At 35.3% G+C, this 470,932-nt stretch overlaps 2 protein-coding genes and 3 pseudogenes across 4 annotated transcripts; 2 read left to right on the forward strand and 3 right to left on the reverse strand.

The window, feature by feature from the left end:
* Nucleotides 1–5,867: 5,867 nt before the first annotated feature.
* Nucleotides 5,868–352,576, reverse strand: CNTN1 (contactin 1). Of its 3 annotated transcripts, XM_032877021.1 has the most exons (26): nt 352,413–352,575; nt 267,085–267,132; nt 233,275–233,373; nt 166,854–166,989; nt 165,306–165,338; nt 155,414–155,546; nt 151,524–151,696; nt 149,278–149,373; nt 146,565–146,771; nt 143,315–143,414; nt 142,979–143,160; nt 138,177–138,301; nt 137,405–137,522; nt 131,128–131,278; nt 126,627–126,754; nt 126,134–126,309; nt 110,633–110,753; nt 84,002–84,160; nt 71,494–71,643; nt 62,428–62,498; nt 57,492–57,726; nt 54,533–54,636; nt 47,885–48,071; nt 45,336–45,448; nt 44,377–44,533; nt 5,868–8,348 (listed from the first exon to the last, which is right to left on the reverse strand). In XM_032877021.1, the coding sequence occupies exons 4-26, from the start codon at nt 166,912–166,914 to the stop codon at nt 8,272–8,274; spliced, it is 3,057 nt and encodes a 1,018-aa protein (XP_032732912.1). In that variant the 5' UTR covers nt 166,915–166,989; nt 233,275–233,373; nt 267,085–267,132; nt 352,413–352,575; the 3' UTR covers nt 5,868–8,271. The 3 variants fall into 3 exon arrangements, with proteins under 3 accessions (XP_032732912.1, XP_032732911.1, XP_032732913.1); XM_032877020.1 differs by lacking the exon at nt 233,275–233,373; XM_032877022.1 differs by lacking the exons at nt 5,868–8,348; nt 44,377–44,533; nt 45,336–45,448; ... (5 more) ...; nt 84,002–84,160; nt 233,275–233,373 and adding an exon at nt 92,005–92,416 and having other exon boundaries at nt 352,413–352,576.
* Nucleotides 184,919–185,183, forward strand: LOC116879075 (annotated as a pseudogene).
* On the forward strand, nt 296,828–298,207 carry LOC116879074 (annotated as a pseudogene).
* A 10,702-nt stretch (nt 352,577–363,278) lies between the features above and the next one.
* On the reverse strand, nt 363,279–363,482 carry LOC116879077 (annotated as a pseudogene).
* An 83,712-nt stretch (nt 363,483–447,194) lies between these two features.
* LOC116878779 (submaxillary mucin-like protein) lies at nt 447,195–470,604 on the reverse strand. The gene is made up of 13 exons (XM_032876522.1): nt 470,476–470,604; nt 470,124–470,295; nt 469,864–469,962; nt 455,824–455,877; nt 455,659–455,712; nt 454,763–454,792; nt 452,088–452,119; nt 451,839–452,001; nt 451,461–451,498; nt 449,996–450,106; nt 448,992–449,031; nt 448,234–448,342; nt 447,195–447,557 (listed from the first exon to the last, which is right to left on the reverse strand). Exons 1-13 carry the CDS (start codon nt 470,602–470,604, stop codon nt 447,374–447,376), a joined length of 1,215 nt encoding a protein of 404 aa, XP_032732413.1. The 3' UTR covers nt 447,195–447,373.
* Between the last annotated feature and the right edge of the window lie 328 nt (nt 470,605–470,932).

The following is a 470,932-nucleotide window of genomic DNA, read 5'->3' on the forward strand; positions in this document are numbered from 1 at the left end:
GAAGATTTCCATGCCCACGGGCATTTTCTCCTATTTTTTTACACTTGGCTACGACACTCAGTTCCGCTAAATCAGCTCCACTTGATCAGGGAGGAAGTAACTTTGAGCGGACCGTGCTTGTGAAACTCTGTGCTCACTATAAGGAGAGCTATGCAGTTCCCCGATCTAGGAGTTTTAGAAGCCTTCTTTCTAAACTGCATGTACCCACTGAAAAGTAATGGTGGTCCTAGTCTCAGCAATCAGACAACAAAAAGAAATTAAAGGCATCCAAATCAGCAAAGAAGATGTCAAACTATCACTCTTTGCAGATGATATGATACTATATGTGGAAAACCCAAAAGATTCCACTCCAGATCTGCTAGAACTTGTACAGGAATTCAGTAAAGTGTCAGGATATAAAATCAATGCACAGAAATCAGTTGCATTTCTTTACACCAACAACAAGACAGAAGAAAGAGAAATTAAAGAGTCAATCCCATTTACAATTGCACCCCAAACCGTAAGATACCTAGGAATAAACCTAACCAAAGACGCAAGGAATCTATACTCAGAAAACTATAAAGTACTCATGAAGGAAATTGAGGAAGACACAAAGAAATGGAAAAATGTTCCATGCTCCTGGATTGGAAGAACAAATATCGTGAAAATGTCTATGCTACCTAAAGCAATCTATACATTTAATGCAATCCCTCTCAAAATCCCATCCATTTTTTTTCAAAGAAATGGAACAAATAATCCTAAAATTTATATGGAACCAAAAAGACATCAAATAGCCAGAGGAATATTAAAAAAGAAAGCCAAAGTTGGTGGCATCACAACTCCGGACTTCAAGCTCATTACAAAGCTGTCATCATCAAGACAGTATGGTACTGACACAAAAACAGACACATAGATCAATGGAATAGAATAGAGAGTCCAGAAATAGACCCTCAACTCTATGGTCAACCAATCTTCAACAAAGCAGGAAAGAATGTCCAATGGAAAAAAGACAGCCTCTTCAACAAATGGTGTTGGGAAAATTGGACAGCCACATGCAGAAAAATGAAATTGGACCATTTCCTTACACCACACATGAAAATAGGCTCAAAATGGATGAAGATCCTCAATGTGAGAAAGGAATCCATCCAAATCCTTGAGGAGAACACAGGCAGCAACCTCTTCGACCTCAGCCGCAGCAACATCTTCCTAGGAGCATCGCCAAAGGCAAGGGAAGCAAGGGCAAAAATGAACTATGGGGACTTCATCAAGATCAAAAGCTTTTGCACAGCAAAGGAAACAGTCAACAAAACCCAAAGACAACAGACAGAATGGGAGAAAATATTTGCAAATGACATATCCGATAAAGGGCTAGTATCCAAAATCTATAAAGAACTTATCAAACTCAACCCCCAAAGAACAAATAATCCAATCAAGAAATGGGCAGAAGACATGAACAGACATTTCTGCAAAGAAGACATCCAGGTGGCCAACAGACACATGAAAAAGTGCTCCATATCACTGGCATCAGGGAAATACAAATCAAAACCACAATGAGATACCACCTCACACCAGTCAGAATGGCTAAAATTAACAAGGCAGGAAATGACAGATGCTGGCGAGGATGTGGAGAAGGGGGAACCCTCCTACACTGTTGATGGGAATGCAAGCTGATGCAACCACTCTGGAAAACAGCATCGAGTTTCCTCAAAAAGTTGACAATAGAGCTACCCTATGACCCAGCAATTGCACTACTGAGTACTTACCCTAAAGATTAAAATGTAGTGATCTGAAGGGGCACATGCACCCGAATATTTATAGCAGCAATGTCCACAATAGCCAAACTATGGAAAGAACCTAGATGTCCATCAACAGATGAATGGATAAAGAAGAGGTGGTATATATACACAATGGAATACTATGCAGCCATCAAAAGATATGAAATCTTGCCATTTGTGATGACGTGGATGTAACTAGAGGGTATTATGCTTAGCGAAATAAGTCAATCGAAGAAAAACAACTGTCATATGATCTCCCTGATATAAGGAAGTGGGGATGCAATGTGGGGAGTTTGGTGGGTAGGAAATGAATAAATGAAACAAGATGGGATTAGGAGGAGACAAACCATAAGAGACTCTTAATCTCACAAAACAAACTGAGGGTTGCCGGGGGAAGGGGATAGGGAGAGGGTGTTGGGGTTATGGACATTGGGGAGGGTATGTGCTATGGTGAGTGCTGTGAAGTGTGTAAACCTGGCAATTCACAGACCTGTACCCCTGGGGCTAATAATACATTATATGTTAATTTAAAAAATTAAAAAAAAAAGAAAAGTAATGGTGGGAAGAGAGACTTATGATTCATTGGGTGTTTATTATATGTTGGGTATTTTAAGTCTATTATCTTTTTTTTTTTTAAGATTTTATTTATTTATTTGACAGAGATCACAGGTAAGCAGAGAGAGAGGAGGAAGCAGGCTCCCTGCTAAGCAGAGAGCAAGATGCGGGGCTCAATCCCAGGACCCTGGGATCATGACCGGAACCAAAGGCAGAGGCTTTAACCCACTGAGCCACGCAGACACCCCCCTATTATCTTTTTAAATTTGTATAAATTGACTAGAACTTTAAGAGGAGGAAGTGGAATAGAAAACATTTTTACTATCCAACACTCTTCTGGTGGTGGCACCTGCTGACCTTTCTTCACCACACATGGTCCTGGTCCCCCTCCTTGTGTCACCATGTATTTGCCAACTTCCAGTGATCCAGAAGGGTAGTCAGGAGGCCCAAGATGGCTAAATAAAATACACCGAACTCCCAGGGAGAGTCCGAGTCTTTAATGAGATTTGGAAATGTCAGAAAGAGTTGCTATTCCTTTTGGACCACTGACATGGAGGGTGTAAATGGTCAGCACCCTGGATTCCTGCCCCGAGATTAGAAGCATATGCAGAGAGGCAGAATCAAGAGATGGAGATTGTTCCCTGGGAACATTATTTAAGTCCTTATAGCAAGTCCATCTTGTAGGTCCCACTATTTGAGCCAATAAATTCCTTTTGCCCCCTTCTGTTTATTTGAGTTGAGTGTCTATCAGTTGAATTGAAAGAATTACGAATGTCTGAGGAGTGTTATCCTCATTTTATGGAAGAGGAAACTTTGCCTCCAAATACAACATTACTTGTCCAAAGTCTCACAAGTAATAACAGATAGAGTTAGAATTTGATCACAAGTCTATCCAATGGCCACAATCCTTTCATAACTGCATTTTTGAAAGTTTTAAAAAAAATGTCCATACGGTAAAACTTACATGCTGTAGAGTTCTACGAGTTTTGACAAATGCATAGATTTGGGTCCCTCCCACTCTTTCCATCACCTTGAAGAGTTCCCTGACGCTATTCCTAAGTAGTCAGATTCTCTCCCTACTCTTGCTGCCTGGCAACTACGGACCTGTTCTCTGTCTCTGGAGTTTAACTTTTCCCAGTCTGTTCCTGTTTCCCCTGTTCTCTGTCTCTGGAGTTTAACTTTTCATATAGATGGAATCACACACACCTTTTGAAGGCGACTTCTTTCACTTAATTCACTTAATGCATTTGAGATTAACTTACTTTGTTGTATGTTGTCAACACGAATGTTTTCTGGAAGTATGCTTACGGCAGTATTTCAGTCATATCCTCATTAGTGTGAGTGGGGCATATACAGGTTTTAAAAGGGGGGAAGGAGAAGAATACAGGGTTGCATAACACACTCCTAAGATTTATATCCACCTGGAATCTGTGGCTGTGGTCTTACTTGGGAATAGGGACTTGCAGATGTCATCGAGTTCAGATGAGGCCATGCTGGATTAGGGTGGCCTCATCTGACTAACATCCTTATTTATTTATGGCTAACATCCTTAGAAGAAGAAAGAAATCCCATGGCTAACATCCTTAGAAGAAGAAAGAAATCTGGACGCAAAGTCACTCAAGAAGTCCAGTTGACAATGAATGGAAGCAGAGATGGCGAGATGCAGCTGTAAGCCAAGGAATGCCAAGGATTGCCTGCAACCGTGAGAAACCAGGAGAGAGGCACAGAGCAGATTCTCCCTCAGAGCCAACCATGCCAGCACCTTGATTTCAGACTTCTAGCTTCCAGAAGTGTGACAGCATAGATTTCTGTTGTTTGAAGCCACGTAATCATGGTCATTTGTTATGACAGCCCTAGGGAACTATTATAACTAAACTAATGAGGTATTCAGCACTATTTTCAAGGCAGCTTCTATCAAAACAAAGGGGCCTTACTGAGGAGAGAGGATAAGTGAAGGCCCAGTTCTTCATCTCACAATTTTGCCTTAGGATGAGCTTGACTCAATTCTACAACCAAATTCGTAATAGCATCATAGGCACTGTTATATGCTACCCCACGTATCAAATTTGTTATTAGTAACTAAAAAGTGAAACCTGTTTTTAAGATATTATAAAAATGTAGAAAAGTAATCTTGGCCTCCCATCAACTAATTTTAAAGTCATCTCATCCAAAACCACTTTGTTTCTATTCTAAAAAAAAAAAAAAAAAGTTCAAGTTGTGGAGGGGACACCTTTCATCAATCTTTTTATTAACAACCTTCAGAAGATTATAGACTCAGGAAATTAAGTATTAAAATTTAATTAAGTCACCAAGTGACATGAAAAAAAGAAAGAGCAAAGGAAATCCACATTCCTTTGGAGAAGAAATCTAAAGTACATTTCAGTCTGCTGCTTAGATTTCAGATATAAATAAATTGGGATATTTTTATTAGACTAAAAGTGTATATAGCATTTTGATACTTAAGATATGTAACTAAAGGATAAGTCATCGGTAAATTAGCATTTCAGAGAGGCCAAGAAAATGTATTTTTTTTCCTTAAGAGATCCTTAAAGTATGTACACATGATGTTGCTCTTGTTGACTCGGTTAAAAATATCAGTTAATATAGCTTGTAGTAATCATAAAAGTCTTTGATTCTCAAATCTGGCTCCCTACCAGACACTCCTGAACAACCTAAAATGATACAGATTCCTGTTCCTCACTTTCCAAATTCTGATTTGCTAAGTCTGGACTGGGACCTTGAGACTCTATTTTATTTTTTCAAATTCTCCAGGTGATCCTGATGGGAAACCAGGTTTGAGAACCACTAACATGGAAAACACTCTCACAGAAAGAAGCTTTGATCTCTCAAAGCCTGTGGAATTAGAGCTAGGGTCAATCCAAGGTCAAATACCAAAAGCAAAATATTAGAATGGAAGTAATCTAATACTTAGGGTCAAGATACAGAGTTAGGGTCCAAAAGGGAAACCAGGATCCGGGGTGGAAGCAAGTTTCATGAAAGAGGAAGGGAGGTTGGAATGCCAAAGATAAATCATAATCAGATCATGGAAGATTGTTAAGGCAGAACACAGGGAGCCCTGGGATTCAGAAGTTTGGGCTTAGTCTGAATCAGGATTCGGAGAAGGCTTTACCTGTACCAGACCTGTCTGTAGAGTCATGCTTTTATGTGAATTCTTCTATTAGAAAACCAGCTCCTTCAAGGTTGAACTAGCTGCTGCTGCTTCTGCTTCCTCCTTCTCTTTCTTTTTCTGCTTCTTGAGCATTTAGCAGTTTGTTCTAGTGTCTAGCATTAGATTGAATGATATTTAATGAGATCTTCAAAATTGAAGTTTTCCACCAGGTAATCATTTCAATGAAATAATGCCAGTGTGTGTTCACATATGCACACAGGCAAGCTCATGTGTGTGTCTCTTTACATCTGTGTGTATATTTTTTGCAGAATCTTTCAAACAATTAACTGTTGCTTAAGAAGTAATATTTATTCTCTGCTATTGAACTTATAAAGAAACCTTCTAAAAATGAATTTTCAACTTTAGGTAAATTGAAAGGACAGTTATTATTTCTTGGGTAACAGTAAGACATTTATTTCTTTATAATTTGTTTTCATTCATAAAAAGGACAAAGCACAGTCCTATACTACTCCATTGAAAAAATGATAAAAAATAACTAAAAAAATCAATTCAATATTTATCAGTATCAAATAAAATTACTACCACCTTTCCTGAATTACAAAGAAACAACAGATATGTCTATATCTATATAAAGTTTAATCAAGAATCTTGCGTCTTAAGCAGATGATACATTAGTTAGTTTGACAACAGTTGAAAACTGATGGTCCCAGTCAAATTTGTACAATTGTATGAGGAAATGAAAAGCTTGAGTTATCAGTGTATGAGAGATTTTAATCTACCTTATCTCCGTCATGAATTTAAAATTAAACAACCAACCTCCAAAGTCTGTTTTCTTCTTACCTTTCAGAACCATTTCATGCAAAATCTAGCCAGGTTTGCTCTTTATTGCACTACATTAGAAAATAAAAGCCGAGCATGCATTTGGCAAAAGATTTAGTTGTTGTCGATTATATAAAAATGCCCAACATGGGTCACATTGCAAAAGGAAAACCCCAAAGTGTAACAATGAAAACACAAACATTTGTACAGAAGGCTTACAGCTTATTCGTTTCCCTAAAGTATGAAGAGATTTTGTTTCCTTTTCAAATAATTAGGTATTTTATGAAATCTGGTAATGATCTTAAGACTGTTGACATACTTCCACTGGGAAATCATCCATTTCACTTATTTTTAAAAAGTTTCATTTTATAACAAAGAGTTGAATGTAAACTAATGAAATATTTATTGATATTTTCATAATGAAAACTCTAAACATTTACACATAGATATATAGTACAAAAATTATACAAATTAAAGAAAGGGGGGGTAAAGTAGTAATAGATTTATTTTGCTTCCTGTAAATATTTTTTTATGAACCTATAAGGTATCCTTTCTAAAAAGATAAACTCTATCTCTAATTAGCTAGCAAGGTTGTGCTAATAAAATAGGATTACACCTCCTGAATCATCAGACATTGCACTATTTCATGAGCCAGCTAATCCTTTATTACTCCATTTCTTTCACATCCACACTCAAATACATTTGCTTGCATACCATGGAGAATGAAGAAATGTGCGTCTTCCTTTTTACAACTTATAAAAACCTGAAGCACCAACGCTTGGGAGACACCGTTGGACAGACACATTACTTGTCTCCTCCTGGCCTTCCAGTATACATACTTTCAAGGTATCATTAGCAATATATTGATTTGGTATTTTTAGCCAGTTTTCAGTATTGCATTGAAGTGGGAAATGAGCTTAAAACTAAATTTAAAAAAATAAGGTATATTGTGTTTTTTTTCCGACCTCCAGGTGATTTCTTGAGATCTTTAATAATGCAAGGTTTTACTTAGAAATGAAGCACAAAAACAAAGATACTAGAATGTTATTAGATCACACGGATATTCACTTAACTGTCGTTTATTCCTAGCTGTGTAAAGACTGTCACATCTCAATTAAAAAATGGAAGCACTCTACTTTTCAAAATTCATCATCCCACGTATGAATAAATACAGCAATAGGATGATTCTCTAGATAAGAGCTGTGATTTTTGAGGTTTGAAATTGACAAGAAAAGCATAAAATAACTTCAGAACATAATATCAAAGTAAAGAAAAATCTTCATATGGTATGTTAACTTTACAACTAAACAACTAACTTAAAAGTATTACTGATTCTGAAAGACAAATATTTAGAAAATTACTTTCTTCCAAAATAAGAATACTGATAACAAGTTCTAGAATTGGTTTTCAATATTCAGAATCTTTTAACTCATCCAGTAAAATGATTTGGTCATGGAATTTATGTCAAAATGTTTCAGTTATACTCTATCTTTTGTTAAGACAACTCAGAATGTCATGAATGATAGGGGCCATTCAAAAATATGCAGGACCCGAAACAGAGAATAGTACAAGAGACTGTATTACTCTTAACATTTACCACATACGATCAACATTTCAACCTCTATTATATTTCACAACTTGTTATTAAGTTTAAAGCACCTGTGTACGGTGATTTTTACTTTCACTCTACAGCCTATAGTATTGAATTGAACACTGTAACTTGTCCCATTGAATTAAATCATGCAACTGTCACAGAATCAGGTTAAGTGGTTTATAAGGCATATTGGAACGAGTTAAAAATTATTTTATATCCATTTAAAAGTTTATTCTTTTGGATGAAAGGGTTCCTGAATGCCTCAGTCATGACGTGTGTTGTAAATCAGTTGGATAGTTTGTTAAAGTGTAATTTATTTGGCTTTGGGCGGAGCCACAGGAATTGGAAGGAACTGTAGTCATCATAGAGATGGAGATGTCCTCTGAGCTGGGCTGGGAACAGCAGCTGTCACACCACATTCAGATTGCCAAGTACACAATGATGCCAAGGGCAGGTAGCAGGAAGCCGAGAAGACTTGGTGATAGGGCAGACACGCCTGCAGAGTAAACCAAAAACGTGTATATTATTTCATTGAGAATGGCGCTATTTCTCATTTACCCTGCTTGGAGAAAGCCAGAGTATGCAGGCCTGAAAAACAAATGGTTCCTTAAAAAAAAAAAAAAAAAAAAAAATCTCTGTACATCAGTGATTTAAGAAAACTAAAACATTTGATCAAGAATTTCATGCATGAAAACAAGTGGCTGTTTCTATAACACGCTCCTATAAATCATTTCTGATAAAATCACAAGTATTTATGTTTTCCTGCCAAAAGGTGTTGTCAAGAAACATATGTAAATAAACAAACAAACAAATGGAAAAAAACCCCACATATGTAAGGTGTTAAAAAATAAGATAAAAAGATATGCTAAAGATATTAATAATGTTACCTGGGATAAAAATATCATGGGTATACTGGATAGATTTTGCAAAATTTAATATCCAATGGTTTTAAGACATTTAGGTGCTTACACACAATGATTTGAGGAATATATTCTTGATAATAGTAAATAATCTATTCAAATTTTTATCTAAGGAAAAATTGCCCTGAGATATTGTGTTATGAATTGAAATTAAAATATGATGTAATGTACTATGGACTTATATTACATCTTGGGCTAATTACAGCTAGAAGGGCTCCTCCTGTGGTAAAGTTTATGGGTGCAGGCCTTGCCCACACTGGAATTCTTGAGAAAAGGCTAAAAAATGGGATCAAGAAGGCACACTCTTCCTTTCCACTCCGCACATCTCTTAGACTTCCTTTAATGAACACACTGCTGAAATGAATGCTGAGCTAAAAAATACAATCAACAGCTCGTGAATATAGTAGATCTGTGTCAAGTTGTAGAAGTTAATTTGAAACCTTAAAACCTTATTATCTACCATGTTAACAGTGGCCCCCAAGAGCCCTTTGGAATGTTCCTCTTATACTGGGAAGAGTCAGGGCATTTCTCTTGCATCTCAAGTTATTAAAAGCACATTCGTTTTCCCCACGGGGGAAAGACGATCCTATCTATTCGCACGCCGGTATCTCACTAGTGCCCTGTCAGCAGCTCTGAGTGCTGCATGGAAACATAAGAGAAGTATGATCAGAACCAGATAAAGAAATAAGCAGCACAGTGAGGGTGGAAAAGTGAAAGCAGAGCAACAAGGGCAATATAAATGGCCCTTAAGTAGCTGCTGATAGAGCACAAATACCACTGCTGCCTAAGAAAGTGAGGAAGAGCAATGATAACACCTGTAGCGACTATGGAAGCTACTACTTACCCTTCTATAGGCATGAGACAGACACTCTGCTGGACTTTCATATACATTATGACACCAACCCAACAACCAATGATGGTGGGTCTTACTATTCTGATTTTATAGATTACATAACTCCGATTCGGGTAAGATGACTCGCTTAAAGCCAATGGCCAGTAGAGGGCAGAGCCAGGATTCCATTGCCTATCCACCAGGCTCCAAACGCCAGACTCTTATCTTTTTGGCACTTTGTGTAGACCGCTTTGGAAAAGGACCAGTTCTGGAAATGCATAAGGACACACCACTCCACACTTACAAAGGCACAGAAAGAAAATTAATGACCTACGAGAAAGCACAGCACCTAAATTGTTTCAAAAAGAGTCCTTTGTATTCACATAGCATTTTTGCATTCTCTTTTTCTACATAGATATTTTTAAAATATGCCACAGCCCACATGTTATTTTATTCTGATAAGGTGACCAATAATAAACCTCAATAGCACAGAAAAAAAATAGTTTTCAATGTTTGACCTAAGTTAAATGATCTGTCCTGATGACTTCTGTCTGAGAATGACTGCAAGGGTCTATGCGTTGCTCTGTCCTCTGACCACAAATTACATCAGGGGCGGATACATATTCATGTACTTGCCTGAATGTGTGGGTTGGCTCATACAAACTGTGGCTGCAGAAAGAAATTTAGTCAATTGTGGATGCCATTTTGAAGTTTTGGTGTTAGTATGAAAACCAAACCCAATTTCATAATTTGTGGCTTCAACATCAGGATATTTGATTTATTTTAAATAAACTCTTCATGTTTATGTGTGTTATATTTAATTTCTCTAATGGCTCAAGCTTATGTAATTGTGGTCTTCATCTTCAATTCTCTTTCACATTCCAAGCCCAAATTAGAGACCTGACTGAATTACTATTTAAAGTCATTTTAAATGTGGGATCCCTATAGTCTTGAAGCATTTTCAATATATATTGGTTTTATATCTAACAAAATGTATATCATAATACTGCTATCAAGTATAATGTCAGTAATTATGTTGTATGCAATAAACATATTTTGCTCTCACATATTTATTGCATGTCAAACATGAACAAGTCATCAATCTTGAATCATTTTTCTCAATCAGAACAAAGGTAATGCCTATTTAGAGTACTATAGCTTTTGCATTGAATTTTCTTGATTTTTTTTAACCTCAACTACCCTGATTTATTATTTCCTTCAGGAAGGATTCCTGCTGGAGAGAGTTATATATTGAGAAGAGAAATCCTAATTAAAAGTTAGAGTGCTTAACAATCTTTGCAAGTTTTATGATAAGTAGAGAACCATTCTAATCACTTTTTAATACAAATTTCTCTCTCTTTTTAAAAAAGATTTTATTTATTTATTTATTTGACAGAGAGAGAGATCACAAGTAGACAGAGAGGCAGGCAGAGAGAGAGGAAGGGAAGCAGGCTCCCCGCTGAGCAGAGAGACTGATGCAGGGCTCGATCCCAGGACCCTGGGGCCATGACTTGAGCCGAAGGCTGAAGCTTAACCCACTGAGCCACCCAGGTGCCCCACAAATCTCTTTCCTGTTGCTTAAATTTGGACACCATGGTCCAATCCAAATTGCTACTGCTGATCACGCTATAAGACAGAGAAATTCCTTCTTGTGGTGTCACTTTTTGTTTTCACAGTTGTTAGTATCTCTAGGTTCTGAACAACTTCACGACAAGGAATATATCCAAATTGTATTTTCAGCTGTGTTGATAAATACCAAGTGCAGTATATAGTGAGTACTTGACCCATAATGTTGTAAATAATTCTTTCAGCTTTAAGCCCTGAGCCTTTTCTGATGAAGAGCAGAAGATGGGAGAGATAGTAAAAGGGCAGTATAAGGGTTAAGTTTTAAGGAAGAAAGCAAAGGAGAACACATGACCTGTAGTGGAACCCTTGGTATTTCTTTACATTTTATGTCCTCTCTGTTGCATAATCTCTCTAACTTTTAGGCACCTGGGGAAAGGAAGGCGGTTGCCCATTCCCATTAATGCTTTTCCTCAGGAAATCACTTTTTTCCCCCATTGGAGAGATGATATTAAAATCACGTATCAGGGGCTCCTGGATGGCTCAGTCAGTTAAGCATCTGCCTTCAGCTCAAATCGTGATCTTCAGGTCCTGGGATGGAGCCCCGCATCAGGCTTCCTGCTCAGCGGGGGGTCTGCTTCTCTCTCTCACTCTCTCTCAAAAAAAATAAAGAAAATCTTAAAAAAAAAAAAAAACAAACCCCACATATCAAAAAGGCATTTATTGGGGTGCCTGGCTGGCTCAGTCAGTAGAGCATGTGACTCTTGATCTCAGGGTTGTGAGTTCGAGCCTCACATTAGGTGTAGAGATGATGTAAAAGTAAAAAAAAATATATATATATATTCTTAAAAGGCACTTATTTTACTGTTCTGTCCAGAGATCCTCCAATTTGTCTTTCATTCTTATAATTTGCCCTGGGCTTTGGGAAGGCAAGATGGTTGATTCCCCACTACCTAGAGGCATGCTTAATATACACTCAGTGTATTAGGTACGTGTCAGTAGATGTTTGCTGTTGAAATGTGTTGAATTCAACAGAACTGCTGGGATAGCAGCAAGCTTAGAGAAGTGAAAGAGTTTAAGGCTATCTGGGACTGAGAGTGAAAAGTCAGCTTGGATGGAAGAACAAAACCACACGTCTTTATTCAGGTTGGTGTGACAAATACAGATAATGCCAGCTGTAAGCTTAACTGGAGATAAGGTTACGCCACAGCTATAAAACGCTGTAACGACCCCCTCATTGAGTGGCTCGTGCTGCGTCACCAGAGATGCCATCTATTACTGGGAATACTCAGTTGCTCAGTCACCCTCCCTTCATGACAGCCCCCAATTTTAGTTAATCCCTGCTTCTCCTCCCTCTGTCAGCCTCGGAAAGAGCAGATACATAACTGATCACTATTTCCCTTAAAAGCCCTTCTGAAGTCTGAGCAGAAACTTAAACCTTATATCAAGAAGGTTCTCTTTCCCACTTGAGTGGTGTTCCACAACTGCTCTGGCCTGTTTCTGGCTGTATCCAGTCAGTTACAGGGAGTCTGACTACCTATCGGACTGCAGGTTTGTGCTTGGTCTTCAGCTGTTCTGGTTTCCACAGCATGAAGAGGCAAACTTGAGGATCAGTGAGCAGGTCACTGTCCTGGTAGGAGCCGTGAGTGTACTGGGAACAGTAGTGTGTGGCAGATAACAGTAAGGCCTCTGGGACCAAGCAAAGTCCGAATCCTGCCTCTGCCTTTCATTGCTAGGCAATCTTGAGCATGTTATTTAATCTTTTAAAGCCTTAGTTCCTTCAGCTATAACATGAGGATAATAATATGTCTCATGGCTGTATTCTGAGAACTGAGAAGATGCCTACCAATAGTTATTAAGTATTTTTTAGCAGCATAACCTTTCTTTAGAAACAATCATACATAGGGCGCCTGGGTGGCTCAGTTGTTAAGCGTCTGCCTTCATCTCAGGTCATGATCCTAGGGTCCTGAGCTCGAACCCCGCATTGGACTCTCTGCTCAGTGGGAATCCTGCTTCTCCCTCTCCCACTCCCCCTGCTTGCGTTCCCTCTGTTGCTGTCTCTCTCTCTCTGCGTGTGTCAAATAAATTTTAAAAATCTTAAAAAAAGAAGAAAGAAAAAAAATAAACAATCGTATGTAGAAGTTCATTACTGAAGTAGAAAGGAAAGGGATGCCTTTTTCAAAGATGTGGAATTTCAGCAGCAGTGATAATTACATAAAGGATGAGCTAAGAAATTTAATAAACCACTATGGCTGGATCTATGGAAGATTAGCATTTCTGACCTTATTTATTTGTACCCTCTGGAGCAGACTACCAGCTTTCCCTCCTCCACGTTCATGCTGGTAACTTTACTTCCTCAAGCCCATCACTCCATACAACATGTGGGGGTCTACTTATCACAGTTTGAAAACAGCTGCCTTATGTAAAGCAGAAAATGCATGGCTAATAGAAAACTCCTATTTATTATTATTATATATATGATATATATGACATATATTATAAATATTACATCATTCTATATTATTATATATAATTATATTATATATGATTATTATATATAATTATTATATTATATTATTTATTCCTATTTTAGTAATTCATACTAAATTTGATGTTTATTTCTTGGTATTGATATCTTGCATTGTATTTTTTGAAAAGCAAATCAGTGGAAGGCAAAGCAAAACAATACAAAAAGGTGTCCTCTGCATATAACTTACATTTGAGATACATGTCCACTTGCTATTCCCTAATCACACACATGTCCTTTTAGAGCACAAATATCCTAGAATGTCCTTCCACCTATCAAGACTGGGCATATTGAACTTTCTTGCAGTGGTCTAGCTCAAGTTTTATCCCCTCTGTGGCACTGTAGTTTGGATCTTTGGTTTCAAGTAACAGGAACCCAACTAAAAAGCCAGTGTCATACTGCTTTGGAACAACTACAACCACAGATGTGAACCCCTGTGTCTTCCATGTTTCTGACTTTCATCTCTTCTTCCTTTGCATATTGTCTCAAATTCTGAGACAGATTTCTCCTCAAGCTAGACAAGAGCTCCAAGCTCACAGCCTTATATTCTCAAGAGCAAAAAAGATGACACCTTTTTACCCAAACTGCAGTGAGAAAACTTTCAAAGAACAATTCTTTTTTTTTTTTTTTTTATGGTTTGATGTGCTGTTTGTCCTAGTTAAAATATTTACATTTCATTTTTTTGGTTTGTTTGTTTTTAATTAATTAATTTTTTTTTCTCACCGTAGCACATACCCTCTCCAATGCTGACCCAGCAATTGCACTACTGGGTATTTACCCTAAAGATACAAATGTAGTGATCCGAAGGGCCATGTGCACCCCGATGTTTATAGCAGCAATGTCCACATAATCAAACTATGGAAAGAGCCTGGATGTCCTTCAACAGATGAATGGATAAAGAAGATGTGGCATATATATATATACATATCCATATCTATCTCCATCAAAAAACCCAAAATCTTGCCATTTGCAATGATGTGGATGGAACTAGAAGGTATTGTGCTAAGCGAAAAAAGTCAATCAGAGAAAGACAATTATCACATGATCTCACTGGTATGAGGAATTTAAGAATCAAAGAAAGATTCAGATTTGCATAGCCTGGGTCACATACCCTCCCCTAGACCAATTACTGTGGCTGAATTAGTGCATTTCTGTGATAGAACTAGCCAGGGAAACAAGGAGACTTAAATGTCAATGTTCCTTCTGATCTCAGGAGGTTTACTACTTACCCCAGTACTGTGGGGATCAAGAAGTAAAGCAGAGCCATAGAAAGCGCTATGGGGATCAAGAAGTAAAGCAAGAGTTCTGACAAAAACAATACACCTCAACTAAAAACTTCAAACGCACACCGAGTCACCAAAAGCAAAATAGAATAATCCTTATCTCCTCCATTTGTTGACTACATAATCTTTTTGTCAAGAAACATGCCACAAGAGTAATATTCTGTACATAATTTTAGAAAACGTGTTTTGTGGTAACGGGAAAAATATGTTTCAGCCAATTGCTCCCCTCTCTAAATTGCCTTCCTCAACTTTCACATATTTTTCTAATTGTTTGAGGCCAATCAAGATAAGAAAAGCAAGTGATCTATTTAGCTACTGAAGACTTAAGGATCATTTATTTCTGTAAACTAGTGACAGTACAGGAGCCATTTTTATGAGTAATCATTGAAAGTCACTCAGGATAGGTGCAGCATTAGACACTGTAAGCCTAGAAGCTTTTTTTTTTTTTTTTTTGTGGGTTGGAGTACACAAATACATATGGTTATATTTACTTTAAGATCTGGAATTTCAGCAGCAGTGAGAATTACATGAAGAATGATCTAAGAAATTTAATAAACCACTATGGCTGGGTCTATGTAAGAGCACCACTTCTGACCTTAATTTATTTGTACAGGAAGACCTAGAAGGAGTTTGTCATTTTACAAATTCAATCAATCATAAGGATTTAGTCTGGTTAAGTAGCGGTGAAGCGTTTTGTTTTTGGTTAGCCTAACCAACTGGGAATTCTTCATCTATCTTTCACTAACTATATACCCTTTAGTTAACTATTTAATAGTATCTGTCTCTCCACTGGATTGTCATATAAGGTTGGAAAGTGATGCTTATTGCTTTTAAATTTGTGGCAGAAATGGGTGAAAACAAAGGTTAAAGGAGGAAGAGCTGTTTCTGACTTTGAGATATGGAAATATAACTTAAAGTCTACATGAGTTTTCTTAAAAAGATAATTTTTTTTAAAAGATTTTTTTTTTTATTTATTTATTTGACAGACAGAGATCACAAGTAGGCAGAGAGACAGGCAGAGAGAGAGAGGTGGAGGCAGGCTCCCTGCGGAGCAGAGAGCCCGATGCGGGGCTTGATCCCCGGACCCTGGGATCATGACCTGAGCTGAAGGCAGAGGCTTAACCCACTGAGCCACCCAGGTGCCCCTCTTACAAAGATAATTAACACAAAATTTAAGCAATCTAATTTTCTTGTAGGACTGAACACCTGAGCAATATGAAGCCACTGAGGCAAAAGCAAATCATTTCAAAATTTGTCTTGAACATTGATTGGGATTTTATGAAAATTTTGGTTTTGGTTGATTTATTTCTTGAAATTCCCCCCTATTTTTCCTTCTTCTTTCTTTTCCTGATTCTCTTATCCCACCACCCCCAGGCTCCCACCCTATTCTTCATCTTGTTTAAACACTATCAATAATGAAAATGTAGAATAGAGCTGAGCTATACCACTGAAATACTTATAGAGTAGGAAAGGTTTACTTGCCTGGAAACTGGCATAAAATTTGCAATAAAATTCCTGCAATTTAGTGAGGCTAATGTTAAAATTTCCTTAAGGCCGTCTACCAAAATCATTTTAATAAATTGTCTAGTGCTTATTAAAATTAGAGGAGGTGGCTTTTTAGAAAGGTACTTAGTTGTGTTTGCTTCAAATAGGTCTCTGGAGGAAAATGTCAAGACATGTCTCAATTTAAATCAATTATTTAAGCATTAACTACCTGCCTTTGACAAAATGAAGTAATGGATATTTACCCTAGTTGGTTTTAAGAGTTTCTGGGAAAGAAAATGAAAGAGAAATCAGAAAATAAAACAAAACAGAATTTTTCCACATTTTTTTCATCATTTTCTTTCCTTTAGATATCTATTTTTTTATGGTATCTGTGTATATTGGCTTACTTATTTTGCTTTAGATAATTTTATTTATGTCCCTTTGGACTGGTAAATACTAAGTTATGTGGAGAAGGAGAAAGACAGCCCAAGGCTTACTTCTGTCAATAGCTAGTTGCATAATTTTAGGCAAAATAATATTTGGACTCAAGATGTGGCTCTGAGGTTGGTGTGATCTTTGGCTATTTTACTTGTCAAGGATGTGGATTTTCCTTCTGGAAAATGATAGGGTTCAATGTTATAAGTCCTAAGGTTCCTACTATGGTCATGAGCCTATGATTCTAAGCAAACCATAATATATTTAAGAATATCAAGCAATGAGCCATAAAATTTGCAAACATATCTGACATATTTCCCCTCATTTATAGTAATCAAAGTTGATATTAGTTTATAAAGACACATTAAAAGTTTGATCATGCAAGTGATAGTGGCTTTGATGGGTTTTTTCAAACTCATGCAACCTACTAATCTTGCTGCTCCTACTTGTTTGGCAATTTTAAACCCAGATGCCAAGCAAAATAAGATTTTTTTTTTTTTTTTTTTTTTTTTTTTGACACGGGTACATGGTTTGCTGGCAGCTTATCCTGCCAGTGTATTCTTTCCTTACTGTTGACTCTGGCCCTTTCTAGGTCAGAATGTTAGATTGCCAGGATGCATTTCCTCTTTGAGAGAGAAACACACATATCCAATACAGCAATGACCAATTCTTTGCTGGGAACTGTAAGAGTAACTTCTAACTGCCTATTGATCAACAAAGATATGTTCAAATAACAAAATAATTTTGGGGCAAGATGAGACTATGAAGATCTTTTAAATTAGCTTACCTACTTCTTTAGAAATGCAAGGTGATGTTTTCACTAGAGCATGAGACTCTGCATTAGAAAGAATTCTATTGGAGTATATTTGCCTTCAATGCCCCATTTGAATATATTTGAATATATTTGAATTTATTTGCCTGCACAAAGTACTTAAGTGCTCAGAGTCTCCAGTTCCTTATTTGCAAAATAGGAAGTGTAATACATAGCAGGGTATTTGTGCTAATTAAGTGAAAAAAAATGCTAAAAATGCATAGTAAAAGTCATCTGATAATTGTAAATTTGAAATATGAAATTATAATTTGTTCATTAAAACAATTCTTTTTTCATGAATTTTTTAATTAATTAATTAATTTAGAGAGTGGGGGAAGAGCAGAGGAAGAGAGAGAGAATGTCAAGCAGACTCTGTGCTGAGTGTGGAGCCAGATGTGGGTTAGATCTCATGACCTTGAGATCATGACCTGAGCTGAAATCAAGAGTCTGACGCTTAACCTACTGAGCCACCCAGGTTCCCCTCATTTTTCATGAGAATATACCGAGCCTGGGATGAGACAGAGGAGACCAAGACCTCAGTATTTCGGTCCCATTCTGCCAAATGTGCAACATGTGTATAATGGATTTCATGGGTTTATTTTTTTTTCAATTTGTATAAAACCTTTAACAAATAGCATTTCAAGTCTTTATTTGTGATTAATTCACAACCAGAGTCAGCTTGTTAGATGATCTTTATGTTTGTCTTTGGAAATAGCTAATAGAACATTCTTGCATAGGTAGCCCTGGCGTTGTGGAATGTGTTAAACTATTATAAGAATCAGTTTTTCTCAAACTTGATTAAAGTTAGAGAGACTGGGGACTTTATTTTTTTTTTAAAGATTATTTATTTGAGAGATAAAGAGAGAGTGTGAGCAGGGGGAGGGCAAAAGGAGACAGAGAGTAGAGAATCTTAAGTTGACTCCCCCGTGAGCACAGAGCAATGACCCCGAGGTCATGACCTGAGTAGAAATCAAGAGTTGGCTGCTTAACCGACTAAGTCACCCAGGTGCCCCGAGACTGGGGACTTTAAATGGCTATTTTATTTTGCCATACTCATCAAAACAAATACTAAGTTATCTCCTCCTCTGCCCTGACCTTTCCTCAATCAGTTTTTGAGATAAAAGGACAGAAAGTAGAGTCAGAAAGTATAAGAATTTGTGTGTGCCCCTTGCCAAGGCTGATGGTTCCTCTTCAATGGTAGGCTTGGGGAACCCCTTGAGCACATCTGTGGCTAAAACTTTCCAGACATTTTCAGGAGCTACAGAAACATGCCTATTGGTTTACTTACAGGGAAAGGAAGGCCCCACAGAAACAGTTGCTTATTCTATAGCTCTGCTCTTTATGCTTTTGGAAGACCAGCTAGCATTTTGGCTTATTGACAATAAAGAGTAAGAGTAAAACCTACTGGTCCATGACAGTCAATTTTCCTTAAACTTATAATTGTATCCAGTCAAAATCCAAACTAAGGGAAGCAGGCAGATATGTCTTTCCATAAAGCCCCCAGAGTTCTTCTCAGTTCCTCTTTTACATAAATTTGAGTAAGTGATCTGCTGATTTTAGTACTCATGTTCAAGGTCAGGGTGAGACACAGTATTTTTTTTCAGATGTGACAATGGAACCCAAAAGTCTTACTCTTATCATGTGGCAGGATGTCATGACTATTCATGTACAATGTCACTTTGTATAGGCATCCCTAAAATTATGGAAAATATGACATATTTCTAGGAGAAACACATTTGTATGCCTATTTCAGCACTGGTATTTGTGCAACAAATCATTCCCCAGTTGTAGGAAAGGCTAGGTATACAGTCTTTTAAATTTGCTTATGATAGCAGGTCCTTCAAAAAGATGAGCACTATGAGGATAACACAGAACACACTCTGTCAGTTGGGACTATGAGCCCCCAAATGGGAGCTGTGTTCAGTCTCATGTAACTCCTTTGTGGGTCCCTAATTAGTAGCAGTCAGTCAAGTGGTTGGCCTGCCTGGGGATAATTTCCATTTTACCTGGCTAGTTTTATTGAAGGATAGGTGCAGATTAATTTCTATTTAAATTTTAGCTCTGCTTTTCTTTTCAATGAAATCATCTAACAATGAGGAAAACTCCAAAATTTAAATATACAGATAGTGATGATATGAGAATAAAAAGGAGATTTATTCAAAATTATTTCACTGATACCTACATTTTCTGGATAGTCTAGCCTATAACATATCATCAACAAATAGCCATTCAAAGGATTGTTTTTATTTTTTATAGTTTATTATGAGCCAACTTGGTTTGGGGAAGTTTGTAACAGGTTAGTTTGCTTAATTCATAGAATACACAGTTGAAGTATGCAATCACCATCCACATCTACAGATAATAGACCTAAGACTCAGGATTGCCCACTTAGTAAAATTGGATAGTGAACTGACACCTGATTCTAACTCCATTGCTGTTTTCCCCATCCCCTGGATGCTTCATGACTATCTCTTACTGTGGCTAGAGAGTACAGTGATCCAGCCTCCCTAATGTAATATAATGAACTGAGAGTTGGCAATCACCACCAATACCTAAACAGCTCTACAGCAAAAATGGTCAAGGATCCTAGTTCTCCACTGGTTTCACGTGGTGATTCAGAGATACAACTACCCTGGAAGCTTTCCCAGGGTAAAACTGTGACCAACGTCTGTTTGATCTTTATTGATTGTTCTTTGCTTTGGGGCTATGACAAATAAGCAACTCACCTATTTGAGTTAGTACTTTGGTATTTAAGATTTTCTGCCCTAATATGAACCTGAACTCACTTGTTGGTCCAACCTTGGGGCCTCACTGCAGGATTCAATGTCATCCATCTATCAGCAAGGACTAATTGGTGCCTCTCTGTTTTCCACATGCACATTAAGCTCTTCTAAGAAACTGTCCAAATTCATTGACTCTCTTCAACTATTACAAGGATTACAACTAAGAGAAGCACTTCCACAGGAGAAGCAATTCTCAGCTGTTTTAACAGTCTGAAACCTACAAGGAGTTATTGGCTGAAACTCACCACTGATGATAAGATTTCTGTTTGTGCTTACTTAGCTTCTCATCCAGAATATATAAAATAATCCAGTCACTTTGGATGGTATCTGCATGGAATTTTCATTTTGTTAATACATTTTTCAGAATCCTCTTTCTGGAAAGCTCATTCTCAGTCTTACTTTCAAATGCTAAACTCTGAAATTTTAAGTTCTTTTCAAATTCTTTAAGTTCAAAAAAGTGGGAGGAAAAAAGATAGGCTTTCATCACTTCCTCAGGGAGTTTATTTTAAAAATCAGCAGAGTAGTTACTCCTTGCTAACCACCAGGAATTCTGGGAAATTCTTTAAGAAACCATTTTGTTTCTATTGAACAAGCCAAATTCCCACACAGTGAGTGGAAATTGAAATTCTTTCAACATCTGTCTGTATTCCTACCAGTAGTGTCAATTTTCTTCTAGTCATTTCATTATAAAATTTTTGGAATTATTACTGTCTTTCTTCCCTTAAGACTTGTGCCTTGAGTCTTTAAGCCTCTTGACAGCATATTTTACACAGAGGGACTTTGAGACATTGGTTGATAATATACTAATATGTTTGGAGTAACACATAATTAATTTTCTAGGTATTGAGATGAATATTATAAAATCTAGAAATAAGTATGAGACTTATGATTTGCTTTGAAGTAGTATCTCTTACTTTTTTACCTGACCTGGTTTTTCCATGTTAGAGTTCTTCAGAGTTTGTCACAGAACCACTTCTCTCTATATATATTCTCACTGTTCCATCATTGTCATTATTCTTATAAAATGTGCTCATCCTTCTGAATTTCTGAATTACTTAGCTCAGTCAATGATGTTGCTATGCATTTATTACTTATAATAGAAAACACAGAGTCATTTGTAAAATGCTTTTGCCCTCAATTTGCAATATATCAACCTGGTGACCAAGTATAATTAATTCTATCTCCAGTACAACTCTAGAAACTCTCTGCTCTGCTCTTTCTACTACCTCTGCCTTAGGAATTCAGGACCTCATCACCTTTTATTTAAACACAAGAAAAAATAAAACATGAAAAAAATAAACCCCACATATTCAATCTGCCCCTTTTTCTTAGTCTGAATATAACCTATACTCCAATATTTCTACCTTACCATCCTTTTTGAATGTCACATCCCAGAATGCACTGAAGAGGATAACATTTTTATGTGTTCTCAGGGCCAACATTTGTTTCCTTGGACTGGAACCCCCTTTTAAGCCTGGAAAATTCTCACTGATATAATAAGATTCATCAAAGGCACATTCTGCTGGTCTATATTTCAAAGATAGTTGCTCAAATGTCAGAGAAGTTATTAACTTGGGAAAATAGCCACAACAGAAACATTTGCTACATGAAATAATGCCTAATATTTGGTTTTAAAACTTGTAATGTTGCATGTATTTAATAAAAATGGCTGAAGACAAGCCATAAAAGACATACTGTTCACTGACTATACAACATATCTGTATAGAAAATTTAATAAACAATAGAGACCAAGTATTTTTAAATTAACACACATAAATGCGAATTTATCAAATTTACGAAAAGTATCCCATGGTTTGACACACTCTAAATTGTATAAATATATTTAAGTACATCTGGAAACTAAAAAATGAGTTTTTAAAATATAACATGGTAATTGATAATAACATAATGTGAAGACATTATACTGTGTGAAGCAAATTATTCATGTACTAGCTTGTAGCATTCATTGGTAGCTGCTGCTGATTAAATAAAATAATTGAGTAACTGCTATGTGCTATTATTAAGTACTATTGCATATATATCAATAGGTTGATTATAAAGACAGAAAGTTTGTTCAAATAAAGTAAGGAGAGAATAACTATTTCTTTCCTTGCCAAAACAGAGACTGTCTCTGATCATAGCCTCACTGTGATTTTTCCATCTTTTGTCTAGCTTTGTCTCATGTTCTAAAAGTATATATAATCTAAAATACTAGACATTAACAGCAATTCTTAATTTATAGAAAAATGCTTACAATCAAATATGCCTTAAGAAATACTTATAATTCTGAGTTTAATATTGTCTGTAATATATATATTTTATTTTTCTTTTAATATCAATGCTGTAACTCCTGGCATTTATTACTTATAAATTATAATTTATAACTCACTTTCTTAATCTTCAATTTTAGTAAAATAAATCTTGCAGGAAGAACAGTAAAGAGATTTTAAAATAGTAAATAACTTAAAATAACCACACTATAATAAAAAAGCATCCTAATTTGCATTTTATTTTCTTTGAAAACACAATGTAACTTTTCCCCACTCTCAGGAAAGGGAATTAATATATAAAACTGAAATATAGAATTATTTCTTTTTTTATTTCCTTTATTTGGTCATAATATATTGATTTTTTAAAATCTTGAATATGTTTAATGGTTGGTAAAGAAAACATACCTTAAAGAATTAGAGAGTAATAAGACAATAGAGTTATTGGGGCTCTTACCTTAGTGATAAATTATGTTCATTTGAAAATTGAGCAAAAAATGATAAAAATCTGAATAAGAAAATTCTAAGTTAAATTATTACCTTATTTCTTTACCTGAATGTAAAATTCTATGAAAGTGGTAACTCAACAGATATGAGATACTATCTTTTTTGTAATGATTTTTAAGAAAGACATAAAAAATAGTATATGGCAAAAAAGATTCTGCATTTTTTGAAAAAAAAAAAAAGATTTCAATCATTAAAATCATCCTCACAAAGGGCAAATTAATTAACAAAATCACAAAATAACCAGTGTTCCCAGAAATAAGCAATCTTCTAAAAGACCAACTCTGTGTTATTGGCAGAAAAATATATTGAGTGAAAACAAGAGACAGAAGCTAAATAAATTTTATCTGTGTAGGACTTTATTCTCTATATCAAATCCATGTTGGGTATCAGTATACCCATGGTACCCATGACATTATATTTATATGTTTGGGGGTTTAGGCAGCCACTTATAATGACTATATAAAAAGACAGAATGTCCTTTCATTTATAAAAACCAAAGCTCTCTCCAAAACCTCAGAATATATAAAGTTACTACATTACTTGAGGTATTTGAAAGAATATATATAAGAATTATGATGGCTATATATTTCATATATGGTGGCAGCATTTTTCCTATTTCCAGTCTTTCTCTATTAAATTGGTTTGCCTTATGTTTTAGGTTCCTCCTTGGATCATAATTGCTTGGTAATCTTAGAATCATATTGCCAGTTCTCCAATTACCATGAAAATTATCATACTAAATATATAAGCACTTTTTAATTGTATCAATTTTTCATTTTTAACATTTTCTCTAGATTTTATTTGTTATCACATTTTAGAATATTTTTATTTTATTATTTTTGATTTTTATTTATTACTTTATTTATATATTTATTACTTTATTTATTTTTATTACTTTCTAAATAGTAAGAAAATAATAAAAATTATCATTTTTATTATTTTATTATAAATAATAAAAACATAATAATTTTTATTATTTTATTACTTTTTACATTTAAAGAATTCTTTTTACTTTTATTTTAATCATAATGTATATGTTAGAAATTTGATACCTGTGTTTTATAGTTCTTGAAGGTCAATACATGCTCTTAAATCATTTATGATCTGAGTTTTTGAGACATTTTAACACATCATTATTTATTTAGATAACTTGTTTTTGCTAGTTTAGCTGAGAACATAAATATTGAGTCAAATTCCTTTGTCAGGTTTTTTGGAGAATAAAATAAAAATATTTACTTAAAAGTTATAAGCTACCTCATTCTAAAAAGGTTTAACATAGTTTATGAAGATACATAAATTATGATGAAGGAAAAATAAGGCAATTGAGAAGAAGGAAAATAAGTTAAGGAAAAATTAGACTAAGCTAAGAGGTAATGATACCAAAATAGCAACAACATGCACTAATGCTACTACTAATATTATGAATATTTAGAAGGAGCTATCTAAAAAGCACTTAATTATAAGCTATATTAAGGTAAGATATAGTTATATATCTCTAACTAAAATATACAATGGTCTATATACTTTACTAGAAGTTATGTCAGAAATATGGTTCTAAGCTTTGGCCAGGCAACAGAGAACTAGATCTGTCATTAAGTTTGTTATCCAAAGATTAAAAAACAGGCAATGTGCTCAAGAAAAGCTTTTCTACTTCTGGTCCTGAAACCAGAGGATGAACACAGGTTAAAGGACAGTCCAGCTAGGCAGGTACCTGGGATAGCACTCCATCATGGATGCTAACACAGTACTGGAAATGCAACAAATTAGGAAATTATATTTACCAGAATGGTTGGTTTTCTTCTCCCCTCCCCCACTCCAAGACCTTTTCATGGATTGTACTGAAGGAAGATATTGATATTTAGAGTGTGTAGGGATAGAACATAAAATTTCTAATAAATATGCTCTAATAAGTAATATCTAAGTTGCCTACAGAAGAGAATGGATTATTTACCAGTATGTATTTTTCTTTTTTGAGTGTGTGTTGTGTATGTCAGGGAGGGGGAGTGATGTTGAAGAGATGAATTTTTCTAGAATTTAGACAACAGTACTCCTCTTTCACATCCTTCCTTTAATTAGATCTCATCTTCTCCATTAAATACTATATAAAGTTTTCAAGATTACTAATTTAATGTTAAATATTAAATTATCTTATTTAAATATTTATTTATTAGCCTGGCCCGGGTACTCACTTCTCTAGGTTCAGCCCTACCTGAGAACATTTTTAATCACGTTTCCCTAAAAGGAGGACACACTCTTTAGCACAGCAAAACATATCCTCTACAATACCATAGTAGATTTTGTGTAATTGCACAGTACAATTCAATAAAAATTAATCCTACAAAGGTGCAAAACAATGTCTTCAAAAAAACACAATTTACTAAAATTTTGGATTGATGAATTCCAAAAATGACTGCATCTCTTGGGAATGGATGGAAGGAGGCATCTTCATAGAGCATGCATTATCCACAGGGACAATATGGTCCCTATGGAGATGAAAACAATCTTGTGGGGTGAAAAGACCTGAGATATTACAATGGTTTTTGCATCTCCAAGGGACTCCTCTACATAAACAGGTATGCAGGATATCTGTGGTATTAAAATATCATGAGTGGCAACAGTTTCTAGGAAAAAAGGGGCTTATTAGAGAGGCAATAATAGGAAAAGGTTGAGGGGCGCCCAGGTGGTTCAGTCGTTAAGTGTCTGCCCTTAGCTCAGGTCATGAAACCAGGGTCCTGGGATCGAGCCCCTTATTGGGCTCCCTGCTAAGCAGGAAGCCTGCTTTTCTCTCTCCCACTCTCCCAGGTTTTGCTATATTCATTTTGCTGTATTTGTATACATTTATTTGTATTTATTTGTATTTGTATACATTTACTCATTTTCCTGTATTTGTATACATTTTGCTGTATTCATTTATTACTCACAGCAATAGTAAGAACCTATTTATCATTTACTATCCACAGTAATAGGTGGTAACAGTTTATTCATTACTTATTACTCACATAAAGGGTAGATATTAAATCCCATTCTACAGATAAAGAATAGACTATACCTTTGTTAAATAATCAATGCTTATAAGTAATACAAATATATACAAATATATTGGGATATTATTGGCATCTTGATTAGAGGAGTCAATTTTTGCAGGGTATTAGAAAACCAATTAAGAATCTCACAGAAATAGATTTATGTTTCATGAGCTAGGAGTTAATGGTAATGGCCAAGTTTCACACAGGTCAGATAAATTACAAATATGAACATGACCTAGTTCCATTCTAAGATGTAAAGTCACTGTTTTTACATAGGTAAGAGCTGGCATATGTGAAAATGATCGCTATGGTCATTCTATTGGGAATAAATTATAGGTTGCTAGCTAAGCACAAAGCAGAGAACAGACATGTCTAGTACAATAATCCTGGAGAGAAAGCATGATCACTGAACCATGATGGTGGCAGCAGACCTGGAGGTTTCTAGATCTATTTTAGTGGTAAAACCAATAGGATTTCTTGATGAAATGAATTTGGTATGTAAGAGAAAAAAAGTCAAAGATGAATTCAATGATGACTGGAGATATTTTGTCGAGATGGGTAAAAATATAGGAAAAGGCAATACAGTGGGGCAGAGAGAGGTTTACTTTAGATATCTACCTGGAGATAGTGGCTAGTGATTAGGCAGTTGAGTAAATTAGAGACTTCTTTTTGAGAGCTTTCAGCATTTAAAGCCTTGAAACTGTATAGATTACTAAGGGACTAAGAGAGACACAGCTACTGAAGTACTGAATCCTGGGACATTTTAAGTTCAAAAGTTTGAAAGATGATCAGGAACCAGTAAGGAAACTGAGGACAGCAGCTTGTGAGGAAGGAGGAAAATCAAGAGAAACTGGTGCCCAGCAAGCCAAGGAGGAGAAAGTGATCAACCGTATTGATGCTGCTGAGATTACATAAGGACTTACTCCTGGAATGAAAACAAGAAAGACATCGGTGACCTTGACAAGACCTTTTTGATAGAGTGTTGGGATGAAAACCTGATTGAAGCAAATTCAAGACAGAATTTGAAATGGTGAAGATGAACAAATTATTACATTTTGCATTAAGAAAATCATAGAAACACACAATAGCTACAAGGAGAGATATTCCTTTTTTTGTTTGTTTTTTGTTTTTGTTTTGTTTTGTTTTGTTTTCCCTTAAAGATGGGCACTATTGCTGAATACTTGTATAGTGAGGCAAATTAAAAAAAAAAGTCAAATAGAAAAAAGGAAAATGATGATGAAACAGAAAAAAGAAAGAATGGTTGAGGCAAAACTCTTGAATTAACTATAAGTGTTGGAATCTGGGTCACATGTGGAGAGTGGCTCTTAGATAAGAACATGGAGTTCAGGGGCGCCTGGGTATCTCAGTGGGTTAAGCCTCTGCCTTCAGCTCAGGTGATGGTCTCAGGGTCCTGGGATCAAACCCTGCATCAGGTTCTCTGCTCAGCAGGGAGCCTGCTTCCACCTCTCTCTCTGCCTGCCTCTCTGCCTACTTGTGATCTCTGTCAGTCGAATAAATAAATAAAATCTTTAAAAAAAAAAAGAACATGGAGTTCATCCAGGTTATTAGGAGGTATATATTTAGGTGTTGGCTGCATCTGATTTCTTTAATTTTCTCAGAAAACAGAAGCAAGTTAGTGACGAAAGAAGGACGATAGGAACGACACGTTGGAAATTTAAGGAAGGAGAAGAGCAAAATAGCTGTCAGAAGAGAAAAGTGAAAAGGTGTTAGGAAAACCTAGTGGAATGGTCCAGTAGCACTGCAGTCCTCCTGGAAGTGAGTGGCCATGAATTCAAGGTGGTAGAACCAATCTTAATGCTGGGTATTTTTCTCTACCCACCTTTAGCTTTGAGAGTGTAGGCACAGATGTACGTGGACAGTTGGGCTTAATCCATGGTATATCCAAATGAGTGTAATGAAGTAAGAGAAGCAAAGAAAATGGGGGGGTTCTATGTACAGGAGTAATAATATGTGGCTGTGAGATTTAAGTTAGATATGAAGAAATCAAGAAAAATAGAAATAGTGGTAACATCAATGGTTTCTCGTGGGTCAAAAAAGTTTTAGGAATTGGAGTACTAAAAAAATAATGAGAGAAAAGAAAGGTGGTTGTCAGAGACTAGAGTCTTTGATATTATAGAAAGAGCAATAATGGGGCACCTGGGTTGCTCAGTGGGTTAAAGTCTCTGCCTTCGGCTCAGGTCATGATCCCAGGGTCCTGTGATTGAGCCCCGCATCAGACTCTCTGCTCAGTGGGGAGCCTGCTTCCTTCTCTCTCTCTCTGCCTGCCTCTCTGCCTACTTGTGATCTCTGTTTGTCAAATAAATAAATAAAATCTTAAAAAAAACAGCAATAATAAGGTTAAAATAGAACCATAGGAAGGACAACATAAATGAACAGTGTTTCAAGGAACTGAGAGGACAGGGTGATTAATGTAAGGGTCATCTATATGTGTATTGATGTCAACAAAATATAGACAGAAGTAGTTGTGGAGACACCGATAGTCACCTGGGCTCTTAACTCCTCAAGGAATGAGTAGAAATGATCTAGAAGATTGGTAGAGAACTTTAAAAAGGGAAATGAATGAGAGAGGCCGATGATAGGAGATTCTAAGCAGGGCTTTTGGGGGCAAGAAAGAAGCAGAATACTATGGAGGCAATAAGAAGCTAGAAGGACAACTACCCTACCACCATGTCCAGTGTCCAGGGGCTCTGAACAAACTGCAGGAGAAGCAATAGAGCAAGGTTTCAGATGAATTAAGAATGGGACGGAGGGGTGTCTCGGTGGCTCAGTCAGTTAAGTGTTTACCTTCATCTTAGGTCATGATCCCAGGGTTTTGGGATTGAGCCCTACGTCATGCTCCCTGCTCAGCATGGAATCTGTTTCTCCCTCTGCCCTTCCACCCCACTTGTGCTGTCTCTCTCTATCTCTCTCAAATAAGTAATAAAATATTTAAAAAAAAGAAAGGGAAGGAAACATTCAGTGAAGAGATGGACATTATTGTAGATTTTGCTGATGTCTGGCAATGAATTCAGAGGGCAGAGTGGGAAGGTTTTTGAGTTAAGTATTGATAGAAATGGAGTTAGAAAATGGAGCACCCAGAACTGTATTAATCAGGGATTCCTGGACTTCTTTTGGTTAGTGCCATAAATGAGACTTCTGGGCATGATTGCACCTGAGGGTCTCTAGGCAAATAGTGTTGGGGAATGGGTAAATATTAGGGATGGAGATGGGGATGCATAGAGAAATCTTGGCAGGAGCACATAGAATTCTGCTTGTATTCATGCACATAGTAAAACAGAAATCTGTACTTAATTAGAGTTTGGACCTGGCCATGTGAGGAGCATAAAGGGAGAATGAGGCTAAGTATAGATAAGGAAGTGGTTTTAATTATGGTCTGTGGACCTAAGCTATTTAAGGAGAAAACTGAGGACAGGAGTGGAATGAAGGATAACAAGCAATAAGGGGAATGGAAGGTCTGGGTGGGAGAGGGTAGAAGAAATGGTAGAGCTGGGAGGAGATCTGAAGCAATAAACTAGAAAAATAAGAGTTAGTGGTCAGAAAATAAATGTTTAAAATTAAAATTTTATTTTTTTGCAGTTATTAGTCATATCAAGAATTGTAAGGATGCTAAGACTCTTTGTTTATTAAAAATTTGTTCATCTACCTGTTCATAAACACTTTGGCAGACTGTAAATCTCTGAGAAAGTTGCAAATAATGCTTTCACATACATAAAATGTAATATATAGAATTATAATATATAGAATTAAAGGAAAACCAAATATATTGAAATACACTTATAAAAAATATCAAGGAGGTAAATATATGTTTATTAACACATTAAAGTAGTGTGCTTATTAGCACATTAAAAACAAGAACTAAGATCAGGCCTAATGCCATATTTTTGAAGAAGTGCTATCGTAACAGCTGAGATATTATGAGAATATCTGTGGATGTTATTGGTGATAGTGATTTATTGCTTAAATTCAAATTTGAAGGAATAATGAATTTGATTTAGAAATTAGTGAAAATTACCATGTTTTTTTTTTTTTTCTTCTCATTCAAACTTCAGGGACCACTCAGGTTCTAATTCACATTCAAGTCTGTGAACCCCTCTCTGGGCTGTGATCATCAACAGGTGACAAGATCATCAAGACAGAGGAGCTAAGAGGCCAGGGCATTGGAAGGATCCTCTATCTACTCCAATGTTGATATCCAAAGAATTCACAACTTTCGGGCACATCTGGACTTTGAAGCATCACGTATGGGCTAAGGGTCTCCAAGATCTAGTCCTCTGTAACAGTCTTCCTGCTTCTTATGGCCAGGTGACTAAGGCTGGTGATTTGCTTTAGAGCTGAGAGTCAACTATACAGGCCTGAACTGGTAGGTTACTGAAGAAAGAACTTGGTGGAGAAGTTCCTACTTTTGGAACATGTTCTAAATGATTTAATTCTTCTTGGTCTGGCTCATTTTGCAGAAGGTGACTGTAAAAAGTGCCTCTGGAAAGTCTTTTGCTTCATTGCATTGCTCTCATACTGTGACTAATTTATCAAGGGGCCTGGCTTCTAGCTTTACCTAACTTTGGGAAGTACTTTGAGACCTAAACATACCTTTCAAAAATCACTAAAGCGGGTCCCTAAGGTAGTATCAATGGACCATTTTAATATGTTGATATATCACTTTCCAGGTTAAGTATTTTATATTCCTTCTTATTATAGCATTAAAGGTTTCCAGTTCAATTTGTGAGAGATTTCAAGGGATTTAGTTTTAACAATGACATACTCACTTTTTCTAAATAGTTTTAAAATTTGTGTTACTGTGGGCAAATATCAAACCTGCAGAGCAAAAATTTAAAACTCAACTCTCTTTCTCAGCATAATTATCTTTATATTTACCCGAGAGGTTTTCAAATTTCAATATAGCCTATAATGTTCCAAAGGAAAATTAAATTTGAAATTACGTTTTGATGGTTGATGTGTATATCATTAAAGATAATTATTTTAATTCATTTATTTGTTCTTTTATTTAAGGAGAAAATGTAAAACAATATCCCATGATTTGAGGGGACGTACATCTGTCCTAATATTCCTTCCTTAGGATTATAGAATATTTCTTTCCATTTGTGTGTAGAGAATAGATATCTTAATGTAATTTTTATGCCACTAATGTATCAACATTCAAATGTGCAAAACTGAGCTTACTAATGGTTAAAGGTATACATATAAGATATGCCATTACATAAGATTATTCATTTTCTCATTATCAAGTTATTGATGCACAATATTATGACCCATCATAAAATTTGTTGAAACTTTATGACTTTATTTCACAAAGCTTGGAATTCTGTCAACAAGATGAAAAAATAGATTACTATTTAGTAAAACCAGAATTTTGTTCATATCCAAAATTCAGAAAAATAGAGCTTCTCTTTGAATGAAGGTATCTCTCTTAGAACCATCAGTTCATTTTCTGAAACTTCTTCCATGTAATTACATCCTTCAAAAATGATAAATTCTTTTCTCCATGAACCCTCAGTTTGTTCTCTATCACTGAGTCTGGGTGGGGGATGGGCTAGATGAGTGATGGTATTAGGAAGCCACTTGTTAAGATGAGCATTGGGTGTTGTAAGTGATGAATCACTGAATTCTACTCCTGAAGCCAATATTGAACTGTACATTAACTAATTAAAATTTAAATAAAAATTTGAAGAAAAAAATGATAGATGAATTCCTTTAATTTTCAACTCTTCTTTTCTAGAGCACTTACTTTATATAGGAGTCCCTTTTCATGCTAGGTTCCATTAACAATACTCTTTCCAGATTCTACCCTCTTAATTTAGAAAACACCATCAAATGCAGCCTTTGAGGGAAAGATTTGGATATTATGGAGCATCTAACCGAAAATACAAAACAAAGCAAAAACATTTACAATTCTCCCATGATAGTAATTACTTAAACTGTTCCTTAAACATTTCTCTTTATCCATTTAAATATTCTTTAACAGTGGTACTGTTAACTATATATGTTTGTTTTTTGTTTTTGTTTTTGGATCAGCGTTCTCTCAACTTGATATAATCCTTGGTAATTGGTTCAACATTATTAATCCTGTTTTAATCTCAAAATCCACATTGATTACCATTCCTTATTCAATTAAAAAAACCCTGCTTCAATTGTCTGCTCTTGAAGGTAACTCTGTATCTTTCCTGTAACTTTTCATCCCTCTTCTGTACTTTTATGAAGCTGTTCTTTGACTTAGTTTCCCCTTCTTCATTTTCCCATTTATTTATTTATTTATTTACCTTATTATTCACCTTGTTACATAACTTTTGATATGAAGTAGAAATCGTTTTCTCTTTCCTTGCCAATACACTCTCCAGTTTTTGCTCAGGTGTTCACTCCCCAAAGAAAGTTTTACCAACGCCAGACCTAAAATAAATCTTAATCACTTTGACCAACTATAGAAATGACATTTTACTAGTTTAGTAAACCCAATTCTAAACAACACAGAAAAGATTTTCTGAGAGTCTCTAGTAAAGGTCCTTCATTTTAGGATGGAACTTGAACAGAGACAGACCCTTTCTTCCTTGGACATTATAAGGTCTGCATGCAATAACTCCTAGCTCTGCTGTAGCCATATTAGAACCACAGAGAGGATAAGCCTTAAATGAACTTGATTCTGAGACATCTCAGGTGGAGATGCAGGGGCTTGGGAGGAAGTTTTTGAGATGTTGACTTCACTAAGGCCTAAAGGCCACCTATTTCTTAAGCAATTTTGAGTTGAGGGTTACTGACAGCTGAAAACATTTTATTAGATACAAACTCTCCACTCAGCTATTTTAATTATTCTTTAACTGGAAGTAAAGAATCCTTGTTTTCCTTGATCTCCTATATTAACCACATAAGCTGCCAACCTGGGGCAACATCAACAACCATCTGCTATCTCTATATCCAGGCTGGTATGAATTGCAGATAGTTACATAATTATGCTACTTGGTTTTCTGACAAATTTGTTATCTGACCTCAGCTGGTTTCAGTTTCGCTAGCTGATGATTCTTTTTTTAAATCTATCTCCACCTGGATGACTAATGGACGTAGCATGAACTAGCATGTCAACATTTGAACTCCTTCTTATTTTCTCCAATCATCTATTTTTAGTAGGTGATTCTGTTAAAATAGATGATTCTGTTGGCCATTTCAGTAAGATGATTCTGTTGGTTAATCTAAATTCTTTGAATTATGCCAAGTCCTCTTTCACTATCAAATTATCAGAAAATATTGTTGGGTCTTGTTCTGAACAAATCCTGAGTATAATTCTCCCTTCTACTATGACCATACTAGTCAAAGCTGACTTCATCTCCTGCTTGGACTGTCACCTTTGGCTTCTAACCACGCTCCCTGTTTCTAGAAATTTATAGAGGTTTTTCTTCCCCCACCATTCATGAGATTTCTACTTCTTTCTGATGAACAGATAAAGTAAGACTTATAAAATATAAATCTGATCATGCCATTTCCCATCTTAAAATGCTTCAATGGCTTCTCATCACATTTAGACTAAAATCCAAAGTCTTTAGCCATGATCTACAAACCTTGTGATGATTCAGGTTCCATCTATTTCTCTACCCTAATTGTCTCTACTATCCCCCTGCCTTGCTCAACCCCAGTAACACTGGTCTCCTTGCTGTTCCTTGAACATCCAAACATACTCCTAGAATAGGGCTTTGTATTGTTCTAGTAGGAGCACTTGTCCTAATAAGAGCACTTGCATGGACCAATCACTCACTTCATTTGATTCTCTTTTCCAGTGTCATCCCATCAGAGCAAGCCATTCCTCCCACTTATATTGAAAACATAGCCCTTGTTCTCTTCCATCACTACTTACTTACCTCCCTTTGCTTTACTTTCTTCTTCAGATATTATCACTATCTGTTGTTATATATTGAGTAATTGATCTTGCCTCCTCTCTTTAGGATGTAAACTCTATGAGGTTGGCTTAGAAAAATAGGACTTCTACCCACACTCTTTGATGAAGCTTTTCTCTTGAAATTACCAATAACTTTGTTACGGGCTGCATTTAGTCCCTTCAAAATTCTCATGTGGAAGCCCAAACCCCAGTACCTTAGAATGTGACTGTATTTAGAGATAGTCATTAAAGAGGTAATTAAATTAAAATAAGGTCATTAGGGTCAGCTCTAATCCAATGTGACTGTTGTACTTACAGGAAGAAAAAATCTGGACACAAACACACACAGAGTGAGGACAGGGAGAAGATGGCCATCTATAATCCAAGGAAAAAGGCCTCAGAAGAAGCCAACCTTACGGACATCTTGATCTCAGACTTCTAACCTCCAGAAATGTGAGAAAGTAAATTGTATTGTTTGACCACCCAATCTGTGGTACTTCATTATGGTAGCCCTAGCACGCTAATACACAGCTGTAAAGTACCAAATTCTGTAAACTTTCTTACTCCTCAGCTTCTTCAACCCCCTTTTAACTTTTACAACCTTGAAATAAGTTATATAAATTAGTACCTTAAAAACTATTATATAAATCAACAACCACTACTACAGAACACCAGCCTACTTAGCAGTCAAATAAAGGAATAACATTGTCACCACCTTATGAGCCTTTTTCTGATTGCCCTTTGCCCTCCTCTCAAGGGAATACTGTATGTAATTTTGTGTTAATTACTCTCCTTTTTGAAAAGAATATGTCTTTCATGTCAGAGAACAGAAAACATGCCATATATATACCCCTTGAAACATTGCCTCATTATTTTCTGCTTTGGGACTTCATATAAGTGGACTTAAATTATATCTATTATCCTATGACTTGTTTATGTGCAATAAATATAAGAAGTGTTTTGTAATGAGAATTCATTATTTTGCATAAAAATGAACTATGTTGATCTAGCATCAATAACATTGAAATGAAAACTTGAAAAAAATTTGCTGCAAATATGGCATGGCAATGTTAATAGCCTTGCTTTATAAATTGATCATAAAATGTTAAGGAAAATTACCAATATTAAACAGAGAAAAGACCATAAGCAGAACTTCAAGACATGAACATATTAGTAGTTATTAAATATATTAATATACTCATCTCAGTAGTAATTAAAATAATAAAAATTATGAGAGAGTATATTTGCCTAATTAACAAAGACTTTTTGAATACCACAATGTTAAAAATTCTTTAATGATAAAATATGGGCATTGCTGTTTGGATACCAATTTGGCAATTATCAAATATGTGCCAAGTCTTTGAAAGGTTCTGCCTTGTAATCCAGTAATTTTACTTCTAGGAAACTTTTCTAAAAAAGTTGGAAATTCTGAGTAAAAGATTTTATACACTGTTGTCCTTCATGATGTTGTCATAACCCTGAAAAAGAAAATGTGGAGAGTAACTAAATATAGCAGTCACATTGTTATCTGTGATTATTGGTGATCGAGAGTATTAATCATTATTTTCTGTATCTTGGGTAAATCTCCCTTTCAGATATTTTTGTGATATAGCTTCAAGCGTTACAGGTTTTCTTGTCCTGTAACTTTAATGGTGTTTCTAATGATCTGAATTTCTGTATCATGAAATCAATTTGAAAGTGAAGAGCCATTTTACTAATTTTCTTTAACTTCTTTTAACATTTCTAAAAATCCAGGTTTGGCTGGGTTTTCTTGTTAGTTTTGAAACCTTCTTGTAAACATACTTATTTTTGGAGAAAGTATGCTACATTTCTTCTGGGAATTTCAGCAGCATTTCTTGAGCTTTCACTGTCCTTTTTTCTGTCTCTGAGGTAAAAGGGTGAAAACTATTTCCTAGATGCTCTTGCCATTGAGAGTCAGGGTAGGGAGCTAGAAAGGCTTGGAAACGCAGTGGCTGCTCTTGAAGTGGGGAGCAGGGCTCTGAGCCTATGGGCGTCCCAGGTACTGGGGATGCCAGTGCCCTCAGGGCTTCTCCTGTGGTCCCTCCACGTGGGAGCTGCAGGTAGATGGACCACGAGGAGGGTTTCTTTTCCACTGCAATTTCTAGTTTTTGTCAAAGCCAGCAGACATTCACTCTAGCAACGCTTAAAAAAGGTTTTGTTTTCTCTTTTAAGAATCTAATTCAACACTTGACTAAACTATCTAGATATGTTTCATCCTTCCTGAATGAATCATCTTTCACTGAAAGAGGAGAGAAAAGGAAGAACTTTAGGGAAAGCTATCGGTTGATCCTATGAGCTAGATTTTATCAAAAACTAGTTCAGTCACTCCAGAATTGGTCTGTGATCCATAATATATTGACTTTTGATAAACCTAAGGGCTACTAGTAAAATGGTGAATTCACTCCCCATCACAGACAGTGTTTAAACTGAGGTTGAGAGAACATATGCCATGAATGTCCTGCAGGGAAGTCCAACCTTGGAAAGGAGTCAAACAAAAGGATCTAGACATTTTTCCCCAGGAACTTTATTAGTTTGCTTTCCCAATCATGTTATTACTAAATCTTACATATTTTCACAATTTGTATAAGAAACATTCCACAATGTGTATTTTTCTCTCAGAAGTGTATAAAATGTCTCCCTATCCATTCTTAGTCTTTTGTCCTTGAAAAGGTCTGGTAATTTACTTTGCACCTCAGAGCAGTAAAAAAACTTAAATTATTCCATAAATGGATCCTTTCTGGAAAGGAACCTGCTCACTCTGATAGGTTCTCCGACTTGCTCTCTTCTTAAACTCCCCTTTTCCCCACACCAGTGTATTGTCTACACTACACCAAAAATGATTTTCAAGTAGGTTGCATCACTCATCCCTGAAAGAATGCTGATGCTTTCCCACAGATTGAAGTCCAGAGTTCCAATGGAATTCTTCAAGGATGGGGTTAGGGAGAAAGTCGAAGGAGAGGAGAATAGAATGAAATTAGTCTGAGATGCAATCAGGGCCAGGCCTTTCACGGTTTTCCCCCCTCTCTGCTATCTCCAATGCATCCTGTACCACTATATACTAGTCGCCCTGGCCTCCTTTCAGATTCTTGAACATGATGGACTCTTTCCTGCACTCCCTGTTCCTATGACTATCATCGCTGCTACTTTTGTGGTAAGGCAGGTTCCTTTCCTTTACATTTCAGCCCAGACATTGCCTACTTAGAGGTTTGACCTGATCATTCTAGTCAAATTAGCCTACTTCTTTTATTCTCTATATTAGCCACTTATTTTTTTTCTTTAAGCCTTAAACCTAGGCATAAAGAGATTTTATTATTTGATGTTAGTTCTTTATTTTCCTGATATTCCCTAGAATGCAAGCTTCAGGAGAGCTTGCCGATTTTCCCAATTATTATTTGTAATTAATTATTTGTACATTCTAATACTAAGGTACAGCTTCATAGACTAAGATTGCATTTCATAAACTAAAATTATTTTGGTAGTAAGGAAATCTTGGAGGATTATTTTTATTTTTCTTTCTATTCTTATAATGTATTCCACTGAGAAATTTCCCAATCTAATTGTTTCCAAGTCTAAATAGATGAAGACAATAATATGTTGGGACTGTTGTGTTAATTTACTAGTAACTAAAAGAAACCTCAGAAAAGATCTAGGAAAACCCAAGTTAGTTTAGATGCAGAGGTGCTATCTTTAAGTCAAACTCAGAGATGCACAAAATATTATTTTGTTCATATAATTTCTCCTCTGTTTCCATGCTTGTTATAAAACTGGAAGTGTTACGTGCAGCATTAATGTTGGAAAAGGTTTTAAGTGGATAGTCATACTTCAAAGTTAATGAAAGGAATATATATATATATATATATATATATATATTAGAGGTAATTTTATTTTATTATCTTTATTATTTTAGAAAGGGAGACAGGGAGGGTGGAGAGGGGCAGAGAAGAGAGAATCTTCAGCAGGCTCTATGCCCAAAGGAGAGCCCACTGTGAAGCTCAATCTTACAACCCTGAGATTATGACCTGAGCAGAAATCAAGAGCTGGATACTTAACTGACTGAGCCACCCAAGTGCCCCTAGAGATAATTTTAAATGTAAGCTGTTTGTCAGCCTAGAAATACCAGGCTGAATTCATCCACTTGAACTCTCCCACATAGAACATAGCAAAAGAAAACAAACTGATTACTTCAAAATAGTTGGAGAGGTAACATTTCCTAAATAATAATATTTGATTGTGCCATAATCACAAATATATGTTTTTTTAAATTATGATGATGGACTTAAAAGAATGAGTTAGTATATAAGATTAGATGCTCAAAATAATTTCAGTTTTTGAAATGCTTACAGAAGAAGTATCTGCAAATGTGATGATGTCAATATAGCATCTTGATGTTATAATGTATGAATTAAATCCAAGCATCCCAACTATCCTCTTGGTCCTTTTATACTGTATTACTAACTTAGGTACTAGAGAAGGGAGCCTGTGAGTAATGGAGTAAACATCTAAGCTTGCACCTAGCAAATCGCTTCCTAGCCCTTTCTCTCTTGCTACTGGGAAGAAGAGGACAGAGTGAAAACATAAAATGTGTTTTTCATCAGTGTTTAAGTCAGTGGCTTTGGTTATATAGTCTAACTTAATAACCTGGAGTTACCAAAAGTAGTAGGTTAAATGATGAAATTACATCATGTATGGTAACATCAGAATAAATTACAGATTTATTAGAAGCTACAAAATTGACACAACGAATATATAGCAACTTTAAATCAAATGGAAAAGATGTATTCTTCTTTTAGGACCCACCCGAGACTTCACCACTGCCCTCTTTCCAGTCCAGACCATCGCTATCTTTTAATCATCTGATAATAATAACCTTGTAATTCATCTCCTTACATCTTTTTCCATGCTATATATATTTTCCACAATCACCAAAGTGATTTTTCAACTGCAAACATCTGATCATGTTATTCCTACCACCTTTAAGTTTTCAAATGATTATGACTTGCCCTAAGAAAAAAGTTTGACCTCTAAAATGCCCTTAAAAGTCTTCCTTGATTTGACCAAGATATCGGTTGTCTGTTTAAAACTAGAAAGAAAAATAAAAACTTAAAATATGCACATGCATACAAAAAATGAACTGCCTGCTTCTTTGTGGATATTTAGTTATGAACAGAGATCCTTGATAGTCTAAATTCTAAAATTTGTAGTGAATATGTAATAAGGTAAACTAGCTTATTAAAATTGATATTCAAAATATTTTGTAGTTATTTGTACTTTCTTAATTTAGCTCATATTAATGAATAAAAACAAAAGATTCTTAGAAGACAATACAGAATTTCTTAGATAGTATATTTCTGATGAAACATTTGTGGTGTTACATTTGCCTAGATGTGAACTGTAAACATCTGATACCGAATGCTATACTAAGACAGCAGTAATAGTGTTCAGGTCAGAGAGGGATGGAGAGGCAAGTTACCACGTCTAATAATTTTCTAGACTATCTCTCATATGAAGTTTCAAGCTTTGTAAGAATCAAATTGTGGATTAGCACGTGGCATAACACAAACCATGTGCTTAATGGGGAAGTATATCAACATTCTAGACATATAAACTGTAATTTAAGTTACCCAAACTTTTCTTATAACTAAATTTTATTCCATGCAGAAATCATAAATTCATTTAACAATTATTTGTTTAAATACTATTGTGTGCCAAATATGTCCACTAGGTACTAGAGATTCAAAGGTTAAAGAAGTCAGACAAGAGCTTGTTCCATGGAGCTTCTGTTCAAGTTCAAGTAAGGGTGGAGATAGACAATAAGCAGTATAAATTAATAAATAAGATAATTTTGAATAGTTAGAAATATTATGAATAAAATAAAAGAGTGACATAGAATAGGGGGCTTTTTAAAATTGGTGTTCATAAATATCTTCTCTGAGGAGGTGACTTCAGAGCAGAATCAAAAATGACAAGAAGGAATCTGCTATGCCAAGATTCAGAAAATTCTAGGCAGCAGCAAGAACAAGTACAAATAGTTAAAGGTAAGGATAACATTGGTGTATGTTCAAGAAGAGAAGGAAGGTCAATGGAACAAAGATGAAATGACTTAATTGAGATAAGAGAGTTAGGCTAAATTACTATAGAGCACTCTAGGCCATGTTAAGGAAATTAGATTTTATCTTATGGGATGTCTTTCTAAGAGGAGAATTGCATGCTTTGATTGATGTATAACAAGATCCCTTTGGCTGCTGCACAGTGAATAGATTGTAGGAGGCCAAAACTAGAAGCCAAGAGAATCATTAGAATCACAGTAGGGCCAGCAAAGGGTAATAGCAATGTGGAGTAGGAGGGATATGGAAATTTAGGCATTTAATGTACATTTATTGAATAAATAAATGAGCAAATAAATGAACAGCATGATGCTTATTAACATTAAAATTTAGCAATGTACTCTCTTCCTGACTACATATTTAGTTATGAAAATGGAAACAAAGGGAAGTATTAACTCTTTTAAATTTATGAGAACCTAAAATTTGTTTGCATTTACAGGTCTCTCTCATTAAAAATAATTTAAACAATTTGCAAATAAACCTAAGTTAAGAAAATTTTAGAATGGTACTATCCCCCTAACATGTGACCTTTCCTAATGTTAATTGTATAGTTTCTTTGCACAGTCATGGTTAGAATAAGAAATAAGTAATAGAAATTCTGTCTTTGAACAGACATTTCTGCAAAGAAGACATCCAGATGGCCAACAGACACATGAAAAAGTGCTCCACATCACTCAGCATCAGGGAAATACAAATCAAAACCACAATGAGATACCACCTCACACCAGTCAGAATGGCTAAAATTAACAACTCAGGAAACGACAGATGTTGGAGAGGTTGCAGAGAAAGGGGAACCCTTCCTACACTGTTGGTGGGAATGCAAGCTAGTGCAGCCACTCTGGGAAACAGCATGGAGGTTCCTCAAAAAGTTGAAAATTGAATTATCCTATGACCCAGCAATCGCATTTTGGGTCTTTATCCTAAAGATACAAATGTAGTGATCCAAAGGGGCATGTGTACCCAAATGTTTATAGCAGCAATGTCCACAATAGCCAAACCATGGAAAGAACCTAGATGTCCATCAACAGATGAATGGATAGAGAAGATGTGGTATATATACACAATGGAATACTATGCAGCCACCAAAAGAAATGAAATCTTGCCATTTGCAATGACATGGATAGAACTAGAGGGTATTATCCTTAGTGAAATAAGTCAATCAGAGAAAGACAATTATCATATGATCTCCCGGATATGAGGAAGTTGAGAGGCAACATGGGGGTTTTGAGGGGTAGGAAAAGAATAAATGAAACAAGATGGGATTGGGAGGGAGACAAACCATAAGAGACTCTGAATCTCACAAAACAAACTGAGTGTTGCCAGGGGGAAGGGGATAGGGAGAGGGTGTTGGGGTTATGGACATTGGGGAGGGTATGTGCTATGGTAAGTGCTGTGAAGTGTGTAAGCCTGATGATTCACAGATCTGTACCCCTGGGGCTAATAATACATTATATGTTAATAAAAAATTAAAAAAAAATTCTGTCTTAATAAGAATGTTGTCCATTAGTTGGCAAAAAAGGGAACTATTTTGAGTATATTTGAGGTTTCTAAAACAAGCATACTCTGTGCCTTCTGTACGTGGGCTATTTCCACTGGGATGTCAGAGGATAACTGTGGTGCTGCAGGTGGTCCCTTCTACCTCCCAACACCCAATTGCTAATTTTTTAAAGGAAATTTATGAACAAGTTGTTAAAAACCACTGTTACTGAAATTGAAATTATATAAAATTATTAATTAATGAGGAAGTTTAAAACAAAGGTAGGAAATTCTGAAAACTCATCACTTCCTAACTATTTTACTGCGTTTTAATGTTATCAATGCTCTTAAGGTTATGCCTACAACACACCATTACTGCATTAATGTTGTGTTACCCAGCATCTGTTCTTAGCTCCACATTGAGAGACGTCATGTGGGAAGTTTGAAATCAGATATGATGGAAATTGTTACACCACAGAAACTGGCAAAGGAAACCAGGGCTCACTCTACCCCAGGAGAGTCTATTGTTCCACATTAACTGGCATGTCATTAGTTATACTGATGCTGATGCTCCTGTCACAGATTTGGCATCTCTAGCTACAAACTTCTGAGTCTAAATCCTAGAAACTGGGTTCTGCTCCATAGTAGGGATGATAAATGAAGAGCAAGGAAATCAAGAGAGCAACCGTGGTCAATGACAGACTTCTTGACAGGAAAGGTTTGTTTTCAAAAGCAATTTACTGGGTTATTTTGCACCTCACTGCCCTTGAATTAATGTCCACATTTCCCTCTGATTTCCTTTAGTGGAAGAGCCTGAGTAAGTGTGAAACTACTGAAAGTGTGTGTTATCAAAGTTCAGAATGTAGAAATTGTTTTAAAAACATAAATATGCCATTTTCTCCTACCAAATTAGTAATGCCTAAAAAGAATGAGACTAACATCTGAGTGGTGCAAATGGAAGATTAATTTATAAAAAAGGGTATTCAAAATAATGTTTTATTATAGTGAAAACTGAAATGGGTAGGTAAATTTTGTACATTTGTTTGAGAGAATAGTCTGTATAATTTTAAATGAAATATACAAAATTTTGAATGACATGGGGACATTCATGTAACATGATTCATGAAAGTGGGATATAACATGATATATTCAATAGAAAAAAAATCAAATTATACATGTATATAAGAGAATGAGAAGTAAATTCCACTGACCATTAATTGTAGCTTATTTATAATATTTAGAATATGACTGATTTATTTCTTTTCAAATTTTGGTAATTTCCAAATTTTCTAACAAGACATAATAATAATGTCTAAATAAAAAAAAGTATGATAAATTTATGAAAAAACCTATTTAAACAATTTACAAATAAATCCAAACTTAAATTAAAAAATTCTAGAATGGTGCTATTCATCAAATATTTGACATTTCCTAATGTTAATTCTATAGTTTCTTTGTGCAGTTGTGGTCAGACTAAAAATTTTAGCATTAAAGAATTAATTATTAGTTAAATATATAATATATTCATCTATTTGGCTATAAATTAGCATTGTTTTCTAAATCTGTTATTTTTGTCTTTAATTCAGCATCTCGAGTATTTCAGTCTCATAAAACTCTCAAATTAACATCAATTTTAATTCATTATAGTTAAACTATATCATGTAGGATGAAAAAAAGTATCAAATTTAAATAATAGAGTTCTACAAATCCCAAAAAGAGAGGAAGTCACTGCCTCAAGTATTTATTTTGGATTTAACCAATGCTGTGAAAAATAAAGTTTGCAGAAAAAGAACACATATGCTGAGACACAGAGAGAGATGGTAAAGGAGGGAGCTACCATCTAGTGTCTTTCTATTTTATTACTATATTAATATGTGTAGGACAAAGAAAAGAAGTTAGATGAGTATTAATAGTAGTCCATGAATTTTTTTTGTTATAAGAGAAGTTTGGGTATTATTACCTAATGGTCTAGTATTATGTAAAACTATAATGCATTATGATATTTTTTAAAAAAATTATTTATTTGAGAGAGAGAGAAATGGAGAGCAGGAGCATGGGGAGAGAGGCAGAGGGAGAGGGAGAAGCAGACTCCCCGCTGAGCAGGAAAGCCGATGTGGGGCTTGATCCCAGGACCCTGAGATCATGACCCGAGCCAAAGGTAGATGCCTAACCAACTGAGTCACCCAGGCGCACCATTATGGTATTTTTTAAATTGAAGTATAGTTGACATACAATGTTACGAGTATACTACATGGTGATTCAATAAGCGTATGGGTTATGCTATGCTCACCATAAATGTAGCTACCATCTGTTACCATGCACTGCTATTACCATACCTGCATCATGGTATTTTAATAATGCTTTGTCATCCAGATAATAATCAAAAAGCATAAGGTATGTTGCAAAGTTACTTTTGTGTCTCATAAGGGAAGAAATACCAAGTTTCAGGACATTTTTAATGTTTCAAGTTTACCTAGGAAAACACTGACATTGGTGTGCATATCGATCCTACCTTACTCTCAAGAGTCTACGTTGCCTAAAAACTTACAAGTACTTAATGGAAATGTGTCTCAAATGACTGGCTTACCTGAAATTTTGACTTGAGACACTACTCCATCTCCTCCGTCACTGTGTGCACGGACCTCTACAACATACTCTCCATCCCTGGGGATGGGGACTTCTATGGAGTGTTTATGAGTGGAATACAGCTTGCCATCGTGCTGGCCATCAGGTCTATAGAGTACCTGAAAAAGTGCCAAAATATGTATGTTTAATAAAGTTGACTAATGAGCCAATGCCAAAACACTAAAACCATAACAAAAATTCTTTAGACTTTTATTAATAATAAAAAAAATTCTAGGAAGCTATGTGTAACACTAGCTGGAAAATTCATGTTATTTTTAATTCACAAAAGTTGATTTCACCTATTTTTTACGGTGATCCAAGGGAAAGTTCCTTAAGCCTTAGACTTTTTTTTAAATGTCCTAAAATAAAGAGAGGGAAAAATGTTTGTTTTTTCTTATGGAATAGGTGTAAAATGAGGGCTCTTTCAACATATTGAAGTCATCTTAAAACATTGTCTCACAATTTAATTTTTTCACATTATTCCTAAAAGTTGGCATCCAATAAAAGGTGTATGATATAGAGAACATATGGAAATAATCTTTTTTTCCTTTTTATGTTCATTTATGAAACATAACTTAATATTACCAGTTTGCTGTGCATTAGGCAACACTATCTTAATCATTTTCAAACAAAAATGGATTCTTCCTCCTCTTTATGCACTGATCAATTTAACAACTCTATTCCTTAAAGCAATTATTCTACCTATCTAGTGCACTTGACATAGCATTTTTGCAAGATTCACTCAAGATCTTTTGCATTTCAAGATTTAACATGGTACTATGTCATTTGATTCTACTGTACAGCTAGAATAAGAAAGCTTAATGGATTTTGGTGCAACAAACGTCAATCAAGTCTAAATATCAATCACTCTTTGTAAGAATAAAGCCCATGTGGGGAAAAATCCAGTAATCTTTTACATACCTTATATCCTGTCACTGTCGATTCATTTGATAGTGCGACCACGTGATCCCAGGTGATTATGTAGCGGGAACCAGACCTTACGGAACTGATGATCCTTGGCGGCTGACTTGGAGCTGTGGAAAGTAATAATATGCAAGTGACAGCCGCCATATCTGACTTCAGTTCTGCAAACTGCTTCAAGTCAGTGAAAATGATGAGACAACAAGAGCTAATTTTGCCATGCAAAACTAAGCACTTTATATCCTTGGGCTCATTAATGTACCCATGGCCCTCTGTGAGACATAACTATCTTTTATTCTCTTGTCATTATTCCTTATTTGGGTTATTTTTTCATCAGCTTTTTGTAACTGCTATTTCAAGGTCATCAATCACCTCCAGTTGGCTAAATCTAATGTTACATTTTATTCTTTTCAGATTCCATAAAGTTGACCTTCTAATCACTTTCTGAATCTTGTTCTTTTCTTAAATTCATGTTCTTTTAATATCTGGGTTTCCTCCTGCCTCTCTGGCTGCTCCTTCTCATTAACCCTGTGGTGCTGGCTCCATGTCCTTTGTCTAATTTCTAGATGTTGACATGACCTAGGACTCGATCCTAGGTATCTTTCTCTCCCCTATTTATGAATTTTCTCTAAATCTTGCATCTGGTCCCATGGCTTTAAGAACTTACAATTTTATCTTGGGTCTAATCTTTCTCTTGATTTCTAGATGAATGTGTCCAAGTGTCTCTCTCTACTTGAATGTCTAAATGGCTCCTCAAATGTAATCAAGATGGAACATTTGCCATGTACTCCCAAATCTTCCTCTCGATGGTTCTTTCCCATCTTCGGCAAATGATACAGTTGAATTCCCAGTTTCTGAATAAAAATTCTGATATTTAGCCTTCATTCCACCCATTCCAACATCTAAACCAGCACCTCGATGTCAACTCTTTCTGCAGATAATTTTCTCTCTCTATCCATTATCCCTTAATTCCAACCACCATCTAAAATCATCCCCAGTTGGCTCTTTTATTTTTACTCTTACTCCATCACCACCCATTGTCCATCCAGAACCCAGAATTATTTAAAAAATAAATATGAATTAGATGTCACTCTTTGCCTTAAAATCTTCCAATAGCTCTTATGAGACTTAGAAAAAACTCTAACTCCTAACATGACTGACAACTATGAGACTCTTAATATCTCAGTATCAGCACACTTCCTCCATCTCACCTGCAGTCTATCCCCTGGCCCCAGTGCCCTTCTACACTTAAGGCATACCAAACTACTCTCACCTTAATGTTTTACACTACTTATTTTCTCTACCTGAAATAGTCCTCTTCCTGCCAATCGTCACACAAAGTGGGTCCTTCTTATGACTCATATACTCATATATATGACTCAGATAGTATCTTCTCAAAGAGGCTTTTGCTGACCACTCAATTGGGGTTGAGCTCCCATCCAAGTCACTTTCAATTTTATTATCTATTTATTTATTTTGTTGCCCTATCATCTGATATTATCATACACACTTATTTGTCAGGTTTTTTTCCCCTGTCTTTCCATTAGATTGTAAATCCTATGAGAAGAGGCTCTGGGTCTTGCTTGATCTCTTCTGTATCCTCAACCACTAGAACAGTGATGGGGACATAGTATACTTCTGATGAATGAATAAATAGAAAAAGAACATAGGAATGAATGCCCCAGGAATGAATGCTCCTTTTACAAATTAGAAAAAAAGTTTAAAGCTGTGAGGTAATTTGTCTATCGTCACACACTTAGTAAGTGGCAAAAACAGATCTGAAATCCATGACCGACATCAGACTCTGGAATCTTACCGCCGTGTTTAGTCACCTTTCCCCCAAGTGGTTTCATAAATTGTCAAACCTAATAGTACTCATGTCTTTAAATTCTTCCAAAACTCCCTAGAGCCTCAAATATAAATCTCTTCTTCTGTACATTCAGTGTGGTTTCAAGAAGGAGATATCAAAGTGAAGCTAGAGAGGCAAGAATGCCTGGAAATTCTAAGCAGGATAGACAGTCTTGTTATATACTGTTTATATATGTTACATATTTATATATTGTGTATATATGTTACATAAACAATGAGAATATATGGTAATAAGAGAGCAAACAGAATGCTACAACATTTAACTTGCACTTGCTCTGTGCAATGACAAAGGCTTACAAAAAAAGAAAATAAGCAGAATTTCAATTTTCTCATGCTATTAATCTAGTCCTATAAAAACTGTTAAAAATAATAACAGAGAGGACAAATTAATTATCTAATGATACAAAGTTTGGGGGTAGTCTTTATGAAGAGAGGTTCTGTAACTGTATTTCTATAGTAGAACATTAAATGCATGAAGGCATTCTCCACATCTTTTCATCATATACAGTAACTAACAATGTTTGTTTGTTTGTTTTTATCTCAGGTGATTGTAAAGGATAAAATTGAAAACTGAATGTGCTAGGATTGCCAGGTAGTAAGTTTCTCTCAGATATATCTGCACCATGATTGAATCAATTGGTATTTTTTGACAAGTCTAAAATACAAATGTTGAAACTCACGTGCTTTCTTGGTGAAGGTCTCAATCATGTCACTGGGTGGTCCACACCCTGCACTATTGCAGGCTCTGACTTCCACAAAGTATTGGGTGTCAGGCAGAAGGTTCTCTAGCCTGGCTGAGTACTCTTGGCTGGTGACTTGAACTCTGTGTGCCGCTGCTTCTTTGTCATGGGCAGCCCAGTACCGAATCTGCAAACATTTAAACTGAGTGAGATTCTTTCATGATTCAGTTATTTCAATTGTGAAAACCCTTTTCATTTGGTTCTGACACCAGTGATGCTGGCTGAGTGTCATATACTCGTCTTACTTATTGCTACTTGTACTTCTATTAGTCAAAATACAGCAAGGCGCAGAATGTAGATCTATTAAAGATGTCAAAGACAAATCAAAGGCTCACCTCATGGCCTGAAATAGTCTTACACTAATAATATAAGAAAAAAAATGCATACGATTTACCTTCAAAATATAACACTGGTCTCTGTTTGGAAGTATTTCCACAATAATTTTTATCATTTATTTCCTGTTTTATTTCTGTTTATATGATACCAAATTTGTTATGAGTCATTGTTAAACAGTTTGACAGGAATAAACCTTGTTTGACAAAAACAGTCATTACGTGGCCTGGAACAGGCCAGTGTAATAACTTTCTGCTAGGTCATTTTAGAAGTATATATGCAAAATTATTTCCTTTGAACCTATATTGAGGACAGATATCAAAGAAAAATTATGCTTAATAATTAGTTGAGGAACTTATTTATCCTGAAAATAAATTTATTTTTAAAAATGTTATCCATGTTGTGATTAGAACTGATCACTTTTACCAATATATCAATGATAGCCTTCCTTGTCTCTTAAAGTTTAAGTGAAGGTTGTAAATTATGATTTTCATCCTTCTAATAAGGCTGTTTTATTGGTCAGAAATCTGTATCTCTAAGGTGTAGATGAAAAGGAGAGGATTGCTTATAAATATACTGGTATTTAATATATTTTAGATTCCCTGTTTATAAAGTAATGGAAATTTAATTTCATAATTAAACAAAATGCTTAGATAATAATATCTAATATTTATATAAAATCTTGAATGATTCATTTACATAAAGCAAATTAAACCATTATAAAATGGAACTAGATGGCTTGAATTCACTTGTTAAAAAAGTAAGGTTTATATGTAGAATTAGCACATTTCAGAACAAAGGCTAATTACTAAATTGCTAATTGGTTTTTTTCACAATGTTTTTATTTTGTTTACTGGTATTCATTTTTCTCATGTCAAGAATACTCTTCATAATGGTCTTGATAGGATTTCCTTGGCATTCCTGTCATCTGACCAGAAGGATGGCCTCAGAACCAAGGAAGTGGAATCGCACCAAGTGTCTCTAGAGGCAGATCACAGTTGCAGACAAAAGACTTTCTAAGGACCAGAGCCTCTTCGAAAAGGAATTTTTCTGGCTTCTAAAAGTATTCAGGCAGTGAGTACAGTCATCTGAGAAGGAGGGTGGCCTATATTTTAGTGGGCATTTGAAATAGATAATACATAGGTCTCTTCTATTGCTTGAATAAAATGAACATTTATATTCTAATGAAATGCCATGCACTAAAGTAGTATTACCCACGTACATTATCTTCACAATGAATCTAGAATGTATTATAGCAATCAAAACCGAACTCCTTGAAGTTCATGCACTTTTATATGTATGCTTGTTGACTGAGCTATATACATTTTAAAATCTTTATTCCAAAAAATAAAATAAAATCTTTATTCCACTCTAACAACTTTTCTATCCAGTTTAAAGAAGTTTTAAACAAGATTAATATAATAAAGACTATTTCTAGAAGATGCTTTGTACTAAAACGAGGAATTAAAGTGAGAAAACTTTTCTACCTTCTCACTCAAATTTCCATGAGGCATTTTTTGGCAATATGAAAAAAAAGAACAAAGCTTTCCTTAATTTACTATTTGCAGCTATATTTGAAATGAGAAATGACTTTATTCATCTAATTTTAGCAAGGATGGTATGGTCAGTCTCAAATAAAATTCACAACAAATTAAAGCAGTGACTTAGCCTTGCCTTTGTGACTAGGGAGCAAAAAAGCATGATTATGTGTGCCAAACAGATTTCCTTATTTTAGAATATGAGAGTTTGAAAAATTTCACAGTATAGTTACTCTTTACAAATGAAAGCATCTGAGACAAAATGATTTAATAATCTGTCCCTCTTTAAAGTATATGTTTACATATAGCTTACAATGTTTTCAAAGTATACTAAAATAAAGAGTAGATACATATACGTAATATATGGCATCATCTTTTTTTCCCTGAAATAGCCACTGGTCATGAACTTCATTTCCAAATAGATAATAAATGTGGGCTGTTGCATCTTGATCATCTCACTGAGTTTCTCAACGTATTGAAAGGCTGACAATAATCTGTGAGAAAATTGCTCAGAGTGAAGGGTACAACCTGTAGTCATGGAGCAGAACACACGTGTTTCTTTTGACTAATCACTAAGGAGACCAAAAGAGAGCCTGGATGAATGAGTAGAAATGGATTATCATGACTAGAAAAGATATACATCCATACAGCAAGTCCTGCTTTATGGATAGTAAACCACTAATTCCTCTTCATTTGTTACAGTAACATATAGTATATTTATTTCCATTTAATGTTGTGGCATTCTATAATTTTCACTCTTTCTCTACATGTTTCTAAAATTCCCACAGCATCCTTTGTCTATTGTAAACCTGTCATAGTGCTTATTAAACAATTATGAAACTACCTCATGCCTTGGCTTTCTCTCTTCCTACTAATTTAGAAACTCTTTGAAGACAGGCATTTATCATTTATTTTCAACACTGCGAGCATAGACTACATTTGATGTATGCTACTCATTCACTCGTTGAACAAATAATTATCAGGTACCCACTTTGTACCAGTTATTGGGCTAGGTGCTGGAAATGCAAGGACGACCCAAGCTGACTAATGAGATGCTGACATTAAAAAAAAAAAAAAAATCTCAATGTCTGAAAATATATTGTATAAAAACTATATTATCCAAATCCCAGACTATTTTGATTATTAGCAGATTCCATGGGAAAGGAATCTCAATAATATAAATCATTCAAATAGGTATCCTTACAGCTTTTGGGAACTATTCAAAAGTCTTTTATTTTCACCACCGGGGCTGGGACCAACCAATTCTATGTAGGCTTCAATTAGCTTCTTGTAAGGGTTTGCCAAAAAGATAAATCATCTTTGTATCTGAGCTTCCTCTTTTCTTATTCACTCTGCTTTTTCTTCATACTTGTTCCCTGGGATCATATTAAAACAAACAAACAAATAACAACAACAAAACATCACCTTTTCCCACACCCGTGTGTCAGACACTGCTTTGGGGAGATCCAGATGAAGACAGACACCTTCATCAGAATAAGAAAATGAAGCATTTCCTAAGTATCAGTTTATGCTCACCAAAATGAATTAACCTTTAAAATCATCTGAGTAGATTACTCAGGATTGATAATCTTTTAAGACAATGTGAAACCAATCATGAGCATTAATCTCTAATTCAGCTGCTAAGAGTTTTCCCATTCACTATTCCTGATAGCTTATTTCGCTTATTTTCATAAAGTTAAGTGAATGTTACCTGCTGGGTGAGCACTTCTTACACTCTTCTAGTTCCTCTACACTGCAGGGAAACTTAGTAGTATTAAGGTTAGAAGTGGGGAGCTCTTTAACCAGGCGAGAGGAAAAAATGAGTAAAACTTAAACACTCTACTGAGATATATTTTAAAACCACAAGGGAAGAGATTATTTTTAAACTCAATTGCCTACAGTTCTCACTTGAAAGATCAGGAAATTAACCTTGAGATGGGGTCAGTCACATAGGAGCTGGGCTTCTCCAGCTTTTTATTTTATTTTCTTAATGTGTTACTTTTCCCTCCCTCTGCTTCTTTGTAACTTAGACCCTGAGTACATTTTTATAGGAAGTGCACTGGGATATTAGTTTTCTCAATAATCTATCTTGTTAAACTGCCAGCTTCTCCCATCATATTTTAAAATAGAAACAATAACCACATTATACTCAGTCAAGGAACACCCCTCTCCCTTACGGGGGCATTTTCTTAAAGGAGAATAAATGTTACGGATATTTTCTTTTAAGCTTTCATGCTTGTCTCGTCGATATTCAAGGTTCTGTTTCAAAGACTCAAAAGGTTTTTAAGAAAGAACAAATTGAAACAATAATTTTGTGATTTACTTCCAATATTTTTAATTTCTTTGGAGAGCCAAGACCTAGGTTTGAATCTAATTATGCCAATTATTACCCACACAAATGTTTCTAAACTTCAAATTCTTCATCTTTAAAACAGGGATAATAGTAGTGTTGATTCCCTAGGACCATGTAGATTCAATACAATAAGCTTAACTGTTTAGCATAGTAAGGGCTCAACAAATGTTATTATTCTTATCATTAATATTATCATCATCTTCATTACTGTCATAATCACCACTGTCTTCAAATATCCAATGATATAGAATAAGGAAAAGTAGTAAATGCTTTCATTTCATTCTGCACAACAGTTCTATGAGGCATGATTACTCTCTTTCCAGCTTTCCAGGTAAGAAAACCAAAGCTCAGAAATTTCAAATAAGTTTTGCACCAAATTCCTCAGTGATAGAGCTAAGATATCAACCTGTATCTGCTTGGTGAAAGAGCTCACAAATTTCTACTTACTGTGGAGTTGCAAAATGTCAGCTAACTGTGGAACTAAATTCCTCAATGGCATACATTTTTTCCTTGAAAATTACCATTTGAGAAAATATTATCTGCTAAAGATTTTTTGCTATTTAATTGAAAATCCTTACTTGATGCTTACTTCCAATAAAAAAAGCTATATTTTGGTTATTATCATTGCTTCCCACCTCATATTTCCTTTGTCCTCCGCTTGTAGGAAGTTATAAAATGGCCAATACACAATTCTTAGACAAAGACAAGGTTTTTTAAAAAAGCGAAATATACATTTATTGTTTTGATTAATGAGTGAGTTATATATCAAATAATCCTTTTTTCTCTTTTTTATTACTTAAAAATGAATAATATGAAATAAGAAAAAAATGCTATGGTCTAAAAGATGACTTTCAAGCTCCAAAATCTGGTGTCTTCTCCCAAGAAACCTGGAACTTATTTATTATAGGGGCTTGTAACAGCTAGTGAATTTCTAAATTTCTCTATTTTTCCCATTCTTTTACTACTAGCTGTCAATGTAATTATCAATTAATAACTTATGAATATTGGGTCTTTCCAGTTCATTCTTACCATTCCACTCTTTTCATAATAACTTCACCTTGCAAAGATTATCTGAAGACACTTTGAAATGTACCCAAATCATAACCTACAGTACAAAAAAAGAGAGCTTCCTGATATTTTACATGTTTAAAACTGAAAACCTTGGGTTAGTTTTGTGGTCATATCTCAGAAACATGGCTTGGAGAAGGCCAGATTGTAACACTAGATTTGATCATATTTGAGTATCACTATCAGCCCCCAGTGAGTATCTGTTCAGTGTTTACTCTGGGCCCAGCGCTGTTCTTGGCACTGAGAGGAAAGCAGACAAAATCCTGCCCTAGAGGAGCTAATATTTCATGGACAGATGAAGAAGGGAGAGCACCAGAATTGAGAGGGCTATCTGATTGGGCCAGCAGCTCACTGCCTGTGGCTTCAGAAGGGCCCTCACTGTCCATTCACTGCCTGAAACAGAGAGGACTCTGTGGTTTGGCATAAAGCCCTGAACTGTGAATCAGAAAAGCTGAGTTTTAGATACTGCTTTGACACTCAATTTGTGGTGAGGCAAGTCATTGATTCTCTGGTATCCATTTGCTCATCTACAAAGATAGGATGTTGCCAATTTCTCTTAATATTCACTCTTTGTGCTTAAAAATATGAGATGATTTCACTTTCTCTGCATAATCACATCTAAATTTTGCTAGCATCATATTAAAGACCCCAACAATGATCGCAGCTTCAGTTTTCTAGGCCTTTTTCCCTTTACTTAACACAAATCTTCCCCCTTCTATCTGGCTATTCCTACTGGTCTTTAAAGACTCAAATCAAGGGAAGTTTTCTTTGGGATATTTTGAATGTTCCCAATTTTCTACCTATAGATCACATATTTGTGATCTTATGAAAGATCCCTTATAAAAATATGTGTCTGTTTTATGAGACACATGTTTGGCCTATTTTATAGTTATTTCTTTTATAGGGACTTTTAGAAATGGAACTATTGAGATAAACAGAATAAACATTGTAAGGATGCTTTTCTAAATTACCAAACTGATTTCAAAAAAACTTAAAATTCACTGGCATTTTATGAGAATGTCTGAAAAGATCTTGTTTAACCATGAGTGTTATTACCCTAGTTTTTATTTCAGCTGTTTGTGAATGCATGGGACTCTACAGCTCTCCTAGATAAGCCAGTTAGGAACCTCTGCCTTATTCTTAACAATTAGTTCATAAATGCCTCACATATTAAACACAAGAATTGGATTATAGTATTAGTTGCCACATAAATCAATGGCCACAGAACACTATTTAAAAACCTTTACCAATATACTTATGAATAAATGTATGTAGTTTGATAAAAATTGAACTCACCTGATAGCTTTCCACTATTTTTTCTACAACATGCTCCCAATGAACAGATATCTCAGAAGATGATAAGACTTTTACACCTACTTCTGTCGGGGCTTCACTGGGAGCTGAAATTTGATGAGAACATTATATTTTTATGTAAGATGCTTATATAACAAAATTCACATAGCACCATTTGCTGAATGAATGGATTAAAACTGTATTTTGATATTTTCAAGTAATTTTCATATTGGTAAAATAAAATAAGTCCAATAATTTTATTATCCTTCTCTTTGGTTTTACTAATATTACTTTTTTCATGATTATCAATGATACATGAACACACACAGTCATCTACACATGAATGTTAACATAGACTTATACACATATATATATATATACACATAATTTAAAAAAATATGGAAGGCTTCGTGGATTTCTCCAATTATCTGTGAGTAAGAACTGTATTCTTTTCTGCCTTTCTCCCAACTAATCTGCTTAAGAAAGCCCATGGATGCAGATTAAATTATTATATTTAGCTTATCAACGTTAAATCATCAAAAATAGGAAATTTGGTATTTATTATGAAACATTGTTCATCACAATCAATTTTCAATTTTCCTTTACTTTGTATTTACACGAACTAAAGATACTAGTTAGAGATACTTTCTTCTTTCTCTTTTATGTGTAAGTTTCTTTTTGTTTTTTTTTTTTTTTAAGATCCTTTGAAACAAGTTGTGACATCCACTGCTTCCTGGGCTCAGGAAAGCTTTTATAAGTCTAATCTTCCAACTGGGCATCAAGTCAAGTATGTATCAAAAAGGCCTCTGTTCGGTGAAAAAAAAGTAATTCACATCCCTTTTGAAAATTATATAAAGAAACTAAGGAAATCTTTAAGCAAGAATGACCAATTTTTATTGTCTTTTATTAACAAGCCATAATCCTCTTTTATGTTAAAAATGTCCTGCACTGTTGTCTTTCTGAATCATGGTAAACGTGTAGCACTATGATTGATTTCTTAGCAGTAAAATAAAAGATGACCACTTATACAAGTTTCAGCACATGCAGGTTTTATGAGACCCATGAAACATTTAGGAAGAAATATAATTAAATGCAGATGGCCATGACTAAAGAGATGACAATCATGGCCTTTTGCCTGACTACTTTAGCATCAAATAAAGCAATAAAATATTGATATTGGGTCAGAAGATAACTTGTAAAATGCTGTTTTACTTTCATTTCCTCTGCGAGATGTACTCATATTGTTCAAACTGGTAACACTGTGTCAAGTTATCATATTTCTGCTGAATCAGAACAAGCACAGAGAATCTAAGATTTATTACTGGGTACTAAAAAGTCCTGAACTGATTATAAACCTAAATAATTTCTATTTTTTATTCTTTCTATATATTTAGTTAACCAACTTAAAAAGGGTGTGTATGTACTTACACACATATATATTCATATATATATCTATGGTCCCTTTCATGTTTGCATTGTCAGTAAAGATCATGGAATGACTTGAATTCATACTAAATATTTTTTTAATTTTTTAAATTTTTTTATAAACATATAATGTATTATTAGCCCCAGGGGTACAGGTCTGTGAATCGCCAGGTTTACACACTTCACAGCACTCCCCAATGTCTATAATCCCACCACCCTCTCCCTAACACCCTCCCCCAGGCCACCCTCAGTTTGTTTTGTGACATTAAGAGTCTCTTATGGTTTGTCTCCCTCCCAATCCCATCTTGTTTCATTTATTTTTTTCCTATCCCCCAACCCACACCACGTTCCATCTCCACTTCCTCATATCAGGGAGATCATATGATAGTTGTCTTTCTCTAACTGACTTATTTCACTAAGCATAATACCTTCTAGTTCCATCCACATCATTGCAAATGGCAAGATTTCATTTCTTTTGATGGCTGCATTGTGCATACTAAATTTTTAACAAATATGAAAACTAGTAACTCTATGACATTAATGAGTTCTATGGGGCAGCTAATTGTTTATTTTGAAGTAAAAATAGTACAAACTAGGTAAACAAATAGAGTGTTTTTCCTCTAAGAGATCAGAGGGGTATCTTATAGTTTTAAGTATTCACCCTCTTCCATTTGTGCTTCTGTATATGTGAAAAGAGAACATGGTCAAGGACAAATGTGTTAGGTTAGAAGCCAATAAAATCCGTATTTGCTTTTCTAGCCAATAATAATTACATAGTGCCTATGATTAGGGAGTTATAACAAAGAGATCTTAAAAAAATAATAAGGCCTAATCTTTCTTCAATTACGAAAATCATAATAAAAGTATAGTAGCTTAAATAGGAAATCAGAAATCAATGTCATTATGTATAATATAAAACTATATATTTAGCATAGACCTATAGAGTCCCTTACGAGCATACTCAGATGAGTTAATGTTTCTAGAAAAACAAAGAAAGCCAGTATCTATATATTTATCCCCTAAGTAGTCTTCCAGACAAATTTTTCCTTTCCCAAGAAAGAAGTTCAACTACTTTTCTGACTGCTTTGTCATAGAATCATGCTTCGATTTCCTTTAAAAAAATTTAATAAAATTTTAGCACTCTATCATAATGACAGGAAAGTTACACGAATGCTATAATTACACAATTTTGGGGTTAAAAGGGGGCAATTTTACTCCCCCCAAAATATGTTCTGTAATTTATAAGCAGTAAATGTTGTGAATGCCGACTTACCAAGGTTCCAATCAAGTATAGAGAATTTCTGACTTCAAAATTAGAAGCAAGAGGCCAGGAACAGCCATCTAACTCTAGTGGAGATTTCCTAACTATCATGGACATGATCTAAAGGATGAAATGATTTTGGAAGCATTCTTGTATTTAAGTGGATAGAATGACATTTTAATCCGGATCGAAGTAATACTCGTTTACTAAATGCCTAGTACTATGAAAAAAATCTCCCCTCCTTCATCATATTAGTAAGGTCTTTCTTTTACTTACCGTCTTGTGCTGAATTAATGACTGCGGTGAGGCTGTATGGTCCATCTCCTTTGTTGTTAAAGGCCTTAACTTTAACTTGAAATGCAGTGGATGGGCGCATGGTCTCATCTTTATGGACATAGCGGCCAGTATCTGGATTAGTAACTGTAACTTTTTTCCATTCTTCCCCATCAAAGGGCTTAAATGCCACTATGTAACCAAAATTGTTGCCATAGTGGTATTCTCTTGATAAAGGCTACATAGAAATTGAAATATTAAATAGGTTTAAACAATACAGTTAATGGGGGGAAATTCAATGCAAATAATAATAACAATACACAGGGAAGAATGTTCTTTGTAATAATGTACTTAAGAAGACATGTTCATAAGTTAGTGTTGCCTGAAAATGCCAGGGCAAAAACATGTTCAAACAAGCAATGACTTCACTTACCAAGGTTGCTTTTCTTGGAATATCTCGGCGGGGGGGGGGGGCTCCCACTCTGAGCCTTTTTACATTCAATTCCTTCAGCCTGGGATGTTCTTTCACACAACAGAAGGCCCCTTCCCTCACTTATTGAGGTAAAGATCCCTTACTTGTGGTCTTCCCTGGCCACAGAATCTGCCATTTCAGGACTCTTTCCATAATACCTCTAGCCCACCTCCCTGATTTATTTTCTCCTCTTTAACACTACCATGATCGACACTGTACCCTTGACTTATTTATCCACATCATTTTCTCTATCTATTATTAGAATGTAAGTTTCATGAGGGCAGAGTTTCTGTGAATTTCATTTATCTTTATCCCTAGAACCTAAGAAAAAAGCCTCAAGAAATATTTAAAGAATGAGTAAATTAATTTCTTTAGAGTTGAAAGGCAATGGTAAGAGAGTACAAGACTCCAGAATATCTGTCTTATAATCAAACAGTGGAAACTGGACAGAAGGAAAAAGAGATGGTGAAGGAAGAGATGCTACTGCCCTCATCTGTAGGAGGCTGACTATGGGCCCGTCTGACAAAATATTGAAGAAAGTGCTCTGTCTGGCATTATTTTCTGGCTTTCTTATTATTATACATGCCAACTGCCCAATAAAGAAGTTCATGTCAGCTTTAACAATTCATTATTTTTAGATAATGGCAAAGCTAATTCTAATAAATACTCATCATTTGATCTTTTTTAGTCAAAAAGGTAAATATGCAAGTTGTGTATTTACTTTTTCACTGAAAAAATCAAAGTTAAGTTGTTTTGAGGAAAAACCTTGAAGTAAATATACCACAGCTGCTTGAATATACTTATGTTAAACATGATGGCTAGAACTGTAAATCCTAAAGCATGATCTCAAGGATGTACAAACTTACTGTTTTTACATTATTTGAAAATATAATATTTCTACACTCATTTAAACATTTTTCTTATTGGATAGTTATCTTCCTAGTTTTTGCAATTTACAATATACCAGAATCAGCTACAGAGTTTTCACATCCTAACAAAAGTGGAAAACATTTATCAAATTAAAAAACAAAAAGCTCAGTAAAACTGGGGGGGGAATAATGATTCTCAGGCTATATCCCCAGAAACTTGATTTAAAAATTTTTAGAATAAACTTTCTATCATGAATTTTTGATAAGCTTCCCATCTTATTCTGAAAGATACCCACTGTGTTAAAAAAAAATCAAGCTACATATAAAAGAGTAAAATATTCTAATTTTTCCTAAGAGCTGTACTTATATATGTTATACTGACACTAAAGCTTATAAATCAAATAACTTGAGATTCAACATCTTATTCTTAAATCCTACTTAAGAATGTAACTTAAATGCCAAAAATAAAATATGACTACAGTGCACTGAATGGAGTCAATTTTTGCTGAATATCCACTTACAGAAACCAATTTATTGTTTGCTGAGATTAAAACCTGCTATTTTCTCTGCACTTCTCAAAATCCTTTGGAGCCTAGGTTCTGCTCTTTGACTGTGCAGTAATTAAACACTAAAAATATTTAATGGGTACGTGGATATATATAAACATGTAACCTAAGTAAATTCAGACAACTTTGTACTATCACAGCTTTCTCCACCACCAATATCTCTCACTTCAAATATCCTGTTGAAATGCAGTGTTTTTCAGACATTAGTCTCTGATATAGAACTCCTTTACGGGTCATAAAAAATTAACAAAATATTTTGAATGTTTCAATAACAAGTCCCTTGAATGATTTCTGAGACATATTTATCATAACCCATTACACTAGTAATCAAAGTAAGTTTCAAGAGCAAAAGCAAACTCCAATTAAAAAAAAATACAGGTACTAAGGGTTTGGGTGGCTCAGATGGTCTGCTGAACCAGCAACTCTTGATTTCAGTTCAGGTCATGATCTCAGGGTCATGAGATGGAACTGGCAATAGGCTCTGTGCTGGGTGTGGAGTCTCTCTCTCCCTCTACCCCTCCCCACCCCCACCTCTACTCTGCTCTTGCACACTCAGGCATGTGTGTACTCTCTCTCTTTTTTTCTCTAAAAAAATAAAAAATAAAAATAAAAAATAAAATCAGGTGCTCATACAAAAGTTTTTTTGTTTTAACTAAGTGTTTGGGGTTTGAATGTCCAGAGAAAATGTTATAAATTAAAATTGGGTTACCATACCACAGTGAGTTCAAAATATTTCTGGAATTAGATAGTTGAATATTTGTTTAATCTTTTAGACCAATGGATCCCTTAACATCCAGGATCTATTTTTGCATAGGAACTGCTTACTAAGCTATAGTAGGCCAGGTAAAATCTGACAGTCATTTAAGAAAGAAAATAATTTTGGTAATTTATTATTGCTTGTGCTTTGGGCACTGATTTTATTCTTCTTTTTTTTTTTTTTGCCTTAGGTAATGTTACATTTTGGATAGAGGATTGTGAAATGAACAATTTCCATAGAAGAAGTCATTATAAGCTTGGCATATACTCCAGAAATAGATGTCTATTAGAAGTGCAAGTTGGATAAAGCTTGCAGTTAAAATTTGTCTTTTGAAAATCAATTACAGATGTCATGAAAATATGTTGAAATGAAAATTAATATTGTCATATTCCATGCATACAAAAAATAATGATAAAATATATTATAATATGTAAAATATAACTTAAAAATAAAATCTCAAGGAGTCTTGCAAAATTATATATAAAATAATATTAAATTTTAAAATGTATTATACAAATTTTATGACTTTACATAGAAGACTAGAAAGACTGCCCCAAAATGTCAAATTGGGTGATTTCTGGGTTGTTTTGTTTACTTTATATTTTAACATTGGAGCTACCAATAAAAATCTGTTGTTTTCTGACTTAAAAAATTATTTTTACGAAACAAAAAAATAATACTTCTGTGGTAGAGATATTACCACAATAGTGGTAATAGTATTTTGACTCACTGATAATACGCTACTAATGTTAAATAGAAAAGGACTAACTCATCATTTCGGTGTATTAGACAAAAGCAATGCTGAAGAACATTCAGATTCCTTTTGGATAAACCTTGCCCAGTTGAATATCCAATTATCTAGTACGTTCCACTGAAAAATTTTTCTTTTCTCCCATTGTATTGCTTGGTGCCTTTTTGCAAATTAGTTGTTTGAGTGTGATTCTATTTCTGAACTCATTATTTCATTGATATTTATCAGTCCTTATGCCAGTATCGCATTGTCTTAATTGCTGTAGGTTTAGAAAGTTTTTAATTCATGTAGTGTAATTCTTGCAACTTTGGTTTTTTGTTTTGGTTTTAAGTTTTATTAGCAGCAAACCAGTAAATATAAAAGAACAACTGGCTTTAGAATATTGACCAGGTATCCTGCAACATTTTAAAATGTGCTTATTCGCTCTAATAGTTGCTTATAGATTCCCTAGAATTTTGTGTACAAACACACATTGTGCTCTTTATTTCATTTTCTTGACCTATTTCACTGGCTAGGGCCTCCATTACAACATTAAGAGGGGATATCTTTGCCCTATGCCCAAATAATGAGTTAGAAGGAAAACATTAAGCCTGTCACCACTGAGCATTATTATTAACTGTAAGATTTCCATAAATATCCTTTATCAGGTATAAGAAATTCCCTTCTATTTCTATATACTTAGACTTTTAAAATCATGAATATGTTTTAATTATGAATGTTGATCTATTGAGATGATCCTATGGTTTCATTCCTTTATTCTTCCATTGATTTGTTAAAGTGAAACCAACTCTGCATTTCTGGGATAAACTCTACTTCATCACAGTGTATCATTCTTTTAGTATTTTGCTGGATTTAATTTGCCAACATTTTTTTAAGTTTTGCATCTATGGTTATAAAGGGTATTCCTTTGTAATTTTCTTTTGAAAAATAAAGTTCACATTTCACTTAGATTAAAATACATTGCAAAAAATTTGTTTCACCAAAAAATAACAATTTTATATTATTTCAATATAAGCCACAAAATTCCTACTTTTCTCCAGGTAGTTCTTATAAAATCAAGAAAAGGTGGTAGATATGGTAATCCAAAGAAAACAAACAACCAATATCTTTGGCCTCTGATTCTATCTTGACCATGAATAAAAGTGGTCAATGTACACTCATTCGCTAGAAAGCTTTTGACTCAGTTAAGATATAAATCAATAAATGAATGTAAATAACAACCATATGTTTAATAAGAGTGGATTACTTTCCAGTTAAACTTCAGTTTCTCTTTACAGTCACTTAAGGAAGAAAAAAAATGTACAATTGAAATCTTTAGTGAACTCACAGTTCCTTCTGCTTGTTGATAATTTCCCTAATGGTCCATTAGAATTTTTCTTATTATATTTAAACAAAACAAAATAAAACAAAAACAGTTCATCCTGGGCCATGTCTTTTGTTTCGATTTATTTTGGGAAACAAAATCAATTTGAGATTAAGGGTAGGTAAAGCAGCCTCTGATATATACAACTTATTAATACTTACTACCCATGTTATGGTCAGCTCCCTGTTGCTTCCACCCCCACCTCCGACATCTGAAGGAGCCACGTTAGGTGCTGAAACAAACAAACAAACGAAACAATGAAAAGTGAGGTTATGTAATTTTTTTCTGACACTAGAGTTCTTATTCACTCCAAAAACCATGAATTTTGTCTTTCACTAGGAAAGACAAGTCGTACACGTGATCCACTCACTTATAATAACAATGCCTCATAGTAACTGTAATACGTATCTAATCTATTTTACTGCCAAGACAAACATTGATTTAGTGCCATAGGAAAGTAGGGGTTTTCTTCAGCAAGAGGTAACAAAGCAAATTTGCCTCCCCCCCCCCCACAGTTGTTTTTCTTTTTTTCTTCCTCTGTCCTTTTATTTAATATGAATTTGAAAGATTACATCCACTTTGTTGGGAAAATATTTCATAACTCTTATTTTAAACCCTATGACCGAATAATTTACTGTTGTGGTGTTAGTTTTATGCTTTAATCTACAAAGAGCTGTTAAAGAGTGCCTATCCACTAATATTGGATAATGTTACCCCAAAATATCTGGAAATATTAGAAATTTAAAACTGTTTCTGGTACTCTCACTACCCAGTCTCTAAATCTCTTCTAGAATCTTGCCCCCTCAGGGACTCCAACTCTCCCACACACTTATCTTCTTACATCATCCTTCAGTTTTCAATTACTCTATTGGATTCGACTCTGCAGTCTCTCCATCTTTAAAAATTATCTGTAATATTGCCTTCCACTTACCCTCCATGCCATCAAACACTTGTCACTGAACAGCAAAGAAGAACTGATACATGGCTTTTTTTGTACTTCACTCTATAACGTCTTTTTAACAACCCATAACCTGTTTTCTTTATATTACTGAAATCACTCTCTCAAAAATCACAAAATTGCTTCTAACTGCCAAGTCCAATGGCCTCTTCTTTGTTTTTCTCCCAGTTATTCTCTCTCCCTGAAAGTCCTTTAGGATAAGTCACTCTATCATACCAGATTTGCATCCTGTATCTTTTACAATTTTTTTATTTTTATTTTATTTATTTATTTGACAGAGAGAGCGGGATCACAATCAGGCAAAGAGGCGGGGGGGGGGGGGAAGCAGGTTCCCCACCGAGCAGAGAGCCTAATTCAGGGCTCAATCCCAAGACCCTGAGATCATGACCTGAGCCGAAGGCAAAGGCTCAACCGCTGAGCCACCCAGGTGCTCCTGCATCCTGAATCTTATTGTATGGTGTGTCTTCTTGGATTTGCATGTAACTGGAGTTAAACAGGTACACAAAGCCTAGTTTGTCATGCACTGGAGGCACTTAGAGATCAGCTGCTCAGCTACACGGACGGTCTGTTTTTACATAGAACCGCTGTGGCTCAGTCTGAGGTACCATTCCCAGATCTGTCAACATTTTAAAGAACATATGAAAGATGAGTTATTCCTTGAGTCCCCAGATCTTTCCTGGTGGGAAATAGTCACACCTTCCTTAGAGGGCTCAAAGCAATGCATCCGTTTACTAAGCTGCAGATCCCAACAAATAATTGTGATTCAAAGATAAATACTTCACAACTTCCCCTATGTTAACCATGTAAATTCTTTGTTGAATAATGCACATTAATTGCACAGAAACAAACAACATGTATGGTTTTCTTTATGTCTATAGACCATATGATGATTTCCATTTCTGATTAGGAATTAATATATTTGAGAGATTTTATTCTACTATTCAACTGTCATCATATAAGTATTAGAAATAAAAACTGAGTGCACAGAAGTGTTAAAAGATAATTGTAGCACTTTAGATAAAATACATATTGAAGGCGGGATATTAAAATAACTCTTGGAAACCTTTTAAGCCCCATAATTCATATTCTGAAGTTAAAACTCTACATGCTACAAGGAACAAGAAACAAAGAACATGCTGTTTTAAAATCAATGAATAAATCAAATTTTGTGTGTTTAACTCTAAGTACAAGTATTGTGGTCACAGGCAAATAATTTCAAAAATAACCTTAGAATAATTTATTATACTGTAATTTGTTGAATCAAATATTGCTTTCATCAGGTCAAGTACTATTTGCCAATACATTTCACTGTGATCCTTTTTATTATAATCAATGTTAGCCTCTTTGTTTAGAATAGAGCTAAAAATGGAATATGTTTACGTTAGATTGAATATTTTTTCCATTTCATAAGGTTTATTTTAAGCTCTTTTAACATGCTTCAATAAGTAAGTCGAGATTGACTTGCTTTTCTAAGATTACTCACTGAGCTCATGGTACTAAGATAAAAGACAGTAATAAAGCTACTGTACCTTCTAATAGAATGTTTTGTATCTTGGGTTGATTATTGACTTAATGTCCTCCATTTAGCTTTGAATGTTCAGTTGTAGCTTTAGCAGCTATGGGACATTTTTTCACAGGTGGCGTTGAAATATAACACACCTATCTGACAAGAATATGAACACCTAGGTACCCTTCTTCTGCCTTCAGCCTTGTGTGAACAGGAATGCTTGTGCAAATCATGATTTCTTTCAGGGAAGTAAATCACTCTAAGCACAAGGCAGCTTATTCAACTTTTGGATCCAAAGTAATTTAAGAGTGAACAAACAAAACTTTCATTTAAAAGATTTTAATAAACTATTTAGGAAAAAATAGAAAATTATTGAATTAATCATGAATAAACAATATATTCTTTTACTGTGAAAGGTTAAGAATAGTGAGTTTTTACATTTGTCCTTCTGCCATGAGTTCAGTCTAAGTGATTCCTTGAAGAGGTTTAGAAGAGTGCTTCTGTGTTTCAGTCACAGGACTAAAAATTATTTAAAAAGAAAATTAAGCTGATGTCATAATTATCTTTCAGTTTATTAAAAACAAACTAATGTTGCCAATTTTACTTTTAGATTTTGGAAGCTTAGATAATTTGCATGTAAGTACCTATTTGAGCTTTGGTGTTTTATTTAACACCAAAATTGGTTTATACAAATCCTAAACTGTGAAAACCATGGAGTATATGAAGACAGGCCCCTGATTCAAAATAGATTGTTGACTACTTAGTTCTTCTTAATTACTGCTTAACTTGTAGAGCCATTTTTACGGAAATAATGTTACCATGAGTGTAACTTTCCACTTCAATTTGCATCAAAATTTCATTGTGATTTAAAACTAAGTTTTTTAGGAAGAGATTCAAATGGTTATAAATGTAATGTTCTAGAATCTAGAACACCAAAGGAATTAAAGTACAGATTAACATTTTACATCTGCTTTTGTTCTACTTCTAAATATATATTCTTTCTGATTAGCTGTTAACAAAATCAAATGAACTGTACAATATTTGGATATTCAAACGAGAGTGGTTACTTGTAACTCTTATGATTGATCTCCTGTTGTGCTGGTGGAGCAGATTGCTAACTCCTAATGCATCTACCCTGTTAAACTGATGTCCTTTCCATAGTCGGTAAAAACAATACTGGGTCTGAGATAGTTCATAAAAATATGAATGCTTTAGGGTCTTATCAAGCTGAAATTGCAGGCTGTTTATTAATCTAGGCTTTGATCTTAAACAGGAATTTTACACGGGTGGTACAGAGTAAATTTGTTAACTGCTCAACAGAATGATAATCTAAAAATAAGTCATTGGAGAAAATGCTGGATGGGCAGAAAAGAATGCTACAAACTGAAGTCATCACAATGCACAGCAAGATTACTATGAAAAACTCAAACCAAATATGCACTATTTAAGTTAAGCAAAAGAATTAAAACTTCCTAGTTTCTCTCTGTGTATTAAGAACAAAAGCATCTAATGGACATGTGAACTTTGTTTTCAAACAAAACAAATTACAATCGATAATGGGTTCTTCTGAATCGCAGTGTGCAGATATCACCGTGGCTTTGATTGCTGCTTTTTTTTCTTGTCTTCCTCTATCAACTTGCAACTGCCAGAACTAGTGTTACGGTTTTTGTTCCTCCCTTTTTCTTCTACAAATACTTTTGTGGCACTAATGATAACAACATAAATACAACCTGATTCTAGCCTGAAGATGCATTTTCTTTACTATAGTAACAAGTATATATGTACAACCAGTTTCAATCCAATGTGTTAAGTATCCACAATTTGGGACAGTTTCCTGAATGAATGAAGGAGCTCTGCTTAATAAAAGACTCATCTAGAACACAGAAATAATTTTTACATAGTGCACCTAACTGGATACTCGGATCAGCACTGAGAAATATGTATACAGAGAAGTAGCATTATCCTCTTTTTTTTTTTTTTAAAGATTTTATTTATTTATTTGACAGAGAGAGATCACAGGCAGGCAGAGAGGCAGGGGGAAGCAGGCTCCCTGCTTGGCAGAGACCCCAATCAGGGACTTGATCCCGGGGCCCTGAGATCGTGAACTGAGCTGAAGGCAAAAGGTTAACCCACTGAGCCACCCAGGCACCCTGAGTTATCCTCTTTTGACAGGAAAGGCAAATGAATCCCAAAGAAGTTACTGAGCTAGCCAGGTCACACTGCTTACAAGTACAGAAGCTATAGCTTTAACACAGGCCTCCTCGTGGCTAAAAAATCTATACATTTTGCTACTTTTAAAAAAAGATTTATTCTTTTATTACAGATGATAGCAACTAAATTTAACAGTACCTTGCTAGCTACAAAATATGTTCTTAGCACCATTTCTCACTTTATCAAATAAAGCTAAAAATTAAAAATAAAACTAAATAAAAGAGCAGAGTAGTGTCATTAGTCATGAAATTAAAGCTCTATACAAAGGATGAAAGTGCTGTTTCTTGTATTATTTTTTTTTCTCTTTTCCTTCTTAGGTTGATCTGGCATCAGTGAATGACAAAGCTGTCAAAACAAACCCAAATGCACCATTTTAGGATATCAACTCACCCACTGCACCTGCAGATCCATTAGCTATGGGGGTATGTCTTAGAATGACACATTACTTTGAAGGATGCTTTTGTTATCTCTTTCTTACAGTCGAAATTAAATGGGTTCCAATGAATTACAAACACATCTTCTAATTCTTCATTTGGGACCATCCATTTTATAATGCACTTGTCTGAATGCAAAGAATATGGGCAACTGTGCAATGCAAACTTAACATTAAGTAATTGGACAGATAAGGGCATGTGCTGCATTAGATAATGTTGTGTCTTTCAATCAGCATAATGAGGTGCAGGGGTAACCTTTCCATCAAACGGGAACCAGCCTTTATTCCACATAACATATGCTGGCATCTCTTACAGAGTTGTTATAATGGTACATGACAAGACAAACATCCCCCTGTTTTAAAAAGTATTTTTATTCTTTTGTAAGAATGAACAATGTAAATGTCCAATTTTATGCATATTAAATTTTTAAAAAGCAGGATGAAAAGAAAAGCAGCATTTGAGGAGATATTCTGTTGAATTATATTATATTAAATATATAAAATTCTTCCTCTAAGATGATGAGAAATTACATGAAATGATGGTTCTCTAGGCTTATAAAAAATGGAAAATATATTGCCAAATGATCAACTGCAGAGTAGACAATCTTTTCTTACAAGCATATTAAAGTTTAAAATGAGAATTACTAGCATGATAATTTTATTCAGGAAATATAATGTACAGGATAGAATTAAATGCTTTCCTTACATGTTTTTAAATCATAAAAAATAATCATAGAATAAATGATTTCCATTTAGAAATGAGAAAACCTGGGCTCAGAGAGGTTAAATAATCTGTCTCTAATCAAAGGTACCAAAATTTTACTGAAAGAGTTTTCAACTTTAGTACTGTACACTGTCCTTTTAAGAAGTGGCTTAGGAGCAGAGCTTTCAGAGTTAGAAAGTCCTGGATGTGAACCCCAGTTCTGCTTCACATTAGCTAGGTTGTAACGTTAACTTCCTTTTCTGTAAAATCAGGAATAATAATACCAGTTTCATGAAGTTACTGGAGAAATTAAGTGGAGCAACGCAAATAGAAAGCTTAGCACCCTGTTTGAAAATACACAGCAAGTGTTAAAAGACTGATAACCATAAAAGTTGATTAATACAAGACCCTACAGTTTTTCTTATGAAAGATTAATGAATGTGTTCGAGGTTGTAGGAGTTATTTTTTCACAATAGAAAGGACTGAATCCTCTCATTATATCACTAGAAGGCTGTACCTGGTGGCATTGGGACCAAGACTGTTATCACTTTGTAAGTCTGTTTGTTTGTTTTGGCTCTGAAGGCTTTCAAAGGAAGTTATTTTCTAAACTCACCAGAGAATTAATTCATTTACAAAATGTCATTTGAGCAAATACAACATAAAAGGCAACATTTACAAAAGGTGATGCCAAAAATGTGTTAGTTGAAATGAACAATCCTTCCAAAATTTTAGGTTTGATACCTAAAGCAAGTTCTTCCCAGCATTTCTAAGGGTAAGAAGACCCTGAGGTCGAAAAGTCTTCAGAGTTACAGGCAAACTTTTGGTGATAATTATATCAAAAGGATCCTGATCTTCTAAATATGATATTAAATATAAATTATTTCATAGACTGAGATTCAAAAATCAGACTGAAATCTTTCTCTTAGACAGTTTTTTTGTTATTCCTAAAAGCATATTTAATCATTTCTACTTTGAGATTTAAAAAAGAAAAAAAGATCTTGAAATAATTCTTTTCAGATGATCAAACTATATATCCTAAATCAGTCACTTTCTGAGACTAAAAAAATTAAGATATGTTTGTATCAGAATTCCTGAGGAGGAGAGGTGAAGTTCTACATCTACCACCAAGGCCAGAGCGAGCATTCTCCCTCCCCTATGAAGAGTTTTGTACTTCAAAAAATGTGTTCAGATGAAGTCTTAGTTCTATATCGTGTTAGTTGAGAGATCATGGAAAGCTAATCAAACTCAATGAGATTTTAAAAAGGCCTATAGGGCACTTGGGTGACTCAGTCTGTTAAGCGTCTGCCTTCTGCTCAGGACGTAATCCCAGGGTCCTGAGATGGAGTCCCACATGGAGCTTCCTGCGTCGTGGGAAGCCTGCTTCTCCCTCTGCCTCTCGTTCTCTCTCTCATGAATAAATGAATAAAATCTTTTAAAAAATACATAAAAAAGGCCTGAAAGAATATTATGATTTTTTAACTGAAATAAGTTTACTTAGGCATAGACTTAATCATTAATTTTTTTACAATTTTATTTTGAAAATGAATACTTGTTAAATCAAATCAAGTGCAAGATCTCTCAGCATGAAATTTTGTAGTTAAAACCACCAGTCAGATCATGCCCGTGTTCCTTTCTATTTTTGTCTTTCAAAAAAGGGCAACTGTGTTCAGTCCATCATACCGAAGTTTCTATTAAAAACATAAGTGGCTCTAGGGACTAATAATAAAAACCAAACACAAGAATCCTGGCTATCTGGTATGTGTGTTCTATAAAGCTTCAACTTATATTACCTCCTTATCCTAATGATATTCCTTTGAGGTAGAGAAAAAGGCACAGTTGTATTCATTTGGTGGATGGATATACCAAAGCAAAACAAAACAAAAATTTGTATTTAGTCATATCTGGTTTCATAGTTAAGGATGAAATCTAAACTTTTACTAGAACATATATATAAAGTTTTATATAACTATACATAGTTATATAAAGTTATATATATATCTATATATAATAACTATATATAAAAATATATATCTATATATATAATAACTATATGTAACTATATATAGCTATATAAAGTTTTATATAAATAGACATTTTAGAGTCCTGCTTGAGACACCACCTGTACGAGAGAAAGCTCAATATATGACAAGTATCAAACAGATGTGGATTTGAACTAAGTCTCATGAGTAGTTACATTCATTCAACACTATTTACTATCTCTGAGTCTACTTCCCATTAATGAGCACTGACTCGTATTACCTACATTAAAATATTATTATAAGAATTAACTGAAATATGTGTGAAAATACTCAGTGAGGATCAATACTTCAGCATTTATTTTCTTCCTTTATTATAGAATCATCATTTATACCTGGTAAATAATGTAGTAAACCACACGGAACTTTAAGAGAGCTTATTAATGGCGGTCCTGTGAATAACTTGGCTTTAAAAATGAAGACATTAGAGTTCATCATTCTATTCAGATGTTAGGTCAAGAAATTGAAGACGCCAGAAATGTGGATTAGTGATATTAAGATATCATAGTAGAACTTTAACAGCAGTCTGTCATTCTTTTAAAATCTTTTCTCCCAAATAAAGCACTGAACTTTGGCAAGGCATAATAAAAACAAACTCAGAGAGCCTACAAAACATTTTCTTTTTCACAGACAAGGAATAATAAAAAAAAGAGCTATTGTTAGAATCAGAACAATATTTTTGCCTGTTAATGCAGGGGAAAATGAAAATAGAGCTGAGTACTTCTCCTACTAAAGACTATTTAAATGGACTTGGTATTTAGCGTAAAAATGTGGATTTAAATTGGAAGACCACCCCTGGCTGAGCTGTGATCAAAGAGCATGTTTAGAGTAGTACCTCATATTAAAAGAACACATTACAGCTATTTCTTAGAGATGCTATGATTCCCCCAGTGGCAGAGATCTGAGAAGTTCTCATCCCATTCTCTCAACTCCCTACTCACTGTACCTTCTCTGGCCATATTCCATGGCCACTCAGTTATAAATGTTTTTGAGTGACATGCAAAATTGTGAACCTTCTAGATCACAGGACCTGCTTCATTAAGAGTCTGCCTGGTTAACATTCAGAATTTACATGAGAGTTTATATTCTAAATACCAACTTCATTTTAGGGGTCCCTAGTGGAATACGTAGTGAATTCTATTTACCACTCTCCTTACATTAATTATGTAAAAATATTCTCAAACTTCCTATTTCCTTTTTTTTATTTTTGACTATCTTGACACAGAGTATGCACACTTGTGTGAAATATATATATATACACATTTTTAGATGAATCACTTACCTCAGAGCATTTTTTATTTCAAAATACATTCGACTATATATTAAACTGTCACTGTATTTATAAACCTCTTAAATTTTAAAAAGTTTCTTCAACATACCAGCACCATCTGTTTTAATTTTGTTTGACGGTATACTGGGCTCTCCTATACCCAATGTATTGGTTGCTACCACACGGAATTCATACTCCATCCACGGGATTAAATCCACTGCTCTTGCTGCCTCCATATTTCCTTCAATGATTGGGGGATCTAAACAAAATAAATATTAAACAGAGAATATTAGTTGGACAACATTGCTTTTATAATCCCCCATTTTTATTTTACTATTCTGAGAAAATGGCACCTATTCCATTGAGTTGAAACAAAAATACAAACTAGAAATGATGAAATGTTAAACTCAAGGGAGTAAGCAGAAAGCTCATAAATAAATAATAAACTAGAAAAAGTGATATGCATATGAATCATCTATTTCATAAGCCTAGGGTCAGAAGAGTGAAATTCTGCACTTCTTTCAAGCTCCTATGTCATGCGTTTGCTGATAACCCCTGGCTCCACCTTGAATAGCTAGAAGCTGTATTCTAAAAGTAGAATCTAGAAAGATTTCCTGAGGCAAGAGTACAATTGGGGCAGCTGAAAATTTTGTGGACTGCCACTGATGTTGCATATGGGTAGTGAATGATTTACTACTAATGTACCTATATGCTTATACCCTTTTTTAGTTGGTTTTGTACATTTTCACCCAAATTGTTTGGGGCAATGATAATATATGTTATGATAGTTTATTGAGATTTATTAAGTACTTCTCAGAATTCATGCTGCTAAGTAATAAAAAGATTATAAATTATAGGTAGGATATGATCCAAGATTGCTTATTGCATTGAAAGATGATAAAACATACAAGGAAGGCAGAACTATCCAGTATTTTAAGCTCTCTTAAAATAACTCTACATGTGTTTTTAATAACTAACCTACACATACATATGCATGTAAATACTTGCACATCACTTATTTGGAAAATTTGTTCCTTCAGGCTTGCCTATGACTCATCACCTTATTATTTAGGGAATTTTTATCTGTCAATGCAGACCATGAATATATAGCTTTTCAAGATGCTGTACCCCATCTCCACAATAATTGCTAAGCGTCTCAGTGTCTAGTTCCTGTCTCTGGACAAATTCCTGTGTGGCTCAGACCATGCCATACCTCACCCTACCATAATTTTAACTCTCCTGGACACTAATCTTGCCATCTATTCTCTTACTTTGTTATGAACTTGTTCTCTATATTTGACAAATATTTTTGAGTTTCTGATTAAAAGTTAGGCTTTGCCTTCTCATGTTTTGATTCTGCCTCTTTATTTCTTACTTCTTCCACCCCACCAAATGAGAATTTGCCTTACTTCATATACCAAGGCACTTCTTTTAAGTAGTTGTAGGAACAAAAGTAAAGTTTTAGTTTGTAAAGGGCTCTTTGTAAAGAAAAGGGAAAAACGTAGCTGGATGTTGTGACACTGGGTAAGGTGGCCCCTCTTCCCTTCTAGACACCTTCAAATAGTTTTGAGCCTCTTATGAGAAGAGAAACTTTTATAGTAGTGGGTTGAATTGTGTCTACCAAAAAGTTTTATATATGCCCACACTACTAGAACCTGAAAATGTAACCTATTGGAAAAACAGTCTTTGTATCATCTTTCAAGTTTAAGACTGAAATTGTATTAAGGATCTTGGGTTAAAATCATGCTGGATTATCTAGGTGGGTCCCAAATCCAGTGACAAGTGTCCTAAAAGAAAAACACAGAAAAGAAATATACATAGTACAGGAGGCTGCAATGTGACCACAGAGGCAGAAGTTGAAGTGTTGTGGTTGCAAGCCTAGGTACATCTGGAGCCACTGTAAGCTGGGAGAGGTAAGGAATGAAATGTTCACTAGAGCCTTTGGAGAGGGTAGAGACTTGCCAACATCTTGATTCTGGATTCTGGCCTCCAGAACTATGAAAGACTAAATTTCTGTTGTTTTAAGAAAACAATTTGTTACAGCAGCCCTAGGAAACTAATATAGTGTTTTAAAATCAGAAGCTGACAGAACTATTTATGAGCTTGTGATATGAGGTTGGAGGGCCTAAGTAAAAACATACGGTAGAAGGCTCAAGGAGGCAGTCCAATCTCTCTGTCTTTCCTATGCTGCAAAATCCCAGCCCTGTTTAAATGCCTGAAGAATGGAAAGGCTGGAAGCACTCTAAACGGTCTCTCTTGACAAGGGTATAGTATTTTCATGATGGTCAAGGCTAGCTCAGGCTTTTCCAAGTAGCTTGGCAGTCAACAGGTATGGGCAAGTGTAGGCTGGGTCAAAGCAAGAAGAGCCAAATGGATGTACAGTGGAAGCTGCAGCTGATAGACTGATGTGGAGCCCAAGTAAGGATCCAGTATGAAAATACCCCCAAATAAATGGAAGACCAGGGGTATGTTCAAAGACTAGAAAGTCGTAACTGACCACAGAAAATATTTGGAGGAATTGTGAAAGGTAAAGAAGGAGAAGTCAAAGGGGATCTTTAGTGGTGGGCTTTGGATTGCAGGTGATGTTGTCAGTCTCTTGATTTTAATGACTGAGATGAAGAAAGGAAGAATAAGCAAAAACCTTGGAGTCACTACCATTAGGTAAATACCAGTGAGAAACCGTTGGCTCAGGGATGCAAACAACTCTCTCAGAAGGGGAAGCAAGAAGTGGATGTGGAGTGATGGACTTCTAGAATATACCTTCTGAATGGTTAGGGAAGAATTTGAAACTGGTAAGTTTAGGATAGAATTCTCTACCAGGATTGCTAAAGGCATGGAAAGTGCTCTTTTTAGAACAAAACCAATTATAATCATTCCTGTTAATATACATTTACATCAGAACTTGTGAGAAAATAAATTTCCAAAACAAATATGTTTAGGTATATATTTATAATACCTTCTAAAGAAAACTACCTATGTAAGAAGTAGGACAGACTTAGCAAAAAAAAAAAAAATTAACATTTTCATTTTAGAAAACTGTATCTAGAATCAAAAGTGGCTCTTCTATCTGGCTTGTTTCACCACATAAAGAGAATGGGATTTAAAAGCTTGCTTTCTCTTTAACTTTTTTCCCAGCTCCAATCTCGATGTAGTCAGCCCACACAAAAAATATTTCTTCTGCCTCCCACTTGCTTGTTCATCTGTGGACATACACATGTTTCTTCTACTTCTTACACATGTTTTGGACTTCTCTGGGTATAGTATACCTAGCATAGTATTTTGAAAATAATACTACTTATTAAATATTTGTAACAAACATAAATACAAAGTTATGCTTATTTAGAGTAGCCAACATCTCAATGCAAGAAGCACAGTCTTGTGTATCACAATCACTTTATAGTCTTCTTCATCTCTGAATCATGTAGGCTACTGGTGAAAGATAAGGAGGGCCTTCCTTTACCTTGCCCCACCACAAAATACCCAATACTCTACGGCTCTCATGCTTATATTCAGCCCATAAATTATCTTGTCAGAAAATACACCTTGTCTCAATCCACTTAATCCCTTCCCCACTCTGTGAGTTGATCCTTTCTTCTCCACTGCTACAGTTTTATCTCAATTATACATTTTTATCTGCTTTATTTGGGCACTAAATATCCTTATAAATGGATTTTTACTCCATGCCATCTTCCCCCCTGGTAGGAAGTACTGGATATATTTTATTTTTCTAAAACCACCCACAAAGAGAATTTGGGAGCAGAGCTCAGCTTTGCTTTGGAAGCAGATTCATGCCCAAGCCAAATGGAGTACAGTCAGGAGCAGAGGGACTTTGTGTCCTCTCTCTTTGGCCAAGTTCTCTGCAACCCATTTATTATTCTTAGAGTCAGAAAGAGAGGAGTGTACTTTCACCACAGAGGCAGTGCTAGGAATCAGGACTGGGGTCTCAAGTTCCTGAGTTTTAAGTGGGTCAGTTTGGCATCAGGACATTTTTTCTAAAGATAATTTCAATATGGAAAATCAGATCTTAACTGTAGAAAGCCTGTCAGAGGCTACTCTCTGTCAAACAAACAAACAAAAAATATACTGAGGCTCAACCTGATGGTTATTTAAATCTTGGCTTTACTGATGAGTATAAATCTCAATCAAAGGAATATAGAGCAGGAGACATGCTCCTTACTTTAAATACTCAGATCAAAAGACCCTCTTGAGATGGTCTTATTTTAACAACCAGCCATAAACAGTAATTCACATAGATTTATTTGCAAATACTTTGAGTTCATAAGCCTCAGAATAAAACAATTCTGACTATTCTTTGGAGGAAAAGAGAAGCAAGCCTCATGTGTATCCTAAGGCCAATAATTCATACTGTTTAGTTGCCTGGCAACCATGCTGATGGCATTTTGCCTTCAGACCACAGGGACTAGCTGTTTGAAAAGCTTCAGAAATAGCCAGAACGACCTGAGGACTAAAACAAAACAAAACAAAACAAAACAAAACAAAACACCACAAACTGTTTCAAGAAAACCTGTAGGCAGTGTAATCCCACCTGTTCTAGATTGTTTGAAGTTGCCTAGTGAATCCTGGTATTTCCTTAGAATTAAAATATAATCAGAACCTTTAGCTTTTTCCCTCTCAATCCAAAACCCAAGTACTTAACATTATCCAGAACCCACTCAGAGGTTCTAACTGATAAAGCAGCTCTGTGTTTGAGAATAGAAAAGGGCACTTAAAGACTTCTCACTGGTTGTGTGTTACCTTAGCATCTCTAGACCCAACCCACAGGTCTTCTGGCAGAACTTTGCAAGATGCCATAGATTTGGCAAAGTTCTCTGCAGCAAAAGAATCTGGGATCTCTTCTGGCATCCCAGAAGATATGACTCATTGATTCTTCTCTAAGGAAAATTTGAATGTAGCCTCATGAAAACCCAGAAATTCATATTTGAAATAAAAACAACAAAAACTGGGCGCCTGGGTGGCTCAGTGGGTTAAGCCGCTGCCTTTGGCTCGGGTCATGATCTCGGGGTCCTGGGATCGAGTCCCGCATCGGGCTCTTTGCTCAGCAGGGAGCCTGCTTCCCTCTCTCTCTCTCTGCCTGCCTCTCTGTCTACTTGTGATCTCTGTCTGTCAAATAAATAAATAAAATCTTAAAAAAAAAAAACAACAAAAACTGAAGCTATAGAAAGGCAAAAAAGAAAATAGGTAATTCTAAAAAGTAAGTACTCTACAATGAGCCTAGTGGGGGTTTTTCCCCATTTTCTTAAACCTATCAATGTGGAAAATAATTTTAAAAATACTAAATAATAAGTAAAGATATGATAGAAGAGATATTCATATACTAGTGGCAGGATTAAAAACTCTTTCTACCTTTCCACAGGGTAATTTTTTAGTATAGCTCATGGGTTTAAGCATATTTACACTAAGTAATTATTTTAAAATGTCTATTCTAAGGAAATAATCTGAAGTCCAGAGAAATACTTATGTGCTAAGATGTTAATTTGTAATTCTAGGCTTCCACACAACAGAATTTTAAATAAAAACATTTTCTTCTTCGGTTTAGAGACCATATCACAGGTTGGGTCTCCCGATTGATTTCATAGCATGGTTTGTAGCTCTATTTTTGTTCGGTCCCCTTCCATACACATAACCTGCCACCAACAAATATTCTATAATTTTCCTTCTCTATGTAGCAGCATAGAATCAAACACAACATTCTAAATGTTATCTGTGTATCTTGTAGAACCCTGAGAATGGCATCAAATTTCTGCTGCCTATCCCCTAGAAATTCCAAGAGAAGTAATATTTAGAGTAGATTGTTTTAAAGCTATACAGTCTATTCTTTCATCTCATTATTCTAACTGTAATCCTTGTACTGCTGAAACTTTATATCTTTGAAAAATATTGAACATCTTAAGTAATTACCTTCATAAAATGGAGTTTAGTTCCACACTTTCCATTTATAGTGGACACCAGTAGAAATAAAGAACTATATGATTGCATTTATTGCAAAAATATTTTTCACTTCCACTTAGGATACTGACACAAGAGAACTTTACTTACATAACTAATAAAAAGAACAGGTAAGACAATCTACAAAATAATCATTTTTCACAGCCTGTCAGACAGCTGAGTTTGTGAAGAGATCTAATGAACTAAATTCATCATAGGTAGAGCAATGGGGAGAGGAGGTAATAATCATTCATGTTTATAAGAAGAAAACACTTAAACTTCTCACAGATATTTAAAGACAAAGTATAGGTTGTCATGGCTGTATTGAATCCCTGGGAGCCCCCAAATCAAGGAGCATCTGTACGCATGAGCCAGTTCTTTCTGGTAGGACTTCACCAAGTGTATTCAAAAAAGTTGGGGGCAAGACAAGAGAGCCAAGAGAGACCTCCCTCTGAGGCACAGACATCTCAGATCTGCTCAAGTCTCAGAGCAAAGCAGGAAAATGGAGATCCTGCTTCATGCACTCCAGACCTTCTACTGAATAAGCATGTGAGCATGTCTGGCTAGATGAGTGGAAGGACAGCAAAGACAGATCGGCTTCCCCTGAGACAGATTAGTGCTTTGGGTCTGCTGAAGTCTGACTGAACACAGGAGAACTGAGAACATCTCCCACCCCCAAGAACTCTGGGTTTTAGAGTAGTTATCAGACAGCAGCTGTCTGGGGCAAAAGAAGGGAAGCTGAAAAAACAAATCCTCCCTGAGAGCCAGGCTAGAAGAGCAAGTTGAAGTCTGATGGTGAGGCTGGAAAACTTTCAGATGTAAGAGGGTTTTGATCTTACACTCAAATTTACTCAGCCTCTACTGAACTGAATCTAACCGCAAAGCTCAGATCGCTTCAACTACAGATTATATTGACAAAATGACATGCATTTTCCTGGGCATAAGTAATATCCAATTTAGGCTCTACTATTCTTCTTTACACAATGTATATAAAAACATTATCAGGACATGAGAAAACAAAGAAATGTGAATTGTTTTTAACAAAGGAAAAAAAAATCAATAGAGCCAGACTTAAAGATGGCCCAGGTGTTAAATGATCAGACAGGGATTATAGAATAACTACTATAAATATGTAGAAGTATCAAGTGGGAAAGATGCACAACTTGTATAAATAAATAAGAAATTTTTATGGAATACCATGTAAACAATATTAAAAGGAACCTAATGTTAGAAACAAAAAAAATCCTGGAAAGAGAAAGAAACACAAAATCAAAATCATTTAATGAGATTTTCAGCAAACTGAATGTAGTGGAGAAAAGAATCTATGAAAGTGAAAACAGGTCATTAGACACTACCCAAACAGAAATACACATACACATACAGCCATGATCCGTGGAACACATCAATCTAACATGCATGGCAATAGAGACCAAGAAGAGAAAGAGAATGAGACAGAAGAAATATCGGAAGATATAATGGCAGAGAATTTCCAAAGTTGAGGAAGATATCAATTCAAAGGTCCAACTTGCCAGGAAACCCCCATCAGGATAAATATATTTTCATCAAGCTGAGAAGCAAAAATGAAAAGAAATCTTGAAAGCAGCTAGAGAAATGGACACATTAAATAAATGTAGGAATAGAAGGTAAAAATGATAGTTGACTTCATATCAGAAACAACGAAAGCAAAAGATGAAGAAATAATATTTTTTAAAATGCTCAAAAACAACTTAGAACTTATATTAAAAAATTATCACAAATATGAAATGAAAGAAATCTTCTAATATACAAGGGCTGATGGTTTTCGACTCCAGAAACCTGAACACTCAGAAACATTTAAAAAGTTTTCTTAGGAAAATTATACTAGATGGAAATTCAGTTGAAATAAAAAAATGGAGAACCCATTCCAAACTGGAACTAAGTCCTCACTTGCACTTAATTTCTCTTCTTTCTCCAGTAAGTGCTTCTATATTCTACCCAGATGTTAGAGCCAAAAATCCGATGAATCATCCTCAATTCTGCCCTTTCCCTCAATCTCCATACCTGATTTGTTATAAAGTTCTGTTTTCCCTTCAAAAATACATCTCAAATTCACCCACTCCTCTCCATTCCCACTGCTATCCTAGCCAGTAGTCCCAGCCAGTGACATCTCCCACCTGGACATCTTTCACCTGCCATATGCCCCAACTGTTCTCCATGTTTCTAATTTTGGCCCTCCAGAAATCCATTCTCCATACATTAGTGAGTGATTTTTTTCCCATTCAAATTAGAAGTCAGATTACTGTTCCTTTGTTTAAAAACTCCTTGTAGGACCTACAAGCCCCTGCACATCTTATCATCCACTATTGCTATTTGCATAATGAACTACCAAATTTGGTGGCTGATATCAACTATCATTTTACTCTGCCTCATGATTTTAAAAATAAAAACTTTTTTTGGGCCTACAGCATATAGAAATGTAGAGTATTTGAATATTTGATAATATCTAAGGGGACAGATGGGAGCAAAGCTATATTAGAATAAAGATGATAACTCAAATTCACAGGAACAAATAAGGAGGACCAAAAATGGCAAAGAAAAAGGTTAATATGACAACCTCTATAAATATGTACTTGCTTTCCTTTCTTCTTGTAGTTTCTTCAGAAGACATTAACAGAAGAGTAATAGGTTTATAATATATATATGTAATATGTATAAAAATGACACATACCACAAAAAAAGAAATAAGATGCAAAAGAGCTATCTAGGAGTAACATTTCTATATCTCACTGAAATTACATTACTAAAATATGAATTATATTCTAAGAAGTTCAGACGTATCTGGCAAGCACTAGAGTAACCATCAAATAAATAAATATAAATTTAAAATTCATTTATTTATATACAATTTTATGTATAATATATATAGTAGCCATTAACTATATATATATATATATTTTAAAAATTAAAATTTTACACTAGAAAATATTCACTGAATCCAAAAGAAAACAATTAAGGAGGAATAAAGGAACAAAAACAAGTAAAACATTTAGTAAGCAAAAATACAATGGATGGTTACCACAGGGGAGGTAGGTGGGGGGATGGGTGAAATAGGTGATAGGGATTAAGGAGTGCCTTCGTCATGATGAGCACAGGTGATGTATGGAAGTGCTGAATCACTATATTGTACACCTGAAACTAATATTATACTGTACGTCAACTAACTGGAATTTACATAAAAATTTTTAAAAATTAAAAATTGAAAAAATATAAGGGCAGATATAAATTCAACTACAAAAATAATAATTCTAAATGTTAATGGATTAAAGAATCCAATCTAAAGGCAGTGTTTGTAAGACTGGATTAAAAAATAAGGTGCAACTATACATTTCAACAGAAAACATACTTTAGATTCAAAGATACAAATAGGCTGAAAAAGATACAATATGTGAACAGGAGCCATGACAAAGTTGGGATGATTATACTAATATCAGAAGCAACTTTTCTTTTTCTTTTTTTTTTTTTTTAAGATTTTATTTATTTATTTGACAGAGATCACAAGTAGGCGGAGAGGCAGTCAGAAAGAGAGGGCGAAGCAGGCTCCCTGCTGAGCAGAGAGCCAGACGCGGGGCTCCATCCCAGGACCCTGAGATCATGACCTTAGCCGAAGGCAGAGGCCTTAACCCACTGAGCCACCCAGATGCCCCAGAAGCACCCTTTCTAAAATGCAATTCCTGCAGCCTGATTCTACTTCTCTAATGTTTCTCTTCAGCACTAATCACCAAAAGACTTACTACACATTTTATTTATTTTTCTTCTTTTCTTTTTTTAAATTTTATCTTATTTAAATTCAATTAACATATAGTGTATTATTAGTTTCAGAGGTAGAGTTCAGTGATTCATTATTTGTTCATCACCATCTTTATACTACAATGTAAATGCTTTGAGGGCAGGATTGGTGTGTGTGTGTGTGTGTTTCCTCTCTCTGTTTTGTTTATGGATGGTCAGGTGTATATCCAGCATCCAGGACTGGTTCTGGCATACAATGGAGGCTCAGTGAATATATGTTTAATAAATGAGCATTAATGGCCCTGATCTAGGAGCTAGGGATAGAGTAGTGAATAAAACAAAATCTCCATCCTCGGGGCACCTGGGTGGCTCAGTCATTAAGCGTCTGCCTTTGGCTTGGGTCCTGATCCCAGGGTCCTGGGGTCAAGCCCTGCAGCCATTGGGATCCCTGCTCAGCAGGAGGCCTGTTTCTTCCTCTCCCATTCCCCCTGCTTGTGTTCCCTCTCTTGATGTGTCTCTCTCTGTCAAATAAATAAATAAAATCTTAAAAAAATCTTCATCCTCATGGAACTTACTTTCCAGTGGAATATATATATATATATATATATGATTTTTAAAATTTATTCATTTTAGAAAGAAAGAGAGAGAGAAAGAGCATGAGAAGTGGTAGTATTAGAAGGAGAAGCAGGTTCTCTGCTGAGCATGGAGCCTGATGTAGGACTTGATCTTGGGATCCCAGGATCACGACCTGAGCCGAAGGCAGTTACTTAACCAACTGAGCCACCCAGGTGCCATATAAAGTATATTTTAATGAGAAGTATATTTTAATTGAGCTACCAGTAAGCATATATTACATAATTAATGGAAATGATTACAATTATTATTCCTTTATCAAAGCAAAGAAAAATTTTAAATGTGTTTATCACATTTTATTCTCTAGTATCTATGATCAGTGTCAATTTGTTTAGATATCCAATGTTATTTATAGATTTATCATTATCATTCATTTTCATTGTCTTCAGAGAAATAGAAACTGTCCAACCTTTAGGTTTGTCAAATGTCTAAATGGCTTTTTTTTTTTTTTTAAGATTTTATTTATTTATTTGACAAACAGAGGTCACAAGTAGGCAGAGAGGCAGGCAGAGAGAGAGAGAGGAGGAAGCAGGCTCCCTGCTGAGCAGAGAGCCCAATGTGGGGCTCGATACCAGGACCCTGGGACCATGACCTGAGCCGAAGGCAGAGTCTTTAACCCACTGAGCCACCCAGGCGCCCCTCTAAATGGCTTTTTTAGGTAAATTTTCAAGTGGTCTGTTTTGCCAAGCATATTTATAGATAACTCTTACACTCACCAGCATAATATAATAGAAATATTTTACCTGTTTCTTTTTTTTTTTTTTTAAGATTTTATTTATTTATTTGACAGACAGATATCACAAGTAGGCAGAGAGGCAGGCAGAGAGAGAGGAGGAAGCAGGCTCCCCGCTGAGCAGAGAGCCCGACGCGGGGCTCGATCCCAGGACCGTGGGATCATGACCTGAGCTGAAGACAGAGGCTTTAACCCACTGAGCCACCCAGGTGCCCCTATTTTACCTGTTTCTAACTCATGTGTATTTTATACACTTATGTAGAGAGTCAATTAATACTGGAATATATGTAAACCCTCATAACAGGCTTCAAGTTTATATTTGGTTCATTTTCCATGAAAACGAAATCTAAATTAAAACCTTTCAGTAATCAATACAAATAAACCCCATTACCTTAAAACATGGCAAAAATGAGAGCAGTTTTGGGATATGCTGGGATTAATCCCTTTTCATTCTTTAAAAAGCATAAACAGGGGCACCTGGGTGGCTCAGTCAGTTATAAGCTGCTGCCTTTGGCTAAGGTCTTGATTCCAGGATCCTGGGATCAAATCCCACATCTGGCTCCCTGCTCAGCGGGGAGCCTGCTTCTCCCTCTCCCTCTGTCTACCACTCTGCCTAATTGTACTCTCTCTCTCTCAAATAAATAAATAAAATCTTTTAAAAAATAAAAATCATAAACATTTTATTCACTTCTGTCTTTTTTTCTCCCCTCTGGTGATAACTGAGCACATATTTATATGTCTTCATTATATATCTAAAAGAAACTCAAGGAACTATAAGTTTGTTTAAAAATAATCTCAAAATGACAAACAGAAGCAGGTTATTTTATCAAAAGGATCACCTATCTTCTTTGATGTCATAAAAGATAAACTCCTGTGTGATGTTATAGGCTAGTTATGACAAAGGAAAATAGTAATAATTACAGACACAGGAAGGCCCTCACTTACTCATTTGTTTTTTTTTTCCTGATCAAATTTTAGAATATCTTAATATAAAAAAAATTAAAATCCAAAACTTCCTTGAAGATATATTTTGAGGAGATTTAAAGCAGGTAAGATCAGCTTTCGAAAGTAAAGGTTATGGTAATAAGAACTGGGTGCTTAAATTAATATTTATAATCAAAGTGGCTTTTTAAAAATGCAGAATTATAATACTTATATAATTGTAAAAAAAAAAAGGAGGGGGTAATAAATAATAAGCTATAGATGTCATTTGCCAAAAAGAGAAGATTTCCTGAAGTGTTTTTTTTCCCCCTAATAAATCTTAGAATTGTACAGAGCTCAAATTAGAAAGCCAGGAGGCCTCTTTTGCTTTTCCATTATAGATACAGACCCGCTGCTTCTTCCCCTGAAGTTTTAAAACGTCTAAATTCCTTGTGGTTTCCTTCAGTACTAATACACTGGAATACTTAAAAAAAAAAGTTTAAAAATAGAAAAGCACTTCAAGGTAGAGGATGAAATCCTTAAGAGGTCCAGATACTCATTTTTGATAAAAGAATTCATTTAAAAATCTGTGCAGAGTAATCAGACAAATGAAACTCACCCGTCTTCGCATCTTTCCAGTCATCTGAAAGAATAGTCTTGGTCTGAATCGTGTATTTAGATATAGGACTATGATTGTCTGAACCACGGCTCCACGTAAGAGCCACAGAAGTGGCCCGGATATCTTCTATTCGTAGACCGCCTGGAGGGCCTGGAGGGCCTGGAATGAGAATTTTGGTAATGAATCAGTGAATTGCAATTAGTGAATTAAGTGCACATTAGAATACAAAAGCATCCTCTTTGAAATTAATCTAAAGAACATTTATACAACATGATCACTGTTACCACGTTCCTTTTAAATATAAGCTATAAGAGGTGATAATAAGAGTATTTACGGTCTTCACTAAATGATTTCATGGTATCTCTTTTTAAGTAAAGAGATGAATACTATCATTTAAAAATGGCATTATTATTCAAGATACATATGACAACTTTGGCTCGTAAAATGGATACACATGAAAATCTTTGACTTATAAAATGTAATTGGCATTAACAGGACCTAATAGATTGTGGCACAGTGTGGTTTAATAAATGCTTGCCGAATGCATAAATCAGATATGGTAGCACAATTCAGTCCAGATACGAGAATAGTTAGTCAAATACTTCACTGTGCCTCCCACAAATGGAACAAATGCTTTTTTATATCCCTCGATGGTTATAGGTAATTTATTTTACTTGGAGTAGAAAATACATATAATCTGGGAATGATTGTATATATCATTTTGAATGATATATTTCATGTCAGTTATAGTAACAGGGATAAATGATATTAAAAGAAACATTTCTACTTCTATAAAATATAGAAAACAATTGTCAACTCAGAGGTATACCAGAAATGTTCTGAACCATCAACTAATATATTGAAGAGACTTAGCACAGAAAACAACGTCTTGCAGAACATAAAACAATGTTAAAAATATGTTTTCATAGACGTTTCCTAACTCAGCATCAATATTACTCAATGAGAGAGCACTGTACCTGATGGTAGAAATAAAAAGAAAAATGAGACATAACTTTCGGGTTTTGAAGAGCTCTTTGTTTTGAAAAGGGTGAAATGGACCAGAAAATAAATAACTATAATTGGAAGCAATAAATGCCATGATAAAGGCATACGAGATATTTATACTTGGCATCACAGTTTCTTGTTTGCAAAGAAGAAAAAAATGTGCTTTAAGTGGTACAGTGGCATCCACTGCTTACAATGCTAAAGAAGTTTCCCAGTTAATAGAGACATCCTTTAAGAGACATGTCAGAAAATACTATCACTTGTTTTCTTTGCACCAGAAAGGGTCCATCCCCAACTTAACTAGGCATATTAAATATAATTACAACTTTGTTAAAATGATATCTTTAGTTTTTCATATTGAATATGTAGTACTAAATAAGACATTTTTTTTTTCTCTTAGCTAAAAATAAATGCCTTATTATCTAACGATCAAATCAGATGTTCAGCCTACATGGCATCATGGCTTTTTTTTCCCTCCAACTGGTTTTGGTCTTTGCAAAGGTATAGACAGTTGCCTTATGGTTGGTCCCGAGGGGGAAAAGGTGTAGATAGAGTCACACAAATTTATTACTGCTAATACTAAAATAACACAAGACACATCCTATTGATGGTAGTAAATTTTATTATTTGGAGGTATATAACATATAAATAGAAAGGTAAATAAATTTTAAAAAATGTATAATTTGTAATAGTGTACTTATACTTCTTGATGCTAATTAAAAGTAAAAAATACATCATCCAGAATAAATGAAAATAGACACATAAGTAATATAGCACACATGCAATCTTCAGGGAGAAAAAAACTGCATTTTTCATTACTTCATTACTTCACATAAAGCATCATCCCAAGTTAATGACTAAATTGAATATTTCAGAGTATTAAAATTTAAAAATAGAGGTGAAAAATAGAGGAAATTATTTTTAAAAGGAAGAGACAGTCATGCATTCAGATACTTTTTCTGAGCACAAAGTTATGAAGAAAATGTTAAAGGGAGTTTAGGACAAAAGTGCCATAGGTTAGGTTTTAACCATGCAAGTGTAAATTATTTGCCTGCTGTTATTCTGTGAAGTTCTTGGAGTGGCAAATGAGTACTATTTTAAAAGGTCAGACTAGAGTTTAATGTTATGAACATATTGGTTGGAATGCTATATGCATAATAATTTCACTCAGTCATCCATTCAGGGAAGACTCACACTGTTGAGCAAAACACCGTAATTTCGTTTGTCCATTTTTTCCCTCTGATATACGCCTGGCCTCTAATGGGTTCTTAATAAATATTTTGGTGAGTACATAAATGAATTTATCACAATTGAACTTCAGATAGTTCTATAAACATACACGCTCCCTCCTTCCACAATACAAGCTCCCTTCTCCATTTGCCTTGACTAACAGGATAAAGAGATAAGAGAACAAATGGAAAAGTGTTTGCTGATATCCTCAAAACCCTGGTGTGGCAATGTTACTTAGTAATGTGGAGTAGGCCTATCCATCTAGTAATCGACTCCAAACAGCTCCTGGAAAATACCTGAGAGAAAAATACTATAGAAGGCAGAGATATTAGAGCTGAAAATAGGCTTGACTTAAAATTCTGAGGCCTGATTCATCTTGGGCATGTTATTCAAGTGTATTAAGTTTCCATTTTCTTATCTGTAAAATGGGAGTAATAAAAATTGATCATATAGCGGTGCCTGGGTGGCTCAGTGGGTTAAAGCCTCTGCCTTCGGCGATCCCAGAGTCCTGGGATCAAGCCCCGCATGGGGCTCTCTGCTCAGCGGGGAGCCTGCTTCCTCCTCTCTCTCTCTGCCTACTTGTGATCTCTTCAAAATCTTCAAAAAAATCTTCAAAAAAATAAAATGTTTAAAAAAATTGATCATATAGAATTGTTTTTTAGGATTGAAACAGTATTTCTAAAGAATGTAGTGGTAGAAAGCTCTCAGTAAACTTTAGCTACTGTAAGTATTATTGTTGTTATTCCTGCAAGAGATTTCTGGGCATCTGAGCTATTAGCAGGAGTAATTACTAGTATTTGCTAATGATTGGGAGAGATCTGTTTATCTGATTGTTCATTTACCACTTGTTCTCACTAAAAAATAAAGTGTTTTCTGATCAATTTGTTGAAGATGAGGAAAAATTGGGAATGTGAAGTCACTTCATTTGCACTAAGAAATCAGGATGTAGCAAAAACAGAGAAGTGGTACTAAACAGACAAACTTGCACAGCCTGGTAGTTCAACTCAGGGCCAGTCCTGTACTGTCTCTAGGAAGATTTTCAAAGCAGTGTAGCTCATAATGCTTGTTCAGTTTTTCTGTTCAAAATGGAGAAAAAAGTGTTATGGTAGAAAATAAAATAATGCAACTACTTGTTCCTCAGCGCACACACAAAAAGGCATTAGGAACTGGTCACCCTTGGTTATTCTTCATCAATGGGGGGAAAAAAAGCAATATGCATTCTGACTCTAAGAGTTTCTTCTTCTTCTTTCCTCCCTCCCTTTCTGCCTTTCTCTCTTTGTCTTCTTTCTTTCTTGCTCTTTCTTTTTCTCTGCTTCCTCTTTCCCTCTCTTTCTCTTTTTTTCTGCCTCCTCTCTCCCTCTCTTTAAACTCCTACTGTGGTACAAACACTCCCAAGAAACCTATAAGAATTGAAGCCAGGAAAAATGTAAGCAAATAGACTGTTTCATATAGCTAATTTCATTATTACTCTATTAATATGTGTTTCCTTTTTCTTAGGTGGTCCTCAGACAGATAGCTAATGGTTATAGCTAAGAATGTTATTCATGCCAAATTTTAATTATAATGAAACAGAGACATTGGGTAGATAAAAAGGAACTTTGGAATTTGACATGAATTTTAAATGTCTGGATTCATTCGATTAGAAGTTATTTTAGCCTTCCATTTTCTTTCATTCTTTTGTTTTTAATCACTAAAAATTGCAGGTGGGGGTGTGGAGAAACAGAGGGATATTCCTCTGACTAGTGCTGACAAAAGTTTTCTTTTGATTTTTCTCACTACCATTGACATTGGCAAGGGTATGGGCTATGGTGAATGCCATGAAATGGGTAAGCCTGATGATTCACAGACCTGTACCCCTGGGGCAAATAATACATCCTATGTTAATAAAAATAATTTTTAAAAATATAGGAAGCTGGAAAGAGAAGGAAATGAGGGAAAAATGAGAAAGATTTAGGGGAGGAGAAACAAAGCTATTTAAAGCATACTTTCTGCTTTTGTTTTTTGTAAAGATAGTCTGACCAAATTCTCCTTTTCTAGAATTAACAGTGCAAACTTCAGTGTTGATACTCTGCACCTCCTTTTCCTATCACAATCGTAGTGCTCTATCACTATCTTTCCAAGAGCTATGTTTCTATACCTCTCCCCAAAGAGGCTGCCATGATACTCTTCCTTTGCTAGTTACATTACCCTCTCTCTTACTGTTCTTGTTACTCACTTACTGTGTTTTTTCCCTCTGGCTTAAAATATCCTTCTCAGAGATTGCTGATTGAGAATGCTCCATAAAATCTCACCTACAGGGTATAATTAGCGGTCTACCAAGGTCCTTGTTAGTGTTCTGTTTCTACATTGTAGGTTCTTCAAAGTCAGGCAGGAGTCTGTAATTACTGAAATTTGTTTTTATCTTTTTTTCTTTTTAGCCTACTGAAGGACTGTAGATATAGCCAGAACGGTCCCCTATCATCTATGGTGCAATGCACTGTCAGTTTGTAACATCTACTCTTTCCCTAAATTTCTTTAGGTTCTCAACGGTTTAACTATGAAATTATTGATTGCAGGCAAATAACACAAACACTTCAATATGTAATATAGATCACATACATTTTAGAGCTCACCTAAGCCACTATCTACACATTTACCAAAGGATGCTGAAATCTAGAAGGGCCATGACCAGAATCACACAACTAGTCTATAACAGAGTGCAGAATGAATCAGGACAAGAGACTGGGTTTCCCAGCATAACCCACATGAAATGAGAAAAAGCCCATTTGAAAGTTAGATCTGGCTGCCTAGTTGTGCCTATCTACAAAAGACCTCCAAAGAACTACCTGAACACTGACAAGTTTACCCTGTTGTTTTCTTGGACTTGTCTGTAATTTTAAAACAAGTGTGAACTCATAACAACACAAAATTTACATGACATAAAATGTTAGTGAATAAATTTTTAAAAAGTATTTTATTTATTTATTTGTCAGAGAGAGAGAGAGAGGGAGAGAGAAGCAGGCAGAGGGAAAAGGAGAAGCAGGCTCCCTGCGGAGCAGAGAGCCTAATGTAGGGCTTGATACTAGGACGTTGGGATCATGGCATGAGCTAAAGTCAGATTCTTAACTGACTGAACCACCCAGGTGCTCCAGTGAATAAGAGCTTTATATTGTATATTTTAATAAAAATATTTTGCTTAGTCCTTATCATATTGAAGTAATTGCCAGATCTTTCATAATTCTTACCAATTAACCTAATAATTCTTACCAATACCTAATGATTATAGCTAGGATGTAAACCCAACCAATTTTCTATGAGACCAATTTTTCAATAACTTCAGTACAATTATTTAAAACAGCATTATCAGAGTCAAATTAAAACGTGGTACTGAGCTTTCCTTTGGAGACCTTTCTTATTGGGAATCATATGAATTCTTAGGCACAGTTGTATACTGTAGAAGAATGACAAAAATGGTAATACATTGGCCATAACTTTTTAAATCTTTGCTTGATCTCTTAACCCAAATAAGTGAAGATAAACACATCACCCAGCTATAAATTCATACTTAGTACATCCCCAATTTTTCTTGATCACCCTAAAGGCATTTGTTACTCTTTTCTGAATTTTACCAGTGTCTTTAGGAAAAAATACCTACATATGAACAAAATACAGATGTGATTTCCACTCAGCTCTTACTCATATGTAAAGTAATCAGAGGAAAAAATGAGCAAGAACACAATTATTTACCATTTCTGTCATTTCTTCTTTAGGAATGTAGTAACATTCAATGAAAAAGAGGAAAAATAGCAAAAAAAAATACCTTCAAAATGATTATTCACACGCTATAGTCTGACCATCTTTTCTCGGTCAGTAATTGGCATTCTGATAAGTCAAATGGGATAGGAGATTTGAAAGCCTCCAGAATTAAACAGGAGGCATAGCAGGCATGACAACAGCCCAGACATCACTTGAGTTTATGCTAATGCTTAGGCAGTACTAAATACAAATGTACTTTCTTCCTCTTAAACCCTGATTTCTAAACAACTGGACCCAAAAGCTCCTGGTCTTTTTGGGACTCCCTTCCACATGGCACATACATTTAATAGAAACCTTCATGTTCCAGAGCAGCCGCAAGCATGAAAGATATCTAGTATCATTCTCTTTCCAGTAATTAAAGCAAACACCACATGCAAATATTCTGTGGTTCATTGTTTATTTTTAATAAAATAGCAAATTTTAATGAAGAGTTTGAATGTTAAGGAAACAAAAATTTTTCAGAATAAATTATCTCCTATTTTAAAACAAAATAATCTTAAAATGGCATTACTGAAAGAACATCAGTTATATTAGGACAGGCAACTTCTTCTCTACTAGAATGTGTCAGCTGAAGTCCCTTTATTGTTATAGACCTATTTCTATTCTCAAAATTAGTTAAGACAATGGCTCTACCATAAGGTTATGAAATACAGTTCAGTGTCACGTGGTTTTGTCAATGTTTAAAGCTTTTCCAGGATGACGCTGAAAAGTAAATATCCCTACCATTTAATAGTATGGTAATTTTTTAACCTCTAACATTTATAAAAATGAACTTAGATCCATTAGTAATGAGAATAAGGTAAAAGGGAGAGCAATGAATTTGTAGACTCTCTACTTGTCATCAATGCAGTTTATTTAAAGAAGAATATTCTCCCTTTCCTGGCTTCAGGAAAGGCATACTTGTCATGTGATTTCCTTCTTAATTTTTAAATTCTTTTCAAAACTATATTCTCGTCTGGTCTTGGTGGTATACTTTCAGTTATGAACTATGGAAGAAGATGCCCACAATAATGATTCATGCACATATTTCCAAGATGATATTTATAGGTCCATGAGAATCTAAAATTAATTTTAAATATCTTGGGAACATGGCAATTGATCTGGATCTCTAGTCTAAACTCTAAGACAGTTCCATCTGTGACAATGACTGAGATGAGAAAATTTTAAAAAATTAAAAAGATGGAAATTAAGCAACATCTTGAGCCAGAGACAATTATTCCTTTATGATGACTAATGAATTATTTTAAAAAGAACACTACATATGTATTTAAGAGTCATATCCATATCCCTCAAAGCTTTCCTGAGAGTTCTTCCAACAACAGATGGAGTTGCTTGAGTTACTAAATGAGAAGTTCATATAATACCCTATACCTAAATAGAAACCTGTTTAAGAGCAAAACTATTTTTGGTGAAACAACAAGAATTTTAAGCATATCTCTTTGCCCAAAGGGGGAAAATGAAAGTATTTTCAAACAATGAAATTTAAGCAGCTCTAGAAATAATTATATACACTTCCTTTTTATCCTTCACTTCTGCTCAAGTCCTTCCAGTAAGAGTCTCCAACTTCCTGCCCAAATTAAAGATCCAAGAAGGCTGACAGTAGGAGTTAATAAAATTAAATATGCATGCATGTTGTTAATGGATTGTTATCTTCACTTAAACCTTGCTACAGAGATGACAATTTTCTCCACATGCTGTCCATTTTCACTTCCCAATCCTAGGAATTCTTCCAAAAACCCTACAGAGACATGGACAGTCTTGAGTTGTTTATTGCTGCTTTTCATCCATTCTAATCAAAGAATATATATATGGCACCTAGGTACAAAAGACTACTGGAGTAATGCCCCTTAGCATGTATCCTAATTAAGATGACTCCTTAGTGAATTTGACAATACTGTTCATTACCTGCTTTGCTAAATCAAATAGTCCATTCAATGGCAATATTCCTGTATTATAATTTACCAGTTCTTCATAATTTTTTTCAGATAATGAGCTAATTTCTGAGATACATAATTTCAAAGAAAAATAGGACATGAAAACACAGAAATTTCACTTGGCCATTATAAGATGTACTAGGTTAGTTCACTAGCCATTTTTCATATTAGAGAAGCTATATAATTATATTTTTAAATATCTTTCTGCTCAGAAGTATGTTTAGAAGTTTCAAAGGGAAAAATCCTCTAAGAACTAGATTGGAAGGGAAAGCTGCAGAGGCTACAAGATTGAGTTAATTAGTAAAAATCTAGTATAATATGTTAAAAAAAGAAAAAAAAAAGGCTTTCACACAAATGGTGAGTGTCAACGATCACCAGGTTGGAGGCAGGCTTGCACAGACGGGGAGAAAATGATCCACCATGTTTTTCTCTCCATCTTTTCTGTTTTTACCTGCAAGAGGAAAGATCAGGCTGAAGGGACAGTGTGGATGCCCAATTAGGGGCAGGAGGCCATGTATTTTGGGGATTTGCCATGAGTCCTTGATGGGTAAGTTGAAATAAGAGCAAAGAAAAACATCTTCTCCTAGACACTGGAGATGGGAGTACAAAAGAAAAAGGCTAAAGTGACAAGCTCTGGCCCAATCAAACCTCCCTTCCCCAGTAAGTGACTGCCTTTCTAAACAGCAGGAGCTCTACCTGGATCCCTCCACCCCACCCACCTTAAACAAACAAACACTAGACCACTTCTAATTTCACACCATATAGTGTACATCTACTTACTAAAACATATGTTTAAAGGCTTCTAACTAAGAAAAAAATACAGAGGGTAAATTTAGCAATGATTCCAAAAAAACTAATCAGTGTTTAGGAAAGGGATCACAGGAACTTGTGTCATGAGTAATATGGTATTTATTTTTTTTTGCATATATATACAATAATAGCACAGGAGGAGGAAGTAAAGGAAGATACTTATAAAAAAGTCTCCATGGTCATTGTGTGGATTCTAGCTATCATTATTCTCTTTCACAAATATGGAATCTGAAGCTTATGGTGATGAACGGACTAGGTTAAGACCACAGCTTAATCAGTAGGTGAAGCAGCTTTTTTTTTTTTTTTAAGATTTTGTTTATTTATTTGACAGAGAGAGACAGTGAGAGAAGGAACACAAGCAGGGGGCAGAGGGAGAGGGAGAAGTAAGCTCTCTGCTGAGCAGGGAGCCTGATTTGAAACTTGATCTCAGGACCCTGGGATCATAAGAACTGAAAGCAGACGCTTAACCAACTGAGCCACCCAGGTGTCCCTGAAGTGACTTTCCAAGGTATGTTTGCCTAATCCAAAAGTCATACCTTTTCTATTGCACCATATAGATCTTTTAATGACTGTCTGTGTATATTAACTATATTATTAGAGAAAATCATGGATGATATAATAACTACATTATTAGAGAAATCATAGGATGATCATCTGCCTCTTTCCCCTAATAATTTGATTATTAGAGTTAAACCACTTTATAACCACTATTGTCTCCCTGGTGACAGCTATGTAAATATGAAAAACAATATCTATGAAAACTTGCTTCTGCTGACTACTTATCGCAAATTTTGTCATTAGGTCACCAAACTCACATGTCACTTTAAACACATGAGATTTCTAAGTTTTCAATGAGAAGTGAAATTAATAATTTTGGATGTATTCCATCCATGCCTACCCCCTCCACTTTTAAGTAGTTTCAGTAGTTTCTACTATATTACCAGAGTTCGCTTCTCTGAAACCTGATGTTTTAAGTCTGGCAAGAGGGTACAATGCACAGTTACACAGTGAGTCTCCCTAAACTGCTGCATAATAGAGTCTCATTTCCTTGATGTAGGCACCTTATCCATCAGCCCACACAAGAACATATCAGACCGTGGTCTTCCAAGTTGTTTAAAACCAACATCAGACAGATCTGACATACTCCTGTCAGTAATGGTCCCTTGCTCCTGGAGAAATTCTCAGGAATGTGTGGAGCTGCTCAAGCTCTGGTTGTTGACAGCCAGTCAGACCGTCGGGAGCTGAAGCTCGGACGTGTGGTCTTCAGTATAACAGACCCTCGATGACTGAGTGACCCTCACACAAGGGATCACTACATGTTGCCGTATCACCAGTTGCTTGCTACAGATAAATCTGTCCATGACTTCTGTTCTAAAATGAAGTGGATTCGAGGTTGTCCCTGTAATATGTTAACTCTCGCCCACTTGCACTTTCCAACAAAGGACTTGGCACTCCCCCGCTACCCTGGGAAACACACATAAACCCCAGCCAACTTCCTCACCTCCTCTTGTGTCCACAGAGTAACCATTACTAACTATGACTATTGGGTAATGAGAAATTAAAAGAGTGTTTTGCTTTTTAGGGGAAAAAAACCCTTGGGATTTATGCCAGAATGTGTATTGACTTGTGAGTGTATTGTGCAGTCAAACGTGATAATGGAAAGGTGCTGTAGCAGAGGAAAGACAGAACTCACGGCTGTGCTTGTGTAGTGATATGTCCTAAGTCACATTTAGATAACACAAGAACTGGGTTCTGTCACACAAGAACAGGGATCCCTTAGTCACCTTCAAGAGAAAGTGGGGAGGGTGCGAGCTACAGTATGGCTGGGTTTTATAGGATACCGAGAGAGTCTATAGAGTCAGAGAACACTCTTCACATTTCTTCCTTTCTCTTTGAATATGTCTTAATGAATCCCAGGGATGATGGTAGTGTAAGGAGCTCTGTGACAGGAATTCAAAAGCACTAAAATCTCCTCCCTGCAACTTCTTAAACTGATCATAGGTTTAGAGAGTAAAGCCTTTTTTTTGGGGGGGGGGGGAGTTTCTTTTATTCTCATTTGTTTAAGTGTGAAAAAAAGCCTGTGACCCAATCAAACTCTCAAGGACAGGCCTGGTAAGGTTGGCTGGTGGCAGACAGATGTTGGTAACAGAAAGCCAGTCTGCAAAAGTACCGTCAAGAAAGAAGTGGATGTTCCAGAACCTTGAAATGGCAGATTCCACAAAAATTATATGTAAGAATATTGTTCTGCTTAAATGGGATTTTACACCATTAAGTCTTTCCTTGGTCATGTTTTCAGCAATGAAGCTAAGGTGGTTTTACCTTCTTTTGTTTGATAAAATGAACCCCAATGGGAAGATTTCAAATTCTAGTTTCAAATACTTAAAAATTTTACTCTACTCTCTAACTTAGAATTATCATCAATGTATCACAGTGATTTGGGTGGGGAATTCAATTAATTTGATAAAATAAACCATATGCCATGAGTGAAACAGATGTAAAATAAAAATTGTATGATCTGGTTTTTATATTTTGGGAAGTCAAACATGAAGGAGTAGTGAAGAAAAATAAGTAATATAATATATTTGGAGCACTAGTATCTGGCCGCATTCTGGCTTTATAAGATAAGAGCTAAAGACAATTTCTCTTGCCCTTTTAAATTTACTTTTGAAATGGTATTACCAGTTCTTACACTGGTAATTACCTCACAGCAATTTTGTTAAGATGACATGATAAAATTTATATGAAAGTCTTATAGGCATATACATTATAATGTAAAACATTAAAACATTTGAATGAAATCATTTTAAAGCTAAAGAGCACATTTTAAAATTAAGCTTTAAAACCATGTATTATATTTATTGTTTTTGCTATTAAAATTATACAATGTTGAGTAGCTAAAATACACACATTTTAAATTACTATAATTTCCCCTGTTATTAGGCCAGCTGGGCAAAAATATAAGAGCAAAATGTGCATTTGTGACTTTCTACAGAATAAATATTTTTTTCCAATGAAGAAAGAGGCCTACTATTTAATTTTTCCACATTGATTACTTTATCTCATTAAATATATCTAAATTAGTGTTAGGTTATATTGTGCTCTGTTAATGAGCTTGGATGTTACATTTGGAGTCAGACTGCTTGGATCAAGTCTTGGTCTTCTACTTAGTAGCTTTATGACCTTGGGCTAGTAACTTAGCCTCACTTGGACTTAATTTTCTTATGCATAAACTGGGGGTAATAATTATATCCATCTCTTAAAATGGTACTTGGTAAGTAATAAGCCTTTAATAAATATTATCTATCTTTATATGGTATAAAATATACAATATATGTTATGTAATATGCATTTTTATAATATATATCTTTGTAATACTTTATTATGTCCTCTATTATATATTGAATTATATAATTGTGTATCTTCATTTTTTATTTTATATTCATAATACATGTCTTTTCACAGCAGAGATTGGAGTTGCAAACGTGTAATATTTTGCCAATATAAATTGAAATTACTTTTAAAATATGAACTAATTGCCATTTACTTATGCTCATAGAGACTTTTAGATATGACTATCTGTACTGCTATTGTAATCAGATATAACAGGCATAACTGTTAGATGAATTTGGCATTACTGGTAAATATACCAGATGTATAAAACCTATAATATAGCACTGCAGTGGAGTGTCTAAAAGCCTACCATGGCTATTAAGTTCTGAAAAGACTCCTCCTTTCTCTCCAGGAATCAGAGTGAGGAGCAGCAAATTTGCTGCTTATTTTTTAAGGGAGCCATGGATACAGACAGACTGCATAGAAAAGGTAAAGTTCCAGTTTACCCAAAGCTGACCAGTTTGATTATGAGACAAGGAGAGGCATGAGCAATTAATTGAAGAAGAAGAGAAGAAATATTCCAAGGAAACTTCTCTCCCTGTACTCCAGTGAGGAAAGAGAAAAAAATAATCTAAATTTACATTAATGTATGATTTATCATGTTTATCATCTACCAGTTTATTATCCTCACAGTTGTAAGTTTTGAATTTATAAAACAAACTGTTAAACAGATCATTTTCAGGACCCATCTCAAAGCTTAAGATAGGCAACTTATTCTGAATGAATTACGTACTTTGTTGATATATTTGAAAATTGCCTTGAATTTACATCCATTTACATTGAACTTACATTGAGAAATACAATTTCAAATCATTGGTATACTTTATAACTTCACTAGCAATTGGGAAAGTTGTTATTTTTACTAAAGCTTTAAAAAATAGAAGTACTAATGAGTTCTAACTTTGAAATAATCAAGCTAGTTTTTAAATTCTGTATTTGTTAAAAACAGATACACATTCCAGCTGATTATTTCAGCATTAGCATGCCTGTAACAGTTACGGAGAACTGCTCCCAGCAGCTTTTTTAATGTGTTGATCTCAATGAAAAGGAGAAGGCTCAATTTCTGGGTAGGATTCACTATTAATAGCTGTATCCTTGTGGGTTGGTGCCAAGTGGGGTTGGGATGCCCCAGGATGGCGCCCAGTCAGTCATTGTTCCAGCCAGTGTGGGCAGCAAGGGCCATTTTCCTGTCTCAGTCCTGCGAGGGCTGATGAGATGGAATCTTTAGTCTGTCTCTGTGGCAAAATTTCTTGGACCACGCTAGCGGAAAGTAGAGGCAATTATCCAAGTATCTGAGGTAAATGTGTGTTTTTCTGACCCAAATACTTGAAAAACTACCTCAACTCTTCTTTTTGGTTTGACTATGATGATCTGGACACATCTTTCTGCCTATATAAATGTATCTCTTTTCTGGATCTCTTCACATAAGTCCATGAAATTTGGGGGGGTGGTAAGGTGTGTGTGTATTGGTATGCCTGTCTAACTTGGTACATATACTACAGGAAGTTTTTCTTGTCTGTTCTTCCTAATTTTATGACTAAATTGATTAATTTCAAAGTTTTCTTGAATTCATTCCGACATATCATGTCTTAATAATTTTGAATATAAATCCACAATTGTGTATTTAATAACAATTTGAATTTTGGAATTTTTAAACACAATGGGAATATCTATGCCAGATACCATGGAAATCTAAATTGTGATTTAACATTAGAAGTTCCACACATTTTAACACGATGGCAGACTTTCTTTCCTTTTGCTTTCACTAATATTCAAGTTCTCTGAGTTAGCCATACAAGTCAAACTCTAAATTATCCAGGAATTAGTAATTTAATCTCTTTTTAGTAACTGTCTATGGCTTTATCTTTTTCCACAATGTTTTAAAACTGTAACTACTTTCCTGGTTCCATACAAATTTTAGGATTGTTTGTTCCAGCACTTTGAAAAACACCAAGAATTGGGGTAAATTCGAGGGGGAGATGAATCACGAGAGACTGTGGACTCTGAGAAAGAAACTGAGGGTTTTGGAGGGGACAGAGGTGGGGGGATGGGTGATCCTGGTGCTGGGTATTAAGGAGGACACATAATTGCCTGTAATACTGGGTCTGGTGCATAAACAATGACTCTTGGAACATGGAAAAATAAAATAAAATTAAAAAAAAAATAAAACTGTAACTACTATTAGCATGTGCCAGACAGTGGAAAGGGAAAGAGAGACGAGCAGAAGCTACAAGCAGTAAGTTTTACTACTTAGTTCTAGCAATTCTAGAATGGACTTAATAATCTTTCTGGTACTATATACGAAATTAACTACAGAAAATTTAAGTGTATTAAAGTGTTAGCTATAGAAGTGTTAGAAATTAACTATCAACTTTATTTATTCATATTTTCTGGGAGAAGCCTAATACAGTGAGAAAACTGGACAGAGTTTCCAAGATGATTATCACTAAGTACATGGGTAATACAGAGCAAGTCACTCTGACTCCAACTTTACAAAACGAAGAGATAGGAATTGTCTAGATAACTTCTTGGGATTAATTCTATATTTAAAGTTGTATATTCAAATTTGAACATAAATGCAGAGATTTCGTAAAGCTATTGTGAAGAATTTAGGAGGACACAAGACACAATTAATGCATGACTTGAAAATAATAGGACCAATGAAACCTTTTTATCTTAAAATGTTGATCAATTCCATATTTTTAAAAGAAAGAGTACTAATTAACCTGGAACAACGATCTCTGAATGGATGCATCAGAACCAATTTTGTCTGGACAGCAGAGAGACGTATGCTCTGGATATGAACTCTGCTAATATACAACAGGTGGGAGTAATAAATACATTTCCTGTAGAAAAGACCACTGGCCAACCATCGATGATTTAAAATATAGCAATATTTTCAGACTAAAAAGTATATTGACAGCTTGCATCAGATTATTTATTTGACTGTGTTAAGTTACTCAACACAGGTTTTAAAACTGGGTTAGTCATCAACCAAAATGATCTCTTTAAGAAATAGAGTCTGGTAGCCATGTCATTAGGCCAACTAAGAAAAACTTCAGTGGATTATATCAAATAAAGATGGCATCTAACTGACATCCATTTCCATTCTGCAGCTATATTTTGGCTTTAGGAATAAAGTGCAAAGCTTCACACACACACACACACACACACACACACACACACCTCATCTAAATAAGAATCTACATAAAACAATATGAATATAAGCTTCTGATAGAAACAATTCGAACTTGATTTGTGATACAATGATTTGTACAGCTTTTGTGTTACCTGTTCTAATTTCAGCTACTCTCTTTTCAAAATGTTTCCAAATTTTATGTAGCATTTGTTAGGGTTTGAAAATCAGACCAAAAACAATTTTCAGATAGTGAAAATCCTTTTTCTTTTTTTTTAAATTTCAGATTTATATAAAGAAATTTTGTTTAATAGGACATATAAGATAAAAAAAAGGGGGAGGAAGCATCTGAAATGTCTAGTCTTGATTGCATTTTCTATTTTGGCAATTTTAGTGGCAAACATTCTGTTCAGCTGGGTGTTAGGAAGGTCTTCCCAACGGCTGGTAGCAATGCCAAGAATATTTATAATGCAGCAGAAATACCACAGAAAGTGGTAAAACACGGATGTCAAAGCCTAATTTCTTGCTTTTGTGACCTAATTTTATGGTCCATTTTTGAATGTTGTCCAAAAGTGTACTCATGAAAGAGAATTTAGGTTTGGCAAGCTGCAGAAATATTCCCACAAGTGCTGCTGAATAAATCCTGGAAAACCTTTCCCTCTCAAGGACACTCTTCTAAGAGCTTAAGTTCTCCAGAAATGTCTTTTGTTAAAGAACATTCATACAAGGCTCTTCATGTGTGCCAAGGCTTGCTTGATGAAGCAACATGAAATATGTTTTTATGGGACCTAAGATGTAAAACATTTATTATAACAGTAACAAAAAGGACATTTATATCAATTCTCTTAGTTCGGATTTTTTTTAAGAAGCCTAAAAACAGGGCGCCTGGGTGGCTCAGTGGGTTAAGCCTCTGCTTTCGGCTCAGGTCATGATCTCAGGGTCCTGGGATCGAGCCCTTCCTGGGGCCCTCTGCTCAGAAGGGAGCCTGCTTCCTTTCTTCTCTCTCGGCCTACTTGTGATCTGTCTTTCTGTCAAATGAATAAATAATTTTTTTTTCTAAGATTAGTTATTTATTTATTAGACAGATCACAAGTAGGCAGAGAGGCAGGCAGAGAGACAGGAGGAAGCAGGCTCCCTGCTGGGCAGAGAGCCTGATGTGGGGCTCGATCCCAGGATCCTGGGATCATGACCTGAGCTGAAGGCAGAGGCTTTAACCCACTGAGCCACCCAGGTGCCCCTAAATAAAATCTTTTATTAAGAAAAAAAAGAAGCTTAAAAACATTTGAAGTTTAATAACTGGTTCTTTTTTTGTAATTAGAATAGTTTTAAATTATAAAGGTTTTTTTAGATACGAGGCAATTTACCGTTGTTTGAGTTCTAAATCCTTTTGGCCATATTATACACACATCTATTTTAAAAGGTTAATTCTGAAGTTACCTCCTTTACTAATAAACAATATTATTTTTAGTTGAGTTTATATATATGCTCTCTTGGTAGGAAAAAAAAATAATCTTTCCCTAAAACCTTCTGTAAGCAACTTTAAATATCCTAATACCAAGAATGGCATTATAATCTCTTGTAAGGTTATCTTAATTTTTATATTAGTGCTCTAGTTGGGGAATGTTTCATTGTATTATGGTTTTGTTTTTTCTTACTGTTGCTACATAGTCAGATTGAGTCGTTCTGTGACAAACTGTAGAGGTTTTGAAGCTTAATTATCTTACTTTGTGGGACTCAAGCTTTAAGTCCAGCTGTGCTAAAATGATGATGAAAGGGAAGGAAAAACTCATGGACTTAGCTCTTCTCCCCAACTGGGCTGTTTCCCATTCCCATAAGACTCATGGGCTTTATATCAGAGCTCCTTTCTGTGGCTTCTGGCAAAACATTAATATCAATTTTTTCATTGTCTGCTGATTGACTTCTATTTGTTTCATGTAGGACATTGGAGGAAAAGCGCATCTTACTATCTTATGAAACACATTTCTAAAGTTACTTATCTCCAAAATACATTTTAATAAACAAAAAAATATCACTTGCAAACTATTTTCCATGGATTCCCTAGAACGATAATTCTAAACAACAGAGACCACTTTATTGCAGTCATCTTGGGCCTTATTAAAAATAAAGATTGGCCAAACCAAACCAGGCTTGAACATTTGGTTATTTTGGAATGTTATATTAATTTGATGTCCTCCATAATCATACTAGAAAAATATATTTAGTATTTATTTAAAGGAAAGATAGAAATGCATAGGAAAAAAGAGTGAACATGGGTTCTGGGGAAAAAAGCAGGACACACACACTGCCCTCGGCTGCCTTCAGTAATTCAGCTCTGGTCCCAAAGTTACAAGCTCCACTTGGTTTTTTCCAGGTCTGGATATTAACTGAACCCACTGTCTTAGAAGCTAGTTTGTGGCCATCACTTGCTCAAACATTATCTCTGGCTGTGCCGTACTCCGCTTCTTTAATTATACTATTCTCGAAAAAAAGAGCCTGTAAGTACTTTTTAAAAATATTTTTAGTGTATTATATGTTCAGTGATTTTTTAAAAACTTTCTGTTTTGAGATAACTGTAGATTCACATGCAATTGTGAAAAATAATACAGGGAGATCGTGTATCTCCTTGGCTCATCCCTCACCATAATGTTTTGTATCACTAAAGTACAACAGCACAACCAGAAAATTTACTTGCTATAATCCATCAACCTTTTTCAGATTTCACTAGTTTTACATGCCTTCGTTTGTGTCTGAATATTTGTTTGGTCTGTGCAACTTTTAGTTTTATCCATCACAGTCAGAGAATAATTTCATCATAAGGAGCCCCTGTGGTATCCTTTCATGGTCACCTTTTCTTCCCTTCCTCTGCCCTCTCTAACCCACGACAACTATTAATCTATTTCCCTTCTCTATAATTTTGTCATTTCAAGACTGCTATGCAAACGGAATCATACAGTATCTAACCTTTCAGATTGGCTTTTTTTTTTTCACTCAGCCTAATTTCCTAGAGATACATCTAAGTTGTATCAACAGATCATTTATCCTTTATTGCACAGTTGTATTCCATGGTACTGATGTACGACTATTGAACCATTCACCTATTGAAGGGCATGTGGTTTTTTCCAGGTTTTGGTTATTATGAATATAGCTGCTATGAACATTTGGATACATATTTTTATGTGAACAGATATTCTTACATCTCTGAGATAAATGCCCAGGGTTTTTATCATACCACTGGGTTGTATGATAAGCACAGGATTAAAAACTGCCACACTCATTTCCGGAGTGGCTGTCTCCTTTTACATCTTCATCAGTAGTGTGTGAGTGACTCACTTTCTCCACATCACTATTTTTTTTTTTAATTTTAGTCATTCTGAGAGGTGTATAATGCTATATCATTGTGGTTTTAAATGGTACTTTGCCCTAATGCCTAGTGATGTTGAACATCATTTATATGTTTATTTCCCGTTTGTATATCTTCTTCGTTGAAATTTCTGCTCATGTCTTCTGTCATTTGTCATATTGGATTGTTTTAGAGTTTTGGGAATTCTTTATGTATTCTATACATAAATCTCTTGTTGAATGTGAGGTTTGCAAATACTTCCTTCCAGTCTGTACCTTGTCTCTTCATCATCTTTGCAGAGACTCACAAAGCAAAGTTTTAATTTTGATGAGGTCCAGTTTATCATTTTTTCATCTTATACATTATGCTTATGGTATCAAGTTTATAAATTCTTATCCTTCTGCCAGCTGCTGAAAATTTTCACCTTTATTATTTTTCCTAAAAGTTCCATAGTTTTACATTTTACGTTTAAGTCCATGATTCACTTGGACTTGATTTTGTATAATGTTCAAGGTTTAGGTCGAGGCTCTCTCTCTCTCTTTTTTTTTTTTTGGCCTATGAATGCTCAATTGTTCCAGCACTATTTATTGGAAAGACCATCTTTTCTCCACTGAATTATTTTTGCATCCTTATTAAAAATCATTTCAGCATATTTGAATGAGTTATTTTCTGTGTCCAGTGCTGATGCACCACGGTTCATCAAGCCAATCTTTATTTTTTTTTTAAATTTTATTAAAGATCTTGTTTATTTGGGGCGCCTAGGTGGCTAGTGGGTTAAAGCCTCTGCCTTCAGCTCAGGTCATGATCCCAAGGTCCTAGGATCGAGCCCCACATTGGGCTCTTTGCCCAGCAGGGAGCCTGCTTCCTCCTCCTCTCTCTCTACTCTGCCTGCCTGTCTGCCTACTTGTGATCTCTGTCTGTCAAATAAATAAATAAAACCTTTAAAAAAAAGATTTGATGGTGCCCCCATCAAGCCAATTCTAAATCCAAATTTGCTAACCTCATCCCAGCGCTGCTAATTGAAAAACTTCCAAGAGGGCTTAGATTGTGTGTCTTTAATCGTAGTGGTAAATCTGATGCACAGCCATGTGTGGGAACCCTGCTCAGAGGCTACACAAGGACTTTTCACGAATCTTTGCTGAGGTTGGTGGTGAGGAAGTAGAGGATAGCAGATGACTCTGTGACTCTCATTTATTAAATTAATTAAGACATTGAAAAGTTATAAAAAGGGGGTGCCTGGGTAGCTCAGTGGGTTAAGCCTCTGCCTTCGGCTCAGGTCATGATCCCAGGGTCCTGGGATGGAGCCCTGCATCCGGCTCTCTGCTCCACAGGGAGCCTGCTTCCCCCTCCCCCTCTGCTTGCCTCTCTGCCTACTTGTGATCTCTGTCTGTCAAATAAATAAATAAAAAAAAACTTAAAAAAAAAAAAGAAAAGTTATAAAAAGTAAGAATTGGCCACCTATGTTCTTATCACTTGGCTTAAGAAATGAAATATTACTTATAAAGATGTAGCTTCTTGTGGGTCCCCTCCTTCCTCAATCACATTCCCCTCCCCCCTTCCATCTCCAACCCCAGAGGTAACCACTCTTCTATATTTTCTGATTATCGTTTTCACACATTACATTTAACCATATAAAATACGCACACATGCATATACAAACATATACAGAGACATATGTCTAACTTGTTATTTTACTAGAAGTCTGAAGTAAAAGTAACTACCAACTTGATCAGAAGGCAAATTATAATTCTCATCAGCCTTCAAATTCAGACCACAGCATATCCTGAAGTTTGGTTTGGCTCAGTTTAGCTTAGGTTTACCCACACGTTTACTAGTTTCTTTGTTCACCATGCTTTCTGACATCTCAGAACTTAATTCTGGGATTATTTTCTCTCTTCCTGAATTTTACCCACTAAACATTCCTTTATACATAACAGTTTCTTGAGGGACAAACCTTGTTACCGTTTGTCCAAATATAACTTTATTTTTCCCCATTATGGATGATAATTTGCCTGGATAAACACTTTCGGATGGACAGGTAACTTTCCTTTAGCATACTGAAGACATTATTCCATGGCTGTAGTAGTATCTACAGCTATATAACAAATTAGGCCAAAACCCAGTGGCTTAAAACAATAAAAATTATCTCACAGTTTGTGTGGAGTAAGAATTCTTGAGTGCCTTAGCTGGAGAGTTCTTGATTTTGGCCAAGGCTACAGTCACATGAAATCTGCTCTCTAGGTGGCTTACTTGAATGACTGGGAAACTGATGCTGGTTATCAGTACGTTGTCTTACCTCCTCATGTAGGCTTCTCTACAAAACTCTGAAATGGCCTCATGACATGACAGCTAGCTTCCTCCAGACTGAGAGTTCCAAGAACCAAGGGAGCAGAAGTGATATGACTTATAACAGTATTCAGCAGTGTTACTTCTGTTGGCATATACAGCAACTCCCAGTGTAAAAAGGGATTATTCAAGGATTGGTATACCAGAAAGTAAGATGAGAGGGGGCCATTGTGAAGTCTGGCTCTCCCAGTTACTTTTAGACTTTTTTTTTTTTTTAACTTTGTGACTCTTTATTGCTAATGATGAGTAGTCTGTGGACAGTGTATTGCTGTACCTTTGCAAAAAAATATTTTTCCCTTTGCTCTCTAAATAGCAAGACTTCAAATCAGTCCCTTCAGGATTCCAACAAATTTAGATAAACTTCTATTGGTTTTTAATGTTCTACAGTTTTATTTTCATTAATTGTTGTGTTTCATTGTGATTTTTAAAAATGAGATGCCAGGGCACCTGGGTGGCTCAGTGGGTTAAGGCCTCTGCCTTCGGCTCGGGTCGTGGTCCCGGCGTCCTGGGATTGAGCCCCGCATCGGGCTCTCTGCTCAGCGGGGAGCCTGCTTCCTTCTCTCTCTCTGCCTAACTCTCTGCCTACTTGTGATCCCTGTCTGTCAACTAAATAAATAAAATCTTTAAAAAAAAATGAGATGCCATATTTTCACTAATTTTCCAAAATTTATAGTCATTATCTTTTTGAAAACTTTTCCCTCTCCTACTTTATCTAATATTTATTCTGGTAACCTGAGTTGACAAATACTGTTTTTTCTCATTAGATCCTTAATATGATACTCTCATTTTCATAATTTGTCTTTGTTTCTCTGTGATGAAGTGTGTTTACTTCTTCATATACTATCTCCTAGATCCCTTATCCTTTTCTAATCTGTCTCTAATTGTTGTTTAACCTATTTATTGATTTTTTTATTTTCAATTATTGTGTTTATCATTTATAGGTATTACTCTTGGTTTTTTTTCTTCCAAACACTCATTTTTATAATATCTTATTTCCAATTCATTTTTACTACTTCCTCTTTTATTTATTTAAAGATTTGGGCAAGACTATTCTCATTCTTACTCCAATGATTAAAATATACATAGTACCCTAAACTCAAACACTGCTGTTGTCTATCAATCTAACTCCTGGTTCTCTTTCATTTCGGCTTGTCATTTTGGCATAATTTCATATTTGACTTATTTAAATTTGCTGGAATCCTGAAGGCGCTGATTTGAAGTCTTGCTATTTAGAGAGGGTAGGGTTTTTTTGCCTATGAGGAAGAACGTATATTGATTTATCCAAAAATTGTGGTGATTTTAGCTAAAGAGTTTTAGAACAGTGAATGGGCCTATGGCCAGTAAAGTAAATAGTTTTGATTTCTTCCAATCAGTGCAACCTGAATCTTATGTATAGGGCTTCCAGGACAATACTGCTTGAATAAAAATTAATTTTGCAAAAATAATCTCTATACTGTACAAAGATTAGGAGAAATATATAAAAAATAAAGGGATAGAAATAACATTAAAGGAAGCTTTGGAAATCAAAAGTGATAATTACATGGCCAATATGACTCCAGGATTTGAAATTGTTTACATTATTTTTTTTAATTTTTCTTTTTTAATATTTTATTTATTTGACAGAGAGAGAGAGAGAGAGATCACAAGTAGGCAGAGAGGCAGGCAGAGAGAGAGCGGGGAAGCAGGCTCCCTGCTGAGCAGAGAGCCCGATGTGGGGCTCGATCCCAGGAACCTGAGATCATGCCCTGAGCTGAAGGCAGAGGCTTAACCCACTGAGCCACCCAGGCGCCCCGAAATTGTTTACATTATTGTTTACATTATTGGAGGAATGGATAATATGTACCACTTCTGTGGTCTACTCCTTGAGCACCTGTGGACTGAATTAGTGGGTAAAAAAATTGAAGTGCTATAGATTTTTAAACATAAACATTTATGGCTGCTACAAATGCAATGACTTATAAATGATTATTGGACAATTTTTTGTAAACTGTTTTTAGTTGACAACATGTGCTATTCTGTTCCTTATTTCTCAATTCTATCACAAATTAAACAGATAAAAGGTGGGAGTTGAGTTTTCTCTGGGTAAGAAGCTCCATGAAATCAGATCCAATATTACATTTTCCTTTGGGTATATTTTTCCTATATTTAATTTCAGTTTTATGTTTAGAAGCGACCCAGCTTTAACTAATTCCCTGCCTCTATTCTAAACTCAATTTAAAATGATGATGAAAGATATAAGCCTAAAATACATTTTTTCTCTCATACAAATCACTTTTATCAAACTTTACACACATACTCACACTACCAATCTATGATTATTAATACACACACACACGCACACACACACACACACAAATGGATAGCAGCAATAATTTTCATTATGTATTCATTCCCTTCAAGATAACATAGGCTAAAAGAAACCACATTGTCTAAGTTGTATCTGAATATTTCTACTTTCATTTCATAGGGCGTAATAGTTTATGCACTAAATTAGTTTTATTGCCCAAAACGTTTCTCAGTGATCATCAGGAAATTACTTTCCTCTCTAATCTGTTCACTGTCCCACTCATAGCTCTAATTTCAGAATCTGCAGTTTAGGTCACTGACATCTGAATATAAACTAGAATTATTTCATTTCAAATCTGGGAAGTTCTTATAGATATCTAATGTTTAATATGTAACATATTAAATATGTTTTAAGTCAGATATATTCTTGAAAGGTTGAGTGAAAATTGAATTTTTCACAAGCAATTCATAATCTAAATGAGTTATTAGACCTCACTATAAAGAACTTATTAGGTTTTTTTTATTATTACTAGCATGAAATGAATAATAATCTTCTAGCTTCTCTCTCTAGAGAGTCTTGATCTAGATGAGGGAAAGAAAAACAAAAGATTAAGTTTCTTGGACTTTGGGCCAATTTCTGGCTTTGCGAATCTCATGAAAATTATAAAACCTCTTCTCAGGGCAATGCCCCATGCACACAAAATTTTGCATACAATTTTAGGAAGTCCATGAACTCCCAGACTGTCCAAGGAACAGATTATGATTTCCTGGACTAGATGAAAAAACATAATTAAGTAGATAAATGGACCAATAATAATATTACTTGAGATATGCTATATTTTCTTATGTACTACTCATAATTACTATAATAAATACAGAAAATTATTTTTAAAATTACATCCTATGACTTAAGTATATATAGCATATTTGAAGGTCTAATTTATGTACATTTTTTGACATAAGCTATGCACATATGTATTTGACTATTTTAATTGCAAATTTCTCTTGACATAAAAGAAATACCTTTTAGATTATTAGAAATAAAGTTTGGAGAATGATTACAACTTGTAGGCTTTTAACAGGGCTTACTAATACTTTTCATCTACCTGTAGAGTTTTTTTTTTTTTAATATCCTGGTATAGTGTAAGGACTTAAAATGTTATACTATATTTCTACTGAGTACATTTGCCAGGTGACATTGCTTTAAAATATTTTTCCTGGAAGTAAAAAGCTTAAAGAAAACACTTAATATTTCCATACAACTCCTCCAATAGTTTCTTTTATTGGTTTTACTTCTGTAAAAAAAAAATATGCATTATGATGACTAGTAATTACCTACGTATGTGTGGGTAATACCATTTATGTTCTTTGACTGTATTTGTCTAACTTCCTCTTCCCTCTGAATACTGGGAATTTAGCACATTGTAATTACATGAAAACACTGCTGTACAAGCCTTGTAACATAACCCCTATTGCCTGTTTTTGTTTTGCTTTGTTTTTAGAGAGGGAGAGAGAGAAGGAGAGGTGGGGGGTGCGGGGAAGGAGAGAAAGAATCTTAAGCAGACTCCACACCCAGTGCAGAGTCCAACAAGAGGGATTCTATTTCACAACCTCAAGATCACGACCCCAGCTGAAATCAAGGGTTGGGCACTTAACCGACTGAGCCACCCAGGCACCCTAAACATAACCCCTATTGTAACATTAATGTTAATTTTTAAAATATGCAAATAATTTTAATTTAATATATGCATAGGCTATTTCAGAAAATGGCTTAACAGCTAGTAGTCTAATTAGCCAGAAACAGTGAACTAATCCCTCTCATTCAAGATGACTTTTGAATATAAGAGATGTCCCAGATCATAAAATACTTTTAATGAAAATATAGAACTTAAATTAACTTTCTTCAGTTTAGCATAAGGGATGTATGGAATGAATGTCTAGTTCACTTGGATAAAGAAACTTCAGCTGGACCTTTATTATCCTGTTGAAGAATATGTTCAGCTAGAAAAAGGGATTTTTAGCATTTCCCCAGATGGACACTTGAGGACTCCATATTACCACTGCTCTAGAGGTAACTGCAGGAGATATATGAGGTTGGATGAAATTATATTGATTGAGAGGGTTATGAAGATGAACCACAGATATCATCTCATTTACTAATTATTTAACTGTGCAAAAACTGGCTGAAAAACTGTGCAATAAATAAAAGCCAATAAATATTTCTAGTAGATGAAATGTGAAAAAACAAAAATTTTTACATTAAAAAAAGAACAAAATAAAAATTTTAACAGGACACAAAGTGATAGAGCTCTGAAACTACAGAATAGAATTCTTCAGCTCACTTAGGGATTCTTAAAAAATGCATATGTGAATTTCACAAATCTAGTAGAGAAGGTAACTCATAAGCACAGATTGCTATAAACACATTAAAGAAAGTATGAACTGTTAATAACGTTTCGAAGAAAGGGACACCTATTTGGGACCTCAGGAAAGCACTCATGAATTTGGCATTACTTGAGCCTAGCCTTGAAGGATGGCTAAAGATCTGGGCGACAAACAATGATGAAAGGACATGGAAGTAATGCTGTGATTCAAGGAATAGAGGTAGAAACCTCAGGATGTCTTTGTGGACTGGCTGGACAGTGGAGTTGGTTACATGGAATGGTAAAAGATTAAAGCTAGACGGGATGAAGTCGATACATGGAGCTTTTCGCTACTTAACTATAAAAGGAGTGCTCTTTACTCTGAAGGCAGTGAGTGAAGAGCCAATGAATGATGTTTAGACCTGGCCACACAGCTACAGAACACAGGTCAGTATCAAGGGGGCTGTACTTCCAATAAGGGGGTATTACAGCTTGACCTCAATTATATGTAAGAAAAAAAGCCGGAGCCTAAAAACCAGCAACAAATAGAAACACGATACATATATACATTTTTTTATTCTAAAATGATAGCGATAAATATGTAACACTTCAAGTTACAGTAAATAGCATCAGTATGTTTTTTCCATGCCAAAAAAAAAAAAAGTACAAAAAGAAACAACACTATCCTCAGCACATGAAAAGTATTAGCAGACACTGAGAACTTCTGGTAAATACTAAGTTTAAAAGCACAAACATTTAGTAGGAGGTATGCGGTATAAGTTTCTAGAAGATATGTAGTTAGTAAAACAAACAAAATCAGTGTTGTTTACTACTTGTCTGTCATAAAATCATTCTTGGGCAGGGAGGAGGAGCTGTTCTCAAGGACCAAGACACTAAATATATAAGAATTCATACCAGAGTTACCAGAAGATTATACAATAGTTAGGCAAGTCAAATACCTCTGGTTTCATAATTTTAAAATGTTGAAACTCTTACCTCGAACAACAAGGTCAGCTGAAGCTGAAGAATTGTCCACAATTGTCTGAGCGGTACACGTGTATCTACCAGCATGCTTCAGCTGGGCGTTTCGGATAAGCAGTTCCCCATTGGAATCCAGCTGTTAGCAAAAATAGCAGTCATTCACATCACTACAATCTTCATCAATTATATGGCATTTAGGATACAAGAGGTACATTTTTTTCCCCTAACAAAATGAGCACCATTAAAAGGCATCTCATTTAGACATGTTAATTCTGTCCTGACTTAAGTTACTTCAAGTCTGCCTTCAGTATCTCAAGCAAAAAATAAAGTGAGTGACTTAATTAAGAACCTTTTCAGCCCAAATATCTTTAACGTTCTATAATTTCTATTGTCAGAGGGTCATACAGAGACATACTAAAGGATAAAACTATCTCATCGATAGCTCTTAAAGATAAATGGCAAGGTCTAAAACTCTTCATGCTAAATGTCAAAGAGGATAAATAAATGGTATATGGCTAGGAAGAATTTGGTTTTGCAAAGCCAATCTAATTGATAAATTTCAAGACATACTACAGTTAATTAAACAAAGATACTAAAAGTGTGAGAAACTGTCAAAATGGACAATTCTAACATTTTCTGTTTTGGTCAAAACGTAAACTCTATGTAAGCAGGGATTTTTGTTTTGTTCCCTGCTCTATTCCTAGTGTTTGTTCAATACATGTATTTTTGAAGAAGGCTTGAGGGACTCTTGTTTGTGAGAGATAAGGTACCATCTCAATGCAATTTCTAAAAATAACTAACATTTATTGAATGCCTACTCTGAACCAGGCTCTGGGCTATGCAAGTGCGTGTGAGTGTTTGTATGTGTGTGTGTGTGTGTATGTGTATAATCTCATTCTCTTCTGACAACAGTCCTATAAGATAGGTCCTATTCTGTCCATTTTATTAAAGATAAAAGTGAGACTTAGAATAGCCAAATAATTGAACTAAGCTCATTGAGCTTGTTCGTGAGAGCATCCAAAGTCCATGCTCATTACCTCCAAACTATTCATCTAGAGAAAAATTTGGAAAATTTATTTATTTATTTATTTATTTAAGAACCTGAGAATGAGTGGCAGGGGAAAAGGAGAGAGGGAGAGAATCTCTAGCAGACTCCCCACTGATCATGGAGCCTGACACAAAGCTCAATCCAGTGACCCTCAAGATCACAACCTGAGCCAAAACCAAGAGTCAGATGCTTAACACAACCACTCAGGCATCCCTGGAAAACTCAATTTTTAAGTAGACATTTGGTTTTCTTGACAACTAAATATACTGATTTACTATTTTAATCACATATATCCAGCTATATTAAAAGATGAAAAATTAATGGTTAGGTTAATATTTTACATAATAGATGAAGATATTGTTTATGTAATATAATAGACTTATACATTTTTAAATTTTGATTTTTTTAACAACTGCATGTGGAATGAATGCTCTGCTTTACCATAGGTTTTGCCAGTGACCCCTTCATATATTAAATTTCCTGCTGGTTTTGCAAAGTGTTCGGGTTTGCCATATTTTTTTAATTAATGTGGTTAAGAATATAGGCATACCTTGAAGAAACTGTGGGTTCAGTTACTGATCACCACAATAGAGCAAGTCAAATCAATTTGTTTTAACTTCCCAGTGCATATAAAAGTTATGTTTGCACCGTTATTATAGTCTGCAATGACATTACACTATATTAAAGTGTTCAATGGCATTATGCCTAAAAAAGCAATGTACAGGGCCTCCTGGGTAGTGCAGTCAGTTGAGCATCTGACTCTTGGTTTTGGCTGAGGTCATGATCTCAGGGTCATGAGATTGAGTCCTGCATGGGCCTCCCCCTCAGCTTGGAGTCTGCTTTGGATTCTCTCTCCCTCTGCCTCTCCCACTTATGTGCTCACTCTCTCTCTTTCAAATAAAAAAATAAAGCTTTTTTTTAAAAAAAAGCAATGTACATACCTCAATTTAAAAATACTTTATTGCTAAAATATGTTAACTATCATATGAGCTTTCAGCAAGTCATAATCGTTTGCTGGTGGAGGGCCTTGCTTTGACGTTGATGGCTATTGGCTGATGAATATGGTGGTTTTTGAAGGCTGAGGTATCTGTGGCAATTTCTTAAAATAAGACAACAATGAAGCTTGCCCCACTCATTGACTCTTCTTTTCATGAAAGACTTCTCTGTAGCTTGTGAGGCTGTTTGACAGCATTTTACCCACAACTGAACTTTCAAAATTGGAGTCAATCCTCACAAACCCTGCTGCTGCTTTATCTACTGAGTGGATGTAATATTCTAAATCTTTTGTTGTCACTTCAACAGTCTTCACAGCATCTTCGCCAAGAGCAGATTCCATCTTCAGAAACTACTTTCTTTGCTCATCCATAGGAAACAACTCTTGATGTGTTCATGTTTCATCATGAGATAGCAGCAATCCAAACACATCTTCAGACTCCACTTTCAATTCTATTTCTCCTATTATTTTCACTACATTTGCAGTTACTTCCTCTGCTGAAATCTAAACCTATTCTCTATTTGATCACAACCTCCACCCCTGTTCTACTCTATTCTTTTCTCTACTTAGCATCCAGGGTGACCTTTTAAAAATGCCAATATGACCAAATCACCCCACTTTGTAAAAACAAAACTTACTGAAAGCCTTAAAATTTTTCCTCTTCCTGGAACATGGCCAATCTGGCTCCATTTTCTAGATTCTGTTCAATATTCCAACTCAGCTAGTGCCATATCGTTTACTCGGCTCTTCAGGAAAACACTCCTGTTATAGGATCTTAAATGTATCTGTTCTCTCCCATCTCTAGTTAACCATGGTATTCCCTCTTCTGGAATGTGATCCCCTTGTATTCTCACACTCTTATCACATTCACCTAAGTAAACACTCTTCCCTTATCCATACCAACTCATTTTCTCAAGCAAAACTTTCCATTTTCTCTTGTTATATTTTGTCACTGCACCTTTTACCTTATGTCATATAATATATCTCAGCTGCAATAAAATATTTGACTGCTTATAGGATTAAAGTTGGTCTTCCTAGAGGACTCTAAGTTTTATGTGAGGAGGAAACATGCCTGCTTTGTTTATCATTGTATCCCTTTTTTATATGTGTATATAATGTCTTCTACTAGACTAATTTTTTGAGGGGGGACCTAGGTTTTATTATTACATACAAATTACTTATTATAATATTGGACATACAGGAGGAATTCAGCAAATAAACATTACACAAGTGAATTAATAAATACCTATTATCTAAAATGTCTTTATTAATTTCTTTTAGTAATTTTGTATGATTTTTTCAGGTAAGATAATGACAATGTTATAAGATAAAATAACTGAACTGTGAACAACTATTGGCACCTATATACATGAGATAAACTGCCAATAATAATAAATTTTAAACTATTTATGAACTAATTTTATGAGGAAATAAAAGTTTCAACAATAATGTGTAAATTTCTAGAAAAAAATACAGTGTACATATAAAAGAATGAAAACCTCTAAGTTTTCCAGCCACCTGTAATATGTGTTGTAAAGAATTTGACCTTGCCCAAGAGAGGTCTGTTATTTCCTCAGCTTCTGGAAGGTAATCTAAAGTGTCTTTCTTTGCCTGGGTATCATGGGTCATACTGGATAGTCTAACAACATGATTTAAAGACACTTACACAGTTTTAGACTTAGGGTCTGAAACCATATAGTGACTTAGGGTAGGGGCTTTGGGTCATGTGGTATCAGTCACTCTAGAGACTGACATTAACCATTTGGGTAATCAATTAATCATGCCTACATGATTAAGCTCCAATAAACTCTTTGAACAACAAAGCTCAGGTTTGAGCTTTCCTAGTTGCCAATACTCTGCACACATTGCCACACACCTAAGCTGATAAAGTAATGCATCTTGACTCTACAGAGACCAAATAATGAAAGCTCTGTATTTGGTACTTCTCCTGGATTCTGCCCTATACACTTCTTCTGCTGGCTGATTTTAATCTGTATGTTTTTCCTGTAGTAAACTGTAACCATAAATATAATAGCTTCCAGGGAGTTCTGAAGCCCCTTCCAGCAAATCAAAACTGAGGGTGGTTTTGGCAACCCCTGACACTTGTAGTTCATTTCAGAATTGAAGATGGTCTTGGGGATGGTGCCCCTTTGTAGTTGGCCTAACTCCTCATACTGCCTTACTTAATAGAATTCACCCAAGAGAGGTGGTAAAGAAATATTATTTTATTATTTATAACTATTTTTTAAAAATATTTGAGGCAAGGAGAGAAAAAATGTGTGTGTGTGGTGAAGGTAATAATACATTTTTCTTGAGCTGTCATAAAGGCTAATTAGCACATATTTCTGAGTAATTTTCTAGTGAGAAAAAAATAAAATAATTTAAACACTTTATATTTTTAAAACACACTGCTTTAATGTGTTTTCACCTTCTTAATTAGCACTGCATTGTGACACTAAATATTCAGTAATGGAAAGATACTAAGTAAAATCTTTTTAAGTTATTATGACAAAGATAATAAGTTATATTTGGGGAAAATAATGTTTGCATAGAAGTAAAAAGCAGTTAGTTCTATTATATGCTTTCATTATGTGAACTCACTTTTTTGGTTGCTTCCTATGGCTAAGTGAAAGATAATCCTGTTGCTAAATTCACACTATTTTAAGGAGTCATGTGATTAGACAGAAATTAAAAAAATAAAACACCTCAGAAATTTAAAATGTTTTTTTAATTCAACTCCTCACAATAAAAAAAAAATTGAGGGCAGAAAAAGAATATAAAAATAAGCAAGTTGTGAGACTATAATTGCCTTTTATAAAATATCTGTATTCTATACACCTAATATTCTTTTTTTCTTAATAAAATTGGTATCTTTCCCCCCCCAGACTCTCAGTTTGAAACACATTGCTGTTTACATATTCACTTATTTTATTCTCAGAGAAATAATGTGGTCATAATTTTTATACTTTTCACATGTAATGAAAAACACAAATTATTTTGTCTTAAAATATTATATTAAATTTATACTTTTTGAATCTTCCAAATAAACTCTGTAAACTTTTAATTAAACTAGTCTAAAAGTTCACTGCTAAAGTACTTTTAAATGTCAGTTCTGCTTTAAACATTAGGACTTAGGTAGGTAGGTAATGATGGACTACTTGTGTAAAGTAATAATAAGCAACTTTAACCCTTATTTTCATTTGCTCTATATTTAGTAAAGGTGGCACTGAAATATCTCAAGAAGGAAAGCAAAGGAAAAACATACTATATTATTTCCAATATAGTTGTGTACATATAAAAGCTTTCCTGAAATTTTTATAAATGGTAATAGCTCCTTCCATACCTCAGGAGAAGCTGAGGTTCTTAGTGGTTGACAGAACGCTTACACAGCAAGTAAAGATCATGGACCTCAGCACATTCTAGCCACAAATTAGATACGAATGCTCTCTATATTTTCACTAAAAAACCACAGTTTGGCTGAATTACAAAACGCTTCCCTTCTTGTGAGGAGAGTTGAATCACATACTGGAAATTGTGATAGCACAACTCAGGGATGTTCCAAAGTATAGATGTGGTTTACCACTTAGAAATTTCCCAAATTTAAATCAAAAGACTTCCAAAATCCAAATGCCTCTTCCTTTCTTCCCCCTCCCCCATGAACTAACTCTACAAATCATCCCTGCAGTATCAATGAATCTAACTTACCAAGTTCTATTAACAAACTGAATGAATCATAATGAGCAAAGAAATATGTCAGATGCTACATACAAGGTCAAGCTAAAGCTTATGGCTCATAATAGCTGTCTATCAACAAAAACATCTCCTTTGTTCCACTGCAGCTCAGAAGCAAGGGCCAGATATAGAAGGTTGAAGGAAAGAATATCTTATAAAAAAATATTCTAGAAACTTATAAGCAAACGCTATTAAATATGATTGATACATGTTCTATCTATGAAAAACATTTTTTTTTTTACTTTTGGTTTGTTGGATTAAAGAAGGAATAACCACAAACTTCACCACCAGCATCACCAACACGATTTACAGCAAATACTTAGCGAGGGTTTCAGAGGTACCAGGGACTATTATAAATAAATATTCTATGTGTGCAGACTCACTTGCTCTTGACTGCAGCTCTGCGAGCTAGCTCTGAATCCTATTTTAAGGAGGAGGATGCATTACTACTATTAACAGTAGCCACCCCTGCTGCTAATACTGTTGCTGTTGACAGACTACTTCTGCTGCTACTAATACTACTATGAAAACTGCTTCTGCTACTTGCATTACTGCTGCTGCCTCTGTGGCACTACTCCCAAACTCCTGGGAATACCTGATCTAATTGATTAGGTGTCTTTTAGATGTCTGGCAATGTGCTAGCTACTTCACCTACATTTTCTTATTCAACTTTTATAATGCTCAGGGAGATACTACTTATGTTTCCCTTTTATTGAATTTTTTATAGATTTATTTATTTATTTGAGAGTAAAGAGAATGCTTGCATGCGAGAGGTGGGAGGGGCAGAACAAGAGGGAGAGAATCTCAAGCAGACTCCTCCCTGGTGTGGAGCACTCCATATCCCATGACCCTGACCATGACTACATGACCCTGAGATCATGCCCTGACCTTAAATCAAGAATGGGAAGCTCAGCTGACAGAGCCACCTAGGCATCACTGTGTTTCCATTTGAAAGACAAAGAATTAGAGATTTTCAGTGAAGTGGCTGCTGGAAGGCTCCACAGTCAACACATATTACTGGTTTAACCAGGTTGAATTGTTTCCAAGATGCTGTTTCATGAAACAGACAATGGGATTTAAGTTCACAGTTTGGTAGGTAAAAATGGGTAGCTTCTCATAGCAGAAAGAATACAATGTTATCATTTTACATATCTAATTATTAAATTTGTGATCTATTTAAAGGTTTAAATGTAAGAAAATAGGAAAAATAGTAGAATAGTATGGTCACCTGAATAACAGGCATTAGATTAAAAATTTGTAAATTTACCTAGTTTGCTTTATCTAATTAGTTAGCTAGTTAGCTCTATCCTTCCTTGTCTCTATATACAATATGTCCATCTATTATTGAATCCTAGAAAAACAAATTATTGATATTATCATACTTCATTCCTCAAATATTAGAATCTCCCAAAAAGTCCATTCTCTTACATAATCACAAAACCATTTCCACATGTAATATAATTAACACTAATTTCCTAATATTACCTAATATTCAAGTTAGTGTTATTTTAAGTAATGTTTCAGCATTAAGATTGCCTGAATGTGAAAAATATTTTTAAAGGTACAACTTAAAAATATTATGAAAATGAAGTAATATCATTATAAATATAAAAACTTAGGTAAATTAAGAAAGTGGTCTAGAATTATTATTAAGAGATCACCAAGTATTTGTAGAATTAATGGAAAAGTTGAATATTCTTAAATTTGGCTATTTTGATGGCTGAGGAGTCCAATTTTGATCACTTGGACAACTTTAAATTAAACTTCCAAAAGAAGAACATTTCCTGTAATCATTCTGACTGATGGACAAAAACATCAAAGCCTTGGATTTAGAACCAGTATTTTAGAATTGAAAGTAAACTTGGATATTAACTCAAATGGTTTTTACACGGGTTCCCATTAGCCTTGGGGTTTTGAAGATCTTCAGGGATCACTTGTAAAAGGAAGGGATCAGATGGGAAGTTTTGTGGAATAGAAAGAAACGAGAGTCCTCATGACAGAACACTGTAGTCTCCTACCCATATACCCACACACACACACAATTTCTTTACTCGGAGCAACCTCGCCTTCACCTTTTTTACTTATTGGTTTCTGATTTAAATTCTCTTTGCAGAATGGATTCTGCTGCTAAAAAATTGTTCTTTTTATTTTAAAACTTCTGATGTGGCCCAACTTCCTCATACGGTATATGAGAAGCCTAAGGCTCAGAATGACTGTCCTGATCAAGGTCATATAATCTATTAAAGGCCAAACCAGAACAAAACTCCGGATGTTTAGCTAATGTTCTACTCTTAAAAGCAAAGTGAAAAAATTAGATAGATTTTTTGGGGTATGCCAGCTCATGATGAAATCGTGTATTTCTAGTGTGCTATCATAAATAAAACATCCAAGTCCACATGTAAAATTATAAAATTCTTAAGATACTAAAAGATTACATGTTTATTTTTCCCACTTTTTATTTTAAATATGTCCTATATTTTGCCACAATAATTATTGCAGTGATGTTGGAGTATGTAAGGAGTTCTATGTACAACAAAGGGGACTTTAACTTTGAATGAATTTTTGGAGATTCTTCCAAATCAATTCATTTCTGAAGAACAAAGATTTGCTGTTCTATGTCCTAATCCATTTACTAGCACTGACATCAACAGATGCTTACTAAGGACCAGACTATTGGGTATTATGCTAGAGAAGAGCCCTTGCTGACATGGTCTGCACATAGGAAGTATGATGATCTAAAAGAAGTCAACACATGTATATAGACACAACTAGTGAGCATAGATACCTATCTTCGTGTTTCGTGGTAGAAAATAGCAAATAAAAGACAAACAGCTAAGTGTAAGTAAAGGTTTGTTAGTGAAAGGAGGGTCAGTAAAGGTACATGTTTTGACAGACTGAAGTATAATAGAATGTATTACCTGCTTATCAGAATGTTCTAATGCTTATCAATCAATCACTCATAAGAGCAGAGAAAGGATTTGGCAACTGGTAGAATGCCTTTGTGAGTTTTGTGGCAGTCACAGAACTATGTCAGGGGACTATATATGTTTTACATGTTTCTTTCTCTCTTCCACTGCCCACCACAATTTGAGTCTTAAATTTACAAAACACATGAAATCTATCATCCTCTGCTACTCACACTATTTTGGAAAATGTTTTAGTCAGCCTCCTATAATTTTTTGTTGTTCTAAGCACTCTCATCTGCTCAAAACAATATAATTTCTCTTTGTTTCTAACACATCATGCTTAAAACCTTTCAGTGGCCAGTCTCTTTATTCCCGAGTCTCTCTTTTTTCACCTTCCTTGAGAGTAGCCTTTCTCAACCTTGGTACCATTGACAATGTGGACCAGGTAATCCTTTGTTGTGGAAAATTGTCCTCAACTTCACAGGATGTTTAGCTGCACTTGTGCTAAACAGATGTCCATAATGCACAGCCCTCCCCCCACCTCCCCATAGTGGGGGCAATCAAACTTGTCTCCACATATGGCCCAAGTCCCCTGGGGAGAAAAGTTGCTCCCAATTTAGAACCACTATTTTAGGGCTCACATCATCTCACTGTGCTACTGGTCTTCTGTTCTACTTCCTTAAGCTCCAATTTGATCCTTTCCTTTGCTTGGATTATGGCCTGACCTTCCTTTTCTTTTCCAACCTCTACTCTACAATTCCAGGCAATCTTCACCTTCTTACTCAGCAGTAACAGAGATCCAATAACATTTTTAGTATTATTGTTCCCTCTCCACTCTATCTCTCATCCTGTCCCTCTACTCTCTCCCTTTGGATGTGCAGAAGCAAAGTTTCTGTTCAAATTCCTAATATATTCTAATATGAAATATGTATGTCTTAAATTTAAGCACAATTTTGTGATACATTCCATATAATTACTATTTTATTTTAAAAAGAAAACCTTAGGGTAAGAGATCTGTCTTCCTTTGTTTTGAATGGTGTTTTCTCTATAGGCAGAACAAAGCATTTCCATGTACCTGCAAACACACACATACGCCTACCCACCTAAAAGAGATCATAAAGAATTTCCTAGAACTAAACACCACCTGAAACTATGCAGACTTGATTTATAATGTATTGCAAAACTTGCTAATAGTATAAGGAGAATGAAGTAATTTGGACAACCTTGAGTGAATGTAAAAAGTACATTAAACAAAATTATAGAATAAATTAGGAGTTGAACAGTAGGGTCTTAGAGTGCTTCAAACAATGGGAGGGGGATTATTTAAGCAGCACAGACAGGAGTGCTAACCAGTGGACTAGAAATTAGAGTGGCGAGGCCTCAGCGTCTGCACTTGGACCACCTTGGTTTCAAATCTTCCCTGTCACCAACAAGTGGTACTATTACTTTTGGCAAATTACTTAACCTTTCTAACCTTTATTTTTTCATTTTGAAAATTGAGAAAAATCACTATAACTGTGTTCTTTAGAGGACTGCTGTGAAGATCAATTGAGAAACACAGGAAAAACACTTAGTCTAATGTTGGCCAAACAGAAAGCACTTAATAAATGTTGACTATCATTACCTCTCCCATTGCCCCTGGCAAGGGAAGACTGGAAATTTTTGTTTCAGATTAGGTACCCAGTGTAGCAGCAGTGCAAAAATTAAAGAAAATTGAGATCTGTAAGCAGAAAAAAACACAAAAAGACAAAAAAAAAAAACCACAAAAAAACAAAAAAACCCTGTATGCAATAGCCTCTGGAAACTTCAATTGGGAATGATTGCTCTATTATATACCATATTAATAATAACTGCCTTCAATCTGCCAGAACTTGTGCCAAGCACTTTATAAGCATTCTCTATTGAATCCTCACCCAAATACTATGAAGCAAGCAGTTTTGCAAACCCAGTGAAGCAACCTGAATGAAGTAAGTGAATTATTAATAAAATATTAGAGAGGGAAATCTGAAGTTTAGAAAGGCGTAATCACTGGCTCAGTCTCACAGAAGAAGTGACAAAATGCAGCCCAGAACCCAGGACTGGTTGTGGCAGAGCCTCTGAACAATTCAGATGTTATTTATGAATTCAAAACAGACACATAAGAACTTCTTGCTCAATTACAATGTTAACATTTGTGTGTCAAGATAAAAGGATAAAAGATATTATAGTGGCAATAATCAGAATTGGAAAGTTTAACTCTTGGTTAACTAAGATAATGGCTCTGACAGGGAGATTGTTATTAAATAGTTGGAAGAAAATAACTCAAAGGAGATGTGAAAAGTTAGACGGCCATTGAAAAAAAGTAATTTCCACAGATCAGGCATCACCATGGGAGAGGCATAAAATGGTATATTACAAATCTGTAATTTTTGGTGGATATTCCTAAATCCTTTCCAGAATAAAAGGAGTTATAAATTAAACTGATAATTTAAATGATTCTGTCTTTAGTATTGACTCTAAGAAAGTAAAAACCTATTGAGCTGGAAAATCAAAATATAAGCTATTTTGTAGTTGGACTTTAAACCTACCTACTTGAGGTAGGAAGAGTTACTCCTTTTTAGTATTTGCCCCATAACTTTGATAGACTAAAAGAATGCCAGATAAACTGCTTATAAGCTTATTGTATCAAAGCTTCAAATTTTAAAATTTATGATGTATATTTATTTATATATATTCTTAATATCCTCCTATGCATAAGTTCAAGTTCAAATGAAACAATTCCTGAAACTGTTTACATAATAATATATCATTAAGTGAATGGTTTTTGACAAAATGGAAGAATAAATTACATAACAGGTAAATTAGATAATTAACTTACTTTTTTCTATAATTAATATTAAGTGTTTACACATAGCTTTAAAATTAGTATCCGTATATTTTTTAAGTGATTCATTCAGAAGAGTTTTTCATGAAGCAGGATCATTAAATATAATGACAATTTACTTTGGGGGAGCTAACTATAAATTCTTAAAAGAAATGTACCTCTTCAAAAAATATAGTTTTTTCATGATAATTATATGAATAAAATTGAAAAAGTATAAAGTAGAAATTTTTAAGTCACCTATAATCATATATCTTAGACCTAACTATGGGAAAATCTATTTATTTAATTTCATAAAGCTTCCAGTCCCAATAAGTCCACACTGTGAAATTTGAAGCCTTATGCAAGGTTGCCACCTGGTGGTCAAAGTCAGAGTAGCAAGCTAAAATCAAAGTATACCTGACACTGAATAGAATTCATCATTGAAACTAAACTGGAAAACACAGACTTACTTTGTTGAAATGAAAGGCCTAAAAGCTTGATTTATATACTCTATCTTCATTAATTAGAGCTTCTGATATTAACTTTTAGCAACTAAACTTATTAAAACCAATGATGATAACAATATCAGTTTTAATAGCTATCAAATTATTTACATTTGAATTTTAAAGTCACACAGGACCTCTACTGTATTCTGGATTAGTGCCTGTGTTTATCTTATTCAGTGTCTTATTTACCCTACTGCCCGTCACTGTTCCTGCTTGTACTATATGCTCAGTACAATATTTTTAAAGATTTTATTTATTTATTTGACAGAGAGAGATCACAAGTAGGCAGTGAGGCAGGCAGAGAGAAAGGAGGAAGCAGGCTCCCTGCTGAGCAGAAAGCCCGATGCAGGGCTCTATCCCAAGACCCCAAGATCATGACCTGAGCCGAAGGCAGAGGCTTAACCCTCTGAGCCACCCAGGTGCCTCTCAGTACAATATTTTTAAATGAACAAATGATAATCACTAATTGAAATGTTGTCAGGATCAAGTAAAATATCAAAACATTATTTAAGAAGTTCCCCAAAATTATGTACTGACACATTTGTCCATGCAGTCTGAATAATAGAGAAATGAAGTCAGTAATATTCCTTCCTTTGCATTTGCTGTCCTCGGTGCCTGACATTCTCATTGTTTGGATTCATGAAGCTTGAGGTAGGAAGATTTGCTCCTTCTGAGAGTGATCTGTTAATGATCCCAACATCAATTATTACTCATTAGGATGATCTACCAAAAGATGGATCAAACACATCCAGTGTTTTTACTCGAACTTCATGTGGTGCATTTAGCAGTGAAGTCTGACTTTGAAGTTTGCTTTGAAAGAGAAGGAAGATATAAGAGAAGGCTTTCGAGGTCTGAGGTTCAAAAGACAGAATTAAGTTTAATAACATATTTTAAAATAAATTTTTTTCTAGGTTTCTTTTTAACTATTTAGAGAACTGAATCGACTTGCCCATCTAATGTGCTACAAATGTGCATTTGATATTTTTAGTCAATTAAGTTACATATCTAGCCAGTGAACATGTTTTCTACTGCTGATCTTACTTGGTGGACCGAAGTTGAAATGTGAGTTCAGGAGGTCAGAGCATGGGCCCGCAGTTAGGTTCTGCACTGGATTAGCTGAGGGTCAAGTACATGAACCTCTGGATCTACCAACAGCAAAAGGAGTCCAGTAAGTAATCACCAAAGTCTTTTATGTTTTTTATGATCCAGTTCAGAAGGGAGGGGCTGGGGTTGGGTGAGCCTGGTGATGCGTATTAAGGAGGCACGGATTGCATGGAGCACTGGGTGTTACAGGCCAACAAAGAGTCATGGAACACTAGATCAAAAACTAATGATGTACTGTATGGTGACTAACATAACATAATTAAAAAAGATCCAATTTATTATTTACTTCTTAATTATTATTCCAGTATTTCTTTATTTTCCTCTCTTTTTAAACCATGGGGCTCTTCTTCCTTCTTTTTTTTCCCCCTCCTTCCCTCCTTTCCTTTTTCTCTCTTCCTTTCTTAATTTCTTTCTTTTTTTTTTTTTTTTGGAAATGTTTATTTACATCAACAAATATAACGTAATGATTATTTTGAAGAACATAAGCTCCACATACGAAGTTTCAGCTTAATTTAGGACAATGTATACCCCTAAATCTATTTACATAGACTTCGTTGCAGCTGTTAAGTAGCTATTGTATGAACTATGGTTGTGATAGTGTTGAAATTACTCAATATATAACACCAAGAAACTAAGCAAATTCAAAAGTCTATTTTTTAAGTAAGATCTTTGTTTAGCTCAGCTTTCCTTAAAATGAGTAAAAACTAAGTAGTATTTGCTTTACTTGTAAAACAAAACACAATTTGAAGAAATTATTAAAGATACCAGTGCCAATTTTACTAATGTGGGGAACACTTATGATTAAGCATATCAAAATATTTTCAGACATATAAGGAAAAATGTCACAGGGTATAATGTTAAAATAGTTCCCTGCCAATTCCCAGTTGTTATTTTTTTAAAGTGTAAGTTTGGTTTAGAAACTGAAAGATGGGGGTGCCTGGGTGGCTCAGTTGTTAAGCATCTGCCTTCAGCTCAGATCATGATCCCGGGGTCCTGGGGTCAAGTCCTGCATCAGGTTCCTTGCTCAGCAGGGAGCCTACTTCTCCCTCTCCCTCTGTCTCCTGCTCATGCTTGCTCTCTCACTCTCTCTCTATCTCAAATAAATAAATAAAATCTTTAAAAAAAAAACTGAAAGACAATCAGCAGATTTGCTGTAAATTTATAGCTATAGCTATATCTGTTAGATTAAAATGAAAGGAACTGAATTTATAGTTAACATGTAGAAGGATAAACATTCATTACTGCATGGGTAGTTGTTTTATTAAACTAATAAAAATGTAACAAGAAATGTTTCTATCTAGTTAAAATCAGTCTCACTCAACCTGACTGAAAGCCTGTTTTGCCTTTTAAAGCGTTTAATTCTAGAAAAAAAAAATTAAAGAGCTAGACAATTTGAAAGGATATGATTATTATAGGTATATATCAATCTTCAGATTTCATAGGACTTTAAATATCCTAAATATTCTACTATATTACTATTTTACTGAGTTAATTCAAACTCTTATTTCTATACTAATAATTGACTTCTAAAGTTAAAATTAGTTTTCTTCAGTAAGCATATGCTCTCAGGTTCCTAACCAATGGCCTTTCTAGAGAACAGGCAGGTAGGAACAGTGGTCAATTTGCCTTTTAAATACAACTGACCCTTGAACAATACAGAGTTTAGGATATTTACAATATTTACAGTATTGTACTTATTGAAAAAAAACCACACAGAAGAGCATCTAGCATGTTGTTCAACTGTCAACTATTCATGGCAACCTAGGCCATTCTTACCTTATACCACTGATGTTATCGGTCAATATTCCTGCACTACTTCCCAGTCTTTTCCCTCTATTTTCTTTATTTCTATAAAGGACAGCACTATGCTTACTTATAGGACTTGTGTCATGTACGCTTTCCGATTCTTAAAATAAAATAAAATATAGCCATTTAAGCATTCTAAAAATCACATGGACTAGTTCTCCAAACCCTCCCATATAGGTATTTTGTCTATTTCTGAACCTCAAAGAAAAGAGAAATGCCTTAAAGTCATCATTATAATAAAGAATAAGTCCTATGCTCTTACCTTATTTAAAATGAATAAGAAGGCACTAGCACCTAGAGTACAGATACAATGAGGGATAGTACACATCAACATAAAAATTATAATTAAGGGAAAAATAGACCTAAAGCTCAATAAATATTTATTGATTTATATCTCTACCAGAATCCTTATAGCTTGCCATTTTTAAAAAGGTTTAGGAGTGTTATGATTGATATAAGGAAATCCATGAAAAGCTTTTTTTTGCCCTTTTTTCAGTATCATAAATGGTTATAGTAATAGGAGATGCAGTCACATAGGGTCACTGGAATGTCAATAAGATGAAACTTAAAACACATACCATAAAATTCCGCTGGTAATGAATGTTTTCTTTGTTAAAATCGATCACATATCCATTGAAGGACCAAATAAAGGTGAGATCCAGGGCGGGATCAAAGGAAGCAGCACACTGCATGGTGGCATTTTCTCCAACAGTAATATCAGCATTAATTGGGGCCAATATAATTCTTGTGGGATCTATACAATTAGGAAAAAAAAAAAGGAAGAAAGCACAATTGAAGAATATATTAGATACCATATTTTCTAGCATGTTAAAAGAATAAAAATCAATATATATTTTTATTTCTCTGAGCAAAGGGAAAAAGATGTTTTCAGATTCAAATTCCAGGAACAATTTCATGAAGCAAGAGATTTGCCCCACAGGCTTTTGAAATGGAAACTTATCAGTACATGAAGTGTCTTAGAAGCTTAGTGGTGAATCATGTCCTATAGTATTTTAGAAACTCAGCACTATTAAACTAGAAAATAACAATATTGATCAAGGGGTTTCTTACCTGTAATAACAAGAGTGCCAGTGTTATTAGCCCTCCCTCTGTTATTTTCTGCAAAGCACGTGTAGATACCACCATCATTCCTTGTGATGTTATTTATTTCCAAGCTGCCATCTTCCCAAATGAGTATTCTATTCAAGTGAAAGGAATACATTCCTCACAAAATTTAATGAAACATTTTAGTGTTCTTAAGAGTTCAAACACTGTCTTTTGATTGTTAAGTTTTACACAAATTACTTGACCATAAGATTTTTTTTAAGATGAAACATCCTAAAAAAAAAAAAGAAAAAAGAAAAAAAAAAAAGAAAGAAAGAAACATCCTAGCCTTTGTTTATAATATTTTTTTTTCCCAGCATTGACAAATTGTTTTAGAAAGCCACCTTTACCTTTTTCTTGGTCTACTGCAGTATTTTTTTAGAGAGAATCTTTTTTTTTTTTTAAGATTTTATTTATCTATTTGACAGACAGAGATCACAAGTAGGCAGAGAGGCAGGCAGAGAGAGAGAGGGGGAAGCAGGCTCCCCGCTAAGCAGAGATCCTGATGTGGGGCTCGATCCCAGGACCCTGAGATCATGACCTGAGTCGAAGGCAGAGGAGGCTTAACCCACTGAGCCATCCAGGCGCCCTACTGCAGTAGTTTTTAACTAGCCTCCTGCTTCACCTTTTCCTGTCTATAGTCTCTTTTCCACATAGCAGCCAAACATGAAGACCTAAGTGACATAAGTTACACCATGTCACTCTTCTGCTCAGTGACAGCACTCTCCAGCTCAACTCCCTCCAGGAACTTTCCATTTCACTCAGAGTGAGAGCCACAGTCCTTTGATTCCCGTGGAGGCTGGACAATCTCACAGGGTTTTGCACCTTCAGCAAAGAATTGCTAGATAATTCTGGTTAGTATTGTATGCATCCATGCACACATGTGCACACACAAGGCACTGTTGCTGTCTTGTCACCCTCCATCCCATCCAGCTTCCAAGATTTCCTCACCTAATATGCATTCCATCAGACATACTTTGGTTTTACCGACTTACCTATCCTTCCATCTTATTTGTTAACTGTGAAAGCATACTAACTCCAGAGAAGAAAAGAATTTTGGAGATACTCTCATATAAATGGCTCAGATAAAGATCACTTCAAAACTGATAATAGACCATAGAATATCAAATGAACAACTACAAAGACATTCTGTTGTAGAAAGTGTATCATTTAGCCCAAAGTAAAATCATACGATTGAGAACCATTCAAGGTTTATGTTTCCTCTCTACTGATTGGAAACATGGCAAAACCATTTTACAAGGCAATCAAGTGCTTGTAGTAACTTTGTAATGCAGAACCATTTTTTGTAATTACATTAATCAGAATGAGATTGCAGTCAGGCTTAAAAAGACAGTTATTCAAGTTATTCCTTGGATATTAGTTTTAAACAGAAATATTTTATTTCTCTAAAAATAATTTATTTGTTGAACTTTTCTTTATGCATGCTATTTTACAACATTTAACTTTATTTTTACATGAAATACCATATCTATTATAAAGTGGTGCTTATAGGAGCGCCTGGGTGGTTCAGTGGGTTAAGCCTCTGCCTTCAACTCAGATCGTGATCTCAGGATCCTGGGATCGAGCCCCACATCGGGCTCTCTGCACAGCAAGGAGCCTGCTTCCCCCTCTCTCTCTGCCTGCCTCTCTGACTACTTGTGATATCTCTCTGTCAAATAAATAAATAAAAATCTTTAAAAAAATAAATAAAGTGGTTCTTATAACCTGAATATTAATGGATTAAAGTAGGGAACAAAAACTGGATTTATAGACTCTTTTGTCAAGAAATAATACAATTTGATTCAAAGACTAAAAATATTCTGACAGGATTAAAATAGTAAGATTTTAGGAACTAGACTTTTCTTTTCCTTTTTTGAATACATGTTGATATTTAGGAAAAACAAGTCCATGAAACATGGTTCTGAGAAAACCCTTGGTTGGAGAGGCTCCTAGCATTCATTAGTCCTTATCAGAGTCAGAGAAGGATTTTTTTTATTTTTTCATTTAGGGGAGAGAGTTAATGGTGGGTCTAAGGGGAATGCTGTGCCACAATTTTGTTGCAGGAGTAAGTACCTAGAAATGGGACTACCTTTTGATCATATCTTTGCATTGCTTATTGTCTGATTATTAATGTCTCATCAGAAAATCAAACAAATTAATTCTCCCTTTAACACTGATTCTTCTAGCATCATGTTGCTGATGTCTTAAAAACTTAGTCAAGCATATTCCCTTTTAAAGTTAATCTGTTCAGGGAAATAACTGCTGTTCCTGTGTACTCCCTCTCCCCAACCCAACCTGTCTTTGTCCAATACACAGCCATACTTGGGATCCTCCTAATAAGAGAACCGTGTTGGGTCGGGTTCATTCCACAAGTTCAGGGCTCAGTTTGGAGATTATCAATATACTGTCAGAAGGCTACTTTAACCTTTCCAGCTTTTAGATACATCCAAATAGAGATGATAATACCTATCTTACCTACTTTTTTAGATTGTTGTGAAGAATGTCTCTTACACGCTTGAGCTAGAATATTCCTTTAATAGGCAAAATCTACATTTTCCTCTTTTATTTACACCTTTAGACCAATGCCATTACTCAAAGATGAGGTTAAAGCCCCCTAGCAAAAAACATTATTAATGATCTGGATTATTATGTCTCATCCCTTAAAACTCTTCTCCATTCTCCTCTAAGGACAAACCATACTGATTTTAGGTCTTACATTCTTCACCATATTCACTTATATTCTCTGCACCAGGCCCTTTGTACATGATTCTATCACTGCCTGGAATATTTCCTTCTCCCTCACTTTCACATCCCATTTCCTATCCTGACTTTCTTTTCTCCATACTTTAGCACTTTAGTACTATTACCGTATCTTCTAGGAAATTTAAAGAAACCATTTGGTGTGGCTTTTAAATAAATACTATACAAGTCACATGTTTTATGTTTTATGTTTTATTTTAAAACTACCAACAGGCTACTTGTTAGGAAGTAGTTTAATATTTTATCTTGTTAGGGACTTCAGTTTTATGTTTTATCTTAAAGCAGGTAATGGTGTACTTATTAGGAAGATGAGAAATTCCTGTTAATTTAAAAAGATGGGAAGGAATGATTTATTCTTGAAGTCACCTTTATTAAAATTTTTCCCATTGAAATACTTAATAGGCTAACTGCATAAAATTAAAACAAATATAAATGGATACAGAAGGCTGTTGGGATTAATGTAGAGCATGAAATCAACCATAATACCTGGCTTGCTAAATGTAACACAGAGGCTGTGGGGGTGAAGGAAGGTTCCAGAGAAGGGCACCAGCCTTTGGAATGCCAGACCTGTGTGATCACTCTGCCCTTGGAATGCCTCAGGGAGTTGCCTTTCTTTAGGCTTTCTTAGCCCAAACAGTGGCCCTGTGATCTAAGAGATGTATACATTGTTTCTTAGGCTATGTTTAGCAGAACACGCAGATTAATATATCTTATCTTTCCTGTAAACAGATCCTCCTAGTTTCAGTAAAACCCCTAGTCGCACATCAAGTGCTTCAGAAACAATGATAAGGATTTGTGATTATCCAGAAGGATCAGTAAAAGCAGAAGCAAAGAAGAGCGAGGGGTCTTTCTGAGCTTTGACCCCTGTGCCTTCTCCTCTCATTCACAGCAAAGTTCAGAGTCATCTTTCAAACATCGGTAGGGGATTGCTGGCCATTCCCGGCAGAAGGCTTTGCTATGAGGGGAGAAGTCAGAGATCATTTTTTTTTTTTTAATTTTATTTTTTATAAACATATATTTTTTTTCCCCAGGGGTACAGGTCTGTGAATCTCCAGGTTTACACACTTCACAGCACTCACCATAGCACATACCCTACCCAATGTCCATAACCCCACCCCCCCAACCCCCCTCCCCCCAGCAACCCTCAGTTTGTTTTGTGAGATTAAGAGTCACTTATGGTTTGTCTCCCTCATTTTTTTTTTCTTAAGATTTTATTATTTATTTATTTATTTGACAGACAGAAATCACAAGTAGGCAGAGAAACAGCCAGAGAGAGAGAGAGAAAGAGGGAAGCAGGCTCCCCGCTGAGCAGAGAGCCTGATATGGGGCTCGATCCCCAGGACCCTGAGATCATGACCTGAGTGGAAGGCAGAGGCTTTAACCTACTGAGCCACCCAGGCACCCCCAGAGATCATATTTTATTTCCTATTGTTCATCTTTTTCCTGAGGCCTTTGGCAATTTACCAAAACTTTCTGAGTCTCAATTTTCTAAATTCCTTATAAATTACAGAAACCTAGAAACTGAACACTGATGATAACAGATAGTAAGAGTGAAGGGTAAGCACCTCTGTTTATCTTAGAATTATGATAGTTTCTGTGGAGAAAAGTTAGAACAACCAACATTTACATTAGTCCTCTTTAAAGTCCTCTTTAAAATGAACTTTGCCGAACAGTAAATTGCAATCAGATTTCTGTTTTTTGAACTGACCTGCTGCTATTGACAAGCCACTCTGTCCCTTTACTCCACGAAAATTTGGGTTTAGGTGCTGCTTTAGGTTTGCATTCAATTATGACCCTTCCTCCTTTAGCAGCCAAGATCTTCTTCTTCATAGGATTCATTTCAAAAGTTGGAGCCAAAGCTAAAAGGAAATAAATTATTATTATTATCTTTTACTAAAAAGGAAAAAAAAATTCTTCTATAGCACCTTTTATTCTTTTGATTAATAATCAACAGAAAAGATTAATCTCACCAAATAGTATCAGATATACCGATAGACATTCCATACCTAGTATTAATATATTTTCCTTTTATTTAATAACATTATTGATGTATATTTTACTTATAAAATTCACATTTTTAATGTACAAATCTTAGTGATAACGGATTATAAATTTTATTTAAAATCAAATGCTATGTATATATTTACCTTGAGGGTAACATCTAATTTAATTGTTTTGACTCAATTGCGCAAGGGAAGTTAAGGGAAATACTAGAAGAATTTGAGCACCATTATTAATACTGACATAATTCATAATCATAATCAGTACTCTCAACCACACTTTCAGCGAACTGTCCCCAGTATACAAATGCGAGAACTGATATCTATTATGATTATATAATTTGCCAAAGTTACCACAGCAGTAACAGGTAGGATTCACAATTGAATCAATTTTCTTCTGATTTGTAAGCATGCTCTCTTCATTAAACAATGATTCCTCCTTCACCATCCAATATTTATTGAGCACCAACTGTGTACAGACACTGAGATACCAAAATAAAAAATATTTCTGCCTTCAGACCTACCTGCAAACAGCTAGGGCTGTGATGGATGCAAATCACTGAGGGAAACAAGCTACCGCTAGAGCTTCCCCTTACATCAAAGCACAGAGCAATAGTTATGAGAATAGGATACAGAGTCTCATAAAAGATTACTTCATTGGTGACACGCTCTATCTTTCTTAAGGTCTCCTACGCCTGCCTCATTTCGCAACCTCCTTGTATTTTAGCAGGCTTCCGGGGGAATCCCGTCCATTTATGTTGCATGTCCAAACGTTGGTATGTAACCGTGTCCTTTGGGGAGGCTTTTCTAGGCTCAAGTGTATCTTCATCCAGATGTTGACTCTTCATCCTCTAGTCTGTGATTCTCAAATTCTGTTTGTGCATAAAAATAATCTGATGATCTTGATAAAATGTTGACTAAGTAGGCCTGGGATGAACCTGAGATTCAGCACTTCTAACAAGCTCCCAGGTGTTGCTTTTGCTGCTGCTACTCTGTGGGAGACACTTTTTAATGGCAAGGATTTAATTTATCCCATTGTTCCTTTAGTCTGAGTTTTGCTGACAATAAATCAATACATAACCAACCAACTTGTGTTGTACACCTAACACAGTGTGTGGTATTTTGTACAATCTCAAAAGATACTTTGGGTGACATACTCCCTGTCAAATATGAGAGAAAATCTAATGGGATTATTTTTTTTAATCTAAATTCATCTAGAAATGAGAATTTTTCTTGAGCCAGTTAAGTTTTAATGAAATACCTGATCTGGTACAGTTGTTTAAATAACTTCATACTTGACTAATATTTGAATTTATAGTGACAGAATCTAGACCATGCTCTTACATATTTTAGAAGTGGTAAAAAATAAGGGAATATTTTCCTCCCAACTAAGAAGAGGACATGAATTTTTTTATTCCTTTCATCCTTTACTGCGCCTATTCAAATAATAATATCTGGTGTAGAAAGTTCCCAAAAAATACTTGGTGGATGAATAAATGAATTATCTAGATAACGAAAGAAAAGATGGTAGTAAACAAAAATAGATGGAAACAAATATAAAGATGCCCAGAAACATTGCTCTCAGGCTAAAAATGCTGTTTGTTTGATTACTACAGTAATAGTCATTAACTTACTACAAGATTTTGTGCTTGAATATGGAGAGAACTTTCAGCCTAAGCAGTTGAATTTTCATGGAATTTTGTAATGTATGATGATAAATTGTTATAAAAAACAGAATGTTAATATTGGGGGAAGCATTTAAAGTCACTTCCTATCTTGTATGAGTCAAAATGATTTTATTGCACCTCATACCAAAGTAATACGGCATGAAGCCTAAACCTGAATGTTTGCTTGATACCCAAATAAACTAGGCTAAATATATTAGCAAGGAATTTTTACTTTGCGGGGAAGAAATGGAATATGATTGTCAACATTATAATAAGAGGCAGGGAAAATTAAAATTAAGAAGGCCTCAGCTTTCTTTTTATTTTTATTTATTTACTTTGAGAGAGAGAGAGAGAGAGAGTGCGAGAGAAAGCCAGCACTAGCAGGGAGGGGCAGAGGGAGTAGGAAAGAGAATCTCAAGCAGACTCCACATTCAGTGCAGAGCCTGACATGGGGTATGATCTCAGGACCCTGAGATCATGATCTGGGCAGAAATGAAAAGTCTGACGCCTAACCCAATGATCCACCCAGGGGCCCCAGACTCAGCTTTTTTTCTAAAGGTAATTTTTTAAATATTTTCTTGCAATTATCTCATTTCCTTTCATACTCTTTCAGCATCACTCAGTTTGTAGTGGTAACAATGTTCTAAAGAATTCCCCTTTGGTGTAGCAATAATAAAACAGGCCATACTGAGTCACTGCTTTATCTTTTTGGTAATATTTTTGGTTGTAAAAGAGAAAGCCTGGCTACCTAGATTCATAGGACTAAAGCTGATGACAGCTACTTTAAATAAAATGAAAGCGACGTAATACAGTAAGACCTTAATTAAAGTAGGTGTAATGAAAGTAAGGAGAATGTGAGATTTATGGAGTAACACTGAGAAATTTAGTAGATGTAATAGGAAGAAAGGATGCAGTGTATTCTGTCATTCTATAGAACAGAATTTTTCAGGAGGACATGTGAATGGGGACAAAAAAGAATGAATTTAGCTTCAGGCTCACTAAACATGGGTTACCTATGAGGTTACCCAATGAAGATTTCTATTAGGAAGCTTTATGTTGAGCTTAAAGCTGAGGATAAAAACCTAGGCCAGTGATATAAATTAAGGAATCACTGATAGTTAATGGGAGAAGAAATTATCCCATATAGAATACATGAAAAAGGGAGGAAGAGGATAGAATGGAACCAGAGCAGGAACTCTGCAAGAGAGCAAGATTTCTAACTGAGCAGAGGAAGGGATAAAGAGGAGAAAATGACAGTGGTTGAGAATAAATCATCTGGGAAGTGTGAAAGCATGGAGTCACCAAAGACAAAGGTGCAGAGAATTCAAGAATAAAACATGAAGAAGAAGAAGCATGAGGAATACGAATGCATGTATGCCCATGGAGAAGAGATACATGTTCGCATCAAGTCAGCGTAAGGGAGAAGAGATGAAGATGGGGCAGAGATAAAGGGATTACAGGCATCCCTCAAGATATTGCAGGTTAGGTTCCAGACCACCCCCATAAATGAATATCACAATAAATGAGTAAAATGAGGTTTTTGTTTTTTGTTTTTTTGTTGTTTACCAGTACCTGTAAAAGTTACGTTTACACTATACTATATAGCCTATTAAGTGTGCAGTGGCATTATGTCTAAAAAAATCCAACGTACCTACCTTAATTTAAAAATGCTTTATTGCTAAAAAATGTTAACCATCATACGAGCTTTCAGCGAGTCATCACCTTTTCGCTGGTAGACGATCTTGCCTCCATGCTGGTGGCTGCTGACTGATCAGGGTGGTGGTTGCTGAAGGCTGCGGTGTCTGTGGCCATTTCTTAAACTAAGACGACTTTGAAGTTTTCCCCATTGATTGATTATTCCTTTCATGAAAGATTTCTCTGCAGCATTTTACCCACAATTGAACTTCTTTCAAAATTGGAGTCGATCCTCCCAAACCCTACTGCTATTTTATAACCGAACTTGATGTAATATTTTAATTCCTTTGTTGTCATTTCAATAATCTTCACAAAATCTTCAACAAGAATTATGCTACATTTAATCTTCCCATGCTCTGAATGTTTTGTTGCCATCCAGCAAAGCCTGGACGACAGCACATCTGTTGACAACATAGTTTACTGAGTATTTTAAGCCCTCTGTTGAGAAAAACTGCTCGGGAAAAAAATGCTTTCTTTCAAAATATTCCTGCTCCTTGACACGGCTCCTGGTCACCCAAGAACTCTGACAGAGCCGTGCATGAGATTAATGTTCTTTTCATGGCTGCTAACACAACATTCATTCTGAAACCCATGGATCAAGGAGCAATTTTGACTTTCAAGTTTTATTATTTAAGAACTACATTTCATAAGGCTCTAGGTGTCGCAGATGTTGAATTTTGTAATGCATCCCAGCAAAGTAAATTGAAAAACTTCTGAAAATGATTCACTCTTCTGAATACCATTAAGAACATTCATGATTCATGGGAAGATGTCAAAATATGAACATAGGCAGGAATTTGAAAGTTGATTCCAACCCTCATGGATGACTTTGAGGAAGTAACTATAGATTTGGTAGAAATAGCAAGAGAACTTGAATTAGAAGTGGAACTTGAGGATGTGACTGACTTTCTATAAAATTAAAATTAAGAAGGACTCAGCTCTCTTTTTATTTTTATTTATTTACTTTGAGAGAGAGAGAGAGAGAGAACTAGCACTAGCAGGGAGAGACAGAGGGAATAGGAAAGAAAATCTTAAGCAGAGTCCCCATTCAGAAGGCTTAAAATACTCAGTAAACTGTTGTCAACAGGTGTGCTGTCATCCAGGCTTTGCTGGATGGCAGCAAAACATTCAGAGCACAGGCAGATTAAATGTAGCATAATTCTTAATGGCCCTAGGATTTTCAGAATGGCGAATGAGCACTGGCTTCAACTTAAAGTCACCAGCTGCATTAGCCCCCAACAAGAGCGTTAGCCTTTTCTCCTACAGCTTTCTTATCCCTCTCAGCCTTCATGGAATTAAAGAGTTAGAGCCTTGCTTTGGATTAAGCTCTGGTTTAAGGGAATGCTGTGGCTGGTCTGATCTCCTCAGACCACTAAATTTTCTCCATATCAGCAATAAGACTGTTCTGCTTTCTTATCATTCATGTGTTCCCTGAAGTAACACTTTTAATCCCAAGAACTGTACCTTTGCATTCACAACTTGGCTAACTGGCTAGTACCAGGGGCCTAGCTTTCAGCCTCTCTAAGCTTTTGATATTCCTTCCTCACTAGCTTAATCTTTTCTAGCTTTTGTGTGAGAGTGAGAGATGTCTCTTTCACTTGAACACTTAGAGGACATTGACCTAAAGTCAATTAGGCACTGTTGTGACTCAGAGAACAGGGAGGACCAAGGTGAGGGAGAGAGATGGGGGGAAAGGCCAGTTGGTGAGGCAATCAGAACACACACATTTTTTGATTAAGTTCACTATCTTATACAAGTGTGGTTCATGGTGACTGAAAACAATTACAATAGTAATAACAAAGACCAGCTATCATATCAACATACCAAATATGATAATGAAAAGGTTTGAAATCTTGTGATACAGAGACACAAAGTAAGCAAATGCTGTTGGATATACAGCCTCAATAGGCTAGCTTGATGCGGGGTTGGCACAAACCTTTAATTTGTAAAAATGCAGTACTTTAAAATGCCATCATAGGAGGTACACCCATTTTTGGAAAGGAAATGCTTATTCCTCTGGATGGAGAATATGTAAGGACAAGTGTAGTAAAGATTTAGATACTTTTCAATGAGGGGTGGGAAATTCAAATATTTTATTTCAAAGGTTTCAATTTTCATGGAGGAATAAGAAAGCAATACCAAAGTGGGAATTGGGGTGGAGTAGAGAGCTTGAGGAAAACTAAATTAAAATTAAAGAATTTAAATAGCAATTTCAGGCCATGAGATCCAAAGAATACAAAAACTAGCAAGTGTTCAAGATCCATCTGAGCCTGGGTCATAAGCATTGTGGAAGCATCAATCATTGCAACGTGATTTTCAAGCAAATTTAAGAGCCCAGACATAGGAGAAACAAGACTTGTAAAAACTGGCATGTGTAAAGTTTGCTTAAAAATTTTTTGAGACTATTGCACTCCATGTTGCCTCTAATTTGTTTGCTGTTCTCTAATGAAAGAAAAAAATATATATAAAACAGTAATATCATCCTGTCCCAAACCCTATTTCGAAAGTTTTTAACTTTAGCAATTCAAGAAATAATCAAATATGATCTACAGGAACCCTACGATCATGGTTGAAGGCGTTGCTTTCTTTGTGGAAGTTAACAGAAACTAGGAAGGATACTAACCCAAGATCTTCAGCTCCGCGTTTGCATAAATGGCTCCATGTGTGTTTTCAGCTATGCACTGGTACATGCCAGCATTTTCAAAAGTCACATCATACAGTCTCAATTCCCCTTTATGATACTGAAAAGAACACAAAGTAGAATACATTTCCTTGATAAACTTTAATATAAACGTTTTATTTAGGTTTGGCCTCGTTTGACTTTTCATTTAGATACATTATTTTGCCCCCACTGTTAACTAAGTCGAAGATGGTAGGCTTTTCACGGCATGGGAAAGTAAAACCCACTTACCATGCCCAGTGGCTCTTGTTCTAGTCATCCTACTGAGTTGAGAGTCCACTGTTTCCCTCCTGGCCCAGCTGGGAGATTACAGAGGGAAGGTAGAGAAAGGCCCCACTGCTGCTACTTGTCCCCAGGGCTAAAGGTAGAACCTTCCCTCTTACCTCTGTTTCTGTGGGGTCAGGGAAACAGTGGCCAAAAAAAGAGGACAATATCAGGTAGTAGAGATGGATGAGTAGGAAGAAGGGTAAAATGTGGAACAAAGGGGAAAATAAGGAGAGAGAAAGAGAGAGAGAAGGTAGACATAAGATTGCAGAAAGTTGATTAAGCTGAAGATAGTTTAAAGCTCACTTTCTTGTTTGCCTTCTTCAGAGACTTTTTTTTTTTTTAAATTTCAGGGCCTGGGTATCCTTACTCTGTTGAATTTATCCCAGGACCCCTGGAAATGTTGCCTGAACACGGATTTAAGAACTGCACAACAGCTGAACATACATACCGCATATCCATTTTTCAGCCATCGGATCGTAGGGATGGGCTTCCCTGTGGCCACACAAGGCCAGTAGAGATCACTGCCTATATCCACCTCTGTGTCATTGATATGTTCTACCCACTCAGGAAATGCTGAAAAGTAAAGAATATTGTAAATGTCAAATGAAAATCTCAACACTTAAAATAATCTCAAGAATACAAATATTACATTTAGCTGACCTTCTGGAGAATACATCAGATATCACATATGCCATAAAATCAGTGTTAGAGCCTAGGTCTGCAGGTAAAGTTTATCCTACACTGTTATAACATGAAGTAACTATAATTCAATTCATAATTTTTTTCTTTGTGAACCATGTTTGTTAGAAAGTTAATTCATGAATAACAATAAAATAATTGATCTTTTTCTTATAACTTAAATCTTTCAAAATGACAATTAAGGTTTTGAAGAATTATGTCTTCATTGACTATGACACTATGTCTTCCCCTTCGAATAAAGAATCACATTTTATTTCCATTCCCTCAGGTATCCTCCTTTTGATGTAACTTTCATCTAGTAGCCACTGTCACATCTTACTGTAGGATTAGAAAAATGACTTGATCACTTAAGTATTCTTTCAATATTAGAAACTACATACAGTAGTATAATTGCTGAAATCTATGCTTGAGTGCAATCGATGATCTGATTTTCTGGTACCTAAAGAAAAAATGCTAGGTATTTCCCAAAAGAAAATACATTTCTGGAGAACAAGCAAATGAACAATGTGATAATTTTTTTGAGCATTGAAGTTATTTAAGTTAAATTCTTTAAATAAATGCAGGCGAACAAATTAACATAAAATAAAGAAGGAGGTAGGAGGAGAGAATCCTGAGTAGAGGGAGTATTTTATTTTCTTTGAAAAAGAAAACTTTGATATATACATTTTATGACAAAATAACATATATAACTTATAGAAAGTAGTGCATATAAATAAAAAGAACATAAAACATTTCTATGATCTCACTGAACCCAATCAACATTATATGTATATATATACTTATAGTACTATAATCTGATTTAGTATATTTTCACTTATCATTACATTTTTGTAACATGTAGATAGTTATAAAAATTAAATATTGATATGAATACTATGTTAATTGATAGAGGTTTTATTATGTACACAATCTTGGCAATAAAACAGGAATATGAGCACCTTTCCTGCCTTGGCCTCAAACAGGTGACACAAAATATCACATTGAAAAATACAATGAGAAGACTAAATAATTGAATCCACTTGATACATTCTATCTACGATTTAATTATGTAAACTTCTGGGTGTTTGATTAGACCAAAAGAGAAAAAGTGATTGCCCTTGATTAGTAAAGGAGAAATAATAGCTCCCTTAATAATATTCCCTTATAAATATCTGCTCTGTCACCTTGCTTCTTCTAAGGAATTAGATATTAGATAGTTTGGAACTCTGTTAAGAACCTGGAATGCAGTTTTCTTAAGATGTATGAATAAAAACAGATTTGTAAGCTCTAGAAACCTGGTAGAGTGACAGCTTTATCTAACAAATGTAAGAGTCTAACCAGAATTTTCCTCACTTAAGGAGGCCATCCATACATATTTTATATGTACCAAGTGAATTCTATTGGTGTACTTAATGCACAAGTCTGGAGTTCAGAGGAGGTGCCTGGGTCAGAATTTTTGGGGTATAGAGCCTAATTAAAGCCTGGATGATGAATGAAATAATAAAAGTTGTGAATTAAATCAAGAAGACTTTCAGAGACAAACCCTGATTGCTCCCATGTTTGGAGGGCATGAAGTGAGGAGGAAAATGCAAGCAGTATACAAGGACATTAGCAAAGTGTAGGTTCCAGATACCAAGCACAGAAGGTGAATGATGGAGGAGTGCATGGTCCACAGTGGTGACTGCCGCTGTTGGATCAAGTAAGATAGAACTGAGAAGTGCCATCCACTTCAGCAACATGATGTTATTGGGGGTCATGGGAAGAAAGATTCCAGCAGAGAAGTAGGGATGAAAATTAAATAAGAGTGCTTTTAAAAAAGAAGAAAAATGGAAAACAACACTTCTAGAAAGTATAGATTGAATCTGTCAATATTTCTATTACCTTTTGGGGAGATAAAAAGAAGGGAAACAGAGCAGCAGGCAGAGTTAAGAAGGAAGAACAAGAGCCACTATACACGGATGGAAATGATCCAGTGAAGAAAAAAGATTGCTTTTGCTGTCAGGAGAGGGAATCGCTGGAAGAACAGTAAGTGGGAGGGTATAATCAAGCAGAGTGGAGGTGTTGACCCCAGACAGCAGCTGAATCCATAGCAATAAGAGACAGGGTTAAAGATGCCAGTATTGGGTAGATGTGGGGTGGGAGCTTGTGGAAATTCTAATTTGAACTTTCATTTTCTCTGTGAAAGAAGAAGCCAAGTTATCAGCTGAGCATAAGGTTGGAGGAGGAGGTATTAAGGGTTGAAAGGAAATTGTGAAAGCGTGAGAAGATTATCCAAAAGAGTGGGATAAGTGGACCTAAGTGGACCTTGGGAACTGTACTATAATTCCTGGGCAACACTAAAGACCCACTTGAAGCTAATGATCATTAATTTAAAATGAACTAATCAGTGTACTAGTGTTTATCTCAAGTCATACTCAAGTTCCTGGGTTCAGGCCTGGCTAGGTGGAGAGCTAGATTTTTCCAGGGTTAGCCTTTTATTAAGGTAGTAAGACGAAGTAGAGAGTGGTGAGTGCACTGGGATGGTGTGCAGGGGAATGGTAATGATTGATCAGATTTAGAGTAGAGATGAGTAGGGGTCAGGGAACGTGAAGGAAAGTTAAACCATTGGTAGATTAATTGATCGTAGTTCCTGGTATCGCAGGGTATTAGAGAAACTGAACTAGAAAGATAAGAGGTTGAGGTTAGTGAAGAAATATGTGAGATTGAGATTCTAAAGGGATTGTACTCCTTGGTAACAATGAGGTCTAAAGTGTGGTGGTGGGAGTGGGCTGCTGAGGTAGATTGAGGGACAAGATCATTAGAGAAGAGGAGTTCAATGAAACTGAGAGGCAAAGCTACTAAAAAAAAAAAAAATCATAGTCTAAGTTGATTCTGATGTCACGAAGAATGTCAAGAGTAATGTTGTAGTTTATAAGACCTGCCAAGAATAAAAACTTTAAAGAAACAAGGGACGTGGTCCAGATAGATTTTTCACCAGATATTTCAAGGAAAGAAGGTAGATAGCCTAGAAATGGCATGAGGAACAAGAAACACAGTTATATTATAAGTCAAAGGGGATGAGAGCTGTGGAAGAAAAATTAGCGACTATTTGAGAGGAAGCAGTGTCTTTAAGGGAGAACCATGTTTTAGTTAGAGTGAGAAGTTCAGAGTAGAAGTTATGTAGAAGTGAAGAATATAGGGGATTGTGACAATGCAGACTGTGTGTTGGAGAAAGCATGGTGCAAAGGTTTCAGAAATTGGGGATGGGGAAGAGATGGAGACAGAGCAGGACACATGCAGAGCTGTGTGGGTATTAAAGTCCAGGTGATGAGGGAGGCCCAGAGGCCATGGCTTTCTATGCCAAAAGAAACAAACAGGGAAAAGGCAAGATGAGCCTAATCCTGCTGGATACTATGAAATGATGGTGGTGAGGTTGCATCTTGTAGGCCACTGGAGGCACTTATTTCCTCCCTGTGTAGACAGAGGTTTGGGCGGCGGCCATAAGCTGTCTCCTCATTCTGGTATTCCAGTTTGGCTAGGCATCATCTCCCATTTTTCCTATCATCCATCTTTTCAGTGTGGCTAAGGTACCCCTCACCACTTATCGATATCCTGTGTAAATTTCTATAGTGCACTCCCAATTTTCTTTATTACTATGTATGTTTGTGTGTGTGCATATGCATGTGTGTGAAAGTATATCTTATTTCCTGTGTATGCTTGTATAAATTTGGAGGTTTTGTATAGAGTATGAATACAGTATGAATACCTCAAGGACAGAAAGAATGTTTCTCCTATCTACTTCTCCTTGTTCCAGTCATAGCATGTGCCTCTAAGTTGACACTCAATGTATGCTTAGCCTTTAAATGAATGGTCTTATTGAAACCTTGGACATTTACTCAATTGTGATCTATAAGTTTTATATTGTGGAACATTATAGAAATTATTTCAGTCTGAACGGTTTCAAGTGTTCCCTGAAAAACAACATTCCATTCTCCTAAATATAAGTTTATTTCAACATGTCTGAGCCAAATACTTGTGTCAAGAAAATTGTGTCCAAAAAAAAAAAAAGTTTCCTTAGAGTGGTGGTTCTCAGACTGTGGATCCTGGTCTGGTAGCATTAGTATCTCCTAGGACCTTGTTAGGAATAAAAATCTTGGACCCCAAATAGAACTTGTAACTCAGAAACTATGGGAACCATCCATCCGTCTTTTAGCAAGTCCTCCAGGTGATTTTGAAACATATACAAGTTTGCAAGCCAGTGGCTTAGACCAACTCATAATGCATAGTTTCTTCTACAGATAAAAAGGTATTGGAAAAAAAAGAAGAATGAAGGGAATATGCAAGTTACATTAATTGTATTTTCTGAAAATTATTAAGGACACCACTACCAATCCATTGATGTTAGTATGATGGTAATAGTATAAGCCATATTTGAGACTTAATTAGACGTAAGATAGATATTTTCTTTTTGCATAATGCACTATAAATCATTGTTTTTAAACGACTATCGATTATATACTCACCTTTCAAGTATGGAAATGGCTATAAGTAAGATATTGATGCAATGTATAAAAATGGAAACAACATGTCTACCTTGAACATAAATTCTTGCCTGGTGTTTATCCTTTCCTCTGTTGTTCTCAGCCTCACATTCATATGTGCCTTCATCTTCCAGCTGAATATTGAAGATCTTGAGGACAGCCCCAGAGGTGCTGATCTCAGCAGTACTTGGCATTGGTTCTAGGACCTTCCGCCAACGGATATCAGGAACAGGACTTTAAATAGGAAATAACAAAAGCTAAGTGTCCACATTTCAAAGTCAATGACTTTGTTAGTATATGCCTAAACAATTACATCATTTATTTCCTAAAATGGTACAAAAATTAATATATTTCTACATATATTAATAAAAAGTATAAGTATACTTACTTGCCAAGTGCAAAACACTCTAAAGTCACATTTTGGCCCATCAGTGCATATATGTCCTTGAACTGAACTACAATATCAGCAGGATATGGTTTTGTTGTTCCTAATATTAAGAAAAATACAACCAGCCATTAATGATTAGGCAGAATAAATAGAGGTTTTTTTTTTTAAATACTGTGACTTTTATAGAATTACTTCAATATGCAAAGCATTTCTCTGTATAAGTACTGGAAAATACCTGATCATAACACAATTCACAGATTTGTTTATGCACAGTATGTATATAGCATAAATTTCATCAAGCATTTCCAATCATATTGGCTCATTCTGACAGTTCTGTAACTAATCTGACTCAATACACCAAAAAAATCCAAGATGTCTCTAGACAGCATCAAACATGTGTAAACATTGTGCCAGGTGCTACATGGGACTCAGGATGGAAGAGAAACAAGAAAGCAAATGAGAGAGAAGAAACAAACGAAGAGAGAAGAGTGGAAAAGAAAGAGTACAGGCAAGAAAAGAAGGAGAATAGAAGATGTGCATGTGGAGGCACATGCAAAAAGGAAATGAGTTGAAGAGAGGGAAGGAGAAAGGGAAAGAAGAGTGCTTATTCAGACATTACTAGGCTCATCAATATAGTTCCTTTATTGAGTTCATTGAGCACATCTCTACTGCAAGGTCTATTATTCCCTTAATCTTATAGGGGAAAGATATAAGATATATATAAGATTACAGTGTGAATATGTACTTTATACTGTATGATACCTGAGAGACAAATGTCCTAAATGTCCTAAATGTCCTAAAATACAAGCCAAAATGAAAATAAATAGTCTTAAAGAGTGGCAGCTAAGAAAGACGGCTGAATATTCAGGGGCTATGGGAATTTCAGGCAAGAAGGGCATGTGACTTCACCAGACCAGCTCAGGCTGAGGAAACAGTATATTATGACAAAGCTCCAGGAGTATGAAGGGGATTTTTTTTTAAAGTCTAGGAATTCAAGTGATGTCAAAGTATATGTAGATGAAGATGACTTGAACCTATTATCTAGAAGGCTTGAAACTGTGACATCAAACATTTTGAGGCTGATTTTCTCAATGAGTAACCACTGATGGGTTTTGGTAAGAGAAGTAATATGAATATCACCTTTGGTTTAAGTAGAAAGACTTGTCAGAAGTTTCAGAGAATGGGGCTTGGAGAAGAGAAATACAGAAGAAAGTCCAAGGGAAGCTAGGTCATTACTTCTTGCAAAACAGGTGAGGGCTTTGAGCAGTGGGAACAAAAAGGAAAGAACTGATCCAAGTTGACTTTGAGAGGCAGAATCAGCAAGACTACCCTTTGGGTCAATGTTTTCTTGAAGAGTAGATCAAAGATCCAATTCATTAGAATCACCTGGGATGCTTGCAGAACCTACAAATTCCTGGGTCACATTACAGACCAGCTGAATCAGTGTTTCTGGGTTCCAAATTTCTGCAAATTTCCCAAGTGCTTAAATACTACCTGGGGACCACTGGATTAGCTGTCTGGATGATGAGGGGAAGAGAGTATATGATTAAAAATGCTATCCTGAGTTAGAAACATGACGGTATCACCAAATGAGACAAAGCACACCAGAAGTTTTAGAGATGACAGATGTGTCTGGAACATTTTGAGTTTAACATTCCTGAGAACCTTCTGTATGACAAGTCCCAGAGGTAGATAGAATTAAGTCTTTTGGAGATAAGAATGTGGAGTCATCTCCACAGGGATACTGTTGAAAAGGTTTAAGTTGGTGAGAATATCTGGAAAAAGATTAGAGAGAAGTATAAGAAGGAGGAAGATGTGGGGAAGGATCCTGAGGTAGGTGGGAGATAAGGGAATGGTAGGAGTTGGAAAAATTAGGAAAAGAAAGAAGAGTTCAAGAGAGGTATAGGAGATCAACAGTGTCAAAGTTTATAGAGAATCAGAACTGAAAATCGTTCTTTGGATTTAGCAAATAAGAAGTCATCAAGACTGTACTGAATACAAAGGAATACACAGAGGGAAAGGTATGGAGGAGAGTTTAAAGATTCAGAAAAAAAGCAGAAAATAAGTGATATAGGGAAGTCCCTAAATCAATTAAATGTTAAATGAACCAGTGAAACTAGAGAAATTAGCTAGAACACGAGGAGAAACTCTTCCTCCACAGAGACAATAGTAAGAAATAAATAGACAAATTTCTTGGGTAGAGTAGGAGAGAAACTTGAGGAAGTTTTTACATGATGACTCCTTATAATTCTATAACGTAGTGGATGAGAGCATCTCCCAAGGTTGTGGAGAGACAAAAGAGCCAGAAGTCAAAAAATATTTATTGAATTCCAACCACATGACCACAATCAAGAAGAGTGGTAAAAATGGAATCATGGTGGTATGATGACATTTTCCCCACTGTAATACCCTACTTAGAGTGGAGGCAGGAACCAAACCTGACTCTGTGAACAACAAAATCCAGTATTTCTTCAGAAGCCTGAACCCACTGACATGAGTGGTAACAGCAGGACTGTGATAAAAACAATGTGAAGTAAGCAAATATATTAAAATCTGATTCTCTTAGGAAGAGAATGCATTTAAAAAGGAATGTAGTTCAACTGGAATCTTAGAAGCCATTCAGGTCCACCAGTGGCCATCAGATATGATGTACTATATGTTAGCTAACAACATAATAAAAAAAGATAATAATAAAAAATAAATAAAATGAAATTAAACATCTACATAAATGTATAAATAAAAGAATATTATGAAATAAAAAACAAATATGGTACCTATGCTACTTACTCATAGTAGAAAGGCAATTTATATACTTATTTGCTTCATATAAATAGTTCCTTAAAAATATTGAAAGAATACAACTGCATTTTTTCCCCAATTCTGTAATCACTGTAGTTTCTGTTGATCTCATCATTTGTTCTCTTTCATGAAGTTACTTTGGATATGAAAAAAAGCAAGGCCAGTGATTCCCCCTGTAACTAATATATGGATATTTGGCTAATAAATCAGAACCCTATGCATTCTCTGAACTAGAGAAAACCAGTCCAAACTCAACCATCTTGGCGGTTTTTGTCATGTAAATCTCTATCAGAAAAAGTAAGGAATGACCAAGACTTTCAAAGTGGGTGTCTTCTGTTTGCCCTGACTGAATAGCTAGCTAGTCTTTCCACTGGATATTTCTTTTCATCACTATAAGTGCTCCATGAGCAGACAACCTGCAAAAACACTATGTAACAAACAAGATACTTACGTTCAGGTAGTGGAATGAGTGGGATAAATTTGCTGAACACGCTCTTTGTAATAGAAGGACTGGATACAAAGCAGGAATAATTGCCTTTGTCTGATGCCTCAACATTTGCAATGTAGAGATTTCCATTTGTCTGAGACACAAATCTTCGTTTATCCATTGTGATAAATACAGGAAATTCATTTAGAAGCCAGCGGTAGCTAAGATCATCTGGGAGGAAACATTGTCTTCTAAATATTAAATTCTTCTCCAAAAGCAAAAATTTTGTTTTCTAGGAACAAGCCAGGGCATAATCTAATCTAGGCTATTGTAGAATAAATGTTGGAAGTAGACCAAGACAAATAGTGCAAATGTTCCAAAAGCTACCATATTTTGAGTGAATATAATCATGGTGCTAAGCAATTATATTTATCTTTCTCTCTCAATTATTTTATGGCCTATTAATATTCTAACTTCTATTTCATTGATAAAACTCAGAGCAGTTAAATGTTTTGCTTAGAATTTCATAATTGGTAAGCAGAATTGGGATTTTTAATCTAGGTCTGATAATTCTCAAACTCATGACCCGTTTTCCTTACTGCATTTAAAAAAAAAAAAAAGTTTGCTAGCCACAGTGTCTTTATATCTTTTTTCCTTTTATACTCCTATTTTGAATTACAGATTTAGAATTTCCCCAAAGTCTTTTATTAAAACAGTAGCCAGACCCATCTCTCCATAACTTAAGCAATGTCATTTGACTCCTCTTGTCAAAGCCCTCCAAAGTAAATCTCACTGAAGTTAAAGCCAGTGTAATTACTACGAAATATAAAGTCCTATGTGATATAGCTCTTGTAACTCTCCAGTTTCATTTCCTATTACCTTCTGTCTTACGCACTCTATTCCAGCCCCTCTGGCTTCCTTGGTCTTCCTTGGTAGTTGCATTTCATGCCTTTGTTGCATCTGCCTGCTACGTCCTTCCCTCACACATCTGCGCTGTTAACATCTTCATTTCCTTCAGGCCTTTATTCAAAGTTACCTTCACAGCATTGTCCTTGATAAAAGTTCAACCAGCCCTTTAACACTTACTCTTCCCCCTTCCCCCGCACAAGTTTTTCTTCCTAGTGCTTACCTACCAATATCTAGGCATAATATACCTGTTACCTATGTATCTTGTATATTGGCTGTCTCTGCCGGTAGCAAATCTCTGAGGGCAGGTGGATCTTGTGTGTCACTCACTGGGGTATTCTTGTGGCACAGACAGTGCTTAGCACACATAACTGTGTAACAAGTACTCCCAAGAAATTTGTTGAATGAATGAGCAATGAAATGAAGCCCATCGAGTGCTGAATGTAGTCAAATGTGGTCATCGGCTATTTATGATCATTTATTTCATTTGTGGGAAATGCTGTGGAGATGAGGTGATCTTTCCCCCATAGTTTTAGCAGTTCTTCAAAGAAAAAGACTATTCTCTCACTGAAATGTTGTTACATCATTTTGAATTCTATGCTTCTCCTATACTTACCATTGAATAGTCCTTCTGTTTTACCAGAGAGAAAATTGCTGACATTTGACATATAAACAACCAGAATTTATATACATATAATTTGGAATAGAATACATATAGATGTGTATATATAATTATATACATAAGCATATATTTTATGAGATGCATTATACATTTACATATGTTCACCTCTCTCTATATATATCATCAATATATTCCATACAAAATGATTTGTAACATCCTGTTCTTTATGGGGGGGGTCTTTAAAGTCAAATTTATGACATAATATTTGAACTCTAATAATATAAAACATTATTTTTTCATTGTGAAAAGTAGTATTTACATATTATTTCATATTGATAAAATAAGTGATATTTGATAAATAACTGGTATTTGATAAATAAGTGATATTTGATAAAACAAGTGAAAATTAATGAACATATATAAGGCGCTTATCTTTTTTTTTTTTTTTAAAGATTTCACCCATTTATCTGACAGACAGAGATCACAAGTAGGCAGAGAGGAAGGCAGAGAGAGAGGAGGAAGCAGGTTCCCCACTGAGTAGAGAGCCTGATGCAGGGCTCGATCCCAGAACCCCAGGACCATGACCTGAGCTGAAGTCAGAGGCTTTAACGCGCTGAGCCACCCAGGCGCCCCAGGTGCTTATCTTTTAATTAGCACTTCAGTGGCTTTTATTTTAGCCATATCAAATTACAGGAAACATATTCAAAGGTCCAACCTTGCTACAGATGACACTTAATTTAACCCCTTTCTAAACTGGATTATTCTTGTAGCTAGGTGCTCCTAAATAGATTAATAATATATTATATCTTTATCTTTTTCTAGCATTTTTATAATTCACAGAATATTGTAGGTGTAATATTTTTAATGAAATGATGGACTAATTATATATCACTCCTTGGCACTGTTCTGTTCTAAAAATAACTTGTAAAAAATCTATCATATTTTCTCCTGTATAAGAGGAATGTTAATGAGGACACAATCTAACATATATGTTGTTTATAAACCAAAATGATTACAGATCTTTGGAATTAGGGCCAAGTGACTAAAAAGAGCCTGGAAGTGTCTCTAACCATTTGTAAGCAGTGCATGACAAGGTTTAGGCAAATCTTGAGTCTTATTTCATCATAAATGTACCATTATTGTTAAGAAAATTAAAATGTAGCCATTCATTGAATAAATGCATATAGTCACAGAGGAATTTAAATTTACCTGGAAAATGGTACGGAGGATCGCAGAGAAGCACCATTCCCTTCCCTTCCTTCACCCTGACCTCAGGACGCTCCTCAGGTGGGAAAGGGTCAAGATCTAATATGAAGGCCAAAAAGAAAATATTCACTTTCTAGTCAATAGAAAAAGATTTTCATTAAATTTTATCTTTCATCTACTAACTTCCTTTTGGATGTGATACTTCTCAGCTGGTTTGGTGGAACCTATGAAAGTCAATTTCCTATTTTCACATGGTGGCATTTGTATGTACTCTAAGACTTCTGTGGTAAACGCCCCCGATGGATATTGGTAGCAGCCTGCATAAGTATTCTGACAACCCTAAAAATTACAATATCCTCAACTTTTTCTTTGGGTTCAGGAGGAATCTCAGTAAGGGTATCTGGAAATACAATGGGGTTAGGCAAACCCAGGAATCTACCAAAGAAGAAAGTAAAGAGGAGTGATGTTCATTTGAAAAGTATATTTCTCTTCCTGAGGAATGACTCAGATGTGGTGAAAGAATAAGGAAAAGTAGGATCTGACTTTTTTTGGGTGAATGTCACCATTTTTTTTCTCCTTTTCAAATTCTGAGTTTTCCTTAGTCTCATTTCCTTTATTCTTGTCTGTTTATTTAGAATTCACTTTTTGCTTGGTTTCATGATACTCTACTATTTGATTGTTCCTTTGCTTTACTGGTGCTCACTCTGCTCAACCCTGCTTCACTTCCTATCTCTTCTCTATGATCAGTACTCGAATTATAGAATCAGATTTTTACTTCTCTCAATATATTTATGTCTCTGAAACATCATCATTCTAATTGTTACCTTTTTGCGGAGAGCTCTTCAGATCTCCATCTCTAATTCTGATGCTTCGCTTGAACACCACCCCATACCCAAATACTTGGCTGACATTTCAACAACAATAACTTAATGTCATCATAACCTCTGCATGTGAAGACATCATTTCAGTGCTTCCTCCCAACCTTGAAATTGGTTTTACTTGCTCCCATGTTTCTGCTCTTTCATTCAACTTTCCTTTAAAAAATACTTAGGCCTTTTTTTTTTTTTTCCTTCAGTGCAATGTAATCTATTATTTCTTCAAGGATTGTGTATATTTATTTACATTCACATTGTCACCACATTAATTGATTCTGACTGCTCACTCCTTGCTGGTAATCACTGCCACAGAGGTTCTCTTAAAACATCGATTTCATCCTGTAATTCATTTTGCAAAAGATTTAAGTGCTGACTTATAAAATTGCATACAGGAGATCGTCTAGTCCAACTCCTCTTTCAATGCACAATGTTCTTCTAGAATAGCTTCTAACTTTAAGTTTAGCACAAGATTTCTGAAAAAAAAATTTTTTTTAAGATTTTTATTTATTTATTTATTTGTCAGAGAGAGAGCGAGCGAGCACAAGCACACAAGCAGGCAGAAGCAGAGAGAGAAACAGGCTCCCACTGAGCAGAGAGCCCAATGTGGGACTCGATCCCAGGACACTGGGTTCATGACCTGAGCCAAAGTTAGTGGCTTAACAAACTGAGCCACCCAGGCGTCCCTGAAAATATATATATATATTTTAAAGATTTTATTTATTTATTTGACAGACGGAAATCACAAGGAGGCAGAGAGGCAGGCAGAGAGAGAGGGGGGGAAGCAGGCTCCCGCTGAGCAGAGAGCCTGATGTGGGGCTCGATTCCAGAACCCTGGAATCATGACCCGAGCCGAAGGCAGAGGCTTTAACCCACTGAGCCACCCAGGTGCCCCGAAAATATTTTTTTTTTTTTATGATGGCCTTCATAAGGAGAAATTTTAACTTAATTTAAACTTAAAGTAATTTGATTAATTTAATTTATTCCCAGTAAGGTAAATTACATACTACAGGATAAGATTCTGTCAGGTAGAGTCAAGCTCTGGAGATCACAACTGTAATGTTATAATAAAAGAGAAAAAGAAAGAGAGAGAGAGAGAATGCATGGCTTAGCACTTCCACTGATGCTAGTTATTCAAGACCCTTCAGAACATGGCCTTAGTTTATTTCCCAATACCCCTCAGGATGCTTTGCTCTCTTGACATTTTTTTCTCCACACAGTTAAGGCCCACTGATCATATAGGACCCACTCCATCTGTGGACCTTTTCTCTCGTTTTCTTTTCATCTTGCTTTTTCTTCTTGTTGAACTCTTATGATAACATTTAATTTTTACTTCACTTAGAAACACTGGACCTCGTTAAAGTTACAGTTACTTACATCCAAAGCTCAGGGTTGCTTCCGTGCTTCTGACCATCCCATAGTTATTTGATGCTAAGCAGTAATATATTCCAGCATCTTTCTGTTTGTCAGGATTGTTGATCACAAGGTTTCCACCCACCATGCTGTACCGATCACTGGTCAGATCAATATCCCCATTATTCATTCTCCATCTATGAAAAAGAAAAACAAATGTCATATCAAAGGTCATAGGCCTGAAAGCAGCAATACTGGCCTAATATTATTCTAAAATAATATGGGTACAGCTCCATGTGAAATCAGATGATTAAATTGATGACTCAGTGTGGTATTTCTTCACACCCTATAATTCTGAGTCTCTGGGCTCATGATTTATAATTTAGTTCATGCACAGAAAGGTAAATGTTCAAGTGCATGAAATGTGTTCTCTTTATTCATGAGGCATCGAAGGGACAAATATTTTGTTGAATTTTGCTACATTGTTTTCTTAGCAGATATACATAGATTATAAATGATAACCTATGTAAGTATTACCTAGATTCATGCATATCTAGATGTGTTGCATAATATATTAAAAGCACTACTCTAGCAAAAGTAAAATATAAAATATCAGTACCTGATTCCAAATATCAGAATAAATTTCCAATAAAACTAATTGAAATGAGGATTCTACTCAGTAAATGTCATACTCTGACCACTAGAGGTCGATCACACAATTTGAAAATTGTAAAAATAAATTGGATCTTTTGTTTCCATGCCTGAAATATAATGTTGCAGGTATATTTAGAGGAACTGTGTTACAAATAAACTGACTAAAAACAGGACTCGAACTTTCTTGGTGAGATAATAAGAAGGATAAATGTAGAAAATAGTTTTCAATTAAGCTGACCATGTATGTATTATACTCATTCTCTTATCAGGATTCATGTCTTCAGCAATGTTATAGGCAGGAGCCATGATAAAATAGTGGGCTGTGGCCTCATGGCTCTTGCACACTTATGATCAGGGTCAGAATCTTACCAAAAGAAGCCTAATGATTTTAGAATATCTTTTATTAAATCAAATTACTGGAACATTTTAGTTTTAATTTTTATAATGTAGGAGGAAATTGCAGAAAACTATGCTTTTGCATTTTGAAAACCTACCAAATTCCAACCCAAGGAGTATATCTTCCCCCTCCCCACATTGATGGCAATATTGGCTCTGCTCAAACAATCCAATGTCAAGTTGCTTAGCATTTGCCAAGGCAATTTGTTTCCCTATTGAGCAATACCAATTGTTATTGACTCCAAATTTTTATTTATTATTGACTCCAAATTTTTATTTATTGCATTATCTCCTCTCTAGTGGATTTGAGTATGCCTTTGATGTCATATAATGATTGAAATTTTGCTGTGTTGGGGTAAGTTCACTGGTTTACTTTGTTTTCAGGAATGTATACTGTTGTTGTTACTCCTTTCAGATAGTTTTAAAGGCAAATTTAGTGGTGCCTGGGTGGCTCCATTGGTTAAGCCACTGCCTTCAGCTCAGGTCATGATCCCAGAGTCCTGGGATCAGGTCCTGTGTTGGCCTCCCAGCTCCGTGGGGAGTCTGCTTCTCCCTCTGTCCTTCTCCTCTCTCATGCTTTCTCTCTCACTCTCTCTCAAATAAATAAATAAAATCTTAAAAAAATAAATGCAATTTTATTAGCATTCTCATTATTTTGAGGGTCAACACAAGATAATAAAAGCTTCAAGGCTGATAAGTATAAGGTAAAGTTCCCTGTTGTAACTTTCAGGGTGTTGCCATGAATAAGAAATTATCACTGAACATGCCATAAATATAAAACTACTGTGTGAATGACACATTGCATGATTACCAAGGTTAGTATGACTTGCTCTGAATATTAAGTAAAGTTTTAAAACTTCAAATGTTTTTTTCCATCAGACAAGCTGCATCATGAGCTGAATTTTTTCCCTTTTTATTTTTTCCTCTGTCAAATGCAGACTGCCTTCATAACAGAATTAAGCATCTACTTTTCCTTTCCAGCTGTCTACATTAATGTGTAGATAGGCCACCATCCTAGGGACTTCAGTGCCGGTTCAACCTATGGGAGGGAGTTAGTGAATGTATTTGTTGGTCAAAGTTTTGCCTTCTTATTTTACATTTTAAATTTTGGTAAGAACACTTAATATGAGAGCACTTATATGAGGTATCTAAAAGAGTCAAACTGTAGAAGCAAAGAATGCAATGATGGTTGCCAGGGACTGGAGAAAAGAGGAAAAAGGGAGCTGCTAATTAATGTGTATAAAGTTATAGTCATGCAAAACTTTGCTTCTTAATGATTCTGTGGGGTAGATGTCGGGTAGGCACAGCAAGAAGCACACATTTCTAAAACACTATCTGAGAACAGTCTCTTCTGTTTTGTTGCCTCCATTCTGATCTGCTGTTTCCATGTATGAATGTCAAGGGCAAGGTGTAACAAAATAAGTGAGATCACTGAAATAGCTTTTGAGATGTTATCTCTCAAAAGCTATATAGATAGATACAACCTGAAAAAAATTACATGTTTCTTTGAAAGCCATAAAACCTGTGCTGTGTTTCAGTCCTGGATCTATGATTTACTAACTCTGGAGCAAGTCAATTTCCTTATTCATTATTCAGCTTCCTCTCCTATAAAATTATGTGCTTAGATTAGATCTCCTCTACAGACCCTATTAGTTATACTATCCCATATCCATAACTATGTATATAAATGCCCATACTGTGTGGCTTCAGGGTAGAAATAAGTCTAGCCTAAGAAATATTTTCAAAATAAATGTGTTACTTATAATTAATAAAATATCTTATTTTGCATTCCCATGCATGAAACTGAAACAATAAAAATAACTTCAAAGGGACAGTGTTTTTATATCTAAATTCATATTTTATTTTAAGAGTAATTTTGTAATTTAGACTCTCTCCTGAGAGTCTCTTGAACTCAAGAGAAAATTAGTTCAATTAGGATTAAATTTATATATATTATTATAACTTCTTATAACAATAGAAAGTTGTTTTTCTATTGAGAAAAAAACACTATGAAAATCAATCTTGTTGAATGACAACCTTCAATTAAGTTAGCTGACATTGACACACTAGAGCTCCAATTTCCCTATCAATCACTTGCGTTGTCTTCATGGAACCATTTCACAGGTGAAATTCAAATCCGTTGGTGTTTGGTTAATTTTTAAATCTTATTCTTTGTATCAGACTAGAAATAGTTAGTATACTTTTCTGAACCATCTGAAGCAGAAAAACCCATTGTTACCTTAAAAGTTATATTTTATAACATAAATTTCCCAAACATAACATAACATTTAAAAAACCCCATAAATCCCACAAAAAAACTAGAAAGAGATATATTGACATAGATTACCTAATTTTAAGAAATTTGCTATATTACCTGGAATATAGATTTGAGACCACTGGAAAAAAGTGGTGCTTTCTAGAATTATGTATGTAAGCTCTCTAAATGTAGTTGATAGAGAAATATTATCTATAATATGTGAGTTATCCAGATTGCTGCATATAAGAACATTTTATCCTCAAATGTATATATTTAAATCGTGTATGATTTTCATATAGCCTTATACATGTTTAATAGCATGATCACCGTTGGACAATTTTTAAGTGGATAATATGAAATGGCATTGGCATTATCTATGCAGGAAAGAGGGAATGGATTATTTGCACATATTTAAGAAAACTTACTATCACTGTGGACATTAAACAACTCTATTTTAATAACTTACATGCCAATATTTCTGTTAATATTCCTGCATTTTGTTAACAACCTTATATTAGAGCTTTCTCTATCAGTACAGGGTCACAGATGCTCATCTATAATCTAGTTTGATACTCCATTGTAATAAAAGAGCAGTGAAGTACATTACTTGTAAACTGGGAAAGGGCTGGCTCGTGCCCTACAGTTTAGTGAAACTTTTCCTTCTGGTGATTCCTCTGGATAAATGGTATTTATTGGCTGCTCTTCAAAAATTGGTCCAAATCCTTTATCTTCCTCAGAAACTACAAGAAAAATAAAATTATTTTACAATGTGCTCTTTTATAAGTCAAAGAAAATTTGGATACATTTAAAAAGGTTTTGGGAAAATGTTAGAAACATCAAATCTCCATTTCCATTTGAAATAAAGATATTTGCCTCCATAATCCTGAGGAAAACATTCAGGTGCTTTATTCAAAATTCTTTTCTGTCCATCTCTCATTATTTCTCCCAAGGCACCCGGTGTTGTCATGCTTAACTACTTATAGACCCTCAAACACGTCAGGCCTTCATGTCCCTGAGACTTCACAACATAGTTTTTCCCATTTCTGGAATCACCATCTCATTTTTCTCCTCTTAAAACTCAAACAGTGTTTATGACTCAGCCATGTTTAGTTTCTTCAGAAAGCTTCCTCTCACCCCTTCTCGCTTTAGCTGGTCCTCATTTGTGTTCTCACAACTCCTCACACAACTTAGGGTACTTAGCACACCTTCTGTGATTCTTGGTACAATCGTCTGTTCCATGAGACTGTAAATGCTTGGAACAGGTGGCTGTGTCAATAATCTCCCAGCTAGCTGCCAACCAGTCTGGAGCACAATAGGTGCTTAATGATTTTTTGATAAGAGAATGGATGAATTTCTAGAAGCTCTGGGAAATTAGTCTCTTGTTTGTTTTATTTTTTCTAAACACGTGACCAGCATCTGTACTCAGTAACATCTAGGACAGTCAATAAACAAATTATTGGGATCTGACCAACTGGTTCAGAATACATCACAAGCAAACCCTAAGTTGGGAAGCAGCTGTTTCTCTGTACGGGAACAGTGATGCTTCGCAGCAGGATGCAGAGAAGAGAATCACTCATATGACATCAATGCAGCAGCATTTACAGAGAAGAGCTAAGAGCCATATGCCCCACATGAATTAATACTAGCATGTGTGGCTAGGAAGGAGGATATTCCTAATAAGATCATTAAACTGTCTCTGCTAGAGGAAAAGCTATGGTTCACTCCTCCAAATATTTTTTAGGAGAGAGTTTAAGGCAAACACCACAGACATTTTGTCTGCTCTGACAACAACCTTGAAGACGAGAGCTTTGTTTCAGCTTCCATTAATGAGCAGTTTCATTATACCATTTAAATCTTGCCTCAGGGGGCGCCTGGGTGGCTCAGAGGGTTAAAGCCTCTGCCTTCCGCTCAGGTGATGATCTCAGAGTCCTGGGATCGAGCCCCACATCGGGTTCTCTGCTCAGCAGGGAGCCTGCTTCCTCCTCTCTCTCTCTCTCTGTCTACTTGTAATCTCTGTCTGTCAAATAAATAAATAAAATCTTAAAAAAAATTTTAAATCTTGCCTCAGTACTGTTTACAATGCCTTTGGAAAAATTATTTAACTCTCTAGACCTCAATATCACCCTTTACAAAGTGAGAATAATAATAAAATCTATCCCATTAGACACTGTGAGAATTATTTTGAGGCAATGCATATAAGACAGTAGTGTACCTGGCTCACAGTCAGCATTCAGTAAATACTGAGTGTGTCAATGTTCTTTTGAATTTGCCAATCCTTTCAAGATTTGATTTATGTATCTTATGCCTATCTTAACATATGTATGTATATTTATATGTATATGTGTATCAACTCATAACATTTCTAAAAGTAAGAGGCCATGTTTTACTCACTTTTGTTGTTCTGGTGTTATTAGTGTTGTATCAACTCATATTTGTATACATGCAGGTGATCAGAAAATCCTTAAGTTAGTTTCTTCTAGTACGAAGCATTGATTTTTCTAAAATTACCTGAAATATTTCAAGGTGAGATGCCTCATTTTTTGTTTGGAATTTGCTGATATTGCCATTCAAGAATTTACAGACCTCAGTTCCTTCCCTATCACCACCCTATTTCAGAGAGCAAATTGCTGGATCAAAATCGAAGGAACTGGAGAAACAGATTTAGTTTCACCAACGTACTTCCCCTAACTGTTGTTTTATGCAAGCCATTTGTTCTATGTGGAGACAACATCTAAAAAAAGAAAGGAACAAGCACACATGCCCTAAGGGCCCACAAGCCTAAGACCACCATAAATAAGATCAAAAATTCGAGGTGTTCACAGAAGCCCTCTGCTAACGATTTTGAATGTCCTGCTGTGAGCAGTGTCTAGTTCCATATCCTTCTCAAAGTTGTAAAAGCCAAAAATGCATACAATGTTTTCTGCTTCACTTCTAATAATTTTCCTGATGATGCCCAATATTTCCTGGCCTTTTAGGATATAACCGCACACCAGGGGAAATGAAGAATGAATCCCAAATCACTGACAACTATAGACTTTCACTTGGATGTCGGCTCTAGATTTTTCAATCTCTGAAGGAAATGACCTTGTACTTATCTACAATAAAAATCATATGCCATTTTTCTTCCCATTTGAACAACTTTATAAGCTCTTCCTTGAGTCTCTCCCAATTGCACAGCTTTTCTGATTGGAACAATTTAGTAACACCTGCTAATCTGGAGATTCTGTTGTTTCTTCCCAATTCACACGAAAATGTTTAAAAAGCCAAGCAGAGAAGGGCAATTTTATCAAAATATTTAGATTCTCTTCTTGAAGACAAGATGACTTCTATTCCAACTCTAACCCTGATCAATAACAATGTTAGTGTGAAATTTTTCAATTTTTAAAAACTTAAGTAGACCAGATATTTAGAGGGTAAAAAATAAATATTATTTAGAGAAGCTTTAAGCTCATAAGTGTCTTCTGAGTACATTGTATTTATATAAAAAGCCTGATGATGAGTTTTTAGACACAATACAAAAAGTATGATCCATTAAAGAAAAAAAACCAAGCTGGATTTTATTAAAATCAAAAAATTATGTTCTGTGAAGGACACACTCAAGAGAATCTCAGGTGTTCAAGTTTAGGGGTTTTCCTTTGGGTTATTTTCAACTTGTATTCCACAAGCAGCAAATTGGAGAGACTTGCAACTAACAAAATCCCTGTTTTATTTAGTAATAGGGACTTATTAGTGATTACACACTACTTCACAAAATTTGTCCTCATCTCAAAGGTGCAGGGTTGTGTTAGTTAGAACCTCTTTAACATTATTGTATTTCCAATGTAGAAATAGCCAGTCCCAGGCTGTCTAGCATCTGCTTCCACAGTGCCCTCTGGCAGTGCCATTAGAGAAGTTGTAATAACCCTAAATTCACAATTTATAATTTCATTAGCTTTCTTGAAACAAATACTTTTTTTTTTTTTTTAAGATTTTGTTTATTTATTTGACACAGAGATCACAAGTAGGCAGACAGGCAGGCAGAGAGAGAGAGAGAGAGAGAGAGAGGAAGGGAAGCAGGCCCCCTGCTGAGCAGAGAGTCTGATTTGGGGCTCCATCCCAGGACCCTGGGATCATGACCTGAGCTGAAGGCAGAGGCTTTACCCCACTGAGCCACCCAGGAGCCCCCGAAACAAATACTTTTATCACTCTGAAGTAGTTATGTTCATACAAATTGGCCTCATTATTTAAAGTACTGTATTGCACCTTCAAATTCAACGAAGACATAAGCAGACATCTACTTAAGGGTTGAGATTAGATCAGTAGATTTGCATATTTTAATTAAATGTATAGTCTTAAATATTTCATTTCATGGGGTGTCTTTTAATTTTAAGGCATATGCTTTTAAGACAAATGTTGGTCAGCTTTTATAAGACTGAGGGTGTTTTAAGTAGCTTCTTCAACTTAATCATATGCATTAAAAATAATTTAATTTTTTCTAGAAAAGATAACAGCAATGAAATTTGCTATTGAAAATAATGGAATGTCACATAATAATAATAATGAGACTATATCTCATTGCCAAGCAATACCTCTGGGGGCATATGTAAAGAATTTGTGGGTGAACTGCGTTGACATTTATATGCCAAACTGGGTAATATTAGTGCCCCATGCTATTTTTGTTTCTTATGACAAGAGCTCTTTATAAATTATATGTATATACTTCTTCATACTCCACTTCCATCTGGCCTTTATAGGAACAGACAGTGAAACATTCGGGGGATAAAAATATGAAGCTAATTTCCGCCAAAATACTGGATTTATTTTTCACATTGAGAGGACATTGCATTTAAGATACTTCCCCTGGATCATTCTCTAGGTCAGAAAGTGGAATAGGACACACTTCACATTACAGTAGTACTTCGGTTTTATTTCACAAATATGTGTTTTATGCTTTTGTAAAATGGTCTGGCCTAAATAAAACAATGTATTCCATTAGACGGTTTAGCAATTACTCTACATATTTTATTTGGGGAATGTATTTGGACCCTTGAAAGACAAATGACTCAAAAACAAGCATCTGAATTGCATGGGTATGCTCAGTGAACCTCTGAATGTTACCCTCATAACCCCCTTGGAGAGTATCTGAGCTTATCACTGTTCTCTCAGCTAGGGCACTCAGGTGAGGGGAAAATAAATTTCTGGGAGAATACAAGGCTCAGAAAAGGATGCATTAATGCAAGCATTACACTCTCAGCCAACAGAAAATATATCCTTCTTACTGCTTTTTTCTCCAGCTGTGGAAGTAATTAGGTGATAAATTATGGTGCTTTGGATGTATTATGGGGTTACAGGGCACACGAAACAAAAAATAGGTATTATGTTTCAGAAAAATAAGATTACTTTTTAAATACGTGCCCTTTTTCTTACTGGGTAGATTCTTCTAAAAAGGAGCACAAAATTATAGATGGCTTCTCCAGCTAATTAAAGGCAGCATTTCAAATCACTCTTTCTTTTGATCTGCTTTTAATGAAAATTCACCAGTTTTCTACCACATAATGGTAATCTTTTGGAGACGTAAGTTCATTTCTTAAATTTGATCATGAAGATTAACAAGAAAGGATGAAATCGTATAGGATTATTTGTTGTTAAATTTACAAATGTAAACAACAGGCAAAAACTACTGCTTTTTTCTGTACCATTCTCAGTTCCATCAGTAACATAATCAGTTTTATTATTTAAAATTATTATGATATTATTCACCTCTCACTATGTGGAGATGGTCCACTGTAATCTTGCTATTCTATTTTATTTTTGAAAATTGAAAGTATAATTATGACTTGTACTTGAGAGATTTTTTATTCATTTTATATCTATTTTGAAACAAATTTTATTTCTCATTCTGTAATATGTCATCTCAATCTGTTATGTTATAAAAACATTATTCTACATAAGGGTGTTATAAGAAGAGTCTCAGGAAAAAACTATTAGAAAAAAAAAGCAAAAAAATTTGAACGGAGTCTAATACTGGGATTTTTACAATATTTACAATGTTACAATAATTAAGGGATGGTGAATGTTACAAATCTCTTGAAACAATAAATTCTCTAAGTCAGACACTATTTAAATTGTCTCAAAGGATCATTTTTCCTCCTGTCTTCTCTGTCAACCATTCCCCACTAATAAGGGAACAAGGATGTTTAGAGCTTGGACGTTGAATACTCAGGTGTTGAGATCCTTAGGGTCTTGGGTAATACATGATTCTGCTGTAATTTGCCGTAACTAAAATACAAAGGAATTGGTTTGAAGAACTTGTAGCAATCAAATTGTTAGAACAAAAACTGGGGTCATGTTAGCAGAAAGACTGACTACATTTACCCTTGCATGGCTTTACCTGCCCAAGAGCCTATCATCTGATGGCAGCCACTTCTTTGCCTGAAGGTCCACAGCTAGAGCCTCCAAATACTGTGTTTTCTTTAACTGTCAGGCATCTTGCCACACCTACTTCATGTATACCCCACTATGTGCCATGCTCCAGTTGAAGGGCCTGCTTTTATCACTTCACCTTCTAGGCTATCTCTAGTCTCTTTTAATTGATAACAGTGACTTTTATAACAGTGACTATTATCACAAAATAATGATAAGCTAGTGAATGCTATAAAATCATAATTAGAGATAGAAAAATGCTATATGAATGAAAATAATGCTAAGTAATTGAAGGGATCCTAACTGAAAAAATATGAAAATCTGGATAAAGTACTATAAGGACACAGGAAATTCTGTATCTGCTCTCTCTTCAGAATTCTAATTTTCCTTGATATTTGCTTGAAGTATTAGAGTCATATGATAATCCCATTCTATCAATTAATGATTATTTCATTCTCTAATTCCCATAGAATAAGTATTATACTGCTATTTTATCTCTTCCCCTTGTTTTTAATCTCTAAATTACAAAGGAATTAAAGAGATATTTTTTTCATTTTAGGTTAGGCTAGGTAAAACTTGGTCCTGAAAAGCTGTATCTTATTATTAAATTAAGAAAGATCATAATTGAGAAAACCATCTAAAATAAATATTTACTATCACATACTTAGTTACTAATTAAATATCTGAACATTATATGTTCACTATATTGAACTTAGTTGTATTCATTCTTTTATCTCGATTGGACACAAGTTGATTTCATACAATCCAGAAAAACAAAAAAGGAAGAAATTTTTAAGAGACATGGAAAAGTGTGGAGTTAAGGTTTGATGATTTTTTTTTTAATAAGCCTTGGTGTACTTTATTTTTAAAATAAAAATCTATGTATTTTTTAATGCATATATTTTATTTAAAAGCTAGTCACATAGGCTATTATGATTATTATGTAGTAATAGTTAAAAACTATTATATATCCAAGATAATATATTGGATAGAACTCTCCCATTCATAAGTGGGAAAAAAAACCCTAAAACCTCAATTCCCACTCAGTTATGTGATGTGGCAGATACTGTTGCTTGACTCACCAGTGCCAGTCCTCCCCTTCCACCCTGATGATAAAGGTCAGATATGCTCAAGGATCAAATCCTCCCTCCCATGACTCTGAAGTACAGGTTGGCAGTCATTAATACCACTACATTACTCCTTCCTATGACAAGCTTGGTGGTAAATTTGCAAGCCAACTCTGGACATTGAGGTGTTCAGAGGTCTATTAAGAGGTCTCTTGCTTCTAAAAAGAAATAGATATGAGAAAAACATACACCTCTTTTACCTGTAGATGTTATGTCTACACATAATATCTGCAACTACAGCACGATTTCCAATAGGGTGAGCAAAAAGCCTGAGAGTTGACCACTGGGTTCACAATAGGTACATCGTGGTGACAGGGACAAGGCATTTTGGTTGAATGTTGATGTGAAAGTTTGAGTCAGAGAATTTGAAGACAGAAAGCACAGTCTATTTTTCTTTTTTTTTTTTGGGTAATACTAATGAAAAGAAGAATAGATAAGAAGGATATTAGTGATAAGGTGTGGGGTTTGCAGAGAAATGATTTTTTAAATGAGAGAGATCACTGGAGAATGTTTGCATGTTGACAGCAATAATCCAGTAGAGGGAGAATCTGATGATGAGAAGACACAGGGGATAATTGCTGGGGCAATGAACTTAAATAAACCAGATGGGATAGGACAAGTGTACAAGAATAGGGTTTAGTATGGTGACATCATATATGAAACAAGCAGGAAGACATAGTGTATGGGCATAGATGTAGGAGGAGAGTAAACGTGGTAGTGTCAACTTGTGGAAATTATCTTCAAGTTGTCTCTCATACCTTTGTGTAATAGGAAGCAAAGTAAAGATGGCAAGAAGCTGTTGGAGTTTTAAAGGGAGGGAAGCAACTATGACATGATCTAGGAAAATGAGAAAATGAATTCACTAGGGAAGTGGAGTATGATTGCTGGGCAGTACCAGCTGCTCATTTGAAGTTAGCAGTTATGAATTTAACTTGATGTCAGTCAGCATACATGAGTTTTTTTATTTTGTTTTTGTTTTTCTTTTTTCTTAGTAACAATTAGCTGGGTGGTCAAAAAGTTTTGGAATATTTAGATATTATAAAACTCTTCTCTCATCAGAGATTCACAATACTTTTCTCTTGGTGTAATATAGTTGTTTGGAATTGTGCCCCCCAAAAAAGATATGTTGAAGTCCTAATCCTTGGCAAATCAGAATGGGACCACATTTGGAAATAGGATGTTTATAGAAGTAATCAAATTAAAATGAGGTCATAAGTGGGCCCTAATCCAATATGACTGGCAACTTCAAAAAGAGGTAAATTCAGACACAGAGGCAGACATGGGAGGAAAACATACATATGAAGACAAAGGTAGATGTTGGAGTCATGCTGCCGCAAGCCAAGGAATGTCCGAGGCTACTCAAAGCTGGGAGAGGCAAGGAAGAAGCCTTCTTCTACCAGTTACCGAGGCAGAAAGACTTCCTAACACCTTGCTATAGACTTCTAGGTTCCACAACTATGATACAATTCAATTTCTGTTGTTATAAGCCACCCAGTTTGAGGTCCTTTATTCAGCATTCCAAGGAAGTAATACATGTATTACACTTACTAAATGAGTAGTACAAATACTTATCACTTAAAGTTAAAAATAAACTATTAAACTTTTATGAATTAGTCTTTCCCAAATTTATTTGACAATAAAGTCCCTTTTAACGTAAATCCTACTAATATCCTGTAGAACAAGCATTTACTGAAATGCTTGGAGAATTACTGACTTAATACAGCCCACATTTCCTTACCTCTTTACTTTTATTTGTTCCACTTCTTTTATTTGGAAGCAGCTTCATTTCTAAGTTTTTGAAATACTTCAGGACTCCCTTACCTACTACTCCCAACATTAACTATTCCTTAATTGCTCAAAGTAAATCTTTTCAAATGCTCAGTATATGTTTTCTTATAAATTTGTTGCCTACTTATCTTATTTCCTAGTATATGGTAAGCTTCTTGAAGTCAAAGAACCTATCTTTATATAGTGTACGTGCAGTGATCCATAACTCATAGGTGGAAACAGAAGTGGCTTTGGCGGAATTCATGCTAAGACTTTCCTTTCCCATAATCCTCATAGCAACCTACAAATGGAAGTTCTTCTGACCCACACTAGCATGAATACCCCTGACTTGGCACGCAAGTTGTAGCACTGGTTGCTCAGTGATTCTTTTCAATTTTGCATTCTCCTACTACCCTCCAGTGGCTTTTGTAAGTTTCTAGTCTTAGAATGTTCACTGAGTACCTGTAACATAGATGACTATTCTAGAAACTCTCATCATATTCTCTTTTTTTTTAGTTCTCACAAGGATCTTGTAATTTTTACATATGGGGAAGTTGAGGCTCATAAAAGGCGAATAATTTGTACAGGATCACATCACTAGTGAATACCAGGTTGAATACGCAAATCCAAGCTGTTCTTACTCTAGACTCTATTTTCTCCAGTATCCCATGCTGCCTCTATTTCTGGCAAGAAATGTTCAGTGGTTGAAGTAGAATCTAAATGAGCAGAATTAACAGTTATATTTAATAAATCATAAACAATAAATTCTACAACATCTTTGGAGTCCTAATTAAACTGAATCTTAAGGTTCTGAGGTCACTAACTTTAGTTCTATCTTGTCACCAAAGCAAGAGACATTCAAAAGTAAGTTAGGTGTTTATAATACTTAAAATACTGCTTCAAAATTTAATAGCATAGAATTGTTACAAAGCATTCAAGGAAAAAAATACAGGCCACATGGAATATTTTCTATTGGCTATGATCCTTTAATAGCATATTTATTTGTGGTATATCCACTCAGTTCATTCGGGCAGTCAAACAAGTTGTCTTATGACCCCAGATAAACCATCTCACAAAATCCCCAAGTGATCTAACATTAACCATTTGCCTTTAAGTTTAGAGAGTTAATAGCTTAAAAGAGAGGTGAAATATGTTTCATTTGAGAAAAGCTAGTTTTAAAAACTTACCCTTTCATCAACTTACCTCCATGACCATATCTTCTGTACCACGTAAACTCTAAAAATAAGAGATAAAGCAATTTTAATCCCAAAGCAGCTTTCAAGTTGTGGTTTCAAACATTAATCAAATAACTGAGATACTAGTTAATGAAATGACATTAGTGAACCTTTACCATTACAGTTGATGTATCATCAGATGTTTGCAAGTACTTATTTCATGTCTTTGCATCTTATAGTTGCATTAAAATTTGTGGTCAATATATAAATATGCATGTAACTGTGTGGATAATTCCTGTGGCTATAGCAATGTCATTAAAATTCTCAAGCATTGATGAAAATTATTATATTTTATGAATTCTGAAGTAATAATAATAAAAAATACTCCCCAAAATAAAATAGCATTTTTATTGCCTTAATAATAAACAAGAAATGCAGTAGGATGCCTAGCAGGTTTATCACTGAAACAATCAATGAGGACTGATAAATGAAGGATGAGATCTATCTACGTCTTGAACTTAATTAACAGCTTAACAAGTATTTACTGAGTTAAGGTAATTGAGATGAAAGTATTAGAAAAATTGATTGTTAGAAAACATGCTGCTTCCAGATAAAAATATAATGCATCTCTCCCTGCAAGAAATATTTCTGAATCCTTACTTGTCTTTGAAAGATAGAATTATAGTATTTGTCCTAAAACTAGAGCACTTTCAAAACTGCTTTGTTATCTTTAATGCCCTTAACACACTGTAGATTATCTTAAAATTGTTTTTCACAAGACTGACCAACCAGTAATGAAAATTAAATTATAAAACTTATAAATAAATTAAAAACAAAGGTAACAAATGTTTAAAACTCATTACTTTCTAATTATTTTACTACATTCTACTTTTATTTATGCTCTTGAGGTTACTTCAGCTTACTGTATGTATATGGTGAAAATACTATATAATGGTGAGCTGTTGTATATCTTTTCCAATAGCACATTAAATTATGTTAATTTGTCAAGGTTAGCCATAGTGGGAATATTTACTCCCCAGCAACTGAAGAATGCTACACAGTAGGGTTATTTTTCTCTCCCAGAGGTCCACATTTTAAACATTTACCAGCTTACCACTACATAAGACTGATTAAATCTTGTGAAATTTTACTTGAAAATAAAAACAGGGTTGACTTTAATATATATTTACACATCTGACACAGATGTCAAAAACATTAATTTTAACTTCATGTGCCAGATTTAATAAAGTGAATACACACATATTGATTATATTGACATAATTTACAGAGACTACGCAAAGGATATTTCTTTTTTTTTTTACATCTTGATTTCATGTTTTCAGTGTTCCAAGATTCATTGTTAATGCACCTCACCCAGTGCTCCATGCAATAGTGCCCTCCTTAATACCCACCACCAGGCTCCCCAAACCACGCCCCCTTCTCCTCCAAAACCCTCAGTTTGTTTCTCAGAGTCCACAGTCTCTTATGCTTTGTCTCCCCCTCTGATTTACCCCAATTCACTTTTCCTTTCCTTCTCCTAATGTTCTCCATGTTATTCACAAAGGATATTTCTTACCTGATAAACAGGCTGTAAAAGATAGTATCACAAGGTGACTGACCAGCAACCACATTTTCATCTTTCTTGTATGTATAAAGGTTTGTTTTTATTTTCCAAAAAAGCTTTAGCTTTAGGGTAGCTGGATAATAAACACCTGCATCAAAAACAAAAGAAAAAGCAGGGGGGAGGAAAAGGATAGGATAGAAAGAAAAAAAAAAAAGGAAAAGTAAATGCTCATCATTTGGGGTCAACAATATTATTGATTTCATTTTATTTTGTTTCTTATTTATAGAATAAGTTTTAGTTTATTTAAATATATTTGTAAGTACACATTTTATGAAGCAAGTAGACTTGGTATCAGAGGGTTATCACCTGACTCCAGGGTTGACACTGTAGGAACATAAGCAAGTCACTCAATTGGTGTCTTCTACTTTTAAACTCTAACAATTGAGCCTAACAGTACTTTTTGTACAAATGGCATAGCTGTAAACATTTCCAAATCAATCAATTTAATTTGAAGATCAAATTTAACTGAAGGACTGGTAGGAAGAATCAATTAAAGATATTGTGGTTGTTTTTCTTTCAAATATTATTACAATTAGTAATAAATTACAAATGTACTAAATAATGAACATCATGGTTTTTTGTAGTGGTTCTTCATTTTGTCAAAGTTTTCACAAATAGCATATATAGAAATACCCTGGGTACTTGTCATGAAATGTTTCCCCATTAACGTCAACACTTATACTATCCCAACCATTTTAAAGTTTACAGTTCACTGGTATTGTGTAAACTCATATTGTTGAGCCACCATTACCACCACCCATCACCATAGGTTTTTACATCTTTCGAAACTGAACCTCTGTACCTATTATACAATAACTCATCAGATTTCCTCCTCTAAGCCCAATATCTCCTCCTCCAAGCCCCTGGCAACAGACAGTCCTCTCTATTTTTTACCTCCTCTTTTTCCCACACCCCAGGATCTGATAACCTCCATTCTATTCTCTGTTATTATGACTTCAAATTTTCTCATCCATTCTTCAGCTTGCAACTTATGGCAGGTTATTCAATCTCTGACCCTAGTTTCCTTCATGTGTAAAATACGGAAAGAACGACTATTTCATAGGACTATTCTAAGAGTTGCGTAACATTGTGCATGTGAAATATTTACTATGAAACTATTTAATAAATATTAATTTTTTATTCTGCAAGGCCATAGGCCCATAAGGTCAGGGGACATGTCTTTTGTTCATTGTTGCATTTATAATGCCTGGCACATAGAAGTTCGCGATATACATTTACTGAACTGAATCAATGAAGGAATGAATGGACCACCCAATAACTATTCCAAAGCATTTGCCATAAACAAACCGAAATTTGACTTTAATTCCTTAAAATAAGGGTAGGATGGTGAAAATAAATAACAAGGAATGCCATTTATTGGAGCTTTGTTCTTTGTTAGGGATTATTGTTACTTATAAACATAGTCTAGAATATAGTTGTCTAACTAGCAATATTTTAAAGCATTTTTTAATATGTACTTCACTGTGTGTCGGAAGTCTGTCTTCTAATCTGAATATTCACGCTCGAGTCAGAAGGAAAAGTTTTCATTATTTTGAGCTTGTCTGTGTCATACCATGCTTTCTTTTCCTTCACTCCAAAATATTGCCTATTTCAATAGAACACTGAGTCATCAGCCTGACAGCATGTAATTTATTTCATTTAATAGGTTTCTTGCTGTCCAAATATAAAAGCATCTTTCAGATCTTGTCCACACATTTGTTTTCTGTTAGAGACTTGTTCTATTGTGTCACCAGTTATCCTATCATTTGTGACTCCCTGATCACATCCCGTAAGCAGCGCTTCAGAGGAGAGAGGCAGAGAGGCTGAAACCCACTCCTGCTAATGCAGAAGAAACTGCTCTTCTTCCTTCACTCTGGAGGACATACCATTCCATTATTCACAGCTCACTCCCCAGCCCCCACAGGCCTGAAAGTGCTGCAGCAAATGAAAAAAACAAACAACTCTGACAAAGACGTGACACTTAACAGCAGCAGACCTTTTTCTTCTCAGTGGCTGAAAATACATAATGCTTAAAAGCAGGAACCAAGGATGCATTCCTGTCCCTGAGGCTGCACTGTGCTGGCCAGCTCCCCAAACTTGCTGGCCTTCAGAGCCCCATGGCTTCTCTACTCAGCGGCAGCATCCCCCAAACCATCACAGATCTCTAGGTGTCTAGTGACTGCTGTAACCCTGACATGTATTGGCACTTCCCTAATTTCCAAGGAAATTCAATTTCTTTTCTCCCCCATCCTTTATTAAATGTCTTAGTCACACATTAAAACAACATGTTACCATAAGACAACATAGTGTGGCACACTATGTGGCACCTTCTTTGCTTTTCCTTCTTTCTTCCCACACTTGTCTTGTTCCCTACTGCTCCCTTTCTAATTTAGACAATGCTAGTGTTCTCCTTTGAGTAATTTGGTCTATATCCAGATATTCAGTTTTCTGTTGTACAGACACTATCTAGCTCTTATGTTTAGTTCTGGCATAGGCTAATCCACATGTTATTTTAAAAAGCTTCAACAATACATTGGCAAGCATTTAGCCAACAACAATTATGTGCAAAGTATTCAGTACTGTTATATAATTAAAGGATTATATAATTAAGGCCAATGAAACTAATATTTCATTCAACTGATGATTATACAATCATTTACTTTGACAGAGAACAAGATTTTACAAATACTGATAAAATATTAACATATATAATCAAATGGTCACATCTCTATTTTAGAAAGAAAAAAAGACATCCTGATCTACCCTCAACACAGTTTATGAAAAGCCATGTCAGGGCGCCTGGGTGGCTCAGTGGGTTAAAGCCTCTGCCTTCGGCTCAGGTCATGATCCCAGGGTCATGGGATGGAGCCCCCAACTTCCAATAGGGCTCTCTGCTCAGCAAGGAGCCTTCTTCCTCCCCTCTCTCTGCCTGCTTCTCTGCTTACTTGTGATCACTGTCTGTCAAATAAATAAACAAAACAAACAAACAAACAAAAACAAAAAAAGCCATGTCAAAAAGAATATTTACTTATGGCATTCATTTTATTTCTGAGAAACATTTGCTATAAAGTATTATTTTCAGAAAACAGTTAAATGAAGCTTATTGGAATTGAATGCGGATTAATCTAAGTGAAAAGACACCAATATCTCCTACTCTACGTTATAAGAGCAGGGGACATTTTATCCTCAGACTCATTTTCTGAAATTCTTCTTCTGCTATACAAGTCACTTAATCTTCCTGAGGAGTCAGTCACCCAGTCTGTATAATGGAAACCCAAGTTCCTTCTTCACAGGATTGTGAATACTAACACATATATGGCTATGGATACATGTGTGCATGTACGTGTGTATGTAAGTAAAAACCCTACAATATATGTACAGAACAAAAGTAAATATTAAAGTGGAATAAATTAAATTTTCCAGAAATAAAATTAACTTTTGAACCTAAAAGACTAAAAGATACCAATCCTTTAGAAAGGGGATATTATATATTTAAAAGTTAAGTCCATTAAACATCTTCATGTCGATATTCTATATCTCCAATTAATTTTCAGATGAAATCTAACTTAAACATAGGTGACACATCTCCCTCTCACTGAATAACTGCATACATTAGACGTTCATCTCCAGCCTCATACTGACTTCTTTAAACTCTGTCATCAAGTTATTATTATCTTCAACAGTTTTCCTGCAAAGTCAGGAACAATATTTTAGCAGCTTCCTGCTATAATCAAATATACTTAGCAAAACTTTCTGAAGAACTTGCTGTTCAAAGCCAAAGAGTAAGAACACACACTCAAAGAAAATGCCCCATTTTCTGGAAATGAAAAGGAAAGAGTATCCTTTCTCAGAACAGTCGTCCATCGTTCCACTAGTGGGTAGAGCACAATGGTCTTTAGACTGCAACCATCTTAGTCCCTGAAACAGCCCACCACTCAATTTTGTGTGAAGTATATGGAAAAGGAGGAGCGATACAACAGATTTCAAAATATTTCAATAAATGTAACATCACCAGATTGTGAAACATGACTGAGAGGCTACTGAGAAAAAAAAAAAATTTAAGTGCTTTGAAGATACAGATATTAATTGAGTGCTGACAGCACAACCTGCATTGTATAGAACAATTGACTACTCACATTTTTAGATAATTAGATTTATAATTAAGCTAATTACCCATTTATTTTTAAAATCATGTAATATATGCAGAGGGACTTAAAAATAGTAGAACCCCTGCTTGTGATATTTATAGCACATTATTTTTCACAGGCTAATTTAAGCCAATGATGTCATACAAGACTATAATTGACGATGTCACGGTTATTCATAGAGGTAGTTTCAGGAAATCATCGCTTTTAGGTAGTAAATAGAAAGTCCTACATATATTTTGTCCCACATTTTAGGAGTATATGTATATAAGGTTGGTATCTCTTGAAATCTGAGAAAATGCAGAGAGGCCCTGCTGATTCCAAACTACCCCCCACTCCTATCATCCCATGAAAATGACATGGTGCCAATTCTACCCAATTATTTTGCTTGAAATTAGAAGATTGAGATACTAATGGAAAATGGAGATAGTAATCATGAGCAAATCAGGCAATATGATTTTTTAAGTATTTTCAATTCCAAGAATTACTGATTCAGTCAATGAACAAGGGAGGAGCTGTTTTATCAAGCAAGATTTAAAACTCAAACATATATTTATGAGATTCCACTCAACTTCTTTCCTATCAGTGTATTAATAAGAATCCATTTATTAATCAAGGGCAAATACATATTTTATTATACTTTGACTATAGTGCTAATTTTGGCAAAGAATTACTATTCACAAAAACATGAATATCAAATAAAAGGTAAAATATGACAAGTGAGTTTTGGTACAAGTTTGGAAAGATACTGGAAAACAGAACTGATAATTGCTGTGTTGTCGATGATTTGCCTAAAGGATCAGTGAAAGCAACTGAATGTATCCAAATAATGAGTAGGGGTGTTGAAGATAACAAGGAAACCTCAGCTAATGGGTTAGTGCTTCCCTAAATACAGGCTAGGGCATACCTACTTTAACAGCACTTGGATGTACTTGTTAAGAAAATACAATTCTGAGAAACTCCCAAGAAAGTTAGAGTCTCTGGGGAAATAACCCAAGTATTTACATTTTAATCAAGCTTCCCAGGTAATGTGTAGGCATACAAAGTTCAAAAACTATTGTAGTAAGTATATTAAATGAAGGTCAAAATATTTCCAACACTTAAAGAGAACAATCAAAAAAAAAAAAAGAGAGAGAGAGAGAGAACAATCAAATGTGTTCTGAATTCATTGGGCCACATCTTTAACCAGTACACTCTAAAAATCAGAAGGTATGCAACATTCAGCAACTCACCTCTTGAAATTATGTCTGCCTGGTACTTTGTTGTGCCTTTTGCTCTGGGTGAGAATTGAATATCCTGTATTTCTACACCTGATTTACTTTATCATGCCATAATGAAAGAGACATTTTGATATATCACTTTGACTAATACCTGGAAGGTTTCCTACTGTTAAATGAGACCTGTTGGACTACAATGACATGACTAAATGTGCTGTTAACTTCTCTTGTTGCCCAACGGCAGTTCAAACTGATCTGAGATAGCTGTACTACTACAAAGAAATGTGTTCCATGATACCTTCCCTGTGATTCATATCTAACAATCCAGAACAGAATTTAATAAGTCTTTGACAGCAGAAAAAAAAAAATTCCCATGCCGGCAAGACAGAACTTTCAAACTTCCTTGCTTTTTGCTCTTAGACATTCACAAAAGAGCAAAACCTGGGAAGAAACCATACCAGATTGAAACACTCACTCAACTTACACTGGGAATTTTAAAGACTTCCTGGGCTGTAATCTCTCCTTTGTATGACTTTATTCCTTTATAGAGATGGTCATGTCTAATAAAAAGGATTCACTGCTACCGCCACTCAGCTTTCTGAAGCTCCACGTGCAGCCATTCTCCCTAATGCAGCTGCAAAGGTTCAGGATGTCAGCAGCTGCTTCTTCCTACATGGTATCTGTATGTCTTGCATGTAAAAGAGCAGGTATTTATTCTACCCCACCAGTCTAAAAGCACATAAAACTTCCGACTGTCTTCTGACAAGAGTCCCACCCATGATTGAAGAACAAGGCTAATGATCTTATATCTTCTATTAGCTGCTGTTCAGTTTAAGAGAGATACCACACAGAAGGAAAGAGTAGGATATAACATTTGACATTACATTTTTTTAAATAGGAGAGAAGAGTCACTAGCTATAGGTATTGTGTCAGTACTTAAATTGATGAGTGACTCCTACCAAAATAATTTAGGCCCCTATAGCTAGAAACAACATAAGATAGTTATTTTTTAAATGCACTTCATTTCTAGTAAAATTCTAGTAAAACAATTCAACAAGTATTCATTTTTGAAACACATGTAAGAGGGTATGCAAGAATATTTGTGCTATTTAATCAGACATCAGTTTTTATTGCATGCTATTCAAAGACCAAGAAATGTGTTTCATTTTCTTTGAAGATTGTAAAATAATGTAATCAGAAAGATAGTTGGGTGGTAATTTTTAATTATTAATTCACTCCATACATATTTATGAAGCACCTACCAAGTCGCGACATTTTGTACCAGCCGCAAACATAATAATAGTAAATCAAAGACATACATACAATGAGAGACTTTCTATATTTAAATGTCTCAACAGCAGTTTGTCTCATTCCACTTTCTATACCGTATTTGCCTAATGCAAAGCCTTACACATTGAAGGCACTCATTTAATGTCTGTTGAATACATTTGTGGAGTAATTACTAAAAGCAAAGCATTGGTCGATATTTGATAGGCAGATCTATGCAAGGAGAAGAAAGTGGCAATAGTAAAAGCATGAAGGAGGAAAGTAAAGGTTGAATTCAGACAACTCTGCAGAGTTTAATATGGCCAGAGCATGAACTCATGGAAGACAGCATTAGAAAAAATAAGTGGGAAGAAGAGTGTAATCAAATTATGGAACCTTAAGTGCCAAGTGCTGAACTTTTGGTTCCTTCCACAGCAGTGAGGGAGTTTTCCTTGCTGAGTTGTTCTGCAAGAAAATATCATCATTCTCTTTAGCCCCAAGTGCTTTGGTTGATGAGCCCTTGTTCTTGTCTACTTTCCATGGTTCTATTGACAGAAGAGTTACTGCGGAAGCTCCCTGACTCCTACATTTTGATGCCTTTATGTGGAGGTATCAGATTTACAACAGCAAAATGGTCTTGAGCTGTACAAAGAGCCTTATCCCTTTTTACACAAATTTGTATTAAATATTAAGTTTCCAATAAGATAAGAGTGGATACAGCCTTCCATTTATATGTAATTTCAGAACAAATGTGTGGCTGATGGGAAAACTGAAATCTAAAAGAAAGGGATTCCATAGTTTCTGTTAATAACTTTAATCTCTCATAATATAAGTAATTATTTCTTTGTATCAAACATAAGTCTTATCAAAAAAGTATCTATTGAGCACCTACTATATGAAAGAGTCCGGACGAACCCCAGCTGGCAATAGAAGTGGAGGCAAATTCTCAAACTTCAGAAACTTAAAGACTAGTTAGGCACAAGGATCAGAGCACTCTCACTGAATCTATCCCCGATTCCTGTTACCTGTGCCGTAAGTTTATTTTTTTAATGAACATGTATACATATATCTGAAGCTCAGTGAATAATACAAAATTTAATTTGATCTTCAAAAAAGTTAACTCTCTTGTACTCTCTGCCTTAAAATTTGTCAAATGATACACCATCATTTCATAATTCATTCAACAAATATCTATTGAGTATTTATTTTATATGTTATACTATATATTGTACTAGGTTATAGAAATTATAATATTGTATATTTTATACTTTATAATAATATCATATATTCTATAATTATCACTAGAAATATCATCAAAATTAAAAATTAATTAAATAGTTCTTAGTTTAATGGTTAACAGAAAAACACACTCTATCATCTCTCAACTGGCAAGCCAGGCTCTGTTCTAGAAGCTTAAGTATTAAGTAATATTCATATGAACCAATCATGTAGTTATTATTATTAACCTCAGTTTATGGAGGAGAAAACACATCTCTTCTATATTTCAAGACATAGATCAGGATTTATCTTTATAGGAAAGTCTATCCTCTGGTAAACTCGTATGAGGTTTTCCCCATTTTCTAAAATCATTAAGTGAGGGGTCCCTGGGTGACTCAATCAGTTACATGTCTGCCTTTGACTCAGGTTGTGATCCCAGAGTCCTGGGATCGAGTACTGCATCAGGCCCCCTGCTAGGTGGGGAGCCTGGTTCTCCCTCTGCCTGCTCTGCCTGTTTGTGTTCCTTCTCTTGAGCTCTCTCTGTCAAATAAGTAAACAAAATCATTAAAAATAAATAAATAAAATCATGGAGTGATTTGTTTGACTCACTCATGGATTCCTTATTATAAGGTTCTTGCTTATCTTTCAAATGCAAAGCCAATTTCAACTGAATATAGGGACACTTTATTAGAAAACATATTTGAAGACAATTTCAGGGGTTGAGAAAAAAATTATTTTGGAGACGTGGTTTCTTTGCCAAAATTTGGTATTTTGACAGGTCTTGATGGCTTATGAGGGTAGGTATAGCAGAACATCTGATTATAAAACTGTCCTGGAAAGTCTTGTCTGGGCATATGGTAAGAGCATTTTAAGGTATTTATATTATCAAAAGGCAATGAGATTAAAATACAAGAGTGTAGATGCAGTCAGAATTCTTTCATATGACTATTTCATTTGGCAAGTTATATCAGCAATTGGCAAATGGGAATACTAATACGTACTTGTAAGAATTACATGAAAAATGTACACAAGACACCTGTATTAGTTCTTTTTTTTTTTTTTAAGATTTTATTTATTTGACAGACAGACATCACAGGTAGGCAGAGAGGTAGGCAGAGAGAGGAAGGGAAGCAGGCTTCCTGCTTTGCAGAGAGCCTAATGCAGGGCTCAATCCCAGGACCCCGGGACCGTAACCTGAGCCGATGGCAGAAGCTTTAACCCACTGAGCCACCTAGGTGCCCTGTATTAGTTCTTCTTCACCCCATCTAGATTAGAAGTTATTGAGGAAAAAGAACATGACTTATACATATTTTCATATTTCTATTGGGGTTTAAATATTTTGCACCCTATGTGATCAATAAATACATGTGTGCATGTGAGTGGGGGTATGTGTACCTAATCCCACTGAAGATATGTCATAGAAGAAAGATGATAATTAAAAGAAAAAGTACCACACCTGTGAAAGGCTATGTAACTGCCTTCATTTAGAAGCCTTTAAGCACAAGATTCACTATTAAACAGTTAACACTTCAGACAGGCCTAATGCAAAGAGGCAACTTCTCAGTGTTACATCTGTAACAGCCAGCTGGTTTTTTGACTAGGACTAAGCTGCAAAAAGAGGACAAACTTTTGAGATATGGCTACTGTATGGAAGAGTTCAATTTATTCTTTCATTAAACAAGTATTTTAGCAAATTTTCTTTTTTTAAAGATTTTATTTATTTATTTGAGAGAGAGAGCATGAGTTGGGGGAAAGGCAGAGGAAGAGGGAGAAGCAGACTTACTGCTGATAGTGAGCCCGACGTGGGGCTCAATCCCAGCACCTGGGATCATGACCTGAGCCGAAGGCAAACACTTAACTGACCAAGCCACCCAGACACCCTTAGCAAATTTTCATGCAAAGCTGAAAAGGTAGAAGATTCAACATTGTCAAGATACCAGTTCTTCCCAACTTGATCGATAGATTTAATACAATCCCAATCAAATTCCCAGCAAGTTATCTTATGTTATTTTGTTGTTGACAAACCAATTCTAAAGTTTAGATGGAGAGGTAACAGAACCAGAATCAACAACACAATATTAAAGGAGAATAACAAAGGCAGAGTACTGACACTACCTGACTTCAAGACTTACTATAATGCTATAGTAAACAAGATAGAGTGATACTGGCAAAAGAAAAATAGATCAATGGAACAGAACAGAGAGCTCAGAAATAGATCCACTTAAATACAGTCAACTGATCTTTGACAAAGGAGCAAAGGCAGTACAATGGAGCAAAGATCATCTTTTCATCAAATGTTCCTGGAACAAAATATGACTTTAGACATGGACTTTATACTCTTCAGAAAATAGATCACAAATCTAAATGTAAAATGTAAAACTACAAAACTAGAAAGTAACATAGGAAAAACCTAGGTGACATTGTGTACATACAAAACCAAAGGCATAAAGGCACATTCCATGGAGAAAATAATTGATAAACTGGACTTCATTAAAATTAAAAGCTCCTGCTCTGCAAAAGACAAGTATCAAGAGAACTAAAAGGCAAGTCACAGAATGAGAGAAAATATCTGCAAAAGATATATTTGATAAAGAATTAGTATCTAAAATATACAAAGAATTCTTAAAACTCAACAAGAAAACAACCCAATTAAAAAAACCGGCAAAAGATCTGAATAGACACATCATCAATGAAGATATACAGATGGCAAATAAGCATATGAAAAGACGTTCAACATCACATGTCACTGGGGAATTGCAAACCAAAACAAAAAATATCACTACACATCTATTAGAATGGCTCAAATCCAGAATGTTGGCAACACCAAATGCTGGTGAGAAGCCTGGAACAACTGGAAATCTTCTTCAGTCCTCGTGGGAATGCAAAAATGGTAGAGCTACTTCCAAAGACAGTTTGATAATTTCTTACAAAATTAAACATACCTATAGCATATGATCCAGCAGTCACTCTCCTTACAAATGACTTCAGGATTAGTCCAGTATCTTTATCACTCTTAGAATTTACAATAATTTTTGTGAAGTTTTAGGGATTGATATCCCATGAGTAGTGCTCCCGTAAAGGAAATTACTTATCTGTTGAACACCTACTACATTCCAGATACTGGACACATATATTTTACATATATTTTACCTTCAAAATAACCTAGGGGTGACTGCTTTTCATCTTAATCAACAAATCAAGAAAATGAAGTTAAGCAGTTACTACTTGCCAATGATAATATATGATGGTACCTGGATCCTAACATCTTCATCCACAGCACAGTGCTCATTTTCATTTTTCTCATCATTGGAATATACATATAACAGTTCAACTCTGCCAGGGTATCTGCCAAGCTCTTTACATGAATTCCATCATAACGCACTGCGATGGTTAATATAATTATCCACGTGAGGGCATATTTTCAGAGAGAATGAGTATATTTCTTTTGTTATTGTGGTAAAATATGTACATCACAATATTTGCCATTTTAACCATTTTTAACTGTATAGTTCCGCGGCATTAAGAATACTCACATTGTTGTGTAATCATCGCCACTATTCATCTCCAGATCTTTTTAATATTCCCAAACTGAAGTTACAGTGCCTTTTAATATTAGGAATATGATATGGTCCTCCTCTATTTATGGCCCGCTAAATTTAAAATAATAATAATAATAATAATAATAATAATAATAAATGTGTTAATGTCGTCCACAAGGTTCTGCTTTGTCTAATTCCTGCTTGCCTATCACATGCTCTTCCATGTCTGACTCATGGATTTCTCAGAGTGGAACCTAAACATTCCTTAGAGAAGCTGTCTCTCAATCCACAAGTGAAATGATGGTTTTCCTATTGCACTTTCATAGTTCCCTGTGCCTTTCCTTCATTGTAAGTATTGCATTTTATGGTTAAATAATTATCAATGCATGATGCCCCCATTGGTCTATAAGCTTCAAAAGGGAAAGCTCCAGAAACTATCACATGCCTTTATACAGGAAATGTTGAATGAACACTTTTTAAATCCTTGAATGGATAAATTAACAAATGCCTTGAGAGTATAATTATTTCATTGACCTAAAAATAATAATTATGTAATATTGTACCATACCTGAAGAGATAAACTGAGGAGACTGAATAAAGAAGGAAGAACATACCTGTTGCCTGTTCCCGTTCCTCAATCACATTCTAATTGTACTGTCATATTTAACTGTCTTGGTAATTTCATTTTGTTTTAAATCACTCATGACATCCACTATCTTTGTCTTTTCCTCTTCACATTGTGGCTAAAATCCATTCAATGAGGGTCAGTGATTCAAATTACAAGTCTAGCCACTTCTCACCAACTTTTTAAAGAATCTCCCTAGTTTATTTGTAAATAAATTACGTGAACAGATGGAAAGTGAGTTTGCTGAGATAGCAGATTGAACCCTTACAGATAATAACTTGAGAAGGGAATGTTCAATGCTTTAAGTTTTTATAGCTCCATTCAAAATACTTTTAAGGATTTGCAATGACTGGCTCCATGAAGCAACTACTCCACTGCTCCAGGACTATATACTTACTGGCATGCTATTGTGGGGTAAAGTGAGAGGCAGTTGGGGGAGTGAGGCTTGTTCTTTGTCCATAAGAGTGGGCATCCCTCACATTATTCAACTTTGTTTTGTTTGTGTAGAGCCAGCCATCTGGCCAGACTCCTACTCTGTATTCTGAACCAATAAAGTGCTCCTGTAGACATTGTACTTGCTGTCTTCCCTAGCAATAAAGAAATAGAAATGTACAAAGAATAATTGCTAGCAAAAGAACAAATAAACAAACATACACAAGCATATTTATTTTTCATTTAAGCACATTTATTTAAATACCTAATCTTTAGTCTACAATAAATAATCACAAGTTAAGATTGCAAACCATGACCCAATCTATTCCTATGTTTCCTAGAAACCATGGGTGACTAAGCTGTAACTTGAATTGTGTCTTCAATATTGTCTTTTAACACTCAAAATACTGTTTTTTAAAATTTAAACTAATGTATCTATAAAGAATCTTTTTTATAATGTGTAGTTATTTAACAGATTCCTATGGAAAAGTAATAACTGATTTTTTTGAATGTGGATTCTTTTTAAAATATGAATACATTAAGGAAATTGATAATACAACCACACTGCTTTCAAATATAAAAAGTCTATAATAGAGAATAAGAACATTTAAATCATTATGAAGTAAAGTTAATCAGAATATAAATAAGGCTTAAATTTGTCACCACGAATTGGGACTAGTGATTCTCAGCCTTTTATGGCTATGAACTCCTTCTGATAATCTAATGAAAGCTGTTTAACATCTTCTCCAAATAATGCAAACTCATACACAACATTTGATAGATACTATGTGAAGACTATGAACTAGTTTTAAAGATCTGTATGGACAGCGCCCATGGCTGTGCTGTCCCGGTTTATCAAGTGTTTATCAAGTGCTTTCCATGGAACCTGAAACATGGAAAACAGCCACCAAATATCTCTTAAATACACGAATTCAGCATTACTCTGGAGGCTTATGTAATATAGTACAAAATGAAGTAAAAACTCAGATTTTAAACAATTAGGAAAGAGGAGGCAAAACTATTATTTTCTTACTATGTGATTATATACAAGAATAGGAAAGAAAATGGATTTAAATGAAATACTAGAATTAAGAGCAAAGTGGCAATACAGAAGATAAATATAAACCAGACAATGGCTTTCTTGTGTATTAACAATAAATACTTAAAAATAAGAAAAATAAAGCCCTTATGTACAACATTAAACACAATTACTGAGTAGTACTCTGAATAATGTAAAAAAATTTTTAAAAACTGTAATTATTTACTGATATATCTAAAAACAGCATTGAAAAAATTGGAGAAATACTGCTTCTTCTTTGGTAAAAAGATTCAATATTATTAATTTTTCCAAAGCATCATACTTGCAATCAAAATAGAAATGGGATCTCTCTAAACTTGACAGACTAGGTCTCAATTTCATTTGAGGAGAAAAATGGATGAAAATGACATTAAGAATATTTTGAAACAAATAATAGCTCATGATAGCAACACACTTACCACTAACTACTTTACATGTATTTAATCCTCACAGTAAACCTCTGAGCCAAATGACATAAATATCTCAATTTTACAGATAGAGAAATTAAAAAACAAATATGTAAAGCAATTTACCCAAGGTCATATAGTTAATTAGTTTGGATGCTGGGATTTATACCCACACAGTTCAGCTCTAGAGTTCAGGTGCTTGAATACTGTGCCAAATTCTTTCCCAAGACTAATAAAATGAGAAAAATCCCAGCAGATAGAAAACCACAGAATAAATCTCCATAAATTAAAGTGTGATGCTTGGGGTACCTGGGTGGCTCAGTCATTAGGCATCTGCCTTTGGCTCAGGTCATGATCCCAGGGTCCTGGGATCCGACCACATCAGACTCCCTGCTCAGTGGGAAGCCTGCTTCTCCTTCTCCTACTCCCCCTGCTTATGTTTGGTCTCTCGCTGGGTCTCTCTCTATCAAATAAATAAATAAGATCTTTACAAAAATAAAGTGTGATGTTCTTCCAAGAATAAACAGATTCAATAATAGGTAACATTTCCTGGGCATTTACTATGTGCCATACACTTTAGATATATTATGTTGTTTACCCCTCACAATTACCCTGTGATACAGACTCTTTCTTTGTGTTCATTTCAGAGATGACATAACTGAGGCACATAGATTAAGCAATTTGCCAAAGATAAGGATGTTATTATGAAGAGGAACTAAGATTTGAACCCAGTCAATATAAACTCAGATGAATTAAAGGTTGAAATGTAAAAAATCAAACTCACTAAAGAAAAACTAATAGGAAAAGGAAAAAACATATACCAATCTCTGAATAAAAGAAAACACAATGGAGAATTTTTAAATTGCATATACTGAAAATTATTAGTGAATTTAAAAGTTAAAGTATAAATGGGGAAAAGCTTCAAAAAGATTATAGACATAGCTATACAGAACTCAGAGCAACAGATGTGAAAAAAAATATTAAGATCACAATATATAAATTGATAAAACACATGAAAGAAAAAAATTAATGATTAAAAAATAAACCAAAAAATGCAAGTTTTAAGAAATGTTATGTATATTTTATTTGATCAAAATTTTAAAGCATTAAAATTAATATTCATTGCCAGTATGGATGCAACGATTAATATTTTCTAATATCACTACAAGAAGCAGTAACCAAGACAATCTTTTGAGAAAATAATTTAGTAATATGCATTAGAGGTTTTTAAAAAGCTCAGATATTTTGATACAGTGATTCTCCATAAGAATGCTATTCTAATAAAATAACTGTAGTTATTTATGTTATAATTAAGTAAAATGATAAATTATCAGGGAGGCCTTAAAATTATGCATAATAATCAGAATCAGAATCACAAAAAACTTTACTTTTATGTAAAAAAGCAGGACTAAATATAATAGATTATAACCTCAAAAATGCAAGGTACACAATAGGTTCTCAACTGAATAGAAGGTAGGAAGGGATAGAGAAGATGGGAAAAAATATTGGCAATAAAACTATAAGACAAAGTTTTAGAAATACATTAAGGTTCACCATAAATTACAATAAATATAAATGGGTTAAACTTATCTGCTAGAGGACAGAATTTCAGAACTTAAAAAAAAACTTTACAAGTTTTTACATAGCATTACTGAGTATTTAGAAGAAATAAAATTGTGAAGTAATAATACCAAATTATTATTTGGTATAGATTTGGTAAATATAGATTATTTCTGTGTGGCATTATGGGTGATCTCTGTTATCTTCTTTATATTTTCTACAATCTAAATTGTCCTGTGATTAAAGATATATTAATAGAAAGTAATTAAAGCAAAAATAAGATGATTTTATTTTTATGTTTTTGTGTATTTTGTAAAGTGATTATTTTGACAAAATATCATTATAGGCTTACAATTTTATCCTTGCCAAAATAAATAGCAGAATATGTAGAAGTATCAGTGCAACATAAATAAAACTATTTTTAAAAATTAAGTTCTATAAGTAACCCAATAATAGATTACTTTGGGTACAGCTTTAATAGATTATTTCCTATTTTCTACATCAGAACATGCTATTACTACACTTTTTTGTTGCAGGATGGAAGATAGCTTTGTAGGGGATTTCATCCTCAAACCATGTTTCACAGCAGCATCCTTAAAGCCAGAGGGATTTTTTTGTATCTGTGGAGAATGCTTAAAAACATCTCTCTTCTCTTGTGAATAAACAGTGTGAATTGGGCCAGCAGGCAGTTGCAAAGGAAGAAAAGGAATATCAATTCTATAATCACTAGAATTTTCTTATTTGCTTGGGAACACTATGATGTCTATGCTTTAAGTTTGGGGAAATGTATTTGCATTTTTTTCAGTCTTACGATTTCAGTAATACTTTTAATTGTCAAGATTTGGACTGAAAAAGAACAGATACTATAACTGTATCATCCTTATTTTCTCAAGACCAGAAATAATTAGCAAGTGAATCTAAGGAATACTTCTAACTTAGAAGATCAGACTTCTCATTAGAGGAGTCATTCTCTACTTTGAATGAAAATACCTGGACTCTTTTAAAACACACCCATGTCCAGGTTGAAAACCCCAGTTATTCTGTCTGGAGTGATGATTAAAAACTCCTCAGGTGATGGTAACATATGGCCTGAATTGAAAACCATTGCATTGTTAGTGTTCCCAGTACTGTCTTTGTTTCCCTCACAGTATTGTAGCAAGTATGCAGTAAGTGACAGCTAATCTGGAATGAAAGATGATCTTCAGAAATACCTTAAATATACTAATTTATACATCAGTTTGCTATAATGAGTCAAATATAAAGTTTAAATAATGATACCATACAAATCCAAAATGAAAAGTCAAAACCTTTAAAATGAATTTTACTATAAACTATGTTACTTATACTAAATAATGACTCTGTTAAAAAGGATTTTATATGTACAGGTGTGTTGATATTTATATTTCCTTCAGAAGGGTATGTATATCACATGGGCTTATGGAAGGCTGAATACTATTTTGTTTTGTACTGTAACATACCATGAAAGTGGCACAGACCTGAAGGGTGAGCAACAGGTGAAAAAAATCACATAAGTATGTGTCCTTTAAAAGGGCGAGTCCCTATGGTCATAGAAGAGGGGAATAAATCGTTTTTATATCACTCAGTTTTCTGTGTTACACATTCCAGACAGTATATAAAGAATTCTCTGAGATCTGAAAGCAAAAATAATCTAGGACATATACCATCTATTTTCAGTCTTCACAGCTTTATAATTATCTACTTTTATTATTCTTAATGATGTGTTTCTTCTTGTCTGTAATGTCTTCATTGTTTTTTTGTTTAAAGATTTTATTTATTTATTTGAGAGATTAAATATTTTATTTATTTATTTGAGAGATTAAAGATTTTATTTATTTATTTGAGAGAGAGCACAGAGGCAGAGTGAGATAGAGTAGCAGACTCCCTGCTGTGCAGGGAAGCCCCATGCCAGGCTCCATCTCAGGACCCTGAGGCCATGACCAGAGCTGAAGGCAGATACTTAACTGACTGAGCCACCCAGGCACCCTCTGTGTAACAGTCTTAGAATCAAATTTTAAAAAGGCACAAATAAACTGATGAGGTTTATTTAGTCCATTTAACCCAATGTCTAAGTAATCAGAATGAATCACTAATAGAATTTAAATTATTTCAAAATGCTTGCTTGTTCAACTTTTTCCGTAAGTAACTGTCTGTATGTCTACTGGCTCTTTTGTTTACTTATCCAATCATAATCAAGGTTAATTCTTAGAAAATTGAGAAGTGATCCAAATTTATCTTGGGTTATTTTTGCTCCACTTCTATGTCTCTTTCTTGACCCTGTGCCCTTTCTCTCTCACCACCTGATGCCAATTGTAATAAGGCTCCTATCTCCTATCTTTCTCTTCCCTCCCCAAAATTATTTTCTAATCACTCACAGTAAGTTATAAATGCCATAAAAATCATTTTACAGAGTAGTGTGAACAAGAAGGGGCAAGAATGTCCCCTGACCAGCTAAAGCCCATGCACTGCTGCACAACCCGTCCAGGGCTTAAGTCCTGCTGCTGTTGCCACCATGCCCAAGAGTAAGGCTGAAGGGGATGCTAAAGAAGGTAAAACCAAGGTGAAGGATGAGCCATCAAGAGGATCTGCAAGGTTATCTGCTAAACATGCTCCTCCAAAGCCAAAGTCCTGCAAAAAAGGGCGAGAAGGCACCCAAAGGGAGAAAGGGGAAAGCTGATGCTGGCGAGGATGGGAATAACCCTTCAGGAAACAGAGATGCCACAACAGACCAAGCACAGAAAGCTGAAGGAGCTGAAGGTGCTGGAGATGCCAAGTGAAGTGTGTGCATTTTTGATAATTGTGTACTTCTGGGGACTGTACACTTCAAAATACTGTTTTTAATCAAGTTTTATAAAAATGCAGAACTTTGCTTTACTTCTTTTTAAGGTATGTTTTTAGCACACAGAGCACTTCATTATTTTGGGGGAAATGGCATATGTCACTAATAGAACATTTTCAAAGCTAGACTGATACAAGGGAAAAATACCTTTCTCTTCTAGTTTTGAGAAACTTCCTCTTGGTTCTCAGGAGGAGGGATTCCTTAGCTACCTTGGCACAAACACTTTGGTGATGTGGAAAAACTAAAATTAATTTTTATATGTCCTCTTCTCTCTGCCTTCAACAGAGACTTGACTCCCTTAAATCCAGAGACCTGCTGGAGCCTGACCCCAAGAAATGGTTCCCAGTATGTCAGGTAATCTGGACGTTACGGAGTCACCACTGAGATGGAATTTCTCAAAATAGTTCCTTTTTTAGCTTGTGGATTTTCAGATTGATAATTCTGCCATTTTCATTTCATTTCCTGAAAGTCAGAGTCAGGTTATGAAAAGTTGTCAAACAACATGCTAAATGTGAAATATCAACCCTCACTCTAAACTTTTCCCTGTTCAGAGCACCACATGAAGACTTCACTGGGTTTTATAGCGGCTTTCTAATGTTGGTAGTCCATTGAAGAAGGGAGTTTGAGAGTTGTATGCTGTTAACAATCATCTGCCCATGTACTGCCTAAAATACCATGATTGTTTATGAAAAGTATATTTAAAAAGCTACATGCAGTTTGGCTTGGGAAAAAAATAATTTCACATATCCAAAAATAAATAACATTTTACAAAGGAGGCAAAAGGTCTAAACTGAATATACAGAACACAGTTCCATTTTTCCCCAACTACAAATGTCTGATATGTGAAATTAGGTTCCTCAAATTTTACTTTCAAATCAGACCCGATTAATTGGAATTCAAATTGGGCAAAAGTTGGACAACATGGTATATAATAATCACCTACACAAGATCTATATGAATGAATGTGGTAATATCTATACACAATGCTATCAAACTAGTAACTGTGAAATTCTTAGCTATTTTTGATTTTCTGATTACCCTTTTTTTTTTATTAACATACAATGTATTATTTGTCCCAGGGGTACGGGACTGTGATTCATCAGTCTTACACAATTCACAGCACTTACCATAGCACATACCCTCCCCAGTGTCCATCACCTGGCCACCTCATCCCTCCCACCCTCCTCCCCTCCAGCAAACCTCAGCTTGTTTCCTCAGATTAAGTCTCTTACTATTCATCTTCCTCTCTGGTTTCATCTTGTTTCATTTTTCCCTCCCTTCCCCTAGGATCCTCTGTCTTAAATCTTAAATTCCTCATATCAGTGAGATCATATGATAATTGTGTTTCTCTAACTTATTTCACTTAGCATAATACCCTCTAGTTCCATCCACATCATTGCAAAGGGCAAGATTTCATTTTTTGATGGCTGCATAGTATTCCACTGTGTATATATACCTCATCTTCTTTATCTATTCATCTGTTGATGGACATCTAGGTTCTTACCATAGTTGGGCTATTGTGGACATTGCTGCTATAAACATTCAGGTGCACGTGCCCTTTTGGATCACTACATTTGTATCTTTAGGATAAATACCCAGCAGTGCAACTGCTGGGTCATAGGATAGCTCTATTAATGATCCATTTTTGTAAGAAAATGGCTATAGCCATGGTTTACAAAATAGAGGTCCCATAGGGTGCTTAAAAATGTTTAAGTGAAACCCAACCACATTATTTCTCAGACTTAAGTACATATTAAATAGATCTGTTAGGTATTTATTTTGGTGTAGGGGTGCCATGAATAAAACTGACTGAGATATTAAGGGTGATACAATTTTAAAAAGTTTGGGAACCTCTGGGCCATAGTATAACTCTAAATCATGTGTAACTATGAAAATATCTAATACTGAAATAGCTAATGGATCATCAAGCTCATCATCATCATCATCATCATCATCACCACCACCAACAACAATAGCTAATTAATCAACAAGTTCTACCAAGTTAACCTTGAAAAATTTTGCTCTTTCCATTTCAATTTATATAGATCAAATTCATATAATTTATAGCTATAGTATTTGGTCTTCCTGTGACCAGGCTTTCTTTCTTCCAATCCATTTCTATACTGCTGTCATATAACAATCTTAAATAAATGTTTGGGTTGATTTTATCTTCTAAAACCCACATTGCACTTGGTGTACTCTGTCTCTCTTTCTCTCCACATAATACAAAAAACTTTCCTTTGGGAAACAATCCTTCATCAATTCTTATTTATATGGATATGGGGAATAATACATAGGTTCTATGCCTAGCCAGTCATAAATTTAAATTATTGAATTATTTTATCAATAAGAGTTATGATTCAGGGATAGATTTGTGATCCACACCTGATAAATCTGCATAATTCTTTAGCCACATAATTGGCTCAATTTCAAGCACAAAATATAGTACCATTATTTGGAGTCAACAGAAATTTGTCTCTTTTTTTCTGGACATAATCCTAGGAGGATATAAGCCTAGAACTGAGGGAAAGTAACATATGGAGCCTAGGATTAAGAACAGAGTTCAGAGGAAGATAAAAACCCATTCCTTATATCATCTGTACTCTTGAGATATTCCCAAAGCCCTCCTTACTAAACTTTTCAGTGATTACTTTCTTCAGTCAGCTATAGCTGGGTTATCTAAAAATGATCAGCAAAGGAATTTTTAAGTGAGGCACAATCTTTCACTATGTCATTTACTTGCTTAAGAGTAAATTCTTTTTTGCCCAGAACCCCAATTGCAAATATCCTGTCTAGTAACTAAAATCTGTCTTTTCCAAAACTTTCACTTCTATATCATTTAAACAAAAATCTATTTGTACCCTACATTCAAACCAGGAGATTTAACACTACTGAAAAGATGGCTGTGCTTTACTTAATAAATTTATTTGTTTCTACTTAGGAAGAAAGGAAGAAATCTATCTATCCATAGAAACTCAGCAAAAGAGAATCCTCTTTCTAAAAAAAACTTCTTAAATCATTGAACTCACAATGATCTTTCAACCTCTAATAACTCGTTTGTACTAGATTTCTTGATACTCAATAAAGAGTTACTGAATGAATACGTATTCTTAGTATGTATCAGCTAAATAATTAGCCTTTTCTTTATTGCTACTCTGTCATATTTCTCTGTGGATAATATTTTGTTTATATTTATCACCCCAAGCAAACTCCTCCCAAAAAGAACACTTTGTATTATAATGCTCTATAGAGTAATATATTCCTTATAACAATCAACACCAAATTCCCTGAAATAAAGTATTATTATAGATATTTTTGTAATTTATATTTAGCTTACTCAATGTTAATTATTTTCATATAGCATATAATTATCACTAAGAACTACTTGCTTCTAAAGAGTTACCTATTTTTTAGTTGCCACAAATCTGTAAGTGTACAACAAACTATGAAATAAAGTTGTACTCAATCTAAAAGTCACAATATATGTAGGATTGATTATAGTGAAAAACTTATGTATCTCTATGATCTTCTTATCCTCTCTTATTACAGAAGATTGGATTTTACTCCTATACATTGGAAATCAAGAACAAGACTGGGAGGATTTTCTTATTCCAGACTTCAGTAAGTTTTTCAATTTCCTTCCTTGTTTCCCGACACATGTCTTGCTATTTTGTGGTGATAATATTAGTCCCTTCTTCAATCCTAATCTTCTCACTTCTTTCCTGATTTTACTCCTCTTGTTCCTAGCCTCTATCACTTGATTCATTTTGCATAACATGTAAGAAAGGACAGAGAAAAAGACAACCATTTGGGGTTCAGTTTAAAATGCTTCAATTAATTCCTTCTTGGGAATCACATGTCTTGTATTTCTTCAAGCAGCAAGATCTTTGTTGTTTTCTGATTTTTTTTTTAACTAAGTTAAGGGATTCTAGAGAACATATACCAAATAAATGGACTTTGCTTTATTGTAAGAAGGATATAGGAAAGTCTTCTGGAGTACTAGTAAATAAAATACTGATTAGATAATTACTCTTCCAAAAGAGATGCTGATGAGTATTCTGTAGGGAAAGGACAAACTGGGCTGTGTATAATATTTGATAAATGATTTAATATATGTAATTGAGGTCATCATAATACTCAAAATCTCAACTTGATGAACCATGACATTGATTTAGCTCTTGCACATGATCCACATCCAAGGCACAGCTTAGTTACTAATCAATCTCTTAATAAACCAAGGCAGGGAGATCTGACCTCACTGACCTTCAGACTCCCCAGTCATGTTAACTTTATTTGCATAATAGTATTAATTTTACATGGAATTCAAAAATTAGTCCAAAACATCTCACGAGAAGCTAAATAGTATAAACAAATCTAATTAACACTTGGAAAGTGCACTAAGCATGTCAAACTCCTGAAGATTAAAATGATCCTTTCCATTGAAAAGAAACATTTTCAAATATGTTTAGGTTCCTAACTTTGATTCTTTCACACAAACAAAAATTCTGGAGCAAAGACCAATGTTATATGAAATTTTACTTGAAAAATTACTGCAAGATGTTGTGGATACATTTGTTAATTCACTATGAGCCTATGTAATTGACCATATATACCATTTTGGGTGTTAACCTAGAACAATTACTGAATGCACAGTAGCAATTGCAAAACTCAAGGTATAAACTTTAAAAGTTGATGTAGAAAATGCTTACTAAATATCCCTGACAGAAGAGTTAAGATGGCAGAGGAATATTTGTCTTGTCACCCAAATATAGCTAGATAATTATCAAATCAATGGTTTGAGGATCCCTGGGTCATAAGAACAGGTGGTGTCTAAATGCTGCATTGTTCCCAAGGATAGGAGCATGGAAGATGGCTTGTAACAGTGGGTCTAGGTGCCAGCTTTTTGCTCTGTATTGCCATAAACTGAGAACTGCTGTGGGGTTGTGCAACTGCTTTGCTAGGAGGGGTTTAACAAATATCAGAAGCATGGTGAGACACTCCCTGGTAGAAAAGGTGGGGGTCCATGATGCAGGAGTCCCTAAAATTTGGAATTTTGAAACTCAGTCATGTGCCTGACATAAAAAAGCTTGAACACGGGCAGGATTAATACAGGGTTCTGATGGAAAGTGGGGAGACAAGAGTGATTGAATGCTCTTCTGTGAAGGCTCACTGAAGAATGGAGGGCACAAACTTCCAGCTCCAGGGCCAGAGAGAAGGATACTGCCGTATTCATCCCATCCATCAGTGTTAAAAGCTTTTAGGGAGCAACCTAGTGGAATCCAGAGCCATTTATACCAAACCTGCTTCCCTGTACACTGGAAGCACATATCCACTAGAGCAGGTCCTTCCCCCAGGAGACCAGCACAAACAACTCACTTGCACCAAGTTTATTGATCATAGAGGGCTACAAAGCTTTAGCTCTAGGGGAGAATAGTATCTAACCTCCTTTGTACTTTTATTCTTTATTTTTTATTGTTATTTTTTCTTCACTTTCTTTTTTTTCAATTTTTATTGATTTCTAAATTTTTATTTTTTATACTTTTTTTATTTTTTATACATTTTAATTTTATACAATTTAATTTTATACATTTTATACATAATTAATTTTTTTCCTTTCTTTCTTATTTTGGGATCTGTTTTTTTTTTTTTTTTTTAACAAGCAGACCAAAACACAGCTGGGATCTAATTTTTTGTTGTTGCTGTTATTATTGTCATTGTTATTGTTTTTTTGTTTGTTTTCTTTTTCTCTCTTCTTTTCTTTTCTGGATGAAATAACAAGATGGAAAAATTCACCCAAAAGAAAAAAATAGAAGACAGTACTCACAGCCATGGATTTAATCAATGCAGATATAAGTGAGATGTATGACTAGAATTTAGAACAACAAATTTAAAGACTAGCTGGTCTTGAAAAAGCATAGAATACTCTAGAGAATTGTTTACTGTAGAAATAAAAGAACTAAAATCTAGTCAGGCCAAAATTAAACATGCTACAACCAAGAGGCAGTTCCAAGGAGGCCACAAAAATGAGGATGGACAAAGCCAAGGAGTGAATCAGTGGTATAAAAGAAAAAATTATGTAAAATAATGTAAAAATTATGTAAAATAATGAAGCTGAAAAGAAGAAGTAAACAAAGTTATTAGAACACAAAGGTAGACTTAGGGAAATCTGAGATTCCATACAATGAAATAATATCCAAATCATAGGAGTCCCAGAAGAAGAAGAGCAGGAAAAGGGGGCAGAAGGTTTATTTTAACAAATAATAGGTAAGAACTTCCCTAATCTGGGAAAGGAAACAGGCATTCAAGTCCAAGAGACAGAGAGAACGCCCCTCAAAATCAACAAAAAAAGGTCAACATCGTGACATAACATAGTGAAACTTGAAAAATACAAAGATAAAGAGAGAATTCTGAAAGCAGCTCATGAGAAAAGGTGCTTAACCTGAAAGGGTAGACACATAAGGCTAGCAGCAGACCTGTCCACAGAGACCTAGCAGGCCACACAGGACTGGCATGATATATTCAACACACTAAATGGGAAAAACATGCATCCAAGAAGACTTTACCCAGCAAGGTTATCATTCAGAATAGAAGGAGAGATAAAGAGTTTCCAAGACAAACAACAACTGAAGTTGTTCATAAACACTAAAACTCCCATGCAAGAAATATTGACGGGGAGTCTTTGAGCAGAAAGTGAGGCCAAAAGTAAGAAAGACTAGAAAGAAAGAGAGACAATATAGGGAAACAGTGACTTCACAGGTAATACAATGGCACTAAATTCATATCCTTCAATAATTACTCTGAATGTTAATGGACTAAATGCTCCAATCAAAAGACATAGGGCATCAGAATGGATTAAAAAAAAAGAAGACCCACTGATATGCTACCTAAAAGAGACTCATTTTAGACCCAAAGACACCTCCAGACTAAAAGTGAGGGAGAGGTGAAGAACAACTTATCATGCTAATGGACATCAAAAGACAATTGGAGTAGCCATCCTTACATCAGACAAACTAGATATTATAAAATAGACACTATAATAAGAGATGAAGGAGGAATTATATCACAATAAAGGGGTCTATCTAACAAGAAGAGCCAACAATTTTAAGCATTTATGACCCTAATTTGGAAGCAGCCAAATATATAAATCAGTTAATAACAAAATTAAAGAAACTCTTTGATAATAATACAGTAATAGGAGGGGACTTTAACACTCCACTCACAGCAATAGACAGATCATCTAAACAGAAGATCAAGGAAATAAGGGCTTTGAATTACACACTGGACCAGATGTACTTAACAGAAATATTCAGAGCATTTCATACGAAAGCAGCAGAAAGGACATTCTTTTCAAGTGCATATGGGACATTCTCTAGAAGAGATCACATACTGGGTTACAAATCAGGACTCAACTGGTACAAAAAGACTGAGATCATACCATGCATATTTTCAGACCACAATATTACGAAACTTGAAGTCAACCACAAGAAAATATTTAGGAGGACCATAAATACAAGGAGGTTAAAGAATATCCTACTAAAGAATGAATGGGTCACCAGGAAATTAAAGAAGAATTTAAAAAACATATGGAAACAAATGAAAATGAAAACACAATAGTCCAAAAACTTTGGGATGTCACAAAGGTAGTCCTAAGAGGGGCAATACAACCTCAAGAAGCAAGAAAATTCTCAAATACTGAACCTAACCTTATACCTAAAGAGCTGGAAAAAGAACAGTAAATAAAGCCTAAATCCAGCAAAAAAGGGGAAATAATAAGGAGTAGTACAAAAATCAATGATACAGAAATTTTAAAAAAAGGTAGAACAGATAAACAAAACTAGTAGCTGGTTCTTTGAAATAATTAACAAGATTGATAACCTCCTAGCCAAACTTATCAAAAAGAAAAGAAAAAGGATGTGATAAATAAAATCATGAATGAAAGAGATCACAACCAACATTGCAGAAATATAATTATAAGAGAAATTTTTTGAGCAATTATATGCCAGTAAATTAGGAAAACTGGGAAGAAATGGATAAATTTCTAGAAATATATAAACTACCAAAACTGAAACAGGAAGAAACAGAAAATCTGCACAGGTTCATAACCAGCAAAGAAATTGAAGCAGTAATCAAAAATCTCCCAGCAAAGAGTCAAGGGCTGGATGGCTTCTCAGGAGAATTCTACCAAACATTTTTTTTTTTTTAATAAAGATTTTATGTTTGTATTTGTCAGAGAGAGAGAGGGAGAGAGCACAAGCAGGGGAAATGGTAGGCAGAGGGAGAAGCGGGCTTCTTGCTCCATAGTCCCAATGCAGAACTCGATGCCAGGACCCTGGGATCATGACCTGAGCCAAAGGCAGACACTTAACTGACTAAGCTACCTAGGCATCCCAACTACAAAACATTTAAATAAGAAATAGTGTCTCTTCTTCTGAAATCGTTCCAAAATCAGAAATAGAAGAAAAACTTACAAACTCATTCTATGAGGCCGGCATTACCTTGATCCCCAAACCAGACAGACACCACTAAAAACAAGAATTACAGGTCACAGATGCAAAAATTCTCAGCAAGACACTAGGTAATCGAATCCAACAGTATAGTAAAAGGATTACTGGGGTGTCTGTGTGGCTCAGACAGTTGAGGATCTGCCTTTGGCTCAGGTCATGATCGCCAGGTCCTGGGATTGAGCCCCATTTTGGGCACCCAGCTCAGCAGGGAGTCTGCTTCTCCCTCTTCTTCTGCCTCTCCCCCCACTTGTGTACTCTCTTTCTTTCTAATGAACAAATAAAGTCTTTAAAAAAAAAAAGGATTATTTACAACATCCACATGGGATTTATTCCTCAGCTACAAGGGTGGTTCAACATCCGTAAATCAATCAACATGATATATCACATTAATAAAAGAAAGGATAAGAACCATATGACCCTCTCAATAGATGCATAAAAAGTATTTGACAAAAAATCATTTTTTCTTGATAAAAACCCCCAACAAAGTAGGAGTAGAGGGAACATATTTCAACATCCAAAAGGCATATAGGGAAGACCCACAGGTAAGATGATCCTCAGTGGGAAAAAACAGACATTTCCCCCTAAGATCAGGAACATGAAAGGGATGTATATTCTTACCACTGTTGTTCAACATAGTACTGGAAGTTCTAGCTCAACAATCAGAAACCCCCAAAAGAAAAAGAAAGGAAGAAAAGGAAGAAAAAAAAAAAAGAGGCATCTAAAACAGCAAAGAAGTCAAACTTTCATTCTTCACAGATAACATGATACTCTATGTAGAAAACCCAAAAGACTCCACTGAAAAATGGCTAGAATTGATATAGAAATTCAGCAGAGTCTCAGGATATAAAATCAATGCACAGAAGTCTGTTGAATTTCTATACACCGATAATGAAGCAACAGAAAGAGAAATCAAGTAATGAATCCCATTTACAATTGCATTGAAACCCATAAGATACCTAGGAATAAACCTAACCAAAGAGGTAAAAGGCCTGTACTCTGGAAACTATAAAAACCTTGTGAAGAAAATTGAAGAGGACACAAATGGAAAAATATTCCATACTCACGGATTGGAAGAAAAAATATTGTTAAAATGTCTATACTACCCAAAGCAAACTACATATTCCAAGCAATCCTTATCAAAATACCACCAACGCTTTTCAAAGAGCTAGAGAAAACAATCCTGAAATTTGTGTGGAACCACAAAAGACCCCAAATAGCCAAAGCAATCCTGAAAAAGCAAAGCTGAAGGCATCACAATTCCAGACTTCAAGCTACATTTCAAAGCTGTAGGTACTCTCACAAAAACAGACACGTAGATCAATGGAACAGAATAGAGAGCCCAGAAATGGACCCTCAACTCTATGGTCAACTAATCTTCCACAAAGCAGGAAAGAATATCCATTGGAAAAAAGACAGCCTCTTCAACAAATGGTGTTGGGAAAATTGGACAGCTACATGCAGAAGAATGGACCTAGACCACTTTCTTATATCATACAGAAAAATAAATTCAAAATGGATGAAAGACCTAAATGTGAGACAGGAATCCATCAAAATCCTAGAGGAGGACACAGGCAGCAACCTCTGTGACCTTGGCCGCAGCACCTTCTTGATAGACACATTTCCAGAAGCAAGGGAAGCAAAAGCAAAAATGAACTATTGGGATTTCATCAGGATAAAAAGCTTCTGCACAGCAAACGAAAGAGTTAACAAAACTAAAAGGCAACCTATGGAATGGGAGAAATATTTGCAAATGACATATCTGGCAAAGAGTTAATATATAAAATTTGTAAAGAATTTACTAAACTCAACACCCCAAAAATAAAAAATCCAATTAAGAAATAGGCAGAATACATGGACAGACATTTCTTCAAAGAAGACATCCAAATGGCCAACAGACACATGAGAAAAATACTCAACATCACTCAGCATCAGGGAAAAACAAGTCAAAACCACAATGAGTTATTAACTCACACCTGTCAGAATGCCTAAAACAACACGGGAAACAACAGATGTTGGCAAGGATGCAGAGAAAGGGGAACCCTCTTACACTGTTGGTGGGAATGAAAACTAATGCAGGCACTCTCTAAAACAGTATGGAGGCTCTTCAAAAAATTAAAAATAAAACTACTCTCTGATCTAGCAATAGCACTACTAGGTATTTATCCAAAGCATATTAAAATAGTGATTCAAAAGGGGCACATGCACCCCAATGTTTATAGTAACAATGTCCACAATAGCCAAAGTATGGAAAGAGCCCAGATGTCCATCAATGGATGAACAGATAATGAAGATGTGGTATACATATGTATATCCACAATGGAATATTACTCAGCCATCAAAAAGACTAAAATCTTGCCACTTGCAGTGACATAAATAGAACTGAAGTATATTATGCTAAGCAAAATAAGTCAGTCAGAGAAAGACAAATACCATATGATTTCACTCATATGTGGAATTTAAGAAACAAAACAGATGAATATAGGGGAAGTGAAGGAAAAATAAAATAAGATAAAAACAGAGAGGGAGGAAAACCATAAGAGACTTTTAACTATAAGGAACAAACAATGTTACTGGAGGGGTATGGAGTGGGGGGATGGAGTAACTGGGCAATGGAGCAACTGGGCGTTAAGGAAGGCACTTGATGTAATGAGTAGTGGGTGTTATAATCTACTGATGAATCACTAAATTCTAGCCCTGAAAATAATAATACACTATACGTTAACTAACTTGAATTTAATAAAGTAAAACAAAATGAAATAAATAAAAAAATAAAATAATAAAATAAAAATCCCTGAACTTCAGTGAGTCCACTGTGGGAGAATTAAATGTAAGTGTTATGTTAGACATAATGGCACATTGGCAGTGGTGAAGGCTGTTGAAGAGAAAACATGCCAATATGTTCAAAGAAGGTCACAAAATAAGAAAGCTCACATCCACAATTATCTTGGTGAAATTCAGTTTTTACAGCAAATCAAAAGCAGATGACTAATCATGATAGAAAATGAAAGCACACTTGAATTTTAGGTTTCAAAACATTTTACACAGTTCAAATTTATCTAGGCTAAATTTTAAACACAATAATGAATAGAGGCAATCATATTGGATTTACCAGTTCCTTTACAAATATACTAAACTCATGAAAATGATATTATCATAAAGGTCTTTTATCAGAATTTGTTAAAAGAAGAAAATGATATGTATCTTACAGCTATACAATTATACTCCTGTCTTGAGGAAGCAGAAAAATCTCTCATTGCAACAGGTGGGAAAAAAGAAAAGCTGATAACTAACATATGATCAGCATATGTATTGAATAGAAAATATTTTGGTATACAAATAAACAGTAAAATATATTAATAACTCTATTGGAGTTTTTTTATTTCTGTGATGATAATTATATTTGCCTTACAAAAGCATTATGCTGTATTTAAAAACTTTGAAAATAAAGGTGGCCACATTGATAGTTTAGTTCCACTTCTAGTAAAGAAGACACATTATTCTCGGATGTGAATATCATTCGATACTAGTTGATTAAAATTTCCATGACATTCTATAAAGTTTAAATGTAACTTTATATCCAGTTTACTCTACAAAGTGTTTTTTTTCAAAGCACTTTCGTTACTTTGATTTCAAGTCAATGAACATAACATTACTAAAATACACTTTTTAAAATTTGATTCCAGAAGACTACAAAAATGCTTAAGCATTTGAGGGTTTTTTTCCCCTTTCACATGCTGTGTCTAAAAAACAAAGCTAATAAAATGGATGCATAGAGGCATCAATCCTAGAAAACTTATATGCATCAAAGATTAGAAAACCTTAAACAATAAGTTTGTTTTTATGAAATAATGTTAGCAATATTTAACTGCGGCTATTTCATGTTTTCCAAAGTCTTAGAAATAACATTCATATCGTCAATAACATCAATAACAAGTGATGCCTCGGTGGCTCTGCTGGTTGTGTCTGCTGCCTTTGACTCAAGTCATGATCCCAGGGTCCTGGGATTGAGTCCCTATTCTGGCTCCTTGCTCAGCACGGAGTCTGCTTCTCCCTCTGCCTTCTGCTTCCCCTGCTTGTGCTCTCTCTCTCTCTGACAAATAAATAAAATAAAACCTTTAAAAAAGAAAGAAAGAAAGAAAGAAAGAAAGAACGAACTTTTGTACCCAAAATTTAAAGTTTGGAGATAAAAATCACTATTAGCCTAAAAAATATGTATTTTTACCCTGAGAGAGACATTTTTACCTTCAAGTTTGATCATAGGAAGAGGTGTTTTAACATAATTTCCTTAAAATTCAAGAGTAAGAATGTCTGCTTCTACTCTTTCTATTCAGTATTATACTTGAACCCTGTATAACAAGGTCAGAAAAATTAATATAAAGGACAGAAAAATTTCACTATGAAATTTCACAGACAATATGATTGCCTAAACAGAAAACATAAAAGACAAATCACAAATTAAAGCTATTAATAGCACAGCAATTTTCTTCACATAAGGAACACCTGGGTGACTCAGTCAGTTAAGCCTCAGTCTGCCGTCAGCTCAGATCATGATCCCAGGGTCCTGGAATCAAGCCCGGTCGGTATCAGGCTCCCTGTTCAGTGAGAGTCTGCTTCTCTCTCTGCCTGCCACTCCCTCTGCTTGTGTTCTCTCTTCCTCTCTCTGACAAATAAATAAATAAAAATCTTAGGGCACCTGGGTGGCTCAGTGGGTTAAGCCTCTGCCTTCAGCTCAGGTCATGATCTCAGGGTCCTGAGATGGTGCCCTGCATCGGGCTCTCTGCTTGGCAGGTAGCCTGCTTCCCCCTCTCTCTCTGCCTGCCTCTCTGCCTACTTGTGATCTCTCTCTCTCTCTGTCAAATAAATAAATAAAATCTTTTAAAAAATCTTTATTAAAATATTTTTCTCATATAAGATTAATTCTAAAAATCAGTTGCAGTCCTACAACAAGGAGAAAACAGTTAAAATATGATTTTAAAAATATCTACATTAGCAACAAAACTATTAGACATTTAGGAAAAATTTTCACAAAAGTAGTATGAAACCCTTCTGAAGGAAATTGCAAAATTTATAAGACTTTGAAGAATTGCTAATTTAATGAAGAAATATTGTTAAATGTCCAAGAATAAGAAAACTCAATATATTAAAGATTTCAGTTTGCTCCCAAATTGATCTATAAACCAATACAATTCCTGTCAAAATACCAACAGAGTTTGATAGGGAATTTAATAAGATGATTTTAAAACTTATGTTGAAGAGCAAATAACCAAGAATAATCAAGACAATTTAAAAAAAGAAATAGGTGGGGTCCTTACTTCAGCAGATCCATGATTTATTATAATATTACAATAACAAAGACAGTTTAATAACAATTGCAGGTTGGAACAACAAATCACTGGATCAATATAGAAAGTCTAGAAACAGACCCACCATACAAGGAGAACAGATAAATGATAGAAATAGCCCTGTAAGTACTAGGGGAGGATCGATTATTTAATAAGTGGGAGCTGGAACAACTGATTATCCAACCAGCGATGACTCTGCCCTCACATTAATTTTAAGTTTAGTAAAGAAAATAATTTGTAGCCCAAAACTTTTAGAAAAAAAAGAAAAAAGAAATATATTTATGGCATCATGATGGGACATAATTTCTTCAAAAAATAAAAGCACAAATTACAATGGAAAGGGTTTATAAATTTGGCTATATTAAAAAAAACTTTTTATTCATCAAAAGACACCATAAACAAAGTAAAACATCAATCTAGAACTCAAGGGAACCTCTTTGTGATTCACATAACTACCAAAGTTTTATGTCCAGAATATGCTGAAAAAAGCCATACTAATCAATAAAGAAAAAGACGAAAGAGGAAAAAATTAGAAAAGTAAGCAGAGATTTTGACCAGGCAACTGAAAGATGGAAACTGCAAGGTCGATCAATGTTTAGAAAGTTGATTAATCTCCCTGGTAAATAGGAACAAGTAAAACAAAACCATAATAAAATGTCCTTAAAGTCCATCAATTTGCAAACATTTAAAGATTTTTAAAATACTAAGTGATGGTGAGAAAAGAGCAACACACTCACTTAGGAAACTAAATTGTTACTGATTTTATAAGCCAGTTTGCCAAAAATCTGTTGAAGTTGAAAATTCATATGCCGTATGTCCCAGAATTGCCACTCCTTGGTATAAACCCTAGCACTATGATACTTAAATTATAAGGGCTCTAAAAATACAGGAAGTTAAAAAACTAAACACGCAACTACAATATGACCCAGCAATTGCCTTCCTGGACATATGTCCCAGAGAAATACAAACACAAGTTCAAACAAACACTTAAAAATAAATATTCATAGCAGTTTTATATGTAATAGCCAAAAAAGTGGAAATAGTCAAAATATTCTTCTGCAGGTGAATTATGAAGCAAACTGTGGTACATCTATACCATGAAATACCACTAGCGATAAAATGGAACAATTTATACACACAACAACTTAGATGAATCTTCAGAGAATTATGCTAAATGAAAAAAAGTCAATCCCCTAAATTTACACACCATAGAAGTCCATTTACATAATATTCTTGAAATGACAAAATTATAGAAATGGAAAAGAGATTAGTGGTTGCCAGAGTTTGAGAAGAGAATCAGTAGGAGGGAAATGGATGTGGGTATAAGAGGGATCCTTGTGGTGATAGAAATGTTCTGTATCTTGACTATATTAATGTTGATCCTGGTTGTAGTATTGTATTATGGTTTTGCAAGACATTATCACTGGGAGAAAATGGGTAAATGGGACTGCTCTGTATTATTTTTCACAACTGCATGTCACTTTAAAATTGCCTCAAAATAAAAAGTTTAATTAAAAACAAGATTGGGGTGCCTGGGTGGTTCAGTTGGCTGAGCATATTTGTAGAGGATAGGGAAGAGTAGAAAAATTTGGAAGGACTAAATTTAGGTTTTAGTTTTGTACAGACATAGCATTTAAAAACATACTGGTATATTTTTAAATTGTATTATGTTTTTAAAGCGAGATTCTTGGCCAAGTATCCTAGAATCCACAAAGATAGAGTGATTTATATAATCATATATGTCCTTTGACCTAAAACACCAAAATTTAGCATGAATGTTTGGTAGCAGCAAGGACAAATTGCTAAGTTTTCTGTGTTCTGGTTTAAAAAATATTCTTAGAATCAAGCCAAAGTAGAGAGTTTGCAACATATTTTAAAGTACATGCATTATAATGGAAGCTTAAGCAAGGAAAGTTCTATCAAAGTTGCATTTAATAAATTAGAGGATTCTAGTAATCTAGGTGTTAGGTAACACTTGGAAATTTATCTCCCCTCTCAGAATAAGTTTATGTATCTGTTAAAAAGTGACAACAGTACTAGACTCATAAGGTTGTTGTGAGGATGCATTAAGACAATGCATATAAAATCCCTAGTGCACATAACATTAACTATATTATATTATTATTACATTATTATTTCCTAACTGCCAACTGAATATCAGATAAATTTCACCAATACCACTAAGACGTCTATATAACCGGAAATACTCAAGATAGAACAAAAGAGTCACAATGGATGATTTCTGAGGTAACTTCAAGAAATGGGCCCAGACAAACTGAAAATACTTTTTCACTATTCCATCTCAAAAAGTATCCGACCATAATCAGTGATGGACAAAGAACAAACACAAATACACAATACAAAAAAAGAAAAATACCTCTCATCTATAGGAAGTCACTCATTAAACCATATTTTTTCTATGTCTGAATTTTTGCTCCTCCTGGGTGGCAAAAAAAAAATGCTTGAAATTTCTGTGTTAATCCACCATCAACAACAACCCCCAGTCAAAGAAAAATAGTGGATGAGCATTCGGATTATTTTAGAACGATGCAAGTTGGTCCGACTCAGTCCATTAAACTCAATAATTTTCACCAAATTGATTCTATTCTGTTTTGGCAATATAAAATGTAAAACATCACCTTAAAATTTTACATAAAATATTTTAACTTCTCACTCCTCTCTCATTGGGGATCACTCATAGGATGGAATTATCATTCACTCAGTTGATCAGACATAAAAACTAGAGATTATTATTGATTACCTCCTACTCTTCTTTGATATTTTCTCTCCAAGTCTTCAGACTCTAGCTTCAGAATATCCTAAATACAACATTTTGCCCCGTATCTTCTGCTAAGATCCTTATCCAACTCCCTCCCTTAACTGGCTTCCCTCTGGTGTACTCTCCATAAAATTGCTAGGGTAATCTTTTCAAAAAAGGTAAGCAAAGGGGCACCTGGGTGGCTCAGTCATTAATTAAGTGTTTGCCTTTGGCTCAGGGTCCTGGGATCTAACCCTGCATTGGGCTCTCTGCTCTATGGGAAGCCTGCTTCTCTCTCTCCCACTCCCCCTGCTTGTCTTCCCTCTCTGTCAAATAAATAAATAAAATCTTCAAAAAAAAAAAAGGTAAGCAAAGATTAACTAATTAATTAGCTAATTAATTAATTTAAAAAGGTAAGCTGTATTCCTCCCTCCCTAGAATCAGACAACAAATGTTCATCTCAACCAGGCTTCTTATAAGGCTCAGAGGACTCAACCTATCTTAGCTCTAATCTATTCCCAGAACAGAACACTTAACATCTTCCCCTGTGTCCTTATCCTCCCAGCTTCTTTTCCTCCCTTGGACAGATCCAAGTGCTTCTTCAGGGTCTTCCCACTAGTATGTAATCTACTCCTAGTAAAGAATTGTCTTTTATGGTAACAAGTAGAAATATGAGTGAAGATTAGTCAGTCAAGACTATAAATTATTATGAGACCTTGCTTTATGCTTTGTGGCTTCCCAGGATCCTTGCTTTACTACTTCCCCCTGAGAGACTGACCACAAATTTTAGGTATGCCTCAGTAAATAGTTGTGCATCTACTCACCTGGACCCTTAGCTGCTTGTTTGCGAGTTCTGTGTAACCTAACACAAAAATATCCCTAAACCCAGAATGTCATAGTTCTCTTTATCCATTCGACTCAGAACAACCCCTTATAATCTGACCAAGCTCAATGATATTAAGATGTTTACTTATGTTTGTGTGTGTGTGTGTATCATCTATACAACCAGCTAATAAGCTTCTTTGGATCAGGAATTGTGTCTCAAAAACTTCAGGCATTCTTTCACCCGTTGTATCCCTGCTATCGCATCCATCATAGTATGTTCTCAATATATACTGACGAAAATTTGATTTATTAATTTACTACCCTTCAAAAATGATGCCCAGAATCTAGAAATACTAGTTTTACAAATGCCCATCTATGATCTGTCGGATTGATTGTGGAACAATAATTACCTCACACCAAGAAATGGAAGTTGAAAGACATTTGATGATTGGAGGGCCAACCTTAAGAACTTAAACTAATTCCAAATTCTCCTAGACTGAAAATTAAATTAATGTACATATTACACTATTATGCTCTAAGAATTGAGAAAGGAATCTCTAGTAAAATAGCATGTTAGACAAAGTGTAATCATTTTTGCTATAATAAATGGATTCTGCCTTGTATAGTTCCTTCTGTCTATAATGTTATTTTATTTTAATTTCTTTTTGTCTTATTCCTTGAATAATTACAATGGGATATATATATTTTACATGAGAAAAAAATAACCATTGTCTTCAAAGTATATAATAGTATTTGCAGTTCAAGATAATGACCTTTCCATTCCAGTATCTTCCCTAAGGAACAAAATAATTACTGGCAGTTCATTTTTATTTAGTTTGAAAACCATGATAACAGTATGAAATGAAAAACCAGTATAGGTTTTTCAATAGTTTAGCATAATAATAAACATCACTAATTAAGAAACGATACAAAATATTTTCTAGAAATACATTTCTATGGTTCATTCTGATTGATTATAATAATGTAAGTATATGCAAATGCAATGCAATGGTAGATTTAATTTTAATATCCTCTTATTTAGATTTTTTTCAATATTTGAATGTCCCAAGATCAAATCTTATAGAATATCACTTAAATTATGCATTATATAAAATACTCATAAAATATAACATCTTATTCAAAATTATCTAAAAATCATAAATTTAATCAGAAAGCTTTTTGATTAATCAGTCAATCAATCAATCAAGGGTTTTTTTTTTAACATAATATGGACCTTAATGTTTTTGGGAGGAATCTAAAATAAACAATGATACGTTAGTAGTAAAATCTCTAAATAGTAAGTAATCTCAAGATCTACAACTCAAGCAAAACTGGGAATTGGTTTGAGTTTTATTCATTTGGCAACTTTTTCTTTTGTTAAATATTTTGTCTATTTCAGAAAGAGAAAGAGTACAAGCAGAGGGGAGCAGCAGGCAGAGGGAGAAGCAGGCTCCCCACAGAGCAAGGAGCCCTACACAGCACTCAAATCCCGGACCCCAGGATCACAACCCAAGCCGAAGGCAGACTCTTAACTGACTGAGCCACCCAGGCATCGCTTGGCAACTTTTTCTTAAGCATTCCAAAATAAAACTAGTAGTGGAGGTTCATGAGATTCCAGCTGCTGGTAAAAGACAACGCATTTGATCTCAATCCATATGGAATCTATAATCTACTGAGATGTACAGACAAATAAATGACAACAACCAACAACACATGTGTAGGCTACAAGGCATGAAATGCAGGCAGTGAAGACCAGTGGCAGCATAAAAATAAAACAGACAAGAACATGTACAAAAGCATCACAAGAAGCAAAGTACACAAATTTTAGAGATGAAAGTAGTTCCAAGAGGGTGATGCAGAGTGCAGTCCTGGTAGGGATTGGAGGTGAGGAGTAGAGATGCTACTGCAGAGGCCAGTGTTTGATTTCAGCATCTTTATACTACCCTTTTTGTGGGTTTTATACAAAGTATCACGGTCATTGTACTTCAGGCAGTCTGGGTTTTTGATTCTTTGTCATATAGGTAGGTATCTAGTCAACTTAAACATCTGCTATCATTTTTCAGTATTGTCCAACTGCACAGTGATTTCCAACCTACGGAATGTGGGCCATGAGAGTAACAGAGATAATTGTAATACATCCAAGACTCAACATGAATATCAAACTGTACTATAAATTATATAAATAAAAGTAAAATTTTTATCATAAAAGTGGCCTTAAACTTTTCTTCATATGGCCAAAGAATTTATGTCACTGTTTTTCTCTTCCCTGTATACTCATTTCTAATGAAAATATAATGATTTATGTTCCATTCTTCAGAACTTGTGGGGATGCTGGCTAGTACTCATCTGTGCTCTTGTGATAACAGATCATGATGGTTTCAATGACTATTATTTCCACTTGGCATCTTAAAGATTTGAACAGAGGTTTTCAAGACAAAATTACTTAACTAAAAACAGTGACCTACTAAATGTGAAATTGGAACACGGCTAAAGATATATGGGAGACACAATAACCTAAAACAAAAACTCTATTAAGTAAATGACTACCTTTTTATTCTGCCATAGCTTATAAAACTTTTTAAGGTCAGATATGGCCATTCGTATGGGTAGATCCGTAGTACCTAGCATAGTGCTTTATGCAAAGAGACTCAAAGAATAAATTAATCGGCCGATTATAAACAGCCAATGACATAATTCCAGTTAGATAAATTATTTTATAATTCACTTACTATCTTTTTGAGAATTCACTAGTACTAATAATAAACATTCACTATGATCTAAGTTTTCTACATAATTAACTTTTTTTTTTAAGATTTTATTTATTGTCAGAGAGATAGAGAGAGTACAGGCAGGCAGAGTGGCAGGCAGAGGCAGAGGGAGAAGCAGGATCCCTGCGGAGCAAGGAGCCTGATGTGGGACTCGATCCCAGGACCCCGAGATCATGACCTGAGCTGAAGGCAGCTGCTTAACCGACTGAGCCACCCAGGCATTCACATAATTAACTTTCTTAATCCTTACAACAAATGAACAAGAAAGAGAGTAGGATCCTTTAGAAGATATTAATGCTGGGGATAAAGGGATAACAAAACATTTATTCTAGAAGCATGTAACAAATAATACAAACCAGAGAAAAGTCAGAAAGTTTAACCAGTAAAAATACATGAATATATTTATAATTTCATCGACATTTCTTTGATAGACTAAAAAAAAGTTCTACCAAAAGTAATGACATGCTCCATGTAGTTGGTTACACTGTCCTCACACTTGGGTTTTCACTTATACAACATTTCCATTCTCCCCGAATTTTACCCTGATATATATTAGAAATTAGATTTAAACCATCAATTTTTAAAATGCAGGTCAATTTTTGGCTACTTGAATACCCCAGGCCTATTAATTATATGAATTAAATTATAGATTTCTCAATATTGATTTATCCTTCCTAACTTTAAGAAATGAGTTTGAATTAGATGTGGTTAGAAATGGTCCTCATATTCTGTTTTGATTGACTGATATGTGGAAATATCTCCATGTGTACTGGCATATTTATGAGTCAAAGCACAGAAAATATTGAAATAGTTGAATTGTTTTAAAATATTTAGAGACAGATGGTTTCTTTGTCCATTTGGGCTGCTGTAACAATAGCATAGACTAGTTAGCTTTTATTTGATTTTATTATTTTTTATTTTTATTTTTTTAAAGATTTTATTTATTTACTTGATAGACAGAGATCACAAGTAGGCAGAGAGGCAGGCAGAGAGGGAGGGGAAAGCAGGCTCCCTGCTGAGCAGAGAGAGCCCAATGTGGGACTCGATCCCAGGACCCTAGAATCATGAACTGAGCCGAAGGCAGAGGCTTTAACCCACTGAGCCACCCAGGCGCCCCAACTAATTAGCTTTTAAACAATAGAGATATACTTCTCATAATTCTGGAGGCTGGAAAGTCCAATATCGGAGCACTGGAAGATTTGGTATCTAGTGAAGGACCATTTCCTGATTCAATGATACAGGTCTTTTTAGTGTGTCCTCACATGGGAGAAGGGTGAAGAAAGTTTTCTGGGGCCTCTTTTCTATGGGCATTAACCCCATAAGTGCTCCATCACTGGAACCTAATCATCTACCAAAGGCCCCACCTCCAAATACCATCACATTGGGTGTTAGATTTTAACATACGAATTTTGAAAGGAAACACACATTCAGTCGATAGCAGATAGATTATCACACGAGAGAAAAGGAAAGGTTTTAAAAAGTTACCTTAACTTTTCCATATATAAGTTACACACTCTACACAAAGGAAATACAATTTTCCAATTGATTTTTTCATGGTTCAGCATGTCAGTGATAGTTGCTAAAGCCTATAGCCTCACGATAATAGAGATTAAAAATCATTTATGTCAGTAAGCACCTGTGTTTAATCAGGGGGCTCTAAATAAGACATTACTATGAGAGGAAGTTGGGGTAGATAACTTTTAACATTCTTTCAAAGAGCAGTAATCATAGAAATAGACATACTTATAATCCCATTTCATAAACTGGATCACAAGTGGGGTACCTGGGTGGTTCAGTTGATTAAACATCCCACTTTTGATTTCAGCTCAGGTCATGATCAGTGTCTTGAGGTCGAGCCCAGAGTCAATCTCTCCACTCAGTGTGAAGTCTGCTTGAGATTCCCTTTCTTCCTCTGCCTCTGCCCCTTCCCCCACTGCTTGCAATAAATAAATAAATAAAATCTTTTTTTTTTTAAAGCAGAATCATAAGCTTTGTTTTGAAACATACTTATAAATTGAAAATGTCTGTCCCAATTAAAATCCTAATGGCTTCTGTATTAAGGAAAGTTAGCATTCAAATGGCAAACTAGTTCTAATAAAAACAATTTCCATGGGGATGATTACTTTCATTTATTGAGATAAAGATCTTATGTACTATGAGAAAGGAATCACATGAGACATGAAAACAAACAAAAGGAAGAGGAGCCATCGTTGCAAGAAGAAATAGAATCTAAAAAAAATCTTAGTAAGTTGTGGCTTTTTATCAATGAAACTTTTAATTTCTCAAAGCAAATATTTTTTCCAGTAGTTTTCAACAAAAGCAAAATTACAAATTACAACAGGTCCCATAGTAATATCCAAAGCTAAGATGTAATTCAAAGGTGTTTTCATTCATACTAAAGCAAACATAAAAGTATCACCAAAGATATCACCAAAAAAAAATACAGTATAATAAATAAATAAAAAGTGAATCCAGAAAGTCCAACTCTATTCTTCTCTCCCTTTACATAAGGGAACAAGCAGTCATCACTTTCATATTTTAAATATTTAACAAAGTCTAGAACAATCAATCATATAAATTAGAAGAAAATAAATCCTGAGTATACTGATCTTAAGTACTAGCCTGCTAACTATTGATCCTTTTAAAAACCTATATTTCCATAGGCTCTAATCAAGGTGACCTGGGAAATTCATGTAAGGCTTACAGGGTAATTATACTTAGATGCATGGAATTGCTGTTGGGTATAGGTAGTTTATACAGTACAGTCAAAAACCTGATCCATGCAGGAATCACTAAAATTTAGCTTGATTTATTGTTTTTAAATCTATGTATAATTCTTTTCACTCTGGAAGGCCATTATTCCTTCTCTTTCTAGCAAAACAGGATTCATGTGTCATTCCCTTTGACTCTGAGAATTAAAATCTGAACTTCTGTGACTGCCCAAGGCAGAGTTAAACACTGTGCCTCCTTGAATCCCTCTAGTGTTTTGGTAACAGCATACGGAGTACATTGCCTTCTGATTATTCACAATTTTGTATCTAGTATGTCTTTGTTTTCTAAGTTTTTCTACTGTTCTAAGCACATCACATGCATTGAATACATATTACTTGAATAAAAGCATTAATAAAGGAATAGATCAGAAAGCCAGCATTGGTTGATAGTGCCAGGATATGAAAGGCAGCTTTGGGAAAATAGTAGATTCATATTGATTTTATTATTATAAAATACTTTAATGACTGGCAGAGACTGAAGGTGTTATCTTTCTGCTCTTCTGCATTTATAAGGTTGGAGCCTTATGACTGCTCCGAGCCAATGGCATGTGGACAGAAATGGCAGAAGGCATTTTTCTAAGGCTGACCCTTAAAATTCTCCAGCCACCTCTTTCCAATACAGTAGCTTCGAAGGCTACACATTCCAAATGGCAAAGCCACAGATGTAATGGGAAGAAACTAGCCTTGCAAGATGTAAGGCCCTATGAAAAGCACAACTGGCCTCTAGGACCTGACAGTAAGCAATAAAATGGGGACCTTGGTCCTTTAATGGCAAAGAACTGAATTCTGCCAATGACCAGAAGAGAATCCCAAGCTCCAGAAAGAAAGACGGCCAGCTGAACTTGACTGAAGTCTAATGAGTCTCTGAACTGAGGACCCAGCTGAGCTTGGTGGTACTCCTGACTCACAGAAACTGAGATAATCAGGTTTAAGATTAAATTAAGATTAAATTTAAGATACTAAATTTGCAGTGTTTTGTATGTATAACAGAAAAACGTAACATTCCACTACCACCACAAAAGACAGGAAAACAAAACAAAACAACCCACAAAGGATCTGTTTGAGCCAGGGAGCAGGGAGTCTGGCTATATCATTTATGATTATGAATTACATCAGGAACTGAAGAGACCTGTATCTACAGAGCTCAGGCTTTTGTACCTGAAACTCAGTAGTGACTAACATTTTTGTTCTTTATATAAATGCATGAGATTTACCCATTTGGAATAGTTGGATTCATCAATTTTATACTATTTTGCTTTAAGGCTTCAGAGTTCTGATTTTATGTTTTCTACAGTAAGCAACTCCAGGTCTTTATTAGAGGAGTACCATGGTTCTGCCTACTTTCTGTGACCTCATCGGCTTTCAGATCATTAATTACCTGTGAATGATTTAAAGATATAAATGTTTCTAGCCCCAGGCCTGCTTCCCCATCAACTTTCCCTAAGGACTCACATGGCATTTCCAGTGTGAACAAATTGCTCCAAGCCATATGTAATAAAAAGAAATGTATGAAATTCTTTTCCACTAAAAGAAGTAGTACTTCTTCACATTCCCTCCATTATTTCTACAGCTGTAACTATCTCTTAAAATAGGTCATTGAATGAGCAAGTTTGGAACATACAGTCATGCAGTTCTTTAGAAAAATTACACAGATTAGTCATTAATTTTTTTCTCTAAGACTGTCACCTCAATTATATCATATCGTATGTTACCCAGCATCTAGATTTACAATCATCCTCCCTCAACCTCTGCTCTTAATTTTAAATACTTCATTTCAGTGGTCTTCAAACAAAGTTTTTGCCTATGAATTCCCTAAAATAAGTAAGAAAAAGCAATATATATATAACCAATTATAATTGGTATCTAAGCTTTTATTGAAATATATGATAAGTGTATTTTGAAAGGATATCATTTTTAGTGTATCTAATGTATATTTTATAGTTGCTTTAAACATATTTTTTAAACCTTGGAAACCATCAACAAAACAAAAAGGCAATCTACTGAATGGGAGAAGATATTTGCAAATGATCAACTGGTAATGGGCTAATATCCAAAATTATGATACTAAGCAAACAAGAATAATAAATACAATGTGGTATTTTGCATTGGATCCTGAAACAGAAAAAGGAAATGTGTGGGTAAACTGGTAAACTCTGAATAAAATCAGTAATATAGATAATACATATAATATTTATTATTATTATATGATATATATTTATAAAATATACATTTATTATTATATATTATATTATATATACATACATGTGTATATATATATCATACATATATGTTGTATGGTGTGTGTGTGTGTGTATATATATATATATCATATAATTTAATATCAAAGAAACAAACAATTCAATTGAGATGATGGGCATAAGGCCTGAATACATATTTCCCCAAAGAAGACATATAAATAGCCAATAGACACATGAAAAGATGCTCAGCACCACTAATCATCAGGGAAATTCAAATCAAAACCACAATGAAATATCACCTCACACTTGTCACAATGGCTAGTATCAAAAAGATAAGAAAGTGCTGGCAAGAAAAGGGAAACTTTGTGAGCTGTTAGTGGGAATGCAAAAATGGTGCAGCCACTGTGGAAGTAAGGAGATTCCTCAGAAAATTAAAAATAGAACTACCACACGATCCAGTAATTCTACTCTGAGTATTTATCTGAAGAAAACAAAAACTCTAGTTAAAAAAAATACATGTATCCCTATCTTCATTGCAGCATTATTTACAATAGTCAAGATATGGAAGCAACCTAAGTGTCTATCAATAGATAAATGGATAAAGAAGATGTGATACACATATACATACATGCACGCACACGCACGCACGCACACACACACACACACACACACATAATGGAATATTAATCAGTAATAAAAAAGAATGATTTCTTGAGGCACCTGGGTGGCTCAGTGGGTTAAAGCCTCTGCCTTCAGCTCAGGTGATGGTCCTGGGGTCCTGGGATAGAGCCCTGTGTCGGGCTCTCTGCTCGGCAGGGAGCCTGCTTCCTCCTCTCTCTCTGCCTGCCTCTCTGCCTACTTGTGATCTCTGTCTGTCAAATAAATAAATAAAATATATATTTAAAAAGAATGAATTCTTGTCATTTGTAACAACATGGATGGACCAAAATGGTATTATGCTGAGTGAAACAAGTCAGAGGAAGCCAAATACCATGATTTCAGTTATTAGAGGAATCTAAGAAACAAAACAGCAAACAAAACAAAATGTAAACAGACTCATAGATGCAAAAAACAATCTGGTGGTTACCAGAGGGGATGAGCTAGGGCTGTAGGCAAAATAGGGGGAAAGGGATTTAAAAGCACAAACTTCCAGTAACAAAATAAATAAGGCACAGAGATGCAATGTACAGCATAGGGAATATAGTTAATAATATTGTAACAACATTGCCTGGTGACAGATGGTAGCTAGATTTATTGTGGGCATCACTTCATAATATATAAATGTTGAGTCACTATGTTGTACACCTAAAACTAATATTTTATTTCAACTCCTCTTCAATTAAAAAAATGTTGGAGAAAGATGAAATACTTAGCTAGATTAGAATGTTCTATGAGCTTGTCTCCTGAATGAAATAACGTGCCACCCTGATTATTTCTTATGGTAAGAAATCTCAAGGGAGTCTTCCTTAGGAACTATGTATTCTTACATGATCTTGGATATGTGTTGTCTTAAAGTTACCCTAGGAGCAACTCCCAGGCCTCCTGCCTCTAGGGTTTTCTCAAGTTCATCTGCATCCCTAACATACTTTGACAGGTCTCCCTGTACAATTAAATGTACAGTTGGCTCTTGAACAACATAGATTTGAACTGTACAGGTCCACTTAATGCCAATTACTTTTCATAAATACAGTACACTGCTATAAATGGATTTTCTCTTCCTTATGCTTTGCCTAATAACATTTTCTTTTCTCTTGCTTACTTTAGTATGAGTATAGCACATAATACATATGCAAAGTCTGTGTGAATCAACTGTCTATATTATTGGTAAAGCCTCCAGTCAACATTTGGCTGTTATTAATTAATTTTGGAAGGGGAGTTAAAAGTTATACATGACTTTGACAGTGAGAGGGGTTAGCACCTCAACCCCCACATTGTCCTAGGGTCAACTCTATATTCCTTTTTCTGCATATACTTTTACTTTATTCTTTCTAGAGAAGTGAAGCTACTTTCCCAAGTCATCACTTCTATTCTTTTTTTTTTTTTTTTTTTTTTAAGCTCAACATAACAAAGGCTTTTTTCCCCTCTTGTAACTGCCCTCGATAGATGTGTAGGTCATGGAGCTGAGTTCTCCTCTACCTGGTATCTTCCATCTTAATAATTCACATCCATCCCATATCCCTTAACACCAACTTTCTGAAATTATCATGAAAAGCCCTCAGCCTATGCCTTGTCTGTACTTCACACTGGTGGCTAATAACATTAAAAAAAAAAATTGCACAGTTTTGCAGATCAGTGACCTATAAATTTGTTACCTCCGGTTATCAGTCAATTTGGTTCATGTTTCTCTGGTCAATTCTCCTCCATGCTCTATAGGAATGATTTTTTTTTTTTTTAAAGATTTTATTTATTTATTTATTTGACAAGGGAGACACAGCAAGAGGGAACACAACCAGGGGGAGTGGAAGAGGGAAAAGCAGTCTTCCAGCTGAGAAGGGACCCTGATGGGGGGCTTGATTTCAGGACCCTGGGATCATGACCTGAGCTAAAGGCAGATGCTTAATGACTGAGCCACCCAGACATCCTTCTACAGGAATATTTTAAATGTACTCTGCCTTCTCAAATTGTAGAAATTCTACATATGCACTGAATCCAATATACCACCAAAACTTACTGATTTTTTTTTTCCACCTCATCTTTCTATTTGTTCCTATTGTTTTTCTCTTTTTTTCCACAACCACTATTACTGCCCTAATCTAGGTTAGTAGTTTTTAAATTGTGTATACATATTCTTGAGAGTACAAAACAAAAACATAATTCTATTTTTTAAAGATTTTATTTATTTATTTGACAGAGAGAGAGAGCACAAACAGGGGGAGAGGCATAGGGATAGGGAGAAGCAGGCTCCCTGCAGAGCAGGGGAAGCCTGACATGGGACTTGATACCAGGACTCTGGGATCATGACCTGAGCAAAAGGCAGTAGCTTAACCAATTGACCCACCCAGGTGCCCCAAAAACATAATTCTTACCCACCCAGAATTTTGTTCATTAACACAGCATGGAAATCTTCTAGAGGCACCAAACAAAAGGACACCAGAAGTCAGTGTTAAGAAGTACTAGTGTTACTATTGAGAAAATAAATGACTGGCAAAGAAATTATTTGGTAAATCCAATTTTTTGCATTCCACAAAATTAATGGATTGCTAAAGATAAATTTTGGTAATGGATCACCATGTAATTCCCTACATAAAACCAGAAAGAGTTCAGAATTGAATGGCACTGTTATAACTCGACTCTTCATCTCTAGTTCACATCTATAAAAGTGAAAAGAATGAAAAGTCAAAATAGAATTAATACTAAATTCTCTCTCATTTTGGCAATAAGTAACATTGTTCCAAAAGTAGAGGAATTAAAAGAAGCCCATCTGTCACATTCAACACTGCATTTCTAATAAAGTTGTATTTTTTGTCACTAACAATTTTTTCAAAATTTGAATACAGATACATAGTTTTGGTCAATTGTGCATTAGTAAAAACCATGTTGACTAATTCTAGAGGAAAAAAAATTAACCTTTAAACTTTACAGCTATAAGAACTTGAAAAATCAAATTATAAGTTTATTTTATAACTAAAAATATGATAGGGTAATGAATTAAATACTTCCAAGCATAAGTTATATAATAATAGGATATATTTCCTTGGGAATACAAATATGAATTCAAAAGAAATGAGAATGACATAAAAATTTTTAAAGTTCGGGGTGCCTGGGTGACTCAGTGGGTTAAAGCCTCTGCCTTTGGCTCAGGTCATGATCTCAGGGTCCTGGGATGGATCGAGCCCCCGCATTGGGCTCTCTGCATAGCAGGGAGCCTGCTTCCTCCTCTCTCTGCCTGCCTCTCTGCCTACCTGTGATCTCTGTCAAATAAATAAATAAAATCTTTAAAAAAAAATTTTTTTTAAGTTCTACAGAAGCTATTTCAAATATTTTTAAGTGGTTAACAATGACCATGGAATCTCAATACTATTCAGACTCCAAAGGATATATTTGACAATTATATAACAGATGTATTTAAAATGTCAAAATGTGCAATATGCTGAAAACTACATCGTTTGCAGCTATTTAAAATTTTGATGAATTTGTATGTCAATTCATAAGTATATATGAGGATATACAATTTTTAAAAATTCTTTTGGACATTTTTAAGAAAAAGGGTTTGAAAACTACTAGTTTAGGCCATCATCTTCTCTCACGGAGGTTACTGTAATATCTTCTATATTCTTCCCGCTTGGCATCCATGCCCTACTCAGAAATGTTTTCAGAACTGCTGCCACAGTGATCTCTCTTAAATGCAAAAATTCCTTCGAGTCTCTTCTCTACTTAATCTAAAGCAATGGCTTCTCATTGTCTTTCCTTGTGTACCTTTCCATCAACTGTTGTCATGGTTGGTCTTTATCACCAATTCCATGGAAACGGAGCTACAACACTTTCCAGCCTCATGCCTCTGGGCCATTACTTAAGTTTTTCTCCCTTTCTGACTCATCCTCACTGCCCCCCTCCACTTCTCCTTCCACCATCTGCCCTTCTCCTAATTAGCTCCTACTCATCACTCAGGCCTCAATTCTGAAGGCCATTGTTTCAGAAATATTCCTTGGCCCTCCAATTCAAGTTAGAAATCCCCTGAATTTATGCACATTACTTCAGATTTAGAAACATAAATTATAGGGGAAGCTGAAAGCTTTCTCCTTTTTTAAGATTTTATTTATTTATTAGAGAGAGAGAAGGCAAGAGCAAAAGCAGGTAAGTGTTAGAGGGAGAGAGAGAAGCAAACTCCCTGCTGAGCAGGGATCCTGATGCAGGACTTGATCCCAGGACCCCGGGATCCTGGCCTGGGCCAAAGGCAGTCGCTTAACCGACTGAGCCACCCAGGCACCCCTGGAAGAAAAAAGATTTCTTGTGACTCATCCTGCTTTGGCTCCTTGACTCCTCATATTTTAAATAGTTAGATGTTTGCATGACAGTCTTTTTTGTTTTCTTATTTCTTTAGCTAATTTATGATCCAGGTTTGTAGGTATATAAACAAGTAATTTACATTTTCATAGAACAAGATGAAGTATGTAAATCTAGAAATATGGGATGAGCAGAGGCTACTTTCTGATTATTTCCTTGTACTCTTAGATAAATCTTTATCCTTCAGGATTCAAAATAAACCATATTTCCACCAAGAGTCTTTCTACTGTCATACAAAATAGCTCTCACTCACTCTCACCTGACGAGGAAATTCGATACTTCTATAAACTCCTTCCTAGTATTTATAACAAGCTGACAATCTAAAAACAGATCGTATATCTATTGTTTACCACTGACCTTCCAATGCCCAACATAGCATCTCACGTATGACAAGCATTCAATAAATAGATGCTGAATGAGTGAATGAAACTATACCAAGACAATAAACAAATGAGTAGCTGTTTGACTAATTGTTAAAAATAGTTTTGATGTCATTAGTCTAATATAAAGTGGGCCTTGGACTGAGACCTCCCATGAGTTTCCCACTAACCTTTACTCATGACAAGGATCCAGCCTCAGTTTCCTATTCTATACTTTAATTTGCCCCACAAAATGGAGCCATTCTTTCGAGTTTAAATGGACATAATCCTTTGGAATACTATCTATCTCTGCATTTCCCTTAACTCTTAGTGTCAATGGTTTGGAGAGTTTAATTTTTTTCAACTTCAACTTTCACTTTGTTCAAGTCCTGTCATCCCAGGTTAAAAACAAACAAACAATCAAATAAAACCTGCACAAGTTAAGGCAAAGGTAGGAGAGTTCATAGAGAAGTTCTAAAACTCAATTTTTCACATATATTTTTTCTCATTAAGTTGAAAAAGTACTGGGGAGATGTCATGAAATATAGGTAAGTTTGAAGACAGAGTAATGTTTACATTAAAACAATGCAGAAAAGATGCTCCAATAAACCAGGTTGTTATTGAAACACTTCAGTAACTATTTAGTGAGAACATTGAAAAACTCATAGATATTAGATAAAATTCCCTCAGAAAACTATACAATGAAAATTATCTTCTTAGGAGGAAATGAACTTCAAAAAAGACGTTTATGACATTAGGAAAATTAATAAAGGGAGATTTGCCAGTGGTTTAAGGCAATTATAAGAACAGAAATAATGAAATAGGATTTTAATCCTTACATAAAGTTTACATATAAAAGCAGAGAATTTTTTTCAGGGAGAAGAGAATTCAAAGACATATATAAAATAATAAATTTTCTAAACATAGGGATGGAACACAAAAAAATCCTGTGCCTTCTCAGTTCTATTACATTTGTTTTATCAATTTAATTTCAGATTTTATAAAAATGTCATTGTGGCATTAATTTTTGTGACATCTTAATTTTAATAACATTAAATTGAGGGAATTTTGCAATTTAGAATGGAAAAAATATGTTGCTAAAAAAAGAAGGCAGATGTAATTCATAAAATATTAATAATTTTGGATAAATAATATGAAATCTAAGGAATCTGGTAAAAAGCTTGAAAGCAAAGCCACAATCATATCATGTACAGAAAGAGCAATGGTCCCAGAGAGAGTTAGTCTAGATTAAAATTAAGTATTGCTGCTCAACCTGGTGATGAAATTTGACATGGAGCCAAATTTTCTGAATCTTTCCTCATTTATAAAATAGTAATAGAAATACCTTTCATACCAACCTTAAGAATAGGAAATTATTATGGGAGGATAAGATGTTTAACAACTCTGCAAATTAATGTTTGATTTACAAAAATAAGCATATAGTTCTATAGCAGGATTAACCCAAGAGAGCTCAAAATGTGAATGGTTGAAAGATATCCCAGGAAGCTCCCAAAATGTTGATGGAACTTCCTCTTTGACTCTATATCTCACGTGAAATATTTACTCCTTTGTGAAATGTGATTTAAAACACAGGGACATGCACACACGTGTATATAAGCACATATATATGTATCCATATTTAGCCTATATACATACACACACATATTTAGCCAGGGCTTTCATTTTTAATGTACTAGAAAAAAAAAAAAGAGCACAAGAAAGAAAAAAATGAAAAAAAAAAATACTCAGACTAAAGACAGAGTCATCCCTACTCCTAAGGTCTGTTTTTACTAAAGTACTTTTTGATCCTCTGAGCACATGGGGGAGTTCAGTCAATATCTGTGATGAAGAACACGATCCCAAGAGTCCCCATTTCCACCAGTATTAGAAGTCTACTCAAAGGCTATGGAAAAGACTTTGTAGCAAATCAAAGTTTCATGCATGGCAATAGAATCCCAAACCGAATCCCAGCAGGAATATTTCCACTTTATGTGCTAAACTCTAAAAGTGATCTACATGAATGCTCTAGATGTCCTTTTTTAAAGAACTGAATGGACAAAATCATTAACATTGATCATTTTATCATCCTTATGGCAAAAAAGGAGGGGTATTTTAATCCTCAAAATGAAAAAGAATAAAATGGAGTCTGGATATTTCATAATTGGTTTAGGTTTAGTATGATAATAATTGCAAAGATGAGGAAATAACCTCATTTACAACTCCCATTAATAATTTAAAAAACAGTCTTGAATCAATTGGTATGTATCTGAACCAATCAAAATCTCAGAGACAGCTGAAGAATACAAAAGCTATCTATGCTTATTCATCTAGACATGCACGTCACTCAAGACTAGCTCATATTTTGATATCATCACTTTGGATAATTTTGATTATGTCAGCTGAAATAGGAACAATAATTGACTCAAACTCTGCAGCTTCTGAAAGCTTTTTCTAAAATACAAAGCATGATCAAGAAATAGGCTGGAGGCTTTAACAATTCCATTTTGTTTTATGACACATAAAGGAACAAAGTTTTCAGTAACTGCTCACTCCTCGTACTACACTCCTTCTGGATAGCCCCCACAGGACATTGTTTGGAATGCATCTAACAGAGCAGTTGAAAAGTAATGAATAAATTCATACTCTTATCTGAAAAATCAAGAAAAAGAAAAATAATAATTTTGGCCCAGTCCTTAGAAGATCCAAGCTAAATGACTGCAAACTAACTGTTCAAAAATGTGAAGTGAACAAAATTAGATTTTTTTATGAGGTAATTTCATAATGAACAATATAGATATATTTGCAAGGTATAATCTGTAGTAAGGGAGTTCAGAAAAAATAAACAAATTGTCAGGTGCCTATGTATAAAACACGATTTAATTTAAATAGAAATCTACAAGCAGTTCTTTTAATGTTAAAGATGTAAGCATTAACAAATATATTATTTAAATATCATATTCTCAAGAGTTGATTAGTTGAGTGGTTCTTTACTGGATTCATATATATCTCTCACTAAGGTAATATTCTATGTCTCACAGGGAAACAAATAAAGAAGCTTTTCCTAATTTGAGTTTATTTTGTTTTAGCTGCATGTGACATGGCTAAGAAATTGTTTGAAAATATTTTAATAATACCAATCAATATTAGATATTAACAATTATTACAAAAGTACCATAGAAGGTGTTGTTAGCATTCTATATTTTGTGGATACTCAGTCTCCCTAGTAGAAATTCTTCAGATGACAGGAGAATAAACCAGCGATTCTAGAATAATATCTAGCACTGGTTAATTCTGTTTCTCCACATGTTTCTCCACTGTTTTCCAACCACGTTTCATTATTTGGAACAAGAGAATAGATGGAAAGATTGGATTGGAGCACAGTTGTTTGGGTCAGTTTTGCAGAAAATGGTTCAAAGACTGTTAGTTTTGGGGTTAATCATTAATACAGTTTTTGCATTGTTCATGTTTTACTTTCCCTGAATGAATGACTTTCTTTCATTTGTTCATTCATTCATTCTTTGTTTCTATTTATACATGATATAAAATTTACCTTTTTAATGAAGGTATGATGGTTGTATTGTTCGTATTAATATTTTTTTTTACTTTTTTTCAGTCTTTATACCTTTTTTTCAGAGGTGTAAAAGTTATTAATGGTTCCATGAATGCTTTATCTGTACTTCACAAGCAGTTTGAGAATTGGTGAAGTCAGATATTACTAATCCCCATTTTAAAGATTAGTAACCTGAAGCTTAAAGGGCTTAAGCCATTTGTCTAAAATCTCAAGGGATAAATCTCAAAGTTTTCTGCTTCTTAGTTCAGTAGTTTGATGACACTACTCCACTAATATTTATTGATCTTTCTAATTGTGCAAGGATGTTTTCTTTTGATACTTCATTATGTATTGCTTAGGAATATGAATCTATTATAAATTCTATCACATTACAGTTCTATATTATATTGGATTATTTTGTCTAAGAAGGCAATTCATGGAGCAAGAAGTGATCTTTCTCCTTTATAATCTTAATGCCTTTTTTTTTCCGAATAAAAAAGTTGATGGTTTACATTCCATCTGTACTATACAGCTATAATATATCATTCAACAAAGTGTAACTTCAGTAGGAGTTTCATCTTTGAGAAGGCCTAAAGACTAGGTTCCAGCTGCCAGACATATGGCGTACATTCTTGAAAGGCCTTGAAAAAATCATTAAACAGGATAGCTTTAGAAATATCACTTCTCCATTTTATTGTATCTGCATTTCTTTTAAAGATAAATGCATGTGGTCAAATTAGTGTTTATCATAAATACAAAATAGCATTTTATCTCTTGACTCATCAAAACGGGTGAAGGTCTAGAAGCTAACTCTTAAATTATTCACATATTTGTTTGTTCATTATATACACTAATACTTCCAAAAGGAATTTGTGACAGCTTACATCATCAATAAAGCTTTCGACATAGTGATAAAAGAATGAGACTCCAGCATGAAGGGGACCAAGTAACCTAGCCTAGGGCACATTACTTATTAATTGAATAGAAAATTTAACTGTCAATGTAAAGTAAAATAAAGGGCAATAAATTATATAGCTCATATTGAATAAAAGAAATAAGAACAATTTTAATTAAATTAAAACATTTTCCCAGCATTAAACACTAAGAGAAATTTTGAATTTGGAGAAATGTCACTGGGGAAAAAAAAACAATTTAAAGGAAAGATTTAAATGAATATCAGGCGTATTCTTCACAAATTCTTATGTTAATTCTGATATCAAATTGTGGCCTTTAGAATCTGTTCTATGTAGGCATAAAGCTTACTGTTCCTATGACAATATATGTATAACAGTCTAGAAGCTCTAGAGGAACAACTCACTCCTTCCTGCTGAACTAACACTATTGCTCCTTATTTCAGCATGTGCCTATTCATAACTAGTAGGATATAGTTCCAAATGCTATCCACATTATCAATTCATTGTTTTCCAGCTTTTCTCTAAAGATCTTTGAAAATAATAAAATACAAATACTTTTCAGCTCACATTTTTAGTTGTCATAAATAGGCCAGACAATGTTTGAAAGTGACACAAATGAAAGAAGGAGTAACCATTAGGGAATTCAATTTTTTTCTCTGAAACAGGCATGTAAAAAAAATAGCTCTGGCTAATTTGAGTCACTTTGTTACAGATACTGGAAAAGAAAAACTGCTCTATGGGTGATGATGCATAGGAAAAAATGAAATGAATACTTAGGTCTGCAGTCTGACCTCCCTCCACCCCCACCACGACCAACGCTGCCATCTTTTTTTTTTTCAATTACAGATAGATTTGCTTTAGGGCACCTGGGTGGCTCAGTCGGTTAAGTATCTGACCCTTGATTTCCAGGCCACTGTTTCAGGATTGTGGGATTGAGCCCCAACTCTGGCTCGGCCCTGGGCCTGGAGTGATTTAGGAATTCTCTCTATCTCTCCTTCTATACCTCCAGTACCACTCCCCAATTTCACACCCTCTCTTTCTTACAAAAAAAAAAAAAAGGAAAAATTTTGCTCTATTTCTTTTCATATCAATTGTCTATATGAGTTTTCTGTTTGTCTCTAATGTTTACTGAAATGCCATTGCTAAAGTAATTTCTTCTATCACCTATAAACTGAAACTTTTTTTTTCTTTTTTTTTTTTTAAAGATTTTTCTTTATTTATTTGACAGACAGAGATCACAAGTAGGCAGAAAGGCAGGCAGAGAGAGAGGAGGGAGCAGGCTCCCCACTGTGCAGAGAGCCTGATGCAGGGCTAGATCCCAGGACCCTGAGATCATGACCTTAGCCGAAGGCAGAGGCCCAACCCACTGAGCCACCCAGGTGCCCCAAACTGAAACATTTTCATTGATTTGTTTGCTGAATTTGTCTTTTTTTTTTTAATTTTATTTATTTATTTGAGATATATATAGAGAGAGAGCAAGCAAGAGAAGAGGAGAAGAGGAGAAGAGGGAGAGGGAGAAGCAGGCTCCCCACTGAGCAGGGAGTCCTCTGAGGGACTCCATCCCAGGACCCCCCGGCGTTAATGAGCTGAAGGCCGATACTTAACGAACTGAGCCATCCAGGTGCCTCTTGCTGAATTCATTTTAGATCAGGTTCTAAAGTCATCACATGATTCTGTTTCCCCAATTTACTCAATCTGCATATAATCATCTTTACAGCCTAGATGAAATATTTAATTTTCATTCTACTCATATGCATTTTTTACTCATATGCATTTTTGTTATTTTTCTTTATAGCCTGAACTTGATCAGTCCATTCTTAAGTAAATAATAAACAAATACAAGGCTATATTTCTTTGTAATTGGTCTCATATGCAATTATATAATGATTTATAAAGACTAAGTACTAAATTATCTTTAAATATATAATCACATATATGATGCATATATGTCAGAAATATCATTTCCTAGACAAAATTAATATATTAAGTTTTATTAACACAATTAAACATGTTTATTGTTATTCCAGCAACAGCATTTAAATAAATTTGCAGAACACTTACACTGCCTAGCACAAAGTATGAAATGAATAAATGTAATAAATGTTGATGTACCCATTTCTCCCTTTAAATAGTGGTTTATTATGTCAACAAAACAGAGTAATTTTGCTGTGACACAGATGATAACATCTTCGGACAACTCACTAATTTCTGTTATTCATTATCTTTATTTTACCAATTGCTAGGCAGTATAATCATCATAGTTCTTCTGTAGTATCTATTGTATATCTATACTTTTTTGTACTGTTTTAATCCTAATCAGTCTTCCATATGAGAAACGGAGATTTATACAACCTCCTCCATTTCATCTTTAATACATTTACTCTGTTTCTTCCTAAATTACAAGCTACTGAAATTTTTTATATATATAACCAAAGTGTTTATTTTTTGCACGTTGATTGACACATGACTTAGCTCTTTTAAAGAACTAAGTTGATACTGACACTAAGCATGTCTAAATTAGTACCCATTTCCAGTTCCATGCTCATGAGTTTCTTCTAACATTATACTTCTGTAGTTAAAATCTAAGAATTTTACATGTTTTGAATCCCAGAGGAATGATTTTCTTTCATTGAAGTTTCTTTTCTTTTCTTAAGAATTTCTCAAAACAGATAATTTAGAGAAGTGAAAGAGTTCATTAAAGAACATTTTCCCTTAAGCTAAGAAATTAATTATATGAAGAACATTAAATCTCAATCAAGAATCTTACAATTAAGGAAAAAAATACTGCAATTTTTATATTATTATTCAATTTCTAACAAGTATGCTTTGAAACTTCTTTTCTGTATGTAGGTATGCCTAAATAGTAGATCCTTAGATAATAAACATCAATCATCAGAAACTCTGTTTCCACATGTAAAAATTAAAGATTAGTCACATTTTTTATGACTTCTTCCAACTCTAAGATTTCACTTTATTCTTGATGAGGGACTACATAGACAAATCCTAAAAAATCTTTCTCTTGGATTACCAAAAATATTTTTCTCACTACTGTCTGAAACATCAGTTTAAGCTCAATTTAAATGAAAGGAGAGGTTCACTTAAAGGCATTAATATCTCTGTGAGTGGGGACCACACTCTACTGCAGTGAAGAACACAGAAAGTCATCATATTTGTATGTTATATGATATTTCATAACCTCACAACAGTCATGGTGCCAAAGAATTTTCTTTTTTCCTACAAAGTGATTTATTTAAAACTCAACAATATTTGGCATTCATGTTCCTCTGCAAAGGTCTCATCCAAATATATCTATGTACACAGTTGGCCATGTTTTCTCTCTTCTAATTGAGTATTCTGGCACAAATAATCATGTATTTCAATAACTTTATTATTATTTATGATTATTTCTACTCCCCTCATGAATTTAACATCTTCAGTAAGTTTCAAAGAAACAATGTACTATTTCAAGTCATCCTCAATAACATGAGACAACCCCAGACTCAATAAGACACATTCTTTATGGCCTAGATCTCTGTTTATCTTGAAGGCCATTTATTCCTGAACACATTGTTTTATATAATTTGTCATTTAGCTATGACTAGGTCACAGTATGCAATATATTCACCATTTTTAATACTTTGCTAACAATGCTACTGCCTCATTGTGACCTATGTGATTATAACTAGTATGAATTGATTACACAAGCCAACAAGACCTTATCATAAATTGATGACAAATATTTACCAACTATATACAATATATCAAGCAATATGCTAAATGCTGAAGATACGTACAAAAACAGAATGATAGGGGCACCTGGGTGGCTCAGTGGTTTAAGCCTCTGCCTTCGGCTCAGGTCATGATCTCAGGGTCGTGGGATCGAGCCCCGCATCAGGCTCTCTGCTCAGCAGGGAGCCTACTTCCCTTCCTCCCTCTCTGGCTGCCTCTCTGCCTACCTGTGATCTCTGCCTGTCAAATAAATAAATAAATAAAATAAAATATCTTTAAAAAAAAAAAAAACAGAATGATAATTGTGCCTATGTAGACTGAAAGCATCTTGAACATTACTTAAAATAGTTGAATTATTTTCATTTCTGCTATTAACATAACTTCTACCTAACACATGATTTTTCTTTATTAAAATATCCACAATATTTTCTGGATAGAATATCTACTTGCATTTTAAATCACCATATCCTTTACATTAATTTTCTAATCAATAATATTAAAAAAAAACAAAAACAACACACTGTATATTCATCTCAATCACCTGAACTTGCCATTTACAACATAATCCTTGTGAAAACTCTCACAAAATATACTCATTGGTCAAGGTGATAGGAAAGAGGGTGCTACAAGACAGAAAGATATCTAAATCTTGGTTGCCAAGCATAGCAAAGTTGGTTTTCATTGAGACTGAAGACCACACTCATAAAGAAACTAACATTGTTAGTTGATATTCAGATGTCCAGGTACAGGTGTACATTAGATCAAGATAGATTTTTGTTGTTTAAAAAAAAAAATCCTACTACAGGATTCATTTTACATTTGGTATGTGCATTTACATAATAACTGTGCTTGCCAAAATCTATTAATTTAATGGTGTGACTTAAAATAATGTCTTCAAATTAATAAAATATGATAACATTAATTCATGTGACCATTCACTTTTCACATATTTATTGAACACCTACTTTGCTCATGGCATTGTTCTAGACACTGGCAATGAAATGATAAATAAAACAAAATTGATACTCTATTATTCAATATATGTAGGAAACTTGCCTGGTTAATATCATATTTTCTCCTGAAAGGGTTAAGAAGGAAAAAAGCTTCTAAAAGTACGCTCTCAGGGAAAAGCACTATAAAATTATTCTTATTACTAATTCACATTTTAGAGGAAACAATAATAAACTTATTAACATAAATTTGTTGAAAACTCATTACCCATCAATCTACTCAATGATATTTAAGCTGGTCCATATATTGGACATCTTGTTAAATGTATTTCCTCATGTGTCATTTTGTTCCTTATCCATCAGTCAAATTTTCCACACTTGAGCAAAGTGACCTTTTATTTTTAGAGGATGTTTATGGATGGTTAATTTTTCAAATCATACTTGACTTTCTTCTAATTACAAATCTCTTAATAAAAATTAACTTGTAACTTTGCACTTTTTTCATTATATGCATTTTAGTTAAATAAATGATAGATGAACAAACCTATGAACGTAGCAGTCCAAGATCTCATTGAATTATCATGCTTTGATATTTTAAGTTTCTTGCAAAATGCCACAAAAAAAAAAAAAAAAGAAAGAAAAAATACTAAACTTATGGGGATATAGCAGAGAGATTTTAATTTCCTTATCCAGGACCTAGAGTTTTAGTAACAGTATAAACTCAATCTCAGTTTTCTAATCTTTAAAGTGAGAATCTCATAGTCTTCTAAAAAGGATTAAAAGAATATGCATTAAAGCAATTATCTCAGCATCAAACACTTGCTTCCTTTATCCTTTCAAGCTGTGTTCATTAACCACGTTTTTTTAGTGTGAGCCTCTAAATTTTCTAGTGAACACCATTTATTTTATAACTACATTGAATGAACCATTATACAACTATTTAAAAACCATTGTAACTCTCCTTTGATTGCTGCCACAAAGAAATTATTCTTGATGCTTTCCCCTACTTTTGGATAAAGCCCAATTTATATGCACTTATTGTACCTGGTTTACATCTTGTCAAGAATTATCTTTGTCCAATAAACTTTCTGTTTGCTCCAGTCTCTTTTTCAACAGACTGTTTTGTCCATGGCAATAGACAATAAACTTCCCCTTGCATAGCCGTTATGCAGAGAAGGGGCTTAATAAACATTTCCTGAATTAACAAATTAGTATGTTCCATGACCTCAAGAGAGTCACAACTATGTAGGGTAGTATACATATCTTTTATCCATGGATATAACATCATTCCCTCTATTAAACTGTGCCATAGTATTTAGTATATATTAATCTGTTTATTCCACTAGAATATAAACTCTTTGATGGGAAGATTCATGTTTTATTCATCCTGTATCCCCAAAGTCTGGCACAGTGTCTGGCATATGTGTAGCATTTGCCAAATATGGTTCCCCAAATCAAGAGAATGACTTAGAACTTGGGAAGCTATTGCTGCTAGCCTTGTGCTCAAAAGTTTAATGCAGAGGATTAAAATTGCAACTACACACATCACTTGAAAATAACAGTCAAACATCCCAGATAACCATGATAGATCATCCTTGCTTCTGTTATGTGGGATTAATTGGAATGCAGATATTTTATTTTTTTAAAGTTAGCTCTATGCCCAACATGGAGCTTGAACTCATGACCCTGACATCAAAAGTTGATGCTCTACCGACTGAGTCAGCCAGGTGATCCAGAATGCAGATATTTTAGAAGTGATCACACTGGCAATAAAGATCAAAGTTTCAGGCATTTTGGCATAAGGGGTTTGGCTAGCAAAATAGATAGAAATGGACTGACCTGAGAAATATTGTTGATGTATCAAAAAAATATGTTTACAGTTTAGATGGGAGAACAAAACAAAGAGTGGTATTAAATCTAAGTTTATATATGGGACAAATAGAAGTATCTCTTCTGCTTAGAACCCACGTATCTATCTGAAGGTCAGTCAGAATAGCCATAAAGCTGGGGTGCCTGGGTGGCTCAGTTGGCTGAGTGTTGGACTCTTGGTTTCAGCTCAGGTCATGATCTTATGGGTCATGGGATCATGTTCCAAACTTAGTAGGGAGTCTGCTTGAAGATTATCTCCCTCTGACCCTCTCCCCTACATTCCCCACCATGTGCATGCCTACTCTCTCTCTCTAAAATAAATAAACCTTTTTAAAAATATGCCCATAAAGCCAGCGCCTTCATACAAACATTACTGTGCCTGGCACGTTTTTTATGATGAAAATTGTCATGTAAAAAGTACTTAACTATGTTAAATAATTCTACTTAATGTTTGGAAGCATAAATAATTATCTAAGAATATAGTAACTTAAAGGTAGATAAGTCTGAAGACAGAAGAAAGACTAGAAGACTTGTAATCATCTGTATGTTTCCTAAGGCACTGCTATCACTTTTAACAGATAATACAATATAAGAAATTTTTCTAAAGATACAATTATATTCAAATTTTCCATAGACTGGCAAATTTTCTTTTTGGTAGGGGTTAAAGTTCTTATTCTCTACTTATATTACCTCTCAGTATTATTTTTCATCCAAATCCTCAAATATTAGCTAAGCCTGGGCCAGAATTCAAATATAGAAAACGTAAAATTAGGAAATAAAAATACATTTCATGCTCATGATAATTTTACAGAATAAAATTCCTCAGTGGTATGTGCCTTTGAATTTTCTACTAAAATTTTCCCTCCGTCGATCATCACTATTGATCATAATTTCAAAGCACTTTAAAAAAGCATTAATAAAAGTCATTCCCTAGGTTCACATAAAGGCAAAAATTGCAGTTGTTTTCCACTATTCTTGCCTATTTCTTTTGGAACTTGGGTGCCCTCATACTGACCTATTTTGTTTATTACTGATCCATCCAATTCACCTCTTGGCTGCCTACTCATCCAGTTCTTCAAGAGATCCTCCTGTTTGTCAACCAGCTTTTCTTTTTGCCAACTAATATATCATCTTCCATCTGTTTAAATTCCTATGTTCTTTCTGGCACAGTTCTGCCTCCAGATTCCCTCTCAGCCACCTACCTTGCTGCCCTTCCATCTGCTAACATGACTAGTGTCTTTTCTAACCTATTCTCCATCTAAATCATCTTCATTTTTCCCCTTGAATTTCTTTCTCAAAAGTTCATGTCTTAAAGGGCTACTGTGATTGCATTCATTACATATACAATCTTGGTGTAGAAAGGGAAGTTAAAAACCATTAAGTTCAAACATGCATTTAACTTTTTAATTTTTCTACCCTTCAAAGTCATTTACAGTTCTCTATTTCTTTCAGTGATGGTGTTTTGAAGCAATACAGTGTACCACTGAAATATATCAATGCTGTCTTTTGGTATATATACTTCAGAGCACTACCTCTGTGTGGCTCCATTCTTGTTAGTCTTGTGGTTAACTGTGTTTGGTTCATTGTTCCAATGTTTGGCATTTGCTGATTAGCAACAACCTTTTCTTGGACACCACATTTTTAAGACCATTCAATTCTATTTTGTAGGCTTAATGTAGCAGAAATATTTCTTAATTAGGATGTGGGCTGCTTACTGGATACCAAAGACATTATATAAACAAAACTAGCATTTGATAATTACATTTTCAGTATTTGATATTTTAGGAGCATAAGGTGGCATTTTCCCTTGACATTGATTTAGTTGCTGGATAAGGTAGATGCTTGTTTTTATAAAGCAGATAGGCTACAAGCTAAAACAGACTCAGAAAAATGATTAAACTTTAGACCTATGTAGCTTGCCATTATACTGAAAACTTCTAATTGTCCATTCATATTTCTGGAGGATATACTCTCCCTCTACTAACCACAACTTAGGAAAGAGTTAAGCTTATGTTTATGAGGTTCACTTAGGATTTACCCTTAAATCTGAATATAGCAGTTCAATAAAACAGTAATGAATTTTTTAAAAAGACTTGACTGATTTATTTTAAATACTGGGAATATTATTAACCTTTCCGTTGATGTTAATTGGTGTTAAAGATATTAAGACAATCTCATTTTTGTTTTAATATAGGTTTTATTATTATATAGGTTTCATTATTATTATGGTATGGTAAAGCCAATAGATCTGATGATGTCTGCCATTGAAAAGGCAGTTGTTACACTCACAGATCCTAAGAGAAGGGGACATACCATGACTGGGGCCACACAGGGAATTTTGGGGATCTAGGGCCAATCAGGAGGTAGAAGGAAGGAGAAAAGTATGAGCAAAAGCCTTTATGATGCTTTTCTCAGGAAGGAGGCAGAATAAGTGGATTTAGAATTGGCTAGTTTGAATTACTTCAGGAAGCTCTGGGGGGCACTGGAGCTGTCCCCAGTTTTCTGGTACTTGTCCCTGGGGTGATGAAGGTAAGAAGAAATTGGCCAGAGCCTAAGAACACTGATAAAGAAGGAAGTTTAAGGTGTGGGCTCCTGGTTGCTTGCTTTGCATTTGAAAAGTGAATTCAAGGGTAATTGGTTCACTAAGTCTAGTAATTGGCTATACTCGGGAGGGGCAGTCCTTCCAGGGGCAGCAAAGCAAAGCATGAGAATACAGACTAAAAGGCAAGATTATTATAATAATTAATATCAAACTAACAATCACTGAAAAATGTTCAGCATTCATCTGATTCAAGGGTCCAAAAATTTTTGAGCCTTAAATTTTCCTCCAAAGGGATTAAATAACATATGTGAGTGTCTGATGACTATAGAACCAAGTCTAAATTCTTATCTGCTCCCACCCTATTTATTCTCAACTATACCTATCCAACTCCAGTATTTCAGTCCTGACACTAGAATATAAAGTATTAAGTTTTGCTTCCGTGCCTTTATGTATGTATATTCTTCTGCTGGACTCCATTCAAAAATTTTGAATATGGTTCCTTGTCTTATGATTGTTAAACTTTTTATACCAAATATTTTGAATGCTGCTATATTGTACTTTTTTCCTACATTGGATTATTTGTTCTATGGAAAGCACTGCCCCCCTATCTTTTTTCTTATCTAGGAAGCCAGAATACCTAGCGAAAGCACACAGGAGGATCTTTAAATAAATATTTCTTCATTATACTGAGTTGTCTTAGGAGAGGAAAGTGATTAAAAACAATGAAAAAGAGAGTGAAATTTATATTTATAATCAGAGGAAAGAGATTGCTGAAACATGTATGAAGCTGTGTTAAAATGAAACAACCTCAGAATCAAATTTTAGGAGCATTTTTGAAAGGAAAATATTTCAAAAACTAATTTCTTAGGGAATATATTTTAAGCAGGAACTAATTTTATTATTTTTTCCTATGACAGAAAAGAGAAGATGTAATTTCTTGGTATCATTCTTTGGTATAAATTCATATTTGAAAAGCTTTCTGTGAATCTACAAAGCTTATAACTCATCAGAACTATTAACTAAAAAATACAGCAGAGGGATGTAGCCTGGGTGGCTCAGTCAGTTAAGTATCCAACAACTTGGTTTCAGCTCAGGTCATGATCTCAGAGTCCTGAGACTGAGCCCAGTGTGGGGCTCCATGCTCAACAGGCCTGCTTGAGATTCTGTCTTCCTCTCTCACTGCCCTTCCCCCCACACCTTCTCTCTCTCAAATAAATAAATCTTTAAAAAATACAGGGGAGATGTCCTTGTCACAAAAATATAAACTCAGATTTAACCAATTTGTATGTGTGTTTCAAGTTTGGAAAATGGACATATTATCTCTCTTCAAATGCTTTTTACTCCTTACTCTTCCAATAAATGACTCATAACTTTTTTATAATCTTAGTTTATGGCTAATGCTGAAAACAGGACATATAGAGATATACAGAGTTTTACATATAGATAGGTTTCTACTTAGATTTATTATAACATAGGTGCAAACATTAATATAAATATTTATACTAAAAAGAAAATTGATGGCTTACCATTTTAAAATGTTCTTCAACTGATTTCTCACTCTATTAAGTCACCTTTAAAATTCATGTTAAATTACTAAGCTTTATCTTAGTGAATCATAATATTTCAGAATTCTTATAAATTGATTTTAAGGTGCATTAATAATATGTATCAACTATTCATTAAGTACATTTTTCTTTCAAAATCCTGTATTTAATATTTCACTGCTATATGGGTTTCTCATTCCATTTCCTCTTTTCTTTTATTATATTCTTTGTGGATCTTCAGTCTCCTTCCTAACTGCATCTAATACGACTCTGCCTTGCCATAATAATCATTATCTAACTTCATTTTGGTGTCTCACCTCATATATTGTGGTTAATATTCAAATATCCTCATTAATCTCCTGTTAGTTTCTCCCAACTGACAATCTATAAAAATTAATTACAACTACTGTGGGAATTGGGAACTGAGAGCATCTCATTCCAGATTTCCCTCACATGATCCTGGAAATACTCCTTCACCATCACGTATTTTCAGTGATACTGAGAAGTGGCTCGGGTTAAGTTTGAGACTAGAACGATGGCAGAGAGGATGAACAAGTGCAGTATTATGTAAACCCCTTTGTTCAGACAATCTCACCATGTTAGTACATGAATTTTACTGCTATGATCTTGTCATCCAGCATGGGGGGCTTTTCTTCTCCTACTGTCACTTCAGCCAGTCCAGCGAGTAGAGCTGCCATTATACTCGTTACTCAGAATTTAGTATGCAGCTAAGCAATAAATATCTTTAAGCTTCTGCCCCTTCCATTCTTTTCCATTTTCCTTTCAATTCCATTTTACCGGCTGTTAAGGGGCCACCTCAGCCAGGAGGTATTTGAGCAGAACTGAACACCATGACTCAGCATCAGGAGAACTTGAATGTGTATAGGCAGTTACTTCTCCTTCCTATCCTCTCCCCCGCCCCCCAGGAAAAACTCAAAGTGTGAGTTTCCTCCTGTACATAAACGAGCTCAGTTCTGCAGATTCAAACATGTTCTACAGTGTGAGTTCTGTGCCACCATACTACCAGGCAGCTGAAAGGAAACTTGACAGAATAATACCGCAGCAGAATTGAAATACATTGTGAAATGTTTGAAAAGTAGTTTTCCTGTGCTCTTATTATCATTGTTCTATATTTCTTTCCCTTTTTCTTTTAATAGGTGATACCTATTTCAGAAAGCATACTTATCATTATCTATTACTGGTTCTTGATAAACTGTTTAGCAAACACTTTTAAAAACTTAGCATCATACTTGAGGAAGTACATATACATACATGTTATATTACACATATTATGTTTTACAAATTATATACTGTAGTGTATATAGGTATGTATAAACATGTGTACATATATGCATATGTGTATATATACTAATAGTGTATATATATATTAATAGTACATATTTACTGTTTAAAATCATCTTTGAAACATTTTACTCTATCTAGGTTCTTACTAAATGTTTTTTAATGCTATTTTCCTACCCTAAAGAGAGGTTGAGGAATTCATATCATACTGCATATCATTTACATATTTATTAGCTATTTGCCATGATATTGAAGCAAGCAGCTTTAATTCACAAAGACTAGCAAATATAGTGGTATATTATTATTATTACTTTTCACTTTTTCAGAGTTTTTGTGAATTTTGTTTGGCTTTTATACAGTAGGTTCTACAATTATGTAAACTTAATTTTTAAAACATCAAGAAAAAAAATCAAACGTTTTTTGGTGTAAATTTCAGAATATAATATCTATCCACTCTTTTTTTTGTAGTAAGTCACACTGTACAGGAGGAAAGAAAACAAAACACTCTAGGTAGAATTCAAACTGCTTTCTGACAACAAGGTCTTCCTTCAAGGACACACTATTCCAAATTATTTCAATTCCATCTGTTCAATTCGTATGTAACACAGTATTTGAATTTGAGTACCTCAGTACTATCTATCCTCTACTTCTGGGAGAAGGACTAAACATTTTGGGTGTCTACCAACATATTTCACCATAATCTGAAAATGGTGACATAAAGGAAATAATCTGAGCCAAAGGAATACCACAGCCCTGCTCAAACTTCTCCAGAAGATGATAATTCTTTTATTGATTCAGATCACGCTCAGTGCTGCCCCTCCCCAATTTGCAGGCTCTCTCTATCCAAGACACATACATTTAAGCTCTGGTACATTCTTGAAAAGCCTTTGCATGCAAATAAAATACCTTATGGCACCGCACTGTCAAAAATATTAAAAAAAAAATCACCTTTCAATTAACAAAACAATTCAGAACCCTGACGCTGCATCCCAATACCGAGGTCTGAGTCAACCTTACTAATACCGACTGCATCACCGTTATCCTAACTCAGCACATTCTCACTTACAATGACCTAACCCAGAGAAAAACCCTGCACTTACCTGATATGCTGAGTTGTCTGTTGTTCTGAGTATTGTATTTATTGCAAATTGTCCATTTCAATAAATGCAGCGATAGTTATACCACAACACGCCTCTCTCCTGCAGCAGAAAGCAAGTTAAAAGGACTTCAAGCTGTGACCTCAGAGGCAGGCACAGCCGCTCCCATCCTTCAGCCAACCTTCTGGGGAGAGCAGGTTAGGTGACAGTGAAGCTGGCTCCCTACATAGCAATACTTTCAAATAAAGCATTCTGTGCCAGGAGCTGGGGGATTTACATCTTCCAAATTCGGCTGGCCAGAGTCAATGCTGCTTCTATGCCTGAAAATATTAAGCATTTCACTGCAGTCACTTAATGCAAGGAACTATCTGAGGCGACTTCACAAACCCTGTCATTCTGTTCGGAGACTAAAGAATGAGCACCGCATGCATAATTCATGCATTAAAATCTTCAATGCACTTCCTGTAGCCGCTGTTCTATCCAGTAATGGGCTATTGATCACCTCATCGCTAAGACAATTGAAGCTCTGCAATTGGTTTATTTCCACAAATAAAATTACAACCTAAATCACAGGCAGAAGGCTCCAACCCTGCAACATCCACGCGGGTAAAAGACTCACATAGACGAGATTACATTTGCATGCTGCAGAATGTTTAAACTGGACTTTCTGGCAGAAACACTGTAGTATCTGTCTTCCTTTATTCAAAAGACATACTTCTGAAGATTTAGGCTGAATATTTTACATTATAAGTGAGATATACGGAGTTGTTTTTTTCCCTGCCATTTCTGAAAAATCAACAGGCTAAACTGAAAATTAAGAAAAAAATAAATAAATAAAGAGAAAGACGTGTGCTACAAAGCATAGGAGGTTTTTACCCGGATTCATATGGACAACCTTTCTTAGGAGATTTTAATTAATTTTTCATTTGAATAATGTGGAAGAGATTTTTTTAAACATCATATGTTCATCATATGTTCATCATTGTTAAGTATTTTGGATGGTAAGCACCTTTTTTTTTTCTGGGAGTGTCAGTAATTTTGAGGGTCCTTTCTTTTAGTATTTAAGCTTCTAAGAACATACCATGGTTTGTTTCTGTTACTTTTTTTTTCACTGCCTCAAAAAAAGTGGGCTTTAAAACAAAATATGCAACTCATTATGCTAGAGGGATAACACAGGTAGCATTTTAAAATGTCATAATAATTTTTGTAAAAAATACCAAGGTGGGAAAGCCATGTAAGAAGGCAAATGTATATAAACTCTTGTCTATTTCCCAAAGTATCTTCAGGGTAAAAATTAATTAAGCTTTATTTATCCACCAAAAAAGGACTAAATGCGATGTTATCAAGGTCATTTAGAAACCTAACGTTGTGTCTTTCCAAAGCTTCTTTTCATATCCATATAGGTACCACATACATACACACACAATTATCATAGTTCTATGTTGTCACACCTGACTATTTATAAGACCCAAGTGAAACCTTCAAGTTCATAGCTTGGGGCTAGACTAGAGAAAATCTGTCAGAGTATAGCCAAGGTTTCCAACAGTTATACTGTACAGGGAGCAATTCAGCCTTGGAGGAAGCATAATTACAGTAACTTCCCATCAATAAACCAGTAGCAAGTGAGATCAGCCTGTGAGGGTAATAGATGAGTGCTGATGACAACAGGGATGGAGTTCAGGGATGTTCAGAGAAATATTTCTTCTTTACAAAGCTTGTAAGAGCATGCCTCTAGGTCATAGAGAAGATAATTTCATTTACTTGATCAAGATTATGCTAAATATTCTAAATAGCAGTTTGAGAAATTAACCATTCAATTACTATGTATATTATATATCTCATATTCCATAATATTTTGTTCTACCCTGAGAAGATTCTATTTGAACATTTGTATATATTGCCTCTAACTTAATATAATTCAAGTGAACTACATAGACCTTATTTTATAATATTTATCTGAGTAATGTTCTTTTTTTTTAAGATTTTATTTATTTATTTGACAGACAGATATCACAAGTAGGCAGAGAGGCAGGCAGCGGGGGCTGGGAGGGGAGAAGGCTCCCTGCTGAGCAGAGAACCCAATGGGGGGCTCGATCCCAGGACCCTGAAATCATGACCTGAGCCAAAGCCAGAGGCTCAACCCACTGAGCCCCCCAGGTGGCCCCCTGAGTAATATTCTTTATTCTTTTTTTTTTAAGATTTTATTGATTTATTTGACAGACAGAGATCACAGGTAGGCAGAGAGGCAGACAGAGAGAGAGGAGGAAGCAGGCTCCCTGCTGAGCAGAGAGCCCGATGTGGGGCTCGATCCCACGACTCTGGGATCATGACCTGAGCCGAAGGCAGAGGCTTTAACCCACTGAGCCACCCAGGAGCCCCAATATTCTTTATTCTTTAAACAGAAGATTGAGGACCTCAAACATTTAAAAAATTACAGAAGTTATAGCTAAGGATTAATATCCTGCCAAGAGTTTTATCAGTTTAATCATCTACAGTAGCAATTTTACATGAAGATAACACCTCATTTAAAAATAGAAAATTCGAAAACATTACAATGTTACTTATCAGGTGTGGGGATATAGAGTAAAATAATTAGGATATAAATTGTTGACATAAACTAAAATAATTACACTTATAAACATTAGAAATTTAACCTCTCTGAAATGATATGATTGAATAATGCATAACGAGGTGGATAGGAAGAACTTAATTCATCTATCCTGCAATGAGTGAGGTCAGTATCTTTTCTTTGATACAAATATCTCAGACCCAAGTCTAAAATGAAGATAGCAACTTTGTATCTACTTGGTGAATTTTCAAATTCAATTGTCTTAAAGATGGGGAGAAACAGGAGAAACACACAAAAACACCTCATGGACCTAAAGTCTGCAAAAAATATGGCATAAGAAAAGCTATCGGGGTGGTAAATCCCTAAAACATCAGAGAGGAAGCTGCAAGCAAGCCTTGAATGGGAACAACTGGGGGAAAAGTAGTCAATTATACTCTTGGGTAAAACAAAGCCAAAGACTATAATAAGAACCAATTTCTACTTTCCAGAAGTCTGGCTATGCCTAAGAAACACACTTAACCGATCTTTTCAAATGGATGGAAAACAGAGATGGTGATTTTAGATGAATTTGATCTCTTTGCAGATCAAGAGGTTTTTCCAATATTTTGAATTTATAATGCATGTAGAATATGAAGTAAACTCTAATGTACAATGGGGTCAATAAAATGAATCCAAATTTGCAAATAAATCAAAGCATATTTAGTCAGCTAAATTTGTGATATCTATTAAGATATATAACTAGACTATCTGACTACTGCCATTTGGAAAAAATGCATAATTTATATCCATTATAAGAAAACATAATGCCATGTAACCTTAGGAAAATAATTCAGCCTACCAAAGTTTCTATTCTGAACTCAAGGGATGTAGGAGCAGACTGCTTTTGTTCTCTGAGACTTAAGACATCCCTTCTTCTTTTCTTACTCTGTCCTACTAATACTATAATCATCCCATAATCACAACACATTTATTTAATTAAACACATTTATTATGTACCTTCTACAAGAAAGAAATTGTGCTAGATGCTAGGAAAATAAATATGTACAGATCAGTGGCTGCCTCCAAAGTAGTCATTTTTTAGTGGTGAAAACAGGTAAACACATAAACACAGAGTGATGAATATAATCAATTTGATATATGTTAAGATATGCAAATGAGATAATTACTAAAGGGCACTATGCCTCATGCTAAATGACTTCTAGGTAAGTACTAATTCTTACTTTTACTCCACTAGATGAGGCATAGTAAGAAAAAATACTGGCATTACCAACTGCCCATAGTGTATTTAGGAAATGATTCATGGAGGTGATATTTAAAGAAACTGAGTGGTATGATGGAACTAATATGGTTTTTAATTGATAAATTTGAAAATAAATTCAGGCTTCACTGAATTTATATGACCTTGTGTGTGTTATCCACACTCCATGAATATCAGCTTTATATCATCTGTATAATATAGAAATCAAATTAAATATCTTTCTCTAGCTTCCTGTGAGAATTAAATAAATAATTTAGAGCACAATGGTTACAGGATAGTTTTTGTAGTCATCCAGATGAGAGTTTAAATTCTGCCTTGATTTCCTTGCCTTTAAAATGGGGATGATATGAACGTCCTAGAATTATTAGGAAATTCAAATATTACAATGCCTTTATGTCACTTAACAGAGTTCTTGACACAGTAAGAACTTTAGAAACATGAATTCATTCCTTCTCAAAGCTCAATCTTGAAGAAAAATCTTGAAGGAAAAGTCATTTTCAGTAACAAGAATAATGTGTATTTGTAGGGAAGCAGGATATCACATAATACGCTTGAGAAACTAAATTCTGTGTATTATGAGAATTTGGATAAATAGACATTTTGTCAGGGGATAGGGAAAAGTTATATAAAATCTGATTTACATAAGAAATGTAAAACTTTTTAAAACTTTTAAGAATTCTGTTCAAATTCTGATTCTATAGAACATTTTTTACACTGTTAAGGAGTCTGAAGCTATTCTACAGAGAGAGATATTTTAAAATTTCCCCAAGAGAATCATATGACTAGATTTGGTAACTGAAAGATAGACTGGGAGCAGTAAACAAATGAAAAAAATATGTTTAATAGAAGACCATTTATAATCCACCAGAAGTGATGGGGACCTAAACAAGGCAGACATAGGGATGTGGATATATGGGAAATATTCTAGAGATATTTAAACATTAGAACCAGTAGGACTAAGTAGTATGACGAGGTTGGGAGGAATCATGGAGGACTTCAGGACTTGGTAACTCAGTGTCCTTCTACATCACTCTTATCCAAAGGAAGAAAGAACTATTGATATTAAAAGAAGATGGTGAGTTGAGATTATAATATTGCACACAGCAAGGGAGGGGTTGGTAAAGAATTGGATATTTACAGAATTTCCAAAAGACATTTTGATAATGTAGCTGTAACACACTTAGGTGTTTGGAGAGTGACCAGAATTATTTAAGGTATGGAAGTCAAAGAAGTGACTTGGGGTTGAAAGTGTGCAATGAAAAGTAGATGGAGGATGAAACTCCGAGATGTAGATAACAAAATGAACTGAAAACTTTGTCTCAACTGGCTATCTTGACATCATTTATAAATTGATTGCAAAATAGAAAACTTCTAATGTATATTAGAACATATATTTACTTTAATCATCAAGAAATAAATTCAGTGACATAAGGAGGAAGAAAAAAGCTATAGGGAATAGGTATCCTAATATGTGTCAAAAACTTGAGGTACTTATTCATCGTTCCTGTAACATTAGATTCCTGAGTTCCATTAAAATATCCACCATTCTCTCAATAATCAGTTAGCTTACAGATATCAGTATACTGCCATGACTTCCCAGGTGTCATAAAAATGATCCAGTTGTATCAATATCTATATAGAAGGAAGATACTAAGAATCCTACTAATGGTTATCAATATAATTGAAAAATATCATTTAAAGCCTTTTAAGTTTATGAAGGAATTATTATAATCCTTACCTAATCCTAATTTACTTTTAGTTATTTTAAGAGAAGCCTGTGTTTTTGAAGTTTTTATTTAAGTTCTAATTAGTTAACATACAGTGTATTAATAGTTTCAGGTGTACAATATAGTGACTTAACACATGCATACATCACCCGGGGCTCATCACAAGTGCATTCCTTTATCCCCATCATGTGTTGATGGTAGTTTTTTTTTTTTTTTTAAGTGACTAAATGCTCTTGAAGGAAGGCATTTTTAACTTCAAGTCAAGAGATATCAGCAACCAGTTCTACCCCATGAAATTCACTGAACAGCTCTAGGTATATGCTGATCTGTCTCTAGATACACATTAGGGAAGAGTTTAAAAATTATATTCTTCTTGTCTCCTCTAGTAACAAATTTAAATATTTGCAAAACATTTTGCTCCAAATATATTTCTGGTCTCAAGATAATTTAGGCCTGCCTCACTATGTCTCAATTTTTTTTTTATTGAACAGAAGTCTGTACCTTCTTAGGTCTTTTAGGATTTTTAAGCTTTTGAAAAGAATGATTCAATCCATGATTCACTTCTTCGATAAGCTTTAATGGGGAAACAAAGGTTTATCGTATGAACTTATGAATGAATAAATGCCAACAACAAAATAGATGATACATTAATTACCATATTTGATTGTATAATGCCTTAAAAGTACAAACACCTTTTACAGACTTTATACAAGTTTTAGCCTCACTACCACTAAAAAGGCACTTAATTAAAAACTTCTAAATACATGTATTTTTAAAATAACCACATCAGGATTATAGGGCACAATTATATATTATGTGCATTTATGTGGGATGTGCATATGTGCACAAATATTTTAACACATTGAATTATACAATATTTCACTTTAGTGTACAGAGATAACTATACAACTTGCTGAATTTCCACAAACTGACACAGCTATGCCACCTGCACTCTGATCAACAGACAATATATTATTAGAGGCCCAGAGGCCCTGTATTCTCCCTTCCATCCCCCACCACTCACCCAAAGCCACTGTTCTGATTGCTAACAACATAAATTAGATTTTTTTTTTTACACAACCAACTTGTGGTGTTGCAGAATTCCACAGATATAGAACTATTTCAAAAATAAATTTGCACAAGCATTTCCTATTCACATGTTCTCATTCGTATTTGGCCACAGTTTCAACATGTAAAATCTGTTATACTTTCATTTAACAAAGCAATTTTGTGTAAGTTTTTTTTGAAATGAATACTTTAGAACACATTTTATTTTCTACCAAAAGCTAGGTCTTAAAGCAGGATATTAATGTACCACCTTTTGTGAAAAATTTGTTTTTGAGGAGTTATTATATAAGGCAATCAACTTTGCTTTTTCATAAGGAGTTTTATCTTTAAATTTGCAACAGTAATTTCCTGGATAAGATTTCATCACAGATGTTTGTCCTGTGAAATTAAAGAGCCACTCATAAAAGGAGGTGGATGTAGGGATCTTAAGGAAAAAAAGTGATACTTTACTGAAATGCATGATGATTTAAATTAAAAATAGATAAGTGATTTAAAGTAGGGACTACAAGTTCAAATTTATAAGGATAACATATGATCTAGACTGCCTTCTTAATGCAGAACTATCAGATGCAAAACTCTTGGCTACAGAGCCCAGATAAGCCAGTAATAATTATGTTTGGAAAATAATCCCAATTAGTGACACAAAGGAAAACAGGTTTATGAAATGGAGGGGATAGAAAAATGAGTTCAAGGCATGCAAGTGTGAATGAAAAAAAAAAAAACCTGGTTTTCTTCCGATCCAGCTGATATTGACTTGAGCCCTTTCTTTCACAAACATTCATTGATGTGGACTACGGATCAAAATCCAGTTTAGTACTGGGAATTTAACTGTCCTTATCCCAAAAGGTTTAGAATCAGTGGTCTATTGAAGCTAGCCCATATGAGCTTTTAAAAGTCTATTTTAATTTTCAAGAACTTTTCAAGCCAATTATTAAACAGTTATTATTTATAATTAAATGATATGAATTTACATTTAAAGAAATTACATTTTAAAAAGACAAATACTAAAAATACATTTCCCATATAATTTACTATTATCAATGTTTTAAGAGATTGTTTATACCTATTCTGTCTGTATGGTGGAAATGCTATATAATAGTGTGCTACTGAGCACCTCTAACTTCATATTCAATAAAATCATTTGCTAGCTTGAAACCAACCATGGTGAAAATAGTTACAGGACCAAAATCAGCAAATGTGAAAAACCAAGGCCTTTTCTTTTCCCCTGGAAAGCCAGTTGTTAAGCACTTACCAGCACACCTCAGCTTGGATTTCAATGTCTAGAAAGTTGTAAAAGCAATTAACCTTAACCAATTCCAACACGGTTTTCCAATTTTTATTTTAGCACTATTCCCTCAAAATTTCAACTAATGTTACCAGTATGGACAGGCAAAAGTTGAGTTGTAGCAAATTCTCTTGGCCAATGAACAATGATTGAACTCAAAGGAATGTCTGAGAATATTTATACTAAAAATCTGTACTTTTTGTCTAGTAAGAACAAAGGAAAGGAGCACCTGGGTGGCTCAGTTGGTTACACATCTGCCTTCAGCTTGGGTCATGATTCCAGGGTCCTGGGATCAAGTTCCCCTGGGCTCCCTGCTCATTGGGGAGCCTGCTTCTTCCTCTCCTTCTGCCACTCCTCTTGCTTGTGTTCTCTTACTCTCTCTCTTTCTCTCTCTCTCTCTTAAATAAATAAGTAAATAAAATCTTAAAAGAAAAAAGAACTGGGAAAAAAAGGATATTTTCAGAGGTGGTCAAATCATCCAGGTAAATAGAGTTTAGAAAAAAATATTGAGGTTAACATCCCTTCATCAAATCATAGAAAAATGTTATGTAGCATTAGCAAGAAATATCTTTTTAACTATCTGATTGCCCTTCCTTCTTCCACAAAAATATTAAAGGAATTTTTAAATGTTAAAGCAATTACAAATATACAGTCAGTCCGAGATGTGCATTTTTGCTATAGTTGTATAGGTTAGTAAGGTGACCACCTAAAAATATATAACAATAATTTAAGAATAATGCAATGATTTAAGAGAGTAAGATAGAAAATAAGTATTACAGATTCCACTTGAAAAAAATACAGGAACATAGAATGATAATGAGATTCTGCCCATATATGAGAAGGATGTTGGGAGATGTACTCCTAGTCACTCTTATTTAGGATCTTCAAATCCCTCCAGATTTGGAACACTAATAGGACTACCTCAGAATCTTTCAAAGCAATAGGCTTTGATTTGGGTGCAGCAGAAAGCTTCAACTTGAGAAGAGGGTGGTACTAGGTTTTGGACATACTAGAACCATCTTTAGTTTTTCTTAAGCTAGCTCTTTGAAAATGTTTAACATCTGAGCTCTGTTGGAGCTCTGTATACTCATATCTTAAGTGCTACTAAAGTTAGTCTTCTTCTTACCCTTTAAAACATCTGAAATTAGTTGTGAATTAGATTTAACCAAAATGGCAATAAAGCCTCCCTCCAGATCTACTTTAAATCACATTGACTCAGATGTCTAGACTAAAAGAAGGACCATGCTTTATTCTGGTGATAAATAGTACTTTAGTCTCTATTGTCCTTTCACACACAACCTACTGTGTACAACAAAAAAATACTGCAGGATATGAAAAAGAACAAGAAACTGTGTGTCCCATATCAAGAGCATAAATAGTAAATAGAAACAGATCTGATAATACATGGACAAAGATATTTTAGGATTGGACAATGTGTGAGAAGATGAGGCTTTAAAATGTATATTGTAGTCACCTAAAAAGTAGGGAGGTGATGTTTGGCTGGCTTAGTCAGTAAAGTATGTGGTTCTTGATCTCCAGGTCCAGAGTTCAAGACCCACATTGGAAGTAGAGGTTACTTAAATAAATAAATAAATAAATAAATATTTATGTATACTGTAGTCAAATGGTGAAAATAAACGGAATCTGAAAGGAGACATTGATCGTAAGCATAAAGAGGCAAGAAGAGATCAAAGAGTTTTCTGAGGTAGAATTGATAAGTATGTGGGGGATAGTAGAACCAATGTTTGCAATACCAAGATTTCTACCTTGAAAAATCAGCGGATGTTGACAACAACAACTAAAACCAATTATCCAAAAGTTAGAATAAATATAAAATGATAGAAGACAGTGAACTGTTTATGTCTACTTCACCTACTCTTTCTTGACTTTTCAGTGTTCTCTCCAAACTCTAATAGCCAGAACATTTATTTATTTGAATCCTGAGATACTCTCCTGGTTACTTCCTTGCTTCTCTGGCATTTCTCTCTCGTAACAGCTCATTTGTTTTATTTCCACTTAAATATCTGTAATCCTAAAGATTTCCCTCTCTTGTCCTATCCTGCCCTCTCCTATCCTCTCATCTCTTTTTCTCACTTTGTGCTAAATACTCTCATGCACTCTCATAACTCAACAGATTACATGTAATGAATTCAAACTTGTATCTCTAAGATACTCTTTCTGAACTCCAGATCCATCATCCCTCATATGCTTAATGTTTATACTTGGGTATCTCACAAGCATCTCAAACTCAGGCAGCTCACAAATGAACTCAACTTATTTCTGCCTAAATTTGGTTTTCCTTTTTACCTCTCTATGCTAGGTAATGGTACCCTTATTCATTCATCTGCTCATGCCAGAAGCTAAGATATCATCTTGTATACTTGAAAGATCATATATACGCTCATGAACTCAAACTTTTTCTCTAGACAAGATCTCTTTTCTGAGGTCTAGACATATCAACTTCATACTCCCACTTAGTTATCTCACTCTAAGATAACTAAGTTCTCAATATTTTTTTTCCTTCATTCCCTCCTATCTTGGTGAATGGCACCACCTACACCATGTGTTCATGCCTAAAGTCTACGTCTATGACTCTCTTTTCTACCTCCTAATTACATAATGAATTTATCTGCTTTTTTCTATCTTTACTGTCAATAACCAAAGTTCAAGCTCTCATCATCTCTAGCTTAGACTACTGAAATAGCTTTATAGGTGATCTCTTCAGATCCACTCTTTGCCTGCTATTCCTACAAAATACCATATGAGAACACCTAAAAGAATCTTTTAAAAATGCAAATGCCATTATATTGTTTACTGGCATAAAAATGTTCAGTGTTTTTCCACTACAATTAAGATAATAGTAAAAATCTTCAGCATTGCATATAATGTCCTATAGTCCCCAAACTAATGCTCTAGCTTCACTCTGTTCCAGCCACACTGGTCAGCACTCTGTTTCTTCCTATCTTTAAGTTAGGAATGCTTTTTTTCCCAAATATTTGTTTTGCTAATTGACTCATCTTTCAGGCTCTATCCTTTATTTAACCCCTTGCAAACTGGGGTAGTTCTTTCTGTGATTCATTCTCAAAATACTCAGTAACTTTCCTTTACAGCTGATCCAAATTGTAATTAATTATTCATTGAATCCCTAACTTTCCACTATAATGTAATTTTCACTACAGCAGAGACCATATTTGTCTATTTGCCTTTCATTTATTATAGGTCTGGTCTTTATCACTGTGACTGGCACGTAGATGATATTTGCTGAAGGCATGGACAAATGAATCAATGGCACACTGTGTGCTTGTATCAGAAGACCTGATACTTTAGGTTTGAATTATCAGTCACTGTGATAGAGTTGACCAGATAGAACTGAGCTGCCTGCCTTTGAATAAATGGTTCAATTCCAAACTTCAGACCTTTGGCTAAGAATAGTTGTGTATCAAGATTTCCTCAAAAAATCACTACTTGTCTCTGTCTCAGGATATTGCCTCCCTAGCTTGTCAAACCTCTACAGGTCAGTAGACTTTGACCTGTTGTTATCCATGCTAGACAATCTGCTCTGATTCTGAGTCCAAACTCATTTATTCTTAAGTGGAAAAGTTTTATTCTCTCCACAGCCCTACCTATACCCTGACCTACTTGAATTCTCAGTTGTCTTATATTCCCACTTATGTTCAGTCTAAGACAGAACACTGATTAACTGTTATTAATTCTAATAACTCTAGCTATTATCTTCACTTGGCTTTCTCTGGGGAGATTCTCTTCAGCACTTCAAGAATTTTCCTGTCTCCTAAATTTCCAGCAGTTTAAAGCTAATGTGTTCAAATGTGGTGTGGAGATGATTGCCAGAGATGTTGCAAAGCCCTGATGTCTTTAACTTTTCTAACTTCTGGTTTCCAGGGTGTGATTTATTTATGTACTTTCGACAATTAAACTGTCACTTTCCTTCTTCATCAAAAGCAGGAAACCTCAATTGGTAAATAAGCTTTTAATAATTTTTAAATATAATAATTTCACAAATAATGCTTAACAGTAGGATTTTTGTCTAAAAAAAAAGAAAAATTAAAGGATATTTTTCTCCTAACTCTACTCATATTTCCAGTTATATCTTCCTTGCCTTCCCAATGAATTATTAAGACAGAGAGGCAGTGTATCTAACAGGTGAAAGAATAAGTTTTCATTTCTTACATCCTGGTGTTTAGTATTTGTCTTACACTTACTATTTGTCCATAATCAAATTACTTAACCTCCTAAAATCTCAATATCTTTGTAAAGTGGAAATATTAGTAACAATGATAATACTTCCATCATAAGAATACTGTGAGGACTGATTAAATACAAGAACATGGAAAAAAAAAAACCCACAAACTTACCTGGCATGGTACCTTAACATAGTGAGAGTTAAAAGTTATTAGTTACTATTACTTCATACACTCCCTGAAAGCTAGCACCATGCTTTATGCTGCTGGGTCATATATTCTAGCACAGGGCTTGCATAAAATAGGTTTATAATAAATGTTTATTGATTGATCAATAAATTCAACCAGATTTTCTGAGTTCTTTTGTTTTGTCAGGTCTTAATGAGTCAGAAAATACCATCTCCCACTAGGAAAATCATTCATAGTAACACAAGGGTTACTTTCTGCCAGAAAATGACACAAACACATTTTTAAAGTGTTTGTTGATTTACAACAGCTTTTGTTTGTTTGTTTGTTTTTTACTAACTCCTTAAGGCTCAGGGAAAAAAAAACCTTCTTAGCAGGGATTTAAAGTAATTTAAATATTGAACATAGTATGACTCTATTTTAATACTCCAGCATGGCAAAACAAACCTTAATTTAAATTCTAAGGAATAGATTTTATTATACATAGGTTATTAAGTAACTACACAACAATAGATTTAATTGTGTATACAAATACCAATTATTTATAAGACATCAAATAATAGATATTATTACAGGTAACAGATTTGATTATATATTCATTATCAAATAACAATAGCTTACAAACACTGACATTTACTTGTGCCAGGCATTTTCTCAAGTACTTTATGGGATTTATCAAATCTAGTAATTCCTAAAACCAGCCCCCACGGACTTCTTTTAATAATGCTCCAATAACCTCAGACATACATTAATTTAATTTATTGATGTTTATTTATAAATACATAAAAAGTTAGAAAGTAGGTTAGAATGATACTTGGGTTTATGTTCATATACTGTTTTCAGCTGCTGATTCGAAAGTACTATGGATAGAATGTGGGCTTTAGTATTCTGGGCTTCTGCACTGAATAGCTCCAGTGAACACCATCTGGTAACATTTGCCTTCTGCCTGAAGAACTTCCTAGCCATTATTTACAGTGCAGGTCTAATAGCAATAAATCTCTTTAGCTTTAGATTATTTGAAGAAAAGTATTAATCTGCATTTTTCAGAGAATTTTTTGCTAGGTATAGAATTCTAGATTAATAGGGATTTTCCCCCCTTTTCTTTCAGTATTTTAAAGATGCTAAAGATGCAGGTTTTATGTGGGAGTTAGAGAGATGTTAAGAATGACACTGAGGGGGGCCACCTGGGTGGCTCAGTGGGTTGAAGCATCTGCCTTCGGCTCAGGTCATGATTCCGGGGCCCTGGGATCAAGCCCCACATCGGGCTTTCTGCTCAGTGGGAAGCCTGCTTCTCCCTCTCCCACTCCCCTTACTTATGTTCCCTCTCTGGCTGTGTCTTTCTGTCAAATAAATAAATAAAATCTTAAAAAAAAAAAAAGAATGACACTGAGGTTTCTGACTTCAAAAATTATCAGTAGGTGTGGACAGTATAATTGAAATTAACTAAAAAAGTACAATCAATATACAAAAATAGAGGATAGAGAATTGGTCAGTCCCTTGCACTTCATTCTTTTTAACACATTGGCTCTCTGTCACACATTTACTGATTAACTCAGACATTTTTCCAGCTCGTTTCTGGGACACAAATTTATTGCCTTTGCCTCTTGCTTCTCTCTTCATTCTTTTTCAGTCTCCCTTGACAGTGCAACATTTTTATTATCATCTTTAAAAGATTAAAATATAACAAATCTCTTCCCCTTTCATTCTCTCCTCCTAGGTATTTTTATATACTCTAATAACTTGACCTCTCATGTATAATGATTCCAAACTTACATCTTCAGGCAAAATATCTTTTCTGAGTTCCAGACCATCAGTCTAATGATATACTCTAAATTTACACTTAGGTAACTAACAGGTATCTCAAACTCAGGCAGTCCACAATTGAATTCATGACTTTTCTCCCAAAATTTATTTCCTCCAATTTTCCCTCTTCTGGTTAATGGTACCAGTCTCTATGTACACTAGAAACCTAGATGTGATATTTTATATTTTATTCTTCTACGACCACTAGTTTTTTGGTCTGTACTTGATAAATATACACTGAATATATCTATTCCTTTCTCTCGTCACTGCCATTAACCTAATCCAAACCATCATGATCCCTTTCTTGATGTTTTACAGTAACTTCCTAAACAGATTTCCTTACATAATCCATATCAAATGCCCTAGAAGGATATTTTTCAAGTGAAATTGTCATCTTATTATTTACAGGTTTAAAATCCTCCAGGGTTTTCCCACTTCAACTAGGATGCTATTCTATATCTTCAACAGGACATAGCAGCTCTGTCTCATCACTAGTCTCATCTTATATTATTCTGCCTTCATTCACTACATTCCAATCACTCTGGTCCCCTTCCTGTTCTGTCTTAATGTACACATTCTGCACAGACTGCTCTCTTGGGCTAAATGTTTTTCCCCCAGCTCTTCACCAACTTCATCTCATCTTTGAGGTTGTACCTTAAAATGTACTTCCCTGGGAAATGTTCCTCTGGGAAATCATTCTCCTAACCCTCCTCCTTTCAGGCGAGGTTAGGTATCTTGTGATTCATTCTCACAATACCTGCACTTTTTCTGGATAGCACGTATGGCAATCATAATTACTTACTTGTATAATTGCTTATTTAATGCCTAACTCTCCTGATGTCAGAGATCACATTTGTCTCACATTTTATCTCTGCTTATTTATCACTATATTTGGCATATAGAGGATACCAAAAATATTTTTTGAAATGATGAATGAATGAATCAGTGACACAATTTGTGAATGTATTAGCTACTAATTAACTGTACTAGCTATTAAGACCTGATTCTTTAGGATGCAGAATTGGCAAATATTATAAGGTTGGCCAAATATATCTGGTCTTCCCTCTTCCAAATAGTTTATATTCAACTTCATACCTTTGACTATGGATTCTTACATCTTTAGTTTCTCTCTAAAATAAGCTGTTCCTTTGTCCCAGTATTTTCCCCTCCTTGCCTTACCAAGTCTGCCCTAATCTTTCATTCTACTTTGATTCTTGATGTTTATCATCCTGACCTCTTTCACTAATGCTATGTCACCTGTTCTGACTTTGTGTCCAAACACATCTTCACTTGAAGGAGAGCTTCATCTTCTCCATGTCCCTACTTAAATTCTTTCCCTCTTGAATTTATTTTTGTCTCAGATACTCATCATGCTTCTGAGCCCAAGTCAGAACATTGATCAACCATTATTAATTCTAATTAACTCCAGCTTGATTTCTTCATTCTACTTTCCTGGAGAAGCTCACCGCAGCATCACAAGACTCTTCCTTGATGGTCTCTGTTGCTGTAGTACAGTTCTTTTCAAACTTTACATGACATGGATGTCTGGAAAGCTCTTTTATTTATTTATTTTTTATTTTATTTATTTATTTGACAGATAGAGATCACAAGTAGGCAGAGAGAAAGGGGGAAGCAGGCTCCCCGCTGAGCAGAGAGCCCAACGCGGGGCCGATCCCAGGACCCTGAGACCATGACCCGAGCCAAAGGTAGAAGCTTTAACCCACTGAGCCACCCAGGTACCCCTTGGAAAGCTCTTTTAAAACACAGTCTCCAGGTCCCGCTTTGAGAAATTCTGATATATAAAATATGGGGTAAAGCCCCCAAATTTGCATTTCTAGCAAGCTACTGGGTCATGCAGATGCTGGGAGTCTTGGAATCAAACTTTGAATAACACTACTGTAATAGTGTGAGACAAGTTTGTTAAAATCTGGTGGAAGTTGCCTGTCAGGTTTTGAAAACACCATGATTGCTTTAACTTTTCTACAATCTGATTATCACCATCTAAGCTGCCTTTCTACATTTACTGTTTAAGCCAACAGCCTCCTTCTACAACTCATGAATGCCCCTCTGTTTAAAGAGTTTTTCTATAACAAACATAACTGTTTGTTATCTTTTATGAGTAATTAAAAGCACAGTTTTATTCTGTTCACTGATCATTGACCACAGTCAAATTGTTTTATGTTAGAAGATATGCCTTTTAGTGACCTAATATACAATATTTCATGTGCTGCAGCCTGGGGTTTGGATGTGGGCCTCACATTTAATAGCTAAAATTTCAGTTTATTCATCTGTCAAATTAGAAATATAATAATAGCCACACTAATAATACTTATCTCAGAGGAATGTTGCATTGATCAGCTAAATGAAATAATTTGGGGGAAAAAAAAACCAGCACAACTGCATGCCTCACAAGAGCACAGAAAAATCACTAAAACTGGCATTATGTTTTATGCTTCGTTTTACTCCATAGCATGTAGCAAAAACCTGGCATAAATTGGTGTTCAATAAAAGCTTAAAATTACAAGACTTAATGAGTGCCACAAAAGCTATAAGCCCAGGTTGTTTAAAATTCTTAGTAACTCCTGATTTAATCAGGGTGCTCCAGAGAAACAAAAGTACCAAATATATATATATGTGTGTATATATATACACACATATATATACACCTACACATACATATGTATGAGATATATGTACAACATACAGTGTATGTATGACATATAAAATCATATGTATAATATATAGAATATGTGTATGTATGTATATTTAAAAGAGATTTATTTTAAGGAATTGGCTCACATGATTGTGGGTGTACAGCAGGCAAGTAAGAAACCCCTAGGGTAGGCCAGAAGGCTAGAAACTTGGCAGGAGTTGATTCTGCAGACTTAAAGCAGAATTTTTCTCTGAGAAACTTCAATGTTTTTTTCTTAAGGCCTTCAACTGATTGGATAAAATCTCTGACATTAGGATGGTAATCTGCTTTCTTAAATTTAACTGATTTTAGATGCTAACCACATCTATAAAACACCTTCTCAACAACACATAGATTAGTATTTGATTAGATAACTGGGCACTACAGCTTAGTCAATTGACACATAAAAAATAACCATTACAACTCCTTTCTATCTATAGAAAAAAAAAATTCTCTCTTGGTAGTTAGGGATTTCCATGATCTAATTCATTTCTTTCTTCAAATTCTTCCCTCCTCATTTGTGAGACTCATTTTTCAAGTTCCATCATTTTGTGAAGCCAATTATTCATCTCCATGGGAAGTACTTTCTCCTCCCTGTTCTCATAGTCATTGTAACTTTCCTGTACCCCTCTGTGTCATAATCCTCTATACATGAAATAATTTTTCTGTTTGTTAAGAGCTCCTTGATTATGGGCACTATGCTTTCTTTTTATTTTTATCCCCCATGGAGACTTCTCATATGGTACTTAAAAGATGAGTGTTGAATGTATTAAATTACCTCCCAGCAAAAACTTTCAAATAATGGCTTTAACAATGATGTAAAATTCAATTCACTTCATCTGAAGGAACAACATTTTAATAGTGTAACACACTAGCACACTGTGCATTCCCATTTTAAATAATGTCATGATTTACTAAAAAATAAAACATTTAACAGATATGATATTTAATATTTTTGGCAACATATCATGAGGGTAAAATACCAGGTGGACATATTTTTTAATGACAATATTATGAGTTCAATTTAATTTAAATTATATATTTTCTCACTCTCCATTCAAGAAAAAAAAAGGCAGTTATTCATTTTTAAATTCAAGGGGCAGAGTATAAAACAGCAGGAACTCAGGCAATTCAGCAATCCATCTATCTTGAGAGGAATAAAACACTATTCCACTCTGTACTGGCTGGCACAACTCTTCACCAACAATCCCCCATTTAGATATAAAAACAAACTGGCCTTTGTATTTTGTTTATGCTGTCACCGGGGCATTGCTCTCAAAGCACTTCAGCAATACAAAAATAATGTCGCTGTCTCTCACAGGCAAAGCTAAAAAATACTCACAAAAAGTGCTGCTCAAAGAGCATATTTGTTTCCGTTGATTTCTTCACTGTGCAATGATACAGATATGAAACTAAATTGTTTATTTTTGTCAAGACACTGAATATTTTTCTCATTTTATGCACCTCTAGGTAAAATCCTGAATTGCAGAACAGTTATTAGATATGTATAAGAGAAATGATCTAAATTTACCCACATGAAGTTCCTCCTTCCCCCTCCCCCATTCAGTATTTAAATTGCTAACCTAGTAAGCAGAGATGTGAACAGAAGCAATAATGTACTATAGGTGCAATGATAAGAATAAGTACTGAGTTCAGAGGAAGCAGAAAGGAGAAACTAGTATAATCAACCTGAGAAGGTAGGGAGGAAGAAGCTCGGGAAAGGTTCCATTCGGTTGAGCATTGGGACAAGAGTAGATATTTCCAAATGGATAAGATGGAGGATGGAGGAGTTATTCCAGGAACAGGAGGTCACTGAGAAACATTAAGGAATGACACAGTGTGGCTCACGCTGTTAAAGTACCACTGAGCATGACTTATGCCTTAGAGTGGATTTGATACTGATCCCATCAGTATCAAAATTTGATGTCCAAGTCCAACATGCTTCATGATCTGGTTTCATGTTATCTATACAACCTGAATCTCTTCACACAGTAGGTGCTGAATAAATATTTACTTAATGAATATACCAATGAATAACATTTTCTAAGGATCAATAAGCAAGAAACTTTGCCAAAGTTTATGGAGAATAAAAACAAACAACTACAGCTGAAGAAAAAAAAAATGTGGTCAAGACCTCATAGTAAGAAATATGACAATTCAAAAATGACAATGACAAAATCAATATAGTTTCATAGGTAAGCCTGTTTCCCCAATGCTGTCAGTGCTTATGCTGTTCATTCCTACTTTGTGTTTTGGTTCACAGTATTTCCCTTCTCTGCCTTCTTGAATACTTCAAGTTCCTTCCTTTACATACCCAGATCTTAGCTATCTCAAAGAAAAGAGGAAAAAGAGAAATAATAGTGATTGAATGTGTTTTTTTCTTCGTTGCCAAGCATTCTAAGTGTTTTATATAAAACATCTTATTTAATCCTCACAGCTTTTGAAGTGAGTAGACATGGTCTCCTTGTTTCAGCATGATAACCAATGCATAATTCAAACAGGTTAAGTAATATGCCCCCAAAAATATAAAAAGTGAGTGGAGGAGCTAAGAGCTGAGCCCAGTTGTATCTCCTCTTTCAAAAACTCGTCTCAGATGTTATTTTCTGGAGGAATCACTCTCTTAGGACACCATCCTCTGAACTCCCTAGGTCAGCATGCTGTTACACCCTAACTGTTAATGTTTTTCTAATTATTTTTTCAGGTTAATTCTATTCCCTTCTATGGATTATAAGATCTTTGATGAACAGAACCACATTTTATGTTCATATGCATCACCGGTGAAACTCCAAACAGTGTTGATCCCATAGCAAATGACTTGCAGTATCTGAGGGTTGATGAGGCTGCATCTTCAGGGGTTTTATCCCTATGTCACGTCAGTACAACCCTCCCCCTTCCCATAATGACTCATCGACTATTGCCGGTGCTCAGTGGGAAGATACAGGTAGGTCATTTTCTGATATGTAGTGTTCCATCAGAGTCAATTCTTGTATATCTTAACAGAGTGATTTCTGTATTACCTTATAGTTTGGGTACTAATGCTCTGTGAGCCTGCACAAGCTACCTATTTCACAAGCATTTTGTGAAGATAAAGAATGATTGTGTGTGTAAATAAATGCTACAGACTTTAGAGTAATGAAATACAGATTTATGTTTATAATACTTAAGGAAATAATCTACTTATGTTTCTTAGTTCTTATCAAATTTATCCCTGAATTAATCTGATAATTGAATCAATGTCCATTTCAAATGAAAAACAAACCAACAACAACAACAACAAAACAGTGCCCATATGTGTTTTAATCAGCCTGCTACAGAAAATGACCCAACTTTGGTCACGAGAGCATTAATAAGTGAAACAGTGGGAATTTGGATATATTGAGGGGTGATAAAGGTAAGCAATAACACTGCAGTACATACAACGTGCACAGGTAATAAACCATTTCTGGAGGTAGTACAATGACATGATTTAGGTAAAATGAAAGATAATTGATGGCATCTCAAAAGTGATCATCTTTTCAATTATTAAAATGTAAAAAGGAACCAGTTGATAAGTTACATATATGTCATATGCATCAATGTGTGCAAATAATTCTAAATTTGTCCAATATGGCTCCTAAAAAGGGTAGAAAATTAGTTCCAATGGCAACAAGTAATAAAAGGTGTTGTAATAATACAACACAAAAATTTGAGAAAAATGTTCCTTCCTAACCTCCACCACAGACTAGTGGAAAGCCTCTCATCAGTTGTGCCTAAAAGAAAAAGGCAGGGATTCTGTGGAGGGAAGTTTACCTGAGAATCAAGGACCAGCCGTTATTTGCTGCAAAGAAGCCTCCCTCAAATTTGAGTTAGGGCATTGTTTGTTGGGAAACAGGCAGAGCTGGTTTTCTGGGATTTTTTTAACAGACAAAATTTAAAAAGAAGATTCAGAAAAAGAGTTGGAGAGAAGAATTTATGATGAAACAAGAGATTCATACTGCCCTTTCCTCCTCTGTTGTGTGGTCTTGGGGTAGGAGAGGTAGACAGAAAACCCTGAGATTTGCAAGTGATTTTAAATGTGAGATGCTGGTTCTGCTCTTCTGCTTACAGGTTACTGAGCAGCAGAATCCCAGATATTTCCAGTGCTGCCAGGGCCTGTGGACTGACCTGCTGTGAGGTGGCCAAGAGGCACAAATAAGGGAGAAAAGGGCAAAGTCCGCTCTAGTTTTCTATGGGAATTAGAGATGCACAGAGAGAATGGTGAGTTTTGGGTTAGGTTAGGTAGTCCACAGACCATGACTGGAAACTCTAACTAGGGATCAAATCTTATAAAAGGTATCCTGGCAGAATGAAGGGATAGCACTGTAATGGTCATAGAAGCTCATTTGACAAAAGAAGGGAATGTGGCCTCCTATCCAGTAAGACTGTCTTCCTCAAAGAGCTGCTAGGGAGACTCCCTAGCTTGACCATGACTCTTTGAGGATCATGTTCTGTATGACTCTTAGAGGCAGCAAAGGGCGTCAGCTGGATGTCAAGTGCCAAAGACGAACCAAATGTGGGCCTCAACAGCAGAAATCATACGTGTTGTACGAGTCTTTTCATGAACTCTATTCCCAGCTATGAAAGAACCTCAGAAACAAGGTGAGAAAAATGCCATTCCTATTGTTTTTTGGACAAAATGTAATGCCAGCTTCCTTAGCAGCTGACACCCTGTGGTAGTGTGTGTAACACTTCCCAAACATACAACTGGTGTCCAGTCAGATCATTACCACCCAAATTTACAGAATTGTATTTTCAAGTGTAAAAGAGGAAATTTTGTATTTATTTCTGAAATTTTTTACCTTGTTGGTTTGAGCTCAGTGTTATAATTGTAATGAGTTTGAATGCTGATTCTGCCATCTAACATATTAGCTACTATTATATTATCCCATTATATCATCACAGTTTCTTGTTACATTTAACTTTAACTTTCCCAGGTTTGCACTGCCCTAGTAGGAGACGACTGAGCTACCATTGCCATTGTATAAACTACAGCTCTGACACCAAATCTAACAAAGGACAAAAAGGAAAAAAATATAGATGTAGTCATAGGCGCTAAATAAATAAAACCCTAGCAACTCTAGCTCCAAAATGACTTAACTTAATTCTCTTTTGGGTAAAAGGATGGTTCAATTTTAGGAAATCTATGGATGCGATTAATGTGCACCATGGAGCAGAGAGAAAAATTAAGCTGAGTACTGGGTGGGTCATGCATAAAGTAGACTCATGCAATAGATAAAATATGTGCTACTGACAACAGCCTTGGGAAGCACTCAAGTGAGAACCTCTACAAAATATTAGCTGCATACAAGTCATGGGTGTGTAGAGGTATCTCAGGTTTAGATGGATCTAGAAATGTTAAGGTAGAAAATATCAAGGGTGTAAATATAAAAAGTAAGAATCTCATTAAGTTTTCATAGCTTATATTCTGGGAAAATATACACAAATATGCGAATAGTACAAAGCTATTGCAATAAACATTATTTCTAAATGAAACATTAGAAAAATAACTTATGTAACCATGAGAATTGGCCAAATTATATAAGGTATAACTTTAAAATAATGTTTTTGAAGAATTTGTGACATGGAAAGTTTCAAAATTCAACACAATATAAGATGTAGTGAAAAAAATAGGGTGTTAAAATTATGTATATATGACTTCAAAATATCTAAAGACGTTAATAAAGCTTATTTCGGAGATGCGAGATTATGAGTTATTTCTCTTGTTTTCCAATTTTTTCAAAGTAAATGAATTCTTTAACTTAAAGCACTCCTATTATAGACATATTTTCTGTAATTGTTATAAAAATCTTTTCATTATCCCTTTTGTCATATGAAGAGCATTAAATGGCTTGACTATACTCTTATAGGTGTCAGTGGAGACCTAAAATTCAAATTTAAGTTTCTTTAGGTTTTGGGTGATACATACAAATGTATTCTTGCCTCACCATTTCTGAGAAGGAAACCCATCATTTCAAGTGTTTATGAAAATTTCTAAGCAATTTAAGTATTATTGACTGATAGGTGATTCAGTAATCAAAATGCAAATATATAGATTAGAATTTTATCTCCTCTCTTTGCCAATCTTCTGCTCAGAATAATACTAGTATGATAGCAGAAAATCAACCAGGATATTTTAAAAGCAGATTATGTTATCTACATATGGAAAAATCAATCTTAAAGTAATCACTAAATCAATAATTACATAGCAACTGATACTTATCTATAGGGCATTATGCTGAATAATCTGTGGAGGTTTGAAAGATGCAAAAGACAGAACTCTCTTACCTTATAGGTTTTATAATCTCACTTGGGATATATATATATATACACACATATATATATACATATATGTGATATGTATATCATATATCATATGATTATATATCATATATCATATATATATGAAAAAGAAAATAATAAAAGTTTAGACTAAAATTAAGAATACAGGACAAAGGGGAAATTAAAATGTATTAAGTGTCTACTAGGTAGTGGGCACTGATCAGTGCTTCATATGTGTCACTCTGATGAGGCAGAACCTAAAAGGAAGAGGAGAAGCTTCTCTAGTGAACTTAAAAAGTCATCTAGTAAGAACTTCTTTTATTTTTTTTATTTCTTTTATTAGCATATAATATATTATTTGTTTCAGAGGTACAGATCTGTGATTCATCAGTCTTACACAATTCACAGTGCTCCACCATAGCACATAGAGAGAGTCATTTCATTTGTCTATCCTAACCTAGTAGGCACCTATTTCCCTAAGGAAAGATAACAATAGCACCTTTTATGACCTACTGAGCAGATTTTCTAAGAGGTAATTTGGGGTCAGAGAATGATCCTTTTGGACTTAAGGTTACTGGAACCTCTTTGAAGGATTTCTGTTCTTGGTTGAGGTTGTTGGCAGGAGAGGATACCAGGAGCCTCAAAGGGATCACCATGAGGCAAGGGAGAGCATGGCCATAACCCAAGCTTAGAACCATGGTTTAGAGAATCCCAAGGAAAGGCTGAGGCTGGCAGTCTTTCTCCTGTCCTAGCCCACAGTATGACAGTGGACATTACAGGAACAATGGATGAGCATCTTCTAGATGACAGATGGAATTACAAAGCCCACAAGTGTGCAGGGATTTATTTTAATCAGGACATCCCAGTAGCAGTGCAAAATCATCAGTTAGAATGTGCTGGGGAACCAGTTTTCCATAGTAGCTCCATGTGTACTGACAGAAAGCAACAGATGGACTTCCTTCTGTCTGCTTGGGATTTAGGAAGCAGGGTAGCCCATATCTGAAGGAATAGTCCTCTGGGAATCTTGGGCAATGAAAGTGGACATAGAGAAGACTTCAAGATAGAAACTTTGGTTTCCTGCTAATACAGGCATGCTAATTCAAAGTTATATAAAAAAAAAAAAAAAGAAAGAAAGAAAGAAAAAAACTACAGTTGAATTCCAGTTATTTTTATTTTTTCTGGTGAGTAAAAGCTCAGAGAAGATTTATGCTTTGTCTGAGGAGTCGTAGCTGGTATCGCAAAGCTAGGATTCAAACTAATTCTGTTTGACACTAATATTCTATCTCTACAAAAGAGATGTCACAAGGAAATTATATATTTTCCAGATAAAACTATATATCTAGTAAGACCTAGTAAATTATTATTCACTAGTAATTAGTAAAATGCTTTCTTAAACTCCAGATAAATATCATTGTGCAACTCTGAAAGAATATAAAGCTTATGTTTTCATTATGAAAAGTTACAGTCATTTTATTTTATTCTTCACTGAATCTCAGACACTAAATCCCCTGTGCTGTCTTGGATTCCCTTTTATTGAATAAGGAATTCTTGTTCTGATGAAATGGAATAAAAAGTCATGAGATTTTCTTACATTAGTCACGCTTGAAAAATAAAGCAATAGCTTTGAATATGTATTCTATAATTCATTCTAATATAATTGATGAGGAACTCAACTTATTAAACACCCAAAATAATTCAATTGTGTAACAGAAATAACAAGAGTCTGCCAAGACTTACTATAATAAATAGGCTTTAATGACACTGCAAGATACACTAGGTCTGTAATGCTTTTCCCAGTGTTTGGAAAGTGCCAAACAGAAGAGTGAGCACAAATTTGGTGCTAAACAAATTACTTTTATTTGATGATAGCTGCCAGGTCCTATATAAACTGTAGCATTTAGGAGAGTCCATGGAATTGTTGAAAAAGTCATATAAGATACAAGTTATGGAGATATAAAGGTTTTTAAGTGACAAACAAATGAGAGATGTCATCTTACAAATAAGATTAAAGGTATGACATTGGGGAGGGTATGTGCTATGGTGAGTGCTGTGAAATGTGTAAGCCTGATGATTCACAGACCTGTACCCCTGGAGCTAATAATACATTATATGTGAATGAAAAAAAAAAAAAGATTAAAGGTTGACTACACTTACAAATTCCAACTGATGAAAGAGTGATATAAATAGATACCAATACAGAAGAATAGATTTTTAGTATATCCCCAATGCCTGGAATACAATGTGGGGTATACTGAACAACACGGTGAGCTGACAATGGTTATTTGCTGAATAAATAGATAGTTAAATATATTATACATTTACTTATGTTCATATTTGTTAGGTATTAGAAATGTCACATTGTATTTAAAAGTTGAGTGAAAAAATACAAATAAGACCTTTACAATAATACATAATCGGAAGAGAAAAGTGAGTAGAATGAGGGAGAAGCTATTCACAGAGAAAGGGAATCTTTCAGATAGGTCCCATATCCCAAAAACTTCTGGCTTCTATTTGAGATATTTAGAAGTCAACCATTAATCTAATTGCCTTTAGCAGAGCAGAGTCTTATTTTTCTAGCTCCTGCCAGTTCTTTATTGTTAGAATTCTGCAGTTTCATTTTTATGTGTTTGGATGTAATTTTCTTATAATTTATCCTGTTTCAGTTTCCTTGTCTACCAGGATATGACAATTAGGTATTTTTCAACAATTCTAGAAAATTCTCTGCAATTACTTCTTCAAATATTTCCTTATTTCTATTTTCTCCATTTAGAACACTAATTGCACACCTTATATCTTCATTCTGTTCATCTGTTCCATGATCCATCCATATTTTCTCTGGTAATTTCAACCTTTTTTCTCCCTATGATGTATCTCTCTTTGATGCCTATTTCTTTGGATCACAAATTATCTCTTTAGCTGGGTCAATTCTACTAAACTGTTTTTTAAGTTTGTAGTTTTGATTGTGATATGTTTCATTTCTATTAGATTCTTTTCCAAAACTTCTCATTTTTACACTCCCTAGATCCTTGCTCATATTTTCAAACATTTTTTCTTTAAATATATTTGGGTGGTTAGAATAATGCCCCCCATCCTCCTCACTCACCCACCCTTCCCCCCACAGGATGGCCATTACCTAATTTTCCAAACCTGTGAGTATGTTACTTAAAACAGCAAATAGGACTTCACAGATGTGATCAAGGTAAGCTCACTTGAGATGGTGAGATTATCCTGCATTGTCTGGATGGGCCCAATCTAATCACATGAGCTCTTAAAAACAGAAGAGAAAGGCAGTAGAATGGGATAGTGAGATGAAATGTAAAAAGAACTCGACTACTGTTGTTGGCTTTAGAAAGATAAGGATGGGGCCATGAGCCAAGAAATGCAGCAGGCTCTAAGCTCTGAGAACAAACTTCAGTTTATAGTCAGCAAGAAAATGGAGACTCCAGTCCTTAACAACCATAAGAAATTGAACTCAGTCAATAATTTGAATAAGCAGGAAACTGATACTCCCTTGCAGCATCCAGAAAGGATATAATCTGCCACTCTTAGTTTTAGTCCATGTTAACCATACTGGAGTTCTAATCTATAAAATTGTAAAATAATAATTTTGTGTGGTTTTAAACCATTCAGTTTGTAACAATTTATTAGCAGCAGTGGAAAATTGTTCTAGATTTCAGTATCAGAAGTGAGCTGTTGCTGTAACAAATATCTACAAATTGGAATTGATTTTGCTATCAGGCAGCAGGCATAGACTAGAAGAATTCTGAGAAACATGAAAAAAAGTCAAGATTTCTTTGAATAGAATGTTAACAGAAATATGGGTGTTAAAAACTGTCCAAGAGGGCTCTAAAGGAAATGAGAAAATATTATTGGAAACCAGAAGAAAAGGGATTTTTTTTTTAATAGTGGCAGAAAACTTAGCAGGACTGTGTCATGCAATTATGTGGAAAGCAAGGCTTGTAAGCAATGAATCTCACTATTTAGCTGAAAAGGTTTCCAAGGAAAAAAAAGGTACAGACTGATTTTTTCTTTCTCCTTAGAGTAAAATGTGAGAGAAGAGAGATAAATTGATGAAGGAGTTGTTAAACAAAAAGAAACCAGGACTTGATGATTTTGGAAATTCTTAACCTACCGTATTACAAAGAGGCTAAAATTAAGAGATTATTTTGAATTTAATTTTTATTTAAAATTAAGAGATTAGTTTTCTAAGATTCTTCAAAAAGATCAAAAGATCAGAATGTTTAGTAGCAAAAAAGACTCTTTGAAGAGATTAAGGAAGGGATCATAGATCTTAGATCCCCCTAGCCACCTCAGCAGAAGCCAAAAATAGTGTGGAAACTTTCGGAAAGATCTCTTGGTGAGCCTCTTATCTGATGGAGTAAATCTTGTGACATCCATGGAAGACCCACAGAGTTCTTAAGAATTTTCTACAACCAGAGATACTGCTAACTTGAACTGGAAGGGGTCAGAGAGGTATGATGTGAGAAAGCCTGCAATTGCTGGCTTTGAAGCGGGGCGGGGTGGGGTTGGAGGAACCAAAGCCAAGGCATGTGGTAGCCAACTGGAAGCTAGAAGAAATCCTCAGCTTAGAGCCAGCAACAAAGCAAGGAAACAGTCCTACAACCATAAGGAACGAGTTCTGCCTGGAAGCCAAATGAATAGGAAACTGATCCAATTCTCCTCTGGAGTCTCCAGAATGAAATGCATCCTGCCTGAAATTTGACTGTATCTGGTGACACTTGTACTATTACTAGATTACTAACCTATAGAAGGGTAAGGTGATAAATCTTGTTGTTTTACAACACTAAGTGTATGGTAATTCACTACAGAACAATAGAAAATTAATACAATATTAAACATACTTTTTTTCCAAATCTGATCATTCCAGTATAACATACCTTTGTAAAACTTTATTTTCGATCATTTTTCCAGCCTTCTTTTAAGTCCATTTTTATCTATATGCTTTGTAATTTTTGAATTAACTAATTTAGTTCAAAATTTATCTTCAGAATATTGAATTTAGATTCATAAAGCAACTTATTTCTTTTGCTCCTTCCCACTAACTATGAATCTGGATCCATTCTAAATAAACGGATGGAGTGTGTTGGATCAGATGAATTCTACAACCAAACCTCAATGAAGGCTGGCCCAAAGTTCTGAATTGAAAGAGCAAATCTGTGTCACTTCACTCAGTGTCAAAGTCTAGATAAGCATGCTTTCTGATACACCTTCGTAGTGGCAGGTTTATTTCTTGTACACCCTTACTCTTAGAGTTTTGTCCTTAAGGATCCTGGTTTTCTGAGACATCCTTCTATTAGACTTGGGCTAGCCCTAGGCTTCACCTTCTGTTTCCAGCTTTGGCCTTTGTTACTTCTCAGGTTTGCTGCTTTTGCTTCATTTTTATCCTCTTTAGAGTCTTTATTTTCCTACCATCTCAGAAATGCATTTAAAAAGAATTGTTTTATAGTCATGTTTTTAGTTTTTCATTCAACAACTGCCAGGAAAGGAACTCTCTCTATATTCTTTAAAACCCACCTAAATTTATTTTTATAAATTAAAATAATACATTTCATTGCCTGTATAACACAGGTTTTATTACCTTAAGTAAAACTGTTAACAAAGTGATAGCTTTTCTAATCAACTTCTTAATATATTTAACAAGTAACAATCTTTTTTCCCCTAAAGATTTTATTTATTTATTTGAAGGAGAGAAAGAGGACAGGGAGGAAGTGCAGAGAAGGAGACTCTCCACGGAACTCACGGAACCGACCATCAGGCTCCCATGGGTTGGGGGAGGCTCAATCTCAGGACCCTGGGATCATGACCTGAGCAGAAGGCAGACACCTAACCAACTGAGCCACCCAGGCACCTCAATAAGTGACATTCTTGTGGTACTGATGTCAAGAAAGTTAAATAGCAAATCAGAGTCAATATGTTTCAAATTTTGAATTCCTACTTGCTAAAAATAGATTGATAGCACATTATGTGAAGACCCTCCTCCAGACTCAAAATGAAGAAAAAAAAAAATCACATCTTTTGAGAATCAAATTCTAAGAAATCTAAAACCTACTGTTAGTCTTTGTACTAACTTTATATTTTTCAAAAATACTGATTAAGCTTAAATCTAAATTTAGAAAGTATATCTTCTTTTAGGTTTATAAAGATCTATATTCCCTTATTGATATTTATGAGCAGTCCTGATCCACTGAATCAGAAGTAATCCTATACTTTGTGCTTCTACAGCAAGGAATTATACTATGCTATAATAACTTGTTTACACATTTTTTTAACTAGACTATGATCCTCTTGAAAAGAAAAACTGTATCTATTAAAAATAGTGTGGTAGGTCCAGAATTTAGCACTGAATTATGTACTGAATAAATATCTGACGAATTTAATCTGAGTGAAAATGTTTAGCAAAATGCAAGAAGTTTATAATCCTGTGGTACACATCATTTCAACTTGTACTTTTTAAACTAATTCTAAGACAAAACTCTTATAGTGTTATAAAAAATATTATAGTATTATAAGCCAGCCTTAGTGGGACATTGCTCCAAATGAACTAACTGGAGAGTCTCCTTTCTTTCTTTCTCTACCTGATTGTCATCTAATTCACATGTTTTATTATACAAGGAATGAAGTTTTTATTCTGAAATAAAAAGTGATTTTAAATTGTATTTTACCTGAAACATTGTTAACAAGATAATATCCAGTAAAACAAGATCAATGTTTTCAGCATTTAAAATAAATGTTTTATAGAGGTGAGTTTAAAGCAATTTGCATTTACTTTCCTTAAAAATAAAATTAAGATTATATTGCCAAAGAAATAAATCCCAAACAAACAAAAACTTTGAGAGTTTAGAGAGTTTTGGAAGTTTAGAGAGACTATTATTCAGGTTGCACCATCTTACATACATTTTTCAGGCTTCCATATATTTTTTTTATTTTTTAAAATGTTCAACTAAAAATGGTGTTTCAAATATGAGCCCCTAAAAGGCAACCAAACTGGTAAGTGAGAAGTAAAACTTTCACTCTTTGTCAGTAACACAATACTATATTTACAAAACCCTAAAGACTCCACCAAAAAACTACGAGAACATCAGTAAAATGAACTCAGTAAAATCTCAGGCTACAAAATCAATGTACAGAAATCTGTTGCAGGCCTATGCACTAATAGCAGAAGCAGCAGAAAGAGAAATTAAGAAAATCGCATTTAAAATTGCACCAAGAAAATAAAATGCTAAGAAATAAATTTAGCCAATTTCTACTCTCAAAACTATGAAACACTAAGGAAAGAAATTGAAAATGACAGAAAAAAATAGAAAGACATTCCATGCTCATGGATTAGAAGACCAAATATTGTTAAAATGTCTATGATACCCAAAGCAACCTACACATTTAATGTAATCACTATCAAAATACCAAAAGCATTCTTCACAGAACTAGAACAAACAATCCTAAAATTTGTATAGAACCACAAAAGACCCTGAATAGTCAAAGCAATCCTGAAAAAGAAAAGCAAAACTGGAGGCATCACAATTCCAGATTTTAAGTTATGTTACAAATCTGTAGTAAGCAAAACAGACACAAAAACAAACACATAGTCAGTGGAACAGAATAGAAAACCCAGAAATAAACATAATTATATGGTCAATTAATTTTTGATAAAAGAGGAAAAAATATTCAATGGGAGAAAGTCTCTTCAACAAGTACTATTGGGAAAACTGGACAGCTACATGCAAAAGAATGAAATTGGACCACTTCCTTACACCACACACAAAAATAAGTTCAAAGTGGGTTAAAGACCTAAATATGAGACTTGAACCCAAAACAGTCCTAGAAGAGAGCACAGGCAGTAATTTCTCTGACATCAGCCATAGCGACTTTTTTCTAGATATCTCCTGAGGCAAGGAAAATAAAAGCTAAATCAAGCTATTGGAACAACATCTAAATAAACAGCTTCTGCCAACAAAGGAAACAATCAACAAAACTAAAAGGCAACTTATGGAATGGGAGAAGATATTTGCAAATGACGTATCTGAAAAGTACTATTATCCAAAATACACAAAGAACTTACACAACTCAAAACCAAAAAAAACCCCAAATAATCCAAATAAAACTGGGCAGAAGACATGAACAGACATTTTTCCAAAGAAGACATATAGATGGCCAAAAGACACATGAAAAGATGTTCAACATCATTCATCATCAGGGAAACACAAATCAAAACTACAGTAAGATGTCACTTCACACCTGTCAGAATGGCTAAAATAAAAAAATACATAACAATCAAAAAGACATAATAATCAAAAAGACATAACAAGTGTTAGAAAGAATGTGGAGAAAAAGGAACCCTCATTCACTTTGGTAGAAATATAAACTGGAGCAACCACTGTGGAAAATAGTATGAAGGTTCCTAAAAGAGCTAAAAATAGAACTACCCTATGATCCAATAATAGCACTACTAGTTTTTCACCCCAAAAACACAAAAACATGAATTCAAAGGGATACATGCACCCCTATGTTTATTGCACATTATTTACAATACACAAATTATGGAAGCATACCAAGTACCCATCAATAGATGAATGGATAAAGAAGATATATAATGGAATATTATTTTTTTATAATGGAATATTATTCAGCCATAAAAAAGAATGCAATCTTATCATTTGCAAGGACATGGATGGAAGTAATGGAGTAGTTGCTAAGTGAAGTCAGTCAGTCAGAGAAAGATAAATGCCACATTATTTCACTCACACACAGAATTTCAGAAACAAATCAAACAAGCAATGGAAAAAAAAGGGAAAAATATAAAACAAAACAAAACAAAACAAGAAACACTCTTAACTATAGAGAACAAACCAAGGGTTACCAGGTGTGGGGGCAGAGAATGGGTGAAATAGGTGATGGGGATTAAGAGTACATTTATCATGGTTAGTCCTGAGTACTGTATAGAATTCTCGAATAATATATTGTACACCTGAAACTAATATAATGCTATATATTAACTATACTAGAATTAAAATTAAAAACTTAAAAAAAGAAAAAGAAAATTTTAAAAAACACCCCTATGTGCTTCTATTTTTATACTAATCCTTCCATTGTTATCACCCCCTCTAAAGTCTTTTTAAAAATACATTTAATGAAATTAGAGCCCAATCTTCAACTTTTTTCTTCATGTAACATTTTATGTCCTATAAGATATATGAATGTGGGGCCTCATTGATATCTCAGGTGCAAAAAAGAAAAACCAAACTCACTCTGTTCTCTAACAATATTCCCCTTTCATCAGTTTTGCAATTTTCTTTTTTGCTGTAAAAATAAACTTGAAACCATCTCTGCTCTTCCTTCCCCTTTATTCTTTTATCTAACCTATCATGAAGACCTGTCATATTTGTTTGCTTTCATGTCTCTGGTAAAAGCATGCCTCTCTATTTCCACTGCCTCTATGAGGATTAGGTAGTCAATTCATGCCTTGAAAGGACTACATAATTTTCCATGATCCCTCCTAATTCTAGCATTTTATTACTAATTGTTTTTTTTAACTTGTTACTCTGACCAGATTGTGGATTATTGTACTCAACTACAACAGTAAAAATCCAGCTTAGTATTTTTTTAACTAGAGGACAATAGAGATGAAACTGGAATAATCACTTAGTATTATCCACCAAAATAGGTCTATAACCTCCATCTGCTCTGGCTGCACAATTTTTATTACATTTTCCTCAAATACTCTTCATTTGAACTTGTCACTTAAGCATAGTGTATATCTAGATCATCTTTCACAATTTTGTTAAGTGGTCTCAATACTGCAAAAAATCCCCTTCTCATTGTCCTATCAATCCAAAATTCACAAAATGCTGTTTAACTCTTACATTCTCTAGGCATTTTATATAGTGGGAGGAAACCAAAACTTGGTGTTGGATAGACCTCAGCTCGTAACCATGCCACTCACTATCACATGACTTTAGATAGGCCTTAGGTTTCTCATTATAAAATGAGATTTATAATAATGACAAGAATAATAATACTTTGGCTACAAGAATTTGTGAGCATTGTATGACATAAAGCATTTCATAAAGTGTTTAGTAGAGTGCCTAAACTATAATGCTAAGTAAACAGTATTATTATTGTTGTTATTATTATTAATTCCATAATATGTCCCCATTACTCAGCTCACATTTGATAACTCATTCCAACATCTGTTAACTCAGCCACATTGAGCACTACACTATTTGGTATTAATTTTTCTCTAATTGTTTTATATGTTTGCACAGTGATTTATTCATATGGGTATTAGCAGAAAGGACATTTATTAACTAGTCATTAAGCAATTTATCATATGTTTTGATATTTTTTAATTTTTTATTTAAAATCTAGTTAGTTAACATATAGTGTAATATTGGTTTCAGGAGTAGAACTTAGTGATTCATCACTTACATATAACATCCAGGTCTCATCACAACTGCCCTCTTTAATACCCATCACCCATTCATTATTCCATCCTCTGCCTCCAGCAACCTCAGTTTGTTCTCTATAGTTAAAAGTCTCCTATGGTAATTCTCCCTCTCTTTCTTTTTTCTTCTTCTTTTTTTTTTAATTTTTTAAAATTGAGAAATATTACAGAAAGTTAAAACAGAACCAACATCATTATCAATATCATTATTTTTATTCTTTAAAACACACACACACACACACACACACATACTCTAAGTAAACAGCTTACCTTAAGATTGCTCTGAATTCAGCTTCAGAAATGATCCCAGTTGGATATCTATAAATCAATAATTATGAAATTACAGTTAATTAGCTTGAAGGTAAAGATACTTTTACCTTATATGATTTTTAACATTTTTTACAAAAAAAAAATATATATATGCCTTTTAATCCCCTACAAGTTTTTGTTTGTTGCTTTGACCATTGTAGTCAAGTTTTAGCATATTTGTAAAATACATTTATAGAATCAGCAAATACTTTTAACTGAAAGGGATTCAATTTTGTTATTGTTTGCAAAGCCTATTGATGGTTCATAGCCAAAATATCCTCTTATTCACCATTACTGAACTGAACTAAAAATTAACATTTTAAATAAAACAGAGTAAGAACTGCTGAATTGGTCCCACTTTATTATACTGAACACTAAACTGGAATTTATTTTGGAGAAGCCTGTATATACACCATATCCAACATACATATACTGTGTATGTGTGTACATGTATTTCTCATAATATGTACACATATTGGTAGATGGCACAGTAATATTTATACAAACACAAATTTAAGGGAAAAAAACAGGTATAGCTAAACATTTCATTGAGGAAGCCAAGTACCTGGGTAAAATCAAATGGATTAAATCCAACCTAGCTTGGGTTTTAAATAAACTGATGTTTTGGTTATTTTAATAAAAGTAATAGCAACAAAAGTTGTGTGTTAAGTTTGTAGTTTATAGAATACTTTTTCACATTCTTGTTCAGGTCTTTTGTTGTTGTTGTTCCTTTTTTTGTTCTTTTTTTTTTTAAGTTTTTGTTCAGGTCTTTAATAACCCTCATAGCCATAAGTGTGTTCACTCTTAAATACTGTTAGGATAAGCTTGGTCTAAACTGACACAGAGGTAATTACATAGAAAGCTTGTCCCATCAAATACACATTCTGAAAATAGACTTTCCAGTTAAAATACAGACTATGTCATGTTTCCTCATAAAACCTACCTATTGACATAGTTGAAGCTAGTCCTTTAGATTTTGAATCAAACATACTTCTCCCAGAATGACAGCAGATATTAATCAGATAATAACTCAATACATAACTGTATACCATATTAAATGTCATGAAGAAGGCTCATATGGTACTTTGAGTACAATGGGGATCCTGAATTAGTCTGAGGGAATAAGGAGAGGAATAAAATTTGAGCTGAGAATCACTGGGTAAGACCGAGCAGGTAGAGGAGAGAATTTCCACTTAGAAGGACTGGCAAGTGCAAGGTGCTGATGCAGGAAGGGGTGTGGCACTGTTGAGAAGCAGGAAGGCGGCTCTAAAATTAAAACACAGAAATGGAATGTTGTGTAGGTGTGTGTAAAGCTGTGAGGTTAGGCAGGGCCATAGCAGGTTAAGGAAGTTTAGTTTTTATCTTACACATTACGAGAGATTAATGCAAGGTTTATGCAGAGCAGTGAGGTAGTTAGATCTCCTTGATGGTAGCTCTGGTGAGGAAAGAGAAAGTAGAGGAAGAATATAGGAACCCAGCCAGGGGCTATTGCTCTAGTTCAAGAAGGAAGGATAGTGGCTTTGACTAGGTTATTTGAAAAAGCAACTGATAAAATTGGTTTGTTTTAGTAAGTTTTGGAAGATAGATTATAATCAGCCTCTCTCACTTGATGGTAAGCTACAGGAGGGCAGAGTTTTAATGCATGTTTTAATGGTCATTCTCACAATACTCTGCACACAGTAAATACTCCAAAAAAGGTTTTTTTCATGAATGCATGGTAGGAAAAGAAGAAGAAATTGGTAAGTGTAAGGAAATTCATGAAGAGGCACTATTTACTATGATAAGAATTACTAGACAGGATCATGTTTGCAAGTGAAATCATGTGTTTAGTTTTGACAAATTGTATTTAGATTGCTTATTAGATATACAAGTGGAGATATGACTTAGGAAATTATAACGGTCTAAAGCTCAGAATAGAGACCTTGAGTAGAGATACAAATTTGGAAGTCATAGAAATATCGATAACATTGATGCCATGGGAGTAGATGTAATATCTACTCCCATGGCATCAATGGGAATAGATGGGGAAAAATAGCTTAATAATGATAATTACATTTTTGCAGACTCTATGTATCAGTCACTGTTCTAAGCATTTTATATGTTGCAATCCAGTTAATCCTTACAATAACCCCATAAAGAGTACTGTTTATTATCTCACTTTAAAGATGAGAAAACCAAGGCACAAAGAAATTATATAATTTGCCCAAACTCACAAACCTAGTAAATGCCAGAACTAGGGTATGGTAGGCAGAATTCTAAGATGGCCTCCAACATGTCTAACTCCTGGTGTTCACACCTTGTACAATCCCTCTTCTGTGGGGGGAACCTGTAAATGTGATGGGAAAGAATTCCCATGGTTTAGCCATTAATAAGCTGACTTTGAATTATTCAAAATCAAAAGGGAGATCCTCGTGGACCTGGCCTAATCGGTTGACCCCTTTGATGGAGATTGGGCCCTCCCTGACATCAGAGATTAAGACTGAAAGTGTGAGAAGGCATAGGCAGAGGCCCATATGGTAGAGCATTGAGAGCAGCTTCTAAGAGTTGAAAATAGCCCTTGGCCAATAGCCATCAAGAAAATGAGGAATTCAGTCCTACAACCACAAGCTGAATTCTGCCAACACCAGTGAGATTAGAAGAGGACCTCAAGCCTCAGGTGAGACTTCAGTCCTAGCTGACAGCTTGATCTCAGCCCGTTGAGACCCTGAGCAAAGAACCCAGGTGAAATTCACCCAGACTTCTGACCTACAGAACTGTAACATACTAATGAGTATTGTCTTAAGCCATAAGTTTGTGGTAATTTGTTACACAGTGATAGAAAACTAATAACAAATATCCTGCGCTGCTAAAGTCTGGGCTAAATTGCAGAAGGCAAAGAGGTGGGAAAATGAGAAGAGAGACTAATAACGACAGAACCCCGAGGAACCTAGACATTTAAGAAATGGGCTGTGGAAAATGAACCAACGGGGGAGACAAAGACTTTGTCTTTGAAGACAAAGAAACCAGGAAGGTCCAAGAGAGTATGGCATTAGAGAAGCCAAGAAGAAGGATTGTGTGGAAGGAGACAGACTGACTAAGAGTGTACAGTGCAAATCAGATGAGGACTGGAGAACATTCACCAGATTCAATAAGATGGAATAGGAGAATACTGGCTTTCCTCTGGTCAATTAAAAAAAGCAGAGTTGGCATTTTAGAACCCCTTTCCTTTTTTTTTTTTTTTGTTTTGTTTTGTTTTTATTTTTAATTAAGGGGGAAAAACCATGTGATGGGCTGGGGAGAAAAAAGTGTTTTCCAGACATATTTTTATTGTTCAATATTTTCATGCAAAAGCATTATAAACCTCTTCCTCAAGAATTAGACACATTTTGTTAATTGCAGCAAGCTTGAAAAGTAAATCAATTAAGATGTTTTGTCACAAAATTGAACTTCAAGGATTAATAATTTCTTAAGTGACAAGGCAAAATTGCACCCAAGTAGTATTCTAAAGAATATTTAATCTCATGAGATGATTAATGAAAAATAGTAGAAAGAGGAGATCACAAAAGCGAGCATTCAATTTCCAAAACTCATTTATTTTAATCATTTGTACCACTACTCTACCATTTATATTATACTATTACACCATTTATACCAGTATTCTAAGGGAAATTTATTCTTTTCTCTAAAAAAATATGAAATCAGATGAAGAAGCCAAAATGTAAGCAGGCATTAAACAAATCAATAAAGATCCATTTTTTACTATAATAGAGTACAACTGAGAAGACAATGTGTACACACAGAGATAATTAAATTTATGACTTTTTATGCTGCTATATTTACCCATTGATGTTTCTTTTGGGTTCTCTTGTACTAGTACTTCACTTTGGTGACAAATTTTATGGGAGGCAGGAATAACAATGACAACCCTCCCCTTACCCCATATAAAATAACAAAATAACAAGATTCAAACTACCTTGTTATTTCTATATAGGGGGATATACTTTTCTCCAGTGGCACCCTCAGGAAAGGAAAGGAGAGTTTATCTAGGATCTCTGACACATAGCCAACAAAGTAATGGGGCAATATTCAATGGCTCAGTCTGAACTGAGATTTAAATTTTCTGTTTTGAATGATCAAGACAGATGTACAATGGGATAGAGACCCAACTGTGGGAGTATAGTTTTAGTGTGTCTTCTGGTAGTTTACGTGAAATTTTTCCTCCCTTTGTCTCATCCGAGGCTTTTGTCCCAGATATGGTTGTGAATTCACCTGTTCTTAACACTTTACTCATGTACTGGCTTAAGAGGCCTAATACAGTCATTGCTTATATCTCAAAGTTACCATTTGTTTTTCTATTCACTTACATTTTAAGAATCTTGAATTTGTTTCACATCCAATTTATCTTCATGTATTTGGCTCCTACCTTTAGTTGTTTATGAACAAGCCAGCTCTTAATAACAGAGATAACCTTACTAGTGAGCATATGATTGCTTTCTAGTGTAAGATCAAGCTTGATCCCTTAATGAGTCACACCATCTTCATAAAGAAAAGTGACTTTTATTATTCTGGCATAAAAGTCTTTAAAAAAGAAAATTTCACTCATATGTGGAATTTAAGGAACAAAACAAATGAGCAAAGGGGGGAAAAAAAAAGAAAGAGGCAAACCAAGAAACAGATTATTAATTATAGAGAACAAACTGATAATTACCAGAGCAAAGGTCAATGGGGGGGATGGGTTAAATAGGTGATGGGGATTAAGGAGTACAGGTGTGATGAGCACAGGGTATTACATTGAAGTGTTGAATCACTGCGTTGTATACCTGAAACTGATATTAAACTGTATGTTAACTAACTGGAATTTAAATAAAAATGTTAAGAAAAAAAGAAAAGTCTACCCATTAGTGTGATCGATCAGTCATTCCAGGAAGTAGATCACATATTCCTAGTCTATGAGTCCTGAACCTCTAACCAAAACAAGAAGCTGGAATAGAGTGCTTATTTTCCTTACAGCCCTTCTCTTTCAATTCATGGAATTTTGAGATGAACCTTAAAATGAGGATTGGTCATTATTTTTCTCAAAAAATGAAACAAAACACCACTCTCAATGAAAATATAAGACAAAGATAAATATGAGAAATCTTCTCAAATTCTACTTTATATGTTGGTTATCCTAGAATCATATTGTAGTTTCCCACAGAATTGAGAACTAAATAAATTCTTGGCTAATGTTTCAGAATTTTCATCTCAAACATTTCAAATCCCTAGTGGTCTTAAACTTCAAAGCCTAATTATTCAGTTGATTCATTATCACTTTTCCCAACTGAATGTGCATGCAACAAATCCTTCCAGTAGTTCCGTCTTACACAAACTGTGAGTTAAGTGGCTCCTCATGATCTTGTCCAACCCTAACTTCCTATAATTTTACCCAAACCATGTTTTTCAAATCAGGCCATATTTACTCTATGTAAATACTCCACACTAGCTTCCAATTACTTCAAATTCTTCTTCTTCTTTTTTTTAATATATTGAGATTCTACTAGATACTTTTTTTTTTTAAGATTTTATTTTATTTATTTACTTGAGAGAGAGAGAACAAGCAAGGGGAACAGCAGGCAGAGGGAGAAGCAGACTTCCCACTGAGCAGGGAGACTGATATGGGACTTGATCCCAGGATCCTGGGATCATGACCTGAGCCAAAGGCAGAGGCAGACATTCAACCCCTGAGCCACCCAGGTGTCCCTACTTCACATTCTGGTATACTTGAATATGCTATTCGTTTTGGTGAGCAGAGCTCCTGGTATAATAAGAGTACAGAGCATCTCTTGTACTGATATCCATGTCCCTGTACTGATAAACAATAGTCCCCAGAGTAGGTAACTTTAAAGCTTCACAAGATTATGGGTCTACAATAGGATACAAAATGCAGACTACACTTTCATCTGAAGCCTTCTCAGAAGAAAGATATATGATCCAGATTTGAGGAATCCAGACAAAACTCTAATAACTTTAAACTCCTTATATTTGCTCCAAACTACAATGACTTTAGGGAGATTTAGATTTCCAGTTAAAACGAGCCCTCATAACAATGACAGGGGCAGAAACCAGAACTAGATTGCTTTAAACTATGCTTGTATCCTGTTGTACTTTGATTGTAGCTCTGTGTTGATATCAATGGAAATGATACATTTTAAAATCAATTTCTTCTTTTAAAAAGGGATTTCACTTCTGCTCCCATTTTCACTTAACTTTGGGGATCTACTGTATTGGATCCCAAAGAATTTCTTAACTGCTCCACCGTTAATAATAATGGAAAAACTTAACTTTCGTGACTTGACTCTAAAACATTACAAGGGCACCAGGGCGACTCAGTCAGTTACGTGTCTGCCTTCGGCTCTGTTCGTGATCCCTGAATCCTGGGATGGAGCCAGCCACACATTAGGCTTCTTGCTTGGCGGGGAGCCTGCTCCTCCCTCTTCCTCTGCTTGCTGCTCGCCCTACTTGTGCATTCTCTCTCTCAAATAAATAAATAAAATCTTTTTAAAAAAATAAAACACATTACAAAGAATGTCTTGAGAGATGGCAAACTTCTTGGAGAATGTACTTATAATTGAGGTCCAATCTATAGCTATTGGTATTAAGGACATCGGAAACCTTGACAAAAAATAATAATAATAAATTTCTAAAGCGTTGCTATATATCTTTGTGTTTCATAAATAATTATACCTTCACCTATGTCTACATATCCAAACACCACCAGACAACTAGCTTTTAAATTGTAAATCTCCTTGGTGGAATTCTTCTAAGTGGCAGGTGAAAAAAGGTGAGGAGGGTTAAATTTTTATTCATTTTAAAGAATGAGAAGTAACACACAGAAGGAATTAAGTAATTTAAAAGAAACAGTTGGGAAATTGAGTATTAAATAGAATTTCTGAAGGATAAGTTGAATTAATTTGATATATTTTAATTAATGAACTTAATTTTCATAATAAAAGTGAGAGCTACTATTAATTGTGAAACACTTATTTACCAACTTTTTAACATACATTATTACATTAGGAATCTTGCAAAATAGGGATTATTTTCCAATGTGAAAGGCATGGTTTCAACCACTTGCTTTAATGAAAATAGGTATGAATAGAATTCCCCAAGTTCCAATCCAAATTTGTCTTCGACAAGGAACTGAGTCACTATGTCATCAAGTAGATGGTTCTTCTAACTATTAAATGGGATTTTTCCCCACCATCACAGTGGAAAATATCAGTTCTTAAAAGCTTATTTCTTACAGGAAACATTTTCTAGGTAATGCCAGTAAAATCTGGTGAAAATGAACAGGCTGTTTTGCCTTAGGGTTTTTTCATTTGTCTTGTTTTGTCTTTAATAAAACTTAAGGAACTGTATGTGTTTAAGGCAGTACACTGCAAGTAGCTTCAATAAAATGTTCATTGTTCATTAATAAAAGATAATTTGGAAGAAAAAATAAGACTCACCATACTCCAGATCAATACAATCTTTGTTGTTTGTTTTTTTTTCTATGAATAGAATCGAGCAAAGTGAGAGTTCAAGTGAATTAATATTTTAAAAAGGTTGAAAAGGCAGGGGTCAGAAAACTTTATATGTAAAGGGCCAGATGCTAAATATCTTATGCTTGGTGGACCAACAGGTGTCTGACAACTACACAATTCTACCATTAGTTGGTAGATTGGGAAAGCAGCCTAGACAGTACATAAATGAGTGTATATGGCTGTGTTCCAATAAAACTTTATTTACAAAAACTGTACCTGGACTGGACATGGCCCAGGGCCTGTAGTTTGCTAACTCTGAAACAGGAGAATAATAAAATATGATCATAACATGGAAATAGTGAAATCCAGATATTTTCTCATAGTGCATTAAAAGCCTTCTCATTGTTTTGACCAAATAGCTAACATTCAGATATAAACATTAGGTTCTAGGCTAGACCTTTAGATTGGAAAAATGGGGCAACTATTCCTTTAGTTCTTTTGGAGTATCCTCAAATGAAATATTCTCAAAGACAAATTTTTTTTAAATTTTCTATTTATTTATTTGACAGAAATCACAAGTAGGCAGAGAGGCAGTCAGAGAGAGAGAGGGAAGCAGGCTCCCTGCTGAGCAGAGAGCCTGATGCAGGGCTCGATCCTAGGACCCAGAGATCATGACCTGAGCCGAAGGCAGAGGCTTTACTCACTGAGCCACCCACGCACCCCTCAAAGACAAAATTTGTAATGACTTATAGTAAGCTGTTAAAACCAACAGTATTTTCATCTCCTCTTTAGTGAAAAGAATTTCATAATCCGGCATCTTATAACTATGCGAACCTTTGAAGGAGCAGACTTAGAACAACAGCGGGTAAATTTGAAGTTTCTAATTATATTTTTCCATACTTACCCTTGCTAAAAACTCTCTGAAAGAGATGGTGTTATAAGTCACCTTTTATAGGTCATGGATATGAAGTTTAAGGTGATGTGGTATATTACCAAGGTTATATAGATACCAAACTGTAAGGCCAGGATTTGAACACTGTATCATATATCCAGAGCTACTATTCATGGTTATGCAATTTATGTGCCCCTTAGAACATATAAAGGTATAGACCGTATAGATTTGTATGTTTATTATAGAAATTTTCCACAGGTAACAGTAAATTTTGTCTTACAAAATCAGCATTATGACTCTTTTTAATGAAAGGATATATATTTTGGAAGCAACTTTTTGTAATTCACAATAGTGTGCCATATATGAAAGCTCCAATCCTGGGTTGACTCTAAAGACCTTGTTCCTTTACATTATACCAAAGAATTCTGTGCCAGGATGGCCACCTGGAACATTACAAAGGTCTTGAGGGAACTCTGTGTTCCTACACTGCATATGTAACATTAGCCATTTCCCTGCCTTTAAGTCCTGGGAATAGTTTATTACCATGATAATAAATATAGAGAATGAAAAAGGAGATAGAAATTAAAGATACTCTGAACATTAGAGCATGATTGACTAGATGTATCAATATATTATTGATTAAGATTGGGAGATAGTGTCTGGAGGAAGAAGGGAGATTACTTATTTTTAAGGTTCAAAGGATGCAGATGATGAAGAAATCAAAAAGGAGCCGAAAATATGTCCCCAAAGCTAAGAGAGTGGTCAAAGCTAGAGTTAGGGATTTGGGTGTCATTTCCACGGAGATGTAAGAGCTAAAGTCAAGAGAATGAGAGAACATACAGGTGGGAAGAATCTAGGACTGGGAGAGGTGGAAACTACAAGATGAGCCAAAAAATTAAAAGATAGAAATTTAAAAATTTTAATTAAAAAAATTAAAAGATAGAAAACGTGTGATCAGAGAAGGGATATGACATGTTAAAAACAGGATCACTGAAGCCAAAAACAAATAAAACATGTGTTAATGAAGAGTTTCATAAGAGTGTCTCCTACTTCTGGGTATCTGGGGGGGCTCAAGCAGTTAAATGCCTGCCTTCAGTTTAGGTCATCATTCCAGGGTCCTGGGATCAAGCCCTGAGTCGGACTCCCTGCTCAGGGGGGAACCTGCTTCTCCCTCTGCTTCCTTCTCCCTGCTTGTGTGCTCTCTCTCTCTCTCTCTGTGAAATAAATAAATAAAATATTTTTTAAAAATTTAAAAATAAAAAAAAAGAATGTCTCCTACTTCAAAGAGTTCCGGGAAGATAAGAACTGTGCAGAAATCACTTCAGCTGGCAATTCAAGAGTAACAGGTGAATTCTGCAAAGTAATCTCAACCCAGTAGTAAAGGAAGGGGCTAGAATAGGGTCAGGGAGAAAGATGTAGAAATAGAGTGTATAGACTATTTTTTTTTAATCTACACTCTAGAAGAAAGCAGAAAAGGAGGAAGAAAGGACAAAGATTTGTTTTGTTTCATTTTTTTTTTTTTAAAGAATGGAAGCTCATTGGAAATTTTTGAAGTTGGGAAATATAAAAGTGAGGGATAAATAAGTGACACCATGGTATGTTACAGAAGACCCAAGAGTCCCAAGTCACAAATCACTAGTGGTTGCAAGTAAAATCCTGTCCTGGTTCTATCTATTTTTTTAAGCAGCTTTATTGAGATACAGTTTATATGCCATAATATTGACCCATTTAAAGTGTAAATTCAATGATTTGTAGTATATTTGCAGAGGTTTTGATCTCACATGTCCAGTAATTGACAATCATAAGAATGCTTAGTCTTATCTGTCTTAGAGTGTTGCAAGAACACAGAACCTCATCATAAGAATAGCAATATAGGGGTGCCTGGGTGGCTTAGTGGGTTAAGCCTCTGCCTTTGGCTCAGGTTATGATCTCAGGGTCCTGGAATCAAGCCCTGCATTAGGCTCTCTGCTCAGCAGGGAGCCTGCTTACCCCTCTGTTCTCTGCCTGCCTCTCTGCCTACTTGTGCTTTCTCTCTCTGTCAAATAAATAATAAAAATCTTTATTAAAAAAAAGAATAGAAATATAAAACAAAATAATAGAGAAACATCAGTGTGATGAGCTGAAATAAGATTACAGGTCATCATGCAGAATGAGGCAAATGCCCTAAATAGTTGCTTTTGTAGCCTTTACAATAGATAATTAATAGGCCACATTCTATAAATCAAGTAAGCTTTTGTTTTATTAACATTGAGAATCTATCTAGATCCATAATTGACTCATAAAGTAACTATGTAGCAATATATTACTTATAGCACATTTTTGCCTCATATTGACCTCTAAGATTTTTTTTTTAATTTGCTCACTTGCTTGTTTTTGGTCATACTTCCCAAAGCAATTTCATACCATTTAAAGTAGCCATTGTGTTAGTTCTTTGTGTTTAACCTCATTCTTGGGTTATGAAAACTTGCCTACAAATAACAAACATCATGTAACTATCTCTTTCTGTAGTCTTTTGTGATATTCATGAATTTAGATATTTGCACACTTGGTTTCTGAATGATTTCCAGACTTACAGCATATTCATGTTTTACCTAAATTGAGAGAAGAGGCTCTTCAAATATGTAAAAAGTAAACAGTACGTAAATGAAGATTAACCATGGTTCATTCATAACATACCTACAGACGTTACCCCTCATCAGGATACCAGATTACAGAGATGTAATATATACTTATTTTAATTAAAAATGTAACAGAAAAAAAAATTGTAGAGCTAAATCTAAACCACCCAAGTTTCTAAGTAATTATACTTCCCACCTAAAAACTACCCCAAGGTAATAGTGATCCGAAGGGGCATGTATACCCGAATATTTATAGCAGCAATGTCCACGATAGCCAAACCGTGGAAAGAACCTAGATGTCCATCAACAGATGAATGGATAAAGATGTGGTATATATATACAATGGAATACTATGCAGCCATCAAAAGAAATGAAATCTTACCATTTGCAACAACATGAATGGAACTAGAGGGTATTACACTGAGCAAAATAAGACAATCAGAGAAAGACAATTATCATATGATCTCTCTGATATGAGGAATTTGAGAGGCAGGGTTGGGGGTTGTAGGAGGTAGGGAAGGAAAAAATGAAACAAGATGGGATTAGGAGGGAGACAAACCATAAGAGACGCTTAATCTCACAAAACAAACTGAGGGCTGCTAAAGGGGTAGGAGGGTAGGGATAGGGTAGCTGGTTATGGACATTGGGGAGGGTATGTACTATGGTGAGTGCTATGAAATGTGTAAGCCTGATGATTCCAGACCTGTACCCCTGGGGCAAATAATACATTATAAGTTAATAAAAATTTAAAAATAAATAAAAATTTCCCCAAGTTAACATCTAGAGAAAGAAACCTACCTAAAGAAATATATATTGTAATTATAAAATTATTATAATTATAATATAAAATTATAACTTAATATTATAATACATCTTGTCAAAACCATTTAATTGAATCCTTCATTTGAATGAAGGAATGAATATTAGCTCTTTTTCAAATATAATATGTAAAGTTATTAAAATAAATCTCTCCTTCATATAGTAGACAATGTCCATAGTAGACAATGTTCATAGAGTAGACAAAGAAAAATAACCACTTTCTTATTAAATATTAGAAAGAAATACATAAGACTCACTTTGCCTTAACCTGTTTCTCATAAATTTTAGTAAACATTGATTTTTTAAAAAGCTAAAGAAAGGTTAAAAAGAAAAGCTTAAAACTAGGAAAGAATAAATCTAATTTAAACGTTTCTATAGCAAAAAATTAAATAATAACTAAATTATATGTTGAGTTGGAGTGAAATGTGTGATTTCTATAAGTATTCATGAAATTAAGCTAGGTAGGAAGAGGTGAAGTACTTTTTCAAAGCACTGACTTTACCACCTTTTCGTTTCTGTAAAAATATTCACAAGAGCTGACAATCACCATTAGTTTTTTCCTCCATGAAAGGAGATTATTACTAGCTCAAATGCATTTTCTGTAATCACTTGTTCCACTATATGCTGTCCTGTGAGATTGCAGATTTTCTCAGGGACAATAAAACTACTGACAGATCCATTTCTTCCCTTAATCATCCAAAAATGAATTCTGGTCTTTGGAATTCTCCTGACACAATAACCATTACTGCCTTCTCACAGTGCCATTCTAACCACACAAAGCCCATACTACCTTGGACTCTTTCGAACAACCCTTTCAAATGTAATCCCACTTCCATCAACAATCCTCACTTTCAGATATAGTTTCGAAGGAAATTATCCCATGTCCAAGTTGTTTTCTACTCACCTCTTTTCACTGATCAACTCAACCCAACTACATCAGTCAAGTGATTTATCTTACAGTTCTACTGGTTTGCAATACTGTGGTTTTGCTCATGAGACTCTTGCTACCTTCTGTAAAGTAGTATCAACTACTAGTTTCCAATTATATTCATACAGGATATGGAGGTCATGGTTTTAAAATCAAGCAAAGAAAAAACAAAAATATGCAAATCTCAGTTGATCAAGTTGACTATGAGTCAACACTAAGGAGAGAGGCGAAAGGAGAATGCACAATAAAATGTCATCAGTAACGATAGAATAAGAATTTATGTTACAGATAATAAAAATCATTTACAGAAGTTTATTCAGCTCATTCTATGTTCCAGACACTTTTGGGTATTGCAAATACAGTGATAACCAACAAGAACACATCAAACACATCTTTGTTCCCATTGATCTTAAATTTTAGGGAAGGGAGATATGAAATGTGCTGATAAAAATAAGTGCTCTGGGTGGCTCAGTTGGTTAAGCATTTGCCTTCTGCTCAAGTCTTGATACCAGGGTTCTGGGATGAAGTCCTATATCGGGCTCCTTGCTCAGAGGGGAGCCTGCTTCTCTCTCTGCCTCTGCGTGCCACTCTGCCTGCTGTCTCTCTCTGACAAACAAATAAATAAATAAAATCTTAAAAAAAAATAAGTGCTATGAAGATTGCCTTTGATAAGGACCATATCTGGAGTCCAGTGTCCAATACTAGACACATGCTTCTGACAATTAAATCATGTAACCTAAAATCTGCTGATAAGTAATTATTTGAATTTGTTTGAAATTGTAATTGTTCTCTCTCTTTGGGGCACAATTTGTTTCTTGAGAAATTGGAGGGGGAGACAAACCATGAGAGACTGTGGACTCTGAGAAACAAACTGAGGGTTTTGGAGTGGAGAGAGGTGGGGGGATGGGTGAGCCTGGTGGTAGGAATTATGGAGGGCATGTATTGCATGGAGCACTGGGTGTAGTGCATAAACAATGAATTTTGGAACACTGAAAAGAAATAAAATAAAATAAAATGGGGAAAAAAAGAAATGGGAAAAAAAAAAGAACAGAGATCTGTGTCTAACACCACAAAGTACTTAGAACAGCAACATCAATAGAGCAGAGGTCAGAAAAAACTTTTTTTTTAAATAAAGAGTCCAGAGGACTATCATAAAGCAACCATCTTTTGTTTTATTTTCATTTCAGTTTTGGTTTTCAAAGTCTCTGTAGCTTCCCACTATGCACAACAGCACATTTTTTTAAGTGACGGAGTTGTTAACTTTATTATGGACATTATTTCACAAATATATATGTGTATCAAATTGTTACATGGGACACCTTAAACTTACACAATGTTATATGTTAACTGTCTCTCAATAAAGACAGGAATAATAATTTCAAGATGATAACAGCAGAGCCTAAAACCAAACATGGGCTTTTCTGAGCAAATGACTTTGTGTGATTGCACTGATGTCACACTTGTGAAGCTGGCCCTGGTTTTACCTACAAAAACAAATCTGAAATCTGACTACCTGTCACCACCTCCTCTAACAACCTAACCTGTGCTAATACCTGGGTTACTACAATAGGTTTTCAAGTGAAATCCCATCACAAACTTAATTTTCTGAAAGTCAATAAAGTGTATAATAAAATTATTTTCTAGGTTTAACATATATTCTTATCTTTTAAAGAAATATAGCTTTTCTGCATGTGAGAGGATGGAAAAATATCTGAATCACCACTGTTCCAAGGGATGAATTTAAAAGGAAAAATTAAGCACACTTAACCATACTACCATTTTTTCTCACATAGCAAGTGCCAAGTCAGTCACTGTCAAAAGGAAATAGGCTATAGGTTTACATAGTGTTTTATCAGAAGTTTGTTTCATGTAAGTCTGGAATTCAGTTTTCTTAAATTCAGGTATTAATTTTCATGGAGTGAAATTTTTACTTTATATAAACATTAATATCTGAGTCAAGAGATATGGTGGCTGTAAGGACCTATTTAGCCAGAGGGCTTCCATCCATTAAACAATAACTTTGTTGTTTAACCATTAAACTGTCCCTGCTCCCCTTCCCCCAGGGGACTTACTTAAAAACAAGTCCCGGAAACCAGCCCCAGGTAACAAAGCCCTAAACACAAGGGTGGGTCAGGCCAGGTGAAGAGATCCAATCATGGGCGGGGGGGGGGGGGGCACACATATTGTCTCCCTAGTTACCAAGGAGTATGGGCCCTGCCCTTTGGAGCCTTTTGGGCACCAATTCTAACCAAGGTGATAGGCTAGGTCAAATGTCTACTATAGGGTAGATTGTAATTCAATTGGTCACTTATGTGTGCCCTGGCATGACTGTGGAGTTTCCTCTGTGTGTTACAATCTCATTGGCCACCTGTGCATGGCCAGGCCCAACCACATGGCCTTTGTCCTTAAAAGCTAGTCTGTGAAACAGAGAAGGGTCGCCCTCTCTGTAAGAGGTGCAGCCCCAAACGTTCCGTCTGATTCTTGATGCTTGGCGCGGAATAAAGCTTTGTTTGACCTTCGCTTTATATCAGTCTCGCTCCTTTAATCACCATCATTGGGGGACCTAACAGTGGCTACATTGTACTAATCTTTAAAAGAGTTGATACTGCCACAGGGTAATGTGTAATGCACATTTGCCTATAGAGCAATTTCCAATAGCTTATGCTACCATATAAACATACACACACACACACACACACACACATACACACACATATATACAAATTGAAAGTATAGATACAGGATCTGTTTTGTTGTTAAATATTTTGAATATCACTCAGATTATATATATATATATATATATTCTTAATGAAGAGGAATCATTTAAGGCATAAAAATATCTATTTTGGCACTGTAAGGTTTTTCTTAAGCTACATAATTAACTTGAATAAACTGTGATTCAAAATCCCTTAAGAGGAATAATTTTAGAACCTTGTATCTTGAGTGGGAGAAAGACAAAATATTCTGGCCTGTTTTGACTAAGAAGAACATAAGGAAAGTGAGAAAAAAATCAAAGAAAGGAAGGACTACTGAAGCAGGAAATGTGAGGTTTATCTGATGGCAAGACCATGAGGGAGAACAATGACTTACAATGCTTCTTCTCAATCCTGTCCACAACTTTGAATAACAGAGAAAAACCAAAAACACAGATAATGTGTAGGACTCTGCCCCTCATCTACATTTAAGTCACTCCATATAACGGGAGTCAATTTAGATAAAGTCTGGAGGATATACTATAATAATATAAAGTTCTAGCTTCTGAAAAGGAGGAGCTTGAACTTTGCCTTCTATTTCAGTCTTATATTACTCTCCCCTTCCACCTGCCTCACTATCCCATCACATTATTGGACTCCAAGATCTCACATACCCTCTACTCCTTAAGACTTCAGATAGCTCCCTTTTTCCTCCCAGCCCTGAAAGTTTTCTCATTAAGGTCGATTGCCTAATGACAAGTAACTCCAAAAACATATATTTTTAGTTCTGATCTTATTTAGCCTTTATGCAGCTTTATTATCCTTTATCCCTCTTTCTATTTGGTAAAGCTTTCTTCATTCAAGCCACACCATACTCTCCATATTTTGTCATTCTTGGGTTTCCTCTGTGAGCTCCTTTACCCATCCTTTAAGGAAGACACTCCTCAGAAATCCGTCTTGGGTTTTATTTTCTTCTTATGCATATTTCCTATGGAAAATTTTACTCACTGCCATGGTTTTAATGGCCAACTCTACGCTGATAAACCCAAATCTCGACATTGCTAGTTCAAGTCTCTTTTTTGAATTCCAGATTTAACTGCGATTCCCTGCTGATCAGTTTTACTGACGGTCCATTGAGATATCAAATTTAACACATCTAAAACTGAATTCGTAGCTGTATCATTATCTCTCCCCGAATTAACCCCCTTTTTAGGTTTTCTGGTTTAGTTGGTGGCATTAAGTTTCATCCTGTTGCTCAAGCAAGAAACCTTGAGCTCCATCTGGCCCCTCCCTCCCTCTCACCTCACACATCCAATAACCAAGTCATATTAACATTTCAGTCTTTAAAATCCAGATATTTGAAGGCAATTTAGAAAAAACCCTATTAGAATATCTTGAGTAATTCACAGTTCTATATAACATCTACATTATATTATTTTGCAGATAAAACAGAAATATGAGAAATATGTTTACATGGAAAGTCAGAGGTAAAGCCAAAGTTAACATTCTAATTTCTGGCTATTCATGTTTCTTGCCAGGCATGTTTACTTTAACATGTAAATGTATAAACATGATTTCCTGAGGAAGTTGAGGAGTCAGGAGGGCTTTAAGACTTAGGTGATAGTCTTCCTCTGACTTTTATGATGTGTTTCCATCCAAATTATTGTGTGTATGTCCCATATTTTCTTATTTAGAAAACAATCTACTCCCTCAGCATTACTGCAAAAATGTTGACAAGACCAACAGAATGTGTACAATATAGTCTAAGATAAAGGAGAAAAGCCTCAAATGAAGAAGGAAATATTTAGTTATTTTCCAAAGGAATTTCATTGTTTTCTCTCCTGCTACTACCATAAACTTTCCTGGTGCTGTAGAGGTCACTCTCAAAAGGAGACTCCCCTCCACCAACCACCACCGCCATTTCCACACTCCTATTGTTCCTCTGCATAATCAGCCAGAGGGCAAATGGAGGGGATAAGGAACATTTAAATTGTTTTTGCAACAACTAAAAATCTTTATACAATTGGTATAATTAAGCAATTGGTGTTATCAAATAATAACAACAGATTCTATATTTTATTTTCAGTCAGCTATGTTACAAATCCACCATTTGCCCGAAGCCAACTTTGATTTTATAATTGGGCATTCTCCTCCCAGATAATGCTATAAGTAACCACAGCCCATAGTTGCCCATCGTGTATGTTAACTCTGTAGCTCAAGTGTTCATAAAAATAACAGTATAAATTTTTCTCATTTATTAATATTATCTTAATTAGTCCTAAACTGAGGATGTTCTGCACCAACACAGATTAAATGTTCTTAGGTTTCCTAATTCTGAACGACCTATACTAGGGCATATCCTCTTAAATATATAGTTTCCCATGTCTAGCAGAATATTTGCAAGAATAGCATAATAAAGAAATAACACTAGACATTGATTTCAGTTGAAAATTAAGCTGCTCTGTAAATTACCCTCAAGCCAGTGTGGGAAAAAATGTGCGTACTGACCGCTCAAGAAAAGACTACAGAGAGTCAGGCTGGTGTAGAAGAAAAACATCTGGTTTGTAATCCATGGAGAAGTGGTTTTAATCTAAATTCTAATATGTTCTGTGATTCTAAATAAGTTAACAAGCTTTCAGAGATGTCACTTTTTATTCTTGTTTTTTTTTTCTTTAAGATATAGTACAATGAGATTTATTCTTAATGTGATTTCCTATTGAAATAACATATATATCTATGGGTTTCATGAGACCCTATTGGATTTCTTTCCCAGGTTTTCCTTAGAGAAGTTTTCTCTACTAAGTACACAAAATACTTTAACAACAAATGGAAAGGTACTGAGGCTTCTAGGTTGATAAGAGAAGTAAGATCCAACTCATGGATTTGGAAAACAATTAATTAAAATTGCAATCCTAATAAGGACATTTCCACATCACAGTTTCATAACGTACCTGTCTCTGCTTATTTCACTGTCACTAGTAAAATTTAATTGCTTCATATTTCATATTTATTATTTTACATATAGTATGTGTTTCAGATTAGAAAAAGTAATAGAAAAAGCATTAACCAAGCCAGGCCAGTCTCAGTCTTTTTTTGTATGGTCTCTGAGCATCCTCCTTTACTCACACATTTGAGAAATTCTTGTGGTTATATTTTTGTTAATTATATGTTATCTCTTAAGCCTTCCACACTCCTTATGGCAGCATCTAACCTCTAAAATTCCAATTTGAACCTTAATATGCAAATTACTATTAACTATAAAAGACAATCTTTAAACATTATTTTCATGGTCTCAATGCCCAAAGCTTTAAAATAAACACATATGAATAGTCAATAAAATCTGAAGACAATATTTAAACAATTTTGAAACAAAATTTTTGTTTTCATTTTATATACATTTTAGTATAAATTTAATTCTTCTAGCACTAGTTGTTGTTTTTTTTTCCAATTCCAAATAATATGACACATAAATGGCTCTTTAGAAAAAGCTTAACAGGATCTTAATTACTTCCTCTGAAAATTTTCTGAATTAAACACTGGTCTTGAGAGCTATTCTCTTTCCAGATGGTCAACTTGGTCAATCTGCCTTTCCAGAATAACACGGATTTTGAGGACTGCCAATTTGTTATATAAAGGACCTTCTCTCCAGGTAACATTGTCATCCTTTGGGGTGCTCAAGTAATCTGATTGCATCAAAAGAAGGATTTGGTAATATTTATTGAAATACAAAGCTTGGCATAACTAAGGTGGTTTCTTCAAACTTGATGGGATTATACTCTGTTTCCTGACCTCTGAAGAGCAGTGTACCAGAGTGCAAATCAATCTAGAAGAACACTTTTCTCACATCTCAGCATTGTAGTCTTGAAGCCCTTGTATTTTCTCCCCTCAATATACACTTCTCTCTCTTTTGTCTCCCTACAACTACTTAAGATAAGGGGCAAAAAAAGAGGTATATTTCCACAAATAGTGCAATTCATTATTGCCCTAAAAATATCTAAACATGGTGTGGGGCCAGGCCCATGATGATAATAAAAAGGAACTTGACAGAAAGGCAAAATTTAAGTGCAACCCACAAATTCATTAATCAAGGTAAGTAATATCTTAATTGAATATTCTAAAATATATAAATTAATGCAAAAACCCTGGTGAACGAAATATTAAAAATTTAAATAAAGAAAAGATATTATATACTATATCTAGTTATTTTTTAAAAGATTTTATTTATTTATTTGAGAGAGAGAGAGAATGAAAGACAGGGAGCATGAGAGGGGAGAGGTCAGAGCGAGAAGCAGACTCCCCACTGAGTAGGGAGCCCGATGTGGGACTTGATTCCGGGGCTTCAGGATTATGACCTGAGCCTAAGGCAGTTGCTTAATCAACTGAGCCACCCAGGTGCCCCTACTATATCCAGTTAAATAAGCCCTCACACTTACCATTTGTTTTGTCTTGCATTAGTTAATTGTAGAGTAATTACATTTCAACTCATAAAGTGCAGTATAAACATCATTAAAAACTAAATCTATAATTGTATTGTTTTTCCATACTTATAATTTTACTTGTTGGCCATGGACACTCATGAGATGCACTTTATATTTAATTGCTATTTCTAAAAGAATTTTAAGGAGGTCCAATTTAATATAATGTTATCCTTTTCCCTTCTCAGTAATAATTAAATTGTTCATGTGCTTCAGATAAAGATATTATTACAACTAATGTCACCTTGATGGAATTATTCCACCTAATAAGGTTTTTAAGACAGAATTTGAATCCACAGATAAAAATAACAATAATAAATTCTTTATACTTCCATACAGAAGACTGTAGTGTAACTGTGTAATTTACAATTAAAAAATTGCAAAAAAAAAATGAATTACAACTGGAAGACAACTATCTGCTTTCAGACCTTTTGGGGATGCTGCTTCTAGAGGAGTGGCTCACAGTGATCATCCCAGCACACTGCTTTGGGGAAGACCACCAGAGTTTAAGAAAAATTGGTGCTTATGTACAATAAAATAAAAATAAGCAGACCTTGATTGCAATAAGCATGAAGGTTTCAGTTATTTAAAATTTGAAAAGTGTAGATTACAGGTACCACAGAGCTAATTTCTTATTGAAGCCCCCCACTCTCCCCTTCCTTGTCTTCCTTTACCATTTTGCATTAGAACAGAGGGGGCAAACTTTCAGCTGACCTAATGAAACACTGTTGCAAAAATATGAGGCCAACCTGTGTGCAATTGCAGTTCAGCCAGAAAGAATGCTAATTCTTGGCTTCAGTGCTTTCTTTAAAGAAATTATTCAGGCTTTTCTGTGGCATGGAACACTGTGACCAGCCAGGAACTGTTAGAGATGAAAATAACCTTTCTTTGTTATGACCCCAAAAATGTAGTATTTGTTTCAGTTTCATAGGAGACTCTTGTACCTAGTTTTTTTTTTTTTTTTTAAAGTGAGGGGTAGGATGGGGAGTGAAATTAATCATGCCCTAGTCATTTTCCATAAACTATAATTTCCTTACTTAGAATGCATTCCCAAGGGACTTGTAAGACGAGTATAAAAATCTGATACCATTTTGAAATTGCTCAAGTAAGGTCAAAGAACATGGGATATAGAGGAGGAGGAGCTGATCAAGGGTCCTTTCCACCCTTACTAGCTGTAGGACACTGAATTATGATTAGAAATATCCTTTTCCATAAAACCCATGTCACAGAATTGTTATAAGAATTAAGTAATATGACAACTATAAATAATCCATAAATTATGAACTATTACACCAATGTCATGAAGGATTTTAAAAAGATAACAAAATATAATAAGAATATAAATTAGGATTGTAAAACCAATCTCCACTATTACTGGAAATAAAATTAATTTTTAAATTCCTGCTATCAGTCTATGGGAGTAAAAGCTAATAAATTGAGATATTACAATGAAATACTTTCTTACATAAAGAATTTTCCCTTTTAGGGGAGACTGGGTGGCTCAGTGGTTAAGTGTCTGCCTTCAGCTCAGGTCATGATCCCAGGGCCCTGGGATCAAGCTCTGCATGGGGCTCCCTGCTTAGTGGGAGCCCTGCTTCTCCCTTTCCCACTATCCCTGCTTGTGTTCCTGCTCTCTGTGTGTCTCTCTCTCTCTGTCAAATAAATAAACAAAAATAAAAAAAAAAAAGAATTTTCCTTTTTAGAAACATGAATTAAAAAACTGAAGAAATATTAATTATTCTTTCAATTTTTATTAACTTAGGAAAGCCAATTAATTTTAAAAAGACATTTTAAAAGTTATTCTCACTTACAAAAAAAAGAAAAAAATTAGAAAAGTATATGGAAAATTACCTTGGTTTAAGAACTTTGCAAGTGGTTTTTAGGTAACATAAAAATAATGGATACTAAAAATAAGACAATTCCATTATAAGGGAATAATTGAAGAGTAAAAATTTTACTTCATAGTACTATTTGACTACTAGTAATAACCAGAGTAAATTGGAAATTTTCAAATACTCTTACTGGGTATATTAAAAATGTATAGTTTCTTGAATTGTTACATTTTTGATTTCCTTAAGATAACTTTATAAAACATAGGTGTATTTTGTACGACAAAAGAATTTTGAATAAAGCATATAAAAGTCTTTTTCTTTTTATCTTGACTAATTTCTCCTTTCTCTTTATTCTACTAACTTTTCTTGAGAGATGTTACCCACTCTGGATTTTCATTACTAGTAACATATGATTCTCAAATCTATTTCCATTCCCAAGTTCTGTTCTAAAGGCCACAGTCCTGTTTTCAGTTATCTACCGGCCATGATACCTGAATATTTACCATGGATCCCTTAGCCCTTCAAAAACAAACTCAACATCTTCCACCCTCTGACATCCACTTCTGTCCCTATATTTCTCTCTGATTAAGAAGAACTGCTACCCACAAAATATGCTCGAATGTCATTTTTCCAATGGCCACTTGAGAGCCAGTAATGAAAAAATTACTGAATCATACAATTTAGAAATAGTTTACTAAAACTTTACAAGGGGAAGAAAAGAAAACTGCAAAGTAAAAAATAGAAGTACTCTAGTGAGTATTGAGTAAAGAACAAAACTTGTCACAATTCCCTAAGTCAAAGATACTTTAAAAAGATAGACTCTACTATCTTATGAGAAAATTAAGTGCTGCGTAAATAAAAGGAAGTGTTACTACACTAATATATAGAGTATATTTTTCCTAGGAATTGATACAAATGGGAAATATTAAAAATTTGAATGTGTTTTGATAAATCTGTTGATAGTTTCATAGTAAATGTATTGTCAATATCTTCCAAATTGTATTTCACTTAGAGATGTTAATGTGTTTATTTGCAGAAAGGTTAGCTATCAAATACATTTGTAAAATGTTGCATGTAATTTTCTCTGAAGATTATAATGCATATTTCCAATAAATCTGTTTAATTTGACTAATCCAATTTTTTTTTCCTAAATTTATTTGACAAGAGTTATTATTTTTCCAAAGAAACAATTCAGTGTTCTGGAGCTTATGTTTGCATAAACTTGAATTCAGAGAAGCCAAGTCACAGAACACATCCCTAGCCTTTAACTATGAGATCAAAAAGGAAATGCTATGTAACATACCTCTAATACAACTGACGAGCATTTTGACCCAAACTGACCCCATGTGGTAAAACTTACATTAGTGATTATTAATTGAATAATTTGAACTGGAGCTCATTTATATCCTTATAAAATAAAAACAAAACACAGAACAAGTATCAAAAGCTACAGTGTAAAAACATTTCCTGAATAAAGGAAAAAAAAAATTGAACCTATATTTGAAAGGTCATACTGCAATACCTTGGAAAATAATCCATCCCACAGCAAAACACATCCTAGTAAAATTATCAGACTTTAAAGAAAATTTAAAAAATCTTTCAGGCAGCCATATACAATGGCAAGTCACTTATTAGAGAAAGAAAATCAGACTATCATTTCAATAGCACCTTTTAATTATATATACATATATATATATATATAAATAGATATAAATATAGATATATAGAAATACATGGCCTACCTATGATGCCATTCATCTACTAAAATATACAGACATATATTTTTAAGACACAATGTAAGCATAAACTATTTTTTTTTAAGATTTATTCATTTGTTCTAGACAAAGAGACAGAGAAAATGCACATGCAAGTTGGGGGAATGAAAGGAAGAATCTTCGAGCAGACTCCCTGCTGAGCATGGAGCCTGACACCTGGTTCAATGTCAGGACTCACGAGATCATGACCAGAGCTGAAACCAAGAGTTGGATACTCAACCACCTGAGCCAGCCAGGTGCCTAAACTATTTTTTAATCAATAAGTGGATGAACAGAAGAGAGTGCAGGACATGAACTACAAACTAGAGTTTTTTAAGATTGTATTTATTTATTTGAGAGAGAGAGACACAGAGAGAGAGAGCATGAGTGGGCTGAGGGCAGAGGGAGAAGCAGATTCCCTGACAATCAGGGACCCTGATGTGGGGCTTGATCCCAGAACCCTAGGATCATGACTGGAGCCATAGGCAGACACTTAACTGAGTCACCCAGGGGCCCCAACAAACTAATTTTTTAAAAAATGTAATTTCTTTTGTATTTTTGTCACTGAACCATGTAAATATTTCAGTTAATTATAAAACAGAACCAATTTTTTAAAAAGGAGATCCTAAAATTAAAATGTAAAGCAAAACCAATGAATCTAAATGTGAACCCAGTTGGTGGCATTACCACACTGAGAGGAACCAACGAGGAACTGCTAATCAATAAGCATAAAGTCTCAATTATGCAAGATGAATAAGTTCTAGAGGCAGCTATTTCAACACTGTCCCCATAGTTAACAGTTTTGTATTGCATATAGAAACTTATTACGAAGATTTAAATCTTGTGTTCTTACCACACATGCACACAAATTAAATAACACACACACAGAGAAATTTGACTGCAGATTCCTAGTGAGCTAGTCAATGGGCAAAAGGAATTTAAAAAAATTACCTGTTATCAGTAATAATATTGGTGGTAGTGTTTTTATTGCATACATTACTGTATGTATAATGTTGATGAAATAAATGTGTGATTTTGGGGATAATATAATTTTATCATTCCTGATTTTCCTGATATAGGATTCTTGGCAAGGGAGAAAAGAGATAGCAATGCAAGATGGAAGGAATTAACTAAAATTTCTGAAAGCTTGAATTTTAATTATAAAAATCAGTATGAACTAGCAATGTGTCTGCTCAAAATCAAAACAAAAACATTTTTCCTACACTTTCAACAAAACAAACAAAAAACCCAATTATCAACCCAGTAGCCATAAGAGATATCTTAGCAACAAAATTAAAGACGTGAAATACTAAAGGAATCCTAGAACTTGGGAAAAAAAATGGTGATTCCAGACCAGAGGCAAGTTATGTACAGTGTGTGGGTTATAGAAAAAAAAACACATTCATCTTGAGTTGGTAACTATTGGATGTGGGTAGTGGGTTCATTAAGAATTCGTTAGACTTTTCAGTCTAGTTTTGTACATATAAGAAATTTTTCATAACATACACAAAATAAAACAAAAAGAAACTTGTCTCATAGTCTACTTGGATGCAAAATTTTATAAAGCAGAGTGTCCATACATGCTTTATAATCTATATAAAACACAATTTTGTAGATGCTATAAAGGGCCACATTCCAAAGAAAATCTAAAATGATGGTAACCTCTTGCAATTATGGTCTGATTTTAACTTCAAAAAATCTGCATGTATTTCTTAGCTCAAAGTCAGCTATGGACTGAACTGGGTCTTTCCAAATTCAAATGTAAGTCCTAACTCCCAAAGTGATTATATTTGAAGATGGGGCCTTTGGGAGGGAATTAGCTTCAAATGAGGTCCTAAGAGTGGAGTCTTCATAATGGAATTAATACCTTCGTAAGAGACCCTAGAGAGTTTGATCTCTTCTCTCTCTGCCGTTGTGAGGACACAATGAGAAAGTGCCCATCTGCAGTGTAGGAAGAGAGTTCTCAACAGAACCCAACCATGATCTTGGACTTCCCAGCATACAGAACCATGACAAATAAATTTCTATTGTTTAAACTATCTGCTTTAATAGTATTTTGTTATGGCAGCCCAAGCTGGCTGATACAGGGCCTTTCACTTGGCAATGCTCAATAACTGGTGGAATTTAAAATGGTAGATTTCTAAGTTGCCTTTAAAATTCTCAAAACACCAAAAGAACATTTTGTTTTAAAGTCGAAATATTCTTAGTATGCAGACATAAATCAAGTACTCTGTAAAATATTCATAGTACCAGAAGCTTAAAAATGTAAATGATTAGAAACATTAAATCACCAATCTGATTACAGAATGGTACTTCATAAAAATAGAGCAGCAACTATTAGAATCATGCTACATAATAACCATCTACAATGTAGAAAAAATTTCTTGCCTTAGGCATCAAATTAAGGTATAGTTTTATTGTGTGTAAGAAGATGAATAACTCATATCTGGTCTGTTAGAGAGAAAAAAGGGGAAACTAATTTACATTTGTTATCTTAATTAATCCTTGACAACACCAAGGGCTCATGCTACTATACCATACTATATCTAGTTTTCAACATATAAACTAAATAGCATGTTAACTAGTCATGTAACATTTCTACTTATTGCTAACATATAAGAACATAAATTTATCTGCTTTCTATTTAACACAAAAATAAAGATATATATATATAAAATACTGAATACAGCTAAATCATTTTATTTTTACTTTTTTCTGACTAATAGATTTTCAACTTATCTTTAATCTGCTGTCAAAATAAGTAAGCAAAGGGTATAAGCATATGGAGAGGGGATTCAAGTTTACAGTTGTGGGGTACTACTCTGCGAGAAGCTGACTATTGGCTAAGCATAACAGGAGAGTGATAGTTGAAACCAATTAATCAGGAGATAACTGTACTTCAAGTTCATTATCTTACTGGTGAGAATTTTCTGAAGTAATGAGTGACAGCATCTTTGAGTCCTAACTAATAACTACATTAGGCAAACAGAACAACTTTATACCTTTTTCCTACTGCATTACTAATTCACCATTCTTTTTTTTTTTTTTAAGATTTTTATTTATTTATTTGACAGATCACAAGTAGGCAGAGAGGCAGGCAGAGAGAGAAGAGGAAGCAGGCTCCCCACTGAGCAGAGAGCCCGATGCGGGGCTCCATCCCAGGACCCTGGGATCATGACCTGAGCTGAAGACAGAGGCTTTAACCCACTGAGCCACTCAGGTGCCCCCTAATTCACCATTCTTGAGGAGAAGGTTGTGAATAGCAATTCTTATAAGAAAAATGGATGTTTTGAGTTGGGAAATTCCTTTAAAAAGTATATTGGATTTTGGAAGAAGTCACAGGAAAGTGGGAGAGAATAATTAATCTTATAAATATTCATTCATTCATTCATTCATTCAACAATGAGTTATTGGCTGCCTACTATGTGTCAGTTAATCATAAATCTGGGAAATCAGCCACAAACAAGACATGCTAAATCACTGTTTTCAAAATACTTACATTCTATAAGAGAACCAGTGTATAAAAACAAGTAAATAAACAAGATATGTTGTTAGTTATAAATACTCTTTAAATATAAAACAAGTAAAATACAAAGTAGAGCCATGCCTTGGGGAGTGTTTTAGATTGGATGATGGGGCAAAGCCTCTTGAAGGAAGTGACAGGTAAACAACTAATCAACAAGAAGGAAGAACTATTGGGGGGCCTGGTGGAAAATAGTGTAGGCCTAGGGGAACATCTAGTGCACGGGCTCTCTAGATCAACCCTCAGTTTTGAGTATTATATTAGATTGCACCATAGAGTACCTCTTCCTACTATAGTCACCTACCCAATTTTCAGAAATCTTTGCTTATTGTCAAAACCTTCAACACTAATCTCATCTCAGTTTGGGGTGGTTTCAGTATCTATATGCATGACTCCTTCAACACTCTGGCCTCTAGATTCTTTGACTACTTCTCATTTGGTGATCTTGTCATCAACACTACCTCAGCTCCTCTGGTCATATCAATAAGAAAACCCCTCCATCATCTCAGTTTCTAGCACCATACTCCCTGACAACTAAACTTCCTTTCTTCCCCGTTCACTCACTGTGAGCACCCTGACTGCAATGATTTTCCTATCCCTGCAGGACCTATAATCCTTGGATTTACCACCTGTTTCCTGTCTTTCATCCCCAACTTGTCCTTACTATACAATAATGCTGAATGGTTTTGCCTTACATTCATGAACAGTATCCTGAAAAGAGCTGTTAAAACAGACCATTCACTCTCCCACTGACCTAGATTACGGTTTTATACTTACTCTTCTCTCCTTAAACTGTGAACATTTCCTCCCCCATTCCATCCTTACTGAATAAACATCATGTAAGTGTTATTGTACAAAACCACAACCTTCACTTGTACATCAGATTCCATCCCTCTTGCCTGCTGGTATCACTTTGGTAAATCTCCCCTTGTCTTCTTGTATCAACAGTTTCTTTCTACACCCATTGTTCATTTCTGCCAATGTACAAACTTGCTGTGACTTCTCTTTTCCCAGATAAATTTCTTTAGAAGAGTAAGCAAATAAGAAATAGAAAATCTTTTCTGGAAGAATAAGTGGTAAAACTAAGCAATTTTTTAAATTTACAGAACTGATGAAGCTGTGGCTATATTTAAAATACTAGAACATATTATGAAATTTATGTGGTGAAAACTTATGTGATGAAAACTGCACATGGTTGAGAAATTCAAAAGAAAATGTAGAGATAGCTAGTAACATATGAAAAATATTTAACTTTATATTTAATGATATAAAACAAAAGATATGACAGTATTCTTGCTTATATTAAAATGTGTGCATTGTAGTTTATCATATGTGTCTATATACGTACATGTGTATCTGTATTTCTACCTATCTGTATATGTAGTGTTCCCAGTATTGAGTAACATGAAAGAAAGTATTCTCATACTAGTTGGGATATCAGTTGATAACTTGCTGAAGGTAACTTAGCAATATAAAGCCAAAGTCTAAAAAATTTGGATATTTTATAACAGCAAAAAATTAAAAATAATATAGATTCCCAACAGTAGGAGATTAAATAAATTATAATATAGCCTTATGTTAGAATGTGATAGGGAAATTAAAAATCATAATCTTGAAGAATGTGTAAGGATATCTGACATTGCCCCAGGCACACTGCTATATCCTACAAAACAGTGTCAAATAAATGACCTTGTTTTTCTAAAATATTCATGGTCATATTTATTATAAATATTATACCTAATTGTATTATAAATATATTATATTATAAACAATTATATTTATAATTTAATATAATGCAAATATATATAAATATAATATAAATTATAATATAAATAATTATAAATAATATACCTAATAATACACCAATTATAAATAATATACCAATATATTCAGTCTAGTTTTGTAATAAATATACCATTTATATTATTATAAATAACATACCATTAATAATGAATAATCATACCAAAAATGATAAGATAGCAAAGTATTAGGAGTAGCTATTCTGAGTTATGGAGCTATGGGTAATTGCAATTTTCTTCAGTCTTTTCTACCTTTTTTAATAGCAGTAAATTTGGAAAGTTAAAAAAGCAACAAATATTGGGGCACCTGGGTGGCTCAGTGGGTTAAACCTCTGCCTTTGGCTTAGGTAATGATTTCAGGGTCCTGGAATCGAGCCCTGCATCGAGCTCTCTGCTCAATGGGGAGCCTACCTACTCCCCCCGCCCCCGCCTGCCTCTCTGCCTACTTGTGATCTATCTCTCTGTTAAATAAATTAATAAAATCTTTAAAAAAACAAATATTGAAGATGAATAGGATGAAAAGCAAAGCGGAAGGTTTGGATAAAGTTTTCTTCTCTTCACTTTTTTTAGTGGAAATGGGTCAGAATCACTAGAGCCTCAGGATAGGCACATGGTTTGCGGCCCCTTGTGCAAGAAAAATTACCTCATTGTAGGGTATTCACTACCACTACCACCACTGTATTTGCAGATACTTAATTATGAAAACCACCGAGGGCAATGATACAGTGATGGGGAGATTCCATACTCTATATTTCAATAATATAGATTGGGCAGTCAGAGAATATTTCTGAACTTCAGTTTTAATTATAAAATAAATGGACTGACTTTCACCATGGGTTTGCCACCACAAACACAGGTGTCATGAAAACCACCACTAAACCAGAATGAAAATGGGAAAGGAATAGATTCATTTCAACATTGACATCATTGGACATATAGATTAGAGCAAGTCTACCACTACTGGTCATCTGATCTACAAATGTGGTAGGATCAACAAAAGAACTACTGAAAAATTTGAGAAGGAGGCTGAAATGGGAAAGGGCTCACTCAAGTATGCCTCAGTCTGGGATAAACTGAAAGTGAATGTGAAAGTGGTATCACCCTTGATAATCTCCCTGTGGAAATTTAAGACCAACAAACATTATGTGACCATCGCTGATGCCCCAGGACATGGAGACTTTATCAAAAACATAACAGAAACATCTCAGGTTGACTCTGCTGTTCTAATTTTTGTTGCTGGTGTTGGGGAATTTGGAGCTGGTATCGCTAAGAATGGGCAGAACGTGAGCATGCCCTTCTGGCTTACACACTGGGTATGAAACAACTAATTGTTGGTGTTAACAAAATGGATTCCTCTGAGCCACCCTACAGCCACAAGAGATACCAGGAAATCATTAAGGAAGTCAGTACCTACATTAAGAAAATTGGCCACAACCCCAACAAAGTAGCATTTGTGCCAATTTCTGAATGGAAAGCTGACCGCACCCTGGAGCCATGTGCTAACATGCCTTGGTTCAGGGACGGAAAGTCACCTGTGAAGATGACAATGCCAGTGGAACCACACTGCTTGAAGCTCTGGATTGCATTCTGCCACCAACTCATCCAACTGACAAGCCCTTGCGTCTGCTGCTCCAGGACGTCTACAAAATTTGTAGTATTGATACTGTCCCTGTGCTCCAGGTGGAGACTTGTGTTCTTAAATCTGGGATGGTGGTCACCTTTACTTCATTCTGTTACAACTGAACTAAAGTCTGTTGGAATGTACCATGAAGCTTTGAGTAAGGCTCTTCATGGGGGCAATGTGGGCTTCAGTGTCAAGAATGTATCTGCCAAAGATGTTCATCACAGCAATGTGGCCAATGACAGCGAAAATGGCCCACCAATGGAGGCAGCTGGCTTCATGACTCAGGTGATTATTCTGAGCCATCCGGGCCAAATAAGTGCTGGCTATGCACCTGCGCTGGATTGTCACAGAGCTCATATTGTTTGCAAGTTTGCTGGGCTGAGGGAGAAGACTGATCATCATTCTGGAAAAAAGCTGGAAGATGGTCCCAAGTTCTTGAAATCTGGTAATGCTGTCATCATTTATATGGTTCCTGGCAAGCCCAGGTGTGTTAACAGCTTTTCTGACTATCCTCCTCTGGACTGCTTTGCTGTTTATGAAATGAGACACATAGTTGCTGTGGGTGTCATCAAAGCAGTGGACAAGAAAGCAGCTAGAACTGGCAAGATTACCAACTCTGCCCACAAAGCTCAGAAGGCTAAATGAATATTATCACCAATACCTGCCATCCAGCTCTTAATTAGGGGTGGAAGAACAGTCTCAGAACTGTTCAAGTCAACTGGCCATTGAAATTTAATAGTAAAAGACTGGTTAATGCATCGTAAAACCTTCAAAAGAAAAGGAGAATGTTTTGTGAACCATTTGCTTCTTTTTGGTGGGGAGCAGTTTTGTTTTGTTTTGTTTTTTAAGGATTTTATTTGTTTATTTGACAGACAGAGATCACAAGTAGGCAGAGAGGCAGGCAGAGAGAGAGAGGAAGGGAAGGAGGCTCCCCGCTGAGCAGAGAGCCCGATGCGGGGCTCCATCCCAGGACCCTGGGTCATGACCTGAGAGGAAGGCAGAGGCTTTAACCCACTGAGCCACCCAGGTGTCCCGGTTGGGGGCAGTTTTAAATTAGTTTTTAAAATCGGAACTTCTTAATGGAAAAAACTTGACCAAAAATCTGTCACAGAATTTTGAGATTAAAACAAAAGTTTAATGAGGAAAAAAAAATGGATTGAATGAGATACCCTCTTTACCTTAGTATTTTAATTACTTATTTGTTTGATTTAGTAATACAGAAGAGAATAAGGGAAAACATAGTATTATTGTTTTTATAAATCAGATGGTACTCTGTAGAGTTTAAAACATTATACACTTCAAATTTTTTGTCTTTAACTTTTGTGATATTTTAAAATATTAAGTAATAGTCTTCAAAATTATTGGGAACTCTTGGCAACAGAGATTAACATACCATAAAATTGTCTTATTTGGAATTAAATAAAATAACCACAAATTGAAATCTATACTTGGCTCTCAGTCATTAATGCTAGCAGCTAGATGTAGGATGGGAGACGAGCCTGATCCCATACAGATAACATAAAGCAGGTATTTTTCAAAATTGTATCATATAAAGGGTCCACCATGTGAAATATCTTGTTTTACATATTTCAATATTTTAACAGAAGCTTCTAGACTTTATAAGGAAAAGGACCTGAGAAGTTCTAAGGTTACTGTCTGGACTCAAGTAAGCGAGTATCATTCATAGGACAATGAATGTGCTACACACGTTGTAGCTCTGAAACAGTGAATTTAGGACAAGTTCAATTGCACTAAGGCATGGGCTAATAAACCTCAAACAAAGCAGTCATTGTAAGCCAAGGCTCATCTATTATAAACATGTGATCACACAGGGCATACTAAAGTCTTTGTTCTTGTGTTAGCGCACAGTGGTCAAAAGAAATTATATGTTCTATATTTTGTTAACTTGCTCATAAAAAAATCAGGGATTTTATAAATATAAACATATTTTTACAAATACAAAATAAAAATGTGAAATAAAAAGATGTAGTTTCACTCCAAACTAACAATAATTATAACATAATTGGATTTTAAGAACCACAAAATATGGACCACAAGATTTTGCAGATGTGCCCTAGCCATTGTCATTTTCTTATAAAAAGTTCTTTGCTTCATAAGGCTCTTTAGAGGATATATAATCTCATCTGTTCAATGGAATAACATCTTGCATAGAAGAGATACCTTTAATCTACACATGAGGAAGCTACAGCTCCTGAAGGCTCTTTCCTTTGCTGATATAGCTAGCCAAGTTGTGCGTATAGAACCACACAATCTTCTGAAATCTATTATATTGTTCTTTTCATTGAACCATAGTGTTTTGTACAAAATCCTTGTCCGCCATAGACTGAAAATTAAGGAGGCCTGTCTGATATTTTGTCATGGTTTCCTCTTGTGATATCAAGTGATACCACGTTCTTCCCTTGGCTCTGCCATGCCCAAGAACCACAACTTTTCTTTTCCTCTCTCCTTTGACTTTTTCCTGACGATAAAACTTCTAAATGTTCAAGTCCTCCTAGGCTAAAAGAAACAGCTTAAAGAGAAAACCTAAACTAGGATACAAAATATTAAGGATTGGGATTTTTGTCAATTTTGTTCATAATGTCCACTTTGTTTAAGGCTACCTGGAATAGTGTCTGATCTAAAGGAGATACTTAGTAAACTTTTATTAAAATATGAAAGTTCCCTTGGTATACTTCACTTAAAAGCAACTAACCTCTTGTAAGTGTCCCTTTGCTCTCATGGTCAAATATCTTGAAACTTCAGTTCACAAACCTAACACTCTTCATAAGCAATTCAGAGGTAATCAATAACCTTCTAACAATCAAAATGTAATGGTATCTTTTTAGTTTTCTTCCTATTGGAACTCATTTACAAACTGAGCACTCTTATAAATGTTATTCTAATCACTATTATTCCTATTTAATCTTAGTTTTCTCTGTCCCTTTCTGGTTTTTTTCTCCTTTGCTGGCATTGTTTTCCTTACCTAAATAAATAATAAAATTCTTTACTTATGACCTTGGCCGCCTCTCCTCACTTTGCTAGTTCTCCCTGGCCGTATCTTTTACATCATGGTTTAAATTACCGTAACTCTACCATTAATATCCAAAATTGTTTGTGAACCTCATTTCCTGACTGAGCAAAAAGATTGCACATCCTGTCTTCTTGAATGACCCATAGGACCTCAAACATAATATCTTCAAAATAAACTTTTTTCTTTATAATCTTCTTCCACCAAACTGAGTTTTTGCACCTCCATTCCCTCACTAGCATAGTTCTCTTTTTCTGGTTCTCAGCTGATGTCTATGCTTTCTATTTCTTTGAAAAGAAAGATGCAACCAAAAGAGAAATTCTAAATATTGCCAATACCACACCCACCAACTTGCATTCATCTGTGTCCCTAAACCACATATTTTCATCTGTTAATACGCATAAACTGTCCTACTACTACCTAGAGCTAATCCCTCCTTGTGTACTTGGAACCTATCCATACCTTTTTAGCTACTCAAAGATAATACTCAAAAATCTGTCCTCACCCCACCTGCCTCCCTGATTGTTTCTTTCTACCAAAGTATTCCCAATATCACGCAAAATAGATTTAAAACTTTTTTCCATCTTAGAAAATGATAATGAACTCTTTTGATCCACATCATCTGCACGCAACCACTATTTTATTTCTCTGCTCGCATTTACTCCGAGGCTCAAAAGAGATATAAATACTATTTCGCCGCCTTCTCCTCCCATCCTCTCAAACTAGTTCAATTAAGCTTATATTCTCTCAGATCTATGCAATAGCTCTTGTCAAGGTCCCAATGACTGCTGTACCACCAAATTAATGGCCAATCCTCAATTCTCTTTCAAATAAACTAGTAGGAGTATTTGACACAGTATAGCACTCCTTCCTTCTCGAGAGTCTCAAGACTCCCCCAACCAAATATATAAAAGAGGGAACATCTTGTCCACAACTTTCCAGACCTTGATGTCCCTTCTTCCCCACCCCTCCTCTCTCCCTTAGCTAGCTTTACTGAAGCTCTCCATAGTACCAGTTACTACCTGACACACAGTCACTTTTTGTGAAATATAGGCTCGATGACAGCAAGGACTTGTGTTTCTAACAGGTCCAGCACATATTAAGCACTCACTAAAAATCAGTTTTTACTATTTGCACTCACTAAAAATTTCACATGTATAGGACTGAGCATAATCATTAAAAGAAAATTTTTTTCAGTAAAATTATCACTGAGTTGCAGTGGGTTAAACTGAAAGGTAGACAATGGAGATATAGGCTGTCTATTTTACATGTACCGTATATCTATTTTGCTACAATACCTGGTTCACTGTGTGAAGTCAATAAATATTAATTTGTTAATATACCTTAAATCCTTAAAAAAGGGCAGCTCTATGCAGCTATCATATAGCTTAGTTCTTAAACTGTTCTTACAAAATGGAATAGAATCCAGAAATAATAAAGTACTGGTGCTCTTTATTAGCACTAATAAATCAGAACACCAAGTTAATCATTCCTGTGACAACTGAAAAAATTGAAATGATTCATTAATGTCAAGAATGCTATGCTATAAGACCAAGTATAAGAATCTAAGAGGTGTTTTATCTGTTTTCAGGCTTAACATATTGTAATTTTAACTTGGCAAGAAAAGATAGATTAAAACTACATGTTGCACCTATAATTTTAAATTACTGTTTATTAGAAAAGCATTTTCTCTTCTGCTAAGTTGTTTCTTACATTGATTCTTCTGACTTTATCCCACTCTTTTTTTCTTATGCTTGGTGATTTCCACTTAGACTTGTAGATAGATAAATAGCTGATTGAATCAGTAATGAAATATTTGTAATAAAACATCTAATAATTAAGACATTAGAAACCAATATATTAATGTCATTTTTGTTATTAAACTGACAATAAATGCCACAATTCTATTTACACACAGTTTTCATTTTGTATTGTTTTTAAAATATCTTGAGTACATTTATAAATAAGCACAATTTTTAAGTATAACAACTATTCAAATATGAAAATAAATATCTTAAGAATGGATTACTATATGCATGCACAGCCAATCTTTAGAAACCTTAGATTATTTCAGAACACTTTGGAAACACCGTTCTGCAATTTACCTGGGTTTAAAATGCCATCTGACACCCACTAGCTGTGAGAATTTTGCAAGCTTCTATGTCCTGAGTACTTTAGCTTCTTCATCTGTAAAGTAAGAATATTACCTACCTCATCAGTTTGTTGCAGAGACTAAGAGTGATATATAACTTTTATGTAAACCTTAGAGTTACTTTTCATTCTTCCTTCTCCTTCAACTTTGGAAAGACTTTCCAATGTCTCTCACCTAATAATTAACACTAAACCTGGCCTCTGCCCGGGTGCTCACCTTATATTCCACCTTTGCTAATCCTGAAGACCCTCTTATATCGAAGAGTAGCTCCTCAAAAAGTACTACAAACCACTACCAAACTGTACATTCCACTGTCCCCTTCAATTATCTGTAATGACTCCAGCTGCCTACAGAACGACGTACAAATTCCCAAGTATTTTATGCCATCCACAATCTGGGTGTCTTGCCTACACAGCTTTATAGCCTAATATTCTCCTTCATGAATACTCCATTTCATTTAACTAGTACTACTGGTTGCCTAGAGAGAAGTAATACAAATTCAAACCTCCTTTTTCAAAACAGTTCTCCATTGCCTGCAATGGACTCGCCCTTCTCTGTATTACACCTTCCTATTATGGAATATTTCCTTAATAACAAAACACAATCCAGTCCATTAATGGTCATTATAACTATTTTTCTAACAATTTTTGTATTGTTATTTATGCCATCATTTTACAGCAATAACCTCCTAACTGGGGTATTTTTTTTCTTCTGCACTCCCAAATACATTCTCCATATAGCAGCCAAACTGATATTTTAAAATAGGAAATCATATCAGGTCACAGCACTGCCGAGAGCTTCTACTGGGCTCCTATACTCAGAAGAAAAGACAAAGCATCAGGCATCCCTCTGTAGTTGCCTGCCCTATCTCCTCATTTCTGCTCTGGGATTTATCATTCTGCCCTCGCTCACTAAGCTCCTGGAACCCTCCACTTTTATCCCTTTTTGTCTATGTTATTCTTCTCATACATCTTTGCATGGCTTACTTCTCTGACAAGACCTTCTGTGACTACCTCTTCTAAAAGATTCACCAAAACATACACACGTGTGTGTGCCCGGACACATAAACACACACATACACACTCACACATGATTACTCTATCCTTTCCCTTGCTTTGTTGTCTTCTTAGAATTTATCATCTGTTCTTATTTATTAATTTCTGATGTTATCATCTTCCCAACTCTTCAGATGGAATGTAAACTCAACAGAGCAAAGATAATCTTCTTTACAGCTGTATCCCTAATTCACAATATTGGAAATGCTTGGTAAACATTTGTTCAATTACTAAATTAATCCTCCTGCTAAAAAGCATATAATCTGTTTCCTTAACCAAAATATAAACTCCTTAAGGAAAGAGATTTGTCTGAATGCTCTAATGTTCTTGAATTCAGTAGAGTTGCTTGAATATGATAGGTGCTCAAATATTTGTTTTTTTTTTTAAATCAATAGAATGACAGTTTAGAGTAAAATGCACGCTAAGCATTACATGCAAAGTAGAATTTCCAAAGTGAAACAGAAAACAGAACATAAAATAAAATTATCTTTCTACCCTTTTTATTAAATACCTGGTTTCTTATTTAATGTGCTATGAAAAACTGCTTTACACAGAGATTTATTGCCCAAAATCATCTGCAAAATTATTTTGTACAGAATTTTACCTCTTTTGAAATTAAACTAAATTACTAGACTTTCCAAACCCTAAATAAATTGAATTCCTTGATTCCGGGTCCCACAAAGCCCACAGGGGGCTTTCTGGTCAGTCGAGTAATTCAATCCTAAAATCAGGACAATGATTTCTAAGGTTTTTTTCTTAGTGTCTCCAAATTTCTCTTTATGATAATATAGATAGGTAGCATAAATCAATAAAAACACCAAAAGACTTAAAACTGCAAAGGGAACATAATAATTCACACCAAAATATTTTTGAAATCTAACAGCAAACTGTTTTGCTCAGCAAATAGTTTTTTCCATCTCTCTACTCAACCCTCAATGCTGAAGTTTACAGTGAAAAGTTTAAAAAAGCAGACAAGGGTAGGTAAGCAAAATGCCTGGCACATAGTTATCATTCACTCTTTTTAAGCAAATAGATAAAACAATATAAAAAAAACCCTCAATAAGGAACATGAAAAAATACCTAGCCCCGAAATATTATTATAATATTAGTACAGCTGTCAACCAGTTTTAAAAAGTGAGACAGAAATGCAGTATATGATCATTTCACTTGTAAAAGACCCATTGAGACAAAAGGAATTATGAATTTTTTCAATTGGAAGTTAAATAATAGAGACAGAATGGGTTTTCATATTAACCTATATCATTCAGTTAATTTCCTCAATTATGCAAAACATTTAGCTTATAATCATATACAAAACTCATACAGTTTCTTCCTTAATTAATAATGAATAAAGAACTAATTTCTTTAAAAAATTTTGGAATATCCAAGACTATTTGAAACAGTATTTTTAATAATTCAAAATGTTATAAAATTAAATATCATTTGGTAATGGTAGACTGACCAATATTTTAAAAAGTGAAGCATCTGATGCCAATACCCATACCTTGATTGAAAATGACTGTTAACAGTGAAGGGACTGAAGATGTCAATGATAACTAAGTTATGTGAATAATAATTGTTGAAAAGTTAAACATGTCGTTCTTTGTAAAAATAAATAACATTTGTTGAGTAGGCATTTTGCAATCAGTGTTCCGACTCATGCAGAGCACTACCTAAGAAAAAATGGAAAATTTAGAAAAAGGTTTAAGTCTTATGATATTTGCTTGAACAATGGGTGTCTGGGTGGCTCAGTTGGTTAAGTGACTGCCTTCGGCTCAGGTCATGATCCTGGAGTCCTGGGATTGAGTCCCACATCGGGCTCCCTGCTCGGCAGGGAGTCTGCTTCTCCTGCTGACCTCGCTCTTCTCATGCTCTCTCATTCTCTCTCTCAAATAAATAAATATCTTTTAAAAAAAAGATATTTGCCTGAACAAAATCAATCAATAAATAAAATTGTGTATCTCCTGATAGGAGATGAATTGCACCATAAATCAATATGGTACAATTCAACATGGACTATTTTATAGCAGCTAAACATAGTGATTATAATTATGTGGCAATATGGATCACATTAAATGTCAAGTGAATGAAGCAGTTTGCAAATTATTATACTCCAATCACAAATATATAAAGAAATGTTTGGGCACCTGGTGGCTCAATTGGTTAAGCGACTGCCTTCAACTCAGGTCATGATCCTGGAGTCCCGGGATCGAGTCCCACATCAGGCTCCCTGCTCTGCAGGGAGTCTGCTTCTCCCTCTGACCCTCCCCCCTCTCATGCTCTCTCTCTCATTCTCTCTCTCTCAAATAAATAAATAAATAAATAAAATCTTTTAAAAAAATGTTTGTTTAAGAAATAAAGGTTAAAAATATATATATAATGATAACCCTGGTTGTGACTGTAAGAAGATACTCTAATGTTCTCTAAGAAAGTGATTTTACTTTTCAAATATATCCCACTAATATTACATGTGTGTTGTGCTTCCATGTAAGAGTCTCTGTCCCCAAACATCTCCCTTCTCAGTAAATCCATGAATCTATCATTAGAGAATTCTTCTCTGTCCATTCTTAAAACTGGGGGCCTCAGAGGTTCTTTCTACTTCTTCCTACATTCACCCTCAAAGGCTTTAACAACCACTTTTATTCCACTAAATCTCAAGTCTCCCACTTAGTACCTCTATTCTAAGTTCCTGCCTTAAGTTTTTTAACAGGAACTGAATGTACATTTTCTTTAAAGATTTTGTACAAAAGTATTAACGGGAGTTTCTTTTATCATCTCTGGCCTCCTGCACATGGTTTCATGTTATCATACCTATTTTTCAAGTTGGAAACCTTCACAGCTAACTTCACTTCTTTCTCTATGTCTCCCATCATGAATAGCAAGTCCCCAGCTACCCGGCTCTTCCACTCTAGAAGCCTCCTGAATGTGACCCAACTTCTCAAGTCTCACTTTACCCATGCATTCATCTCTGGTGTGCTTTTCTTTCTTTTCCGAACACACATTCCAAAAACTTGGTCCATATCACTGTATTTAATCTTTACACCAGTCATCTACATTAACACCATTTTACAGACAAAACTGATGCACAAAAGGTAAGTAATGGGATAACATGGCTTGTGAGTGGCAGAGCTGGCACCTTGTACTACTGCAACAATCTCCCATCTCTATGCCACTCCTTCTAATGATTGTTTTTCAAATATTGTTTTGCCTGTCATTGTCCACATAACAATTCAAACTTGTTAACATCTCAAAGAAACTTCTTGAAAGTCTACAGCAAGTGTAATTGTCCAAACTTACCTCCTGACACTCCCTACTCCACACCATGTGTTCCTGCCAAACTGAACAGAATGAAACTCAGAACTTGCTGGGTCATTTCTCAACCCCATCATTTTGTGCAACTGCTCAGAAAACTGTCCCAATCCCCTCCCCCCCAAAATACCTTAAAACCAGACAAAAAGCCTTATTCTTCCATGAAGCCTCTCCTCTATCACCAGATTACAGAATAACCTTGTTCTGCTCTCTGGATTTCTGTAACACTATATTCACATAGCTGACACATTCTCTACTGTAAGTTAAAAGAATTCAGTTATTGGCTAGTCTATCTTCCTTCCTAAATTATAATCTCCTAAAAAGTCAGAGATTGTATCATTTGCTCACCCAATTATAATAGTTGCATATCTACCACATGATAATACTTAACTCGATGCTTGGCTCATAGTAGCCATTCAATAAGTGGTGGATGCAGAAAATAATCAGAGCACCATAATACACAGCAGATATTCATGGAAAGGGTAAAATCTTATTAGATAACCTTCAAGACCAAGGAGACTTATAAGAGAACTAATCAAAAGCCTGAAAGACCTCTAGGGATAAAAGGCAAAGAACATGAAAGGGGATGAGATATGAAATGACAGAAGAGTTCTAAAGCAGCAAAGGAGTAAAAAAAAAAAAAAAAAATTCACTCCTTTGAAGAAAATTTTGTCATTTCTGAAAAATTAAATAATCAAATGCAGGTTGTTTGGATAGAATTCTCTGCAACAAAGACAAAGCATTTTCCTTTCTCCTTCTTTGTGTAAACTCTTGGTTCAGCTACTGACCAGTGGAGCTATTATGGTGAAATACCACTCCACTAAATGCTTTCAGTTTTAGCCCATTTAAGCTATTGTAAAACTCAACTTGGCAGTCACCTTGCTGCACAGTGAAAGAGCAGGATAAATGAAACTTCCCTGAAGCTCTCTTTATCTTCGAACAGTAGGAGAACATTATTGGCTTCCTCCAGTTGTGGCTAGGTTACATGGGTTATATTTTAAACATTTTAGGCCAAACTCCCACTGTAATGTGATATTATTGGGCCAGTTTGTCTAACTTGAGAGAAAGCCCTATTATCATAAGTAGACATAGTTTTGCTTCATTTTTTGGGAGTATACATAAAACACTTGGAAAGGTTAGAAATCTAGAATTTTTTTTCCTTTTTGAGTAAATGGGAAAACAAGAAAAGTAATTCATTCTGAGTAAATTTAAAAAGTAACAAGTTCAAATGTGTTTAATTAGTAATGATAATATATTACAAATTCACTGCTAGAATTTTCAATTTTTCCATTAAAATTCAATTAATCTAATAGTTATTTATAAATATCTAACACAAAAGATAAATGAAAACAAGATCATAGTTGTAACCAAGGAAAATAAGTCTGAAGTAAAATCAATGAGTCTACTTTGCTTCTCTGAGAGTTGATTTCATTACATTGAAAAATTTACCTCACCACTCAATGTCACATTTCGTCATCTGTAAAATAAAAATAATATGCAAATACACTGGTTGTTTCTTTTTTTAAAAGATTTTATTTATTTATTTGACAGAGAGAGACACAGCGAGAGAGGGAACACAGCAGAGGAAGTGGGAGAGGGAGAAGCAGGCTTCCCATGGAGCGGAGAGCCCAATGTGGGATTCGATCCCAGGAGCCTGGGATCATGACCTGAGCCAAAGGCAGACACTGAACGACTGAGCCATCCAGGTGCCCCTGAGCTAGTTGTTTCAAGTAGTCAGTTGATATTTATAATAGTTGGTACAAATAGGTGATCAATATATGTCAATTGAAATGAAAGTTAAATTCAGTAAAGGAATCAAACTCAGTCTCTCATTGAGGGGATTGCTCAATAGCCTTTAATTAAAGCTAAATGGCCAGATTACTGCTAATTAGATTCAATTTTTTAGTTCATCATTCTTATATCTTTTTGTTGCAAAGTATATGATACATTATAGAGCATATATAGGGAGAAAGAAGAATGAACCATAAAAAAGAGGCCTCTCATTGGGGGCTTTCTTTGAACCACATTTGGAAAATTTAAAAATGGGGGCGCCTGGGTGGCTCAGTGGGTTAAAACCTCTGCCTTCGGCTCAGGTCATGATCCCAGGATCCTGGGATCGAGCCCCGCATTGGGCTCTCTGCTTAGTGGGGAGCCTGCTTCCTCCTCTCTCTGCCTACTTGTGAGCTCTGTCAAATAAATAAAATCTTTTTAAAAAAATGTGGATTATGATTTATTTATTTAATTTATAAGTTTAACTGAAGTCAAAATTTTTAAAGCTGATTTAAAGTGAAGTAAACAAATAGATGTAAGGATATAGCCTATAAAATGAGAAATACTACTGACATTTAGAAATATTCTAGGAATTTTAATGTATTTGCCTGCTTGTTTGTGTGAGATATCAGCTGAACATGTCTGTGATAGTTTACTGAAAGGACTTCAATTGACATTTGACAAGACACTTCAATATTTATTAACCATTTATTATGTATACAACATGCTGGGAACTAAGTGCAAAAAGATAAATGAAACTCTGTCCCCAGGTGTGCACTGAGTGTAACTGTCCAAACTTTTGGACAATGGGAAAGACTGGCATATAACTTAAAAATTGCAAGATTTACTTGTGAGATTCACTTGTAAGCTATAAAATTCACACTTACAGGGAGATATCTGGAGGTGGTACACTTCGTCCATCCCACCAGGAAGGGGCAGATACAGTAGCTGAATTACTTTTTAAGGTTGAATAAAAATTGGCCAGGTGAAGTAAGTTGAAAGGAAATTCCAGACAGAGAAAAACATTCCGGTGTGCAGGAGGGGATGGGGAGAAGCTTTCAGACTTATTAGAGTGCTGAAGACAGTGCTGAAAAGGTAAGCAGGGCTGAGCCCTAGAGTGTCCTTCATTCCTTGCTAATGCGATTAACATTTGCTTAGTATGGAGTTAAGAGGCACAGAACTATTTTATGTAAGGAAGCTAACACATTACCTGTATTTGCCATAGATCATTCTCACTGAGGTAGAAGGAAAGATTTGAAAAATACTGCAAGTATGAAGAGCAATTAAAGAACTATTATAATTGCCAGATGAAATGGAGAACTTAACTAGGGCAAAACGAAAAAAAAAAAGAGGAACATGCTGGTAAAGACTCAAAAGTAGATTGAGGGTAAATCCAAATTATGCAATGACAGTCACAATTTTACTTGTATGACCATCTAATGTATTAAGACAGGACACAACAGCAGCTCAAATGTAATATCATAATTACATTTATTTATAATGTATTTTATTACAAGTTTGGGTTATCCCCTTTATCAATCATCATTCTCAAATTTATCTGGCAGTTCTTGCACATTTATTTATCCTTACGGACTTTAAAATCAATTATATTGTCTAGTTCACAAAAACTTATATTTTTTTAGGGAAATTGATTAAATTTATTGATTAAAATGAAAAGTGCAGCTTTTTTTTCCTTTAGATTTTATTTAGTTATTTATTTGACAGAAAAAGAAATCACAAGCAGGCAAAGAGGCAGGCAGAGAGATGGGGAAGCAGGCTCCCAGCTGAGCAGAGAGTCCGCTACAGGGCTCGATTCCAGGACCCAGAGATCATGACTTGAGCCAAAGGCAGAGGCTTAACCCACTGAGCCACCCAGGCACCCCTGAAAAGCACAGGTTTCTTTACATCATCAGTCTTCCTATACAAAAATAAAATATAGCATATCTTTATGTCTATGCATATCTTGTTTTCTAACCCTCAATAGTGTAGTATGTGTACTTCATATGGATGTCAGATTTACTGATAAGTTTATGTCAAGATAGCTTTTCATTTGTGTTACTACCAATGTGGTCTGTCCAGCCATTATGTTTTCTTTAAAGTTATTTTTACAATAGTAAATAAAATTAGAAAATGAATACCCCTGAACTAAACATCAACCTCTGCATATTCTAGCATTTGACTATATTTGCTTCAAATTTTTTCTTAAAGAAATCCAACATTACAGATGTGATTGGTATCTCTGTTTACCTTTCTAGATCCCCTCTGCAGTGGGGATGCCATATAAAATTCAGGATTCCTGGTTGAACTTGCACATTGGACAAACAATGACTCAATTTTTAATATACCTCATGCAATAGGCAATATGAATGCATTTTTATTTCTAAATCTGACAACCTATCTCTTCACATACAGAAATATCCCAATTTTTTAAAATAATTCTTAAACATTTCAAAACTCAACTGCTACACATTATGAGATCTTAAACATTTAACAATATTGTTTTGCATGTCTTCAAAACTTATGTAAATAGTTCCAACATGTTGTTTCTGTTGGCTCAAACCAAGCATTGTTGCCTTTTCTCTTTCAAATATTCCAATGGTCTCAATAATGTTCGTGTTTAGCTATGTCTGATACAATGTAACTGCATATGTCCTCTGTCAGTATTTTTTTGTATCTGGATGGATATTTATTCCATTTGACAATGCTTCATCTTAAACTGTGATTCAAGAGTACAGATATTCTTAGTTTTGTCAAAAACATGGTTTACATATTTTTTTGCTATTTTTGTTTCAGTGATTTCAGAGTAGAGAAAGGAAATGTCTTTTCTCCTCCTTCTTACAATTGGAATTCTCTTGTGCCTTTGAAAATTGTTGATGCCTAAGCAGCATTCTAAACTAATGGAATCAGAATCTTCAAGGGTCAGTCTAGCAGCTGTGTAAGTTGATAAAGTCCACAGGTGATTTCTTTTTGGGAGTGAGACCTATAGTCTTAGCTAAACAATGATATATTTTAGCAATATTTAAAAGATTCTACTTAATTTTATTGTCTTTATATGAAACTAATGTACAGGGGCACCTGGGTGACTCAGTTGGTTAAGCGATGGTCTTTGGCTCAGGTCACGATCCTGGAGTCCTAGTATCGAGTCCTGCATCAGGGTCCCTGCTCAGCAGAGTCTGCTTCTCCCTCTGACCCTACCCACTCTCATGGTTTCTCTCTCTCTCTCAAATAAATAAATAAAATCTTTAAAAACAATAAATAAATAAATTTCAAAAAAGAAATGAATGTACATTTTTAACCATGTTGTTATACCTTTTTAGGATTCTTACTACTTCTTAACAATACAGTACTAATTGACTTCCACAAAAGCTACAGTTTTAAACTCTAAAAGTTTATAAAGGGCTTTAATTACTAACTACAAGTTAACTCTGATTTTATCGGAAGGTTGAGTCTGGGTTCTGTTAGATTCCTGATGTTGGAATATGTTAGCCTCAAAAGTGAACGAAGTATCCTTTGAAACTCTGAACGATCCCTTGATGATTTTAATATAGTCAATCTACAATATCCAGCCTTTCCTTGCAGTATAATCTTTTCATTACATAAGTTTATGATCTAGTAAAATGATGGCTTTCCTGTTCCTCAATTATACTTCATTCTTTCCCTGCTGCATGATCTTTCTCATACTCTTTAACTGAAATAGATATCCTCACCTTAGTTGATAAATTATACTGTCTTTATGAAGAACATTTGCAAAATCAATTTCTCCTCTTCCTTCAAGTTCTCCAACCCAGATGTTCATTCTTTATTTCTGAAACCTTAGGGGAATTCATTTGTATATTTCTTGAAATGCTTATTATATGATAATAATTTGTGTACTTGATTTTTTCTATAGAATGATATGAATATCATAAATATAGAATTATGATAGATCATAATTGATAATAGAATTATGTGTCAATTATGTAGCATCTACTAAATCCCAGGCAATGGATTAAGGTTATTATTTGCTTTAACCCTTAAATATATGCATTTATAAGATTGTTTCTCTATTTTCTTAATGAGAAAATAGGGACATAAGGAAGTTTAGTTCTCCCAAAATCACATGACTAGAAAAAGTGGGTATTTGAACATGTCTCACTGCAGAGGCGGCATTTTTTTTTTTTTAAGATTTTTTATTTATTTATTTGACAGAGAGAGAGAGAGAGAGATCACAAGTAGGCAAAGAGGCAGGCAGAGAGAGGGGAAAGCAGACTCCCTGCTGAGCAGAGAGCCCAATGTGGGGCTCAGTCCCACGACCCTGAGATCATGACCTGAGCTAAAGGCAGAGGCTTAACCCACTGAGCCACCCAGGCGCCCCAAGAGGCATCATTCTTAACCACAATGCTGTGCATTGATCTACCGCAGGTGATCTACTGCTTTTTAGTAACTTTCATATGGTAAACTCTAGGATATTTATTCCATTGAATCTCATTATTTAAGCCCTACCATCCATTTGATCTATTTAGGTTGCTTTTATACAATTATAAATGTAGGGATCTCAGGTCAACATTTTTGAATGTTTCTGTTTCCTCATTATACATCAGAATTCTAATTAGAATATGTTCTCAGTTAGAGAACATGGCCTAATCACTAGTTCTGATGTTTCCCCCTCCCTTTTAGTGGACTCCAGTTGTTTTGTAGATCTGAATTGACAGCCATTACATAAAGCAGCCAGAAGATGATTAGCCAGGAAAGCTGAATTTTGTCAAGTTAATTACCAGTGGTACACATTGACTTTGATTCATGAATATGGCTTTTAGCAGAACTCTTAAAGTGAGATGTTAATCAGTCAACACTAATTTTTTACAGTTTAATGGAAATGTCAAACGGAGGGTTGCAGGAAAAGCCCAAGCAAGAGAGACCCTGGTGCGCACTGAAAAAATCACCAAATATAAAAGAAGCATTCATTTTATTTATTTATTTATGATTTTATTTATTCATGATTTTATTTATTTATTTGACAGAGAGAGAGAGAGAGAGAGAGCATAAGTAGGGGGAGCAGCAGAAGAAGAGGGAGAAGCAGGCTTTCTGCTGAGCAGAGAGCCCAATGTGGGGCTGGATCCCACGACCCATGAGATCATGACCTGAGCTGAAGGCAGGGGCTTAACTGACTGAGCTACCCAGGCGCCCAAGAAGCATTCATTTTAAAGAAATGTTTTCAAGCTACTTGGTCATGAAATGAACACTCCTCTGATTGCTACAGCTGCAATCAAATCAATCATCAGTGCTCTTGACAAACACACAGATCAACTGAGAGATTGTGCTCTGTTTTTCAGGTACAAACATTCCAAATTAAGTGGAACTGTGTGGTACAAAGAGTGAATGCAGAAAGATAGGACAAAGAAAAAATGTGTGTTTATCAAATATAAAATATTTAAAATTTATTGTATACTTTGTGATCAAATTGAAAATATTCTGCAATCTCTTCCTAGTTCAATACTGAACAAATATCATTAGGGATAAAGCATCCTCACAGTCAACCTAAGTCATTCATGCTGCTTTTTAAACTTACTGAGTTTCTTTGTGATAAAAATCTCTTGGACTTCTTCCTCTCAGGGGAGAAAAAGATCTCCTTACCTGAACACTTCTGAAAATGACATCATGATAGGAAAATATAAACTTTATGTTTTGCTGCCAAATTTTGCTGCTAAATACATATTTCAATTTCTGGGGGAAAAAAATCTAAGTTTTATGGCATATAAGACATCCAAATTTTGAAGGTATATTCTAGCTTTTGTTTTTAAACTTTTTTTTTTTTTTTTAAATGACCAAGAGAAAACAATACCGGAAAATAAATGGAGCTGCGTTTGAGTTTATAAGCTCTTTGTTACCAGGCAACACTGAATTTCAAGAACACTATTATTTTGTATTTCAAAAACCGCAAATCAAGTATGTTCTCAGCCACAAAATATTATGACCAAATTCACCTCCTTATAAGATTCATAAATATACATGTTGGTCTACCTGTCTCCACTCAAAGCCCCAAGTTCATACCCAGGAGCTACATCTCTTTTATGAACAGATTGCACGGGCGTGTTCCCAGTCTCTCTGCAGGTTAGCACATCCATAACTTGGAGAATAAATTCCTAGTAAAAATACTCTATCTAATGAAAATATACATCAACTCTATGAGTAAGGGCAAAGAATGATACAAAATACCTGGCCCTATTTATTAAACACCAGGTAGCCCAAAATTAGCATTTTTATATTTAAGATAACTATCAAATGCTACAGAATTAGGAAATTTACATCAGTAAAATCATTTAAAAGAAAGGATTCTTATGGAATTAACTCTTGCCAGTTTACCCAAAAATTTGAATCAAAAACAAAACAAAACAAAAGACCTGTCGGCAAATCATTAACATTTCAGTACTTTTCTTTGACTTTTCCTCAATAGAGGCACTGATGGGATTTCTGAGCAAATGTGGATTTCAATCTTCTTTTGCAATAAAGACCATCACAGTTAGTGGTTTCCTTGTATGCCCTTTTATATTAGAGAAGGATGTCATATATCACTATCACTATATATGAAACTTCATATATCACTATATATCATATATATGAAACTTCATATATCACTATACTATGTTACAGGGCAGGTGGGTGGCTCAATCAGTTAAGCAGCTGCCTTTGGTTCAGGTCACAATCCCAGGGTCCTGGGACTGAGCTTCTGTATCAGGCTTCTTACTTGGCAGGGAGCCTGCTTCTCCCCAGCCTGCAATTCCCCCGCTTGTGCTTGCTCTCTGTCTCTCTCTCTAGCTCACTCTCTCTGTGTCAAATAAATAAATAAAAATCTTTAAAAAATTTTTTTAAATGCTATATTACCATTTTATTCTGAACTTTGGGGCAGAAATTTTTCTCTTGAGATTATACATCTCCATTTATCATTGATGTTTTCATTACTTCCCACATCAAGTTCTTTTTATAAAATTTAATGGATATTTTCAATAATAACCATAAAGTTGACATAACATCTAATAATTTGATCTTATCAGAAACTATACATACTGAATACATCAAGGAAAAATAATTGCCTAAATTGAGCACAATAGACTTAAGATTTCTTTAACCATTTCACATGGTGAGGCAAATAATTTAATTAGCAATTTCCCTAGTTCCCCTCATTTGTAATTTAAAATTTTCTTTTTTATAGTATAAATATTTTTCAATCATTGATTAAACAAATATTTGCAGAGCTCCTTCTGCAACATGATTACCAAAACCAAATACCTGTTCTCCAAAAATGCATAGTTTGGGAAAGCTCTATGAGTTTGTTTTTTCTTATAGAGCTTGCTATACTGGTTGGCTTGGCCCTTTAGTCCTCTGCTTTTCTCCTTGCTCCTGCCTGGAATGTGGTCATATGCGCAGAGATTTAGCAACTCTCATGAACATGAGGAGAAACCACATACTAAGGATATAGTGGGAAGGAGAAAAGAGCAGAGACAGGTAAGGATATCCTGGAGTTGGTGCATAGATCTAAGCTGTGAACTTCTAGACTTTTTGTTTCATGAGAAAAATAAAGCCTTTGCTTTACTTAAGCCAACTTTCATCAGACTTTTTCCCTTCTTTAAGCCCAAATTCATCTTAACTGAAAGTGTGGCTGCTGTAGATGCTGTTTCCCCACCTCAGATCTCCTTTATTGGTCAGTCCACATGTCCCCCAGCTATAATAAACTCATAGCTAAACTCTTCCTCTGAAATATTGTCTGGGACTAAGAAGAGCTATTTAGGGATAAGGCAGTACCAAAGCCTGGATTCTCTTGCCTGAAGGTAGGATACTTCCATGGAGTCATACTCCACACTTACTACTGGGAGTGACTGAGGCTAGATTTTAATCCTTCCCACCCCCATCCTATTCCAATTCCCCCACTTTCTTATACATTTTTCTACCTTACACTCTATTGAGCAATCACTTTCCTCTAGAAAATTCTATCTGATTCATGTCATTGTTTAAAAGAACACCTTGTTTTATTAAACTATGAATAAAGGATATGGCATATATCCTTTTGCTTCTCGTAATTTTTAATTAATTAATTAATTTTAAGAAAGAGCTCATGCATGTACACAGGCACACACTCACACATGTGTGTGAAAGTTGAGAGGAGAGCCAGAGGGTGAGAGGGAGGGAGGGAGAGAGAGAGAGAGAGAGAGAGAGGAAATCTTAATCTCAATCTCATGACCCTGAGATCATGATCTGAGCCAAAATAAAGAGTTGGATACTTAACTGAACCATCTAGTCACCCCTAATTTTTTTTTAAATTTTTTAGAGAGAGAGACTTGTCTTTAAATTTAATTTTTAAATAATTTTAAATAATTTCTCTATGACCTAATATAGGAAGGATTTTGTTCAGATGCAAGGATAATTGGGGGGGGGTTTCCTCTAAGTTACCAAATTCGGTATATAAATTAATCTTATGAGTTATATCACTTAAATCTAGTATGTTCATACTTATTTGTGATTTGACTTCCTTTGTATTTATACCAGTTTTTGTGTTTTAAAAATTGCATGTCAGGATACCCGCATGGCTCAGACAATTAAGCTTTTGCCCTGGACTCAGGTCCTGATCCCAGGGTCCTGGGATAGAGTCCTACATAGGGCTCCCTGCTCAGCAGGGAGCCTGCTTCTCCCTCTGTCTGCTGCTCCTCCTGCTTGTATTCTTTCTCTCTCTGGTATATAAATAAATAACATCTTAAAAAAAAAACTGCTTGTGTTTTCTGATTCATTCAGGTAGACATCTGTCTTATCTGTGACATAAATTTTCTTGTTATCAATAAATCAATCTCTATTCATTTTATGCTCTTTACTTTGAATTCTGTTGAATATTTCAGTATTGTCACTTTGCTCTTCAACTGTTATTGTATTTTCATGACATATTTTTCAATATAGTTTAAACCTTTATGTCTTGTATATGACTTTAAACTTCTTTTGTAAATAGCATGTGTTAGAATTGTATTTTTGTCCTAATCTTAGAGCCTTTGTTTTTTTCCTTTTCTTTCTTATTTTGAAACTTCATCTTTGCAGAGGTATTATTAGCCATTCACATTAAGATATGTCACAGATTTTCTTTTAAGTGTTTCCTTATTTTGTCACCTTCTTAGCACAGTGGGCAGCACGTCAGTCTCTAAGTGTTTCCTTATTTTCCTTTTTATTGTTAGGATTTGTTTGGGTGTTTATTTTGACTTATTTTTCTTTATTGTTTGTCTAGTGGTTTTGAAGGTATATATTTTTATTCCAACAGAATTTTTTTAAATTTTAACACTTTTTACATCTTTTCTTGGTACTATTAATCCAAAAGTAAAAGTGTCTATTGTCTTGGTAAAACTCATTTACTGAGTTTCTGCATATATAATAATATTTCAAATCTAGAGTGGGATTATTGCATTGTTTTAATATTTTTATTTTTCCAAAGTATTTTGACATTTTTATTACTATCCAATCACATCAATAATAATAAAGAATAGGAGTGCTCATTACCTTAATCATCTGACTCTTGATTTCAGCTCTGATCATGATCTCAGGGTCATGAATGAGATCAAGTCCCATATTAGGCTCTGCACTGGGCAGGGAGCCTGGTTAAGATTCTATCTCTCCCCCTGCCCTTCCCTCCTCCCACCCAACTCACACTCACTCTTTCTCTAAAAAAAATTAAAAATAATAAAATAAAAAATAAAGTATAATTACTGATGTTCTAATCCAGAGGTTGTTTGCCATCTTCCTCCCCCTTATTGTTGTCATAACAATTTTTATTATCATTGAAATGGAAGATATCTTACATTTACATTACCATATCTGTTTTTCTTTTCATTTGTTATTCCTGTACTTTTTTTTAAGTCATTTTAATTTGCTGACTCAAGATTTCCTTGAATTCATGAAATTTTCTTCCATTGTCATACATGATTGCTTTTTCTGTTTGTTCTGGTCTCTTTTTTTTTTAACTACTATTACTGAATGCCTCTTAAACACTAGTTGAATCTCTAAAGATCTCCTCTTGATTAGAAAAAGTGAGATTGCACTGGACAAACTTAAATAAGCAAGGAAGACTATTCAAAACAAATACAATAGGGGAAAGAATATTGAACTTTGAAATTGAAAGAATTTTTCACTGAAAAAATTAGGCGGAAGTTTTAAGAGTTGGGGCAAGCTGGTGGAAAAGTACGGACAGACATTATCAGGGATGGTCAGTGTGATTAGGCCATCTGTGTATGCTAATTGTTGCATATGTAAGTTTCTACGCTCCCACAGAAACTAGGCTCTGGGAGTGCTATCTTTCTTGATAATGACATTTCAAAGGATGGCTCCAGGTCCTGAAAAAGACATTCCTGGATTTTAAAACTGGCTAGAGGCTGAAGAATGATTCATATACATTTCACAGGGGCAGATAAAGAATTGCAATCACAAGTTTTCTGAAGTATATCCTTCAAGAAAAGGGATATCTGGGACCTAGAGTCAGGAACAAGCCTAACCCTTAGTCAAGCTGAGGGGAACTTTAAGGCAGGTTTGGTTACATGTCACTAATCTTTTGTTATTTGGGTTTTTTCATACTTTTTGTGACTTCCAGAATCTCTTGAACTTGCCATTTGCATTGCTGATTTGGTGCACTTCCATCAGTGGTCTCGATTTTCATTTGGGTCTTAATTTGGCAATTGTGTTTTTCACTCCTGGCAATTTTTCTTGTTTAAGATCATCCTCTCATCTTAATTACAAAAGTCTGATTTAATTTATTTGATCAAAATCAAAAGTTGACTTTTTTATATCAAACTAACATATTCTAAAATTTTCTATTGTGTTGTAGTAACCAATGCATAAGAATGTGCTCGACTCTATTTTTCAAGCATCATTGTCTTGAATCCAAGTAAGTATTCTTTTGTTTGCTCCTGCTAATGGAGGACAGTTTTTGCTTTTTTCAGTATTAAACATTGGGAAGGATTCTGCCAAAAACCTTGTGAATCTACTTCCAAATCTTCTAAGTGCAAATGAAAGAAGAGAGTAGCTTTCAATTATTTTACTTTCATTTTGCTAAGCATGAGCTCCAGTAGTCTGAAATGGTTGGTGGTGATAGAAGTTAGGATATGGTCTGTCAGTCTATGTTGAAGAGCAGTTTATTTATTTATTTATTTTTTCTTTGTTGGAGGAACCAGTAATTGGCTGGGCCATGCTTCCATTGTATGCCTGTAAAATGCACTTCTAGAAATCCAGGTATTTGCATTGATTGTCCTCCCTTCCTCCCCTAAATATGCTAACATCTCTTCAAACTTGCTTTGCAAGAAGAAGGATTATTGAAATTCTACTGGCATTCAAAGTCAGTTTTAACCATTAGGCACTGTAGGCACAATGCCTAGGATCCCTATTACTTTCAAGTGTTCACAAAAATGTTTTTAGTTTGTTTTAAATAAAGTAAGGATAAATATAGTAATAGTGTATATATAATAATAAATCTAGCTGGGATTATACTCATCTTTATATGAAGACAGTTGTAAAACATAATTTGTAATTTTTTTTTATGGAGGAAGGGGCCCACAAAAGTATAAGTGCCTAGGATTTATGAAAATCACAATGTGGCCCTGCTATTGACTCTTCCACTTCCTTTTCAGATGAGTCTTTTTAATATATACAGAGATTCATGGTCACATTAATAGTTCCTTCATTCTAGTATGGCTTCACTATATCTATCAGAAACATAGCAGAGTGTCTAGTTGTGAATTTCATCCATTGCCATCCTCCCAGTTTATTTCCCCCAGTTGTTTATTTCATAAGATTCCTATAGGAGAGAGGGTATGATCCCTTATATTGAATGATTTAGCTATTTTTCTTCTTTTTTTAATTTTTAATTTTTTTATTATGTTACATTAGATCACCATACAGTACATCATTAGTTCTTGATACAGTGTTCTATGCTTCACTGTTTGCATATAACACCCAGTGTTCCATGAAATCTGTGCCCTCTTTAATACCCATAAACTAGGAGTCACCAGGAGTAATCCCATAAAAAACACATCAAATGTTTCATAAGACACCTCGCAGTTTCTATATCCTTCGCTTCCTAGAAAAATTCTCCAAGTTGTATCAAAACGTCTCATGTGAATCAGCCAAGAGGCCTCAATATTGGGGTGGCTCAGTCATTGAGCTGCTTCCTTTGGCTCATGTCATGATCCCAGGGTCTTGGGATGGAGCCCCACATTGGGCTCCCTGCTAGGCAGAAGCCTGCTTCTCCTTCTCTCACTCCCCCTGCTTGCACTCCCTCTCTCACTGTGTCTCTCTTTGTCAAATAAATAAATAAAATCTTTTAAAAAATGAAAAAACAAAAATAAAGGAGGTCTCCAATACTAAACATGAAGACCTAAAAATTCTGAAGATGGCTTCTTCACCTAATAATTGCTTTGGTTATTAGATAGGAAATCTTAAAAGAGGATGGAACAATTTATCCTAACAAAAGGAAATCTAATATGCAATGATAATAACTCTCTTGAATAGCTAAGAGTTAATTACATAGAATTCCATGGCCCAAGATTGTCTTCATCCACTGGGCCTAGATGAGAACAACTTCATAATAGGCAGCATTGACCACGTGCTTCCTATGTTCCAGGCCTCTTCCAATACATGCACGGCCTAATGCAATCCTCTAGCAACCCAGTAGGATGCCTACTTTTACTATTAATATTTTACAAATAATAGAGCAGGCTTAAAGATTTTAAGTAACTTACCTAAAATCATATCTAGTAAGGGAAGAAGTAAAAGTCAACTAAATTCTATTTGGTTCTTTGCTGAAAAGCTTTCAAACTGATATATCCTCAAAATCCCTTTCTATTACATGGAAAGAGAAACACATTTGCTGGAGGGTTTTCATGCATTTAAGTTTTACTGCCTTTCTGCTTTTTCTTTCAGTGTACAGAGGCTTCCTTGTCAACTGTGGTTTCTTTAATTAAAAAACAAACTGAAAAATGGATAAGAAAAGAGAAAAGTCATACTACTCTCTGAAACCTTGTACATCACTAGACTTATTCTAAACTAACACTACTTTTCTCCTATAATGCCAAGTTAACATTATATAAATTATGGTTATGTAATATAAACTATATTATGAGTTTATATTATATGTGTATACATATACATGTATGTACGTATCTACCAACAAGTAGACTTTCAGTAACTATTTGTTGATTGTTTGAGGGCAATGTTTCCCATTACACACCTCAACAAACCACAAACTCTTTGAAGGGAAGACAGTACTTAATAGAAACTTACAATCCCTTTCTCAAAACCTATGGCATTAAATAAGTTTGGATTGAGATATATTTTGGAATTTTGGAAGGACATATACTTTTCTAGAGTAGCAATGTGTAATGTAAAACATTAACATCTCTTGAGGAAAAATTGTGAATATTTATACCAGAAAAAAGGTGAATGGCCTCAAATAAGTTCAGAATATGTTTTGCTACCAAATTAGGTCAAGATGAGGCTTTGTCACCAATGAGTTACAAAGACTGCATGTTTAGAGCTTTTTTGAATTCCAGAATTATAAGAAAGGAAATGTTGACCTGTACATTGTAATACATGATGGGTAGCCATAGTACCCATGTAGCTGTGGTACATGATGGGTCACTCCTTCAGCTTCTTCGTTAATGGAGAGTTTTGTCGTCCTCTATAGCTCAAATTCATGTGATACGCTCCAATTTACCAAACAGCATCCTTTTATAGAAATTATAAAAATGAACATTAAGGGGTACTTGGGTGGCTCAGTGGGTTAAAGCCTCTGCCTTCGGCTCGGGTCATGATCCCAGGGTCCTGGGATTGAGCCCCACACGGGGCTCTCTACTCAGCAGGGAGCCTGCTTCCTCCTCTCTCTCTCTCTGCCTGGCTCTCTGTCTACTTGTGATCTCTGTCAAATAAATAAATAAAATCTTTTTTTAAAAAATGAAAGTTAAGTTCCGAGATTGAGTATCAAAGTCAAATGGGCATTACTCTGCAGTAAAAATGAGATAATTTTTTTAATTTTTTATTTTTTTAAAAGATTTTATTTATTTGACAGAGAAAGAGGGAGAAAGCACAAGCAGGGGGAGCCGAAGGCAGAGGAAGAGGGAGACATAGGCTCCCTGCTGAGCAAGGAGCTCCACGCAGGCTCAATCCCAAGACCCTGGGATCATGACCTGAGCCAAAAACAGATGCTTAACTGACTGAGCCACCCAGGCAGACTGAGATAGCTTTTTTAGAGTCCTTAATATAGCAGAGAATTTTAAAACTTAGACAAAAGATCCAACATGAAAGAAAAACAGGAGCTGGTCCTGAGTGTGTTTATGGCAGTCATCCATCTAGCTTATTTTATTGACTTCTTTGGCTGAGGATATGATAGGAAGGATGACAATCTAAGCACTCAGGATTACTATAAAGGCGGACTGATATACAAAATATCACATCCTTTATATGAGTGTCATGGTCTGAAAGATAACTCTGATAAATGAGGACTTTTTTATGAACTATGATGTTTGGGGTTTGGAAAAAGGAGAGAGAGGATCAACTAATAAAGTGAACTGTTCTCTCAAAGGGCAAAAAAATTGTATTCTCCTCGCTTTCTATTTTATACAACCATAACTAGGAAAAATGTTGGACTACACAAAAGAAATATTTTGGTTATAGTTAATTTTTCAGAGATTGAAAACAAGATTCAATTATCTGGCAACCATATTACCTTTGCATTTCAAATAAAATTCAATTTCCAAAAACACAAAATAAACAGCTGCATAAACTAAACACTATTTGACTGTGTGTTCTAATCATTTTTTATGGTTCTCTACTTTCCTGTACACACACACACACACACACACACACACACACACAGACACAGATACATCCTTTAAGATGGGTAACCATTACTTAGAGATCTATGTATAGCATTTAACAATTAAAAAAAAGCATACTCTGAACTAAAACTTCAAAAGCCAATGAAAAAAGCTAGAATTTAAAAGACCAAATAACTGCAAATGAACATGATCTTCTAACCTTATCTTTTTTGTAAAGATTTTGTTTATTTATTTTAGAGAGAGAGCCAGCACTCATGCACTGTGGGAGCAGGGATAGGGGAAAGGGGAGGGAGGGGACAACGGGAAAGAGAGGGAAAGGGAGAGAATCTCAAGCAAACTCTGTGCTGAGTATGGAGCACAGGTGAGGCTCAGTCTCACGACCCTGAGATCATGACCTGGGCCCAAACCAAGAGTGTGAAGGTTAACCAACTGAGCCACCCAAGGCACCCCTAAACTTTTCTTTTTTGACTCTGACATAGTTTAGAGACATTTGAATGAAAATTATATAGAATAAATTCATAAGTAGGTTAATTTTTAAAAAGCCACATTGTTGAATGTTAAAGTATTAGGCCAACAGGATAGATCTTTAACAATATTCTACTCTTTTAACTTAAGCATGGTATTGACACAAGGTAAATACTTAATAAATACTTCCTTTGTTGTCAAAGAGTTATGTAGCAAAGCGTATTATGTACTTCCTCTGAACCATGCAAGAGTACATTAAGCAAATAAGAATGATTTATTTTATTGACCACATAAGCACAATGAGATAAGGTGAGTTCCACAATTTCGTATGAAATATAGTCAAGGCTCTGGACCGGATTCAAGGTTTATTGCTTTTTTTCAATAAAAGCCACTATACTTCCTTTCTTTTGGCCGTTATATTTAGTTACTCTATTCTACATTCCAGATGGTCAGGTTAAGGAAGACTGCTATTTAGAAGCTGCTTATAAAATAGCTTAGAAATTACATAGCAAATTCTTGAGGTTAAAAAAAAAATCATGATAACTAAAAAGATCTATGTACAAAGCCTCCCTAAATACTATACTCTGAAAATATAACTATCCTCAATTTTAAATCAAAGTGACTATTACTTCATCTTTCCACTGTGTTCACATATTACTGATTTAGGTGTCCTCCTATGAAAAAATCCATAAATGTGCATTATTCCATAAGATGAATCAGCAACTCTTAACTTTTCCATCTTGAGCACATTATTTCCAACTGAATGAGTAAAACTTCTGTCCTCAAGGCACAAATAACTATATAATTAACTTTAATTATCCAATGTTTAAAAGGCTTGAACTTTAATAATATGCAGGTAATCAGATAGTAGAGATCTCAGGTAACTTCCCTTAAAAGCTTTTACACTTCACACCAGCTAAGGTGAAAGGAAATAAAATTCAATGAAGCTATCTACCTAAGGGACACCTTTGGAATATGCTTTGATGGAAAGAAATCCTAAATTTTCATCAATGGACAGCCAGGACCCAAAATGCATAAAACAGTCTGTTAAAATAAAGATAAATGATAGAGCCTGAGAAAACCTTGAAGGATACCTACAAAGTCTATCAGGTATGAGTTCAAATGTTAGCCTATAACTAGTTATACTTTATAACTCTAAGTATATAACCTCACTTGGCCTCTGTTTCTTCATCTGTAAAAAGAGGATAATTTCTGCCCTATAGAGCCACGTAAGTAATCTATTCAATTTCACTGCTCCAGATTGTGGGGCGCTTACAGGGCTTCAGCCATTGCCCCAGAGGCCTCTTTTTGCCCACTGGAAGAGAAGCAGACTAATGGGCACTACAGACAAGACTGAATCCACCAAAACCAACTCTGAGTGTCAACTGGTCACCTCCTGGGTAATTCATTAGAGAAGGCACCAACAAACATTCATAATCCTCAAGAATATCTTTTTTTTTTTTTTAAAGATTTTATTCATTCATTTGACAGACAGAGATCACAAGTAGGCAGAGAGGCAGGCAGAGAGAGATGGGGAAGCAGGCTCCCCGCTGAGCAGAAAGCCTGATGCGGGGCTCGATCCCAGGACCCTGAGATCATGACCTGAGCCGAAGGCAGAGGGTTTAACCCACTGAGCCACCCAGGCACCCCCTCAAGAATATCTTTAAAACCATCCAGTATATTCTTGGTTTCAAATGAAAATGCGCATTGCTTTAAAAAGAGATATCCATCAGGTGGGATAAAGGAAATATATTATAGACTCCTGATTTCACATGAAAACATAAAAAGCAGAGAAAGAAAATTAAAACAATCTACTGCTCTCATAAGTCAGTCAATGAAAAATTTAGAAAGTTTCTTCTTGAAAGACAAGGTATGTAACCCATTGCCAAAGAAATCCCCAGTTTACTTAGTAGCTTTAAAGCTCATTAAAGAATGAATAATTTCAGACCCAGTTATGATAAACCTAATTTTACAAGAATTCATAGGCACAATTCCTTTATAAGAGGCCCCTAGTTTGCTTGAGAAATACTAAAAGAGATTCCTCCAACCTATTAGGCACCATGCTTAAAGGAGTGATTGTATCCAATGCTGACTATAATGCTGGCTTCAATTTAAACCAAAGCAAGAAAAATAAACCATGTTTTCATATAGAGCTGTTAAACCATTTTCCTCATGAAGCTACAGAACATCTTCAGGAAAAGAGTAGAATTGACTTGACACAAGAGAAATGAAGTATATTTGAAGATGATTTGGTATTTGCTAATGTTGACACCCAGTTGATAAGCAGAAATTCTCTCATTTTAAATATTAATTTAGCTTACTAGATGAAACTTAAGTACTTAAACCAAGAATTGTTTTTAAGTTGGAAAGCCAATGTGTAAAAGAATAGTATGTATAATACGAAGAGTATGATTACATACCAAATGACATTGTTCTAAGCTCTTTACATGAAAAACAGTTCAATATTCATTTTAGTTTAACCTAATGAATTTACCATTATTTTAGCCTCCGGAATATCCTTCATTAATTTTTATTGTCCTTATAATTCTGTGAAGAGATCCAGTTGGTTTTCAGCTATGATTACACTAATAATTGTTGCCAGATTCTGAATTTAGGCTATCTACCGATCTCTTTTCACTATAGGTTAAGCCTATGAATTCCAGACATGCTTGGGAAATACAGTCAGATTTTCTATATCCAGACAGTTGTATTTGCCCACATCCAACAGCAAGGTCCTATAGGTAAAGCTTTTACTCATCATATATACTGAGCCTGTATTCCAAAGGAAATGTTGCTCAACACATTACACTCTAATCTTTCAACATTTATGTTAGAGTTTTTCTCTTATTCCAAGCTGTTTAGATTTGTAGTAGTAGAACTAGAGATAAAGAAGAGAAAGAAGAAGAAAGAAAAAGGCATCTAGTATCTCTACAAGGAAATGAAGAAGGATGACACTGGAGCCACCTCAACATGGGTTCTAATGACCAGCCCCCTACTTAATAAATAACCTCTTGTCATAGGAAAGTTATTTTATTCCTATATTCAAATGTCTTTCCTTAGACTTTAAAAAAAATGGTTTTTACTTAATACTTATCTTTTGAGTTTATATGAAGTTTAGGGGGCAATATTGATAAAATATCTTATGGAATGCTTAACATCTGGAAAGTGGGTTCCAAGAATGGTAGTTGGCTTTTTTGCCTGCACTTCCTTCAATCATTTTCCTCTAACCATTTTCCTACGTCAAGACAGGAACCAAATCAATTAAATCTGAATAGCTGAATGGTGGGGCCCATGCATCAGTATTGCTAAGGTTACCCAGGTGATTTTAATATCTAGCATAGGTTGTAAAATAGTCTTATCATCCTGACTTTCAAACTATTAGAAATACCTGTGGAATTTAATCCTTAATCTCAGTAAATCTCATTTACTAGTCACTTATCATGACAAATTACATTCAGACCCATATTCTCTAACTGGTAGACTAAAAAAAGCTTGAAATTACTTGGTAATGAGAAAGCATCAGGGGTGTCCCATTGCTTTCCCCCAGACTCAATTGTAATAGAAACTTGAGACTCTACCAGATTTATTTCTTAAAAGCAACAGAAATGTCATTTTTTTCTTTAAGACAAGTCATAAATTCAGGCCCTGGAAGATTATTTGTGTTATTTTTTTATAGTAAGGAAAACATGTGTTAGGAACGTTAAATTAAGGAAGAAGAATCCTGCTAATGCACATCGTATTATACAATAAGTTAAGCTGCTTTGCTGTTTTCTTCCATTAGCTAATGGAATGGTAACACTTTCAGAAAATAATAGCCACATCAATGTGGCTATTATTTTTGTTGGTGTGGCCATTATTTTCTGGAAGTGTTACCAGTTAGTTAAAAAAAAAAAAAAAAAAAAAGTGTTATCAGTTAACAAAGAAGGGTTGGTACCAAAGGTAATTAGAACAGTACTACTCAGGGGTGCTGCCTGGGTGGCTCAGTGGGTTAAAGCCTCTGCTTTTGGCTCAGGTCATGATCCCAGGGTCCTGGGATGGAGCCCCACATTGGGCTCTGTGCTCAGCAGGGAGCCTGCTTCCCTTCCCCTCTCTCTCTGCCTGATTCTCTGCCTACTTGTGAACTCTGTCTGTCAAAAAAATAAACAAAATCTTTAAAAAAAAAAAAAAAAAGAACAGTACTACTCAAAGGGTGGTTCTCAGAAAGGCAACATCAGCACCACCTGAGAATTTATGAAAATGCAAATTAGCCAAACCCACTCCAGACTACTGAACCAGAATCTTGGAGAGCATCTGTTTTAACAAGCTATCCCAGTGATATCTGACACATATTCATGCTTGAGAATCACAGACTTAGAGGATGTCTAAAGCAAATAAAATTCAGTTCATAATTTAATCATGTTATATATTTTCAACTCATTCCTTTCTTCATCCATTTTTCCTTTCTCCACATACACACAAAAAATGCTTACAAAATAATTTTCACGCAGAGGGAATTAGTTCATTCAGCTGTGGAATGACCATGAGAATTTTGGTGAGGTTCTGGGCTAAAAGGATCAATATTTATCTTTTTGTAAGAAACTAAGCATTTGTAGTCCTTTTTTTTAGTGAGTGGATTGCATGCAGAGCAGAGAGCTTAATATTGGTCATATTCTGTTCGAGCAGGTCCTGAAGAAATCAGAATCACCAGGAGCTGGATAGTATAAAGCCTCAAGTTGAACAAGCTGCAGAGAGTTAATGTATACTGACTTTTAGCTCACTGAAATAAAATCTTGCATTCTGGTTGCTCTGTGATGAGTGCCTACATATATGTTCATAAAATAATTTATATTATATAGAGTTGTAGACAACAATTACATCTTATAAGGTAACTAGTTCAGAATTGAATAAATGAAAGTCTGCAGGAAAGCCAATTCAAAGTATCATTTCTTAAAGCAAAGAATAAATAATATTGTCCAGCAACATTTATTTCTGAGACTATACAATAGAAGATAGCATCTCAATGATAAAGGTTTAGCAATTCAATGTGCTACTTATCTTTTCACTTTCTACTGAAGATGGACAAGATAACTTCATTATTGATAAACATTTTAATCATGTCTGAAATGAAGAGGTGTAGGAGATATATTTCAGTAATATGGGATCCTTTGAGTGAGATTTTATAACGCTACCCCCTAACCTATTAATTCCAGAAGTATCCCATACGACCACTCTGGAAATCTCCACTTTCATGAGTTATGCAAATTGTACGAACTTCCTGGGTTTAGTAATGCTTCAGATGAACATCTAGTTCTTGAAATTCTGAAAATCATTAATGTGTCTATTGGTGGAGATTTTTAAATAAACGAGACGCTTAAGTCAACTTTCAGTTATCCTTATAATTACAGAAGACCTACTATGTAGAAAATCCAAGATAAAAACTTACAATTTTAAAATTTTATATTGATTACAATATTATTTTTTATAATAGACTACAAATTTACATTCATAGGTGGTTGTCTAATTTTTTTTTTAAGTTAGTAACCCAAATTCTAACAAGAGAATAGAATGAGGCCATAATTAATCATCCCATCTCTTACCACTTAGGTAGTCAAAGAGAAAGAGATCTTGGAGTGGTCAGAAGAATCCTAATTACCCCCCCAGGGAGGTCACTTGACTTCCTCTAGCTCCTCTTAAGCAGTGAGAAATAGAGCAGAGTGTAATCTGAAAAAAAGGGGGATTAGGGGAAGGGGTATTCTGCCATTTAAAATAATACATTAAACTAAAGCACTAAATATGGAAAAGACATATGACTTTACTTCCCAGTGGTTCTCGGGCAAAAAAGCACAGAGTTTCTGGCTGGACATTTAACTAACTTTTTCATTTATTTTTTTTATGTACATAACTCCTCAGTACTGTCCCTGAGTACTAACTTTCTTCTCTTCGGCCTGCATGACACTTTTGTTTTTGACATGATAGGACTTTAAAAACATAATATTTACAGCATGATTTCCCCACCACTTCCCTTATCAAATGCTTCTTTTGTGAAAAACTGTGCTAAATAATTTACATGTGTCATGCCATTTCATAAATTAAAAAATCTGTCTATGAAAATATATTGCATAATCAAGAGGTTATTAGCGTAAGGAAATAGAAATCACTGAGTAAACCAATTCTACTTTTTGTTCCACGTACTTTAGTTTAGTACCATATAAACAAGTATGATGAAGACCTTGACAAATAAGCTTCTTGAGATTTCAGCTTTGATTTTGGTTAACTTCAAGTTTATTTAAGTTTATGCTAAATAAATAAATCATTCCTATAATGGCTTCCATGAATTATATGAACTCATGATTTGAGGGAGAGGGATATTTCTCTAGATATTATATCACTTCAATGATATTTTTCAGAAAGCAGTAAAAGAAAAAGCAAGGATATGGGGTTAAAAATAGAAGATTCAGTTCATTTAACAACTCTTCAATGAGTGTACTTGATGTTGAAATGAACACAAAATAGGCTGACCAGACCGTATTTGTGTTTAAGAGATAGCTTAAAAAGTTGGAATATTAAGCTATTAAAGTAATATAGAAGAATTACCTTTTTAAAAGATTTTATTTATTTATTTGATGAAGAGAGAGATCACAAGTAGACAGAGAGACAGGCAGAGAGGGAGGGGGAAGCAGGCTCCCCGTTGAGCAGAGAGCCCGATGTGGGGCTCGATCCCAGGACCCTGAGACCACGACCTGAGCCAAAGGCAGAAGCTTCACCCATTGAGCCACCCAGGCACCCAAGAATTACCTTTTAGTAATATTTTACTTGCACAATTCCAACTATGTTGAAAATTCCTATGAGGTAGGTACTAATTATATATAGTGTGAAAACTTCCATATGATTAAGATCAATGCCTTATAGGTAACTTGTAATGAATGTTTGTCGATCTGATTAGAGAAAAAATATTTAGGAACTAATAGGAACCAGTGTCATTGGAAATAATCCGGGAATCGTTTATAGAAGCCTTAAGTTTCAAATGAATAAATACAGAGACAAGATACCACTATTTATAATAAATAGCATTAACAAAGACACTGAAGCAATAATGTGGGTGGTTTATTAAAGAATAGCAAGGAAGTTTCTTTTTAGGGAGTAGTAACTATTATTGTTGAATAGGTCATACACATATACCTGTTACCTTGAAAAGATCTTTGGAGAATTTGGTCCTTAAATTTGGAATTTAAATAAGCAGACAATAATTTTATTCTGACATTCTTTTTTTTTTTTCTGCTTATTAGCTGAAACTTATTTAAGTTCATGCGGTACACATTTTTCTAAAGAGCTTTTCCAGTCAGTGGAGAATATTCAAACAGGTTATTTCTGTGTCAGTGGTTTTGGTACATCCATAGTATGTGGACATTGGGTCATACAGATTAGTATTTGATCTAGTTCAGCCCCTTCCTAGCCACTGATCACAGGTTATTTGATTTCCATGTCCCTCATCTGCAAAGAAGGTAATAATAATATGTAAAGCACAGAGATGTTTTGACAATTAAGACAGGTAATTCTTTTTTTTTTTTGACAAGTAATTCATTTAAAGGCATAAAGCAAAAATGCAGTAAGTCATAACCCCCATTCTAATTTTTGAAATGGTGCCGATAATACAGAACTGTTTTAAATTGTTTCTTCCCTGTAATTGAATATGAAATAGATCATGGAGAGAAGCAGTGTTCAGGAAATGGAATTTAGTGAGCTTATGAAACCACAAAGTAGAGATAGCCAGTGAATTTTTGACAAGATCTGCTAATATATAGGTCAAATTGAAGTTAATGATTTAGAAGTTAGCATATAGATAGCAATCAAAACCCACTGGATATAATACCTCATGGTAAGTGTATTTAAATTGAGGTAATGGGTTTAGGGCAAAAGCCTCAGGAACTCTGAGGCTTAAAAGCAAGGTAAAGGAAGAAAAGACTACAAAGTTTACAAAGGTTTCTGAGGCTTAAAAGAAAAACCAGATGATGGTTTCATGAAACCCCAAGGAACTGAGATACATCAATCAGCTATTGACCAATAATGCTACAAAACAAACACTCCAAAATTATAACGAGATGTTTTTTTCTTGCTCACGGGTCCACAACTTGACTGAACCAGATGCTTTAGGATGTAGGGTGACTGCACTTGGCTCCAAGCTTTGTATTAACTCCATGTCTGCTCACATGTTTCCATATCCACTTAGAACGAGCAGGTTCTCAGCATTTGTGCTTCTCACAGCAGATTACAGGGTGTAAGAACTAAGCCAAACTACAGATGCATAAGGTCGGCTTAGATCACACCCACTACTACTCCACTCCACTACACAGAGAAAGTCACCCCATTGAGCAAATCAACTGTTGTGACCCTAAGCTCTATCAACAATGGGAATGGGGAAAAAAAATGAAAAAATTTTTTAAGATTTATTTATTTGTCAGAGAGATTGGGAGAGAGAGCACAAGCAGGGGGAGCAGCAGGCAGAGGGAATGAGAGAAGTAGGCTCCCACTGACTCCATCCCAGGATGACCTGTGCCAAAGGCAGACTCTTAATCAACTGAGCCACCCAGACACCCTTGTAACCCTTCTTTCAACCTCTGAGAGAGTGATCTTTTCTCTTTCCTAATTCCAATACCTCTCCTTATTAAGTACTGGCTCTCAATTTTCCACAACATGAGAAAAAAATTTGCTCTCATCTTTATATGCTTTTGAAATTCCAATCTTTCCTTCTCAACTCCCTAATTTTTCCCCATGTTCAAACTTTTCAGTTATGTTTTTCTACTAACTTTCCTAGCTATGTTTTTATTTTCATTTTTTTCCTCTTTCTTATTTTAGAATTACTAATCTGTAGTTTCTAAATATATGACCTAAGCTATAGTAACATTCTCCTTCCATTTTTTAATTCATTGTAATGTAACAGGAAAGGCAATTTCTGCCTACATGTTTTTTCTTTTTAGGTTCTGGATTACAATTTCCCACCTTTTTAGGGTCATCATTATATCCATTATCACCTCTTTCTTGATCTTCAACCTTGACTTCTCTGCTGGCTTCCCAGCATCAGCATTTAAGCATGTTTACTTCTCTTTCATCTTAGAAATGATACAGACAAAATTAAACAGAATCCTTCATTGAATTCCTGCCTTCCACAAGCTACTGCAGTCATTTTTCCCTTTTCTCTCCCACAGCCAAATTTCTGTGAACTTTCATCTATGTTCACTTTACTATTCTTCACCTTCAATTTATTCTTTAACCTCTGAAACCTGTTTCTTATACCAAACATTTCAGTAAAACCGCAATTCACAAGGTTACCCAAATACCTCTTCATTCCTAAATCCTATGGGTACCTTTCAAATATCACCTACTTGACCTTTAACAGAAATTACACTGTTGAATTTTCCTTCTTGGTTAAGATCTTTTGGTAGTTTGGATTTATTGTTAAGAAACTGTCATTTTTGGGGGATGCCTGGGTGGGCTCAGTTGGTTAAGTGTAAGGCATTCCACTTTACACTGATATTTTTAGTAACATATGTTTTAGTGTCATCTTCCAGAATATGTTCCAGAGGAGTTGTGGAGGAAAGCTGGGTTTAAAATTCAAAAACAGAAATAACTAGGTTATGTGTGAATTACACTAAGAAACCTAAAAAGATAAATAAAATGGTTTCCGAGTCCAGCAAGATTGTCTCCTTACCTACATATTAGCAAAAATCTAAAAGAAATTCCTTTGTTCTTCAGTTTTCTTTTAAAAAATAGAAGGCAGTATAAATAAACATGATTTGTTGTAACATTTGTAGCATTGTTTCTTGGTTATTTTTTAAGAAGTGTTTTATCAATAAGCAGTCATAGTCATATCTACCACCTTAAATCAGACAACTTTCAGGGGAAATTTTCTAGTATTGATCAGAAACCAATAATTAATGGAAAATGTGAATAGAAAATCTTAGTGATATAATTCTGATTTCTAAAATAAAAGCATAGGGGTCCTGGGTGGCTCAGTGGGTTAAGCCTCTGCCTTCAGCTCAGGTCATGATCTCAGGGTCCTGGGATGGAGCCCTGCATCGGGCTCTCTGCTCGGCGGGGAGCCTGCTTCCCTCTGTCTCTTTCTCTGCCTGCCTCTCTGCCTACTTGTGATCTCTGTCTGTCAAATAAACAAATAAAATCTTAAAAAAATAATAAAATAAAAGCATAACCAAAAGTAATATGCCATTATTTCTCTCAAATATAAAGCCAGGGGCAGATGGGTGGTTCAGTTGGTTAAGCATTTGCCTTCGGTTTGGGTCATGATCCCAGGGTGGTAGGATAGAATACTACATTGAGCTCTCTCCTCAGCAGGGAGTCTGCTTCTTGTTCTCCCTCTGCCACTCCCTCTCTGCCTGTGCTCTTTTGCTTTCTCTCTCTCTCTCTGTCAAATAAATGGATAAATCTTATTTTTAAAAAATCAAATATGAAACCAAAGAAATGGAAGAAAAACATAAACTTCAAATTAAACTCAAAATCCTACTACATAATATAATTTACACTGGAGAAAGGCACTCAGGAATAAAAAGTCACTGGGAAAGTTATTATAAAATAATGCATCAGTTTTATTAATATTTATATAAGAATTAGAGCAAGTGATCTTTGCTCTGAGTTTATAAATAAATTATTCATGGTTCCCAACCACCTTGAGAATTTGGCAAGCTACAAATATCTTATTGTAATAATCTTAGCAACCCAGAAACTATCCCTCCAAAGGTCACCCAGGAAACATAAGATTCCAAAATATCATTCCTTCTTTATATTTCTTTCTCTTCCTCTTCCAATAAAACACTTTTTTGGTGGAAAAAAACCCATCACCCATGAATGATCATCAAAAAAAAAAAAAAAAAAGGTATGGCCCAACACAACAGAAGATCCAAAAATTATTTTATGCACTGAAATAGGTTAGTATTTAACGTGAAGGAAAGGAAGCCCTGACTGAGTAGTGATGTTCATGATAAGTCCTCTTTTGATAACAATGAAAAGAAATAATAGAAAAGAAAGAGGAAGAGGAGAAAAGCAGTGAACAAAATGATAAAAAGAAATAATGGGATCCTTAATCCTTAAGGTATTTAAAAGCAAACCTTTTATATTTAGTCTGGGCTGCTCTGTGCTGTGTGTGTGTGTGTGTGTGTGTGTGTGTTTATATGTATGCATTTTTGGGATATGAGCACTGGCTCCATCTAGGTCGACTGAAATTTTCACTTTTCAAATGTAGTCTGAGGAGTACCAGAGATGCTGTTAGAAATGCTGACTTCCAGGGATCCCTGGGTGGCTCATTCAGTTAAGCATCTGCTTTCGGCTCAGGCCGTGATCCAGGGTCTTGGGTTCGAGTCCCACAGGGGCTCCTTGCTCAGTGGGGAGCTTGCTTCTCCCTCTCCCTCTGCAGCTCCCCCTGTTTGTGCTCACTCCCTCATTCTTTCTCTCTCTCTGTCAAATAAATAAATAAAATCTTTAAAAAATTATAATGTTTCTAAAATATTTTATTAGTTTACTAAAATAAAAAAGACATATATGGCCTGTTGAGTAACCCTAAATGTGAGGCACTGTTCTAAGCACTGTAAATTCAAAACAAAACAAAACCTGAGAAGACATGTATAATTTAGTAAAGAAAGGCAGACGTGGATACAAGTATGGATAATGAGGGGCCTCTGGCAGAAGTCTGTAAGGGTGCACTGGAGACATAAACAAGAAGGGTGCTGATCTAACTGGGGGAAGTTAGGTTAGGAGAAGCCGCCTGAATGAGGAGGCATAGAGTAATCTGAAAGATGATGGGAGGCTTGCTAGATAAAAACGGAGACACAAGAAACACCGCCTACCTCAGTTCAGCACCAAAGATACTTAAAAAAAAAAAAAATAGATGTTGCTTTTACTCAGAATTCTGTCTGAAGTCCATTATTAAGAAATGTTAAGGAAAAGTATGATCTGCGGGACACCTGGGTGGCTCAGTGGGTTAAAGCCTCTGCCTTCGGCTCAGGTCATGATCCCAGGGTCCTGGAATAGAGCCCCACGATGGGCTCTCTGCTCTGCTCTGCAGGGATCCTGCTTCCCCCTCTCTCTCTCTCTGCCTGCTTCTCTGCCTACTTGTGATCTCTGTCTGTCAAATAAATAAAATCTTAAAAAAAAAAGTATGATCTGGTATAAATGAAATAATTCTCCGTTACGATCCATCATCCACAGCACTTGCTCCATCTCAAATATAAGCCAGTTTAGGATAAATGAACAGATAAGCATATGACAGTTGAACAGAAGGGCCATGACAATAATGAAGCAGAAATAATAAATCAACACTCAAATGGCAGTATCAAATCAAAGAACCATTGTAAGCAATTGTGAAGGAAAGTATTCTCTGGATGAAACAAAATCCTCTTGGGGAAAGGCTTCTTTAAATTTTAATCCTCTAATGAATCAACTTATTTGCAATAACTGGCTTTGAAAAGTACATTAGAGAATTTTTGGACATTCAGAAAGTGCCCAGTATTGCCAATATATCCCAGAATAACTCTTACCTGAACAAGAACAGCATTAAAAGGAGAAAGAGAGTAAAGAAACAAATAAGAAATTATGTACAATTATGAAACATCAGTTATTTGTTGTGACTTCTGAGTATAAAATTTTAGCAGGCTATCCAAAAACATAAGAATTTTTATTACAAGTATAAGCTTTTCATGTGCCAAGAAGTCATTCTTCAAGCACATTTTACTCTGACTAATAAAATCATTCAGGTCAGTAGTAATGGTAATTTTTCCTCCTTATAGCTAGCCACTTTACCACAGTAAAAATAAATAAGGAAAAAATCTGCAGTCTAGTGAGATCAAACACAGGGAAAAAAAACCCTGTTTCTAATATCTCTAAAAATCTCATTACTACTAGACATCTTTCTTTAGTGATTTAGTCATGTTATAAATGACTATTTTATATCCCCATATAACAAATATAATTGTATGCAAACCAGAAACTGATGTGTTTATGAACTATGCATGGTGGTGTTCTGGTGTTCTCAGTCATGGCTGGGGATGAAATCTAAAGTTCTGTACACCTGTGGATGTCTGCGACTTTTAAAAACACAGGTATTTCTTAGCAGAAATCTAGCTCTCAAAGAGGCTACAAAAAAATTAAGATGAAAATATATGACTCAGTACATTTATTTAATTTCTTCCTTAATTATTCAAAGGGAGTTTTTATAACATTCTAATAACAAGATGAAGTCAAAAAGGAAATTATTATTACAAATAATAATTAAAATAATCTCTTATTAAAAGAGATGATTTAGAGAGTATAGGCCTGCCAATTTTGGAGCAAGACTTCTTATTAAGAATTGATATGCTGTGGATGCCTGGGTGGCTCAGTCGGTTAAGCTGCTACCTTCGGCTCAGGTGATAATCCCAGGGTCCTGGGATCGAGTCCTTCATCGGGCTCCTGGCTCAGCATGGGGCCTGCTTCTCTCTCCACCTCTGCCTGCCTCTCTGCCTACCTGTGATCCCTCTCTCTCTCTCTCTTTCTGACAAATAAATAAATAAATAAATAAAATCTTAAAAAAAAAAGAATTGATATGCTGCTTCAAATCTAGAGTAAGTTTCCTTAACATTTTTGAAATCACAAAGTCCTCTAAGAACTAATAGCTTTCTTTTAATTCATTAAATCCTCAAAAAACATTTTAAGGGGCGCCTGGGTGGCCCAGTTGTTAAGCGTCTGCCTTTGGCTTGGGTCATGGCCCCAGGGTCTTGGGATTGAGCCTCACATTGGGCTCTCTGCTCAGTGGGAAGCCTGCTTCTCCCTCTCCCACTCCCCTTACTTTTCTTCCCTCTCTCAGTGTGTCTTTCTCTGCCAAAAAAATAAATAAAATCTTTAAGAAAATAAAACAAAACAAATTTTAAGATATCAAATCACTGCCTTACTTGGAACCATAGCTTCCAGGCTAAGATACAAAGAATTTTCTTTAAAAGAACTTTCTTGATCTACTATTTTCTCTTCTTCAACCATATACTGTACTACTTTATAGTTTACACTCTTTCACATATTAGATTTCTTTCAGTTATTTGAATCAGTCATGCTCTGCTAAATGTCCCTGACATAGACATTCACCTAACACATTGATTCTCCTTGTATTAAAGCAGTCATCACAGTTTGGGGTTATCTTTTTATCTATTTTTCCCACTTAGCTTAGAAGCCTCTGAAGGCAGGGAAAACTCTGACTTTTTTTACTGCTACTCTATTTCTAAGCCCCAATGCAATGTCTACCTCACAGTGGATCTGTATTTCTGAGCATTTTTGTGTGCCCTCTCTCTGTCTCTCCACCCCTCCCTCTTTCCCTCCCTCCCCTTACAAATACAATGTACAACAAACGATGAAGAAAAAGTATTATTCACATTATTTCTTTCAGGACCTACTTTGTAGATTATTCATGGGAAACAGAACATTTGCCACATTTGAAAACTGATGTTTTGGGGCACCTGGGTGGCTCAGTTGGTTAAGCATCTGCCTTCGGCTCACGTCATGATCCCAGAGTCCTGGGATCAAGCCCCACATCAGGCTCCCTGCTCAATAGGGAGCCTGCTTCTCCCTCTCCCACTCCCTGCTTGTGCACCCTCTCTCTCTCTGTGGAATAAATCTTAAAAAAAAAAAAAAAAAAGAAAGAAAGAAAGAAAGAAAGAAAGAAAGAAAGAAAAGAAAGAAAACTGACGTTTTTGTTTTCCTTGAATAACAAGCACCTTTGAGAGGGTCATAAATAGTTATGTCAAAGAGAAGAGGCACATGCCTAAGCCAGTCACCTAAATCAAACCTAGAAAACAATCAGCCAGAAAATACAGCAAACTTACTTCCCTATCTATTTTCTCTGCTTTAGAAAACGAAGCCACACAGAGTTACAGAAGTTGAGTAGATTTCCCCAAGAATTCATATCTACTAAGTGCCAGAACATTGATTTAAATCTATGTCTATTGAATAGCTAGTATTATACTCTTTCCTGCATGAGCAAACAGTTATATATTATACTGAAAGTTTATGTCCCTAAACTGACAATGATAGCGGGGGAGTTTCTTAGTGCTTGACTTTTTAAAAAACAACTTAAGATCCATTTTAGCTGAAATGTTTTACAATTTCAACAATAATTAAAATATTTTATGTATTAAATAACAAAATGATCTACAGAAAAAAAGTATGATGTCATCAGCATATAATTATATTTCATTAATATTATCTCTTAAGTTTAAGCTTAATTTGGCAAGACATCTTTCAAGTGTTTGAAAAATTGACAATATATTTTTTTAAGATTTTATTTATTTATTTGACAGAGATCACAAGTAGGCAGAGAGGCAGGCAGAGAGAGAGGGAGGAAGCAGGCTCCCTGCTGAGTGGAGAGCCCAATGTGGGGCTCAATCCCAGGACCCTGGTATCATGACCTGAGTCAAAGGCAGAGGCCTAACCCACTGAGCCACCCAGGCACCCCGAAAAATTGACAATATTAAGCACTGGAGAGAATGTGCAAAAGTAAACTTTCTTTTTTTTTTTTTTTTTTTAAGATTTTAGTTATTAGAGAGAGAGAGACAGTGGTGGAGGGACAGAGGAATAGGGAGAAAAAGACTCCCCATAGGAAGAAGGGAGCAGGGAGCCCAACACGGGGCTTGATCCCAGCACCCCTGAGATCATGACCCAAGCCGAAGTCAGATGCTAGACCAACTGAGTCACCCAGGTGCCTCTAAAAGCAAATATTCTTATTCATGTTACTAGGATTATAGATTACTACAATCTCTTGGAAGAACCATTTGAAAACACCGATAATCTGTAAAAGACGTTCCTTTTTCCAGCTATTTCACTCTAGAAATGTATTTTAGAGAAATATTTCCAGAAATGTGCAAAAGTACATGTAGAATTATGTTGCGCATTTTTTTTAAGATTTTATTTATTTTTTTGACAGAGAGAAAGAGCACGTGCACAAGCAGTGGGAGCAGCAGAGGGAGAGGGAGAAGTAGGCTCCCTGCTGAGCAAGGAGCCCAATGCAGGGCTCAGTCCCAGGACCCTGAGATCATGACCTGAGCTGAAGGCAGATGCTTAACCGACTGAGCCATCCTGGCATCCTAATGATGTGCATTCTTAAAAAAAAAATTGGAAATAACCCAAAGATCCAATGATGGGACATAAATAAATTAGGTTCCATTGCAAAGGGATACTTGGCAAATGCTTAAAAGAATATGTGAGGACTATAATGTGTGGAAATAAAAGCTGGCCAAGATTGAAAAAAAGTGACAGAACATTACATATAGTATACATCATACGATATTTTGATAGTAGTAATAATAAATTTAAAACTATAGCCTTTGGGAGCACATGGGTGGCTCAGTTGTTAAGCAACTGCCTTCAGCTCAGGTCATGATTCTGGAGTCCTGGGATTCAGTCCTGCGTGGGGCTCCCAGCTCCATGGGGAGTCTACTTCTCCCTCTGACCTTCTCCCCTCTCATGCTCTCTCTCTTTCACTCTCAAATAAATAAATAAATAAATGTTTTTTAAAAATCTGTGTTTAAAAAACAAAAAACTATAGCCTTTGGGCACCTGGGTGGCTCAGTTGGTTAAGTGCCTGCCTTTGGCTCAGGTCATGATCCTGGAATCCCAGGATCAAGTCCCACATCAGGGTCCTTACTCAGCAGGGAGTCTGCTTCTTCCTCTCTGCTCTTCCCCCTACCTCATGTTCCCTCTCACTCACTCACTCTCTCTCTCAAGTAAACTAATAATCTTTAAAATAAATAAATTGGGGAGCCTGGGAGGCTCTGTGGATTAAGCCTTTGCCTTGGGCTCAAGTCATGATCTTAGGGTCTGGGGATCGAGTCCCACATCAGGCTCTCTGCTCAACATGGAACCTGCTTCCCCCTCTCTCTCTGCCTGTCTCTCTGCCTACTTGTGATCTCTCTCTCTGTCAAATAAATGAAATCTTTAAAAATAAATAAAATAAAACAAAATCAATAAAACCATAGTCTATGCATAAAAATATTTTAAAAACATATATAAAATGTCAGTAATAGCTGTTGTTGAATTTAAATGAATGAAAAGTTATTAGAATTTTTATAGCTATTAAAAATAGTATGAGATTATTTTGAAAAATACTATTGAATATATTTGAAAATTTAGATGAATAAGTCCTAGAAAAAAGAACACACCAAAAAAGATTAAGTAATAATTAAGAAAAATAAATGCATAATTCATAAGATGATTATTTCATTTAAAATTGTGCCACAAAAAAAAAAAAAAAAGGACCAAATGGCTTTACTGGTGGATTCTATAAAATATTTAAGAAAGAAATTAACACAGGGATGCTTGGGTGGCTCAGTTGGTTAAGCAGCTTCCTTCCACTCTGGTCATAATCACAGGGTCCTGGGATCAAGTCCCACATCGGGCTCCTGGCTCAGCAGGGAGCCTGCTTCTCCCTCTGCCTCTGCCTGCCACACTGCCTGCTTATGCTCTCTCTCTGACAAATAAATGAATTTAAAAAATAAAATAAAATAAATTTTAAAAAGAATGAAATTAACATAACCATCCAGACTCTTACCAAAATAAAAAGAGTCAATCTATTCCAAATCATTTCAGGAGTTTAACCAACATAAACCTAACAACAAAATGTGACCAAATAAAATTATAAAAGTTGAAAAAAATCGTTTAAAAAAAATCCTAAATAAAACATTATCAACCCCAACCCAGTATTATACACAATGAGTCATAGGCAGATCATGAGCAAGTTAAATTTATTCCAGAAATTTATTCCAGGTTTAACATCTGAGAATCAATCAATGTTATCCATTGCATTAATCTAGCATAAGAGAAAAATAATATGGTCATCTAAATAAGTTTAAAATTATTAATTTATGAAACAAACAGAAATAGGAGGGCATTTCCTTAACCTGATAAAAGTTATCTATGAAATGGTGAAGTATGGAGAAATTTTCTTATGAGATCAAAGAATGAGAAAAAAAAATGTGAGTTATCACCACTTTTACTCAACATTGCACAAGAGATCCTAGCCAACACAAAAAGGTAAAATTTTAATAAATTATAAAGTATGGATAAGAAGAAAGAAGCTCGTTATTCTCTAGATACAACGGAGTGTCTAGAAAATTAAAAGGAATCAACAGAAAAATTAATACTGGTAGGTGAGCTTGTAAGTCTATAAAAGGTCAACATAAAATGGACTATACACTTTTTATTATTAACAAAGCGTTAGAAAATGAAATTTAGAAATTAGAGTGCTTATGATGGCATAAAAAATCAAATACTTGGAATAAATATAGCAAAAGATGTGCAAGATTTTCACACTGAAAACTTTAAGCATCATTTAAAGAAATTTTAAAAGATCTAGAAAAAGTGATACATATTTAGGCCATGATCATAAATGAAAAGACTCAATTTTTTTAATGTATTAATTACACTCAAATTGACTTCTAGATTAAATGTCATTCTAATCAAATTCCAACAAGGATTTTATAGTAATAACAAGCAGATTGCAGATGTATCTAGCAAGGCAAAGAGTCATTAGCAGTCAAGACAAACTTACTCAAAGAATAACCAAGCTGGAAGACCTACTCTAGCAAATATTAAAACGTATTTTAAATCCACAGTAATTAAGACTGTGTCTGTGGGCATAATAATAGACAAATAACCCAGTGGAATAGAATACAAAGTCCAAGAACAAATCTGCCCATACATGGAACACTTGATTTATGACAGAGGTAGCACTGCCAAACAGTGGGGAAAGGAGAGCTTTTTCAATAAATGTCTCTGGACGAATTTTTTATCCATAAAAGTAAGAAAGCAAAACTCAAGCCACACACAAAAATCAAATCCAGATGAAATGTAAAACAGTATAGTGTCTTGAACACAATACAAAAAAAATCTCCATAACTTGTAGTAAGGAAAGATTTATTAAACAAGACAAAAAAAAAATACTAACTCTAGACTACGTCAAAGCTGAGAACATCCGTTGATAAAACATAACATGAAAAGAATGGCAAAGCAAATCATAGAGTGGGAGAAGATACTGGCAAATATTTTCTAAGGGCTCAAATTCAGAATATATAAGGAACTTCCTCTGACTCAAGAAGGAAAAGACAGATAATTCAATAGCAAAATGGACTAAGCTTCTGAATAACACTTCAAAACAGCATATTCAAATGGCCAAAACATATAAAGGTGTTCAACCTCTAATTAATAAAAAAAGTGCACATTAAAACCACACTTAGATATCCATCTCCACTAGATAGTTTTAAGTTAAAAACACTATTAATACCAAGAGTTGGCAAGCTAAGCAGCAACATGAAATCTCATACGCTATGGGCTGGACTGGAAATTGGCTCAACCACTTGGGAAAAGCAAACAATACCTACTAAGTATTGGCTTATGACTTACGACTCAGCAATTTTAATCTTACCTCAATCTTAGCAAAAATGGATACACATACATGTACTACAAAAGACACAGACAATGACAAATGTTCATAGGAGAACTATTGGTAATAACAAAACTGGAAACTACCTAGATGTCCAACAAGTGGAACAGATATATATATATTTTGGAATATTCATACAAAATTCTATAGAGGAATAAAAATGAACTACTATACGCAAGAACATAGATATTTCTATCCAAAAGGCTGAGCAAAATAAATTGCATGCAAAAAAGTGCATAATATATGATTCCATTTATATTAATTTCAAAAACAGGCAAAACTATTCAATGGTCTTAAAGTCAGAATAGTGGCTACCTTTGGGAAAGAGCAAGGTAGTAGTGATTGGGAGGGGCCGGAAGAGGAATTCTTGGGTACAGACAAGTTCTTTCTCCTGAACTGAGTGTTGATTCCGTGGGTATAATTACTTTGTTAAAGTTCAATGAACTGACACTTTTCTAAGCACTTTTCTGGATTTCTGTTACTTTTTAATTAAAAAGAGAAAAAATAAAGGTAGTACAATGTTTTACTGAAAGCAGAGGCCTTACTTTCATCCCCATTCAATTTGTGCATAAATCAAAATTCAAAAATTACTTTCTTTGGAAAAACTCAGTAATGTTCTAGTACCAAAAGAGTTGTTATGATCTCTAAATATATGCAGACAAGAAGAAAAATACAGTCAATCAGAGAGTAGGTATTTTTATAGATTTTTAATTAAGGGGCTCCTAGGTAACTTAGCCAGTTAAGTGTCTGCCTTCAGCTCAGGCCATGACCCCAGAGCCCTGGGACCCAGTCCCACATCAGGCTCCCTGCTCAGCAGTGGGTCTGCTTCTCCCTCTTCCTGTGCCCCTCCCCCTCTGTTCATGCTCTGTCTCTTGATTTATCTCTCAAATAAATAAATAAAATCTTCAAAATTTTTTCAATTAAAATACAATATTATATTTAATGTATAAAAATATTATACAATGGGAATTTTTATCTGATATAAACTTCTGTTATATTAAATAAGTTGAATCCCAAACTGGAATATGATAAATGTTATTTATAATATTTTAGCTGGCAATCTTGTCTGTTAACAGCACATCTGTACTTTCAGTAACCATGACAATTAAATACTATAAGATTTGATGTCTTAAGATAGAATTACCATTTATGGTTTGTGGTGTCAGGAAGCAAAATTAGGGCAGAAAGGCATAAAAATTTCTGATGCTCATTCCAAGGTAAAATAATGAATTTTTAAATAGTACATTGCAATTGTTTAATTCATGTTTGGGAAACTGCCCCATGTAAATCACTGTAGTAGAAGACCACTTCGTTTATAAGCTATCCATAAATAAAACATGTATAAATTTAAAAATGTTTTGATCTCTTGTGTGGATACTAATATTATTTGGGATAGATACCAGTCACCAATAAGAAGAAAATTTAAAATGTGACTCACAGAAAACTAAAACTGGATGTCATGGAAAGGCATTAAGCCTAATAACTTAGGTTCACGAGTTAGATAACCTGCAGATAAATTCTAGCTTCTGTAATCATTAGCTTTTTAACAGCTCTACTTTTTCTCACCTGTAAAATAGTAAAAAATAATAAATAAAATCACTTGCTGGATTTGGTTAAATTATGAGATATCACATCAAACACATTTAAAACAATGCCCAATCACAGTGAATGCTCAATAAATGGTTGTTGTCAATAATTGAGAATATAGATATAATACAGAGGAGAAATTATAGTTAACATATTGTTTTCAGTATTTTTAATATTCAAACTAGGCCAGATCAGTGCTGTAGGTAAGTATCCATCTATTTTTCATAACTGTCTTCTTAAACATTATTTTTGAAAAAATATTTGACTCCTCAGAAACCCTTAAGACTGTACAGACAATATACTAAACCAAACTGGAAAGGTAAATATTGTCTACTTAATTAAGACAATATTGGAAGGTACTTTAATAATTCTAGTAAAAACATGAGTGAAAGAGTATTGTACTTAATGCCAGAAATTTAAAAAAATACACTCTGAAGTAAAAAAGGTTATAACATGTACTCATACACACATACACACATATATAGTGTAAATAATGAAACGCAAGATTTTAAAATATGTTTAACACAATATTGCTATCACTGGGTTTCATCTTAGATAATTAAAAAAACAAAGTAAAAATTACATGTAGGTATTAGTGCAGTGAATTTTTACTGAATTGTTCAGGAGTCTCAGTAGATTATCAAGACCAATGTCCTTGACCTGGACAGAATGGTGGCTGGCATGCCTCACTGAGATGTTTTGCCTAGGCCTAACACACCAAACATGCAACTATAAGTAAGATTACCTTACTTCTTATCCAGATTTGCCACTAACATGATTTCAGGCAAACTACTTATTTCTCTGAGCTTGTTTCCTTATCTGTAGGTGTGGATAATCATGCTTTCTATCTAACTTTTATGATTGTTGCAAAGAATCAAACATAGTTATGCATGTAACCATGTTTTGTAAACTTTTGTAAACTTCTGGAGATCACACCAGAAAAGAGAGATGAATTTTGTCAATATTAATTCCAACATAGCTAAATGTATATGTGTACATTATCCTGAAACTATACACTTCTTACTCTTTCTGAAATGTAGAAATATTTAAAAGGGAGTTGCCTAATGGTCTAGCATTGGGAATTATTCAATGTCTTAGCCATAAATTTTCCTTAAAAAATTGTTTATTAATGGACTCTCTTCTATGAATCTCATATAAACCAATAGAATCAGGAAGTTAATTCTTAAAAAATAACGTGAAAATTGACATGGCTTCTAGTTTTTATTTGCTTGTTTCCAAGGTAGAGATATAAATCCTTTTTTCCTTGAAATTTGAAAAAAAGTTTAATTTTAACCTTTCTTTATTCATTTCTTCCAGAAATATTTATTAATTATCAGCTCTATGTCAGAGCCTTCACTGGACATAAGAGGAAAAAGGTCTCTCCATCCTGATGGGTTTACAGTGGGCATAACAGACAAGTATACAATTAGTTACAATTTAGTATAGTAAGTGTTATGGATGGGATACCTATGTATTGTTATGGAAGCACTAAATAAGGACTCCAAACTCAGCCTTCAAGTTTAGGGAAGTCCTCCTAGAGAATGTGGCAGTTCACCTGAGCCATGAAGACATTAGGCAAACTCAGTTATATTGCAGAAAGGAGAAAGGTCATTTATGGCAGAGAAGAGAATATGGAGGGGAAGTGAGGTTCAGGGAAAAAGGAGAGAAAACGTGATATATTAGGAGAACTGCAAACAATTCTGTGTGATTGGCATTATGAGAGACTGGAAATATAAGAGACTACAGCAATAAAAAATGGAGTCAGAGAATTAATCATGGACCATTTAATACAGAACTTTAGGTGAAATGCAAAGGACTCCAGGCATCTTATTTTTAGTAGAGGAGACACTAGATGACATTGGTTTTAGAGAGAGAACTTTGATTACAGTGTGGAGAATGTGCTTGAGAAGAAGACTGTAAGAGAGGGCGACTGATGTAAGGACTCTTAACTCTGAATATCCTCATTTCCGACATGAGAAACAAAGACTTAAAGAGATTAGGTAACTTGTCAAATATCAGGGTTTGTAACTGGTGAGCTGGGTTTCCTGAAAAGCTCTGCATAACTCTTAACACGTGTGTTCTTTAAGGACCAAGGAAATTGCTTCCGATAAAAGAAATGAATGTGGCTAACCCTCAGTATTAGAGACTAGTAACAAATAAAACTGTGTAGGAAAAGCAACAACAGTCAGGTCCACATCATCAAAATCAAGTACAGGGGTGAACAATTACCCAGTGAATTAAGGGCCATCTGGATAATCCCATCCAAAGCAGATTTAGTGCCGGAGTCATTCAGATAATTGTGCAAACAATGTGCGTTGCTCTGGCTGAGTAACCTGGTCATTAATATCTTCCATAGTACGTTTTGCCCTGTGGCACTTTTGAAATGGACAACAGTAGCTCAGAAAGAATTAAGATACTATTCACTTCATGGGAAAGCCACATAAATAATAATGGGATCCTAATAGACTGAGAGGGTATTTTATATGTCCCCAGGAGCCATTTCACAGTGATATATACACGATATACATAAGCCAAATACCACTTCAAAGAATAAAAGAAGTTCAGCAATTGCACCCTCAAATATGTGTTTTTTATATTCAATTCTTTGTCAGGTGAAGAAAGTTTTCTGAGCATTAAAGCAATGAAAAATGCTACTACAAATAGACTTAATAGGTTAAACTACAGCAAGTTTACGAATTTCTGTATGTCCAAAAAAAAAAAAAAAGATAAAAGACAAAAAAAGTGAAGAAAATTTTCACAGTATACAATGCATTTTTCTATTAAGTAAGTTAAGAAACCATAACTCAATAAAGATTCAAGTGAAATCCACAAATTAAGAAATACAAAGAGCCAGTAAATATGAAAACATTTTTCAATATCATCAAAAACTCACAGAAACACAATTCAAAAGAATAATCAGATACACAATTTCTATTATCAAAATAGTCAATTTTTAAACCACAATATCAAATATTGAGACTATTGCCCAAGTGGTTTATACTGAGTATTAATTTGTGCCTAAACTTTTTGCTAGAGCAATTTGGAAATAAGCATTAGGAGTCTGAAAATACTTAAAGGTATGACCCAGTAATATCTATGAAGCTATTATAAGGAAATGGTCAGAAATGCAAAGACTAATGTATAATCATGTTCATTTCCATAAATGTGAAAAAACAGGAAACAATCTAAGGACTCTATCTATATGAGAGAATAGGTGGCAGCGGTAAAAAAAAAATACATGGTTAGTAATAATATTAAATACAATAATAAACTAATGTTTATGGCATGGTAAAAATTATCAAATCAAAGTGGGGGAAAGTTAAATATAAAGATGAATATTCACTCTAGTTTCAAATTTGCATGTTTAAAATACCTATGTATATTCATAGAAATAAAATTAGAAGGTTGGAGTGGATCGCTCTGCGTGGTGGAATTTTCTTTCACTTTCACCTTTTCTTGAAAGATCCCATATTTCCTTATAATTATAAAAATGTTATTTAAATATAATATTAAATGTATATACCTCTGAATGCCATTTTATACAATAGGTAATTCATACAACCATCATGAAATAATGACCTATCTTCCTCCTGCTTCATTTCCGGTTATCTAACTAGTAAATTCTATTCTCAGGATTTTAACCCAAGTGTTCTTGCTCCAAAGTTAGCACTGTGGGTATGAAAATATGAAGTAAATCACAGTAAATGTTTTAAATAAATAAATAAAATTAAAAATGTATTATATCAGTAGTATGTGGCATGTTAGATTAAAGCAGAAAGACATACATTGGGAGATTTGAAAAACTGTCTACTGTACTAATCCAAGACATGCAATGACATATACACTTGTATTGGGGAAAACATATGATGAAAATTAGAGATCAGAATAAAAATGGAAAATTTAATTACTGAATAGATGGTGGGCACTCGGAGATAGAAGTCTGGAAAAAAAAAAAAATCACAAGCCAGAAGCCTGGTAAACTGTTGTATCCTTTGCTAAAAGCCAGTATTGGGGCGGAGGGGAGTTTTTACTATCTACTATTTCTAGCTATTACTTATAAGTAAGGAATACAACTAAGCCCTATTTAAATATGTTATGTGGATTATTTTATTTAATACTAAAAAAAAAAAAAGAAAAAGAAAAAAACACAAAAAGCTCTGAGGTAAGTGCTATTATAACCCCCAGCTGACTTACTGACATTTGCTTACATGCATAATGATATATAGATATTAACACACAGAGGCTTCCTTCCAAAGCCTGTGCTCTTAGCCAGCAGGTTAGTAATTTGGAATGGCTAATAGAGGAAAGATTAGGAAAGACATGAAGAAGGAGAATTTTGTTTCCAATAGAATAAATTGCATCAATTGGAGGAATTCACTTGAAAACCTGAAGCAGGAAGAGGAGGGAAGAGGGAGGCAAAGAAGAGAAGTTTAGAAGAAGTTAAGAGAAAAATTATAACATCAGATCATTGCAGTATCAAAAAGTAAAATCCCAAGGAGGAGATGGAGAATATGGAAAATGGTAGTTCAAAGGGAAAGAAAAACGAATAATACATCAATTAAAAAAAAAAAACAATCATTGAACTTAAAGAAGAACTTACTGATGACTTAGAATGGGTTCTTTGTTGTGATGTAAACCATGGCCAATTTATATATAGAAATAGATGGTGATGGGAAATAGATGTTGTTTTCTTTTTAAATAAAGATATACATGGCATGTTTTATATAGAAAAGTATAAATGGTCTATCCTTCAACTTGGTCTCTAGTTGGTCTCAAGGGGCACAGATATAAGAGACATACAGAATAACATGTACATAGCCATAACCCCTACTGGAAAAATTGAATCATTCTTTGGAAGGAAACAGAAACACCTCATGTCTTTTATTACTCCTCTTGTAGAAGTTATCTTGGAGAGGATAACAGAATCTTAAAGCCTATTGGAACTGTGTTCAGTGTGGTGGATTATACAAAAATATAGGTCATGGTTTTTTTCTGCAAAGTGCTTTTTTGCCTAATTTAGAAGACAAATCAGAATATATATATAAAATATATATATAATATATTTTATATATATTTGCTATATATATATCAAATAAAGAAATAAGACTGAGCATCTGAATAACTGGTATTGTTACTGGTGTAACATTGACCAAATTTTGTTATCAATATCAAAAATCACCAGAAAGCTGAAGGATTCTATTTGAGGAGAAACTGCTACATAATATAATTCATAGTAGCTTGTTGAAATATTAGGGTTGAAATAGTGGAATTATAGAAGGCTTTAAGCAAATTTCTTGTACCCTCTAAATCTTAGTTTTTTCATCTAAGAAAATGAAAAAGGTACCATCTGGATTTAAATAACTTCAGGCAATGGGAAAAATAAACGCACATACATCTATAAAAGAAAGTCCATGTAATGCAAATAGATATGATATGAAAAAGCAGCACATATTTAAATATTGGGTCCACAAGTAAAATTTGTACAAAGAAATAGATTAAAACTACCTTCAAAGGTTCTAAAAGTCTCTTAGTTTTACATCTTGCAAGGTGGGTGGATCTCCCTGCTCCCCCCATCTCCCCCCCGGCCCCCGGCAAATCTCCAAATGCTACTAGCTTTAAGTTACCACCCAAATAAATTTACAACCCACCAACGAAGGTAGGGCATACACAAACCATTACGCTCTGATGACTTTGATAAAATATCCCCAATATGACATGCATTTATTTGCTATGTGCTTTACATCTCAGGCTGGGAAGGTACATACATATATTGCAAGGCTGAAAAATTCGGGGAAATGGATGAAGATCAAATAGCACTCTAAGAATGTACTCAAAACAATATCCAGAAATACCGATATTCATGTGCGTTACAGAGACATTATTCCATACAGGGTTCCCTCAATCTGAACACATCTTCTCTGGCTTTTCCCCCAATGGAGATTTCGATTCCCTCTTGCCCCTCCCACTCAGAGCTTCCAGATTGCTTCAGAAGGCCCTTGCAGCCTGCTCAGCAGCAGGCAAACAGGGCTGGGTGTGCAGGAGCTATATATAGCTCCACCTTGGAGATGTGCACACACAAGCACACATACAAATGCCCATGCTGGATTTGGCATGAACAAATAAGAAAAGGTTTCAGCCTCCCCCTTTCCTTTTTCCTCATCACCCCAATTTTTCAATAATTTCCAAAGCAGGGTGTCTTCGGTTCCCTAGAGTGATGCAGTCTCTAATTTCTCTGCAATTCTTCTGCCTACTGCTTCCAGCAATGTGACTCCGGCAGGAAGCGGCATTGGGCCAACACCTACTACCCAGATGCGGTCACCCAGGGAGGCTGCCTTGCAGCCAGCCGCGGGGAGCCCATCCGGGCACAATTACTTGACTCTCTGGGAATCCCCATGGATAAACCCGTTTTTTTAGAAACTAGGCGAAAAGGTGGTTCCCATTAGACAACACCAGGCTAGGAGAGCAGACGCGAAACCTTCCCTGCCTCTCCCCTCCTCCGTCTGCAGCAGATAGGGCAGAAGGGCCCAGGTCTTCTCAATGGAGACATCATTAATCTGTAAATGCCCTTAGAGTTGCGGGATTTCTTCCCCACCCCCCACTCCTTAAGGGAGCCAGTTCTTAACAGAAGAGCCAGGGAACAAACAAGTGCCTTCCTCCCCCCCCCCCCCCCCCCCCCCCCCCCCGCCTCGGCCCGGTCCCCGTCATTCCCAGTTTTTGCAGGGATGAGCTTGCTGGTCTAGACGCAAGGTACGAGGGTAAAGGAGTAGGTGCGGACAGGCGTGGGGAGGAGCAGAAGCTCCTCTCGGTTTAAGAAGACCTGCAGGTTCCCGGCTGCTGACATGTCTGCTCCCCCATACCCTCCCCTGCGGGTGGACATGGCATTCCTTGGGCGCCTCACCGGCCGCGGCGGCCTCCTAAGCCTCCGAGAGGAAAGTTGACGAGACATGGATGGAGGCTCGGTCCCCTCTCGTAGGGCACTGCCGACCTGCCCCGCCCGTCACCAGGGCTCCCGCACCCCTCCTTCCCAGCACCCAGACGACCTCTATCCCAGCCCTTCCAGCCGCACTTCGCGACGAGAGCTGCGGCGACCACATCAGATTTGGGGGTGACGAGGGCGGGGCGGGGCTGGGGGAAGGGGAAGGGAGGCAACAGTAGCATGAAAATACGCATGCTTTTTTTCTATCTGCAAAGAAGAAAAAGTCCTGCCCCCTACCTGCTCTCTGCTCCTGCTCCCCTCGGCGCGGCACAGCTGGACCATAACCTACAGGTTTCCCACTTCCGCTGCAAACACCTGGGAGCGCATCTCCACACCCGGTGCCCCTCCTAGCCTCGGCGGAGCCCTGCCTTGCTACTTGACAGCAGAAGCCGGGCCTTTTAGAGCGGTCATTGGGGCCGCGGGGAAAGGGGGCGGGCACCGGAGGGAAACCCGCGTCTCTCATTGGATAGGAGGAATGCCACTCTCACCCCAGACCAGGGCTCGCTGCGGACTGAGGTTTGCTGCTAAACCTAACCGCAAAGGGTCTCTGCAGTTCCTGGCACCAAACCCTGCTGCCACTGGATCAGGGACCCCTAAGAGGAGGGAAACCGGTTTGATGACTTGTCATCTGAGACCCCCATGAGGGAGGGAAGGGCCGGGCATAACCAGACAACCAGCACTTTCCAGAGCTTCCCTGAAGGGACCATCTGTTCTGGGAGATTGGACAGGAGAAAATATCAAGAGCAGTGCCTTGATAGAGAAGCACGAACTTCAATACAGAATCATTGAAGATACAGAAATACATACACTTAAGTGAAAAAAAGAATCACAAGAAATAAAAAAGACATGAGGGTTTGGGTTATTTCAAGTTTCCGTTTTTGCCTAAATGTAGTATGCCAGTTTTCCTGTGGAGTAAAGGTTGAACTGTTGGTTCTGTGCTGCGGAGAAACTCCAAAATATCCCCTGGTAGGAACAGTGCCTTAAATGGAAAAGCTTTGCAGTAATAACTTCACCAGAAAGAGTAAAGGAAGGAAAGTAAGGCCAGACTGCATAATGGACTTGTCTTGGACGGTTCATTTGGTAGTAGAAGTCTTTAAATAATAACCACCAGACTACCTGGTGATCAGTTTCTTTTCTACGGATATTAGTTCCTCATTCCTTTTGTGCTCAGACCCTGAAGCTGCACAGGATGTATAAGTCAAGGTGATCCCTAGATGATCTCAAGTCCGCTTTTTAGGTGAAGGGGCCAAGGGTAAAACAACTTTGTTCCCATCTTTCAACTCTGCCATTTGTCCAGGTGGAATCAGGAAGATACTTCTTAAATGGAGGAAAATGATAGAAGGATTACCAGTAGAATTGGAGGAAGGGAAGTATCTTATTTTAGTGCCATATAAAGAAACAATCTTCTCACTTGCAGGCTGCCTCATTTCTGCAAATAGCCAAGTTCTTCATCCACCTAAATTAAGTAGTCATCTTAACCAGTGCTGAGCATGACACAGCTCACTGAACGACTGTTGGAGAGATGGCATAGTTATTAAATGTTAAATAATTGTAGGCTCTTAACTTAGTGCTTATGGTTGTCATGACTATTGGCCAGGCTCTTCATAAAATGTTCTCTTTATAAAACTAGATGATTCAAATTAATATATTTGGAAGTGGGAATGGACCCTAAAGATAATTTACAGAGAGCAATACATAGGGCTTCTATGCTGGAAACTCATTTAACCACTGAATGGGAATAACTAAAAATGTTATGACAAGTTCCAAAACCAGAAATGTTTCTACATAAGGTGCCATTCGTCTTGTATCTCCACTCCAGGGACCCACACAAATTGTTCCACTGAACTGGACAAATCACACATTACTTAATGCATTTACTGAGCACTTACTCTGTGCCACAACCTGTGTTAGGTGCTAGGGAACTAAACAAGAATAAGACATAGAACGTGTTAAAGAGGGACTCAGGAAGCAATGAAGATAGTAAAATATTATAGTAAGGAATATGTATTTCCAATGTTAACATTCTTTTGATTCCTAAATTTAAATTATTTTGAGTAACAATGAATTCTAGCAGACCCTCCCCTAGATTTAAGGAGTGAGAAGGTGAAGTAACAAGGAAAGGAACTGAAATTGAGGTTAGCACAAAAGTCGAAACTGGAAATGAAAAGAATACTAAAGAAATATCTGCTATCCTTATTCTTTCATTCCTTTTTTCGCAAAGATTGTTACTATAAATATAGTGATGAATAAGGTAGGCAAGCTCTCATGGAGCATATTTGTTTTTCAAACAGACAATGTTACTTTAGTTACTGATATAATAGTATAGTATATATATATAATTAGATAATATTTACTGATATAATTATAGCTCTTCATGCTTCACTACGTGTGCACATACATACACACATAATTTGAAAGGAGTATTACGATAATTATAATTTCTATCTGGTCATCAGTCACCTCACATATTTTCAGATAAAACAGACCATCTCTCCACTTATTATCTCAGAGAGCAAAACCTGCACATCTGTTCCCAGAATACATATATATATGAGTGTATCAAAATTATCTGTTACAGTGCATTTTACATTGTTCAAATCACTTTCAGATAAAATCCTCCCTTTTTTCTTAAGTAAGCAGGAGAGTCATTATTAGCTCTATTTCACAATTGAAGAAATTGAAATAGCCAAAGAAATCTATTCCTTTGAAATTAAAGGTAATTTAAAAATAGTTATGCATATAATGGTTGGTGTATACGAGACATTCAGTACTTAAAGGTGAATATATGATTTATAAAATGTGAGAATTTAAAGAACTTTAGAAACTCTCAGTTTCCACTGTGAAGGATAGAATCAATTACTATAATTTGCTCAGGATTATTTACCTACTTAGAAGCCAAGGTGTGTCTGGAATCCAGATCTCAGTGCTACTCCATTATTTTTTCACCGCAGTGAACAATAACTTGGGTATCTCTTCCAGCGGAGTTCTTGCCCTTTTTCCTCCCTGATCCACCCGGCCTTCTGAAATTTTAAAGACCAATCCAATAGTGTACTCATTTTCCAGCATCTCTAAAAATATAGGAGAGCATGCCACTTTAACTGGCAATTAAGCAAGATGTGAAAAGAAACAGTAGGGAAATTTTCCCTGGGTCTCTGGTTGGCTCTAATTCCCTAGTCACTCTCAGAGTTCCACAGCACAATTTATTGGGTATTATTACATGGCTAAACTTCCCTTGGCCCTATTATTGAATTCTCCTACCATCCATCCTCTCCTTCTTCTACCCTACACTGGCCCTCTTTCTTGAATCATTCCAATTTCCTCCAACCAGTGATTACATCTTGGTGAGAGGAAAGGAAAGTGCGGCAGCCTTGCAGCTTGCCACAGTATGCATTCCTTTTCTTTCTCCTCTGCTCCACCCGCCTTTCCTCACTCAGAAGCTTCCCAGAACAGTTGCTAGCATAGCCTCTGGTGGCAAATAAAGGGGAGAATAACAAAAAAAGGGAACTTTCCAATCAAATTTTCTAATGAAACTCAATAGAGCAGAAAGACAACAGAGGCTCTGCCCACTAGTATGAAGAGAGTCAGGCTAAACCCAGTATGCAGCATCTCAAAGATCATATCAGCCCACTGACCTAGCTTTTAGATGTTTCTTTTAGAGATTTCCTAACAGCCACCTATAAACACTGAAAATTTCATTTTCTGAGTACATCCTTGAAATGATGAATACCTTCACATCTGGAGTGGACATGAGATGAGACATTAGAAGACTTATTTCTATTCCGATCTAGTAAATAGTGGAGAGACTAGGGATAGCATTATATTCCAATGCCATAAAATGAGGGGCAGAATGACACAAAGCTATTTGCTAATAATATAGTACCAGCATCTTTATAAAAGGCCATCTACCTAAATATACATCCTTCTCCCCAAAACAACCAAAAAGAAGCAAAGGGAGAGGTACAGAGGAAAGAATTTTCCACTTCACCCAAATTTTCAAGTTTATTGGCCTAAAGTTATTCATAAAATCTCCTTTTTTGTATGGTTAATACCTATTAGATCTGTGTTTATGATCCAGTTAGCATTTTCAATGTTGATAAATTGTGGGGTTTTCCCCTTAATACTTTTCCAGTGTTTAGAAATTTTATTAATCATTTCAAATATCAATGTGGACTTTTTAAATTTTTCTGTAATATGTATGTGTTTTCTATTTTATTGATTTCTTCTCTTAACTCTATTATTTCCTTCCTCTTACTTTACTTAGTTTGGATCTGTTCTTTTTCTCTGATCTTGAAGTGGAAATTAATGTCATTGATGTTTCATCTTTTTAAAATATTGCCTCTAAAGGTTTAATATTTTCTCTAAGCAGAGCTTGTGTGTATCTGACAAGTTTGAATATGTTATCTTTATTATCATTCAGTTTAAAAATTTTTCTAATCTCTGCTTTTCTTTTTCAATCCAAAGATAATTTAGCAGTACATTATTTAATTTATACTCAGGGGTTTTCTACTTATTTTTTTGTTTCAAATTTTACTTTTATTTCTCCCAGAAAAAATAAAAGGATTCAAATTTTGGCAGTTGAGGCATTGTTTACAGTGCAAAATTTGTATTTTTGGTAAATGCTTCCTGTACTCTTTTTTTAAAAATATTTTATTTATTTATTTGACAGAGAGAGCGAGATCACAAGTAGGCAGAGTAGCAGGCAGAGAGAGAGGGGGAAGCAGGCTCCCCACTGAGCTGGGAGCCCGATGCAGGGCTGGATCCCAGGACCCTGAGATCATGACCTGAGATGAAGGCAGAGGCCCAACCGACTGAGCCACCCAGATGCCCCTTCTCCCTGTACTCTTAAAAACAATATGGAAATTCAGCTTCCAGTAATAAAGAAGTAGCTATTGTTGAAGCATCCACACTCCTATAAGCTCTGGAAAAAGAAAAAGAAAAAAAAAAAAAGAAAAAACACCAAACTATTCGAGTACATTAGATTATTATCTGGTTATTACCAAAAGAAGGCAGAAGCTGAAGAGACATCTATAAATGAGAAATTGAAATTGCAAAGTGTGAGTTTCCCATTTTATACAGCTTTGGTCTTGAGGAAAGGTCTTCATAGGGTCCCAAGAGGATGAATAAATATGAAAAAAAAAAAGAAAAAGAAAAAGAATCTTTCTGGTTTGAAGAACCAGAAAATAGAGTTACAGATGACAAAAGAAAGAAAATGAGAGAGAGGAATGTCCCAGGAAGGAGACATCCAGAAAGGGAGAATTGTCAGTTCAGAGTATAAACTCCTCCCAAATTTTAAACTGACTCCTAAACTATATATATACACAGGACAGACTCCAAGCAGTACAGATAAAGTTAAAAGAATAGTAATAGGATAAATAATGGTCCCTTAATCTCTGGAACCTGTGAATGTTACTTTATATGGCAAAGTCTCTGCAGAAGTGATTAAAAGATCTTGAGATTGGGAGATTATCCTGGATTATCTAGCTAGGTCCTAAATGATATCACATGTATCCTTATAAAAGGCAGGCAGAGAGAGCTTTTACTATACACAGAGCAGATGGTGATGTGAAGACAGAGCAGGGAGAGATTTGAGGATGCTGGTCTCGAAAATTAAAGTGATGCAGCCATATGCCAAGGAACCCCTGCAGCTACCAGAATCTGGAGGAAGCAAGAAAATGATTCTCCCTAGGGCCATTGCTGGGCCACCTTGATTATGGCACAGTGATGCTGATTTGGACATTCTGGACACTAGAACGGTAAGAGAATTTTTTTTATTATTTTAAGACTTTTTGTTGATTTAAGTGAGAGGATAAATTTAGTTGTTTTGTTGCGGTGATAATCTGCTACAGTAGCCGTAAGAAACTAGCACAAGAATTGAACAGAGATTTCAACTGCTTCCAGCCACAGGGGAGACAGACTTTTAGAATCTGAGTACATCCAAGTTAACCACCTTCTAAATGAACAAATGAAACATATTCATACTCTTCAAGAAGACAACAGAATCCGTAAGTGCTACAATGCATCATTGCAGTGTCCAGGATATAATCTAAAATTACTATACACACATGCCTCCCCCAACTACTGCCTGCTTCTCAAAATAAAAATAAAAACAAAAACAGAAAATGAGATTCATACTTAAGAGTAAAGGCAGATATGATAGGAGACAAGGATTTTAAAAACTGTTATTATAGTTGTGTTCAAGGGCAAAAAGGAAAATTTGTCTACAATGGGATATTTCCCCTAGTAAATTGGAAATCAACACACAAATGTTCATCCTAGAATCTGTTTCCTGGGTTACTAAACATAATTTCACAAGTCATACATGCTCATTATATAACATACTAAAAAAACTAGAAGATACAATAGTTATAGGAAAGAAATCTACCCAGAAATTGGTAAATTATTGTTTGATATTATTAGTTTACTAATATTTTGTAACTCTAAGTTTTCTCTGAATTTTCATGGATGTTCCAATAAAAGCTGACTAGTTTTAGCAACAACCAAATATATTGGGTTTTTTAAACCCTTCTCCTCCTGTCTCCTTTTCAGCAATTATTGTTTATATCTCCTATATTTTCAACATCCATTTTTCTAGACTTGCCCTTATTATAAATGTAGTTCAAATCTCCCTCACAGAAAATTGCTCTGATCCTGAATTTTCCTCTAATTATAGTACAAGACCTTGAGAACTGAAAATTTTCCACTGTAGCCTTCACATGTCCTTATCAATTTTCAGTTCTCTCCTGGGTTTCTTTCTAGTTCTGTAAGAACTCTAAAGTTCCTTCCCCAAATTCTCTTTCTCTGAATCTTTCTCCTTCTCTCTCTCAATGTTAATTTTATGTAGAATCGTGCTGATTCTTAATTCTCATCACTTTACATTTTCTCCTGTATATTATAAACTCTTTTGGTTCCAACTTCTTATATTTTTTAAATAAGTCTCCATCTCCAACCTTGGATCTACACTGCACTGCAGACTCATAAGTCCGTTTCTGTACTTGGATTATTCAAAATCATATCAAACTCAAAATGTCCAAAACTGAAATAATCACCTTGGTACAAGTTACAAAGGAAAATTATTAAAAAAGAGCCTTAACATATCTGGGAGACAAAAAGAAAATAGAGATTATGTTTAGGTATATTCTTACAGGAAGAGTTATCAGTATTTAGAACTTAAGACAACATTCCTAATTAGAACAAAGTGTGAAATATATAATGTAAAATAGCAAGGCTTTTGGTATAGATTGGGATATGGTTATGGCTAAAGCATTAACGTAAAGAGAATGAAAAACAGATTGGAAACTACATTGGCTTCTTCGCTATTCCCCAACCGAGGCACACTCAGTCATAGGGCTTTTATTCTTGCTGTTCTCCCTTCCTGAAATACTCTCCCTCAATTCCTGTGTGAATATTTTTTTTAAGATTTTTTATTAAAATGTTACCTTCTCAATCAGCCCACCCCGATCATCTCACTTAAAATTGACATCCTCCCAATGCAGAATTCTCATTTCCTTTTCTTCCTCCTTATTTCTCCATAGTGCTTTTTATCAACTACAAAACAACACATTCTTTCTGCATTCATTTGATTTATTGACTATCTTGTAGAAAATGACTGCCTTCTTTTCCCTTTGGAATTTGAGTTAAGTATGGCTTAAACTGACTCGCTAGTGTTCATTTCTGAATGCTTATTTGATAAAACAAATAGTCCATGGGGGGCACGGTAAGTACTCAATAAATATTTGTTGACTGTGAAAAAGAAAGGATTGAAGAGTTAGGAACCCAAACAACACAGAGTACTCATAATGCCATGCCTTTTGCTTGACTCTGACTTCACGTGCTGTTCTCTGAACCTGGGATCTATTCACTCCTCTGCCTTACCCAGACTGTTTTCAACCAGGTAAACTCTTGTTTATCCTCTAAAATAGTACTAGCTGGTATTTGTTTTGTGACACTCAAACTCTCCTCTCACACCCACACCCAGATAGTCATCACTACTTCTGTACTATACTTTACACAAATTTATTATTCTACTGTTACATTTTATTGTATGCATTTTTTGGTATATCTTTCTCTTTAAAAAAAGTTTTATTTATTTATTTGACAGAGAGATAGACTGAGCCAGAGGGCACAAGTGGAGGGAATGAATGACAAGTGGAGGGAGAGGGAGAAGCAGGCTCTGCACTGAGCAGGGAGCCTGATACTGGCGTAGATCTCAGGCCCATGGGATCCTGACCTGAGCCGAAGGCAGATGCTTAACCATCTGAGCCACCCAGGTACCCCTTGGTATATCTTTCTTTGTTACAAATAAAAAGTTCCTTGAAGACAAGGATTATATTTTGTTGGTTGGGAATTCTGGTGAGAACTAAAAAATCTGTTACTGCCCTCTCCTTCTTATTACATATTATCTTAGAAGTGTTCAGAGAAGGTGACATATGATTTAGATCTTTAAAAACAAATAAATTTAACTAGAAAAAGGGTAAGGGATAGCATAGATATAGTTTCATTCATGAGAGTTAGAAATTACATGACTTTTTAAGTTTACTCATATTTGAAAGGGAAAGCATAGATTTGTGAGGATCAGGTTAACCAGTTACTATGGAAAGAATATCTATCACTTTTTACCTTAATGAGGTAATAAGTTGAAGGTTCATTATGAGAAATATGAAAACTTGCTGGTAAAAACATGGAAAATTATAAATCCACCGGAAGAAGTAGAGATATGTAAAATTAAAATTTGGGGACTCAGATCTTGCTTGTTGCTGAAGCAAAGGAGGTCAGAAGTGCCATCCCTTAGTCTCATTGCCCTTCCTTTGAGTATTCAGTACTCAGAGGAACATGCAGCACAAATACCTCAGTACATAAGGAATGCACAAAGCACAGTTTAAGAAGAAAGCATTACCTACTTACAGTAAATCTGAGCTTGATGCTGCCATCCAATTATCAGATTAGAAGCAATATATAAAAGAAAATTTATTTTAACCTTTAGATGGGCATAGTCATTCATTTAAAACAAATCTGTACAATTTGACATTGCAATAAAATTGGCTCAAAACTTGGATTCCTCTCAGCTCCTTGTCCACCTGAAGAAAGTTTATACATATATTTTTTATATATATGTCAATCAGGTATACATGACTAGAAACTGTTTATCCTACCTTTTCAGTTTAGCTGAATGCCTGATTTTTTTCTGTGTTGCTATTGCTGTTACAACTTTATTAGTCATTCTAGCTTAAGTGGGTATTTCTTATACTATCAAGAATTCTTTTGTTGAGTAGCAAATTCCCCATGTGAATGCAAAGAAATAGGACATGGGCCAGGTCAGTTACAAAAGGAAAAAGAGACTGCAGTGGTTCATTTGGGTTGTAAGTTTGAAAATGATATGAAAGCCTGGAGTTTCTCATGTGTTGCACAATTCTTTGGAGAGGATATTTGCAGAGGTCAACAGGATTGGTAGGAAATACAAAGCTATTGACACAAGGATTATTCCATTCTGGGATGGTCTCCCACTCTGAAAAAAAATCTGAAACTCCTCCTGTTTAAATCTCCCCCCTAATTTAAAATTCTCTAATAGGGATACCTAGGTGCCTAAGTCGATCAAGTGTCTGACTCTTGATTTTGGCTCATGTCATGATCTCAGGGTTCTGGGATCGAGCCCTGCCTATGTGGAGCCCTAAGTGGAGCTCCATGCTCAGCATGGAGTCTGCTTGAGATTCTCTCTCTCCCTCTGCCCCTACCCCACCTCAAATAAATAAATCAATCTTGAAACAAAATAAAATTCTCCAATGGCCTTGCGTTATAGTTTGAATGTCCAACGCTTTCCATTATAAGTGATCTGGCTCCTACCTACTTCTCCAACCTTACCTCAAACCACTCAGCTCCCCACTCACTGTGCTTCAGCCACAATTAGCCTCAATTCTGAACCTTGAATGCCAAACTCAGCACTCTTTCTTTCTTTCTTTCTTCCTTCCTTCCTTCCTTCCTTCCTTCCTTCCTTCCTTTCTTTCTTTCTTTCCCTTTCTTTCTTTCTTTCTTTCTTTCTTTTCTTTCTCTTTTCTTTTCTTTTCTTTCTTCTCCTTCTCCTTCTCCTTCTTCTTCTTCTTCTTCTTCTTCTTTTTTTTTGGTTTTGTTTTTAAGATTTTACTTATTTATTTGACAGAGAGGGCCAGAGAAGGAACACAAGCAGGGGGAGTGGGAGAGGGAGAACAAGGCTTCCTACCGAGCAGGGAGCCTGGGATCATGACCTGAGCCAAAGGCAGATGCTTAATGACTGAGCCACCCAGCACCCCAGTGCTGTTTCTTTTTTCTAGAGGGCTCTATTCCTGGCTCTTTTATAATTATACTTCTAAGATTTTTCAAGTCTAATCTTACCCGCTACCTCTCACAGAAGACTTGGTGATGACAAGACTGGGCATATTACAGTAGGAACAACTGCTCTTGAGCCATCAGCTGAATCCTGACAACTCTCTGAAATTAAACCATAAATTCAATCAGGTGCAACAAAAGAAAATAGAAACTTCCTACCAGTCCCCTGTTTAGTTTTTTTCATTCCTCCTTCCTCCTTTTGTGATCATGCTATGGTGTATTGGCAACAATAAATGCCAATTTGTTTGGATTATTTTCCCAGCATTCAACTAGATGCTCAATTCCAAAATGTAGATGTCATCCTCCATTCTTCCCTTTCCCTCACTCAGTGATTTGATCTATTAATCATTCATATTAACCATCCTCCTGATCACATTCTAATGTATCACAGTCCTGCCATTATGATCAAAGCTACCATTAACTTTTTCTAAGCCTAGTGCTTCTTGGTCTCCCTCCTTTCATTCCTAACTATTTGTTAAATCACCCATTGTTAAATCAATCATTTAAGAACAGGAATCAGTTTAGATCACTCACCCATCAAATACTTTACAAAGACTTTGCATTACAGTTTGAATGTCCAGTTTTTCCACTACAAATAGTCTGTCTCTTCCGCACCTCTCTGACCTCATCTCAAGCCACTTAATTCTTTGTATACTAAGTTTCCAGACACTCTGGCCTTGATTCTGTTTTTCAAATGTGCCAAACTCAGTCTGTTGTTCCTTTTTTCTTTCTTTCTTTTTTTTTCCTTCCACCAGACTACGTCCTCTTACTTCCGGAAGGAGAAGAAGAAGGATCATCAGTGGCAATAGACGGTTGTGGAAGCAACACCGAGAGCCAGCTTCACGCTGAGGAGAAAGCCCTGCGCCTCCTCCTCATGGTTTCAGGGATTCTACATTCAGAGAAACTTCTCCAGTAACAAACCATAGACATGATCCCTGAAAGCATGGTTTTTGCTGTTCCTTTTTTCTAAAACTCTTCTGGCTCTTCATATGATTGGCTTTCTGTGGCTTTTAATCTTAAGTGTTACCTCTCAGAGAAGATTCCTGTGACAACACTCCTAACCTATTTCCCCCAACTCAGATTCTCTATCATATCACAATATTGCTTTTACTTCAGAGCACTTCACTGTGAAACATAATATTTGTCATTTAGATGTTTGTCTGTATATCTTTTCTTTTTTTTTCTCTAGAATGTAGGCTCCATGAGGACAAGGACCTGGGCTGTCTTATTAACTATTATCTCCCCACTGCTAGAACAGCACATGGCACATCGTACTGGTCAACAAACATTTCAACAAATATTTTAGAAAAACTAAACAACAATTATGGCAGGTGAGTTCTTCTTTCTTCTTCTCCTTCTACTACTACTTCTTCTTCTTCTCCCCCTCCTTCCCCTCCTCCTCCCCATCCCTTCCTCCTTCTTCCTCCTCCTCCTCCCCCTCCTTCCTCTTCTTCTTCTCCTTCTCCTTTTTCTTCTTCTTCCTCCTCCTCCTTCTCTTCTTCTTCCTCCTCCTCCTCCTCCTCCTCCTCCTCTCCTTCTTCTTCTTCTTCTTCTTCTTCTTCTTCTTCTTCTTCTTCTTCTTCTTCCTCTTCTTTAATATCCATGGCAGGCCATATAATGATCTGTGAACACTGCTGGTGAGCACTCACACAGTCTAGACTGACAATTCCCTCTGGAGAGACTGTCCTGTAGGGTTGTCCATCTGGACTTTCCAGAGCAGGCTGCTTGGTTTTGTGACTTAGAGCAGTCCGTGGGCTCCAGAGACTTGTACTCCATTGCTACAGTACATCTAAGAGAAGCTTTCTGACATTTTTACATCAAACAACCTGGTGTCTTATTTACCGGTGGTGGTCTTTCCTCATTCCTTCAAATAATTGAAATTGCCTCATAATTTCTGATTATGTCCCCCCAACTTTCACTCCCCCTACATAGACTAAATTTCCCCAAACCTGGAGTAAACATAAGCTTTATACCAAAGGGAAGAAAGGAAGAGCTGGAAATCTACTCTATTAAACCATAAATAGACCTATAAGGCAATACAATCATAAGACTGAGTCCAGAGATTCTAACTCTAATTTATTTCTGTTATAAATTTATGAAAAACATTTCTTGAAACCTACTTTTTCAGAGAAAGATTCATTCCTCGGAGAATAAAATGATATTGCTACACTACAAAGGAATGGAAATTTCCAGAATATAAACCTGCAGAGTGAGAGGCTTGTCTTGTTAGGGCAGTACACATGGAGACTTTGCCATGTATTTTTTAATATAGTTTCAGTTTCAAAACACCTTTACAGATAAAACTTCATGTATAAAGGATAATAATGATTACCTAAATGTAAATCTCTTCAACCCTTACCTCCCAAAACATAAGAGCAATAAGGAAGATAAATAAAGCCACATGTGACCCAAATCTTCAGCATTGCTAGAAGAGAGAAATATCAAATTCATATTACTTTTAAGAAATAAATAAATACCAAATTCCATAGTTCTCACTGCTGCTGCCTGCCTGTGTTGTGTCTGAAGAGTAAGCAAAGGGAGGCTAAAAGATTCCTTGGGGAACAGTACACAGATGAGATACAGGAAAAGCACCCTAGGAAAAAAAGAATTCAACACCAAAATCCAAATAATGGTCTGAATCTAGAAATTCACAGCACCAAGCATCTGGAAGGTACTTGAAAATGAGAAGGTGGTAAGCTTAGAGAATTATTGCTGGGAGAGAAAGGTAAACAGAGAAAATTAGTGCCTCTTGGGAATATGTAGTAGTAAAGAAGGGGAAAAAAAGAGTAAAAAGGCGTGGGAGAGAAGTAACAATCTTACAGAAACGAAGAACTAAAACAACTTGGCCAGCACTACCATCACCAAAAGAAACAATAGTATCCTTTAATTAGACTATAGTTTGACAAACTGAAAGAGGTCACTCTCAAACAAGGAATCTTGTCCATCAGATGTTCTGAAATAGAAAAAAAGTCAAATTTCATATATTGCTATTGAAAGAAGAAAACACAAACTGAATCAAAGATACCAGCTGAGAAAATTCTCCTCAACCACATGCACACACACACACACACACACCTGGAGAGAACTGCAACACCACACTTGAATTAGAATTTTAAATCCTCAATTGAGAATTTAAAGGGTTTTTTTTGGTTTTTTTGTTTGTTTGTTTGTTTTTGTTTTTTTTAAGTAAGAATCAGGAATGCCTGGGTGGTTCAGCCTGCCTGCCTGCCTTTGGCTCAGGTCATGATCCCAGGGTCCTGGGATCTAGTGCTATGTCCAGCTCTCTGCTTATCTGGGAATCTGCTTCTCCCTCTCTGCCCCGCCCCCCACTCCCGCTTATCTCTCTCTCAAATAAATAAATAAAATCCTTTAACAAAAATAAATAAATAAAAATTAAGAATAGAAATGGTCCCCAAAACAACAACAACAAAACTCTCATAGGAAGAGAGCAATAAGAGTTTAGTTAGCTAAAAAATATATAAACAAAGATATAAACTATTTTTAAAAAAGAATAAATTACAAAATGCTCAAGGTATAATAAATCCAAGTGAAAGTTTAATGAGGCCATTGAAGAAAAGAAGAAAAACAATCAAGAAAATAAAATGAGATAAAGAAATAAAAATGATTGAAGAGATGGTAAATGAAACAGAAGGCAAGCCAGGAACGCCCAGTGTGCATATAATTAGAGATTCCAAAGAAAAACAAAACAATCTAATAGCAGTAATATTTAAAACTATAATCTAACAAAGCTTTCAAAACACAGCTAAATTTACATACTGAAAAGGCCCCTTATGTACCCTGGAAAGCTGACCCAGAACAATAAATTCTCAAAATCTTAGTAAAACTATTAGTCTTTAAAGACAAAAACAAAATCATCAGGATTCCTGGACAAAAACATTAAATTATAAAAATTTAAAAAATTACACTGCTGCCAGACTTTTCAAGAGCAAGACCAAAGAGTAGCAGCATTTCAAAAAATCTAAGAAAAGTCTGAGCCAAGGATTTTATATTCAACAAGCGTCAAGCCTATAAAAATGAACAACTTTGAATGAGAAGCAACTCAAGATACACTGTAACCAGGAGCTCTTTATAAACTTTCTACTGTAAGATGAGCACAGTGGAAAACAAAGAACAACTGGGAAGCTTCTACAAAAGGACCAAAGATGAACATTTCACATCCTTAACTGTAGAACTATTACATGGTGGGTTTTGATGTATGAAGGGAAATAGTATGTAAACATCATATATTTTGTCAAAAAAATAATACAATTAATGGAAGGAGAAAATGGGAAAAAATGGAATAAGAGCATTGGCTGTTGTAAATATAATAGGTGGGAAGAATGAAACATTAAGTAAGAAATAAGGTGATTAAAGGCACTATAAAAGGTATACATGAATAAGTATACATTAATAAAACATAAGACAAAACTCCTTCAATATCAAAAGAAATGTTAAATAAAGGAAAGGAGGCTTAATAAATACAGAACGAGGTAAATACAGAAAGGGGTACAGTAAATATAATACACTAGACACAGTAATTATAAAATAACATTACAAAAGCAACATATCAGTCATAAAAATAAATATGAACAGGCTTCACTTACATACGAGAGGAAAATATTTTCAGATTGGCTCCTAGAGCAAACCCAGCTCTGCTGTGTATAAGAGACACACTTAAAACAGTAACTCAAAAGTTTGAAACATAAAAACAAGGGCAAAGACATACTAGGCAACTGGGAACATTAAGGAAGCAGGGCTTGTATTTCTGATATCAAAGTAAAATTCAAGCCAAGAAACATTAAATGAGAACAAAAAGGGCATTTTAAAATGCTAGAAGCCATAATTCACAAGGAGGAAATAAAAGTTATTTCTATGCACCAAATAACACTGTAAACTATTTATTAAAAACAAACCATAAGAGATATAAGATGAAATAGTAACATTAAAAATAGGAGATTTTGAAGCATTATTTTCAGCTCAAGACAAAATTTTAAAATTCGGGCTAGAGAAGATCTAAATAACATAATAAGCAATATACAATGTGGAGGGATATATCAAACACTATACAGCAGTATGGGGAATACGTTTTCTTCTCAAATGCACATAGATTATTCCCCCCAGATTAATCATATATTAGGTCACAAAGAAAGGATCTGCAATTTCCATATTAGAAGCAACTACAGCAACACTCTGATCACAATTCAAAACAACTGAAAATTAAAAAAGAAATTTCACATGGAAATTAAAGTGGAAGAGGAAATATAATCACAAGTTACAAAACTTCTGAAAAAAGAAAGATAACTAAAACAATAGAATCTGTGGGGTATATTTAAAGTAATGATCGGGGAAATTTCAGTTTTAAACATCTATATCAGGGGTCAGAAAACTAGTCCCTGGGGCAAACCCAGCTCAATGCCCATTTTGTATGACCTGCAAACCCAGTCCAGCTTATTTATTTACATATGTCTTATGGCTGCTTTTGCACTGCAACCGCAGAGTTGGTGAGCTGTGACAGAGATTATATGGCTCACAAAACCTAAAATTTATACTATTTATAAGCCCTTTACAAAAAAATGTTTGCTGCTTCTCAATCCATAGTAATAGGTAAACATTAAATAAATCCTCAACTTAAAAAATAAAAAACAAGTAAGCCAAAATAAGCACAATGAAGAAAATAACAGAGATAAACACAGAGATTAATTAGGTAGGGAAAAGAAAATAGTCTAGTAAATTAAATAAAAATTTTAGGGCACCTGGGTGGCTCAGTTGCTTAAGCACCTGCCTTCAGCTCAGATCATGATCCCAGAGTCCTGGGATGGAGTCCTGTGTCCAGCTCCCTGCTCTTTGAAGAGTCTCTCCTCTGTCTTCCTCTGGCCCATTCCTGGCTTGTGTTCTCTGCTGTCTCACTCACTCTCTCTCTCAAGTAAGTAAATAAAGTCTTAAATTAATTAATTATTAATTAAATCAACATTGTAATCTTTTTTTTTAAAGATTTTATTTATGTATTTGGCAGGCAGAGATCACAAGTAGGCAGAGAGGCAGGCAGAGAGAGAGAGGAGGAAGCAGGCTCCCCGCTGAGCAGAGAGACCGATGCGGGGCTCGATCCTAGGACCCTGGGATCATGACCTGAGCCAAAGGCAGAGGCTTAATCCACTGAGCCACCCAGGCACCCCTCAACATTGTAATCTTAAAAAGGGTAAAAAAGTAGACAAAATGCTAGCTAAATGAATATTTTTTTTTAAAAAGGGAGAAGAAGGGGTGCCTGGGTGGCTCAGTGGGTTTAAGCCTCTGCCTTCAGCTCAGGTCCTGATCCCAGGGTGCTGGGATCGAGCACCACATCTGGCTCTCTGCTCAGAAGGAGCCTGCTTCCCTTCCTCTCTCTCTGCCTGCCTCTGCCTACCTGTGCTCTCTGTCTGTCAAATAAATAAATAAAATCTTAAAAAAAAATAAAAAAGGAGAAGTAGTACATGGAAGAAATAACTTGATACAGAGGGAGAAATCTATACTATATTATATATGTAGTACAAGGTAATTAGAAATAAATTTTGCACACCTGCATAAAAATGAAAAGATAAATAAAATCAATAATAATAATTCATTAGAAAAATAAAATTTGTCAAAATTGTCTGGTGGACAATAGAATAATTTCTGTAAAAGATATAGTGAAAGATCAAATTAAAAAAAAACTAAAACAACAAATAAGGAGAAATTTTTTTGCAACATATATATCAACAGACAAAGGGATACTATACCTAGTATATAAAGAAGTACTTTTTTAATTTAAGTAAAGAAAAAAATTCAACACTCTATAGAAAAAGTGACAAAAGACATGAATATAGATAAAATCACAAAGAGCATGTGATCTTTAAACACATGAAATGGCATTCAACGTTATTTATAATAAAGGAGATTTAAATTAGAATCTCACCAAGTTACCATTTCTCACTATAGATTGGTAGAAATTCAAAAACTTAATAATGCACTCTGCTGGTAAGGCTGTGGAGAAACAGGCACTCTCATACATTGCTGTGGGAATGCAAAATGGTACAACTCTTCTGGAGAATTTGGCAATATCTAACAAAATTATATATGCATTTACATTCTGTATCAGAAATCCCATGTCTAGGAAGGTATATTTGGAACAGTATGAAAATATATGTTGCACATTATTTGTGATGACAAAATATTGCAAATTACCTAAGTGCCCAAATTGAAGGCTTGGTCTATTAAACTACACCCACATAGTGGCACACTACCAAGTTATAAAAAGAATGAGGAAGACTTCTATAAATAGATATGGGGTGATTTTTAGGATATATTCGTAAGAAAAGCACAGTGCATATCAGTATATGATATACTTCCTGTGTGTGGTGTGTGTGTTGTGTGTGTATATGTGTGTGCTTACTTTTGCAAAAGTAAATAAGAAAGATGCCAAAAAACAATGCAATTGGTTACTGGCAAGGGTACAGGGGAGCAGGAACCAGAAAATATATGCCACTGAGAGTGATACATGTCTGGTTTACATTTTTGTGTAGTTTGATTTTAGAAACATATTAATGTTCTCCATATTAAAATACTAAAATGAAAGGAAAAAATTAAAACCTTAGGCAATCAAAAACAAATGAACCCCGAAGAATTACATAATCATACAGTGGTATAGGGAGACCTAACCCAAGTAGCTTTTAAAAGAATACCTTGACTACATATCCACAATCCATTAAAAAAGAAAAAGAAATCAAATCAAATCTTACAGGCATTTTAATAAATATATTACTCATAACTGTATCAATTATTTCTGTTTGTTTCAGTTTTGGTTTTATTAAGGTATAACTGGCATATAGCATTATAGTAGTTTCTGATGTATAATATAATGACTCTATATTTATATACACAGCACATGATCACCATAATAAGTCTGGTTACCATCTGTCACCATACAAAATTACAATTTTTTTTTTCTTGTGATGAAAACTTTTAGAATTACTCTTTCGGCAACTATCAAGTATGTACTACAATATTACTGACCATAGCCACCATGTGCTGTATATAGTATCACGGTGAATTATTTATTTTATAATGGGAAATTTGTACCTCTTAACCCATTTCACTCATCCCCAAACTCCTTCTCTGCTAACAACCACTGTTCTGTTCTTTGCATCTATGAGTTTTACTTTGTTTTGTGTGCTTGTTTTTTTGGTTCCACATGTCACTGAAATTGTATAGTACTTGTCTTCCTTTTTCTGCCTTATTAGCATAAGCATCAAGATCCATCTATGTTATTAAAAATGATAAGATTTATTCTTTATTTAAGGCTGAATAGTATTCCATTTTATAGATATATATACCACATTTTCTTAATCCATTCATTCATTGGTGGTTATTTAAGTCATTTCCATATCTTGGTTATTATAAATAATGCATGGGAGTGCATATATCTTTTCAAATTAGAGTTTTGTTTCTTCAGATAAATATCTAGTACTAGAATCACTGGATCGTGTCATTTTTAAATTTTTTAGGAAACTCCATACTGTTTTCTCTAATGGTTGCACCAATTTACATTCCCACCAACAGTGCATTAAAGTTCCCATTCCCCCCACATCCTTCCCAACACTTCTTTTTTTCTTTTTTTTCCTTTTTTGGATAATAACTATTGTAATAAATATGAAGTGGTTATCTTATTGTGGTTTGATTCATATTCCTCTGATGATTAGAGATGTTGAGCATCTTTTCCTGTGCCTGTTGGCCAACTGTATATCTTCTTTGGAAAAATGTCTATTCAGGTCTTCTACCCATTGTTTGTATGGTTTTTTTGCTATTGAGTTCTATGTATCCTTTATATATTTTGGATATTAACCTTTCATGGATATAATTTACAAATATTTTCTCTCATTCAGTGGTTGTCTTTTCATTTTGTTGATGGTGTCCTTTGCTTAGCAAAAGCTTTTTAGTTTGATGTAATCTCATTTGTTTATTTTTGTTTTTTGTAGTTAGGTCCAAAAAATCATTGCTGAGACTAAAGTCAAAATATTTTTCACTTACTTTTTTTCTAGGAGTTTTATGGCTTCCGATCATTCAAGTCTTTAAGTTGAGTTTTGTGTATGGTGTAAGATGATAATCTAGTTTCATTTTTTTGCTTGTAGCTGTCCAGTTTTCTCCATCTGGCCCTGGGGGTCTCGAACAGACTGTTTTTGGCTACTTGCCACTGACAAAATCCAAAGGCTGAGAGACTGGTGGTGAAATAAGAAAAGAATTTATTCAATGAGGCCAACACCAGGAAGACAGTGGACTAATGTCTCAAAGACTGTCTCCAAAGTGCCAAAAATACTTCAGGTTTGTAAAGGGAAAATGTAGGACAAAAGTAGGTGGTCATATGCCAGTGCAAAGTGAAGGTCAAATTGATCATTGTCCTAGAGTCATGGGGTCTTGTGGGTTCAGGGTATTCCTCATTGCTTGAGGGGTCATTTTGGTTCCCATTAAGGGATGCTTTGCCCACAGTGTCCCTTGCTTGAGTTAAGAAGCAACATAATCAATTAGAAAGTTTAAGGTCAAAATGGAGGGAGTTGAAGTGCTCTTTTACTTAAAACTGACCCTACTGTGGGAATGGTGAGCAAAATGCACTTTCCAAGGACAGGAAAGGGGGTGAGGAGCTTCTGATTGCCCAAGTCCAGGTTGGGAATCAACAGGTGGTCAAATGCTCTTGATGACCTCCTCCAGCATCACCTTACGGACAGAATATTAGAAACCCTAGAAATTTTAAGTATCAACATATAACAATAATTTGAAAAAAAAATCTTCAATTTTATAATTGTTTTTATTTGTTTTTAATCATAGTATTCCACTTATTTCAAAAAGACAGTAGACATTTGATGTTCCTCAAAAATATATCTGTGTAACAAATTTTTTAAAGCTGGGAAAAACCTATTATAAAATATCTGACAGTGAACACAAAGGTATCTAAAACAGGCATCAGGTAATAGGAACAAAAGTAGCAGAAGTCAACAGCTTTAAACATTGATCATTAGGGGCACCTGGGTGGCTCAGTGGGTTAAAGCCTCTGCCTTTGGCTCAAGTCATGATTCCAGAGTCCTGGGATTGAATCCCGCATCGAGCTCTCTGCTTAGCAGGGAGCCTGCTTCCTCCTCTCTCTCTCTGCCTGCTTCTCTGCCTACTTGTGATCTCTGTCCGTCAAATAAGTAAATAAAATCTTTTAAATAAATAAATAAACATTGATCATCAAATAAAATCAATTGAAATTTTTCAATGTATAGGCCACCACCAAAGGAATAAAACAGTATGTATACTGTCCAAATCTTTAGGAAAGCCCTTTAGGAAAAGAAGAGAGAGAAAAATAAATCTACAGCTCATTTCATATACTTCCTTTTGTCTTGTCTCAAAATTACTTTGAAGCATATTGCTGAATATTTAAGCCAAACATTCAAAAATAAGAAAATACAGCAAAGCCAGGCAACTTGGAATAAAGGAACAAAGAGTTTCAGATTCAACTACTTTTTTTGGAACAACCCCTATATGCTCATTCCTTCTGAGGCAGTATTTCAACACAAATCTTTAAGATGGGCATCATTACCCTCATTTTTATGAATGAGAACACCGAAACTCAGAGCAAATAGCTCACCCAAGGCCATAAACCGAATGAGCATCCATGTTGTGATTCAAATCCAGATATTTGCCTCCGGATTCCACCTGAATTGTTTCATGTTGCTTCCCTACAGCTTACTCAAGTTCAGCAGTGCTCAAGTTCAGCAAGTCAACAATTGCTTTCTCTTTCCTCTTTTGCTGTGCTGACTTTCCTGCTCTCATCATTTATGCAAAGAATCAAATCAACACAATAACATGTGCATTGTGCCTAAGTAAACAGGATGTTCCCACTTACAAGATGGAATAGCACGAATTTGTATTCTATCCAGCCTCAGGCATCAATCTCAACAAAAGTGAAAAGGAGGGTAACTCTGGCTGCTTCTAAATTTCCCTTACATTCTAGGAGCTATGCCAAGTGAAATCTTGCAGCTTATACTTAAAAAAAAAAAAAAATCCAAAACCAAACAAAAAAGAAAACCGTTGTGCATTCATTCTAGTAAGTAAGCACACACATACAAACTCTTATTTATAACTATTCCCAATGGTAGCCAAGTAATTTCCCATTTTATTCTAAACATCCCAGTTACATAAATTTTGCATAATTTCCTAAACCCTGAAAACTAAAGACAAATATTCACTTCCCTCTCAAAAGATTAAATATTTAAAAAGGTATCTGTCAAATTGTTAGTACATAGGTGTTTCTCCAGTTAGACTCCAAGTTCCTGTGTGGCAACTGGTTTCGAGGCAAGAAAAATGTTACTTTAATAGATGCACTCACCCTCCCTCTAACTGATCGAACCAAACATCCTCAATAAAAGATTGGGATATTTGGACAAAACGGGTACTTGAAGAATTGAGGTTATCGCTGTTCTGTTGGGAACATTAATTTTTAACTCTAATGAGGAATTTAGACCAAAAAATTATATACCGAATACTTATTATATTGGGGGAATTCAAAACTGCCAAATTTGCCACTCAAGAGGGGAACTATATTGATTTGCTGCCAAGTAATTATGTATAATATCTAAAGACTTATGGTAGAGATGTCATCCTGTTTCATTAATGCTTTTCCATTTATATGCTAAAGTGCTTACATTTTCAGAAAATTCACAAGTCTCTTAAGTCATTTATCCAACAAGATGGCTAATACAGATAATTCTTTATGTGTATGATCTAGGAAAAATAAAGACAAAAACACGTACATAAAGGCATGTAAAAACCATGCTGTTGTAACTTCATCTGCCTCTGTAACTTCTTTAGTGTTAAGGAGTCCATTTTCTTTCTTTTCCTCAGAGAAAGAGAGAAAGAAAAGCTCAGCTGATGACTAACAACTGTTCTCAAGCCTATTGCAGAAATGCTCACTAGTACAATACACTGCCCTTTGAAGTTTTCCCTTGTGTTAGTAATTACCAAATCAGAGAGGCCATAAAATAATAATTTCAAAGACCAAATTCCAGTTTTTATGTAGCAAAAGATGCTCTCTTGCCAGTTTCATGCTTTATGAGACATATATTTTAAAATACAGCATATCCTCAATCCTAGCATTTCTTATCACCCCTACTCCTCACTACTACTTCAGCCAGAGCTAGTCGGTTCTGGCTTGATAACTGTCCTTGGCTGCCTGCCTCTTGTTGGCCCTCTGCCATCATATCACCTCTCAGCAGTGGACAGAATGATACTTTCATATCATGCCATCCCTATTCTCAAAAACTCTCTAATAACTTTCTAGCTCTCAGAATGAAAAACTAATTTTTTCCCCCATGGCTTGAAAGACCTTAAGTTATCTGGCTTCAGCCTTTCTCTCAGTGAACGTAAAGAAGAGATGCACATGACCAGGCATAGGGGTAGCCATCTTCCCAGGAAACAGGCCTGTGGGAGAAATTAGGGCTGCAGTTTTGATAGTCAATCTGATTCTCTAAGAATAAGAGAGAAAAAAGTAGTTTCGAAAAAGAGAGAAAAGAAAAAATAAAGAGCGTATTTCCAAGAAGAGATCAGAAACTTTAATGTACATATGACTGAAATTAAGGCATCTTCAGAGGGTTGGTTAAAGAAAAACTGGTGGGTTTATTTGGGAATAACTTAATCTTTTCATAATTTCGATGTAAGCTTGTTTGTCCATTGCAAGACGAAAAAGAAAAAAAAATTTACTTTGCTGTCATTGAAAGAGTTGCAAAGAGTACTGGCCTCCATTTTGTATTTACATTTTCCGTGGGCTTAATGTTTTAAAGTTTTAAAATGACTTTAAAAGTCAATTATCCTCCAATGAAAAATAAATAAATATTTTTTAACTAAAGGAGATCATTCCAGAGAACTATATATCAAAATTTGGAAATTAAAATATTAGTTGAACAATTTTAGAAATTTAAATATATCTGGAGTGTCCCTAAGAGTCCAACTAGTTCAAGAAGCAAATCTCTGCTCGGTATAGGAATACTTTTTTTTACAGCTTTGAACACATGGTCATCTAATTTCCAGTTGAAAATTTCCCATGACAAAGGACTTTTCACCTTAAGATATCTTCCATTACAATTCTGATGAATGGAGAAGTCTTTACATTGAGTCAACTACCTCTTTACAGTTTTCACTTATTAATTCTAGATTTATCTTCAGTGTAGAATAAATCTGTTTTCATTGACCTAATGTTGTAATATTTGATTACAAATGGTATTTCTTTTGCACTTGCTCTCTTCCACAATCTAAAATGCCCAGATCCGGGGCACCTGGGTGGCTCAGTTGTTAAACCTCTACCTTTGGCTCAGGTCATGATCCCGGGGTCCTGGGGTCGAGTCCCGCATCGGACTCCCTGTTCAGCCGGAAGCCTGCTTCACCCTCTCCCACTCCCCTTGGTTGTGTTCCCTCTCTCTCTGTCTCTCTTTCTGTCAAATAAATAAATAAAATCTTTAAAAATAAAAAATAAAATTCCCAGATCTTTTGATGCTTCCTCACATTGGATGGTTTCCATTCTTCCTACTGGATCACTTTCATCCCTTTGGAGATACCATCGTTTGCAAATGTTTCCATTACAGTATTACATCAAGTACAGATCTTCCTCAAATTACGACAGGGTTATATCCCAACAAACCCACAATTTAATTGAAAAGATTGTAAGTTGAAAATGCATTTAACACACCTAATCTACTAAATATTGAATATCATATCTTACCCTAGCATACCCTGAATGTTCTTAGAACACTTACATTAGGGAGGTACCTGTGTGGCTCAGTTGTTGGGTGTCTGTCTTCAGCTTGGATTGTGATCCCAGAGTCCTCGGATTGAGTCCCATATCAGGCTCCCTGCTCAGCGGGAGCTTTTCCCTCTCCAGCTCCCCTGTGCTTGTATTCCCTCTCTTGCTATCTCTCTGTGTCATAAATAAATAAAATCTAAAAAAAAAAGAAGAAGAAGAACACTTACATTAGCCTATAGTTGGACAAAATCATATAACACAAACTCTATTCTATAGTAAAATGTTGAATATCTCACATGATTTTTTGAATACTGAGCTGAAAGTGAAAAACAGAACAGTTGTATGGGTACAGAGTGGTTATATCAATTTTTTCCCCTCATGATACGCACATATGCACATATAAATACCACTGACTGGGATCTGTGGCCCACTGCCACTGGCCAAATCATACAAGAGTATTGTACTGTTTATCACCAGCCCAGGAAAAGATCTAAATTCAAAATTCCAAGTACAGTTTTTACAGAATGCATATTATCTTCACATAATCGTAAATTTAAATAACTGTTTAAGAGGAAACATTGTAAGTTGTGGACCATCGGTACTAAACATAATACCCCAGATGTATCATGACCACTGAAGATGAAAATTATATTGCCTTTCTTGATCTATATGATATTTTTAAGAGTCATGAGATATTTACACTGCTAGCTCATTAAAACTCTCTTGACTTTTTTTTCACATATATGTCTATGAAACCAGGTACATCCCACCTTATATTTTATTTTTTTAATTAAAAACCATTTTATTCAAATGCTAAACTTTAATCTTCCTTAATTGTAACTGTTAGTTGCAGTCCCTTTGGACTGTGAGTTCTTGGACAATTCCCTGGAATCTTAATTGTATTATAATCTCGATTGTATTACCTTTCTCTTCCAGTTTTGTTTAATTAACAGATTTGGCAAGATAACTTGTGCCACTATGTTCATGATACAGTGTTAAATAGAAGAAAATCCCTTAAGGTATATCTTACTAGAATATATTTGGAAACCATTGTTCATCTATTTTTAAAATTTTCCTATCTGTATTGTCATCCAATACACATTGCTCTAGGGATAGTCATCAACAATAACTTGAGACATTTTGTTAAAAATTTTGATGAAAGTGGTACACAGTAATACATATAATTTTACTGACATAGCAATCTATACAAACTCCCTGAAAAGAGGCTAATTTAGGTTAATTTACACTTAGTGAAGCCATTTTCTAAGTAAATAACACTTTTCATTCTAAGTTATCACAAACCAATTGTTCTGAATTCCCTGTTCTTTTGCTGGAAGTCTTACTTCAGCCCAATTATTTAGCAGAAGACAGTGTGTGTGTGTGTGTGTGTGTGTGTGTGTGTGTGTGTGTGTGTCTGCTTGCATATATATGAGTTATTTGAATCTATTCACACCATTTCAAACACCATGCTTCAATCTAGAAAGCCTGAGTATACCTCCTGCTTTAAGAACTACATCAGGGTGGGGAGCCTGGATGGCTCAGTTGGCTGTGTTTGACCCTCGATTTTGGCTCAGGTCACGATCTCAGTGTCCTAGTCTCAGGGCCATGATCTCAGGGTTGTGAGATCAAGCCCCTCATGGAGCCCTGTGGGGCTCCACTACACTCAGTGCTGGGATTCTGCTTAAGATTCTCTCTCCCTCTGCCCTTCCCCACTCTGCTCCCATTCCCTCTCTCCCTGGGAAAAGAAGAAAAAAGAACTACTTCAGAATCAATAATATAATTGAGCCCACATTCCTGTGGGTAAAAAGATAAAAAGACACCAAAAAGAGTTCTTTTAGGTGCTTGGACTGTTGAAGTATGCACTGAAAGTCTCTGTAGAGCAAACAGCATTACAGCAAGTTTTTGACACCAATAAAGACCAAAGTTAAAAGAATCATTGCTAAATAGAATCATTGCTAAATCAATCAATCAATCAATCAATTCTAAATAGAACCAATAACAGCTTTCACAGATGTATGTGTGAAATTTTTAGAAGTTTTCAAAGTAAAGTTTTAGTTTTACACAGGAAAAATATGGTTTAAACAATAATTGAGATAATTTTAGACTGTGAAACTCTTCATTTTCAGCATCATATACTCTCATTTTTAGTACATATTCTAAACAAAAGACAAAACAGATTTTTTTTTTCTCTCCAGGGAAGTATCAGTTTGGCAATGACAGATTGAGTCAGGCTACTTTGAAAAACCGCTTCCACAGCTTCTAAATCATAATTGACCTGATAATTGATTAGCATTCAGTTCAAAATTGAACTCAGCTATACTGGGACCCACCACGAAGCAGGAACAGCATCGTCACACAAACGGAATCACATACCCTAAAAGTAACACTGCTCAGCACAGGGAGAAGTCTGTGGATTGTGGGGTAGGACAAGTGCTGATCCAGAAGCAGCAGCCCCAAGAGTAATGACTCCTGCATTCAGGTGAGAGCCATTCAGTTGTTGCCGTGCCTTCTAACCATTATCTTGACCCTCACCAGAATCCTCTTCAGCAGACTTGCAGGAGGAAGTGAAAAGTGCCACAGTGGTATCCACAGATTAGGAATTTGATCACAGAACCCTATCTCCAGTCTCCAAAGCCTAAACCAAACACCCAGAGTTTAACCTTCTCAAAGGTGGGCTTTTGTCTCCTTTGATCCCTGCCGTGTCCTCACAGCCTGTTCCATGCCTAGGCACAGAGGATGTGCCCATGATATAAGCGTTGGTTGTGAACGTATCATTGGGGTACCTTCAAGCCATATTAACAAGCATTCCAAATAGTAGTCCATGTTTATCATCTTTTTTATTTCTTCCTATTCTAATTTTCCTTTAAAAATTAATTCATACTATTAATATTAGTAGCTACTGTTTGTTGAGTGCTATGGGCCAAATACTGTTGTAAGCACTTTATGGGAGTTAAACTCTTCTACAGAAGCAAATTAAGGAAACATCCTTAGCTCTCCTTCCACTGAGTATTTTACAATCACATTTCACTCTTAAATGTTGCTGCTCTGACCAGAAGATGTCCTCCACTGTAAAGTACTTCAATTTGTCCAACTTCCCATTTAGGACTGAAACCAGCCACCCGGAAATCTGGCAGAGCAGATAGTTCTAGCACTAGCAACTGTCTTTTTTTTTATTGTGTCAATACTGAGTGAGTCATGCCCAAATTCAGAAGAGGATCAAAAGGACCCCAACCAGAGCAGATTTTATTTGTAAGTATGTTGTTTATATGTTTCAGGTTTTGAATATATGAAATGGCCATCAAAAAGAATCACACTTGCTCAGGGTAAATCCCAGGTTTTTAAATGATTTATGCAAAGCATATCATGATCTGGGCTCTGTCTTCTAATCAGTCTCATTCCCTGGCACTTTCAATTCCTGAACACACCATAGTCCTTCATGTCCCCATGTCCCCTTAGCTGTTGTATTACCAATTGTGCCCTAAGCTGGAGTCCTTGATAACCTCCTCAGACCATAGCACACTAATGCATGCCTGGTACTCATAAATTTCCATTAGATGAATGGGGGAATGGATAAAGAAGAGTAATTGCTGGAGAATGATGAACTTTTTCTAATCCTATTAGCATTAATGCTAATAACATGTCTTACCAGACAGGTTACCATACTTTTGTTGGTGCAACAAAAAAACCTCCTCAGCTTTAACATTATTGTTGCTTTTTACAAGAACTCTCTGGAGGCAGCTTTTCAATTCCATCTTCCCTATACTCTCTTAATTTTCCAAAGGCAAGATCAGTTAAACTGTTCAACATGGAAAGGGTTTGGAGAGAAAAGAAATAATACCAAATATGTTCCCAAGAAACTGTATGAATGCCTTCCTCATTCTTGACCACTGTCCAAATGTGGTGGGCTCTGCGCTTTCCAAGGCGTGCTCTAGATGCAGCCCCCTGCAACCACTAAGTGTATGTGTGACACAAGAGAGATAAAGGGCAGATTGCTTTTTTCTCTCACTTCTAAGCTTTTATCACATTATTGCAATATACTTGCAAATACCAGCAGGAAACTTTCGTGTAGTAAACATTAAGAAATATCTGGAATAGTTTTGCCTTAATAACTTACATAAGCCCGGATAAACATTACATGCAGGCTCTTAAAGGTCAAACTATTTTCCTCATGTAAAATGCATTAATAATAGCTGTATGACCAATTTCAAGAGCCAGCTGTTAGCATGTCAATTCCACCCCCCGCCCCGACTTTTTTCATCTTCCTCTGTCCCAACCTTACCTTCTCCACACCACCAAACAGGCTGACTTCCGAAGCACAGCTCTGATCACTCACTTTCTGGCTCAAAAGCCTTTGGTAGAACCTCATTATTCTGAAATAATGTATGAGCACGGACGTGTGTTACTCAGAGGACTCCATGTTCAGCTCAACACATCTTACCAGTCTCATTCCCCACCTTACACTTGCATGTGCCATTTTCCCAGTCCGGTTGTTTCCCTGACTATTCCTAACTCTGTCTTTGTTCTCTGCCCAGAGTGGCTGTCTTCTGAACAGCCTAATCATTTTCTGCCTTTCCTTATTGAATGTATCACATGTTAGCATATTTATTTATTTATTTTTCTTTTTTTTTAAAGATTTTATTTATTTATTTGACAGACAGAGATCACAAGTAGGCAGAGAAGCAGGCAGAGAGAGAGAGGGAAGCAGGCTCCCTGCTGAGCAGAGAGCCCAACGTGGGGCTCGATCCCAGGACCCTGGAATCATGACCTGAGCTGAAGGCAGAGGCTTTAACCCACTGAGCCACCCAGGTGCCCCACATGTTAGCATATTTAACAGTCCTGCGTGCATGCATGGGTATGTGTATGTGCACAATGTGGATAAACTGTTAGCTTTCTGCAGGCATGATTTCTTATCTATATCCTTCATGATTCAGAACGTTACAAATGGCAAGTACTCAAAAATGTGCATTGAATAAAAAAAGTAAATGATAATATTTCTTTGTAAAACCACCGTTCTGGTTAGACATTCAGATTTTTCAATCTCACAGTTTCATGCACACATCAGTTGTCTTGCAACCTGTTGCTTTTTGCATACAGGTCAGCCAAAATTACACAAACCATGATGGAGGGGGGCGGGAGGGCGGGAGTGGGGTGGGGTGGGGAAGAATCCCCTCTCTCTTGGAGAGTAGCGCCATCTTCTGACGTTGCATCTCGACTATGCTGTTCTTTCAATTCAGTGTGACTACTCCAGCTCTCAGGAAAGGAAGCATTATTGTCACATATTTTCATAATTATATCAATCTGGAACTATGGCAAAATAGACCCTTTGAAAACATAGACTCTGGTAATTCAGTTTCTGCTCCACAGACTTCCAATTCATGGCAATTTTAGAAATGGCCCACAGAAAGGACTGGAGATCCAATTGTGGCAGTCATTTGCTCCTTACACTCACAGCGATACATTTGCATATTTGAAAGTCAGGATCATTCTTAGAGAGAACAAAAGTGTATTCATGAAAATGAGAGAGTACTTTCCACTCTCCTGCATCCCCAGAGAGGTTTAAGTTTTATATTTTCATTTCCAAAATGCAATTCATCATCTTAAAGTATATTTACTGACTTCTCTTAAATAGTGTTTTCAGGACAAACTACTACTTTGCATGTTGCTTTTGATACAGAAGCACAATTGATCCCTTCAGGAAGATCACATATGTGACTTAGTGTGGACTGAGAGACTTTTAAACGAGGCCTTTTAGATGTGAAACTGTAAAGTCGATCCTATTCTAGAAAGGAATTTTTGTGTATTGAAGTGCTAAATGGTCTGCATGATACTGTTTGAGGTTCTGTGTGCAGACTCTGAGTAAGAAAGTCCTAATGGAAAGGAACATGGTCATGGAAGAGAAATTGATCCCTGCAACTGAGTGGCAAGTCTGGGGCCCAGGACAGTGATGGCAGATCTCTGGAAGAGGAGTACGGCACATGGATTCTAGCAACAATTATGTCTACTATCTGGTATAAGCAGAATGGTGGAATTTCCATGCCTCCTTTTCCCAATCTACATTGTAACTTTTTCTATTCTCAGGCCTTTGAGTAAAACTTTGTGAAGCAGTCAACTTTAAGAAATTATTGGATGGGTGTGTTCTCACAGTTAAGAAAGTTCCAGAGTCCTGGAGGAATAGTATTAACCTGACAGGCAGTGATCTCTATAGAAACTAAGAGAAGCAGCTTGAATGGAAGATGCCAAGTGACATACAGGAAACAATTGTGGACCAAGAAAATGTTCCCAAAAGTTACCATGAAATATTTGAGGAAGGAGACTTAATAAAAGACACTATTTCCTAATTATCAAACAAGAGAGAGAGATGCAAACGTCTACTATTTGGGTTTTAAAGAGAGGAGTGACACAGAAGACTGCAGAATTTAGGGACATTAAATTCTTAAAAGAATAAGACATAAGCAAAATGATTCACAAAGTATAAGAATTCGTGGTCAGTAACACTTTATCATTAATGTTTATTTTCAGTACCTCCTCATTATTTAGAGAAATTCAGTTTGGCTTCCAGAACTGAACCATATCTAATTAATGCTACATGCACTATGTGTTTTCCCTCCCTGTTAGATAGAAACAATAGTTCAAAGGAAAGCGTACATGACCAGTGAATAACCCCAAACCTGATCTCTTTCTTCTCCTATTACAGATGTCTTTGTCTCCTACACTGGAAGAGAAATATGCCTTAATTAACTGTAAGAGGCAATATGTAAAAATAGAAGGAGGCAAAGAAAATATAAACTATAATGAATTATACAGGAAATATAGAAGATAGTTCTATAATTATAATTTAAAAATTGGGCTGTAGGTAAATAGTAAATCATTATTAATAACTGAGAGCGTCTGCATTTTATTTTCATTTTTAAGCTGTAAAATATATTTTCACTAACTATACTGAAAATCCACAATTATGACATTTCTCTGACATCTTAAGTTTGGCTAGTTTTAAATTAATATTTCATGTTGGGGGAGCATATTTTTACCTGCCATTCATGTAAAAGACAAAAAAAAAGTGGTAGACAATTCATCTGTTTTTTGAGAATTTACCTTTTATCTTTAGTCTGATGTTTTTCAATTATTGCTTTTTACTGATACAGACTCTAGGGAAAAATAAATATTACAGTGGCATACTGTTCATTCTTCACTAATATCTTTATCATTTCTGGGCATTCCTAACATGTATAAAGAATTCATTTTTCTTCCCTCACGTAAAAAAAGCTTCCCTCATGTCAAATACCTGACTGATTACTAAATTTTTATTGCCTATGTGTGTAGTTGTTGTGTATTGTTGTTATCCATATGGTTTTCCCTCCTTACTCTGTTAATAGTTCCTCTTTCTTTCATGTAATCCATCTTATGTGGTCATATGAGTCTGGTGCCACAAATCATGGGGAAGGTAATATGATCCATGCTTGGTGAAGCTCCCCCATTTTCCTGGACATTCTGATGGGTTCAGGAACAAGTATAAGACTTGAGCCCATCCATGCAGAATCTTCTCTGGAATGTTTCTTCTTCTATCAGAAGAAAACTATTCCATTTGGATTGATTTGGATTGATAGGCTCTGGAATATAAAGTGGGTTTATGTCAAGCCATCTGACCTACCATGAAACATGAGTCTGTTCAGGAGATGAAGAGCAAGGCAGAGTACAAATATGTTCACTTAAGGCCCTGTGTCTAGCTGTGACTGAAACTTCTGTGCTTTCAAACTTTTTGATACATGAACCAATGTATTCCCTTTAGTGAGAAAGCTATTTTTAGTTGGGTTCCTGTCATTAACACTGGAAAAACTCCTAATAAATTGATTCCTAAATTGCATCCTCTGTGTACCATTCATGGCCAGAATACTGCTACTTAATACCCCCATCCCTGTGAGACTTGCTTTCCTAGACTACCTACCTGTTTAATTTTGCCCGATGCCTCTTCCCTTTGGTGGACCTACACAGGACACCTGCTTGATTTAATGGACTATTCTGGCTCCAAAGCCAAGCCCTGGCCCACAGTAGATAATGACAGATCATGAACAACTCTAGCTGGGTTTGGAGGGATGACAGTATTCCTCACAAAACAGAATAACTGAGGTTAAACTCATTGAATTTCTGTTGACCCTTAGATAAAAAAGAAAGAAAAAAAAAACAAAATAAACAACAACATAAAACACAAGGTTTTATTTTGTAACAAGCTAAGTAAGTTGCCCACCCATCTTAGATGTGATCTTTTTTTTTTTTTGCTTAAAGATTTTAATATTTACAGCATATTGTTCATTGTAAGAAACTACCTCCTTACTAAACAGGTTAGATTAGTTAATCTTATTGTGATGTTCCTTTCTTCATGCAACAATATTTATTGAAATTTTCTCTGAGATGATATTATTCTAGGCATGTGGGACATATCAAGCAACAGGGCAATCTTCTGCCATCATGGAGTTTACAGTCTAGGGAAAGGAGATAGCTAATAACAAAAAATAAACAAAACACATGAAGAAAGAACAGTGTGATTAAGCAAGGAGTGAAGGGGATGCTTGTGAGGTGTGGATGCTTTTTAACACTGGATCAAGGAGGCTTTTCTGATGGAGGTTACATCAGTGTAGTGACCTGAAGAAAGTAAAAAAAAAAAAAAAAAGCCATGAAACGGTCAGTAGAAGAGCATTCCAGATGGAAGAAACTATGTGCAGAATTTGTGACATTGCTTTTTACAGGAGTAGTCACAAATCTGGTATGGCTAGAGCAGAGTAAACAGTGAAGGAGAAGAGATAGAGACAAGGTTGAAATGTTGGGTAGAGGAAGGAGGGCTCTGTAACCACTATAATACTTTGGTTGTTACTCTGAGTTGGGAAGTCATAGGATGGTTGATCAGTAATGTTAACAGGACCTGACCTTACATTTCTGAAAAGGTCATTCTTGTTGCTATAGAGTAATTAGACTGAATACTGAAGCAGGTGTGGAAATAGAAAAACTAGTTAATAGCTCATTATTATTATTTTTACAAAGCAAGTAAGATTACAGTGGCTTGGACAATGGTGATAATGGGAGAATGGATAAGAAGTAGTGAGATTGTAGATATATTTTGCATGTACATAAAGTAGGATTAATTAATACATTGAATATGGTAGAAGAGAAAAGAAATTATAATGTTTTGTCCTGAGCAATAAACAGTTGGGTATATGATCTGAAGATACCAGACACCTGAGGTAGAGATACAAATTTGAAACTGACAACATGTTGAAAGCCATGAATCTGAGATCACCTACGGGGTGTTGGATGATGTCCAAGTACTGAGTGATGGAGCCCTCCAATTTAGAGTTAGGAGAGATGAGTAGGAACTGGCAAAGGAAATTGTGAGGGAATAGCTAATGAAGAAAAGTGGGGAGGTGAAGGGAGAGACAAAGAAAGAGAGAGAGATGGGGGCATGGGAGGAGATAGAAAGAGGGATTGATTGATTCCAGAAGCCACATAAAGAAAGTGAGAATGAGGAAATGTTTAATTTCATTAAATATTAGATGAGAATAACTCCATTAAATATGAGATGAGAACAGAGAATTGACCATTGTACTTGAAAATGAAAAGTCGTTGGGACCTTGAAAAGTGTTGCTTCAGTGAATTAAAAGCCTAATTATCATGGATTCAGAAAAAGATTAAAAGAGAAGAATAGAGACAACAAACATAGACAACATTTTCAAAAAGTTTTACTGGAAAGGGGATTGCAAAATGGGACAGAAGTGAAAAAGTCATAGATTAGGGATTTTTTTAGCATAATGGTATGATGTTGGGAAAGATCCAGTTAAAAGGGAAAATTGATGATGCCATAGAGAGGAGATTGGGTGAATTAATGTACTAGTATTGGCATGAAATGTTGGGATCCAGTATCCAAATGAAGGGGTTGACTTTAGATAGGATAGTGTATATTTCATCCATAGTGATGAGAGAAAGACAATTTACCAGTAGGTTTCTAGGGATGGTTTGCAAAGGATGTGAAATTTTTCCATGTGATTTCTTCTATTTTCTGTGGAGGAAGAAAAGCCAACAGTTGAGATTGGAAAGAAAAAAGGGGATACTGATGATAGGAGGAGAGAAATGAAGAAATGAAGACATGAAATAGTCACATATGGAAGCCAATAAGTGAATGTACTAAGGAAACATAGTGGGCAACAATGAGGTTTCTCTTGAGAATGAAGGTAAAGTTAGCAGAAGAAAAAGGGGGCAAGAGTATGCAAGAGAATGGTTAAATCAATATATTCCAGCACTGTCATGAGGTACATATTGTTCACACTATCCCAACTTTAGTGAGGACCCCAGAAATTTAGCAGGAATGCAGAAAGAAATAACATACAATATTAGACCTTGCTTCCAAGGAGGTTTTTTGCAAGGTGGGGGGGATGGGCAGTGTGGTTCAAACCAGAAAACATGGGGCATGAGGTAAAAATGGGGCAAAAGGCAAATCCAGATGAGTAGCCAAGGTGGCTTCCACAATGGAAAGGTGCAAGAGACAGAGCAGGAACCAAAATGACCTTCAATATAGGATGTGGGGCAGGAAGAGAGTCTGGTTAGTAACTGAGAGTAGAGCTTATGAGGGAATACAACTGGGCATAGGGAACAAAATAAAAAAGAAAGCAAGATAAGAGACAATGAAATCCTGGGGTGCAAAGCTAGTTATATCTGGTCCAGGAATGTGGAGGTTAATTATAAAGGAAATTATTTCTCCACAATGACATTCTTCCCTCTTAGAAGCAACAGTATTCTGTATCTTAAAAGTGATTCAGGAAACAGCAGCCATCAAAGAAGGATTTCTCCATCGGTACATTCTAACAATCTGATGGATGCCACAGGCTCCTTGAATTGCCTGCCCTGATTCCCACATTGTGGATTCCACAGTTAAAGCACACTCTACGTGGTTTGGAGCCAAAACACCAAGTTCCCTTTGGAGATTTAAGCTTTGAATGGAAAATGAGCATCTCTAGGACTTAAATCCACTTCACTGAGCAATGATTAGTCATTTAAATGCAAGAAGATTAATCTTTATGATTTCGAAAGGATGAATTATGAGAGCATGGAAAATGAATGAGCTTAACAGTCAAAATGCATTTGAATCCCGGCTTCAGTTTAATTTTTCATGGGTCTCAGTTTCTACATCTATATAAATGGGATAATAATATTTATCAAGAAAATTATTTTAAAGATTAGATCAAATGATGTATCTGAAAGCACAATCTTACTAAGAATAGTAAGCCCTCGGAAAATGGTTCATTTTCTTTGCTTTCCCCTTTCCTTTTCCCATCTTCCTCCCTCTCTCCTTCCCTCATTCTTAAACCATTCTCTCCCTTTCCTCCTTTTCTCTCTTTCCTTTTTCAGGCACTAAACCTGATTACTATGAGGCGTTGACAAGGAACATTTTATTTCAATATACAGTTTTTTCCTTTCCCCCATGTATCAGTAGAAAGTGTGATAAATTCACGCACTTATGGGAAACACAAGTCTACTATTTGTCACAGAATCCCACCGCTTTAATTCTGACTTGCATTTGAAATTCCTTAACTACGCATATTTTATAGTCTCTCTGCCCCTGAGATTTAGTATGACATCCCAGAAAGTCCCCCATTGACCCTGTTTTTTTTTTTAAGTATTATCATGAATTGGGTGGAGTCAGAATGAATTTCCTCAATATATCAGGTACTTTCTTTTGAAATAACAGGAGCTTTTTGGGGTAATATGGTTATTACATTTTTTGTATATTGTTTTATAAATGTAAGATTTTAGGTATCTCAAAATATCTCAAGTCTGGAAAAAAAATAGCTAGCTGCCTTTAGGCAATTACTCTGAAAGTAGACTCAGTCTTCTCTTCCCATCTACAAGACACATATTATTTTTGCTTGAACAAAAAATTCTTGAACTCTTAACAGCCACATCAGATTTCTCATCCACCTGGCCTTCCATCATCTCAGAAACATCTCAAGGTTGTGAAATTACCTCTTGCAACAGGATGATGAATGGCTTCTGTTGTGACTCCCATATAAATTGTCAAATTCTCCTTGCTGATTATCTACAAATTGTCTGTACTTAGCTTGATGCAAATAATTTTATTCAAGATTATGAACCATCTCAAACTTAATGAAGTATTTTATAATATTCTTACCCATGGTTTAGGCAGTTTAGTTATTTTAATTAAAAAATGTGAAACAAAATATTGGAGGTGACTTTTGCCTTCTTCAAGGCAATGAGTAAAATACAGCCTTGTAATTTCATAGCTATTCCTGAGAAATCATGCATTGCTGTTTTACAGGGAGAATATAAAATTAAACTATACATAAAAATATAAAATTGTATTACATTAACATTTTATCAAAATGATTTTTGTAAATGATTCTTCTATAAGGAGTTGGTTTTTATAGCCGTGTAGCCATGGAATGGAAATATGGAGAATATTGAGACTCTTTAAAAAAAACAGATGAGGGGAGGGGGATATGAGGAGCTGTTGATCTATCAGGTTTATAGTTTAGTTATACAAGATGAGTACATTCTAGAGATCTGGCTGCTGCACAAAATAGTGACCATAGTTAACAATACGCTATTGTGCACTTTAAAAATTGAGGATAAGTCTCATATTCAGTGTTCATACCACAAAACACACCCCTCACACACACAAACAAGAACACAAGGAGATTTTTGGAGGCGATAGACATGTTTAGTACCTTCACTGTGCTGATGGTGTCCCAAGTGTACACATATGTCCAAACTCATCAAAATTTATACATTAAATATATGCAGAAAACAAAATAGACATTAAAAACTCAAAGATTTGTACTTAATTTTATGAGAAGCCATCAATTATTCAAATAGTATGACATAACACAGGAAAAAATAAAATGCAATATCAAATAGTGATAAATGAGATTTTATAATATAGTTCTAAAAATCTGTAGATAATATAAACTACTATGGAGGTAGAGAAATTAACCTTAATTTTAGGGAATATTGTTTTAAGATCAAATCAGAATTAGCACTAGAAAATATGAGATCTAAAGCTATAGAATTTTAAGATAAGGGTCAGGAGTTGGCAGAAATACTGCTGTTTCCTAGAGACCTCAATTCAAGGGCTCTGTTGTTGAAGAGAAGGAAAAGAAAGCGATTTGAAAACAAGGGAATGAAATACCAGAGGAAAATTTCTCCCACTTTCTTTATGACAAAGATAACAATGGCTTATAAGCTGGTGATGGTGTGTCATTCCAAGAGTACAGACATGCTCATTCAGGCAAACTGCCCTCCTATAGAAGCCATATGGCTGGCTTTAGATTTTGATCATGTACAAGAAATATTAGCCCTGTCCAAGGCTTAGTCTCTGTTGCCTCTCTTTTTTAGATTTTCATCCTTAGTTTTTTTTCTGAACTGAAGTTTAAATTAGCCAGCCATTCTAGGAATGATTAAAATCTGTTTAAGGATGTTAAAATATGTTTTCTACCAAAAAAATAGTGCTTTTCCTTTGGGAAAAGACTAAATTAAAAAAAAAATCTCTTTTATAAAATCTAAAACTTACCTGCTAGGAAACATCACCATTATCCCCAGAAAGAGAAAGATCTTGTATGTCACATTGCTTCCCATGTAAATCAATAACTTTAAAAGCTGACAGTTTGTGCCAATTTTTCTACCTTTAAGCATTCTGTTTAAAATAACCTTAAACAAGTAAGAATAATTGTAGGATTTTACAAAAGGTTTTGACGTTCTATTCCCTAAGAAAGCAAACCTTGTCAAAAAGCCAAAGTTATTAAATTTGTTGAAGGCACATAAAATATTAGTTTCTGATGCCAACATAGTGTGGATTTGTTTATCCAGCCAATCCATCAGGGAATTAAAATGGATAAGAAGCCTAGGGGAGGAGATGGACTGACATCAGGAAACCTGTCAGTGTTAATTCCCTGGAAGTCAGTGGAAGGAGCTTGGCAACAGGATTTCTTTCATCCATGTGTTCTTCAGTACACAAAGTCTCCTTGGCTGTGCAATATTTCTCTCAGACATGGAAGAGAGAGTAGCCATCACATTTGGTGGTCCATTCACTTTGGAGAAATAGGTGATTTATTCTAGTCCATGTACGTGATCTTAAAATATCTGTAAAACATAATAACACTTGGCCTGTTCTGAATGTTCTCTGAAACTCAGGGTTTAAAACTTAATTCTGCTTAAAACCTTTCCCAACAGACCTCATTACAAGTTCATGATTGCTTGGATATCATTACATATCAGGGATAAGCTTTATTTTTCAACCAAACACTACAAAGACCAAACAAATGTATGGTCAGCAGGTGTCATGAAGTCTGGAGTAGTTTGGGCAATCAACCATTTATTTATACTAAATTTTTTACATTTATTTATGTATTTATGTATTTATTTATTTATTTTTATTATTAATAGCATATATTTTTTTAATTTTTATTTTATTTTATTTTTTATAAACATATATTTTTTTTCCCCAGGGGTACAGGTCTGTGAATTGCCAGGTTTATACACTTCACAGCACTCACCATAGCACATATCCTCCCCAATGTCCATAATAACCCCACCCCCCCAACCCCCCTCCCCTCAGCAACCCTCAGTTTGTTTTGTGAGATTAAGAGTCACTTATGGTTTATCTCCCTCCCAATCCCATCTTGCTTCATTTACTCTCCTCCTACTCCCTTCTTTACATTTATTTTAATGAAACTATGATTTAGTCCAATATTAGTTTAAATGCCAAGAGATTTTAAAGTTCTTCATTGATTGTAAATTGTGTTTTATATTCTATGATAGTTCAGTTGCCAGATTTGGTAATGTTCCCTTTTTAAAATTTTATTATGTTTAGTTAGCCATTGTATAGTACATCAAAAGAGAGAGCACAAGCAGGGGGAGTGGGAAATGCAGGCTCCCTGCTCGATCAGGACTCCATCCCAGGACCCCAGGATCATGACCTGAGCCAAAGGCAGATGCTTAACCAACTGAGCTGCCCAGGCACTCTGATAATGTTTCATAGGACAATTTGGGTTAGATTCTGCCATTGTAAGGTTTATCCCTATACTTTACATACTAAGACTATTTCTCCCACCATCTACTGAGGTACACATGATTTTTCTTGGCCAAGAGAAGCCAAGGTATTTGGTATCCCTATCCCCAGTACCTCAGTTGTCACTTTTCAGGATGGTCTTAAATATGTTTGACTGAGTAATTATCAATTTTTTTATAGCTTCAGGGACAGGAAGCTCATGCTGCCAAAATGCAATGCCTGGCATAGATATCTTCTTTACTGGCCGGTTGAAATCTTAAATATTTTTTATTAGATGATGAGCCCTACATAAATACAAATATATTACAATGTTTTTAACCAGCTGCTTGCTAGCATAGACAACATCCTATGCATACCACACACACACACGGTCAGATACACACTCCCTACATACATAGCTGGTATCTTGCCTTTATGTTCATGAAAGATTTTGTGGGGGCAAGGTCTACTCTGATAGAGAAAAGACATTGGGAACTTAAATTAGAACATTAAAACCATGAGAGGGACAGTGAGGACTTTCTTTCCCCAGGTATTTGAGACTGGTTTTCAGCCCAAGGAGAGTTAAGACCAAAGCTTCTAGCCCTACCTAGGGGAGTTGTGAGACTCTGAACACAAAGAGAGCTACCTTGGCATCCTAGGTGGAAAAGTAAGGCTCAGGGCTACATTGGGACACCCCCCACCCCTTCCACGCTGAGCTTGTCTCTGCAGGGAGCCCTGCACTGTTCGGATACCGGGATGCTGAAAGCTGTGGCAGCATGCAGAGTCAGCATTCTTGGCATAGAAACTGGTGATCTTATGATGGACAATCCTGGCACACTGAGGCTTCTACAAAGGATTTAGGACTGTCAATATTTTAGAGCAGAGGTTGGCAAACTTTTTCTGTAAGAGACCAGATGGTAAATATTTTTGGTTTTCATACCACATGCTATCTCTGTCACATTGTGTCCCCTTTTCCCACCATCCTCCTTCTTGTCCTCCTTCTCCTCATCTTCCCCCTCCTCTTCCTTTTCCCTTTTTAAGTAAACTCTTTTTTTTTTTTAATTAAATACATTTTTAGATGGCAGGCTGTATAAAAACAGGCCATGGGGAGATTCGATCAACAGTCTGTAGATTTCCAAACTCCTCCCTAAAGGGTAAGTTCAGAATGGACAAATGGTCTTTAAAGATAGCACCATATTTCTCAAAATACTCTAACTTGTGCTGTAAACAAATCCTGAATCCCATGACTTAACAAAATAAATTACTTTTAACTCCCAACTAGGTCCAATGTGGAGGTTTGTTGGTGTGGAGCCAGTGGGAAATAGATTGACCTGCCTGACATGGTCTTCCGGGCACCCAGATTCCTTCTATCAAATCACTCTGTCATGAGGGCTTCTATATCTGGCTCACAGAGAAGGGAGGAGCAAAAGAAAGGGGACCCTGAAAGAGATTTTATGTGTGAGGCTTATAAATGTTGTATATAATTGAACTCAGCCTCATTGCCATACCTGTGAAAGAGGCTGGACCATGTAATGCAGCAGTGACAGTGGGAAGTAGAAGCAAATACAGGGGGCGCCTGGGTGGCTCAGTGGTTTAAAGCCTCGGCGGGCCTTCGGCTCCAGTCGTGATTCCAGGGTCCCGAGATGGAGCTTCGCCTCGGGCTCTCTGCTCAGCAGGGAGCCTGCTTCCCCCTTCCTCTCTCTGTCTGCCTCTCTGCCTACTTGTGATCTCTGTCTGTCAAATAAATAAATAAAATCTTTAAAAAAAATAAAGAAGCAAATACAGTTGTTGGAAACTACTAGAATCTCTAGGAAGCAACGGCAAACAAAGTGACAGTATGCAAAACTCTGTAGGTATGGGAGGTGGGAGAGAGGAGGGGAGGTAGGAAAGCCTATCAAAAGGACAGAAGGGAAGATAAATCACTACCTATTTAGCAACCTGTCTACAGACTGTGTGCAAAATATCACTAAGGAATTTGAAATGATAGTCAAATTAGATGTCTACTGAAGTAAAAAAGTTAGCAAGTAATATTCTCCAACTTGACAGTTTCCATCAGCATCTGTCCAATGCAGAATGGGAGATGGAGTCAAGTTGAAATAAACAATCTCTAATATTATTTCATTTTAATCAGGGCATTTATAAGAGTTTAATTCTTTTTCTTTTTTTAAAGATTTTATTTTTTAGGTAATCTCTACACCCAACATGGGGCTCAAACTTATACCCCCAGATCAAGAGTCACATCTTCTACTGACTGGGCCAGCCAGGTCCCCTCATTAGTTTTTTAAATATTTAAAGTATATTTCTTCTTCCACTCATCACCTTACCCAGTGGCTAGGATATTTTGTTTAAAAACCTTGTTTGTGTCCTTGCACATGAGTATTTACATTTTATCTTAACTTCTCAGTCAAGAGAAAATAACCTTTGTTTGATATTGTTTATTTTGTTGTAAATTGTACTTAAATAACTTCCATTAATACCACTGTGGGAAGCTCAGCAACTGTAGCAGAAATTTACACTTATAAAACTATAAAGTACAAAGCTCCATGTAAGCATTTGCTAGTAGTAGCAGCCATAAATCAGTATAATTATTTAGAATGCTACTAGTCCCAGGTTCTTTTGAAGAAAAAAAATAGTGTATCAGGCAATATTTTCACTGCATTGTTATGTTTATTTCCCTCAGATAAAAGTTACTGTTTTTGATTTTTAAGAGCCCAGGATATAGCTTTTTAGCTTTTTCTAAGCTAAAAAAATCTGCAAAAGACACTTTAAAATTAGTCCTTATTGTCTCTAAGCCACTGTAAGTATCTCAAGTACAAATATTTCAGGAGAATCACCATTGTTGTATTTGTAATGGTATAGATTGTTTCAATTCTCCCTAAATTGATTTATAGATCTAGTATTATCATAATTAAATTCTCATCAGATATGTGAAAGTTGACAAATTAATTCTAAAATTTATATGAAATGAACAAGAAGTTAAAACCCCACCCACAAAATAGGGGTTGGGTGGCTCAGTCGGTTAAGCCTCTGACTCTTGATTTCAGCTCAGGTTATGATCTCAGGGTTCTGAGATTGAGCCCTACATCATGCTTTGCACTGGGTGTGGAGCCTGCTTAAGATTTTCTCTCTCGGGCTTCTGGGTGGCTCAGTTGGTTAAGCAACTGCCTTCAGCTCAGTCATGATCCTGGAGTCCAGCTGGATTCCAGCTCAGGTCATGATACTGGAGTCCTGGGATCGAGTCCTGCATCGGGAGTCTGCTTCTCCCTCTGACCCTCTCCCCTCTCATGCGCTCTCTCTTTCTCTCTCTAAAGTAAATAAATAAAACCTTAAAAAAAAAAAAGATTCTCTCTCTTCCTCTCCTTCTGCATGCTTCCCATCCCCTTGCATTTTCCCCTCCCCTCTCTTAAATACACACACACACACAAATCTTGAAGAATATAAAGAACTTACAATTCCAGTTATCATGACTTATTATAAAGCTACAGTAATTACGACAACGCGGTGTTGCACAAGTAGACCAATGAAATAGAACAGATAATCCAAAAGTAAGCACATCCATACAATCAATGTAGTATATGACAGAAGTAGTATATGATAGTAGTATATGACAGAAGTGTCACTGACAACGAGTAGGGAAATGATTTTTTTTTCGGTCTATGTTTAACTTTTTTTTCTTTGAAATGCAAATTTTGATAGGTCTTCTCTTTGTTGTCAGTTTTTTTCCCCTTACTATTACCTAGAATTTGGTGAGCCCATGCTGTCCAATAAATCCAGATTCTTCTTCAGTGCAGAAGAGGATTCTATGAAGTCATTGCTCATTCTGTCCAGCTTCCTTCAGAATATTTCTTAGGTTGGGTCTCTGTTTTTCTCTCCTCCTAGAAAACATTTTTCCCTTACTTTTCAACTATGTCTTTTTCCTCTGCTTGCTGAAGAAACACTGAAGTCCTTTTATCATAGTTCACTGATTTTATGTTCTGCAAGCTTATTATGTTCTTGTCTTCAAGGCTGATTTTTAATTTGTGACTGCTCTTGATATTTCTATCCATACCCCATACCTTTCACTTCTGCCATCTCCTTTTGTTTCCTTGCCTTTACTTCCTACTCCCAGGCTTTTACTATTTCATATCTGCTTCAATCAGATGCCTTCTAACAATTTCTAATGTACCATTTCTAATGGAAACGAATGTTCACAACTATACCTCTTAGTCATTAGCATTTTTAAACACATCTGTGAATTATTATCTCTTTACTAGTTTGGAATAGTGAACCACCAATTCAGGCCTACCATCTGCTAAAATGGAATATCTCTTGTACCACTTATTGCCCACATGGGTCTTGGTTGATTTTCAGTACAAATGGAAAAGAAGCTTGATGGGCCGATGGTGATACCTAATCATAATCAGGTATGATTTTTGAGGAGTCTAACATCAGCTCTTATGCTTTCCTCACCAAGATTTCAGACTAATTACCAACAGCTGCTATTCACAGTGTTATTCCTGCTTTCTACTGAGAAAAAAAAAATTCTTTGGCAACCAAAAATCCCAGAATGCACTTAGCCTTTGCACCTCTCTCGTTATATGCTCTCTGTTGGGATTTATGGTCTCTGAATGATAGGTAGAGATAAGCTAGAATCAGACAGCTGTCAGTTGCAGGAAACATCACACTCTCAATATGTTTTAAGAAGACATTGCTTTAAAATATAGGGCATTGTGTGCTTACAAAAGTCACTGAAGGAAAAGCAGGCATAATGACTACCAGATCGATACCATTGAACTGACCAAACCAGGAACTACAGTTCTTAGCAAAAGTAGGAGATATGAGAGACAAAGAGGGCATCTCTGAAACCGTGATCCAAAAAAGAACAGCTGTGATCCAGAGAATCAGAAACCACTACTTCCCCACCTACCTCATGACAGCCAGGAAGTGAGTGACCAGAGAACAAAATGCTGAGTTGGACCACAGACACTCCTTTACCTGCCTCTGTAAACTATGCTCTAGAAAGGAAATTGGCTGACTACTTTACTCAGGCCAAGTCCAGTCAGCAAATACAGCCACACTCCTTTGTTAACAGTTTGTCTATGGCTTCCTACACCATCACCGCAGAGTTGAGTAGTTGTGACAGTGCTTGTGTGTGGCCTCTTGTTCTACAGAATGTATCAGGTATACTGTCTGGTCCTTTAAAGGAAAGTGATGCCAACCTCTTCTCTGGAATGCTGTGGTTGGAATGCTGTTTTAGGGAAAAACAAACAAACAAACAAACAAAAACAAAACAAAACAAAAAACCAAACCTCAAGTATCTGATGGTGTCTACTGGAAACAACAGGGGACATTTCTGCCTTCCCTATTATAGGCAGTCGCATCTAATAAGACACAATCTCGTTCTTACCCCCAACCTCAGCTTCAAGGAGTTTTAAAAATGGAGTTTCTATTTTCCAACAGGGTACATTAGGAGAAAGTTGGAATGAATGTGAGTGCATTTTACAACATCCACAAAATCCAGTCTTTTTGAAAAGTAACATTTACATACGCATTTCTCCTTGTACTTAAAACTTCAACAGCAAAGGCAAACTAAAATATCCATTGCCATACAAATATAAATGCATTCACCCTCTTCCCAGGAAGGTAGAATCAGTGTCATCAAAGACTATCTTCATCTCTAGGTGATATTCATTCCTCTTCTGTTCAGCCAAAATACCAAAATGCCATCCTAAACATGTTGTCCCATGATGTTTTCATTCCTCTTTCCTCCAGGCTGAATATGGATGTGAAGTTGAGCTATTTTTGACATGATGGGTAGGGACAACATTTAGGAAAGGGGCAATCAGCAATGAAAGGAGTTCCAACCCATGGCAATGGCTCAAACTACCATCCAGCCTTAGACCACAACCTAGACTAAAATATGAGAGAAATAACTCTTAAGCCACTCTATTTTAATAGAATTTTTTAAAAAAGATTTTATTTATTTATTTGATAGAGATCACAAGTAGGCAGAGAGGCAGGCAGAGAGAGAGAAGGAGGAAGCAGGCTCCCTGCTGAGCAGAGAGTCCAATGTGGGGCTCGATCCCAGGACCCTGGGATCATGACTGGAGCCAAAGGCAGAGGCTTTAACCCACTGAGCCACCCAGGCACCCCTGCTATCTCATTATTTTGAAAGTATATCTTCTTTGGGATAATAGGAGACATAGTATCAACAGGAAATTCCCCAGGCTTCAGGACATTGTCCCACCTTTCCAGCTAGAAAACAAGTCCATTGATTTGAAACAACATTATAAGGAATACTGAAATTGTGAATGAGGCATTCAGTCTGTCTGTAGATAAGTGTCTATTCTGGAGGGAGTAAATCACTACAATGTTGTTGAGAGTGATCAACCTGTCCTCAGAGGTTTTCTAATAACAATGGCATAAGCCAGCATATTATACACAGTATTGTTCTCTGTGGGACATTTAACAGCATGGTTAGCCAAATCAGTTTTGTACATAAATGCCACCATGGCCAATTTGTTCCTGAGCCCCAAGAATAAGCATTAGACTGCCTGGAGGAGAGGCTGAGGGACATGTATAAATCTTACCTATGCAATTATTTTTAAGTTCTCACATTTGGGATTTTATTAAACCAGTTGACTTACAAAGCATTACAGATGTCACAATTGTAATACCAATTACCGATCTGTAGTTTTTTTTTTTTTTTAAAGATTTTATTTATTTATTTGACAGAGAGATCACAAGTAGGCAGGCAGAGAGAGAGGAGGAAGCAGGCTTCCCGCTGAGCAGAGAGCCCGATGCGGGGCTCGATCCCAGGACCCTGGGATCATGACCTGAGCTGAAGGCAGAGGATTAACCCACTGAGCCACCCAGGCGCCCCCCGATCTGTAGTTAATTGGTACATTTGCTGAGCATGTTTTGTAAAAGAAGGGAGATGCCAAACCCCTGAGATAGCGGTTCCACTACAGTTTAGAAGACAAAGGAGATTCTGTTTCTCAGACATTTGAATCAGGCTAATGAAAGAGAGAGAGAGAGAGAGAAATCTCCCATCTGAAGAGCTGCTTCACTAGAAACTCTGTAGTAAATATAAACTACACTGTTTATAGTGTAGCTCTTCAGACAGTTCACAAATCATAACACCCCTTTCCTGGGCTTCGAAGGTAAAGAGTTTGATCTTTTCATTTGTACGTCTCCAGCATGTAGACTTTTTAGCATTAATATTTTTATTCTAGGAGCCCCTGAGTGTCAGTTGGTTGAGAGTCTGACTCTTGATTTCAGCTCAGGTCTTGATCTCAGGGTTGTGACACTGAGCCCCAGGTTGGGCTCCAAGTTAGGTGTAGAGCCTACTTAAGATTCTCTCTCTCCCTCTTTCATCTCTCTTCCCTCCCCCACTCTGTCTCTCTCTCAAAAAAAAAAAAAAAATCATTCTGAGGTTAATAATCTACTTCCCTATTTCTTTTTTTTTCTTTTTTTTTTTTTAAGATTTTATTTATTTATTTGACAGACAGAGATCACAAGTAAGCAGAGAGGCAGGCAGAGAGAGAGAGAGAGAGGAGGAAGCAGGCTCCCTGGTGAGCAGAGGGCCCAGTGCGGGGCCTGATCCCAGGACCCTGGGACCATGACCTGAGCAGAAGGCAGAGGCTTAACCCACTGAGCCACTCAGGCACCACTACTTCCTCATTTCTGTCTGAATTTTAAACATAGTGCTTTAAGCCATTACTTCAATACTAAGCATGTATCACACACCTTATTGCAAAGTCTTTTTTTGTTTTGTTTTGTTTCCCTCAGCAGGTTACAAAATAGCTCAGGGAGGTATGGTTAAGGCTCTGCCTCTGAGCCAGTGTTGATAAATGCTACACAATTTGTTGATACACAAAAACTTGTTTCCAATTTAATGACTCTGTTACTCTGTAATTAAATACTAATTATGACATTATTAGGATTTCTCTTACTATGATTTAGTAAAAACTTCTTTCACTAAATTGAATTCTGTGGTAGCAAGAGCCAAATTTCTTTTCATTCATTCTTTTTTTTTTTTTTTTTTAAGATTTTATTTATTTATTTTACAGAGAGTCAGAGAGAGCTGGGGGAGTGGCAGGCAGAGGGAGAAGGAGAAGAAAACCTCCTGCCAAGTGGGGAGCCCTTCATGGGGCTTGATCCCAGGATCCTGGGATCATGACTGAGTTGAAGGCAGATGTTTAACCTACTGAACTACCCAGGGACCCCAATTTATTTTTCTTAATAACAACTTAATTGATGTATAATTGATATGCCATAAAATTTACTCTTTTAAAGTATAAATTCATGATTTTTAGTATACTCAGTATTTCTATAAAAGTAGACACTTTGTCCGTGAAGTTTTGCCTTTAGTAAGACACTTCATTCCAGACCAAAAGTGATCATTTCAAAAGCTACTTTGTCACTACATACCATGTGTTATCAGTGCCCCATTTTCTAGTGGTTACTGGTTCTTCCTCACTTCTAAACCCAAACTTGATCCACTCCACTCCAGATTTCCAACCATGAGGATCCATTGACTGTAATCATTTCCTGCATATGGTGCTGCATGTGCTGTTTTCAGGATTCAGATGGAGGAAACAAGAACCAATTTACACTCTAGCTATTTAAAGCACAAAAAATCAAATACCTAAAGAGAATGAGGCACTCATAAAATCATTTTATTTCCTCTGCTGGGGTAGGGAGGGGGAGGATGAGAGTCAGAATTTTTATCTTCAATTTTGCCTCTAACAATCCCTTCTATTGTATTTGGCTTATATTGTCCTTGAGAATAACCTTGATTCTGGAGCATCTGGGTGGCTCAATTGTTTAAGCATCCGACTCTTGATTTAGGCTCAGGTCATGATCTTAGGGTCATGGGATTGGGCTTCATGCTCAGCAGGGAGTCTGCTTAGATTCTCTCTCTGCCCCTCCCCCCACTCTATAAAAAAAATTTTTTTTTAAAGAAGAATAACCCTGGTTCTTTGATTTTCTTCTCTCTATCCTCTACATCCATCAACTCCTAGCTTTTATTTTAGTTCCTTGTTCTTTTCTCTGTATTCAGTGAGTACTATTCTAGTATATACCCATTCTAGTATATACCCAGTATCAGTGGTTTTCTCAATTCCTGGGAGCCAATTTAGTACCTTACCTCCTAGCAAAATATATTTTAATTCATTCAATGACTGCAATTTGGGGGACATTATTTTGTTTTGTTTTGCATTTGTTTTGCAAACACTCTTCATTTTTTTTTCATCAATTGTTTTATCTCCTGGAGTCAACATATTTTATTATGGCTATGTGTTCCTTTATGCTACTCAGGATGCCATAATGTTTTCTTATAATAATTAGTTTCTTAGAATCTCTTTTTTGTTTTTGTTTTTGTTTTTGTTTTGCTTTTTGGGGGTTCTTTCTCTTCAGGGTAATGCTTGTTTTCCTAATCTCCTAAGAAATCCCATTTTTTCCGTTGAACTTTTCAACAATAAATATGGTCAAAACTGCAGAGACCCACTGGTGCCAAAACAGAATATACAGACCATTTTTGGCAAGAACATCATCCATTGGAATACTGTAGCAATACATTCTCAGAAGGTCTGCTCCATGCTGGATATTACATGTCTATTGCATCTAAGGGGTCTTCAGAATCACAAAATTCAGATGTACAAAAACTGAACTTTCTTTTGATTTTCCTTAACTGAACTAACTTAGCCTTCAAGACTCCATTTTGTTTTTACTAAAGACACATTGTAATTTGTCAGTTCTCATTAAACTCAGTCTGTATTGAATTTAAAACAGAAATTTAATTCTGTTTATTCAAGAATATTTATTCACTCTTTCCCTTTCCTTCCCCAGGGGAGAAAGTACTAACATACGACTAAGACTGCAAGGAATAGTTACTATCTATCCATTGCCATTTTCTTCCCTAGTTTACCTTCACCAAGATATATAATCCATATTTTTCTAGAATGACCAACATTCATTCTCTCTGCCATCTGCTGCTGATACCTGTGATACTGCCTTGCTCCCCACTTGATAGGACAATATAGCTCACCCTACATATTCCTTATCTGAACTCCAAGGCATCTGCAATGCCATCTGTACTTTCTCAGCCTTCCTCTGCATCATTTTCAAGGGGACAGAGAAATCATTCAGATGCTTTTTTTTGTACTGCTCTTGGCCCATGGTAAGCAGGAGGAAATGGATAATAGCCTCACCTTTCTAGAACAGCCATGCATCCATTCTTACCCCATTATGACTCAGGTGCTCTGTGTTAATGTTCTTCTCCTAACAAGTCAGATAAGAAGTAGAGCACAGGACATCCCTGATTTCCAATTGTCAAATCCATTTGAAGTTAGATATCAAGTCCAACCCAGACTTTGGCCTTGAAAAGGATAAAGGCAAGACACATTTCCCAGATGCCTACATGGGAAGGATTTTGCTTTCCCCAATTTCAACCTCTTTGCCTTAGTTGTTAAAGGGCTTTTATTATCTATCTGCTGTGCCTTGAAAGCGGAAGATGTGTACAATGAAGAGAATCAGAAACTGACTTCACCTCTACTTTCTCTCCAGTCCAACATTACATTTCTTTAAGTTTTATCTCAGGATACTCAAAGCTTCTATTTTTATATTTATGCATTTACTTTGGAAATTAAAATTATTATTTTTTTCTTTTTCTTGTATTTTGAGACCATTCTTCCTGGTATGTCGTTACTTAAAAAATCATTCTGAAATTTATTTTTTCCCTAAAATGTTTGGTGTCCTCCCTTTTCAGAGGCAATAGAAAGGCACTGGAAGCAATAAAGAGCAGTTGCTACAATGAGTTGGTAGGTGCATGAATAAGATGTTACATCTTTGTGAAAAATGAGAAGCTACAGGTCAAAATCTCATACCATTCCTCAAATGTTCCTTTCATAGACTTTCTTATGAAGTGGAAATATTCTCTTGCATCCCCTGCCTGGTTTTCTAAAATGAATTAATATAGTACATGCAGTTAAAACCTTCAGGACTCTTTAGGATTCTTTAGGACCCCTGTTTATCCCAACCTAACCTGCTTCACTTTATTTGAATGATGGGGTAGGAAGAAAAGTGCAGAAGAACGGCCTTCCAACCAATTCAAAAATCAAGATGAATATGCAAAGGAATTATTTTCTTTCTTTCTTTCTTCTTCTTCTTTTTTTTTTTTTTTTTTGGTTGATATAAAACTCAAACTACTAATGAAAAGATAGACAGTAAGGAGAGGATGAAAGGTCTTGTAACCTTCTTTCAGATGGGTAGGTTTGCTTTCTTTCCTTTAAAAAAGATAAGTGGGCAAACCGCTATATATTTCTCACTCCAAAACCCATTAAACTGCCAACCTGGGTGGCTCAGATAGTTAAGCGTCTGCCTTCAGCTCAGGTCATGATCCTGTAGTCCAGCTCAGTGGGGAGTCTGCTTCTCTCTCTTACCCTCCTCCCTCTCATGCTCTCTCTCTCATTCTCTCTCTCAAATAAATAAATAAAATTAAACAACAAACAAACAAAAGCCACTAAACTTAAAATTAATGGAAATTTCTGAAGTCCCTGGACATTGATGATCTGTCATGCAGTAGGTTGTCTGTTGGCTTTCTCGATTGTACTTGGGAAATGTGAGTGTGATGAGGCTGCATGAGAAACTACTTGCCATTTTTAAGACTAGGGATTTTTTTTTTTTTTTTATAGCAATTTTACTCAGTGTAATTTGTTGGTGAAGTTAAAATTCTGGAAACAACAACACAGCCAGTCTGAAATAACCTTTCTGAGGTAAACCTTTTTTTTTTTTTTTTTCTTTCTTTGGTCTACTCTAATGGTCCCTATTGTTCTCTCTAAATAGTAATCATCTAACCCTGTCTCTGCACCTGGAAGTAAAAGAATTCAGCATTATGTGAGGAAGAATGCTCGCCATGACCCAGTTCTATCCTTCACTGCATAACTTTCTCTCCTGAAAGCACTGATTGATTTCAAAGAGACTGCTGCAGAGAGATTGTCTGGGATGTGAAGAGAATTAGAATTGGACCCAAAGGTACAAGTGTAACTGGTGCTAAAAATAGCTCACACTTCAGAAAGTTGATTAACACACACAAAAAAGAAGTTATTAAAATGTTCAATTAGAATCTCTGCAGCTTGGAGATTCTATTTTAATCTTTAGGGTATTATGCATGCAAAACATAGAAGGGTGTGAACCTTACTAGGAACAGGAAAATAAAGGGAGGGAGCTGCTCTAGCACATGACGCTCCTCCTGGTTCCTCAAACTAACAAATACCGTCTTTTAACTGAGGGGGTTTGCATGTGTTCTTTCCTATGCCCGGAATGCTTGTCTCTTTGGCTAGCTAACTTCGCATTTTTAGATTCAGTCTCCAAGAACACCTCTATTATATGTAAAAGACATATTTTCCTATGTTTTCATACCCTTCATCATACTAATAATTGTTTATATAATGTCTCCTTACTTTGCTAGTATGTATGACAGCAGTGACATGATCATTGTATTTCTTGGCACCCAGTGTAGTTCCTGGCTAATTAAATAATAATTATTTACTAGATGAATGAGTGAATGAAATGCCATACTATATATAGACTCTAAAAAATGGAGAGTCTTTTTACCTGAAGGAAAATGAAAGGGAGAAAAGCTTTCATAGGAAGTGAGGTTTGCTATGGGTCTTGAAAAATAAGTAGGGCTTGTCAGGTAGAAAGAGCTGGTGGGTTATTCCCAGAACTGAGACTAGCACTGAAGTGAGTGAAGTGTTTGGGGCTTGGTGAGACTCTGTGACTAGACTAAATGATGAAGAGAGAGGGAAATGATTACAGCTACTGTAGGTAAAGCTAATTCAGGTTCAGAATGTTAAAAGCTTTTATGCGATCCAAAGTAGTTCAGGTCTAAGAGGAGAGAAAAATGATCATAACAATTAATAAAATTACACAGATGTTAGCATATTACTATTGAGAGCTCCTGATAGAACACACATACTTCTTCTTTCTTTGACTAAAATTGGCGTCAAGTGAATTAATTCATCTTCAAATAGAAAACATTGATATCATAACAGTTATCTCATATATAGTCTGTGTTTATTCTAAGATTCTTAGAGAAAAACTAATTTTCTAAGGAGAGGAAACCTGTCGTTTGAATTCAATAAATTTCCAAATTTAAGATTTTTTTCTTTTCTAGAGATATTCTTTTATGCCATGGAATGTCCCCATTGATTCTACAAACTGACGGTATTTGAAGTAAATAGATATAACTGCCAAGTGAGGAAATTCATTAATGCTTTAAATATATCTAGAAAACAATCATATCCAATCCAATACCTTTAAACGGGGACAAAGTTAGTATCTTTAAATGCAAGAAGAAACAACTCTTTGCTGCCACCTGATGGCAGCCCATTTTGCCACTGGACTGTCTCCTGGTTCTACTTCAAGCCCCTGTGAAGATAATAGGTGAGCTTAACCAATAAATGGTCTGATGAGGACCCAAGAGGATTTATTTCAATTGGCATAAGGCTTCTCTGACCTTCGTAGTTCTTGAAATGTTCAATGGTTCCATTTCTTCTTTAACAATTAGCAGGTAAAATGTGAGTAAAATGAACTAATATAAGGGATGAAACAGATTCCTTTGAGACAAGGCAGGGCTTACAAGGAATCCTGGAGGAGCTCCTCTTCCTGAATGTGGGAAACCCAGAACCCTTTGGAAACTGCCCCAACCAGAGAAGCCTCTCTTATTCCATCTTCTCAAATGGTACCTTCTCAAGGCTTTTGAGCATTGGTCAATTCATTCATTTAACAAAGGCTGAGATACGTTGGTCAACAACGAAGACATGGAGCTTACATTGTAGTAAGGGTAACAAGGAAAAAAGGAAATAGACAAATTAACAGTTGAAAATTTTAATTACAGTTTTGGAGGAAACAAGGGTCCAGTGGAATATCAGACGAGAACCTGCATTATGAAAAGTGATCAGGAAGGATAGTAACAGTGAAGTTGAGACCTAAATGAAGAGAATGAGATAGTCATGTAGAAATTTGGAGTAAGTGGATTCTAGACACAGTGAATAACACATGTAAAAGGCATGAGATAAGACAGAACTTGGAAAATCAGTACATAGAGGAAATTCAAGAGGTATGGCGAGGTGGGAAGAGTAATGAAAGATGAAGCTAGGCCCAGACAATGAAGGATCTTTAGATCACTGAAAAGACTTTGGGTTTTATTCTGAATCCAGTGAAGCAAGCATAACATAAAGATGTTATTTTAGTTCCTGATAACTGAAAATACCATCAAGGGAGGAAGATACATAATGAAAGAGGACAAGAGAAAAGTAGGACTATAGGAATCACATCCTGTTATATGTCCTTCACACTTGTTTTCTTTTTCTCAACCCACTATGATTGTATAGCATCCAAACCATTTTTTTTAAAGTCTCCAGCTCTGTAAAAAACTGTAATCTCTCCCCATCTTCTAGGTCTGACCTCCAGCCTACTTCTGTCTAAGGACTGATCAGGAGCCACTGCAGGTGAATTAGATTTTCCATCTGTGGGTGCCAGTTCCTGCTTACTTTTGCAGTCTTGAATCTGGATAACTGTCCACTTTGGTGGACAGCAGAACTGGCCTTTGGCCTGGACAAGCAGAACTGAAGTCTACTCTGGTAGATGGGTGACCTGAAGATTTTTACACAGAAAGAGTATCATGAAAAATCTTCATGACAAAGTTTCTCAGGTTCTATTCTTAGAAATATGCTCTTCTTGGAAAGTAGAAATTTGCTAGTAAAAAGAAAATACCTACATGGAATTAGTGATTTCTGATCTTTATTTTATTGCTCTAATTCATGTCATTTTACTATGTTGGCATAAATACACATATATCTTTTCTGAAAATTAATATATCACTTACTCTGAAAGTGCATGTAATTTGTTTGTTTGGTTTTTTTAAAGATTTTATTTATTTATTTGACAGAGAGAGACACAGCGAGAGAAGAAACACAAGCAGGCGGAGTGGGAAAAGGAAAAGCAGGCTCCCTACCGAATAGGGAGCCCAACGCGGGCTCCATCCCAGGGCCTTGGGATCATGACCCCAGCTGAAAGCAGAAGCTTAATGACTGAGCCATCCACGCACCCCAAGTGCATGCAATTTCTACATCTTAACACTAGAATGAATTTAAAAAGGGATAGAAAGAAAGCTCTTTGTTCTGGAGTCTGCATGGAAAAAAAATATTTTTTCTTGCATACAATTTGCCACAGAAAATGACTTCTCAAATTCATCTTCTAAGCATTCTAAAACATTCATTTGACACTTTTAACTGAAGAATTGCTATTGCAAATTGTGAAGGAATTGTTTTCCTATTGCACTCCCATCAACAACAAAGATGAGAGGGTCAGATTCAAATATCCATTGAGTTTACTGTCCATAAAAATTCTAATAGATCGTGTATACAAAAGAGCAATTCCCTTCTGGACCCCTTTCTTTACTAGCTGGGTGTTGGCACATCTTGCTTTAGCCTTCTTTCTTTTCTGACTGAGCTTAATCACTGGAAATGATTAAGCAATATTAGCCAGATTATAATTTTTTCTTTTAAATCACATTTGCATGCTAGTTAAGTTTCTCTTCTACCCAAATGAATACTGATAAGTTGGCTTAAAACATTCTGTTTTCTAGTAAGTAAACAAATCTTTGCAATTGAGGAAGAGCTGAAAGTCAGAATGGCTAACATGTACTAAAAGAAAACCCAAGGAAGCCTTTCAAGGACTCTCCTTTTCTGGCTTTGGGAAATGTTAGAGTATAAGCACTGTTTTGTTTTGTTCCAATTCAAAGCTTATTTATGATTTCAGGGGAAAAAAACCTACAAATAATAAATGCAAATTTAAAAAACCCACTAAGTTCCTTGACCACAGTACAAGTGAATGGAATAGAAACTGGAATCTGATGTTAGTCATGGAAACCGGGTGTGTATGGCCACGAACCCACACAGGTTTAGAACCAAGACACACTTCTGCTGGGCTACACATCCTTGGGCCTCTCAATGAATCTCTCTAAGCCTAGGAGTACATCTGTTAAGTGGGGAAAGAAAACTTGCATGTGTTTTTTGTGAGTATTAAAGATAATGAATATAAAACATCTGGTAGATAATAGATGTTCCATAAATGGTGCTAGACTGACAACTTCCTGGTTGGCATATGGGGGTAAAATGAGCCGAGAATCAATCCAAAGATGTGTCTCTCTACCTTACAAAGGCAGTCTTCATGATTGTGTTTTGTGCTGCAACATAAGAAAGATTTACTACCAATTCACTTTAAACCAGTAAGACATGACCCAATTTCCTAAAGCCAGATGACAAAGCTACTTCCGGTGGGGCAGATGAGCCTATTGACTTTTAGTTCCATGAAAACATCAGGCTTGGAAGATACCCTGGGATCCAGTTAATGCACCAAGAAGATAGAGGAATGCCTTTGAGATTGGCCTGCGTATCAGGAAAGCAAAAAACTATCATAAAGGCATGTGCAGTTTTAGACACTCACACAGTATTTGGGGCATGAAATAGAGTATTCAGAGTAAGCCAAGTTGCTTTCACTGGCACTTGGGATATTCAAGAAGCTTCATCAACTAACCCTCTTTGTGTGAGATTGCAGCAATGCCTCTGAGTACCAGATGTGCTTTCCCTGAAAGGAAATGGAAAAACTGGACACATTCATATTCATTAATTAGTTAATACCAAAGTTAATTTATAAAGGCAGTTATTTGTTGGAAGCACACTGGCAACAAATGTTGAAGAGAAATATTACTGCAATGGAAAACATATGAGGAAATATTTGCCTTTGAAACAAACAAAAATTACATTAACAATAACAACTCCAAATCCAACACCATGAATAGAAAAGTATCTATTTCTCATACAGTGTATTTAAATTCCAAGAGATGTTCTTTTTAAAAACAATTTATTTATTTATTTCACAAAGACACAGAGAGATAGAGCACAAGCAGGGGGCGCAGCAGAAGGAGAAGGAGAAGTAGAAGCAGGTTCCTAGCTAAGCAGGGAGCCCAGTGTGAAGCTGGATGTGGGGCTCGATCCCAGAATCCTGGGATCTTGACCTGAGCTGAAGGCAGACACTTAACTGACTGAGCCACCCAGGCATCCCTAAATCCCAAGAGATGTTTTTAACTTTTTAAGAATGTTGGCTCTAAAATAGAAGAGAGATTTGAGTCAATAAAGGAAATAGCTTTCTGATAGACATTTCTAGAAATAGAATTAATTCTGTAAGAAGTGTGAGTTTCCTACCTCTGGAACTCTAACATGCCTAACGCCATGTAATGAGAATTAGAATCAGCTCCCTGTAGATGCTAAAACATATGACATTATTGGCAAATTCAAACCTTGATTTTCTCTGTTTATATCATACTTCATAGCCATGTTGTTTTAAAGCATCACCAAAAAACAGGGATTAATTTTACTCTTTTCAATATAAAAAAAAATATGTGGGGATGCGATTAGAATCTAAGGCTGAATTCAATCATGCTTTTTCTCCTATATCATAACTCTCTGATCTTGTTTATGCACAAACTAACTTGTAACCACTAGGTATATATACCAATTTACAAATTAACCTTTTAGGCACATTATAGTTGAGTAATCATTAAATACAAAGGTCAGCATACATTGCATCTATGGTGGACAGTGGCATTTCTTTACTTAGTACACAGTCTCCCCCAGCTTCTTATTTACTATCAAAACCCCAACTTAATTTAGGGCAGAAATAATTACCTCTCTGTGTTTCTTGGGGTAGTTAGACAAGACCAGACAAGCCCATTCAGGCCAAGGTTATATAAATGGAAGTATATTTTGTTAAGGTTTTGGGAAAAGCAAAATTTCCTCCTTTAAAGTGCTTTCTATTTTATATCTGCATTATGAAAATAGTGCAGTGTTATAGAAAATAAATATGTGGGAAAATAAATGTGTCTATAGTTTAAATTATACAGATAATCATTTGTGGTTCTTGATATATAATGTTAGTGCTTTGTACAAACATGTATAGACTCTTTTAAAATAATTTTATCTTAAAGAGTGTAAAGTATATATACTTCTAGGTTATTGCCTTTTTAGTTAATATATTTGTGGTCTGAATGTTTATGTTCCCCAACATTCATATATTGGAATCTTAACCACCACTGTGATGGTATTAGGAAATGGGGACTTTGGGAAAGGATTAAGTCATGAGGTGGACCCCTTGTGATTGGGATTAGTCCTTTTAAGGATTTTGTTTATTTATTTGACGGACAGAGATCACAAATAGGCAGAGAGGCAGGCAAAGAGAGAGAGGGAAGCAGGCTTCCTGCTGAGCAGAGAGCCTGATGTGGGGCTCGATTCCAGGACCCTGGGATCATGACCTGAGATGAAGGCAGAGGCTTTAACCCACTGAGCCACCCAGGTACCCCAGGATTAGTCCTTTCATAAAAGAGAACAAAAAAGCAAGCTTGTCTCTCCCTCCACATGAGCCATTTATGCTGAAGTAGACTCTTACCAGACACTGAACCTGCAGGCACCTTGATCTTAGACTTCCCTAGCTCCAATACTGTGAGAAATAAATTTCTATTGCTTATAAACTATCCAGCTTCTATGATTTTGTTTCAGCAAACCAAAGGGACTAAAATAATATTGTAATCACTTTCTTCTGCCACTAACAATTCTTAGACAATTAACAACTCTAATATATGCTTTTGTATGGTCATGGATACTCATGAGAATGAGGTTGAGTTTCATATTAAGGACAGGAAAGCAGAAAGCTAAAGGGACCCTAGGGCCTTCCAGTCAGCCCACCAAGCATGGACTACTGACTGGACTCCTTTCTATATGGGAAGACTATACCCTTAATTTAGGATGTTATCAGGTATCTGTACAAAATACTAAGGTCTCTCCTTAAGTTGAACAGAAAATAAGCTATTGAAACTTACAAGGAGGAGTTCTTGGTCCTCTAATGACATAGAAAGTTTGGGGTTTTTTTTGTTTATGAGTTGTAAACAATTCAGTAGTTGTGATAAAACAAATATAATTAATAATGTTATCACATATATATTATATATGTGATACAATACATCGTACATATGTGTATATATTGTACATATACACTATAACCACAGAAACCCTTAGTGCTTAATATAACAATTAATCTTGCTGAAAAGACTATCATACTTCTCAAGGATATTTTCTATTCCTTTTAATAAAGATAATCCAGTAGAGGGGTTCCTGGGTGATTCAGTTGGTTGAGTGTCTGATTTTTGGTTTTGGCTCAGATCATGATCTTAGAATTATGGGATTGAGCCCCATGTTGAGCTCAGCATGGAGTCTGCTTGAGATTCTCTCTCTTTCTCACTCCCTCTGTCCCTTCCCCACTTGTCCCCTCTCTTTATCTCTGAAGTAAATAAATAAAAAATAACAATATTCCAGTAGAGATAATAGATTTAAAAAAAAACATTTTGGCACATATTCTATGAAGTTTAGGCCAGAACAACTTATCAATATCAATAGCACAGAACCACTTTTAAATATGATAATATATTTTTAATAAAAAAAGTTATATTCTGTTTGATAGACTGTGTTCACAAAGTAAGAAGAGGTATGAACTAGTTTAGAGAAGTATTATTTGCAAAGCTTCAACACAACCTCCAAGTTTCCACTAGCATGCAGGTTTTTGTTATAATAGGAGGAACAAAAAGGGACAGGAAAGCATTCTAAAGAGATGCCATTAGAATGACTTTAGAGTAATAGTGAATTAAATGGGAAGAAAAAAATAATGCAGGCTTCAATCAAACAGTTAATAGATAAACTTAATAATATTAGGTGGAAACAATGGTTGATGTATGGAAGAATTAGACAAATGGCCACTTGAACATGGTGGACACATATTTGCAAAATAGTATATCTAAAGCCTAGAAACATAAACCTTCATATCAAAGAACCATAAAAAAAAAAAGCTCATTAATCCTGTACATAATGGCCCCCATTCATATATCTTTATCTTTATTCTCAGAAGGATAAGCAACTGTATCTATAACTTTAGTTTTCCTGAGACTGAAAGAATGTTCAACCAAGTTGGTTGGCTATCTTTTCAACCCTGGGAGGATTTATATTTAAATTTAGAAATGATGAAATAAATAAAACTTACAATACAAACATTTTAATGTTGAATATGGGAGTAATTTGAATTTTATTAATTTTAATGATTTTAAGCAGAAAGGTATAAATTTGATTTTATGAACAATTGAAATCATTACAAAAACTTGATTTGATATATTTGTACATCATAACTTTCATTTTAGTTTTATAAGATCTAAGTATTCTTCTTAGGATTTTTAATTTGCTTTACCAAGCATTTGAAAATCTGAAATAGGAATCAAGTATGCAATTTTAGCATCTTTATTATGTGTGGTAGGCAGAATAATAACCTTCAAAGATATCTGCATCTTGGGACCTAGAAATATATTATCTTACATGGTAAAAGACACTTTACAAGTGTAATAAATTTAAGAATTTTGAGATGAGAAAATTATTGTGTGTCCAATGTATTCACAAGGGTTTTTATAGATAAAAGAGGGAATGTCATCAGAAAAAAGGCTGTGCACACAGAAGCAGAAGTCAGTGATATGGGACCATGAGCCAAAGAATGCAGACAACCTCTAGAATCAAGAAAAGTCAAATAAACAGATTTTCCCCTTGAGTCTTGAGCCCTATTTTCCATTATTATTGTAACAATTACTATACTATACTAACTATACTAACAATTACTATAACTACAAACTTAGTGGTTTAAAGAAACACAAATTTATTATCTTATAGCTCTAGAGGTCAGAAGTCCAAAATGCATCTTGCAAGACTAAAATCAAGATGTTGACAAGGTTGCATCCCTTCTGGAAGCTTGAAGGGAGAATCTGTTTCCTGGCTATTAGCTTCTTACAGGAATAATCCCATCTCTATCATTTCTCTAGTTTCTAGACACTGTCAGCATTCCCTTGCTATTGACCTTTCTCCATTTTCAAGTCCAGAAACACAACATCTTCAAATCTCTATAACTCTGACATTCCTGTTTCCTCTTATAGATACTCTTGTGATCACATTGGGCCCATCCAGATATCCAGAATAATCTCCCCATCTCAAGATTGTTAACTTAGTGACCTATGCAAAATTCTTTTTGCCATGTAAGGTGACACATTCACAGACTTTGAGTATTGAAACATGGACATCTTGGGAGGAATTATTCAAATACATTTCCTATCATACACCACATGCACCATTAATCTATTTTCTATTTCTGTGGATTTGCTTTCTCTGAACATTTTGTATAAGTGGAATCAAATAATATGTGATCTTTGCATTTATATACTTTCACTTACATAATATTCTGGGGGTCATCTATGCTAGAACATCTCTCTTTTTTCTTGCTGTATAGTATTCCATTGTATGGATCTACCACATTTTGTTTACACACTCCCTGGTTGATAAATGCTTGGGTTGTTTCCACATCCTTACTTTCATGAACATGTTGCTATGATCATTTACATAGAAGCCTTTGTGTGGACATATGCTTTCATTTTGGTTGGATGATCACCTAGAAGTAGAATTGTTGAGTTATATGGTAAATCTATATTTAACTTTTTAAAGAAACTGCCAAAGATGTTTTCTAAAGAGACTCTACAATTTTACATGTCTACCAGCCATGAAAGAGGCTTCTGGGTTCTCTGTATCCTCACTGATACTTGTTATTGTCTTTGTTTTTTTTTTGATGATGATCATCATAGTGGGTGTGAAGTGATACCTCAATGTGGTTTTAATTTGCATTTCCCTAATGATTACTTGGGAAAGCATCTTTCTGTGTGCTTATCCATAAATTTTCTCTGGTAAAATAACCATTCAAATCTTTTCATCATTTTAAAATTTGGGTCATTTCTCTTCTTATTGAATTATAAAAATAATTTATGTATTTTGGATATATGTCATTTGCCAAATATATGATTTATAAATATTTATTCCTTCTGTGTGTTTTCATTTTTAAAATGGTATCTTTTCAAGCACAAAGTTTTAAATGTTTTGTACTTTTTAATCACTTGTGCTTGGTACCACTCTTAAGAAATTTTGGCCTAACCCAAGATAATGAAGATTTACTTTGATGTTTTCTTCTAAGAGTTTAGAGTTTTAGCTGGTAAAGTTAGGTCTGTGGCCCATTTTGAGTTAATTTTTGTGTAACATATGATGTGAGGGTCTAAATTCACATTTTACATATGAAAAATCAGTTTTGTTAGCATTCTCTGGTGAAAAGATTTTCTTTCCCCATTGAATTGCCTTACTACCTGTATCTGAACTCAGATATATGTAAGTGTTCATTTCTGGACTCTTGATTATCTTTCATTGATTTATTTGTTTGTCTTTACCACATTGTCTTAACTACTGCAGCTTTGTAATTGCTTTTGAAATTGGGTAGTGTAAGTCTTCCAACTCTGTTCTATTTCAGGAACTTTTTGCCCTTCCATATAAATTTTAGAATTGGCTTCTAAATTTTAACAAAAAGAGTCAGTTGGGATTTTTGCTAAGCTTTCCTGTATTTGTAGATCAAATTGGGAAGATTTGCTATCTTCACAATATTAGTCTTCTGATCCATGAATGTGGAACTATCTCAATTTATTTATATATTCTTTAATATCTTTCAGTGGTGTTTTGTAGTTTCTTTCAGCAATGTTTTATAGCTTAAATAAGGTTTATTCATAAAAGCAGGTAGTATATGCCAGGAAATTTAATTAATTAAGTTAGTTAATGAGGTATGCCTGAGTGGCTCAGTGGGTTAAGCCTTGCCTTTGGCTCAAGTCGTGATCTCAGGATCCTGGGATCAAGTCCCACATTGGGCTCTCTGCTCAGCAGGGAGCCTGCTTCCCTCCCCTGTCATGCCTGCCTCTCTGCCTACTTGTGATCTCTGTCTGTCAAATAAGTAAATAAAATCTCTAAAAAAAATTAGTTAATGAAATTACTTGCTTAAGGAAATTCTGTTTAATTTTTTAACTGAAATATAATTAATATGCAATGTTATATTATTTATATAATATTTCTATAGTTTCAACAAGATATTGATTCAACAATTTCATACATTACTCAGTGCTCACCATAATAAGTAGTCACCATACAATGTTAGTACATTATTACTGATTGTATTCCTTATGCTGTATTTTTCATCTCTCCTATTTATTTTATAATTGGAAGTTTGTACTTCTTAATCTCCTTTATCTATGTCACTCAGTTTCCTTACTCACCTCTCTGGCAAACCCTGGTTTCTCTGTACTTAAGAGTCTGATTTTTTGTTTGTATTCTAATTTACTAATCAAACACTAATCCAAGAAAAACTGAAAGAAATTATTCTCATTTTACTAGCTTCATAGATATCATAATGAGATTTGTAAGTAGAACTTCAAGGCAAATGGAAAATTAGGTTATTTTATTTTTAACTTTAATAAATTAAATGTTGATTTAAATCTTGATAACTGAAAATAGTCCTTTCTATGAAAAATAGCCTTGCTTACCTTTTTAAAATCACATTGATCTTATTAATCAAAACATTTACTCCTGAGATTTCCCTTTTGAGAGTTTAACATCTTTTTGTGTGTAATATCACCTGTTAGTATAAAAAATGAGTTCGGGATATATGTCTACCTAGAAATATTAAGATTGAAACAATGCAGACAAAGGGATATTATAAGGATAAACAACAAGCAGAAAATTACATCCTGAATGACTCGGTGATTCCCCTTCATCACTTGGGCTCCACTTTCTCCTCTAGTTTTCTTCATACTCTATACTCTACTACATTTTATCAAACTTCCCTCAGTGACATCTGGGCATTAAGAGAATTCTCCCCAGGGTACGGCTCTTCTCTCTCAGAATGACTTTTTCTAGAAGCCCTGAGATTTTTTCATACTTAAGAAATATGTCCAAAAAGAGAAAAATACATTGACTGTGGAGAGGTTCAGTGACATGCCTGAAGCAGATAGAAAGCCAGTGGCAACCCTTTCTGTGAGAAATATTCCTTTCACATTAGAGATGTTTCTGGCAAAACTAATTTTATAAACTTAACATTTGTGGGAAATGCTATGCAATCTTTGGTATGCTTGGGCTTGGGCAGCTGATGATCAGATATTAAGAACTGGTAATAATGTGCTCAAAGGGAAGCAATTATGTAAAATACAATGTGGGATTATAGAAGATTCCAAGCTATTATCTTACCCTTAGAAGTATGAACTTGTTTGAATTTTAAAGAGTGGTGTGTACTAAGGGAATACGCAGATATAAAAATCATTAGTAACAGACTATAAGAGGAACTGTTAATGTACACCAGATGCTTCTACTATTTAAGGCACCTGATCGAATTTATACTCCTTTCATGATTAAGCGTGTTTTGATTGTACCAATTCTCACTGCTGCCACAGTTCCTCCAAGAATCCTGATGGTGAATTTGAGTGATAGATTTTTTTTTCCATTTCATCATTTTCCTGCTAGACCTCCTCTACTACAAAACCCATAAGCACTCCCAAAGCCCCAAATTAAAATTAAACATTTGAATTAACTATTGAACTTCCCCATGTATTTAGTGCTTTTTGTTTTTTGTTTGTTTTTGGCTGGAACAGAAGAGCAAATATTGTTAAAATATTTATGCTACTAGAGATATCTACACTATGCTCAATGCATTCCCTTTCAAAATACCATCAATTTTTTTCACAGAACTGGAATAAATAATCCTAAAATTTGTATGGAGCCAGAGAAGACCCCGAACAGCTAGAGGAATGTTGAAAAGGAAGACCAAAGCTGATGGTATCACAATTCTGTACTTCCAGCTCATGCATGGAAGAATAAATATTGTTAAAATGTTTATGGCATGCAGAGCAATCTACACATTCAATGCAATCCCTATCAAAATACCATCAACTTTTTCTCACAGAACTAGAACAAATGATCCTAAAATTTGTATGGAACAAGAAAAGACACCAAATAGCCAAAGGAATGTTGAAAAAGAAAACCAAAGCTGGAAGTACCACAATTCCAGACTTTAAGCTCTATTACAAAGCTGTAATCATCAAGACAGTATGGTATGGCACAGAAACAGACACATAGGTCAATGGAACAGAATAGAGAACCCAGAAGTGGACCCTCAACTCTATGGTTAACTAATCTTCAACAAAGCAGGAAAGATACCATGGAGAAAAGACAGTCTCTTCAACAAGTGGTGTTGGGAAAATTGGACAGCCATATGCAGAAGAATGAAACTAGGCCATTTCCTTACACCACACACAAAAATAGATTCAAATGGATGAAAGACCTAAATGGGAGACAGGAATCCATCAAAATCCTAGAGGATAACAAAGGCAGCAACCTTTTTGAACTTGACTCTTCAACTTCTTGCTAGACAGGTCTCCAAAGGCAAGGGAAACAAGGGCAAACAATGAACTATTGGGATTTCATCAAGATAAAAAGCTTCTGCACAGCAAAGGAATCCATGGACAAAACCAAAAGACAACCAACAGAATGGGAGAAGATATTTGCAAACGACATATAAATAGCCCTGATAAAGGGCTAGTATCCAAAATCTATAACGAACTTTTCAAACTCAACACCCAAAGAACAAATAATCCAGTCAAGAAATGGGCAGAAGACATGAACAGACATTTCTCCAAAGAAGTTAAACAAATGGCCAACAGACATGAAAAAATGCTCCACACCACTTGGCATTAGGGAAATACAAATCAAAACCACAGTGAGATACTACTTCACAGCAGTCAGAATGGCAAAAATTAACCAGTCAGGAAACAATAAATGTTGGCAAGGATACAGAGAAAGAGGAACCTTCCACACTGTTGGTGGGTACAGCCACTCTGGAAAACAGTATGGAGGTTCCTCAAAAAGTTGAAAATAGAGCTACCCTATGACCCAGCAATTGCACTACTGGGTATTTACCCCAAAGATACAAATGTAGTGATCCAAAGGGCCACCTGCACCCCAATGTTTATAGCAGCAATATCCACAATAACCAAACTATGGAAAGAGCCCAGATATCCATCAACAGATGAATAGTTAAAGAAGATGTGATATACATACAGAGGAATATTATGCAGCCATCAAAAATAGAAATCTTTCCATTTGCAATGACATGGGTGGAACTAGAGGGCATTATGCTAAGTGAAATAAGCCAATCATAGAAAGAAAGTTATCATATGATCTTACTGACATGAGGAATTTGAGAAACAAGGCAGAGGATCATGGGGAAGAGAGGAAAAATATGAAACAAGATGAAACCAGAGAGGGAGACAAACTATAAGAGATGCTTAATCTCAGGAAACAAACTGAGGGTTGCTGGAGTGGAGGAGATGGGAGGAATGGAGTGGCTGGGTGATGGACATTGGGAAGGGTATGTGTTATAATGAGCACTGATGGTAGTACATAAGACTGATGAGTCACAGACTTGTACCCCTGAAACAAATAATACATTATATGTTAATTAATTGAGTTTAAATTTTAAAAAAAGTTTAAAAACACATATACCATGGGAATAAAAGACATAGCATAGGGAATTAGTCAGATATTACAATGGTGTGCTTTGGTGATAGATGGCATCTATAGTTGTGGTGAATACACTTATTATATAGAAAAGTTGAATCACTATGTTGTATACCTGAAACTAATATAATATTGTGTGTCAATTATACTCAAAAAATTAGTTATTTGAACAATGGTATATCTGTTTCCCTGACTTAGAAGATAAGGAGGCAGTAGTATGGTGTCAGGGCAGTATTAGGGATAGGCGTGAAGTCTGCTCTCATAGAACAATCATGCCATAATACAATTACTCTTTTACCTTCCTTTTCTCCTACTAGTGCAACGCTAGTACATTAGTCATCTTTGAACCCTTGCCACAGAGCAGAAAACTGACATATAGTAGCCTCTCAGTAACTGTAGGATGAACATAAAATGAAATTCTAGTAGTTTCACCGTTAGGGGAAAACTGTTTTTTGGGTAAATCAGTTAATCCATTTTTACCTGTAAATTACCAGGAAATTTGACAAGATTGTTCCCTAAGTTCCCTTTAAGATGAAAAATTCTATAACAGCACATTTATATGTACTTAAATTCTGTGCCCTATGACTGATACTCTCATGATGTTATTTTTATTTCACAAGAATTTTAACTTTTTAAAATCAGATTGTGCCATGGATACAGATTAGATCAGCAGTCTAGCTCTGAAACTAATTTGTTTTGTAATATCACACAAGACCATTATACGTCTGTGCCTCAGGAGTGATTGTATGATACAGTTGGTGATGACTGCCACTTTCTTTAACGTAATAATATTTTGTTGAAAAGCTCTTTGACAATCAGCAAGGAACGCTATTATGGGCAACTGAAAATTAATAGTATAGAGGATCTTCTTATGCATTTCTCTAAAATATCCAAGGCTGAATAATCACAATGGTTTTGAAATAAAAAAAGGACATAAAAGAAACATACAAATATGCTTTATTTCTTGTTTTAATATGGGCAATTTTAATGAAATTGTCACTACTAACATGCTGGTGGGCTATTCAGGGAAATTCATAATTATATAAACTACCCTGTATTCATGATAGAAACTCCCTAATTGAGTTTCAAGGTTAAAAAATTCCTGAATTAAGTCAGAAATGCTAGTGAGAATATTCCTCAAATTTAGAGAGAAATTTGGCCTACACAGGCTTCTTCTCTAATGTGGTGTCTACCATGTTCTTAATTGTCCAATCTAGATTAGACATGTATCTTATATTTACTTATCTGTGTGCTGTGCACAAAGATGATCATGTTATCCCAACTTCGCAGTAATCAAAGAAATCAGTAACTGCATCATAGAGCCCTGAAACACAGTCACTGATTTGCACAAGGGCCCTGGTTATTGAAGTAGTTATATGTTTAAGAATTACTAGAGCTCCATGGAGCACTGGGTGTGGTGCATAAACAATGAATTCTGTTACACTGAAAATAAATAAATAAATAAATAAATAAATAAAAAGAATTACTAGAGCTGGGGCATCTGGCTGGCTCAGTCATTGGGCATCGGCCTTTGGCTAGGGTCATGATCTCAGGGTCCTGGGATCCAGCCCTGGGATCAAGCCCCACACCCCGGTCCCTGCTTAGTAGGAAGCTTGCTTCTCCCTCTTCCACTCCCCCTGCTTGTGTTCCTTCTCTCACGGTCTCTGTCAAATAAATACATAAAATCTTTAAAAAAAATAATTAGAGCTAATGATCAGTTATTAAGCAAGAACTAGAGATTACTTTCCCTAGTATTATGTACAGCACTCTTTTTTTTAAAGGTTTTATGTATTTATTTGACAGAGAGAGAGAGTGATCACAAGTAGGCAGAGAGGCAGGCAGAGAGAGAGGGGGAAGCAGGATCCCTGCCTAGCAGAGATCCCGATGCAGAGCTTGATCCCAGGACCCTGAGATTATGACCTGAGCTGAAGGCAGAGGCTTAACCCACTGAGCCACCCAGGTGCCCCTGCACTCTTTTTTTAAGTTGCTAATCTAAACAAAAACAAAGATGTAAATAAATTCTATGTAGCATGCTGGTTAAGAGAGTAGGCTCTGAAATCAGACAAAATTTAAATCCTAACTCTACTTCCCAGCTGAATAATCTTGAGCAAGCTACTTAATATCACTTTTCTTCAGTTTCTCCATCTATAAAATGGAAGTGATAGTTGTATCCTACCTCACAGAGTTTTTGTGAGGATTAGATAAGCTTTTATGTATAAAATATCTTATCCAATATCCTTAGAACATTGCTTGACTCAGAGCAAGTGCTCCACAGATAAAAGGTGTTATTGTTGGCATTATTTTTGGTTTAAGTCCTTAAAAAGAGATTGCTATGGACTGAATGTTTGTGACCTCCCCACCCTCCACAAAATTTATATATTCATGCTCTAACCCCTAAGGTAATGGTATTTGAAGATGGGGCCTTTGGGAAGGAATTAGATTTAGATGAGATTGTGAGGGTGGAGCCCAAATGATTGGATTAGTGCCTTTGTAAGAAGAGGAAGAAATCAAAGCCTTCACACTCCATGCCTTGTGAAGATACAGCAACAAGGTCAATGTCTGCAAACCAGGAAGAGTGTCCTCATTATGCATCAAATTGGCTAACAGCCTGATCTTGGACTTCCTAACCTCCAGAACTGAGAAATAAATGTTTGTTGCTGAAGCCACCCAGTGTATGGTATTTTTCTTATACCATTCCAAACTAACAGAAACACTGGAAATAGGAACAGGAAATAATATGAAATTTCAAAATATTAGTTGGATGTGATTTAAAAGGTCAGCACAATTTGAGCCCAGTGAAAACTGCCAATATCTTAAGAATAGTTATATCTGCTTTGGAGACGTATGTGAAACAGATTTTGGGTCCTCTGCAGTAATACATCTTTCAACAAAGTAGATCAATTCTAATGATATTCAAATGTCTGAGTTCTCACTTCCAAAAGTAGAAATAATACTGTACCAGAGACTAGTAATTAAAGTGAAAGATGTATTTTCAGAAGAAACATTTTTTTTATTTCTTTATGCAATTTTTGACATATCCTTAGGTTGATTTTAGGATATGTTGATTTTTATGTTAACTTTGACATATCCTTAGGGTTGATTTTTAGGATATGTTGTGCCTAAAATTTTTTCTTGATAAACATAAATTAATTGTGGAAAATATTTATTCACACAGCTGAGATGATTTCTAGACCATCTATTTTTAATTAAGAAAATACCATATTACCCATGCAACTCTACTACAAATAATCGCTACACCCAGAATGCAACAAGACAGTTTGAGGTTCCATGACTAAAAATCCAACTGTCTATGTAAGATCATGCAGGATGGATAGGCCAAACCTCGTTTTATGTACTCTGCTTCATAACTACTTGAATGACTTAGAAGTAGAACTTAGGGATGCTAATTTGTCATCCTATGTTTGTCAAGCTGTTTCCTAGATAGTATAGCCTTTTCCTATCAGTCAGAAGTAACTGATGATTACCAATAAGCCATTGCATCAAAGGCTATGATGGGGCACATTACAGTAATTTCCAAGTTTTAAGGCAACTTATTAAACTTGTTTGCTACAAAAAAGAAAAATAAGAAGTATAAAGAGGAGGATTGAAGTGTTAAAAATTTATCATATTTAATATTCCTACTTCCCTGTATTCTCATATATCTCTGAGGATGCTTTACTCAAATTAGGTGATTTTAATAAAGCAAATGACATCTTGTCAGTAAAAGTAATATTTTTATGAATATTTATATAGTTTCCAGTAGAATCCTTTGTTCATTTTAGGGGATTTAATGGCCCTTATGACTAATTAATTCCTTTCTTGGAAATTTCCTTCTATTAAAAAATATCAGTTTCCTCTAGTGGGCTGAATTAAAGTTATTTCTTAATTTCTTCAAGGGGATTTGACAAAATTATACATCTTAAAAAACAATTAGCCTCAATTTTTAGTATATATTTAACCTTCTAATTTTTTTTCAGTTTTTGCCATATTTTAAATGTTTGCTTCTAATAACATCCAATGCTGTTAAGAGCATTGATGAGCAATGAAGAAAGAAGAAAAACAAAGAGCAAACAAGATATGAAATGAAATTGGGATTACCCATAATTGAGTTATCCACCTTTTTGGATACTTTGTTTAGCATGTTTCTAGATTATCAGAACACAGTATCTGACTGCCCTACAATATGTAGCATGTCAGGCACATATGTATGTACACTAAGCACCCATTACTGTGTGTCCATGAGAGAATTTCCACACTAATCATAAACCTTGTTTAGAATATCTGTGATTTGTTATGTTTACTCCTAAGTGAGTGAGGTACATATTTAATAAGTGCTCTTTTATTCAATTTAGATTTAGAATTTAGTGGGGAGTACCTATAAGGAGTCAGATTTATTATGTATTTGTTAGTTATTCTGTGGAAGAGGGAAATGGTTGAGGTGATGTCTCAAACTTCCTTTCATTGCCAATATTGTGTTAATAACCATTGGTGTAAATGTTGGTTCCTAATGTAGAAATATTTAGAGAAATATTGTGATCTCTCTCTCTGTGTCAAATAAATAAATAAAATCTTTTTAAAAAAATTTAAATCCGGGGGGACGTGGTGTGTGTCTGGGTGGCTCAGTCAGTTGAGCATTGACTCTTGATGTTTTTTTTTTTTAAGATTTTATTTAATTGTTTGACAGACAGAAATCACAAGTAGGCAGAGAGGCAGGCAGAGAGAGAGGAGGAAGCAGGCTCCCCGTTGAGCAGGGAGCCTGATGCGGGGCTCGATCCCAGGACTCTGAGATCATGACCTGAGCCGAAGGCAGAGGCTTAACCCACTGAGCCACCCAGGCACCCCTGACTCTTGATTTTGGCTCAGGTCATGATCTCAGTCCTGAGATTGAGCCCCCTGTTTGGCTCCATGCTCAGTGTGGAGTCTCTTGAGATTCTCTCTCTCCCTCTGCCTCTGCCCATCCCTCCTGCTTGTGTACATGTGCCCACACTGTCTCTTAAATAAATAAAATATTTTAAAAAATTAAATCTGGTCATGTCAGTCTCCTGCTTTCTAACCTCTTTTAGTTTTCCATAATACTTAGAAAAAAAAAAAAATCCCACCTCCTCCCCACGGCAGTCAAAGTCCTTTATAATGATTCTCTGCCATTTTTTCATTTGCTCTCTTAGACACCATTGCCCCTTTAAAATTTAAACATCAGCCACATTCCCAATTCACTGCCTAGAACTCAAGTTTTCATTGCCTAGAATATTTTTCAGCCATAATTTTTTCTGCATTTATGTATTTATAAAACATACTTGCTTATTCTTTTTATGCCTAGATTCATTAATCGATTTCTAAGAGAGCTTTCTTTCAAAGCCCAATCTAAAATAGCTTCTTTTCCACCGCGTCCCAACTCTGTCCATATCCTGCTTTTTCTTTATTGCTCATATTACATTATAATTGTTTGCTTGCTTAAGTAAAGGCAGTCTATTCCACCATAATACAAGCTCTACAATCTTCTTTAAAAAATGTAATGGTATTTCACCAAAATGGCACCATAGTGCCATAGTGAACACTCAGTAAGTATTTGTTGAGGGAATCAGTGAGGATCCTCAAAACCCAAACTTCTAATCTAATAACATCAGCATATAACAGATAACATGAAATATCCAAAACCATCTTGCCTATGAGACATCAGGAACATATTTTATTAATAAGTTTTCTGAGCAAATAAGTTCTAATTAAGATATGTATTTGAAGTCTCACTTTTGGCATATGTAATATATCCAAAGGGAGAAGCTGACAAGACAAATCATGTACACATGTATATAGCATATACGAAAAAAATTAGTAAATAGCTAAAGCAAGTACTTTTCAGAGGCAGAATCTTGGCCAGTGTTTTCAAGTTTCACAGTTGCACTGGCAGGGGTATTTTATGGCAGGAAATACTATTTCAGGATACCTCTACTCATTTTTTTGGTACTATCTTCCCCAAGTGGTGGTGGGATTATGGTTTCTCATGAAAACTGCTCATGTTAAAAGACAGTTAATCTCATGAAATTTGGTTAATGAGAATAAATTGATAATTTCTATCCCATTAGCTAAAAGCATAGTGTATCTTTTGACTCTATCACATGAAGAACCCAGCTGAGTGTGATGGGTACTGGGTATTACACGTAAGTGATGAATCACTAAATTCTACTCCTGAAACCAATATTACACTTTACAATTTAAATAAAAACTTGCCAAAAAAAAAAAAAGAGAATGCCTTTTGTCCTCAGTTGGATAAGAAAAATCTACAAAACACCTGTAGCTAACATCATATTTAACAGTGGAGAACTCAAAGCTTTCCTACTAAGATCAAAAACAAAAACATGAATGCCCCTCCTCACACTCCTTGTCAACATCATACTAGAAGTTTTAGCTAATAAAATAAAAAAAGAAAGGGAAATAAGCAGTGTACGGATAAGGAAGGAAGAAACAAAACTGACTTTGTTTGCAGATGACATGATTATCTGTGTAGAAAGCCCTAAAGAATCACAACAACAAATCCCTCCTGGAAACAATAAGCAACAATAACAAGGTTGCACGTTGTCATCAAGCAAGTCAATAGCTTTCCTATATACCAGCAATGAATGAGTGGGATTTGAAATTTAAAGCACAATATCATTTATGGTAGCACACCCAGAAATGAAATATTTAGGGATAAATCTAACAAAACATGTATAAGATTTATATGAGAATAATAAAATTCTGGCGAAAAAAAACTAAAGAAGTGACGAACAAAAGGAAAGCTATTTCATGTTAATGGATGGGAACACTTACATTGTCCAGACATTACTTCTTCCCAACTAGATCTATGGATTCAACATAATCTAAGTCCAGATCTCAGCAAGGCAAGTTATGAGTAGCCACAAACTGATTTTAATGTTTATATGGAGAAGCAAAAGGCTAGAATAGCCAACACAATATTGAAGGAAAAGAACAAAGTTAGAATACCGTCACTACTCAACATGGAGAATTACTGTAAAGCTACAGTAATTAAGATAGTGTGATATTGGTGAAAGAATAAGTAGATCAGTTGGAGAGAATAGAAAACCCAGAAATAGAACTACATAAATATAGTTGACTGATCTTTGAGAAAGGATAAAAGGCAATACAATTGAGAAAAGATAGTCTTTTCAACAAATGGTGCTGGAAAAGTGGATATCCACATGCAAAAATTAGAGACACAGACCTTATGCCCTTGACAAAAATTAATTCAAAGTAGATGATGGAACTAAATGTAGAATGCAAACTATAAAATTCCTAGAAGATAACAAAAATCTAGATGACCTTGGGCAAGACGATGACCTTTAGATAAAATACTGAAGACATAATCTATGAAAGAAAATAATTGATGTACTGGACCTCATTAAAATTAAAAGCTTATGTTCTATGAAAGATAATGTTAAGAGAATGAGAATACAGGCCACTGGCTGGGAGAAAATATTTGCAAACGACACATCTAATAAAGTATTCATCCAAAATATACAAAGAATTCTTAAAGATAAAACAAACCAATTAAAAATGAGCAAAAGATCTAAAACAGACACCTCATCAAAGAGGACATACAGATGGCAAATAAGCATATGTAAGAATGCTCCATATCTCTTGTCATCAGGGAAAGAAAGGGAAATTAAAAACAATGACAGGGGCACTTGGGTGGCTCAATCGGCTAAGCATTTGATTCTTGATTTTAGCTCAGATCTTGATTTCAGGGAGGTGAATTTAAGCCCTGTGTTGTGGAGCCTACTTAAAAACAAAACAAAACAAAAAACACAAGATACCATTACACACCTACTAAAATAGCTAATACTGATACACTGGCAACACCAAATGCTGTTGAGGATATGGAGCAATAGGAACGAACTTTCACTGTTGAATGGAATGCAAAATGATACAGCCACTTTGGAAGAGTTTGGCAGTTTCCCACAAGAGTAAGGATACTCTTGCCATACAATGTAGCAGTCATTCTTCTTGATATTTAGCCAAGGAATTGAAACCACATGTGTACACAAAAACCTGAACATAGATGTTTAAAGCAGTTTTATTCATAACTGCCCAAACCCAGAAGCAACCAAGATGCCCTTCAGTAGGAGAATGAGTAAATAAACTGTGGTATATGGAGACAATGAATATTATCCAGTACTAAAAAGAAATGAATGGTCAAACCATTCAAAGACCTAGAAGGACCTTAAATGCATACTACTAAGTGAAAGAAGCCAATGTGACAAGGTTAAACAGTGTATGATTCCAACTAAATGACATTCCAGAAAAGGCAAAACTGTGGAGACAATTAAAAAAATGTGGTTGTTAAGGGCTATTGGGGAAGGGGGAATAAATCAGTGGGTCCTAGAAGAATTTTAGAGCAGTGAAACTATTCTGTAGGTACTATAATAAAGGATATGTGTCATTATACATTTGTCCAAGCTTAGAGAATGTACAACATCAAGAGAAAACCAAATATAAATTATGGACTTAGGGTGATAATAATATGTCAATATATGGCAATCAATTTCACAAATATACAATGGTGGTGCAGAATGCTGATAGTGAGAGAGGTGGGGTGTAGGGAGCAGGGCAATTAGGAGGTATATTGGAATGCTCTGTTCTTTCTGTTCAATTTTGCTGTGGATTTAAAACTGCTCTAAAAAATAAAATATGTTTAAAAGAGAAACAAAGGAATGTTTTCCTGATATTTATAAATTCTTGTTTAAAACAATCCTCAATCCTAGCTAATTCCTTACTAATCAGATGAAATCCTCTTTCCTTAATAATTACATCCCATTTATGTTCTCTTTTCCATGACAGTGTATTGTTTCCCTCTTGGGTCCTTGAAGTTATTATTTAGTGTGGTATACCCCAATGTTTATATTTGTCTTCAGAAGTATTTTTTGACAAACAACAAGAGAAGTTATAATAAATTAAATCTTAGGTCTCAATTCTTCATCTCCCCTTTTGTGTCTTAAAAAAATAAGATTTTATTTATTTATTTCTTTGCGAGAGAGAGAGAGAGAGAGAGAGAGAGAGAGAGAGAGGAAGAGAGAGAAAGAGTGGGGTGAAGGGCAGAGGTGGGAGGGAGAGAACATCAAGCAGACTCCATGCTGAGTGTAGAACCCAATACAGGCTTGATGCAGAGCTTGATCTCATGACCCTGAGATCACAATCCTAGCCAAAACCAAGAGTCCAAGACTTAATGGACCAAGCCACCCATGTGCCCCATATTCATGTCTTTTTGATGTAACTTCAAAATTTTTCTCACAAAAGGTAAATATACTTGGACTTTGCCATGTAATCTACTTTGGTTAGTGAGTTAGCAGACTTGATGTAGCTTATGTGTTAGGGTGGTTGGGCACACCACCACTATGCATCTGCCTTCACCACGACAGGAAGCTGAAAGCCACATAGAGCAAAGCTGCCTTTCTGACATGCAGTGTGAAACAAAGTTACTCTAGCTGACCTACAATTTGTGAGCTAGCAACTACATTCGTTGTTACTCGCCACAGAAGTTTTGAATTTGTTATATAGGCCAAGCACTGACTCTTCTCCACTCTCAATTCCTTTGTATCATTCATTCAGTCATTCATATATTTAAAATTCTTATTGAGTTTCTGCTCTGCCAGGTATTGTGTGATTCAAATATTGGTTAAAAATGCATCAAAGCATATATATCAACTACACATGTGGGTGCATGTATGCCTACATATATATGTGTATTTTTGTATAAATGTATGGCATGTACATACCATACACACATATGTGTATACATACATATAAACACATATACTTGTGTGATTTCATATTGCTACAAATTACCATAAACAGTGGCTTAAAACAACACAAATTCATGATCTTACATTTCTTGAGCTCAGAAGAACAAAATGAGTCTCCCTGGGATGTCCTTGTAGGAGGGAATTGGTTTTCTTGCTTTTTCCAGCTTCAAGTGGCTTCTTGTTTTCCTTGGCTCTTAGTCCTTGTCCTCCACCTGACATTCAGCAATGTTTGGTTGAATCCTCTCACCACCATCTGTTTCTCTCTATCCAGACTCCATTATTTCTCTTATAAGTGGAATCACCTGTGATCACATTGGCCCTCTCAAAAACTTCAACATAATCTTTCCATATCAAGGTCAGCTGATTAGCAACCTTAATCTTTCTACAACCTTAATTCTCCTTAGCCACATAACCTAACATATCCACAGGTTCTAGGGATTAGGGTATAGATATCTTTGGTTGGGATGGGGGAAGGCAACTTTATTTTTACCACACAGAGCCACAATAAATCCAGATGCTTTTTCAGATTCCATCTATATATCTCCTTTGAATTATCTGAAAGTCAGAATAAAAGCTTTGAAATATTTAGAAAAAAGTACATAAAGCCATATATTAAATCCTTAGGACCAGATGTATTTTGTAATTCAGAAGTATTACAATTTAAAAGGTAATTACAAAGATTACAAAGGTTCAGTGATATCTGAAGTATTATCACATGTTCAAGCACATTAATCTTTCTGCAGGAAATGTATGAATATTTACTCCAACTGGGAAAAATTAAGACTATAAATAACCTCATGTCAGCTGAGGTCAAGTTTCATTACTAAATAAGTTCAGCTTAGGTCAGGATTCTGTTGCCATGTGAGCTATGAAAAAAACTTGATTTTGGTACTTTTGGGATTATAAACATGCAGACAGTATGTGTATGCATAAAATATAATAGGAAATGCAAAAATATTAATAAATGATTTCAGCTTATTTAATATTTTCTGTGCATTCCCAATTTTCTACAGATATTAGCTATCCTGTCTTTATTTCAATAAAATTTATGAAAATGTGACCTCCACAGGAAAATTTATAATGTCACGTCTGGCGCGACAAATCGACCAGGAACTTGAGGGTAAGAGGATGAAGAAAAGAACTCGAGAAGCAGAGAGGGGCAGGAGGAGCACTGAAGAGGATGTCCAACAGTGCTAAGTTTATTCAAAGCATTAAGGCCATATATATAGTGATATTACCATAGGAGAAGCAATACATCTGTGACTAGTTAAACAACCACGAGTTCCCATAATAAGTTTCACACTTAACTATAAGCAGACCTCGTGACGCCAAATGGCTGATGTCAGTACACTTGTTCTGTATTGATACAGCAAACCTGAAAGTAATTTATGAGCTGTACTAGGGCAGCAAGGACCAGCCACGAACTTTTGACCCCAACCGAATTGTTCTCATCTGTTTAGCAAGCGTGTGGGAAGTCACGTAGGCTAGCGCACAACACATAGCACAGACCCTTTCTCAGTGCTACTCAACTTTTCCCGTCCTAAACCTTTTGTTAGGTTATTCGGACTTTAAAGCAGGCACAAGTCAGGGCCTGGTTTGGTCCTCATCTCAAGCCTTACCGCGGCCTCCCACATTATAACTTAGTGAATTTTTATAACGTGAACACTTTGTGTAACTAACATCCACATCAAGGAACAAAATAATCCTTTAAGCCCAGAAACTCCCATGTGCCCCTACTTGTCATTCCCCCATTCCCCAACACTACCACCTGAGGGTGACTACTCTCTGTTTTCATCATAGATGTTTTGCTTTTTTTTTCACTTTTCAAAAAAAATGGAATGAAAAAGTATATATTCTTTTGTGTACAGTTTATTTGCTTTAATATTATTTTGTGTAAAATTTGTATTTGTGTTGTAGTTGCAATTTTTTTTCTTCCTTTTTATCTCTTTGCCCTCTGTTGTATTCCATTTTGTCACTGAATATAGTTTGTCCATTTTAATGTTGATTGGTATTTGAAATTTCACTTGGGGACTCTTAGAATTGGTACTACTATGAAATTATGATGGTGCTACTATTGAAAATATATGTGCACATTTCCATTGGGTATATACTGAGGAGTGGAATTTCTGGGCCCTAGGGTTGCAGGTGCTCAGCTCTAGAGGATACTGCCAAGCAGCTTTCCAAAATTATCATATTCATGTATTATTTTAATAATAAAGGGGGGAAGTAAAAATGTAAAATAAGAGAAAAAGTTATGACTTCTCAGAAAGAGTACTGGGATGTACTACCAGGAACTTATGTGTCAGGCCTGGCTCTGCCACCAACTCTGTGACTGGGCAAGTCATCCATCCTCTCAGGGTTCTATTTCCTTATATTTAAACTAGAAGGTTGGAGTAAATGACCACATGAGATACATCAAACTCTGAGTCAGTGAGAAAGAGTGGAGCAGAAGGCCTGCAAGGTCAGTGTGATACCATTCCAGCTTCCTCACCACCATCCAACTCCCCTCCCACAGCCTGAGACTGAAACATTCTATGTCTTGGGTTATTTTGTCTTTTGCATCTTTCCCCCCCAGTATCCTCTGCTTTGTGGAACCATTTTTGAGGCATATTCATTTGATGTTTAAGGAGAGAAGCCAAAGGTCAAGACTACAGGGAATTAGAAAGATAGGATGAACATTAAAGTAGATGTGCCTCCAAAAGCTCTGAAACAGAGAAACTCTTAAATGGGAGGAAGTAACAGTGACAGTTGTTGAAAGTAACACCCACAAAGTGGGATGTAGAAAGGATTCATGGTATTTGGCCATGGGAATTTAGTTAATTTGGGGAAAAGCAGAAGCAGTCTAAAGTCATATTATCTGAAACCATGAGTTCCCAAACATGCTTAAAAATACAAATGTACTACCTCAACCTCAATCCCACTAAATCTGAATTTTTAATGGTTTTATTATTAGATACCAAGAAAGTACCTATTGTGGACTCAAGTTTAGAAAACACTAGCATAGTTTAGAACTTTAAGAAGGAAGAAAAGAATGATAAGAAAATAGCTTTAAGGAAACATACAGTTAAGACTTTTCATTTTATTTTCTCATACATCCACTCTTTTATTTATTTATTCCATAAACATTTGTTAAGCACCCAATTATGTACTTGGCACAGTACTAGGTGCTTGCCATGTAACATGGGGGAGACAGACACAGTACATACAGGAAAGTTTTATGGAGTGTTATTAAAAAAAGTTTGCACAGGATATATGAGGCATCTGAACAGAGGGGACCCTTCCTACTGGGAAAGGAAAGGAACAAAGAGGCATTCTGCGAGAGGGGCGGCTGTGGACTAGAAGGATAGAAATGAGCTAAAGGTAGAAAGATGGTGTTCTAATTAAAACTAATCAATGGGGATAAAGTTTTAGTTAAGCAAGATGAATAAGTTCTAGAATCTGCTATACAATATTATATCCATAGTCAACAATGCTGTATTGTAAACTTAAAAATTTAAGAGGGTAGATCTCATGTTAAGTGTTCTTACCACAATAAAAAATATATATGTATATATGTGTGTATGTATACACATATATATGTATATACATATAAATACATATATGCACACACACATATATATACATATATATATATATATATATATATATATATATATATATATTTAGAAAATCAGCTTTTGGAGAAGGAGCAAGATGGTGGAGGACTGGGAGACCTAAATAAAATTGGTCCCAGGAGTTCAGCTAGATAGTTATCAAACCATTCTGAACACCTACAAACTCAACAGGAGACTGAAGAGAAGAAGAGCAGCAATTTTAGGGACAGAAAAGAAACCACTTTCTGGAAGTTAAGACATGCAGAGAAGTGAATTCGAGGTGTTATATGGGCAGATAGACTGAGGGGGAAGGGCCGGCTCCCAGCAAGCAGTAGGGCAGTGGAGCACAAAATCAGAACTTTTAAAGAAGTCTGCTCCACTGAAGGACATCACTCCAGAAGCTAAGTGGGGGGTGGAGCCCTCATGGGGATAGTGTGTTCTCAGGACCTGTGGGATCACACAAAGACTGGGGATTCCTGAGTGCAGCAGAGCTCCCAGGTATCAGAGCAGGGAACCTGGCAAAGACAGAGCCAAGGAGTGGGTTCTCAGCTTGGGGTTACCTTAAACCATGATCCAAGGCATAGTCAGGCTACTATCCTCCTCGAGCAGGGACCCCACAAGTGGCAGATCTGGGGAGACCCCCCCCACCTTCCTCCTACAGAAGGAGTGGCATGGGAGTGCTCAGCAGGAATCTTCTGGGTTTGGGGACTCCAAACAGGACCATGTGCCAGAGATAGAAATGCCTTGGTCACAGGCCAGGTGAGCATGGAGTACAGCCAGATACCAGGGAGATGGGAGGGATTGACTGCTTTCCTCTGAGGGTGCACTGAGGAGTAGGGCCTGAGCTCTCGGCTCTTATGGGGTTAGAGATTGGGAGGCTTCCATTTTCATTGCCATCCTCCAAACCGGTAGGGAAAGCATTCAAGGAACAAAAGCTCCGGAGAGTGAACCTGAGCAGATTCCTTAGCCTGGCCCCTGGCAAGGGCGGTGCAATTCTGTGTTGGGCAAAGACATTTGAGAATCACTGCAGGAGGCCCCACCCCCAGAAGATCAGCAGGAACACCCAGCCAAGACCAAGTTTACTGATCAATGAGAACTGCAAAACTTCAGACCTACAGGAATACAGCACATAGAATTCTTGGCTTTTTTCCCGATTCTTTAGTCTTTCAAAGTTAAATTTTTTAAATTTTATTTTTTTTCTTATTCTATTTAAAAAAAAATTTCCTGTTTCCTATTTTAACATTTTTATACTATTTTATCTTATCAATAGCTTTAAAAAAATCTTTTAAAATTTTCATTGTTATAGCCATATTCTATCCCTTCATTGTATTTAACCTACATGCATTGTAAACCTATATGTATTTTTTGTATACATATAGGTTTTTCCTTCTTTGACATTTTGGTATACAATTTATTCTAATAGATCAAAATATACCCTAACTCTAGCACATGGCTTTGTTCTAGACTCCAGCCTGATCACATTCTTTCCTCTTTTTTTTTTTTCTTTTTTCAACTAACTTCTTATCATCAATTCCTTTTTAAGAATCTTATTTAATTTTCATTTTTACAGTCATATTCTATCCCTTCATTGTGTTTACCCTTTTCTTAGTGTGTGTGTGTGTATATATATATATATTCTTCTTTCTTTAAAATTTTAGGAAGAAGTTTCTTCTGACAGACCAAAATATACCCCAAATCAAGTGTGTGTCTCTGTTCTATTCACCAGTCTAATCATTTTTTTCCCCCTCCTTTCTTCCCCCACCCTGGTTTTGGGTCTCTTCCAATTTGGTTAGTGTATATTTTTCTGGGTCATTGCTACACTTTTAGTATTTTGTTCTCTCACTCATAAAAGGCATCTGATTTGGCAAAGAAGTCAAACTCTCACTTTTTGCAGATGGTATATTACTTTATGTGGAAAACCCCAAAGACTCCACTCTAAAACTGCTACAACTCATACAGGAATTCAGTAAAGTGTCAGGATATAAAATCAATGCACAGAAATAAGTTGCATTTCTATACACCAACAGCAAGACAGGAGTAAGAGAAATTAAGGAGTTGATCCTATTTACAACTGCACCCCAAACCATAAGATACCTAGGAATAAACCTAGCCAAAGAGGTAAAGAATCTATACTCAGAAAACTATAAAGTACTCATAAAAGAAATTGAAGAAGACACAAAGAAATGGAAAAACTTTCCATGCTCCTGGATTGGAAGAACAAATATTGTGAAAATGTTTATGCTACCTAAAGCAATCTATACATTTAATGCAATACCTATCAAAATACCACCAATTTTTTTCATAGAACTAGAACAAATAATCCTAAAATTTATATGGCACCAGAAAAGACCCCAAATAGCCACAGGAATGTTGAAAAAGAAAACCAAAGCTGGTGATATCAGAATTCCAGGCTTCAAGCTCTTTTACAAAGCTGTAATCATCAAGGCAGTATGGTATTGGCACAAAAACAGACACATAGATCAATGGAACAGAATAGAGAACCCAGAAATGGATCCCCAATGCTATGATCAACTAATCTTTGACAAAGCAAAAAAGATTATCCAATGGAAAAAAAAAAAACAAAAACAAAAGAACAGACAAATGGTGTTGGGAACACTGGACAGTCACATGGAGAAGAATGAAACTGGACCATTTCCTTAGACCACACACAAAAATGGACTCAAAATGGATGAATGGCCTCAATGTGAGACAGGAAACCATCAAAATCCTTGAAGAGAACACAGGCAGCAACCTCTTTGACCTCAGCTGCAGCAACTTCTTTTTAGAAACATCACCAAAGGCAAGAGAAGCAAGGGCAAAAATGAACTATTGGGACTTCATCAAGATCAAAGGCTTTTGCACAGCAGAGGAAACAGTCAACAAAACCAAAAGACAACAGACAGAATGGGAGAAGATATTTGCAAATGACATATCTGATAAAGGGCTTGTATCCAAAATCTATAATGAACTTTTCAAACTCAACTCCCAAGGAACAAATAATCCAATCAAGAAATGGGCAGAAGACATGAACAGACATTTCTTCAAAGAAGACATCCAGATGGCCAACAGACACGTGAAAAAATGCTCAACATCATTCAGCATCTGGGAAATACAAATCAAAACCACAGTGAGATATCACCTCACACCAGTCAGAATGGCAAAAATTAACCAGTCAGGAAATGACAGCTGTTGGTGAGGATGTGGAGAAAGGAAAACTCTCTTATATTGTTGGTGGGAATGCAAATTGGTGCAACCACTCTGGAAAACAGCATGGAGGTTCCTCAAAAAGTTGAAAATAGAGCTCTAGCCTATGACCCAGCAATTGCACTACTGGGTATTTACCCTAAAGATACAAATGTAGCGATCCAAAGGGGCACATGCACCTGAATGTTTATAGCAGCAATGTCCATAATAGTCAAACAATGGAAAGAGCCCAGATGTCCATCAGCAGATGAATGGTTAAAGAAGATGTGATGTACATGATTAAGGAAGATGTGATATACATACAGAAGCATACTATGCAGCCATCAAGAAACCCCAAATCCTGCCATTTGCAATGACATAGAAGTAAGTCAATCAGAGAATGACAATTATCATATGATCTCTCCGATATGAGGAATTCGAGAGGCAGGGTGGGGGGGTTGTCAGGGGTAGAGAGGGAAAAAATGAAACAAGAAAGGACTGGGGAGGGAGAAAAACCATAAGTGACTCTTAATCTCAGGAAAGAAACAGGGTTTCTGGGGGTGGGGAGAGTAGGGATAGGATGGCGGGGTTATGGACATCAGGAGGGTATGTGCTATGGTGGGTGCTGTGATTGTATAAGACTGATGATTCACAGACCTGTACCTCTGAAGTAAATAATACATTATATGTTAATAAAAAAAAGAAAGAAAAAAGAAAGATAAGTTAGATCTTAACATTAACTAATTTGTAATGAATAAATGCAGTTTACTAAAAAACAAACAAACAAACAAACCCAAAAACAGATTTTGGTTGAGAAGTACAGAAACCTAGGGCACCTGGGTGGCTCAGTCAGTTAAATGTCTGCCTTCCACTAAGGTCGTGATCTCAGGGTCCTGGGATGGAGCCCTGCATCAGGCTCCCTGCTTGGCAGGAAGCCTGCTTCTCCCTCTCCCTCCGTGCTTTCTCAGATAAATACATACAATATTTTAAAAGAAATACTAAAAAAAAAGAAGCATTAAAAACCCACTCCAACGAGCTCAAGTTGAAAAGGAATTCAATAAAAAAGGTATGGAAGGAAATTAATCCCTCTCTCTGCAGAAACAAACAGCTTGGCCTCTGAAGAATGTCACATTTATGGATTTGTTCTCTCTCTGACTCTTTCTCCAGGAAAACAGGTTTCTCAATTCTTTTTCTTTCCATTCTTTTCTCTTCTTTAAGACTTAGTTCATGCTCCATCATTACTTCAGTTTGCATGTGGGTGTGGCTTGCTGGTGTCACTTACGCTCACTTTTTCATGATCTTTCCATTTCCATGACCATCACTGGTTTTGTCTCTCCCAGTATCTGTTTTCAGAACCTCAGGGTCCCAAATCCAAATTCCTGGGAAAGAGAATCTGATTACCCCTGGTTGTTTCAATCACCCATCTTGTAAAGTCAGTTGTGCTCAGATAGAGCAGGATCTTTAGATGTATAGAACTTTTCTTTTCCAGAAGTTATATATTCTCATGAGAAGAGCTTGTGAACAGACAGACAATGCTAGGCAAGATGGTATTTACTACATGGGTAAGTAAGAAAGAAAAAAAATAAATAAATGACAGAGATGACATGGGAGAGCACGTTCAAGAAAATGTAAACACTTCACATATTTATTTATAACAGAGGTTGTTTAAATATTTAGGGTAACTAGGAAATAGGAAGAACAAGACTGTAGAAGAAAGTATAGGTATAACCCTTCACAGATTGTGACTAGAGAAGAATATCTAGCCCCGCGTATCCCTTCATGAAAGGGCAGACACCAAAAGAAGTAAGCCAATGAATTTGCACCAAAAAGAAGAATAGAAGATGTAAAACAGAACATTGAGGGTAAAATCATTTATGCATCCTATACTAGTTCTTCAGTTATTTGCAAGTGATTTCTGGGAACTACCTGTTGATTCCACTCATTAAACTGCTCAGTGCGGTGTTAAGCGTTTTCTTTCTATACAACTATTATGACTAAATTTGACCCCTGGATTATAAATTACCACTGCTCTTTGCTAATTTGCTATTTGTGTCTTTGTTTTGTTAGTTTTTAAAGAAACAAAGTAAGTTTTTGGTAATGAGAAGGGAGACCCCTGCATAAATACACATCAAATATTTTAGAAAATGTTGAAAAAGCTCTGAAGGTGTGAACCACAGAAGAATGCCTTTTTCTTAGTCCTACAATGGGCTAAGGTTTCAGTAGTACCACATACATTAGTTTCTTGGTCAATGGGATATAAATAAACCTGCTACTCTCTTGCTCCAGAGAATTGTTTAGGTTGTCTGGGCAGTAGATAAAACTGTTTCTAAAATCCTTCAAATGTACATTTGCTGGTGTCCTGTCCTTTTATAAAACTGAATGTCAGAAAGGCAGGACCTATTTGCAAATTGTTGATTTTAATTCTTTTAAATGTCTCTATTTGAAGTTTGAAAATAGTATAAATTCAAGTTAAAACACTGGGGAGTAACTGTTGTATTATTTTTACAAGCGAATTAATTCCTCAGTCATGTTTTGACTGTGTACATCAAATTTGATTAGTAATCACTCAAGATTGAGATCTAGGATGAACTTGGATCCTATTTTAGATAGGAGTCTAGGTTATTACTGTATTCACTTAGCCCTTGAAATCCAGCCTCCTTAGCAAAATGTTCCTGAGCTTTGATTATTTTAATTGCTTTTATTATGCAAACATTTCCTGCCTTTCCAAGTGAATCTAAATCAGAAAATGAATTCTTGGCACACTCATCAGCATAAGATATTAAACACTTTTGTCAGCATATTTGTATTATAATTGGTCAAAGTCATAAAATAAAATAGCCTATACAAATAAATACAAGATTGGGAAATCTAAACTATTTTATTTTTACTTATAGACATGTATAATAATCTGTCCTTGGCAGAGGACATCAGCTTTTATGCCCCACTGCCCTTCTTCCACATTTTTCCATGACATAGGTCATGTCTAGTCCAGATTGATTATGTCTGGTTAAATTATGACCACCAGCTGGATTACTGATTTAAAGATGAAAGTTCCAGCTCTCTTATCACATGATTGTTTCTCCTAGCCACCAACCCCCACTTTAATTGTTTTCCAAAAGTCACCTCATTAAACTGACAACAGAAAACTTCATTGCTCTCATCACTTACGAAATTCCAAATTTTGGGGAGCTCTGTGCCAGGAATGGGGTCCAAAACGAAATATGTACATTTTATTATAAATCACAATATCACACCAGACCCTCGGTATGGCTTTTTAAAGATTACGGGTGAGTGTGGCAGGGATCTTGACCTCCCAAACTCAAGCTTTGACTCTTAATTGGATTCTCCCACTGTCAGACCCTCAGTGTAACCATGTGTTTTCTGACTTCCAGTTGGGTACTCCTAAAATTAGGATCTGACCCCATAAATTTTTTCTTTCCCACATCTACCAGGGCTGTCCAAACCACAATATAAGTAAGTGTTTACCCTTTTATTGGATGTTCTTGCAAATAATTTTATTGTAAAAAGATAGAGATAATATTGATGTTGTATAAAAAAGAATTATTTACTAAAGTCTTCAGGTACATAACAGTAATTTAGGCTTCTCTTCAAAAAATCCTAGAGTAATAGAGAAATAAGTTTCTCTGACATAATAGGTATCTTTAAATACGTGGAATTATAGTAATTTGACCATGTTGACTGAAAAAACTAATAATTTAGTACAATTAAAACAAAGAAAACCAACCCCTCTACATAAAGTGCTTATACTACTATCATGTTGTACCATAGATTAACTTCAACGTATTATGAATGTTAAAAAATAGCCTACTAACTATTCCAAAGGAATTGTTTGAACTTGAACCATGTCATGGGGCTCATTCCCTTTCAGTATTTTGGGGAGGAGGAAATCAACAAGATATGTAAGTAGCTTTATTATTGGGGATATCTACCAAAACAGTTGCACACTTGAATGCTCAAACTCTATGCCTCAAACCCTATAAGGAGCCTGTACATTTTTGTTCTGTGTAAGTTAGTAGAACATGCACATTAGGATGGCAATGTCAGACAGTGAAACTTTCAAGCTGGCTCTAAAAATAGATCTCATTTTTATTAAAATATGCAAGAACTTTTGACATGCGGGTGTAGAAGAGGGCACAGACAGGGCACTTAACCACAGCAGACAGTGCTGAAGAATGATCAAGGCCATGGCATGACAAGCTGATGTGCCACACACACTGTGGGCTGCTGTCACACTGTGAGAGTCAATGTTCTGTAAATGCTGTGGACTTCTTTCATGTGACTGTGGGTCTTTTCTTCCCTTCAAGTTTGCAAATAGCAATTGTAATATTTAAAAGTGTGAAATAAAATATTGAGAATTCAGTATAACTTTCCTTTAAAAAGAAGAAACCACAGTCTTGGGTATTTCTCTGAAATATAAATTTTATTTCAAAACTTTGTGTCTATAAAGCCTGACATTATCCCTTTTATGCTTCATTGTCTCTAGAGAATCCTTTTTGCCAAAGTCCATCCAACATGTGACATAGGAAACACCCAATATCCACCCCCCACACCCCCTCATGGAAATTTTAAAGCAAATCTGAGATGTTATATAAGTCCACCAAGTAAATAACGAGGCATGTATATGTAAAAGAAGGATTAAAAAGGAAAGTAGAAAATACAATCATAATACCATCATCACAACCAATGAAATTAATGCCCATTTTTTCATATCACTTACTACACAATCTGTGCTGTTTTCCATGTCTCAAAAATGTCTTGTTATTATTGATTTGTTCAAATCAAGACCCAAACCATATCCATGCATTGCATCTAATTCATGTGATTCATAAGTCCTTTTTATCTTTTTTTTTTAAGATTTTATTTATTTATTTGACAGAGAGAGATCACAAGCAGGCAGAGAGGCAGACAGAGAGAGAGGGAAGCAGGCTCCCCGCAGAGCTGAGAGCCCGATGCGGGGCTTGATCCCAGGACCCTGGGATCATGACCTGAGCCGAAGGCAGAGGCTTTAACCCACTGAGCCACCCAGGCACCCCTCATAAGTCCTTTCTAATAAAACATTTCTTTTTCCTTTATACTTCTATTTGCTGAAAAAACTGGGTCATTATTCCTTGTTTTGACAGTATATCTTCACAGTATCATTGAACATGTTTCTATAACTGGTACTTAGATTTAGAAGCTTGATTGGATTCACATTCAATACTGTTAAATACAAAAGGGAGGCCAGACTTGAAAATTCCCTGAGCAGACAAAACTATTTAAGTCAAGTAAACAAAACTAAATCTAGCATATTTCATGAATATAAGTGAAACCGAGGCTATTTCTTGTAAGTGAATCTGATAATCATTAAAGTAACTTAAGTCATCTTCCAGAAATAGAATGAGATTATCACTTTTAACCACTCTGCCATCTGGAAACACCCCCTGTAATAACCCAATCATTGCAAATCACTGTTAAACAACTTCTCCATTTTCACTTTATCAGCCATCCTTGTAACATTATTCCTTTAACTTTTTATCAGTTTTCAATTTGAAAGCTCTAGTTTGTGACCTGTTCTTATATGCACAATAAACTTTCACTAAATACTATTTATTGAGTGGATGACTTTAATTTCACTATTTCTGAATTTTTGACAGTATTTTCAGCTAGAATAGCTTATAACTAGTGCTGCTTTTGGCTATTGCAGCACCAAACATAATGTCTGACTGCTCTGTTGTTAATAATATTAATATTACAAAAAGTGGACCAGGGGGTTTTAGCTTTTGTAAAACAATCCTAATCTTTTATTTAATGGTTTAAGCAGTCACTGATAATCATTGCCTAGATTTGTTATTTCATTAGGAGTTGCAACATGCTAGCCTTGAATTCTCTTCTTCTTCCTACATGTATTAGTTTGTATAAAAAGGGAATTTCACTCATCAACTATTCAGTTATTTTATATATACATACAAAACTGGCTAAATATTTGATTCTTCTGCTTTATTAATTTTTAGAAAAAACAATTGATATTTAGCAATTATGCTAAGGTGGCTAAAGAGTTTTGTTTTTTAAATACCATTATAAACCCATGTTTTCTTTATTTGTTTGGTATGCTTCAATGTATTTTAATAATTACTATTTTGATGCTTGAAGTAATTTATCTATGCCAAGTGTAAGCACTTTCATGTTGTCTTCTGTGTCTTTTTGACAGTCTCAAGTTTTTTAGAGTTTTTTAGAGTTTCCTTTATTTCAGAGATGACAAGATATCTTAGATCCATCTTACACATTTACTGCCCAGATGAAGAAGAACCATTTTTGTAAGGAGACCTAGTTCCTTTTAGTGGAAAATGGAGTTCGAAGATTAAAATGGCACTGGGGTGCCATTTCTACTAGTTAGTATTTGCTTGTAGACAACGAAGTGGACAATAATAAGAAATATACATATTTTTAGAATGAAAACATACATTCAGTTCATAAAACTGATGCTTCCAATTAAAATGAAAAAATATTATAAGGTTTTTGCTTATTTGATTTATATCACATATCTCTTAACTTCTTATCTCTTAATTTTGCCATGTGATACGGGTTTTCCTGTCGAAATATAAATGAGAGATAATAAATAATTTTGTCTTAAATACTTAGAAATGTCTTTCCCATTTCTGTTTTCTCAATTTTTCTATTTGTAAGTTGAAATAAAATAAGTAGTATGTAAGTCAGTTCCTAGCACTATCATAAGATTGCTTTGCAGTATTGAGGAAAGAGAATAATAGCACTGGTTGAAAACAATATTTTGCTAGGCAATGTGATAGCAGATGTTTATGTATTACACATGTTTCTCATTCCAGCCTTAAACTAAACTATGAAGTAGATATTTTTATTAGCCCTGTTTTGCAAATGAGAAACCTGGGGCTTAAAAAGAAGGTAAATAACCCACCAGGATGGTGATTAATAGTAATAATAATAATAATAATTTTAAAAGATAATGACAAATATTAACAAAGATGTAGAGAAACATTGCTGGTGGGAATGTAGAATGGTGCAGTCACTTTGGTGACTTTGGTGCAGTTCCTCAAAAGATTAAACATAGATCTACCATATTACCTAGATATATACCTAAGAGAACTCAAAATAAATACCCACATAAAAACTTGCACATTGAGTCACCTGGGTGGCTCAGTTGTTGAGCATCTGCCTTGGGCTCAGGTCATCATCCCAGGGTACCTGTATCGAGCTCCATGACAAGCTCCCTGCTTGGAGGGAAGTCTGTTTCTCCCTCCCCCACTCCCCCTGCTTGTGTTCCCTGTTTCGCTGTCTCTCTCTCTGTCAAATAAATAAATAAAATCTTAAAAAAAAAAGAAAAAAAAAACTTGCACATGAGTGTTCATAGCAGCATTACTCATAGTAAACAAAAAATCAGTCCAAAATAACAACCCAAATGAATGGATAAACTTAAAGTCAGATAGCTTAATAATAAATATAATTCAGCCATAAAAAAGAATGAAATACTGACAAATGCTACAATCTAGATGAATTGGGAAAATTATGCTAATAAAAGAAGCCAGACACAAAGCAAACCATATTCATAAGAGACTCTTAACTCTAGGGAACAAACTGAGGGTTGCTGGAGGGGAGGCGGGTGGGAGAATGGGGTATTTGAGTGATGGGCTTTAAGGAGGGCATGTGACCTGATGAGCACTGGGTGTTATATGCAATTGGTGAATCACTAAATTCTACCCCTGAAACTAATACACTATACATTAACTAAATTGAATTTAATTTTTTAAAAAAGACCACATATTGTTTGACTCCATTTATATAAGATGTTCAGAACTGGCAAATCAATAGAAATAGAATGCAGATTAGTTAGTGGCTTCCAGGAGCTGGAGGGAATGGGGAGTAGCTGCTAATGACATAGACTTTCTTTTCGGAGTGATGAAAATGTTCTGGAATTGTGTAGGTGATAGGTGTGTGACTTTGTGAATACACTAAAAATTGCCAAGTTGTAAAATTTAAAAGGATGAATTTTATGGTATATGAGTTGTACCTAAATAAAGCTGTTATTTAAAAATGAGATTAAGAATTTATGTATTACAAAATTGGAACAGGGTAAGCCAATATTTGAACCAAGGAAGTCTAGCTCTAGAGCCTGCATATTTAATAGTTTTATTTTCTCTATCTCTAATAAGAAGAAATATACTAGGTGTTATCATTTTATTTGTCATGTGCTTGCCCCAGGGATATAATTTAGTGCACATGGAAGGGCCAGGCTGAAGACTTCTATGAATAGTTTTCTCAAAACAGAGCTTTTGGTATTAATCAGTTATAATTAATTATAACCACAGGCAAGAACCTGGAGGATATATATTTCATTGCAGATAAAACTATTCAGTACTGGGACACCTGGATGACTCAGTCAGTTAAGCTGCTGTCTTTGGCTCAGGTCATGATCCCAGGGTGCTAGGATCGAGTCCCGCATCAGGCTCCTTGCTCAGCAGGGAGCCTGCTTCTCTCTCTGCCTCTGCCTGCTTGTGCACTCTCTCTCTCTCTCTCTCTCTCTCTCTGAGAAATAAATAAATAAAATCTTTAAAACTATTCAGTACCTATTAACTTCCTCTTGTTGAGTCCTCTTATTCTCTCACACCTCACATCCAACCCATCACAAATCTTGGCTCTGTCTTCAAAATATATCCAGAATCTGACCTCTTCTCACTGCTGTTGCCAACATACTAAAAATAACTAATAATAACTAAGCTAACTATAATATACTAATAATATACTATAATAATTTAGTAAGAGGGTAAACCTTATGTTAAGTGTTCTTACCACACACACACACAAACATAAGATAATAATAAAGGAGGCAGGAGGAAACTTTGAAAATAGATATATCGGAGCACCTGGGTGGCTCAGTGGGTTAAGCCTCTGCCTTTGGCTCAGGTATGATCTCAGGGTCCTGGGATCGAGCCCCGCATGGGGCTCTCTGCTCAGCGGGGATCCTGCTTCCCCCTCTCTCTCTGCCTGCCTCTCTGCCTACTTGTGATCTCTCTCTGTCAAATAAATAAATAAAATCTTAAAAAAAAAAGAAAGAAAATGAATATATTTATTGCCTTCATGGTATGATGGATTCATAGGTGTATACTTTTCCCCCAAATTCATTGATTTGTATACATTAAATATGTACATTGAAAAATTTTCAGCTTTATTGAGGTATATTGACAAAATCATAAGATAAAGTGTACACAATGATTTTGTATATGTATACATTATGAAAGGATCCCCCCCAATCAAGTTAATTAACCCATCAATCACCTACATATTTACAATTTAACTGTTTTTTCTTTTTGGTGAGGCGTTTCAGTTCTGATCATTTAATATATTTCAATAACACAATACAGTGTTATCAACTATTGCCTCCAAGCTATACATTAAATCTTCAGATCTTACTCATCTCATAACTGAAAAGTTTGAACCCATTTGCCAACCTCTCTCTATTTCCCTAATTACCCATACCTGACAGCCATTTTCTACTGTTTCAATAAGTTCCACTTTTTTTCCAGATTCCATATACAAGTGATACCATGCATTATATTTCTTTGTCTGACTAAGTTATCTTAGCATTATGCCTTCCAGTTTTATCAATGTTGCCACAAAGGGCAGGATTTCTTCTTTCTAAAGGCTGAATCATATTTTGTATTTTATTCTATACATATACCACATTTTCTTTATCCATTCATCTGTCAATAGGCATTTAGGTTGTTTCCAAATCTAGGCTTTTGGGAATAATGCTGCAATGAACACGGGAGGCTTTTGGTGCAAGGCCACACCCACTTTTGGAGCAACTGTTCTATTTTCAACAAAAACTAGCTTGTTACTGGCTTCTGGTAATAACAGGTAACATGTACCAAAGCTACTCATTCTGGACTGGGCATTATCTTGTTTATATAGCCATAAAGTTAGACATTTCCAGCAGCAATCTACTACCCATTTCAAGTGATATATACAGAATCAATCCTTGCCCCCATTAAGGTCTCAAAGGTAAAAGTCAGATCAACAGATTGTTTCTTAATGTTTGACTACCATATCTTTTTTAAATTTATTCCTTTGCTTGAAGGGGGAACTTTCTTATGACCAGCTGACACAAAAGGATAAGACTCTAGGCTGGATTATCAATGGCCCTGAGGCCAGATTACCAATAGCCCCAGTATCAGTGAAGTGAGCTGTGTGGTATTATAGTTTTTCTCACACATGATCAAAAAACAGCAACAACAAGATAACTGGGAAAGGAATTTCTGATTGGCTATTGTGATTGGTAGAATGTTGACTTGAAGTCAAGATTTACACTGATTCCTGAGAAGTAGCAAATAATTTGTATATATGACCAAGGGAAGAAACAAAACAAGATAATGACCTCATGAGATGAAGAATAGAAGAGTATATTGGAGAGCCATGATATTCAGTTTCTCCTTGACATGTGGAACTCTTATTGCTATCAAATAAACATATATGCTCACAAATTGCTTGCAAAGTTCATTTTTCAGATTCAGTCAGCATGAGAATAAAATGTGGTCACCCAGAATAGGTCCATGTCTGAAAGTAAATAAGTGTGTGCTTACCAGAGGTTCCCTACCAGAAGTGTGTGCTTACCAGAGGTTCCCTCCCTTCCATGGGAGAATTGGGTAATTAACAGTATGTTTTAACTGTGGTTGTCAGTAAATCTTTCCCATCCTACCTAGTAGTTGCTAAATGAGGTTCACAAATAAGGTAACAGTTAAGGCAGGATGGAGGACATATATGGGCTCAAAAGCCTAATTTGATTTCCTGAAGCCAATATGAATACCACTATGCTGAAAAAAAAGTGATATGCCTTATGGCATCAACATGGGTGCCAGTCACGCAGCTTGGCAACAAGTGAGTAACTTTGATCTTTTCTTCTGGGGAGAGGACAATACTTTTTTTTTTTTTTCTGATATAACCTGCTATTGATTTTTATTTTCCTTTTATGTTCAATATGTCTCAGAAAGTGGAGATAGGCTTATTGAATATTCATTCACTACCATGAAATGCTACACAGAATTTCTTCCAACCAAGGAATTTGTTTCAAAATAAAAAAGCAAACAAACAGAGGCAATAGGTACATATTGCATGAATTATTTTGTAATTCCTTATTATTCATGGATAGTAAGCCTTAAAGGATTGGCCTATTGAGAATTCCACTCTGACACCAGCTGAGGGATACTACCCCCTCCCCCGAGGGATACTACCCCCCCAAACAACTTTCCAGCAAGTTTAGTGCACTGATTGCAGGAGTTGATATTAGCTGAACCATAAGTCAACATTTACATTCTCTTCCATTTGCTGAAACTCTTTGCTAGCCATTTTGAGTCTTTTGTGACTCTAGAGCAGCTTTCCTAAGCAGAAAAGGCTATCATCATACTGTCTGGAATGATCAATGCTGACTATCAAGAGAAAATAGGGGTCCTGTCAGAGTAAGTGCTGAGATGTAAGTGTGCTGTTGACTCTGTGTTTTATCATTCCCTGAAGAAAAAGGTATTGAAAACCTCCTACAGCCTCATCTGAATGGATTTTCAAGGGCTCAAATCCCTCATAATTTTTCCAACTGACAAACTCTGGTACATCCTGAGAGGAAAAAAAGCTCAAGTGAAGTGATAGACATGGAGGAAAGTCAAGAGCTTTGGGACCAACTATAGGAGTGATACCTGCAATACATACCTGTGTTTAGCTTATTCATCTTTTGTTGGTATTACCAATATACTCACATGCCAATTTTCTTTCCCTACCACTGGGCATAGTGTTTAATGAATGTTAAATTTACCACTAGTCTAAGTTACATAGAAAGGTGAGTAGTACATAAAAGGGTTATGATAAATTAGGTTGGGCAAGTGTTAATAATTGTACAGTTTTATTTATATAAATAATTTTATACAAGGCACGTTCAGAAATATATGTATAGGAAGAAAGATATGTGTGTGGCAGCAAAGTGGTAGAATATTTGAAGATGACAGTCATGGTGTTTTTGAACCTCAACTTCTCATTTTTGCTAACTCCCTCAATGTATATAAAATATAAGGAGAGAAGTGGGCTCAGGGGAGTAACCTTTAATTCACTTTTAGTCTTACCGAGTTTGTGTTATCCATAGAACATCTGGTTAGAGGTGTAAATTCAGAGTTATATCAATGTGTCTGTAACTCATAGAAGAGCTTGGGGTTGGAGACACAGATTGGAAATTCTCAGTGTATAATACATCTACTTGTGTCTAAAATCATCCAAGAAGCCTGAGTAATATGAGATGAATGGGATGTAACTTTGGAGAACTGAGATGTCAAGAATGGTGAAGGTGTCCACAAATGTAGGAGCACTAGTAAAAATGATGTCACAGAAACAGCAAGAAAAAATGTTTCAAGAAAGAAAGAGTGAAAATGGCATCAGACCCTACTTCAAGAATTATAAGGCCACTGGTGTTTTAAGAAGAGAAGTTTCATAGAATGAAAGGGATCATGTAACTGGCATAGAAAAGGGAAGAAAGAGAACAAAAACTTAGTTTCAATAAGCTTGGCTGTGAAGGGAAAGGATGAAACAGGATAATGTCCTCACAAGATGAAGAGTAGAAGAATATATTGGAAAGCCATGATGTGACTCAGTTTCCCCTTGAGGTATGGTATTCTTATGGCTATCAATAAAAACATATGCTCAATAATTGCTTGCAAAGTTGTATTTATTTTTCAGATCCAGTCAACAAGAGAACAAAATGCCTCATAATGAGAATTCACTTTTTGAGTGAGATACAAATGTTTAGTTATACTATTTAGTTGATCATTTTTGTTCATTTATAAAATAAATACCTAGCCTGTTCTACCCAGAAATGTTATAATAGTGTTAACTGACCGCTGGGGTTACAGATTGTTGGCATATGTCTGAGCAAGAACAGGTTGTGACGTGCCTGTATCTGTAAGGTATTGTACTGCCATCAGGACAGCTAAGAACAACTTCTCGGAACTCATAGTTATCTTCTCGGCAGCAAAGGCATGAATTTGTCAACTTAAAGAGTGTATAATTGTACCTAAAGAAAAAGAAAATTCAGCAATAAATATTTTTGGGGATATCTTCTGAGGCAAATTGACATCAATGCTCAAATTATAATTGTCAAAGTGATTTAATAATCCTTCCAACCAATTTATTCTTTTCCTATACCTTGCATTTCCCCCTCATCATGAACTTCTGATGTGAATCAGTGATATTAGCATGTAAGACCAAAAGAAATAAATCCAAAATGGAAATGTATAAGGTCATAATTAGAGCATTATGGCGCAGATATATAAACAGATTTTTAAATATACTTCATGCCAAATTATTATTCTCTATATATTAACCTGTACATGAAAGTATCCATGAAGGAAAAAAAAAATATATATATAATGTCTAACATGCAAGTGATGGTTTAGAAACACATTTTCAAACAAGAGTACTTGCTCAAGTACTTTGAGTAATCACTGTGTAAAAATAAATACATTTGTCATGAACATATTATGTTTGATTTCTTTAGAAAACTGCTTTAAAATAATTCATGGCTATTGAAAATGTTTATTTCTCAGATCTTAATGTTTCAGATATTTGTTTTATCAGGTCTTGATCATTAGCTGTCATGTAAAAAATGTTCCATATAATGTTTTAAAAGCTTAATTTCCTCCATAATGTTACAAAATTAATGCATAGCACACATTCAGATAAAAACTTACCAGACAGTCTGCTTGCATTCCCCTACACACCTTGCCATCTCGACTCTTTTCTGGCAACCATTGTACTTAATAGTCACATTCACAGGTGAAGATCTACAATTAGTCTTACCTAAAACAAAATGGACAATAGAATCACAAATGAGGTTTAACATTAACAATTGCTAAGTCTCAGTTTTCTTAACCTTAAGTAGAGAATAACAACAAAAAATACTTCACAGCATTGTTGAAGGGATTAACTTCCTCGGAACCTAGCCCAAGGTACCTGGCTAATATTCAATAATTGTCTTTAATAAATGTTATATTTTTATTATTGTTATCATTACTATCATAGAAGAAGGAGGAGGGAGGGGACAAGGAGAAAGGAGGAGGAAAGAGGAGGGAGGGAAGGGAAGATGAAGGGAATGGATTGTTTTTGACATCCATTTCTACTTTTTGATTATCCTTATGATCTAATATATCAATTTACAACACAACCTGGTGATATTAGGAGAGCAAACTACATTTTTTTCCTGAAAATTAAATTTCTCTCTTATAAGCATCATTGTTTTTAACTGGGAAGAATGTTTCAACCAACATGAAAAAGAAACTACATTATGTACAAGTATCAATTATTAGTTTAAACATATAAGTTAGATTACCTGTTATGTTAAAAACACAGGAGACTTTCTATTAATGATCTGCCATTTTGTTTTAAACAAACAGTAAATTTTTGTCAACAGTTGACATTTCCTCTACATGTGGAGCTTAAAGCTACTTACATGTATAGCAACATTTTTTTGAATCATAGACTCGGTCTTCCTATAGGGGCAAGAGAAATAGAAAAAAGACTTAAAAAGTCTGTATTTTTGTATAAATAATATAACATTTCTTAACTTAGTGGAATAACATTACAAAGGGGAAAAGGGAACAGATAAACATGATCTCAGATCCAGGAAGCATAGATGAAAGAGCATAGTAATAAAAATGAGTCTGAATATTTACCCTGAAATTTTATAATAGTGAGTAGAAAGGGAAAAAAGCATTTAAATTCTTCTTCAAAATAACACACAAAGGGTAAAAAAAATTTCCCTCCCTTATTTTAATTGAATAATACCTTAATAATGATATTACTACTGAACACTGTAAGTTTCTCATAGGCAGGACTTTTATCTTACACATTATTATACTCTTATACCTATCAATGTCTCAAAGTAAAAACTCAATAAATCCAGTGTTGGATTTAAGCTGAAATCAAACTTTAAGCTATATTATCAATTATATCTTTAGAAAGAAAAATTAGCTAAGATTGAACCATAAATTGGGAGCATTTATTATTAAGTAATTAATTAATTTAAAACTTAAGATTAAAACTTAGCATATTAAGGGGAAGGTAAAAATGAAGACTGTGTCACAAAGAAAGTTCTGAACAGTAAATTTACATGTGATTTTATGAAAAATTTACATTTTTACAGAAAATGATTAACCAGAATCCATAAGCCTGAAAAAAACAAAGATTTTTTTTTTTGGTTTGTTTAAAAATGGTAAAATGCTTTCCAATGCAACTTACTTCTAGAATAGCACTAAATTAAGTTTTATAGAGCCTGCAAATATAACTTTGATATGAAAAATATACTTGGCAATAAAAGGTGCGAAACATAGCTGGAATGGAATCCACAAGGAATTTATGTCTGTTGGCCAGATACGTACTTTTCCAAATGAGAAAGAAGACAGCTTGTTTATAAGAAGTGGATGTTGTTGATCATTACTTAAGAGGATGACTTACTTCTGGACACCAAGTCTGCTTTGGGCAGTCTTGGACCACTGCAACAAAACCAGTGTTGTGGCAGGAGTAGGAGATGCATGGGTTGCTGGGATCATCAAATGAAGCACCAATCTGGGAAGCAGGGAGGAAACAGAGAACAATTGATTATTCACCTGGATTTCTTTTTGAGGTTGAAAATAAAATCTGTTAAAAACAATTCATGTTTAATGAATTTCCAGAGACACTTTCGGTCATTAATTAATATCTAAGAAAAAGTGTACTGAAAGACTCCAACTTCCATGAATAAACCAGTGTGCCTCCTTGAGAGCACAGAAGGTGTCAGGATTCTCGATCCCTAAATGAAGATCCACATCTACCCAGTTACTCTATTTTTCAAATATTTTCAAGAAAGGTTATTTTATGGTGAGCAGTTAACCAATTATTATGCTACAAGTTTGAGGGAAAACAAGAAATCTAAGTAGGAAAAAATTGTACAAAATAGTTTTATCAGATTACCACAAATGACAATTCCACAAGACATCCTACTTCTGCCTCAGCTTGTGTTCCTACTTCTGCTTGTGTTCCTATATTTGTAAAGTTCTCTGGATTGCTTTAAAAATAATTTATGTTCAGAATTCAAACTCCAGTTTGGGAAACTGTATTTCAAATGGCAAAATCAACTTTCTGGTAAACTGGAATTTTGTTATTTCAACTATTTTGCATATAAATGTTTAGAGGTAAAACTTTCCTTTTGTTCTTTAAACATCATCATATTTTATGTTTAAAAACTGGCATAGTTTCTCAAGTCACTATCATCTTTGGAAAATAAAAATTAAGCAACCCAGAGAGGAATTTGAGTGCGATAAGTTATTGAGCTAAAACTCTAATGGGCTCTGTTTTATATATTTCTTAACATACTTCATAGTTTTTTTTATTTTAAACTTTTTAAATATTCAGTATCACCAGTTCAAATGTATTATCAATTTGAGAACTATCTGGGTTTTATGACTTCTTGGTACTTTTTCTAAAAAGTTAAATTACTTTCCAGAATGCCAAATCAGACATCAAAATCCAGCTCTGAATATACATGTTAGTATATTCACATAATAGGGTTCCAGTCTCTGGGGGTTTTTCATTTGATCTCTGACAGTTTGGCCATCTGATCTTTCTGGTTATAATTATAGTTTAACTCTGTTCATTGATTTAAATGTCACAGAGGGTGCCTTCTCCATCTGGTCAGACCCCTGGGAAATTTTATTCAGAAGTTAGGTAGTTAATGATCAAGTATATTTTCCCCCTTTGAACTGAGTCTTATATGTAACTGAGTGTTACACTTAATGCTCCTTTTGAAATGAATATAGGGGAAAAAAATGAACAGATTCTGCTCTACCATTACCCATAGATTTTCCATACTATAAGCTGAAAGAGCCTGCCATTCATTCATAATTATGTAAATAAAATATTTTAAAATTAAAAATAGCCTTACCTCATAATCGATACTGTTAAACAAACATGTTCTTGGTTCTGAAAAATAAATACATCATTTTTTCTTAAAATAAACATAATTCTGTTTTTTTAATAAACCAGAAACTGTATATGGGATCATATTTATCAACTAGTTAAAATGTTTCTTCCCACAACACCATCATCTCCTTTTAATCTACTGATTATATTCATAACTGTTAATTCTGGGTTTCCTCCACTCCAGAGATAGGGAGGTTTAAGAGGGCAAGTATGATTCTGTTTTATCGATCACACCTATCTAGCATAGAGTTGACATGTATTAGAAGCTTAGTAAATATTTCTTGAACACATAAATAAGTAAATAACTCTTCAATTCAAATAATGTATTGTGGATACACACCACAGTATCCAATTTCACAGCAGGTGTCGTTATCTTGGAACTTTACAAGTCTCTCTCCAGTTTTGCATGTGGGTGCAGAAGGGCACTCCTTGAGGCTACAGTCCACAGTATTTGCATCAGTACAGGTGCACGTGTAACAATTGGCAGTCCATTCCTCTCCAGGCTACAGAAACAAACCAAGTTTAGACTTCTGTTCAAATATAGGAATGACAGCAAATTTGGATTAAAGTAGAGAAAAACTGTACTTACAGATTTCTTTTCTCCCAGTGGACCATGACAAACTGTTAACATGAGATGGTAAATGCTAATTAAATTTGGCAAAACAGAACCATCTGTTATATGTAGATAACCACCAGGATGCCAATACTGTAACTAGAACTAGGGTTTCAGAAACAGAATTATGGAGAATTGTATGGTACCGTAAAGGGGATAAATCACATCCATTTACTTGAGTAAATTGTCTCTAATGAGTATAGGTCTATTTCCTATTTTACAATTCCAGCATAGGATAAATATTAATTTCTGCTGGCAGTGGTCAATAAATCTTATGACTACTGTTTTGCTTACTTTTTTTGAGTCTCACTTCTACCACCATAATCCTACAAGTCACTAAGACTTTGTAATTGTAAGGCCCTTATTATAAGGCCCTTTATCAGTTTTTCAACTTCCCTACAATTGCTAACACATTTAACTCTCAGGTTCTTGGAAATGTTCTCCTTCCTTCAGATTCAACACTCTGAAACTCCTTTCTTTACTAGCAGCTTTTTCTCTTTCCTCTCATTGCCTCTACCCTTTCTCTGGCACTTTCTACCATCTCCAGTGTCCACTATAATGTTAAGTGGATAACTCTCGAATTCATAGCTCCAGGCCAGACACCTCTTGTAAAATATGGAGCCAGGATTCCCTCAGCCTAATAGTATCACAGCAGATCTATGAGACCCTCACACTCAATATGCACAAAACAGATTATATCACCTTGCCCCTGAAACCAGTCTCTCATCTGAACTGGCTTCCTCCTGTTGAGAACCAAATTATCCTTTCAATTATTTGAGTTTAAAGTTTAGGATTCATTTTGATTCCTTCCATTCAATCACTTGGTATCCAATCGACCACAAAATCCTATATTTTCTCTTTTTTTAGCATTTTATTTTATTTCTTTCCAGTGTTTCAGAATTCATTGTTTATGCACTACATTCAGTGCTCCATGCATACGTGCCCTCCTTAATACCCACCACCAGACTCATCCAACCCCTCACCCCACCCCCCCAAAACCCTCAGTTTGTTTCTCAGAGTCCACAGTCTCTCATGGTTTGTCTCCCCCTCCATTTTCCCCCAACTCTTCACTTCAACACCTTCCTTTCCTGGTTATACTACAATGCTACCACAGGACTTTGTTATTTTTAAGCTAGCATACTTGGGTTTTTCCAGAAAACTCTGACTCACACTTCTTCCTGATCCAATCAATACCATAGTTAGAATAATTTTTCTAAGGCCTAATTTTCATCTCAGCACTACCTTGGTTAAAAACTTTTTAAAAAAAGTACTTATTTTTTTTATTTGAGAGAGAAAGAGAGAGCACAGGTGAGTGGAAGAGGGAGAGAATCTTCAAGCAGTTTCCCTGCTAAGCATGGGGCCCAACTTGGGACTTGATTTTCACAACCCATGAGATCCTGGCCTGAGATTAAAACAAGACACTTAACCAGCTGAGTCCCCCAGGCATCCCTTGGCTAGAAACTTCTGATGGCCCCTTAGAGACTTATAAAACAAATACTTTCTTTCAGCATTCTAACTTCTGAGGTCTGCCGCAGTGTGACACCAAACTCCTTTCTCAACTTAGTCTCACTTCTCTCATTTACATACCCTGGACTAGTCTACACATTGTTCTCAAATTCCAGTTTTATACTGAAATACCTAAGGACTCCTCCAAAGTACACAATACATGTAACACATATGTGACACTTAAAATGTGCTCTCTATATAATACATATTTCACACTTTTCAAAGCTGTGATCACCAAGACAGCATGGTACTGGCACAAAAACAGACACACAGACCAGTGGAACAGAGTAGAGTCCAGATATGGACCTGCAACTCTATGGTCAAATAATCTTCAACAAAGCAGGAAAAAATATCCAGTAAAAAAAAAGACAGTCTCTTCAATAAATGGTGCTGGGAAAATTGGACAGCTAAGCATAGAAGAATGAAACTTGACCATTCTCTTACACCATACATAAAGATAAACTCGAAATGGATGAAAGACCTCAATGTGAGACAGGAATCTATCAAAATCCTGGAGGAGAACATGGGCAGTAACCTCTTCAAATTTGGTCACATCAACTTCTTTCAAGACATGTCTCCAAAGGCAAAGGAAACAAAAGTGGAAATGAACTTTTGGGACTTCATCAAGATCAAAAGCATCTGCACAGCAAAGGAAACAATCAACAGAACAAAGAGGCAACCCAAGGAATGGGAGGAGATTTTCATAAAGGATACTACAGACAAAGGGCTGATATCCAAGATCTATAAAGAACTCCTCAAACTCAACACTCAAAAAACAGATAACCACATCAAAAAATGGGCAGAAGACATGAACAGAAACTTCTCCAAAGATGACATACAAATGGCTAACAGACACATGAAAAAATGTTCATCATCATTAGCCATCAGGGAAATTCAAATCAAAACCACATTGAGATACCACCTTACACCAGAATGGCCAAAATTAACAAGACAGTAAACAACAAGTGTTGGAGAGGATGTGGAGAAAGGGGAACCCTCTTACATGGTTGGTGGGAATGCAAGTTGGTGCAGTCACTTTGGAAAACAGTATGGAGATTCCTTAAGAAATTAAAAATAGAGCTACCCTATATTTGGTCTGCAAGGAGAACAGTGAATGATTGAATTTCAAGTGGAAGTATTATTACCTGGAGGTGGTAGATGTGATGGTGGACATCCTGTGTAAAAACAGATACCACATGTTAGCCTCTAAAGTTACAGAATTTGTTTGGGGATAAAATTTGTAATAACTGAAAATAATTGGCTATATCACTAGTCTTACAAACAGACTTATTCTTGTCTACCTTCCCTTTCTGCTCTCATGGCATTTCAAATTCTACCATTAGAGAATATTCCCCTTGAAGCTCAAATTTTAATGGGAGGGGAATATGGGAATCTAAAGGAGAAAGGAGAAAACATTAAGGTAAACTTCTCTTCAATTTTTTTATTTGGCAGACACTGCCAATAAATAGGACAGTAAAATATATATTCAAAAAGGAAGAGGACAATTCAGATATAGGAAAATATAAGTATTATTACTTATCTAGTTTTAGTCCTTTATCTTTTTATCCTCTATCTATTTTCCTGAAATATTTCAATATTACTCCATCTCCACCTGAACCAAACGGTTTAAGCTGGTTATATGTTTCTTTTTAAGTCTTCACATAACACATATTTTGGTCAACTCAACAATTCACTCAAAATTTCAAATTCTACTTCCAAACTTCAAAAAAATCAAGTTAGTATTTTTATTCTACCTATCCAGCAAAAGGCCAGCCTAGAAGTAACAGAATGTTTAAGAGGAACTTAAAATTGTTACATGTTTAGGTAAAGGGGTCTCAACAACCAATAGGTACAAAAAAAGAGAAAGGAAATTAGTTAAAGATGTGGGAGTTTGGGGAATAAATGTCTCTCTCTACTGAATGATGCTAAACTAATCCCCAATTATAATGTTTAGCAGATTAGCAGAAGCCAACAACAGAAGAGAGAAATGACCTAACAGACATAGGTACACTAATCAGGAAGTTATATTGCCATCACTCACTTGTTTGCATTTTAGTTTCAGAGGTTTCCTTAACTTCTGTGGAAGCAGTGACTGCTAAGGAAATAACAAAAGTGGTGATTGGAGAAGCTAGAGTTTGACTTCTGATAAACTTCTCTGTCTTCTGAAATGCCACCAAACAAAGTTATTTATTATGATTTGACTTGCCTGTGGTAGAAATTCCAGAAGCAGTGGTTGTTTCAAATGCTTCCCTGGAGGTACCTAAAATGAAGAGAAGAAAAGCAATGAACTTTTTCTGCTTTCAGAAGAAAAGGTCCTAAGACATCTCCACACGGACCAAGAGTCTCAGAGACCTGCAATGTACTAATGCATCTACTAGTGTTAGTGCATGCTCCTGTGACTGAAACATAAGAGGTCTATTTTAGCAATCCCCCTGCTGACAGAAATGAATTGAATATTTTTCCTGACCCCAGTAAATTTCTCACTTATAGGTCACTTTCTTTAAATGATACAAACATTTTTCACAACAAATTCTTTTACTTCTTATAACTTGGTTTCCTGGTTCTCCTGTATTCGTTTTTTTCCCTCTTGTATTAGTTTTTAGGAGAGTTACAATACAATTAAAAAAATTAGAAAACATTTGTATTGATCAAGATGTCCAAAAGTCAGCTTGACTAAATTTTAGACAGGTTTCTTCCTGATCATAGGACCCTGGACTCTCTTTTCTTAGCCCATTTACTTAAAAAACAAATTGCAGTTGTAAATTCTTTATCTCCCCTTTTGAGATACAATTCTTCTCTCAGTCTCTGGATAGTTTCACAACCCAAGAATGTCTTCTTCAAAGGCCTGCTTCCAAGGTCTGTCTCCACGAAATATAGTCATTGAGAATAACAGTAACCCTATCTCTCTGTCTCTGTGGAAGCTGGAGGCTAACTTCATTCGTTCTTCATCATAAGTTTAGGTGAATTTTTTGTCTGGGTTTCTTCCACTGGAGAATCAAAGAGTTAACTCACTGGAAATAGATCACGTGAATGACTATAATACAGACATTTTCTCATTTACTAATCAGATTCTAGATGATTCTGGTTGTTTCTAGATTCTAGATAATCTAATTGTTTCTGATTCTCTAGCTGATGAGCCAATTGTCCCTGTCACTCCAGCTAAACCTAAAATAGATTGTCCTGTTGTTCCTGATCCTTCATGGAATGGTCTTGTGATCCCTGATCCTCCAGCTGCCTGTCCTGTTGTCCCTGCTTCATTGGAAGATCATCTACTTGTCTGTGATCCTTCTATGGATGGTCTGGTGGTCCCTGAACTTACAACAGAGTTTTCAATTGTTTCTGATTTTCCAGCAAATGATCCGTTTGTCCCTGACCCTTTAGGAAAGACAGCCTTCTGATTTTCCAGCAAAGCATCCAGCTCTTGCTAACCAAGTGATGGTCCAGATATCTCTGTCAAGTCTGCTGATGGTACAAATGTTTCTCATTCTGCAACAGCTGGTCCAGTTGTCCATGATCCACCAGTTGATGGTCCACTTGTCCTTGATATACCAGATGATGATCTAGTTGTTCCTAATTCTTTAGCTGATGGTATCAGAATCTCCAGATTCTGATGGTATCAGAATCTCCAGATGATGATTCCATTGTCCCTGTCACTCCAGATGATGGTCCAGTTGTCCCTGAATCTAAAACAGATGGTCTAGTTGTCCCTGATTCTTCACATGGTGGGTGAGGTGTCCTTGAAACTAAAACTGATGATCCCATTCTTCCTGATCCTCCAATGGATGGTCCTGTGGTTCCTGAAACTCCAGCTGCTCATCCAGTTGTTCCTGCTTCATGTGATCTCGAGTGATTTCGAGTTGTCTGTAATCATCCTGTAGCTGTTTCAGTAGTCCCTAATGTTACAACAGAGGTTCTGTTGTTTTTTTTTTCTTTGATATTCCAGCTAATGTTCCAGTTGTTCCTGATGCTCCAGCTGATAGTGCAATGGTCCCTGACCCTCTAACTGCTCTTCCAGTTGTCTCCGGTCCTCTAGTTGATGGTCCACTTGACCCTGCCAACCCTGTCGATGGTGTAGACATTCCTTATCCTATAACAAATGGTGCAGTTTTTCCTTATTTTCAGCAGATGGTCCAGTTGTTCCTAACCAAGTGATGATCTAGATATCCATTTGAATCCTGCTGGTGCTACAGATGTTCCTGATTTTACAACAGATGTTCCAGTTGTCCCTGACCATCAAGTTGATGATCCAGTTGTCCTTGACATACTAGCTGATGATCTAGTTGTTCCTAATACTTTAGCTCTTGGTCCTGTCATCTCTGTGTCTCAGGTGATGGTCTAGTTGTCCCTGGCACTCCAGATGATGGTCTGTTTGTCCCTGTACCTATGACATATGTTCTAGTTGTTTGTAATCCTTCAAATGATGGTCAAGTTTTCCCTGAACCCAGAACAGACAGTCCTGTTGTTCATGATCATTCAGTCAATAGTCCTGTAGTCCCTGATTCCCCAGCTGCTTGTCTAGTGTCTCTGTGCTTTTTCAGTCCAGTTGTCTGCAATCTTCCTATGGATGGTCCCATAGTCCCTGACTTTTCAACAGAACTTTCAGTTGTTTCTGGTACTCCAGCAAATAATCCTGTTGCCCCTAATCCATAAACTAATGGTCCAGTTTTGATAATCCAAGTTATGGTCCAGTTTTTCCTGCCAAACCTATTGGTGGTACACATGTTCCTGAGCCTACACAATAGGTCCAGTCATCTCTGACTCTTTAGCTGGTGATCTAGTTGTTGTTGAACCTGCTGATGATGGTCCTGTTTTCCCTGTCACTACAGATGATAGCACAGTTATCCCCAATCCTTCAGCTGATGTTCCAGTTATCCCTGATCTTCCCTCTGATGGTCCAGTTTTTACTGTTTATTCAACAGAATTTCCAGTTGTCCTTGCCAAAACAAGTAGTAAAAATTCTTGTCATATTTTAAAGCTGTCATGTGTTTGTTTTTGTTGTTGTTGTTTTTGTTGTTGTTGTTGTTAACCTAGGGGCTCATGCTGCCTTTCCCCTCCACTATAGCTTTCAAGCCTCTTCATGGGCACCAGTATATTTCATACTTTTTATTCTACGGTGTAACTTACTCCTGGTTATGCTTTCAGCAATTCTTTATTGACTATCTTGTATGTTGTGTATGCTCCCAGCAACATGTAAGTATTACTCATTTTATCATCCGAACAACCCTACGGCATATATAGTACAACTTTCCCTTTTGATAGAGTAGAACCTGAAGTAGTGTTTCAATGCTGTAGCTAGTAATTAGATAGTTCTTTGTTCCCATAGATCATTCTAGTTGGATGTGAGAGATATGCAGACATATAAATGATATTACTATCCAACCAAATTCACACAAAGAAAATTGTGAGAGCACTAATACAAAGTAAGGTGCTATTGAGCAACTGGGATTCTATTTTAGACTATTTGGCCAGCAAAGACCTCTCTGAAAAAATGTCTTTTATTTTGAGATCGGAGAGAAGCAGAAACCTATGTGAAACTCCAGGGAAATAGCATTCCAGACAGTGTGAACAGCCAGTGCAAAAGCCATAAGACTGAAATGAATTATATGAGGTAGAGAAGCAGAACTAGAAGGTGAATGTATTTAGATCATTGGAGGTTACAGGGAGGACATTAGAAGTTAAGGACAAATATATAGGATTGTTCAAGTTATTGTGTATATGGTGACAGAAGTTGGACTTTTCCTAAATGCAATGGAATATAATTTTGTGCAAGGGAATGATATATTTGTATATATTTAAAAACCCTCTTACTACTCTATAGAGAATATATGGAAAAGAGTGTACAATAGGAGTAGGAAGATTAGTTTGAGGTGATTTCAGTAATCAAGACTATTCATGAATGCTCTGGGCTAGAGTGGTGATAAAGGAGTTTGAGAACAGAGGATGGGTTTAAAATATGTTTTATAAGTAGTATTAGCAACCTTTGTTTTTACATGTGGGGTGCAAAATAAAAAGAAGAAAGGCATCAAGGGTAATTGTAATTTGTGTGTGTGTGTGTGTGTGTGTGTGTGTGTGTGTAAACAGTGTCAGTGATGGCACCATTTATTGATATGGGAAAGAACAGGGATATGGGATTGATATGGGATATGAAAATAAATAAGAATTGGTTTATGAAAATAAATAAGATATGAAAATAAATAAGAATTTGGTTTAGGTCATGTCAATTCTGGAACGCCTATTAGATATCTAAATAGAAATGTCAAGTTAGCAACTGAGCATGAATCTAGACTTCCAGAGAAATCAAGATTAGAAACATATATTTGGAAATTTGCATCTAAGATGTCTTTAAAAATTTCCTATACTTGAATTACTTCCTACAGATTATGCAACTACCCCCATTAGGCCTGTCTTGTTTCTGACTACCAGAAGTTTCTCTATGAGCTCAGTTTAAGGGCAAATCCCATCATCCAATTCATGCTCTTGCATTTTTGTACATACTAGTTTGCTAGTACTCTGCCTCTGAAACCTCAAGTTTATTTTCTTTCTTTTTTAAAGAAAAGATTTTATGTATTTATTTGAGAGAGAGAATGAGAGAGGGAGCATGAGCAGGGTGAGGGGCAGAGAGAGATAGAGAGAGAGAGAGGGAGAAGCAGACTCTCCAATGAGCAGGGAGTCCTGTACATGGCTCCATCCCAGGAACCCAGGACCATGATCTGAGCTGAAGGCAGATGTTTAATCGACTGAGCCACCCAGGCAGCCCATGAAACTTCAAGATTATTTTCATTCAAGTAACTTTGAATTGCTATTTTATTTGAAGTCTTGAAACAATCCCACCTTACCTCATATCCTGTCATCCATTAACACTAAGTAAAGAATAAATTTTGGTTTCCTCTATCATCTTTGGCATTCTAAAACCATGTTGGGCATTGTATCTTTTATTCTAAGCTCTTACTTCTTCCACTCCGTATCACAATTATTTCTACTCTGTCCTGTACAATCCACATGCAATGATCTAAAAAATCTCTTCTATATGCTTAATTATTTTAAAAAATTCTTCTACCTCCTCCTGGCCTTAGTCCAATGTGACCAATTTTATAACAAATTGGCATCACCCAGAATGCTCTTGTTCTGAGATCCTATTATCAAGAATTCCTCCAAGAGAACAGATGAGGATGGAAATCTTAGATTTGAGGGACATGGATCTACATAATAGTGTGTGTGTGTGTGTGTGTGTGTGTGTGTGTGGTGCCTGTTTCTAGCAAAGCTTCACTATTTGGGTATAGCAGCAAATAGCCTATTCCCTCCCAAATCTTTAATCCTCCTGGAAGGTTCTCTGTCATATAGTCTATTGTTTTTATCTCATTAATAAAAAAGCCTCTGAATCCGTTACTATATTGCAAACTCTTATTCATTTTTTTTTACATATTCATCAGAATGTCCACCAGATATTATCAAGTCAAGCACTGAGCCAGGCACTAAAAACACAAACGTAAACCAAAATATGCAAGGTGAAAAGACCTTCTTTCTCTAGATTTACAGAAATCCACCATGTTGATGGCCTGTCTCATAATCAAGAATGACTGGATGAAGAATCAGCCATCCAGGCCCTGTTTTAGCCCCAAAACATACTCATCCTATGACTAAAGTAAACACATTGATTTTTTATTTACAAAATGTGAATAATAAAATAAAATTAAATAAAACAATAATTGACAGTGCATTAGTCATGTACTGTCAATTGCACAGGGTAGTTATATGATTCAAATAAGTAAATATATGTAAAAACATTTTGTTCATTTTATACTTAGTATACTTTTTCTGATTATAATTTTTACTTTTGTAAAAACAGATTAAGATAACTTTACAAATGATATTATATGATGGTAAATGACTATCTCATGTTTTTATTTCATTAATCAAGTTTTACTCAATATATCCAGTAAAAACTCAAGCATAAAAACAGTATGATTTTGTCTTACCAATTACATTTTTCATGTACTTTTCTATTTGCCTATTTCATGAGAAATATTTACCAATCCCCTTTCTTATTCTCTTTCTTTTTTCCTCTCTGTTCCATATCTTTAGTCCTATGAAACAAGTTAAGTATTAAGAGACAAAAATGTTATTTACTAAGGGGTGTCTATAGCCATTTCATAGGGCATACACTCATTGCATATTTCCTCATCAGGTGGGTTTTGAACAAATGAGGTAAGTATAGTCATGTCCTATTTGCAAGTCAAGAAAAGAAGAATTTTTTAAACCAATGTGCAGAAATTTTAGGGAGAAAATTATTTTCTGAATTTTTAGACAATTCAGAAGGCCATGTTACTGATTATTCTCAGAAATGTGGAAACTGTTCATCAAAGTTCAGATCACTTTGCTGTTCAATAAGGAACTTATAAAGAAATATGTTACTATTTTAAATTATGACATTTTCTTATACTAAACCATGAAATTCTCCAAATACTAAAGGCAGTCGTTTTTGTGAAAGATTGCAAAAAGAAAAATTCCAACTTGACTTTAAATATACTTGTTGAAGTCTAATAACTGTTTAATATCCAGAAGCCTATTATCTAAAAAGGAAAATAATTTGTTGAATTATCAAATATTTCTACTAGAGGAAAATCATATTATCAATCAATAAAATGCAAAAATAGCTAACATACCATTTTGTGATTATTTAGTACTTTCAATTTATATGTTGTCTAAGTGATTTTGTGTAGAGCAATGCAAACCTTAGATAGATGAATAAATGTAACTAACTGGATGAGCAAATGCCCCTAACTCAAAAACAACATTTAAGGACCAAATATAAGATGAAATGTTAGTCACTATTACTTTTTTACTTAACTCAGTTATGGTTATATCAAGTAATATTCTAGTGATTTCTATATTGGTCATATAAGAATGCCAGATTCAAAATGTGGCATTAGTCTTATTTAGTAATGGAGAACACCTGAATTGTCAGATCATTGTCATTATCTGGAAATCATGTGTTGCACTGATCACCTAATAGTGCATAAATAATGAATAACAAAGAATTTAATGTCAATCTAATTGATTCACATAATATTCACAAATTGTAGTGCTATTTTTAACCAAGAAGGATTTCCAAGTAAATAAATATTCTAATGAATATCTTTTATAAGCCTGTTTCTACACCAACAGATTTTTTTTTTTTTTGTGACTTCTTGTGTTTAGCTAATGTCACCTGATTTATCTGAAGAGCTTGTAGTACCACCTCTGGGTGAAACAGGTCTAGTTTCATCTCCACTAGTTGCACCACCAGATGTTCCAGATCTACCTGCTATTAAGGAAAAAGATGGTAAAGGCTAATTCCCAGAATTTCTTAAGTTAGGAGATAACTAATTCTGACTGAAATTAAATTCTAATAAAAAATTACAAAAATTTCCATTTTTCTGTATCAATAATACTACCCTTTATACATTTCCAAAGATGTACTTTGACATACATTTATTTATTATTTTATTGAACCCTTTATACATTTCCAAAGATGTACTTTGACATACATTTATTTATTATTTTATTGAAGTTTCATAGATTACATTTCCCATTTTTTATTGATAAGAAAACTGAAATTACAGAAGTTGAGGGATACATTTACTTAATTGCATGATACTGGTTTTAGGAAAAATATTTACATATGGACATTGCTTGGGCAGGTAGTTTATTTGGGGAATTTTTTCCCCCATCAGAAATGGTTATTGAACATTTATCAAATGTCTTTTAGGCTTTATTTTATGTAGATAATTAGTTGCTTTTATTTCTCTTAGATCTGTTAGTATGAACTGTATTAATGGATTTCCCAATTTTTAAAACACTTTTACTAAAAATTAATAGGAATTATTATTAAACTTTATGTTGTGTGCTTTTGATTTCCAATTTCAGCCATTTGTTGTTTATATGCAAACTCTTAAATTGCTACTTTTTTGGGCTTTTCACTTTTTTTCTCTCTTGATAAGCTATATTTTACAGTAACATTTTTTATATAATCCCTTTAGCATCCTCCCAATTTTCTTTTCAGGTAGTATCTACTGGTTCTCCCTTAATAAAGAATAATAATTACTAATATTATTTCTTCTTTCCTTCTCCTTCTCTTGTTCTGTATTTTCCAATTTAAATGCCATTTTCTTTCTTGATATTATTTGTTTTTACCACTTTAATAAATTTGAGCTACTCTTGTATGGTTCATGAGCTTTAAATAATTTGTTTGACTACTATCTAATTAATAAGATTATTACATCTTCCTTCTTTTTGCTGATGTAGAATATATATTGGGGTTTGGAGTCAACAGCCAAGAAAGAATTCTTGAGATGTCTTTGGTGCAAAAAGTTGGTTTTATTAAAGCATGGGGACGGACCCATGAGTAGAAAGAGCTGCACTGGGGTCATAAAGAGTGGTCCCTTACATACTTTCAAGTTGGGAGGGGGTTAGGATAGCTTAAGTCTCTAAGGAATTTGGGAACAGGATTCAAGGGCCTTGAGGGAGGTAGCTATTGTTGGGAAAAAGTCATTCATTACTGTCTAATAAAACCTTAATCATGAGACCCTTTGATATATATCGGTGGGTCATATACTTGGCAGATGATTGCCAACACTATCGGGGGTAAAGATAAAGGAAGCTTCCAAAGGAATTTGTATACATTAAACTAGAGTTTCAGGATCCTGGGAGTAGGGCTAAGATTGCCCTTGCATTTAACAAACTACTAACACTCAGGCAGCTGAGTTCCTAGAAGAATGGCACTCTGCCTGTTTCAAGGACTTGTCAATGGGCTGTTAAGTAGTAAGGAAATTTAATTTTTCTCTTGCCTTTATTTCCAACATATTCCCCATTTATCTATTTATTACTATGATATTTTTAGTTGGTCAAATATGAAATATTTATGAAGTTCTTTTCCACTTTTCTTTCAACTTTTGTTCCAGTTTTGGAGCTAGAGTTAAAAATTGTGCTATAATCATTTCAGTCATTTTCAAAGCATCTCTTTGTTGTTTAACATTCATCCTCTAGTAATTTTATTATGAAGGGCTCATGGGTACATAATTCCCAGAATTCCTTCATGTTTTCAACTATTTGCCTAGAGCTTGATACCTGAATTACATTTAGCTGCACTAACAACGCTTAGCCCACATTTTCCTTCTTTGAGTTTCTTAATGCTACTCTGTCTTGACAAGTCTGATACCAACCTGATTTTCTTTTTTTTTTTTTTAAGATTTATTTATTTATTTGACAGTGAGAGAGAGACAGCAAGAGAAGGAACACAAGCAGGGGGAGTGGGAGAGGGAGAAGCAGGCTTCCTGCTGAGCAGGAAGCCTGATGTGGGGCTCGATTCCAGGACCCTGGGATCATGACCTGAGCCGAAGGCAGGCGCTTAATGACTAAGCCACCCAGACATCCCTGATTTTCTTTCTTTTTGAATTACTTTCTCTTTTTGCCTCAAGGTCCAGAGAATGTATCATTCAAGTCTAACAGATTTCCTTTTCTTTTTCTGTTTCTTTTTCAAGTCTAACAGTTTTCTAAATTAACTCACCAAAATGACTGTTAAAGATTTAAGCTTCCAGGTATATATCATAGGTCCCTTCAACATAGAAATTTAGGATTTCTCTTTTAATTGTAGGAAACTTGTCCTGGTTTACAGTTTTAAAGATTTATTTATTTATTTATTTGACAGGGAGAGATCACAAGCAGGCAGAGAGAGAGGCAGAGAGAGAGGAGGAAGCAGGCTCCCTGCTGAGCAGACAGCCCGATGCGGGGCTCGATCCCAGGACTCCGAGATCATGACCTGAGCCGAAGGCAGCGGCTTAACCCACTGAGCCACCCAAGCGCCCCTGGTTTATAGTATTAAATGTTAGTTCTGTTTCATTGCTTTTGCTTCTCCAGAAACTGAAATAATCTATATGTTGGATATTTTTATCTGTTTCCTGTAATGATGCCTAACTCTGATCTACTTAAACTTTTTAAATGTCTGCAATATTTTTTTGGATCTTCTCAATTCTATCCTCTACAGCCCCTGCCATGCTTTCAGTCTCATATATTCTCTGCTGGGTAGATTGAAACTGGTTTGTATTTTTTAGATATTTTTTCTTTATTTTTTAATATTTCTCCTGAATTTTCATCAGTTCCAATTTGACATCTTCCTACTATTTATCTATTTGACACTAGTTTTTTTAATTTATAATTCTGATGTCTATAGCTGCAGTTTGTTTCTTATTTTAAATTCTTGTTAATGTTCTGTTTCCTTTATTTCATGACTAGATTTTGCTATTGCTGAGAACTGCTAAAAATATATACGTTATATCTATACATATAAGTATAAACTATGTATATATGTCAGTATATATACACATGTGTGTATATATATATACATATAAATGTATGCAATTATATACTTTCACGTCAGAAGGGGGTTAGGGATAGCTTAAGTCTCTAAGGAATTTTGGAACAATCTTTCTATAGATATTTGAATTTTACTTTTCTTTTTCATGTTTTTTGCATTGGATTTTCCTGGAACATAGAAGGAGATCCTATGGAGTGGGTATGAAGAGACTTTATTGTGACTCACCAGATTTTTCAGATCAAGGGCTTCCTTTTATGTTGTTCATGGTGAAAGCAAGCTTTTTTTTAAGAGGCATCTCTTTTTTGTCTGTCTTCTAACTCATACTTACTATCCTGTTTTCTTGAGGCCCTTGGCTTTGAAGATTTCTTTCTTTCTTTCTTCTTTCTTTCTTTCTTTTTTTTGACACCCAGGCTACAAAGATTCTTCCACCTTTCTGGTGTCTCTCCCTTGCCTCCAAGACAGTCAGTACTTTCACAGGGCTGCTTGACCTCATTCTGTGAACTTTCCTATCTTCTTTCTTTCAACTCCACATGAAAAAGGACTCTGAATTGCTGGGTCTCAGATCTTCTCTCAGCAGTCTTGTTCAGGGTAGAGCCCTTTCTCTCAAGGGGTAAACCCTAGTCGATGCTATGTTCTACCACTATTAAGTAACTCTCTATACTCCCCTCTCCTCTGGGAAGCCCTGACCTGAATCTCAGAGAACCACTCTGAGTCCCAGAGCCATCTTTCCCAATCTTTGGAGTCTCAGTGTGCTCTGTCCCTCTAAACTCCCAAGGTGTGGGCCCAGTGATATTACGTTTTGCAGAAGGAGGTATGTGTAGATTCTAATGTATGCAGCCACCATTTTCCTGCCCCGCCCCCACCTCCCAACTGGTTCCCCATTAAGCTTAAATGCTACCCAATTCTAAGATCATCAATGCAAATTAGAAATCAGGTTAGTACAGATCACACCCTGCTGAGGGTGGTATGATGGGACACAGCCAAAAAAATGAGGACAAACCTTATCTGATTTCTCAGGACTTGGGGTTCTAGTGCCTGTTTCCCCAGGGGTGCTACCACCTCCAGTCCCAGAGGTTGCTTCAGGCAAGACTCTAGGCATGGCTTAATCTTACAACAGAAACATAAGTTAGCTAATTAAAATATGAACTTGATCATCTTTGGAGGATGGCTTACAAAAACAAAAATTTAAATTAAGAGGCTTAATTCTTTCTGGTACAAATAAGGGGAGACTGCCCCTTTCTTTTTCTTAGACCATTTGCTTTGGAAAATTTGTCATTTCAGATGTTTTCTGTCTTTGAAATGTATGTATATCTTTCAAAAATCTGAATAGGCTTCTTTCCAGCTTAATGACCCAGGAGGGTCTTTCTCAAGGCCTTGGGAACTATCTTTTGGGAATGTAAACATCAAGGGAGATAGTACTCTTATCTCCCTCTAGGGACAAACCTTCATCCTTTATCAGGAGGATAAAACCCCATAAAACCAGTTAAGTAACCGTCACCCCAATTAACAGGTGAATTTAGGATAAGCTGTGTATAATAAATGGTGTTTTAAAGTTTTCTTATTTGAGAACCAGTAATTATTTTTCTTGAGAAAATGTATGTAAAGGTGGTCTGCTTGTAAGATTCCTGTCTTTACAATCTCTAAGTGAATTTAGCTCATAATTTGCATCACTTGCAAGTTTAATACTTATTCCATTGAAAACTGTTGTTTTTTTTTTTCCTCTACTGTCTTTGGGCCTGGGTATCTGGGTTGAGAGAAGATTTTGTTTTCAATTCTATGACCTTAACAACTGAAATATGACTGTTCTTTATCCCATAAAATTGAATATATCCTTAAAATTCCACTCAACTCACTCATGTTTTGAGGTTTTGCTCAAGTTAAAGTATAAAGATATAGTCATAGTGTACTGATCATACTATCACTTTATTTTCAAGATAGAATAATTCTATCTTGTTTTTAACTCTGACTAATCAGTTCCCTAATAGAATTTCCTTTTGGGTTCTCATTCCAAGCCTGTCATGGAACATTTCTTTGATTTTGATTCTTTTCTGCCATAATGGTATTTGCCTTTGCATATATATAAATATTAATTACTTTTGCTCAAAAATAAAATTCTAAGGGAACAAGTACATGACCATTCTGTTTTCTAGAGCACTCAGTATGATATTATTTACGTAACAGAGAGGTATTGATTAATTTTTGATCTCCAGTTTTGACATTACACAAATAATGATAATTAAATTCTTTAGGACACATTGTCTCTGTCACAATGTTAAGTAAAGAAATCACTTGTGGAGTATAAGGAATAACATGGAGGACATTAGGAGAAGGAAAGGAAAAGTTAATTGGGGGAAATCAGAGGGGGAGAAGAACCATGAGAGACTGTGGACTCTGAGAAACAAATTGAGGGTTTTGGAAGGGAGGGGGGTCAGGGGATGGGTGAGCCTGGTGGTGGGTAATAAGGAATGCATGTATTGCATGGAGCACCGCATGTGGTACATAAACGATGAAATCTTGGAACACTGAAAAAATTAAATTAAATTAAAAAAAAAAGAAAACTCATTTCCATTGCCTAGATTTATTTTGATTATGCTCTTTCAGTACCTGATGCAACAAAAGTGGTTTCGCCAGCAGCTACAAAAGTGGCTGCAAATCCCGTATCCGCTGCTCCTAATTGAAAAGAACATTGGCAATCAATTCACAAAATGATTGTCAGATTTAGTACATAATCACAAAAGACACCCTGTAAATTTAAAACCCAGAAAAAAAATCACATTCCAAATAGGACATACTTAATACTAACAAAGTGTTTCTTACTTATGTGAACTTCACAATTCAATGGCACCTTGCATTTATAACTGGCAATTCTAGTCTAAATAAATGGTTGTGATACAAATGATCAAACTATACCTGTTCAATAGTCATAAAATTAAAAAGCCATTGAAACTATAATCACTGCTAAACTGACTTAAATTTCTCATGAAAACTTGAATTCCCAGCTAAGTTCATGATGGAGCACTGTCAAAATAAGCAATCGAGCCTGCAGCTTGTAGCTGATTATCAAACTGGCCTGAAACCAATGAAAGGTGATCTAGTGGTCATGCCTTCACCAATTCCAGTGGTACTTCCACAGATTCCTGTATTTATAAACTGTGTACTGGGAGACCATATACATTAATATATATTTAATGCAGTAAAGTAGTAGATTTGAAGGAAAGATTGGAGAAAACAGCAAAATAAAGATCCACTAAAAACTGTCCATCATTTTTATGACATTCCCAATGATTCCTTGATATGTCAATAATACAAATGAAAAAAAAAAAACAAGGTTGTGATAAAAGATACTTCCTGTTTTGGCACTTATTTTAAATTTTGAAAAAGCTATATTCTCTCAATGACATTCTTAACACAGTCTTTGACAGGGTCTTATCTTAATGAGGCTCAAGTGGAATCACCCACAGTTAATCGACTACATTAAAAACTACACCAAAATGTACAGGGAGATTTGGAGCAGCAGAACACATTGCATTGCCCTCTCCTTTCAAAGAACTTTAAATACAATGGATCGTGGAAAAGCTTCATACATTGGGTCATGTCTGGCTTCAGCTCTCACTTGGAGCCAGACGGGCAAAGCATGACCCCATGCCCATCCAGAATCAGGCTCAGAAACCCAGAGGCAGGAATCTGGGGATTCTGAGCACACACTGCTCTGTTATCCATCACGTCTGTACAGAGGCTCAAGAAACCCTGCAGAGAAGAAGCACACACAAACCAGGACAGGGAGCCGCCCAGGAGGATGGGCACTACCAACTGATTAGGAAGCCCTCCCTCAGAAGCCACTGGCAGCTTCCCACACATCAGGAACAAGATGCTTCCCACCTTGGATTTCCATACCTGCTCTGTCTCCCAAGGTTGTGCCTGGGCCAGCTGAATCTCCACTTGTCTTCTCACTCCCTGTGGCTGTTGTGAAGCCCTCTGTTCCTTCTGGGGTCCCTGACACGACAACGGGGAAACGCTTTTACTGCTAGACAGGCAGGATTCTGCATAACCCTCTTCCCGGACGGGACAGAAGTCCGCATTCCCACACAACCGCAGCTCTCAAGGACTCCTAGGGTGTCTGCAGCTACATAGCTAGTATCAGTCTCACATCACACACAGCTCAGTCGTGAGTTCGCCCTGTGTCACGTTCAATGCCACCACATAGGTGCTAAGGGGCCCATCCTGACTTGTCTGATTTCCCTGCGCTTGGCGCTCCTGGGCTAGGTTCCATGGGCGTGCTGTGTTCTTTACCTCCTCTGGTGGCTGCGGGCGGGCTGCCGGTTCCTCCTGAAAACAGACAGCACACTCCACATTAACCTGGGCACAAATCAGTGCATTTGCTCTGACAGAAGGCCTCCCCGGCAGGCGCTAGTAGGGGTCCCACGGAACAGACGGGGCTCAGGGGCCTGCTCCACGTCACCCAGGTAGTGGGCAGCAGATCCAGGAGCCGAACCCTGCCAGCCTCACCCTGGACTTTCGACTCTCATGCTGTTCCTCAGGGCACGTGTGCTGAGGGAGCCAAGTTCTACGATTTCCCACCGGCCCAAGTGGGAGGCCCTCTTTGGGGGAAGGGCCGTCCACCTCCGGGAAGGACATCTGACACAGCAAACCCAAAGAAACCATCAGCTTTTCCTCAACAGAGGGTCCAATTGCTAGTCCCCTCGTAGCATAGCATGGAGCAGGAGCCAACGGTTCCGGGTGGCACTCCTTTGTGGACCAAACACTGAGGAGCCCTGCGCCAAGCCCCTGTCCCTACGACCGCCTGGCTGCCACAAGACCTAGCTGATGCCCTTGCCGTCGTGCCCCAGGAATGCTGGCCCCGATTTGTGAACATAGACACTAAATGCTCAGTCCCCTCGCCCTTCAGCAAATTCCCAACTCTCACTGGAAGCAGAACGCCTTGCGTGCATTGGGCCGCTGCAGA

Source organism: Lontra canadensis, unplaced genomic scaffold (genome assembly GCF_010015895.1).
Source record: "Lontra canadensis isolate GAN:19392208 unplaced genomic scaffold, GSC_riverotter_1.0 scaffold59, whole genome shotgun sequence".
Classification (NCBI taxonomy): Eukaryota; Metazoa; Chordata; class Mammalia; order Carnivora; family Mustelidae; genus Lontra; species Lontra canadensis.

Coding starts and splice junctions, on each gene's coding strand:
- CNTN1 (XM_032877020.1), bottom strand. CDS start 166,914: ATGAAAATGTGGTTGCTGGTCAGTCACCTTGTGATACTATCTTTTACA. Junction 138,302..142,978: donor GGCAAGAATTTATGTTCAAG/GTAGACATGTTG, acceptor TTTACTTTTCAG/CATTTCCTGAGTGGGTAGAA. Junction 54,637..57,491: donor CATTAATTCAGCACAAGACG/GTAAGTAAAAGA, acceptor ATCAAATTTCAG/CTCCCAGTGAAGCCCCGACA.
- LOC116878779 (XM_032876522.1), bottom strand. CDS start 470,604: ATGTCCTTCCCGGAGGTGGACGGCCCTTCCCCCAAAGAGGGCCTCCCA. Junction 452,002..452,087: donor CACTGGGAGAAAAGAAATCT/GTAAGTACAGTT, acceptor TTGTTTCTGTAG/CCTGGAGAGGAATGGACTGC. Junction 447,558..448,233: donor GAATGCAAGCAGACTGTCTG/GTAAGTTTTTAT, acceptor CTTTTTCTTTAG/GTACAATTATACACTCTTTA.